At 40.5% G+C, this 576,716-nt stretch overlaps 3 protein-coding genes, 1 non-coding gene and 1 pseudogene across 8 annotated transcripts; 3 read left to right on the top strand and 2 right to left on the bottom strand.

The window, feature by feature from the left end:
* Window positions 1–59,998: 59,998 nt before the first annotated feature.
* On the top strand, window positions 59,999–90,303 carry APCDD1 (APC down-regulated 1). Its single transcript, XM_036417521.2, has 5 exons — window positions 59,999–60,437; window positions 71,272–71,455; window positions 73,998–74,529; window positions 86,528–86,849; window positions 88,229–90,303. The coding sequence occupies exons 1-5, from the start codon at window positions 60,380–60,382 to the stop codon at window positions 88,678–88,680; spliced, it is 1,548 nt and encodes a 515-aa protein (XP_036273414.1). The 5' UTR covers window positions 59,999–60,379; the 3' UTR covers window positions 88,681–90,303.
* Window positions 90,304–91,681: 1,378 nt separating this feature from the next.
* LOC118707893 lies at window positions 91,682–92,473 on the bottom strand (annotated as a pseudogene).
* A 16,994-nt stretch (window positions 92,474–109,467) lies between these two features.
* On the top strand, window positions 109,468–128,275 carry NAPG (NSF attachment protein gamma). Its single transcript, XM_036417522.2, has 12 exons — window positions 109,468–109,644; window positions 112,930–112,997; window positions 115,833–115,917; window positions 116,681–116,698; window positions 117,555–117,585; window positions 118,812–118,921; window positions 119,019–119,085; window positions 119,380–119,450; window positions 121,296–121,374; window positions 123,238–123,317; window positions 123,876–124,005; window positions 125,969–128,275. Exons 1-12 carry the CDS (start codon window positions 109,589–109,591, stop codon window positions 126,110–126,112), a joined length of 939 nt encoding a protein of 312 aa, XP_036273415.1. The 5' UTR covers window positions 109,468–109,588; the 3' UTR covers window positions 126,113–128,275.
* Window positions 128,276–145,717: 17,442 nt separating this feature from the next.
* Window positions 145,718–454,841, bottom strand: PIEZO2 (piezo type mechanosensitive ion channel component 2). Of its 5 annotated transcripts, XM_036418635.2 has the most exons (54): window positions 453,949–454,840; window positions 390,960–391,055; window positions 342,438–342,563; window positions 299,907–299,949; window positions 277,783–277,945; window positions 265,869–266,079; window positions 264,376–264,589; window positions 247,912–248,074; window positions 245,479–245,595; window positions 242,264–242,302; window positions 240,969–241,107; window positions 238,013–238,161; window positions 234,624–234,854; window positions 233,713–233,836; window positions 232,777–233,066; window positions 231,406–231,554; window positions 228,908–229,081; window positions 217,885–218,096; window positions 216,958–217,118; window positions 212,409–212,585; window positions 212,008–212,133; window positions 210,388–210,588; window positions 209,478–209,682; window positions 209,260–209,361; window positions 207,925–208,090; window positions 207,333–207,576; window positions 204,805–204,901; window positions 203,492–203,651; window positions 201,893–201,982; window positions 198,879–199,000; window positions 197,816–197,887; window positions 193,285–193,391; window positions 191,918–192,016; window positions 188,397–188,511; window positions 185,919–185,978; window positions 181,792–181,958; window positions 179,870–180,036; window positions 173,683–173,850; window positions 170,681–171,220; window positions 170,057–170,315; window positions 167,612–167,794; window positions 165,917–166,169; window positions 164,611–164,743; window positions 163,308–163,455; window positions 163,006–163,220; window positions 161,675–161,833; window positions 159,838–159,985; window positions 155,185–155,373; window positions 154,753–154,845; window positions 152,735–152,907; window positions 150,596–150,724; window positions 149,288–149,367; window positions 148,353–148,536; window positions 145,718–147,268 (listed from the first exon to the last, which is right to left on the bottom strand). In XM_036418635.2, exons 1-54 carry the CDS (start codon window positions 454,010–454,012, stop codon window positions 147,016–147,018), a joined length of 8,649 nt encoding a protein of 2,882 aa, XP_036274528.1. In that variant the 5' UTR covers window positions 454,013–454,840; the 3' UTR covers window positions 145,718–147,015. The 5 variants fall into 5 exon arrangements, with proteins under 5 accessions (XP_036274528.1, XP_036274523.1, XP_045430283.1 ...); XM_036418630.2 differs by lacking the exon at window positions 191,918–192,016 and having other exon boundaries at window positions 453,949–454,838; XM_045574327.1 differs by lacking the exons at window positions 191,918–192,016; window positions 242,264–242,302 and having other exon boundaries at window positions 453,949–454,839.
* Window positions 256,336–256,439, top strand: LOC118708517. The gene has a single exon (XR_004984597.1). It is a non-coding gene; the product is annotated as a U6 spliceosomal RNA (small nuclear RNA).
* Window positions 454,842–576,716: the final 121,875 nt, after the last annotated feature.

Raw genomic sequence — 576,716 nt, 5'->3', positions numbered from 1 at the left:
GAGTTACTATTATTCCTATATTTCTTTTTCTTTAAGTTATCAGGAAGATAAAGGCAAGCCTTAATAAGTAAGAATCATTTTATTTGAAATTAGAACGTTAGATCTATATCATTCAAGAATAAACCTCTGCCTGCACTACTCCCCTGGTGTATTTGAGGGCTGATATAATTTAACTAGTGAAGAAAGACAGAGATAAAAAGGATGTATTTCTCTCTTAACAAACGAAAATTGACTGTGGATAAAATAAGCCAGATGATCAGTTAAACTTTAGCGTCTGCTGGCTCAGGCTTGTGGAGAGGGAAGTCAGCTGAGTGTGGGTGTGCTCTGGGAACTAAGCTCTTTTTTTGGGGGGGGGGGTGGCTCTTAAATTTTAAGGACAAAAGTTAAGTTATACAACTAATTTTTGAAGGCAACTTTTCCAGAGCCATTAAAGGAGAGTTTATCCTCTAACATCTATGACTTAAAATCCCCTAAGATGCCATGCATAGATTTACAATAATTGCAACCTGTGAGGGTGTCTGTGAGTGTGAGGTAAAAAATACAGGCAAGTGTCCTCAGTTCATGTCAGAAGAAAATAAATGCACTTACACAGGTTTTTGTTTGTTTGTTTGTTTGTTGTTGTTGTGTGTGTGTGTGTGTGTGTGCGCGCGCGCACAACACTATAAAGTGAAGTTATTTGAGAAAAATTTAGGCATCAGGAAAGATCCTAGGGGCCAGTGTGGAATTTACAATAGAAACATCACCATTACACATTAGTTATTCTGGGTCATGAAGCTCCAGGCTCTACAGTGCTTGAAATGCTCATCAGTGGGCTTTCATCCCTGGCTGTGCATGTGTAGTTCGGCACGTTACTTAATTCCATTTGGGCTGTGCTTTAGAGAAGGAACATTATATAATAGATTTCAATTTTGGCCTCTTAAAACTTCTAGGCATGCTATGTAAACATTTCGAGGCCTCTCTTCTCCTCACACATTACACTGACCCATCGCATGGGAGCCGCTTCACCTGCCACAGCTGGGTCCCAACCTCTTAACACAAGATCCCGAGGAAGGGCACAGTACATTTTCTGTAACTTGAAGAAAGAAATGAAACCACTGAATAGTTTCTGCCTCCCATCACCAAATAGCAGGCCATGGGGACATTTAGTCCAGCAATGGGAAACTGTTGCATGGCTTGAGGGGACAGGCACTGAACCACACAGTTGAAGAGGCAATTAAATTCACTGCTATTGCTCTGCGTGGAAAATCAGAGCTGACATCAAGATGTCAACAAACATTAGCAGGCACTTAGAGCCGAGTCTAGTTTCTAGACCCATGTACTCTAGTTTTCAGGTGTGCCACACCTATTTTAGCTACCCTTCAATCTGGCAGAATGTAATAAATAAATAAACAAGCTCTCAATGATATTGAACTGGAATATAACTTGGCTAGAAAAGGTAGATGATTATTAGGAATTTTAAATATAAATACATATTTATACAAAACAGAAATATGTAGAACTCTGAATCTTGAACTTCTTTCACAGACTCATAGGATCTTAGTATGAACAAGAACTTAGAGGCAATTTATTCTCAATTGAGACTATGTCACCACTTTTCCCCACCTTCTGGATGGCAAATTCCAACAGATAGTTTTTGGTCCCGACATTTTATCAAATTCTACAATATTTGACACTCCTGGACATCTATTATTTAACATTCTGGCATCTCTTGACTCCAGGATCCTTCCTTGCTCACAGCTCCTTAGCCCACATGAAGGTCTTCTTTTCCTATGTCCTTATCACAGATGGAATTTATTATGGCTTCATCTGTAACCTTATTTTCCCACACCATCCAGTTTTCCTGGGTGATTTCATGGCCATTGAAACACCAGGGTTTCTGCTACCACTGGAAAGTTGGTTTCTTTCTTCTGGCTCTGAGATGTGTTATCTGATGCTTGCTGGGTATCTCTTCTTGGATGTACCCAAAAGACTGCAAACCAAACAAGTCAAAACCGAACACATCCACTTCCTTAACAATCCAGCTCCTCATTTATTCTTTTACAGATAACTCACTATGCTCCCAGCTTCCGCAACCCACCCAAAAAAACTAAAAGTTTTCTTTCTTCTTTGCTCTCTTCATCTAACTGATCTGCAAGTCCCATTGCTGTTTTTCCCCATGTAGCCATCAAATTACTCCCCCTTCTCTGGCCCCACTTTATTGATTTAAAGTTTTAAACAATCATCTGTCCTCTGCTGGATTATTTGAGTAGCTTTCTAATTGATCTTCCCGGCTTTATCATCCCCCTCAAACCATTATCTATTCCACTGCCTGAGAAATCTTTATAAGATGCAAACAAGTCCACAGTAAGCCTTTTAATTGCCCTCCATAATTTGTAAGGTAATTTCCAAGGATGAGATCTTTCATTATCTGGCCCCATCTTACCTATCCAAAATTGGCACCTTGACCAGCGTGTTGAGAATATCCCATCAGGCCCACTCAGTAGACGGAAGCTGTTTCATGGCTAGCAGTGCTTTGAGTACAGCATGTAGCATAAGTAAACAACATAGGTAAACAGTGTGGCTGCCAGACCTGAAGAAAAGGAAGACCCAAAAGAAAAGGTAAATATACATTCCATTATTACTTCATTTGTTGAGATAAAACCATATCTGTTTTATGACTAATCAAACATTCTTGCATAGCAAAGAGCAAGAATGCATGACCTCTTAAATCTGATATGTTGACTGCATATTATACTTTATAACTCCTTCCGCTTTTTGTTTCCAACACGTAGGCAGAATCATAATGCTGCCAAATCAGTTTGTAAAGAGGAGGTGGTTGCCATTTTGAAAAAAAATTAATGCATCAGCATTGAAAGCATTTGGAGAAGGGAAGCAAATGGAAGGGGCAGAGCACCTGCAGCAGGGACCACAGGATATGCAGCTGTGGGGTGCTGACAGGCTGGTGCATGGCCACACCCTGGACCCAAGGGCCTGCCCAGTGCGTTTCATGAGTTCATTCCAATCACATTCAGTGCGGTAACAGCCTCTTGACTGCTGAGTGCTGTCGCAATCTGAGCTATGGACCCTTTATGGATTTATAATGATAGCATTTTCGCTTACATACACATGGGCTTTTAGTTTTTTAAATGCTTTCACAAATATGACTTCAGCCACTCATTCTACAAGGAAGGAAACCAAGTCTCAGAAATCGAAATATCTTGTCAATATTCACAAGATTGCACATAGAAATAGAAACTAGGGTTTCTGTATCCTACTTTATAACTCATGCCAAATTCGATTTAACTGTGTCACACGTGGGAGAGAAGGACCTACATTATAGACAATTTGATGTGTTTCATGCTTTATTAATGGGAGAAAAAGGGCCAAGTGGAGGATCATCATACCCAAACCTGCTGGTTCTGGCCCTGGTAGCACAGGAATGGCCAGGGTGGCAATGACCTGGAGGACACGTGTACTTTTACCAGGTGGGGAACCCTTTGGACAAGCCAGAGAGGAGAAGTCAGTGCTTTTGTTCTGAGAAGGCTGTGGACATGTCATTCATGGTCAGAAAGGGTACCTGGCTTGTCTCGTTGGTGAAACCCTGCTGTGGGGCATGCAGCATGTGAACAATGGTGCCGGACCAGCTTCCCTTACAGGAATCAGATATTCACTGGATGGCATTTGACCCCACCAAGCACCAGAACTTCATAAACACAGCACAGAGGCCCAGGAGGAGAACTGTCTTCCAATAGTTTGCTTTTCACTCATGATTTTAAACAGCCCACTCTGGCCCCTTTTATCTTGTCTTGACTGTTTATTTTTCTGTTTTGTTCTGGTGGCAGAGTGTGATTCAGAGGGAGCTGGTGGCAGGCAAGGGCTTCTCGGAACAGCCAAGGCCAAAGGGGACTGCCTTTTCCCAGGAGAGTGAAGAGCACAGGGGAGGGTTAGAGTGCTGTTTCTGGAGCCAGACAGAGCAGCGTTTGAGTTGTGGCTCCCCTTGCAGATTAAACTTTTACAAGTTGCTTATCCTCTCTAAGCCCCAGTTTCCTTAGCTGCAACGATAATAGTACCTAGTGTTAACTACCTCATATTTATATTGTCTTCCATAATATACCATTACTTCATTGACGTCTATCTTCAACACATATTCATGCACACATGCACACACACACACTCATGTGCATACACAAATGCACATGCAAATACACACATCAACGCACACTCAATGCACACATGCACACACATGCACACACACTCTCAGTCGATCTAGTTGATTCCAGGAGAACTGAGTAAAGTGTCAGTAGTTTCTCAGGAGTGAGTTGGACATTTTCTTAATGTTTATCTCTTTTTGTATAAGAGACTATTAAGAAGCAGCCATGAAGGTTACAGGACCAAAGAAACATTCAGATTCTAGATTTTTTTTTTTTGCCTCCCAGTTAGTTGCAAATTTTTATAGGCTTGGATCAGGCCCTGCCATTGACAGCAGGGGTTGGCAAGTTCTGGCCTGCTGCCTAGTTTTGTACAGACTATGAGCTAAGAATGGCTTTTACCTTTTTAAATGGTTGGGGAAATGTTATTCAGTGAAGTAAACATTACATAAAATTCAATTTTATGCTCATAAATACATGTTTATTGGTGCCCAGTCATTCATTTGGGCATTATCTGCAGCTATTTTGACATCACCACTGCAGAGGGGAGGAGTGGTGACAGAGACATCCACAAGCCTGGAAAGCCTAATATATTTACCACCTGCTGCTTAAAAGAAAAGGCTTGCCAGTCCCTGATGTACATGGTTAAGCCTCTTAATTTTCTCTTCTGTAAAATGGGGGAAAGGAACATATTAAGGATTATGTAACCTATAATACAGTCATTGCTGCATAATGGTCATGAAATAAATCTTGGTCCTTCCTTCTTTGCTCTGACCCACCCCTCCAACCAAGACACTGATGCCATGTATTCATATTTATGGGAGGATACACCAGTGTCCCCTGGCTGTGAAGAGGAGGCTCACTGTGGCATTACTATCATCCTATCTAATAAAAGAGTAATATGCAAATTGACCATCACTCCAAGACACAAGATGGCCATCCCCATGTGGTTAAAGATGGCTGACCCCATGTGGACACAAGATGGCCGCCACAAGATGGCCTGCAGAGGAGGGCAGTTGTGGGCAGTTGGGGGTGACCTGGCCAGCAGAGGAGGGCAGTTGGGGGAAACCAGGCCTGCAGGAGTGGACAGTTGGGGGGACCCAGGCCTGCAGGGGAGGGCAGTTGGGGAGACCAGGTCAACAGGGTAGGGCAGTTGGGGGGACTGCAGGGGAAGATAATTGAGGGGGGCAGGCCTGCAGGGGAGAGCAGTTGTGGGGGAGCAGGGCTGCAGTGGAGGGAAGTTATGGGGGCCAGGTCTGCAGAGGAGGGCAATTGGGGGGGAACCAGGCCTGTAGGGGAGGGCAGTTGGGGAGAGAAGGCCTGCTGGGAAGGGCCATCAGGGGTGACCAGGCAAGCAGGGGAGAGCAGTTGGGTGTGACCAGACCTGCAGGGGAGGACAGTTAGGGGTGACCAGGCTGGCTGGGGAGGGCAGTTAGGGGCAATTGGGCCAGCTGGGGAGCAGTTAGGCATTGATCAGGCTGGCAGGGGAGTGGTTAGGGGTTGATCAGGCTGGCAGGCAGAAGCAGTTAGAGGCAATCAGGCAGAGGCAGGCAAGAAGTTGGGAGCCAGTAGTCCTGAATTGTGAGAGGAATGTCCAATTGCCTGGTGGTCAGACATCCCTCAAGGGGTCCCAAATTGGATAGGGTGCAAGCTGAGCTGAGTGACCCCTCCTCTGGGCATGAATTTCATGTACTGGGCCTCTAGTCCTATATAATAAAAGGCTAATATGCAAATCGACTGACCAGTGGAATGATTGGTCCCTATGATGCACACTGACCATCAGGGGGCAGATGTTCAATGCAGGAGCTGCCCGGGTGGTCAGTGTGTTCCCACATGGGGTGTGCTGCTCAGCCAGAAGCCGGGCTTATGGCTGGTGAGCACAGCGGTGGTGGCGGGAGCCTCTGCTGCCTCTGCAGCAGTCGCACATCCTCTGAGGGCTTCAGACTGCCAGAGGGAACAGGCCAGGCTGAGGGAACCCTCTGCCCCAGGAGTGTGCACATTTCATGCACCAGGCTTCTAGTGTTTATATATTCTGCTATTTTCTGGGAGCCCAAATGTGGAGGCAAGTTCATCTCCATCTTGGGCCCTTGTTTTCTCTAGAGTATTAGCTATTTATTCTCACAATAGCACCACACAACAAGCAACTCCAAAGCATCAGTGATTTATGTAATATACATTTACTTAACTCCTGAGTCTGAGCCATTTCATGGATCTGAGTGATCCCTTGCATTTCTGGGGCTTGGCTAGCTTTTGGCTGTCCTAGGGTGGCCTCAGCTAGACTAGCTGGTGCCACATGTCTTTGATCCATGTGTCTTTCTGCTTCGGTCAGGCTCACGCCTGCATGTTCTCATAACAATTGCAAAGGAGCAAGAGACATCAAGCCCAATCCCAATAACACAAGTGCCTTTCAAGCGTGTCATCTGTTCCATTGGTCCAGAGAAGTCACACGGCCAAGCTCAGAATCCAGGGGCTGGTGAATAGTCTCCACCTCTTAGTGGAAGAAGCTGCAAAGTCACATGGGAAAGGATGTGAATAGATTGAACACTAATACAATGGGCCCACCGCTCCTGGGGGCTCCTGGACCAGAGCTTTTTGGCTCTCTTCCCCTTCTCCCAATCAATACCTATTTTCAAAACAGGTTCTAAAACCCATTCGTAGATGAAAATAGGTTTGGAAAAGAGTAACACAATTTAAGCTTCTATTCTTACTGGTAGTATTTACAGTTTAACTGGGAATAAATTTTAAGTTTAAGACACTGCTCGCTTATGGTGGAGTTTCAGGCAGACAGTGAGAGGCAGAATTGTGGGAGAAGAGAACCTGCCTCCCCATTTCCTTTGGGGGTATACAACTTAGGTGGTCCCCTCCTTGGCCAGCTGGCAGCAAGAGTGGAAATGGAAGCTATTTACTCGGGGAACTCTGACCACATGACTATTAAAATCTCTTGGAATCCCTGACAGCGCTCTACTCGATACCATTAAAAAGGCAGGAGCTCCCTTGCCAGCTGGTGGGCCCGGGAGTGACCCTCTCCCCCCACCTATTCCCACTTCAGAATTCTGCCAAAGAAAACATTTGTCCTCCAATTGTCATAGAATTCATAGAAACCTCTCCAGGTTGATTGCTTTTTGCTTTAAAAACTATCTTTTCATAAGGCTGTAATTCTGATTTGGGAAACATTGTTCAAGCTGATTCATTTGTTTATCTGTAACATTTCCTTTTCTATTAATGTCCCGCATCTATTTGAGTAATAGTGCCAGTTTCTGCATATTCGTGTCCAATAGTGGAAACAGAAACAATTGGTTCTAGGAATTCCATGCCTATGACTGGGAAATCATGTGCACATTCTTAAATAATTTTTTTTCACTCCTATGGCTGTGAGGTCCCTGGGAACTATCCTTGTGAGTTTTTCATTTAGTCTCTTACCTTTTTGTTCATTGAGATCCAGTGCACTTTCATTGAGCAACTGGCATGGTTGGCATGTTCTGCACTACTGATTCAGAAATTAACAAGGTGTGCATTTGTTCTCTCGAAACACAGTCCACTGAGCACTGCCAACAAAAGAGACATTTTTAGACAGTTCTTTCCTCTGTGGCCAAGAGTTCTCCACTCTCTGGTGTTCAGAGACATTTATCCAACTGAAACCCTAGCCTTGCCTCCATCAGGGTAGAGGAACCTGAAAGAGTGATCTGTTCCTTCTCCTCGCTTCCTGGGGAAGATGGAGACTTTTGATCCTCACAGGCCGCACTGTAACACCCCCTGCCCCCTGTCAAATGTCCTTCTCTCTCCTTAGCTGTGTAGTTCCCTTCACTGCTTCTTCGGAGAGGATGAAAATGTCCAAATCATCCAGAGTCCAGCCTCAGTCCAGCAAGCGAACACTCACTGAGCTAGGTGCTGGGTCCAGATGCATGTAACATGCTCTTGTCTCAAAGGTTCAGAGTCCGTGGGGAGACCCAGTGTCTCTACAGAAGTGGCAGTGCTGTGCTTATACCTAAAATCCTATAAGGATCTAGACGAGGGAGGAACTGATGCTGACAGGGAATTTAGGACTTAACAAAATTCCACAAAAGCCTTTAGAAGCAGCTTTGATTATTTCCTTTCGTTAGAGTCACTCAAACATGCAAGCATTTATATAAACATCACTATTCCTCTCAGTGATTCTGTGGGAATTCTAAAATGTGCACATATTTAGTCTAAGATGAAATACTGGTTATAGGATCAAAAAAGAAAAAATTAAACATGCATTCCTCAGCACTCGGAACTCAACCGCAAACTGAACTAACAAAAAGAGTCATTAAATTACTGTGTCCTTAAAATAACAAATTTAAAAGAAAAATGTTCTAAGACATTAAAGGTCCAAATAATCTCTGATTGTAATCCCTTCGGCTCTTGTTGTCATTTGGGCCTCCCTAAAACATCCAGGCAGAGATCAGCAGGGGGCCCTGGGAGGAAACACACAGGCCGTACACTCGTGGGCTTGGTGTCCCCATAGGATGCGACATTCTTTACAAATAGTGTGTGTGGACATCAGAGTCCAGAACCAGCGTCAAACCCACAGAACACTTTTCTTCCTGAATGTCCTGAGAGAGTGGAGCCGTAGATATTAATGGGAGCACTTGAGAATTAGCAGGAATTCTCTGAGGAACCTGGGGGGGACACCAGGTGTCTTTTTTCAAAGAGCAGGACAGACCGTGGGGCAGGGTTGCTCAGTCCTGAAAAGGGACAGATGAGTCTCAAAGTCACAGGAAGCCTTTTGGGAACTTCTTCTCTCCTCCACTGCTTGGCCTGCGTCCTCCCCTCACTAAGAGCCTCTGTCCAAGGCATGGCCAGCTGGGGCCTCTACACTATCTGTGCAGGAGGAGACGCAACAGAGACTACATCTTACGTTCACAATACACGTCTCTACCCCAACTACTGATTGATCATAACCAGAAAATTTGATACATATTCATAATATAATAATAATACTATGTTAAAAAAACAACAACTACTTTCTGACTTTAAATGGTGGCTGGGTACTTAAAATCTATCAGAAGAAATCCAACACAGTGGGAGGATGAAGGAGATTGCAAGGTGTGTGTGTGGGGATGTTCTTGGCTCTGGACCAGCCTAAGTCCAAGGGCAGGGTGGGCGCCTGGGATGGTGAAAAAACTAGAAACTGGGTCTTAAGAGGAATGCTTAAAGCACTAGATTTTCACTGCAAGCAAAACAGCGAAGGGTAGATGACAGCGTTTCCTTCAAATGTTTGAAGCACTATTGTTTGGAGGAGGAAAAAGCTTTGTTTGGTTTGGCTCCAGAAGACAGAGTAAGAGCAGATAGGAAGAGGTTACAAGGACCCAGCTTTGTATCGGTATAAAAAGAACATTCTAACAGAGCTGTTTAGAAAAGCAATGACCATTCCCTGAGGAGGAAGAGATCATGTCTTTGAAGTTGTTCAGGAAGAGCTGGAGAAGCACCTGTCGGGATGCTGGAGGAGACCCTCCATCCACTCAGGCCCCCAGGGTTCCTCCACAGCAGCGAGCCCGTGGCTGAGAAGTCAGCCGTGAACAGCCAAGGCTGCACTCCCTGCTGATCCCCGGGGACTGAGGAGGGGAGGTTGATTCATCTGTTTGTCTGCAGGGTGAGTCCTTTCTGAGTTGGCAAACAGGGCTGCTGTAAACATTTTCCTATTCTGTCCCATATTTGTACAAACAAACGTGTTTTTACTGAAACTAATGTAAATATGTGCTTGCTAATGAGTGCAATAGCCCCGAGCACTGACTAACCAAACAGACTCCTTTTTTTCCAACCCAACTATCTTAGTCCCATTGTTTTAAACATTAACCAACAATAAAAAATAAAAAAAATCCACATTTGTCCTCATTCTTAACTACAGAAATGACTGATAGCAAATCTGAAGCTATAGCACTTCCAGGTAAGCAGGGAGGTGAATGCAGTCAGAAGCCTAGCAGTCCCATGAGCACACAGTATACATGAGCACACAGCATGGAATGTACAACTCCCATGGCACAGTCCCCGAGCATAAGCATGGAGGACTCACTCGCTGCTCATCCCTCTAAGAAGCACAAGAATGCTCAGAGGGCTGGGTCATTGTTAATCCAACAGGCACACCAGTCTAACTGCACCGGGATCCAAGGGTTGTTATGAGGGTCATTTTTACCGAATGATTGATTCCTGTTTCCAAAAGAAAATAGAGTAAATGACTGTTTGCCCAATAGATGGAACACTAGAAGCATCCATAGTAGGATCTTTCTACAGGGATTTAAAAATGAGCAATCATTTTAAAATTTGCGCCCCCTAATAATGGAAGAATAATGTGCCATGATTCATGGCTCATGGTGATGGCATGATATGCAGGTTGCAAACGATGAGTCCATATGCCCTGGTATCTCCGTCTAAGTACAGCAATAGAGACCTGGTGAGCTGCATCCTAACTGACCAGAAGTGGCTCCATCACAGACTGTTTCATGTGGTGAGAATCTTATGCATTTCATCCCAACAGACCTTTTTTTTTTTTTTTTTTTTTTTTTTTCCCCCCCAATCCAAATATCTACTGAGCTGGTAAGCTCCAGATTCACACATAAACACAGAAATTTGAAATGGGAAATTGTAGCAAGAGCAAATGGATGATGTTCGCAGATATATTCTAAAAAAAAAAATTCACTCATATTCCACAATCATTTTACAACAGATCCTGATGATAGTGACCTTGTCATATTCCTCCCTGTTCATCACAAAGACTACCCAAGGAAATAATATTCCCATACATTTTCTGTTGGTGCTTTTCTCTTTCTTTCAAGGTAGTATTTAAAAGTTAGTATTCTATCCAATAACCCTATTCAATATTTTTTTGTTTGAATTTTAGGATGTCTTTTTCCTTAGGGCTTATCATAACTGACAAGCAATAGGTTGGTTTTAGCAGAATGCTCTGGATTATAAGCAAACCAAGATGTGAAAGATTGCTTCTACTTGTTGATTTGTTTAGACAATTAATGGATTATCAGCTCAGAGTGTCATATCCACTGCTAACCCTTGCCAATGCTAGAATGTAAAAGTGATTGATGGAGGAATAATGCATCCCAGTAATAGGATGCATATGAATGGAAAGTCAGACATCTGTATCATAATGTCTCCATCCTCTATCTGAGGGGTGAGCTTCAAGAGTATTTGCAATCTCCTAGGCCAGTGATTATATATTGTGTTTCTTTCCATCTAAATTTAGAAGGAAGGAACCAGAAGTCTCATTTGATATGGTGGTCACAACACATTATTAGTCCAGCTGCAAGGGCCCTCTTTGACTTTTGGGTCTATTTTACAATTGGTTCAGACCTGATGTTTATCAAGAGCCTATTGGTTCTCAGGGATGTGTCTAAAATATAATAGTCTCTCAATAAATGGCAGCTGTTATTATTGCTATAGTTAATATTGTTATTAAAGATGACCAGCATGTGGAAAAAAATTTGTGACCATGTAACTAGACCACCTAAATGGGTAAAATGAGATAGGGTGGGAGAAACTTGCTTAAACTTATACATGAATTAGGGTCTCAGGGCTGCTCCAAAATGAAATAAAATATGAAAAGTAATGCACTTTTAACGAACTTACAGCTTCAAATGAATGTAATGAATAAAAGTTAGAACATGTCTCAAAAAAGCACAATAAGTGGAAAACATATATATAATTGAAATAAATATAAATATATCTAGTAATCACATTAATTATAACTTAATTTAACACATATTTTAAAAGAGAGATTGAATTTTAAAATCCAGCTATGTGTTGATTATATGATTGAAAATAGATAGATTTTGAAAATATGGTGCTGAGTTTAAAAAATTAAGTTTACTATGATATCATCCTATACAATAAAGAGATAATATACAAATGGACCCTCATGCTGATGTGTCACAAGATGGCTGCCCTCATGTTATCACAAGATGGTCACCCCCAAGTTGTCATAAGATGGCTGTCTGGAGAGGGCAGTTGAAGGCAATTGGGCAAGCAGGGGAACAGTTAGATGTCAATCAGGTGAGCAGGGGAGTGGTTAGGGGGCTATCAGGCTGGCATGCAGAGTGGTTAGGGGTGATCAGACAGCCAGGCAGGTGAGCAATTAGAAGCCAGCAGTTCCTGATTGCAAGAGGGATGTTCAACGGCAATCCCAGGGGTCCAGGATTGGAAACGGTGCAGGCTGAGCTGAGGGATACTCTCCCAGTGCACGAATTTTGTGCACAAGGTCTCTAGTTTATATATAATCTAAAAACACAAAACAATATGTTATTTATGAATATATATGCAATTAAAATGTAAAGAACATTTAAGTTGAGGAACTCTCAAAATATGTATGATGGTGGTTTTCTGAAGAGGAAGTGAGTGAATTTGCACATGAGCATCAAAGCTGGATGCATACTTATCTTCTACATGTGTAATTTTAATAATATTTAGAACAAACAATGATTAAATTTTAACTTTTTGGTCTTTTATTTTATTTAAAAATATATATTCTTTATTGTTTTCAGAGAGGAAGAGAGAGAAACATCAATGTTGAGAATCATTGATCCACTGCCTCCTTGCACACCCCCACTGGGTATAGAAGTTGCAACCTGAGCATGTACCCTGACTGGGAATCAAACCCAGGATGCTTCAGTCCCCAGGACAATGCTCTATCCACTGAGCCAAACTGGCTAGGACTTTTTTGGTCTTTTATATTGAGTATTTGGGTGTTTGCCTATGTTTCTACTTAAAAGATAAGCAAGCAAAGAAGAAGACCTTTAGAATTAAAGCAAGCAGGCCTTGTGCACTGCTCGGGGGAAGGGGGTGTTGCCAGGTTCAAGGGGAAGGTGATTCCAGTAATGCCAAGAGTTTGGAAGGTAGCCTTTCAGATTCTCACCTAAAGATGGGCATAAATTTTCCCTTTTATTACTTTGGACATCCATAAAATTGTGTTGTACAAAAGAGTACTGTGCTCACTAGAAATAAAATGTATGCAAGAAAAATGAAGAGTCACAGTCTTATCTAGTTTAGAATTTCATTCTAAGGTATACCACATATTACAGTCAAACTGCGATTCAGACAAAAACCCTGCTCTCTGAGGAAAGTTGGGAAATTCAATAACCATTCTGACATTGTTTTGTCATCTGAAAAACAATATTACTGAGAGTTTGTAGAGTTATAGGAAAACCAAGTGCCATAGTTGCATTCTCTAAACTAATATATATATAGGTTACTACTTAGCAGTTGCCAGGGGTTAAGAAGTACACAGTGATGGAATAGCCACATCTCTGATTTCATTTTCATCTGCTAATTTGAGATTACAGCCTTGAAGAAAGTTATAAAGTACAGGAACTGGTATTTGTTTGGTTAGTACAGATAACCTAAAATTAACAAGGGAATCTTTTTAATAAGCCACTGGTATTTCTGTGTTCCTAAGAAAATGCATTTGGAAAGCCATATGTAAATGAGAACTCACTGAAAACTGCTTCTTGCAACTAGCCAACTTTTCCTGGTTGAATGATTTTTTAGAATCACATTAAAGCCTATTCATTATTTTGATATTGAAGGCCAACTTCTCACAGACTCATCCACCCAGGGAGTCTATACCGTCAGCTCTGAAAGCCGAGGGGACTTGGAGCTCTGGGATTTGCTGAGAATTGAAGTAATTATCTCTGGCAAAACATGAGTGTGAAGACCATCTGTCTGCTCAGGGAGAGAGAGGATAATGAACAATGCTGAGTGAAGATGCAACCCTGGGATGGGAGAGCAACTGAGCAGCCTGCTTCTGCTATGTGGTTCTTCAGACACATAGACACACACTCTCTCTTTTAAAAAATATATTTTCATTTATTTCAGAGAGTAATGTAGAGGGAGAGAGAGATACATCAATGATGTGAGAGAATCATTGATTGGCTGCCTCCTGCATGTTCCACACTGGGGAACTAGCCCGCAACCTGGGCATGTGCCCTGACCGGGAATCAAACAGTGACCTCCTGGTTCAAGCACTGAGCCAAGCTGGCTGGGCCAGACACACACTCTCACACATGCAAACAGACACACACACACACACACACACACACACACGTTCACACTTCAGAGTGTTCAACACAAAATTATCAAAATTGTCCTGTGTGTTTCTGTTTGTGCATTTGTTCTCATAATTTGGTTCGATAAAGCCAACTACTGTGATTCTAGACTCAATAAATGAAACCTGTTCATTTTCATGAATACATTTCAATGTCACAATGTTACATGTAAATGTATTTTACACGAGAAAATCAAGCCCCTAAAATATTTTTACTTGTATGCTCTGAAACAGTGACCAGAGGTTTCTTCTCCCTCTGCCAGACACATAAAACATAAATTTGTGGGCTTCAGAAAAGATCAAAGGACCGCCTCCCCTCCCCCACATCCTGTTCATAGTAAGACATCAATGTATATTTCTCATTGGGACTGCACATGCTAATACAAAAATCTCTCAAAGCAATAAATAGCCAATTCAAAAGCAATTTGCAATTAGGTTTGAAATATATTAAATAACACTCAATTCATTTCTTAGTGACATGCTATGAATATGTATGGCGGTAGGAAGATACCAATGAATTCTGGACCTCATAGGACCTGTGGTCTCGTCATGCAGACACAATCCATTCCCAAACAAGCCAAGGACCAGCAAAGCTCCACACCTTTGCCCGGCTGCCCCTTCAGCTGAGAATGCCATTCCCCTTAGCAGTACGTTATCAATCATCCATTAATGAGTTAAAAAGTGGAGATGGCAGTCTGTTTCTTTTACTGTCTCTGGAGATGTGGGGAAGATAAGAGATCAACCGAAGGACTTGTATGCATGCATATAAGCATAACCAATGGATGAAAAACTCTGGGGAGGGAGGGAATGTATGGGAATGGGGGTGGGGTGGGGATTGGTAATGTATGTACACATATAATACCTTAATTAAAAAGAGAGAGAGAGAAAGAGAAAAGTGGAGATCTACCTGTTTGGCTTAGTGGATGTCAGCCTGTGGGTTGAAAAGTCCCAGGTTTGATTTTGGTCAGGGGCACATACCTTGGTTTTGGGCACATCCCCAGTGGGGGTGTGTGTGTGTGTGTGTGTGTGCAGGAGGCAGCTGATGATGTTTTTGTCTCATCGATGTTTCTAATTCTCTATCTCTCTCTCTTCCTCTCTGTAAAAAATCAATAATATATATATTATGGAGATGATGCAAACAAGGAAAGAAAAAAATATACCTTGAACATAAGGAGAAATGTTTAAATCCACTCATAGGAAAAGAAATTCTAGATAAAACTGCACTAAGATACAATTTCTAATTTACTAATTTGACAGAAAAATTTTAAAGTTTGGTAAGATAACTACTTTTAGATGGCATGGGGGAAAAAAGGGACATTTTCCTATAGAATTTGCAGGTGTGTGAAAATGTAAAACAATTGGAGATGGCCATTTTGAAATATCTAGTAAATTATAAATACCTTCATCCTTTGACTCAGAAATGCCACTTCCAAAAAATGTATCCTACATATACATATATTGGTACATGGCAGGGAGGAGGGGGATGGGAGGAATAATATATGTACAAAGTTATTTAATACATTGTATCTGAAAAAGATTATAAACCCAGTTGTCCATTAGCAGGGGATTGGTGTATTCACCAATGATCCGAAGTATATTATGATGCATACATGCAATGCAATATGATGCAACTGCAAAAAGCCTAAGAAAACTATGTATGTCCTGAGGTAAATATCCACATGATATATTGCTATGTTAGGTACAGAAAGCATAGATTACATCTGCAAAAGGAGGGAATATATATATTTGCACTTGCTGATGCAAACATGAAGAAAACCTCTGAGAAGATATACAAGAAGCAAACAATTATGGTTATTTGTTGCTTCCTTCTAATTTGGTAAAGGAGAAAACTGGGCAGATGTGGAACGTGTTGGGAGGAAGATTTTTATATTTTATGATTTATAAAACATGTTAATGTACTATCTAATAAAAATTAAGCAAATACATTTGCAAATACTGCAGTTGATTTGCCATTTTGGGGGCTAACACCAAACACTGGAAATTGCTGCCTGGTGTGATGTTCTGGGCCTTCCTCTGAGCTCACTGGAAAAAGCTGTCCTGGCCAATTGAAGGTACCCACACTGGTGGGGAGCAGAGGGGAGGGAGGTGGAGTAGAAGGGGTGGGGAGAGGAAATAGCATTTGCTTTCATGATATGGACTTTTAGGCTAAAACAGCTCTTAAAATAATACATATATTTATTAGCATTTTTTTTAGGTGAGCAAAAAATGACAAGACAAAATGGTTTTATTAAATTATAGTGTTCTGTGATCCAAGGAAAAAGTATCCAATAGTTCATTCAATTCACAGTTGTAATGACAAAACCAATAGAATTGATGAACCCTGGATTCCCATTTTAGCACAGCCAAGGAGACCTGCTGTCCTATTGAAAATAACTTAAACTATATGAGTTTTTAGTCTTTTTCATGAAAAGTGGAAGCAGCCATATTTGTCTTGCTCGCCCTTACAGGCTGTTGTCACATTCCAAGTGACAGTGGGCTTGGAGAACACCATCACCCAGGTGTCATCTCCTAAAGCAGTGGTGCCGGAGGAGTACTGGCATGGAACTGCCTGTTCAGTGCCTTCCTGGTCTCCTTAGGACCCTTCAGGTGTGGCGATCGAAGACTCCTGTTGGTCTTCCAGAGGATGATGACAAAATGATGGGCTGATGCCTCTCAGAAGCACATCTACAATGACTCCCACGATGAAGAGCTCAGAGCCCAGATGAAAGAATAATTTGCTCCCTATAAGGCATTATTATAGACTTTGCACACCTGGACTCATCTGCTACATGTCTCTGGGTCTCAGAGGGTGGCACTTAAATCAGCCTTGGTCTTCTCAGCACACACTGGTATTTATAAAGCAGGAGCAGCCACTCCACAACCTTTAAAACAAACTTCTAAACACCCATGATCAGCATGTGAGAGTCTTTCCACCTTGTTGGTAGGATTCTCAAACATCACAGGATAGTCTTGGAGACTTCAACATTGACAAAATAAATAGAGAGGTGTACCCCTGTCTCCTGATACATAGATTAAAACAGGATTAGTTCAAGAGGTTCAAGGCCATTTGTAAGATTTAACATCTTCCTGACATACAAAACTACCCATAAACGCAAAAGGGAGTAGGAATGACTAGATCCTAGCCAAGAAGAGTCAGCAAAAATTTACTCTTGGCTTTGGAATCCATTTCACAAATACATTATCCTATATAATAAAGAGGGAATATGCTAATTGACTACCCTGACCTCAAATATGACAGTGCCCATAGCCACAAGATGGTGGCACCTAGTCCCCTCAGCCCTTCCTGGCAAGGCCTGGCCCATCCCCAGGTGGGCCCAGCCTTGCCATGTGTCTGCCTCCAGAGTCTCTCAGTCCCTTCAGCCCCCCAGCCACCCCGGGCTGCCCAAGGCTCAGGTAACCAGGGCTGGCCAAGGCAGTGGCAGCAGCGGAGGTGTGATGGGGCATTGCCTACCCCTGATCACTGGGTCATCTCCTGCCCCTGAGGACTCCCGGACTATAAGAGGGGACAGGCCAGGCTGAGGGACCTGCATCCATTGCATGAATTTTCATACACCAGTCCCCACCTGAAGACCCTGGCATCCTTCCTACCTCTAAGATGAATTCTACACTCCCCCTGACATCACAGGCCTTGGGCATAGAGAAGGGCAGTGCCCACTGCTCCTCTCAATGGAATCTCACCCTTGAAGGATGAGAAGGAATTACATAGCCTGTGTTCTGAAAAGGCTGGTGAAGGTCAGAAGCTTACCGGTGATATTTCTATACTGAAAAAAAAAAAAAAAAAAAAAGTTTCTTCATTTTAGCATTATGTCCTCCTCCGGTGATGGGGTCACTGGGTGCACCATTTTGATTTTCAGATTAAAAGGTCCTGATGCTTTTGAGATTGGCTGAGTAATCCTCTGCCACACAGACCCATTCTCCCACTTGAGTTCACCATAAATGAAGAATAAGCTCCTTCCATGAGCTCCTTAATTTCCGCAAAGGCTGGAAAACTCCCTGGCAACCCAGTCCCGCTTTGCATCCACGCAGAGGGATTTGCACAGCCAGTCCCCACCCCCACCCCATCCCAGGCACACAAAAAGGCTTCTATTTTTTCAGGGATTACATGGAGGGCAGAGAAAAGAGCAGCCGAAACACGTGACTCGGGGAGTAGTGTGAATAGCTGGGCTCAGGCTGGGTGCTTCAATGAGGCTGTGACTAATTTATTGCATGGGTTTCCTTTCCTGAGGCTTTGAAGGAGTTGCTTGCACTCCACCCATCAAAATCACACTAACACTACATATCCTTGAAATGCTCGGAGTGCTGTGCACCCAAGGAACTCAAAAGCACTTTGACTCATTAGAAATAAAATAAAATAATAAAATAAAATAATAAAATAAAGTAAAATAAGATAAAATAAAATAATAAAATAAAATAAAATAAAACAGAATAAAAATATACTGGAGAAATCCTTATCCCTAAAGCCCATTGCAAGTCAAAGTTTAGGGTAGGGTATTTTTAAGAACATCATTTCATACTAAGGCTTTGGCTCTGTACTCAGCCATCCCTGCCAGCCTGGTTCATCCATGTGGGGAGTGAGAAGGCACAGCCCAAATCTCTCTGCCCCCAGCTTGGTGTCTTAAAGTCCACCACTATCTCTCCAGGCCTTCTCGCTGAGCACAGAAGTCCTGAGCAGAATACGAAGCCCAGTCTGGTTTCTTGCCAATTCGATTTGATCAGAGCCAATTCCTGCCTCTGTTCCCGGAGGTGCAGCTGGAGAGATAGAAACCCTAAGAGGATTAGATGTGCAGTGAGGAGAGATGCTGAAAACAAAGGGCAGGAGCTGAAGAGAGGAAAAGGGCACGGGGAGCCACACAGTCAGAAGGCTGCACGTTTTGTACTTTATCTCACCTCCAATTCCAGTGGCAAATTAGGAAATGAAAATGCTGAGTTGTAGATCCAGTTCTAAAATTGTACACAATTACCAGCCAACTCCTTTTGCTTACATATGTGATAACTAGAAAAAACAGTTTGAAAACATGCCAGGCTTCAAAAGTACCTTCAAGAACAATTTTATTTATAGGGACCATCAATTTTCAAATTTGCATTGTTATGGCTTGCAATAAAATCAAACCTTAAAGTATTGCGTCAATGTTGCAATTAGAAATAAGAATTGGTTCCACAAAGACTTCTTGCAGCTGGGATTAGGGGTCATTGTGTGCCATCTTCTAGCTCAAAAACAAATTTTAATTATAAAATGATTTATCACTTATGAGAGAAAAATAAATGTGGAAGCTAAAGATGGTCGAATTTGTATTGGGATATTCATAACATGTGCTTATCAAGTGTACTATTTATTCCCTTCCATGCTTCAAGTCTGTAAACTCTCATCTGTCAATTTTGTGACTATACTTTTGATCAAAATGCAACTCTCAACAGTGCGATAGAAACAGTGCATGGTATTATTTGTTAAGTAGGAGACTGGAATAAAACTTGACAACGTGGTGGTGGAACTTCACAAACAAACCCGATCATTTGACTCATTTTAACCCCATTCCGTGGTTTGAATGTGGATTCTGGAAACGAGAGCGTGGACCTAGGGTCCTGGTCACGTGAGAAGCTGGGCTGGAGGGCCCCTGGGGCTCTCAGTTGGCTCCATTCTCCTGACAGCCGCCTGCATCTGGAAAACATTAAATAGCCTCATCCTTTCTGTGGATCCATTATGTTCTCTCGAATTCATTATCAATTATCAACTGATGGTGAAGAATGTTTTAAATCACAACGAAGAGGAAATAATTAAGGATGAAAAAAGGGATCTAAAATGAAAGCTGAGTTCTGGTGATGGTGACAAGGAGACAAGTGTTATGTGTTTTCTTAAATGCAATGGCTTTTAGAGGACTTTTTACATCAGCGGAAGATAAGAAATTTGGCTCAGTAGTATGCGAGAAGAAGGAAGGCCAAGGTCTGAGCTGACGCATGTTTGAAATGGCACTGGAAAAGTCTGTCGCAGGGCCACAGAGCCTGGTTTCTGGCATATTGTTATCTACAAAGGGAAAACCTAAACAAGCACCCCCTTTCTGAGAGAGACCCTCCCTCAAAGCAGTCTGGGCTCTCAAAGAAAATATTTCCCATGGATGCTGCCTGCGGCACCCAACTTCCTTACAGACCTTTGATCCAAGGGTCTAGGCCCTGTTGTTCCTAGAGGGCCTGATCTTGGATCCGCCCACCAACCTGGGATGGCAATGGACCTTCCAAAAAGAGCTATCCCTCCTGCGAATCCACTCTGGTTTCTGAAAACCTTATAGTTTGGTGCTCAGAATGTGTAGTCCTGCATTGGGCAGTAAGTCCTATGCTGGGAAGATGGCCCCTGCCCAAACACCAGCCTGCAGGAGCAGAAGGTGCATCCATTGGAAGGTGCAAGCCCTGCAATTTCCTACCCTCTACCTGCATTAACAGACAGGTGTGGCAAAATCACAAATGGACGCTGGGGGTGGGGAGAGGAAGTCGGCTGGTCAGAAGGGCAAGACAAAAGTGCTTCCATCTCTCATGCCAAGAAATAAATTGCAAGAGAGAGCGCATGCTTTGGAGAGCCCTGAGCTCATTACCAAGCTGTCTTTCTTCCCCAGCCAGCTTCAGAGAACCATCTGTTGATGTGTCCAGGAAATGCTGGCTGGGAGCTGACAAAGGAGCCCGGAGGTACCGGCCGTCTGGCACCTGTGTAAATGTCCGTCGCAGCTAGAGTGACCGACCCCATAATCACCTAGACCTTGTTCAAGCACAAGTTCCCCATCAACCTGAGCCTGATTTTAGCTGTATGTCCGTGCCTCCCCTTTCCCGGGAGGAAGCCAGTCGAATCTCCCAGCTCAGGGCAGCCCCATAGCCCCATCGTGGGAGCTTCCCCTCCTCCCCTGAGGTGGGGGGAACACCCCGCTCAGTCCTGACATCAAGACCTTCCCTTGGAGAGACCCCAGCTGGGTGCTTTCTTCTGACGCGTCAGCACTTTCAGCCAGCTTGCTCAGGAGCCTGGAATCCATTGTTTGTAAAGTAAATTCAGAGTCCGGGTTTACACACTCAGAGGAAAGGTTGTTTTTCAAGCACATTAGAACTCCGGTGGTTCTCAAATACTCCCTTTTCAACATTTCCCACCTGCCCTCCATCACTTTCCTGCCTGCTCAGTCATGGGTGATGTGACGTGTCATTTTCAACACATGTGAGGAGAAATTGATATGTGCTGAACTGATGCATGAAAGCACAGTCAATAAGTCAATCAAGTAGCAGGCATATATAAGTGCCTTCCAAAACACACAACAGTGTGACCTTTCCAGTTTTAGCTTTCCTGAAATCCAAAGTCAAAACTCCATTTTGTGGATAACAACTTATATTAAGAGAAAGTGTATTCTACCATGCAGATTGCTCTTCAGAGTTCAAAGTTTCTTAATGCCATTTAAGTAAGTACACAAAGAAATAAATTTGAAAGGTAAAAAGATCATCCCTCAAGTGCACACTAACAATATCACTAACAATAAAGGAAACGTGAATTTAACCAACTCCAAGGTATTATTATAATCATTATAAACCTAACTGAAAATCTAAGAATGATAAAACCTAGCATAATCAGTAGGATTTGAGTAAACCATTCAATTTTTTTGTGGCAATGTTAATTGTTTCAATATTTCTGATGCTATATATATTAAGAGTAAACTCACCATTCAGATTAGCCTTATCATTCCAAATAACCATCCCCAGAAATAACATAAAAAACAAACCTTACGTGACTTGTAGAGAATGAAAGGAAAATTAAAATCAACTCAAACACCATCCAAACCATTGGGATGAATATAATGTACTAGGGCTTTCAAAAGAATGAGAGTGAAGGTTCAAGCATGAGGAGATGGTTATATGATGGCGTATCCAAGTGAGAGAATGAACTGAAGCAGGAGAAATGTCTCTTTTCCAAAGAAGCTGTGCTGACCCCACCAGCCCCTGAAAGCTGTAATAACAGTGCCTATACCTCTGGTACCCAAGGTGGGAAGGAACCATCTCCCAGGAGGAGAGTATAGACCAGCGGTCGCCAACCTTTTGGACCTCACGGACCACCAGTGGTCCACAGACCACCAGTTGGCATCCGCTGTAGGCAGTGCCAGGCAGAGTTTAAGAGCACAGATTTGAGAGTCAGCACCTAGGCTGCATTTGCCAGCTGTGTGGTCATGGGCAACAATCTTTGTGCCTCAATTTTTCTCATCTGTAAAATAGCAAGCATAATAGTGCCAACCCCCTACTGTCTTGTTAGGATTTAATATCTGTGAAGCTCCTAAAATTTTCCAAGCATCTATTATGTCCTTGCTAAATAATGTTCATGTAGCCCTAACTGGTTTGGCTCAGTGGATAGATCGTTGGCCTGCGGACTGAAGGGTCTCAGGTTCAATTTTGGTCAAGGGCATGTACCTTGGTTAGGGGCACACCTCCAATGAAGGGTATGCAGGAGGCAGCTGATTGATGTTTCTCTCTCATTGATGTTTCTAATTCTCTCTCCCTCTCCCTTCCTCTCTATAAAAATCAATAAAATATATTAAAAATAATGTTCATGTAATAAATAAGCAATATTAAGGTAAACAAAATGGACTTTGCCAAGTCTCCCCTCGCTGGCCAGGATCTGCAAGCAGCCTGTATGAGCTGAAAGTGGTCACCAGTAAACAAACCCTTGAGCAGAGACCTCAGTTCTACAACTGCAAGGAACTGGCTTCCGCCATCAGATGAATGAACTTGGAAACTCCAAATGAGACGATGGCGCAGCTGGTACCCTGACCGCAGACTTGAGAGACCCTGAGCAGCGGGACCCATCAAGCCATGCTCCAACTGCTAGTCTACAGAAGTAAGCTAAGTGGGTTTCCTATTAAGTCGTTACCTTGTTCTGATTTCTTGCACTGAAATAGGTAACTCATACAAAGGGCAAAGGGTCTCAGCCTCATAAACAGATATGGCCTCTGAGTTCCCAAGAGGGTGAAAGTAGACTGTTCATCCTTTTCATGCCTCATCTGTCAGCGCAGCAAGTGGGGAAATGAATGGCACTGGCCTCCTAGGGTCATTGTGAATGTTAATAAGGGCAAAAATATAAAGTGCTTTCGGGTCTGGAGCACAGGAAGTGTGTAATGAATATCACCATTCATTAGTAGCAGAAGTGCTGTGAACTAGGTGGTTTGACCCGCTGGTGTGTCACTGAAATGTGGTCACAATGGCCGTTCTAAGAGCATCTGCAAAGTGGAGCAGAACCTCTTCCCTAGTGGAACATGTTAGTCTCCCCTCATCCTAGAGCCTTTGGGCAATAGCTTGTCTCAGCCACTCATCTTCCCTGGGTCTATGTGAGCCTCTGAGAACTGTACAATGTCTGAGCTGAGTAAGGGCTTCAAGGCCAAGGGCAGTCCTTCGGCCTCAGGGTGGAGATGACGAAGCCTGGAACAAGGGACAGGAGTGCTGCTTGTCTCCATTCTCCAGCTGTTACTGAAACGTAGATTAAACAAGCAACTGGTGGAGACCAGGAAGGATCTGGGTGACTACTAAGGGCAAAGAGAATCCAGCTTTCCAGTCAGCAAACTCCTTCTTCTACCACTGTCCACCCATCTGAACAGCAAGTCCCCTCCCGTGATGGTCTTCATGGGAGGACCCGCACAGCATTCCCAGCGGGTCTGCACTCTCACCATCTCTGCTCTCAGAGGGCCTGAAAGGCCTACTCTCCGTCATTCACAAAACCAGCCCTTTGCCAATGGAAGGCGTCACTGTGGCCCAGCATTCTCTTTGGGGTGTCAGGATAATATTTTGGAGAGAGGGAGTCCTCTACTCAAGGGGAAGCAGTTAAGGACTAGCTGTCATCTATTGTACATAGCACCCACTACATGCCAGGCACTGCTCTAAGCTGGTGCACACATTTGGCTCACTTATTCCTCCGTGTTACTTTTTAAAGAGGAGAGTAACTTGCCATGGTCGTGGGATCAAAGGGCCAGAAGGTCACAAGCTCTTTTTACAGCCTCTCCATTGCTGAGCAGGGCAGGAAAGGAAATAGGATTTACTGTTTACTATGTGTTGAGGACTTTAATGGATATACCTCTTTTTTGTTTTGTTTTTGTTAATCTTAAAACTCTAGGAGGTAGAGACAGGCAGAAAGACACACACACACTCTCTCTCTCTCCCTCTCTCTCCCTCTCTCTCTCTCTCTCTCTCTCTCTCTCTCTCTCTCTCTCTCACACACAAACACACACACACACAGTTCTTTTGTCCTTTTGTGCTTTATTATTCTCATTATATTTATCACTAATATAGTGTATATTTTGTTTGGTTCTTTACTCATTCTTCCCCATTAGGATTTTTTCCCCTCCACTTGTGAGTTTCTCATATCTAGAACTAGTATGTAATGCATTTATAATGTAATGTATTTATTATTATAATGTTATATGAATGTATTGGTGCTGAATAAAAACCTTAAAACAAATACCTATTTTACAGATGAGAAAACAAACTCAGAGTAATGGTCTACCTTACCCAAAGTCACAGAGCTGGTTAATTACAGATCAGGGATTTGAACTCTGGGCATCTTGGCCTGGAACCCCATACTCTCCCATTCTCCTGTCCTAATCCTCAGAAAACATGTATGTATATTGAGTTGAACCTTTTTGATGGCATTTCTACCTATTTAGTGATAAAAATGAATCTCATTCCCTCTCGTCTTAACAGCCTTCAACATTTGCCATTAGTTATTGTCCCCTCTTTTGTGTAGCCAGGATATTATAGAAACAGCTGCCCCTTCTCTCCCTTGGACACTTTAGTGTGTCCTTCTAAAATCATGATACAGATCCCATCCCAGGATGCACAGAAGTAGAGCAGCAAGTCCAAAGGGAGACCCAGGTGCTTGCACAAAGGGTCTCTTTGCTAGCGCCCCATTGCTGCGCCCCTCCGCCAATCCCGATTGTGGCTCAGCCCAACCCTTCTCTATCTTGCCCATTAACATGATGGATTCAAAATCACAAGCCATGTAATATGTCCTCTGCAAAGACAGAGTTACATGGGCAGAAGGCAGAAAAGCCACTGGCAGCCCGGCAATCCTATCTGTGAGGCAGAGTTTGCCAACCTCCTGCAGCTCCTCTGAAATCAAGACTGAGCAGGTCTGTGCCAATGTCCCGTCCTCTGTTCAGACTTGGTGATATCACATTCCTTGCATAATTCCTCATCCTTGTGCCTGCAAGGCACCGCTGTGTGGGAAGGGCACCCTTGCCTAATGATCTTGGCTAAATCCAGTATCTTATTCATGTGGGTGCCCCTTTTGCCTCTGGGCTCATATTAAAGGTGGCCGTTGAAAGTGGCTGTTGAAACTGAGCAAACAAGTCTGAGATGGAAATCTTCTCAGTCAAGTCTCAACCCTGGTAAATCCCACATCACATTTGTCTCTCTAATTTATAAAAAAAAAAAAAAAAAAAAAAAAAGGCTGAGAAATATTTCCTTTGCCTTTATTGCAGGATGACATTGACCTGAACTTAAATTATCCACCAAACCTGAAAGGGTGAGTTGGCTCGCACACAGCTGGTGAAAGCACATGGTATTCCTGAGTTCCGAACCTCCTATCGACCACCACACTGGGGAGAATCACGCCCATCTGATCATAGTGCTCTTCCCTCCTTCACCAAATCAAGAATGTCTTTGCTTCTCTTCAGTCACCAAAAACAGCTCTGGTTGGAGCAAGACTGAATGGTAGGGGGTATCTTATGCCAAAGGACTTTTCTTTATGTGGCATTTACCTTTGAGCCTTGCCTTTTTCAGTGGTGGTCTACATGAGTGCAGTAAGTTCTGGGTCTTCGAGAGCTTCCATCAGAAATCTTCAGAACATTCTGTACACTATCATGCCTAATGGAACTATGGCTTGGCAGACATTAAAATGCCCTTTCCCCCCCCCCCCCCCCCCAAATAGGGGAAGTAGGCTCTTTGAAGTTAATGGCATTCAAAAGCATTCAGAAGTAACTTGGAAATGGCACCAAAGCAATGATTTTAAGTACGAATGGCTGTTTTGATCTTGGGAGTTACCTGTGCAGGCCTCGTCAGCAGCTGTGCACACATGAATCATGACTGCCGGCCTTCCGTGGCTTCTCCCCGGTGGCGGCTTAGTGCGTGTTATCCTAAGGCAGTGGGCTTTGGCTTTCCCTTTCAAAATGGAACACTAAGGAAGCTGCAGAGATGAATCCAGATGTTGTCCGCAGGAGACAAGCAAAACTTCACCAATTAGCCAGGAAAGAAAGCTTGGCCTTCTGACTGCCTAGAGTTGAGAGCAACTGCCTTTCCCATGGCTTTCCCCTCACAAGGAATAGTTTATTTTTAGAGAGAGAGGAAGAGAGAGAGAAAAACATTGATGTGAGAGCACGACATTGATTCTACTGCTGCCTCCTGCATGCCCCTCATGCCCCTCATGATTGAGCCAGCAACCTTTTGGTGCATATGCAACACCCAACCACCTGAGCCACACTAGCCAGAATGCTTCAAGTGCTCTTCCACTGCTCCTTGAGCAACAACATGGGATCCAGCTGGTCTCCCTGCTTCAGCTAGGCTTCTCCAAAACCATTTCTCTACCCAGCAGCCAGAGTCATTTTCATTTTCTTAACACTTATTTTCTAACACACCCCTCCTTTGCTTCACTTCCTTTTCAGAATACAGGTCACACTCTTCTTCACCCTGATTTACAAAATCCTACATGATGTGACCTGTCACATCTCCCAGCACCCAGGCTTCTTTCTTTCTTTCTTTTTTTTTTCTTGAAGTTAACAAGCATATTCTCACCTCAGAGCTTTAACTCGCTATTCCCTTGGCCTAAGAATGTTCTTCCCCTGATTTTATTTAAACAATGCTAATATAGCAAGGGATTTGTGGCAACAGCTTTTAACTTATCTTTCCTGATCTTCACGAAGTTACTCTTCTTGCTTTTTACATCTCAGCTTATAGGTTAACCCATCAGGAAGGGCTTTCTTGATCATCCACATGGAACGATCTAGTCACAACTCCCCTTTTTCATTCTTTGCCTTGCTCTTGCCACTACATGGTGTTTTCTTTCTTTGTATATTATCATCTCTCTCCCACTCCATGAAAACAGGACAATTGTATCCTTGGAGTTTAAGACAGTCAGGGGGGAGGGGGGGGGGGCCCATAAACTCAGTTACTCTTTTTTGAGGAACAAATGAATATAAAGAACACGATGCATCCGCCACCACCACCACCACCCATTTTCAGTGCACATGTCACTCTCAAGACAGGCACAATTATTTATTCACAACCTTGTAAGAATGTGATGTTCTCCATGTGAATGAACTTTTCAAATTCAATTGCACTGCATAAATGACCATTTGAACCCCCAAGTGGATAAGGATACCATCCTAATGACCATGTGTTTGTCTTTAGGTCTTAACACAAGCATTCTATTCCTTAATCTCTCCTACCGGAAACCCCATTCTTTGGCATTTAAAAAAAACAAAACATGCTTCCATGACAAAAATATATCCCATTTCATATGTTACTCATCTTTAGGGACCTGAAGGTATTGTATTTTGGCTTGAAATATATTGATAACTAAGGAACAGGCAATTTTCAGGTCTTAATTTATTATTGAAGAAATAATCAGAACTGAAAGTACACTTGGGATTTCCTATTGAGCTCAGATATTTTTAAACTCTTTTTTTCTCAATCAAGACTCACAGTAAGAATTGAATTTAAATCATTACCTGGAATCCACACATATCTCTCTATATAAAAGCCTAAGCGACTGGTCCAGTGGAATGACCCAAACGACCAGTTGCTATAATGCACACTGGCCACTAAGGGGCAGATGCTTAACACAAGAGCTTCCCCCTGGTGTCTGTGAACTCCCACAGCAGGGCTTCCCCCTGGTGTCAGTGAGCTTCCACAGCAGGGAGAAAAAAGATGCCAGGCTCACGGCTGAAGAGTGCAGCTGCCAGGGAGTCAGGAGCCCCTTCTGACTCCACAGCAGCACTACCAAGCGGCAGCAGTAGGCACAGTGGACCAGAAGAGCATGAGCAGTGTAACACTCGGCCCTGATTTAGGCTCCTCCCTGGCTGCCTGCCACTTGGCCCGCTGCTACATCCCTTGAGGGATGTCTGACTGCCGGTTTAGGCCCTATTGATCCTGATGCCATTCTCTGGAGAGGGCAGTCAGTCTGAAAACTCAGTGACTCAGGGAAGCACAGGAACTCAGGGTAAGCCTGCCTCCATGCTTGACTCACCCTCTCAATGGTGTTCACAGGACCGACCGTGGTGGCGCAGCCCTTGCACATGCAGCAGCTGCTGAAGCTCAAGCAGCAGGCCGTGCAGCAGCAGAAGGCCATCCAGCCACAAGCCAGCAGTCAGACATCCCCCAGGGGGTCCTGGGCTGCGGGAGAATGCAGGCGGAGCTGAGGGGATCCTCACTCCAGTGTGTGAATTTCTTTCACTGGGCCTCTAGTATATTATTGAAATTAATGGTTCACAGACCATTTGTACCCTTACTATATATAATATTCTATATTTTTGTTCTGTTCTATTACATTTTTCAAAAGGCTGGCCCTAACTCACAAGTTGACTTTACAACCCACTAATGGTTTATAACCTACAGTTTGAAAAGACTGATTTGAGTCTTTTTCTTGCAAATAAGAAAGCACAGCCCAGAACTTGTGAATTGCCTAGGGTTCAATAGCTAGTGAAGAACTTGGATAGAGCCCAGCATGGGGCTTACAGTTCCTATCGGAACACCTGCTTCACCTCTCCAGTAAGAAATTCCATTCATTAAAACAGTGATTCTCAAACTTTTCATCTCATGACACACATAAATTAGTTGCTAAAATTCTGTATCACACCAAATATATATATATATATTTGTCAGAACGGCAATATGTGTATGTATGTATATATATATATATATATATATATATATATATATATATATATATTGCCGTTCTGACAAAACGATAGGTATAATTTTGATTCATCCACATTGGACAGCTATTGTTATATTGGTTGTTGTCTATTCTTTTTTATTTGACAATCTGAGGGAAAAGAAGTCAGTACTCCTGACTAAATAGTCAGGTATTACCTGTTTTAAAAATTCTTGCAGCACACCGGTTGAAATCGCTGCATTACAGTGTTGTCTTTTGGAGCCAAGACATGTAGGCAGTGCTCAACAATTAGCAGTTTGTAGACAAGGTCCAGTTGCTGATGCCATATAGATGATGTCATTTCTCAGTCAGAACATTGGCTGATCCAGAAGGACCCCCCCAGAGTTAATGGCACTCCTAAAAGGCAGACCCTGAACTTGGCAGAGTGTGCACACAGGTACAGAGCATTGTGCCCAGATGGGTAATTACAGTGAAATCAGTGTGTGTGTTTTTTCACATTTTCTCAAAGATAATGACCCACAGATCTAAGATCTTATACACAGAGGAAAGGGATTTTATGAGATGATAATCCCAGCAGAGAATTCCAAGGTCAAAGTTAAATGGCTAGATACACACTAGAATTAATGGACTCATTAGTTCTCAATACAAAGTAAGCCCTAGAATTCAAAAGGGAATGTTTAAGACATTCAGAGAAGGAATCTGAACCAATAACGTATGATATTTATTCTAGGTTTAAGGAAAGAACAAGAAATACCAGACTTTATGTGTACACTCTTAGTGGGTGGTTTGAGAAAGAGCACTTAGGTCCACAGGAGGACAGATGTTGCCCCTGATTTGTTCAGTCAGTCAGTCCTGAGCTATGTGAGAGCTACACCTACATCTGGGGCAACTTTGTGCAGAGTATATGAATAGTAAATGAAAAGTACAAGCAGCTGGGAGTTGAAACATTCATAAAGGAAAAGTCAACCAGGACAGACTGGCAGCATGAAAAGCCCAAATCAACAAATAGAATGAATTTGACTCAAACAACAATGGCCATCGTTCATCTGGGTCATTCAGAGGTGTCTTTGTCCCTTTATCCTTGGCTACTGTGCTCTCCTAGGGCCCAGATTCAGGGCTGCAGAGTATACCTGCCTTAATTCAGGAAACATGGACCGGACTTCCAGCTCTCAGCCTATGAGCTATGTCCCCCACTGTCTGAGCCTTCCTCCCACACAGAAGCACCTGAGGCACTGCACCTGAGCTGGGGCGGGTGGGGTCTGAATGCCAAGTCCAGGTGTGGGATTTTGGGTAGGACTTGCTTCTGAGCTCTGACGCTAGAGACAAGGGAACCAGGCAACAGAAAAAACACCTTATGTAAAGAACAACATCGAGAGAGTTCTTCCCAGGAGGGATAGGACAGACTGAAGAAGCCGATATGAGGGGAATCCAATATGAGTGGTAACGCCTGCAATAATTCATTGAGGCATGAGAATACATCCAAGGCTAGCCTTCTGAAGGATAGGACAGGAAGAAGAGGATGGATAGAGTAGAATAGGAGAAATAGAAAGAGTAGGGTAGGGTAAGGTAGGGTAGTATGGATAAGATAGGATTATATTATATGTGCTAAGGGCATGGATCATCCTGTGAAACATTCATTTCAGTAAGTGTATGAGTCCTGGGTTATGATGTAAAATGCATCTCCTACTAGAAACTTCTTTATGGAAAAAGGCTTTGGTCATCCACTGCAGTGTGCTGGAAAGGTTGCTGGGTATACAGTTCCATGGAATGGGTTCACAGGACAGACCATACAAAGTGGCCATGTTTCCCCAGCAGAGCACTCCCAGTTGCCTCAGAGGTCAAGGGCCTTTGTTTGGTGACAGCAGCATCACCTCCTACACCTCGAAGGGCACTTTTCTGAGTTGGCCTGGCCTGAAGAGAAGGTGACCAGCCTGCTGGCCTATGCCCACATCCCCGCCCCACTTCCCATGTGGCTACTTTTTCTCACACAGGAGCTATGCGTTAGCCAGGGCCAAGGACTTGGCAATGACACCCAGGAAGAGATGATGCCTGGACTCTGAAGCACAGTCACTGACAGAACGATAAGTAAGTAAGCACCTTTTCTCTCTCCATTGTTCTTACTCTTTCTCAGTCAATTGCTGTACTTCTCACGGGCCCATGAATTTTGTAGTACATGTTTAAAACAAGTTGTATAGACAGGGGCCCAACAAAAACAAAAACAAAAAAATGCTTTCCCTAGCCCTGCAAACCTTGAAGCCAGCCCTAATGGGAAGGGTGATTGCCTGATCTTGGCCTTTAAGCCTTCTCTTTGCTGGCCTCCTTCAAACTGTGTCCATTGTGCTAAGCACAGTGTCCCACATAGAGCCAATCCCCAGCAAATATGTTCTGGAAGAGAGAAAGAGAAATGAGGACTTTAGCAATGCCTCTAATGTTTTGTTTTTATTTATCTCAAAAGCAGTGCCTGATATACGGTGAAATAAAAGCACTCCCTGGAGATGAATCTGAAGGTCAGATTTTAGGCAAACTTCAATTGAAGTTCAATACATTTTTATTGATTCCAGAGAGGAAGGGAGATGGAGAGAGAGATAGATACATCAATGATGAGACAGAATCACTGATCAGCTGACTCCCACATGCCCCCACTGGGGGGTCGAGTCCACAATCCGGGCTTGTGCCCTTGACTGGAATCAAACCCTGGACCCTTTAGTCTGCAGGCCAACACTCTATCCACTGAACCAAACCAGCCAGGGCAAAGTTTAGTTTTAGATAAAAGTAAAGTTCTCAGCCTAAAGCTGCTCAGGGATGACACGGTGAGGCAGAGTGTGGGGCCCGAGTGGTGGACAGTGGGGCCCGGGAGCCTTTGAACTCCACTGAATGGCCAATTTCACTACAGATTAGGAAGCACGCAGGAGCCACAGGGATAAAGGGTATGTTCTCAAATGAGAAACACACAAAAGAACGTACAAGTTCAGAAATCATAAAAGTTCCAGAACAGGCAGCGCACTCTGAAAGCAATATGCATTTCGTCACTAGTGAATTTACTGACTTGCTTCAGTTTTATGCCGCTGGAAGGACCTATCTTGGCAGGATTTTCTCATTCAGATCACTCTGTGCTGCTGCTTTTGATTTCTCCTTCCTCAGTGGTGACCTCTAGCAGAACTCCTGACTCTGAGCCACGATGCTCTGGAACACGCTGCAGTGCCAAGCCCAGGCAGTCAACCGAATGATTGCATTCGAAACTTCTCTGATCGCTTTTCATTTTGCAATTTGGGTTGAATATAGAGTTTGAGAGCAAAGTACTCTTTATCAGCGGAGACCTAACCGGCACTAGCTTAAATTGCTAAAATTTAGTCCAACATTCAGGCAGCCCGGCGATTTTCTCTAAAATATCCTCACAGGATGTGCTAAAACCTTTGCAAGGATGAGCATTTCCCAGCTGCAGAGGAACAGGTGAAGCATGGCCATGGGTGATGTGTAGGGCAGTGAAACTACCCTGTCTGATAACAAGATACACGACGGAGCCACTGTCACATCCCTCCTTGCGGCTGGATAGCATTTCTGATGACCTGCCTTCCCTTGTCTAAAACCCTGGTCAATACTTAGCTCCTCAGTATTAAAGAATCTGGATCCAGGCTGCCCAGTTCTCGCCTCTCATTTCCACAAAAGGCAGTGAGATGCAGTCAGGCTGCCAGAGAATTATTGTCCCCTCTAAGAAATTCACCTGACTTTCACCTTTCATTTCACATAATTTCTTCCCAACTTTGAAAAATACTGATGCAGACTATTGGATTTTTCCAGATTGGGAAATGGCGACAGAAGACTTTTCCAGCACCTGCCAGCCCCTGCTCATAGAGGCCATAAAGGCCCACTGCGCCTGACCGTCCTGCACACACCATTCAGGGTATCTTTGCTTGCGAGGACAGTTATCATCTACAGCTGTGCATTTCCTGAGGGTTTTCCTTTGCAGTGACCAAGAAGGTGAGCTGGTTTATGGGTGTACATTTTTGTTGGGTGGATTAATGCGTGAATTCAGGCTGCAATGGGCACCCCTCTGCCCTCCAGAGGATGGACTCTATGAGCACCTGCCATTGCATGACATCCAAGGCACACACGTGGAAAGAACAGAGCTAGGAGAACGTGAGGACGATGGGTGTGCCCAGCCTTTAATGGGAACCGCTTTCAGAGATTCCTGGGAGAAAGAGCGTGTCCCTCTGCCCCTGTCCTTCCTCCTCCATGTGATGCCATTGGGATCCAGGCTGCCCAGTTCTCTCCTCCTGTGTCCACAAGAGGAAGAAAGGTGTGCTCTGAAGTCAGGGCTGCCAGAGAATTATTTTCCCCCAAAGAAATATACACAACGATGTAGAAGATTGTGATGACAACTAGGCAAGAGGCATCCACAGAAACACAAGTATCCCAAATGAGTGAAAAGAGTCATTCTGCAGTCCAAACATGCCAGCGGTGCCTGGAAATAATAGTTTTGTAAAAGCTAAAGAATTGTGAAATTTTAGAGTTGGAAGAGATTTTTAGGTCATCTCGTGAACCCTAAGGCAAACCATGGGCTTAGATGATAATTGTGTATCAGCGTTGGCTCATCATAATAAGAAATGTACCACACCAATGCAAGATGTTATTAATAGGGGAAACTGGGGCATGGGGGTACAGGAAAACTCTCTGTACTTTTCCCTCAAAATTTCCTGTAAGTTTAAAACTGCTACAATAAAAAAAGAGTATTTCAATGAAGAAAAAATCCTCCTCCACTGCCCTCCTTTTAAACAGTTCTGGGAGAGGAAAAGAAAAGGAGAGGAGGAGGGGAGAGAGAGAAACATTACATGACAAAAAACAATTAGGAAGAACACATAATTTAATAAATAGAAGAATTTCAAATATAACTTAAGGAAAATAATAAATTCCCCAAGTGCTTTACACCCCAGAATTTTCAAAACACATGCTAATGCAGGAATCTAGAACGTGACTGTGATCTAGCCAAGAAAAATGTAAAATAACACTGATTCCAACAAGGCAGTAGAGGTTAATTAAATCTCATGTCACAAAATAAATTGGCAGTAACATGAGCGCAGTGCAGAATTCCATCTATCCAAGGCCGGATTAGCACCTGAGAAGAGCAGAACTGAAAACACGCACAGTGAACACTAGATGGGCTTGTGGTAAAGCTAAATCCGGCCTGAAAGTGAGGGTTTGGGGTTCTGACCTAATGGTGTCCACGAGAAAGGTTGAGCATATTCTCCCGTGGCTTGGGGCCACCACTAACCCTTGACCATGTAAAGCAGTGGTTCTCAACCTTTCTAATGCCTGGACTCTTTAATACAGTTCCTCGTGTTGTGGTGACCCCCAACCATAAAATTATTTTCGGTGCTACTTCATAACTGTAATTTTGCTACTGTTATGAATCGTAATGTAAATATCTGTGTTTTCCGATGGTCTTAGGCGACCCTGCTAGCGGTTCTCAAGCTGTGGGTCGCGGCCATAGGAAAACACAGGGTCGCCTAAGGCCATCGGAAAACACAGATATTTACATTACGATTCATAACAGTAGCAAAATTACAGTTATGAAGTAGCACCGAAAATAATTTTATGGTCAGGGGTCACCACAACATGAGGAACTGTATTAAAGGGTCGAGGCATTAGGAAGGTTGAGAACCACTGATGTAAAGTGTCTTTGTACAAATTTTAAAAAGTCACCAGTTTAGGAGAATAAATTGATGAATAAGACTGTACCAGTTAGAAAAGGCAGCCCCTCTGAGCAGAGAAAGTCATACAAGCACCCTTCCTCCAGGCTGATGCACACTCTTGCTGGGGCCATGGCTTGGCAGAGTACAGATTGGGTTTCAGCTCCCATGATGCCCCCTTGCATATACCCTAGTTCAGGGCACACAACCTGCACAATGGTACCTGAATTCTTTAGGTGGCTAGATTCATCCTGCAAGAGTGTAACCCACCCCACCCTCAGTCTCAGACACCTGGTTGACAAGCAACTGCAATGTTGCCTAGAATTTTTGACCCAGGAAACCCCAGGCCACTTGAGGAGGCACAGTTACCGCTCTTTGTTGAACATAGTAATGTATCAATACATGGGCCTTTAAAAAATATAGAGATGAAGTAGTTCAAACTTATAAGATTAATTATTTGTGTTAAATTTATATTTATAAATAGAACAGTAAGATTGCAATTTTAATCAAATATTCATTTGCAGACAAAGAACTCATAAAGAATCCTTTCTATACATGAAGTCACTGCTCTAACATTAAAAAGAACCCCATAAAACAATAGGCAAAATAGGGTTTGAAAAAAAATAAAGCATAGGTTGAAGATTATAGAATTGTAGAGCTGAAGAAATTAATGGAGCATAGAAATAATACCATTAAGGAATCAATAAATATATTAGTAACAGCAAGAAATAAAATAGTTAAGGTCAGAAATCAATTGCTAACATAAAGGAATGGCTTTAAATAATCAGAGTAAATCAAAAGGAAAAAGACTATTTATTACACTTTTTGTTGTGTCTGAAATCAGATACAACAAAAGTGTAATAAATAAAATGTGTCCTTATAGAAAAAAAGTTAGCAAATGAAAAACTGAAAGTCTTCGGAATACATTAAGTAAAAGATGCAGGGAGAAGGGAACCTCAGGATCATGGGACACAATTTCCAGAAAACTGGTACACAATGATGATTACAGAGACTTACTCTGGTTGTAATTAGCCTTTCAGATTTAAAAAAAAAAAAAAGAAAGAAAGAAAGAAGAAGAAAAAGAATAATAATTCTTCAGTCACTCAAACAGAGAAGCTTCCATGAATATCTAGCTGGCTTCAGACTTGTCCACAACAATATTCATAGTCAAAACACATTGAAGCAATGTTATAGGGAAAGGAAGGATAATCCAAGAGTGTTACACTCAACCAAGATGTCATTCAAGTACTAAAAGTCTTGAAAATTAAAGAACTTAAGAAATAGGTCACCCGTGAAGCCTTCTTGAAAAGTTATGTATCGATGTAGCCAAGGGATAAGTGAAGAAACTGAGGACTGATATTTACTGCCAGAGATAGTGAAGCAATGTTTACAAGATTCTAAGGAAAGTGATGCAGGAATATGATATCCAGCCAAGTTTTCCTTTCAAGCATTTACGACTGAAATCCAGCCAACAAAGTGATAAAATAAAGAAACAAGGAGTAGAATAGCTCTAGAAAAAGAGCTAATGGTGAGTAAGGAATCATTCACAAAGAAAACTGAGGCTAAACAATCTACAGTTACAAAGTAAAATATAAATATTATAAAACTTAAAATCATAATAGAACATATAAGAAGAGTAAAAAACTCAAATGTCCCATTTTTTACAATGAGAGTGAATCTACTTTGTGTAAACATGAAATGTACTTTAAAACAACTAATAGCTCCTACCACTTACTGTTTTACTGATCTTTTTCATTAATTATGAATGAACCTCATAAGGAAATAATCTTTCAGGGAGAAAACAAAGCAAAATATTAATCTGAATTCCTGAAATCCCTTTATGTTTACATATGCTTCTGCTAAATTTAAGAACAATTAAATTAATTAATTAACAGCATGGTCTCATGTTTATAAGATGATGTTGTATGTCTGTTTTTATTTGTATATGTTCATTGAAATCTGAAAGTTTTCCCTAGCCGATTTGGCTCAGTAAATAGAGCCTCGGTCCTCAGACTAAAGGGTCCCAGGTTTCATTCCTGTCAAGGGTATATACCTCTTACTTTGGTTGCAGGCTCGATTCCCAGCCCTGATAGAGCATGTGCCATGTGCAGGAGGCAACCAATTAATGTGAGACACATTGATCTTTCTCTGTATCTCCCCTTCTCTTCCACTCTTTCTAAAAATCAATGAAAAGCCGAAACCGGTTTGGCTCAGTGGTAGAGCGTCGGTCTGCGGACTGAAAGGTCCCAAGTTCAATTCTGGTCAAGGGCATGTATGTACATTGGTTGCGGGCACATGCCCAGTAGGGGGTGTGCAAGAGGCAGCTGGTCGATGTTTCTCTCTCATTGATGTTTCTAGCTCTCTATGTCTCTCCCTTCCTCTCTGTAAAAAATCAATAAAATATATTTTAAAATAAAAAAATAAAAATCAATGAAAAAATATCCTCCCGTGAAGATTATAAAAAACACACACGATAATAATAAAATAAGGAAATTTGTTTACTTAATGCTAATGCTACTTAATCTTTTGTGATGAGTGATGGGGTGATCTTTTTCTTTCTTTGTATTTTGCTGAATTGTTTGAATCACTTTTACAAAAAGTACAAAGTTATTCCTAAAGAAAAGTTAATCGGCATCAAGGGTAAAGGGATGGGAAGGGAGAGGGCTAGTAAATTTAAAAGGAGTTCCTAGAGGCACAGAACTATCCTTAAAGTCAAGCAGAGAAGACACTTGCCTACACTGATTTGAAGAACACCAAAAAGACACCAGTCCATAGAAAATTATCATCCCTTTGAATTATCAACTGTGGTTATATTAACTTGAATTCACAAATTCTCTTTCAACCTGCTGGTGGCTGAAAGACAAAGATCCAAAGGGATGGCAGATGTGCACTGGCAGCCTATTGAGCTAAGAAAGGCAACACCCAAGGTCAGCAGGTGCCTGGGGGGCTGGAACCCTGGGATAATGAGGTGGAAGAAAGCAGAGATGGTGGAAAGAAGCTAAATTGGCCATGAAACAGGTATTTGCATTCTAGAGATCCCCAAAGACTGAGTATAGTCCCCCAAAAAGAAGTCAGCTTGAGAACCAAAGTCACTTAAGAACTAAGGGGCAAATAGAAGGAAATAATAACTTTGAGGCAGACACTAAGTATAATTTCCTTTGGGCAGGAGTCATTTGCCAGACTCTTCTTTAGGAGGCCCCAGACTCCCATTAAAGGCTCAGCTTGCCAATGTAGGCCCCTGAGACAAGTAGTGATAAAGCTAATATGTTAGGCCTGGTCTGAGATGGGCAAGTTTGGATAGGGTCCCATAAATAGCCTGGGAGCAGAAAAAGACATTTGAGTCTCCCCTGGGAATGGAGCACAGTGTGGTCTTGAAAAGAGGGGTGCATGTGGAGAGAGAGCCAATGTGTAATGAAGCCCCAAAGATCCATTCCACAGCCTTCATACCTTCCTCTATTTCTAAATAGTCTTACACACAGACCGCTCCCTCCTCCCCTGCCTTATAAGAAGCCAAGGTGAAGATGCCTAAGAACCACTAGAAAAAGGTGTGTTCAGGCAGCAAGCAGCAGGCTTCATTGTGACCAGAAGAAGGGGACAGATCCATGCTGGTCACTCTGTGCACACAGCCACGTGCAGGACTCTCACCTGTTCCTGAATTTGAGACTGGTTGACCCCAGCCAAAGGCTGAAAACCTGCTCGGCCCCTGTTTGCACAGCCGTCATAGAGGCACAATGGCACGGAGCTTCTGCTAAGCTAGCTGACTCACCCTGAAGCCCGGGATTTAGTTCCAATTAGCAGTGATGTGAAGAAGAAGGTGCTCCGCGAGCAGCCTCAGCACACTCCCACTGTGTCAACACGGTTCCTGGAGACTGTGCTTGGGAGCTCTCTTACGCAATGGGCCAAGAATGGAGGCGGGATTAGTTTCCAGCAAGAGAAATTCATTTAAAAACCATCATTAGTCACGTCAGTGCACACCCAGGGATTGGCAAAGGCCATGTATGCACACTGCCTCGCCGATGAGAAACTTGGAACAAAGACTAGAGAAAACAGGCGTGCACATGGCCAGATTAGGAATAAGCCGCGAATGGAGTATAATCAACAGTGTTTGCCCTCTGAGAAGGGGCAAGATGTCTCCCTTTAAAAGAAGTCCAGGACCAAAGGGATGTTCTAAGCTCAGCTGCTGAAAACAGCTCCTCATTATCACTCCTGTCCTGTGGCCCCTGCGAAGACCACTGTGCAAACACTATTCCTACCTACCAGCTATGAGGATGCAAAAATACTCGGTAAATAGTATTTGTAGCTGAAGGAGGTAGAATCATGTGGTAGAAAATGAGTGCTGTCAGGAAATGTTTCATTACAGTCCTTCACTAGCGTACAGTCTAGCCTCAGCCAATTATTTGAACTCCTGAAGCCCCACTTTGCTCATGTGTGAAACGATGCACTGTTTGTCATCGCCATCCACTCAGCCCCAAACCACGGACCTGGGCGTCGTCCTACCGTCTTCAATGCCTGGATTCTTCAGCGGGTCAGGGAGTCCAGTAGACTCTGTCTCCTAGTATATTTTGCATCATTTCCTCCTCCCCATCCCACCGCAAGCACTTTGCCTCAGGTCCTACCTCCTCTCGCTGACTTCACCACAGCAGCTTCCTCTCTGCCCCAGTTTCACCCTCTTCTACCATCCCCATGACTTCTAAAATGATTTTCCTAAAACATAATCCCTAATATGATTCTCTTCTGTGGAAGCCCTTTTCTGGTTGCCCGTGGCTTCCTGCTTAAAGTTAGAGCCCCTTGACTTGATTCAGGGGCGATGGGCGTGTGAGTGATGCCCACCTGTCTGGCCTCATCCCTGCCTGTTACCAGGCGGCCAACCATTGGGTTTGCCCTGGACTGCCCTGGTGCTTGTCCTGGTTTTAGTCCTGTGTTCTAGAAATGCCCCCAGGCCCCGACAAACTAGGATAATGGTTCTCCCCACGGGCCCTTTTTTACAGCCCTAAAGTCTATTAATAATGCCCAAGGGCCTCCATGTTGGGCCTTCACCTTGGTATTCCATAAGCCTAGAAGGGTCCTTTTTATTTCTTCTCAAAAAAATAAAAAAAAAATAAAAAACAGCTGAGCATCTCATCCTCTGGACAGTGGTTCTCAAAGGGTTGCCTCCCCACCAGCAGGTCCAGCATTCCCTGTAAACCAGTTGAAAATGCAAATCCATGGGCCACACCCAGGCGAAACAGGCTCTGCAGGGTGTTCTGATGCTCCCCGAAGGGAAGGGTGAGAACTGCTCCAGAAAATCTCCCTGAGCAATGGCCCCTCCCCTGAGCAGCCTGGCCAGTTCCCTACTGTGCAGTACCAGGAGGCTCATCACACTCAGTTGCCACAATTTACTGACTTATCTAGCTGCCCCATCTGACTACAAGTTCTTTGAAGCAGCGTTGCACTTTCTGTTTGCTTTCCAGGAAGCATCACCCTGTGTTTACAAATCCACGACAGTTGTATTAACTCTTGTATTAAAGGAACAGACTTATTAAATTATATTTAGTGTCCTCAGTCAAACCATTTTTGCAGAGACGTGTGCAGTCCTAAGAGAAAGTGTCAGAGAATAACCAAGGAGCAGGTGTTTACATGCTGCTTAAAGTGTCTGTATTTGTGAATTTTTGTCCTAATTTTCATTAAAAACAACCCGTCTTAGCTCCTCTCATTGAATCATGATGCCAAACATTCTTTATATTTATTTATTTATTTATTTATTTATTTATTTATTTGCTCAAAGGATTATCATTACTTTTCAAAATATTTTATCTCTTCAGCTCTAAGGCTGAACACTGAATTTTTAGACATAAGAAAACTCTGGGGGACTGAAAATTGACATTGAATATTTCACAGCCTCTGAGTTTGCACTGTCTTTGTACTTGGAAGAACTACACTTTTGGTCTCAATTTAAAACATTGCCACATGTCTGCTATTAATAATGACAGCAATTTACTTCTGTTGAAATTGAAAGCCTTCAATTCTCTTTGAAAAACCTAAATGCATTTCACATGGTTTTACAGAAATGTTTCAAAGCTTTATTCTTCCTTTATAGTTTTTTTTCTTTTGTATTTTTTTAATAGACGTCATTTTCAAAGTTTATAATTGCCTTTTGGTGTCTGAAAGATATAGCTCTACACTGATATTGATATTTACTTGTTGTGGTCAAACAAATAGTTCTGCCTTCTGAGACAGCTTGTTATTGTTCTTGTGAATATAATTTAACTTTTTTCCCTAGCATTTTTATTTGACATTTTAAGAGTCAATGAAACTATAAAAAATAAAGAAAAAAACTTTTCAATGAAGAAACATAATTGTTTTCAGCAAACCACATGTGACATTTTAGATGTATGTTTTATTTGGTATTATCTTGAAAGAGTATACACTTGGGAAGATTTCTTAAAGTAAATCATTAGGAGGAAACCTAAAACAACTAATTAACATTCATTAGACACATAAGAAAAAGAGATGTGAGTTGGACCACATCAAATGTTCAGGTTCTGAATAGTCCAGTTTCATACACTGAAGATTTAAAAAGCAGATTCTGATTCTAAAAGATTATGTCCTTCCCCAAACAAGTGCATTTGTTCTGGAGTTGCTGGTGTGGGTCAGGAAGACATCTGGAAGCAATTGGGACAAGAGTTCTCTGATACCCAATAGGAAGCAAATCCTATGCCAGGGCCCTGGATTTCTCCAGTACTCAAAAACTAAGGGTCAAAACTTGGATTAAGTAGAAAGATTGGAAAGCAGTAAATTGGAAAATTTATTTTAGTTATCTTAAAGACATTAATAACAAAGTTTGGGATTGACCATGTACAGTTTAACCGTGTTTGTTGATCATATTTGTTGAAGTAGCTTAGTCATTCCAATTTGCTGAGTAGACACAAAATAAACCCATATGCAATCATGTAATTATCTACAATATAATTTAGTAAAAAAAAAAAAAAAAAAGTTCTCTATTTAGGATGAACCAATTGAGCAATTTCACATTCATTTATTTGTTTAGTACCAAAGTATTCATTTATTTATTTGGTAGCGAAATAGTGTTTTGTACATTGTAAATGCTCAATAGATTGGATATTTTAAATTGTTTAGTAACTACTGCAAATTCCTTACAGATACGACGTCCTTTGCCACTTACTGGTAACTTTATGTATAGGAGTTGAACAGACTAAATAGTTTAGATTTATCCAGTTTGGCTATATTCAGGGACATGATGTGAAAAGAGCATATATATAGACTGGGCGGTATTAATGAGAAACTGGTTGGTAGTGACAATAGATTGATGAATCAAAAATAAGTGGGTAAATACATTGAAAACCCAAATGCTGCTTGTTCTATAACTAACTCCATGAGATTCTGTGATTAAAATGAAGTAAAATATCAATCATAAAGAGCTATCTTAAAATAACTAGATTTCACTGACTATGTAGACCACATGTGTCAAACACAAGGCCCGCGGGCCAAATCCATCCCGCCAGGCCTTGCAATGTGGCCTGCACCACGCTGTCATCACTGCACTCCGCTGCGTTTCCATCACAATGACAGTTTATGACTGTTCAGTAAACCATTCGGCCCGCGATTTAGGCTGGATTTTAGATTTTGGCCCCTTCTCTGATTGAGTTCGACACCCCTAATGTAGACTATATAAATCTTTGTATAAAGTTGATGTGCCATAAATATTCTCTAAACTTCCACTTTAGAGTGTATTATTGACAAGAGCTCTGATGTTATTTAACAACCCTTTATTTAAATGTATCAAAATTAGAAATTAAACCAGACCTTTTAAGAAAATAGAAATTAGCCTGGCCAGCATGGCCCACTGCTTGAGCATTGACCTATGAACCAGGAGGTCATGGCTCAATTCCCAGTCAGGGCACATGCCCGTGTTGCTGGCTCAGTCCCCAGTGGGAGGTGTGCAGGAGGCGACGGCCAATAAATGATTTTCTCCCATCATTGATCTTTCTGTCTCTCTCTCCCTCTCCCTTCCTCTCTGAAATTAATTAAAAAATAAAAAATAAATTAAATTCAATGGACTAGAGTTCTTTTTACTATATTAAATTGGCTAACAACTTCTGTATTATAATCTATTAGAGGCCTGGTGCATGAAATTCATGCATGGGGGTGAAGAGGGGTCCCCTTACCCCAGCCTGCACCCTCTTCAATTTAGGACCCCTTAGGGGATGTCCGACTACCAGTTTAGGCCCCATCAAATATCCCTCTCATAATCCTGAACTAGCTGGCTTCTAATAGTTCACATGCCTGCCAGCCTAGTCACCCCTAACTGCTGGCCTGGTCACCCCCAACTGTCCCCACCCCATGCTGGCCCGATCATCCCATGCAGCCTACTGTTCAGTTGTTTAGTCGTCCTTTACTAACCCCCCTGCTGGCTGGTCTTCCTATGCATCCTGCTGTTCAGTTGTTTGGTCATCCCTCACTAAACCTTCCTGCTGGCCTGGTGGTAGGCAGCCATCTTGTGTGAGGGTCAATTTGCATATTACATCTTTATTATATAGGATTGCTATCATTTCTTTTTGGTCCTTACTTATTTAGGTAATGTTTAAAAATATGTAACAATGAATATATTTACAAATAATTGAACATGCAGAATTATACACACTTTAGAAAGTTAATACTCTAAACTTTGTGGTTAACTTTTTATTTGAGACACAAAATTAGTCAAGTTCTTAATTTTGCTTAATATGGGGCATGAAAAAAGCCTCTAACCAAAAGAGAAAAGATCATCTTCCATTTGCTTAATCTGTAGGAAGTGACTGAATTTCTTCCAGTTTTATAAAACATCTGGAGCTGAGGTCTCTAAAATACTTTTTATTATATACCATCACTTAAAAAAAAACAAAAAAAAACATCACTCCTCTATGTCCTTAATAAGACATGAATAGAGATTATAACTTTAAAAGGATGAAATAAAAGATAAACTAAACAAGATCTATTATTAATTGTACAAAAACCTTTTTGTTTTATCATTGACTATCCTTTTTTAAGAATCTTTGGAATCTTGCTTTAGTACTTTGTTATAAAGAAATTTTAACTGCTTATCTTGATTCTTGCCTGTGATAATTATGCTGGCTGACTACTCAAAATGATTAACTTCAAATGAAAGAAACTTTATATTAGTTGTCCTAAGTCATGATATTCGTTTTCCAATCCTAGCCATCATTTTTATTAAGGTTTTTACTGAAATTGGCTAAACAATGTCCATTTTCTTATATCAATCAAGATTTTGTATTGTCCTGCTTCTTTGCTAATCAGAAAGTTATGTAATTTACTGTTTGGGGATTAATTAGGACAAGTTAGAAAATTTTCTTTCCAAGTGTTTTATGACTAGAGATTTGAGGCCTTTTATATTAATTTTGCAACAAACCATATAATAATTGAAACAATAGCAAACATCTATTTTCACTATGTTGGCAGCAAGAGTCTCTTCTGAAAAAGAGTTTCTTCCTCCTTTATTTTGCTAATGTCACCTGTGCTTTGAAAGTAAACTAATAAATATTACTTATTGTTTTTATTTTTTGCTGAGGCCGGTTTGGCTCAGTGGTAGAGCGTCGGTCTGCGGACTGAAAGGTCCCAGGTTCGATTCTGGTCAAGGGCATGTACATTGGTTGCGGCCACATCCCCGGTGGGGGGGGGGGGGGGGGTGTAAGAGGCAGCTGGTCGATGTTTCTCTCTCATCGATGTTTCTAGCTCTCTATCTCTCTCCCTTCCTCTCTGTAAAAAATTAATAAAATATTAAAAAAAAATATATATATATATATATATATATTACTTATTTTTGAGCCTTGCTTATCTAAGAGAGTGCTTTCCTCTTCCCCACCAAACAACAACACCCGACTAAGTGACTTCCCACTGACTTGAGTGGTTATCACAGGAGAAGATAAAATTTCTGAAACCTGTTGCCTTTCATTAAGAAGAAAAAACACACTACTTATTCTTATATTAGGCAACTCTCTAAGAACTTTACCGTAACAGTAAATCTTAAAGTGATACCCAAAATGTTCATGTGAACCCACAACCTCATTGAAAAGCTTTGTAAATATTTCCCATGTGCAGTTCTTAGTCTGTGGAAATGCAAAGGAAGTGGGAGAGAGGCTGCCACCCACCGCCTGTGAAGGTCCCACTGGGGCTGTGCCTTTGACAGGTGACCTGAGACCTGAGACCGCCTCATACATAGACCAAATGAGGGTATACAAAATTAGAACAACTTCATTTTTTCTTACTTTTATATAAGAATAGTAGTCAGTAGAAGTGCTGCTGTTTTCTTCTGTCTGCTCCCCCATCCCCCCACAAGGCCAGAAGTGCACAAGGACTGCTCTAGAAATTGCAATATCATGTTCAGGTGGGTCTGTCCTCCCGCCCCCAGTCTAAGGTCTGGGACTAGGCAAAAAGTATAATCAGGTTGTATGATGTCAAGTCTAAACATACCAGTGATACCCAGAAAAGTTGATGTTGGTTAACTATTTTCTCTCCATATGAAGAACCTGGGGTCAAGGAGGTGTCGGTGATCTTTCCTGTCCCGGCTTAGCTAGGAGTTAACATTCCATGAGCATCCAGTAGTGGCACAAGGAGCTTCTTCAACCCTCCTCAGTACACAGGGTTGGAACTCAGACAGTCCATGCCAGAGCCAGCTGATAAGAAAGTCAGTGTTCTGAGCTGCCCTCCCAGCAACCCAGGTGCTCACCCTGCTCAGGAATGCACACCTGTGTGCTGGAGGTATTGAGGCAGATCTCTTGGCTGACCATTCTTCTCAACAGACAGTGATCTCTTCTCCCATATTCACATCCCCACACATAGCTTTTTTTCTTTATTGATTAAGGTATTACATATGTGTCCTTACCTCCCCATTGTCTTCCCACCCTCCCACTCATGCCCTCACCCCCCGACCCCTGGTGTCTGTGTCCATTGGTTAGGCTTATATGCATGCATACAAGTCCTTTGGTTGATCTCTCCTTTACCCCCAACCTCCCCTGTTTTCCCTCTGAGGTTTGGTGGTCTGATCGATGCTTCTCTGTCTCTGGATCTGTTTTTGTTAACAGTTTATGTTGTTCGTTATATTCCATAGATGAGTGAGATCATATGACATTTATCTTTCTCTGACTGGCTTATTTTGCTTAACATAATGCTTACCATCAATGCTGTTGCAAATGGTAAGAATTCCTTCTTTGTTATCGCAGTGTAGTATTCCATTGTGTAGATGTACCACAGTTTTTTAATCCACCCATCTGCTGGTGGGAATGCAGACTGGTGCAGCCACTGTGGAGAAGAGTATGGAGTTTCCTCAAAAAACTAAAAATGGAACTGCCATTTGACCCACTGATCCCATATCTAGAAATATATGCCAAGAAACTAGAAACACCAATCAGAAAGGATATGTGCACCCCTATGCTCATAGCAGCACCATTTACCATAGCTAAGATTTGGAAATGCACACAGCTTTTTATTCCCAGTTTATTTTCCCTCATTCAGGCCCCGAGATGCCCTCTCCAAGGAGGTCACCAGTGTCTGCCTTTTGAACTTCCGGGAAGACTTGAGGCTGTTAAAGGTAGGTGGGGTATCCCGATCCTGGCCACCGTCCAGTCCCCAAATATTCCTTAAGACAAAGCTCCCTAGTGCTGCAATGGACTCTGACCCGGGTGGCAAAATCAGGGCAGCAGCGCAAACAGCCTGAGTAACAAGAGCCTGTCCTTCCCCAAGGAGTAAACTCAAGGGGTCCCAAGGATGCAAAGCCAGCTCACCTCCCCGCCCAGATTTGTAGCTGAAGCTGTGCTGACAGGAGGGGTCCTGTCCTCCAGGAATCCATTCTGGTTTGAGTGGGCAGAAGGGGCGACCATCAGCACTTCACAGGGGATGAGGGCAGCAGTTGTAGTGGCCATTTTCAGGGTCCAGTACCAATGGTATCCAGAAGGCAGTCTGCGCTGTCTTGACTAGACCAGCTCTAGGCTTTCTGTTAAAATTAAAGTTGGTCTCTGTTCCTTTTCAGCCCACAACCCTAGCTTGCACAATTTTATTTCAACAAGGTGATTTCAAGACAAAGGTGAAGAGTTGCGATAAGCTCTCAGAGCTGGGTGCTCGCATGGGCTAGCACCATCAGGGGCATGTCTGGATCGTTTATCAAAAAGGCTGCTCAACTCTTACCACCAAGCACTCATTTGCTGGCACTCACGAGGCACCAGGCACGGTGTGCAGAGCGTTCTGTGTCATCGCCGCTCATCCTCACAACAATCCTGTGAGATCCCTACAAGATTCACACTGCTGTGGTTAGCATGTCACAAATGAGAAAACAGGGCTTTTAAAAGATTGGCTAATTTGCCAAGGTTGCATAACTAAAGTTTTGAATCCAGGCCCATGGGACCACAAAGTCCATGCTCTTACCAGCTGTAATATTCCAGCCCGTGCATTTATTACCATGCCTATCAGCAACATTTCTCTGAGCCTGACTGGACCTCACAATTTGATCCGGTATGAACTAATTTTAAAGTGGGGAGCAGTTTCGACCAGGACATTTGGATCTCTGCTGCCAAAATGCTGGTTTGAAAAACAGCTGTCAAAACAGCCAGTGCAGATCACTGTAGATGTGGTTGTGACCTGCATGTAACTGAGAAAAAAAAAAAAGCCTAAGCCATTATTGACTCCATACCCTTAAGTAACAGAAGAGAAACCTATTTTTTCACCATTCAGCGGTCTGTGGGTATGCTCTCCTGGGAGCCTTTGAGTACACTGCGTTGGAGGCCAAATACTCAAAACCCCAGCAACGAATAAGGTAGCCTAGTGGTCTTATCTTACCCAAAAGTCACCAGGAGACACTATCTGAACTATTCCTAAGCCTCTGACCATCTGTCTTCCTTCCTGTCTTGTCCCAGCGAGTCCTAACCACATTGGTGCTACATAATCAAGCATCTCTTCTGTCATCGGTCTGGAGGCTGGACGTAGCCGTCACTAGGAGTTGGGACAATAGAAAATCAGTGCTCTGGATGCTCATTGAATGCAGACACAAGCCCCAATCACACCTCCCTGTGCGCTGCCTTCCAGCAGATGGTTTGGTTTAAGTTTTACAAAGCCATGTTGGCTAATCTAGTGATACCATCTACGCTGCATATACTTCTTAAAAGGAGTTGGTTCTGGACTATATGGTTTTAATATTTTCTCTCTTTGTACAAAAGTTAGTGTTAAAATGCTCAAAGGAGGTTGTGAACTGGCTGACAATATTAACTTTGAGTTGTTTTGTTTTTCTAGTTTGTTCATATTACCATGTGTAGTCTGTGAATATATATAGCAGACAACATACACACATGCACACACACATACACACATACAGCTTGATTGGTTAGCAGTTGCCTGAAAATGGGGTTCACTGCATAGTATGATACAATGCCAATTAATACTATTATTATTTTTCTTTGTGTATGTAACTGACTGGTTTTTAGGCATTTCATATGTTTTATAGACTGTAAGTAAAAAAGCAAATGAGTTAAAGCTGAACTCTTCCATTTCTCCTTTGTAACCATGTCTGTCTCCACTTGAGATTAAATTGACTTAATAAATTGAAGATGCACATCTTCCTAGTACTAGAAGTTGTTCTACTTTTAATGAAGAAAATAAACCAAGGGGCTATTTTAAACAAACGGGAAAAGCCCACCTCTCAGCAGGACTAGAAGGAACTCTGCATTTCCTCTGTGGAAGAGCCACAAGACTTACTGCGATTCGGCCAACGATTCTAGTTTTACTGTTTGTTTTCTAACTTTTTTATTTATTTTAACTTGAAAGGGTTTTGTATCCAAAAGAAGTAAAAATTGTGAAAAATTACTTTGGAACTCTGGCTAAGAAAATATTTCTGCTTTCACCTGCAATAACAAACCTCTTTCCACAGAAAGAGAAGCAATAGGAAGGCATCTGTAGGACTCTGTCTGGTTGGTTTACTTAAGCCAGGTACACCAATTCTCATGATGAGCTATAAATAAGTTTGTTATAGCTGACATCTACATACTAAAGTCCTGGATGTGAAAATAGATTTATCTTTTCCTAAGGTAACACTGGTATGTCAGAGTAAATTACTTGGGTCTTGGTTCAGCCATACCCCAGCCCCAGGCCACTATCACCATCACCAAAGTTCTGGATCTTTGACCCATCGGGAGCTGTCTAGGGCCTGCAAAGTCCATCATGACACAAAGTGCTACTTCCAGATGCCTACAGCATTTTCCCATTTCATAAAGTATTCTTGGCCAACACGAAGGACTGGCAGAATATTCAATTATGGGATTGTGGTGGGCAGTTAGACAGACATGAGCAGAGCAAGGACATTGGGCCAGGTACAGGAGGTCACCAGGGAAGAAAGCCCTGGTTGTCTAGCAAAGGACAATTTTAGGCTGGAAGCTTGTCCCCAGGGAGACCTTTCTTCCCCTAGCATATCTTTGGTCATTCGGTTTGGACCCCCTGACCTTTCCTCCCTAGAGAGAACATCTAGGCTTCAGTTGTATTTCAAGGCTAGACAAGCAACACCGTGCCAGAGCTGACCTCAGGACTAGCTGCATTGAATGATGACCTCCTGCCCTGGCAATGACCAATCAATTAGTAGAGACCCCAACTCCGAAAGGATACACCTAGAAAGCTGATGAATATTCTATTGAAATCTTTTCCTGGGACCTCCCCTAAAGTCTTACTTTTAAAACCCTTATTACAGAGGACCCAGTGGGCTCTCCCCCTGGGAGTACTCTCATACCTTTCTTTCCCTTCTCCTTCTCCCCCTGTTCCCAGGCAGGCTATCTTTACCCTCCTCACTTCTAAGCACCAAAGGCCCTTCCTTTACCTCTATAACTTGTTTCCTAAGACCATTTCTCCCACCAATTACTTCTTCCAGCTCTGTGTTTTTCCAAATAAATATTCTCTTATAGTTTGAGTCTTGGCTCTGAATTCTTTCCCAGCTAGATTCAGTATGAAGGTTTCTGAACCCAAGTCCAGTCTGACTCCACTGTTCTAACACTTGGTGCTGTTCTCACTGCCCCCAACAGGACCATTATCTAGCTCTTGAAATACATCAACATCCCACCACTGGCCAGCAGAGAACAGGGACCAGGAATCTTGAATGTCCAACTTACTGATGATAGAGAAATCACCAGAAAATGGAAAATAGAGTTATCAGGACAAAGCATGGAATGAAAGTATATAGAATTTTTTGTTACTGCCCTGAATGTTGTCTTCTCCCAAGTAAAATCTTATAGAATATATTAGGACTGAATAAGTGGGAGAAAAGGAGAGAGGAGAGAAGAAGGAGGGGTGGGGGAAGAAAAGGAAAATAGAAAGGGAGAGGGAGAGGGAGAAGGAGATGAAGAGAGAAGAACAAAATATGAGAAGTAAATAATCCTATCTAAATAAATATTTATGATGATTATCTGTAGCCAAGTCCCACTCTTTCTCTTTGCTTTCACAAGAGAAAGGGAAGGGTTTTGTAACCTGATTAATGCTTCAGATAATATAAATCCTGAATTTATATTACATAGGTGGAAAACAGAATAGAACTAGATAATAGTAACAAGTTAGGACAAAACCAAAAGGCAACACTTCAGTGGCATTACCAAATTCTCCACCACCAGCTAAAAATAATAAATAAAACCATCAGAGCCATAATGTAAATGGAAGAGAAATCTGGCTTCCCTGAGTTCAAAATAAACACAGCAAAGCCAAGTCTCCTTCTCTCCCTCACTCATACCCCCATTGGGGAGTGCAGAGGCTCAAGGCAATGCAAGTCTTAGCAAAGGTGAGATGCCCCAGGGTTGGGTGGTTATTCCAGATGGTGCCTTTGTATCAGTGTTGCCCTCTCCTTCCAGCTGATCCCTGAAATTCCACCTTTCCAGTTTCATTCTAGCTCAGGGTTTCCTCGTATAGTTTAAAAGCTAACACTTTGGGTTTAGCGATTGTTTACACTTTAGCATTAATGGATTGCTGAGATCAATTCTTGTTTTGTTAAAGAGGAAGGGCAGAGTACATGAGGGCACTCAGGTATCTATGGACAAAGAAGGAAGCCCCATCGCATGAGTTCTAGGCCTGGCAGAGTGGAGCATGGCCCAGGGCTGCATCTGGGAAGATATGGGAAATGCATCCTTTTGAAAGTCTTTCCTTTAATCCTAATGCTGGTCTGTGCTTTTCTAGGGGGAAATAGTGGTACACTTATGTAGGCAGTGTCTGAACCACAGTCGATGCTCAATAAATGCTTATTGAATGAATAAATGACTTAAAGTAGACACTAAAGCTCTTCCTTAACCTATTGCTTCAGTTTCAAGCAATAGTCATAATGGGAGACACACAATGTGGGAAAACATGAGTGGTAATCCAAGCTACAGCCCAGAGGGCCTAACCCTCCAAGTTCCTGGTGTCTTAACATCTGTGAGGCTACTGAAGACAAGCACTGTGCTGAGTGATTTACATGATCCACGTCCTTATCCCACCCACCAGCTTGAAGAGGTAACCATTTCACTATCATGACGGTTTCACAGATGATAAGCCTAAGGCTTGGGTTGCACAAGGGCTCATAGACAGTAGGTGATAGAGACATAATTTTAATCTGGTTCTGATAGAACCCAAGGCCTGCCCTGCTAACCACAGGGCTATACTGCCTCGTTGTTGCAGAAGTAAAAATATGCTGCCATGTGTATTACTATGCTTCCTTCTACTATTATCACACTTGTTTGGAAAGGTCCTAGACATAATTTTGTTGATCCTTATGGGAAATTATTGGAAACCAATGATTTTCAAATCAGGAGTATATTTGCCAGCAGTAATTTCCACACACATTTGAATATACTTGTATCTGCAAATTTTAATTTTCAAAAATATTCTCCGAGCTACATATATTCTCAAAGGTGCATGCATGTGTGTATGGTGCACATGTGTATTTCTGTATGCATGTGAAAGAGGGATGCAAGAACAGAGAGAGCAAGTGTTGTGCCTTTGGGTACTGTGCGTGTCTCATCTTTGACATCACCTTCTTTACAATGAGCTTTCACAGGCTCTTCAGAGAATGTGGAGCACTCGGATGAGCTGATGGACAATGTGTGTGGATGTTATCCTGGTTGATCTTTGGCTCCTCTCTGTCCTGTCCTGCAGCAGCCACCCGTTGCTCCCATGTGTGCAGCTAGTCCTCCTGTCCTGCAGACAGGCACACGTTTGCTCCATCTCCCAGGGAAGCACACATGCTTCTTCACATGCTTCTTGTCTTCCAAGGCCCATCTCTATGCCAAGTTGAGTCAAGTACAGCGGGGTAGTTAGGAGCCCAGGATCTGGAATTAGACATCTGAATACAAATCTTGGTTCAGCCTCTTTTTAGCCTTGGGACCATGGGCAATTAGCACCAGTAGTAATGGATTTCTCTGTGGGTAAGATGGGGATGATAATGGCTCATTACTCATCAGTTATAAGAATTAGATGTTAATTCGTGGGCAGCCACAGTTCAGCATCCACAGGAATGTGAAAGATAAGGGACAAATAGGGTCCCTACACCTTAACCTGACGCATATTTAAATCTCATTTCCATGTCTCTGTTTCAGGGTCACTGGGAAACACAATACTTTAGCAGGTCAAATTCCCACCCCAAATAAAGGATGCTGATACTAAACCAAAGGGCTAGGTAGGTATTAGGATCCAGTGTGCTCTCCTTCCTGGAGAGCCACTGTCACATTGAGTTGTAAGTTTTTTATATCGCATATACCCTAGTCATGCATATCCTTGGTTCTAAATTTAAGGAGGTTGAATAAAAATGTCATTCTCTCAAAAGTAACATCCTTTAAAGAACATCAGTTATGCCTCCAATGGCTTTGGAACACTGAATACCAGAATGCTGGGAAATCAAGACGGCTTTAGAATTGCTAGTGGCTGCATTCTCTCCACCCAGCAAAGTCCAAATAAAAATTCTTCTGCTTTTCCTTTGGGGCAAGACTCAGAATAGGGATGGGACTAAGGAAGCCCTAATCTTGCAAATGAGGAAACTGAGACCATGAACTGTTAGGAGCAGAATTAAAAATAAAACCCCCCTACCTATCTCCTCACTGTCTTCCAGCTTTCCCTGTGGTCTCGTGTCACCCCATCTTAGGTTATCAACTGAATGTGTTTAGAAGTTAATGATTCTCAACACACTCCTTACACTGGCTGTGAGCTACCAGGAACAGGGATTTGATTGGATCCACATTTTTATTTCTAGCACCTAACCAGATGCCTGGAGCATAGTATTCATTCTTTCAATCAGTGAGCAAACATTTATTTAATGCATGATTGTGCCATGCCCTGTCCTGAAAGCTGGCTTGAGGCCCTGGCTTCCCACACCCTTCCAATCATGTGAACAGCCTTTCTTATTCAACAAATATCTACTGAGAAGCAAGTCTTATTACTCCTCTTACACTCCCCTCATGTCTTAGTTTAGGTATCACTTCTTCCTGGAAGCCTTCCTGGGTCTCAAGCCACACGTGCCTCCATTTCTCCATGGCAGCCATATTTGTTGAAAAAAGAAGAAAGGTTTTAAATATTTATCTTTCTATGCTGTTTGGCTCTCACTTTATGTTCGTTTAATTCTCAGATTGCTCTGTAATGTGATTTTTCCTTATTCTTTTTTGTTTCTGTTCTTTAGCTTATTGGAAACAGCGATATTTGTTTTCAAACTGCTTTGCTACAATCTAATTTTAGTGATTGTTTCTGCAAAAGTCTCTGATCATAGACATGTTCTACCACCAACTTACTCTTTGAGTTAACCTGGCCAGCAAGGGAGCACTTACATCAGCATCATTTATCATCCAAGGTGAAGACTTAAAAAGTGATGGAGCTGGATAAATGACCCTGGCGGTCACTGTAATAAGTACTTACGTCTGCACAGTGCTTCAGGGATCTTCAGCTCCAGCACCCACCTTCTACACCAGGCTCCACCTTGCACAAACACTTGGGCTCTGTGGCAAGGACATTTCTCTATGGCAGGGCAGCAGGTGAGTGTAAGGAGAGGAGAGGGTTGTCCATGCAAAATTGTGTGCAAGGTCTATTTTAAACCTGTTACTGAATTCAATACAATGTGTGGCATTAACCATCTTCAAATGGCCTTCTTCTAGCAAGAAGTCCCTCCTCTAAAAGTGTCATGTCTCATGAGGTCTGTTTGCAGCAGTAGCTTCTATGGAATTCGTGACAAGGGAGCACATGTTAACTTCAGCGGTACTGGCAATGCCTTAGTCTCATTCCATGAGGCACAGAACCAACCTCTGCCCTCTGTATAGGCCATGTCTTTAGGGCTGCTAAGCCTTGCATCCTCAGCATCTCCAGCTGTGCAGCATCAGAGAAAATGTCTCCCAGGCTTCCTTGTCCACTAACCTACTGAAAAGATGGGTTAGATTTTCTGACAAGTATGGCAGAATGTGTACCAGCATGTAGCCTCTAATGACTGTCCTTTATCCATCTCTGCAACAAGAATGAACGCTTCAGGAGTCTTCTCCCCACGGCTTGCCCTCACAAAGTCACAGTGGCTATGCTGTAAGGAGGGGCACCAAGAAACAGGTACTAGGACAGAGGCCAAAAAAAAAATCATGATAACTACAAATAGGGTTCAATTGACAAGTTTCACAATGTTAGAAACTTATGATTATAAGCAAGAGCGCACTGTGGAGCAGAAAACACTTGAATAGTAGGATAGAAGAACCTAGATTTCTGGGAGCAGCAAAACCAGAATTGATGCAGTAAAGGAAAGAATGGTAAAGCAGATATACATTTAAGAGAAAATTTGAATTGCAATTAATTGAACGAACATAATGCCTCATGTGGTTCTGCCTTCCAAGTTTTTAATCAGTACAGAAGAGAAAATATAGATCTGTGAAAGTGGAAGATGCTGTAAAATGAGATGGGGAATCTGGTGTCTGGCCCCAGCTCCAGACCTGACCCACAGTTTGTGTGACTTTGGGAAAGTCTGACTTCAAGGGGCTTCAGTCTCCTCATAGCTCTGAGCCCTCTGGCTGTGACCCAAGATCTTCAACGCCCATCACAGATAGTCTCCACCTCCCCAAGTTCAAGAGTATCTGCTTGGCATTTCTCCCATCTATTTTACGGTCAACTGTTTCACTTCTGACTGTTCTGGAGTTGCTCAACTCTTCTCAAATTCCAAGATGAAAGAAGTGAGGTCTGGTGTAAATGCAGACAGCCCGACAGTGCAGCTTGACCACCTGCTCCATCTCTGGAGCATCTGTGGACACCATGTGTGGTGGTGACTGTGAGCCAACCTCGCTCGCAGTCATGCTATTCTGCCCACAGCTGTATGGCCATCCCCACTGACATGGGGGTCAGCCAACTAGTCAGCGTTAGGCTCTGACACAGAGATTTTTTCCTAAACAAGCTGGCTCTCTTGTTCGGGATGAGTTTACCATCTTGTTGACCCTTGCTCTACGAGCTTGGTTGGTGTGTTTGATCCAATTTCTTACCTCCTTGTTTATTTTCCAGTATAATTTTTCCAGTAATATTTGTTGCTTTTCATTTGACTCAGTGGGTCCATTGCAGGAAACTTTTGAGAGTTTAGGAATATCTACTAATTTTGTTACCAGGCTAAAGCATACAAAAAGTTCCAGAGACAAAATGTGAGAAACTAACCTTTTTATGCATGTGATGTTTTCCTAGATTGATATGGTTAATTTATTTTCAACTGAACTCTGTGGCTTTTTGAGTGCCTGTGTCTATTTATAAAAGCTTCCCTAAGGTTAGAGGCAGCAAAAACACAAAGTTTCTGTACAAGGAAAAACAAAACCAAAACAGATTCTAAGTGAAGGTCTGAGATGCTCCCACATAAATGAAGTATTGTAGTGTTTAGAAATTCAGATTGTGGTGTGTTGTATGTCTTGAGAAGATCTGTAGAGACATTGTAAACCTCTCCCAACTTCAAGCTTGCATCTCTAAATCAGAACAGCCCTGGCTGTCATCTGGTCTTCACAAAATTGCATGAAGATCAAAAGAGACCAGGTATTTGGAAGTCTTTTGAGAATAACAAAGTGTTAAAAATACAGAGATGAAGCATCGCTATGGATTTTGTGACCTTGAATTTAGTGGCTTAGGACAGCAGTTGCCAACCGGTGGTCCATGAAGTCTGAAAGGTTGGAGACCGCTGGCCTAGAAGACTGTTTTGTTTAATCTCAGCTCTGAGTTAGAGCCTAGCGCTCAGGTAGATGGAATGTGTTTGCAATGGCTGTATGGCACAGCTCATCGCTCTGAATATGCACAACCCAAAACACAGTAACACAGACATGTACATCCTTAAAGGACTGGTCAAGTCCTATACTGAAAAGTTCAGAGACTCACAACAGCTAATACAATAGGATGCATTTTAGTAGCTATCTGGTCTACCCACATATTTTATAGATTTGTAATATCTGTTCTGAAAACTAAACTGTTTGAATATTTTACACATAAGATCATGAAATGCCACACCAAGCATTCAGAACCTAACTATAATAAATGTCCAAATAGCTTATACAGCATTTTCCTTTTAGCTTGAATGTCTCAAAACACAACAAAATTAACTTTCTACTCCTGAGAGGTAAAAAAAAAAAAAAAAAAAAAAAAAATTTGGGGGGTACAACCTTAGAGCTGAAAATAGCATCTTACTGGGAGTTATAAAACCTATTGATTCTACCTCATAAGTTGTATTATTTTCAGACAAATCACTCAATCTCTTTGTCCTTAGCTTTTTCCCATTTGTAAAGAGAGGCTAATAGTCAAGGTATTTACGTCAAAAATAAACAATATTGAATGTGATGTTATGTTAGAGGAGGAGGAGGAGAAATATGAACAATTAAAATGGCAGATGGTTAGTTGAATTAAAACAAAATTTTTTAATATATATTATTGATTTTTACAGAGAGGAAGGAAGAGGGATAGAGAGCTAGAAACGTCGATGAGAGAGAAACATCAACCAGCTGCCTCTTGCACACCCCCTACTGGGGATGTGCCCGCAACCAAGGTACATGCCCCTGACCGGAATCGAACCCGGGAACCTTCAGTCCGCAGACCGACACTCTACCACTGAGCCAAACCGGTTTCGGCACAAATTTTGTTTTGTATAATGAAAACATATCCAGTGAATTAAAGAAATACTTATTATAAATGTTTGATATGCAATTATTTATAACAGGACTAATCTTATAGTAAGTGTTTCTCAAAAATTCTGTGCTCGTTTCAGGTGGACAGATTCCGAGTAGGAGCTCATAATACCTTCCTGGACATGCCTCCCTCCCAATCCTATTACTCTAAGCATATATCCACATATAATCACTCTAAGATAGGGGTGTCGAACTCAATCAGAGAAGGGGCCAAAATCTAAAATCCAGCCTAAATCGCGGGCCGAATGATTTACTGAACAGTCATAAACTGTCATTGTGATGGAAACGCAGCGGAGTGCAGTGATGACAGCGCGGTGCGGGCCACATTGCAAGGCCTGGCGGGATGGATTTGGCCCGAGGGCCTTGTGTTTGACACATGTGCTCTAAGACAAATGTAGACTGCATTTCCCCCCCCATCATTCTCCTCCAGAAGCGAGTACCCTACAGTGAACGTGAAAAGAATATAGAAAGGGAACCCTAGAGCTATAGTCTGTACCTTGTAGACAAGCAGAAGTAATGGGAGCAGCAATTGCAGCAAGATGCTATGTTGAAGGTCGAGAATGTAAATCTATGACGCCGCTACATGAAGAAAATAAACTAGCAAAAAAATTTCAAACTGGTGACTTCAGCCTGGCTATGTTTATATAACACCAGTGAAACCAGTTGGAAAAACAAAAATTGAATCATCTTGACTGTCAAGATGACACAAATTATGCTGACCTGCTGGTTTCCCTCTTCTTCTTTTTTTACAGAATCAAATAATTAATTAAGTAAATGTATTATTTAATTGTTGCTAGCATGTGATAAATGACCTTAACATTTTTAATTACTGTCAACCCAGTTGCTTATACATAAACACATCATCCCTAATACTCTCTTCTGTTGTTTGCTTCTTTCAAATATTCCCTGATAGGCTAAAAGGCATCAAGTGACTAAAAGACCTAGAAAAGTTAGACCCTGCCTAGCTGTGTGCTTGATGATAAGGCTGATGTTCTGCTTAAGCAGCTGAAGATTCTGTTTACATCATTTTCAACTGCCCAGCACTCTTGAGGAAATCAAGTTGCTGTTTGAAACTTGACTGACCCTTGGGCAACATTCAAACCCACAAGTCATCACCAAACCCAGGAACAGAGACAAATGAGAGCGACCACAAAGCGATGAGGAACAAAGCTGACCCAGAAAGATGCTTGCAGAGCAAGGCCAACTCAAAACAGTGCTCCTGCTCACAGGCACTATGGTGACAATCTTCCCTTTTTTCACAGGCAGGGAGTCTTTCATCTTCAAGATTTGCAAACACCGGCACTTTAATCCTCACAACATCCTTGTGAGCTAGGCAGGTGGTATGAATTATGATCCTTCATATTAAAGATGGAAAGGTGATAAAAATTAAAGCACATCAAACAGTATCAGCTCTGTCACATCAAAAGACCCATAGGTTTCTGGGGGGGGGGAAGAAAGAAAGAAACAAAGAATGAAAGGAAGAAAGAAACACAAGTAAAGTAAAAGTGGAAACTTACATATCTATTTTACTAAGTTGCACACTGATGTTAAGGTCTGACTAGTTTTGAAACTCTAAAGCGTAAGGAGTTAATGATGACATTGTTGTAAGGGGCAGAGCAGTCTCTTAGAAAAGCAGGCATTCTTTTTAAAATGCTTTATTTATGAAAAACACCAGCACAATTGAGCCAAAACATGTTCTCTTGATTCCATCTGGTCCCATGGTCTCCCCTTAGCATGAGGAGGAGGTAACATTTGCCCGGGAGACTGAATAAACCTGCTCCTGGGGAACTGAGAGATGGAAGTCATTTCTGCCTTTGGGACTTAAGAGCAAGGGTTGTCCTGGAAGAGAGGACTGCTCACAGAAGGGGCATGGGTGCACTTTGTGGGGGACTGACAGGGAGCAGTCTGCTCTGAGATTTCCCCCTGTTTCAACAAGTCCTTTGCCTCTGGAAGGGGGAGGAAAGCAGAAAGGGCTCCTGCTGCCTACACCATTCCCTCACAGGTTGGGACCTGCGTCAGGGCTCCCTGCTCTGCACCAGAGCCCAGGCACTAAGCTGTGATGGGGATTTTCAGTTACAACAAGCGCTGCCCTACTGAGGGAGCAAGGCACTGCGGCATCCCCACCCTGAGCAATTGTCCAGGACTCAACACTTCTCTTTCATAATCTTCTTCTTCTTCTTCTTCTTCTTCTTCTTCTTCTTCTTCTTCTTCTTCTTCTTCTTCTCTTCTCTTCTCTTCTCTTCTCTTCTCTTCTCTTCTCTTCTCTTCTCTTCTCTTCTCTCTTCCCTTCTCTTCCCTCTTCCCTCTTCCCTCTTCCCTCTTCCCTCTTCCCTCTTCCCTCTTCCCTCTTCCCTCTTCTCTCTTTCTTCTCTCTTCTCTCTTCTCTTCTTTCTCTTCTCTCTCACCCCAATCTTTGCAACCCAGCTTTTCTCAGACCCCACTTGAGACTCGCAGCGGGGGGCGCCCCACCCTCCCTCTGGAGCACCTTCCACAGGTGGCGCGCCCATTCCCAGTTGAGGGAACAGAAAGGGTCCCAAGCTGCCTGGAGTGGAGGCCAGGAGATGAGGGCACATTGTCCCCCTCCAGGCGGTGCCAAGGCTGTCAGCCCTTAGCAGAAGGAAGCTCCCAAGGAGTGGGCAGCTGGGGAGGAGGAGGGAAAAGGTTGCGCGGAGCCGGGGGGCAGGAGAGGGGCACTTTGAGGAGCAGAGGGGTCCGGAATGAGGTGGGCGGAGGGATAGGGGGCGGAGGGAAGGAGGCCTTGGATGGGGAGGAGGAGCGCGGGAGAAGAGGCAGGAGAGAGAGAAGGAGGGGAGGGGAAGATGAGAGGGGGGAGTAGGGGGTGGAGGGAGGAGGCTGGCCAGGGAGGGAGAGGCGGTGCCCGACGCGCCTTTTCAAGTCTCCGCGCCCCCATCCCCCCGCGGCGGGCGGCCCAGGGGGCGGTGGCGCGGCGTCGCCTCCCCCGTCGCCTCCCTCCCGACCCCTCCCCCGGCCCCTCCTCCGCCCCGCGGCCCGGCCGCCCCGCCGGCGGCGCCGGGGAAATATGAAGCAGCGGCGCTGCGGCCGCGGCGGCAGTGGCGGCCCCGGCAGCTCGGAGAGGCGCGCGCGGCGGCGGCGGCCGGGGCGGGACGCGGCGGGGCCGGGCGCGGAGGGACCCGGAGCGCGGACACGGTCGGGCCGGGCGCGCGGGGCCCGCCGGCGCCGAGGGAGCGCGTCCCCCGCGCCGCGACCCCCGGGGATGGGGCCCCGCGCCGCGGCCGCCTGATCGCCGGCCTGGCCCGGCCGCCCGCAGGCTGGGGCGGAGGAGCCGGTCCGCCCCGGTGTCCCCGCGCCCCCCAGCACTCGCCCCGCTCGCTGCCGTCTTCCCGGGTTGGAGGCAGGGGCCCCGGACGCCTAGCGGCTCGAGCGGTTCGGGGTGCGCCGGGGGTCCCGGAGGAGGACTGGAGATGTCCTGTCTGTGCCGCCTCCTGCTCACCTGCCTGTTCCCGGCCCTCCTACTCCACGGTGAGTTCCGGGGAGGAGGCGGGTGGCCACGGATGGCCCGCCGGAGCCCGGGGGTGGGAGCCCCGCGAGCCGCAGACATCCCCCCGCGGAGCCTGAATCCAGCGCGGCGGCTCCGGTCCCCGCGCAGCCCCGCTGCCTCCTCGCCCGGTTCCCAGGCTGCGCGCCCCTCTCCCCCGGCAGCGCCCGGAGCCCGGGCGTCTGTTCTTTCTGGAAGCGCGCAGAGCCTCCCACACCAGACGGACTTTTTATCTCCTCCATCGGCTGCCTCCAGCCCCCGGGAAAACTTTTATCCACTGCTGGATTTCCAAGCTGTAGGCTGTCATGAAATCGCAGGCTCCGCGATCTTGTTTCCAAAGTGTCAGTGCAGGACGGGCTCTTGATGGGGTCCACGCTTTTTCCCGAAGAGAAACTGGGATCATTGAAGCAGAAAAACAGCTCGCGCGCGGGGTTTCTGGGTCCCTTCCTAGGACTAGTGTTTTTCTGAAAGGCTGGTGATGGGGTTCTCTCCCCAGTAGACCGGACGCAGCCTCCAGGCGCAGGGAGCCTGCTGATGGCCAAGGGGTACTAATGAAAACCAGTCTCCTAAGTTCACCGGGACCTGACTCCTTTCCCCCCCGTCATGCCGCGGCTTGATCGTTTTGTGGCTGTTGCTCCATCCATGTGCCACATTTTTCTCAGGAGCTCTAGTAAACTCTTACCCAGAGAACATCAGCGCCTTAAAAGCGTTCCAGGGATGGCTCCGAGAAAAAGAACACACTTGCCTGGGAGCCGCCAAGGCAGGTTGTGGGCTAGCCTGGTGTTTGACCCTCAGAACACAGGGTGCTGATGCAGAGGTCCTGAGCCAGCTTCCCTCCGCGGGGACACCTGACTGTGCGGCGGAGTGTCTCCACCACGAGCGTGGCTCTCAGTCCTCAGTGCCCCCCACAGCCGCCCCCAACCTCTGCAGATCCCTTCAGCACCCTCCAGGACAAGGACATTTCTGAGTAGGACCCACAGCGGATGGATGGATGGATGGAGCTCATTGTAGGGAGCACTGCCCAGCAGGCTGTGACCACACTAGAAGGCCTAGGAAGGTTAACCTGCACGCTTTCCCTGGCTGTTTTTTGTTTCTTTTTTTTCTTTCTTTCTTTTTCTTTTTTTTTTTTTTTTTTTTTTTTTTTTTTTTTTTTTTTTTTTTTCTGGAGTCCTGCTTGGGGCAGGGGGCTTGGGCGGTGCAGTCCACAGGCCTTGCAAACATGTGGGGCTGGGCCAGACCTGCTTGACCGCCAAGGTGTATTCTGCACTCTGGTGATTCCCAGACTTTAAAAGTCAGGGTGGAAGGCTTGCAAATCGAGGGCCAGAGAGAGAAGGTATAATTACAGGGTTGCACTCCTAGGCCCATCTGCTTGGAATTACAGAGTAGTTTTCATCTTTGGCTGAAACATGAAACAAATCAGAGCCAATGAACAGATCAAACAGCAGCTGCCACACACACCAGGAAAAAAAAAGAGGGTGAGGGAGATGAAACAGAGAAAATTGTTCTCTTTTTAAAAATCTGTTGTAATATCTGTGCAGAAAAGAGATAGTATGGTGAAATGGCTTTAAAATGAAAAATTACTTAACATTTGTCAAAAGCAGATTTTTTTATTTTATTTATTTATTTATTTTTTGCATGAAACATTGACTTTTGAAGTACAAAAGCCATCCTCAGAGAGGCAACCTGGGCCAGTTCATTCTGATCTTGTTCTCCCGCCTCTGAGAGACGGGGGTTGTAATTATACTTCCTTCCCTGTTCTACCCAGCTGGGATTTTAATAGCTGGCAGGTCATAAGAGCCCAAGTATGTCCATGGTGAGGTCCGGGGAGAGCCCCACACCTCCAAATTTGAGTCTGAGTTGGCTTGAATCCTTGGGATCGGGGATTACCCAGACCCAGCTGTGCCCTATGCTGGGAGAACAGTCTGAACTCCAGATTCTGGAGGACTGTGGGGCCAGACCTTGTGTGTATATGCACACGTGTGCGCACACTATGTGCATGTGTGCGTATGACAGAGAGGATAAAAGATTAAAAAACAAAGGTCTGCCAAGTTTAATTTGGATGACATGGATAACCTACAAAAAGTTATCCCCATTTTAAAGTGAATCTACTATGACAAAGTTATTAATATTGAAGTTCCCCAAAGGATCTAGTTAGATCCTGCAGAGAATGTCCGACTCTAAGGAAGAAAATAAACAGGGGGTTGTAGTTCAATGTATAAATCCTCAGGATGTAAGAAAGGCTTGTCATAACTCATTAGGAAAAGGAAAACACCAGGAAAGAATTGGGTATTCTCCCCCCTCCCCTTTTTTGTGCCTGATTTGAAGTAGTTTTGACAAAAAGTGGGTATTAGCCTAACCTAAGAGAATGGCTGTGTCGTACTGTAGTTGGGGGTTTTGCAAGCATTTAAAATTCTGTAGTAACAGATGGTGCTGGATCACATATTTTAGTAGACATTATGAGTCTGAAGAAATTACCTCAAATCTCCTTAAAATGGCTTAATGATTTCTGATGAAAAAGCATTTTATTTTGCTAACCATGGGACACCTTTTATCTATTAATGGCATGATAAGTAGGCAAAAACATACTTCTGTGATTATAAATAATCTGTGACAAACATTCATAAATTTAGTTTTAGACATCATTAGACATTGTTACATTGATAAGTCACATTAGTGTAGTTAAAAAGTACACAGGCCTTCATGAAGATTCTGTGTGAGGATGCTATTAGATTTGGCATTCAATCTTCTTTTTCTTTTTTGGTTACCTTTATTTCAACTAATTGCAAGTTATAAATCACCTTTAGGTCCTGTTGGTGAGAAAATTAAGCTCTGGTAAGACTAAAGTCCATTGCTTATTTTTGCTGCTTTTTTTTTTTTTTTTTTTTAAACTGGAAATGTCGTGCAAACTCAAGTTCCAAATTTGATGGCATAAAAGTATACATGTCAGTGTTATGTTCCTCTCCCTCCACTTCTAAAAACAATTGCATTTCTTAATCCAAATAAAACTATTGGCTGTCGTGAAGGTATGCAGCTGGAAGATGTCCATTATCACTGTTTTCTTTGCTTAGATGAAAAGCCATGAAAATCATTCACTTCCAAAAACACCGATTAGCATGAGGTATTCCAGAATAAATGGCGCTTTAATGTAGAGCAAAGTGATAATCCTCTTTGATTTTAAGTTTTGGAGCTGATGTTGACAGAGATGTTCTTATTCCCCACTGCTGTTTACTTTTGAAAAATTCATTGGCTTTTCTGAAAGGTGAAGACATTTTTTAGCTAGGCCCTTTTATTTAAGCATATATTCTCTCAATTTAAAAAAAAAAACAAAAAAAAAACTATATATTAACAACTGATAGCTTACCCAACAAAATGTGAGGAAATATTTTAAATATATATTTTATTGACTTTTTACAGAGAGGAAGGAAGAGGGATAGAAAGCTTGAAACATTGATGAGAGAGAAACATTGATCAGCTGCCTCCTGCACACCCCCTACTGGGGATGTGCCCACAACTAATGTACATGCCCTTGACTGGAATCAAACCTGGGACCCTTCAGTCTGCAGGCTGACGCTCTATCCACTGAGCCAAACCGGTTTTGGCAGTGAGGAAATATTTTAAGTAGGGTAAAAAAAAAAATCTTAGAAATGCCATTTTACTGTAGATAGCTCTTATAAATATGAAAACATTGTCTTTTCTGCTCCTTTCACCGCTTAGTCATAAATGAAATGTTAAAAGGGAATATAACTCATCTTTTCATAGCAGGGCAATGTTCTTAGCAAATGTTAAATATTATTTTGTGAAATAAATTGACTTGCTTCAAACATATGGTTAAACAGATCTATAATCGCCATGTTCATTCTTTTTTTTAAAAAAATGTTTTTATTGATTTTATAGAGAGAGGAAGGGAGGTGGAGAGAGAGATAGAAATATCAATGAGAGAAACTGTGAATGGTTGCCTCCTGCACTGCCCCCTCCCCTGCCCCCCTGGGGATAGAGACCAAACCTGGTATTGTCCCCTGACCGGAATTGAAACCGCGACCCCCTGGCACATGGGATAGCATTCAACCAACTGAGCCACACTGGCCTGCTGCCATGTTCATTCTTTTTCTACCTAAATGATAAAAGAACTAAACATGAGTGGGTAATAGAGCTGTGTAATTGCATATTGTTTAGGAACAGGTTACAAACTTTATGTAATCAATTAAAGTAAAGCATAAAATGTTTAAGACTAGAAACATAAAAATGATAGATTAGTGATTGTGTACCTCTACTGAAAGCTTACATAGCAGGGCAGGTCGATAGACTCTGCCTATAGAGTCGAAGTGATGACAGAGGAAATTTCAGTGAAAATTCTGCCAGCATTGTCCAATTGTGACTTCTCACTCTGTCAAGGTCGTTCAGTTCTTTTCAATCTGGGAATAAAACTATTCTGGAAAGTCACATGATAGGTATCTAGGTGGAAAAGGGATATGATGTCACTCCAAAATAATTAACGGTATTCTGTTCTCGAAGGTTTTCCAGATCATTCAGCTGCCCTACTATGTGCCACGTGTCACTGCTTGCCAGGGACAGGGGTTGTGAGGAGGAGCAGTCCCCCTTTCCTGAAGAATCCTGCAGAATATCTAGGGGTGAGGAAGAAGACCTATTGCAGAGCCCCAGAGCTGGGAGGATGGCGCTACCATTGGCTGCAGCCTTTTCTCCTCTGGGAGTCCCAGCACACCACACACACACACACACACACACGCCATATGCACACAACTGTGCTGAAGATCATGGGTGTGGCAGCAGTAGTGAGCTACAGACCCCAAAATGGTAAATTCAGCAAATGATGGTCCAACCCTGATGTCTAACCTGGGGACATGCATTAGAAGAAAAAGACATAGAAAATTACATGGTGCTCAACTAAAGTCAAATGGAGCCAGGAATTTGAAATCTTGATTTCATTATACTTCTCCTTTAGATATGAAGTTTTAAAGATTGCAAAACCAGCTCTCTTTGCTTCTATCTACTACTACTACTACTACTACTACTACTAATAATAATAATAATTGACATAAAAATAAGAGCTTGTTAAGCACAGGTACCCATATGGTAGTAAAATCCAGTAAGTCTGTGATACATACATGCTTTTATTCCCCAACATGAAAAGCTGTGCTGGAGTTTATCTAGCAGTATCCACTTCAAAGCACACATTTACTGTAATGACTGCTTATTTAATTGGGCAGGGCAATTTCATGGCTAAGCAATTACCTGCATTTAATCTAATCAGTCTCATTTTATCTGCTTCAAGTTTTGAGGTATCACACCAGTTCTAACTTGAGAATATTTTCTCACTCTGATTATCAAAGGACTGCATGTCACATTATATAAAATACAGAAACATGCAAAGTGAGCAAGAAAATGATCATTTAAAACCCTCTACCCAGAGACAACTGTTGTTATTATTTTGATATTATTCTTAGCCTTTTTAGTTGGTGTGTGTGTTTTTTTTTAAGCATTAAAGTACTTATAAAGACACTAATCCAATCAAAGGTTAGTTTTCAAAGTGTGCTTGAAAATTGTTTCCTTCCCAACTAATTTTACATTTCATTATATGTAACCATTTGATTTGGAACTTTTGGTTCTAATCTAGATAGGCAGGTGAAAAACTAAAGAATATATCTAGAAAAATCGGGAATGTGGGTATGGAATATATTCTGTCTGTACTTTTTCCTCTCCCATGTTAAAAAACAATGGTCCATGCCTAAAAGATAACCTCACACATAGTAGTCTCTCAACTCTTTATTGAATGAATGAATATTGACTTTCAAAAGGCAAGCAGTCACTGTACCCCTTCACCCTTCTGAGTGGCCCCATCATTGGCCTGGGTTGCTCTGTGAAGGAAGGCACCATGGGTTTAGAAATAAGCTTCACTACTGAGGCCTGCAGGAGAAGCCCTATCTTTGCCCCTGTGTAAACTGCTAAGGACTGCTTTCTGAATGCATAATCTGACCAATTCAGTTAGCTGGTCACAGAAGCTTTGTATTTAGGATGTAAATCTCTGCAGAAATGGTCAACCCCATGCTTCCTTTCTTTCAGGAAATCTGTTTTCTTATTTGATAGCATTGGGATTTTTTGCTCTCAGAAGAGTAGACTATTGCATTGATGACAATAATTAAGATCATTCTACAGTCATTTACAATTATTGTTGTGGAGTAATTTATTCCTTGGAGTAAATCACTCATGCATACACACACACACATGCATGAATACACACACATAGGCGCACGCACACACATACACACACATACTCAAACAGGTGCACACATGTGTGCACGTGAATAAACACTCCAGAACCCCAGGATCTCATTCAGTTCTCTGGAAGTGGTAATCAATGAAATTGTACCCTGAAGTCTTCAGGAGTTAATTTGTTTGCAACAGGTGGACAATTTCCTTCCAGAGTCTACTCTTTTTCTCCTACACTTGTCATAGTATTTGTGGTACGTAATAGCTTCTTCTGGGCCCAGGTCATGGACCCTGATGCTGGAGACCATTTTATAGTGAAGCGTTTTGATAACCTCCAGATTCACAATTCCACTGGATGAGGAACAGTGCTAAGGAGAGCTTCCAGTGTAGCTGGCATCATGGACTAGCTCTTTGTGAAACACGTGACAATAAAATGTGGTTCTCCACTTACTCCTTTCTTTACCTGTATAGTAAACATCATTTGGCAAATGAGACAACATATGCATAAAGTGGATTATAGGTGTTTACAAACTTTAGTTATCACCATTATTATAATTATTACTTTATATAGGAAAAAGGGTACATATCAGATGATGTAATCCAAAGCTACCTTGAAGACTGAAAACTCATAGCTACTTTTTTACTTTATGGTTGTATTGTAGTTTAATTCTTAGAGAAACTTTTTTCCCTTGGATTAATTTACAGCAAAATCTTAATGAATGGGAACCCAATTAATTAGTCTTCTCAATTAGCCAAAACATTTAGAATCCTCAATTAACCAAATAACACACACGCTTTCTCACTCTTGTCTTATAGGAAAAACAAGGGGAGGGGGAAACCCCTTCATGGTTTACACAGAGCTGTTACCATGTTCACTCCAGTACCTCTGTGTCTAAAGTTCTGTCCTTTGGGCAGGGATGTTCCTAAGAACCTGGAGCCACTTAAGAACCCCAGTCAACTGAGAAAGATCATCTTGTCAGCTGCATTCAACATACAATGACAGAATTTTCAAGAACCAAATACTGTGATTAGGCAGAGCCTCCTTCATCATCTCTACCTCTATTCTCTGACATCTAGGCCAGTGAGACCTTAAGAGCTTCAAAGAATAAGAAAAATGTATTCTCCTTTATGGCTATGGCCTCTAAACCATGTTGAGTAACAGTGAGTAGGTATTCGTTAAACTGAGTGGAACTTGTCAACAACCACAGAAATCAGCACTTTGAGTCCTACCCTCTTCTGCATCGGTTAGCTGTGCCTGAGTGCCCCGAGTCTTTACTCTGAGCACTCTGTCCTTCCCAGAGTCAGAGTGAGTCTGGCTCTGGATGACTTTCACCATCATTTTACCTGTAATATTAGCAAGGGAGGACTTTCTGAGAGCGGTCTAAGAGCTTATTATTATTTAAAATTAAAGTAGCTAGCATTTAATGAGAACTCTGTGCCAGGCCCTGTGTTAAAGAAAAGAAACCAACTCTAAGAGATGGGTAGTGTCATCTCCTCTTTGCAGATGAGCAGATTGAAGCTTGGAAAGGTTAATTTAATGGCACAGTACTAACAGTGTATTTCATCAGTAGTAAGATCATCAAATATATATTTGAAGATCTTTGCAGTGGTCAGTGTGGTTTCAGTCTCCGTTAGCCTGCAGACAGCAGTTATGAGAGGATAACACTGTCTTTGCCTGGACACAGCTGCTCATCACATCCACAGATGTCATTATAACACTAACTTCCTGTGCATCCTTGGTACCTGTATCTTGAGTTTAGTGGCAAATAGGCTGGTTTTGAAAATAGAGTAAACATTTGAGCCAAGCATGCTAGTTCCCCCCTCCCCCCTATAATCCTTATAAATTACACTCTCAGCACAGAAGAAAAATTACTGTGAATATCAGACAGGCCTCTTTTGTTAATCCTTACCTGAGGATATGTTGCCTCCTGTACACTCCTGGACTGGGGATCAAACCCACAACCTGGCAATGTGCCCTGACTGGGAATTGAACCGGTGACCCTTCGGTTCATGGGGTGATGCTCCAACCAACTGAGCCACACCAGCCAGGGAAGACAGGCCTCTTGACAGAGCAGTAGAGTGTTGTTTGACATTAGTGAAGCAAATATTGATCACTGGAGGAAGAACTTCAATATTTTCTCACAGAGCAACAATATTTTGCTTAGAAAGAGATATCTACAGAAAGACGAGGATGTGTTTGTGTTGTGTTATTGAGATAGGTGCAAAGCAAAGGGATTACCTGTTACACATGAAGCCATGCAACTAAAGGCGGGAGATTGCCACATCTTTTTGAACAGGTAAAAGAAATATGCTATGCTAACTCATGGATATCTCAAGACTGTTAAGGCATTGTGTCATCATTTAAACACAAGTGCTCTTGCCTTGTAATAAAATAACGGTGTATCTTAACTATCATGAAAGCCTTGTGTTGGATGAAATTCGTTAAAAACTGGCACATCCAGTTTTTAACTCAATCAGCCTAGCTCTGGAGATTTCACCCATATCCACTATCCTCCAGGCTTTTTATCTTCATAGGAAAACGTTTGCAGGGTGTAAAGCGTTTTACAAATCAATTTTTAGCACATAGCTTGGTTGATAGTGAGTTGATGGCATCTTTTACTGAATGTTTAGTGTCATATTTTAAGGAGAACCTTCCTCAACTCCCAGTGCCTCATGACTTGAATTAAAATCTTCTTTGTTAGCTGTATCATAATTGATTACCAGACAGCATGTTGTATTATGTTTTATTTCTTGATTGCCTAACAAGGAATTCAGGAAGTGGTTCCTATCATCAAGATAATTATTTGGGGTTGGTGGAGGTCCAGTGAGTTGTGTCTTTCTCTCTAGTTCAGAGTTAACTGAGAGATCCACACAGGTGTCAGGCAAATAGGGATCACATTGGAAACCATGATAAATACTTGTTCAGAAGATACGGTATGGACAGCTGATACGGTAGGATGGCGAGTAGTTCATCCCTGGATTTCCACCTGGTGCAGTGCCATAGGTCTGACGGGGCAGCGTCCTTACCATCGTGTGGTTTTCCAATCTCCTTTTACAATTTTCATTTAGTTGAATCATACCCATAATATCATTGCCTCATTGCCTTTCACTTCATTTAAGCTCTTTGAGAACAGTCAAGGTTGCTGTTCCACCCTAGGGGAGCATTTTACTCAGAGGAAGAACCCAAGATTGCCCCTGTATAAACTTATCTTCTCAGTGCTTTTGATGAGACTTTTCAAAAGACCTTTGATAGAAGTCAACATTCGGATCAACCCTCTGAATCTTGGCAAATCTCTGCATATTTTATAAATGTTTGCATATTATCAACCGGCAGGTCTGAGTTTCTCCAGTAGATTTTCATGTTGGTATAAATCGCTGTATTCTGGGTCTAACTTTTCATTTTCAGAATATCTGTGATAAACCATGGTTACTTTTTGAAATTATTCAGGTGAATATAATTGCCTCCTCATAGGTAGCATGGTAATGGATGCATTTCATCTATTTTGCTTACATTTAAGTTTTATTTTTGTACATATGTTTAACTAGTGTATTATTTGCTAACTCAGTGCTAAAAATGTAGATCCATAATAAAGACCTATCGAGTTGTTAACTCCTTCAGGAGTGAATCTCAAAGGAAACAGTGGGCTTTCAGATTATAACTCCATTTGTTTTTATTGCTTTATTCTCAACACTAGACTGGTGAGAGCTTACTACTGTTTGTAGTATAAACTACTTATGTTGCAGATGAACTTAGGCCTAGTATTCCTTTTCCTCTGGGAAATAAAAATGTGCAGCCTTCTTGTAATCACTCTTAATTTTTTAACTCTATTGTGTATCTAGTCACCAATTTTGTGGGGGTGAGACGGGGCCCGACTTGGAGGATATTGGGGGGAATGTCATGCCTCCATTGTAGGGCAGGTTTATGACTTGCTCCACTGACAGGGCATCCATTTGGAGATCGAGAAACCAGAAGACGCATGCCCTGATGGGAGCAGATGGGAGCCACATGAGGGAGCAGATCACAGTTAGGAGTTTGGGGAGCTGTTCCATGGGCCTTTTTCCATCAAAATCCCTTTTCACTGAGGCTGGTCTCCTCACTCTCCCCCTTCCTCACCTAAATGTGCCACTGACATGTCACCCTTCCTGAGGACCCCTCTCTCACCTCTCCCTTCAGCGCCATCTCCTCCTCTTTGGAGTCTCCAGAACATGCCCATTTCTCCCCTCTGCATGGCCAGTGGCATTTGTTTGTCAGCACTGCACAACTGCCCATGTAGAGGCATGACCTTTTGTTATTTCATAGATGCATGGATCGGAGCTCAGGCTGTGCTAGAAGCCATCCAAGTGACCTCATGCAAGTCCATGCTCATGATCACCATGGACCTCAGGTTTCTCCCCTAGGAAATTATCTCCAGGACACTTCCCACTTTGGACTGTGTATTTCTGAAAGCAGAGGCAGTGAGAAATCTTAGTGGGGTTAGGGTAGGTGTGTGTTTCCCACTGGCAGTGATTTTCCTGTCACAGAGGTGGGTCTTCGGCCTTGATGCACATCTGCTGTTACCCACCTTTCCGCTAACTCCCGCTATTCTTTTTCAGGGCTGGGAGAGGGTTCTGCCCTCCTTCATCCAGATAGCAGATCGCATCCGAGGTCCTTAGAGAAAAGTGCCTGGAGGGCGTTTAAGGAATCCCAGTGTCATCACATGCTCAAACACCTCCACAATGGTGCAAGGATCACCGTGCAGATGCCACCGGCGATCGAAGGCCACTGGGTGTCCACTGGGTAAGCGGGCCGGGGCAGGAGGGATCCGGGAGCACCCTTCTATGGGAAGCCCTTCTTAAGGTTCCTCAGACTCGGATGCATATAGACTTTAAATCATGTACAGTGATTCAGGTGTTGTCTACATTCTAAGAGCCAAACAATGATTTGAAACTCTGGTTGGTAAAGAAACAGAGCTGAGTGCTGCAGAAATAGCAGCTCAAGCCAAGAGATGGTATTGCACCACAGGGTGTGAGTGAATAGGTCCTTGTTTACAGAATCGGTGGGACCACTCCTGTATAAAAAGAAACCATTAGCAAGTGAAATTAGGAGTCTGTGTTTCCCCAACCCTGAAACATGACTTGCACGTTTCTGATGGTCTAAATATTCCAGCCATATTCTGGTAATTTAATAGACGGCTTTAGGGTTCTAAGAGTACGTTAAAAGGCTCTCAAGCTACCTCGACGAGGCCGGCTGGAGTTCTTGGATTCTTTTCCGGGCTGCGGAGCTGAGATTTATCCCAGTTTGAGCTCCGGCTTATCTGCCATTAGAGCTTTTAAAAATAGCCTAGTGGCAGACCTGCAGTTTTTCTCCTACCCTTTAAATTGTTGAGAATTAACAAGGCTAACTCTGGGATCTGATCACTTCTCCCCTGCAGCCTCTGCATACCTTGGGGAGGGATCAAATAAATATGCAGAAGAAAAAGGAAATTTATAAGATGATGAAGACCCAGAGGTTATTTTTCCCATTAAATAAATGGGGTTTCTCAAAATAAATACATGATAAATATCTGCACAAACAATGTTAATGTGATATTCTTTTTCAAAAATTTATTATTTTCTTTATCAAATATTTACTGAGTATACAAATAATTACTGTGTGCCAAGTATTATTCTAGACTTTGTGTTTATAACAGTGAAACCAGTAAACATGGCCCCTGTCTTCAAGAATTTTACAAATAAACACACAAAGAAGTACTTTGATGCGGGGGGGGAAAAAACAACAGGTGCCACAGGAGAATACCAGGGGCCCTATTTTAGGACGGGTGGGGTCAGGAAAGGTTAGCAAAGAAGAGGACACTTGAGCTGAGATGTGGTTGGCCACGCAAAGACTAGGGGAGGGGCTCACCATCTGGAAGAACTAGCAGAGCCTGGGTGGAGAAAGCAATGGTGCAGAGCCCTGTGGCTGGGGCGTGTACACAAAGGAGAACAGCTCCAAAGAAGGCTGTCCAGGAGGGCGGGTTTGGCTCCCAAGGTACCTGGAAGCCAGGACTCCTCTGTGAATTTAGCTTTGAATCTAAGAGAATGAAAAGTCACTGATACGTTTTCAACAAGGGCCATGCTTCAGACATGACCCAGCTCTGGCACTCAGGCTGCCATGTGGCACATGGATGGTAGAAAGCGTGATTTGGGGATGACCAATGAAAAGACTTGCAGCAGTGCCCGCTAGAGATGAAGGAGGCGTAGGTTAAGGATGGCGGTGGGGTGGACAGAGAGGTGGACAGATTTGACATGTGCTGAAATCCAGTGGCCAAATCAGCAGATTATCAGTGCTTAAATAAAATACTAAAAATAAGTGATCTTCTTAGCTAAACCTCAAGGGACATTAATCGCTGCTCATATTAAACTCCTCTTTCTCTGGAGGAGAAATGTACCTAAGTTAAAACCTGCTGGACACAAACAACAGGGGGGTAATGGGGGAATAAGGACACAAATGTAACACCTTAATCAAGAAAGAAATTAAAAAACAAACCCAAAAAAACCTGCTGAGCCATTTGTGCTCTTGTTGACCCAGTCCAAGTATTTCTGGCCAAGGAATCTAGCATTTATCTCATGCCACAGCAAAATACATTTTCTGTCAACACCTGCAAAACAAAAGGAACTTTTATTACTTCTGTTATGTTAGCTTTATTTTACTAATTGCCTCTTTATCTTTCTAGGGGGACATTGATTTTGACTGGCTGGGAGGGTGGATTTCTGATTGCCTTTAAGTGACTCCTCCCCAAGACTAGACTCTGTTGCAGGACAGTGGACATGTAGCCCCTGCCTGCTGTAGACAAACTCCATGAATCAGAATTCAGGCATTTTGAACTCGCATAGGGAACTTCTATCAGCCAGAAATACACTGTTTTCCCTTCTTCCTACCAGCAAGGGAGACGTTTCTATCAGTTGGGCCTATGGGTGGAACTGCTGATGGCAGGTTTCTACTCTCCTGGCTTGTTCGTAAAGTGAAACAGAGGCTTTGTGCTGTAGAGTAGACGCATAGCGCGGGGCTGGGTTGCCCTGGCTCACCCTCTGGCTCTGGTGCTGGCTGCTTAATGACCCTGGCCATGCTTCTTCATTGCTTGTGCCTCTGCTTCCCCATCTGTAAAATATGGGCAATAATAATGCCTGCCGAACTCGTAAGCTATTGTGAGGACTTTGTGAACTGGTACCTATACAGGACTTAGGAGCGTGTAAGCATGTTGTTATTACTGTACCTCTACAATGAACCTTAACACTGTAAGGAATCTCTACCTCGTGCCTTTGGGCTCAAATAAAGTCTTCCTTTCTCTTTTCGTCCCCAGCTGTGAAGTGAGGTCAGGCCCAGAGTTCATCACACGGTCTTACAGGTTCTACCACAACAACACCTTCAAGGCCTACCAGTTCTACTATGGCGGCAACCGCTGCACCAGCCCCACCTACACGCTCATCATCCGGGGCAAGATCCGCCTGCGCCAGGCCTCCTGGATCATCCGCGGGGGCACAGAGGCCGACTACCAGCTGCACAGCGTACAGGTCATCTCCCACACGGAGGCCGTGGCCGAGAGGCTCAGCCAGCTGGTCAACCACACATGCCCCGGTTTCGTCCCCGCCGGGGGCGCCTGGGTGCAGGACGTGGCCTACGACCTGCTGCAGGAGGAGGACGGCTGCGAGTGCACCAGGGCCGTGAACTTCGCCATGCACGAGCTGCAGCTCCTCCGCGTGGAGAAGCAGTACCTGCAGCACCACCTGGACCGCCTGGTGGAGGAGCTCTTCCTCGGCGACATCCACACCGACGCCGCCCAGAGGACCTTCTACCGGCCGTCCAGCTACCAGCCCCCGCTGCAGAATGCTAAGGTACCCCGAAGTGGACTGTCTCAGGGCCTGCAGGGAAGCAAAATGAGGTGTGTTGTGTCCATGGGGTCGGAGGGACCCCATGGCAGAGAGACAGAGAGAGTGAGAGAGAGCTGAGCCATGATGGAGGTAGTGGTGGGAATTGAGAGGGATCTCAGAGGACTTCTGGGACAGGGACACATAGACAGCGTCCGGAGACCTGGGTCAGCCACCAATGTGTTCTGTGATGTGAGGCCTCGAGTTTCATATTTGATGTGGGTAGTGGTTCTTAGGATTGGTGGTGTAGTAGGGTCTTGAGTGGTTGTGTGGTAGGGTCCAGAGGTTCCTCTCAACTTGAATTCTCTGGAAACATTCTCTGGAGTTGGGTGATTAAAAAAGGAAAGCATGAAGGCAACATGGAGACCTTCTAACCACACGTGGGAAGACAGAAGAGGGGATCCCAGCCCTGGGGGAGGCAGGAGGCCCCTCGGAGCGGGACTGTATTGTGTGCTCTGGTCTGTAGACCCTGTGAAGATCTCCCAACCCCATGGCAGCTTTCAGACTTCCCAGCAGCCCTCTGGGGCAGGTCTTAGCACCCTCATAGCAGAAGAGGCAGCTAAGGTTCCAGGGTTTAGCCTCCTGCCCCAGGTCACCCAGTAAGTTTCAGGGGAACTTGAACCCATACCTCCTTCTCCAGACCCCACACTTGACTAAATTAAATTAAAGTTACTGTGATCAAAAGGGAGGATGGGGGTTGGGTAGGGGTAGGAAACAATGACAACCTTACACTGTTCTTTTCTTGAGTGATCGTCCAATAACTCTATGTGGAATTCACAAAGCATTTTCTTCCTGGGGGCTCAGAATTCGTGGAACTCGAGTGTTTCCATTCGGAAGTTAGGGAAGCTCCAGGCCGGGAGGGGGGAGGGGGCGTGTGGGGCTCCGATCAGAGAGGGTCAGGGTGGCAGGCCGTTTTCCCTAGATCAGCAATTCTAACTGCAGGGTCTCCTTGGACTTAGGTTTGGCAGTGTATTCATTTTTTAAAAAACTCTCTTTTTCTTCGTAGTCCTTTGAACTCATTCATGACTAGTAGAGAGATCCTGCCAAAACCACTCAGTGTTGTCTTTTTAGCTGTGCTGTCGTGAGCTCCTGTGCTGAAAGTCCCCCCGTATCAGAATGGTGGGACATCCGCTGAGGAAGCCCAGCTGGCAGAGGCTGCTTCCTCTGGACGCTGGTCAAGGCAGGTCTCCTGTGTGAGGTGAGGGCGATGGAGGGCAGTGGGCATCAGACCCAGCGCTCCCCGGGTTCTGTGCTCTCAGGTAGCTCACCAGCACGGCTCACGATGCCTCGATGCCTCGGGGTAGTTCTGGTGGAGAGCAGGAGTCAGGTCCATGAAGGGCCAGAGGCACTGAGGCAGAGAAGGTGAGCTAGGGCAGCGAGCAAGAGGGCACCGTCATGCCCACTTCAGACGTCCTTTTGGGATGGGTGAGGTGGGGAAGGGTTCCGCCCATGGGTGCAAAGGCATAGGAGGAGAATCTTCCTCAGAGTGGCACCTGGGCGAGGGCCTAGTTGGGGGGGGGGGGAATGGAGGAGTAATGAGCTCCCAGTTCCATCACGGGACCTTTCTGGTTGGTAGCATTATCCAGAGTCGGTGTTGACTGCTGCAGCTAAATAGCACTTTCGTTGAAATCTTTGGGAAAGGAGATTTTCATGCATAAATTTGGCTTCTTCAGTCTAGCCAACTTATAGATTATCTCTGGTGATGGGAGGTAAGAATGTCATGAATAAAAATGGTCCACAGATAATTCAGAAAACTCCTGCTAGCCAAGGACGCCAGCCTGTCTCACTCTGAACCTTTAGGGAGATCAGCTAAGCCAGCAGAGTCCTTTTCATTCCCGTCACCCTGCAGGGGAGGCACTAATGAGCAGCAAAACAGCCACAACTCCACAACTCAACTCGGGGGCAGTGAGGCGAGGGGCTGAGAAAGGAGGAAGGAGGCTGAGTTGCTCAAGGAGGTAAGGTACAGCCCAGAGCTGCCTGGGTGGATTCAGGACCCCTGTACCTAACCTTGGGCTGGTCATATGCACACACTCAGGTTGCAATTCCATTTTCTCACCTGCAGATGCCTACATACGCTCTTTGATCTCTTAAGTTCTTTTTAGGACTCTAAGAACAGAAGTATTACTATAACTATTTTGTATTCTTACCCCTTTCTCATCTCCCTCAAACTTACCACAGTCCTTCTGTTGGCATGGCCCTTTCCAAAACCTAGAAGGTGAAGCCAGTATTCCTAAGACTTGTAGCTGCAGGCGACTCTCTCTCACCCCCTGCCTTGGCTCCAGAGGCAGGGCCTCTCCGGTTGGCATCTCACTAAATGGAGCCTGGTTGTGGGGAGAGCAAAGGCATACGGTTGTGGCTCTGGGAGGAAAAGTGTCCTGGAAGTGAGTTATTGACATTGGCATGAAGAATTAAGGTGAGAGTTGTAAGGCTGACCACCTCAGAATTTTTATAAACAAAAAAGTTGAAGCATTTTATTGTTTTGTTTTGTCCCCTCATTCAAGAAATATTAAGGGTCTTCGATATTATCCAAGATGTACTGCTAAGTAAAAAAGAAGAAAAAAAGTACAGAATAGCATGAAAAGTATTATACCATTGCTCAGATGGTGTGGCTCAATGGTTGAGAATCGACCTATGGCCCAGGAGGTCACAGTTCCATTCCCAGTCAGGGCACATGCCCAAATGGCAGGCTGGATCCGCATTACGGGCTGTGCAGGAGGCGCCTATCAATGATTTTCTCTCATCACTGATGTTTCTATCACTTTCTCCCTCTCCCTTCCTCTCTGAAATCAATAAAAAAAAATATTTAAAATAAATATATGCTACCACTGGGTAAAACTAACCACAAAAGAAGAAGATAAGCTTCCAATGGAATTCGTGTTCTGGAAGGGTTCTTAGGAAGGGTAAGAATTGCTTCCGAGGAGGAAGAGTGAGTAGCTGGGACAATCAGCTACTTCAGGGAACCCTTTTGTACCTTTTAAAATTTGTGCCTTGATCTTAAATGACCCAAATACAATTACCACACAAAATTAAAATACATTTACAAAAGCTCTCGGACTCCAAGGCTCAGAGTGCTGTGGCCACAGATGAGGATGGCAGAGGGGCTGGGAGGAGGATGCAGGCAGGCATCCAGGGCCCAGCATGCGCTCTCCACCACCAGGCCTGCCCGCTGGGGGAGGGGTCCCTGGAAGACCAGGCCCAGAGGCCCTCGTGGCTCTGCGAGCTGAAAGAGCTCCTTCTTCTCTTGTTGTCCCTGGCATTGTACGTGTTGGCCTGCAGCGTGCAGCAGAGTCTTCAGGAAGTTTTCAGATCCTTCCCCAGGACAGCTATGAGAAGGAATAAATGGACTTGGCCCTTGGTGCCTTTCCAAACACCAAATGCAACACCCCAGGTGCTCCCTGCCCCCTGGGTCTGTGGGGAAGGAGCATCCGGAAAGACCACACGCACCCCCTTCCCCTCCCCCACCTTTGAACTCCTTGCCTTCCCTAATTGCTGGTCCCTGGAGACCTGGCTGAAATTAGTTTAAATGCTAAATTGAGTTTCAAACCACTAGTCTCAGCCCCTCTGGAAACGGGACACCACGTAAAAATAGAAACTTTAAATCATCTTGTTTTTCTAAGCTTTACACAGCTTCTCTGTGAGACTCAGAGTCCTTCGGCAAATAAATTGTTTGAAGAACATCAGGTGTGGGAGGAGAGGATTCTTTCAGGATGAAATTGCTACTCTTCATTTTAGAAAGTCAAGGCCACCTAAAATAACCCTGAGAGAAGGTGCTTTGCCTGAAATGAGTTTAACACCCAAGCCGCCTCTACCGAGAGAGTCTTGTGCCTCGGAAGGGTTAGGGAGGTGCGTTTTGCCCCGTGGTGGAATCAAAGGGTAATGAAAAACAAACGATTGCTGCGGTTGTTGGCAATGCCAAGCCTCGTATCAGACTTGTTAGCAAACGGAGTTGGTCTTTCTCCAAAATCCTGCATGACTTAGGCTCAGGGTCGTAAATCAAAGGGTTTGTCAGAAAACCGGACAGCTTTCCCCAAGCTGTGTACCTTAAACATTCTGCCCCAGCACGCGTACAGCAGGGGGACTGCACATTGGAGGGAGAAAGCACCAATGTTTTCAAGAGGAGCTGGGCCCTGTGAATGAAGAAGGCATTACTTGTGCACTTTCTTGAAATTCTAGAGAAACCTGTGTAAAACTAGCTGCGAACGAACAAGCGTCTGTTTCTGAGGAATCTTGCCTTTCAGAGTATGTGAAAAATGCAGATGAACTGTGAGACTTTCTAATACCTGTGACAGCAGAGGGACTTTGGATGAGGTAGCCAGGGGCAGCAGACTTCTCCACCCCGCTCCAAGAGACAGGTCTGCAGCAGAAAGGGGCCTCTCCGTAGCCATGTGCCTGGTGTGGCTCCCGGTGGGAGGGTGAGCAAGAACAGAAGGTGTCAGGTGCTCATAGGAGAATGTGTGTCCCTTCTCTTTCTGCCAGTGTGGGGGAAAGGAGAGGGATTCAGAGGGGGTGAGGGATGGGGGATGGGAGATGGAAGAGGTGGTAGATGACAAGACCAGGAGGTTTAGGGCGTCATGACCTTAAAGGGTTTGAGTTATCCTTACTGTCAGAGGGGCTGGGTGTTTTAACTGTAAGGCAGCAAATGTTGCATGTTATGTGAAATTGAGGTTGAATGATGGGGTTTTGACTCTGAAGGGCTTGCTCGTCTGAGCATTTTATGTGGACCAGGTATGAAGAGGCACATCATTGTTGCACAGTACAGATGCTCACATACACAATTATTGCAGAAACAGTTTCTTTGTTTCTTGATTCTACAGTATTTCAGCAGCTAAACAGGCATGCAAAGTTTTTATTTTTTGTTTTTTTTTTTAAGGAATTAGCAGATCAGGAAATATTTGTTGTCAGGGGCAATGCAAGTGGTAAACATTTCATCCCTTAAAAGGCAAGAAAGCTGAAAGGCAGAATGGAAGCCTGAGCAAGCAGGAAGTCAGCTGTTCAGAAAAATTGGTATTAAGTGCCTACTGTGTGGGAGAACTAGCTGCACGCTGCCGGGAGGGAGGGTGAGGAGAAATGGGCCAGACTGTGAGGCCACTGCATTTATAGCAAATGTAATTATTAAAATGAGTCTGTTTTAATATTTAAATCAATTTAAATTAATAGAAAAGAACAAGTAAAAATAATTTTTTTTCCCTCTGAAACAATTTTAAAGCTATTTCTATGAAAGAACCTGTGTATTATGGTTCTTCTTATGTAGCTGTTGAGACTATACATAGTATATATATATGCATAGGCATGGTGGAGGCAAAATTATCTTTTGTGATTTTCTGATTTCTTTTAAAATAAGAACCCGACTTCTTAGGTTCTAAACTTCTTAGAAAACCCGTATCTGGGAATGTGGTATTGCTTCCCAGGACAGACAGACTGCCTGGTCCTAGCGGTGACCCTTCAAGCGACAGTTAAAGAGACCCAACGTGTATGGCCATGGTTATTCATCTTGCTCCTTTCATAGAGTAGAGTCATCATTATCACCTCAGGGCTCAAAATGAGCCTGTGATCATAAACTCTCAGGATCCTACATCTGAAAAGCATCCCAAGAGATGCCCCACCAGGCCAGTCCTCTATCATGATCTGTGATAATGCTGCCTTATTCTATTCCTATTTTTAAATACCCACCGAGATGTTTCTGTCAATCACTCAGTCCAGAACCTTTGTCATATGCACTGCCCTCTCCTCGATGTCATGGGAAATGTGAAAAAAAGAGAGCACGTTGATCTTGGCCTTAGAAAACGGATAATGAAATGGAGAGAATCTGGGAAGGATGTATGTGTAGGAATTAAATAAAATCAATGTAATCAAAGAAGTGCAAATTGCAGTGGTAAAAAAAAGTTTTCAACATCAACCACTGGCCAAGGTAGGCTTCTTCCTGAGAAACATTCATGTATTCATGTATTATCCCAGGGAACAAAACTCTGTGAAAGGGACTTTTCATCATCTATTCCCATTTCTCCTTCTCCTTGACCTAAACGTTTAGTCCAAGAAGTGTTTTATTCAGCCTGCTTCTCTAGTTGATCTAGTCACAACAAAATCATATCAACTAATTTCTTCCATTCTGGGAAGACGCTGGAAACAAGTGGATACTGTCAGCAAATGTTGACAAACCAACTCTCCAGAAATAAATATTGGCGGGGAATGGGAGCAAGCCTGGAGAATCCCTGTCAGCCATTGGCCAGAGAAGACCTTTTCCAGGGACTGAGACATGTGTTCAGCCTCAGAGGCGGCCGGGGGCTGGGTAGTAGCTTTCAACAAGCCCCAAGACCAAATTATGTTCCATTTTCTACTTTTGCCTTATAAAGTCATCTGAGCCACGTTATTCTCCCTCTCTGCCTTGGTGGACTCATCTTTAAAGTGTTCCTATGGCCTCTTTGGGAGGTTGTAAAGCTTAAGGAGGCGATGTACTTGAACTTCCTCAGAATCAAATGCCCTGTCCGTGCAGGCTGCAGTTATTACATACGTGACCACGGCACTGGGCAGGAGTCCGAAAGGAGAATGAGGGGAAACCCCACTCTTTCCCTAGAACATTGCTCACTTATAAAGTTTAAGGTTGACTTTTCACTTTCAGATTGAGCTTGGTTCCCCCTCTCCCCACAAGAAATTCTTTGTATAAGGATCTTTTTCTCCCCTTCCCTTTTGGAATTAAAGCTTTTTAATCATTGATGTAAAGAATAGCTACAAGGAAACACGTTCTGGTCACTGCGTTAATCTTCAGAGCTTCTGGGTACATAAATGCTGGCTTTAAAATAGTCCTTTCTGAGCTTCAGGGGAGGGGAGTGATGTGGACGCCTCATCGCGAAGCCTGGGAGAGTAAGCTCTCACAGGAAAGTCATTTGTTAGAACGTGGTCCAATAAAAGAGAGTCACTTCATAAAGCAGACAATATTTCATAGCACAAATTACTCCTCATGCTGAAAAAGTCTTCCCTTTTATTAATCTTGGAAGACTACTATTTAAAAAAAAAAAAAAGCATCGTGGTAAAGAGAAACACTAGAGCTCAATGCAATATGTAGACTTTAACTTCTGCTTCCCTTTGCTGTTCCTGTGGGTATTTTGGGTTTTATTCAATCCTAGAAATGAAGAGAATACATTTTAAAAACAATCTGTCTACAAAACAGAAGGGTATTCCCTTTATCCAACTGTGGCTAACCTGTCCCTTTGTTGACAGTAACCACAGTGGGGCCAGAATTCACTCTTGTTTATGACATCTTTGATTCCTTAATATTAGCTAAAGAGTTATTTTAAAATGCAACTAGTCAACTAAAAGAAAAAATCCTATTGAAAATGGCAAGAAATTTCTCCAAAGAAGATACACAAATAGACCCTAAGCACAAGAAAAGATGCTCAACATAGCTAATTATTAGGGAAATGTAAATCAAAGCTACAATGTGATATCTCCTTATACCCACTAGAATGACTATTAGAGAAAAATGACAATTGTTTGTGAGAATGCAGAGAAATTAGACCCCTGGTTCATGGCTGGGGGAAATGGTGCAGCTACTATGGAAAAACAGTATGGGAGTCCTCAAAAGGTTCAACATAGAAGTACCACACATGATCCAGCAATTCCACTTCTGGGTATATATTTAAAAGAATGAAAAGCAGGGTTCGGAATAGATTGTTTATCCATGTTCACAGTATTAGTATTTATACCAGCCCCAAATTAAAAGCAACCCATGTATTCACCAATAGATGAATGAATAAACAAAATGTGGCTTATACATGCAATGGGATACTGTTCAGCCTTAACAAGGAAGGGCATTCTGATATAGGCTGCAACATGGATGAACCTCGAGGACATTATGCTTAGTGAAAGAAGCCAATCACAAAAGGACAAATATTGTGTGATCTCACTTACATGAGGTACCTAGAGTAGTCAAAGTCATAGAGACAGGAAGTAGAATGGTGCTCACCAAGGCCTGGTCGGGGGCAAGAATGCAGGGTTGCTGTTTATGGATACTGAGTTTCTGTTTGGAAAGGTGGAGAAGTTCTAGAGATGGATGCTGTTGGTATTGCACCTTGTACCACTGAACCATACACATAAAATGTGAAGTTGGTAGGTTTTACATGATGTTTATTTTACCACAATAAAAAAAGACTAACTGGTGTAGGAATTTGGCAAGACCAGTAATACCCAAAGGTCCCTCACTCCCTCCCTAAATCTTCACACACCCAACTGATGCATGGATGGATGGCAGGTTTCCCCGAAACTACCTGATCTGCTCTTCTCTGCTGAGAAACGCTTCAGCTCAAGACCTGTGCCCTGTTGTTTTCTTTTCTTTCTTTTCTTTTCTTTTTTCTTTTCTTTCCTTTTTTTCTTGTTTAATATATTTTATTGATTTTGTACAGAGAGGAAGGGAGAGAGATAGAGAGTTAGAAACATCGATGAGAGAGAGTCATCGATCAGCTGCCTCTTTCACAACCCCCTATTGGGGATATGCCCGCAACCAAGGTACATGCCCTTGACCGGAATCGAACCCGGGACCCTTCAGTCCCCAAGCTGACGCTCTATCCATTGAGCCAAACCGGTTTCGGCTGTGCCCTGTTGTTTTCAAAAGTACCACGTGAACACCAGATGCTTCCATGCTGGCGTGGCACCTTCCTCGAATAGCCTGGGCCTGACAGCTGAGCCCAGCTCCCCTGACTAGACCCATTCCTTTCCTGATCTGCGAAGTTCCTGAGTTGATAATTGGTGCTGGAGGAAACAAATCTTTTCAGAGATTAAGGCTCATGCCTTCTTAGAATGACCAGAAATAAAGTGGTCTCCACTGATGTTTTTAAATTTCCAAATTGCAAGTGGCAAAGCAAGTGTGGGCCAGAGGAGGGAGGGGAGGTGGAGGCGGGGCTGGCCTAGAAGTAAGCAGGGCATTTAGGTCTGCCCGCGAGCAGGTGGGGGAGCGGGTAGGGAGCTGCCAGCTGCTGAGCTGCCAGTGGAGTGGTGTGGAGCTCCTCACGGGGAGCCGTGCTCCTCGGGTCCTTCCTGTCTCCAGGGCTGCCTCCTGCAGAGCTCAGTGTCCTTGTGAACAGGCATCGGCACCGGGACACGCTCTCCTGCCCGTGAAGTCTCAGAGATCTGAAGCTGAGCGCGGGCAGGGTTTATTCAGGCCACGTGGGGCCGAGGCCGGGGAGCAGGGACAGTAGATGGGGTTTGTTAGCGGTGAAGGGGCTATTTCCTGGTGTGGCAGCTAAGATGATGTTACACTGCACTCATACTAGCTTCCCACCCAGATTTGTGTCAGAACATCTTTGTTTTTGTTTTTGTTTTTCCTTTTATGAACTTTCACCTCCTGGCAGTTTACTAAGAAAGTACATAATGAATGGCAAAGTTACTGAATTTGGCGATGCTTTCTTTTAACTAAGTGCTAGTAACATGCGTTTGAAAGGTAGTGGCACATGCAGTGTGGCACATGCGGTTTGGTTTCCCTGGGGAGGCCCTGCATTCATGTGGTCCCGCCCCCTGGCCTGCCACTCTGAGGAACTCTGCTCACAGTGGCCTGGAGCACTGGGGAGGAACCCCCTTAATCTGCTGCTCATGTCCTGCAGCAGTGGTTCGAGCACGTATAACGATCCCCGTTTTATAGGTGACCCCCTATTATAGGTGACGGCTTTGAAACCTAAAGAGGTAAAAAACTTGCCCCAGGTCACCAGCTGCAAAACGACAGTCGCTGCTAAAAGCTGGGGCCTGGCAAATGGCCCTCAGGAGCTGGCTGGAACTGTCTCTTTCTGTGCAGTTAGCAGCCCCAAGGGCTGTGTGCAGGTTTCAGACAGCATCGCGCTGCTGACCACGGCTGCCAAGCAGCTTCTCCCGAGTGCCCTGGCGCCCTTTGTAGGAAACCATAGGCCCACCAAGGTACAGGGACCCAGGACAGCAGGTCCTCTGCCTTCATCTCACTCTGTGGCTGTCCCTTTGATCTCATTGTCCACTAGTTGCAAACAGTGTTAGCAAAGGAACCCTTCTAGCCCCTGAATCACAGCTTAGCTCATCTAATGAGCACAGCTCCCAGTGAGTGAAGCTGAGCTCTCGTGCGGGGAGGTAGAAGCCGGCAGCCGGAAGGCCCTCTCCTCACTGCTCTCCGCTCTCTGAGATGGCTGAGCGTTTTCTGAGCAGCAGCCACAGCTACATCACATTAGTCAGCTCTTGGGATGAAAGGGCTTTGAGCTTTGTTTTCTGACTTTAGAAAACAATTGCATGCCTGGCAGAGTGCCCGCCTGCCAACAAGCTGCTGTACCTCATGGACCCTTGGGCAGGGGAGCACAGGGCTGGGTCTGTGGGATGTCCCCCAGAACGCTGAGCCTCAGCTGGCACTGCCACCAGAGCATGGTCAGATTGGAGTCCTGCTTCTACCACGGCCAGTGCCTGTTGGCCCAGCTGGCTTTTTAGCCGCCCCCCCCCCCCCATGTGGGAGGGAGAAGAGCAGAGGGATAGATGGTCCCCACACCCAGGGGAGGCAGGCTCGCAGGTAGCTGTGATGTAAGGCAAACACCTGGACTCTGCCAGTAATAGTCAGGAACCAGCCTTCTATGTACTCTCTGAGCCCTCTGACCCACCAGCATGTACGTGGCTGACGGCGTCTGGCCAGCCTACTACGAGGTTTTCTAGCCACAAACCTGTTCCAGGCCTGGGTTAGTGTGAGAAGGCAGACTCTGCAAGAGGGGAGCCCCAGCTATCTCACACTCACTAGATGGCTTAAAGCTCTAAAGCAGGAAGCAGAATAAGAGCCCATAAATCTCCCGGACCCGAAGCTGGCAGACACAAATGAGCGAAGAAGGGGTGCCTGCTGCCTTCTGAGGCTCTGCCCTGCCCTCCTCCGGCCCCTCCTTCATCCCTGCTCTCCTGGACAGCTCCCTTTCTCAGCCACCTCAGCTGAATGCTGTCCTTTAAAAGCCAAAACAAAAACGCTTGTGTGTCTTGTCTCCTAATTGTTTTTAATGAAAAATATCTAATCGTGGTAAAATGCACATATCATAAGATTGACCATCTTAGCCATGTTTAAGCATACAGTTTAATGGCATTAAGTATATTCATATTATTTTGCAACCGTCACCATCATCCATCCACAGAACTTTTTCCTCTTTCCAACTGAAACTCTGTTCATGAAACACTAACTCCCTGTTTCCCCTCCCCCTGCCCCTGAACCACTATTCTCCTCCCTCTCCAGGTCCCTCGTGTAAGTGGAATCACATGGAATTTGTCCTTTTGAATCTGGCTTATTTTACTTAGCAGGTCATCCATGTTGTAGCAGGTGTCAGAATTTCCTTCACTTTGTAAAATTGTATGTATTTCATTGTATGGGTAGACCACATTTTGTTAATCGACTTATCTCTCAATGTACATTGGGTCATTTCCATGTTTTAGCTATTGCGAATAATAGCTATGAACAGGGTGAAAAATGTCTCTCTGAGACCCTGGGTTCAACTCTGTTGGGTATAAATCAGAAGTGTAATTACTGGATCATATAGTAATTCTTTTCCACAGTGGCTGCAACATCTTACCTTCCCACCAGCAGTGCGTGCACAGGAGTTCCAATTTCTCCGTATCCTTATTGACAGTTATTTTCTGGCTGTTTTTTTTCATACTTCTTTTTGAAAGAGTATCTAGCATATATACATTCTGAAAATGTAATGTGATTCTAAAGAGAGACTGTATCTCTTTATGGAATATTTAAGTGAGTTTCTTATGTCAGCCAAATACGGGTGCACTTGTGAGTATGCACACGCACACACATGCACACACATACACACCGTGTGCCTGTGCCTTGCAGCATGGCTCCAGGTGCTTCTTGGGGACCCAGGTCACACAAGTCATGGGGCTCAGGGGCTTCACCCACCCCAACTGTAGTGCTCGCCATTGCAGAAAGCAAGCGTGCACTGCACTCTCGTAAGTCAGGTCTCGCCTTGTGTTTGTCTCTTGGCCGCAGAACCACGACCACGCCTGCATCGCCTGTCGGATCATCCACCGGTCGGATGAGCACCACCCTCCCCTCCTGCCCCCCAAGGCCGACCTGACCGTTGGCCTGCACGGCGAGTGGGTGAGCCAGCGCTGCGAGGTGCGGCCCGAGGTCCTCTTCCTCACGCGCCACTTCATCTTCCACGACAACAACAACACCTGGGAAGGGCATTACTACCACTACTCTGACCCCGTCTGCAAGCACCCCACCTTCACCATCTACGCCAAGGGCCGCTACAGCCGGGGCGTGCACTCCTCCAGGGTCATGGGGGGCACGGAGTTTGTGTTCAAAGGTAGGTCTTCTGCCTGAAATCCCAACGAAACAGCCCGATGCGTGAGGCAGAGGGAACAGGGTTGTGACTTTTGTTGAGGCAGTTAATCCCAGGCGAAAGGTCCTCTTTTGTGCTAGAGATGTTGGAGAAGAGATTAGGGAACGCTTCCTGCCCCAAGGTCAGCTCTTACAACAGCCTCTGAGCTCCTCCCTGCCAGCCAGGGTGGGGCCGGGGAGCCCTCACCCTGTGCAGGGTGCCAGGTGTGGCCCAGGAGTATGCCACTCGGAGTGAAGTCTCAGGTTTGCACATTTCCTTTCTTATGTGCAGATCCTGGCATATCCTGAGCTGCCCCTGTGATAACATCACCCTGACTGCATGCACTGTGCTTCTTTTAGTGGGCGGTACAAAACGGGTGTGAGTGACACTTCAGGGGCTTGGAGCTGTCCTTTCCAAGCTGGGCTTGCCCTGCGCAAGGAGATGGTCACGTTCTCGAAGATGGGAGGCTTAGAATACATAATGAGCGAGGAAAGGGAGGGATGGGCTATTGTCAAATCAGAAAGAGAGTCTTTTGGGCTCTACATCTAGATCTTTTTAAAGCTTGAACTCCTTTGTAAGATGGTGTTAGCCCTGAAGGGGGATGGCCTGGACCCTGGGGATGACCACTCTCAGGATAGTGGTCAGTCTATTTACTCTGAAGCATTTCTGATGACCCAGATGAGCCCTAGCGCATCTTAATCCTCATCTTAAGAAGAGGAGATCTGCTCCAAGAAGAATGGACCTTTGATCACTGTGGCCAAGGGAATGGACACATTTGTCTGATGTGTCCAAAGCTCTCGTGGTACCCACAGAATGCAGTCCCCTGGAAGGGCCTTCCAGAAAGGTCCTCTCATTAGTTCTGGGATTTGTATTTAATATATGTATTCATTTTTCTTGCTTGCAGCCTAATTTATTTTAGCTGCCCAATTTACGGGGCCAGAATTAACTTGCAAGACTTCTAACTAGTATAGGTTATTTGATACCAAATCTATTTAAAAACCTTAAAATCTTCTCATTAAAAAAAAAAAAAATCCAGTTTTGTTGAATATTTTGTCAATCCCAAAGAGTCAGCGTCACCGAAAACAATTGCGACCCATTGCAACCTGGGCTCATCCCGTGTACGCCAGATGTAGCATTTTGACCGACAGACATCTGATGTGATTGTCATCCAAAGCAACATGCTCATCTTCCCACCTGAGGGTGCTTTTCCGAGGGCGGAGGTCGGGTAGGTGGGCATCAGGGCTGGTTTAGGTCCGAAGGCCTCATTGGGGGACACAGTGCTGTGAGCAGGTGCCCGTGGGCTTTCTGCACCCACCGCGAGCTCACTCTCCGAGAGTCACCGAACTGTCCCCTCTCCTTTGCAGTGAACCACATGAAGGTCACCCCCATGGACGCGGCCACCGCCTCACTCCTCAACGTTTTCAACGGGAACGAATGCGGGGCCGAGGGCTCCTGGCAGGTGGGCGTCCAGCAGGACGTGACGCACACCAACGGCTGTGTGGCCCTGGGCATCAAGCTACCTCACACGGAATACGAGATCTTCAAAATGGAACAGGACGCCCGCGGCCGCTACCTGCTCTTCAATGGCCAGAGGCCCAGCGACGGGTCCAGCCCGGACAGGCCCGAGAAGAGAGCCACGTCCTACCAGATGCCCTTGGTCCAGTGCGCATCCTCTGTGTCCCGCCCCGAGGACTTCTCCGAGGACCACAGGGCTCACCAATTCAGGAGCCGGGCGCCTGGGGGGAGCACCTGTCCCCTATGGCTGGCTGCCCTTGCCTGCCTTTTGACGCTACTGCACTGGAATATCCTCAGATAGAAATGTTTTAAAAGTTCTATTGGATCCAAAGCAGGTTTCCTTACAATTGGCAGTTGTGTTTTTTTTTCCCCCTTAGGAAAAGCGAGGACATTGCTTCGATGCACTTGAGTGCCCAGGAACTGTCCTGCCTTTTCTCCTCGCCTCGCCCCCTCCCCCCAGCCTGAGTCATGAGCCTGTTTGAAGTTTCTGCTTTGAACTCTGTCCTGTCTGGGCCCTGGCCCGGGTGCCTTCACAGTAGTAATTGCACTTTAAGACCGCAGAGCGTGGGGTGGAGGGAGCAGAGGGCCTCGCTGGCCCTCTTCTTTTTCTTCCTCTTAATGATGATTCGGTTTCTGAGGTGAACTTAGGAGAAGCGAATAACAGGCTACAGCTTTTTATTGTGGTTGCTTCCTGTCTCCCTTTGAAGATGTCTCCTCTCGGTGTTTTACAGCCTGGGATCCGGCAGAGAGTTGTTGGTTCGGGACTGCAAACCAGACACTTCTTTATGAATCAAGAAGAGACTTGGGTGTAGATATGTACATAGCGAACGGCCCACGATTTACCTTAGCCACCTTGACAGCCTTGATGCAAAAGAGAGGAGAATCCAACCTTTCAGATGTTGAGTGGAAAAGTCCTTGTGATTAAAGTATCCAAGTAATTTAAACTGTTGTTGTTTTAGCTTGTTGGGAGCCCAGGTGGTGGTCAGACGCTGCTTTCTGGGCGGTTGGGGAATGCTTGCTGCTTTCCTACCTGCTAAAGAGCCAAGGGCAGCCGGGCAAACGTGGAAAGCGGTCCTGTTACCAGCCGGTCTATGGGATGGCGCCTGTGTTCAATGCCACATAAACAACAGAGTGCCCCTGGTTCCACAGTTTCCTCTCCGTGGGGCCCTCGCCTTGGCTCAGGCTGTATCTATCCGGGGTGATCAGACGGTGTTTCACTCTGGCGTGTCTGCTGCCTCCGAAGATGAGCAACAGAGACCACACGGGTGTACAAGGGCCGGGCTGCCCAAGGAGATGCCGGGGTAGCTTCTGAAGTGGGTTGACTCGTGTGAAACCCGGACTTTGTGTATAGTCTCCTTACCAGGGGACATGCCAGCTTGACTCAGTTCCTGTCCTGCCATTACTTTGGCTCTGTCACTGTCGAGTCTCGGGTCACCTGGTACAGACTGCGAGCTGCCTTCTCACAGACCAGGAAAGGGAGCAGGAATCACGTCTGCCCATTACCTTGCCTCATTGCAAATGGTGCTATCTGAACACCACGTGGGATTGCCAGGAGAGGCTGGTAGGGGGAAATGATGAGTAACTGGAATCCTGGATGTGGCTCAAGGCGAACATGGAAACCATGATCAAGTTCAAGCATCACACTTGTATTTAAGAAATAAATTTATGAGATGCTGTAGCATTCGCTGTGGTGTTAGGTTACAAGGATGGCACAGAGTGCCTAAGTGCTTTATCTCTAGGTTGTATTTTAAGTTGTGGTGCATACGATGGGGATTTATTCCAGTGAAAGTACTAACTTAATATCTGCCAACTTTAATAAACAAAGATGTCAAAAATCCTCCCAGAAGATACAGTTTACCTGTGGATCTATTTAATTAATACTAATGCTATCTTTAAAGGATATAATAAAATTATATGAAATCTATGTTCACTGCCGAAGAATACCTCAGTGATTTACTATAAAAGTGGTAGACTTATAGTCACTTAATTCACAGCTTAGACTTATCTGTTCAAACTTTAAAAAAGTACATTTCATATATATGTACACACAAATATATACACACATATATGCATATACCCAAATATATAAGTAGTAACATCTATACAATGTAGTATATAATTTAGAAATAACATGAAATTCATGCAATCATATCATTTCCTAATGCAGAAAATGACCAATTTGTTTTGTGACACAATTAGCTTATACCTGTTGCTTGCTTTATCACCCACATATATCACATCTTATCTTGTTTTATATCAGTCATGTTAATATAAATATGTGTCTTTAAAAGTAAGCCCCTGCCCTAACCAGTTTGGCTCAGTGCATAGAGCGTTGGCCTGCGGACTAAAGGGTCCCAGATTCGATTCCAGTCAAGGGCATGTACTTGGAAGCAGCTGATTGATGTTTCTCTCTCATCGATGTTTCTAACTATCCCTCTCCCTTCCTCTCTGTAAAAAAAAAAATCAATGAAATATACTTTTTTTAAAAAAAGTAATCCCTTATGTATCTCCTAAATATCTTTCCAAGTTTTCCTATCATCTTGAAGAAATATAGTGATCTATCTTCAAAAGTCAGGGGTAAGAGCCAGAAATTTTAACTTAAGGCCAAGATGCTGTTTCTGAGAAAAGTATGACTGAGTCCAGAATATTCTACAGCAAGCTTAAAATACTCCGTAATAAGTACCCCAGAGCTGGCAAGTCTACCCCTAAGTTAGTAGCAGGTAGTTCTACTTGCAAATACTAGGTTTGGGGAATATAGTGAATAGTGAAAGGATGGCTGTTTTAGACTTCACTGGCTTGCTGGGACTGGAGGACACAAGTACCAATTGACTATAACAGGATATTTATTATATCTAATCTAGATCATTCATAAATGCAATTTATGAAAAAGTTTCCATCTTTTTTGTATACAATTTGCAAAACTAAAGCAGAATTAATGTGCACAAAGTCTGCTAAGAGTGAAAATTTAGGCCAGGGTAATGATGTATAAGTTACTTTCAAAAAACTGTTGGCCACAACTGGGCCTTCACATGGCCTTTCTTTTTTTTTTTTTTTTAATAAAAATATTTGATGCCAGCCTTCTTTCCACTGCCTGAAACTATAAACTTTTTTAATGAGTTGAAATTAAGGAAGCGCTACATATACTAGAAGAGAAGAAAGTTCTGTTAGTTTGAGATATCAGCATTCCCCCAAGCCAGGACAGGTATCTTGGTGAGAGCTGGAATAGAATGTGTGTGTGTGCAGATGGTATCCCTGAGGACTCAGAGCTTCAGAGAACCGTGAGTGGTCAAGCTCATAACTCTCTAACTGTCTCGCCAGTCTCTACGCTGGCTAGATTAGGCATAACCAAAAAGGAAAGGCTCCTATTCATCCTATTCTCCTGGAGCGCTGTGACAGCATTTACTGACACCCTGGCATGTCTTCCACATATGGCATTTATGATATTTCTTCAAGTAATTGCTAAAAGATACAGGGCCATTCTATAATACTCACACCCATTTTGTCTAGATGTTCAGTGGATCTATACATCTCCCTCTGGAATTGAGTGTAGCAATTATGAGAGGACCTTTGACTTTTCCCAGGCTTTCACTGCATAAGGCAAATGCATTTCAACACTGTGTTCACCTTCATCGGTCTGCAGAGACTTGTGTTCGGACATTCCTGCCTTCCATAGTTCTCCACACATTGTTTGGTGGATACAAGGTCACACAGAAGGGTTCTCTATATACTCACACGGGGAAGGGCACCTCCAGAGAGGGGCACGTGATGAGAAGGCCCGAGGATGAAAGTTCTTTGAGTAATTGATGGATTCACTGGTTTGTAAGCATGAGCAGCACAAAAGGCCCACAGTGTGTATATCCTGCGTGGGGTGCAACAATGGCCCTAACAGGTCTTTTTATAGACCGTTTTGTGAAAACCCTGCTGTCATGAAGGCTGCGTTCTAGCTGCTGGCTTCCCAGTGGCAGATCACTCAATTGGACATCTTGGTGCCTATGCCACCCAAGATGCAAGAGGATGAATGAGGAGGCAATGTGGCAGGTGCAACTACTGGAGAAGACCAGACACCTGGGGCCCAGCACAAGAGGAGGGATCATCCCAGCCCAGGGCCATGAAGGATGGGTGCAGCTACAGCACCCGTCACCACCAACTCCAGTGACCTCCAGAAGATGGGGACCATTGGGGCTTCAGTGAAGCCCTGGGAGCCGTGGCCCTGCCCCAGGAGTTGTGGCTGCTCCCAGCCTGGGCTGGTTCCAGGAAGCTGCTCCCATGACCTCTTCCCCTCCCAGTGGCTTCTCGGAGCCACCATCAGTGACCCCAGCCCCTTGACCCTGTCCATCCCATCCCCCCACCCCTGCAGGACTTCTGCCCATTTTAAAATCAGAGGGCTATTTTTTGTTTTGTTTTGTTATTGTGTTGTAGAAGTTTCTGATATATTTTGAATAGTAACCCCTTGTCAGATATAGATTATATGCAAACATTTTTTCTAATTTCATAGGTTGCCTTTTCACACTAGAAATAAACTAAGGAGGTGAAAAACTTGCACCCTGAAAACTGCAAAACACGATGAAAGAAATTATTAAAGAGACAAAAAATGGAAAGAGATCCCATGTTCATGGACTAGAACAATTAATATTTTAAAATGTCCATATTACTCAGAGAGATGTACAGGCTCAATGCAATTTTTATTAAAATTTCAAAGGCATGTTTTGCAGAAAGAGAAAACAATTCTAAAATGTATGTGGGACCACAAAGGACCCTAAATAACTAAAGCTATCTTGAGAAATAAAAACAAAGCTGGAGGTACCATACTTTCTGATTTCAAAATATATTGCAAAGCCATAGTGACTAAAATAGTATGCTATAAACCAGTATGATACAACATCTGGCATAGACCAATGAGACAGAATAGAGTCCAGACTTAAACCTACATTAATATGGTCAACTGTTCTCTGACAAGGTTGTCAAAATACATAAGGATAGTCTCTTCTATTAACTAAAGGTGTTGGGAAAACTGGATATCCAGATAAAAAAGAATAAAATTTGACCCTTGCACTATTCACAAAAGTCAATTCAAAATTGATTAAAGGCTTATATATGAAGACCCAAAATTGTAAAGCTCCTATCAAAAAACATAGGAAAAAGGCTTCATGCCATTAGTCTTGGCAATGATTTCTTGGCTAAAAAGCACAGGCAACAAAAGCAAAAGTAAACAAGTGGGATTATATTAAAACAAAAAGGCCTTTTGCACAGCAAAGGAAGCAATAGCATGAAGGAGCAACCTAGGGGTGGGAGAACATATTGCAAACCATATCTAATAAGGGGTTAATATTCAAAGTACGTATAAGAAACAAAACCTCAAACGAACACAAGGGATTTGAATAGGCCCTTTTCCAAAAAATTACATTTTATATTGTGTCTTGATTTTTTTTTTTTTTTTTTTTTTTTGCCATGGAAACAACGGAATGATGTCACAGATGGATTGCATAAATATGGAAGTTGAGGCTTCACAAAACAGTTGGTCAAAGATGAGAAATAGCTCTGATTTCCAAATATAAATAATTTCAATAGCCAAGAAAACAAAGTCTCTGGTACAATAAAATGTATTCTCTAAAGAATCCTCTTTGAATGTGTTCCAGCACAAATGTCTATCTACAATATTCATAGCAAACTCTAGCCAACCTCTGCATTTCCTTATTAGCTTGAAACTAAATGGCAGGAAACACCCAGGGCACCAATAATACTTCAGAATCTTGTGCCAATTTCAAACTGAGTAGACTGTACTATGGAGCTAGTTTCTAAATACTTTGAAAAATTCCATTGAAATCAGAGATAACAAACTTGAAAGGCAAGACCTTTTCTGAATCAATAAATAAAACATCAAAGTGATTATTGAGCCAAAGATCCAAAGAAGTCATGTGCAACTTTCAGCATAATAAAGCAGTGAATATGAATTCAAATGAGCAGCCTGACTTAATAAAAACAAACAAACAATACTATCTATTTCTGGAAGCAACCATTCTCCTAAAAAATGATGTAGGCATTAATATCACTGTACTCTGCCCAATTGTCCACTTGTGCCTGGTTTCTGAACATTTTTCAGACCATAGAGGGCCAATAAATTCATGTTTCACTTTTAATTCAGCTGAAGAGCAGCAAGATGTTGGAGAGAAGGGTGGTGCTAAAAATAATTAAAAAGTAATTGGAACTCTGGAAGCCCACAGTTCTGTAACAATATATAAATTTTGTGAAGAGAATATAAAATCTCTCACCTTAGCTGACCCATCTAATGATTTGTAAGAAATCCAGAAAGACACAGATCTTGTTGTGGGAACTGCTCTCTCATTTTGCTGCTTCATCTGATCAAGTTGGGCAGAGCTGTTATTTCCTGCAGCCTTTCTAGGGGTGCCTTGTGCTCTGTGCTTTAGTTTTTTTTAGACGTGTGGTGGAAAGAGCATGAGCTTTGGAGCAAACAGTCATGTGTTTGAATTCCTGCTTGCCCACTCCCCTCTGGCCCCCTTTGGGTAAGTCCTTCAGCTTCTCTTTGCTCAACATCCCCACTTATGTAATGAGAATCATGACCTAGTAGAATAGAAGCTTTCATAACAGACCTGCATTTATCAGTGTCCTGGATTCATGGACTCGCCCATTTCCGCATGGAAATATGCTGGCTGATGCCCATGACCTTGGTGCTTTAGCACCTTGCTTCCTGGAGTGTGAACCAATAGCATTGCATCTCATGTGAGGTTGTTAGAGATGCACAATCCCAAGCACCATTCCAGACCTGCAGAATCAGAATCTGTGTTTCAATTAAATCTCTCTCTCTCTCTCTCCCTCTCTTGCGCGCGCTCGCTCTCTCTCTCTCTCTCTCTCTCTCTCTCTCTCTCTCTCTCTCTCTCTCTCATTCTTGTACACATTAAAGTTTGAAAGATGCCACCAGCTAAGTTGTATGCCCATTAAGTTGTTTGAATTCTCAACCTTATTTATGTTGGCTGTGCTTTTTTGTTGTAATTATAGAATTAATTTCAAAGCTGATGTTTAAAAAGAGAAAATTAATAAACAAAACAATTATTAAACATGTTTCTAAAGAGTGTTTTCTCCATGAAATCCAAATTGAATGTGTTGGGAAAACAATATAAAAGGTGATGAAAATATTGCTGTTGAGTAAGGTATAAGTAAGAGAACTTAAATTACTGGTTAGGACAGGGGACAAAAATGTAGAAGGGATCGGAGCTCTAATGATTTCACAGCATCTCTACATTCTTCTTTCTCCTTGAGAGAAACCAAAATTGGAAATTGTGGGCCATGCTTTATAAGTGAGATGTTTGCAAGAAGTTGGTGAGCCAATCAGTAGGGAAAGTTCCTTATAAAAAGATTGATGAGTAAATATGTTTATATGTTTTTCATTAAAATATTCAAATTCACAAAATCTTCTCTGAGACCAAGATTCATAATTTTAGTACTTATGTTTTCTTCTATATGAATTTATTGTTTCAGATCTTATATTTAGGTCTTTGATCCATTTTTAATACATTTTTGTACTATGGGCCCTAGCTGGTTTGGCTTAGTGGGTAGAGCGTCTGCCTGAGGACTGAAGGGTCCTGGGTTCAATTCTGGTCAAGGTCATGTTCCTTGGCTGCACGCTTGATCCTTGGCCCTCGTCTGGACACATGTGAGAGGCAACCAATCAAAGTGTCTCTCTCACATCAATGTTTCCCTCTCTCTTTCTCTCCCTCTTCCTTCCACTCTCTCTATAGATCAATGAAAAAATATCCTCAGGTGAGAATTAACAACAACAAAAAATTTGTACATGGGTAGTTAAGGGTAAAAGGAGCCAAATATATGGTGACAGAAGATAAGTTAACTTTAGATAATAGGTACACAATCTACAGGTCACAAGTCATAGAAATATATACTTGAAATCTATGAAATCTTATTAACTAATGTTAATTATATAACTATATAATTATATATAGTTATATATATTACTATAATTTAAAAATAAATAAAATATTCAAGGTATGTTTGGATCATCATCTATGATATTCTGACTTTAACTCACTCTAGGTATTAATTGAACAGTTAATCATTCCTAGTGGTGCATGGTCCCCTGTGCTATCCACATTGCAGAATTGTTGTAAAGATTAGAAATGATGAATGTGGATGATTCAGAGTGGCTGCTCAAAAAATAAAAGTTATTAGAAGGTGGTCATGCTGCTTGTCATAGTTTGCCTTGGGACTTTAATGCATCTTTGGGGCCCCTCTCCTTTGTGAGGCATATGACTTTAGGGGCTATTATATGTAAGACGATGAAAGTGGCACTGTGCAAAATGCAGAGATTAACACACTGACTCCAACTTCCAGGAGTTTATTGATAAAGTAACAGAAATAATAATCATTTAAGTCAAGGTGTTTTGTGTGCATTTTGATAGTTATTCAGTTTTAGAAAAATTTGACACACAATAAGGTGTAGACAGACAATGTCTACAAACAACCATTTGAATAATACTGATTCTATTGTGTTTAAAGTCACATAACCTAACACTCATCGTTTTAACCGCTTTAAAGTGTATAGTTCAGTGGCATTTGGTACATTCATAATGCTGTGCAAACATAACCACGATATGGTTCCAGAACACTTTCATCATCCCCAAAGGAGATGAATACTCTTTAAGCAGCCACTCTCTAAACCCCTTCCCCCAGCCCCAGGAACCCACGAATCTGTATTCTGGTCTCTATAGATTGGTCTATTCTGGATATTTTATTTAAATGGAATCATGCAATATATTGCATTTTTCTGTCTGGGTAATTCACTTATTATGTTGTAGTATTTAACAGTACTTCATTATTTTATATGGATGAATAATATTCCACTGTATACTTTATTTTGTTTATTTATTCATCAGCTCATGGGCATTTAGGTTGTTTTCATTCTGGGGGTATTGCAAACAGTGCTGTTATAAACATTCATGTGAAAGTTTCTGTTTGGACTGTTTTCATTTCTTTGGGGTATATATCTAAGAGGAAAGTTGTTAGGTCATAGAATAAATCTATGGTTCACTTATTAAGAAACAAGTGCATAACTTCACACTCCCACCAGCAGTGGATGAGGGTTTTTATTTCTCTCCATCCTTGCTAACATTTGTAATTTTCTATTTCTTAAAATTATAGCCATACTAGGGGCTGTGAATTGGTTTTGCACTGTAGTTTAGTTTGTATTTCTTAATGACTATTGATGTTGCACATCTTCTCATGTGCTCGGCAGCCATATGTGTATCTTATTGGGACAGCTTTTTCCAGTCCATTTTGTATAGGGTTGTTCTGTGTTTTGGTTGTTGAATTATGTGATTTCCTTATATATTCTGGGTCCTAGACCTTTATCAGTCTTAGGTATACCTTGGAGATGTTGCTGGTTCAATTTCAACCATCACAATAAAGTATCACAATAAAGTGAGTCACATGATTTTTCTGTTTCTCAGTGCATATAAAAGTTATGTTTATACTATACTGTGGTCTATTATGTGTGCAATAGCATTATGTCTAAAAAAAGCCTCCACACATACCTTAATTTAAAAGTACTTTATTGCTAAAAAATTGCTAACCATCATCTGAGCCTTCAGCAAGTCATAATCTTTTTGCTGGTTGAGAGTCTTGCCTCAATATTAAAGAAAATGCAGTATTTGAGAATCTCAATAAAGCAAAGCACAATAAAACAAGGTATACCTGCTTATTATTTACAAATATTTCCTATGATTTTAAGGGTTTTCTTTTCCTTTCTTGATTGTGTCCTTCGATGCACAAAGTTTTTAATCTCAATGCAGTCCAATTTATTTTTTACTTTCTTGCTTGTATTTTTGATATGGTATGTAAGAAACCATTGCCAACTCAAAAGTCATGAAGATCTCCTATCTTTTTTCAAAGAGACTTATAGTTTTAGGCCTTACATTTAGGTGTTCAAACCTTTTTGAGTTAATTTTTGTATCTGGTATGAGATAAAGGTCTAACTTTCTTTTTTTACATTGTGGATATTCAATTGTCCCAGCACGATTTGTTGAAGAAACTATTTTATTCCTCACTGAATGGTCTTGACACACTTTTTGAAATCAAGTGACAATTGATGTATAACTATTTATAAAGTCTCAATTCTATTCCAATATCAATAAATATATAATTTTATATATACCTTTATTTATTATATATCCTTATGTCAATACCACATTATTTTGATTATTGTAGCTTTCTAGTAAGTTTTGCAATGTAAAAATATAGGCACTGCAAGTTGGTTCTTCTTTTTCAATATTGTTTTAGCTATCTATAGTCACTGGCAATTTATGTGAACTTTAGGACTGGTTTTTCCATCTCCGCAAAATAAAAGCTATTGGAATGTCATAGAAATTCCATTAAATCTTTAAATTGCTTTGGGGAATATTGCAATCTTAACAATATTATCTCATTCATAGACAAATTAAAAAAAACACAACACTACAATATCGCACTCAATGATGAAACACTGAAAAACTATCCTCTTCATATCAGGAGCAAGACAGAATGCCTACATTAGCCTTCCTGGTCTTGGGATTTTTAGAAAACACAGTTCTCTTGTGTGTATCTTTGATGTATGTGGCTCCAGCATTCAGTTATTGTTTTCAACACAGTGGTCTTCCATTCCAGAGTTCTTTGTAGCAAAAGTTGACTTTCATCCTTCAGTTAAATCTAATTAAGAAAATCAACTGAAGGAATGTCCCATAAAAGTGAGATGTTATTATGTGCTAATGAAAGGCAGGTTGCCTCCCAGTTCCTTAAGTCATAAACACGGGCTGTGTTCCTATGAAAGGGTCTTAATTACCTGTCCCTGGAGTGTTCTCATAATGATGGCTATTATCATGTGCTGTAAGTGCCCAAACATGCAGTCTGCATGCAGAAAATAGTCTACCAAGCATTTGAAACGATGGTTTTTGTTAAGCCAATCCACGTTTAGACCCTAAATTGCTCTACTTTATAGCAAAACCATTTACTTTATAACCTCCATGTAGAAGGTTGCTTGCTTTTCTGATGTATCCAAGGATGTTTTTAGACAAACTATATTGTTGAGGAAAGAGTGGGAGTAAAGTGCCAATCAGGGCGTTCATCTTATTGACTTAACCACAGGTGGGTCTTGATGTGGCCAGCCTCCTGGTCTCCTCTCTCCACCAAATCCATTTGCCTCAGTGTCATGCTCCTTCACTCCAATCATCTCACACAATGGTTGGCATAGGAAATGTATTTTCTTTTCATATTCCCCTGCCTAGGCAATCTAGCCATAATCAATTACGTTAGACCTTAATGGTATTTTTTTTTTTTATGAAGAGTCAGCTGGATCTCAGAGCCATAGTGTAATATCAGAAATACTACAGAGAGAATTTTTATTTCACGAGGTCACAAGTTATTCCCTTGTACTGTTTATTACCCCGTAAGTAGTGGGCCTTAGAGCTGAGTTCCTCAAATGCATGCTCTCTCCTAACTTCTCTTTCTTTTCTAATTTTCTGTAGAGGTATTTTTTTTTAAGTCCTCAATACAAACCAGTTTCTTCTCTGAGAATTCCCTGCTCTCCCTAACAGAGGTAGGTGTGTGTGTGTGTGTGTGTGTGTGTGTGTGTGTGTGTGTTTATTTGTATCACAAAGCTTTCTTTTGTCTTACAAATTAGTGTCCTAGGCTTTAATGGATGATTCCTTCTTGGCTGGATCTCAGCTAGCTCTCAAACGGGAGGAAAAGGCAGTGGCCCCTAATGAGTTCTAAATTAGTTTTAAAAAGAGTCCTACACATCCTTATCTCCCTTGGGCCAGCATGAGCTGGGGTGGATGTCATCTCTAGCAGCAAGCGCCACATTGAGCGATGAGCACTGTTTATGTTTTGTTTTATTCTTACTGTTGGATTTTAAGAAGCACCTCCCTGAAATTCTTTACAATTCAAGAGTCAACCCAAATAAGGCTCTATTTCCAGTCAGCTTCTTCCCTCCATTTTCTTCTCCCAATCACAGTTTGTCCTCAGTTCATCTTTGTATAATTACAATAACCACATAGGAATCACAGATTATTCCAAAACCATTCATCCCAAGACCAACCTTCAAGTGTGAAAAATACCAGTTATCTGATGTTTCTTTCCCCCAATTCTTATGTTCTTATTCCTCAATCTTCTCTGCCAGTTTTTCAGGATTTGAGATGTAATCTGTAGCACGCTAATCAAGCATCCTTTATTCAGTTGATAAGTGTCCAAGTGCCTGGTTGCCTATCACTGGTCCTCCTTTACAGCTAAAGTATAGGTGGAGATCCTGGGTACCAAGTCCCCAGTCTCAGCACCTTACTTATCAATCCATATATCCTCTTCCTTAGACTCTCACCTCGCTAACACTTTCCTGAGCTGTTTGAGATTATACTCATGCCCATCCCTCCCTAACTCACCCCTAGGCAGGCTCCATTTTCTTGGTGGCAATCTCCATATTTGTCACCTTCTAACATGTTATTTACTACCTGACATTTCTGCTACAGAGGGAGCTCTTCCAGGGAAGGAAGTGTATCTAACTTGCCCATGCTTTGTCCACATCCTAGACCTCAGTTCGTTGCAAACGTGTTCTGGATCAATAACTACACATCGAGTGTGCTCTCTCTTTTCTCCCACCCACCATAAAGCCTGAATTCTTTACAAATTGCCCCAGACAGAATTCAAAGTTACAGAATATGACAGAATTTGAAACAGAGCCGACAGATTTTACCATAGCTTTAGCAATAAAGTCAGCAGAACTCTAGCTTCAAAAAACTTTCTTTTGATTCAATTCAGCATGTTTGATGATGGGTTACTCTAACTCTCTTATCCAGAACTATTGACAAGAGCAAAGTTAATTGTAAGAGCTTCCCTATGCAAAGACACCCATGGCTTGTCTAAGAAACAGAGAGAGAATTCTTTACTCCGGAGGCAGAAAAAAGAACCTTGTCTGGGGAAATTACACACAGATAGCCCAGAAACAAATGAGAAGATAGATGCCTTTTCAGTTCAATGTCTAAAGAGCAAGGCAGCCAAAGCCAGTCGCCAGGAGCCCAGAGCACTAATTCGGCCGAAATATACGGAGCCGGTGAAAGGAGGGAAGCCATGCCTGCAGTAAGGCTTCTAAAGACAACCAAGCTTTTCAATCAATTGATACAAGAAAAGTTAATGTCGCTTAGTTTTTCCATTTCTATAAATTTGTATTTTTAACAAGTTAAATATAGGTTATAATCAAGTAAGATAACTTACTGAAGAGACTATTTTCAATACCAAAGACTTAATCCTATATTCTAAAGTCACCTGCTAGTTCATGCTTACCTAGCTTATAGGTACAGTCTTGTATTTATACATCAAAGCTATAACATCAAAGTTCTACAACGGCAAAGGCGGCAGCTGTCAGAAGCCCTTCCAGGACATCTACTTCCTCAGGTGGATTGCTGCTGTCTCATCACACTGACCTAGGAGTGGGATCTCTCTGTGTTTGTAGGATAAGCAAAATCCCCAGAAATGAAGAGAGAAAAAATTGTTGCTAAGGTAGAAACTTTCCCTGGAACTATCTGCAGGCACACTACACCCTCATGACCATCTGCCTATGCAGCTGTCAGTGTTATATGTGCTGCCTATGAGATGAAAATGTACAGCTCAGTTTTTCTGTCCCCAGGTAATCCTTGGTGGGTGGTAGAAAGCCACACAAGGAGTGTCCATCCAGGGATAATGAGGCCAGTGAAGAGAGCAGCAATGAGCTGGAGCCAATATGCCAGGTCAACAAAAGAAGCTGGGGTCGGGCCTGTGGAAATATTGAAGATGTTTGCCATGACTCCGAGGAGGAGCTGAAAACATGAGCTGGAGTGGCAGGAGAAACCCAAAACATGGCACACAAGAACATGATGTGGGGCAGAGCAGGGAACTAGAAGTTTGATTTCTGGGTGGGGATGGAGGGGGTCACTGGCTAGGTGGGAGCCCAAAGGAAGAGATCAGCCCTTGGGGAACAAGGACGAAAGTGCCAGTTGCCAGCTGTTGGAGACACCCGAGTGTTGGCTGTAGTCTTTCCCCTCCCAGATTTTACTTTTATCTATTCCTGCCTTTTTCCAAGCAGTTCCCAAAGAACCAATGGAAGAAGCACATTATTCAAAGTTATCTGTCCCAGTCCTGGTAATTTTAACTGATCTCAAGATTCCCGGGTTAGGAGCCAGAGGTGGATTGTGAGAAATATGATGACGTCAAGCAAAACATTATCACTTCAGCTTCAAGTTCATCTGCTTCCTTCACCTTTGGGCTGTGTCATCTTCACTTTCCTTTCCCTCACACTTTCCAACTTCCCCTTGACTCTGGGGATGGGCAAATCACTGGCCCCTCGCCTTCAGCCTTCAGTCCAGCAGGTGGGGGCACACCCAGTGTTTGGGTCTGGAATGCTGAGTCTGGTATCCCACCTTTGGGAGTTGTTGCATTTTCTCCTGACCCTGAGGAACTACTGAAGCTGTTGAAACAGGGAATGGTGAGATCATACGGTGACATTAAGAGTGGATGAAGGATTCTAAAGGTTAGAGTGGTGGCTGGATGACTAATCAGTTAGAGCAGGTTAACCGGTACTCCAGAAGGTGCCAATGGCAGCAAGGAGGGAGAGTAATGAGCCTACGCATGATAGATTAATAGATCAGCACACGCTTTCTGTTGGAATTTTCAGTTCTGTATGATTACTATACTAAGGATATGTTATGTCTTAGTATTACCAGTGCTTCAGTGGTCCCAAGAGGTCTAGTGTCATCATTGAAAGTGTTTCCTAAATACCTGTCACCAGAAGAGAAGGTTCTTTGGGGACTCTGGGGACCGTGAGAGCTGGAAAGGTTCTCAGCCTTGTTGGCGAGCTCTCAACTCCCCCGTGGAGTCTGGGTTTCAACAGCTGCACTTAAAGAAGATATCTTCTTTAAACTCAACTGTGTTTAGTTGCCTGCTGAGTTTAAGTAGTCAAGGAGATACACAGGAGAAAAAAAAAAGATAAGCATGGGACTGCTCTGTGCGTGCTGTGATGTCCCTGGGACACAGAGCCAGCACGTCTCGTTTACTGAAGATAGCACATGTTTAATGGAAGTGCCAGCCATGGTGGGGTTTAGTGGCTCTCCTGTCACCTGACTTGGTAAGCTAGGGATATTAGCAATCCCGAAGCCTGCGGACTCCCATGTGAGTCAGGTGTGAGGGATTTTAATGTCTTCGGTGGGCTCAGAGAAGATTCTCTGCCCACATTTCTCAAACACTGTCCTGTGAAAATGAAATGCGAAGGGCAGTAATGATGATGGTCACTATGGCTCACTAGGTTCCAGTTCTGGGCCTGGTGCTTTGGAGGGTTATCTGTAAAACTGACACAGCTCCCCAAGACAAGCACTTGTATTTACCTACCACTGCTTAACACACTGCCCCAAAGCTCAGTGGCTTGAAGCAAGAATTGGTTATTATTGTGTGAACGATAGTGTGGACAGAAGTTTGGAGACAGCACAGCCAGAGGAGCTCACTCTGCTGCATGGTGTCTGCGGCATCAGCTGGGAAGGCACTAGTGGCTGGGGCCAAAGGGGCTGGGCTGATGGGCATCCCCCACTCCACACACAGACCTGCTGGCAGCGAAGGCTACCTCACATCATGGCAGCCTCAGGGTGGTTGACTGTTCAGGGCTCCAAGAGTGACAGGAAGTGGGAGCTGCCTTGCTCTAGGGCCTGGGCCCTGGAACAACATCACTCCCTCTAAGTTCTATCAGCCAAAGTAGTCATAGAAACTTTCCCCTGGGGCATGTTCAAGGGAGGGGACATACCCTCCACCATTATTATTACCCCTATTTTATAGAAGAAGAAACTGAAGCCAATGTCATAGTTCTTGTTTCGGCATTAAGAAGGGTTCAGCAATCTGGAGAAAGGCTGCGAGTCCAGAGATGAAAGATAATTTTGAAAGGCATTGGGGGTCAGAGGAGCCTAGCTAAAAAAGCTTAAGTTTTTCTTATCTCGGGACCCTTGCTTTTTATTAACACAATTTGTCCTAAGGCAAGGTGGAGATATATACTTCAAAGGGTAAGGTTTCTGTACAGAAGCATTATCAGAATGGAGAATAGTCTATGGCTGTTCAGGTGGTTAGCCAGTAGAAGGCAATAACATGTAGACTAAGATGCCCTGAGCTGTCTGGCAGCAAATAATCAATTTAATGCATCATTTTCAGATTTGGGGAAATGCATTTAGCCATTCCAGCAGGCTATAACATATGTGACTCAACCTTTGTTGAATCCCCAAGTTCCATCAACCTTTTGTTGAAACTCTTGCAATTATGACATGCTGGAATTGGCTTCCAGCAGGCCAAGTAATGAAAGACACTGTGTTTCTTCCTATAAGAAACAGCTGAGCCCTAGGTGATTTGGCTCACAGACTGAAGGGTAGTGGGTTCGATTCTGGTCAAGGGCACGTACTAGCCAGGTTGGGGCCCTTGTGGGAGACACCCAATTGATGTGTCTTCTCACATGGATGTTAATCTCTTTCTCTCTGTCTCTCCTCCTTTCCACTCGCTCTAAAAGTCAATGGAAAAATATCCTCAGGTTATAAGAAAGGAAAAAGAGAAACACAACTGAGGTTGGAAAATATAAGTAACTATAGGTCTTTTCGCTTTTCAGCACACATGTGAGTGAACATTTGATATAAATAAGATAAAACTTAGTGAGGGGCAAAACTGGTTTTCTGACAGGACTTAGAATGAAACATAGCAAATCACTTTGCTACCACCTCTTCATACCGTATTTCACTAGCTGGCCAGGCCCAGTCCAAGGCACAGCTGCACAGCTTGAGAGGTTGTTCAAGGTAAAGGAAGAGGAAAAACACAAATGAATAAAATCACCAACTTAAAAGAGAAATACCTGGCTCAGTGTGGGTTTCTTTCCCCAGAGGATACTATTATGTTTATATTATGAAATAAGCCGAGTCCATTGGGAACCCCTTATTATTAGGTTTCCTCTTAAGATGGAGTTATAAATGAAAACATAACTTGCTATTTTAGTATTTTGTTTTTCAAGGAAGAAAAACCTATTGCAAAAACAAATTTAAACAAGAAAAACTTACCCATTTCAAGCACTTGTTTATTTTCTTATTTTCCAGGCTAAAACTGTCTCCTTTCATCTCTGATTTTGTTGGGGGCTGATGAGAAGAGGGTTGTGTTTTTCTTTTTTTTCTTTTTCCGGAATCTGGAAAGTCACTTCTCAAATGTGAGCAGTACTAAATCCTCCCTAATTGGCGACTAGTTCTGAATTCAAGCCCTCCCCTGCATAGCTGTGGGCCAAGAGCTCTGCACAGTGGCAGGAAGGGGAAAGGCAGTGCTGAGGAGCAGGGGCTAGGGTAGGGGTTGGGGTGGGGGCGCTGCAGGGTTTCATCGAGGATTTCAGAGGCTCCACTGGATTACCGGGATCACAGTTGCTCTCTGGATCTTTAATGTCTCTCTTCTAGCATGTACATGTGCTGCCAGAGTGCTGCTATTCTATCTCATCAGCTACATAAGAATCTTCACAAAAAGTCTCCTGCGGCTGCTTTGCAATCCTAGTGTATTTTGTGGGCTTGACACTTTCATGTTTGAATTTCATGTTTGAATATCGTTCATATCATAGACTGTGAGCACTTTCTTGGCTTCCTTATTAATATGTGCTAATTTCTAATCACACAGGTAGAAAGAAGTTGCACTTGAATAAGAGACTTGTTGCTGAAGAAGATTTTCAAACACAGCCCAAACTTTTCCTGCATCCAGTCTTGAAAAAGGATATGTGTTGGCCCCTTTGCTAAGGGGTCACTCCTCTGTGTCCTCACTGTCCTCACTGGCCCCCTGACAGTCCTCACTGTCCTCACTGGCCCCCTGACAGTCCTCACTGTCCTCACTGGCCCCCTGACAGTCCTCACTGTCCTCACTGGCTCTCTGGAATAGGCCAGGCACACTCTGCCTCACCTACATATGCTATCCCTTACTAGCAATGCTCCTTGTTCAGATGGACCCTTGGCCTAGGCCATTACGTCTGCAGCTCTTCATCTAACTGTCACCTACCCAGTGAGGTAACTGCCACCCTCACACATGCACTGTCCCAGCACCTCTTTCTGCTCTTTACTTTTCCTAAAGCCTGGACACCACCTAGCATTCCATCTACGCTGCCTTATTTCCTCTTGTCTCTCCCGCCCCACCCGCACCCTCCCTGCCCTTGCATGTGAGCTGTGTGAGCACCAGGCAGGATTTCTGTCTGTTCTGTTCATGGCTCTAACCTGAGCCTGGAATAGTGTCTGCTTTGCAGAAGCCACTCCATGAGTATTTGTTGAATGAATGTCTAAAGAGTAAATAGGATAAGCCTAGCTCACAAGTCTTAACTCCTGACAGTTTCAAATTGTGCATTTCTTGAGGAATTTTTAATGTGGAAAAATGCATGTCATTAAAAAAATTTCATTGATGAAGTCAGGCATTATTAATATTTTAAGTTTATTATTTCAAATTTGCATAATTTATATTTACACAAAATGCAAACACACATGAATATATTCCCCTGGCAATAAAATTAAATTATTACAATTTAAGACTGAAGTCCTTTTTACGGGTATATCTGTAGGATACAGTTTTAAAAAGAACATTTATCTGAAGTTGTCTAATAAAATAAACACTAGGACACTACTAAGCCAGTTCAGTACATTGGTTTCAACTTTCACTTGAAGATAACTGGCAGAGTAAGTTCTATATCTACTCTCTTTCTTCTTAAAAGTAATATGCATCAAAACAATCGTGTTGGCTAAAATGGATGTAAAAGAAACATGTTATTAAATATTTTGATGAGCAGATCTTCCTAGCTTTACTATTCGCTGAACTCCTGGGCAACGATGCTTACCTTTGTGTACAAAATAACGAGAGGTATCACTTTTATGTGGAAAATTCAGTTATGAAGGCAAAGGCTTCCAAACTTGGACTCTATAATCCAAAGTAGCAATCGCTTCTGTGTGGGGCTTGTGTCTGTAATATAATAGCATGTGCATCTATTGCCACCGTGTGTTTAGTAGAGAGAACTACAAGAACCACAGGCAAAGACTAATGAACGCCATCAGGGCAATATGCTTATTACATCTGTTAGGGATGTTGCTTTCTCAACTAATTGTTAACTTATTTCAGTCATATCTATTAAACTCCCAAGTCTAATTTTTCAATTACTAGCGAAATTTCAAAACAATAATAGTGCATTGTGCATAGTAAAGTGCCTTGTGATATTTTTTCCCTATAAAAACATCTGGAAAATCTATCATTCATCCATGCAGCTAAGCAGAGACGTTAGGCTTGTTATTAAACTGCTACAAAAAAAGAGGTAATTTCTCTGTCCATTTGAGTGGCTTGAGGGTAGATTTGGAATCTCATGGTTCTGGATTCAAGCCCTGATTTCCCATGTATGGTTGTTGTTGTTTTTTGTTTGTTTGTTTTGTTTTTGGCAAGCTACTAGTACTTAGCTTTTCTGAGCCTCAGTGTCCTTACATGTGAAATGGGATAATAATAATGCTTTGTGGGTGGCCCACATAATCCACTTAGCAGAGTCTCTGACAAATGCTATTTGCTCAAGAGTTGTTTGTCTCACAATTGCCAGGGAGCCCAGGATCAGGGTCTTAGCCACTGGCCTCCATTAGGAGCCTGGAGGGTCAGGCGAGCTGAACAGTGCTGGGTCCACTCCCAGCACCACCTTCCTCCACTCCTCCCTGCCAGGGCAGAGACTACCATGGCACCGAGGCTACCTTGGACTCTGTGCTTCGGTTTAGGTGATGCTATAGTCTTTGCTGTCCTGTGCTGAGAGGGAAGAGGCCTGGCAAGTGTGGTGCAGCCCTGCTGGTCTTACTTCATTTTCACACCCTCTCTTTCTTGCTCCGTGTTTGAAATTCTATTGAAAATATGAAGAATGTTTACATGACCTGTCCGTGAAAGCTTAAAGGAGGAGAGGCTCAGGGAACAGTGGAGAAAGCCTAGCGAATAGGAGCAGTTGACAAGCTAAAGAAATCACTTTGAAGAAGCATCCCATCAAGGCTCCCGAGGAAACAGCCTCTGAACACTCTAAGTCACCCTTCTGTCCTCCCACGACAGGGCGGGTTATTGCGGGGCAGAGACATCAGACAAGGTCCGAAGTAGGTGCCATCAGCGTATTGTAAACAGGCTCTGCAGTTGCAGGTATGGGAACAATTCATCACCGAAAACGACGTGTTTGTATTATGTGCCTGTTCCGTGTGAGACACAGTTCTAAACACCAGCAAACAAAACATCCCCAAACACTTGACCTCGTGGAGCTTAAATCCACGGGGAGAGACAGACAATAAACAAAAACGTAATAAGTAAATGATATCATGTGGAAGAGGAAGAGGAACGGTTCTGTTGAAGGTGAAGATCTATTCGCACCAGGAAAGGTGAGCTGGAATGACAGAAGAAGGCTGCTTGAAATTGATACTGTGGAGGGCACAGTGATGGGTAATAAGTAAGGTCAAGGTTATAATCCTGGGATAGGCGGCTGATCCTGCTGGGTTAGAGACTGAGACGCTGCATAGACATTGCAGGACTCATCTATGTGGCTATTGAAATCACCATGGATTATGAATTGAGCCAACTGTATTACTAGGTAAGTTTGTAAAGGTCAAGTGATTGACAGTAATGAGCAGTAACAGTTCGTGTTTGCTAACTGACTGGCATAGGTGGCGCTCCAAAGGCAAAATGAAGATAATGAATACTTCTAGCTGTGGAACAAATGTAACATGTGATCACACCAACGCATTTTCACTTGAAAGAGAAGGCCAGGCTCCGGGAGGGCGGCGGTTTCTCCTCTGGTGTGCACCCTGCTGCTTTTCCGGTGCTTAGAGCAGTGCCTGGCACATCTGAATTGTTCCATACGTATTTGTTGAATGAATGCATGAAGGAAGGAATGAGCCAATCTCCGTGTAGTCGGCCCACAACTCCAGGGCCAAGGTCCAAGGAGCTCACGGGTCTGCCACGCCCACTGCGCTCCGCGCCTGCGCAGTGTCCGCAGCCCTGCGCTTCTGCTGGCGTCCCCGCCCCGCCCCACTAGGTTTGAGCCCTGCTGGCCCCCGTAGCCGCAGGGGTGTCCTGCTGTCCCGGCTTCCTACTCGGCGCTCCCACGCCTACAGACCTGGGCTTTTTCGTCCTACGTCAGCCGCTGGACCCCGGAGATGGCGGCTCAGAAGATAAATGAGGGGCTGGAGCACATCGCCAAAGCTGAGAAATAGTGAGTGAGGGACCCTGGATCTCACTGTGGCCCTGGGGTCGTGCCCCCTCTCTGGCCCGGGCTTAGCACTCCGGGTTGGAAGGAGGAGCGAGACAGTGAGAGTGGGGGTGTGTTGGCGAGATCGGCGAGGGGCCGGAAGCATAGTTGCCCCCACCCCCCGCCGGAAGTGATCCCCGTGCTTCTTCGGGGTCTTTGGGATGCTGACTCCGCTGCTTTTGCTAACTGGGTGGCCGACCCTCGGCACTTGGGGCTGGGGGGTACCCCGTGGAGGGGCCGCCCTGCGCCCTGGAGCGTGATGAGCAGCATCCCTGGCCTGCGCCTTCTCGATGGCAGCACCACGCCTCCCCTCCCTCTCGGGGTGACAACCAGACTGTCCCGGGAGAGAAAGCCTGCCCTGTGTCGGGGAGTGGGCTGCAGATTTACCCTGAAACTCGGGGACCCCTGGTCATGGTCTAGTATACCCCCTGGGAGCAAGGACTGCGCTTCCTTAGCCTGTTTCTGTGTGTTGGGCCCGGTATTTGGTAGATCTAAATTATGCTGTCTCCTCCTTTTGACACTCCCATCCTTCTCGGTTGTATTACCCAACGGATTTGTACCTGGCTGTTCGAGATAATGAAAGGTCTGCATTGCGCTCTGTGTTGTTAGATGCTTCGCATACCTAATCTGACACCTCCACAACTTTCCCGATGCAGACGCTCATTTTACAGAAGAGGAAGCGAGACTCCGAGAAGCCTTCTAATACCTTACCCAGGGCTGCTAATACCTTACCCAGGGCCGCGCCACGGGAAGGTGGCAGAGACGGTTCTCCGCTGGTGGAAGCGCCAGCTCTTGATGTTGTGCTCTTAGTGCACGTGCCCACAACCACCTGCCTTTTTATTGAGAGCAAACACAGAAGTCATAGAACAGTGTGTGTAATAAGGGTCATCCTAAAGCTGTTAGCTGTGCTTTGGTAACACAGGGGGAGAAGTGTATTCTGTCCTGGGGAAATGTAGGAACCTATTAACAAAGGTGATTGCTGAGCAGGGCCTGACCAAGAAGAAATTTTCAGAGGAGGAAATTCTCGGTGAGAGAATCTAGGCCCAGGATGTAGGTTGGGCGCAGGCCTGCAAACATGCTAGGGGAGCCTGGAACGTAGAGGAGGGCCAGGGCATGAGCTAGAGTGGAGAAGAGTTGGGGCCAGATGGTGAAGGGGCAGCATCTCTTTTCTAATGGACTGAACCTTAGCTTTTGTAGGGATCCATCAGAAGCCAAAGGGAGCCGGTTAGATTTAATTTAGAAAAAGAAATGTGGTAATGTGGAGAAAGGCCTGGGAGGAGAGGAGAGTGAGAACTTTGGCATATTTAGTAAGCAGACATTTACAGAGTTGTCACCATGTACCTATACACTGGCTGCTGGGGTTATTGAGGTTAAAAAAAAAAAAGTCTTTCCTTAAGAGCTTAGAATTCACAGAAGAGCAGACATGTAAACAAGTGAGTTTAGAAGTATATAGTAGTTTCATTTGAGATGCCAAGTAAGGAAAGGGTGCTTTCCTCAGGGTGGAGAAATGGATGAGGAGGGAGACATTCCTAGGATAGAATTGAAAAGCTTCAGTGACTTGACCTGATGTGGCAGGAAAGGCTTGGCCCCTGTGTTTCTCACTTGGGAGATGGAGTGCTGGAGAGACCTTCAGCCCAAGCAGGGTGCAGAGGTGAGTGGGGCAGGGAGGCACAGGATTGAGGTCTGAATGTGTTCTGTTTGAGGCTCAGTAGGTGGCAGGAAACATGGGCCTGGAATTGAGGAGAGACCATTTGATATTTCTGTCTTCTAATGATAATATGGTTCAATGTTGCCAAGTAGTTTTGTAATTATCATTTTGGGGGGTTTGGTCCTATGAACATTGATTAAACTGTTGGCCTCAACAGAATTTCTGTATCTAGTTTTTTGACAGAAGTAGTAAAAACTTAGTTATAGCCATTAAATGAAATTAACCAGAGTACCTTCTCCCTTCCAAATCAGAGATGCTTAGTGGACTGGGGATGATTTACTATACTATATTTTAAGTCTCTAGCTCTTTCATATATAGCCAATTAGACAATTGAATGATTATACCTTGCTTTTGATGGAGTTTTTAAAATTTGGTGATACACAGAATATAATGAATGCTTTGGAGTGGGATGGAGGAATACATTTTTGTTTTATTGCATACTTCCTTAATTTTATGGATTAGCATGGTGGGCTACAATGTAAGGATTTTTCTGAGCAAAGATATTCTTGATAAGCTTTAAAAATTGCATTACAGATTTGCATCTTATACCAGTTTATATGCAAATACAAATATTAAATACATTTAATTGGGGGTCTCTGGGCAGCTCACACAGCTGTCACAGAATGAAGGTGTACTTCTGAGGGAGGGTCCTAGGGGATGCCCCATCTCTCAGGTAAGGTTTGAAGCTAACACTGTGAAATATAAGTTAATTGAATTGGAATGTAGAAGCTAAGATGGCTTAGCGTTTAACACCCAAGCTTGATAGTCACTAAGTTAATTTAAACTGGAAATATGAAATTATTCTAAATTAAAGCAAGAAAATAAAATATTGCAGAAACGGCAAACAAGGTAAATTGATAGTCCTTTGGTTTGGCATCTGAGAAGCCAGTGGCGATCCTTGAAAGCAGCATCTCTGTTTTCATAACATCCCTGTCTTTCTGGTTCTTCTTCCTGTTCACTGGTGGCTAATTTGCAGCCGTTTTTGGTGACTCCCTCTGCTGTTCATCTGAATGTTTGTATCTGACCTCCAAGGCCTCCTAGGGTGTCCAAACTGTAGTATGTGCCTCCTCATTTAATCTCTCTGTCCTCTCCTGAGCTTCAGTCACACAACTCCGAGCAAGCGTTTACTTGATGCTGTGCTTTAGTGGGTTCAAGCTTTAGTGTGCTTCAGGGCTTGTTACACGCTGGGTTTTTGCTGCACTTCCAGAGTTTTTGGTTCCATGGGTGTGGTATGGGGCTCAACAATTTACTTTACTAGAACATTTCCAGCTGGTGTGGGGACCATGCACCCAGAGTCTGCTAGAGTTGGAGTTATGCAGGTATTTCAAAAGGAGGGAAACCATGTCTATGGTAGTGAGAAGGAGAAAGGTGAGGTTGACTTAAATTGTAAGTCAGGTTGGATGGAGGTTGTCAAGATGGGGACTTGTTACCTGCTGGCTCCTCCCCCTATTTTTTAATGACCCATGAAGTCATTACAAGCAGAGTTCTCACTTATAAATGTGTTGGTAACTTCTAAGATACATGCCTTTCTTTCATTTTAGCCTGAAAACTGGTTTATTAAAGTGGAAGCCAGATTATGACAGTGCTGCTTCTGAATATGGAAAAGCAGGTACGTGTGACTGGCCCATTAACTCCAAAGTGTAATAATCTAGTAGGCTGATAGCTTCCTCTCAGCATAATACTTAACCCCAATGCTTCCTATAAGATTCTGATAGTTAAACTACAACAACCTGCCCAGGCTCTTGCATTTTTTACATCATTATTTTCAAATTATCTCCATAATTCTGCGTCTTGTGAGAGCAGAGATGAATAAGATTGGCAGAACCTAGCTGCAGGTTTTTAGCATTGTTTATGTATTCCTAAACTCCAGTCTGTTTCATAGTGTTTCTAGGAGTTGTGCCATATCCCTTTATTACACTTCCTTTATTGAATAAAGACTTTCGTTAAATTTTTAAAATTTGTCTTTATAAGAAGATCTAAAATCATGTATTTGACACCAGTGGTGTTTTTTATGAACTTCACTTTGAGAGACAGCGATAACCATCATGAGTGTTAAACTACATAAATATTAGAATACCTTTATCTTCTGTAAGATAAAAATGACTTGAAATATGGGATAGACAGGGCCTTTACTAAAATATTTATGGAATGATAGCTTTCAGCATATTTGTGATTATTTTGGACATAAAGCCTGTACAGTTTGAAGTACCCAGAATACATTTACAGTTGTGTTTCAGTGATAGACCTGATCCCTTTTGTTATCCTAGCATATCACCAAAGAAAAACAGAATTGGAGAAATTGAAACTAATTAGTACAATACGTGTTACTTTCTAGATATTAAAAGAAATGACAACAAATGAGTCTTTAGCACTTTTATTTAAGAATTTACCCTGAGTAAATTCTCTCTCTTATTTATATATCATTTTTAAGGGGGAAATTATTAACAGTTCATACTTTAAATGGGTTTTATGAACACCTCGTACAAGAAGCTTTTGTAACTGGAGGGCACATATTTTGCAAATTTCCATGAGGGAAATTTGACACAGATTTGTTGTATATACATCTGAGACTATGAGCTGCTTTCAAAAAATAAATATTTCAGGTCAGATTTTCCGACTAAAGCTGTCTTTTGTTTATTTTCTTTAAGGGCTTATGCATAATACATTTATAGGAATAAATGTGGAAATTCACCGAGGGAATTAGTTTTAGTAGTTTATTTTCAATATTTTATTGAAGAGAATTTTAAGAGTGCATTTTTAACAAATAACTTTTTTCTTAAAGTTGTATCCTTTTTATGTTTTTGTAAATAACCTTTGGTATTGGTAAGTTTATCAAATCTGCAGCATCATATTTTAGGGCTAGTCCTCATAGCTTTGCTCTGATGATGACATTTTACAACAATGAGCAATGTATTTTAACATTTTGGATATTGAGATTTTTTTCCCCCCACAGAAACTTAAACCGTGCAAAAGCTTTATTTTTGAAAAATGCAGTCTTAATTTTTTAGAAATTTATTTAAAGATTGTTCCAAAGAGGAAGGCTTATTATAAAAACATTTAATGTGCTTATTGGTCTTTATTTCTAAACTAGAGGCCTGATGCATGAAATTCCTGCAAGGGGCTTGGCCCTTGCAGCTGTGGCTTCCTTCGGAAGGTCGTTTGGCTGTCCAGTCTCATTAGCCTGTTACATTTTTATTATTTCTAGCATGTTATGCTTTTATTATTTCTAAACTAGTGGTCTGGTGCATGAGATTTGTGCATTTGAGGGGGGTGGTTCCCTCAGTCCAGCCTGCACCCTCTCCAATCGGACATCTGGGACTGCTGGTTCTTAACCACTCAACTGCCTACCTGCCTGATTGCCCCTAACTGCCTCCGCCTGCCTGCGTGGTTGCCCCAATTGCCCTCCCTTGCCAGCCTGATTTTGCCTCCAAATGGCCCTCCCCTGCTGGCCTGATCTCGCCCCCAACTACCCTCCCCTGCTAGCCTTATTGCCCCAACTGCCTGTCCCTGCAGGCCTAATCTTGCCCCCAACTGCCCTCCTCTGCCAGCCAATTTGGTTCTGATTGGTTGGTTTCTATGCCAATTAGTGCCAAAAGCTCCACCTCCTAGGCAGCCATTGGCTCCTCACACTTCACCCAGATTTGGTTCTGATTGGTCAGTTTCTATGCCAGTCAGCATCTCTGGACCTATCAACAGTGCCTGATCAGAAAGGTTGGGCTGATCAGCAGCCCCGGTGGAGGCCTGGAGAGAAATGGAGGTGCAGCTGCTGGCCCCGCTGGGAGAGAAAGAGCAGGCAACTGCTGATCAGCAGCTGCCACACAGGCTACGATCAGACCCTGCTTCTCTCTTGAGGTTTCTCTCTGGGCCTGGTTCGTAGCCCCCTCAGCAGTCAGTGCTGGGTCACTGTGCCATGGCAACCCAGTGCTGACTGCAGGACTGATTACCAGTTGGTTAAGCCTCTGGTTGTGACAGACCCAGGTTATTTATATATTAAGATAATTTAAAAGATGGAATAAGTTATAACTAAAGCACTAGTTTTTTTAATTACTATTATTAAATGTAAGACTGGTGAAGTAAGGTACTGCTTTTTGTAATAGTACCTCTTATTTGGGAGCATTGATTTGGCTGATATGATCTTAAGTTCTCAAAGCTTAGATATTGGTATTAGAAAGACTTCTTAGTTTTGGTGGAAGTAGCACTGATTTTTAGTGAACAGTCTACAATTAAAACAACTTTTGAAAATACTTCTAAGTTATTGATTATCAAAAAAGTGGTAAGAAAATTGCTTTAGTAATACTTTATAGTTTTATGAAACTTTTAAAGTATTTGATTAAAATAAGTATACATGTTTTCCAATTCTTTACACATGATGCAGATTTTGGTAATGATTCATTTGAAATTGTAAGTGATGAAAATAGAAAGTCTTTCTGTTGTTTTATTTCAGCTCTTGCTTTTAAAAATGCCAAACAGTTTGACCAAGCAAAAGATGCCTGCCTGAGAGAAGCTGTGGCCCATGAGAATAACAGGGCGTATCTTTTTCAGCCTTTAAAAAGGATTTAACGATCCAATAATTTTGACAAAGGCACATTTTTTCTTATTATAAACTTGCTACATGTGGAGTATAATGCTATTTAATTAGAAAATGGTTATAAAATTCTGCATATTTAAACTCTGAAGGAGCATTTATAGAAACTTCTGATCATAAGGTTCATTCAGCTTTCCAGAGCTACATTTGAGAATTTATTTCCTTTTCATTTTTTGGATTTGCTTGATGATGGTTTTATTTGGGATGAGGTGAGGAAAATCTGTAGACAGGCACTGAAGAATGAAGAGATAGCACAGGTATTGGAGATAGATAAATACTATATAAATATTTTAAAAATATTTAATTAATATTTTTAAGGCATAGTCTTTCTCAGGCATTTGAAATATGGTTTATAAGCAGTTCAAAACAATACATTTTCCTGAAGTTATGTAAAATTTATGCTGAAAATGTTTCTTTTGTCTCACTTGCTAATATTATGCTTATAATAACGTTGATTTTTAGTACAGCTCTTCAGATTAATGCATAATGGAACTAGTTTAAAATCTGTGTGGTGTTCTTGTGGATTACGTAGTTTTAACAAACATTAGTAGGCACTAAATTATTTCTTCTTTACCTGTTTTTAGGATTTGCCTTTTGGATCACAACTAAGGCAGTGATTTAGTTACCTTTGTCTTTTAAATAGTAAATACTTAGAAATGATTGGTTTGTTTTTTTTCCTTAATTTTGACTTTGTTACATCCATTCAGTCTTTTTCATGCTGCCAAGTAAGTAAATATTTTCTCACGTTTTCATGTGTTTGCAGATTATTATGTTTTAAATGTTTTTCCATAAGTCAGTAAATTTTTCCTAAATTATAAATTTGTAAATAGTGGATTATTTTGTATTGATTTAAATAAAAATTATTTTCATTTGTTTTAGTCTTCACCTGAACCTTAAAAAATAAGCTTTCCTAAGATATGCAGTGTTTCAGTTAAATTCACCTCAGCACTTTTAGGACCATTTTTTTCAGTAACTTAGGAAAAACCAAGTAAGTTAGAATTTATTTCCCTCTTTCTTGATAGTTAATAGTGTTTATGGAGAAAACTAGGAAGATTTCTTCTCCTTTTGTGGAGAGTACTTGTTTCAGATTTAGACTTGTCAAATAGAAGCTCACTTACCCATTCTGTATCATACTTAATTTTGCATTTGCAAAATAAAAACCCTTTAATTTAGGTGCCTGATGTTTCTAAGGCAGAATTGTCTGTGAAAAGAAAAAGAAAAAAACGTGTGCTAATACAAGACTAAAGTAATGTGTAGTGCTTAAGCCAGTTAAAAGTGATGAGATAACTGCCCTAGCTGGTTTGGCTCAGTGAATAGAGCATCAGCCTGCAGACTGAAGAGTCCCAGGTTCGATTCCAGTCAAAGGCACATGCCCAGGTTTCAGGCTCGATCCCCAGTGGGGGATGTGCAGGAGGCAATTGATCAGTGATTCTCTCATCATTGAGGTTCCTATCTCTTTCTTCCTTCCTCTCTGAAATCAATAAAAAAATATTTTTAAAAAATAAAATAGCTTCCTTTTTCTGTAGTATCCTCCTCCTATTTCATTAAGATCTCATCCGGGAAATTATATTCTCTTTGCAGAGCTTATGAGCAAGCTGGCATGATGTTGAAGGTCAGTAATGTTCTGTCACAACTGTTCTGTAAGTAAAATGAATTAACTGCATGGTGTTGAAGTTGAAAAGTCTCCTTGTAGGGTGACAGATTTTGTCCAAAGCAATGCTAATTGGGCCTACAAGGTAAAATGTGTGTCATAATATAGGAATTTATAAATGTGAAATTTAAGAGAGAACATGTTGGAGGAAACGGAATCTCAAGGTTCTAGGCTTTGTAACCAGGAGAGATGTATCACTAAGCTAAACAGAGCTATGTGGGAAGTTCGCCTACTTTTGAGAAATTTATGACAGCTTACAAGTATATATTTTTTTACTGCCCATGTGTTATAGAGAGGAGAGATTTTTGCTTGTTTCACATACATCAGTTGGCATTGAAGAGAACCAGACTTAAGCTGTTGCTGTTTAACTGATTCTACCTGAATGAAATATTTTGGCTAGTGTGGCTATGCCCCTTATTTATTTCTCTTCGTAAAAACAGGTTGGAAATTAATATTCTGTTGTGCAAAGGAACACATTACTTTATGATACTGACTCTCAAAGTATGCCATTGATGACATTCAGCAGGGAAGATGGTTGCAAACCCAGATGAACTCAGGGCATAATGGAGTGACTGAAATGAAGGAGGTGGCCTGGGTTGTAGGACAGTAGGAAATGGGGGGAATTGAGGCTACAGGAGATAATATACCTCAATCAGGACAGCTGTTACTCAGCCCCAGCGTATTATTGCCATGTGGGAATGTAAGCTGGCTGATGCCAAAGCCTTTGATATTTTTTTAACGTAGAAAGTTATAAAACAACTTTTATGAAATTATTGAATGGTTCACATAAGATGCACTTGGAGATAAGATGCAGCCCTTGGGATGCAGTTTGCCAACTTTGGCATAGGCCTTGTGTACAGTAGGGACTCAGCAAATATTTAGAGGTTTGAGTGCTTACAAAACAGTAAAGCACAAATATTTTGATTTTTATTTGTATAGTTTTCCTGAAATTCTGCCATGTGATGATGAATTCTGTGTAGAAGTTAACTGATACATATTTGGTTTGGCTAAATAAAGCCTGATAGGAAGAGTAACCATGTTGAAGGCATTTCATTTTAAGTATATTTTTTGTATAAAGTTTGAGTCATTTACTTTTATGAATCAGGGATAAAATAATTGAATTTCAGGTTAACTTCGCATTTTTAAGTTGATGCATTTACTGATCACACTCTGTCCTTTGCCTGAAGGAGATGCAGCAGCTCCCACAGGCTGTGCAGCTGATTGAGAAGGCTAGCATGATGTACCTGGAAAACGGCACCCCCGACACAGCAGCCATGGCCTTGGAGCGAGCCGGAAAGTGAGTGTGCGCAGCAGGCTCTGCACAGAGTCATCATCTTTTTGTTTTAACAAGTTTTCTGTTTCTCACATAAATCAATTTTTCTTGTCTAATTTAGGCTTATAGAAAATGTAAATCCAGAAAAAGCTGTACAGTTATACCAACAGACAGCTAATGTGTTTGAAGTAAGTTTGAATTTTATTTCTTTTTCTTAAATACACTTAGAATATTCAGGTTCATAATATGTGGGGAAATAGAGAAATGCAGTGGCTACTTTTTAAACCTTTTCTGTGCTCACAGCTGAGCTCCGTCTCTGTGAGAGAGTGCGGAAATGGGTCAGCAGCTTTGGGTTGTCCTCTCAGCACCATGGCCTCGCCCCATATTGAGTGCCGTTACTTTTTTTTATGAGATACTTATTGGAGGGAACAAAGATTCCTGCATTGAAGCTACCAACACTCTCTTTTGTTTGATTCCTTTAGAATGAGGAACGTTTACGACAGGCAGTTGAATTACTAGGAAAAGCCTCCAGACTGCTAGTACGAGGACGCAGGTGAGTTTTCTAAGACTGTGTTCATGTGTGTCCGTGTACACCTGTGGTTCATGTTGGAACTATTCAGTAATTTTGGGAACAGCTTGTTAAACTTCTTAGTGTGAGCCATGGATGCACCAGGGGACCCAATAAATATTTGATGTCTGTAAGATGGCACATTGGGTTAAATATTAAAAGATCTGCTGTTTTTCTAAGGTGTAATCTCAAAAATTGTCATGCGCTGTATTCTTATTGGCTCGGCAGTATGAGAGAGAGAGAGAGAGAGAGAGAGAGAGAGAGAGCGCGCGCGCGCAGTTTTCTTGATCTGATATTTGGTTAGATTATAATGTCTGTCTTTAAGGAAAAATATCCATATAAGGCATAAGTAACAAAAGATGCCCTGAATGCTCCCCCATGAAAATGGACAGCTTTTTGATAGCCAAGTAGTGTCATAAAAAAAGGGTTTTACTTTTTTATTTTTTAATTATATGATCTAGAATTCTTCCACCATGCCCAACTTATAAGCCAGCTTTGGTCCCACAATTTAGCAAGTTGATCTTTAGAAATTCAGAATACATTTCTCTAATGAGTCTTACTTTATGAGGCAGTAAATTGACAGGGCACCGCCCACAAAGATTCAAATTCATAATGTGAGTTAAACCAAGCCACTGTTATTTTTGTATGCAAATATTTTTTAAAAGTAATGATTGGCACAGAAAAATATAGTATAACGTTTTTGTACTTTTAACCTGAGTCATAGCAACACCTTTTTCCCTCTGTATCCTCACGTGCAGACTGCTTCCTCTTTTTGGCTGTTGGGATGAGAGAAATAGGTGAAGATTTAAATTCACCCAGTTACAAGTTCAATGTTAGTAAGGGAGTCCTAGAATTAAGAGAACAGGGTGGGCAAAAGTAGGTTAAATTACCAATCATCATTACCTGAAAGATAAATCATAAGTAAGGATATGAAATAATAATAATAAGATGACAAATAACACAAATAAATAATATAATAATAAATAAATAAATAAATAATAAATAAATGATGATGATGATGATGATGCAAGAATTAACTCTGTTTCAGGTACTCACAACTGTACACCTACTTTTGCCAACCCCTGTCTACTTCAGCTTTGCCGGGAGAAGCTCTGATTAGGGTTTGATGGATTAGGGTTGGGGAGGAAAGAAAGGGATGGGGCCTCAGAATCACAGGAAGGTTTTCGGTGATGCCTTCCTCTACATTCTGCCATCTGAATGGGATGGGAGAAAAGGGAAACGTGTGAAAGTAGCCAGGAAAAGATGAATGTTGAGAATCAAAGGTAGCAGAAGGATTTTTCTAGTGTTGACTTATCTGCTCTCCACTGCTGCCCTTTTCAGCACCGGCTGCTGGGGTCATGGAGGCAGCGGTGAGCATGGACGGTGAGGGCAGAGGGAGAGGGGATTCCTCAGAGGGAGGCGGTGCTCTCGGGGCACCTGGATGGCCTCATGTTGGAAGGAAAGAAATCTGGGGGGATTAAATTGAGGGCTGTCTTTCTCTAAGACATTTCACAAACATTCATAAAGTAGTTTGTTGAATTTGATAGATACTGATTAATGAGTGATCCTTACCAGACTTAAAACTCTCCATTTGAAGTAACCTATCCATACCTTCTCTTGCTTTGACTGTCTGCTTGATGCCCAAAAGGGCAGGGTGAGCATTTAAAAGAAGCCATATGAGTAGAGCTCATGGAAATGGAGCTGTTGCTGAAATGCCTGTATCTTCTTTATGTCTCTAAAAACTGTACTATCAAATACATTATAAGGATGGCCTGTGCTATAGATCATTTAGATCTGCCTTCTTTGACATTTCTTTGTTTTCATTTTTAGGTTTGATGAGGCGGCACTCTCTATTCAGAAAGAAAAAAATATCTATAAGGAAATTGAGAATTATCCAACTTGTTATAAGGTATATTTTGAAAGTGCTTATTTTTGGCTTTACATTAGATAATTTTTCATATTGGTGTCCATATAACCAGATTGCATGGATATTTGTCCATTTTTTTAAATAATACTTTCTGGCCTCTGTATTTGACCAAGATGGAATGAGCCTACTGCAGCCTCCTATTGATTACAACTAAAACTTCCAGACAAAATAAAAAAAGCAATTACTTTGAAAAGTAAATAGAACAGATTGATGGAGAGAAGTAAACACTTGCAGAAGCAACCAATAGAGGAATGAATGCGTTTCCAGAATTTTTCCTGTTTCCTCTTGCGGCATTGGCTTAGAAACCCCAGTCATGGAGCTGGGCCACCGAGGCTCCAGCAGCTGAAACGCCTAAAGAACCCAAATACCGCATCTTTCTAACCAGAGGAACTGGATTTGTCTGGTTAGAAAAAGGCCCCTGTTTTCCTTTTTTCCCCTCCCTTGGCTTTGCTCCATGGGGAAGTCCTAGTCATGGAGCTACGGCTGTGGTGGTGGCACAGGCCAGTTAAAACGCTGATGAAAACCTAATCTCTGGCCAGAGGAACTGGGAAGATGAGCTAAGAGAGCAAGGAGAAAACCCCAGAAAAAGGAACTGGAACAGGGAATCCCCTGAGTATGTGTGTGTTGGGGGGGAGGGTGGGGAGAGAAATGGGCACACAGGTGTTGGGTTTACTCTCCAGCTGGGCCTGTGCAGGACAGACCCAGGGGGACAGCATGGGCTTTGAGGACTGCAGTACGATTAAACCACTGTTCAGGGCTCATAGCGCCCTTGCCAGGCTCATGTGTGGGGCAGAGCCTGCCAGCAGAGCTGAGGGACTAAACGAAGATTAGAGCCACTGCCCACCAAAAGCAGACAAAAATGCAGTCTGAGCCTGACTAGGTGATTGCCTGCTGGAAGCACCCAACTCTCCTGAGAATGGTAGGCGAGTCTGTGCAGCATAGCAGTCACAGTGTCCAGCGTGCAGTCTCAAAGGACTGAGTACAGAAGAACCAGGACAGTGGGACCAGTTTTCAGGGGAAGGACAACTGATGCATACCCAGGCATGGCGTGGGTGTGCGATTATCAATCAGGGCTTTGTAGCAGTTATCATAAATGCGAGTGAGCCAAAGGTAAACACATGTGAATGAATGGGAGATAGCTCTTCTTAAATAGAAACTATAAAAATGAAGCAAATGAGAAACCAAAATAGCTGTGTCCAAAATAAAATTAGTATGACAACTGAGATGAAAAAATTCAAGGAACTTGAAGGTAGATCAATAAAAGTTATCTGAAAAATGAGAGAAAATATTGAAGAGCTATTCTGCCAAGAAGATAAGTCACACCTTTAATCTTAATACTTTTCTTGGCTTATAAATGGTATCATTGTTTCTGTTATCTAAAGTTTTTCCTAGAATCTCTTTAAGAATTTCAAAGTATAATAGTAGAGTTATGCTCCCCCCCTCATTTTAATTCCCTTTTCAAGATTAAATCTATATAGGTTTTTAAAAGAAATTTGCTTTAAAATGTGTGGTGGTGTCTAAGGCTTTATTACTCTGTGGTCCTTAGACTAGCAGTACCAGGGCCACCTGGGAGCTTGTTAGTAGTCACTGCAGGATCTCAGGCTCGCTGCGGGCCCACGGACTCAAAGTCTTCATTTTAACAAGACCCTGGGGTCATTTGTGTGCATAGTAGAGTTTGAGATGTCTACTTCAGTATATTTTCCTCAGATGTCCTGTGGAAATCACTGCAGAAGTTATAAATCTTTCTGTATAAAACCAAAACTCTGAACATTAAATTCTAAGTGTCAGGAAATTAACTTTATTAAGTAGATATAAATTTGACTATAATCACATATTTTGTTTTAGAAAACAATTGCTCAAGTCTTAGTTCACCTTCACAGAAATGACTACGTGGCTGCAGAAAGATGCGTCAGGGAGAGCTACAGGTAAGGCACTGACTGTGCTGTCCTGACTTGGAATGTTAACATTTCTGTCCATTTGAGGCGACTGCTTATACAATAATCCTGTCCGTGAAACCGGATTGTTTTTTCAAAAAAGAAATAAATTTCATAAGTAACAGCAGCACTTGACTTCAGCTTTTACAGCAGGAGTTTTACAAGTTTTGTTCTTTCTTATGTTTTTCCCCTGGGGACTTCCATGGAGGTGATTGACATGGATGATTTTTATTATATTTGCATTCTAAGAAAAAAAAGAACAATACAAAAAGGAAAGTTTTCAGAACGTATGTAACAGGAAGATCTGAATAAGGGCTTTTCCTGTCAGAGATGTTTAAAATGAGCAGTCTTAATCTTGGCATGGTTGACTTGGAACTGTATAGTTGCCAGGCCTGTTCTGTGCATTGTAGGCTATCTAACATTGTCCCTGATCTCTGCCCACTTGTAACCGTTAAAAGCGTCTCCAGATGTTGCCAAACTTCTGCTGGGGGGCAGATGTACCTGGTTGAGAGGGAGCAGGTAGAGCTGTGTGACTTGTGCTTGCTGTAGCATTCCAGGGTTCAATGGGAGTGAAGACTGTGCTGCACTGGAACAGCTGCTTGAGGGATATGACCAGCAAGACCAAGATCAAGTGTCAGAGGTCTGCAACTCGCCCCTCTTCAAGTACATGGACAATGATGTAAGTGGCCTTTGCCTTAGCTTTCTTCTTTCCTCTTGAATGGAAGAGGCTTCCAACAAGATTACTTCTTTTACTAGTGGCCTGGTGCACGAAATTCATGCCTAGGTCGGGGATGAGGTGGTTTCCTCAGCCTGGCCTGCACCCTCTTACAATCTGAGATTGCTGGCTCCTAACTGCTGGCCTGCCTGCCTGATCGCCCCTAACCACTCTCCCTAGTGGCCTGCTCACCCCCAATTGCCACCCCCTGCTGATCTGATCATCTCCCAACTGCCCTCCTCTCTTGGCATGATTGCCCCTAACTGCCTCTGCCTCAACCCTGCCACCATGGCTTTGTCCAGAAGGATGTCCAGAGGTCTCCAAGTCTAATTAGCCATATTATCCTTTTATTAGTATAAATGGACTTTGAGATTTTTCTCCTGTTTTTCCCCCTCAAGATACTTCTCATTTTGCATTTGCACTTTTACATTATAGGTTTGGGTTGTTTGAATGTCAACCATATAAGTTTATAGCCAGTTACTTATCTATCTGTGTTGACTATATATATATATATATATATATATATATATATATTTTTTTTTTTTTTTTTTTTTTTAATTCAGCCCCATTTTTTCAGGTTCTTTCATTTGTTGGCCTCTATAGGTTACTTAGTTTTTTTCCCCATTCTTCTAGACTCACTGTCTGAAAGAGACCTATCATGTAGTGGCCTGAAATTCAGTAGACTACTTGGAATTTCACTTCAGTGATGACTAACTGTGTGATGCAGGTTATTAATTAACTATCTGTAAGCCTCAGTTAACTCATGAAGAGAAATGGAGAGACTGATCTCTGTCTTGCCAGCCTGTAGTGATGCGTAGATTAGGCTGTGTTCCCAAAACAGCCTCCTGTGCTGCTATATACAGAACGTGAGCCATGACAGTGGGTATCTCTTCTTTCAGATTTCCCTTTTTAGTAGATTTGTGAGCACCAATTTTTTAAAATATATTTTTATTGATTTCAGTGAGGAAGGCAGAGAGAGAAAGAAACTTTAGTGATGAGAGAGAATCATTGATCAGCTGCCTCCTGCACACTCCACGCTGGGGATCCAGCATGCAATGCAGACATGTGTCCTGACCCGGAATCGAACCATGACCTCCTGCTCCAAAGCAGTAACTTTAAACTACTTGGGCTTCTTAAGATATTAGTTATTCAGTTACTATATATGACTGCACTAATTGTTACTTGGTGAGATGGACAACTTCAGTACATCTGGTTCATAGGTCAATGCTCAACCACTGAGCTCCACCACCTGGACACCACCAATTCGTTTGATTTCATTTTGCAACTTTAGTTTTATGGTATCAGATCAGCTAAAGATCTTCTATTTTTTACCACAATGTACATAGAGAAACCTTTTTCTCCTCTCGATAAATTCTTAATAGGTTTTATGAATTTGCAAATTTTAAAAAAATTGTTCATAGCTTATACTCTTCATTTACTCAAAGATCTGTATCTCATATGAACTGTAAGTGTCACTGTGTCCCGATTATCTCATTTCTAAGTGTATAATTGACATTTTTGCTAGTTGTGCACCTGTCACATTATGGTCATGAGCCATCCGAGGGCAGAGCAATGTTGAGTTTTCTTGTGGTTGTTTTTCCGTCTAAATCACATGAGTCAAACACAAGGCCCGCGGGCCAAATCCGTCCTGCCAGGCCTTGCAATGTGGCCCGCACCGCGCTGTCATCACTGCACTCCGCTGCGTTTCCATCACAATGACAGTTTATGCTGTTCAGTAAACCATTCAGCCCGCAATTTAGGCTGGATTTTAGATTTTGGCCCCTTCTCTGATTGAGTTCGACACCCCTAGTCTAAATGGTAGTGTTGGTTTTCATGAGGTAGAAAGCTGGGATCTGCCTTTTGTTGAGAGATCACATGTGGAGGTTCTAGTAACCCAGCTTTTGAGACATTGCTTTGTCGTTGACAGTACGCTAAGCTGGGCCTGAGTTTGGTGGTCCCGGGAGGAGGAATCAAGAAGAAAGCTGCAGCAGCGCCAGAGGCCACGCCTGAAGGCACCACTGCTCCCACTGCCACCGAGGAGGAGGATGAATATGCGGGAGGGCTGTGCTAGGCTTTGCCAAAGGGAAACATGGTCATACTCCATCCATGGACTTGGCACTTGTCTAAGGGTACCCACATTTCATTGCAGTCATGGCTTTGAATGCTAATAAAGGTATATTTTGTTTACCATTTCCTCAGCTCACCCATTGTACCTGCTACCTGTGAAGCACTTCTTTCTTTCTAAGTACACCGGAAGGAATTAACAGGAAAAAGCAGTGTCACATTTTAATGGTTGATTTTAAAGTTTGCAAGCCAAATTCTAAGACAAATTATGTTCTAAGCAAAACAAAAGAGCCAATAGGCATAGATATTCTTTTTCTTGTGATTTATTGTTAGAGAATTTTCTTTGCATTTTTTTTAAACAATTGCTGCTAAAATTGAAGTTTACTAGTTAAACAAATATTTTAAACATTTGTTTTGTTATATTTTGAAAAGGAAATTTATTTCCCGTAATATTAGCTACATTTAAATTAAATCTTTTTAGATGAGAGATTGTAACAGGAAGCTATTTTGATCTTTACGATGTTAATTAGCCCAATAAAGGATGCATTTAAAGTCTTCTATGTAAGTTTGAACATTCTTAAAGTAGCATATGAAAATAATTCTGTCAATGTCTTCAGTTCTCTGGGAAATATGGGTATTTGTCCCATCAAAAAACCCACATAGTGACTGTCTCCAAAATTACTTGATTCTTGACTAAATGAGAACTAACCTGGACCTTTTTATGCATCCTAACAAAGAAACAATGTTTCTATCAATTTGTATATACTTATTTTTCCCTCCAAAATAATTTGATTCTCTTAGGGTTATAATAGGACGGTAACATGACATGGGAAATACTGTGTACCACATTTATCTGAAATGGGAGAGTCGTTTTTGGGAATAGACGATGCACAGCACATTAAAAGTACTGTGCTGCCAATATTTTGATGTTTCCTGAAAGGTATTTTGAAGCATTCCTCTTTCAGCCTGTGTGGCTTAAATCCATCTCCCAACCTATTCATTTGAAAGGGGCTCCAAACACCAGCCGTGTGCATTCTGCAGGCAGATGCTACCCAGAGTGGTTTCCTCTTCATTCATGCCCTGTCTCTCTGCATCTAATCCTAGCTGATGCAGGTTCAGTCTGCTTAGCTTTTCTGGACTTCCGAAAACACTAAGGTAGATTCTAACACGAGTGGTTTCAGTCACGGTTGGTTCTGTGGGAGAGCTTACACAGTATAACCTCCTTATTTGTGTGGTGGATGTTTGGATAGAAATCTTTTTTGAAGGTTTCATTCAAAACACTAATAAATTTGATGTTTTGTTTCCTTAAGTTGCTTTCATAATTTAGCAGGTAGCAACTAATTTTCAGCAATTGTTTGGATGTTAACTTTGAGTTACCTCAGTAAAACTATTGTTAGGCAGTTGAATTGAATGATAATATTTCAAGTATCCTATCATTGCTACCCTATAGATCCAGTGAGAAGCTTCCAAAATCTTACATTAATGCTCATTTGAGCTAATTAGCAATCTGTTTAAACAGACCTGGCAGTGCTTCGAAGATATTTCATACAATTTGTTTGTAGACCATATTATCCATTACAGCCTTGGAAAATTTTGTTTACTTTTTTCTTACATATGAAGCAAAGTGAGAATGATTCAATGCATTCTGTAGCAGAAATGCAAGTGAGTCTTAATGTAAAAGGTTTACACAAGCACAACCTCTCACCACCCTCCCTGCCCACATTTAAGAACTCAGAACCATAAGGACTTGTGGATTTCAGGGTTATTCTCTATGGTGTCCAGTAAAAAGCATTGCTTCCACATTTATGCATTCAGTTTTTCTACCTATACAAGTCTTTATTTTCAAAGGATAGAGTGGATAACTTGTGTTTACAAAAGGAAAAATTGTTTTCTAGAACTCATGTAATTACTTTTATCGAAGTGGAAGTCTGCATGAACATGCTCAGAATCTAATATTCAATGTTCTGTTACAGTGTAAGTGCAGCCAGCCTGCAAAATATATTTAATATATTGAATTTATTTGTATATATGCAGAGTATTTGTGCTTTATTCCTATTTTTTTCCAGCTCTTTGATGAGTAGGATATTAAATGTGTTGTTAAGGAAATGCAGATTACTGCTTTAATGGTAAGATAATTATGAAAATAAAATCTGAAACTATATAAATATGATTATTCTTTTTATTGTTCTTCATTTTGCTTTGCTTGTTTCCTTTTTTAAAAGACACATTGTTATTTATATGATTCCAGTTATATTTTCAAGAACAGTATTTGTCTGAGTTGTATATTCTGCTCCATAGGAGTAACTTTGAACCACACAGACTTCTTAAGATGCTGGTTATCCGGTTACTGTACATACGACTGCACTATCTGTTACTTGGTGAGATGGACAACTTTAATACCTCTTCCAAAAGAAATAATTTTTTCATTAAGTGAGGAAAAAAAAACATGATTAGGATGTTAAAAAAAAACCTAAGTGAAATTACTTTTTTTTTTTTTTTTACATTTAAGCAAAGTTAGCACATTAAAAACCAGAGGATTTACTTATAATTAATCAGACATTTTTCCAGTGCCTGTGGTGTAATATTGTTCATGTTTTTCATAGACTGGGAATCAATATGATTTAATAACTGGACTTAATAGAAGTTGGAGTAAGAGGTAGAGGAAATGCAGGGAAAGCAATAGCTCTTGGCCATAATGCGATTTTGCATTTCTTTGAGGACACCTTGTATTGTTCTGAATTCACTCTGTGGTCACACTGGTAGTCTCATCTTAATGCTACAGTCTCCCTCTTCCCTACCCCCCATTGTTTTTATTAGGCTACTATCAATAAAACGCTTAATGCTGACTTTAATTTGATGCTAAATTTAAGGACATTAAAATATCTTAAAATAAAAAGAATTGAAGCAAATATAGTATCAATTTTGAAAAAGAGAGCAAACCTCTTCCATCTGAGTTTTTTTGTTTTATTTAATACTTATAGGGCTTTTAGGTACATTAAAAGGCCTTGAATAAAATTTCCCTAAATAATTAGCTCCAGCTAATAAACTAGGTTAATTAAATCCCCATATAGTTTAAAGCTTAAACATTTTAAATTACATTTACAACTTTTTTTTTTTTTTTAACTGATTCTTCCAAAGCTTTCAAAGGGACATAATTAGGATAGTCTTAAAGCTTTCAAAATCTTTGCAGACACTTAACTACTTGTAAAGTTAATAAATTCAACTTATATGTATAGTAAAAAAAGTCTCCAAATTTTCAAGTACTGTTTGTGAACTTAAATTTTCAAATTAATTACAATTAAATATTCCAAATGAAAATCAGAAGGTTAATATGTCAAGTTCTGTTAAATGTTTCAGGAACCTTAAATATAAACATACACCGATTATCACATTAGTTATAAAACGTCTAGCCTAATAAAGTATGATCACCATGGGGTTGACTTACTTTGTCAATTTGCAATACTTTTTTCTTCGTCTACCCAGGGTAAATCATCTAACTTACCAATTTGTTCCAATTCAGGGGAACAGATTTGCCATCTTGGATAGGCCAAAATGTCTGGGGCCTATCGGAGAGTAAGATGCGGCCCTGGTTTGCTAAATACTTGTATGATGGTTGGCACATAGCACAGAGGAGCAAACTTGGCCTTTCCTTTGGTTCTTGTACTGCGTCAACAGAGGGCAGCACGCCTGTACTTTGGCTCAGGTTTAGTCACACAGCACTGTGGACCACACACCCTTTCGGCATTTTTAGAACTATCCTGCGCAATTTTTAGGGTTTTTTTTAATTTTTTTTTAATTTTTTTTATTTATAACCTCTTTCAATATTTTGTAGTCTTCATTTGGGTGAATATAGTTCAGCAACTATAACTAGTTTGAAGATCATTTCTTTTCCTTCTTTTCCTTCTTGATTTGAAGTGTTACCTTTGGTTTCTGCATCTTTTCCTATTTGATGGATTAGGCCATGATTCAGTAGTCTCTATATTGATAAACTCACAATTCATTAGGCATCATTTTAATAAATGTAATGAAACAATTGCTACTACAGATGATAATGCAATCTGGATTATAGGAAAGGCATGACTTCCTGAAAAGTGAACCAGTCAGGAAGGGCCCGATCATGCTGTAGTAACAACCAACCTGAGGATCGTCTGTGTTTAAACCCACAAAGGTTCATTTTACTCATGCTCCACATGCATCGCAGGTCAGCGAGGGCTCTGCTCCCTGTTTTCCGCTCTGAGGGCCAGGCCATGACGGATCACAGTGGCAGGGGCAAGGGAGCTCGAGTATCCTGCCAGCTCTAAGCAGTCCCTCCCCAAAGTGACCCACGGACTTCCTTCCACTCACCCACCATGGGGATGCCAAGTCTACTCAAGCCTTAAAGCAGTTGTGGTCAATTATGGGGTTGTTTTGGTGATTTTTCCTAATACTCATTATAGGATTTTAATAGGAAATAAGTTCAAATAAACATACAGAGTGGTTTCACGTGTATCACGTGTAGGCCTGACAAGCATTCTCTCACCATTTGCAGGTGAGTAAGCAAACCTAGAGGAATTAACTTGCTCTGAATGTTTTCACGGTAAAGTTTCTTAATGGGAGCTGTTGCTTGAACTGGCTTCTTGAATTTCTACCATTTATTTGAAAAGGAAAACAACTTCAGCAGGCCAACTTGGAATTTAAGTTTTGTGTGTATTTTTGTGTGTGTGTGTGTGTGTTTTTAAATCCTCATGTGAGGATATGTTTTCCATATAAGGATTGAGCCTGTAACCACAGCAGGTGCCCTTGACTGGAATCGAACCCGTGACCCTTCAGTCTGCGAGCCAACGCTCTAACCACAGAGCAAAACTGGTGAGGATATGGAGTTTGAGCTTTTAATTAATTTTTAAGTAGGATTGTGAGCAGTGTGTTGTTAAAAACATTAGAGACCTGGCTCAGACTTTGTGAATAAAATGTGAGCTCCATTAAGTTAAAATGCGACCTCCATAAAAGGAGGACCTTGATGCTCCTCCTCACCAGTGAATCTTCCAGAACAGTGCTTGGCACACAGTGGGCATTGAATACGTATTAACACTTAACTTGAATAGAAGCACTCAATGAATGTTGTTCTGTGTTTTTTAAAATGGACTGGTCTCCTAGTCATATTCTCGTCACTCTTAATTTCTATTAATCAGCATTTATCCACACTTTTCAAACCAAATAGATGTAACGTTACTACGGTCATGAAAATGTTCTTTAACTTACAGAATTCTTTGTTTCTCCCACTTCCCATTGCCTGACTTAGAGGGACTACACATGCCCTACTGGACATCAGACAAGTCACACAGGATTGGGATGTGCTCAGAGGAACGAGTGAGCACATGGAAATACCTGCCTCCCAGAGCCCAGCAAGGGTCTCTCGGGTGATTCTTGGGTCCCAAGTTTTCCAAATATCAGAGCCAAACAATGAAGTTGTTTTATTGCTTGAAGCTAACATGTGATTTCACAAGGGAGATACTTTGGAGGAATGGTGATTAGGAAAGAAAAAAGAAATCTGAAGCAAAGTTGATTTGAACTGTCCTGTCCAACAGTAGAATGTGTGTGCACAGTGGGTGGTTTGTAACAGAGTTGGGTTTCCCCGGAATGTTTCCTCTTCATAGCCTTAACTTTCCCACCCCTACCTCCACCCAAAATGCTTAGGCCGAGATCCATACCCATGGCGTAGCTGTGCATATGAACAGGTAAACACCCACTGGCAGCCAGATGATCTTGCCATTTTGCATGGATGTTTAAGAGGGATATCCAGCTTTATTTTCAGAGCTGAACATGGGCTTAAGTAATTTAATGCCATAATCCAGAGTCTCTTGGCGAAACAGCGATCTTACATATCTGTTATCAGAGAAGAGTATATTTAGAATGCACAATGAGTGGGATGGAAGTGTTACAACTTACCAAGGCCTGACTGCCATGGAGGCCCAGGAGACTCCTTACACCATCAATCCTGAATCATTCCGTAAACACTGAGACAGAACCATGTGACTACAAAGAATAGTGAGCTGTGGTCTGTGCTCACTGTCTAGCTGACTCTGCCTGCTCCCCATTTTCTGAACCCCTTGCATCAGCTGGGTGCCTGTGAGTAGCTGCAGCCAAGACAGAAAACTTATGGGCACAGATTGTCCTGTTGATCGCCACAAAATCAAAGTCGGGGGCAGGATGACCTAGTGGCAGGCAGACTGGCCCGAGCATCTGGAGGAAGTTGTGTATCATCTCTGCTGCAGAGCATCCAGGCCCAGGATATGCCTAGATGCCATCCCTCGAATGACCTAGAACTTCAGGGCTCCCAGCAGTTTCCCCACAGCTGTCCAAGATCCCAGCCCAGCCCTCGAGACTCCTACCCAGCTCCAGCCAATCCTGAATCTGGACTTGGTAGGTGCTCTCCAGCCAAGACCAGTTACATGATTGGAGAGGCCGCTACAAAATAAAAACGCAGGGCCTTTTGTGAAAATACCAGACAAAGCCTCGCTCCTCTGTGTCTCTCTGCCAATCATAGTATTTTGCATTTGCTATTCAATTTAGGTCCTTTGGGAGCAGACCCTGCCATGGAACGAGGCACAAGGTTGCGTGCCTGTTGCTGGCCCTCCTCATGCCCAGGTCACTGGAGCAGAGGGCAGCAGTGAGTTGGAGGGCAGGACAGGGAGTGGACTACCGAGAACCCAACCTGGAGAGATGTGGGTCCCTGGCACACCCTCCACTGTCCCCACAGACCGCTTACAAAACGGTAGATAGAAAGATAAAATGATGGAGAAATGCAAGATGACCCAGGTGTGGGCCCCTCTGAATGTGCCCTGTGCAGCTGTAGCGGTTCCCTGCCCAAAGCCAAAGCAGCAGGCAGGGCCTTCAGGGCAGCTATACGTTTCCCCTTCGGGCCTGCAGTTTCTATCGATACATTAGGATGTGCACCAGGGAGCCCCCCATCCTCAATATTCTTTTTTCTAGAGGGGTTCCCCGTGGACCCTGGGCCGATCGGGGGAGGGGGAAGGTGGATCCTTACAGCCCGGATGATCATGGTCCTACGCAGGGGTGGGCAAAGGCCTTCCAGGACCTGCTGCCGAGTAAATAAACACAAATAGCATTCCTCATGCTAATATCCATCCCTTCTCATAATCCCGCTTTGGGAATTATTAAACTAAGAGATGCCATGGGGGTAAAGGGAAAAAATATAGCTATGGGGAGAGAAGAGAGGTTTAAGGCAAAGAAACGGAGACATTATCAGTCTACAGTAGCAAAGCCCTAGACTCAGCATAAACAAGCAAAATACAATTGGCAAAAACACACACCACAAAACACCTCCTTCATACAGAGGTAAATTAAGCTCAAAATATATCACTCCTCTAATTAATCTACAGCAGGGAAAGCAATCGTTAGTGCTGCAGGGTTCGCCTGGTCTGGAGTGACAGCAGCAATGGAGGCACATCAAGCAGGGACTGACCCTCCAGCTGTGAGGGGGCGGGCATTGGACCCCTGGGTCTCACTTTTCTGTGAGAAGAGGGGCTGTGGCCAGGTGCACTTCAAGGTCCCTAAATGTTGAAAATGGAGGATTTATGAAAAAATGACCTCATGCCCTCTTCAATCCAGCATTAAGTTATTTTCCCTCTGCTTTCACAGGCATAAAAATTCCATTCCTCACGTCTCACATACATTTACGGCACCTGTAAGCCCTGTTCAAGAACTAAAGGTGGCATTAGGCATCATGCCAGACTTCTCCATGCAGGTGGCTGCAGGAAGCCTGCGATAAGGCCCTTTGCAGAGTGGCAGGTCTGCAGAGCCGGGACTCGGCCAGCTAGGGTATTGGAAACACGCTGGGTCAGGCTGGAGGAAGGGTCTCAGCACCTCCCGTTAAAACCTGTCCATTTATTAAGGTTTTGTGTCTAGCTTCTACCTCCCACACCTGCCCCTTCTTCCCACGAGCATTCGCTATGGTGAACAGACATCCTGCTTTTAACGGGACAGTCCCGATTTTTCCCCCCCAAATCGGGACTTTTTTAAAACGCTGCGGGACAAATTGTTAAAAATAGGGACATCTGGTCACCTTAGCATTCGCACAGGTACCCTCTGTGTTGTTTATCTAATTCTGATAATTAGATACAATTAGATAAAATCTATGATACAGTCAGACTGTCTGGACTTAGGACAGGGACTAGGTTGTACTGTCAACTTGCCTTTTCATTCACCCGCTCCCTCCGAGAGTCTGTGCACTACCTTTGAGGCCTAGCCCCAAGAGCCCTGACAGCTGCAGTGCTGATCTGCGATCCAAACCTCACACAGATACTCTCTAGAGAGCTGCGCTTGGTTCCCAGGCAGAGTGTCCCAGGCTTGTTTCTCAAAGCAGCTTATGTCTGGGGTCTTCTAAGACTGGGGTACGGTCCTCAACAACGTGTACATATAAGTTTTTGCAAAATGTCCAAATGTAAAGCATTTTAAATACAATTGGGTAAGACAAGACTGTCTCTTTCCATTCCGAAGTCCCTTCCCCATAACAAACACCCTTGTGGGAAATGAGTAGCCTGGACAATAATGGGGCCCAAACAATGGGGGCGGGGTGTGTGTGTGTGTGTGTGTGTGTGTGTGTGTGTGTCCCAGTTCCTAGGGCTGCAATAACAAAGAACCGTAAACTGGATGGCTCAAAACAATGGGAATGTACTCTCTTGCAGCTCTGGAGACTAGAATCCCACTGTCAAGGTGTCAGCAGGGCCCTGGGAAGAAGCCTTCCATGCTGTTTCCTGCCTTTTGGCAGCTCCCTGAGCATAACGCATGGGAGGGCCTGAAACAGAGCAGCAGGATGTGTTGCTGAGACCTTTGCAAGGGCAGCAGATGTGGAGAGAGCAGGGCAGGACTGGGCACAGATGGGAACCCTGGGTGACAGTTCTCTCTCAGCACCACAAGATGGCTCTGTGGGGTCCATCCTAAACCATCCGTGGCTTCAGTTTTATGCTGAGTATCCTCACTAGGGAAGCAAATGATGAGAAGAGATTGACTAGAACGCCCCACTGTCACCCATGGTGTCAGCTACATAAAACACTGAAAACGAATGCAGTTGACTCTCTGTAAATGCTGGAAATTAGCAAATCCTCACCTCTGGCCATCGCTTTGGGGCTTAACTGAACATTTCAGGGAAATGACCAGCATGTACACTTCCTTTCCAGTGTACCACAGAGAATTTGGTTACTTAGTGAAAATACAAATCCATTTATTTTTTCAGACTCAAGGCAAAATAACTCCAATTATGCTGTCCATCAAATTCAGTTTGGACAAATAGCAAAGCAAGTTAATGGATTTTTTTTTTTGGGGGGGGGGGGTTTAAAAACGTTGTTTTGATTGTAAATCCTGAATTTGGCTTGAAAAAATATGATTAAGAGCTAGAAAAGGGTTGTGAATTATGTATAAGCCCAGAGACTCACTTATGGGGAAGGTGACAAAGAGAGGACAAGGCTTTTAACAAATTACAAATTATTATCCAGAGCGTTTATCTCCCCAGTGGGGATAAAACTCAGGGCAGGCTACTGATGTCTTTGCCGCATGGTGGAGATGCGAATGGCAACCCATGACCCAATAGAAAATTAGAGGTCTGGGTCTATCAAAATCAAGCTTTCTTTCTTTTCTCCTTTCTCTCTCTCCTTCCTTTACCCTCCCCCTTCTGTCCTTCCTCCCTTTCTTCCTTTTCATGCTTCTTTCTTCCTTGCATTTCTTTCCCTTCTCTTCCCTTTCCCTCCCTCTTCTTTCCCATCCCCTTTTCCTCCTTTTTTCCTATCTTGTCTCCTTTCCTTTTCTCAATTTCCTTCTCTCTTCCCATCTTCTCACTCTTGTCCTCTTTGCCTTGACAGCTAATACTCTGGTTACTGGGAGGAAAAATGTCAAGCTAACAAAAACAACCCAACCAACTGAGACAGAAATACATTCATCAGTGTAGCCTCAAACTCAAGGGCAAAGCATTAATTATATTTGTTTTTTTATCACAGAGGGGCACGCGGACCCCAGATGCTAGGAATGCACCTTTACCTCCTAGAGTAAAGAATATTTACCAACTTCAAGCCAACACGCCAGCCCATTTTCATTCCTTAAGGAAGTGGGGAGATAGTCAGTTGCATGGTTTGGCAGCCAAGAGGCTGTGGACAAAAGTGTCCATTGGCTCAGTTCCTTGGAGGAGGGTGAGCCGGGCTCTGGGGGAACTCAGAAGTGCAGGGTTTTTGTTTGTCTGCCAAGGAGGATGTGTGGCGTAATGACTGAGAGAGGTTGGGTCACCATTTTCTCCCTTTCCTTCATGTGCTAGTTGCCATCACAACCTTCGAAGTGACCAGCACAGCCTACAGAGTTACCAGCAGCGCCTACAGAGTTAGGTAGAAGGCTTATAAAGAGGTAAAACACACACAGTTACAGGGATAGAGCGTTTAATGCAATTTACTAGATGGTCCTATTTTTAGTTTAAAGCTTGCACTATGAGAGCCGGTAGGTTTCCATTCACCTATCCCTTATCTATTTTATAACTATTTTAAGCTTAGAATTCTAAAGAAAACAAAACAGCATGGCTAAAGAAGACCTCATGCCTTAAGAATTTGGACTAAGCCTCAAGAATTAAGAGGATGTGAACAGAGAGGGCTCTGGGGCAGTGAGGCAGCAGGAGGAGGGGGATTTGGGTGAAAATGGCTTGAGTTGCTGAACCCCTCTGTCCTTGGTCAGAAGCCTTCGGTCCATATTTCTAACACACACAGATCACCACACCTGATAATGCAGAGATTTATTTGACTGCTACCTGTCGCCAGTTTTGCTAGGCCTTATTTTTCAAGGAATTTGCTCATTTTATTTAAGTTGTCAATGTTTTTCCATACGCATTTTCTCTCTTCAGAAGATTGGATAATTTCTGCTAATATTTCTTCAAGTTCACTGACTGTTTTCACTTTCATTCCAATTAAGCTGATAAATATGTCCATTTTTTATTTTATTTTAGGTATAATATCTTTTAGTTTCAGAATTACCACTTGGACTTTTTAATGTTTTCTATCCCTCTGCTGAGAGTTCCTCTTTGCATTACTAGATGCCTGCTATTTATTGGCCCTAGTTGTCATCACTGATTTAAACTGGTCTGCTAATTTTAACATCTGACTCACATCAGGGTAGTCTCTATTGTCTTTTTTTTTTTTTTAATATGCAGATGAGTTTGTGTTCTGATCATGGTCAATGGCCTGCTGTGGAGACTTTGGATTCTGACATATTCCTCCAATGTGTGTGTTGTTTTGTTTTATCAAAATTAATTTGGTTGGTTTTAGACCACAAACTCTGTCTCTTGAACAGCAGCTCCAATCTCAGTTTGGTTGTTTCCTCTTTAACTGGCTGCCTCTCTGCCGTGCTTAGATCCCAGTGGCCAGGGAATCTCACACTCACCTCTCTGGCTCTCTCCTTCCCAGGATCCCCGTCCTCTCCAGGAACCCTGAACCCGGACCTCTTTGTCTTCAGGTCAGAAAGACAGAGAGTTGCTCTGTGCTTGGGCCTCAGGCTTACCCTTTGCCTTTCCATTCTTCAAATGCCAGTCTATTTCGTTCCTGCGCTAGTCAGTGCCTTTGAGCTGAATTCCTTCCTTCCTTCCTTCCTTCCTTCCTTCCTTCCTTCCTTCCTTCCTTCCTTCCTTCCTTCCTTCCTTCCTTCCTTCCTTCCTTTTTTCCCTCCCTCCCTTCCCCTCCTCCTCCTCCTCCTGCTCTGTAGCTTCTGTGTGTCATCAAGGGTTTAAGGTAGCACGTCAGTGGTCCATACAGACACAGTGACTAGGAAGACTGCCTGGGAAAGGGGGCGTCTCTGTATCTCCCCCAGGAGCCAGGCCTGTGGGCATCAAGGACTCCAGGGCTGCAGGGCCACCCTGCCGCCTCATAGACTGTCTTCAAGGGGGAGAGGACACAGGCCAATGTCAAGGAGACACATAAAGAGCTGATTCACAAGCACATGAAGCCCCCTTTGTGGGATCTCAGAACTGCCTGGGCCTGACTTTGTGGCGGATCAAGAGTTCAGGCTGGGACTAGCAAGAGAGAACCTTCATTGCTGTCAAGGTGACATTTTCTTTCTTTTTTTCAATATAGGGGTAAAGAAATTAAAATTATGTGTCATGATGTGAACAAAGTCCCCAGGATAGCATGAGAGATGGAATCTCCCTCTTCCTAGGCTCCCAGCCAAGGCAGCTCTGGAAAAGCCTGGCCCATGTCCGCACACCCCGTCAGCCTCTGTCACGGTGATTAAAATGTCAGCGCGTCGGTGGCAGCTGGGGAACTAGCCCACAGGAGCTGCATGGCTCATTTAGTTTTTTACAGGCGAGAGGGCACATCGTCTGAAAGGCAACTAGAAGGGGTAGGGATGAAGGAAAGAAACTAACATTGGAAGTTCACGTGAATATCTATTCCACCGTGGACTGCGGTGCCCCTGTGAATCATGAGGCAATTAGGATAACATTTCTCTTTTTCTGAGTTTAGCTAGTCTCAGAGAATTAATGTTTGTCTTTAGGAGGATGGGTATTTAAATAACCTTGGCTTACAGCCTCATTAAGTGGACATACCCAAAGGCCATTGCAGGAGTTGGGTTCCATGTTTAAGGCTCTCCCCAAACACCCCCTTGCACCTCACCCCCTCCCAGAGGCTGCTGCAGAGAGAACCCTGAGGAGCTGCAGTTCCCTGTGGCACAGTCTCAGTCAGGACTGGTGTTGGTGTTGATACAGCACTGCCTGGGGAGGGACTCATGGTCTGGAGATGTTCCCCCATAAGTCAGGCTGAGTGATCCATCATGGGGTTGGGGTGGATGGGAGAAACTGGCTCGGGTTACCTTGGAAAGACCTAAGAACTCTGGAGAGATGTATCTGCTTTATCAATAGAAACCTGACCGCTGACTGAAAAACAAAAGTTTAACTTCACATTGGAGGGGAGCCACTGGAACCAGCTGCAGGCATGGGGTCTGCAGAAATCCTCATTAAGTCACCTTGACCTTTCCTCAGTTCTTGCCCCGAGTCCTGACTCATCCTCTTTGGAGTGTCTGGCCTACACTTTATCTCATGGTTAATAGAACTTTCAAATTGTGTGAGGAGAAGAGACTCTTTTAAAATCTGAAAACAAGCAGCAGCTGGCCTCAGTGTTTCCCTTGCCTTTCACTAAGGGGCCTCAGGTGCAGCACTCACAGCAGCCTGCCTTGGTTCACAGCTTGGCTATCCTGGGCACCTCCAAGCCTAAAACAAGTAGCAGACATCTGCAGATTGCTCTGGAGCTCATGCTGGGCAGTGCCCACATCCACAAGCAACACACTCAAGGGGCAGATTTGGTGGGCATCAAAGCCCCACTGAAGCAAGTCCTATAACCTGTTAGTGCCTTAGTATGTAGTGGAGATTAGCAACACCAGAATGAAAAGAGAGAAAGGAATATGGGCTATTTAATGGAGAGGTTTTCTGAGTTTGTAATCTTTTTCATTCTAGTTTGTTCCTGGGAATATGTAATCCCTCCTGTAGCTCATTTCCTAGGTCATTCTCATGAGGGATCCCGTATAGCTGTCCTGAGCCTGATGATCCACAGGCAGACCTCATACCTCTCTCTTGTTGAATCTTGTGGCTCATTTCCCCTTTGGTGTTCCTGTGGAGACTGGTTGACTCCATTGTATTCTCTCTGGCCAAACCCTAGCTTGGGGAGGCAGCCTGATGGCATGGTTAGGTTCCCAAGATGATTGTTATCTGCAAGGGTCCTCAGAAAGATTTTGTTTTCAGAATATAAACTGATATCAGAAGTTTTATTTTTAATATTTTCTGGGTTTCTCCCTTGTTTTTCTTTTCTCTTTCTTTTTTTTTTTTTTTAAAAAAAACATTTTCTGGATTTCTTGTTCCAAGTTTCTTTGTCCCAGGAGAGAGGTGCTTGCTATTAACTGCTGCAGGCTCAGGGCAGTACTGAACAATGTGAGACACAGCCATCTGCAAGGTTCATTAATAATTCACTGCCTTGCATCAGTCTGGGTGCCACGAAGCAGCCTAATTCATAATTTAATGCTGCTGGTATGCAGTTCCCTAATGCATCATTAGTGTTTTATGATGGTCTGGTCCATGGACCACTGTGCATATGTGCTGGCAGCTTCAGAGGTCAAGTTCTGGGCAGCTCCTCTGGGCCGCAGAGGGGAGAGTGTGCTGTGTGGAGCAGTCCAGCGGAACCGTCAGTGAGCCAAAGGCACAGGGAGTCAAAGGAAGTTATTCCAGAACTTTCCACAACTCAATGTGCTTCTGTTTTTCAAAAAGCATTCCTACCTGGAGATGAAACAATATTCATGCATGTAAAACTTGTCCAGAAAAATATAGCTGTGATTGAGATTGTATCCCAAATAGGAAAACATTAATAAATTACAAAAAATAGCTAGTAGATGGCAAAACAACTTTACTTAGTAAGATTTTAAGTGTCTATATTTGTACACTTGTAAGTATATGTACTTATGATTTGGCTTTGTTGTAGACTTAGTAAAAAGCTGACATGATCTCTAACTTTTGCACATTCAGTTGAATATCACATCTTGTAGACAAGTGAGGTTAGGCCCAAGGAACAGAGGCATTCAACATTCGTCCAGGCTCTCCAGGCAGCATGCCCAGGTGAGCTGCTTCCTTGGGAGCCTCCTATGCCCTCACCTCTCAGCCTTTCATATTTCCTGCTCATCTTCCTTTCGTATATTGAACCACACACTTGAAGCTAATACACTCCTGGCAAAATTTCTGGGCAGTGTGTCATCTCTCCCAGTGGTGCTTGCATGTGAGCATTCTCCCTATCTAAGTTTGCAAATTAATTTTCCCCCCTCAAAAAATCATATCATTCAATGGGGGGAGGGGGATGACTTCATGTGAGGTGTGAGAGCCTTCATAGCGTCACTGAACCCATACCAAGTGGGTGACTCGCTGACTTCTTTAGTTAACTGAGAGGACAGGCATGAGGCCACCAGGGATACCTCATTTATCCTCACTTATTAATGAGGCTAGCCAGGCATTTCCAAATATTGGCTACTTGGTTTTGAGCCTGGAGACTCAAAACCAAAATCAGCCATATTTCTAAAGAGCTACAGAAATTCATTTTTCTCCATAAAAGTCACCTAGTTTTCCCACTAGGAATTTGACCATGTGAAAAAGTGTAAGTGAGCAGGAAGTGAATGCAGAGGAAGTGGATACTGGGATGATGCCCAACCAACTGAGCCACAGTGGCCAGGGCTATCTTCCTTCTGAGACCTGGAAGCTCCCAGGCTGTCTGAGCTGCCAGGTTTGCCTCTCAAGTTAGGTTAAGTGACTGGATAATGCCTTTTTACCCAAGGTGATAGTTCCATTTATAAGCCTAGAGCCTACTACCTCCTGAGTAATCAAATAAACAAACTAACAAACGTCTTTTAAAACTGTAATTTACCTGTGAAGGAGAGAAAAATTCATTTAGTATAAAAATGACATGAGATGTGCCAATAAGATGTGAATCCCCACAGTGGAAAAAATCCTATTACCTTTTAGGGGTTTTGCCTGGAGGTCAGATCCTACTGGGGGCCTCTTTTCCCACTCCTTTCCCATTCTGAAAAACGGAAGCCTTTCCCCTCCCCCACCTCCCCTTCCCAAATAGTAACTAACATTGGACCCAGCAGAGGAGGATAACGCCACACACACCAAAGGCTGGAAGAACATGAGAGAGGATGCTGGGGAGAAGTCAAGAAACTGAAAGGGCTGCGAGGCTGTGGGAGGGGATGGAGTGTGGGAAGGGGATGGAGTATGTGGAGGAGATGATCCTGGGGTGCTGACTGTAGTGTGCTGGCCACAGGTTCACCTGTCTGTGACTGCACCTAGGTACCAAGCCCTCAGATACATGGAATCCAATAGAATACACAGCCACTTCAAATATTAGACCCACCGGGCCCCTCCATGAATTACATGGCTTGACGTAATAAAGTCACTAAATGCTCTTCCAGCACTCAACTGTTTGCTTGTGCCATGCCAGCGTGGCCAAGGGTAAACCTGAAGGGGGGTGGGGAGGGCGGTGAAGGATTTAGAAAAGACAGACAAGGGAATAAAGCTGAGGCTCAGTGGGACGCTGCTTTTCTAATGGAGAGACAGAAACCCTGCCTCTAAGCCAAGTCTTTATTTTATAGCCAGATTCCAGGAAGCTAAGTAAGGGCGTGGTCAAGATGTTAATAATGTTCTAATCTACTCAATTACATGCACCTGAACTCTATCAAGCCCACATTACCCAACCACGTGGGACCACAGGTTTGGACCATTAGGTCAAGTTTACAACTATAGCCTTTGGCTATAATTGTGCTGGGAGGGCTCTGCCCTCCAAGCTGGGACTTGCATGTGGCTTTGCCACGAGAGGACTGTGCCCTCTCATTAATCTGAGGCTTGAACCTATCCAAACACTGTAGCCGCTCTCCACATTTGCTGACATGAGGCTGGGTCTCAGCCACCAAGCCTGCTAAGCTCACTGAAATGCAACTGCCAAGCTGTGCTTGAGCACTTTCCATAACCAGCCCTGTGGTTCTTAACAGAACTCGGCACCAGTAGCACAGCGCTGCTCACCTTGCCTGGGACTCAAACTACCTTCTCAGGTGCTTCTTCACCACCCTCCCTCTTCCTGCTTTCTACTGGTCCTGGCCAACCTGCACTCTAGTGGGCAGTTGATGTTAGAAGCATTGGGTATCTTACAGTTTCCTGAGGGAAGGTGGCCTTCAGAGGCTGTTTCTCAGACTTGATGGTGGACAGACAGCAGAGAAATAGGGGCCCAGAACCATTTAAATATCATTTGCAATTCCCATTTCTCCATTTGGGACATTTAGCTTCAGTTCTTTCCCTTTGCTATGAATTTTAAACTAATTCCAAGAAGGTGGAAACTTGTCATGAGTTCTAGAACCTTATATATGTGGGCATTGCAATTAGGACAGGAGGTAGGCTCTTCCTGTGCTCACAGCAAACACCTGGGCAGGTGCTGCTGGGCTAATAGCAGAGGCTGGGGAGTTCAGTCTTTCACCACACAATCCGTTTTTCCTCAACCTCCTGGCTGGTATTCCTTACCTATGTTGCCTGAAAGAATGAGAATTAGAAATGTGGACATGTGGAAATAAACATTCAAAAAAATAAACATTCAATGGCCAGTGTGGCTCATTGGTTGAGCATCAACCTATGAACCAGGAGATCATGGTTGGTTCTATTCTTGGTAAGAGCATTTGCCTGGGCTAGGGGCTTTATCCCCAGTGGGGGGCATGCAGGAGGTAACCAATCAATGATCCTCTCTCATCACTGATGTTTCTATCTTGCCCAGGCAGGTGACCAGGAATCAAGCTGTAATCTTCTGGTTCATGGGATGACACTCAACCCACTGAGCCACATTGGCTGGACTGAAAAGCAGTTTTTAATTTTAATGAGGTCCATGTCATCAATTGTTTCTTCCAGGGAGTATACCTTCCGTGTTGTATCTAAAAAGTCATTGCCACACACCCTCTAGGTTTTCTCCTATGTTATCTCCTAATGTTGTAGTTTGGTGTTTTCCATTTAGATCTGTGATACACTTTAAGTTAATTTTTGTAAAGGTGACATTTTAGCCTCTCAGCTCTCCCTCCCTTTCCTCTTGCTTTAGAGGAGGTGTCATAGCCCAAGAAGGCAAAACAGGCAGGGCTCTTTATTGCGCCTCCTTAAATCCTCAACAGGTGTTACTTGTTTTTGCTATAGTTTTTTTTTTTTGTTTATTTTTGTTTGTTTTTGTTTTTTTTTCTCCTAAGAATGCCAGGGTTCTCCAGAGCCAGTAATTTAAAACTTACTGGTATTTAAAAATTAGAATCACCCTTTGAACTTTAATACTCGAAGTGTGGTGTTCATGCCCTATATCCTTAGATTTGTGTTGTCCAGCCCGGAGGTGAATGTAAGTCTGGGCTTACATTTGAAACTTTTGTAAGCTCCACTTGATTATCTAATGTGCTGCTAAGGTTGAGAACAGCATGTCGCATTATGGACTAAGTCCAGGAATTTCTGAGGCATGATGTGACAGATAAAAACCTGATCAGAGTCTGAGATATCTGCTTTCTTAGGAAAACAATGCCTGTTCTATTTATTTAATTACCACATCAGTTATGAATCTCAAACTTGCTGTTTTTGGAAAATGTACAAAGGAACGAAAAGCTTTATCATGTGAAAGTTACTAAAAATATTGACTTACAAATTCTAGTGGTTTTACCCTTTGACACGATCAACTCCAGACAGAGCATACAACCGTTAAAATCTCCTGGGGTTCTAGTTACCAGACTAGAGACAAGTAATCTAGTAATAGACTATAACTAAAGGCTATAAGGAGGAAAGCCTAGATATAAAAGCCTAGATAGAAGTGGCAGAAGTTTGCTGGGCTGGAAAGGAGCATGTCTAAGTCTGTCATGACAGCAGACTAATTCCATTCTCCAGTCAATGGTTCAGCACCTCCTGGACGGGGGTAGGAGGTTCAGACATGCCACACTTACTTTTTCTCACACCTGGATAGAAGGGCTGTGGTGCAGACGAGCAACATTTGTTCTTTCACCCAGTGGCTTTTACTCAATAGTTGATACCTGGAGGTTGGGATGGGTGCGGGATGAAGATGGTAAATGGAGAAAACAAAGAAGACATCTATAATAATTTCAGCAATAAAGATAAACTTTTAAAAATAGTAGAAACCTGTAGAAATCATGAAACCTATTGCTCAGACACCCATATTTTTCAAGTAAGTTAATATTTCCACCTTGACCAACTAACTTCTTTGTTGAAAACGTAAAGTCCACATGCCAAAACAAATACCTTGCTTTTTCCCTGCCTCCTTGTAATCTTCATCCCATCCCCTTCTTAATTTCTAAGGCATAAAAGGAACTGCAAAACTGTCATTCTCTGGAGCATCTGAGATCTTGCTCCTGGCAGATGTTTGGCTCAAATAAACTCTTCCAAAAATTCTCTACAAGTTTGGACATTTCTTATGTCAACACCTTTGATATTTTCCCCCTTACACTTGGGAAGCTTTTCCCCCCCTTGAAATCTGGAAATTGTTTTCTTGAGGAATATTACAATCTGATATATTTTGACTTTACAGTTTTTTGTGTGTTTTTTTCAGGAGCATTTTTCTACTTTCCTCTTTCCTAAATGTGTTAGAACATGCTCTCTGGAAATTCCCTGTTGACATTTTAAAAAGAAAGAATTCAGATCCAGAAATATGCATAATGATTCTTCCTGTTGTCGGGAAATCAGGACATGAGCCGGAGTTCCCTGAGCGGTTTGAGTTTATCGTTTCAATGATTGGAGTCGTTTATTTTGGCAGGCTGGAAGCAGGCTAGCTTTCATAGTTCAACAAATATTCTCTAATTCTCTAGAATACACTGAACATTATTTGAACTCTTTTTTTTAAAGCTCTATATTCACTGTAATAATTTCCTCTGGAAATTAATTTGTTATAGTTATTTCCTGCTTATATTATTCACATAGAGATCCTACATGAGAGAAAAAAACCCCAATCAAACTAACAAGTGAATCCTTATCTCAGTTAATTTAAAAAAACTCCTTGTACACAACACGTAAATCAAATGCAAAAAGACAGAATGAAGAATATTCTTAAAATGACTTTGCAAGATGTGCTTTATTTTGAGTCAGTCCTGAACCCAAACTACATAGGATCATTTTTTCTCGACATAATCTAGTCCATTCAACGATTCTCAGAAACTGTATTTTAATATGGAATGAAAACTACATTTCAGTCATAAATTTCCATGCTACAATGTTATTTAATGAAGAGGTTGTATTACCAGTAACAATAATTTAAGAAAAGACCATTGTTTATTTCCCCAAGCTCAATATACATATTTCTTTCATAATTATGAACTTAAAAAACCCGTCTCAGATGTAAAAATGTGAATTGGAATATGTAAACTCTTTGATATACCTGTAAAACAGGAAGGAAAAATGTCACATACAGAAAACCATTGTTTAATCATGGAAATGGGGAAAAGCGTGTTGGGGGTTGGAGAAGGTGGAAGAGTGCTCATGACCTCAGTTGATAAAGAGTTACAAAGTCAAGGTTCTCCACCTCTGCTGGGCGGCATTTCCCGTCTTTCTACTTCTTGTCTGTGTTTCACCAGGAGCAGTGATGGGCTCTCTGAAGTAGAACAGCCACCACCATGGATGTGAATCACTAGCTGGGTCTCAACAAAGCCCGTGTCCATCTATTTGTTTTGCTGCTTTTTTTTTTTTCCTGAGAAGTCACTGGTGTTTATTGGGGGAAAAAATTTTTTTTTTAATTAATCGTCAGTTAAGATAAGGCAGTAAGAGTGTCACTAAGTTATCTTTTTGCTTAGAGTGAGGCTTATCCATCCACTGGCATCTTCAAGGGTAATCAACTCCCTCTCTCTTTTTCTCCTAGAAATAGGTTTAGGAGTTTTCAGCCTCCTATTGCTGTTGCATATTTGGGTTGTGCTGAGGTCCATCTATTCTCCCCTCAGCAGCTTCCCCACTGGCGACAAAGCGCCGTGGCCTGTGCGATAGCATCTCCTTCAGAAGGACAAGGTCCCACACAGGAAAACATGGCGTCCTTCCTTCTTCCTTCTCTTCTGTTTCTCTGAGGGAGGAGCCCCATCCACGATTCCTTTACATAGTCTATCAAAATGCAAGACACTGTTGATGAAAACATAAACCAAGTAGCCCTGATCCAGAGAAATGGAAGTACAAATCACTTTTCCAACAGCGCCTGGACTTGCAAGGTAGCCTTGACTATAAAAGGAAGCCAACTCCCTTTGGCCGCCTGTCAGAAGAGAAACCATTTCCATCAAATGAGAAATGCATAGCTCTTATGAGAATATTGTGCTTTTTTTGTTTTTGAAAACTCAAATGTTATCTTGATTTGCAGTCTGTGTCCTAAGGTGTCAATTTGTTTTTTCTCTAGTCCATTTGATCATGGTTTCTGGTGAGCGGTACAGGAATATTAATTTGGCATAGAGATCTTCCTCTAGTTCCAGTTCCCCTGTCTCTCGAACTAAAAATATGTCCGTGCACAGCTTCAAAATTCGGTCCACATTTGGAAGCTCTTCAAACATGATGGAGTGGGAAATCCCACTGAAGAACTCTCGGACAAACTTCCCAATCACAAGGACAACTGAAGCATACAGTCCCATGATACTGAAAAAAAAAAAAAAAAGTAGAAATTGCAGCTACCAGTTAAATATGGTCAATAGAACACATCTAAAAGAAAACTGTAACATTTTCTTTCCAAATCCATAGAAGATATGATAAACTTAGCAAAGCTTACAGTTTTTCTCTGGTTGAAAACATTTACTTTTTTGATGATAAAAAAGGTAATTCATGCTCTTTCTAAAAAAAAAAAACTTACACATTACAGAACTCTAAGATTTGAAAAAGAAAAGTCCTGTGAAATCTCACATTTTGGAATTTACTAATTTTAACAGTTTCATGTATAAACTTCAGGTGATTTTACTGCATATAATAACATGCATCAACCATATCATATATTTGGTGGAAATCCAAATGTACTCTGTATAGTTTTTTGTACCTAACACCTTTCACTTTAATAATACTGCATTAACAGAGATTCATTTTTATAATGAAACTTTTGCAATTTCTTAAGAGGTTTTTCCCGGAAAATGGAAAACTTTCTACTTCTACTTGTAGGGGATGTGACAGTGTCCTAGGATTTTAAGCATCAGAATGTAGTGAAAGGGTAACATTGGACTTGTCCAAAACTATGGTTTCCGATGATCCTATATCTAAGGGCATAAGGAAGCCTAAGCAAATAAAGATAAATTTATGCTAATTTCTAAATTTAAACACTGAAGTGCTTCAATCAAACTGTGCTTAACAGGAAGATATAGTTAACAAGCTGGAAAGACAGCTTCCAGTCCCATCATTAGCATTGTGGGCCACACGAGGATTGGGGCTTCTTTGGGACTCTGGTTCCTTATTTTTTAAGATGAAAGGTCAATGATCTGTGAATTTTAATATTTAAGCTACAAAATTAGAAAAATTTAAGAAGATAAATGGCTTCCCATCTTCAACTTTATATGATACAGAAGTAGACTCCTTTTTTTTAAGAAAATAAATGTTTTCTTTTGGGGGGGCATATTTTTCAATTTTATTTTTCAATTACAGTTTACATCTAATATCATTTTGTATTAGTTTGTGAGGTCCGCATAGTGGTTAGCAGACATAGACTCTTGTAACTGTTCATTGTTAAAAGGGTCCTTACCCATAGCCAGCCAGGAAGCCCAGACTGGGGGGGCTGACTTTGTCATTGAAGACCACCAGCTCTAAGGCCTGGGCATGCTGATTGTAGAGTCTAGTTCCAGTCAGATTGAGAACCCACCACTCACTGTTAGATTTGGTTGTATTATCTCTGTACAAAATGATGGTGATATTCATGAAATTATTTTCTGGAAGAGAAAAAATATAAAATCAAGTTAGCATGAGAATTTTGGGATTTAATGCACATCCACAACAGTCTTCAAATGGCAGAACCTGGCTCCCATCCACAGCATATCATTCCAGGATGCCCGCCTGGCCATGCTCACAATGCAGTGAAGAGAAAGAGCGGGCCTAGGCGGGTGTGGGGTTTCTCTTTTTTACTAAAAAGGTCAGACACTGCAGCTACATGTGCAGAGCAGCAGAGTCACAGCCAGAGAGGGAAAGACCCATCACCTGGGCATCTTTCCAACAACTAGTTAGACATAAATTCATTCTCATCACCGTTGTATGGAAAAAACACCGTTCCTGGAGCACTACCATTGATGTGGAATCACCTGTGGGCTGAATCAAGTACATTTCCTACTACCTTTTCATTGCTCTTATTGTGGGGTCTTCATATTTAACACTGTAAGAGGCAGTTTTCTGCCATAGATATGGTTGCTAATAGAAACAAGTAAGCAGACTGACTTAAGCAGTAATGTAAGTCATTAAATATGAATTTGAGTCAATCAGGTTCTATACCAATAAACAGAAAAAGAAAATGAAGAACAGGTGAGCGAATGACTCCTCTGGCTGGTGAGCACAGCCAGGAGCCGTAGCCTCTTGCAAGGGAAAGAAAACTGGAAAGAAGTTGGACAGAGGTTGAAAAATGCAAACCCTCGTGTGTTGAATAAAAGAAAGATTAAAAAGAATGACTGAGTGATTCTCTCTCATTCTTACCAGATAAAAGTTGCTTTATAGGTTTGGAGTTAGAATCACTAGGTGCTTTCACGTAATATGGGTAGATCCTTTCTATAGTCCTATGCATAAAGAGAGAAAAAAAAAAAAGGTAATTGAGTTTTAGTTGTTTTACCCACATAAAATTGATTTTTATTGCTATTTTGACCTTATATCAAACAAATAATGGCAAGAGTCTTTATATATCTATACAATGTGTAGTCACCACCATTTATGGATACTGGTTATAATTGGAATTCTCTGAAGCCAAACAAATTCATCAGGTTCTATCCCAATGCTAATCTAAACACTACACACAAAATAATCAATGCCTTAAAACTGCTGCAGGGATTTTCCCATATCTGCTACTGTTTCTGAAGCAAAGGGCTGTCTTTCTTGCTAGGAGCCTATAATTTGTATCAATAACATTGATCACTCTTGATTTTTAGGATTTCAAAGATATTGATAATCAAGTGGACTGCATTTGATCTAGTGATATGAGTAAGGTGTGAGGAGAGAACTGGTGACCTGAACCTTATCCAACCTCTGCAGGGATGAGCAGGGTTGCCTGCGGAGATTGTCCCATCGTCCTAGACCTATTTGTGCATCTGGGAAGTGATGGAGGTGGATCTGACAATCTTCGAGGGACCTTCAACTTGATTGGTTAACAAAGGATGTTTTAGTCAGGAATCTGCCTGAGGATTGCATCATGGTGGTTCCCACATTCAAAGCATAAACACAGGGCCAGGGCAGACTGGCCACAGAACTGGCAAGTGGCTGGTGGACATCATTTAGCAGTTTTAGACCAACAGCACTTTTTTTTTCTCCTGCTGCTAGTTCTTACATTGGAATCTAAACATCACAGCTTGGATGTGTTTGAAATGGAGCACTCATGTGGCATGATAATATGTTAAGATATAATTTCCTCCTCAAATTTCTGTTTACCTTTTGCCAAATGTGTTCCCCCCCCGCAACACACACACATTAGCTAGGCATTCAGTGACCCTGCAGCAGGAGCAACAGGAAAGGGGTCTTGCAGAGTCTTCCCTTGGCTTTTGGCGATTACAGAAGATGACAGCACAGCTTGCCGCTCAGGGGTGAGAGCAATACTCCCTGGCTAGGCGGACAGAGAGTGAGAGGGAATGCAATAGAGTTGCTTCAATCTAGTACAACGAGGCCCCCAAACAGAAATCCACTAGAGGTACCAAAGAATGATGAGTGCATTTCTGGCACATGATGAATTCGTAGGTGGGGATTCTTTACCAGGTACATACACCTATTCAACCTATAGGAACAGAGCAATCCACTTACACTGGCGTTGTGGAACTTTGCGTGTCGTTGCCAGCTATCATTTTAGCTATATTCTCTCGAGTAATATTTTTAAGAGGAAAAGAAAGTTTATCTGTTGCTATTTCTGCTTTTGCACCCAGACTCATGTTTCTGTGAAGAAAAAACATACAACACGTCAATGTCGCTGATTATTCAGAAGTCTGGAAGAGAAATTATCAACTCACTTAATTCTTAATGTTATTAATCTCACCAAGGTGTTATTGGGTCCAGTACTGTCAACCCCAGCCCTTCCTGTCCACCTCAGCTGTATGTCCTATTTCTTAGACAACCAAGTTAGTAAACCCCAGGGAGGCCACACACACTTTCACACAAATGGCGGAGGAGGAGGAGGAGGCACAGTCTGCTGAGCAAAAGAGAGAGCGTCCTGCTGCTCGGACACGCATTTCCCAAACCCTCTCTATGTCAATCTGGTGAAACTGGTGTTCCCGGTGACTAATGGAATCCACATTTTTAAAAGAATGTTCAATCATAAGGTGATGTTTCCTGTTGTTGTTACTTTTTTGGTAGGTCTTCAAAGAAAGGCTAAGGAGTAAATTTTCTTGGCAGTACAGAATTTCATGTGAGGAATCTGGGGCATTTAAACAAGAAAATAAAATTAAAGAAACTCTTTTGCATGATCAACTATCCCCTTTTGGAATATTTCTTTACTATTTCCTTGTGAATTCGCTTTAGATTCTAGAAGGCTTTCTTCTGTACCTATCATGATTTTTTCTTAATTCCATCGGAGAAGCTGGAATGGTGGACCCACATGAACCTAAAGCTTGGTTGACAAATAAACTTGTAGAGAGTCCTCAGTCACAACTGTGGTGGAAGAAACTAATCAGTGGGTATATTGTGTTGAGGCCCCCGAACTGCTTCCCTAACACATCTGGCGTTGGGATGCCAGAACTTTTCCTAAGACATGCTCAGTCTAAACAGGTGAAGGAGCAGCCACGTGCTGGCCATTGGCTCAGGTTCGGTGAATAGCCATTTCCCTCAGCTCCACTCTCCTGGGTCTGCCAAGCTGCTCTCACATCTCATGCTTGGAGGAAAGATCTGCTAGGGCTCCCTGGATATTGGAGAGATGCAAGTGAGAAGCTGGGTTCCTAAGGCTGCACATTCTTTATTATTAAGACCAAATTTTCAGTGGCAGAAAGTGAAGAAATTAAGCAAAAAACATGTACATAACACATAGACACAGACAACAGTGTGATGATGGCCAGAGGAAAGGGGGGTGGGAGGTTGGTGGAGGTCAGAGGAGGGTGGGGACTGAAAAATACTTTGCTTGGGGGCAATGATGGCATGGTGCAGTGTGCAGGTGATGCTTTATTGGGTTGTACATTTGAAACCTGTATGGTTTTATGAATAAATTTAGTAAAACAAAAAAAAAAAGAAAAGAATAAAATCATAGAAGGCCAAACTTCAACCTTTTAGGAAAATCTTACAATACATCCAGGTTCTGTTTCATTTTATGAGTCATCGCCCTTTTTTCTTTCTACCTTTCTCTCTTGCTCACAGAACTCACTGCCAGCCTCTCTTTGAGACTGACGCGCTACCTACTGCGCTAACGAGGCACCTTGCCAGCCTCTCTTTGAAATGGAACTTAGCCCTGGCCCAGTGGCCTAGTTGGTTGAGCATTGTCCTGTACACCAAAAGGCTGTAGATTCAATTTCCAGTCTGGGTGACATATCTAGGTTGTGAGTTCAGTCCCCTATTGGGGCATGTATGGGAGGCAACTGATTGATGTCTCTCTCCTCTCCTCTCCTCTCCTCTCCTCTCCTCTCCTCTCCTCTCCTCTCCTCTCCTCTCCTCTCCTCTCCTTTCCCTCTATTCTCTTTCTACAAATAAATTAAAAAATGTCCTTGGGTGATAATTAGAAGAAGAAAAAAAAAAACTTAGTAGAAAAAAGGAAATGTAATAAATTTTAGTTTTGTCAATGATTCCCAGGCAAACCATTATTTAATAAACAAAAATGTTAGTAGCATTGAATGATTGTTCCCATGATGTAATGCAAACTGAGATCCACATTAATATATTTCTTCTATATTATTAAGCTCCCCACCCCATCCCGAGTTTAGATTGGGGGAAAAGGGAAATTATGCATGGAAATGCAGTAACTACCTCTGAATACTCCATGAAAAAACAACAGAGAAGCTACTATTGGGATCCAGGAGCTCGTGTACCATTTTCTGCTTACTGGGAGGGCTGATGGTCCATAAAGAATTTGAGTTTCCTTCCAGTTCTGCTACTGTTATGTCTTCTTTTTCATAATTTTCCAGAAATTGCATAGCACCCTATATGCACACAAATACACATGCATAAATAGATCACATACACAATGATGATAAAGTTATCACTCTTCCTCTTAACTGACTGTTTAGAGATCATTTCCTCTTTAAAAGGAACATTTCTATACAGATTATCTTGGTGTCCCATTGCACTGACTTTATTCCCCTGCCAGTGACATCATCAAAGCCCAGTGGCGGTACTGCCACACCAATACAGCTATGGAATCACTCAAATTAAATAGTAAAGGCAAATCAGATGACTTAGTATATCTTTTCCTTCTCACTAAGAAGAAAATTTTTCAACTTTTGGAAAAACGTCTCTCTGGTAAGAGAGTCACATTTCGTTGACCCAGAAATCCTGGCCCTGTCCTCACAGATGTTCATCTCTCAAGGTTGGTTTTGATAGTGTGCATCAGAGACCAATAATTTTACAAAAGAGAAATGCCTCTGTTTACCCAATCACTTAAAAAAATATTTTGTCCATTGATTTTTTTTTTTAGAGAGAACAGAAGAGAGGGGGCAGGTAGAGGGGAGAGAAGCATCAATATGAGAGAGACACCTTGATTGGCTGCCTCCCATAGGTATCCCAAACAGGGATTGGAATCGAACCTGCAACCCAGGTATTGGCTGCTGAGGAGGAATTGAACTCAAGATCCTCTGGTGTACAGGCCAATGCTCTAACTACTTAGATACACCAGTTAGGACTGCTTAATTCCTTTTTTAAAATTAAATAATAAATATTAATTGTAGCCAAGCTGGTGTTGCTCAGTAGTTGAGCGTAAACTCAAGGACCAAGAGGTCACTGGATCCAAGCCGTCAGGATATAAGCCTGGGTTGCAGGATCCTCAGTAGGGGGCAAGTGGAGGCAACCGATCCATGGCTCTCTTTCATCAGTGTTTTTCTGCCTCTCTTCCTCTTCCTTCTTCTAAAATAAAAAAAGCCATATTAAAAAAAATGTATAAAAATTATTTGTAAAAATTTTTTTAATTATAAAAGGTAATTATTATTTTTTATTACAGAAGTAGCTTGAAAAATATTTAGACAACATCATATGTAAAGAAAATGCAAAGTATGTAAAGAAAATATAAAGTCCCTTTCTTCTACTATGACCACCCTTGGGTAGTCAGAGCTAATCAAATTCGCTACATACACATGCCATGATTTATTCAACCAGTCCCTACTAATCCTCAAGCTGCTTCCAGTTTTTTTTTTAGTTTTTTTTAAAAATATTTTATTGATTTTGTGCAGAGAGGAAGGGAGAGAGATAGAGAGCTAGAAACATCGATGAGAGAGAGTCATCGATCAGTTGCCTCTTGCACACCCCCTACTGAGGATGTGCCCGCAACCAAGTACATGCCCTTGACCGGAATCGAACCCGGGACCCTTCAGTCCCCAAGCCGATGCTCTATTCATTTAGCCAAACCGGTCTCAACTGCTTCCAGTTTTTACTAATACAGGGAATGTTGTCAAAAGCAGGTACTAACATAGCACTTTTTCTATATTTTTAATTATTCCTTTAGGGTAGATTCTCAGAATAGACCAACCAGTCAAAAGAATAAATATCTACCCAAACTTTAAAAATTAAAAAAATATTTTAAAAGGATCAACCCCTGTTGAGCTTACATTGAAATATTCTGAAATAAAATTATGAATATTAACACATCCAATAATATAGAAATGATGTCTTTTATGATCAAAATGGCCAGTGGCTCGGAATCTGTTGTGTTCAGCTGAAAATCTCTGAAAATCTACCCCCCTTCCAGGCCATGGCAAATAGTGACTAATATGACAACCCCTCAGCTCACCTAGATGAAAGCTCTTCATAGAAGTCCATTATATACATTTACTTACAGTGTCACTAGAGAATGCTTTCTTAAAGTTCTCATACTTGGCACTGTCCATAACTTTCAGTTGGCTTTGCTGGGCACTCATTGTGAAAATAGGCTGGAAAACAAGACACACAGTGTTGTGAATATTCTGAAGCTCTTCTCTGCCTCCTGGGTCAAAGGGGAAAGGTTCGCATAGGATGCCACCCCCTGAGCACCCAGGAACAGCTCACCTCAGAGAGCTCTTTTCTGAAGGGATTATTCCTGCACCCCAATCCAGAGCAGGCCTCTCCTTCCCCTTATTTCCAACATCACAGATTTGCTGAGAAGTCAAACTTTAGATAGGGAATGTGGACTGGCAAACTCTAACTACTCGTCCCGTAGGGGTGAATCAGGAAAGAGTACTGTGTGTGGTAAGGTACTTGAGCGAAACCAGGAGGAAGTGCACAGCCATTACCTGGTAACCACCCAGGGTGATTGTGACCGAGACATCCAGGGGCTGGTTGATCACGCCAGCAACAGATTTGATCAAAGACATGAAGAGAAGAGGGAACCAGACAATGCAGATGAGCAGAACGATGATCATGCCTCCCATGCCATACTTCACCACTTTCTTCTTCTTCTGCCCCCGGGGCTGAGGGTATCTCTGCAACAGAGGAGTTCACACAAGGCTCAGGCCGCTGTCCCCTGAGAAGCAGGGGGTTGCACGAGTGCTCATCTCATGGGGTTGGGACTCGATTCAGTCCCGATTCTGCTGTTTGTTCTGACGTGGGGGAGCAACCTTGTCCCAACCTGGGAACCAAGGTAGGTGGTGACATGAAGACGTGGTGAGCTCCCTACATGTCCCCACCACGGTGCCACGTGGGACCAACAGGACCCCGGTGACTGTCTCCCTAAAATTGTTCTGTGGGTTGTGTTGGTGATAAACCTCAGGACAAACGGATCAAATGTGGTGCTGAATAAAGCCTCTGGTTTTATGGGATCATGCGGGAGAAAGACATTTTACTTTAAATTCCCGAGCATTCAAAAGCTTTGCCTTTTAACTGAGCCCTTCTCCCTCTTGCTGGGTGGAAAAACATTTTTCACTTCATTCATCACATGTTGTCAAAACAATGTTGTTCAAGGCATGCCACACGATCTGCAGGATCAGCACAGTCCTCTGCTCGGGTGCTATGCTGAGAGGGGTGGGGTTGGGGGTGGTGACAGGTGTGTGTGTAGCACTTGGTAGGGCTGGAATCACTTCCATTCACTTTGCTAAGAGACCCACTAAGCTCTGTCTTAGAAGATATGGGCAAGGTGGAAGGAGCCTGCTTTGCTGTCTGATATTAAAACTGCTCCAACTCTATATGCATATTCCTTGCTTAAATGTTGCTTCTCAGTGACCTAGTTTCCTTCCAGGGTGACCCCTGAACTTAGGCTACATGTATCATCTGGCAGCTGTCGCCCCTTCCCAACCTGGGGCTCACACTCCATTAAGATGAGTTCATTTCAGTACGTTTAGGGCAAGAAAAATAATGTACATTCTACCTGTAGGCACTGAGCTCAGGGTTACACACTAAGAGAAAGGTCTGGAAGCCTGCAGAGACCTCTCTGGGGACTTTAAAGGACACTCATTGCCAAAGGGCTCGCTGAGCTTTGACACTGAGTAGCTCCTGAATATGGGCTCGGAACCATGAGGACACGAGCTGGTCAGAGCCAGTATGGAAAGCATTATTGACTCAGTGCGAGAAAGGTGATGCTTCTAAATGACTGCTGTGAAGTTGGGTGAGGTTCATATTAAGGACAGTATTAATATTTTAATACTGTTGCATTGGAATTTGATATTATGGTTTAAAATTTTCTATTTTAAAAGAAAAACTAAAATATTTAACATTTGGAAATACATATTCATACACCACAGATTTGTTTTTTCATTATTTTCTCAGCGAGGCCAGTCTAGACAATGGGCCACTTAACCCACTCCAACAGCACCCTAGTATTACATAGCGGAGAACTTGGTGAGTTAAAGGAGATTTATCTATTCTCTGTCAAGAGCAGTTTGAGTCTCTTCTGCCTGTTGTGGGACCATGTTGGTTCCCCTTTGAGGTTCCCCTCGAAAAGCTCCCAGTAATCCCCATACCTCCTCCCCGTTTTCTACTCACCCCTCCATGCATTTTCCAGGAAAGAACAGGACCAAGACCTTTGGCCTCTCTCTAATTATGAGGCTCTCTTTCCCTTTAACTTTCAAAGCAACTGTCACCTTCCTGTTCTATGCTGCTCCATCACCCCTTTCCTAGGTGAGTCAACTCTTGACCAAGAGTTCCAGTTTGTAGTTCCAGTCTCACTGCATTTCCAAACAGCTTCTTAAATTGTTTTGGCACAGCCTGTGTTCCTCAATGGTTGAACCTCCACCCATGAACCAGGAGGTCACAGTTTGATTACCAGTCAGGACACATGGCCAGGTTGCTGGCTGATCCCCAGTAGGGGGCGTGCCGGAGGCAGCCAACCTGTGATTCTCATCATTGATGTTTCTATCTCTCTTTCCCTCTCCCTTCCTCTTTCTAAAGTTAATAGAAGCATGTTAAAAAAAAAAAAGTGTTTGGGGAAGTGGCTACATGGAAGTCATAGTAAAACATGACTAGGAGTGAGTGGCTTGCATTGTGTGTGCTCCTGCCAACACGGACCTCTCAGGAAATTGTCGTTTCTTTCTTTTCTTTTTAAATATATTTTATTGATTTTTTACAGAGAAGGAAGGAGAGGGACAGAGAGCTAGAAACATCGATGGGAGAGAAACGTCAACCAGCTGCCTCTTGCACACCCCCCACCGGGGATGTGCCCACAACCAATGTACATGCCCTTGACCAGAATCGAACCCGGGACCTTTCAGTCCACAGACCGACGACGCTCTATCCACTGAGCCAAACCGGTTCCGGTTACTTATTGTCGTTTCTTCATCTAAAGTGCATTCATGAAACCCCAGGAACACATTACATTCAATACGGAATAAGCCCCAAGAAAAGTTACTTTTAAAAGACGCGTACTCTTCTGCTTCATATTAGAAAAGTGATGGTTACTGGTAATGCTTCAGTCTCTTATGGGACGAAGTAGAAACTAGTGTCAGATTCATTTAGACATTTAATACTTACCTCTCACCTACCCAGGTTTCTCCAGATGTTTTACCGTGAGTGATTTAAATAGCCAGAGACTTAGCATAAGGTAGAGCATATATTTAAATTAAGGAGATACATTAAAATGTGGCTTTTATTTATTTATTTTTGTTTTTTAAAATATATTTTATTGATTTTTTTACAGAAAGGAAGAGAGAGGGATAAAGAGTTATAAACATCGATGAGAGAGAATCATTGATCAGCTGCCTCTTGCACACCACCTACTGGGGATGTGCCCACAACCACAGTACATGCCCTTGGCCAGAATTGAACCTGGGACCTTTCAGTCCGCAGGCCGACGCTCTATCCACTGAGCCAAACCGGTTTTGGCTTATTTACTTATTTATTTATTTATTTATTTTTTTAATTTAATTTATTGGGGTGATGTTAGTAAAATTATATAGGTTTCAGGTATACACTTCTATAATACATCATCTGTATATTGTATTGTGTTTCCCACCCCAAGTCAAATCTTTTCATCATCATTTATCCCCCCCTTTACTCTCTTCTACCTCCTCCTCCCCCCTTTCCCTCTGGTAATCACCATGCTGTTGTCTGTGTCTATGAGGCTTTTCTCTTTTTTTTCTGCTTAATCCCTTCACCTTTTTCACCCAGCCCCCAGTCCTCCTCCCCTCTGACAGCTCTCAGTCTGTTCTCTGTATCTATGAGTCTGTTTCTATTTTGTTTGTTTATTTTGTTCTTTCCACATATGAGTGAAGTCATATGGTACTTGTCCTTCTCTGATTGGCTTATTTCTCTTAGAATAATACTCTCCAAGTCCATGGATGCTGTTGCAAAGGGTAAGGGTAAGATTCCCCCCCCCCTTTTTTTTTTAAATGGTTTTAATAAACGGGGATTCCCTTTTTAAATGTTTAAAGATGTCTTCGGTTTCTTTTCTGTGATTCTTAGGAAGATCTTTATGTTCCATTGAAACTTACTGGAGCTTTTGTCTACCTTTCTTGGATCTTACAAATTGATTCAAAATTGCAATATATTTTCTAATATTTCAAATAGTTTGTTTCTCCCTCCTCACATTTTTAAACTTCAGACTAAATAATTCTTGGTTCTTCCTCCTTGTTTTCATATGACATGATTTCCAGATCTTTTTGTCGTCCTGATTTCTACTGTCTCTTTGGTAGACTGGCTCTCATATTTTGTCATTATATCAGTTTTCTTGTACCTTAAAAATCAGGAAAAGCTAACACAATTTTAATTATATTACCAGCCCCTTCTCCTTCACTCCCACAGATGCCCAAACACAGAGACTATTGAGTTAATGGCCCCATGACTACAATTCCCAGAAGAAACTGTAGAATACAGAGATTACACGGACTAGAGGGGACTTTTTCAAAGAGATGAGAAAAAAAAAAGAAGACATTTCACACCACCTCAGCTAATGTTGCTTGAGTATTTTTATTGTTATTATGCAAGAGATTCCTGCTTCATGCGTTAAACTTGAGAATCCTATAAATATCAATAATTGTAATTCTATTTTTAATCTTAATATGCAACCTGGAAGAATAATGAGGTATTTGCATTTCAATTTCCTTTGCACAAAGCAGTAACATTGTCTGTCCCTCATCAAAAAGCACATCAGGTGGTCAGCCTGAGACCAAGCCACCTCACCCAACTTTTTTCCACCATAGCAAATTTCCTCCTGTTCCCCAATGAGTTGGTTAAGAATTATTGAGCCACACAGCAGTATATAATTTCTTCTTTTAAAAATAACTACAATACACAGTGGCCAAAAGAAGAACACATCTGGATGCTATTGCTAAGACAGCAGTATGTCCAAAATTCCCAACTCTAGTGGGGTGAAAATCAATAGGATATTTATAAGTCCTAGTAGTTTTGCCCCTGTCTCCATTTATTTGGCCACAAAACTTGCAAAGGTTCACATTAATCTTATAATCAGTCTGTATCTAAGAGAGACAAATGAGGATAAGGCATTTTTATTGGCTTACTTTTTCCGACTCCCGCCAACACTTCAGGATGAATATGTGAGCATAGATGTCCTCCACACAGATCCAGCTGGAGAGGCTCAAGGTCGTGTCTGTCCACACCCAGTCCATCACAGCCCTTAGCTCAGTCAAAAATGGAACAAGGCGGAACCTGGCAGAAACCACATGTTGTTAAAGAGACAGTTCTGGGATGGCCCCCAATATTCAGCTAACAATGGGAATGCATGCAGTTCTTAATGCTTTAGCTCTTAGCTCTTAGAAAAAAATTTCTCAAGGTGACCCTTATGATAAAATTCAACTTGGAATGCAACTGCTTTTCATTAGAAGTCTAATAAATGAGTTGGTATTTTCCGTTCCTTTTTTCTTTCTTTCTTTTTTGGCTGATGGTCTTAACAAACTGGGATTCCCTTTTTGAGTGTTTAAAAGTGTCTTCTTCAATTTATTTTATAAGAAATTGTACAAATCTTTCACTTCTTTGGTTGAGTTTATTTCTAAGTATTTTATTATTTTTGATGTTATTGCAAATGAAAGTTTTTCTTTATTTTTTTTCAGATATTTCATTGTTAGTGGTAGAATCACAACTGATTTCTGAATGTTGGATTTTGTATCCTGCAACTTTACTGAATTCATTGATTAGTTCTCAAGTTTTGGGGGGCAAGTCTTTAGGATATTTATATATAAAATTATGTAATCTGCAAATATATTTTGTAAGCATTTATTTATTCATGTTACAATAATCTGCTGGACACAGGCTTATTGATTTGATTGTTAGGGCTTTGTTGTTGAGTGAGCTGGGAAAGTTAATACACTTTGTAAGTGAAAACCAGGGAAATGAGAGCCATCGGAGGAAACAGGACATGTCTTTGGGGCACACAGTAGACTTACTAGATGACTAAGGCCAACAGGACGCTGGCTCAGTCTCTTATATTTCAATTGGGAATGGGTTGGCCTGGGCTCCTCTCAAGTCTGCAGACTGTTCCCTGTTTCTTGACTGACAGCTTCTCCCAGGCTGGAGGGTCTGGGTTAATTTCAAAGCCCTCACATCATCTTGGGTTACTGCTTGGTATTCTCCTGTGGGCTACACAGCTTTTCCCAGAGAGCACTAATTCAACATGGGGAAGAAATATCAGCCCCCATACAGGATGCCACTAAGTGAAGCACTGTTCCACACTGGAGGTTCCTGACATCTGAGCATGCTCAATACCACTTTTATGACCAAGTCCCTAGCCCCCAAGTTTGGTCTTAAGTAGGAGCCAGCCATGCCAAGAGCAGACTGACTTTTATGTAATCAGCCTGATTTTTATGACTGATTTCTGAGCAAACAGAGAGCAGATGCTACCAATGAAATGCTCACATGGACGAGCAATATGCTTCCTTCAGCAGCTAACTTACTACCAGGAATAAGCAAGTCACGTGGCATTCCCACTGATGTTAGGGGGGAATAAATGGCCTATTCAATGCATGGACTTGCTGTGCGTGCAAAATTCCAAAGGTATTTTGGAATAGTCTAGGTTCCAAATATTTTGTCTCATTGTGCCCAGAAATTTATTTATACTTAAGGATCATGAATCCCAAAATATTATCACAGTAATTATGCAGGATATAGAAATAGAAAATTAACCCACGTGGATGACCCCAGAACATCCTGGTCAGGTGTGTGGCAGCTGCACATAGAAAGGTATTTCAAAAAGCGTATCTGCTCTATTCCTAAATACTGTAAGAGTTTCCTTCCTGTACATCAGCAATCTTCCTCTTCCTATTCTTTCCCAGGTAGGAAGCAGAATGCCTTCCACTTGGTGGCCCTCTGTGAGTGACTTTGGCATACAGCATGTGTCCTTACCCTTGAAACAGGAAGAGGTTGACGTAATTGTAGCTCTTTGTGAGGAAGTTTCCAAGCACTCGTGTAGGGTAGCCACAACGGATTTGGTAGGCAGACAACCCAAAGTAAACACATTTTACAAAGTACCAAAGCTGAGCAACCAGGTTCTGGCTGAATTTCCTAAAACAGAAACATTCAGAAAAGTGAGGGAATGGACTCCTCTTCTGGTAAAAGGAAACCAGTTTAGGATTTTAACAGAAGCCTAATTGCCCCTCTAGCATTAAAGTCAATTCAGTCAATTCAAAGGAATTCACTATGTATAGTTGATCACTTCACAGGCAAAAGGTAGGGTAATAAAAAGATCCTATGAATGGTGCCTCTAAGGTAGGGGTGTCGAACTCGATCAGAGAAGGGGCCAAAATCTAAAATCCAGCCTAAATCGCGGGCCGACTGGTTTACTGAACAGTCATAAACTGTCATTGTGATGGAAACGCAGCGGAGTGCAGTGATGACAGCGCGGTGCGGGCCACATTGCAAGGCCTGGCAGGACGGATTTGGCCCGTGGGCCTTGTGTTTGACACATGTGCTCTAAGGTATTAGTGTATCAGTTAGTTGTTTAAGCCATAAATAAAATAAATTACTGTTAAGTAAATTTACTATTAACATTTTTCTCACAATGTGGATATTGCTGCTACTCTGTCCAAAAATTAAAGCTCGAAAAGAAAAATGTACAACCATAATTTTGTAAAGTTCAATTCATTTTCATTCACACTTCTAATTAGCCACGCTTATTGACATGCTATTCTTAAGGCTTAACTCTGAATGACTCTAGTGCATAAGATCAAGTTCATGTTAAAAATGAAGACGTTTAATGATATTATTAAAAATATTTTTACTGCACCATATGGACCAGTCCATGTTCCCCTTCTGTGGACCCTTTATTATCATATCCTAACAGTTCCTATTTATAGCTATCTCCCTTATTTTTCTATTATCGATTGACACATTCATTCATTCGTGCATTAAGCACCAAATTTGAGGTGTGGGGTGAGAAGACCTGGGAAAAGTAACACATGGACTACAGAGACCTACAGAGTGACAAAGAAGAGGCACTGTGGGTTGGAGGCAGAAGAGAAGGGGAGGGAATGGAAGGGCTTGCTTTGGAGTGGTATCTTTGGAGAACTGAAAGTTAACACAGAAGATGCTTAGGATTCAAGATGATAGAGGGAAAGCTGGTATTAGCAGCCTCCAGGATCTTACCAGGCCTTTCCCTATCAAATTTTTGGCTACTCTTTGTAAATCTCAGTGTCTAACCCATCCTAACCAGCACCAACAGTTTCCAAAGTCCTTACCGCTCAGTCACTCCAGGCAAGATGAAGAACATCCAGAAGTGAATTCCAAACACAAGAATGACCTGAAAAATGACCTTTCCCAATACAGTCTTCCTGAGGTACAGTGCTCGGTCCACCACCATGGTTCCAAACTGAATGAGGACCATCACCAGAAACGGCCCGGGCACCTGGTCCTCGGACAGAGAAGACGTGATGTCTGCCGCTGCTGAGTGTTTCTGGGAAAGACAACAGGTTCTGGCCTGAGTGACATTTCACAGGACACATCACTATTAGTCATTGGGTGCATGGTGGCCTTTACCTACCCCGAAGGCCCAAAAGCCAAAGACGATGATGATGAAGTCCACAGTGTCAGCCAGGAACATAAGCACATATACGTCGGTCACGGCGCTGTAGTCTGGGTTGATGAGGTTGTAGAAGAACTGTCTGATGGGCACATAGATTTGCAGAGTCCTGCAAAACACAGACCCCCACCCCTTTGCTTCAGGAGAGGCGCGAGTGGAGAAATGACCAGATTCTACAGTCATTCTATTCCTCTTTCCAAACGGGTTACACCTCTCTCTCTCAGCCTTGGGACAGTCCTGCAGGGGGGGTGGGGGGGAAAGGGCCGCCTGCTGGAACGGAGTGCATACAAGTTCCCTGCCAAGGTAGGAGCACATGCCTTTTTTCTTGTGATACAGTGATATAAAGCCCTGAAATTTAGGTACCTGCTTTGTCACCTGATTCATTTAGTCTGCACCTATGAGACCTTGAGCATGCTACTTAATGCTCCTTGTTTTTATTTCCTCTTCTGTAAAAGAAGGTAGTAATAAGACCTGAGGCATAGGGCTGGACTGAGAAATACATGGGAATACACCAGGATGCTCATACCTGAAGTGCTGACCAGGCGCTAGGCCATGGTTAGCCAGCCCTGCCCTTCCCCCATGTGGGTCCTGGGCCTCTCTTCTCATGGTTCCCAGGGAGTACCCTGCGCTTTAGTTCACTTAGCTCTGTCCTTAGTTACCATGTCCTTTTGGCTCTGCTTTCTCTTTACTGTGCTCTGGGTTTTACCTCCAGTTCAAGGCCATGTTCAGGTATGGATGGGCCTCCAGGCCTGAGAGCCCATATTCAGGACCAGCCCTGCTGCCTCCTCATCTGCTGTTGGTCTGCAGCCCTGACACTTGGGAAGAACCTGTGCACTTTGTTGGAGACTGGCTATCATTGACAAACCATTTCCCCATCATGTGCCTCTGTTTCTCCTCTCTAGAATGAGAATGTATGACTAAGGTCTTTCAGGCTTTGACAACGAATTCTTCTCTATCCAGTAGTCCTTTCCATGAGAATGCCTGGAATTACATACTGTGAGCTTCTGAGATTATCTATTTATCCTGTTCAAATAGAAAATGTGTGTTTCTAAATGCAATGAATGTAAAAATAAATCACACTTATTGAAAAGTGATTTTTAAAAATATTATCATTTTTTTCTTCCTTAAGAGGATATTTGTGATATGAGAAACCACTTCTCTGTTCTTCACCTCTGCTATATATGAACCATTTGTTATCAATTATTTCCCTAAGTCCCCCGGCCCTAAAATAAAACCCACACCCCAAGTGTTTGTATGCACTTACTTTTTTATGGTAAGTGCTTTTGCTCTGATTAAATGTTCTTGAAGCTTTTCCAGGTAAAGTTCCCTTTTGCTTCTTTGTTTGATGCTCAAAACACTGCTTCCTTTTTGACTGCTATTTCGGGTGCTTGTGCTACCTAGGAATAAAAGGAAGCCAAGATGCACTGTGAGGCACAGACTAGTTGACATAGGCACCAAAGGAGTCCCTGGGGCCCACATGGCAAAGGGATGGCTTGAAACTGACTCAGAGGGAAGAACACACATGTCTGTAGGAGCAGTGACTGGGCATTTGCAATCTGCCGCCTCAGCCCTGCTTTGGTGGTAAAAGGCATCTGTGGGTTTGTACACCCAATGCTGAGTCATCCCTGGATTGCTATGAGATCTCTGTCCCAGGACGAAACACATGGGGAGAGCGGCTTTTTCAGTACTACCTGAGGGGCTAGGTTGCAGGTTTCTCAGGTTGGGTCCATGGCCCAGCCCTTTTCTGATGTTCTAATTTCTCTAATTGTAAAATGAATATGAGGACCTTCCAGCATCTGCCTGAAAAGTATATTCTGAAGATGAATACAGTCATGCACCAATTAATGATACATTATTTGGGTATACTAGATTCTGAGAAATGTGTCAGTATGCAATTTTGTAGTTGTGTGAACAACACAGAGTGTACACAGATCTAGATGGCACAGCCTCCTACCCACCTAGGCTATATGGTAGACCACCATCATATATGCAGTCCATCGGTGATCTAAAAGTCATACAATGCATGACTGTACACAAGTGTTTGGTAAGTTTCAGACAGGATATAAATACAAATGCTCAATTACTCCTAGAGTGACAACTGTAAGGCATATTTACTTTCTGATTGCACTCCCTACTTAGTAAGAAGTTAATGAATACATGAGCAAATTATTAGATAGTATAGCTGAAAGTTCCCATCAATGAAATATAAGTATCTTTTTGAAATAAATTGTGATTTACCGCACTCTGAACACACCCAGCAGAATTTATGGATCTGATTTTAAAACTGTGGTATGCCCAACAGATTCTAGGTCCTAGCACTATGCTGGCCACTTTCCACAATTATCTGAAGTCCTTGTCCCGGAAGGAATTAGACATTTAGAGCAATGATGTGACAGCGCCAGGCCACACACACAGCTGAGTCAGCACTTGAATTCTTGTCTGATTTCAAAGCACTTTCGATTCACATCACAGTATCTGCCTGCTTGGTAGCACCCAACGAACTCTCTGCCCCAGACACACTGGCACCAGTAAAACGAGAGCCCCAGTGGGTATTTCCAGCCCAGGGATACCTCTTTGAGACCTATTTGAAGAAAAGCTGGATCTGTGGGATATCTGGGAGCCGCTGTTCGAACGGTTCCTCCGGACAGCCGTCAGCTGCTCAGGGAAGGACACGTGCACTGACTCCGTGGATGCAGCCAGGTTGATGGATTTCAGAGAATCAGAGGAGTCCCTTCTGCCGTGACTGAGGGACTGCTCTTCATCTGACTCTTCCTTGTCGGTGCCACTGTCCGCAATGTCATCTTCATCCCATAAGCCGTGGCACTGAGAAAGCACGGGAAGGGGCAATTCAGATTGCTGTTTCAGGTGAGGGAGCTGGTGTTCTGCCCTATAATATTTTATCGAACAGACTATTCCCTTAGATTAGAAAACCAAAGGCAAAATGGAGTGATTGTATTTGGTAACCCTGTGTTATTGTCTGTTGTTATGTAACTGAAATTTGCAGAGAGAATGGAACTTGAATGTTCTCATAAAAAAAAAAAAAAAAAAAAAAAAAAAAAAAAGGCCAAAACCGATTTGGCTCAGTGGATAGAGCATCAGCCTGCGAACTGAAAGGTCCCAGGTTCAATTCTGGTCAAGGTCATGTACCTTGGTTGTGGGCACATCCCCAGGAGGCAGCTGATAGGTGTTTCTCTCTCATCCCTCTCCCTTCCTCTCTGTACAAAAATCAATAAAATATATTTAAAAAAATACATATGTGAGGTAATGAATGTGTAATTACCTAGATGGAAAAATCCTTTCACAAGGTATGCATGTATCTAATCACCACATGTCCAGTTTAAATGTTTTATAATTTTGTCCAATATACCTCAATAAAGCTGTACTTAAAAAAAGATTAGAAAACCAAGGCAGGGAAGAGATTCTAAGAAAGCTTATTACCTATAATTTTATGATGGTCCCAAGAGAGTGGATATGGGTGGGTAAGAGGAGAAAAGTTTGGCTAATTAAGTAAGATGGAGACAGCTGATGTTTGGTAGATGGAGAAAAGGTGAAATTACAATCCCTTGACTTGTTCCATGAGCTTACGACTAGCACTCCAAGTATCAACTTGAAGTGTAAGTGGGTGATTTTAGCCCCATTGCCTCATGTTTACTAAATATCTGTACTTGAACAATAATGCTGCCCCTCTCCAAGCTCCGTAACATGATGTGAATCCTTGAATCATCCATGGCTGACTCAGAAACAGAGCTGCAAATACTTAACTCAAAAATGTTGGCCCACATGTGAAACAGATTATGATGCATTCTGCAGAGCCTGAGTTTTGCTTCAGGGAACTGGGATGAAAGGGCTGATAAAGAGAGGAGAAATGACAGCGGAAAAGGAGGCGAGAGAACAGAGGCCTTCCTGGAGCATGATGCTACCTGGACCACAAGTTACCCTGACAATGAACTTGCTGCTCAAAGTTCCTCAATGAGCTCACAGCCTCCTGAGCGCTCAGACAGTCAGACTCTGCATTTATTCTGCTCCCAGATTTATTATAAGTTACATTATTCAGCACAGAGTACTGAAGAAAATGTCCACTAAATGAATATGATGGTGTGTGTGTGTGTGTGTGTGTGTGTGTGTGTGTGTGTGTTTTAAAGCATACAAGTGGACACCATCCACTGACCCTTCAGCACTATCACCAATCCTAATGTTCACAGTCTCTAGGAATATTACAGGGACAACACTTATCAACATGGGCTGGTTAACTGTTAAAACTGTACCTTCAAAATTGATCGGTGGAAGAAAAGAGCCAGAAGCTGAATGAGATCATACAGAACATAACCATCTTTCTTTTCCACACCTATAATATTAGTTGGGTAGAAAGGTTTGTCCTTGTTCAATTCCACAAGCTTATTCCAGGGAAAGAACCCAAATTGGAAGAAATACTTGATCACAATTGTCACCTATACATGGATGATAAAAATTAAAAAAAAATAAATCCTTGTAAGTATAGTTATATAGGAGAAACAGCAATATAAAACAACTAAGAAAAATTCATTTTACAGTTTTGATGGTATAAATGCACACAATTACGTGAAACGATTATGTCATCGTTCTTACAGACCAATGGCCAGAACAGGCGCTAAATCTTATCCTTGTGAGTGCCTTTGATTGTAGATATATCAGGGTCAGTCAGGTCACTCATGACACTACTTAAATAACTTGCCCTATTTTTGAGAAGTAGGCTAATTTATACTGATTTATTTGATACATAGCTAATAATTAGCTATTAAAATATGGTATTAGGACACAAGAGTAGGGTAATGTTTATGCCTTTATATTTTATGTATTGCTTTAACTTGCAATCTCTATGAACAATATTACGAGGGTTTGATGTACACAGTTTTCACTTTACTCCAATCTCTTTCTTCTCCCTACTTTATTGCTCACTGGAAGTTCTTCTCAAGAAGATATAAAGGTAAACGAAACTGATTGGCCACTTGTGCTGTTCTAAGTGGATAAACGTAGAAAAGTGGCATGCTGAGAGAGGACAAATGAGAACATTGATGGGTTTCATTTAAGCATCCCTCTAATGTCTATATCATCAGGAATTCATTGCCATATACACAATTCATTAATAAAAGCACTTTAAAAAGTCCTCTCTGGACCTAGAGTCTTCTCAGTCAGGCTTCTGTGAAGAACAGCCCTGTGTTTCCTACCTTAGCGAACATCCCCACGTACCAAATTCCAAAGCAGAAACCTAGAGGTCATTCTTGCCTCTCCCCTCCTTCACACCGCAATAAGCTTTAGTCAATTACTGAAACCACATTTACCCACTCATCTTCAACCTCTTTGGCACTGCATTCAAACTCTATTACTTTTCACCCATAATTTAAAACAGTGTCCTAGCTGGCCTCGATGTGTCCACTTTCATTCTGTATAAAAACTTGCAAACACAAATCTGATCAAGTCATGCCCCTGTTTATTTTTTATCTTTATTGTTGAAAGTATTACATAGTCTTCTTTTATCCCTCTCATTAACCTTTTCTAGCCTACTCTCCACCCCAGGCCTTCACCATCCAACTGTTTATGTTCATAGGTTATGTATGTATGTATACATGTTCTTTGGTTGATCTCTTTCCTCTCACCCACTCACCTCCGCCTTCCTCCTGAAATCTGACAGTTTGTTCCATGCTTCTATGTTTCTGGATCTATTTTGTTCATCAGTTTATTTTGTTCATTAGATTCCACATAATTGTCTTTCTCTGACTGGCCTATTTTACTTATGATAATACTCTCCATGTTCCTCCATGCTGTCTCAAAGGGTAAGAGATCCTGAGCATAAACCCTTTTGCATTCCCACGCTCCTTCTGCTGCACTCTCTACGCACAGCCTGCCTTCCAGCCATCGTAAGCCACCTGTCATTCTTGGCATGTGCCAGGTTGTCTTACACCTTCATTTGTCTGCATGGGTTATTTCTGATGACTGGTGCTCCCTTTGCTTTTCTTCTTTTGGTGACTTTATACTCATCCCTTAAGATTCAGTTCTAAGTTCTCTTTCTCTGAGAAGTTGCAATGATACCTAACTTCTCTCTGCCCCATCAGGCCACGAGAGGCACAGCATCTGTCTAACTCTGTAGTCTCTTGTCCCCTCACCTGTGATGGAAATGAGCTGGCAATTCTCCCTTTCTGTTATTCAGATTTCTAAGTGGGTTATTATATAACTTGGTGTTTTGATTTAGGGAAACTGGCCTAAGTTTAGAAATGGAATATGTTCTTGCTGCATTAAACTGTATTAAAAGGGCGAACTATATTACTTAATTCAGTATCCATTCATGGAACAGTCTTAGCCTCAGGCAATATGCTTGGGTCTGCATAGCACTGTTGTTACCTCCGTGGTTAATATCACAGGACAGACAACCAGGCTCCAGGAGTCTGCCCCGCTACTCACTAGCTGGGTAACTTTGGGCCAATTGTTTAACCTTATTAAGGTTGGTCTCTTATCTATTAAATAGGAATGATATTAGCACCTATTTTTGTGTGATGTGAAAAATGTAAAAAGATATAGATAATTACCCGCACGAGGTAACTGTTAGGTATGTTCATTTATCAGCCTAAGAATATACATTTACTGATTGTTCTGTGTTCAACTATCTGGGAGTCGGGGCAGGCCCACCTATCGCAAATGCCCCATGCAGCTTGCAGGAGGTGGTGCCCCAGGCCTACCTCTGTGTAGACAATGGCCATCATCCAGAACCGTCTGCTGGGCCTTGGCACAGACAGCATGGCCCAGAGGAAGATCAGAATGGGGAGCACGAGGGTGATCACGGAGGCAGAGACCATGTGGTTCAGGATGATCACAAAGTAGCACACCATCTCTGAGCGGGCCACCAGCGTGTTGTACATGGCGTAGAACAGCAGCAAGAACCGCGGCTGGTCCACGTAGAACTTCTCCGACTCCTCCAGCTCGTCATCGTGAAACATCCTGTGAGCATAAGCATGACAATCCTTTTGCCTTCATTTCTCCAAATGTCTGACTGTCATGTTGCAAGAGCCTTCCTGTCCTTTCCCTTTCCTCTGCCTCCGGATTTCCTTTGGGAACCCCTCCCAATGTTATATTACAGGACACCTGAGCAGCGTCTACTGTCAGCTCTTGCTAGTTCTACCGTAAGGGATAGACGTGCCGAGCCTGTGTTGTATGTGCAGCCTGAGGAGGAATGAGAACTGTATCTGTCTGCTGTAAACATGCAGGTGGGTGTTTGTACATAGAATTGCCTCTATGTGCAGCCCCAGCACCTGGCTCCCAGCTCCTGGCTCCCAGATGCCTCCCCATGGCCTGCGGGCTCTTACTTGTTCAGCAGCAGCTCGCTGGCCGTCAGCTCGTGCGTCAGGGACGGGAGGATGCTGGACCCCAGCCTGTCCTCCGAGCGGCTGTCGTCGGGGCTGACGGCCATGCGGCTGGGCCCGGCGGAGTCCTCCTGTGAGCCGAAGGACAGGCACTCGAAGCTGACCGCCTTGCTGTAGGACGGCGGGACCTCCATGTCTCCGTCCTCCGTGAAGGTCCGTGGTAGCTCAGTGTCCGGGGTGAGGCCGGCCTCCTCGGACTCCTCGGAGTCCTGGGCCTCCTCTGCCTCTTCTTCCACCTCCTCTTCCTCCTCCTCCTCCTCCTCTTCTTCATCCTCCTCATCAGACCCCTCATGCCCATCTGGCCCCAAGTCCACCTCCGCCTCACTGCCATCATCATCGTCACTGTCCTGGACCCCCACGTCCTCCTCCTGCTGGGCCTCCACGTCCTGGCTGGCCTCCATCTCGTCCTGCTCAGCCTCCACCTCCTCGATGGTCTCGGTGGTCCCCTGGCGCGAATACAGCATGGTGCACTGTGTGGGCTCGCTGTCAGGAGAGAGGGACGGGCACAGACCCTGGGCTTAGCACCCAGCTCTTCAGCATCCTCTCCAACTCTCCAGATACCTCCTCAGGGCTCCCAAATAAGACCATCCAGGCAGATGGGCAGTTAGATGCCACGTTTCCCTTCCCTACGTCCCATCTGCTTTGTTCCTTTGGGACAGTCACACCTGGTCTGCAGACTGCAAACCGCACCCTCTGAAATGCAGGAGCTGGCAGTGCACACACCCAGTGGAAAACCAGAGCAAGTCACGTGGCTTCCACGATGCTAACCCCACCTGGGCATGGAGGTTTTAAAAATGATCTCAGGATTCACAGCCGTGCGTTCCAGTATTTACCTCCAAATTGAGACCCAGCACAGCATACCTCCCCTTCTCTACCCTGTAAGCAGGCTACATATGCAGGTGAGAAGCGTGGCGGGTTTGGGTCTGTTGGTGCTGACCAAGGTAAACTCTACTGTCAGTCCTTGCCACTGGCCCATCCACATCCAGAAGGATGATAGGAATAAAATAGTGGCTAAACAACTGCATGCTTTATTTCTAAAAAATGGCCCACTTTCATAATTGTTCCTTCTTCCTATTTCTCACTCTTTGCCTTTTTCTTGTTAGTGATTATCACATTTGACTGAATTTTCACCATTTCCAGGTCCTAACCACCTCCCGATCACTTCTTTGCCTGCACATGGCAACACCCATCTCCTCTCAGGGTGATCTCTCCCTGGGGCTGTCTGCTCCACTCTCGAGGGTCAGTCCCGCTCTCTCTCCTCCCAACAATTCCCGCTGATGTTCTCTGCCAGCCCCCCTTCTAGTGTTCACTTCCAATCAGCTCTCCGCCCTTGTCTCACTCTCTCTTTTTGGCATCCTGTCTATTTCTTTTGCACCATCCTCTCCTCCTTTTTGTGTTCTATCCTCTAACTTTCCCTGGCAGGCCCATGCAGAAAAAGTTGGAAATGAAAACAGAGCTGGCCCACCAGTGAAATTCATGGCATGCGTTTTAATATTATTTACCTCAGACACATCCATGGAATCTGTGGATATAAAACTATAACTTGTTAGATTCTGAAGCATGCACTATTATCTATCTGAATGGCATATGTGGGCAACTAGGGTCCAATAAACACTGAAATTCTCAAATGTGTAGATTATGCCCATTTTTCTTGTCATCAACACCAGTGTAGACATGTTAATGAATAAGTGAATGAATGGAGAAACTTGGCTGAGTCCTGAGGCTGAAGAACCAGATTCACGCGAGTTCTTGGGACCCTCTCAGGTGTTCAGTATTCCCAGGGCTTTGGCCCTAAGCTGCATGCACATCACGTAGAAGGCTCTTGGAATGTCATGCCAAACTGGAGTTTTGCTAAGACTTACCTCCATTAGCCTCCTAGGAAGGCCATGAAATTGACTGATCACCTCAGGGAATTTTCAGACCACTGGAGTCAGCTCCATACCTGTTCTAACTTCCACTTACACTAGATCCAATGACAGGAATGCTCTCTATGGTTTTTTATTTGGTCTGTCCCCAAAGGAATTCAACAGATCCTGGTACCTCCAGGAAGCAGCAAAGTGGAACAGCATGGCATGTGTCTGCCAGGGGACCTCTCATGACAAAGCATTCCACCAGTGCCAGGCCTGGCATGCTGCAGCACTCTATTAAGATACACAGCTGCCAGCAAAAAGAGGCTAACGGCCCTCTGATTTGCCAAAAGTGAAATTCGTTTTGGTTTGGGTTGTTTTGGTGTCAGGATAAGCGCAACACAGCTGATGCTCCTGTGTCCTGCTGACCATTCAAAGGCAATTCAAATAAGTTTTTGGATTTCACTTAATTTCTAAAAGATTTTTATTTGATGATAGGGTTTAATGAGGAACTTAAGCCCAAACTCATCTTTTATAAACAAAACAAGTCACAGTCTGCAAATGTGAACTATTATATCTATTGCATCATGCTATTCTTTCTTAAAAAATCAATGGTAAATCTATTCTGACTTTTTATGTCAGTTATGCATATAAAATGTGGGCAGATTTATTCTGTATAGAAAGGATTATATGTGGCAAATTTTCATAATTTTCCCTACTGCATGTATCTTTTGATGAAATCATGAGAAAAATCTCATTTCCCCCTGTGAGGTCTGCCTACATGAGCTCTCAACCAATGGGGAAGCATGCTTATTCCTTCGAAAGTGAAAAATGTACAATACTTACAAAGTGGAGGACAATGTTTATAATAAGCGTTTTTAAGAAACTCCTAACAGACAAAAACTAAAGAGCAGTCAGTTTCCTAGAATGCTGTCCTGGGAATAACCAGGTATGTCCCAGGAAGGTGGTGGTTATGCTTTGGCTATTCATGCAAATTCTTAAAAAGAAAAAGAAAACATCCACCACACAAACTTATATTTGCAATGAGATGGGAGGGGGGTATAAAATCAGAGAACAAAGCATGCACAAGTTAAGCACCTTGATACTAAACTGCCACTGTCAGCTGATGAGGAGGACATATCCAAGCTGAGCATTTTACGGAGCCTAGGTCGAGCACGCTCACTTGTTTTAGGAACAGTTTCTGGTCCATCTAAATCATCAAGGGTAGACTGCCTTGAGAACAGCATGGTTGCTTCAGTGTAGCAGCTAGCAGCGCAAACAGTTACAGAGACACAGTGTTAAAACCCCAGTGGAAAATCAGTTCACACATTGGATCAATTGACCAACACACTGCCATGCAGCAGACCACACACGACACCAACACCATGGCAATGACGACCACCACAGCAGGGCTCAAGGGCAGGGAAGGACCTGTTTGGCAGGACAATAAAACACAATAGTACTGGATTTAACAAAATACGTTGGTTAAAATATATCGGTGAGTATGAAATGTCACTCTCTGGCTGGGACATGGAAACAGAATAATTATAAGTCCCGACACTCCCCTCACAGAGAAATCATAGCATTATAACTTTGCAACTGAGGTGTTTTTTGTTTGTTGTGTTTTTTTGTTTTGTTTTGTTTTTTAAATTGAGACATATGCTTTATTTGGAGCTACTTGAGTTCCTTGACAGTATTTTGTAACCAAATCGCTTAAGCAGAAATATCTGCTCACGTAAAATTTACATAAAATATTTCATTTTTTTTTTAAAACAGTTTCCAAATGAGAGAGGGAAGCTCAGGGATGATGCAACAAGCTGAATATTCCACCCCATTTTCTGAGTGATATTCAGTGAAGCCGAACTAGATGCCTTGCATGGAGAAGAGATGCTGGTTTGATATGCAACTGGATATAAACCAACATTAAAAAAAAGAAGAAGAAATAAAACGGTACAAAGAAAACAACAGAGGAAGTCTAGCAACGGCAGGGTCATTTTGTCTGTTAACTTTTCATTTTGCCTCATGAATGTTTCCTTCTGCATGACTGTGAGGTCTTGATGGATATCATTAGGGTGAGAACCCACTGGCCTCAATCCTCACCTCCTGTTCCCCAGTGAAGCAACAACTGGGGAGGGAATGATGGCAGACTCAGGACTGAGATGCTACTGAGTGTTGCTACTGAAGAAGAAGCAAATAGAGTTATGACATAGACACGATTTCAGTTCAGACATATAGCTTAATCCCAAAGAGCCTACGGGGTGGTTACTGGAATATGGGTCTTCCAATTTGAATGCTAACCCACTTGGCTGAGCCTGGAGGGCAGGCCTTTGTGGTACAGGATGGCTGATTCCCCAGCTGACACTGTTAAGCTGAACATCTATCTTTACCAGGTGACTGCCTACTATATACCCAACCTGCACAGCCGATGCCCTCAGGCAGTGGCTGTGAGGCAGAAATGGACACCGTTCAGGATGTAACAACCTCTGGGGGCTGCGGAGGAATCTGAGTCACTCACTCATGGAACCAGTTAAAGGGCTTGTCAGGTTCCAGGTGCTCTAGCATAACCCCATGAGGGCTCCAGTGGAGCATCCTGCTATGCATGTCACAGCTACATGGCCAGGAGAGGACGAGGACAGTGAGAGAGGCGAGCCTGTTAGCAATCCAATGGTCTCTAATAAAAACACAGAGACAGGCTTTTTTTTTACTTAAAAAAAAGCCATCATTCCTTTAGATGTCACCATGTCCTTCACAAAAAGAGGAGATGACAGCAAGGAATCTTAATTTATGGAAAATTAGAAACATGAGGACAAACACAGGGAGGATTGGACTTGAGTCTCCACAGGGACATTAACTGGCTGTTCAGTGTTAGACGAGTCAGTTCCCCTCTCTGGGGTCCCCATTTCATCATTTTTGAGAAGAGGGACCTGATCTTTGCATCTCTGTATTTCCCTTCATATTTGTAGAGGTGCAGCCCCATGGCCTTTTTGGAGTCTGCAGGCAGAGGAACATGGTGCTGCTCCCTCTCCTGCAGCACTGCTCAGACTTTCTGCATGGGAACCGCTGCTCTAATCCCTTCTTACCTTGCTAATTCCTGCACTGAGTTCTGTTGCACCCGCCCACCTTCAGACCCCATGCAATCGGGTTATTCGGAGTGAGACTGATTTGTGGCCCAATCCAGGACTTTTTTAAATGAAAAAGGGAAAGGGAGGAGCTTTATAAAAACAGGCCCAGAAAACAAGCCTACATGGATGGTTGTCACCTTGCAGGGTCACACAGCAACCTCTAGGGGACATTCCTCAAATGATCATCAGTCCCTTCACATCCAGGAATGATCCTTGGGATGTCACTAATGTTTCACACAAGAATTTAAGCCAATGCATTTTCTGGGAAGGCAGATGATATCTGATTTTATACAACAGCTATGGTTAAAATAATTGCTATTTTACATCTGGATTTGATGGAAATCATAACTATTTTAATAAAGTCAAAGGGAATACAAAATTGTTCAGTAGGTTCCCATCCCAACCTCCTTTACTGTAAGCCCAGAACGACAGATGGGTGACATGGATGCTGGAGTGAAAGCTGTGGCAGGTGGGAGCGTCCACCCAGGCGGGGGCTTCTGCAAAGGGGCCAGGGCCACACTGAGCATGTGAGTTCCTAGACCCTGCCCATCACACAGGTATTGAGAGCAAGCTTCTACCCTCAGAAAGCCTTCCAGGGAAGAGTACTGCCCTTCCAACAATCAGCATGGCCTACTATAGACTCTGGCATAGACAAATGCCTAAAGATTTGAAGGTTTCTTAAAGCAAAGAAACTAGGAATGCAGCTCAGCCATTCACAAGAGGGCAAATAGGTGAATTCCGTTTCCTCACAACAGACATAATGGCATCATAGATACTATTGTATCTCCCCTTTCTTTAGGTTGGGGAAGAAAAAGTAAAAATTAGTTTTAGAGGTACTGGTTTTTAATAGTAAATTTGTTGATGGGTTGGCCATTTTAAAATTTGGGGGATATTTTGTCTTTGTTAAAAAGCGACTCAAGGCTTTAAGTATCTTCTACCTCAAAATTTTTGATTATGGACATAGTTTCATATTTGTAATTTTGACAAATATGGGTTAGATGTAAGGGGAGTTGTTTGATGGTATTTGAAATCATTCTTTTTTCTTCTAAAATTAGTTAATTTTTAATTGCATATATTGTGCAATTAGAAGTTACTAATGTAGAAATTATGTATGTTTATTTTATGGATAATTTATTTTCAGTTCACTTTCCAATGTTCTCTTTGCTCTTTTTGATTAGTATGATTCAGAATTTGGTTCTGGAGCAATTATTCTCCAGTCATGTTCATGTGTAATATTCAGGAGGCTTCTAAAACCCTTGAAACTTTCTGAAAAAAAAATTTGTATTTCTGTGCAAAAATAAAATTGTTACAAGAACACATTTAACAAGGTTGGTAGCTTCCAAATAGGACAGTCTTTATGGGCTGCAAAAAGAAATATAAACCACAATGACTTTTTGTCTCAGTGGTGTCTGTCAAAGGAGAATGAAAGCTTCCTTTCACCAATGCTGATTGTGGCACGCTCTCAGGAAGACACACAGGAGGCGCTGTCAGCACTCGCCATGCAAGAACACTATTTTCACTTTGCAACTGACGTCACCCATGGTTTCAAAAATTAATTACTGAGAAAGGTGTGTATGAGTGGGTAGAAATAAAACGAAAAATTAAGTTTTATTACCATGCACAATGTTATAACAATGAATTATTTTATTCTAGGAACTAAAAGCATTTTAAACAGCATCTCAATTAGCAAATAAATGCTTTGACCTTGAAATGCTTAAGAGTTTCTGTCCCTAAGTGTTTTTATCTGTTCACAAAAATTTATAATGGCTGAAATATATCTATTATTTTAGAACTTATAATAGATATTCCTCAAAGGATTGTAAAAGAATCAATACCTATTTTCGGAGGACTGGAGAGGTTATATCCATAAGGATTTTTTTGGTACAAAAAATCAAATTTAAACCAATATATGTATGAGTAATATGTTTTTTAAATAAAAATGAGATTTGAACATGTATACTATTTTTTCTCTGTACCCAAGGATACATTTTTATTGATTTTAGAGAGAGAAAGATGGAGAAAGAGAATGAGAGAAAGACACACATACACAGAGAAACATTGATCTGAGAGAAACAACTATCGGTTGCCTCCTGGGCGTGCCCTGACCAGGGATTAAATCCGCAACCTTTTGGTGTACCACCGAGCCTTCTGGCCAGAGCAACACATGTACTATTTAAAACCTTGAGGGTTTTGTTGGTGTTTTATTTTTTTTTAATTTTTTTTATATCTTTCCATGCCAAATTGCTTTGGATCCACATCAAATGATTAGAATAAAGAAAGGCACAAGTGGAGAAGTTAAAGTACAGCAATTCAGCCACAGCTAAAAATAGCATTTCAAAATAAATATATTTTTACTGACTTATCCCCACTGAGGTTGCAATTTCAACTTCTAGTTACCTATTTCAGGTTCGGTATTGATAAAACAGCCTTCGTTCCTTCCCCTCTTTCGTTTTGTAACAAATGTAGAATTTGTGAAGGACAAAGAGTCCAGTAGAGCTTGGTGCCTTGCTCAGCATCGCATCTGACATGTGACTGGGAGTGACCCAGAGGCTTCTAAACCAGCTGTGGGAATACAGCCCATCTCTGATGTCCTTATACAGCAAGAATTTTAACCCAGAATTCCACAAATGATTCTGTAGGTGAATCTTTCTTTCCAGGCTCCAATCAGTTAGAGACAACTCAATCTTTATGTGTCTATCTCAGAATCAAACAAAGGGCCTGGCATGGTATAGGTGCTTTTTAACCTATTTAATAAAAACAGTGAAGATGCGAATGTTCTCAGTGATACATTTGAAGATGGACACAAGGTGTAATTCATTCAGTCTAGCTCAGTGGTCAGCAAACTCATGAGTCAACAGAGCCAAATATCAACAGTACAACGGTTGAAATTTCTTTGGAGAGCCAAATTTTTTAAACTTAAACTTCTTCTAATGCCCCTTCTTCAAAATAGATTATCCCAGGCCCTGTTATTTTGTGGAAGAGCCACACTCAAGGGGCCAAAGAGCCGCATGTGGCTCGCAAGTTGCAGTTTGCTGACCACTGGCTCTAGCTAATTACCTCAGGCATGTCATTTTCCTCCTAGGACAGGATTTGCGCTTTAGCGCGAGAGCTGGATCTGTACAATTGACAGCAGCTATCTAGAACACTGTGGTGCAAATCATTCATAGGCTTTTCTGGGATAGGCAGTAAGAAAGACAGGTCAGTTTTCAAAGTCAGCCTGGAGTGTGGAGGAGGCAGTGAGAGGCAGCATACTGTATGGTGGTTGTGAGGATGGGCTCTGAGCTGAACTAGATGGTTTTGGGTCCTGAGTCTGCTTATACATACTTTTGAGCTGTGTGACTTTGGTAAGTTACTTAACCTCTCTTGTCTTCTGTAATATGGGGATGATAATATTATGCATCTCATAACATTATGAGGTAACCTATACACAGACTTGGTGCTGGCCCATGGCCAATGCATGTTATGTGACAATGCATGTGATCACAGAACTCAGGGAAGATGGGAGCTGACAGAATCACTTCTTGGACTTTTATTATGAGTCACGGAGAGGTAATTCTGAAAGAAAAATATCAAAGATAACAACAGATGGTAGAAGATTCTAGTATAGAAGATACTTTGTGGAGTGGCATTTTAAAATAGACATAAAGCCCTATTGGCTCAGTGAATAGAGTGTTGGCCTACAGACTGAAAGGTCCCAGGTTCGATTCCGGTCAAGGGCATGTACCTTGGTTGTAGGCATATTCCCAGTGGGAGGTGTGCAGGAGGCAGCTGATGGATATTTCTAACTCTCTTTCTCTTTCCCTTCCTCTCTGTAAAAAAAAAAAATCAATAAAAAACATTAAAAAATTAAAATAAAGTTAAAGATGCAGCCCTTGACACAGATAAGTCATTTTGTCATTGGGAAGGTTCATTCTTACTTGCCTCCAGCTTGGAAACCACTATCCTGTGCCTAGAAATCATACAGGTATCTCTCCTAGTTTTTTGTTGGTACCTGATTTTACCTGGCTCAATCTAGGGGAGGATAATGGAGATAACCTGAGGAGGGTGGGGATCCATGTTAAGTTCTGATGAACTTTCATCTCATACATTCATTTCTCACACTGATTAAGCCCACCTCTTATACCTTTGCCAAAACCAAACCCACTGTTTAGAACATGAAATACCTGGAGATACTGTCATGTGAATCTGTGCTATCCATTCTGCGGGCTGTCTGTGCACCTGACGCGGCACCAGGGCGTTCGTCAATGGTGTCCAGTCCAGACTCTCTGGAGAGGTTCATGATGTGGTTCTGATAGTACATGTGGATGCTTTCCCGAGTAGGAACGTTGCCCTGCAGCGAAGGAGACATTGCCACAGTTCTTACTTGCCTCTGCAGCCACCGGGCATTTATCAACACTGACAATTCTCAGCTATCAAGCACACCTGGAGTGATGAACACAAAGCTGGTGAAGCTGGGGACTGATGTCAACTCATGAATGGTACCCAATGTTATTGGACAATGCTACACAAGAAACCCCTCTTGTTTATGGATGAAGATGGTCAACAGGTATAAACTTCCAGTTGAAAAATTAGTAAGTCATGGGGGTGTAATGCACAGCGGGGTCTCTGTAGTTAACAATATTGTATTGTGTGCGGGAGTCCCTCCTCATGCACAAGGGATGCATTTTAAGACCCTCAGAGCGCAACTGAAACCTTGGGTAGTACTGAGCCCTACCTGTACTATGTTTTTTTTCCTGTACACACACACCTGTGATAAAGTTTAATTTATAAAGTAGGCACACCAAAGAAACGAATAACTAACAATAACTAACAATAAACTAAAACAGTGATAATGTAATAAGAGGGGAAGATGACCTCTATCACTGTCTTTCAGCAAACTAGGACAGAGTTTTTCTCTTCACAATTTCACCAATAGAAGATTCTTTCTCACCATGGGTCTTAGCAACTTTAATATATTGTTTTTCACTTTCCATATTAAATCAGTAACTTTCACCTTTTCACTGACAGTAAGCTTTATGGCTTGTCTTTGGCATACCTTCATGTCCAGCACCACTATTCTCGCACGTTGGGCCATTTTTTTAAGTAAAATAAGGGTAACTTGGATGTAAGCACTGTGATAGCACCACAGTGGATCTCATAAGCCAGCTGGCTACTGAATGACTAACTGGTGGGAGTGCACTCAGCGGGGAGATGCTGGACAAAGGGACGGTTCGCATCCTGGGCAGGATGGAGAAGGATGGGATGAGATTTCATCACAATACTCAGCACAGTGTGCAATTTAAAACTTATGAGGGTTAATTTCTGGAATTCTCATTTGATAACGTTTGGACTGTGGTTGACCAAGGATAACCCACAGAAAGTGAAACCATGGATAAGGGGGAACTACTTTATTTGAAATTTGCTTAAAAAAAGTAGATGTTAAAAATTTACAGGGAAAAAATTGTAACTATGTGTAATAAAAGTTACATAGACTCATTGTGGTGATCATTTCATAATATATGCAAATATTGAATCATTATGCTGTACACATGAAACTAATATGATATTGTATGTCAGTTATTTTTTTTAATTGTTTTAAAAAGGAATCCCTTCTTATATGTAAGTCTGTAGCTATGTATAAATACGTATGGAATAGTAACGTATCCAGAAATAAGCTATTATTTTAAAATATGAAGTATATAAATCTTATATGACTATATTTTTGTCATTCTGCATATATCCTAATTTTTCCTCTGAGAAGTTTCAGATCAAAATTCTCAGACTAAACAACATAATCCTTTAGGAGACACAGTAGAGTCTGTGCACCTGCAAACTAGATGAGACGAGGAGATAGGATGAATTAATTGGCCACTATCCCAGGACTGGTGTGTGTGTGTGTGTGTGTGTGTGTGTGTGTGTGTGTGTGTGTGTGTGATTTTAATTCTGAGCATGGCACAGCTCTAAATAGACAGGAAAATAAAGGGGTTCTGTAGAGACTGTCTGGAAAGAAAGGATTTTGTCTTTTGCTACTTAGAGTTCTGGATATTGACTTTCACAAACTGTATAATGTGGAAAGAAGCAAAGAGAATTATTCCAAGAGTGTTACCTTTTTAATTTCTCTGGTCAGCATGCATCTTTCAATTCTCAACACTGTGGATATGTCAATATGCTCCCTGGAAATGGAGTTGAGCCAAGTGGTAAAACTGTCCACGGTGGCCAGAAAGAGCACCCAGGTAAATTTCAGAATATTAAATATCCTTTTGATGATGTTATCTAGGAGGAAGAAAAAGAAACACAATTTCAAAGGAATAAATGCGGTCAGCCATTTTGCCGTGGGAACACAGCGGTGTTTTACCAAATGCAGACCTGCCGGAGCCTCCCTGCCTCATGCAGAATGGGCCTGGACTGGGCACGGACTGGGCATGACGGGGTGTGGGGACCACTGCAGCTTAGGAAGCCACCATCATGCAAACCAAGCGAGGCTGGAATCGTTAACCTTTGGTCAAGACAGCTGCCAGGACAGATTCCTACACTTTTGGTTAAAAGTAGAGATTGCCTTCCAAGATAGTTATGTTACTGACACAGGGAATTACAAGACCCATTTACCTGGGAAAACACTGTGTTTTGCCAGGTAACTGGGTCTTGTAATTCTTTTTCTATAAGTTTCTTCTTTTCTTTTTTTTTTTTTAAAAAAAATATATATATTGATTTTTTTTTACAGAGAGGAAGAGAGAGGGATAGAGAGTTAGAAACATCGATGAGAGAGAATCATCAACCAGCTGCCTCTTGCCCACCCCCTACTGGGATGTGCCCGCAACCAAGGTACATGCCCTTGATTGGAATCGAACTCGGGACCCTTTAGTCCGCAGGCTGAGGCTCTGTCCGCTGAGCCAAACCAGTTTTGGCAGTTTCTTCTTTTCTTAATAGTTGTTGGAAACAATTCTGTTGATTCAGTAAGAATTTGATGCTTTCTATTGCAGTTGCATTCAGTTAAATTATTTAAAACAATTCTGTAGAACTCAGTATGCGTACTAAGAGTATATGTGTACACCACTGAAATACCGTTATTCTTAATTCTACTGAGCTGTGCTAACCACAAAACAACGCACATGGGATCCACCCTCCGGAAACCAGCAGAAGCTGTGAAATTCCTGATGGAATTGGGTTCTCTTCCTTATCTGTGCTGTGCCCGGGGGCGCCTGGGAGAGCTGCCCAGTGGGATAAGCTCTGCTCCAGGTGCACTTGTGCCCCAAGCATGTCTCCATGCAGCACGTCCCTCGCCAGCCCTCAGAGAAGCCAACATGAACTTCTTGGTCATGATCAGGTTTGAAGAGACTCCATAGCTGTGACCTAATTTTATTTTAGGCCTGAATCAAAATAAAAAAGGAACAATCCCGTATAAACCATCTTGTTAGTTTGTTCCTGTAAGCCAATAAGTTGTCAACTAGCATACATAAAATCCTTGAAGACATGCTACCAAATTTTGATCAATGTGTGCCTTTCTTTTAACTTGGCATTTAAAATTTTAGTTGTTGTTTGTTTGTTTTTAACGATTTCAAATAAAGCAGACACTTAGTGAACGTAAGAATGAGTTAAGAATTGTCTTACTGTTTATTGAAAACAAACACCACCAGTAAAAATCCAACTTGTATCTCACTCTTTGCCCACAAAATAAATAACTAAAACCAGATTTAAGTGTCATAGTAAAACCTTAACGAACTTACAATTAATGATTGTAGCCTAGCTGTTACGATCTTGTGCAGGGGCCAACCAACTTTTTCCTGAACAGGGCCTGAGAGTAAATATTTTTTGCTTTCCAGGCCATACTGTCTGTATTTCAATGAATCACTCTGCTGCTGTCCTGTGTAAGCAGCTATCGACAATGAGTGAATTGTCTATGAATGGGAATGAATGACTGGGTTTCCAATGAAACTGTATTGCAGATACTGAAATCTTAGTTTTATAATGTTCATATATCATGAAATACAGTTCTTTTTAATATTTTTTCAACCATTAAAAATATAAAGATCATCCTTAGCTAACAAGCCTTATAAACACAGGTGGCAGGTATAGTTTCCTGACCTGGAATCTAGTATGATCAGATATGACCACTGTGTGACTCAAATCTTCTCCCTGTATTTTAATTCCTAGACCACAATGTGAATCAGAGTTTAACTTGGTAATGGTAAAAAATAAAAATTATTTGTGAACTGAGTGGCCTAGGAGGAAGGCAGGTTTTCTCCTGGGTAAACATTTGCTCTTCTCAAAAGGAAAACACCACAAGCAGCTTAGCTCTATGTGGGATGGCCCCCTGACAGAGCGGAGATGGGCAAGGGAGACAAAGGAGAGTTTAACAGTTCTACCTGCTGGAATAACAAGAACCTTGGAGCAGCCAGCTGGTCACTAAGAAGGAAACTGGAAAAGGATATGGGGGATGATTAAATGAGAAGGGCCTGGAGGGAAGGGGCCTGAGCCACAGGTGGCTGGGAAGCCAGGCCCCAGAGACACCAGCCTGTGAGAGATCTGCCCGGATGGGAACAGTGATCACTAACTTCCCCTTGGAAATAGTGTCCTGCTATGCATGCTGCCACTGCCTCCCACTCTCCCCCCAAACCTCGGCAAAATCGTGTCACACCTAACATCTTTACATGGGGTACACTTTAGGAAGTAGGGAATAGTTTCAATTAAAGAAAGAAGGCCAGGAGGCAGCAGGCGCTGAATGAAGCTGAATGGAGTGGAGTTGGTACAGATTCCACAGAAGAGTGATTCTGAGCCAGAGAGGCCTGAACACCCTGGGGACACTGACACCTTTCTTTTCACCCCACACTCCTGTTTCTGTTTTGATCTTAATCAAGACATGCAATTCCCGCAGTAGTGTGGATAGGACCTCTAGCCATTTGACCCGTGGAGGCGGGAAGACTTGAAGTTAGTTACAACTATTAAGAAACGTTAGCAACATCTTATATTTTTGACATCTTATTTTTTCCCCTCATATTCACAGTTATTTCCTGAGAGGTGGTAAAGATAAATATAATTATTTCACAGTTTTGCTAATGGTGGTCTTGATGTTAAAACTAAAATCACTGTGTTGGAGACCTGTATAACATGCACTTTATAAACTTGGGTAATCACTAAATGAAATTGGGATTTTTATTGAATACTTTTTTTTTTAATGGTAGAGGCAATAGGACATAGACATTAAGAGCACAAACTCTGGGTTCAGAATCCTTGGGTTCAAATCTTCGTGGCTATGTAGCCTTTGAAAAGTAGTTACTCTTTCTCTGCCTCAGTTAAGAAACTGAGTTAAATGGGGAAGAGGATCTTTGCCAGGCTTAAACAAATCAATTTGTCTAAATCTCTCAGAAAAGTGCCTGGCAAAGATGTGAAATCTAAGGGGTTCACTATTATTATTGTATAAGGCTTTGTAGCAATAACAGAAGATCTGGGTTCACGTGCGTGTGAATAAAATGATCTGGAAATGGAGGCCAGGTTTAAGAATTGTGCCACAGAGGGTAAGTAATTAGAGTGCCTTTGAGAAGTCTCATTTTGAGCCGGCAGATGGCATCCTTGGATGTATTTATCCAGAGTACTTGCCTGCTGATAATGCACATAGGAAACAGCATTTTTATTGAACTAAAGAGGCATTTGAGTTTGTTTCATTTGGAGAATTTTGTTTTGTTTTTCCTGCATGGAGAAATCTCCCTTCCAGTCCCACACTATGCAAAACCCGAATGATACCATAATGGGGCTGGGAGTAAGAAGACAGGGATTCTGTCCTTGACTGTAACTCTGAAATCCTGGGCAACCTCATTAGGACTTGGTTTTCCCCCAAAAAATGAGGAGTTGGCCCAAGTTTCCAGAGTACCTCTCCTCTCCCCAATTCTCCTTACCTCTTAACTCCTTTGTATAGTCTTTAAAACTAATTGCCAATATTTTTTGTTCCTCTAGTCTGATGGTTTCTGTGGGGCATTTGTCATTTGCTCCCCAACACCACCTTTCATGGGTACTTGGATAAAAGAATTTACAAACTGACTGTGATTAATCCAACAGCTCAAGGAGCAGATCTACTTTTAGGACTCACTTTGCAATTTCACAAGAGATGAGATTCCAAAGGACACCGATTATTTAGTCATAGTCCACAGACAGTATTTGATTAATTATTTGTAGGCAATTTCATTGGGCAAGTAACAGTTTCACATTTCTCCCTGGTCGTAGGTGTCTCTATTGTATTACCTGGTCCATCAGATTTCTTTTTGACTGGCTCATCCTCTTGGTCTTCCCACTCCACAGGCCCTGTCGAGCATGTTCAATTAACAAGAGTTAGGTTCAGTTAGGGTCTATTAAACGCCAACCCACTCTTCTGGGATAAAATAAAACTTAAACATTAAATTTCAGATTTCCTGTCTATTTTAAGAGTTTCTGGGGAAAAGTTGTAAGAATTCATATCATCCAGAAAAAAATATCATGGATATTAAGAAAATAAAGTGTAGTCAGTCTTATTAGCTAGGAAAATTCAAATAAAAACGAAAGCCTTTCATCATCCCAGAGAAAGACAAAAAAATAGAAAGAGTAATACATCGTGGGGATAAAGCAAGGGGGAAGTGCACGCTTCCACTCACGGGAGTAAATTACTGAACCGGTTTCGGAAAATACCTATTAAAGCAAAAAAAAAAAAAAAAAAAAAAAAAAAAAAAAAAGGACACATCATCTAACCCAGTAATCCCACTTTGGCTAATGTGTTCTGTGGAAAGTGCATGTTCTTCCTGACCTCCTGCTATCCATTTAAATACAGACACGTCCGACTGTATACGGAGCTTTGCTCAGGGATGTCTATGATAGCACTGTTTATGGCTGCAGAAATCTGGAAGCAAACCTTTGTCCATTAGTGATGTAATAGTGGAATAAATTATGTATATCCATATCACAGAATATGCTACAGCTATTATAAAAGGAGGATATAGATTTGTGAATACTTAATTGGAGAGATGGTCACAATTACGAATGAACATGGAAGAGCAGTTTGTATGGCATGAACTCACTTTGGAAAAACAAAGGAAACCGCACCTGCAGGCCCATGAGGAAGGAGGGGGAGGGAACACAGTATGTTGTGAAGGTTTGGTAGCTCAGTAGATGGGCATCCAGGGCAGACTGTGCATTTATCTCTTGACTGATGTCTTGTTACATCAGCTCTGTCTTAAGTTTGTCTTATTAAACTAAGAAAGTAAAATAAAATTAAAGCTATACCATGAGGTAGCAGGAGGCAGAATAGTAAAAAAGGAGAGAGGTGTTTCTATGTAGAGTTCCATTAAAAATTATGGTTGTTTTTCTTTATTTTAAAATATGTTTTTAATTTCACAAAGAATTTATGTATGTATTTTCTCTGTAAAGCCACAAAAATTTAAGAATTTAGATAAGCCTAAAGTTTCCTTTAATCACACCACTTAACCTCAGTCTCTCCACCCCTCCCCCAGAAGCAAGCAGTTATTAATTTTCTGAGTATTTTTTCCTGATATTCCTCTTGCATTTACACACTATTATATGCACTGATTAAAATGCAAAATACTACGTTGAGGTTTCCTTTGTTTTGTAATTGGTTGCATGATCTGTATGCCATTTTGCAACATAACGCTTTTCATTTGACATATTTGTCAGGAACTGCTCTCTACATCAGTTCAAAGTAACCCAACTCATTTCTTAAACTACTGAAGAGTATCCCATTATAAAATGATAACATAATTTACTTGGGTCTCCTTTATGTGGGCATTTAAGATGTTTCTAAATGTTTGTTATTAACCAATAATGACTGAGGAATACTCTTAGACAGGTGTCCTTGTGCACATGTGCAAACCCTGCGTCAGGTTACGCCACACACCTAGAAGTGGGACTGATGTCTAGTAGGACTGTCTTCAAAGTGGATGGACAACTTTACAAAAGCATTTAACTTCCCACTAGTCCCAGTGTTATCAGATGTTTAGGTTCTTGCCAATCCCGTAGGTAACAACCCAAAATATCAAAACACTGAGTTTATGTTTCTCATGTTACTAGTGAAGCCGAGCTCCTTTTAAAGCGCCATTTCCCCTTTATGATTTGTGAATTGTTTTCATATTTGTTGATCCACTGGGTTGAACTTTTACTGCTATTTTGGAATTCTTATTATATTAAAATGCTTATATTCAGCCTGATTTATATAATGAAAGTGTTTTTCCTGAGTGCCTCCACTGCATTTTACCTTTGCTACTGGTATGTTTTGTTGTGGTTTGAAATCCTCTCTCCCCGCTTAGAAACGTGTTTCTTTCATATGCCTTCAAATGCAGCAGTTTAATGTTGAATATGGCACTGGTAGTTATGTTCCATTTTTGGTTCACCTTTATTATTACTTTTTCCCAAGAACAGCTTTTAACTTATTGGCGAGGTCTTGTTTTATAGTTATTTTCTATAACTTAATCTCTCAAAATGATTCCTTTTTCTTTCTACAGACTTCCTTTGGGTTTATTTTGCCTCCCTCCCCCATTTTATAAATGCATCTTAACTTCATGTTTTCATTTCTTCCAAGTGTCAGACACAAGCAATTAAGAACAAGTGAAAATCTTTGCAGTCTTTGGAATTTAAGAATTCGATTCCTCCAAAGATTCTGTCCTTTGCAGTTCCTCCGTTGTAGACAAGACCACAGAAGTGGAGAGTGTGGCTGAAGCTGCACTCCAGGACACTCACCCTCCCCGGATCCTTTCCTCTTTCTTTTCTGTTCTTCTCTTGCAGACATTTTTTTCTCTCTGCGCCTCTGTCGGAGGGCTGTTTTAGGGTCAGTAATCCAGGCTTGATAAACAAACTGAAGGGAGAAAGTTCAATTATTTTCTAGCTTTTTAATAATTCAATTAAAAGAAAAGAGACCAACATCAAACTTCCTGACTTTTGGAAACATTTTTTTTTTTATCCCAACACAAACTAAATACCATCTCCAATATCCTTTCTGCTCCCACCCCCGTATTCTTTCATATGCTGAGCTGACCTGTGCTACTTTCATTATCATGAAATAATAGATGGAGACAGATTTGTAGGAATATATTTCATTTGGCATCACAGACAATCATGAGAAACTTTGGGTACATACAAACCAGCATTTTTCCCAGCTCACCATTATTATCACATTTGTGATTCTTAACTATTGATCTTTCCCATTACCCAATGGAATAAACTAGAGGTCTCACTAAGTATCAATAGTACAATGCTCTCCCATCATAAATAAACTCTGAGTAAAAAAGCAAAATAGCATCTTCTACTGGCCTATGTTGGGAAACAGTTTTGCACATTTGATACCTTCCCTTGTGAATAACAGCTATTACCAGCAACTTGAGAAAGGGCTTTGCAAATTGATTAGTATTTGGAGAGGAAAAATACTGTGATATTAAGATTAAGAAGTTATTGCAGATGATATGGAAGGAAAACTTGAGCTTTTGGTTGCCTTTAGTCTTTTTCATTCAAGAGCTGAAAATAGTTGCAATAGTATATTATTATAACCCATGATGAACAGCCCGCCCGCCGAGAGTCATGCAGGAGAAGGAACAAAAAGGAAACCTTGATATACAGAGTCAGCCACCTAGAACCACGAAGCCAGGCAGGCATGCGCCTCATGCACCCGCAGACACCCCTGGGTCTCAGGGAAGCTGGGTTTTCTGTTCTCATCAGAGAGTTAAAGGAATATTTTGCAGGGTCGCTTGTAGACCCAGGCACTTTCAGTTCAGATTTCTGGGATATTTGAAAAGCACTGTTTAATGAAACCATGGGTGCTGCATTGCCAGTAAAATTTAAGATATATCTGTAGTACTATAAAATTATATATATATATATATATATATATATATATATATATATATATATATGAGGGATTCAATGTTTCCACATATGGAAATGTAAAGGTCATAGGTTATTAAGAACATTACTTCTCACTGGTAGAAATCTGAATCTTAAGGGCAATTAATGTAAATATATTATTATTTTTTATTTCTGAATAAAAAACCCAGGAGGCAAAGAAAAAGAAATTATTTTATGCCCCAAATCTTTTTTTAAAAAGAATAAACTGAAATTTGAAGAATAAGGATCAAATAAAAGAATTTATGGTGGATGTTTATTGAGCATGTTAATTGGGGAGAATAGCAAGAATATCTCCTTAATGAACAAACTTGCTTCCACAAAACACTGATTCTTTTTAAAAACCTGTTCTGCTAAATGTAAATTAAATTTCAAGCTTAAGAGCAAAATATATTTTATTTTAAAAAGTTATTAGAATCCTGTTTCTAGAGAATGCAAGAATCTCAAAAATAAAAAAATAAAAAAAATTCAGGATTTGCGAATGTATTAAGTGCACAGTTGGAAACATTTTTCTCCTCTGAAGAAAACGAAACCTTTGGGCTGGAGGGTGAGAAGAAGAGGAGGTGCTTTGATTAGATTGAAGAGGTCTTAGGGAAATGGTGAGGACCACTGAAATTTGGCTATTTAAAGGGAACTCCTGGTTCTACATATGACATCTAAATGATTAAGTCTATCGGTTCTTTCTTGTAGTAATAAGAATTTAGATAATGCAAATATGAGCGAAGAAGGGAGGGGGAAAGAACCATTGACGCTCCTTATTTGTAGGTAAATTCTCTTAATGCTGATAGAAATACAAACATATTAGAGTCCCAGGCACATCTGACAGAGGGTCAGTTTCACTTAGGTTGAACTGTGTCAGGAAAAAGTTGATAATGAAGGTGGAGGAGGAAACACCCCATTTCTTACAGAGATAAGAAATGGAACTTTCTTACTGAAACTTCTCAATTCTTACTTGGTGGCTGTAGCTACCATCCATGTGATGGGGCTCCTTAGGGAACCAGACCCGAGTACCACTCACCATAAGAAGAAAGTGCATGGACATGTATTTATTGACCTCTGGCTTCTCCAGACTGCACTGCCACTGTATTCCCAACTTTATCTTACTTTAAAAAAAAAAACTTTTAAAATCATATATTATTAAGGAAAATGGAATTCATTTTATAGAACACTTAATTATATAAAAATAATTTAATCTTTAAAACAAGAGAGGACTTCACTGACATAAAAGATCCTTAACTGAAACTGGTTAAATTTCATAAACTGCCCTTTAATTCAGGTGTGGTCCAGGACTTTATGTTGTCTGTAAGAAGGTATTTTTTAAATAATAATATTTTTTAAAAATAGTAAGATAGTTACATTGTAATCATTCACAGAAATTGTTTTACATGGATGGAGAGACTCATAGAAGACAGAAGAAAGAATCCTGGGGAAGTGACAACGGTGAATATTAAACTAATAGGCAGGGACCTAGAGTAGATACGGCTACTCAAGGTGGTCCAGCTGCTTGCGCTTCACCCAGGAGTTTGAGAGAAATACAGAGTTTCAATCCTCCCCTCAGGACCTGCTGAATTAAATAACCTGCATTTAAATAAGTAAACTGTGAGAAACACCTGTGTTGGCCATTATCCAAACCATTTGTTCAACACTGAGGAGCATAAAGAGCTAAGGGTTTTAGTGCTTGCCTCAGATTAAGTCATGAGAAACAGCTTTCTTTCAAGTACAATAAGAGTAACTCCCTGCCTATGATTTTCAGTGATGAAGTAAAAACTGCTCGTATTCAGCACCGGTAACTGGACATGAACAGTTATTCAGCTCAGTACCTGGGAGGGAGCAGCTGCACAGATTGCACATGGCAGCTCCGTGTAGGGAGGAGGTGTGCTGAATTCCCAATGAGAAATGGAAACTGATGTCCAATTTAAGAAGGTGGAGAACTGACAGGAAGCCAGGAAGGAGGTGGAACAAGCTGAATCTTTTATTCGCTTCCTCGTAATTTAACCAGCTTTCTGAGAAAAATTATACTTCTCACACATCGTAACTGATGCATGCAACCAGATAGGACCCCTTTCAAGTTAGATGTGACTTAGACAAAACTACAAAAAGGACAGAAATAGATGTATATCTGCATTTTCTCTTCCTATTTTTCGATAGGCTCTGGTGTCAATGGAAAAACAAGAATCAAATAATATGAAATTTGGCTTCTCAGAACTCTTAGTGGAAAGCTTTGTCTAACATTTTAAATTCTTAGAATTCCTTCATTGCTCGATTTATAGGACAGGGAAAATGCAGATGTAGCAACAAGGGTCTGCTTGTCTAAAGATCTACAGAGCAGAGGGTCACACACCACACACCAGTAAAACATCAAATACCTTTGCAGCTCTGATTAAATACTGAAGAATAGTTTTGGGAAGTTTAATGACAGACTTTGGCAAGGCTAAAATGGCTGATGCAAACTTCCCAATAGCTCTCTACAAAGAAGGACAAAGCAAGAGTAATTAGTAGAAAAAAAGCAAAAACTAATAATTTAATAGATGATGTCAGCATGAGTTTGTCTCTACAAATACATCAACTATGTTCAAATGTGCCAGTCATTGAAGCTAGAATAAAATGTGCTTATGTTAGAAGGAAAGAAGACAGTCAAACGTTGCGCATAATCTGTGAAAATAGTGAAGATGACCCCGGTCTCTCCTTTGCTGCATGATAAGTTAGAACAAGAGTCATTAGATCAAAAATAAGCAAGTCAAATTGTTAGTATTTGACAAGCTAGCTGCATACATGCACACAAACACAGTCATCTGGAAACACACGAGGTTAGCAATGGGGCCAGTGCAAAAGCATCAGAGCAAGGTGTCTCCGTGAATAACTTAGCTCTTCAGTGTCATTGGGAAAATGGGTGGATGTGACCTGCCAGCTTGAGAAGACCTGGCCAGCAAACTAACATTAGCCTTTTTAAGGACACAACATGTAATTCTAGGTGCCTGTAGTATAACCAATGAATATTAACTTCTAACATGTGGCTCTTGCCTAAAATCTATATACAACCTATGTACATATAAATATATATCAAGCTTTTGTTCCATATGTAACTCTTCCGACAAATCATCATGTTTAGGTAGCACTGATGATACATTCGCTGAGTACGTTATATTTAGGCTAATGAGTTATACAACTGAGAATGGTACAGTAAGTTCTGGGGAGAAAAAGGCAGTTAAATGGGAAAAATCAGAGCTGTGCTAGATACTTTCATTGCTTTAATAACTTCTCAAATCTTTAGCAATACAAATAAAACTGACTTTCAAAAGAAAGCAATTTTTAAGTGACCATTTATTTTAAAACAAAACATGATCAACTATTCTACATATCAAAATATAAGTCCACTCAAGTAATCCAAAGCAAGTACAGAGAGGTCTTCTTCACCTCCCACTTGTGACAAAAAAATAAAGTTCACCTAAGGAAGTTGAATGTTTTTGTTGGTAGCATCAGAAACATGTTGGATATCAGTGAATGAAGACCTGACTGGAACAGTGTTCTTGTGTAGTAGAAACTATGGTAATGCTGAGAGCAAGCAGCATTAGTTTAATGAGGAATAAACAATTTCAGATGTAGGTCAGAAGCTTCTGGGGCTCTAACACTTCCTATGAATATGGCAGAAGTCTAGGCTTTTAAGCACCATCTGTCAAACAAACAACAATAACTCAATTAGCAAACACCATGATTTCCCAAATCCCATAATTACCTGGAAAGCTGACTTTCTTGGAGGTTCTTCATCTTCCTTTTTTAATTCTTCCTCTTCCTCCTCTTCACTATCCGTTTCAAACAAATAATAGTCTCCACTCCTGACCACTAAGCAAAACAAAATATTTACTTACTTCTTGAAAGAGATACGAGATAGTCAGGGGATTATTAATGAAATGCCCCCCAAACATACACATAAATTGCCCATAAAAGGACCACAGTGAGAGACATTGATAGAGAGGGAAAAGAAAACAAGAGATGAAGAGGATTCATTCTGGGCTATGCTATGTGTTGTTGGCATGACTGGGTCTGCAGAGCATGAAGGCCTTGTCTGTGCCATGTAAGAGAATTGGCCACTACTGGGCTGATCTGGTATTTTCTTTCTTCCTCATTGTAAATATTATACAGATGTATCAGATCAACTCTGTAGCAACCAGTTTTGTTACCAAGATGACCAAAATAACTGAAAACTATTTCGCAATTCAGCAATTCTGGTCCTTTAGACAAGGCTGAAGTAAAGTGGAAGGCTTGGTGTTGTCTGTATGGATCCAAACTGTTGTAGAAAAGCAATCAGAAAGATTCAGGACCACTAATCCGTGTCACCAATCTTCTACTTCACTTTATACTGTGCAGACCTGGCTTTCCCACATGTCACGAAAGGGACACCAATATGGCAAGACATTTGAAAGAGTTGATTTTTAAAAAGATAACACATTGCTATGAGGAAGAAATGGATGGGCAACATTAAAAAAAAAAAAAAAGGAACAGAACCACAATAATGCTATCACAAACACTGTGGCTTTTTCTACACGAAGAATGGGACAGACTGGGGCACGGCAGACATGGTCCATACCGTTTAGTGCTGTTAGACTTCTGGTCAACCAGGAACTCCCCAGTCACTTACTGAAATCTGAGGAGACCTGTACTGAGCATAAGACACCAAGCACAAACAGTATAGATCATTCTTGCCTTGCTTAATACTTTCCCTGAAAGAATGTATTGCTGTGCTAAGAGTTAGGATTAGAGAGAGCTAAAATGTCCAGAGATTTATAGAAATTTGAGGATCACATTTTTATCAGTTTGATCATTATTTTAAATTTATCAGAGAAAAGAGACCCAGCATATATATTTCTGATGCTACAAGAACTGTACCATCATTGCAGGAAAACATTAATACTTTCAAGTTATGTTCGTGTTTTCAAATGCTGAGTTTTCTTTTGGATAACATAACATAATGTGTCCAGTTACATTTTGGACTTAAACATTGCAAGGTAATGGAAAACCTTGGCTTGTTTAAAATTAGTTGCTTGAATATCACTAACATGGTTAAAAGGTAAATAATTTTGCCCATGATTTCAGACATATCTGAGGCCTCCATCCATGAAGACGCAGAGGGAATGAATTGGGCCTTATATCCTTGAACAGAAGCACTGTGATTTGTTATTTTTATTGTGAAGAAATAACCAGGCCCAGAATACTGGGTCCAGGCCTGAGGAAATAAATGCAATATAACATAAGGTAAGAGTAAGCAGGAACAAATCAAAGTTACAGCATTACGTTTGACAGTGAGAAGACCATTAAAGTAATGCCTTCATGTAAGCTCAGAGATTTGCAAGAAAAGTTACATGGACTGTACATCAAATGGTCATTTGGTAAAAAACAGAGTATCAGATTGAGCATTTTACCCTCATTATAGTCTCTAAAATCAACAGTAGCTTAAATTGTATTCAATCATACCTTCTACAACTTTTAGCCATGAGGACACTGTGAGCCCAAGCTGTTTTCACCTCAAGTAGTCATAGCATTGATTTTGTAATTTGAAAAACTACCAATTTGTACGTGAGAGGTAGAATAAACATATTACAAAAAGAAAAGTGTTAAATATTTTCTATTCTTTACAAAATGTTATTGACATAAAACCAGGAAAATAACAGAGAATATTTTCTTCAGTGCTATCTGTTAATTATGAGTTGAGTTCTTCTATGTGCCTTTATTAGTTCAGATAGAGATCCTGCCTCCAGCCTGTGTCCATATATGTATTATGAATGCCGTTGTTATTACTGAACAACTAAGCATGAAAATAAATTTTAAAATCTCAGCCTCCAAAAATGGGCCCTTTATTTCAGATATTTAAATATAAAATGAGGCTTGGCATTGACTTAGTTTTAAAGTGACAAGAAGACACACTACACTGAAATGGAAGGTATCATTGAATAGCAATGATGCAATTGCATGTGTGCACATAGGTAAGAAACTGGGAGATCTGTCACCTGAAATATATGCTAAGATCTTGAATGCTTACCAATAATATGAACAACACAGCAACATTATTATTACACTGCCAATGGATTTACACAAGGGTATTTCAACTACATTTATTTTTATGCTTGACACCACTAAGAATATCTTCTTGGAAGCCCAGTGACTTTTAGAGAAATAAAAGAGCTTTTAATAAAGTGCTTCCAGATCTGAAGATACATTTTGGAGCATGTCTTAATCTATAAAATAAATCACATGTTCATTCCTTTCCTTTCCTCAAAAGCTTGTAAAGAAAATACATTTTCCAACCTATGAATAGCACACATTCATGCATTATTGCATCATAAGGTATTGTAACGAGGCACATTTACTTTAATACCAGTCTTTAAGAACTTGATATAATGAGGGTGAAATGAATCAGAAAAGTCTAAAGACCATACCCTTCATAGGAAGTTCTTTAAAATATTCCCAGCTTGTAAGATCATTATGAAAGACCATATCCAAATCCTTCCAAAATGCAATATTTAGAAGAGAAAGGAAACATAACCACAATGATTGTAATGGGAATTTACCCCATCTGAAAAAACAAAACATTTAGTATGACACAATTTTGAAATGGATAGGTCTCTTTAAACTAGCAAAGAATCCTTTACAAACAGAAAGATAGGCATAGTTTACTTGTGACTTGATAGAAATGGACATAAAGTGCAATGCATTGTTAGATTATCAGCATGACTAACATGTCAATGGGCAGTAAATTAGAGACACAGAGAATTTCACCTTGAATTTTGCCTTTTGACTTTACAACAGATGTGTTTTTTGTTTGTTTGTTTGTTTGTTTTTACTGCCATGATGCTAAAATTCAATATTTGGGATTAAATTTAATTACATCCACATATACTGAGCAAATTTTGAATACTGCTTTATTAAATTGGTTTACTCATTTAAAAAATATTTCTAGAATAAGAGAAGCTAATACCAGTGTCTTAGATGACACTACGAATTAAGTATGGGAAAAGATTCTGATCAATTTGATTTTCTAGTGATTCTACATATCCCACTCATAGAGTCCCTCCAATCATCATGTGATGTTATGGGCCTTGGTGCTATTCCTTGTCTGATTATATTAGTTACAGTTATTAAAACACAGAACAAGACATAAAGGACTGAAGATATTATAATTTTCAAAATAATTAATAATTACTTAATATTCCAATACATTTAAGGAGGGCTGGATTCAAAAGGATCATTCTATTAAAATACCATTGGCCAATAATAGATGATAGATAGTTCTTTTGCCAAGCAGAACAAATATAGCCACAGAGTAGCATAATTCCTCATTATTTTTTTATGCTCGGGAGGGAAAAGCACTAATTCCATGTGACTATCAAGTACTGCTTTTCAAAACTGTTTTCTGACTGCTCTTAACTGGTTTTGGCTGAGCTGTAGGTGATCTGAGGCCACACACTGTGAGCCTTTTTAAAACTAGGGAGGAGGCAGAACTAAAAAGTAAATTCATTTTAAGTTGTTCTCATTTTTCTATTTAACCGAGTGTAAAAACTCCTCACATGCAAATAAAGTCTAAGCTCTGGGAATGAGGGTATGGGAGGCTCATTGGCATCTGCCTAGTGTCTTACAAGAGGGTCGCAGACACTGTGAACATAATATTGTCCTTAAATTAGGGTCCCAGGAGGCACAGAAACTTAATTTTTTTTTAATTTTATTGATTTTTTACTGAGAGGAAGGGAGAGGGATAGAATTAGAAACATCAATGAGAGAGAAACATTGATCAGTTGCCTCCTGCCCACCTGCTACTGGGGATGTGCCCACACCAAGGTACATTGCCCCTGACTGGACTTGAACCTGGGGCCCTTTAGTCTGCAGGCTGACGCTCTAGCTACTGAGCCAAACCAGTCAGGGCAGAAACTTATTTTTATTAAGGGTTTTAAGCCACAAAACAAATACACATCAGCAGGACTCTAGACCTCAGAAGTGGATAACACAGCAGTCAAGATTCTGTCCTTTCTGAGCCCATAAATGGTGATCGGGCTTGGCTTTCTTCGGCCAGCGTGTAATCACTAATTTCTCTGAAGATTTTTGTATTCAGGCTCAGAGAGCCATTCCTATCACAATTTTCCTATACTCCGACCCCTTATCAAGTCACAAGGATCAAACCATGCAATAAAACACACAGGCCATGGGGACACCTGAATTCTGGTCAAGGATATAAGGGTTAGAATTGACGAAATTGTAAGAGGATCGAGAAAACCTACTGGAAGCATGATCAACCCAAGGCCGCCACCACTGCTTTTTTTTGCCCTTGGCTTTCTGTTTGTCTGCTTCTCCTAAAATAAAATATGTCCAAATATTAATTCCTATAAAGTGAGAAAACAAATTTTGAAAACCACACTTTAACAACTCAATTTTCAAAATCTAGATAAGTTGCAAAAGTACACGAGAGGTCAGGAAAAGGAACTATATGCAATCTGAATAATTTACATGTATTAGCAATTGATGTGTTCTATTAACATTATGCCACAGTTCCATTTTTCTTTTTAGTAACAGAAAAAAATATTTAAAAAGGTACTATCTGTCAAAAATGCATTTCACACTAAATTTTCTTTCGAATCAACAGAAAAAGCATCACCCAAAATGTATAACACAATTCAGTGGCAAATAATTTGTTAAAGCCATATGTTCCTATAGCCAGACATTTTTCTTGTGATTACTTGAATATATGGTTGAAAAAAAATGTTTACTGGTGACTAATGGATACTATCATGCATTATTTCTCAATTCCCTCTAAATAAAAAAGCATAAAAACGTTTATAAGAAAACCTTTTCAACTTTACTGGGTATTTATCATAAGGTATCATGAATACATTTAAATATAAATATCATTAAATGATATTTTAACTACCATTATTTAGACACCACATTAAATATGCATATATGCTTAGTTTTCATATAATATTCATAAAAATCAAAGATTATAGCAGATTGCATGTCTGACATATCTTCCCTAAAGGAATAAATTAAGCAAATTTATGCCCACTTCCTTTAGAAACACATCTATGAAACAGAAGGCAGGTTACATACTGATTTAAGTTGTCTTGGTGAAAAGAAGACTTGTAAAGTCATGGATTCATTAAATGTGTACTTCATAAGACAATTAAAGGTATCCCATTCACAACGGGAATGTAAAAATTGCTAAGTTAAAAAAATACGTTGATAATATTGGCAAGATGAAAATTAACGTTATTTTGCAGCCCTACCCAATACATGCTATTATTCAATGTCAAGGTACTTGGGCAAGAAGGAAATGTCTCGACATACTTTCGTCATCCTCTTCAGAGAGTTTTTGGATGTCTTGGCCTTCCCCTGACTCCTGGGTCAAGCTCAGCATCCTCTCCTTACCCTTTTTGTATTTCTGTTGCCTGGCCTTAATGCGATCCATCCTGAAAGATGCAAGAGCAGCAGCAGTGCCAAGAACACGTCCGCAGTTATCCTATGGTCACACTTTGGGCTTACACTTTTATGTATGTAGCTAAACTCATGAACAAAGTAGTCGATATTTTGGACTTGTGAATAGTTTCTTATTAGAAACAAGTATCTCCATTTAAAAAAAATGCTTATGTTAATTTTTACTACACACATGCAAGCCTTAATAATATGACTGATAATAATTATGCTAAAGTTTGATATGCAATACTTTATGTCTACTTATACACTGTAACATAGCTGTCTGCATGCAGCATATTATCCTATCCTAATATATAAAAAGCCAGGGGCTGTCACAACTGAAATAACCAGATGGATGACCGAACAGCAGGCTGTGTAGGGCGACCAGGCTGGCAAGGGGATTAGTGAGGGACAACCAAATGACTGGACAGCAGGCTGCGTGGGGCATCCAGGATGGCAGGGAACAGTTGGGGGTGACCAGGCCAGCAGGGGGGGGCAGTTGGAGGTGATCTGGCTGGCAGGTGGGTCAATTAGGGGTGGTCAGGCTGGCAAGGGGGCAGTTAGGGGCAGTCAGGTAGGCAGGCAGGTGAGCAGTTAGGAGCCAGTGGTGCCAGATTGTGAGAGGGATGTCCTGAATTGGAGAGGGTGCAGGCTGGGCTGAGGGGACTCCCCACTCACCCCTGTGCATGAATTTCATGCACTGGGCCTCTAGTACTATATAATAAAAGCCTAATATGCTAAGTGTCTGACTATTTGTTCAACCATTTGACCAGTCACTATGACACTCACTGATTACCAGGGGCAGATGCTCTGGCTGGTTGGTTAGTTTGCTGCTGGGGTATGGCCAATCTGGACTGGATGAGACAGGCCAGATACCCCCTGGAGCCCTCCCATAGTATCTCTCTAACCCTGGTCATGCACCAGTGGGGTCCCTCATCCTGACCTAGGCAATTGGGCCGACACCAGCTCTCTGATATCCCCTGAGGGGTCCCAGATTGCGAGAGGGTGCGGCCAGGCTGAGGGACCACACTGGTGCACAAATCTATGCACCAGGCCTCTAGTGAAATATAAAGTCCTTTATTCTTCCAGGTTTTGCATTTTTAAATAATATCTATCTACTTTACATGGTTGTTGTGAACATCAAATGACAAAAATATATGAGTGTGAGAACTGCTGTAAATAGCAAGTCGCTCATAAGATGTTAGTAAGTATTTTGTTAGATCATATGCCTCTTCTCTATTTCAAATCTAATCTCTTATTGGTTCTGGACAAATGTTTTATTGCATCTTTAAATATTGACTTAGTACCTTTATTTTGTCTGCTTATTTAGGAAGTTTATTTAGAAACAGCAATGTTGAACTCTGTTTCCTAGATCTGTTCTCCTAAAATGTTTCATTGTTTAATTCAGTTTCTTAAAATTCTGGATATATTGCTCAAGAACGGATTTAAGCACCATTTCTGCTTTGTGCAGCTAAAACATGTTCAGTTTGTCTTTTGCAATGAGCACAGCCTTCATTCTGTTTTATTCTGACCTTCTATCACTTAAGCCAATGAAAAAATTCAGTGAAGTAAATTACAGTAACAGACCTTATTATGGGAACACATTCCAAATTTGTTATTTATCTAGACCTGATTTAGGTATTTAGAAACAACAATAGTGACAGTTACACTATATCACACTATATAGTTCATATATGTGAGTGCAAAAAAACAACCATGCCATGGAATAAGTGTAATTTGTACTAGCAAATATTTTTGCATGAGTAAAAATGAAGTCAGAATGAAATGAACTAGATTAAGCAAACTCAGAGAATTTTTATTATGAGTTGAATTCTAAGCCATCAGCTCTTAAACCTGCCCCCACCCCCAACCCATGAAGTTCCATTTATTGCTGGAAATCCCACTCTAAGAAAATTCTTTACAATGTGCTAAAAATAAAGAAACAACCCCCTCCCCCCCGAATCCAAAATTCCCAAATCTCTTGGGTGAAGTCAATCCATGAACTCAACTCAACTTCTCCAGGATGCTCTGTTGGAAAAGGTTTTGAACTGAATATAGGGAAGTGTGAGTTGCATTTCTAGTGCTGCCTCTAGTTAGTTGCGAATTTTAAATGATCTAATACTGTGGGTCATCAGTTTCTTCCCAAAGAGACTGGATTATATTATCTCTTAAGATCCTTCCAGAGCCAGAACTCTGCATTTATTCCCTTAACCCACAGATGTAATGACCATTTACTCCAAGTGCCCGGCACTGTGGAGGATGCTCTCTCATTGATTACTTTGTTTAATCTTTCTAAAAACCTCAAGGGGAACTGTCAGCCCTAATTTAAAGCAGAACATTAAAATCCAGAGAATGTGAATGACTCCCTCAAGTTATCAAAAGAAGCAACCAGCCGAAACTGGTTTGGCTCAGTGCATAGAGCATCGGCCTGTGGACTGAAAGGTCCCAGGTTTGATTCCGGTCAAGGGCATGTACCTTGGTTGCGGGCATATCCCCAGTGGGGGGTGTGCAAGAGACAGCTGATTGATGTTTCTCTCTCATCTATGTTTCTAACTCTCTATCCCTATCCCTCTCTCTTCCTCTCTGTAAAAAAAGAAAAAAGGTCAATAAAATATATTAAAAAAAAAAAAAAAAAAAAAAGAAGCAACCAAACTAAGCCTTGACATTGGCCTTACCCAAGCCGGCTCCCTTTCTACCACATTGTAGCCACCTTTCTTTTTAATGACCTCCATGGTCAGCCTACCAGGCATACCAGTAAATACCTGGGAAGTTGTGAACCGATTTTTCAGGGGGTTGAGGCTTCCAGAGAGAGAGCTGAGAGTGTCTGAATGGGATCATACCAACCCAAACTAACAGACACAGAGGAGAGGAAAATAAAGCATCCTTACTGCCTCTTCAACTGATCCATTGACTTTTTCTCTTCCTCAATTCTTGCTTTCACAGCCTTTACAATTGTGGCCTGGAAAAGTTCAGCCCCTCTAAAGGAAAATTGGAAACAGAACAAATTAGTATTTCTACTGTTGTTACTCACCTCCCCCCTAAAATAACAATAAGGGTTCGAAAACATTTCTTGTTGGACTGTAGACTGAAGTTTGTTGGCCCTTTCCAAGCAGACAGACATGGCACAACCTCCCCCAGGAAAGAGTGGCTGCTCACACCCTTGAGAGATCAGTGAAACTAAAATGGTTTGTGTAGCTTAAGACCTGAAAAGCCATGAGCCACTTCAAACCTGTCCCACGTAACGTTATACTTCAGGTTACTCCCCTGACCTTCTTCTAGTTGTCCCACTAGAGGACATGTGTAAGAGTGAGTTCAGATTGGTTTTCTACTCAATACATAAGGGAAAGTGCAAATGTGAATTGCAAACCCCATCAATGGGGTTTTTAGTCTTTTGCCTCTTTGATTCTATTCTTTCTGTCCTTCTCCTCCCTTCGGCTTTTTCTCACATCCCAAGCCAACTTAAGGGTCCCCATAGATATCGTCCATCTCTCTCAACATCCTCAACTCTGTCCCATCATCACAGGTCACAATCGCTTGGCAAATGGCAGGTCTGCAGAATCTCAGTGATGTGCCAGCCCTGGATGTGGAGGGGCTATCATCAGAGGTGCGGAAACCCATGGCTGGCCGACGAACCACTGCACCACACTCTGGAAGCTTGTCTGCTCCTTTCCAGTGGGCATTTCACACTTCTTACTCTTTTCTCAAGTCCTGAATTCTGTCAGCGGCTCTTCACTCCTAAGTAAACACCTAGCTTCCTACTTCCCAGAGAGAACATAAGTTCCAAGCAAGTATTTGCTTAGCTTCCCACCACCTATCCTGTGGATACCCATTCTCAGTGACAGAGGAAGAGGTGACATTCTCTTGCCTGAGACCTGCCTTGTGCTCAGGTCCCTTCCCCACCTGCAGACTGAGGGACTCCATCCTTCCTTTTTCTTCTTCTCTTCCTTCACTTTCAACCTTCACACTGTTACTGAAACCTGCTTATAGGCATGCAAATATTCTCAAATCTTAGCAAAAGAACCCACGGACCCCACATTTTCCTACGTACAGCCTTATATCACTGCCCTGGGATCATCAAAGATCTTACATCACTATCTCCAAGTCTTTGCTTTTTAAAGAATGTGTTTACTGAGGTGATGCTGATGAGTAAAATTATACAGGTTTCAGACACACAATTCTACAACACATCATCTGTACATTGAATTGTGTGTTTACCTCCCCAAGTCAAGTCCCCTGCCTCCAAGCCTTTACTTCCAACCTTGGCTCACCAGTGTCTGGTTCTGATTCTCACTTGTCAAGGTCACTGATTACACTGTTTAATTGGCTAGTGTCTCTGATATGGGTACAGCAGACTAGGGGGTCACACACCTAGCCATCTTGATGGCACTTCTTTTAATACTTAGTCCTTTTCCTAGTCTCTCCCCCTACACCTACAAGACCAGGGGCAAAAACTGGAAGAAGAGTGGAAACTAAGAAGTCTGCCCTACCTTGATGCCAGGATCTGTGAAGCTTTTATATCCGCCACAACGTGTAGGAAATAGTAACTCATAAAAACTCTTCTCTGCAGCAGGAGGAAGGCAAAACATATACTGTCCCAAATAATTCCTGCTTCACCGCTGGGTAGTTTACATGAGGCATCAGAATTAGCTGAGGCAAAAAAATTTAAAATTAACATCCACTTTTGTTGTTGTTATTTTATAAAACCTGAGGTGCGATCAGGCCTGGGAAATCACAGGCATGAAAGCAACATTCTGATCCATCCACTGACTTAAGAGCTGATTTATTGAAGAGCAAGGCCATGCCCTTAAAATCCAATAGGAACATTGATCCCTAAGGCTGACCGCAAAGCAAACTCTTGACAATGTAAAGCACAGGAGGGGCTCTTTGTTAAGGAAGACTCCTGAGTGTTCCCCACTTTTAGGGAGAGAGGAATTCCTCTTTCCCCAACCCCCAACAAAGGCCATAAAGAAATAATGACTGCACAACTCAATGCCAGAGGCAATGCTCTGGTACAAAATAAAAGACCCTTCCTGGAAATGGGCTCTAGTCAGATGTAGGCAGCGCAATGGGGCTTATTAGAAGAAGAAGTCTCAACAGCACATCTGATCCTAAGTCAAAGCAAATCCCCCATGGCCCTTCATCCTCCACACAGTGGGGGAGCGTCTTGTTCAAGTCGCCCCCGTTCTAGGCACCAGGGAGGATTGTGTGTGGTGCTGCCCTGGGTTCTGATGCAAGAGGCAGAGAGACGAAAATGGGATTTCTGGCTCTGTCTTGGCGGATGTGTAACTCCAGAATTTCTCCAGCTCTTTCTACTTATTTCCTGGGTTTGAGGTTCTCTGAGCTTCCAGAGGAGAGAAGAACATGGAAGTCAGAACTACATTGATGACTGAAGATTCTAACTGCACACAACCACAGGTTTGAGTGGGCATCTGTAACTCTTCCTGATCATAATTCAAAAAAGTTCTGGGAGCTACTACAGGAAACACCTAGCCTCCAGACCTACCAGGATTTGGGGTGTTTGTAGATGACAATCTACGATGACCAGAATAAGATCATTTCTTATTACAGACAATAGATTCATAATGTAGTGCAATCCTATAATCTCCATGTAGAGATTAAATTGAACTCCATTTCTCTCTCTCTCTCTCTCTCTCTCTCTCTCTCTCTCTCTCTCTCTCTCTCTCTCTCTCTCTCTCTCTCTTTCTCTCTCTCTTACATGTTTTGACCCAATGTTAAATTATAACAATACAGCTGTCCTTCTCTTTGTTCTTCCATTCCCAAATATGCTTCTCATACTTACGCATTTTATAGCCTTTGACTGTGCAGGCCAGGCTGAAAGCTTGGATCAACCAGCAATTATTTTTAACCAAATTTTCAATGTATCCACATGCTCCTATCTGCAAAAAAAAAAAATAAAAAAAAAATGGAAAAGGCAAATTCTGAAACTCTGCACCCAGGAAAAGAAAAGCTTGATGTCTTGTGGTCCTAACGTGTGCAAGAATTCACCAAGTCTCAGTGCCAATGACTGTGGGAGGCCCTGACATGTAAAATTATAGTCACCACTGGGTAGTGCTATCAGTGCTTCCAGAACACCATCATTTCCCAGGGAAAATTAGACCTATTGAGTAAAGTAAGCAGCTTTAATGTGATGTTGTTGCACTTGGAAGCACCTTTCCTTTAAAGAGAAAAATCTTGGATTATCAAAGAAACAAGCTGAACTCTGTGATAGTGAATGGGTAAGCACTGAACTCCAGGACTTTGAATTTAGTCATTATTTCCTGTCAGATATAGGAAACCTATGCTATTTGCCAAGACATTATCATAAACATGAGCTGCATGATATATAGTTCTTATAATAGGAGCAGAGGTTCCTTCTTCTTCTCCTTCTCCTTCTCCTTCTCCTTCTCCTTCTCCTTCTCCTTCTCCTTCTCCTTCTCCTTCTCCTTCTCATCATCCTCCTTCTCCTTGCCAATTCTCTGGGTAAAGGAATCTTTTTTGTTTTTGTTTATTTGAATGTGGCTGTCTTATAACAATGCTTTCTTATCATGTATTAAATATGAATTATTATAATCCAACACATAAAAGTGATGGCTGAATTATGCAGATTTCTTGGGGATGGGAGAATATAATTAGAATTTGCTCCCAAACCAGCAGTTACCCAGCATCAGTACATGGTTGGGGTAATTTATATTTCAGTCCTACACAGCCACGCTTCCCAAGTTGGGAATATTCTAGCTGCTTTGTCTACCTGGGCACCTTCAATCTATCTCTCAGGTCTCCTCTGGTGGGTTCAAATGGCATCACCTCTAAGAAGTCTGCTCCCAACTTATCTAGGCAATATATTACATACCCATTTTTTGTTTTATTTTCCTGAACCCTTGTGATAATTAGCATCAAAAGATCATATAATTATAAGAAGGTAGATCTTTCCTTTCAAAAAGTGAGTTCCTTGAGGATAAAATTTGAGTGCTGTATATCTTTAGCTCTTCAAGATATAAAACAGTGCTTAGCAAAAAGAAGTACAATTTAGGTTTACAGAATGAATGGATGAACTTTGTAGACAGATTTTTCAGGAAAGGTTGTAGGTATCAGCTTCAAGTAATGGATCCTTCACCATCAGATTGGTTTTAGAATGAAATGGTGTTCTGTTGCCCTACCTCATACCCTCTCCTATAACTTCCAAAACTACTCCAAATGTACATAAATACTGGTGCAGTAAAATTAATAAAAGTCACTTTTAGTATCAATTAGAAAATTAACATTTCAATGGACTGTAGACAAAATAAATTATTCAAATACATATTCATGGTTACACAGACTTGACTCTCCAGGACCTCTAAACAAAGCAATGGATGAGCCGTTGCCCCCTCTCTCCCTCCCCAAATCAAATGCTTTCAGAGTTAAATTGCCTGCCTGGTGAGCTCATCTTTAAGTAGCTAAGAGGGGGAGAAGTAGGAAGTCATTACATCACCATTCTTTTAATGCATTATCAGGTATAGCCTGGAAGTAGCATGTACTAGGATTAACTTTAAGTTAGGGCCAACTAGAGATGTATTAACTCCTTCAGTTCATGAAAGATTATTGTTTAATATGCTGAAATAACAAATAATTGTGTCCTGAAAGATTTTATGTGACTCTGGGATTACAAGGGGGTAGTTTGAGTTATCGATCAGGTCAGGGAGAAACCTGTGCTCTGGAACATGAAGCTTTGAGAGCAGAGCAGCCAAACTTTGAGGAAGAAAGAGGTGGTTTCTGCCTCAATCCTTTGTTGCCTTAGCTGGGCCCTGGTCAAAATGCCTGTGCTCAGAATGCCTGTGCTTAGAGGCAGCTAAGACACTGTGATGCTTCTGTGTCCACCCACATCTTATGTGTACATAAAACCTTCATGCTTTCAATAGTCTATTCCATTTCATTCCCCTCCCACACAGTATCATAGAAAACTATGCTTTTGTATTTAATAACACTTTCTAGATAAGAGAGAGTTGCTTTTAGCCAGCTTTAAAGGGCCATTTTGCACTATAGTAAGAATGATGATAAATTAGTCCTCAGAAGAGATGGGATTTTAATTAATAAAATATGTTTTAGAGTTTATTCCGACGAATACATATTCTCTCATCATGTGACCTTCAGATAGTGGAAAAAAGAAAAAAAAGATTCTGCTTAATGTGGTAAAACAAATAGAAATAAATGGTCATTTGAATTCTGAATTTGCAGCAGCTCATTTAGGGCTTTTAAGAGAGCAGTGTGATGGATGATGGGTTTTTAATAACCACTGAATTTACTCTTACACAGAAACCACAAATGTGTTACACAGTGAGAGGCACTTACTGACAGTATGTTTTTCATTGTAATCACAAAGACGTTGTAAGCAATCAGCCAGTCCCAATAACGCAGGATGCTCTTGATAGGTTTCAATAGCAAATCACCCCCAAAGAGCAGGAAATAGAAGCAGGCCACCAAGTAGCCCATGCAAAAGATGCTGATCCGTGTTGTCCCGGTGATGAAGATGATGGTGAGGACGAACCAGAAGAGGTAGCTAAAGATGATCACTTTGGACATGTCTAAGTATGATCTGGAAAATAAAACCAAACCATCAAAGGACAACAACAAAAACAAATAAACACATTAGGTTGGGAGATTCTACTTTAATGAGGGTAAAAAACCATATTATATATCTGACTCAGAGGTTCACTTTTAGCTACTGAACCCCTCTGACACATGCTTATTGGTTTTATGTGTACAAGCAACCTCTCAGTGTCCCAAGAATGACAGAGATAGAGATAGAGATAGAGATAGAGATAGATAGAGAGAGAGAGAGAGAGAGAGAGAGAGAGAGAGAGAGAGAGAGAGAGAGAGAAATAGAGGTATATACTTGAAGGGCATGCACCAAAGTGGCTTTGAACCATGCAGCTGTCATTACCTGCAGTGAATGAAATCTGGGACTGGGTTATATTGGCTGAAGGAGGCCGCCTCAAGGCTCATGCAAATCTCCACATTATCCCCTGCAATGATCCGTACTGCAGCCTTATTTTCATCCTCAAAAATCTGCCATTGTAAGGAGGCACACAGAAGCAGCATGAAGTCATCTGGCAAGGCAGAGGTAAGATCATTAAACCTGGGTTTGCAGATGCAGGTAACAGTCCCCATACAGCACGAGCTGCTCTTTAACTCTCAAGGGAGTTGTGTTCCTAAACCTGATTCCAATGTTGGGCCTAAGTCCCACCTTCCTTACCATGGGCGTTGCAAGAGGAACCACAGACATTCCAGAGGCATGAAGTGAGAGAGTCCTAGGATTGTGTCTGCATGTTGCTGAGTAAAAACATCAGGTGCCAATCACTGGCCTTTAAGACTCTCTTTATTTGCACTTATCTCCCACCAATGTGTTGAGGAGGCCATTTGAGCATTTTCCTCATCTGAATCTTTTTGCATATGGTGGAAGCAGACATTTCTGATTTTCTCTGTCATTTCCATTCCCTTTTACATTTGTGATCAAAGACTCTATCCAGAGCACATAGTGTAGCTAAGGCTGGGTGACAGCAGTTGACAACAATGGGTCGATTTGTGAGAATGGAGACATGTGATGGAGTGGTCCTCATGGCCAACAGCCCGGAAGAGGCCCTCACTCCAGCCAGGCAGCCAGCCTCCAGTCTAAGTTGTCTTGTTCTTTAAACTAAATTTGCATGTGTCTAGGTAGCTAAGTTGCTCTTTGGTTTTCCACTGGATCCAGCACTCCCTGGATAGGAGTGGATAACCTTGACCTTTGGATTATCAGTCTGCCCTTGACAGGACTTGGGGCTGGGGCCCAGCTCAGGAGCCTTGGCAATTTGAGTAGCACGTTCCTGGCTAGCACAGTCTTATCTTCAGATTTGGTCTGTGGTGGCAGCTAGAAAAAACGGATTCGCAAAGTATAAGGCCTCCATCCTCACTCTACTTTCTAGAAGATGGGTGTGCAGGGGCATGTGTTGGGGGCACAGTGTGTGTGTGTGTGTGTATGTGTGTGTGTGTGTGTGTTGGAAGGTAAGTTATGAAAGTGAATATGGTATTTCAACGTTTATTTATTAATTTTGCAAATGTTTATAGGGCAAGTATTGTAGAATCCATTAATGACCTGTGATATTAATGCATCAAGACAAGCCCTTTACATGATTATAAAGAGTAGTGGAAGAAGCAAAGGCACTAATGCTAATGCATGCAGATGGATTAGCAAATATAAAACCAAATACCAGTGCTCTGGCCCCACGGCTGCAACACTTACAGACAAGAAACACGGGGTTGGGCCGCACAATGAAGTCTGGGAAGTACAGCCACTTTATGATGTTGTCATTGAAGTTGGAACCCTTCAATCTCCATGGGTAATCTGCAGGGAGGGAGGTGGTGAGGAGCAAAATCAATAAGCCTCTTTGCTGCCCTTTGCCCACCGAGCCAAACGTAAGGGTGGATGGTAAGAGCAGCTGCTCCTGGGAGGCCACGCACCTCTGCAGGGCGCAGGGGGGATGCCGATGCAGATGAAGTACTGGAACGTGATGATGCAGGCCAGGAAGCAGCAGTACTTGGGCCAGATCTCCGCGATGGCTTTTCTTCTGCGTCGATACAAGACGGCGATCAGCCAGCAGGCGTGAATCATGGCATAGAAATCCATTCGCTGACCGATCACATTAACTGACAGTAGGAAACAGGTCTGTGTAAGGAAACAAGAGGCAAAACAATCGGGTTTAGAGGAAAGGGGAGTGGTGTCAGCTATCAGCCCTTTGTAGGGGCAGACACCTGCCTTCCTGAGGTAGGTTTCTCTGCACATGTTCACCAGGTCTTGTCTTGGGACATGTCTTTAAAGGTGAAGACGGAGACACTGTACAGATTAGACACAAATACTGTATAGTTTACTTCCAAGGGAAACACTGGCTAATTCACTATTTACAAGAACCACTTCAACCATGAAGAGAACTACAGCTATGGTCTCTTCATGAAAGTCACTGTTTCACATTCATTCTACTGAGGAACAGGCACTACCACCACCATTTCAGGTCAAAGGGTTCATTTTGGCTAAAGTTACATTTCCAAATACAGGAAACAGAAAAAAAAATTATAACATCTTCAGTTTATATGGAACCAGTTAAAATGATGAGTGACAGGCATCCATGTGTCTGTAGGACCACAGAAATCCAGAGAGGTAGAGGTCACTGTTGCAAGGGTGCCATTGACACTTGGTGTGGGAAAACTTTCCATCAGGCCAGGTAAGCCCTTCAGTAGCATCTCCTCCCACTAATCCCCAGGATCCATAATCATGGCCTGGAGGTGCAGGATGAAACTTCAGTAGCCTACCTACCCAAAAGCAGCTATTGGGATTGTCACAGAAAACAGAAAACACACCCGCAAGGAAACTTACCTCCAGACCAAACTTATAGAAGAAGTAATTTATGAAATATTTGGCACAATTAATAATTCCATCATCCAGATGGTGTCTTGTAATGTCGTGAAAGATGGTTTTAGATACAGGGGCCATGAGGTTGTTTCGTCCCCGGTAGTACTCCTGATGGCGGTAAACAGTAACCTCAAAGGCCAGAATGGCCAGCATCAGCAGATTATTCTACAAAGCAAAAAAACACAGCTGTGGGAAGCCAAAGGCTTTGTTACTTGGTAATTTTAAACAATCCTCACAATAAATAATTTGATTCCATTTTTGATGTTATATAATGCTTTATAAAATCCCATCTCTATAATAACTAGTCTTGAATTCAAAGTTCATTTTCCCTGCTTTCTGGTAACAAGGTAGAGTTAGTGTCATTATGCAAATCAGGTTAATTAACATCATAATACAATCTAGACTCTCTAGACAACAGCCTGTTCCTGAAAAAGTACAAACTTCTCCCAGGAAGCAGTGTCTAATTATCTTAGGAGGTTGGGTCCGCTTTATTGGCACCTAGAAGTGCTAAACACTTCTACAGTGTCCTATAAGGACATCCTGGGAAACACACTAAGCTGGAGGAGTGCGATAAGCAGGAGAGGGGAAATTTTTTAATACTTCTGAAATCTGGCTAGAGAGAGCAGTATTGAGAAACATGAGGATAAAATAGTAACAATAATAATAGTGATGATAATAATAATAATAAAATAGTTCACACTGATGGAACTATATGTGCCAGATACTATTCTAATCACTTCTTTCAAATATCAATTTGTTTTATCCATAAAACAGCTCTTTATGTTAGATATCATCTGCATATTACATGACAGATGTGGCCAATACTATTTATAAACATTACAAATGTTATCTGCCATATGATATCTGCCAGAATCAAAGAGAAATGGGATCCTTGGTATATTTTAAAATTTCAGGTGTTGTGTATATAAATGTTTCATTTTTAAATACCTTCTCAGCATAATATTATTAAGATCACTCAGATTATCCATCAAAGGAAAAGGTAAAAGATATGAAGTATATTACTTTTATTACATTTCTTATAACAGCTTGCAAAGTTTCTTTTTTAAATATATGCTCTTTATTTGATTACCTCTATGTGTAATATATACCCTTTATTAAAAACTATAGAGAAACAGAATTTATACAGCAAAAAATTCTTGTAATGCTATACCTACTTCTCAGAAACAATCATTGCTGACCATTTGCTATATTTTACTCAACATTTTCTTTATATCTAAAAGAGATTATACTATGTAAGATACTCTAACATTTTTAAAAACTTAATTAATAGATTTTGAACATCTTTTAATGTCTGACATTATTAATCTCCCTCAGTCCTTTAGTACTTCTATAATGTTCCAGTGACTATATCTGTCACACTTTATTCAATTAACCACAAACTACTTAATAAATTTCTTTTCAGCACAAAACGGTGCTGATTTTAATATTGAGTCATTTGTCTAAAAGGTGATCCTAAAGGCCACAGAAGATGAGGTCCTATCCTTGTGATATTAGGGATTTCAAGGGAAAGGATTCTAGAACATAAGTACACAGAGGCACCAACTCAGCACAACAAGCCTTTACCCTCAGGTAGACGAGCAATGGTGAAGACTTCCTCAGGCCCACCCACTCTGTTGGATCCACAGGAGTGTTGTAGAGTAGAGACTTGTTCAACTGGTTGAGGGGTATGTCTGTTTCATTTGCATTTGGCTAAAAAGAAGAGAAAAGGAATTAGTTCCACAGATAAGGAGAATTCAGGTTATTCTCCTTCAGTTTTGAGCAAAAGAACATGAGGGACAAAGACCCATTTGAAATGGGAAATCTCAGCAGGAACAGAGACTTGGGCCCAGCATTCTAGGCCAGAATGGATTCAGCCTGCTGAGGTGATTTAACAGCCAGAAAGATTGTGCTTGGAGGTGTAGGTTCCCCAATCTCCACCTCATTTCCCTAAAGGCCAAAAAGATTCCCCCAACTTTGAGGCTCACCAAGGAACAGTTAACAGAAAAATTCTCAGGCTTAATGGTTTGCAGCTGGTACAACATTTTGCAGACGATGATCACACATGTCCAGACAGTGCAGACACTTGAAGCCAGACGGCGTAGCTTGGTGTATGGCAGAGCAAAAGCCCAAGAAATCAAAAATACATAGTTGAACACAGACACCTGAAAACATAAAATCAGAAATGGGGACAAAAATACATAACATGGCATAACACCCACAAAACATGGCAATTTGATTTATTCAGCTCAGCTCAGTTCAGCAGAAGTTGACTGAGTTCTTAGCATTGCCCTAGATACTAAGATATATGTCTTGTATGGCAGACAGATATATAACCAGATGATGTCAACATAACATAGCAGTAATAAACTGTAGATCCAAACAGGCTCTGTGAGAATACCCAGAAGGAGTCCCTGCCCCCATCTGGAGCCTCAGGAAACATTTCCTGGAAAGAATGATGCTGAGCTGATCCTTGAGGGGTGCGTAACGTTAGCCAAGACAAGAAAGGTGAGAAGTGCATTCGAGGTAAAGGGTGTGTGAGCAAAGGCAGGAAAGCATAAAGGAGTGTGGTGACAATAGGTGACCATAAACAACTGGGAGTTCCGGAGTTGAAAGCAGTGAACTGCAGTATGAGACTGGAGGGAGATATGGCTGAGAGCTACGTTCTGACAGACCCTTTTAAAACTATGCTGTGGCCCATGAACCCCTTAGGTAGAAAATAGTGAGTCTGCAGGGCTCTACGCAGGGAAACCTTAAGGAAAGGTTAGCATTTTATCTAGATACATGTAACCGAAGGACAGAGGTGTATCAATGGGGTTAGCCCAGAGCAGTGGTCAGCAAACTCATTAGTCAACAGAGCCACAGTTTGCTGATCACTGCACCAGAGGAAAGGAGACCAGTCATATGCACTATAATAGGCCAGGAGAACAATGACAAGGATCCAAACTCGGATAGTGGAGCAGAGATGGGAAGTGAAATTGTTAGATTTAATGATTGATTGGCTTGGAGGCGGGGTGCTGGTAGGTCAGGGAGAAAGTGTAAGGAATGCCTCCCAGCTTTCTGGCTTTGATAAGAGTAACAGTGCCACTACTGAGATAGAATCTGAAGTGAGGCCCAGGTGTACAGAGAAAAGGCAAGGCCCTGGCAGGGTATCATCCCTGATATGCCAATGTCTCAGATTTGATCCTAGATCAGGGAACATACAAGAGTCAACCAATAAATACAAAAATGGGTGAAACAACAAATCAATATTTCTCTCTCTCTCTCTCTCTCTCTCTCTCTCTCTCTCTCTCTCTCTCCTTCTTCACTTTCTCTAAAAATCAATAAATATATTTTTAGAAAGAGGGAAGGCAATAACTTCAACTTGGTCTAAGACTGTGAGTATTGATTAGGTGAGATATGCACTCATGACTAAGAGTTCTCCATAGCTAATCATTCACTGAATGGTATGGAAGCACCACCATCTTATTCAGCTATGGAAAATATGTATTTATTCTGGGTATTATTAGAATAATATCTGAATATTATTAAAATAATTCTCTAGGAATACTTAATATTATCGGGTAAAAATTACCGCAGCAGCCAATTGGCAAACTTGAACATGTACTACAAGTGCTAAGTGCCATGGGCTAGGGGGGTATGGTTCCTATTTGGCTCACAAATCTAGACAGCAAGAAACACGGAGACTCCAGGGCAGTATTTAAGTCTGCAATTTATAATCTACTATTCTACTTAACTACTAGACACTGTCCAGAGCAAGGAACTGCTTAGAATTAAGTGCTGACATCTTAGGGTAGTAAGAGCTGCCTTACAGAGTTAATTGAGGATGAAAGAAATACTGTATGTAGAAGTGCCCTGTAAATGTAAGGCATTCACCAACATAATAAATGTTAACATTTAACAAAATATTTTGACTAGCTAGGTCACTCCTCCTCCTCAGTTACCAACAAGTGGTACATTAAAAAGTAAATCCTAGTAAGGATACTATAAAATTAAGTCTCTTTGTTATTTTTTATTAGGTATTTAAGGCATTAAGTATAAATATAGTACAATAAAATTTTAGAGAGAAAGAGAAGAAAAATGTTATCTTTTATTAAGTCCTAACTAGGTTCAAGGTAACATATCCTGTGTGGGTCCCTATCTTCAAGAAACACATGGGGTCATGCCAACGAGAACTGGGTAAGCAGCCTATGGCAACATGACAGAGGAAGAGCCCTGCTGGAGTGAGTCGAGATGTGTGGCACACACAGCTGATCATCTAGCCCAGCACTGGGGAAAATTGTCCAAAGGACCTGCAGTCAAACTGGAGTTAGCCTGGCAGAGGAATCACTGGTCCAAGGCTTTATAGGCAAGAGAAAGCATGGGGTGGACATCTTGCTTTGGAGGAGCACATGGTTTACCGTGAGAGCAGTGTGATCTGAGTCCATTGTAGAGGACTTTGAAATTCACCAGGCAGATTGGGTGTCTGGGAAAGGAAATGGTGAAGTGGTGTAGGACCAGTTCAATGTTATATCGTGTTATTGGGAGAATGACAGAGAGCTGTTAGAAGTTTCCAAGTAGAAGATGAACATGATCATGCTAAAAAAAAAATGATTCTGACTGCATGACAGAATGCGTATTAGGAGGAAGGATTAGAGCAGAGTTAGGAATCTGTTAGAGCAATTGAAAACAAGGACTGATACAGATAGAGGCAATGAGCTCAGTGTTAGAGATATCCAGTGAAGGTGTTCTGGAGACAGGCAAGAGTGAGGTCATGTTCAGTGGTCAGAATTCCTAGGGAAATGACTGATAATCCTATAGAACAAATGTCCAGATGCTTTTCATTATCAAAGAATTTTGGACGGTAATTTTATTCCATAATGCCTTCCCAACAAAACACTTTTACACAAATTGTCATTTTATCTGAACATAAACTTATGAAGCTTTAAGCCACTGCCTTGAGAGAGGAGCCTCCAAGAACTGTGGTTCCTGGCCCTGTGTTTACCCATCCCTCTCTCAGAGTACCCACAACTTCAATGCAACCTTTTGTGTACCGTCTCCCTCCCTGTGTGTCCAGAGCTTCTAGAGGATATCTGTAACCCAATAGTTAATGTGATTTTGGTTTTATTTACCAGCAATTACCATTAGATTGCAAGCTGAGACCAGAAGTGTTTTTAATGCCTTTATACCAGCATCTAGCACAGGGTAAGCATTCAATTTATTGTAATTTATTATAAGCATTTAAGAAAGGCTAAATGCATTCTTAGTGAGAGTGAAAGTAATAATAAAAAATAATAATAATGAAACATCATCTGACATTTCGGAAGAATCTCAAGCTTGCAAAGTTCTTTGCTTCCTTCCTTCAGTCAGTAAACATTCATTGTGCTTCTACAATTGGCCAGACCCATTGGGAATTACTAAGGATACTAGAAGAAATATATAGTCCCTTTCCTCAAAGAATAACTTGATCTCATATATAGCACTCTAGGATTCTTAGAAATGAAAACATAGTTATGTATAAAAGGGGAAGAGAATGGTACATATATTTTTAAATTAGGTCATTCCGAAGTGGAATTGTTCCTCAGTAAGGAATGTTGATATGAGACAGGTTTCTGTAACAAATTCTTTCTCAGAGTCCTCTCTCTCTTGGATGCCCATAATGATAACATTGGAAAGGTTTAATGTTAGTGGTAGAATGACCATGAACATTTGTGAAAACAAGCTCTCTGGCTGATAGCCCTGGCTGAGGATAGTTTGAATTCAAAGAATGTGGTCACACCTCTTAAAGATTTAACTGGGGATGCTGACTTGGTTCTCATTTTGCCATTTACTGATCAGCAATTTTTGAGAAAGGCTATATTTTGTATTAATCAAAAGTAATGAGCTACGAATAGTAAGTGTTATTACTGTCTTGTCTTAAAAGATCTATATATATATATATATATATATATATAAAAGGCTAATATGCAAAATTGTCCCCTTGGGAGTTTGACCACACACTATGATGTGCACTGACTATCAGGGGGCTGTGTAGAATGAAGAAAGGCCCCAGACAGAAGCCAGCAACCAGGAGAGGTAAGCCCCAATCGGCCCTAATCACTGCCAGGCCTAGGACCCTACCTGTGCATGAATTTGGTACACTGGGCCTCTAGTCCAATAATAAAATAAGATGAACTCTATTCATAATTTTATCAAATTTTGGAATCCAAGTTTACTCTTTGGTAACATAAACTATTGTTTATTTCTCAAAGAGAATTTGGGGAGATAGATTTTCTCACTTATAGTAAAGAAAGGTAGCTTGTTCTCACACACTTTAATTAATGAAAACAAGCCACCTTTATAATATGTCCAAGCCATTTAGTAACTAAGCCAGGACACTTTTCCCCTATTTTGTTCCCCCTTCCTTTGGGACAATTGTCCTTTCATTTTCTGTAAAATAAAGTGTATGTGCCTATCTCAGGTCTTGATGTTCTAATGTTTTGGGAATTACATTTCAAAAAAATAATAGAGTTGGAACAGAAACTGTTTGACTTGACGCTGCTACAAATGTTCACTTGCCTCTTTCACAGAGACCCAGATAATGTATGATGAAACAATTTTGATGATATGCAACTCCAAAATCCACCACATGAACACCTGCAGCTTGTGGAAGTACTCCAGGAACTTGAGGAAGAGCACTGTGAGGCGGTCAATCACCAGGTGCCATTTGTTCCTTAAATCTGCAAAACAGGAATTCACCCAAGAATATAAAAAAAGTGAACGTGTTTGTTGTGTGTGTGTGTGTTTTGAGGGGGGTGGGCATTGTTGTTTAAAGCATATCTTGGAACTTTCAGTTTGGAATAAGAAGATGCAAAATAATAGTAGCAGTTGAACTCTAAAATTTCCAAAATCTGGTGACAGGTAGTCTAAGACTCACACGTGGTGATGATGACTTAGACAGCATGTCCAAGGACAAGGTTACTTTGATCTCCCTTTTAATTTAATTAATATGAAGAAGAATCTTGACCTGATTATCTCTTAAAGCTGTACTATGATTCCCCAATTTTCTGGGAATATTAAGTCACATGAACTTCATCTAAATGACATTCTTATTGCCAAACTCATGCTTCTAGAGGTGCCATGCTCCTTCCAGGGGCTAGACTAGAGAGTGGGTAAAGCTCTCGGTGGCAGGTGGGAGCAGCCAGGCAGCCGGCTGCTGGAAGCAGGAAGAGCCTGCTCCCCTGGCAATTGCAGGTGAACGCTAAGCATCAGCGTGACCCAGCCTAGCTCACACAATGCGGTCAGGCTCATGTTAAGCATAGCTTTTCATCAAATTCATCATTTTTTTTCTTTCTGCCTTGTGCAAATGCAACAGGAACATTTCACTAGGGCAATTTTTGTTTTGCTGAACCAATCCAATATGGATCTGTTTGGTGAAGTCTGTGCTGCATTCACTGATCTGTCTGCCACCATTTCCTGAGCAGCTCCTGGTAGTGAGTAAGTTACCTGATGTCTCTTCCTCCTCTTCATCTTCTTCCTCCTCCTCCTCCTCCTCCTCGCTGCTGTCTTTCCCAAGCTCACCCTTCTCCACTTTTTCAGAGCATCCCTCTGGTTTCTCCTCACCAAACTCAACCACCTGCTTCTCCTCTGGCTTCTCCGGGCTGGCGGTCAGGTTCAGCATGGTGAGGTCTGGCAGGCTTCCTTCAGGGTGGGCCAGCCTGTTGGCAGAGAGCAGCAGAGTCAGGAGGGGCAAGGATGCTGGGAGACAGTCGAGTGAGTGAGGGGCGTGTTTCAGGAGGAGGAACAAAAATGAACGTCAGTGCGTGTGCACAGGCCTTGCCAGGTGGGGTGGTTAGCCTCTTGTCACTTTTTTATTTTATTTTTAAAAGCTTTTTCTAAAACCAAACTGTAAGCTCACTTAGGTTTTATTATCGCTTCCAATTAAGGTTATAATGATTAGTCAAGTCACGAGAGCTCTCGACACCTAAACTTGACATTTTTCCCGGAGGACAAAATGGTCAGAGTTTAGGATGTAGAAGCATGAAATGGTGTCATGTAGAGCAAGCATTTCATGGCTTCACAGGGGGACTTACGCATTTTGGTGGATTGGTAATTTTTTCTTGATGCTGCTCAAAGTAATTGAAATAGAAAGGAAAAAAAAAAAGGAGATGAGAACAGAAGAGTTATAAGGACTGTCAGAGATCACACATCATGCTACATATCATCCACTATGTGCGGCTGCGGGAAGTGCGAACGCAAATGCATGCCAGGGTGGTGGCAGCAGTGTGCATGTGCTGGGGGCCCTGGGCTTGGCGACTGGTTTGAGAGTGGGCAGGCCTGCGGGTGGTCAGGGAGAGGCTATATAAGCTATTGAGGCCAATCACGTCATGCTTCTTTAGTAACGCAGCAAACCATCCTGCGAGAATCAAGTCATTCACATTTTATACGGGTTTTTAAAAAATTCTTAACTAATGTGTGCTTTCCATCAACCTTGGCATAGACTCATCCCATTTTGCCATCATTGCAAGCATATGCCATGGGCGCTAAATGCTTCCAGAAGGGTGTCTGCGTGATATCCCCGTTCATGGGCACGAATGTGAGCTGCTGTGCTAGCCTTGAGCTGAGGGCAGGGGAGGGCCAGAGTGAGCATGAGGGTGGCGCAGCCTCACAGAGCGGGGATGGCAGCCAGGGCATCGCAGCTGGTTTCACAGTGGATAAGAACAAGTATGCTCTGTCTCTTGATTTTTTTATTCATATTCAAATGAATGATTGAAGGAACATTTGTGGGTAATAAAGAAGGCATTAGGAACAGGTCTCCTGGAGATCCTGGTGGTCTTGTCCATTTGTCATAATTAATCTATACATATCAGCTTCGTTGTAACTGGATGAACGATTAATAACATTATTCTACCTGTATAGTTGTGGGCTCTGAGTAAATTATTCAACCCTCCTGGAATTTAATGTATTTCCTCTAAAATACAATCGAAGCTTACTTAAAAATTGTTGGTTTTACATTTGAAACACACCAATGATGTTGGATAACTATTGTAATGAATCTACACTGTCCTTCAACTTTCAGAGAGGTTATCAATCAAAAGCAATTACTTAGAAAACATTTTTATTGATATTTAGAGAATGAAGAAGGGAGAGGGAGAGAAACATCGACGTGAGAATGAAACATCAACCAGCTGCCCTGACTGGGAATCCAAATTGGCAACCCAACCAACTGAGCCATGCTAGCCAGGGCAAAAGTAATTACTTTTAACAGAGTGTCAAGCAGGTAAATTAACTGATGCCACAAATTGTTAATTGCATGAAGAAATAACATTCTAAGGATGTTTCAGCCCTGGTGGAAGGAGTCAAGTGGACATTCTAAAGCTAGTCAATGGACCCTGCCATGTTTGGGAAAAGTCCCCCAGCCTTGACACTGCAGTAGCAATGTTGCACAACAACACTGTGCATTGCGCTCCAGAGAGCACACTGCTGTTCCCTCTTTGTCAGCACTGTACAGAGCAAAGGGTGCTACAGGCAAAAGCAGTCAGGTGCTGCAGTTGTCAGTATGTATCTGTTCTCTTCAGCACTGCCAAGGGTGTGCCTTTGTAAGTGAGAAGATAAACATTTTCTTCAAGGCAGGGATTTGCTAGCTTTTACTGTGGAAGTATGGCCATCTCAGTGTGTTTCGAATGTCTCCATCGACACTGCCATGGATTGATACTGACAAAGAGCTTTCTAATAATTAGTGTTATTTATGGAGTAAAGCACAGAGATGAGGATGTTTCTGCACCTGCTATGGTGGCTCCGTAACAAAACTCCTCAGGCAACCAGGCCCCAAAGTGCCCTTCCACACAGGGTATGTTGAGTGGAGTTATTGACTAAAAGACTAAAAATAAACAAACAGCTGAAACTGGATTGGCTCAGTGGATAGAGCGTTGGCCTGCGGACTGAAAGGTCCCGGGTTCGATTCCGGTCAAGGGCATGTACCTTGGTTGCAGGCACATCCCCGGTGGGGCGTGTGCAAGACACAGCTGATCAATGATTCTCTCTTATCAATGTTTCTAACTCTCTATCCCTCTCTCTTCCTCTCTGTAAAAACTCAATAAAATATATATAAAAAAATAAATAAAAATAAAAATAAACAAAGAAGCAAACAAACAAAAAGCAGTTTTCTTTCCTGATGCTCCAGGAAGGAATATATACCTTAATTTAGACCTTTCCTCCAAGCAAATTAAAAAGAAAGGATCCTGACTTTTCAAGCTACATTAAAAATCACACTCTAGCCCTGACTGGTTTAACTCAGTGGATAGAGCGTTGGCCTGTGGACTCAAGGATCCCAGGTTCGATTTTGGTCAAGGGCATATACCTTAGTTGCAGGCACATCCCCAGTGCAGGAGGCAGCTGGTCGATGTTTCTCTCTCATCGATGTTTCTAACTCTCTATTCCTCTCACTTCCTCTCTGAAAAATTAATAAAATATATTTTTTAAAAATCACACTCTAGGACCAGCATTCTCTGAAATGTTCGGCTAAGGAGCTTAAAGTACTAGTAATTTTTTTTTACTGATTATCAAGTGTGAATCACTGAATCATCATATGAATAGTTTCTACTTCAGGCCTCCAAACAGACATGTGAAGCCCCCTCCCTCCTACCTCCATCAATCCCATTTTTTCTCATGCCTTTTCTCACAGGAGCTCATTTTCCTCTCTGCATTTTCTTTAACTGTGCCTATAGTTTTGTTGCCTTGTTTTTATTATGATTCAGACTCTGAGCATTAATCCTCTTGCTATTTCTTAAATAAAATACAAGTTCTCTCCCTGACTATTCTTTTGCATTCTAACAAAACAGGTGATATTTATCTGTTTATTCACCCTCTCTTTCCTTCATGATTCAAAAGCCCTTTATGTGTTTCTCTATTTATATCAACATCATTTTATTCTAATTATGATTCTGAGAACTCTCCCCTGGAGGTGAGAAATTCAGTCTTACTCTACTCATATCCCTTGCAAAATGCAGCACTGTGCTTGGCATACACTATGATGCATTGACTGTTTGGTGACCAAATTCTATGCACTGGAGGGGCATTTTTTGTTGTAGTTAATCCTCACTGGAGGATATTTTCCCCTTGATTTTTAGGGAGGGTAAAAGGGAGAGAAAGAGACAGAAAGAAACATCAATGTGAGAGAGACAAATCGACTGGTTGCCTCCTGCACACACCCTGACCAGGGCAGGGGAACCTACAACAAAAGTACATGCCCTTGACCGGAATCAAACCCAGAACCCTTCAGTCTAGAGGCTTAGCTTTATCCACTGATCAAACCAGCTAGAGCATCTTCGGGCCAAGCTCTATCCACTAAGTGAAACCAGCTACGGTGAGGCAGTCTTATTTGAAATAGCAGAAACAGGTTGTGTTATATGGAGAATTAAAAAGGCCTAATTCTGTATGAGAAACTGACTTTGAAAAGCCACATATTAAGCTAGTTCTCATTTACCTTTGTAAAATACCCATCTATATTCCATTTATTTATAACTATTTTGATTTGGAATATTTGGTAATGCAAACTGCACTCACCCCATTCATTAGACTACTAGAAAAAAGATTTCTTGCAAACCTATAGTGTTTATAAATAACATTTAAAGTAGAATTTTAAGTGTTTAAGATTATTTTCTAGAAACTATAAATACTTTTTGAAGACTGCATTCATAGAGGAGCAAATGACTTGTAAATTTAATACCACATCTTAAACATGTGTGGCACTAATTCCTCCAAACTAATCCACTAGGCAGGATGGGGAGTAAATGGCTTCCTTTTCTGTATATGTAGGAGAAATACCCTAGTTTATAAAATAAGAATAGTTTTAGTAAATGCTCCCACTAAAGCATTCTAGTACATAGTGATTACTAATTCAGTTGGATTTTCCACACAATTCTTTATATTATTGAAATGTTATTAGTCATCTATTCTCCTCAACACTTTGCCTTGCCTCCTACCTTATAAGGCAGTGTCTACATTTTAATCAACCCAGAAGTTGATTGAATGCAACTAAACCACTTTCATCGGGAACTTATAAGCACAACAGTGAGCATAAATAAATAAATTATGGGGGAAATAAAGCTTCTTTACTTAATAAAAGCATTCACCTTATCGTTCTAATCAAAGTAGACTTTCTTCAAAATTGAGCACACATACAGCCTTTCAGAAGCACTTGTTCCTAATATATGGAGACGGGAGATGATCTGGCTTTGGGTGTGGGCACACAGTGCTGTATATAGATCTTATAACATAGAAATCTACACCTGTAACCTATCTGATCCTATTAACCAATGTCACCCCAATAAACTTAATTTAAAAAAAAAAAACACACCTCTAGAAGCACATGTTATCAAGGGAGAGACGAGTTTGTTTGGTAATGTTTTCCTCTGGGCATAGCTCTGGCCTTTAGTAACATGCTAACATTCAGACAACAGTAAGCGATTCCACTAGGAAGAGGATAGTGCCAATGTTGGAATACTTTGAGTTTTTAATCATTTTGTATTATTTTTTAATCTTGATCATTCTGGGACTCCTGAGTGAATTCAGGGGTCTTGGGGTAACAGGCATTACGTTTCTCTCAAGAGGTAAGTCTGGGACAGTCAGGACCACAACTTGCATCAGGCTCTGCCTAACCAACCCATAAACCAACTCCTGTCTTCTTTGGTGTCCCCACCATCTCCTCATAATGCAAGTGGTGAACACTTTATGAGAAACACGAAGAGAAAATGCAATAATAATCCCTCATGTTTTGAGTGTTGAAATTTAAATAGTTGCTCAAGATTTCTAGCTAGAGTCTGTATTTTACTTCTGTACCTATCAGCTAAAATTCGGAGGTTCACTTTGCTCCCTCACATTGTCAACTAACAGACTTCTGAAAGCAACCAGCCAGTCCTCATTCCTCCTTCTTTCGCAATCTGCACAAGGATGCACTAATTTTTCACATTTCCTTTTAGAAGTTCTACCTCCTAAGGTTTGCTATTTGGTTGTCAGCCTCAGGATTTTACATAAGAGAAAAGTGAATAGAATAAAAAACCAACTCTTTCAAAGAAGCATGTTAATTGGGTTTATTGCAAGTGTTTCTATTACTTAAATTATTGGCTTTATTACTAATGACGAAGTTACGGGAGTGGATATTTTAATTGACCTAGTTTATAAAATAAGAATAGTTTTAGTAAATGAGATGCCAAATAATTTTTACTCTGAACTGTTGGGGCACTTGAGAACAAATAGATACACACTATTACCAATGCTATTCTTTTTTATGTGTGGTCACTTGCATATTTTTATCTCCTCAGCTAGGTGACATGCATCTAAGATAGGGTCCTGGATCAGTGTCTGTCTCTGTGCCTTTTGTGTTATGTAAATATATTGTGAAATCTGGTGATGTAAAATATCATTCTTCAGTATGTAGAGCTTCTCACCATGCACTGTTGCAACTATTTTCACTTCATTTAGTAAATACCTACTGAGGGTCAATTAATGGGTAAGTCCCCAAGGTAGGTGATATGTGGATACCTTAGTGATTTATACAGGGCCTCCAGGCCTGAGGAGCTGACACCTCTGGCCAGGGAGATAAGACAAGCAGGCAGCTAGAGGGCTGGGAGGCAAGTGTTGGGAGGTAGCATAAGAAAGGGCAATGGGAATTCAGAGGAAGGCCAGTTACTTTTAGCAGGAAAGCTGGCACTTATGGGCGAGTCTGTGGAGGAGGTGGTTCTTAAGCTGAGCTCTCAATTATGTGTTGAAGAGAAAGATGAGCTCCCAGGCCAGCCTTGAGCTAATTCTACCAAGAAATTTGAACCAAGACCAAAGGCTGAGCACCAGCTGAAGACCCTCTTCAACCTCCTCCGAATCCACTTGGCGGCACCATTTGGTATAAATACCAAATGGTTTGATTTGCAAAATACATCCATGAGCATACCTGAAAACCACTGTCCACTATCTGATGACATAATTTTTCAATTACAAACAGTTAGGTGTTTAACATACCAAGAGACCCTTCTTAACAAAAACAAGAGAGAAAACATGAAGTACCCACCTATTTATTATTAGATATACACGCCCATTGACTTTGGCATGGCTACGAGGTGAGAGGTGGAAGCACAAGGTTGCATGCGGTGGCAATAGAGACACAGGGTGGAGAGAGAAAGGAGATTGTTAGACAGAGACGAATAAAGCAGATTGTGTCCTGTACACTTTCCATCATCAGGTATGTCATCAACACACATTTCATGCACCAAAAAACAGATAGCAACATCCAATAGCAACATGAAATTAGACATATTCAGGAAAAATATAACAAGTCTCTCCATTTTTCTCATCCCTGCCCATCTTATACACCTTATTAAAAATTTGTAATGTTTACATTTTTAGAGTATGCCCATCAATAAAATACAATCTCAAGGATTAATTCTTACTCCTTTCCCAGAATAAAAAAAAAATAATAAAATCTTACTAGATAACCACATTCATCATATTGTTCTCTAGGGTTTTCTAAAAGAGGAGCTTAAGAAAAGTCATTTTATTTATACATGCATCACAATACCTTCAAATTTAAGACAAATTGCAGTGATGGATATTTTAATAAGTAATGAATATTTAGTACATTATTATTAAGTATATATTATATCAGAATTATAATTGTGGTATGGTATATATTTTTATCAACATACGAGTGAAATGATAGTCCTAAGAATACTAAGTTAGACATAATAATATTATCTTATATATTTCATAAAACCTTTTCATAAGGCTAACTTTACTAATTTGGTACAGCTAACCACAATAAATTTTGCTCCAGACATGTGACATATCCCTACACTACCTATGTGTATAATGCACATAGCACACACACGCAATGGAAAAAATAGGACAAGGGCAGTTGGATATTTACAGAAGCAATAGTGCTTGCACCAATTTAAGGAACACAATAATTTGATTATTCCCAGTTTGCAGGCCCTCTTTCTTAAAGTATCTATGAAGGAGATGGGAGAGAGAAAGCAAAGTATGATGGTTAATACAAGTTCTGAAAATATTTCTTTTTCTTTTTTAAAAAATATATTTTTATTGATTTCAGAGAGAAAGGGAGAAGGAATTAGAGATAGACACATCAATGATGAGAGAGAATCATAGATTGGCTGCCTACTGCATGCCCCACACTGGGGATCAAGCCCAAAATCCAGGCATGTGCATTTGATCAGAATTGAACCAGGGACCCTTCAGTCTGCAAGTCCGATACTCTATCCACTGAGCCAAACCAGCTAGGATGTGAAAATGTTTCTTCTTCAGCATTTCAAATTTAATGTAGTCAATGATTAGGACTCCAGAGACAATAATAACAATAATAGTAATAATAAAAATACTGTGAGGTGAACATTGTAAGTAAGAAAAATATTACAACAGGAAAGAGTTGCTAAAAAGATGGGCTATAGAGCATATGTTTGAAGTTAAGATTTGGGAACTGTTATATTAAACTCTTGTATGAAGTCCAAAAATACTAACCTGGAGTAAGTCCTTCAAATTCCTTAAGGTTCCAGAAGGCTTCCCTCCACCACCACCCCCAACCCTGAACTAAAAATAAAATCCCATGTACCTAAGCTCTTCAGATAGCTGCCATTATATACTCTCTCCTTACCCTGCAAATTTCATAGAAAATTAACTGTTAAGGGAGTGCTTAGTGATAAACCAAAGCTGTGAGGAGGGCAAGTAATGACTTCACACTGCTCCAGATCATTGCAATCTTTCTTCTCTTACGATGGTGTAGAGAGTAAGGGCTGTAAATGTAGCAGCTGGGGAAACATGGAAAATGCATTGACATGAGGCTGTAGTTCTTCCCCAGAACTTACAAGATTAAATCATATTCTATATACTCAAAGGCAATTCAGTTTTCACATACCCGCTATTTCAAAAATTGTGATTCCTTAGGCTGGTAAAATCTTTTCTGAGATGTACTATCTTCTATAAAACTACTAGAGGCCCAGTAGCTTTAGGTGTGGGGGTCCTTCAGCCCAGCCTGCTCCCTCTCACAGGCCAGGAGCCCTCAGGGGATGTCCTACTGATGACATCCCCTGAGACCTGTTCCCTGTGGAAGAGACAATCACCCCACTGCTGCTGCCACTGCCAGCTGCAATGGTTGTTGGTCGTAGCTTCTTAGTGTTGGCCCCGCCCCTCTGCTCACTGGTGGGTGGGGCCAATCTGAAGCCAGGCCAGCTGGGAGACAGGCTGCGGGAGGTTGAGGCACAGCAGGTTGCACCCCATCCAGCCTCTGCAGAGGCATGGCTACAGCAGCTGCCTCTGCAGAAGGGGTCATGGTGCTGGACGGGTTCGAGCCATGCCTCTCCCATGCCACCTCTGTGAAAGGGGCCATGGTGCTTGCGCCACTGGCAGTGCCTCTCTTGCATTGCCGCCTCTCCTGCGCCTCGCAGCCGCTGTGGCTTTGTCTGGAAGGCCATCTGGAAGGATGTCTGGAAGACGTCAGGTCTATCCGGTCTAATTAGCATATTACCCTTTTATTAATAGAGATGGTCCTAAAATTCTCTGTTGTTTTGTTTTTTAATTGTGACTTATATCTCTATTTGATTGTGTGAAAGAGGACTTAGACATAATAATAATAAATAATGGTGGCCTGGGCTCTCTCTAACTGTAGTAGGAGGGACATATACAGCCAAATTAAAAAATGTATATAATAATAATGGCAAGAAAAGGCTCCTAGATACTAGAGAAACTTTAACAAAGAGAAAAGAAATATGCAAGGGAAAAAGGCATCTAGAAGAAAAATTAAAAAGGTATCATTAGCAATTAGTAATGATTATATTTGTTTCATAAACATTTCAAATCTCTGCTGGTTAAAATATTTTTCTTGATTACTGAATGTGATTTTTTTGAAAAAATGATGATGGTTTATAATTGAATAAAGTATATCACATTGTCAGAGTTAAATATCAAATGCTAGTTTGACTCATTTGTATCACAAGCAATGTCAAAAGAATAATGAAATAATATTTTTTCTAATTATTAAAAATTCAGTTATCTATGCAGGCATTGTTTTTATAAATTTTTAATCTCAGTGTTATTTTTCCTGCAAACAAGTTTGTCTATAAATAATCTCTCTTACGGATCCCCAAACTTCTGTTTTTCTTATATTTTAATTTTTAAAAATTTATATTTCAATTAATGTTGATATATAATATTATATTTGTTTCAGGTGTACAACAGTGATTAAACATTTATGTACCTTCCAAAGTGATCACCCTGATAAGCCTAAAAACTGCTTTATGTTTCTGAATGTTTGATTCTCATTGAAGGCAGCAAATTACCCCATTCACACCCTTCTCCTTCTGGGGCACTGGGAAGACATGGGTTTTCATTGAGCTTGATTCTTTATGGTGGAAAGAGGATAAGAAATAATAACTGGCTGACACACTGACAGTCACCTGGAGTATGCTCAGGATGAACACTAAATGTAAGCTCAGGTTCAACAAAACACAAGGAAAATGAATTTGCTGGTCATAAGAGAAAACAATTATAAAATGTTTTTCATCATCAAATAATAGTGTTTTTGAGTTATCCATAATTCCAGCTCCTCCTAGAGCAGAACATTGAAAACTTGGTACTTCATAAATGGTGCATGATGAAATACTACTTCATCTTCTTTTGAGGTACTCATTCTTTCCCTTGAAAAGAGTTAAGGGGGATTTTCAACTGTGGCATCTATATCCTTAATACAGCCCTTGGCTTCTTTAGCTACTTAACAAGCATTTTTCCAAAAACTGAATCATAGGCTAACTATGAGGCAGAGAAGAAAATCAGTACTGACATTCATAGAAGAATGGTGGCAATTTTCCTGTGATACAACAGGTTGGGGAAGTTGTGATAATCCATTAGGGTTTCAAAGCACATGGGCAGGGAGAGCAATATCCCCTCTGTTACTTGTAATCCCTTTATATTTATTGTTGCAAAGATTACAACAGAATGCTGTTAAAAGATGTTGTCTTCACGTTTTTTTCTTAAATGTTATTCTGGTTACAAACAGGGAATAATCAAATTACTGTATTCCTTAAGCTGGTGCAAGCGTTATTGTAGCTTGTAGATACTATCCTGCTAGCGAAGGTTCATTTCCAGAACAGAAGGAAAATTCTGCCCAATCATCTTTTGGAAAACTCTCACTCACAATGACTTCCTTACTGGTTTGCAGCACAATAGAAACCTCCTTTGAATTAGACAGGCACACAATATACATCACCAACTCTAAACTATTTTAGTTTACACAGGTACTCTGAATCTACTCAATAACTACCAAGGTCACTTTTTATTAATGTCATAAATCATTACCAATTGTTTCAAAAAGTGTCATCAAATATCCCTTTTTTTTTTCTTTTTTCACTTACAGGTTGATACTCATGGGAAGTTCAAGGTTGGAACTCTAAATTAGATTATTGGCTTGTAAGGTGGCCCAGTGAAGGAGGGGAAGGAGGGCTGCCTTCCTAAGAGGTGTGTACTCACTCACCTGTAGATGGGGCTGTCTTCCTTGCTGGGAATGGAATTCAGGTCTGTGAGTTCCAGGAACCGGTCATGGAAATAGTGAAGGTGTAAAATGCACACCAGCAGAAAGGAGGTTGGGATGAATATGCGAGTGAATAGTTCAGCCAGGCTGAACTGTTCTAAGCCGAGATCCTCAAGCCTGATTGGGCGGGGGGGAGAAATAAGACCCTTTCTTAGGCAATGAAGACATAATCCCTTCACTGTAAAGGACACCTTCGACAGGTGTCCAGCAGTCCAATTTACCTGCTTTCACAGTGGACAATAACAACCCCGGTATTGCCAAATTCAGTGGCTGCTTCCCTGTCTTTGTTTAATTTTGCCCCTATTCCTTCTGGAAATAGTCCAGGTCTTCATGCACCCACACTGTCACACTCTTATGTCACCACCTCCTGTATTCCACTGAACCTCCAGATGCTGAAATGCCCCAGGACTCAGTGTCAAGTCCTTCTGGAGCTTTGTTTCCCTAGAAAATCTCATCTCCTCCTGGGGATTTAAATACCATCTTTACATCCACGACTTAAATATGCATTTAAAACGCAGGCTTTTCCTGTGGACTCTCACTCTTCTACTGAAATGTCTACTGGAAGTTGGTTGTTTCATAATTATTTCATAATTTGTGTTCTGAAAACAGTATTCTTGATTTCCCTATTTTCCTCAGCCAAGCTGTTCTCCACCTCCTTCTCACCACTAGAGTCTCCTCTGGTATAACAGTCTAACCCGTGCCAACTTCCAAGTCAGGAAGTCTTCCTTTATTCTTTTTTTTTTTTTTTTTTTTTTTTTTTTTTTTTTTTTTTTTTTTTTTTTTTTTTTTTGTCTTCAACTCTCATTTGTTCACTATGCCTTCACTGCTGCCTGGGCATCTCCTGAACCAGCACTTCTGCTGTCCATCTCTCCTGCCACCTATTCTGGGTGAAGCCACCTTTGTGTTCACTGCTATTGCTCACGGAGCAGTCTTATTTCTACTTGTGCCTCCTGATGCATCACTCTTTCTCAGCTAATCCAAGGTGCTTCAAAGGCTTTTTAATATTGCACCAAGAATGAAATGCCAACCAGTATGACCAATAAGCCATGCAGGACCTGGGTGCCTGGTGGAACCCTCCCAGCTCTTCTCCTTCCACTCTTCACCCCCTTGCTCCTGGCAGGAGGGCCTTCTTTCAGTTCCTCATGTGTGCCAACTTCTGGCCAGCCTTTTGCTTTGCTCTTCTCTTTGCCAGGGATGCTCTTGAGCATTTCAGATCTCAACTCACACATTTTTCCCCCCTAAGGACAAGCTCCTTCTTATCTTTCAGGTGGGACTTAAGTGACACCTCCTCAGTGAAGCCTGCCCTGACCACTTCATTTACATTTGGAATCCCTCATTATTCACTACCTCAGCCTGTTTTTGTTTCCTTCACAGACTTGTCACAATTTACAATTAATTTATACATTAAGTCTCTCTTTAGTTTGTCTCCTCTACTAGAATATAAACTGCAAAAAGCTTAGATTCTGCCTGTCTTGCTTCCTGTTGTATTCCCAGGCACAGAACAGTGTCTGACACATGGAGGGCATTCAATAAATATTTGTTGAATAACTATTAAATATGTGCCAAAACCAGTTTGACTCAGTGGATAGAGCATCGGCCTGTGGACTGAAAGGTCCCAGGTTCGATTCCAGTCAAGGGTATGTACTTGGTTGCGGGCACATCCCTGGTAGGGAGTGTGCGAGAGGCAGCTGATTGATGATTCTCTCTCATTGATGTTTCTAGCTCTTTATCCCTCTCCCTTTCTCTCAGTAAAAAAAAATCAATAAAATATATTAAAAATATTAAATATATGTTAGTCTAGCTGCTTGGTGATCCTTTTCATCTCTTCTCTTTGCCTCCGAAGTATATTTACTCTATGCCCAATTCTGGTTGGATTTCTAAACTAATTTCAGTTATTTAAAGAAGCAAACTAGAAAAAGATAGAGTACCATCTATTAACGCACAAGGAAAATCATTTCATAATCACTAGACTATAAGCACTTAAATAATTTTTCCCCTGTGCCATCACCTGCTCTTTATAATCATGGTACAAACTGCAGGAGTGAGGAGAAGCTGCTGCTTTATATGGTGAGTCCATGATCTACTGAAGAGCTGAGCTCCCATTTGGAAACCAGAAAACATGACTGGTTAAGTACTAAACAGGTGTGTTTCACATAAAGCTGATTTTAGAAAATGTAATTTCATTAAAATAGAGCTGAAAATTCACTTCCGGTCAATTCCCTTTGCAGTCCATATTCACAGAGTCCTTATTATGTGCCAACATCAGGATTAGATGGAGAGAACACAAATGAATAAGACGTAAATCCTGTTCTGAATGAACTTATAGACATTAACTACACCAGGTTTTACTAAACCTTCCATAAAATGTTTTGAACAATAGGCACTCAAGTCATCATCCCGCTTGTCACTATTACATTCCTTCATACACCAAAATTTCTTACTTTTCTCTCTTCAATCCAGTCATATTTTGCCACAGACTTGGGAAGTTTTCAAACTGATATGTGTATATAAAGATAAGCACCAGCATAGTGTAAATAACCACAGACATCCAAAAATATTTTAGAATTCTTCTCCACCATTCATAGTGCACCTGTGAATCAGTCATTGAAAAACAAACAAACAAAAACTGGTTATAGAAAAACTCTCAAAAAAATGTCTGATTTATTCAACTAAGGCAGATGATGATATTTACAAATACTTGGAAATAAAGCCTATTTGACTTTATTGAATTTTTGAAGCTCTGTTCCTCATAGAATCCAATGGATCTGGATTGGAATCTCGGTACTACCGGAAGTTATTAACTATGTCTTTGGGCAAGTTGCTGGGACATACTAAGCTTCTCATTCCTCCTCGGTAAGTAACCACTCAGAGTTGTTAAGAGAGTAAAATAATGTTTGTAAGGCTCTTAGCATAAGCTCTGGTCTATAGGACATTCAAGGAACAGTATAGTAGATGCTTCCATCACTTTGTTTATTGCTCGGAGAAAACTGCCTCAATTTTGACATCAAGGTGGCAGGCAGTATATGATTAAAAATGTGAAACCACCATGGAGAGAAGACATTGTTCTTTACTACAAATCTATGGATGTTCATTGGAGAACACCTTCCTGAATTTTTCCTAGTATTTCAAAACTTGACTTATTTCAGTTGATACATTTTTATCTCCACATGTAATATACTCTTGTTTATTATAGTTGCTTCATGTGTTTTAATGGCTGTATGCAAGAATATTTTACTGCTGCACTTGTTTCTATCATTGAATTAAAATTTTTATCATCAGTTAAAACTGAATTTGTAGAGACTAATTAAGTATAATATTCTATAACTTCTAATTAATGAAATGCGTAAGCAGTTGACACATTACAATAGAGGTGTATACACACACAGTTTTCTGATTCCAAACTCTAGAAGACAAGTGCATTGAGTATCATACAGTATTTTAGATTACTCAGTCACTGTTCTTAAATGACTACTAAAATTAACCTAATTTTATAGGCTCCTTTTTTTTTTAATCAAACATTTTTTTGAAAAGCTCATGAACTATTTTTAATTGCTTTTTTAAGACCTTAAAATTTTAAAATAATGAACAAAATGAAGTCACTTCCCATTGTAGAGTTCTTAATATGCCATGTTTGAATTGCATATCATTTAAATGATATTTGTTCCCGGGATTATTATTATTATGTTGTTGTTGTTGTTGTTGTTGTTCCTGGGATTATTATTATAGTAACTCAGAATGCAATCATAGGAAGCACACATATAGTCCTGGGGTGGGTGTGAGAATTAAAAATTAGACGACAACCGATGACCCACCTGGTACAAGGCCACACAGAACAGAAACAGCACCATGTAGATGATTTTGTACATCACGATTTTACCCTCGAAGCTGACGAAGAAGAACATCCCTCCGCAGACGTAGATCCAGTACTTAATGAACATGGCCACCACCAAATTGCCAAGGACTTTCATGATGTCCTGGTCATCATCTTCTTCCACCTCCTCCTCCTCCTCTTCTTTCTTACTCTCTTGCTTCTCTTCCATTTCTTCCTCTTCTTCCTCCCTCTCTTCAGCATCTCCTTCCACTTGTGTTTCTTCTTCATCATCTTCAAAATAAAAGACTGTGTCGTTATACCTAGTTGGTTCCCTGACCAAATCCTTTGAACAGGTGCCAGATGTGGGACATGGAAGCATGTATTTTGTGTGTTACTATGTGATTTGAATGGTTTTAGACTGTTTTAGTGAACCAGGCAGCATTTGTAACTAATCAGAGTCAAATTTTATAACCCTTCTGTGATACATTTTAAAAGAAATAAGTTTGGTAACATTTTATACTTATCTTTTAGAATACTTATTTCATCTGCAATATCCATGATCGCTTTAAGTACAGCAGATTTTAGAAAAATAAATAGGTAACAAGAACACAAATTAAAACTACTATTTCAATTTTGAATTCTGATTGTTTGGTGGCTCCTACAATATTACCTTAGAGAAATCAGTCCCTTCTTCCTTCTCCCTTTAAGTGGGAATCACTTTTGTGGGGATCAAATGATACAATATTTTCAAAAGCTCCTGTGAATCTCACGTGTCATTTAAATCTCACATCGTTCAATACTGCTATTTATCACTCCAAGTGCATGTTCACCTTCCACCTAGTCTGAAGCATAGGGGCTCTTTCTCTGTAATTCTGCTGAGCACAAAAATCTCCAGTCACACACTGACTTAAAAATCTCCAAAAAAACACTAACTTACCTTTTTCTTCAATTTCCTGAGTTTCAATTTTGACCTCAGATAAAAGAGCTTCCTTTTCTCGAAGAGCTTTTTGCTCCGTGAGGTGTTGCCTCAGTAGTAGCCAAAAAGTAATGGTGAAAAGTATCTGAAAATAGATGAAGGAATATTATATATAATCACCAAAAAAAGAAAAGCATGCCATATTTAATTTTTGATGCTAAAAATCTCTTTAAGGTCATAATTAGAGAAAAATATTTTAACTAATAATCAATAATTATCTGTAACAGCAATAGGTTCAGCCTGTTTTGCAAATCAATTATCAAAGTCCTCTAATCCTTATATTTATATTACATTTTATTTCCCTATTTTCCTCATCTCATTTCTACTATACCAGAAATTTTCAATCTTTTTAATCTTATAGTACACATAAAGTAATTACTAAAGTTCTGAGGCACACAAAAAATATATATGTTTTTGCCAACCTAACAAAAAAATAGGTGTATTTTTTATTCATTCATACCAGGTGGTTTACTGTTGTTTTGATTGCTGTTATTTTTTTATTTGACAGTCTAAAAGAAAAGAGGTCAGTGCCCCTGCAATAATCAGGTGTTGCATCTTTTAAAAAATTTTGCAGTACACAAGTGTCCCAGTTGCAGCACACCCATTGAAAATCGTACTAAATTATAATTTATACTAAAAATAACTTTGAGTATATGTATTCTTTGAGTGGAAAGCATTGTCACTTTTAAATAAGTTCTAAAAGCATGGTGTAATAATTTTGTTCATGTTTGAATTATTATAGTTTCATATCTATTCATTTTTGGTAAAGCAATGAATATTTGCAACCGATTTTCGTAAGTTTTTGCTTAGATATGATTATTATTCTTATTGTGGTTATAATGTTTTATGTTCTTGGTTTCTTAGTCACTTACCTTGGAGGCGAGTTCTCCTGGATCTTTCTTTTCTAAAAATCCTGGGACCTTTTTAATTTCTGGAAGTTCAAAACTCCATATATATTGTAATATCAGCAATAGATTTGCATAGACAACCATGAAAGGAGAGCTGATCATGGCATATTTTCTTCTGTTGCGAATCATCCAAAGAGTGCATGACCAAATCAACAGCACGAAAGTCAGCCAGCTGTGATAGGTGATGCTCCAAGCCTTGACGGGGGAACAGGGAGGAAAAGCAATGGTCAATACAGCATAGAGTCATCTACTCTGGTAAGCTAAAAGTCATCTATGAAGAGAAAGTAAGTAACATTCAAACCGGGGAGAGGAGAGAGTTGTGCTGAAATCATGGAGAGAGACCCCAGCCTGCAGCACAGAGGGAAGAGAAGAGAAAGACTGATTCTCCTGAGAAGAACATTGCTCTTGACACTCCTATAGGGAACAGATTTAAAGGCAAGGGGGTCTTCATTCCAGGTTCTTTTCCCTCCAGCCCCAAAGGTCTTCATCTTTACCCTCCTTTGCAGTATTAAAAGCAACTGTAAATACTTTCTCCCCGCTTGGCCCAGAGCTGGGTTCCGAAATGGAAGCTGTTGGAACCACCAGGGTAAGCATACTTGTTGCGCTTCACAGATCACTCTCAGATACCCAAGAAAATGCAATGAGAGAAATTAGAAAATGCCCATGAGGAAGCTGTATGTCAGGTTTCTGCACAAATAAAGCCAAGTTAATTTAAAGACCAGCCTCAGCTTCTGTCCTATAAGGAGTAGGACTAAGAGCCCTCACACTGCTTGGACAAAGGATACACCTTCCATGCACACTAAACTTTCAAAGAATCAGAAATGTATCTCAAAGGGCAGCTACCAGAACAATGAGTAAATCAGGGTCACAAATAGTATTAATTGATAGAATTCCTTTCCTAGACACCCAATCTGCCTGGTGAATTTCAAAGTCCTCTACAATGGACTCAGATCATACTGCTCTCATGGTAAATCATAATCTCTGATCCAAAAATTTTATAGACCTTTTAAAACAATTTCTAGATATGTCTGGTACTAATTGCAATCTATCATCTTCCTGAATAGCACTAATTATCAAGAGTTAGTTATAAAGTCTGAAGTGTTTTATAAGTCTGTTTTGCTTCCGGAAAGTAGGTATTAAGATAAAAGAAGTCTGCCTGGACCAAATAAATATTTCCTCTCAGTGATTTGCAAATTTGTCCTAAAGCACAGGTAGCAGCTTTTTAAGTGGTAAATTATCTTAAATTGTTGGTTAAAATATATAGGTATAAACTGAAAATTAAAATTCCTTTTTTAAAGATTAAGTTAGTGACTGACAACTATGATCAAGTCTGACTTATTTTCATAAACATTTATTTCTTGGAAATAGTGTCTTATCAAAATTCAGGTAACATTTGATATATCTGCATTAAATACTGTATTTAATGCATTTATCCCAGTATGAGAGGCAGATGTGACTAGCATTTTTGTGTGAGTGACCCAGGAAAATAAGCTTCACAGAGATTATAATCCCAGCAGATTTTCCCCCTGCACACTATTCTTGTTTGGAAGGTGAGAATGAAAAAGGAGAAAAACAAGTGATGTGGATTTTTAAAAATATATATTTTATTGATTTTTTTATAGAGAGGAAGACAGAAGGATAGAGAGTTAGAAACATCGATGAGAGAGAAACATCGATCAGCTGCCTCTTGCACACCCCCTACTGAAGATGTGTCCGCAATCAAGGTACATGCCCTTGACCGGAATCGAACCCGGGACCTTTCAGTCCACAGGCCGACGCTCTATCCACTGAGCCAAACTGGTTTCGGCAGTGATGTGGATTTTTTTAAAAAAAAAACTTCTTCTCTTTTAAAATCAAAGTCACCTATGCCTCTCAGTTGTGATAGCTGGGAAGCAGACTCTGCAGTATGTTGCTTCCTACGTTCAGTGTTTGGGTTTCCGGAGAGGTTAGTATATCTGCACTTAGTATTCTTGAATAAATCATATATTGTTCTAACAGAGTCAGCTCCTCTGGACTTCCCTTTCTGTCTGTGATTAAAAGCCTGTGCAGCAGGGAGCTTCCATGGAAGGCAGGCATTTTAAAAACATTCATACTGTGGTTCCACTAACGCAACAGAAATGGCAACAGAAAAGGGCACGTCCCTAATGAAGGATCTGCTCTCTTTTGTTGTTTTTAGAATAGATTTTTCCCCCTACAAAATGTGTATTCAAAAATGTTAAAGCTCTATTTCTTTACAGAAAGGTACCAATGTTAACTGGCTTATCTTTAGAAAGGAGAGGGCCGGGGTGGGTGGGGGTGGGGGATGGGGGAGTGTATGCTCTTTTGAGTTAAGCATCAGATTTGTAAGTTGCACTTATATGTTTGATATTTTAAAATCGTTATTTTGCTGTAGAGATTGAAAATTAGAAAAATATCAAAAAGGACCCAAAAGAGGACAGAATTCATGTTATGTAGAGAATAGAATTTGCACGTTCCAGAAGCGCCATCTTTAATTTTGTGGAGCGTTCTGTTTCCCATCCCTCTTTCAGGTATCCCAGTGGCTCTTACTAGAAGCTGGAGTGGGGAACATCTGGACTGAGGAAACAGTGTTGAGGTGTCCCTTCTCCCCAGCTTTATAGATTATTTTCATTTCTTATCATCAACGATGCCCATGAGATCTCTCACCGTCCACCACATACTTTGGAAGAGTTTTGTGTTAAATAAGTGTTAGGTTTCTCAAAAACAAATTAGATTTCCCACGCAAGTTTGTTTTCAGAGAGTATAGGAATGAGGCTTTCTGTTATCATCTACGTATAGGCCAGAAGACTGTGTCCGATGCTGTGAAACAAGAGATGAAGGGTGCCCCGAGAGGTGAGTAGAAACATGCCTACACTGAGTGCTCCTAGCAGGAAAAGCCCTGGGGAACTCTGGGAACTCTGGTTGCTTGACATTCATGTTGGTAAAAGTTTATTGCAGATAAGATACAGAAAAAGCCTCACTCCAATCGAAGACGAGATGTGAAGGCAGTTCTTACTATCTGAAAGAAATAAAAGCTATCTATGGTCATTTTGAACATCTTCACTATCACTGAGGAAAACTACACACAATGTCCTTTGAAACTAGGGACGGTCTGACTTGCTAGGATAATTTGGGAGAAATGTATTAATATTTAAAAGGAGGCTGAGTGGAAGAGGATATAATTTTGAAATCCATAATATAAAAATCCCATGAAACATTAATAGAACCAAACGTTCTCTGCCAACACAGTGGGGAGATTAAGACCTTCCTGCTGTTCCTGAGAGGTCAGCGAGGCTCCCGGCCAGCAGGCCAGGCGCACATTTCTCAGCACCCGTTCTGTGGCCTCTTGTACATACCATCATGGAAATGAGCGCACAGATGTAACTTTGTTTCATAATAAACTGGAACACAGAGACCATGGCGTGGACTTTCACGCTTGTTTTTTCCTCATGGCTCCTCTCCTCTTCAAATTCTTCTTTCTCATCCTCTTCTTCCTCTTTCTTTTCTAGATAGAGAAATATTTTACACAACTAGTTATGCAAATACAGTACAAGAATTTTGTATGAGTGTCTCAAGCAATGCAGCTCATGTATGTTTTTAGCATGGTTTTTCATTTAAGACTCCAAAGATTATTTCCAATTAATGAAGTCCATAGAATTCAAACAGAATCATTGAATTTTTCTTGGTGAGTGGAATGGGACCCTGCACTCAGAAATTATCAAAATTAATTTTTTATTTAAGTGAGTATGGAGGGAAGCTTCTAAGTCACTCACCAATGACCCCCTACCTCCTAGTATTCCTGTCTTGTGTAACCCTCTCTTTTGACTGTGTGTGGGACCTTTGATGGGCTTCTAAGGAACGTAATACTGAGAGAAATCAGCTGCCTTGTTGTACACTGCCCAAGGAGGAGCCCAGGTGGCAAGGGCTTGATGCCTCTGGCCAGCAGTCAGCAAAGGCATATGGCCAGCCAGTAGCCAGGTGAGTGATCATGGAAGCAGACTGTCTCCAGGCGAGCCCTCAAATGAGACCACAGGCTTGGCCAGCAGCTGGATTTCAGCATCATGAAGTCCCTGAGCCAAAGAATATCGGCCTAATCACAGACAGTTCCTTACCCACAGAAACAGTGTGATATAAATGCTGCTTTAAACCACTAAGTGTGTTACTCAGTAATAGATAACTCATACAAAGAGTATGTGGAGTATGGTTGCAGGAAAAGTTCAGAAAACCAACCACTTTGCCAGAGTGGATGTGGTAATCCAGAGTTTCCTTTTGGGTCCTGCTGAGGTGGAGAAGTCATACTGAGGATGAAAAGAGCAGGCCAAAGCAAGAGAGAGAAAGTGTAAAGGGCTGAGTTGAAGAGACCAGCAATAGGAAAGTACTGCCATGGGTGTGAAGGATTCTCAAGATCCTCCTACAAATGTCAGGACAGCTATTTTGATTTCACAGATGAAACAATGAGTGACACACTTAAGTAAAATGTCCTTCTTGTATTTCTTAAATTAAATAGGCTACATCCCATTTAGGAAGTTAATGAGCACCACAAAAAAGGAGCATAAATCTCCAAAAAACCAGTGGCCACGAAGGCTCAGCAGAGAGCCTCTAAGAGCAGCTGTGATACTTCTTTTAGCAGAAGCCCACTGCCTCCCAACCCTCCAACTCGGGGGTGAGGTTAGCCTGGGGTTTACTGGGGGGAGTCCACAGAGTGGAGACAGTCACAAAAAATCTAAATTGGATGGATTTCACAATTATTGGCATGCTACTTCTCTGGTGATAACACTTTTTGCATATATAGATTAAAATAAAAAAATTTTGTTTTACTTTCAAAAGTTCAGTTTATGAGTTAGTATGTTAGGTTTGCCTTGTCAGCAGTCAGAATTCTGTTCATTTCTTTTCATGTTAAGTAGTGTGTCAATAGAAGGATATTTGGCTCTGACCTCTACGTCTCGAACTTCAGACATCATAAATGCTGGTTCTTGGGCCTCCCCTTTGTGATTCTAAAGGTTTGAAGGCCACAATTTGGGAAGCAGTGTATTTCCTGACACATTCTCTCAGCGAAAACCTTCACTTAAGCCAGAGTTGCAAACTGAAACACATGCACATCGGAAGGAGAAATGGGGAATTAACCAGTAGAGTCTGGTGCTCTGTAGGGATTGCAGATGCCAGCTGAGTCTGTGTGTGTGTGTGGCGGGGGCGGGGGGGGGGGGTTCAGGATGGGGTAGAGAACTGAACTTGATCTGATCTTACGAGAGAATGTTGGATAATGTACTAACCATTTGTACTGCTAAGTAGATGCATTGTCAGAGGCAACTGCAGGAAACACTGATAAAGAACTAGGAAGAACAGTGTATTAGAATAACCCTGATAAAGAATTATGAAAGAAAAGGACATGAGAGTCAGATTAATGTACTGATAACCCAGATTGGATAGTGGCTGGCTGTTCACTAAATTTAGGATAATATATAACAACCCCAGCTTTAATTCCATAAAAATAGAAAAGTCCGCTATAATGTTGTATCCACTTTGCTGCTACCTGCATGCCTTCTGCTTTTCCCCCCTTTGATAGTAAACTCAGCTAATTGTGTCTTTATGAGTTGGTGACTGGCGTGGTCTCCAACAAACCAAAGATAATAGCTGCTTCCTTGCAGAAACGAGGGAATAGTTTGCCAGATACTTGCATTTTTCAAGAGATTCTGGAAATTTGCATTTCTAGATTAGAGCTGCAGCTTTTTAAATGTTGGTTGCTATTTAATTTTTTTTTTTAAGAAAATGCTGTGTGGGCCTAAAAAACTGAGTCTGAGGTCAAGAACTCCTCCACCCAGGCTGCTTTGCCTTAACATAACAGACAGAGGAAAAGGAGGGTGGGGGAGGGCCGTGTTCAAGTTTTGACCCTCTCCTCTTCTTAATAGACAAAAAGAACTCTTTCTGAAAAGATTCATCCATTAACCTGCAGAACTATTGACCAGGATTACATTATCAAATGATGGAAAGACTAAAACATACATATACACAAGTTGACATCCTTAAAATCACTTTTTACCTTTCATTTGTCAACATTTGCCCTGATTATGCCTCTTAGTGTGTAGATAAGAGTAGAACACACATAACCATGCGTTGGGGCGGAATATAGGGAGAACTTAAGGAACTGAGCTTAATTATACTAACCATGGAAGACAATACTTGTTAGGAAAAGAAAGGAGAAAGAAGAACCAAATCCAAGGAACAATGAACACAAGACAGAGAGGCCAGGCTGAATTTACACCTGTGAGAAACTCAAACCCGGGCAGACCGCGGCCTGCAGAGCTGCCTCCTCACCTGCAGAGTCGTCCGAGGACTCCCACCGGTACTGCGGCGTGGAGTACAGCTCGGCTTTGGCGGGGCCGTTCTCGATGGGAAGACTGGGGTGGATGGTGTGGTAGTCCACAGGGTTGCCATTCACGGTGACCAGCAGGCCCTGCAGGGGCGTGAGGGAAGAGCACACCTGTGATGCCGCTGCTGTTTTCAGTGTGAACATACAGCCTCCTGCCCGTACGCTAAGGTGTGACTCAGCAGTGAAGAGCAAACAGCTTAGTCAGCTAGCCACGTTAGCAAGATGAAATTGTGTCTATTTCCTCTCCAAACCTATCCTCCACGGACAGATTGCAATAAAATGGAACTCTGACCTTGTCCCATTTCTGCTGAACACCATGCAATGCACCTCTGATCTCGGACTAGAGTGCAAAATCTGGAAAAGGCTGCCTGAGGCCTCATGACCTGGTCTAATTGCCAGTCTCTGCTCTCATGGCTGTCCTCCTCCCAGCCAGCCTCCAGCTCTAAGGACTCTAGACCATTCCTGGGCCCTGCCCAGGAGCCTCACTGTCCTGGCCCATCCCTGTCCCGCCCCACAGACCATGGGCTCTGCACAGGACTGACGCAACAGGTCTCAGCTCAGACGGCACCCCCGCTGGGCATCTCTGCCTGATGCTGCCAGCTTGTAATTCCCTTACTGTAAAACGTCATATACGATGTGCAATTTCTTGTTTATTTTTCCCCTCTGTTCCTTTGACTTTACAATTTTAAAGATACCGTATTTTCCGGCCTATAAGATGACTTTTGAAATGAAAAAAACCTGCTCAGATTGGCCAGAGTCAGAGAGGCGGTCTATTAAAATAAGAACTGGTGTTGCCTCGGAAGTGGGGGGTAGTCTTATACAGCGAATATAGGCCTAAACCTATGTTTTAACTAAAATTAAGGGGGTCATCTTATACGCCGGAAAATATGGTAAGCATATAAAAATGCACACACACATATACATATGTGTGTGTGTCCGTGGACATGTAAGAGTTCCTATTCAAACTATGTAGCAGACATAGCCACAGAGCAAAATGCTTTTTTAAAAAACTCCCAATATTTTTTTTTTTTAAAGTTTAAATACATTCTATATGACTATGCTGGAGTCCACAAGTTGGTATTTTAATAGCAATAAACCAGATCTAATTTCTACAAAATAATTATTCAAAAAGTTAGAGAAATTGTATACAACATTAAAATAGACTAAAGGAGCTAATTCCATTTATGTCACTTTTACATAACTTATGCACAAATAATGATAATTCTAAGGATATACTAACGTCAGATGGTTTGTAGTCATCTTGGGTCATGGATAAAAGCTGCAAAAAGCAATGCAGGACAGCATGTTAATATATAAGCCAAAAGCATTGTAATGTATACCAAGTTTCATCACATACATATCCATTCTCTTAAACTAGCTCGATGCTAGTATGTTAAAATTGCCATGCAAAATAGAAAGGGGCAAATAATTGATTGGGATGTTGCTGTTTATTATAACACTAGAGGTCCGGTGCACAAAATTTGTGCAAGGGGCTCGGACCCCACTGCCAAAGCAGTGTCTCTGCCTGCGTCCCTGCCACCGTGGCTTCATCTGGAAGGTCGTCTGGAAGGACTGCCAGTCTAATTAGCATACTATGCTTTTATTATTATAGATTGTCCAGCTTCTGATGCTAACTTTTAATTATAATAGCAAGTAAGCAGGCATAAACAACATCACTATAAATGTTAGTTAAATTTTCAAGTGTTTTGTTCTAATAGATTAAACCGCTAGATTTTATATTCCTAGAACCCTCTGAGGCACTGCAGAATTCTGAGTGTTCGCTTTTCAAGAAATAGACGTTTCATAATAAAGAAAACTTTATTTGTTGTGTGGTTTGAGATTATTTTAAGATTTGCATGCTGTCTACAACAAAAGAATTATTATAGGACTGTATTTTTTAGTTATGTTAGTGCCAGATGGTTTGAGCTCCCCCTAAATAATAAACATTTGCTTTGCCAGTGCAAAGGGGTCCCCAGATATTTTAAGTCAGGACTCATTTACATTCTTACAAATCACTGGGGCGGGGGTGCAAAGTGTTCTTTATATGAGTAATATTTGTCAGTATCTACCATTGAGAAATGAAAACTAAGACATTTAAAGATATTACATATTCATTAAAAATTAAATAGCCATTATATGTTAACATAGATATTCAAACAGCTGCATTTTAAAAACAGTGAGAAGAGTGGCATTGTTTTATGCTTTTGCATGTCCTTTTAACATCTGACTGATTTAAAAGAAGGCAGCTGGATTCTCGTATCTGTTTTTGCATTCAATTTGTTGTGATGTGTTGTGACGGTTGAAGTATGTAAAGAAAATCTGGTTCACTGAGACTTATAGTTGGCAAAGGAAGAAGTATTTCAGTAGTCTATCCCGATAATGGTAGATAGTTTTATTTTCTACTGCATCAGACTCAGTAAATGGTAGGAACTTGAAGTTAGTTGTAATGTGAAATCTGAACTCAAATCAAACTTTATACAGTGTTTCATCAAAACCCATTGATACACTGGCACACTCAGAGATGTTGCGGGTTTGGTTCCATTCCACTGCAATAAAATGAGTATTGACAGAAAGCAAGTCATCACCTTTTTGCCAGTGGAGGGTTTGACTTCAATTTGAAAAAAAGACACATCTGTGAAGCACGATAAAGCAAAGTACAATAAAGCAAGGTATGCCTGTACCTTGCACCTTGCATGAATCTTTCACCCACACATTGCAATATCATGTGTTGGTGATTTGCTTCAGTGTGTCATACAGCCCTACCAGTATTGGCATATTTCATCACACGATATTTAAAATAGCACGTTTGTTAATATCAGCACTAATTTTACCAGAACAGTCCTTATGTATTGGGAAGTTTTCAAGCCCTCAGCAATAGATACAAATTTTTCAATCATTGAATTTTCACTCAAAAGTTCAAAGTTTATCATTGGCGACAAGTGCTGTGAGCTGATGCCTTGAAAAGATGGGCTCACTCTATTTATTTTCCAGTAACTGTCTACCAAATACCCACACCTGAGTAACCACCAACTGTCAGCTATTTCAAGTAAACCTGGTGTTCAGCAGAAAATGGCTAGTTCAATCCACACTTCCAATGACCAATCAAATGCTTTTCATCGACACAGTTGTCATATTTCAGTATGTGGCACTTTGTGCTGACTCCTTATTTTGTCACACACAATATTGAAAAGACGTGTGCTCTAAGGTTGAGACTTAAGAAAATTAATGAAAAGTTCTGGTTCATCAAGGATATACTTAAATGGAACTGGACTTTTTGCTTTGCTTTTTGCAAGTGTGTGGCCATGAAGGCTCGACCACGACGGTAGGGGTTCATGCCACTGCCTTGGTTTGTGCTTTTGTACCATCAGAAAAAAAAAAAAAAATTCGTTACCACAACGAAAGGTAAATATTTAACCAATTATTACAAAAAGAGTTTTGAGCTTGTGGATTGCTGTAAGGGCCTCAGGAATCCTCAGAGATGCACCGACCTCACTTTGGTAACTGCTGTGCTGTCCTTTGTGGATATCATCACTTAGTGAAATGAGCAGGATCATCTGAAACATGGTGCAATGAGAGTGGAAAGGGACCCTGGAAACCCTCACCAATCCGAGGGTGCCCCATCTTCTCCACATTGCTGCCAGCTCCCTACGACAGCGTTTCATTGTTCCACCCTCTCTCGGCACAGGATGGTCATACATAGAATAAGACCACGTGTCTTAGAGAAACTCAATTACCACCAAATAAATCAGAGTACCTGCTCCTCAATACTCTGACATGCCACAAAGCAAAAACTGCTGACCCCATCCAAGTAAAATAAAATTATTTGTCTTTGGAACATTGCAAATGGGACATTTTAGCAAGTCAGTATAGCAATGATTGAGTTGAGTTCAAAATGGTTAATATGTGCTCAAAACATTATGTGTATTACCCAATTGTGACTCACTTTTCCTTGTCAATCCATACTGTTGCTTCACAGTAGTAAGAGACACCTAATTGTATTCATATAGATTGTTTTGATATTCTCTAAGTGGTTTCTTGAGTTATTATTGTGGCTGGCTACCTAATAGAGTGAAAGTATTATCTGCAATGTATTTGAACACCGAGACTTTCACAACCCAGTGCTCACAGATGGCTTCCTTAGGTCTTGATTGTTTTAATACAGCTTTATTTTTTTTTTAAGTGAAGAAGATTCTTTTTCTTTCGGATTAAAAGACTTCAGTGGAAAGCATGGAAATACAGAATGGTGTCTCACAGAGTACAGCTGAGCCATGGTATACCCTTTGGAAGCACTATGCTCCTTCTTGAATAGAGCTCTCCACTACTAAGACTTCAAAGTCAACCCATTTCTATAAACTGAGCAACTTGAGATTGATACTATATGACCTACATTGGGCAATATAATATGAAAATAGCGAAATAAAGTAGGAAATGGAAATTCCTTTCTTAGTGTCTTACTTTTCTCTCATCAGTTGGGTAATGGGTTGCATACCACAGGCTCCGCCTCCTCTCAGCTGTTATCTGGATGGGACTACAGGGCAGGGCTCTCTCCTCCTTGGTCTTCTCATCCTGCACCTGAGACACAGAACAATGGCTCACAGGAAAGCCCTGCTTCCCAGAGCAGTTCCCTCAACCACCGGAGTGACCAGGAAAACTTTCCAACTTTGCTTCGATATGATTATTTTTCAAATTAATGTATACAATATAAGGGTTTTATTAAGACACTTTCAAAAATAACAAAAATGCTGTCATTTAAATGCTCAGCTCATCATTATTAATGCTCCTGATTATTATTAAGCCCCATAATTACAAGAATATGTTCTAATGTTAAACATCCACAGCTTATTCATGTGTGTTCTAAACACTAGAAGACAACTATGGTTCTTAGAGGAAGAGCTTTACATTAAAAATATACACTTAACTATGTAACCTTGCATGAAGAAGAGATTTACTAAGCCAAAATCACCTAGAGTTTACACACTATGAAGCTAGCATATATCTTATTCACAAAACTGTGGCCTTGCCTAAGAAGACATTGGTCTAAATTAGACAATTGGTCTGGGAGAGATGATAAAGAGAGGGTATGAGGAACAGAATGCTGCCTCAACAAAGATGGCCCAATACAAAGGGAATTAACCACTGATTTTGGAGCAGAGGGAGGGGACATGGTCCTACTGCCCAGGTCTCCAGTTCCAGTGCCAGCAGCAGCACCCACGGAGACACTCGGGCACACTGGGTGGAAATTCACACTTGCCAGGTGGGAGTCCATATGTTACATCCAAGTTTTGACACCTGTTTCTCTCCCCCCCCCTCCCCCCCTCTCTCAAACATGTACGGTAGACTTTTACCACAGAACAAACCTTAATTCGCTGACTGGCATTTTTCATACCATGTGCCAGGTGATCTGGAATTACGATATAATCAGTCACCTGGCTTCCATCACTGCCTCAATGAGCCACACCCCTGCAGCCCCTGTGATTGGTAATACTGCTATTAACTGTGCAGGCTGGAACCTGGGTGGTCTTCCTAGCTGCCTTCCTTTGTCGCCACATGCTCTATGGCTAAAGAAACCCAATGTCTCATTTGAACGTCATCTCATTGTTGGAGTAGGGATAACACCTGCACCTCTGTGACAGTGGGACAGCCAGGGCACACAGTGCCTGCCATTCTGCGGGTCTGCCTGAGAAACCTGAGAAAGCTAAGGGTGCTTGCAAACTCCTACCAATTCAAATTCCTTGAAGTAACTTTTGTCAGTTATAAAACACTGTTCAGAAGTAGTTCCCATAATACATTTTAGTTTCTTTTGTGCACGCATTTACTAGTGCCTCCTTCACATACCAATAAGCTGTCTCAATAACTGAACGTTTTTTTAAGTAACATTTTAGCTACCATAAAATTTTATAATTTCTAAAAAAAAATCCACAAAGGATAAAAAGACAGTCCGGTAAATCCAAGATTTATAAAAACCATGCACAAAACTCATGGTATTTAGATAAATAGAAAATGTTTACATAAGTAGCATTTTGTTTATATAAGTAGAAAAATGCAACTTTTTTCTATTTTCTATTACACATTCACATACACACAATAATTGAAAATATGTTAACACCAATGTCTGAAAAAGCAGTTCAGCATTTCCTAAATGGATCTCTCTCACATTTACTGGACAATGCAGCTTTTAGTACTGTACAAGTACAGTGAAGCAATTTTTAATTACTTTCAAACAAAGATAAATGGGTCTTTATCCCTCAAAACATGTTTTAATCCATGCCATCAGTGCTCAGAGGATAGAGGTCTGAGAAATTTGGAAAACTCCGGTCACTGCAAGAACAGGGTAAACAGCCACTGAGAACCTCGTTTTGTTGTTAAACATTAGTTTGAATCTGGTTTCTGCTCTCCAGTAGGTGTGTGATTTCAGACCGCTTTACCACGCTAAACTCATTTTACTCATCTCTAAGCTGGGTCCAATACTACTCGTCAGAATAGGTGGATTTCAATAGTGGATTGAAAAAGACAACACATGTCAACAGCCTTGCATATGGCCTGGCACTTTGTAAGTGCTCAATAATGAGTCTTCCATTCTCCACATCACCTATCATTCTTAGCAGCCCATGTTGGTAGCATCAAAAGGAAGCTGGTCTTTGTTCTGATAGTATTTGTACTTAGAACTCTTTGTAGACTCAAAAAATACTATAAGCAGAGCACTACAGTTCGGAGCATCTAGTATTGCTACCAATACTATAGTATTGTTAATCCATTAACTACAATACTATAGTTAATCCATCTTATTGCTACCAACACTATATTGGGCACTTGGTAGGGAAGAACCATTTCACCTGGGGTTTTCCAGGTTACTTTGCAGACAAGATCACAAAAACCTTTGATCCTTACAAGCGGCTCCTGCAGCCAGATGCGGATCAGAGTTGCCAGCGTGTAGTACATCACCAGCAGCAGGATGGGGTTGGCATGGTGGTACCATTTCAGGCTTGGGTTTGCTACGATCTTCCACGTGCTGGAACAGTCTGTTTGAATAACTGATTTGATACCAAACAACCTGTCAAAAAATAAATAAAACATATTATATTTTAAAAATATAACAAACTCTGTGTCCCTAAATACAGAAAAGGAAAATCTTGTTTTTAGTCCATACATGAGCTCTTCTTAGGCTAATCCATCTTTTTCTAGATATTTCATTACTCTTCTGTATATATAACTACATCTTTAAATAATGTATGTATTTATATATGTCCTTAAATCATATATGTGTGTTCGTGTGTGTGTGAATATATATGTGTTGCCAACATTATCCAGATGACCTTTACATTGATTCAAAGATCTAGCTAATACTAAATCCTTGCACACCTATTAGAAATTTACATTTTAATTGTCAATCAGCCCTATTTAAACATGCTTTATTGAAATGTCAGGTCAGTAGTAACATGTTACTAAATCAGGACAATGAGCACATATTTAGTATTTGGTAGGATTTAACATTAGCTATTCAGTTAGTGTTGATATTATTGGGCAAATGTTAACATTGGAAACTATTCTACAGTTCAGTCATAAAAGCCAGACATTATATATTATAGTTTCTGTTAGATATATTTCCACCGAACTTTATTTATGGGCAATTAGATTTTTTCTTTGAAATATAATTATTTACTTTGAAACATACTTTTTACGAGGTGTTTTAAATTCTGGATTTTTTTATGTTCCTTCTACTAATAATCAGAATGTACCTAATTATATAATGGGAAAATATTTAAAATACAATTCATTTAGAAATTTACTTCATATGAATTTTTCTAAGAAAGGAATCTATTAAATGAAGTTGTCTCATATCTTTCTATCATTCCTGTTTCTTACATGTGAAATTCTTTTGATTTTTATGTTACATTCTTCATTCAGTTATGAGACCTTCCAAGACTAAATGTCCCTCACTCATAAATCTTTACATTTATTATTGTTTCCTATCACAAAACAAGTAGAGTACTGGTGAACTTCTGAACCCACATTTTAAGATAAACTACATAGAAATTAAACTTGTCCACTTTGTAGCCCTGTGGAGGTTGAGGGAGAGGGAGGCATTTTCTGTAGAACTGGCTTGCTGGCAGCTAGTGGCAGACTTGTCTCCGGGAAATATTTCAGCCCAGAATGGGCAAAAGTGGCTCTGATTGTCTGGGATGTGGCGACACTCAAAGAGTGGCATGGCCTGACACTGGCACTTGGTGAATGGCTGAGGTCTCAAGGAACACTAGCCCAGGGAGACAAGCCCCCTTCAGTGCTTAAGGAGCTGTACAAGGATGGTCCTGGGGCTCTGAGATCCCCTTCGTGTGCTTCTTCTCCTTTGGAACTTCAAACCACTGTGATATCTGCAGCATGTCCCCTTTCCAGCTGGAATTCCCTTGGGGTCCTTTCAAGCACCACTACCTGGCCCTACCTCGGACTCGCTGAGATCTCTCTGGGTAAAGCGGAAGGTGGTAGAACATTTACAAAACTTCCCTGTGGGTTTTTTGCAATGAGAGCTGCGAATAACCTCTCTGAGACGGTTCACTACAAAGATAAGTAGCTCTATAGTACACTCAAAGTTCCCCTGGTAAACACATCCTTAGGCCAGGTTAACATTCCCCTCTAATGTTTGTTTTCACTGCTTTCTGTGAGGCAGGTGAGCTTGATATGTGCTGATTCACAGTATGGGCTTGAGAGTGAAATTTGAGTTCAAACTCTGGCTCTGCCTTGGGGTAAATAAATTATCTACACCTCAGTTTTCTTATCTTTAAAATGGGGATTATAGAACCTACCTTATAAAGTTGTTGGAAGCATTCAATGAATTAGAACTTGTCATTGGTAAGTATCCAATAAGCCTTAACTGTGAAAATGATGAACCCAGTCCTACAATATAAAGTAGGTGCCTCATTTTCTTTCCACACTTCCTCACAGGAGAACACAGCAAACAGTGACTGAGTCCTACCAGTGCCAGACACTGTACATCCACAGCCTGCTTCAGCACCTCACTGACACCATGAGGTAAATATTATTCAACCACCCACAAGCTGAGGAGGCCAGAACTCCAGTCTCACAATGAGGGAGCCAGGCAATTGGGACCCGTGTCTGTTTGAATTCCAGAGTCCTTCCTCCCTCAGGAAGCGAAGCTGCCAATTTAAGGCAAAGTGCCTGGAACAGGCTCAGGAGAAGGACTTTCCTTCTTGCTTGAGCAAGAAGCACCCAGTCCTCATACCCTCCTTGGTCTCTCACGTTTACAAGCACATTATTATAGACTCTCCTCGAATGAAGGTCACACAAATGACCTCAGTCTCTTTGGTAGGGAGGTGGAAGACACAGGATGTGAAATAGATGTTCCAAATTTAGAATATTGAGCAAGAAGCCACTGAAGAGTGTTTACTGTCAAATATAAAACAGAACTTTCTATAAAGACAGAGAAACTTTACAGAAATCTGTTCTAAATTTTTCCAACATTCTTTACATCACCAACTCGTTTAAAAATGTGCATAATGTTAGACTGGAAATATGCCTATGAACACACTACACAATAAAACTCCTAACCAAGTTCATACATTTCTAGTAATTCTCACTAAATCCCAATTCTGACAAGCAGTATCTTAGCAAAGGTTTGATTACAAAGATACAACAGAAATTTTCATATTAATTTCCATTATGGAAAAACATTTATTTACTCTGATAGTATAATATATACCATGGTCAGAAACAGATATAAACAAGTCAAAATAAGCCAATGTTTCAATTTCCTTTCTATTTGAACATTAAAAACAACAACAAAAACCTTCTGTTTTTATAGACACTTTGTAAGATTCCCTCAGTTATTGGATTACAATAACAAATTCGCATAAAATGGAATAAAAACTCTCTGAAATCACTTCCCTCATTATACTAACTCCCCCCGACTGATTATTACTGAAATTTATAATGCTAAATCTCAATAACAAGTGATAAAGCTGCTACCATATCAGCAGCTAATCTGAAGCTGATTGATTCATTTTTTTAGGGCTTGAAGATTTTTGAGCAGAAATATATTTTAACAATCACTGACCTCTAACCTGGGATCTCAAGGTGCACCCCCTGCCCTGGTGCTGGGCTGGGGTTTCTCAGGCTGCTCCCCTCCCCCAGGCTGGGGGACCTCAGTCCACACCCTCTACCCAGTGGGGCTGGACAGGGCACCTCAGGCCATGCTCCTGGCCCAGTGGGGCTTGATGAGAGACCACACCGTATGCCCCCTGCCCTGGTGCCAAGTGGAGAGACCTCAGGCCTGAGAGACCTCAGGCCGTGCCCCTACCCTAGCACCAGGCCTGGGGATCTGAGGGTGCGCTGGGGGACCTGAGGCTGAACCCCCAACCTGGCAGAGCTTGACAAGGGTGGGGCCAACTGGGTCTGGATCTTGCCCAAGAGGGGTGGGGCCAGCTAAGTCTGGGTCTCACATTAATTTTAGGCTCTTCAGGTGAGTGGGGACTTGACTCTGGATCCCATGGCATGCCCCAAATTCTAACAGGAGGAAGATTTTCATATATTTTACTAATTTTCTTTAATCTCTGACACTTTTATTATAGAAAAGGGGCAAATAGCAATATTAAAATATTTCCTCAAATTAATCCCCTTTTAATGTGCATGAATTTCATGCACCGGGCAACTTAATAATCTATATAAAGCAATATCACAGAATGTGGCATGTACTAACTGCTCAAGAAATTATGGTTACTACTATTATTATTGTTATTACTATTAACATAATATGAACTTGGTTTATGCTCTATTTATAATATCATATTGGTATTGCTGGAAAATAAAAATAGATAAATGTCCTCTTTAAGATGGAACAGAACCACAGTCATCCTCAAGAAAAAAGCTGGGTGGTAATATCTGAAAGAGTTTGGGTGAGATGGTAGGGAGGCTGTGCCAAATTTATAACATTTATTTATTGATATTATTATTAATTATTAGGTTATTTATCAAGAAAAATCTATCTCATTTTGGTAATGCGATCAAAGAAAGAAGAAGAGGACCAGTGAAGACACCCAGTTGTAAATTGGTTTTTGCAAAACAGACATTCTTCTGTTGCTATGCACATGTGCACTCTTAAACACATATATGTATGTTAGTTTCTTGTATTAAACAAAAAAATACACTTTGCCCAGAAATGGCCCACAGCTACTTTTCAATCCAAGAAGAATGTGCCTGAGGCGAGGGTGATGTGTAGTCTTGTTTTGACAGGACATAGGAAGCATTGCTCCTGGTGGGCTGGATTTCAACAGTCTTCCCTAACTTCGTTGTTATGATTTTCCAAGTGTAGGATAGGGAAAGTCTGTAGATTCAATGATCCTCAAAAAGAAAAAGAAATCCTCTCTACGGGGGAACACAGAATCTCCCCGGGTCACTTTTTCACCCTTCTTGACCACCCTCACCCTCCACCCCCATCTTTCTGATAGATTTGCCTGCAGAATGCTCCAGCAAACAGCTCTTAGGAATGGGTTGGTGGAGTGGATACTAAGGAAGGACTATCCTTGAGAATGTTGGGGCCAGCAGGGGAGCTGAGAACTACCAGTACATGGTGTCTGAATCTCTTCCCATTCCAAAATTCTAACGTGCAATCAGGATGAGTAAAGTGCTCAGAACTGTTGGCAGGGGGGAAACAGAATTCGTTTTCATGTATGAGTGAAAGCAAGGATGCATTGTCAAACAAGCAAGGGGAATCAGATGTCCACAGAAAGCCGGGTTTATGTTTCCAACCCTCTTAAAACATTTTCTCTGTGTTAGACAAATGTCTTGGCTGGAGCAAGATTGGATCTATCTTTAAGGGATATTTCTAGCACAATTCTTCTCTTTCTTATGGCACCCCATTCCTATGAGCATAATACTGCTTTTTACACATGAGTTTTTGCTACTTTGGCTCCCAATTCCATTTTTTTTTTCTCCGTGTATTGCATCATATGAAAAACAGCCAATGTTTAACCATCCTTTTTCATTAGTCTCTTACTTATGCTTTAAACACGTTTCCATGCCAAACCTTTAGACACTTTTTGTGTGTGGGAAAATTGAAATCTGACAGGTTTCACACTACATTGTTTTTTTAAGCTTAGAAAAACTTTGCATTGAGACCCCTGGGCTCTGCATCGTGGCTTTGAAGTCTTTTTTTTGGCACATCCATGTCTTAACTATTTGCCAATTTTCTGTAATTGGGTTTTATGCTACATGTGCAGAACACTGCCTTATAATAAAAACGTTCTGTGCAGAGGACAATTTTGTACCAGGTAGAAGGTGTGCTCTCTTCAGAGCTACGATTGTTGATGGACAAGTTGCAGCCATTTGGAAGTTCCTTTCCATTTAACTATTAAAGGCGCTCTACCTTCTCTGAAGTCACATCCAGGGTTCATAAGAGAACATTTATACTCTATGAGCATTTTAAATATATGGTTCATTTCCTTGCCTAAACACATTTTCACCTCTGAGAGAAATGTGAAAAATGAGTCAGGATCAGTCCTCCCAGGACCAGTTAGTTTCTCATCCAGGCTCCTTCCTGCACTGCTTCTTACGACAACAAGACCAAGCTCAACACACAGGCCATGCAACCTTCCATACTGAGGGGCACAAAGCAAGAAGTAGTAAATGTAGGCACTTCTATTACATGTAACTATAACTTTCCCCAAGTAGCTATAATGTAAACATGGATTTAAATACCTCATTTTAGAGTCCAATATAGTTAATAACTGATGAAGTTACAAAGTGGGAGAGAAGGAGACCAACACCAGAAAGGTGATTCCCATGATGAAACAGGTACTGTGTTGATGAATCGAGGCACTATTTGCTATTGTTTTCATTCTACATGGAAATTTTAGGCACAAATGACTGACAAGGTAATAAGTGGTAGGACTTATGACAACAGGTATGTTGGCTTTCAATCACACCAACCTATTTCTCAGATGCAATAAGTGGCAATATAAGAAAAGCATAAGAATGTTAGGAAAGGGGAGTTCCATTACAGGATTTATTTATTAAGTCATCCTTTTGTTTGCTGAGTCCTAACTACAGTTACTGCTAGGGATACAACACTATTCCTAGGTAAATACAACACTATTCCTTTTTATCAAAGAGCACTACTTTCTAAAGACAACATTACTCAGATATGGTGGAATGCTTTTGGGAAATTGGCGCTGACTTGTTTTCCCCATAGGAAGATGATTGCCAAGATTTTCCTCCCATGGAGTTGCTTTGCCTTGATGGTTTGGGAGTTTCACTTCCTAAGAGAGTAGCTGCTTTATGCTCTTGCATTTTAATTTATAGGAAGGACACTAAAGGGAAAGTTGAAAATTAAAAACTAAGGAGTTTAATTTAATGCCAGAAAGGTCAGAGAAATGTAAGGGGAAAGGACTGGATAACTGCTCTCACAGGAGAAAGCACTGCCATAACATTCCATGAAATATTCTTGTAATAGGATCCAACAAAAAGTATAAACTAAACGGATCATTCTTGAGAATTTCCTTTTTTAAGGGATTCACAAACATTTTAATGCATAACAGGTATCATGCAAATTTAGCTCAAAGTAATTTTAAAGAAAGACAAAGGTTATGTTTATAAAAAAATCCACTTCCATCAGTAAATGTCGAATAAGTTAATTATTGATTTTTCCCTAAATTAAATTTTTATTTGTTTGACTTAGTAGCCACATAAACCAGTTCCAAACCCAACAAGTCATGGTAATGAATATTAGAGCTTTTTCTTTTTTACTCAGGGTAACAGTGGTCAGGAAGGTGACTATAACAATTTTTCATCAGTATGAACTTCAGGTATGATTTCTTCCACAATTTTATGTGAAACCAGTCCTTTTGAGAACAGGTGGGAAAATCTAACTCCAAAAATAAAGTATGTATAGTGTGCAAATAAACCCCCACATCTTTGATTTTGATAATAAAAGGCCCATTCCTCATAAAAGGTGTGGTGTTAAAACTCTGGAATTGAATCCATTAAGCTACTCTGAAAGATATTCTACATAAACATATCAAATCTGCTATCTGAACAGGCTTATAATTGTCATGGTTTCCAGATTCTTCCTGATAACCACATTAGGGACTAGAGACCAGCTACTCCAGAATGGTCAGAAAAATACATATATTTCCCTTGCCGAATAAATTTTCAGATTATTAAACAATTTAAGTGATGCTTATGTATCTACACCACTTAAATGTTTGGTGTGAGCAGAGCCTGCATGTGACTGATAAGGAAAAGGCCCCTTCATATGTTTGCCAGCCTCAAGGTTTGAGATGATTGTAGAGGAAGGAATAAATAACTTTCTGAACTTCTGTCATCAGCACCCATAATGACACACACAAAAAATGTTTCTTGTTAAGATAAGTAACAGAGATTGAAATAACCTTCTGACTGGATCAACTAAAATATATATGCAACAATAATTTGGTGGACACTGCATATCAGGCAATGAAGAATAGTAATCTTTGAGGAATGAGAAAAAATAAGATAATCTCTAAAGTTGCCCAAGATTTACTGAATTGAGAGAGTTTCCAGTATTGAAATGGCCTCTCCCAGTACTGGGAGGAGAAACCCAGGAAGAGTCTGCCAAGTTCCCTGAGTTGAAGAGATGTAGCTTGCAATTAAAAAGAGTTTAGGGATGCTGCAGTACCTAAATTTCAAAGGACAGTGTACCTGAGAGGAAATAACTTTATACAGACAGAACTCCAGAGACCGAAAGAGGGTCATCTTTAAACTCGCCAGAGTACAGTCCAGTGCATATACGTGAGGAAACTACTCTAGACTGACAAAAAAGAAAAAGAAAAACTACCAGAAAGGATTGGATGCAACAGTGTCTGCTGTTCATACAGGCCAGGGAGTGCCTATCCACTAGCCAGAGTAAAATTTTTATGATCATGGAGCATTGGGTAGAGTACACAGAAGAACCTTAACTCGGTAGTGAGAAATAATCCATCCAAATGAGCACTGCATTTGTTCTTCCTAAAAAATCTTAAAAATAAGTCTTGAAAGGCTCAAACGTGTCCATGCAACTTAACTGCCTCCTAGAACACACCTTATAATTTTAAGAATACAAAATATTTTGCACCTAACAAGGTAAAAATAGCAATGTCTAGCATCCAAGCAAACATTACCAAGTATACAAATTATAAACAATTTAAAGGGGTCAAAAATCAATAATGAAACTGACTCAAATTTGATAGAAATGCTAAATCAGTAATTAAAGTTACATAGATATATTCATGTATACAAAAAGCTATATAAAGACATAGAAGATAAAAAGATACAAGACTCGGTGCTTGATTCGATAGCACATGTATTGTACTTGAATTGGAACAATAGAGAGAAGATTAAAATGGCCCCTGAACAAAGATGACATGCAAATTTATAAAGTGTTCATATTTTTATTGGACAGATACATGTGCAAAAATGAAACTAAGCCATATTCTTACATCATATACAAGATAAATTCAAAATAAAGACTTAAATGTAAGACTCAAAACCATAAAACTCTTAGAGAAAATGTGGGCAGTAAACTCTATGACATTTTTCTTAGCATATACAAAGATACAGGAAAATATGACCTATTCAAAAGCACAAAGTAAATTGACACAAATCATACCAGGATACACACAGACATTGGCCTTACTAGACCAATACTTTTATAAAACTGTCTTAAAGATGCTTAAAGAAACTAAACAAAACCATGGACAAAGGCAAGAAAATTATGTATCAACAAAATGAGATATCAATTAAGAGATAGAAATTGTAAAAAGACACAAAAAAAGTGTATGGTGTTGAAAAGTAGTGCAATAAAAAAAAAAAAAAAAAAAAAAAAAACTCCTGCCCTGGATGGTGTGGCTCAGTTGGTTGGAGCAGTGTCCTGTGCATTGAAATTTTGCCTGTTTGATTCCTAGTCAAGACACATGCCTAGGTGGTGGGTTAGATCCCTGGTGGGGATGTGTATGAGAGGCAACCGATCAATGTTTCTTACCCTTCCCCTCTCTCCAAAAATCAGTAAAACATATCTTCAGGTGAGGATTTTTTTTTTCAAGGTGCAAAAACAAAATAACTGCAGTGAAAACATACACTATAAAGTTTCAAAAGCAGATTTTAAAAGGTAGAAGATAAAATAAGGGAATTTAAAGTTAGGACAATTGAAATTATCAAGTCTGAGGAACAATTAAAAAAGTGAAATAAAATGAACATACCACAAGGGGGACCTGTGGGACACTATTAAATGGACCAATAAATGCATTATTGGAGTCCCAAAAGGAGAAGAGAAAAAGAAAAAGTAAGAGAAAATATTTGAAGTAATAGTGGCTTCAAACTTTCCAAATATGAAGAAAATCGTGGATCTTCATTATGTTTAGGGATATTATAAGCAAACTGTAAAAAGAAAAAAAAAAAAAAGAATCTTGAAAGCAGCAGGAAAAAAATGATTCACCACATGCATGCAATCCTTAGTAAAAATACCAGCAAATTTTTTATCAGAAACCCAGCAGTCCAGAAGTCAGTAAGTTGACATACACAAAGCACCATAAAAATAGTAAGTGCCAACCAAGAATTCTATATTTGACAAAACTCTCCTTCAAAAAATAAAGGAGAGCCAAAACCGGTTTGGCTCAGCGGTAGAGCGTCGGTCTGCTGACGGACTGAAAAGTCCCAGGTTTGATTCCGGTCAAGGGCATGTACATTGGTTGCGGGCACAGCCCCGGTAGGGGGTGTGCAAGAGGCAGCTGGTCGATGTTTCTCTCTCATCGACATTTCTAGCTCTCTATCTCTCTCCTCCCTTTCTCTCTGTAAAAAATCAATAAAATATATATAAATATATATATATATATATATATATATATATATATATATATATATTAAGAGCCAATAAAAATCAATTTAAAAAAATAAGGGAGAAATTAAGATATTCCCAAATAAATAATTGAGTTCATTTCCAATAGATCTGCCCTGAAATAATTGCTAAAAGGGATCTTTTAGGGTAAAATGAAAAGATTTCAGTAAAAATGGGGGGGGGGAAATTCAAATCCACATAGAGAAGTTACCAAACTATACCATATTTGGACTACAAAACAAATTACATTATCTTACAACATATATAGAGAGTCGAAGAGGAAACTCAAATGAATATTAAAAAGTATTTTGAATGGAATGAAAAAGAAAACATACCATATCAAAATTTGCAGGATGTTTCTAAAGTAATGTTTAGATAGAGATTTAGATTTTTAAAACCTTTTGTTTTATTTTTATTTAACTTATTGGGGTGACACTGGTTAATAAATCTATATAAGTTTCAGGTATACAATTCTACAATGTGTCCTCTGAATATTGTCAAGTCTATTTCATTATTTATTTATTTTTAATCTTTATTGTTGAAAGAATTATACATGTTCTCCTTTTCCCTCCATTGATCCCTTCTAGTCCACCACCACCCCTTGCTCCAGGCCTTTGTTACACTACTATCTGTTCCCACGGGTTATGCATATATATCTAGTTACATGTTGCACATCGATAACTATCTGGGGGTGGGATGAGAAAACGAGAGAAGGCAGGAAATCATGAAGGGTGTAAGGAAATGTTTGGGCTTAATAGATATGTTCATTACCTTGATTGCCATGACAGTTTCATGGGTGTGTTTATATAAATATTCATTGAACTGTAGACTTTAAAGATACTCTGTTTATTGCGTAGCAATTATACCTCAAGAAAACTGTTAAGAAAAGTAATTATACTACTTACACCAATAATGCATAACTAGCATGTTTATGAAAACCTTTGCCAAATTTTCTCAGCAAACAACTTCTTTAAAGAAACTCTGAAAGAAAAATCAAAGAATCTTGGTTCTTACTTTCAGAACTAATCTCTCATCCTTGAGTCAGAGTTGCTTAGGACTAAAAAGGAGATAAAATAGCTAAAGTTACTTCATAAGCAACATTCTGAATCATAATAAGCCAAGCAGTTATGAGGCAATATCATTCACTATATTTATTTTCAAAATACTTTACAAGGCAGCCAACTCGGCTTATTTACAACCAAACTAAATAATTAATGAGGTGTTGCTGCAATCAATTAAAATCCAGACCAGCGATGAGAATCTTAACTCTAATAAACAAGATGGTCACAATTTCCAATAAAATGTTTGATAGCTAAATAATTGTTTTGCTCCAAAATGCCCTTTCTCAAAAGATCACTTTAGATTTATTTTTACATAAGCTGTTATCTTAGCCTGAAGGAACAGTCTATCTTTATACCACAAGAAATTCTATCATCATTAATTTGCTATTAATGTTTAAAATTGAAAGAAAATTGTACCATCCAGGCATAGTCTGTAATACGTTCATTAATACCAATCATTTAGAACAAATTTTGAAAGACAGAACTTTAAACTGTGTGGTCTTTATTCCTCTTAATATTGTGGAAGTTTAAACGTAAAACAAGTTATTTGTTTGACTGAGCAAGTGTTCACTAGAGCACGGGGCAGGCTAGGCAGAGCTCCAGGTCTGAGGGAACACAAAGATAAATTAGACGTGGCTCCTGCCTTTCATTGCTAGGCAAATCCTCTAACGCGGCTCCTTGCCCAGATCCAAATGCTATGCGTCCGAAAGGACTAGCTCAGTCCACTGACATTAGGTGCATACGAATGGACTGCCTCATGTCACTATGGCTATAGATGTCCCTCACCTGGGCTCAAATTAGAGTCCCTGGACTTTTAAGAGTGAAAGTGCAAAGACTGAATGAACAAAAATAATCATATTGGAATCTGGATGTATGTCCATAAATATTTGAGAAAAATAGTAAAAACATTATTACAGGTTTACTAGTTTCTGAGGGTGATTATGCTCATATAGCTAATGGGGCACAAGCTTTGGAGTCAGGCAGGGTTAGGCTCAAATCCTGATTCTGTCATTTAATAAACATGTAGCCTCGATGTGCTATTTAACTTTTGTAATCTCAGTATTTAAAAACTAGAGGTCTGATGCATGAAGATTCATGCAAGAATGGGCATTCCTTCCCCTGGCTACCAGTACTGCCTTTGCTCTGGCTAGAGCCACCTTTTTGCTCTGGCCCAGAGGCGCCTTTCTGCCTTCCTATGCTGCCCAGAGGTCCAGAATGGTTGGGACTGTGTGGAACGCTTGTCTCATTGCCATGGTGATGACACAAGCCTCTTGCTGGTCCCCAGCCACTCAGAGCCTGTATGCAAATTTACCGGCCATCTTTGTTGGATTAATTTGCATACCCACTCCTGATTGGCTGGTGGGTGTCACAAAGGTACTGTAAATTTGCATCTTTCTCTTTTATTAGTGTAGATAGATGAGCATAGCCTTGGCCTATGTGGGCTTAGTAGAGCATTCACCCACACACCAAAGGACTCTTGGTCAAAGGCACATACCTGGGTCGCAGGTTTAATCCCTCGCCCCTGGTCAGGGCTCCTGTGTGAGAGGTCAATAGATGTGTCTCTCTCACATATATGTTCCTCTCTCACTCTATCTCTCACTTCCTCCCTCCCTTTGTTTCTTTTTTTCTTTTTCTTTTTTAATTTTATTGATTTTGTACAGAGAGAAAGGGAGAGAGACCGAGAGTTAGAAACATCAATGAGAGAGAGTCATCGATCAGCTGCCTCTTGCACACCCCCTACTGGGGATATGCCCGCAACCAAGGAACATGCCCTTGACGGGAATCGAACCCGGGACCCTTCAGTCCCCAAGCCGACACTCTATCCGTTGAGGCAAACCAGTTTTGGCCCTCCCTTTGTTTTACTCTCTAAAAAAAAAATCAATGAAAAAAATCCTTGCTTGAGGATTTATAAAATAATAAATAATAAATAATAAATAGTAAGCATAACAATAACAGTACCTACTAACTCCTAGGGTTATTATGAAAATTTAATAAGAAATACAAAGCACTAAGCAAAGTATCTCCTACACAGTAAGTTACCAGAAATGATAGCAATTTTAAATAATGTAACAAGCAACTACAAATATACTGCCTAAAATAAAAAGTCTTGTTTGAACTCAAAATTTGCAGATAAAATATATGAAAGACTAGGCTTACATATTATTATCAAAGTTTTAATAAAAGGCTTGAATACCTAATTAGCTATTAAGACAACTTATTTAACAAATATATTTAATAAATACCTCTTTACTGTTCTTTATATGTTCTAGGATTTTTTTGTATAAATATTAACTAATTTAATATTCATGACAAAACTACGGGGAAGGTAATATTAAAATTACTCACATTATCCTATATAATAAAATCCTAATATGCAAATCAACCAAATGGCAGAATGACCAGTCACTATGACGTGCACTGACTACTAGGGGGCAGACACTCGATGCAGTTGCTGCCCTCTGGTGGTCAGTGTGCTCCCAAAGGAGAGTACTGCTCAGCCAGAAGCCAGGCTCATGGCTGATGAGCACAATGGGATGGTGGGAGCCTCTCCTGCCTCTGCTGCAGGCGAGTGGTAAGGAGCAGGAGGTCCCAGACTGTGAGAGGGATGGCCATGGACCTAAGCTGGCAGGTGGACATCCCCTGAGAGGTCCCGGACTACAAGAGGGTGCAAGCTGGGCTGAGGGATCATGTGTGTGTGTGTGTGTGTGTGTGTGTGTGTGTGTGTGTGTTTAAATTTCAACTTATTTCATATGTATATGATATTTCAATTTAGGTTTGTTTAAGGAATATGTTTTATTGTATGGGAAGAATACCAAGAAACAGAATTAAATAGTATTAAATTTTCCCAGTCTGGTTTTCCTGATCAGGAAAACAATGGTAGTTGTTAGACTTTTAATGAAGGAGGAGAGAAGAGTTATTTTGAAATGAATTTTACTAAACTACTGAATGCCATGTAAACTTGAAATCAGAATGAAAAATATTACTTATCAACCCTCTCATATAACAGTTTGTTTAATTAAAAAGTTACACTGTGTATGCTTCCTATACATACACACATACTACCACCAAAGGAAAGCAGAACTAACATTTCTTAATCGCCTTCTGATTACTAGGCATGGGCAGACCCTGTGTGCATCAATATATACCACAGCACTCTGGAGCAGGGATAGTAGCCCCATTTTTAATACAAGACCCTCCCCTCCCCCTAAAATTAAGAATCGTTATCCAAAGTCTCTCAATAGTGAGAGATAAACCTGGTCTCAAAGAAACATATTGAATATGAACAAAAATCTCTAATTCCTTGGAAAGTGAAAGCTATTTAATAGTTTAGCCATGTTTATTTTAACCACCAGGGATGAAAACTATTATTGAGTTTTCTAAATAAATAAATTAAAAACCAATACTTGTCTCCAGCAAAACTAAATATTTGCTAACATCACACTTAATGAACCACATATACCATAGCCTCTTTCATTTCTCACTGGAGTGGATATTTAATACCTGAAGGACATGTACCACAGAGGGTGGCAGTGAAAATGCAATAAAGTTGGCCGTGACCTTTCTGGGAAATAATTTTCACATACATCTCACAGCCTCTGGCTGTAATCAAGTAAATTAACATCAATCACCAGCTTGCATAGCTCTTTTGTGGGTGAGATTGATTAAGATATACTCTTTTAGCAAATTTCAGGTATACAATATAGTGTTATTAACTATAGTAAACCTCCTAAACATTAGATTTTCAGAGCTTGCTCATGTCATAATTGAGTTTATATTCTTTCACCAGCCTTTCCTATTCCCCACACCCCACTGCTCTGGCAATCACCAATCCACAGACTGCTTACATGAGTTTTGTTTTTTTTTTGTTTTGTTTTTTCATTTAGATTGCACATATGTGATACCAAGCAGTATTTGTCTTTCTCTACCTGACTTATTTTACTTCAGTGCCTATAAGACTTCCCAGAGACATATCAGAGAGAAAATTTCTGGCATAGTCTTCACTTCATCCTGACATTCTCGCCATTTCTCTTTTCTTTTCTTTTTTCCATAAATTTTAATTGTGATTTTTTTCCACACAAAAAGAAAATTAAAATATGGCAATGAATGATCCAATGACAATGACCTAAATTGAAATAATCTGTACCCCCCCGCACCTCCTTCCTTCCCATGTTTGTCTATAAGCTAGTAGAAAGTTGCAGAAATTATGACATTTAATCCCTAAATAATTCACCATGTATCTCCAAAACAATGACATTTTCCTGTAAAGTCACAATACAATCATACACCTAAAATTTAACAAAAATTCTATACTATCATCTAATAATCAATGAATATTGAAATATTCCCATTTAACCTCAAAACTTTTCTTTGGGGCTTGTCATTGAAGGAGGATCTAATCTAGAGTCATATCTGTGCTAAGTTTAAAGAAGACAAGATCATTTGCCTTGTAGAATCCACATTCTGGATTTTTCTGTTTTCCTGTAGACTTATTTAAATTAATTTTCTATCTTTTATATTTTCTGCAAATTGGAGGTTAGGTCTAGAGGTTTAAGAATATAATGCTATCAATATATACCTCATATTACATCACATTTAGAAATGTAAAATGTTGAACTACCCCATTTTTGTTTGTCATTTTTTATCAATTAGTTAAGGGGTTAACCACCATTGTAAGGGTTTGATCTTTTTCCTTTGAACTTAGTAAATAATTAGTGAAAATATACTTTGTCATTATTGCAAACATCCTTCATTGCATTAAGTAATGGTTTTGGTTTGCAACTAGACACAAGTATGCCATTAAGCATTGCTGAGTAGTAATTTTCTAATTCAATTATTCCTTTCCCTTTCATTAACTATTGTTTTTCTGTAAAGAGGACTTTTATTTCATTAACTTAGAATGGCTTAGAGTTCCTCCAAAAACTCCAAGTAAATGCTGTATTCTTTATCTTTAACTCCCATTTTTACCGTAAGGAGTATGTGTATTTGTCACCTTTATTTGAAGCAAATTAGATTTCTCTCTCTCAGCATGGAGTCATGTGTTTTTATTTTTTAAATTTTAGAATCAATTATTGACTTTTGATTGATTGATTCTCAATATGTCCTCTACTTGGCCTTTGAGAGCTCCTTCCAGGTGGGTGCTTTAAGAAGTCATCATTATTCTTTGATATGAAATGTTTTTCCTGGATCTCTTTCCACAGCTGAGACCATGTATCTGCCTCACTTGCTACAAACAGCAGCTTCCCTTTTTCCTTTCCCAGCAGCACCTCCATCTGAATGGATCATCTACTACTTCCTAGACTGTGCCATTCAATACATTTACTGCTTCCCCATCCCTAGAAGAACCCCACCCATCAAGAAGAGCCCCTGCAAATTCAAACCACGTCATGTTAGAGGGCCACCTCCCCTTTAGAGTCTTAATGAGTTTTCTTCTCTTACCTTGCATAGTAGTCATTGGGTGGGACTGCTTCTTGAAAGAATTGGAACTGGTATAAATAAAGTCCAATCAAGTGTCCCGCGGTGAAGATAGCCAGGAGAACACAGAGACAGCTGAACAGCAATGGGTCGAACGTCCGGCACCAGGACCACCAGGTGCACAGACCCAAAAATACAAAAAAGTAGACGGAGGAGGTCAGAGAGGGCAGCATCATACCTAAGGAAGAAGAAATAAAATCGTGAAACATTGCATGGAACTAAAAATCATTTACCACTCTGTAACTACAAGTACTATAGATTATATAAATTTCCTCCACTGGTTTTTAGGTATTGATCAGGTTTTAAATAATCAACATTTTATTTATAAAATCAAAATCAATGCTATTTTTATTATGAACACACACACATCAAGTGATATTTGTAAATATGGGGAAATACCAGATGAGGAAGAAATTCTATGTACGGTATTTGAGCAGAGTAAACCTCACATGTTCACATCAGCAGAATACAGCATATTTAATTGCTTGTTTCCATCTTTTGTTTCTCCCTAAAAATGTTCAGGAATACTGTATGTCCCTTCCAACTTTCCCAATACCACTTTAAAAATAATAATTTACCTGTTTTTTAGTTAACTAGGAGTCATAATAATAATACATTCTGTGGCAGTTAAGTTTCACTAACATGTTGTCCTACCAGACGAATTCAACTTGCACTATCACTAAAAAGGGAAATGTAAAACAAGGCAATTCCTTTACAGGCATTAAAAACCTTTTAGAGGAAATGGTGGTGGCAGGGATTTTGAAATGACTCCTCATTAAAATATTGAGACATTCTGTTATTTTTTTCCACTTTTTAATTTTCCCATTAAAAAAGTTATGTTGTTTCATCTTGTGAAATTTCAATGAGGCAGTATTGGATGAACTTCCTAGTAGCTATTAATTATGGAATGGGGGAGTGGTGGAGGGATAGGGAGGGAGAACGTAGACTGAGATAACATAATTATGGTATCAGCAGTCCATAACCAAAATGTAAAGGAAGTGGGTATCTGTGTTGGAAGATGGCAATGTAATTTAGGAAGAAAAAGAGTAAATTCTGGAGAGTTAAATTACGATTACTGATGAATCAATGTATACAGACATGCTCTCAGAGACACCTGCACACTAAAATTATTCATTGTCCCAGGTCACCATTCACAGGCTCTGTGGAAGAATGGTTGTTTTTCTGATCTACACGCAGAAAATGATGCCTCGTGACAGGTATCGAAAACGATTGCCTTACAGAAATTAACAGGAACTTTCTAAAATATAAAAACTAGAACTGCACGGGGAAAAATGATTTGCATGTGTGTGGTCTGTACATGTGGCCTCTTACAGAAGCTCCGGCTATTATACAGGTGTCATGGAATAGAATTATTTCCTTCTTTATTTTCTCTTCCACCAATTCTTTCATGATGCGCCAGAGTCATTTGTGCTCCACCCAGGACTGGAAACTCTCACCTGATGAACCCAGTAAAATTGTCACAACTACTTTTCCAGCGGTGGTTATCATGTTGCCAATAAATTCCTTCAGTTTGGAAGCCACAAAGGCAAACCTGCGGAAGATTTTCAGTTTTGTGCTTTCTTCCATCTCGCCTTCAACACCATCTCCTTCATCTAAATCCACTTCATAGATCAGTGCCTCTTCCGAATCTAGTTTTTCTCCTCCAGCCTAAATAAAAAAACAAACAAAAGCAAAACAGAAAACGCTGTAGTCCAGAATTTTGTCTACCCACCCAGCAGATTACATGGTTTGTGATCTATGGGTCAGTGAATGTGGTGATTTCACAAATCTGGGAAAGGATGCAGACAACCACTGAAGTCCCTGCCACATCTCCGATAATTCCTGAGGAGAAGTAACCAGGAAACATCAGTCATCATAGGCCCCTAATAGTATGCCATCTTACCTACATGAGCTCATTTTTTATGGGTGGAACAAGAAACTGTCTGAAACATCTTTTAATAATCTTAGCTTTCATCAATCCGCATTTGGTTCCAAAAATTTAGACTTTGCCAGCAAGGTGATGGGAGGTTGAAGTATCCGTGGCCTTAACTGAAAGGGTGAGTTACATTGATGGCTTAGAAAAATTTTTTTTCTTCCTGAAGTTTATCTTTGTTCACTATTTTAGTATTTCCTGACCCTGGGAGGATGAGTGGTCTTGGGCTACTTGGCTAAATATACAGTCACTTCCTACCTTATTCTTAGAGAATGATACACTGGTTCAATTCTGGACAACTCAGCACTGCAGTACAATCATTAGAGATTTAGGGAAGAAACACATGTACAGAATATAAATATATTTCCATGCATTATTTTAAACTAGGTATATGAGGATCTTTTTGTTAGTTTTATTTGTAAAGACTGCATAAGAATTTTTTTGTGTGGCAAATTAGATCTTCGTAGAGGAATTATAATATAAACCATCACTTTAAGACAAAAGGAGGCTGTTTCAGACTTTTGAAACTTTGTTTGCATATGCCCCTGGGCTGACAGACTTCCTGTTCTTAGCCAGATTGGCATTAGACGCTGGCTGCAGAGCCAGCAGGGTTTTAGGCCCAGTTCACACATCTATTTAAGGCTTAAAGAGGAAAACCTGGCCTCTCCATTTTCCCATTTTAAAGGTCTTTCTTTGATACACTCAGTTTAGATATTTACATATTGTTCACTAATGGTATCTGGACCTCTATGTCCGAATTCACTGGCACTAGGCACAGGAAGGCTGCTACAAAGTTCAAGTGCTGAGTGGACTTGAGGATGAAAGATCCTCTGTTTGCCTAGGAGAGTACAGACCACTTGCATCTTAAGTTGGCTGCTAATGTACCCCATCACGCACGCATACACACACACACACACACACACACACACACACACACATTTAATTCCAGGCCTATTCAAAATTATACACCCAAATCTGGTTCTATCATATTCCATCATGACACATTTGTATTTTTTTTTCCTATTGTGGGCTAGTATCTCTAGTGAAAGATGGAGCAAAAAACATGTAAAGAAGTAAAAAATAAACAAGCTAAATATCTCACAGTGATAAATGCTAATCAGAGAATTAAATAGGGTGATGTGATTGTGAGTGACAGGGTAGCTATTATATTTCAGATTCTGAGGTTGGGGAAGTCTCTCTGAGGAGGTGACATTTAAGCTAAGATCTGAACGTCACAAAGTCACAAGCCATGTGAAAAACCCTAGCCAAGAGTATTCCAGGTAGAGGAAAGAGCTGTGTTCAAGAGCTTTCTTTCTGAACACACCTAGCCATGGTGTGTTCAGAAAGAAAGCATATGTCCCCCTACTTCTTCCCACCTCCTTATCCTTCCAATTGTCAGCTAATGACCCTACTTCCTACTTCACTGAGAGGAGAAGGGTGAGCTCAGGCCAGTTCATCAGCCCACATATCTAAAGCCCACCAGCAATTCCACTTCTGTATATTTATCCGAAGAAAATAAGAACACTAATTCAAAAAGACATATGCACTTCTATGTTCACTGAACCATTATTTATAACTAGAGGCCCAATGAGGAATTCGTGCACAGATGGGGTCTGGCTCTTCTGGCCCCAACTGGTGTATTAGGGCCACTGGACCTATCAGGAGGAGGAAATTGTGGGAGGTTGGCTGGCTGGCCCACACCAATTGAGGCCAAATCAGGGCCTGGCCAGCTTGTGGGAGGGGCCATGGATGATTTGTCAGCAGGCCCTGCCCCCAATGGGGCGGTGGGTGGGGAGGGGGGGGATTGGGAGTAGGGCCAGCAAGGGGAAGGGGCTGTGTGCAGTGGGGCTATGGGCAGTGGGCTGACCAGCCCTGCCCCCAAATGGGATAGGATGGGCCAATCGGGAGCAAAGCTGGCTGAAGGAGGGGCCATGGGCTGATTGGGGTGGTGGGGAGTGATTGGTGTGGTGGGGACATGCTGCCCACAGCTCCTCCGCAAATGGGGTGGGGATGGCAATCAGGGCCTAGCGGCCTGTGGGAGGGGCTGCAGGTGGCTGGCCAGCAGGCCAGTCCTGCCCCGATTGGGAGGGAGGGCAATCAGGGGTGGGGCAAGCTAGGGGGAGGGGCTGCAGGAGGTTGACTGGCTGGTTCGCTGGCTACAGTGGGAGTCATAGTGATCGGTTGTTCTGGCTTTCCAGTCACTGGCTTTTTATGTAGTATATAGATAAATGATAGATAAAGAAACCAATAAGTGATAGATAGATAATATTCCATATACACCCAATGGAATACTACACAGCAACAAAAAAAGAATGAAAACTTGCCATTTGTAACAACATGGATGGATCTAGAGGGTATTATGTTAGGTGAAATAAGTCAGGCAAAGAAAGACAAATATCATATGATTTCACTTATATGTGGAATCTAAAAAGACACACATAAAACCAACAAACAAACAAAGCAAACATAGACTGATAGAGAGACCAAAGAAAAGGTTACCAGAAGGCAATTGGTCGGGGAGGGGTGAAGAGGTGAATGGGACTGGAGTCAATGACATTGTGATAAGCTTGCTTAGTGAAAGGTCATTACTAGAATTAGCGGGGTGATAACATTGTAAGGTATAAAAATGTCGAATCACTATATTGTACACTGAAACTACTGTAACCAATATAGTATTATTTACCAACTATACTTCAAAATAAAAATAAAGCCCACTGTGGAGCAGACACTCAGATCCCTCCTTCCCATGGCTGTGGATGAGCTGTGCATGCTGGGACACCAAAGAGGACAACCCCAGCCAGCCTCCCCTCTCCCCTGCATCACCGTGTGCTCCCTTTCTCCTGGCTCACACCATCAGCAAGTCAATATGCCTCAGCAGCTCACGTTAGAAAAACTCATTCCTGCCAATCCACACCTGCCTTACGGAGACACACTCTCTAAGACTTAGCTCCTTCCTCCACACTTAATTTCTCTTGAACCCACTTTAGCAGGATTTTGGTTACCAACCACTTCACCTAGCGAGGGGTTTGATGGTCTGTTTCACAGGGCAATTCCAAGGGAGACCACAGCCAGGAGGTTACTGCTGTGGTGGAGGAGAGGGGAGTTACGGAGCTGAGGAGAGTTTTTGCAGTGTCTTTGCAATGTGTCTTGGAGTTCCAGTGAACAGGACTAGCTGGAAAGCTAATGTAGAGGGAGGAGGGACAGAGGGAACCAAAGACAGTTCCAATGGTTTTGTCTTTATTGAGGAGATGAGGACAATAAGGAAGTGGAGTGGGCTGGGGAAATTCAACTCTGAGGCGCCTTTCAGCCTCCTAGGAGGTGTCACGGGGCAGCTAGTACAGCAATCTGGAGCGCTGGAGAGGGCAAAGCAGGAGATGTTTATTGGTGGTTCACTGGCAGGTGGAAGGTTTTAATGTCAGGAGTCTGATGAGATTACAGAGGTGCTGCCCCGCCCTGGTACCAGTCTGTCCATCCAACCTTATCCTCATCTCTTTGTCCAGAGGAAAATTGGGTTTGTGGGGGAACACCTGCAGGAAATCAGGTGTGTGGGGGAACTCAGAATCCACAGCTCGTTGCCTCGGGCCATCCTGTTCCCCTCTCAGCTCTAAGGCCCCAGCCCACACGCCAGTTCTTCCTCCCACCTGCCTGTCTTTCCCAAGCAGAGTTAAGGGGGAAAAGGGGTCAATCCAGTGACACCGTTGCTATGGCAGCCACACCACCATCCACACATAAAGGATCTGCTCATGGGGCTCCTGCTGCTTAATATTCCCTCATAGCAGGTGAGCAATGCATTAAAAATCCTCCGTGATGAAGGAAATGTGGCCAAAACCTTCAGTCACTGCACTTGAAAAAGGAGACAGAGAGAGAGAGAGAGAACATAGCCAGAGCTGCCTGGGTCACAGCTAGAAACACACTCATAACTTTCAGAATAAATGACTTATTATTCAATTATAGAAGTGCTACGGATGTAGATTAAATCGAGTAAAAATCTCTGGTCAAGAACTTTGTGAGGTTAAACAAATGCATTTCCCCTACCTCTCTTAGGCATGACTAGGGCCCCTGCGATTTTTATAAACATACCACTGTATTTGAGGCTTTTTGGCATTTTTGTACCAAAGTCCCTGAGGCCCTTCGTTGGAAATGCTTTCTAAAGCTTTCAGGCTGAGCGAGAGCCGAAAGTGAGCTGTGTTTGACGCTGTGAGCCCCTACCGTCCAAACTGGGGCCAGAACTGCCATTAGTCACATCATCCGGCTTATTCTCAGGCCGACTTTCTTCCCCTAAATGATTCCTTGGGTGCAGTATAAACACTGCCGCTCAGGCAGAGCGCTGGCTCGCTCCCACGTATTTACTAACAAGATGCCATGCCAGTCACGGTTGTGATCTGTCCCTGCTTTTGAGTACAACTTGATTCTGGCCTTGAAGCTGAGAAGGAGTAGCTATAAAGACTGATTTAGTGCCCCTGGTTCCTACGCTGTCTTGGACATTAAAGACCAGCAGAACCCTTTATAGTTTAAAAAGCCACATAAAATATTACATGTCATTATTGTCCATGTTTAAATCTAAAACTTTGCTGAAGAAATGTAAATCCTTTAAGAAGCCTTTTTTAAAAGTAACTGACTTCAAAATGCACCCACATCTCTTCCACATCTTTTTAATGTTTGATTTTGTTTGTTTGTATTGATTAATTTTTATTTGAGGATTTTTTTTCCCATTAGTTTTTAGAGAGGATAGAAGGGGGCAGGGGAAGAGAGAGAGATCCATGTGAGACACATTGATTGGTTGCTTTCCGAGAATTAAACCTGAAACCTGGGTATATGCCCTTGACCAGGTATTGAACCCATGAACCTCCAATGCACAGGCCAACACTCTAACCACTGAGCCCCTATAGCCAATGCACACCCACATTTCTTATGATTGTGCCTCTTATATCATGAGAGGAAGCTCTAAGAGGTCTGAATTCAGTTGCCTGCAGCTCAGATTCCTCTCTGAACTGGATCAGCCTAAACACATAGTAGTCCCTGCATCTCATCTCACTGTTGCCTCCCCTGACGCCCCATCCCCAACAGTCATTAGTGATCACTTCCACTCACATTTGGAAGACACAATAAATTACTTTTGCCAAAACCGGTTTGGCCCAGTGGATAGAGCGTCAATCTTCAGACTGAAAGGTCCCAGGTTTGATTCCGGTTAAGGGCATGTACATTGGTTGCGGGCACATCCCCGGTGGGGGATGTGCAGGAGGCAGCTGGTCGATGTTTCTCTCTCATCAATGATTCTAGCTTTCTATCCCTCTCCCTTCCTCTCTGTAAAAAAATCAATTAAAAATATATTTAAACAAACAAACAAACAAACAAACAAACAAACAAATAACTTTTGGTAGAACCCAAACGTCCATATTTCTTTACCACCAAGCACTCAAAGGTTCAACCCAGGTTGTAACAAATACTAAGGATCACCTAGGAATGTTTATGAGGGTACATTCCCAAGCTTTCCTAAATCAGAAATACTGGGAGTGAACCCAGGGCCTGCAGGAATACACAGCTGCCATGCGGGTCTTTGAAGCAATCGGCCCAGTTCACACACTGGCTGACATCTGCCACCACAGAGCCAAGGCTCCACATTCAGCTGACGAGGCACAATCTGACTCCTTTGTTTGACTCATATCCAAGGCAGACTCCCTTAATTGGGAAATAGACTGAAGTGATTTGTCTGTGGAGCCTCCTTTAGGTTTCAGGTGTTAGACGAGAGCTTTTCCTGCAGCTGAGTCCATTTTCCTCTTCTGCGTGTTTAAAACCAGGTGATTGAGGACATTTCAATTAAAGTTTATCAGAGTCACAAATAATGAGTCAAAAGAACTGGGAGAAAAAGGGAGTATTCTTCTAAAGTACATTTTTCATGAGTTGTTTATTCATTGTTTATAATTAAAAGTTAACAGTTTATCTTACCAGAATGGGTTCATCTCAACAGAAGAGCCCAAGGCAGAAAAAGGCAAGTGCTGTGACTGACTGCGGGAGATAAATGCCATCCCCAGTGTCCCCCGGGGGAGCAAGCAATCGGGGAGACAAAGGCAAGCAATCAGGGAGACAAAGGCACTTGTTTCAGTGGTGTCATGCATGTTATGTAAGTCTTATGTGATTTACATAAGATCTCTCTTTCTCTCTTCCCCTGCCCCCTTCTATCCTCTCTAAAAACCAATGGGGAAAAAATCCTCAGGTGAAAATCAATCAATACAGATAAAGCAAATATTTTATTCTGTTGCTACACTTGTTTTAGGAAAATTCTTTATCCAAACTTTAAAGAGCTGTCTAAATCGTCCCCTGCTTCATTTGGAAAAGTGAGTATGCAGATGTATGCTTTCCACCACCTTCTATGGAGTAATGGAAGTTTAAGGAAGGACAGGTAAAGGCAAGCTGAGTTAGCAGACAGTAACTAGTTAGGTTTGCCAGGAGGACAGGATCTAGGGTGCTTTCAAAGAAATTGTCCTACTACCACCTCACATCTTCTCCTACCTCCCAGAGATGCTGATTTATTAGGTTTAGGATGGGCCCCACCTCAGAACCTTTACAAATTTCCAGGTCAGTTTATTTTATTATTATTTTTAAATATATTTTATTGATTTTTTTTACAGAGAGAAAGGGAGAGAGATAGCTAGAAACATCGATGAGAGAGAAACATCGACCAGCTGCCTCTGGCACACCCCCTACGCCCGCAACCAACGTACATGCCCTTGACCGGAATCGAACCTGGGACCTTTCAGTCCGCAGACTGACGCTCTACCACTGAGCCAAACCGGTTTCGGCCCAGGTCAGTTTATTAATGATAGCCATTCTGACAGGTATGGGGTGATATCTCATTGCGGTATTAGTTTGCATTTCCCTGATATGAGTGACCTTGAGCATTTTTTCATATGTCTACTGGCCATCTGTATGTCCTCTTTGGAGAAGTGTCTATTCAGGTTCTTTGCCCATTTTTTAATTGGGTTGTTTGGGTGTGTTTTTTGTTGCTGTTCTTGTTTTTGGTGTTGGATTATATGAGTTCTTTATAAATATTGGATATTAACCTTTTATCAGATGTACCATTGGCAAATCTGCTCTCTCACTCAGTGGATTGTCTTTTCATTTTGTTGATGGTTTCTTTTGCTGTGCAAAAAAGTTTTTAGTTTGGTGTAGTGACATTTGTTTATTTTTTTTTCTTTTGTTTCCCTTGCCTGAGGTGATATATAAGAAAAAATATTGCTACGAGAAATGTCTGAGATTTTATTGCCTATGTTTTCTTCTAGGATAAATCAACAAACAACAAGTGCTGGTGAGGATGTGGAGAAAAGGGAACCCTCGTGCACTGTTAGTGGGAATGCAGATTGGTGCAGCCACTATTGAAAACATTATGGAGATTCCTCAAACAATAAAAAAAATGGAACTGCATTATACTCCACAATTTCACTACTGTGTATATATCCAAAGGAACCCAAAACACTAATTTGAAAGAATATATGCACCCATGTGTTCATTGCAGCGTTATTTACAACTAGAGGCCCAGTGCATGAAATTCATGCAAGAGTAGGCCTTCCTTTACCCAGCTGCCTGCACCAACTTGCCTCTGGCACCTGGGACCTGGGCTTCCCTGGAAGCCCTGGCTTCATCTGGAAGGTCATCCCAAAGAACACCTGAGAGGATGTCGGGTCTAATTAGCATATTACGCTTTTCTTATCATAGATAGCCAAGATATGGAAATAGCCCAAGTGTCCGTCAATAGACAAGTGGATAAAAAAGTGGTGGTACATATATGCAAGGAAACATTACTTGGCCATAAAAGAATGAAAGCATACCATTTTGACATAATGGATAAATCTAGAGGGTCCTAGGCTATGTGAAATAAGTCAGACAAAGAAAAACAAATACTATGTGACTTCACTCTAAAAAATAAAATAAATGAATAAGCAAAATAGAAAAGGACTCATAGATACAGAGAACTGATTAATGGTTGCTAGAGGGATGAGGGGTTAGGAATCAGGTGAAAAAGGTGAAGGGGTTAAGAAGTACTAACTGAGAGTCACAAAATATTCATGAGAATGTCACGAACAGCATAGAGAAGATAGTTGGTAATATTGTATTGACTATGTATGCGCCAGGTGGGAGATCGCTCTGCAGGGTATGTGGTTGTCTCACCACTGTGCTGTGCACTTGAAACTAATAAAAACTAGTGTTGAATGTAAACTGTAATTTAAAAATAAAATTTAAAATAATAATAATATCCCTGCCCTTCTGTGTGACAATGCTACCTTTGACTGGCTGTCAGGTTGATAAGCTCCCAGGTGAGTGGAAATCCATGCCCTCACCTGGTGTCCAGGGCACTGTAGATATTGTGGGCTATAAAGCTGGTCATGGACCCAAGCCTAACTAGTCTCTCCAATTAACACTCCTAGTGACACTCACACTGTAATAATGAAGCTTTCTTGAAGATGGTGGGCCAATGACTTCCTGCAACTAAAAATGTTCCTTTATTTAAATGAATGACATCTAAAATCACTAGAATTAAAAGCTATACCCCGATTATGAATGGGTTTAACCCAGAGAAGACAGACCAAGCGTGCTGCCTTTTGGGGGACATGTGACAGTGATTCTTGCCCAGCTTCTGAGGATGATCCTGAGAAGCAACAAAAGTAATGGAGTGCAAGGTTGACAGGGCAACGGGCAGCCATCCAGCTTCTCATTCTGAATAGTGCCATGTTTCAGATGATTATGTCTGTGTTGAAAAAAAAAAAATGAAAACAGAAAACAGGATCTAGAAAATTTAAAGCCCTTGACTTTAGACTAAATCTCAGGGGAGAGCTGAGCAAATGCCAAATGCCTAATTAGGAGACAATGAAAAAGGTCAATTTCTTCCATTCTTTGTTTCTTTAAAACAAAATAGTAACTTGAATCTTAAAGCTAAAACTTCAGAGCACTGCTCCGCTGGTCATCAGATGTGGCAGAATGCAGGTGCCACAGTTGCCTAATGAACGTTGGGTATTAAAAAGGCTGGTGCAGTTTTTGAGATTCAGAATGAATTTCTAAATGATATTAACAGGACCTAAATGTTGCATTCCTGAAATATTAACAGGTGGTGGATGGCCTATACTGGAATATTCTTTTTGTCCTTCATCTTTGACTTGTTAGACTATTTAAAAGATTCTTCTTTAAGCAGACCAAGTCATGACTAAAAATCCCTATTTAAATAGATATTTATACATTTAATTTAACATTATATTAAAATACCATTTGATTCATAAAGAAGGCTGAAATATCATTAAAAAGCTAGATAAAGTTAGAAGTTTAGAAATAAACAAGATTAATATATGTTTGGTGAAATTACATAATGTTTTCATTGGATAATGTTTTCTTCTACACAATTTACTTTTCATAACCTAACTCTTTTTTTTTTTTTTAAAGATTTAGGAATAGGAATCTTTATCCCAGTTCTGACTTTTAGATGTGCTTATGCATTAAAATGGAAAAAACAAACAAACAAACAAACAAACACAACAAGACTGCAGAGGTGTCCGATGAAACAGAACCTCCTATGGCAATGAGGAACCGGTTCCCTCACTGAGGTCTGCTCTCTGTCCACTGCAAGAGCAAGTCAGGCTCCCACCTGCTGCCAGTCTCCACCTCCCCCGGGGCTTTCCAGGGGGTCCTTGGATTTGTGGTGCCCTTTGAAACAGCAAATTTCAGATCATCATCAAGTCCTTGAAGATTAGGGGAGATTTAAGAGTCCTCTCTGGGGATTAATTGCTACTTTAAAACAATGCTGGATTTGAAAAGGAATTCTCCCAGGCACCAGTGGATTAATCTTGCCATTGCTCTACTGAGATAAATGAAAGAAGAAGCAATGCCAGCAAACACTTTTCTGTCAAAGGATCCTCCAAAAACCAAACAGTCCAGAGTACAAACGCCAAGATTTATAAGCAGCAGGAAGTATGTTGGGCCCTTCAGAATAAAATAAATTCCCCTGCATATTTTGGCCGTGTTCTTCTATTCTTTTCAGACTCAAGACAGATTGTTCACATGTAAGAAAAAAAAAAATCCTTGTGGGTTTATCTCAGAAGATTCACACTCTAGCCTGCTCCTCCCAGGCTACCTGGTGGGCTGAAATATGTTAAGAAAATACAGGTTGTTATTTAAATTAGGCCAAAATTATGATGTTGAGAGGATATCAACCTCATAATAATGACAGTGTTTTCAAAGCCCCAAATAAGTAATGTTTAGACTAGCCACCCCTCTTATTATCATTAAATAATATGATTAATAATAAATGGCGCACAGATACTTAAACAAATTTCAAGTGGGAGAGAGGTACCATAAGTCTGTCTTTGAGAATTGGGTGTAACTAGGACAGAAACTTGATTTTAGAATTGGTCTTTGTAAGGGCTTTGAGAACCTTCTTCACCAAATGCATGAACTTAACTGTAACCTAAAATCCATCCTCTGTGGGTCAATGTAGGTTTTCCCTGTCCTCTGGCAAAAGAGCATCTGACCCTGGAGACAAAAGTTCTTTCTAGAAGAAGCTTTTGTAAGTTATTCATTTTTGTACAAATGGCACAAAAGGATTATTTTTGAGTGGGTTGGCCTCAACTCATACCATACAACTTCACTTTCTATTATCCTAAGAGGACCCTGGGTTTGACATTTTAAAATCTACTCTACTGCCTCTCAAATTGGAGAAGAGCAAAATGAGGAGCAGACACTGGTTGGGGGTGGGAGTGGGGGCAGTGTAAGAAGTTATCTGACAAGCATCATTCGCCAAGAAGTGAAATTTGACATGTTCCCTGATTCAGTAGCTACTCCTGAAACCCTTCTCCGTAAAAACCATAGCTCAAAGATACCATACATGGTACTCAGTTTGTTGTTTGTTTTTTACCTTTAAAAAATTCTTATACTTTTCCAAATGCATATATTTTTTCTCTGGAGTACTTTAAAATAACTTGACCAAAGCATTCTTAGTTTACATAACATTTCCCTGAAGAGCACAGATCGAAAAGCTTCCCTTATAGGTGAAATTAATTGTCTTTCTCCTAAAACTACCAGGTGTTCCTACTTCTCTAAATATTTTGCAATAACTAAGGTTCCTAGACGAATGGACCATAATACTATGAATGTAAAAGCTTACCCATCTGAGCTAATATTAGGTGAGAGTTTGGGGGAGTGAAAAGGACACTGGGTCAAGCCCTGGCCATAGGGGATGAATGCCTCAAGAAGGGTGACACTTCCATTCCATACGCTTGTCTCCTCATAGACAAGGTGTTGATGATAATGCATACCCATCAGGACTACACAGACTTAAGCCAAGCACAGTAAAGCATACAGCACTATGCACATGTAGCTGTGACTATTAGTCTTCCACACGTATTAAGGGTCAAGGCCCTCAGAAATCAAAGAAAGATGTATGAAGTCAGATTTACCAATTCTTCATTTTCAAACTCCAGGTTATACTGTGCTGCTTCTTCTGTCACTGGTTTCTGAACGATGTTTCTGCAGATGAGCCAGATGGTCAGACTAGCGATGAACATCCCAATATCAGGTACAAACACTCTGATCCCATTGCCAGCGTCAGCTCCCTTTAAGCTGTGGAAGGAAAGAAAAGGGCGAGGAAATGTAGTTGCTTTTATATTTCCATGGTTAAATTAGCATAAAGTACGTTTGAATCTTCTTAATGATTTAAAACTAAGGATACCTTGTTTTCTGCTCCAAAGGTACCAAAAAGCTTTTCATTGACCTCAGAGTCTTATGTAATTTAATATTTAGGAAGGTTCCACGGTTTCTCTGGAGTTTTGGAACTATTATAAAGACCCCTAAATCAATGCTCACTCTCAGAACAAGCTAATAAACTATATCACTAAATAAACAACATGTCCGGTCCAGATAAAGGTGCTTGCACTCTAGCTGAAGCAGTTAAAAACTAGGCATTTACTAGTGGCTAAGAGAGCTTTTACTTTAGACATAAATCAAAGCCCAGAAGGGAAAAAGTAGAGAAAATGCTAATATAATCCTTGAGTTCAGGAATCTCTTCATTATTTGTAATACTTAGTTGATTTTTTCCCATATTATTCCAAGAAATGTAAAACTAGTATGTTTTTTTCTTTTAGTCTTGAGAATTAACAATGAACTTCAAATTAGAAATTTGGGTTCAAGTGTCAGTAAGTCATCGACTAGCTGCATTCCACTGGAGGATTTCTCAGAGTCATATGTTCTTCCTCTGTGCCAAAGAGATAACACTATTTGCCTTCTTTATCTCATTTGAGTCCAATGAAAGTGAATCAATGTTATCAGAAATAAAACTTGTTTAGAGACAGGAAGCAAAAGATAGGAATATATATCATGTAAATATATATGTTTTTTCATATACTCTTTATATAATTAAATACATACTGTGTTATGTTCGTTTACATTGCATATGTTATACTAGAGGCCAGGTGCAGGGATTTGTGTGCTGGCAGGGTCCCTCAGCTTGGCCTGCACCCTCTTGCAATCCGGGACCTTTGGGGGATGTTGGACTGCCAGTTTCTGCCCGATCCCTGCAGGCTAGGCTGAGGGACCCCTAGTATGCATATAAAATCTTTGGTTAATCTCTTCCCATCCTCTTCTCCCCACCATCCCTCTGAGACTCATCAATCTGTTCCATGTTTCTATCCCTGTGCATTGAGCATCTGCTACCTGGTGGTCAGTGCCCATCATAGCTACTGGTCAAACAGTTGAACGGTCAAAATGCAGAACGGTTACTTAGGCTTTTATATAGAGAGATATTATGATTAAAACATAAAATAATAACAAATAGAAAGACTGCCTCACCCCCCTAGAAATAACCATTAGTGACATGTTAGTAAATTTAAAAAGTAGTAACAATGGCTACCACTATAGAGCAATTGCTTTATGCTAAGAGCTTGACACATATTATTTAATCCAACTAACCACTATGTAGAATTAGGCATTATTATTTAATCTCCTTTAGATACAAAAAAAATTAGGCTTCAAATGGCAAACTAATTCCCCTAATGTCATAGAAACAGATAGTATTCTAATGTAGGATATTCCAGGGGAAAATCCTCAAACCAATCTAATTTCCTTTAAAAAAAAAAAAAAAAAAAGAGGTCTGAAAAGGGCATACACTGCATAAGCTTTATCTTGACAAATGGCTCTTCCCTTTTCTGAACAATGAAATAGAAAATATACCTCCATAAATAACACAAATATGGTTGTGTCAGAGGTTTTTGTTTGTTTGTTTGTTTTGTTTTTTGTTTTTTTGTTTTAAATGGCAAATTTCTTTCCTTTGGGACAAGAGTAAGAGAATTTGATTAAGAACACTTCATCTAAACTAAATGTATAATGACATTGATGATTGATTTTACCATAGGAAACAAATGTAGATTCTTTGTATACTTTTAATGTACAGCAGAAATGAGAACTAATTTCATTAGAATGAGAAGAAAGGGGGTCAAGATGGATTTGGTGGGATAGGTTATTATAGCTCTTTCATGGGAAACAAACTGACCATGGCATTCTATGGAAAGTACCATTTAAGTGAGTTGAGGGGGAAAGAGTTCTTAAAGGAAAGCTAACAATCTCAGCTGATTCCTGCACCACAACAGAGACATAGGAAGCCAGTGCTGAGCCTTGAGCCTGTCCTATCTGTGGACAGCATTAAGCTCCCAATTTGCAAACAGTCCCTGTGAGATAATAGACTTAGTCTTAGCTCTGCGTGCTGTACTAAAAGAGACATTTCATAGCACACATACGAGGGAGTAAATAGAGGCAGTTTGTGAAAGCAATCACCCCACCTACTGTGAGAAAATTCAGCTATTGGATCCAGGATGGGGCTGAGATCCCAATTTAGAATGGAATCTTTCAGCGACAGAGGTGCTAACCCATTAACTACTACTCTTGGCTTGCTGAGTTAACAAAGCAGTGCACTCAAAATACTACCATTGTAGAAACAATAAAACTGAGGAATCTACTGAAGAGCATGTATAATGAATGGGTCATAGTTTAATTGATACATGATTTGGGAAGCATTTTATCAACAAAATTCCCTTCTTCATTGTTTAGACCGGTGCCTACTAAAGTGCATTAATCTGATTGTACTTTATATATTCTTCAGAAATGCTATTAATTAAAACAAAACAAAAGTTAAAAAACAGTCTTCAGTTCAAAAAATGTTAGAAAATCACAATGCATATTACTACAGTAAAGTACTTGAGAAGTTCTGTAGTAAAAACAATATATTTGTGTTTGTTTAAGCCTCTGTTTCCCAAATTTATTTGACTAAAACCATTTCTTCAAAGTTGTATGTAATATTTATTATATTCTGCTGAGCTAATGTTCATGGCACAGATTTTTCAAAAATGTTTGGTTAGATCTGCTCATGGGTCTAGATATTTGGTCAAAATGAATAGATAATAAGGAAACTATACTAACGTGTAGCTAATTCCTATATATTTGTTTAATGGGCCTCTATTAATTTTAGAAGTCAATGACTTCTCATTCAGTTCCTTCACCCAATCATCCAAATACCTATCCATTCACTCAGTTCATGCTGGGAGCCACATGGGGTCTGTGCTTGGGAGAGACATTATGGCTGAAAGGGTAGATTTGAGTTTTCTTCTCACATATGTTGGCTCATTCAAAAGAGTAAATTAGTATTCAGAGACAGTGTATGGCATAGGTAATATATGTGGGATGCCCTCTAAAGTAATCATAAGTATACATTACAGGCATTGAACAATAAATTAAAATTTACTTGTAGTAAATTCTACATTTGGGACTAAGCTAACCAGGTATTGCATAGAAGTCCTGTATTAAAATAAATTAATAATATCTATGTATACATTTTCCCTAAAATATTATCCTAGATAGCGCTGTTTTCCAGGCATATTAAATTACATTTTTTTCATATATAAAAGTATGTACTAAACTGCTTAAAACATCATGTTCTCTTAAGTAGGCAAACATTTCCTTTCCAATTTGTTATCGTCAATGATCTTATTTATCCAGTGTATTTATACTTGAAAGGGAATTGAGGAAGCTGGAAATTGGGAATAACCTACATATCCATCAAGAAGAAAATAAATAGATTAAATTAGAATAGATCCATAAGATAAAATAAATACTATAAATCAACAAACTTGTATAAATTGTGTGACCTATGTATCTTACAAACAAAATATTGAGAAAAATAAAAAAGGATAAAAGTAGTAAACATTCAGAATGTTAATCACTTAAGGATTCAGGCATAAAGAACTAAATGCACACAACAACTACAATATTTCTGGGTGAGGGCGAAGGATACAGTCAACTATATTAGTAATGCTGAAGTTCTTATACTGGTTGAAGGTTAATTGGTAGATACAAAAGTATATCTTTCATACTTCATATTTTTCATAGAACAGTCATACTACTTTCTTCTGTAGAGCATATTTAAAGAATTTTAAGTCAATTACCTAGCCTGAGAAAAATTATAAACAACTGATACCATAATAGTCATGCTTATATTTGGCCTGATTGACTCATTAATTAAGTTAAATTACAATTTTTCTGTCCAAGTCCAGTGAAGAAGTAAGTCAGGTATGTGTATTCATGACAAAATTATTTTCCTAAGTTTGTTCCTCATGGACAAAATGATTTCTAAGGGTCTTCCCAAGTCTAAAATTTTATGATGACTAGGAAAATCCACAACAAGAAGGCAGTGAGACTGAGGATAAGGAACAAGAAAAATGACACAGTTTCAGGGAATGCTGACAGTGAGCATCCAGGTACAAACATGACCAAGATCATTTAAAAAGTTCAAAAAGAAAACTCCCATTTGTGCCACTCTTTGGAGGGAACAAGTCCTTTGTTTCAGAATTGATAAAAAGGTCAACTTCAATTGAATCTCAACACAATGATTAAAATATCAAATGAGCATTATTGAACGAATACAAACTATTAGAATTGTTGTACCTAGTTCTCTGGTGGCCTCTGAAGCTCATCACTGAGAGAGGGTCTATGTTTGCTTCTGTTTTTCTTAAGCAAAAGCCCAGCTCGCTGATTCAGCTTCACCAGTCACTCAGATTTAATAAATCACTTTAAGGGCAGACAAATCAAGTGAATGTATATCTAACCGTAAAAACACTGAAAGAGATAGGACTCTGATTTCAACTGCTTCCCACATATGTTTTAACAATAGCCACAGAGGCTACTTTTTATTTAATATTTGACTTCATTCAGCAAGTCATGATAGCAGGCCTAATATATTTCATGTGAATGGAGAAAGATTTAGATTAGAAACTCTGGAGAGTAATGTAACATTTATGGAGAACCACATTCAATATTGGGATCAAGGGAATCCACAGTTGAAGCAAGCATCAGAGAATCCAAACAATTAGCTCGTTTCCATGAATTTCTACCACTAAAATGGCAATTAAATGCCAATTTCTAATTACCTAAAGGTGTGAGTTGGTGCTGAATTTTCAGGATATTTTTTATATTAGTGGTTGGATGTGTGTGAATACTTTAAAATCAAAACACTGCTTGACTATTTTAATCATTTATCTCATTGTGAGAAGCTGTTGTAACAAACACTTTATTTTCATAGCAGTGTGTTGCTGCTGGCTTTTCACTTTGTTATTTATAAGGTAGAGAGCCCGTTAAGAGACCAAAAGTCATTGCTTTGATGGAGGGCATTCACAGGGGTGAAGAGAAGAGAAAAGGAATTAAAGGCTAAGGGGACTGTCACATATTCATCCTGTACACTTGGCTGTTCAGGGAAGCTACAGCTGGCTGGGTCTGGCTCTGTGTTCAGTGACAGTATATGACTAGCTTGAAACAGACCACAGTGGGAGTATTTATGTCATGGGAGCAGGCCAATGCTGAAAATTGGGTACTTGCCCCCTAGACAGCTGGTTGTTCAACATTCACCAGTACATCAGTACTGCTATCAAAACACTAAAACAAACAAACAAACAAACAAACAAAAAATAAATAAAACTAAAGTCCAAAACAGTAAAAATAAAACTCACTCCTTTGGCCATATGACTTTGCGGCAACACTCTTAAAATCACCCTAAAACACTAACATCAAATCCAAAGTCCTCTACCTGGTGTTCAACTTTCAGGTGTTTAATTTTACTTCTTGTTCCTTCAAACGTGTACCTTTCTTCTAGACCCCTCGCCGTTCTGGGGCAGTAACATATTCATTCCACTTTCTGGGTCTTTGCCGATGCAGTTTCTATCACTGTAACTTTTCACCCTCCTTTTCTGCACGTGGCCCATTCAAAAATAACATGGGTGCTCTTTCAAATTTGTCAATTGTAACATTTGTGTAAAAGGTTATAGAGTTTATTCGATCATCTCACCTCTTGTCAGATTCTTCATGCATCTGATGCCTGGCTTCAGTGGCTCAGTTGGTTGAGTGTTTTCTCATGCACCAGTGGGTTCTCAGTTCGATTGCTGGTCAGGGCACATACCTGAATTGTGGGTTTGATCCCCAGTGAGCATGTACAGAAGGCAACCAATTGATGTTTCTCTCCCACATCAATATTTCTTGCTCTCTCTTTCCCTTCATCTCTCTAAGTATGTCTTCAGGTGAGGATTTAAAAAAAAAAAAAAAAAGTTAAATCCTTAAAAAAAGCTCTCCAGTCATCTGAGAACTCGTCATGTGCTTCATTTTTGTTGATTTTGTGACAATACGGATATCACCAAAGAAAGCCCTAGCAAAAGCCCCTCAGAAATACTTTCTTATTGTTGTCAGAAATAATGATAAACCTACAGTGACTCAATGACTCTCTCCATGTTCCTCTGCTCCAAACATGCCTTGCCTCTTGCATTCGTCTTCTTCTTACTTATTTTCTCTGAGTTTGCAAAGGCTATTCCATTCTTCCTCACAACACAAATTTCAATAGCTCATTGTTTGGAGTCTCCTAATCATTTAGTCATAACAAAAGAGAAAACTCCACCATAACATTCATAAAAACAGAGCTGCACAATCCAGAGCACATCCTAAGTGCTCTGTCTTCCAAGTTCAAGACAAAACATGGGTCTAACTGTCCAGCTGGTTAACTACCAGGCTCTGTTGGAGATGAGGTTACAAGGACCACATGAAAACAAACAGAAATCTCCATTCTTAAATCACACTGGCAATAAATACAACATGTCATAACAGGTCCCTCCTGTTTGGATTACTGCACCAAAATACTTGGAGAAATAGATTAAATTAATTTTATTCAGAAAACGATAAGATATGCAACAGATGCAACAGAGTAGTACGTTTATCTCCTTCATAAACATGGGATCAGAAATAAACAAGAAGCTTTGTGTGTCACTACTGGACAACAGCACAGAATAAAGAAAACAGCATGAACTTTGGACTTGAAGACCTCAAATTAAACCCCATTTCTACTAATTTAATTCAACAAATATGGATGGGTATCTATTAGGTCTGTGGTCGGCAAACTGTGGCTCCCAAGCCACATGTGGGTATCTATTAGGGCCTTGGGTGAGACTATTTTGAAGAAGTGGCGTTAGAAGAAGTTTAAGTTTCAAAAATTTGGCTCTCAAAAGAAATTTCAATCGTCGTACTGTTGATATTTGGCTCGGTGGACTGAATTAGGTCATAGGCATAGTCCCAGGTACTAGGCAGGCAGTGCTAAGTAAGACTGTGCCTGTCCCTATCGTGGTGTTTGTATAAAGGGACAGGCTGATATGAGGCAAATAAATTCCTGCAGACAGGAGAAGGCAACATTATATTGGTTGTGGGAATCTCTGTTAAAAAAAAAAAAGGGGGGGTGGGGGAAGGCGGGGAGACTACTGCCTGGCCTGCATGGCTCAGTGGTGGAACATTGACCCATGAAACCAGGAGGTCATGGTTTGATTTCTGGTCAGGGCACATGCCCAAGTTGTGGGCTCCATTGCCAATGTGGGGTGTGCAGGAGGCAGCCAATTGATGATTCTTTCTCATCATTGATGTTTCTACCTCTCTTTCCCTCTCTCTTCCTCTCTGAAATCAATAAAAATATATACTTTTTAAAAGGGCAACTATTAACTCTATTTAATGGTGCCTCAAAAAGGTAACAGGGCAGTTCCCTCAGTTGGCCAAGTCAGAGATGTGTTTTGAAGGGTGTGGCAAGTACAAGAAGTTAAAGAAATGCAGAGTAATAACCAGCAGTTAGAGGAAGGTCAGAGGTCCTGGCGTGTGCTGTATCAACAGAGTTAACATGGGGGCTCTTTCCAGATCCCTGACTTTCAAGAGCTCTGAGTCAGAAATGTCCACAGAGATACCTGTGCATGACTTGGAGGATGCAAGTACAGCAGAACCATTGCTCCCGAAGGTCTTTTCACAGGTGGATGCAGTGATGGCTGAGGAAGAGGTAGGGGTTCTACCTACCTTGGTTCTCCTCCACTCCATGCCACAGCCCACCAGGCTCAACACCCGGTGCTTGACCGCAGGCCCGCAGACATGGTGCCCCACAGAAAGAGGCCAGAGCTTCCCCAGGGCCTTTCCACCAATCACCAGTCAAGGTCTCACTTCAACTCCTGGGCACACCTGACTTCTTACGGGGGCTAGTTCATCTCCATCTCTCCTCTCAGATCTCCACTTTCTCAGCACCACCTTCACCTGTGGCCAGTCTAGTTCCAGAGATCTACTGTGCCTGAAATATAGCCCATACTCTGAGGGGTGGCAATTTACTCCAGGTTATTGGAAGACACAATTTTGGGGTCTCCATTTGCTTGATCAGAAGTGTGAGGATTATGAATCTAACCCACACACATTTTTGAAGCACAACAGCTCTCATTTGTCAGTGAGACAGTCATAAGAAACAGCACCCATCATCTTGCAGGGAATGACACACAGAGAGCAGCTCACACCGGGATAAACTTCTAATCTGCTTTGAGGCCTATTGTCCATCATGCTGAGCATTACCCTGCAACTCATGATTTCCCAACTGCAGGTCATGACTAATTAGTTTATTGTAAAATAAATTTAATAGCCACCCACCAGCATTTTGTTTTTCACGAAATATAGCAGAATAAAATGGAACAAAAATATAGCAGTCCATTACATGCAGTAAGAATAGATATTGTTTTTGAAACTGTATATATTTGCATTGTACTGAATAATGACATAAAGTAGATTAGTGTGGTCACAGTAAAAAAGAAAAAGAAAAAAAATAAAGCTTGAAAATCATTCTGTAGCATAATCCTGTTCTACTTAAAAGGTAGGGCACAGATACGGATAAGGTTGTGTTGTGCACAGATAAGGATAATAAAAATCCTTTCTGCAAATCTCTCAGAGCCAAATGTATTTCGAAATTCATACTTTTCCAGATTTCAGAAAGGCTCTTCTTAGTATAGGATGTAATATTGGCCACAGGTACTAGGACACTGGCCCCATCCTAGCACATACACCGGGAACAATTCACACTAACTGCAATGGCCTCCCTTCTGCTGCCAGCTGAGTTCAGGTCAGGTAAACCCAAGAAATAAAAAATTTAACTTGTATATCACAAATTATAGTGTGATGGCCTACACTACAAATAGAATTGCCAAAGGATCCCTCTAAATATCCTTTCCATGTAGTTAAAATGTGATTTAGTTTTCAAAAGTTTGTTCAGTAAGCATTTCAAGTAATGCGATTATTAACTTGCAGGCATGAAAATGGTGGAGAAGGCCTGGGGCTGGGTGGAGGTGGGGGTGAAAGAGGGAGAAATGGGGGACAGCTGTAATATGTCATCAATAAATAAAAATAATAAATAAATAAGGTCCCAAAGAAAAAAAGAGAGACTCCTGGAGTAAGAGAAACAAAATTATATTTAAAAAAACCTGTGTAAATGCTCATACCAGCTTTATTCGTAATCACTAAAACCTGAAAACATCCCAAACATCTACAACTGGTCAATGGATAATTGTGGTGATCTATGCAATGGAATACCATTGAGAATAAGTAAAGATACTTTCCACTCCATGGATGAATCTAGAAAATGTCATACTAAGTGAAAGCAACCAGATGCAGAAGGCCATATACTTAATGAGTCCATTCACATGACACCCTGGAAAAGATAAACTATAAAAGCAAAAATCAGATCAGTGGTTGCCTGAGGGGCAGAGACTTTCTGGTACAATGAAGATATATATGTGGTGGTGGTTACATGATTATACATGTTTGTCAAACTCACAGAACTATACACCTAAAAAGGGGAGAATTTCACTGCATGTAAATTATACCTGAATAAAGCTGATGAAAGAGTGATTGGGAGTTTGAGATTGAGAGAGTGCTGAAATAACCCAATCAGAAATGACAAAGCCAATCTTGACCCTTAACTGATGGAGTAGAACTAGAGGAAAACCAAAATCTGAGACAATGCAAATGACGAAACAATAGAAGCATTTGATACAAATCAAGCTGCATCTGTAAATATGCAACTGTTGGAAATTACACCAAAACATAGTATTTTTTCTATGACATATCAAATTATTCTATGACATATCAACATTCAGAAAGAAAGATGGTCCTAGAGGTCCTTGAGCATTTCACTGTGAGATTTTCATAGAAGCTGCCTCCTTGGCTTCTCCCACGGGATTTCCCTTGTAGAAAAATTTATGGCAAGGATAAAATTAACAAGGCTGGATGCAGAGGACATGATTTCTTTTGGGAATCCCTTTGCTTGAAAGTTCTGGGAATTTATGTTTTAACAGTTCAAGACCTATTACAAAATCACTGATTTATGGGATTATGGCTATGTTATTGAGGGACTTGCTTCTAAACAAAGGTTCATTATTTTTTTATAAATAAACAAGTAAAGCACATACTCCTAGAGAGAGCTGTGGCCTTTGAGATTTGCATGTCTACAGATTTGAACAGTGTGTCTTTCTCTCCTATTCTCAGGATAGGAGCCTTCTGCTCTACCCAGGCCCAAGTTCTCAGGGATGCTCATGGAGGTCATGCCCACCCCTGTTCTTGCTCCTGTCACTCACTGTCCCTCACAAACCTTCCCCTTTCTCTGTGCAAAATTAAACCCCTTCAATTCACCAAGATGAAACCAGATTTCTACATTAGATCTCTCCCTTCCTGTCCAAACCTATGGTCTTGGGTTCCTTGAGAATTAACACAAATGCAGTTTATATTGACATTGAGCTTTTGGGTATCTATTTGACAATAGGTGAGCAATTCAGGATGAGGACATTTCTTATGCCTCTTTCCTATCCTCTTTATACCTACCTCAATGCTGTGTGTGAAGCATCTATACTAATAAAAGAGTAAGATGCAAATTGAGCATACCTTCATGATGCCATCAGCCAATTAGGAGTATGCAAATTAACCCAACAAAGATGGAAGGTTAATTGCATAGGCAGGCACTGAGCTGTACTGCCCCAGCTGCTCTGAGCCTCTGAGCAGCGTGAGAAGGCAGGAAGGTGGCTCGTGGCTCTGGCCAGAGTGAAGGCAATGAAGGCAGCCAGGGGAAGAAGGCCCATTCTTGCATGAATCTTTGTACATTGGGCCTCTAGTTTACTTAATAAGTATCTCTGTATTGAATAGTAAAACAAATTATCATTTTTTTATAGTTGAAAATTTGGTGGGACTGAATGTTTAATAAAAGCTGTGTATTCTGTAATGATTTTTTTCAAGCAATTTAAGCTCTTCAGTTAAATATTTTTTGAGTGCCTACTAAGTGCCAGGCACTGTGCTGGCCCTCATGCTTCCTTGGGACACGGATATTGTAATGTCATATGTCTGTAGATTCCATAATCCTTCCCATTTCTTACTGAGAGGAAATTCTCTGCTAGAAAAGAGTCTGGCCCATGTTTCTACCTAGTTTCTTCTTCCCTTAAAGCCTCAGTTAGGTTTTATTTTCCCAGAGACAACGTGTGTCCTCCAGGCTCTCACAAGCCACCAGTTCTGGGTTATTCCTGGATTGTTTGGTACAGAAAGTCAAGCACCATATGAGGCTGCTCAGCTCCCACACTAGAGCCACCAACAGGGCAGGGTGCCCGGAAGATAGTGCTGAAGGGAAAATACATGTGCAGAGTCAGGGCCTGAGTGGGACTGGTGACTGTGTGATGCCAAACAACTCAGAAGGTTTTAGTTAGAAATAGACCTTAGCATTGCCACCGGAATGAGTATGCTCCCTTTGACCTGTCGGTTTTATCTGAACCTGATACTTCTGGCCAAAGGATGGTGTGTTTGGTTTGGTTTGGTTTATCGTATTTTCCAGCATATAAGATGACACTGTGTTCTAGTAAAAAGTCTAGTCAGATTGGCCAGAGTCAGAGAGGCGGTCTATTAAAAAAAGAACTAGTGTTGCCTTGGAAGTGGGGGGTAGTCTTATACAGCGAATATAGGCCTAACCCTATGTTTTAACTGTAAAATTAGGGGTTCGTCTTATACACCGGAAAATACGGTATTTATCAGGGTGGAGTTCCTTTTCTAAAAGTAATTCTGGGCAATGTGTGGATGGATGACTTGTAAAACACACCAGCATTCCTGGAGGAAGGGGAGGTAGTGGTGGACATAAACAATAACCACTCAGGTGATCTATCCTAGTAATGAATGAGTCAACGGAACAGCATTTATAGCTTACTACCATTTTTTCTTCAAGAAATTGAACACCTAGAAGAGTAGAGCTTCATCTTGTATTTCCTTTGAATTGTGCGTGTCAGTTATTGTTTGCCACCTGTGGCTACTGTGCAGGAAAGAGTAAAAAAGATACGGCTCAGAGAATTGAAGGACTCACCCAGCCTTGTCCCTGCCTCTCCATCTTTGCTTTTATTGCTGTGACAGCTCCCACTAGCCTTTGCATTCAATAGGTAAGCAGTACAGATCTTGGTTTTAACATCTTTTTTGTTTGATTTTTTCATTTTTTTAAATTAAGATATTATAAAGTTCTACTCTTCTAGGCACTTCCAATATTGCTGAGGAGACAAATCAGCCACATGAAAAGGTGAAAACAAATGCAAAGTTGCATAGGTAATTCTGTTGGTCCTTGATAAGGACAGTATTTGCATGTAATCATTAAAACAGAATTTAGAAAGAAAAAAAATTAAACACCTATTTTCCAGAAAGTGCTGGTGAACACACAATTAGGGGCAAAACCTGAGCATTTGGTTTCAAATTTCTAAGGACCAGATGATGCTTATCCTCCCCAAAAGACCATCTACATCCACTATTGTTCTGATGCAAAAGACTAGCAAACTCACTGAAATTGCATTCATTCCGGCATGGAATTTGATTATCTGCATGGCTCTGTAAGTAAATATATTTCACTGGTCAGAGCAGAGTGCAGAGAGGACTTGAAACCCACACATTTCTCATGATGACCAAGTAAAAACAATTTCCTCTCTGTTTATGGCAAGTGGGCCTATGAACAGCATTAAGCCATTTGAAGCTCCTCCTGAGGCCTCTCTGACAGCTCTCGTTTACTCTATATAATGACTTAAATGATCAGCATTTACCAATTGCTCAGCAAATAACACCCTGCTCAAGAGATGAGAGTAGAGATATGCAATGCTAGTTCAGTTCTCTTATGTGTTTGTTACCACCTCGCCTCATGTTTGAAGAGACCATTAATGTTGTTTGCTTCTGTTCACCCTCTACTGCACCACAAGAGTAAGGGGGGGAACAGGGCCAAAATTATATGGTTCTCTGGTCTGTTCTTCTGCAGAAAAAATAAACAAAAAATCAACCTCTCAGGTTAAGATGAGCCACTCTCCTAATTCCTTGCCAATAGAATGATGTAGTATTGATTCCCAAGTGCTAAGGCTCTCATGTGAAAAACTAAAACTACCAAACATCACTGCTTACTCCAATAGACATGAGCACTAATGTGTGCGCTGCTAGAATTATATTTAGCTTTTTTCCACTTCTAATGGCATTAAGTACATGTTCCAACGTACTTGGGTGACTTCTAAAATGGTGCTTTTATGGTCAAAGTAAAATACAATCTGTTACCAACAAAGTATAATTATTTGATATGGTCCTTCAGAAGTGAGAGCAATAACTCTTTTATGAAATAAAATGATTTAGTATTTAAAGTATCCTCCCTCTTCCATAGGAAGAAAATAATGTCAGTCTTCATAAAATATTTTCTCTTTAAATATTTTCCTGCTATAGAATTGTATTCCTTAGGCTGATGCGAGCTCTGCATGTCCTTAGTTATACTAGTAGAGATGAAATATCTTGTAGGTAGAGTTCTAGCTTATAAACTGTCCATAAAATTCAGTGCAACAAGTGTTTTGTGTCTACTTTGCATAAGGCATCCTGCTAAGCCCCCATTCATAAATATAATACTCTGTTTTGCCATGAATACCATCCGGAAGGTAAAAGTTTTATCTAAGAGAAATTGTATGTGTAATCAGGATAGAGAGGTGTCAGAATTGGGTGAATTGATGCAAGGGAAACACCTATGAATGCCAAGATTTTGACAATAATGCATGACCCAATGGGTGCTCAAGATAGAGAGGGATGCTAGAAAGTGTGGCTGAATTCAGACTTCCATGTTAGACAAACTTAAAATGTGTGCAGAAGGAAGGAGTGACTGAAAGACAACTTGACTAAATATGTGGGTGGAGACTGAGTTTGCTTTCCAGGACCCAGAGGTCAGCTGAGACCTGCCCTTCCATGCCAGATGCTCACGCTTCCATTGCTAACCAGGCCTAGGAACCACACCCATGCACAAATTTCATGCACTGAGCATTTAGTATGTAAAGAAGTTACTTAATTTCTCTAAATCCTCTTTATACATTGCCTCTGTGACTCAAACTACTGGGGCATAGAAATGGTGCAATATGCTAATTGCTAAAGCAAACATTCTCTGTAAATTTAGACAGGATTGAGTGCCTGTGTAAAGATAGTTAAAGAAGAAAGGAGTAAGAAGGAAATGTTTTCACTTTGTTCAGTTAGGATGATGCGTTTTAAGGGATCCTGATGGGAAAAAATCAAACAGTGCCTATAAAATATGCCTAATAGAAAATGTGGCTTTGTTTAAGCAATAATGTCTTGGTCCTTAGCTAAGTTGTTTAAGCTGTGGCAAAGACATTCTATAATAGCTAGAGCTTTGAAAGAGCTTATTTCACACTTGTAAGTAAGGTGCATAACAAATAAGAAATATGAACCTTATATTTATGAGTATCTGATCATTAGTATAATACAATTCTCCAAAGCTTACCATTTTATGGACTCAACATCCAAATTTTACCTCCACATCAAACAGCATGAATTTCCTGTCTATTATTCATCATGCTGTCTAGACATTAAGCGATATATTCTACAATTCATTTGGTCATGTCACTAATGAAACCTGAAACATTCCTGCTGTTACCTCTAATTTTGTATAGAGCTAAGTGCCAAGTTAACCATTGAGTTAACCTGATCTTTATCATTCAGGAACTCAAACAGTTTGTATTAGTTATAATAAAACAACTTAGCAAAAGATCAAGGTTACAAATCAGAACTTTTTTCCTCCAGTCATATTTTGAAAGAAAGAGAAGTGTAATGAAAGATTGCATCATTTTTTCTAGAAGAAAAATAGATCTCTTCATCAAGCACTTATTAAATGATATCAAATGTGCTTGAATAAAAAAGGTCAAACTAATTACTTTTAGAAGCCAAAGTCCAGTGTATAGCTCTCAACAGCCAAAGCAATGTAAATCACTTACTTTTGTCACACACACATAGATATATTAATCTCCAGCTTTATAAGTATAAACAGATATTTTGGAAAATCAAACAAAACAGCTAATTTGATCTATTGTATGAGAAAAGTTTAGTGAGTAGTGATTACATGATATCACATAGAGGTAAAAGCCTTAGCTATAAAAAATTCTCACTTTTCTCCTGGTGGTGTGGAAGTATGGACAGTTGTTATGGACTGATGGTTTTGTCCCCTCAAAACTATATTGAAATCCTAATCCCTAATGTAATGGCATTAGAGGGTGAAGCCTTTGGGAAATGAGTAGGTCATAAGGGTGGAACCCTCATAATGGAATTAGTGCCCTTGTGAAAGGGATCCCCAAGAGCTCTCATAGTGGAAATGGTCATCTATCAACCAAGAAGCAATTACTGACTAGACAATGAAATGCTAGTGCTTTGATGTTGGACTTCCTGGCTTCTAGAACTGTGAGTAATACATTTGTGTTGTTTAAGCCATCCAGTCCATGTATTTTGTAATAGCAGACCTCATCTCAACACCTCCCCACCCCACCACACACGTGCATGTGCCCCTCTCCTTTAACTCCTCCAGGTCTGTATTATGTATGTCATTATAATGGCACCTTGTGCAGAGTAGCTGCTCAAGAAATATTTTAAAATAATTGAAGAAAATGGTAGCATGGAACTCACTATGTTATATTTCAAGATACTGGTATCTTCTATAAGACCAAGACCACATCTCCCCATTATCCTTCCTCCAGCCTCCATCATATCCTCTATAATAAAAGCATAGTATGCAAATTGTCCCCTCAATTGGGAGTACATCCAGGAGTTTGATCAGGGGGTGGGGCTGGCTGGGGGAAGGGAGGGAGGCCCCAACCAGCAGTGGTGGTGGCAGCAGGAGATCCAGCCAGCAGCAGTTGCAGGTGGCCAAGGGAAGGGAGGAAGTACCCAACCAGCAGCCACTAGGGACCCTTACAGTACACAGATTTTGTGCACTGGTCCTCTAGTTTATAATAATTCTGTTCAACAAATGCCTATTGACATAAAGCATCATAAATGTTGACATGGTGAACTGTGAATAAATGGAAGGTACAGTCACATAAAACGGAGTTCACATCTTGCCTTTGACATTCACTAGCTGTATGATTTTGAATAAAATACTTAGAACTCTGATTTTGCTTTGGTCGTTTGTAAAATGGGGGTGGTATACTGTGATGTATGACGTCCCTTCTTCCAGCTAGATGCTCTACTTTCCTGTAACAATAGTATACATCTCTGGCCATTCCCGTGTGAATCACAATGCACCCCATGAGGGAAACTTGCTTTTCTATCCATAGACCTTGAAGTTGGCCATGTGACCTGCTTAGGCAACTGAAAGTAAGCAGAAGTGGCATGTGTCCCATCTGAGCAAATGCATTGAGAACCTGAGAACCATTGCCTGCCTTGGCCATAGCAAAATTTCCCAACCACAAGTAAGGCTCATTCCAAGGAAAGGCTCCTTTTCAGCCTGGACCCACAATGGAGAAAGCACTTAGAGAACAGCCCCCTCAATCCACAGCCTTTGCAGCTGCTATTTAAAATGAGCAAGAAATGAATCTTTGGTCTTGTAAGTCACTGAAGTATGAGGTTGTTAGCTAGCCCACCATGAGTCAGCAGATCCAGGTTCTGAAATATTGGCAGAATTAAATTAACTAGATAATCAAAATATTCAGCAAAGAGGCCAGCTGTGATAAGTTTTTCACAAATCCATGTTTCTTTCCCCTGTCATGTTCTTTGAAGACCCAAATCTAGCCCAGGAGTGGGCACCAGGTAGAGGTTTGAAAATGTTCAAATGAATGAATAAACAAATAAATTAGGCTTAATTTTAAACACCAAAATACAGAAACATCCATTTCCTCTAGTCATTTCCTGAATATAAATGACTGTGACAAAAATGTTATATCATAATTTCAAAGTAGTTTGCTAACGTTTCCAGGAATATTCATATGCAGCCTGAAAGAATTAAAGCATTTAGAAGCTCAGCTTTCAGGAAGCCAACACAACAACTGGGGAAATCATTAAATGAAAAACCTGCACTGTGAACCTCCACATGCAAAAATACTGTAGATGTATAAGCTACAGGTCTGACAACACATGACTAAATCCCAACTAAGATTTTCTTTATTTAACTTCATAAACCACAAGGTTATAATAATGGTGAGATTGTGGTAATGTTTTATTTTTTCCTTTCTGTATACTTCTCAGAAAGGCAATATAAAAAAATACTTGTCTTGATCCAAATGAATATATATTCAAATTATCCTTTTTTATGCTACAGACACATAACTTTAACTTAAAAACTTCAGAAAAACATAGCAGTAACTATAGAAATGAATATCTTTGTTTCTATCGCGATTGGTTTCTATTAACCATCTTATTTATCAGACATAAGATTTCATACAGGAAGGTATATCATGAAAGCAATATAGGAGTCTAGCTTTTTCATTATTTCTCTACACTTTATGTAACATTACCTAAAAAGACAGCCTGCATTTCAATTACACAGCTTGTGAATTATTCATAAAGCTGGAGGATATACAATTTAATAATTGGCCTTAAATTTCCCAAGGAATCTATTCATCCTCCAAGTGAAAAGGCCAATAGAAACTAAAATTTATCCAAAATAAAAAAGCATATTCGATGAAAGTAGGGGCTGGGCCAACAGAGAAATGACAGCAATATTTACTTTAAATGCCATTTATTTATCAAACATTTATTTAATGCCTATGATTTGCCAATCCCTGGGTTGGCACTAGAGGTCAAAAGTTGGTAAGACATATACCCTGCCCTCAGAAGCATTGGTCCAACATACAAGGTGGAGCAAAAGTAGGTTTACAGTTGTCCACATGGAAAAGAATACAATCATTAATAAACAATAATACAAGAATAAACCCTGTCTTTTGTGTACTCACAACCGCACATCTACTGTTGCCCCATTCTATAAGACGCTAGCAAGTACATTCAAGATTATGGCCCTAGCCAGTTTGGCTGAGTGGATAGAGCGTCAGCCTGTGGGCCAAAGGGTCTCAGGTTTGATTCTGGTCTAGAACTCCTCATCAGGTTCTTGATCCCACAGGGATCCTGTCATAGAGAGTAGCTGGTGTCAAACTCGGAACATTAGACTCCGTAGTTTGAGAAGAGAGATTCAGGAAGACTCTATGGTTGATATGAGGGTTATTGAATTAAACAATTGTTCACACTGACACAGAGTAGAGCCATGTCTTCCTTCCTACTCTGTCAGGGATGAGCCAGCTCTGGCTACAACGGCCCATCTTCCTACCAGTGCTTGCAACGTGATGATGAAGAGATGGCGGTCCCTGGGCTCTTGCCTTCCTCAGCGGCCCACTCTTTCACAAGCACGCTCCAACCATATGTGCATACATGTCCCATCAAGAACTCAATCAAGCACCCTCCAAATGTCTGATTAGCTAGCACATGCCAGGTAATGTCAGGGGATCAACACAGCCCCAAAGGAATAGAAACACAGGAGGAAAGTTTCAATACCATATGTCCAGTACCGCAACAGAAAAATGTGGGAGGAAAAATCTGACAAGAAGAAGTGGGATCCTAGATGTAAGTCAACCTGAAAGTTTCCACAAAGGCAATTATGTCTAAAGCTTGAAGCATGGGGGGTGGGGGGCAGCTCCCCACAATATAGAGGCAGGGAGACAAGTCCAACAACAGGCTGTGGAAAGCTTTTCCACTCCCTAAAGACAAGGCCACAGCTTTTGAATTATCTCTACACAAGAGGGCTGGGGACAGGAGATGGGGGTCCTAGGAGTAAATATTTGTGTTTTCCCAGAGCAGGCTGTTTTCAGGGTGATTTATATTTTAACATATTCTTCAAAGAGGCAAAATATTTCATTCCACAATCCAAGTAGAGTATCAAATAGAATCAGATACAATATTGTTAACAGTGATATGATCTGAGGTACTGTGCTGCTTACATAGATTCATTAGGAATAACTTCATTGCTTTTTTCACTACAAATGGATGAGAGATCAGTAGAAGATGGTTATTTTTAAGTAGGCAGCAATAAGATTTCCCAGAAAGCAGAAACCTGTATTTCTGGTGGCAGGCAACTATGCATAAGCCTATCTATGTACTTGCTCACACAGTTTGTCTCAAATGCAAAGTGCAGCTTTGGTAAGAGAAAACCACGTGCAGGCCTTCCTCAAAGCTTAGGTGATAGATTCTACTACAGCTTCCTGACCTTCTACTTCTTGCCCCTTCCTGCATACGTGGCAGAATGATATCTCTCCCTCCCTGCAAATTGGCAAGGTGACTTGCTGTGGGCCCGGAACTGTGAGCTGCCACTGCAAGGTAGAAACAAGCATCAGGGTGTAATTCTCCCACCTCTCCTCTCCTCCTCAGGCAAACTCAGAAACCTCATGTTGAGAGAGAAGTGTGACAGATTAAAGCCAAACAGTGACACACCAGGTAGAGGCTGCTCTGCAGAGCTGTCCAGTCTCCTCATCAGATTTCACACGAGTGAGAAAAAACAAACAAACAAACAAAAACCACTGGAGATTGGGCCATTCCCTAGCAGACACACTTGTTCAGAACATACTGAGAGCTGATGAATTTACAAAGCAATGCCCACCTGCATTGCCTTAACCACAATTAATTAATATGATTTGGAAATATTTATACTTGTAAGCTTGGAAAATCTGCACAGAGAGTGAAGCTTTCTAATTGAAATAAAAATATGTTAGGCACATATTTTACAATAAAAATAAAATAACACAATACAACTGAGTCTGTGTGTGTGTGTGTGTGTGTGTGTGTAGATATCAATATTGGAGCGCCAGGAGTGGGTGGGAATGTTAGAAGTGGCAACAACAAAGATATAGGAATTTATATCCTTCCTCTGTAAATTCCTGATATACTTCACCGGGGACTAGGATGATTTTTTTCAAGGTGAACATAACCTACTGTCATGAATTCAGCCACATAAATTGTGACAATGTGTATTAATTCTGAAGCAATGCTCACTAAGTTTCCAGAAAGTGAATGGCTAAACACCAGCTCATGGCAAGCATTACTGACTGCAAGAAGTGGGGAGTGGGGCAGATCCCTTGGTCTTCCTTTCAGTGACAACATGTACAACAGAAGACACCTTTGCTTTCCATCCTTGCAGAAAGTGGGGAGGCTTTAGCTGACTCAGTCACTGCATTTCCTTTAAATGTGGCCACTTTAAAATAATCTGCTAGCAAACTTCAAAGGACATAGCAATGAAAGGATCAATATCCCTTACAACTGCTCCGAAGAACCGGAGAGCTTCATTTAAGATATAATTGAAATTCCCTTTAAGGCAAAGAAGAGGTTAAACTTGAGAAGAAAAAAGCAGAGCCATATTTGACAGCACTGCTCAATACAGTCTCTGCAATAATAATTGCACCATAACCCCACAGATCAATATCTGCTCTGTATTTTAAGAGAGTTGATGTAATGCAGAGAATTCTCTCTACCCTTAAATGAAAAATCATAGGGCAACATGGAAAGTCACAGGATGACATTTTAGCATGATATCTAAAAATCATGATGATCACCAAACTGAGATGACAGTTTAAAAACAAAGCGTATCACTTAATAGATTCCTTAAGAATAGTTTGACTTGTACATCTATTTGGAAAAATACAAATGTTAGGGAGAAACTATAATATGGAGTTTATACTGTCTGGATTTATTTAAAATATTCATAATATGAGAACAGCCAATAAAACTTGAGATTTGGGACTGTCCTCAGAGATATCAGAATAGAAACAATGAAACAACGCAAAACAGAAGAGACCTATATTAAAGAATTCAGCGTGGTTTGGTGTAAAAATCTTAGTCATTAAAACTAGGCAGGGGGGAAATAAGAACTTGAGCAATATCACAAGATGGCGGTACTTAAACGTACAGGCCTGTCAGTCTAACCTGGAAAAAAATCATTGGCTGAGGGGCAGGAGGGAGGGCGCAGAGCCAATTAAGCCTCCTCCATCTTCCCTCCTCCCTCAACACACACAGTTTGGGAAGCTGATTGGTTAATTTGAAAAAGCTTCTGGTTCCTCCCAAGCCTGAGAGTACATAATTCCAAGTGAACAAAGAAGCTTATTCTCCCTCGCTCAGTGATCTGCACTCTCAGCCTTTGGACCGCATGCTCTCCAACCCAGGAGCACTGACCAACCACGCAGCTCTTGTGCAGGCTCTGAAGGACTATGAGGCAGAAACTGTGGGCACTGGCCTTGGCCTTGTCGAAGACATGGTTGTCCTTTTTCCATGGCAGTACAGACAGCCATGGGATCTTAGGCAGCCAGGAAGAAGACTCTTTTGATATTACTTCAGAAATAAACAAGGCCACCACACCACAGTCTCCATGTGTGGGTGTTTGGAATTCTTTCTTTGCAATCAGCTCAATTTCCACTGACAAGAGAAATGCTTAGGAGTGATGTGATCTCAGCCTTTCACTTAGAGCTAATATTTAACCATTTTCATAATTGGAAAGGCATCAATATAAATATAAATTTCTCAACTATAGAACTAACAGTTGAGGTGAAAAAGCTATAAGAAAGTAGACTCCAATTCATAATTGTCTAACTGTACAACTTACCTTTTATAATGTTTTGCAGTTTAAGAAGTGTTTTCCAAAAAGTTGCTCCATTTAATCTTCAAGTTCACTCTGTATTCAGGCAAGGATTTTATAATGCAAAGCTCTACTTTATAAAGAAACCAAGTCTCAAGGAGCAAAACAATGACTTACTCAATGGCACAAACTCACTCACTTACTGAAGTAGTGGTAGCAATACCACTGATTTATAATCCATAAAGTACTTGGAGTAAAATAGAACATTAGTATGCTAAAAGTGGAGACAGGCTAAATGCTGCTTACCTTTCAAAGCCAATCTGCCGAAATGTCTTTTCCCACGTTGAGCCTGCAAGAGAAGAAAGGAACATAATTAGTGCACATCAAGTATTCTGATAGCTTTGTCTTATTTGTTTAGGATTTTTTGTTTGTTTTTGTTGTTTTTGTTTGTGTGTGTGTTTGTGTGTGTGTGTATGTGTGTGTTTTCACACTGTGCTAGGCATTTGTTTTAAAATTTGAAATTTGTTTTAAATTTAAGTGGAGACTTTGTTTCCCCTAGGATGCATCACTGCTTTCTCCTAGTCTCCAAATGGCCTTTTAGAGAGCATTCTACCTCCGGAGTTAATGGGACAAATCTGTACCTCACTTACCTGTGGTAAGGCAGTACCCACTAACTCATTCGCTAAATATCTGTGTTTGGTTCAGAATATTATGAGCAAATCTCTCCTGTTAAAAATAATTAAACAGTTTATTGTAACCTGTACTCTCTAAAATTCAACTTTTACTTCTGTGTAGCATATTGAAAGCTAGAGGACACTGTAGGGAAGCAAAATTTGCCACCCCAATTGTGTCTCTTTATCATGAGGATAATTTTAGGCTAATTATTTGTAAGAAACGGAGGATATAGGAAGTTTTTCTTTTTACCTCCCCCTTCACTGCCTAAAATAGTTTAGATACAGGTACCTACCAGAAAAAGAGCTAGACCAAAGAGAACTTTTTACATCGAAAGATTTCTCTGACATTTTCTTTTCCCTGCTCCCCATGAATGGCTTTCCCACCCTGTGAACTCTCAGGCCTATACCAATTGCCTATCTGGGAGCCTCATATCTTTGGAATGCCCATATTTATTAAATTGAATTGTTTTTTCTCCTGTTAGTTTATATTATGCTCATTAGACCAGCCAGGGAACCTGAAGGGTGGAGTAAAACTCTTTCTTCCCCAAACAACATTCTGAATTTTCAACTCATTATACCCCATGCCTCTATCTCATTAATGAAACAAAGGATTAACATTTAATATTTTAAGCTAAATATTTTAACCAGCAACATCCTGAATGAAGAAATGCTATTTCAAGTGGCATGATTTGAAGAGTAGTATATCCAACTCCACAAAACACAACTGAATATAAAAAATATTTTTATATAAAAATTAAGGATTTATGCTTAACCCATAGTTTTACATTTTCATGATGTCCAATCAGTTGCAAAAGTATTTTAATTTCAGTTACTATTTCAAGTAAGTACTCATGTATCCCTAAATTTATATGTTGTGCTTTGTACTAGTTGCTTGATAATCACAGCAGATAATTACTGCCTTTCTGTACAACTTAGTTCTGCAAACAGGAAGTGGTAGATTTAGCACTGGTCTCCAGGGTCAGCTGAAAAGGTACTCTGCTTCTTTTCCTAAAGTCACAATGAACTAGAATGGTGCTCATGTGTCTTTCTTGAGAACTCTGCCTCACAGGCTTTATTATCAGGTGGCCACTCAATGTCTCCGAAACATAAGACAGACTTTCTGGAAAGAAGGGAGATTATGCAGTAGTAGTTTCCTTTTTGAGGACTCAACCATTCCCAAGAGAGCACAAACATGCTGCTTCCCCATACTCCTTGGTTATGATAGAGCATTTTAGGTAATTATTCATAAATAATAAAAGACTAAATATCAGATATGAATTAGACAAACACACACACATTTAAAGCAGATGCAGGTTTATCTTCTTGGATCAAGTCACTCTTATCTAACTAAATTCCAATACACTTTGCTGAACAGGAGTAAATGATATGGAATTTTAGTTAATCAACTCAAGATTTTCTCATGGCTCTGAGCCCAGGTGAGTGTACCCCATATGAATGTTATCTATGATGTGAGTCACATGCAAAACAATTAAGAATCTCTATTTCAGGATTTCTTGGAAGATCATTATTCTAGTCCCTAAGAGCCTAGCAATTAAGAGACTGGCGAAGAATACATACCTGACTCAGAAATCACATTGTATTCCAGGGCAGCTGGCAACTGCCTGGCCCAAATTAAGAGGCAGGAGAGATTGAGTCTCCTGCCAAGTGAGAACCAGACATTCTGAGCACAGACCAAGTGGGAAGGCTCCAGGAGAAGGTGGGTGCGGAGTGGGTTTAGATGCTACTTTTCTTGACGTTTCTTACTTTCAGTAAGAAACAAAGCACCTTTTAAATTTTTCTACATTTGCATATTCCTAGGTTTTCTTCAGTATGTCCCTAAATTAATTTTTAAGCAAAACTTTTAAGAAAACCTCTTTTGAACTGACTAGATTTATTACCAAAGTAAAACAAAAATAAATGATTTTGCTATACTGCACTTTCAGGCTTTTAGAACATGATGCTTTCATTAAGAAATAGGTTCTATCTTATTGCGGAGAAACGTAAACTTATTCATGCAGGCCGAATAAGTTATAAGTGTTTGGTGCAAGATTTCCAGAAGTCCTTAGAATAAACATTTAAGCCACCCAACCGAGCATAACACAGACAATGGAACAACTTCATTCTAGTCATTAGAAATCAATTTAATTGATAATTTGAGCATCCTACGTCCCACAGGCATCCATCAGTGCTTGCTATTGATAATCTGACAATCATCGCAATATGTTAAGTGCCAAACTGAATATATTAAAATATGGTTTCTGCCCTCAAAGGGCACATACCCTAGAGGGTTAAGTCTTTATGTCTTTTGTGAGCACTTAGTCATGATGAAAGGAGAAACGCACAATAAATGGAACAGACATATCCAGATCCTTTGGCACCAAGAATATTTTTGGCAGCCCATTATTCAGTTGCAGGGGAATTCTTTTAAAGCCATTAGCCATGTTTTACATGGTAAGGTAATATTACTCTCCTTTGCCAGAGCAGTCCGACATGGAGAGAAAACAAAGGGAGGGAGCTGGCAGACTTTCTTGATTTAACACTTTTTAAATGAGATTTAGAATATAGTCTGAAGCACATTACATTCCTCAGGAAAAATCAAACAACAGCAACGATGACAAAAAGGAAAATATATAGCATAGAGAGATGGATACCGTCCATAAGAGGGATTTTTCCCTTTGCAGTCTTAGATGCAGTTAGAAGTGACTGTGATTCTTCGTTTTTAAAAATTGCCCTTCATAGCACAGACATCCCCAATACAGAACGAAAATCTTTGTGGTGGATCACAAAGACCAGAGGCTGGAAGCACACGGTGGACTGAATGGCATGCAATCCAGGGAACAGGTTCCAGTACCTGTCCCCTGTGAACAGGGGACAAACTACCCTTAGCACTGACATTCCCAGGACTCCACAGGGAGCTTCCACGCCAAAGTGTAGGGCGTTCCTTCCTCAAGGCATCAACATTTGCTCCTTCACAAAATGAGCAAAGCTCCGTCTGTCCAATCTCACTCTTTCCCTACCCGCTCCCTCCCTTCTGCATCCCATCTACCTATCGGCTTCTGTCAGCTCCATGCTCCCTTCTTCCCATCGCAAAAAGAAGTTAGGGATGGAAACTTCCTTTCTTTGGGAACTCTTTTCCCCAGGCCCATGAGCTTCTGCAGGGGCCTCCTCATATTACCTCTCCATTACTGGCCATAGAGGCAGGACGGGCTGGCCATTCCTCATAGCACCCAATCTCCCAGGCCACAAGGACCAGGAAGGGCACATGATAGGCTGGTTCAGGCCAGAATAGACCCTTTCCCAGCCGGATGACCTAACTCCCAGGACACTCTCTATGCCCGCCAGCCAGAGAGCCAGGATCGTGAGCGCCCAGCCCTGAGGATATTCACAAAGTTGGCCATTTCCGCCACATGGAGAAAGCTATGTCAGAGGAAAGAGGGGACCCCTGAGAAGAGGCAGCCCGGAGAGAGAGGAGGGGCTCCTGATGGCCTCCCTGTCTGTTCCAGGTGCTCCTGAGGCCCTCACCTTTCCTGTCACTCTGGTTATGAGACAGCATTGATTTTAACCATTTTTTTTTTAATTAAAAGAGTGAACATTATCCCCCAAATTGACATGGCAATAAAAACAGCTTACAGTTCATGCTAACTTCCTGTCTATTAGTGAATATAATCCTTCCAAACGTGCTCCATGAAGTCGGGACTATTATCGTGTGCCCTTTGTAGGTGGGAAAACTCCTGGTAGAGAGTCAGGACGCCAGAGCCAATGCTCTTAGTTTCTTTACTCCTTGTTCTGTCATATGTTGGGGCCGGTATTATTGACCTTTCTTCCTTCTTCATTTTCCTTTCCTATTCTCTTCCTAACATTTGCCTCTTGCCCCAATCTGGCTACAATATGAAATTTTAATTTATTTTTTATTTCAAAGGATTTTTATGTCTGATTATTAATTTTGAAATATGGTGTTGCCTATTGGAGAAGTTATGTCATCAAACTTCTTCCACCTCCTTCCTTTTATCTAGGATCCATGAGTTTCCTGTGTTAATGTTGTTAAATACTCAGCACACTCAGCAGGAGCTCAACTATCCAAATGCCCGTAGGCAGAGGGAGGCCATGCACCAATATGTAACCTGCAGATGACAGAACAGGGCTGATGATGTTTTCCTTGTTCTAATTTTTCTGAAGTAGTGGTTTAAAATTACAGGTCTTTGGCCCTGGCTCTGTGGCTCCATTGGTTGGGGTATCGCAGGTCGGGACACGTGCAGGAGGCAGCCCATCCTTATATCTCTTTCACATTGCTCTCTATTTCTCCTTTTCTCTGTCTCTAAAAATCAATAAACATATCCCTGGGTGAAAAAAATAAAATAAAATTACAAGGCTTTGCCTGTTATTTGACACCAGGCATCTGTGTGCTAACAGCTCTGTGTCTGGTCATCTGTATTTCCTTAGACAGGTCACTCTTGTGCCTTTCTCTTGCTTTAATGTAACTGTAAGTGGTTTTCAACAAGTCCCTTTCCATTTATAATTTTATTTTTTCCATAAATGTTATTGAAAATGCAAAACTTTCTATCTTTATGTGTAAACTGGTTGGTTGCTTTATTCTCATGTTTCCTCGATTACTTTTATCAATAATTCTTTCAATCAACTTGATGCTCAAATTCTAACACACAAAAAAGATAACAATTTTTACTCTACGTTTGCAGTGGTAAACCTGGTCAGACGAGGCATAGATTTTCTTTTAATTGAACACCTTTACACCAAGTCTGTCTTAGACATTGAGGGCCACTGGAACTTGGATTTGCACATCTGGGTTTTTGGTGTGTTTTTTTTCTTCAAAATAATTAGAAGAAAAGGACTAATAATTCATGGAATTAGTAGGTTTTTGCCAGCAAATTCCTAAGAAAAATGAAAGAATTTTCATATATTGTAGGGGCTGCCAAGCAGTTGAACACACAACCGGGCACAGAATTGGTGATAAAACACTCAAATATCAGGAATTATGCCACTTACAAGTTTTCTGGTGGAAGCTTTATCTACGTTATTTTTAACTCTTAGAAGGAAAACATTTTCATATTCAATCAGAGGCAAAATTTTACCAGGCATTGAATGTTGAACATAATGTGAAATTTTTAAGAGAAAAATCAACCAATAGTGACATCTTACTTTGCAAATATTAAGATGCACTTCTGTTGAATTGTAGCTGAAAATCTTTTAAACTCCAGAAATGGCTGCTCTAATGGATGATATGTTTCCAAGTAATGCAAATTTCCCAGTTAATGAACAGTTTCACCATTTCGGGTTAAATTGTGAGACCTGTAAAATTTTCTGAGTCTTAATTCCCAGATGAGATTTGTCATCAACAATGAGAGAGAATCATCGATCGGCTGCCTCCTACATGTACCCCATTGGGAATCAAGCCCGCAACCTGGGCATGTGCCCCCTGACCAGAATCAAATCCAGGACCCTTTGGTCTGCAAACCAACAATCTATCCTCTGAGCCAAGCCAGCCAAGGCTATACTTACATTTTTTAAAAATTTCTGCATAAATACCCTCTCAAACACACTAAGACTCTCACATCATACTTGCACATATAAAACAGCAGTCATCCTATTTTGAAAGCTACATTGATTACTTAATGATATATAATGTAATTCTTCTCATGTCAATAAATATAGGCATGTAATTATTATTTATTAAATATATTTTATTGATTTCTTCCAGAGAGGAAGGGAGAGGAGAGAGATAGAGAGCTAGAAATATCGATGAGAGAGAGACATCCATCAGTTGCCTCCTGCACACCCCACACCAGGGATGTGTCCGCAACCAATGTGCATGCCCTTGAACGGAATCGAACCTGGGACCTTTCAGTCCACAGACTGACACTCTATCCACTGAGCCAAACCAGTTTCGGTGGCATGTAATTATTGTAATGCCCATACAGTGCTCCATAATTTAACAAATGCAAGCCCATAGAAATTTATATATAAATTATATCTACATTTTTGCTATTACATATACAATGTGTAGAACATTTTATAATTTTAGCTTTTTGGTGTGTATGATTTACATGTTCGTTGCCACAAATATTATATTTGTTCCTTTAATTCTCAGGAATTCTTTAATAACCAAAAATCTCAACTCTAGGAGTACTTGAATGAGCATAATGCATGTTTTATGATATCATCTCAGTTGATGAGGGTCAGTCTGAAAAACTACTTACCACAATTCACTTTTTGTAGTGACTAGGACAAGCCTATTCACAAATTTTAAACAGGTCTACTTACAAACATACAATAGCCTATGAATGAAGGATGCTACAACATTTAAAATATTTTGCTTTGAAAAACTACTTTTAAATTACTCTAAGATTAAATGTAAATTCTAAATAATTAATTTCCACACCAAATAATATATTTGAAAAGATAATTGGTCATAAAACTTCTGGTTTAAGATTGGGTCTGATTGGCAGTCTGGTGCTTTTTTCCTACCAACTTATCACTAAAATAGCTACAGTCACACTGGAAGAGAGAAACCCAAACACACACACACACCCAATCAATCTATTTTCACAAATCTCAGAGGAACTTTCACAAGCAAGTCAATTGAATTGTTCTATGCACATGTCTCCCATGGAAACCAAACAAACAAGCCAGCCTTAAAGAAATAAAAGTTCATTTCCTACTGCATTCCTCCGAGTCTAGAAACACAAGGCCCATACCAAACAGAGAGTGGACATTGTGCCTTTTCTGCATAGGATGTCTCTTTCTGAACAAACTTCAATAAGAGGAGATTCATAGATTTTACACCTTTTGGCGAAGAATGGTAAGATGTGTCAGAAAGGTTTCAGTGGGAGTATAGTGTAAAGGATGACTGAGTTTAGAACTAAATAGAAGAGCAGGAATTGCTGGGGGGGTGGGAGGAGAGGGGTAGAAGGCAGGCTTCTCTTTTTAAAAGCCAGGCCACATAGAGACGGGGAGAGATGAGGAGAAAGGTGGGAGATGAGAGTGAGAGCTAGTAGAAGGACCAGGCCAAAGGATGGTGTGGTTTCTTCAGGTTAAGACTATGGCAGTCTTAATAAACTAAAGAGAAGGGAGCTGGTGGTGAGCAGAGGTTGAAGGCACAGAGAGGAAGGACATTAAAAGATTCCTTAGTGGCTAAGTGAGGAAAAGACTCTGAGCGGGCAGAGGTTCCTGCGAGTAGAGGAAACAGACAAGGAAGAATGCTGGTGGCCCATCTTTGCAGCAGAGGATGGGCAGGCTATGCTCTGACCTTAAAGACTGCTGGGCAGTGAGGAACGTAAGCAATGTGTACATGAAGAAGTAACCTGGGCGCTTGCCTATTTGGGTAAACGCAGTCACTGTGCAATCCATCTATGTTACTCTTTGGAACATCAAAACCGTACAAATAAAGCTATCTGTTTCAAACAGTTTGGAAGATACGTAAGGTTACAGTCATGTTCTTCATTATGAAGAATAACTATTTATTGTAAAAGTGTGGAATTCTCAGCTGCCTGTCAACTGGCTCCATGATATGCTCTGAAATCTCCTTTAAATAGTAAACCTCTAATATCCATTTGCTAATTTGTTTCTTGTCTCTCAAAAATGTGGACTATAGAAGACATTTCTGGTAACTATAATTTCAATTGTGTCAAAGCCAGATGAATGGAGTTTCCTGTGTAGTCACATAAGGATTTATTACACGTGCCCCCCAAATGCTTAAACTTGACTTCAGACTTTTAAAATACCATGCTTCTTGAATGCACCAGTTCTCTAGTTTACTGGAAGTTCTTGTGCCTTAATCCTGCTCATTGTAATGTGAACTCCATGCTATAGTTTGAGATACAAATTGAATGAGATGAAGATCTACAGGAAAAATCACTGGAAAGTGCTAATGGTCAATCACAGACTGCAACCATCTGGGTGGTGTTCAGCATTGGGGAATGGGGTTGGGACACAGTGTTCTGACAGTTCATGCACACAGCCCACAGAAGAAAGGCATGAGACGAGGAGGCCAGTTACAGAATCCCCCAATGTGGGCATCTTGATTCATATATTATGCCATCTTCATAAATTAATATTTAATTCATGTTTATTTGTTTTCTCTAATAAGTTTTTCACATTTTATTTTATAAGCATAAAATATGTATATAGCATTTTATATAAAACTTTATATTTCCATGTCAAGTGTCAATGTTACATAAACTAGTTTGCTTTCTTAAACTAGTTTGCCATTTTGAGCTGATGACACCAATGGTGTTGATTTCCCTCTACTTCAAGGTGTTCATTTTCTATCAAAATGAAAAATGAAGTGCCTGAAAATTCAGCAGGGCAGACCGCGATAACTCCGCTCTCACAGCAAAATAACTTTGGCCTTGAAACACTACCCTGCTATTTGTCCTGGTCTACTATAACATCGGGCACTCACTTGAGGTCTAAGAGTTAGTCAAGGCATCTTTAAAATAAGGATGGAGATGTATTCAGAGCATCTGTGCGTGTCTGGCACGAAGTAGCCAGTAGATACCTGGTAGCCACTTCTAATACAAGACCCTCAACTGCCATTTTATTTATTTATTTTTAAATATATTTTATTGATTTTTTTACAGAGAGGAAGAGAGGGGGAGAGTTAGAAACATCGATGAGAGAGGATCATCAATCAGCTGCCTCTTGCACACCCCCTACTGGGGATGTGCCCGCAACCAAGGTACATGCCCTTGACTGGAATCGAACCTGGGACTTTTCAGTCTGCAGGACGACGCTCTATTCACTGAGCCAAACCAGTTTCGGCTCAAGTGCCATTTTAAATGAACAATGTTTCATGCAGGTGATACTGGGTATTATGAGAACCTTAAATGTGAAGAACCACAACCCAATTTCTCCTTTCCATGCACTGTCACACACAAGCACACACACACACACACACACACAACTTTGACAAAGGTGTATATGAGAGTGTAGAGATATAAGCTTTTGAATAGTTTCTCTTTTAAATTTGCACATTGGTATACTTAGTGGTAGGTTTCAGTTAATCCATGTTGTAATATATACTTTTCCTTTTAGTATGTGTTTGCCAAAACTCTCCTAAAATTATTTTACAGCGAAGGTATATAATGTGTATTTAGGTGAAACCCATAAATAACTATTCATTTAAACTTAAGCCCTTCATAAAGAGCTTACTAAGCTTATAAAAGTATTCAGAATGGTGTTTATGAGGTTGTCCCTTAAAAATGCATATGAGAACATGAATTGCATGTAAGGGATCCTGTCATTTTTGCAGAAGCCCAAATAACAGAATTCCTAAGCTGCCAGATCCAGCTGTACAACACACAGAGGAGGAGTGCTGAGTGCAAAGCTGACCAGCAAGGTGTCTGAAAAACAACGGTACCGTTGACCTTGAACAACAAAGGAGTCGGGGTGCAGATCCCTGAGCAGTTGAAAATCCGCATCCACATATACCTTTTGACTCTCCCAAAACTTAAGATGCCCTTTGGTATCAATGGGGAATTGGTTGCAAGACCCTCCGGGATGCTCAAGTGCCCTATATATCATGGTGTAGAATGCATGCATTTGGCCCTTTGCCCTCACAGACTTCCAGCTGCAGATTGAAAAATCCACAGGGACTCATTGAAAAACCCTGCATATAAGTGGACCTTTGAATTTCAAACCTGTGTTTTTCAGCAGGCAAATGATTTTCTCCAGTAAAAATGCACTTATACTTTTTTTGGGGGGAAAGGAAGAAATTAGGGCTATTTCGGTTTTCTTATTTGCCAGTATTTTCAGAGCACCGGAAGGGACCCCAGGAAGGATGCTGCGTTTCGCAGGGTGAGAGTGGTTTTCACTTTTACGTCCCTGGGGGAATCTTATGCAGCTGTACAGCCCTTCCTATGGTTTGTGGCTTTCTTTACACTCACTGCAAACTTCCCACTGCCAGAACTATGTGCCAAATAGTGATGTTCACTTGTAAAAATTAAATAAAATTAAAAAAAAAAAAAAACGCTGGCAGACATTTTGATAGCTGGAAACTTTAAGAAAAACTCATGAAGCATATTTAGTTTAAACTTGCAAAAGCAGCTAAGTTCTTGTTTTCCCTGAACATGAATCAAATATAAAGTTTAGACAAAAGACTGAAATATTTATTACATGGAGGGCCAGGTGACTTGTTGTCTTTCACTTTTAATGCAATTAATAAAAATATAAACTGTGATATATTATAAAATATTAATGTATGTAGAAAAATATCATCTCACCACATGTGACACATTTAAAATTTTGGCATTTGGTTCATATATTTCTTTTTTAAGTATGCTGACATACAATATTATATAAGTATTAGGTGTACAACATAGTTACTCAACATTTATATATATTACGAGTGATCACTATGCTAAATCTAGTAACCATCTGTCATATCGATAGTACAAAGCTATAATGCTATTGATTATATTACCTGTGCTGTACATTATAATAAACCTATTTATTTTATAACTGGAAGTTTATACATTCTAATTTCCTTTATAATTTTTGTCCTCCCCAACCCCTCTCTTCTGGTAACCATTAATTTGTTATCTATATCCATGAGTCTATTTCATCTTGTTTTATTTGTTTATTTTTTAGATTCCACATATAAATGAAAATACATTATTTGTCCCTCTCTTCCTGAGGTCTTTTATTTAGCATAATACTCTTTAGGTCTATCCATGTTGTTGCAAATGGAAACATTTTATTCTTTTCATGACTAATATTCCATTCTATAAATATACCATATCTTTATCCACTCATCTATCAATAGACACTTAGTTGGCTTTCATATCTTGGCTATTGGAAGTAATGCTTCAATAAACAGAGAGTTGTATATGTCTTTTGGAATTAGTGTTTTTGTTTTCTTCAGGTAGATACTGACAAGTGCAATACCAAGTCATATGACAGTTCTATTTTCAGTCTTTTGAGAAAACTCCATACTGTTTTTAATAGTGGCTTCACCAATTTGTATTTCTACCAACAATGCACAAAGATTCCTTTTTCTCCAAACCCTCCTCAACACTTGTTATGTCTTGTCTTTTTTATAATAGCCAATGTGACAGGTGTGAGGTAATATCTCATTGTGGTTTTGACTTGCACGCCCTGATGATTAGTGAGGTTGAGCATCTTTTCATGTGTCTGTTGGCTATCTGAGTGTTTTCTTTGGAAAAATGTCCACTCAGGTTCTCTGCCCATTTTAAAAATAGGACTGTTTTTGATATTGAGTTTTATTAATTCTATATATCTTCTGCCAGGTTTTATTGATGGTTTTCTTCACTGTGCAAAAACTTTTTAGTTCAATGTAATCCAATTGGTTTCTTTTTGCTTTTGTTGTCCTTGTCCGAGGAAAAATATCCCCCAAAATATGTCTTAAATATGAAAAAGTTCTCTTTTAAGAGTTTTATGGTTTCTGGTTTTACATATAAGTATTTAATCTACTGGAGTTTATTTTGGTATGTGGTATAAGAAAGTGGTCCAGCATATAGCTGTTCACTTTCCTATCACCACTTATTGAAAAGAATTATATTTCCCCCATTGTATATTTTTCCTTCCTTTATTATAGATTAATAGACCATATAAAGGTTTATTACTGGGCTCTCTATTCCATTTCATTGATCTATTTGTCTGGTTTTTGTGTGCTGGTACTGTACTGTTTTCATTACTATAGATTTGTGGTATAATTTGAAATCAGGAAGTGTGATCCCTGCAACTTTTTCTTCTTTCTCAAGATGCTTTGGCTATTGAAGGTCTTTTGTGATTACATACAAATTTTTACATTATTTGTTCTAGTTCTGGCAATACAATTGACACATAACTTAATAGCCTACATGAAAACAGTTAAAAGTAAGTTATTTATTTAATAAATACTTATTAAGCCCTCATATATTTTAGGCGGTGGAAATATTAGCAGTGAACATGGCTCTAACAGTTTACTGGGAAAGAAGTAATAAAAATAATCAAGATACAAACACACCAATTTTCACATTATGAAGAAAAGAGAAGATTTAGTTATGGCAAAAAAAAAAAGTTAAAGTGTATCTACAAAAAGTGAAAATTTTATATGTGTTTGGCATTTTTTGAGCAATATTCAAGGAGGAGGATGACTGCAATCTGAGATTTGATTCTTATGTTATCCTTCACACATTATAATTGGCACACCCACTTCAACTTAGGAAACCAATTTTAAAAGGTGCAGAAAACAAGTGACTTCCAATGTCAGCCTGAGTGAGATGCAGAAGGTCAGTGTTTGACCCTCAGGGGCATTTTCAGCTGACCACAGCCTGGAGACTAGGGGTTGCTAGAGGCAGCTGGCACCTGCTCAGGACCTCTTGCCAACTCCTTGACCAGTAGCACCATGTCCATAGCTTGCAATAACCTGTGGTAATTATACAATGGAAACTGGTAATGCCACAAACCAGGTGGTTTTCCTTGAATACCTGATGGTTGCACATTTCCCAGTGTACTACTAGTTGAGAGATACTTATGGTGATTATTTTAGCAACTGGAAAGGCTCGATTCAATCAGGCAGATGAAACAGGCTAAAATAGGAGGCTTTGAAAATCTGGGTTCAATAAATCAAGTAGAGAGAAAAATCCAGTTACAATGAACATAACCAGGTAGAGGTCTCAGTAATCACAATTCCATTGGCCACTGTCACTCTGCCTTTAAGGGGAAAAAAAGAATAATTGAAAATGAAACAAATAGAAAGCAAGATTTCATGAAAAAGATTGAGTCCAGACTATCTTCTGCACATTTAGCAAACACCCCAATTCCCTATCCAGGACTTGCCTCCCTCCAAACATGAATAGCCATCAAGATGCTGAGCTGTTCTTAAGATGTGGGCATCATTCAAACGTCTGCAACAGCAGGTATCTATCAAGCTATTTCTCTGTTGACTAGAAAATAGAAAGGAAGCACTCTGTCGAACTAGCCCTTATTTCCTCTGAGGTTTCATTGAAAATGACTAAGGAACCATGCAGACAGACAAGTAAGCGTACACCCCACCCCACACAGCCCACATCCAACCTGCTTCAGTGAAAGAAACAATACAGATGTTTTGCTTGTGTTTCACTTAAGCAGCCACAAGGATGAGGGGCAGCCCTGTGTGTGCTGTCTGGGTCACACGCACAATAGAGGAGGCAAGCGACACGCTTCCTGAGTGTCTTTCCTTCGCATCCTCTGCTCTCTCTCTGGAGACAGGCAGCCACTTTTCCAAGTGTTGTTATCTGATTGTCTTTCAACTCCCTCAGATGTCGGGATTTTCTTTTCTTAACCTTCTTTGATGGAGATCTCCTTTGAAACTTGAGTTCTTGGCCCTAAAAGGATCCACGGGAGAATCTACTTTCCACACAGAAACTTGATGTTGGCTGGACGGGGAGGTGACTTGGGGGCGTTTCTGGGCCACAGATTGGGGAGAGCTCCTCGGTCTCCCCGGGGCCACGGGGAGAGGCTGATGTAACGCAGTCCGGGGCAGCCAAGCCTTTCCTTCAGAATCCTGCTTTTTTACTGATAAATATCGTGAACATTACATTCACATATAAGAATGTCTGACTAGTCTTTTGGCACAGAGCAGACCCCGAGTTTTAAATTTGACCGAGTTAAAAAGCAATCGATACACATTTAAAGAATGCAGCAAAATATTAGACTTTTAGAAAGTGTGTGTGTGTGTGTGTGTGTGTGTGTGTGTGTGTAGTATTTCAAAATCTTAGGTACTTAGTTGTCCCTAAAATGAAGGGTAAAGCTTTCTTGGACAGACTACAGAATTTTCTTCTCTCTTTGTGGTTTTCCAGCTCAAATCCAGCCAGACAAACCCTGTTGCACACAGTTATTTTTTTCCTGGGGGCTGATAACGCAAGCAGGCTTCCTTTATTTTACTGTCGACTTTCTATGCTTTAGGTCACATTAGAAATATAAAAGCAGAATTTTTAGGGGAATGAAATGTTTACGACGAAGGCAGTAGACCAGAACATGAAGAATGCAGACGTGGGATAATGAATTTAGTCTAGGGAGGACTCACAGTGCCATAAGCACACGCTTCCTTAATAACAATACCAGGACTGCGCAGGGCGACACCGGGTTCCTTTCCGATGTGAGTCCACGTGGAGGCAGTGAGTGCGGGCGTCTGTGCAGCCCGCGAGGAAAGAGGGCTTTGAAACCCGCATCCTTGTTTCTGTGTTTCAGAAAGGGGAAGGAGAGCCACGGAGTAAGCCCAAGTTTCTTCAGGGGAAAGGAGGACCCGTGGGTGCTGATGAGGGAGTTCAGTAAAGTTTAAGAGAGCGGGATAAAAGGGAGAGATCAACCAAAGGACTTATGTGCATACATATGAGCCTAACCAGTGGTAGAGGGAGGACAATGGGGGGGGGGGGGGAAGGACATGAGTGGAGGGGGTGGGGGGTCAAAATGTGAGGTTGAGGACAAATATGTGATACCTTAATCAATAAAGAAATTTTAAAAATAATAAAAATAAAAAAATAAAAAGAGAGCATGGCCCAGGGGAAGCCTTCTGCACACAGGGAAACAAAGGCAGGTGGTCCCAGCTGGAGTGGGGCCCTGGAGATAGTCACCACATGCACCTGCCAATCCAGCCCCTGTGCAGTGACGGGACAGACACACAGGCTTGATTTGCTATCACGGGATCTCTCTGCTTTACCAAGTGCTTCTCACTTCCCTTTGGAAGGGGAAAAGCCAGAGTTTTATTGTAGTTATTTTTAAATCCCTGATTCTGAAATGGTGCCTGACACATAAATTCTATAAATAAATAAAAAATGAAAAAGGGGTCTTGTAAATGAATCCATGTGATAACCATGGAACAAATGATTAAGTCCGTGGCCTTAATGCCATCACCTCCCGCTCCCCGGATACATATTAAAACCGGGAGTTTTTTTCTGGATGGAGCGTTACAACAGTCAAACATTCCCCTAGTGTTAGGGACTTAAAGAGATTTGTGACCACCTTCCTTACAGCATCCATTTGTCTCCCACTGTCCTGGCCAGCGTGTCTCTTCCCAGGCTGTAACTCAAAGCGGAGGAACGTTTGGGAACAGCACATGGAGCATCTGGGATGAAAGGTGCGGGGTAACACGAGTCTGGTCACAACATGTCAAAGCTAAACATCACCCTCTCCTACGTGAGCGAAACGTTTACAGCACTTCACCTTCCTCCCCACCTAATGGTTTAATTCGGATGCATTAACAGGAAGAGAGAGCATTCTGGGTCTGTGTCGGTGCTAACTCAGAGAGATTTACAGCGCTTCGCTGAGGTTTTGGCTGGCGGCAGCCCCCCAGCTGCTATTGAGAAGGTGGCCACGCATCAGTCCTTCTGTAAACACTCCCGGCCTTAACCACAGCTGCACTGTGAGCTGGAGCCACAGAAAATATCCTTGTTTATGTGATGAGCTGGAGCATCTCCACCCACTGCCCTGCTGAAGTGCGGGGCTCACTGGGAGAAACTGGGAAAAGCTGTGCTAAGAACTGTACGGGGCTGCAAATGATAAGAATTTTCAGTAACCTGGATAAAATTGGAGAGCATCATGCTGAGTGAAATAGGCCAGTCATTGAAAGAGAAACACCACATGACCTCACTCATTTATGGATAATAAAGAACATTATAAACCGATGAACCTAAAGATAGATATAGAGACAGTAAAGCAACAAGCAGACTGTCAAATTACAGCGGGAGGGGAGGGAGATCTGGGGGAGATAAGAGATCAACCGAAGGGCTTGTATACATGCATATAAGTACAACCAATGGACACAAAACTCTGGAGAGAGAGGGCATGTATGGGAGTGGGTGGGTGGGGGGGAATGGTATGATATGTACACAGATCATAATTTAATTATAAAAAGAAAAAAAGAGCTGCACGGGCTGAGATCGCAGCAGGAGAGCCTGACGCTGTGTGAGGAGGGACATTCCACATCCTGCCGTCCTTACTGAAGGTGACTCCGAAAGGTGCCCCATCCCCACAAGTGCAAGACATTCTGAAGTGTTTTGACCAAATTCTTACACCTCTTCCTGTTTCTTCAAGTAAGATTAGAGCCGAGACCGGTTTGGCTCAATGGATAGAGCATCGGCTTGGGGACTGAGGGGTCCCGGGTTCGATTCTGGTCAAGGGCATGTACCTTGGTTGCGGGCATATCCCCAGTAGTGGGTGTGCAAGAGGCAGCTGATCGATTACTCTCTCTCACTGATGTTTCTAACTCTCTATCTCTCTCCCTTCCTCTCTGTACAAAATCAATAAAATATATTTAATTAAAAAAAAGTAAGATTAGAATGTGCGGACAAAAGAAGAACAAGGTCCTGTTGCTTAGTGTGAACAATAATGTTGCATGGCGGAAGTTTCACAATTTGGGGCCATTTCAAATAAGGTGCAGGTGGGGAACCGGAACCACACACTCGCGTCTCATGCTTGAAGGGCTGGGAGCACCATCGTGGGCAAGGTTGTGAGAGCATGTCCCCGCCTCTCTCTCAGGCCCCACTCACTGCCCGCCCTTAGAACAGAGGCTGCTATGCTTGCCCATCATTTAAAAATGTTTTCTATAGTGTTTCAAGGAGTTTGACACATTTGGTAAGTGGAGTTTTATAATTCTGTTATAAAGATCAAATGTGCCTTAAGTTCAGAGGAAGAGGGATTGGATATTCTTATAGGTAATCTGCACTGGCCTAAAAGCACCATAGTGTGATATCAGAAATGTTTTATTTAATTATTCTCAGCCCTTTTAGGTTAAAATAAATAATGAATAGCTACTTTAAATTGTAGCACTTCACATTTACTACCTTAGGCTTGACTTATAAATTAGGAACCCTATTATGTAACCGTATTACATACAACTTGCTTGTAATTTACTAGAGTCTGAAGTGTAGATCTCAATTGAATTATATTCTATTCTCTCTCTTCCCTATTTATCTGTCATTTACATAAACATATATCTATCATAATTTTAATAGGCTCTCAAATTTAATATTTTCAAAGAAATTTTTATTATTCCAGGGATATATATTAATTTAAATCATGAATAATCCCACCACCCAGAAATTAACCACTGATAATATGATGGTATGTACATATTTCTCCGGACTTCTTTTTATTCTGTGTGTGTGTGTGTGTGTGTGTGTGAGAGAGAGAGAGAGAGAGAGAGAGAGAGAGAGAGAGAGAGAGAGAGACAGAGAGAGAGAGAGAGAGAGAGAGGGAGGGAGGAAATGATGGAACACTGCTATGTAAAAGACTTCTCTTAATTTCATGTGGTAAAATGTAGCTTGCCAACATACACTCTTAAACAGCACAATTTTTAATGGCCATAAAGCATTCCAGTGCATGGATGCACACTTTCATTAGCTATTTTTCTGTATTGGACATTTAGGTTGTTTCTGCTTTTTAAAAATTATTACTAAATTATGAATAAAACTGTGAGTGTGGCTACCCCTTTAAATATCCTTAGTGTGTGTGTGTGTGTGTGTGTGTGTGTGTGTTTGTGTAAGAGTATAGACATGTTTTTAATACTGATACAGAAGTAGCAAGAAGTTGCAAGAGTATAGACATGTCTTTTAACACTTATAATTTTAAAATGTCCTCTGAAAATCACAATTATAAATTGAACTTTATGAAATTGGTGATAGTTGACTATTTGTCTCTAAAAGCAATGTCATATGATGCAAGCATAACATTTTTTTAAAGGATCTTAATAACTCTACGTCAGTAATTCATCCACCCGTTTGGAAAACATACATGGGGCAGTTATTAAGTGCTGAGCATCACATTAGGCTCTGTATATGCATCAGTGTGCACGCCATCCATGTCTCTGCCCGTTTGCAGGTTACAGTCTAGAGCAGAAGAGAAGCAATAAAGACGGTGATAGAATTTAAAATGACAGCCACTTTTAAGAATTAAAAGAAAGGGAGATAATATTTAAATTTGGGAGAAGAGGCATTTAAAAAAGTGGGGGAAAGGCCTTCCAGGCAAAGGAAACAGCAGGGAGAAGACCAGGAGGCAAAATTGTCTGTGAGCACATTTAGAACTTGCTGAATGAAGACTGGAAGTATAGGAAGTTGTAACCAGGGGACAAGATTGCAGGTTACAAGGTTGAAAAGTGAAGAGGGAATTCGCTTTTTACATCTTTGCCAATTTTATATGTGAAATATTAACATCAAAATTTTAAACCTACATTTCTTTAATCTTCATGGGATACTGCACTATTTTTAACATTACATTGGCCATTTAAATTCTTTTCAATTGCCTATGTTTGTGTTTTCTCTATTTTTCTATCAGAGTAACCATTTTCTTGTACATGTCTAAGATTACACATTCAGAATATTAATAATTTTTCATTTACTCTGCAATTTTTTCCTCTCATTATTTGATTTCCCATGTGTAGTTAATATTATTATTATTATTATTATACAAGATACTGTATACATGCTGCCAGGATCTACCATCATGGTAACAAGCCATACAGACATGACACTGGTCCTTAATTTGAGATGATGGAATTGTACCTTCTCTATACCATCTAACACACTTCTGGAGGAAGGTGAGAACCCTGCACATGGAGATATGTCCTGTAAAGGATCTTTCCCTGAGTTTTAATTAAGGTGAACTGATGGCATGATGTAACTAGTTTAAAAAAAAAAAAGTCTGCCTATTAAGGTCACTCGTGACTTCATTAGTTGTTACATGCCACCATCAAGGTTCCATTAAAGTACTTTTATAAGGAAAATTATTGAGTGCTCACTGAAAACTTGTCATGCCCTAAATCCCCCAGCAGGATTAACTACTGTAACTTCCCAGTCCCTGAGTGATGGACAGGCGGCACTCTGATGGCTCCATGTCAGGGGAGAGACTCCGCCCTCTCTGAGGTGTCCTTGGGGAGTGGACTCAGAGATGAGGTCAGCGTAGAGGCTCTCGTGTGTACTCAAATGCCGTGTGTCTCTCGTGCTGAGTGTATTGCAGTGGGAAGGTATATATGAAAACAGGCTATTGTGATCCCACTCCCACCACAAATCAGGCAGAAAATCCATTTTAATGCCCACTTTGAAATTACAGAAAGCATTTGCTGATAGGCTAAGGAACCCTGACTGATTTCAATGGGTAACTTGAGTCTTATGAAAAGAATTAGAAATGAGGCACGTTAGGAATTGTCAATACTATATAAAAAAATATTATATACATTTACAGGCCATATATTACTTTTGGCAAACATACAATGCCTTCACTGATACATGTTTTTAAGTATGTGTTAGGTCCACTGGGCATGGCAAAAAAAGTGCCTAAACCTAAACTCTGGAACAGTGGCTTAATTTAAGGTTCAACTCTTTGCTCCTGAGACCTCGTCCAACAGGACAATTTCACCCTGTGTCTGTCCTGCGAGCCCACTCTTTAACTGTTCCCTATCAACTTCTAAAGAAATCATCTTTCTTTTTAAATGATTCCTTTCCTTTTTATTTTCACTGAATACGTGTTTGCGTAGCATTTACCATACACAAGGCATTATTGTAAACCTTTACAAATATTAAATCATTTTATTTAATTCTATCTACTCTGTTAGAGACTATCGTATTATTCATTTTACAGATGTGAAAACTGAGGCCACAGAGAGATTGACTAACTTGTCCTGGATTATACAACCATTAGTGGAAGCACCAGGATTCCAATGCAGAATGTATGGCTCTAATGTTTGTGCTCTAACCACGATGCTACATACTTCTTTCCTTATCAAATAGTTTGTGTTTTGGTCCTTAACTAATTCCAATAAGCTATGCATTGCTCTTACCCTGAGAAAGTGAAGAATGTCATTTTTTTTAAATATATATAACCGAGGACACTATCATGGTAGAATTCCTGGTTTTCTTCTTGGGGATAATATGCACTCAGAAAATGTCTCCTGTGGTGCCACTCGGGTTTATAAATATTTGATTGACTGGAGGAAGCCTGGATTGTTTAGCCTGTAGTAAACCAAAAGGAGGGAAAACTTAATAACTGCTTTCAAATATTCTAATGTGGTTATTCAGAAGATAGGTCAGTGTGTTTAGCACTATTCGAAGTGCAGAAACAGAGTCCTGGATGAAAATGAAAACAGAGGTTGATTGAACTCCCTGATAGGACAAGTCTCCATTATCTGAGAAAATACTATGTTAATGGTGACGTAGATAAAATTCATTGCAAAGGTGGAAAGGATGATACTTAGTACTCTTTCAAGTCTTCATAACCTAAAATTTCATGAAAAGGAGATCTAATGCATTTGAAGAAAACTTGGTGAATTCAAAGCATGAAGAAATCTTGGCTTTAATTAAGGCAAACTTTGTTCAAAAGAGCAATTGGAGTGGCTTTTGCAAGAGGCAGGACTCTGAATCTCCTGCCAGTTAAGCACATTCCATTGTCTACTGGGCCTTCTCTCATCTCCACCATGGTGGTAACCACTGCTGATGGCCTTGACAGCTGCTACACCCCACTGACAGCAGTCACTGGGAGTAACAGGCATCTGATGAATCTGAAGCCGTTTCAATCCACACTTAATTGGAAGGAGAGTCTGTCTCTCAGAACTCTTTTTCTCTAGCCCTTCTGAGGAGAGATTTGGCAGTGTGTCCTAATGGGAAGTGATTTATTTTAAATGGTCCCCTTAAAAACGTTTTCTTCTACTCCTCATCCCTAGTTGATACATTGGGAGACAGCCTGGGCAGTCTTTGTATGGAAACCACAATTCCAATTAGTTTTCAAAGCAACAGAAGGAGGCTCTGTGGAGGTGCCTCGGTACATAAGCTGGCATTTCCTTCCCAGCAGTGTTCCAGAGCTTTCTTTCTTGAAGTATAAATGCCTTTCTTTAGGGCCTTGCCTTACGCTCTGTCAGAAGAGTTTTAGAATGAGGGTTCTGAAATTGCAATGTCTCAATAATCCCTTTTCCTTTTTTGAAATGCAAATCTTACAGCTCATAAATCTTCCTGGGACTTATAAAGGGGGCTTCAGAAGCAACCATGCTGCCCCAAGCCCTCAGTGCAGCGCCACTAATATAAAACTCTTGCCCACCACTATCGCTTCATCCCTACTTATTTTCCGGACCAGGGCAAGTTCAAGGCCTGGCAGCTGACGTGTAAAAGTTTTGCCAAGACTAAAATACCTGGGGCTAGAATTTCAGTCTCTGAATACAGGAAGGAAATGGATCTCATTACTACAGGACAGACAATCAAAAACTTAACCCAATGGGATAGATCTTGGCCAGAGATAAGAAAAACAACACACTGCGAGCTAGATTCTAGTGGGTTCTGCTTTGAAGGTTGTGTAGTCACAAGCCAGCAGCACTCCAGTCAGCAGCACAGGTGCTCTGCACAAATCCTGTCTTGTACGAGGTCTCCTCTCCAGCCTTTGTGACAGCGCTGAGCCATCAGTCACAAGCTCCGTCCTGGCGCCCAGGCCTCCCCCTCTATACCCTGGAGACCCGGCTGGTTCATAAACTTGTTTAGCTTGTTCATGTTAGGCTACTCTGATTGCTTCACAATGACAACTCCTAAAAAAGACAAGCCAGCTCTCTGTCATCAAGAGGAATAAAATTTATAGTTTATGAAGAGTAAATTATTCGTTAGAAAATTACATGGATTGACCAAGAGTTAGGACAAAATTAAACACTTCTTGAAATAGCTAAAGGGAGCCAATAATGCCAGGAGCTACTATAGATTCTGGTGTTCTTTGTTCTTAACAAGCACAAGAAGGTTGCACTCTTTTCTGACATTGAGTTTGACATCGTAACGAAGGCATCCTGGACCTTTTAGAGATATGCTCTTTGGGCCAGTTTGGACGCATGAAAATATAGGGAGGAAAGAGTCAAGGCCTATCCACCCAGGGGCGGGGTTGGGACCGATTATTGAGAATTCTGGCAGATTTGTCTCAATTTCTATATGTTAACTCCCCTATATACAAAGATTTCTCATTATGATATTGTCCTTATTTCCATGAGAACATGGAAGCAATTTAAAAATAGCCCTGTAGTAGAGTTAAAACTGGATTTCTACAAAATTAGATTTTTTTCTTTATTCCTCTAATTTTTCTAATGGTCTATCTAACTAATTTTGGTATCTTTTCAAGTCTTAACCCTGCAGGGCCACTTCCTGTCCCTTCTAAGCAATTTACAATGTTCTACACATCTTCCTCCTCATCTTCCTCCCTGATACTTCCTCAGTGATGCTCCATATTCTCCAAGGTTATCTCAGAAAATGGTAAATAAAGCCACATTATAGTATTCCTTTAAAAAAAAAAAAAAACTGTCTTAATTAAATGGATTGGGACACAGTGAATTTCAGAGAGCAGAGCAGAGACCAGAAAAATGACCTCCAAAAATAAATTGTGTAGGGAAAATTCAAATAAGTCTCAGACATCTAAGACACATTTTGCTTTTAATATGCAAATACCTTAACTATCTGAAATGACATGCAAAGTTTTCATTTTGTATTCAGTTCTACTTTATCACTCGCCAAAATGGGACATAAAGCATCAGGGAAATAACAGAAAGAACAAACCTGGAATCAGAAGACCTATGTTTAAATCTTAATTCAAATCACAGACTCTGTAACCATGGCTATTGGCCTCAGCTTTATTATCTGTAAGATGGGTTGATAACACTTGCTTCATGTGGTTCTTAGCATTAAACTGAAATAACATTGTGAAGAATATTGTGTACAGAGCGCAGTGCTACACAAATATAAAATACTAAATAAAAATTAAAATGTTGTGCATCTAATTGGTATTAATAGTAGAAAGGTCTGACTGCAGGCAAACACCTATTTTAAGCTATGACTTGTGCCAAAGAAATCTGGGGCCAGACAGCGGAAGGAAAGGCCCGTAATTCAAACAGTCTCCTTAAGAGGCCTCCTTAGGAAGTCAGCAAAGACTTAAACATTTTTAGCTTTCAATTTAACTAGCAATGAACAACTCCAAAAAACACTAAGAATTAATTATTTAGGCTTCACATGTCATGAATAAAATATATTGCTCTAACATACAAAATTAAAAATGTTGAAAGATTCTTCACGACCAAGAAAAAGGGGATATTTGATGTATTTTATAAAGAAATTAATTTTATTAATAAAGATAATTTTCCAAATAAAAGCAAATTTAAAACACAGAAAAGATAGATGATGATTATTCACAATTCTAAAAGTTGGTGTACAGTCTCAATATAGTTTCAAAAGGATACTCTTTAAAAAGTAAGAGCTTTAGTGATTATTATATTTTTAAAGCTTTTAACCTTTTAAATTTATTTTTAGAGCACGAGAAAGTGGAAAAGAAAGATTTGTTGTTCTACTTACTTATGCATTCATTGATTTATTCTTGTATGTGCCCTGACTGGGGATTGAACCAGCAACCTTGGTGTACCAGGATGCCGCTCTAACCAAGTGAGCTACCCAATCAGGGCCTGGATATTATATTAATAATTCTGAGCCACTTTTCAGCTCATGGATGCATGTGCATTTCAGTAGAAGAGCTGAGACAGACAATGAGAGTCCAAAAAGAATATATATCACATACCATGAGAGTGATAACTATGAAACAGAAAATATGTCCCATGTAAACGCTCTATAGTTTAAGCCAAAACTGCTTCTGCACAGGCCATGTGATATGCATGTGAGTTAGCTGCTTTTAATCTATATCTCAGGACAGTCCGTCGCACCCTTCAGAGTCACTAACTCCAGGTGTGGTTAGCCAGCATTTCCTACAAAAATAAAAACATGCTCCAGAAGAGGCGTTGGTCATCTTTGTCTCAGATTACAAAGGGTTTTATAATTTAGTAAAATAAATGTTCCAGGGAATAGTCATTGGTGAAATCAGTGGTGTTTAAGCTTTATAAGGAGCCCTTGCACAAACAGCAGTGAGCTCTTTCCCCCGTTGTCCCTAGGGGGTGGCACATTTTCAGTTGGAAAACTGATTCTGCATTAGTGCTGGGTCTAGCTACTGATTTCATAGGATGAGTGCTACATCAGTATCAACAATAAGTACAACTGAATTCTACTTATAGAATACCGTGGTGTTTCATGGAAGATGTGCTCAAAGTTCCTGTAAGGATTAGGAACTGGGACTTTGTGAAGAATATAAGACAGGATGTATTACTGCTCTTGTGCCTGCTGAAAAATAAACGTTTACATCTCTAAAAGTATTCAGTTTGAGATGCTAAGAGACATAACTGTTGCCCCAGTGGGTGCCTCAGTTGGTTGGAGCATGGTCCCATACACCAAAAAAAAAGTTTTGGGGTTCAATCCCTGGTCGGGGTACATGTGGAGGGTAGCCAGTCAGTGTTTATCTCTCGCGTCAATGTTTCTCTTTCTCTCCCTCCCCCTTCCTCTTCCTTCTAGATCAATGACCATATCCTTGGGTGAGGATTATTAAAAATAAATAAATAAATAAATAAATAAATAAGTAAATAAATAAACAAACAAACAAAAATAAAAGACAGCCCTAACTGGTTTGGCTCAGTGATGGAGCGTCGACCTGCAGATGGAGGGATCCAGTCAGGGGCATGTATGTATCTTGGTTGCGGGCACATCCCCAGTGGGGGGTGTGCAGGAGGCAGCTGATCGAGGTTTCTCTCTCATCGACGTTTCTAGCTCTGTATCTCTCTCTCCCTTCCTCTCTGTAAAGAATCAATAACATATATTTTTTAAAAAGAGTAAAGGAGAAATAAAGGCCTTCTCAGATAAAGGAGTAATAAGAGAATTTGTTCCTGGAAAATCTATTTTTTAAGAATGACTGAAGCTCATTCTTTGAACAGAAGCAAAATGATAGAGAAAGGCTTAAAATGCCAGGAAGAAAAGAATCTGGAATAGAAAAAAGGGGGGTGTTAAATATACTAGACCATCCTTCTAATGACTTTTGTAAATCGTATTTGATAACTGAAGCAAAATTAATGACATCATTTGTTATGCTATTCAGATATGTAAAGGAAATAATTAAGACAATTATATTTTTAAAGGGGGAAGGAAAGTAAAGGCACCTAAATGGAAGTAATCTATCCATACTTCATTTTAAATGTTAAAATATCAATACTAGTAGGTGATGATAAGTTATATATGTATATTGTAATACCAAGAGCAACCACTAAAAAAACTATAATTCAAGATACATTCAAGATACTGTAAATAAATCAATATGCTCAAGTTACAGGAAAGTAAAGGGGGAAAAGGAAGAAGGAAGGAAAGAGGGAAGAGAAAAGGGAAGAAACGGCCTACAAAAAATATGACTGACAAGACCTAGCACATTGATAATTACATTCAATATAAATACACCAATTAAAAGACACTGGCAGAGTGAATTAAAAAAAAAAAGAAAAAGCATGATACAACATCATGCTTTCTATGGCATCTTACTTCAAATACAATATAGGGAGGATGAAAATAAAAGGATTTACAAAGATATACCATGTAAACACAATAAAAAATGAAAATGAAATAAACTTCTTCAGACACACAAATGCTAAAAAGTTCACCAGCATACCTCCACAAGAAATCTGAAAGGAAGTCCTTCAAGTGGAAGGTAATAATACCAGGTGAAAATGTGAACATGTAAGAAGAATAAAGAGTGCTAGCTACATGATAACTACATGGATAAATATAGAGTACATTTTATGTATTCTCTCTGTCAACTTTAAAATTCTGTGTTACAGAATTACAAGGTATGCAAATAAATTAAACAATGTGCTATGCAGAGATGCATGTTGATTATATGCGTTAAGGGTCTTACAGCTACTTTATAAACACCAGCTTCTTGTAACCATGTTGATTGTATGCAGGCACCTACTATTCACTTCAGAAAATAGCTGGAATGTGTCCAACTCAATGCAAGACCAAAAGTTCTTAGAAGACTGAATAATACAATAGAACTCTGAGTATCAGCACAGAGATAATCATTTATTGGTTAGTAGAAATGGTAGTTATATCTATTTTGAGATAAAATTTCCCAGGAAGCAATAACATAAGTTTTGAGTCTTTAATTGGCTCAGGACTGAGAAATAGGAAACTTTTTTTTCTCATTTCCTACCACTTTGTAGCAACCTAAATCAATACTAATACAGGATATGAGCGAAAAGTCTGTGCACATTTGCCCTTCACATAAGCAATGCAACAAGCCCTACAAGAATGAGAAATATCAAACAAATTACATCAGCAGTATCCTGAATATGCTCAAGCAATAAACAAAGGATATTAAACAAGAACTTTATGGGATAAAAGATGTCCTGCTTCTCAAACATTCTTCTTAGAGATCATTTCCAAGGGTGGGGAACCTCTGTTCTGCCAAAGGCTATTTGGGTATTTATAACATTACTAGAGGCCTGATGCACAAATTCATGCAGGAGTAGGCCATCCTTAGCCCAGCTGCCTGCACCGGCTTCCCTCCAACACCCCAGACGCAGGCTTCCCTTGCAGCTCCAGCTGCATCAGGAAGGTCATCTGGAAGGACGTCCAGAAGGGCCACCGGTCTAATTAGCATATTACTATGCTTTTATTATTATAGATTTGTGGGCCATACAAAATTATCAACTTAAAAATAAGCCTGCTATATTTGGTCAAACATTTGATTAACTCACCCCGAATGCTTTGGCAGGACCAGACCAAATGACTCCGTAGGCCTTCTGCAGCCCAGGGTCTGGACATTCCCAGCCCTGATTATTCTATGGGCTATGTTCTACAGCCGACGGCTGAGGGGAGAGCTCCAAGAACCCTGATTTCCACCCTCCTTCTTCCCAGAGCACCAGGGGCTGCAGAAAGAGTATGAGCCCTTCCAGCTGGGGGCACCCTACACACAGTCTTTCTATTTCACTTGGATGAGAGATTCCAGAAATTCGCTCAGTCTGGCCGTGACACCAGCCACAGATGGTAAGAAAATGAGTGCACGTACACTGCTTGCAAGAGCAGTGTACACAGAATGTCTCAGGAGAGGGGGCTTCTCTTCCTAGGGACTCAGACATTGTCACATCTTCAAAACAGGAAGTGAAAGTCATTCAGGTGATTGAGAGACTGATGTCAAGCTCCTCTCCTGTTCCTCTACTTACATCTTCCAAAATGAAGGGCATTGGTAATAGAACCACGAAGCAGAAAGAGGCAACTTCCGCTAGACCCAAATGCTTTACAACAGTCCCCTTGAAAGACAACTGTGACTTTTCATAGGTATCACACAAAAAAGTAGTAGATGACTATGATTGAAATATTTTTTATTGAAGAAATATTTTTTGTTGAAGAACTGTGGTTTTAACTCAATTTAGAATTTTCAGGGTTCTAAATATATTGCCTTCACTCCAAATACTTTAATATTGAAAATAAATGATAAGCTAGATTGTAACTCCAGCCAGGGGTTAGCACAGATAAACCTACCTTGTTGTCGTCGTTGTTGTAAATGTGTGCACTCTGTATAATGCGACAGGAGGAAGGTTAATAGAGAGTGTGCCAGTCATGTTGTCACTTAAAAAAACTTGTCTACTGTGTGCTACACACCTTGCATATAGCTGAAGGTGAGGAAAAGTAAGCTTCTATGGAGGAGCTGACAACCTCATGGAAGAAGTATACATAACAATACATATGCTTCAACAGCAGAACAACACAGAAGGAGTGAGCAACTTATATCCTGTGGAAACTAATCCGTGATACTGTCTCATTGCACCTTTGACTTCTGATTGCCAACTGTATATTGCTTATGACTTCAGCTATTTTTTCAACGGGACAGCAAGCAATATGTCACTGTAAATGCAGCTTTATTGATTACCAATACCCTGATAACTTCTCATTTGTGTCTCCAAGATGTCTTTTCTGAAACATAGATCCATTTGCACAATGACCTATTGGACATTTCCACAGAAACGTCGATCTCAGGATTTCCCACACTCAACTGACACATCTTCCCATCTCCCTCTCTCTTCTTCCCTTCCCTCCGTCTGAGCTTCCTAAGCCTCATGAGGGCTTATACTGCTTACTTGGCACCTCTATCCACTGAATGAGCCTCTCTTTCCTCCACATTTTATTCGGCAATAAATCATATTCCTTGAAGTATCTCTTCTAAAATTCCTCTGAAACCTCCTTAGTTCAGATTCTCATCACTTTTCACGCAACAGTCCCCTGACTGCCATTGCCTCAATCAGTCATCACATACGAACACATACCCACAGAAAAATTTACACTGGGGCCTGGCCAGTGTGGCTCAGTGGTTGAGGGTCGACCTATAAACCAGGAGGTCAAGGATTTGATTCCCAGTCAGGGCACATACCTGGGCTGTGGGCTCGATCCCCAGGAGGGGGCGTGCAGATGGCAGCTGACTGATGATGTTTCTCTCTCATCAGTGTTTTTCTCTCTCTATCCCTCTCCCTTACTCTTTCTCTAAAAATCAATAAAAACATTTAAAATAAATAAATAAATAAAATTATAGTCTCAAATTTATATATATATAATTACATATATATATATATATATATATATATATATATATATATATATATATATAATTAGTAGTTGAATTAGATGAGCACTGGGCTAGGTGTCCTAGTGCAATATTTGCAATGGTTCTCTCAGCGACCTTGAAAAAGTCACATAACTATTGTGTCTCTTGCTTATCCCTGGATTGACGAGGTTGGACTGGATAACCTATAATGCTCCATTTTGCAGAAGGGCCCATTATTCTGTAGATGCGGACATTTCAAAAGGAGTTGGCATGTAAATACTCTAATTCCCAGGAGATTCCCTTTCAGAACACTGCTTCCAGGTAGCCTCTGACATTAAAAATGAACATAGGCAGAGGTATACTCTTTACATACACTGCTAGGGATCTAACTCCACAAAGGGAATTTGGAGGAGGAGGATTTTTTTTTCTCATGAGTAAAATAAGGCCACACTCATTCAACCTTAAATGTAAAAGTCAGTGTGGCTAGATGGCTGTTATGCCTGAGAGGAAATAAATTTAAACAAATAACAAAGAAAGAGACACAAAGACTTTCCCTAGAGATCCATTAATGAAAACATCTCACAAGCAAACATCAGCATCAGGAGTGTCGGCTTTCCCTGGAGGATGTATATAAATGTAAGTGAACAGCTGCTCAGTGTAGTATATGTGAAAAGCCATCCAGAATCACACCCTAATTCTCTTAACACCCACACGTTTTTGTCCAAGAACCTAGACCAAAGACTATAATCACTACATTAGCAAGACAATAAACTCTTTCTGTTATGGGCTTACCCTGCTCCCCCAAATGTCAACTGAATTAGAAGTCTTTCCAGATGCTCTGTTCAATGAAAGGGTCTCAAAAGGACTGTGAGAGAAGGGCATCCCAACCTCTTTGCTGTAGGTAAAATATGCAACAATTGCCCTTCTGCCCATCTACCCAGCATCCCCCTCTGCTTGCCCACAACTTTTCCTTGGGACTCAGTGCTCTCCTCTGCTCTCCATAACCTCCTACTGACAATTGGCACTTTCTTTCCACACATTCTCAATTTCCCTCAGAGTGCTTGTGAGTAGAAAAATGTCCAAGACTGGGAGTCCAGTAACTACACACAGGATTCACTTCTTGCTCCTCTGTTTGGAATTTAAGATTACTATTCATCCAGTTTATGCAGTTATTATGATGGTTTCTCTGCAATCCTTTCATCAGTTCAGGTGACCTTTTTTATGTTGTTCTAGAACCAGATTCTGCAGTTTCATTCGGTTTAGCTACATTCACCTCCTTCTCCTAACTTTTCTTTCTCTATTAGACCCAGTTTCAGTAGTCACCCTGTGGTGCCATATCATCTCAATTTTGCACTTGTAATCCCATCTCCAATATATGTCCGTCATTGAACCTTTTTAAATGGTTGGTCCCTTCCTAGTGATCCCATTCCATGTAAGAGAAGGATCATTTTGTTCACTAAGCTATAAATTGATAGCTATTGGTTGTAACAATCAGGAGAGCTCCCTTCTATTGTGAAGGGCATACACCTGTATCATTTTAGGAACTCAAAACTATTAGAATTAGCTCTGTGCCCATAAACATACTCAAGAACATTCTTTCAATCAAGTTTAAATAAAAACATCCTTAGGAGGAACCAGTTCACTGTGAGATAACTGGACAATAGCATTAAGATGGTTGCATTTACTCTGTAGACTAGAAGCATATCTAGTATCTATTCATAGAGTCTAACTGAAGAATTTCACCAAATACATATCAAATTTGAAGTCAAGATCTTGATCAGATGCATAATATCTAGAAAAAAAGTCAAAGGTGGTTTTCCATGTTCATTGGTAATACTATATAGTAATAAGAATGAAAATAATTTACTTTCTATATTTATCTTCTGTTTACCCCCAACAACAGTACTAATTTATATTGATGTAATTTGTGGAAGAATGACAGATAAAACACTTAGAAATTAAGAGGGAGCCGAGTCTGAAAATATATGGTATAACATTATCTTTACCAGAAGACACTTTTCCATTTTATGATTTTATATGGATACATAAGCACAGTGATGTCTTACTCTAAAATGAAGATGACTGAGCATATCAATAGATAACAATCCAGGCCATTATCATCTGCATTTCAAAGTAATAGAAGATCTATATTTTCTACTTGCATTTTACTTTTTTAGACTTATCCAGAATTTTCTCCAAAAGAAACCCCAACTTTCATAATAAAAAGAAACAGAAAGGGGACTAGAATGTAGGAAAAAAGCAGGGGAAATAGATAAATAGATGTGCTAAAGAAAGTAACTTTCTGCCAGAGGTCTGGCAGAAAGTTGGAGGCACCTAAGAAACCAGCTTTCTGCCAGACTCTGAGAAGAGAGCCTTATACTTGAGCAAGCTCACCTCATGGTATAAAACCCAGGATTATTAACCAACGGTGATGGGAAAACTTAGTTGTCATTTGGGGAAAAGTCTCTGTGCAAAATAAACTCCACATGAATTAAAGAGTTGCCTATATATTAAATTATAAATAAAGCAAAAAGTATAATATATATATATATATATATATATATATATATATATGTACTTTGTAAATTTATAGCATTGAAGCAATAAGAGAAAAAGAGAAATGATGAATATAATAATAAAAATGTAAAAACTCAATGTAATTAAAATTAACAAAACTCAGTTTTAAAAATCAACCTTGTAAAATATATTTACAAAAAAATAATATGAGCAAATCTTCCATAAAAATAAATGTAATTAGTAAACATAATTTAAGTTTGCTTTCAAAAACAATTATTTTTAAAAAGCATTGGGTTACTTAAAATCTATTAAAGTTACAAAAGTGCTTTATTCAAACGCTGATGGAATTTCAGTGACTATGGTCAGTTTTTTTAATTACTTTTTCCTTTGTCGAGATTAAATTCATGTATCATATTATCAATTATTTGAAAATGAACAATTCAATGGATTTAGCATATTCACAGTGTTATACAACCACCGCCTCTATCTACTTCCAAACATGTTCAGCATCCCAGAGGAACCCCACGCTCATCAAATAGTCACTCCCCATTGCTCCCTCCTCACAACCTCTGGAAACCACAAATATGCTTTCCGCCTCTATTTATTTGCTTATTCTGGATAAGTCATATAAATGGAATCATACAGTATTTGAACTTTTATGTCTGGCTTCTTCACTTAGCATACTGTTTTTGAGGCTAACCCACGTTATAATTTAAATCAACTTCATTTGTTTTTATAGGCAAATAATATTCATATATATCACATTTATATATCATATTTTTATTTATATCACATTTATACATATATCACATATATCAGATTTTGTTTATTCATTTGCTTATCTTTTGATGGATATTTGGGTTGTTTCCACCTTGTGACTATTGTGAATAATTTTTGGCTATTGGCTGCTGTGAACATTTGTAAGTATCTCTTTGAACACCTGTTTTCAATTCTTTTGAGCATATATCTAGGAGTAGACTAGCCAGATCATGTAATAGCTCTGTGTTTGATATTTTGAAGAACCACAAAATGGTGTTCCATTAAGGCTTCACCATTTACATCCCCTCCAGCAATGTGTGAGGATTCCAAGTTCTCAGTACCCTCACCAACACTTGTTACTGTTGTGTCTTTTTAATTATAGCCACTCCGATGGGTGTGAGGTGGTATCTCATTTGTTTAAATGGCATGTGCAATGTAATTTGTATGGCCCTAATTACTAATGATGTTAAGTATTTTTTATATCCTCATTTTATATTAGCGTGAGGCTGTGAGTGAAGATTTTTCTGAGGCTTCATGGGGCCCCAAGGCTTTGAAACCTGATACATTTTTAAAAATCCATCTACCTAGCTGAAGCTGGTTTGGCTCAGTGGATAGAGCATCAGCCTGTGGACTGAAGGGTCCTGGGTTCGATTCTGGTCAGGGGCATGTACCTTGGTTGCGAGCACATCCCCAGTAGGGGGTATGCAAGAGGCAGCTGATCAATGTTTCTCTCTCATCAATGTTTCTAATTCTCTATCCCTCTCTCTTCCTCTCTGTAAAAAATCAATAAAATATATACTTTTTTTAAAATCCATTTACCTATTTATCTACCTACCTACCTATCTATTCATCCATCCATCACCCATTCATCATCTATCCATCATTTATTTCTTTTCACACAGGTGGCATTCCAGGAAATATAAGTACATTAATAAACAATATGGTCAATATAGGAAGAGGAGAAATAATATTTGAATTCTTTAACCTAGTAAATTGACTCCTAGAAATTTATGCTACAGAAATAAACATCAGATTTCAATGTATAAATGCTCACAATATTAAAGAGCAAAAATTAAAACCACCCAAGTAAAACTTTGAAACATTCTTGTGTATCAACATGCGAGAAGATTATGCAAGAAATGAAATATTTATAAAGGCTATATAGAAATGTGGAAACGTAACACAGAGTAATAAAGAGTTCTGGTTTTCATCCAGCTGATGCAGGTTTGATGTCAGTTATAGGGACTCGGATTTAAGGACATATAAGGTTCATGAGGACAACATGGAGAAGATAACACGTAAGGCTAAATTCACTTACTAGTTCATTTGGTCACTAGAGTATTCCAAATTTAAAACAGTGTCTGGTGCATAACATATGTCCATAAATGTACTATAACATTTTATAATAATATATTTAATTTTCTATATATACCCATTTCTTGCCATGGGGATCTTAGAAACATGTTTACATGCCTCTAAAAATGAATGTAAGAGATAAATTATATTAGCAAGTTTTTTGTCAATCTTCTACATTCCTGCATATACACTGAGTGGCCAGATTATTATGACCCCTTAGTACTTCATTGGGCCACCTTTTGTCTTCAATACTGCGCTGATTCTTCTTGGCATTGACTCCATGAGATGTTGAAAGGTGATGCGAGGAATCTGACACCAGGCCTGATGAATAGCACTGTCCAGTTCTGAGATTTGATTGTTGTGGAACCAGCTGCCTGATGGCTCTTTTAACTTTATCCCACAAATGCTCAATTGGATTGGGATCTGGTGATTGTGAGGGCCACCTAAGCAAGGTGAAGTCTCCCTCATGTCCTTAAAACCACTCCTGCACACACAAGCACGGTGGCCATTGTCTTGTTGGAAGAAGCCATCTCCATTGGGATACACCATCAACATGACAGGATAAACGATACTTAGGTATGCTGTGCCATTCAGACATTGTTCCACACGAATTAAAGGGCCCAAATCATGCCAGGAAAACATGCCCCAAACCATAACATTGTCTCCACCTGCTTGAAGGGTTGTACTCATGCACGTGGGGGGCATGCTTTCATGCTGTTTCCGAAAATTCTCACTCTGCCATCTGTATGATGCAACTAGAAATGTGATTCCTTGGACCACATGAGTTATTTCCAATGCTCGACTGTCTAATCTTAGTTTCTTGTGCAAATTGGAAACGTTTTATCTTGGTAACTGCAGACAGCAAAGGTGTTCAAACAGGCCTTCAGCTTCCATACCCCATAATATGCAGTGTACGGCTAATTTGCCTACAAATGTCAGGTGGTCATAATAATCTGGCCACTCAGCACATATTTACTGCATAAAATCAAGAGGAATTTTCTAAACCCAAATTTCTGTTTTAAGGAAGAAATGGTTTTCATTGATGAATCCACACACCTCAGCCCTAAAATATTAATCAATTTTATAATTCTAAAGGATAACTATATGAGTGTCATACAAGTAATATTTTCTGGAATGTGATGACTATATATGGCCCAATCTCATTGCTTCCATTATGCCCTTGAAATATCCTTCCATTACACTAGGAGTACGAAAACATACAGTTAAAGCTTTATGCTATCTGTCTATAATTTTGAGGTTAAGTTTATTCCCATACCACACAGACTCACCTTAGTGCTTTTATGGTAAATAATTTACACTAGAAATGCTGCCTCATGAAACTGAGGTTAGAGAAATTGTTATTTAAGCAAACACAATCGATTCCAAATCATTTTAAATTTCCTGCACTGTGATTTATCTTACAGCAAGGATTGGTGAAGAGCAGAGGAGCTCGAGAAGTCAACGGCATGACTATTATTCACTTGTAGGCTCTTCTTCCCCTCCCTAATTATTAATGAGGTCGCCTTGCCAAAGCATACCCACCCCTCACAACTCTCTTTCTCCTTTTCCATCCTTGCTACTTCCAACTTTGCCTTTTGTGTTTTCATTCCTAATTTCCCCAAACCCAAAAGGAAATCCAAGTTTCTCTTCAACAAAAGAAAATACCAATTTATTTTGATTTATGATTTTTAAAGAGAAATACAAGCCTTCACGTGAGAGTCTCATTCTCATGTTCCCATGTGATCTGAAAAGAGGGGAAATGGCAACACTACCAGGAAGATTTTAAGTAGGCACTGGGAGGGCAGAGAGAGGGAGCAAGTTCCTGGCAGAGAGACACAATGATGAGTAACCTGCCACAATCTTAAATTTGCTCATATATTGGATAGTATAAATAATTCTCGCAATAATATGATATATCCTATTTGAAAACTGCTATATAAACTAAGCATCACTATATGACTTTCCAAAAGAAGCCAAGATATCAACAAGGCACTGGCCCAAGAGATCTTCACCCTGATGGCGTTTTCTCCTCCACATGGTCCCACCCCCTCAACCTCTCTCTTGCGTGTAAAAACTGAATGTATATGTTCTTCCACGAAGTAGACTGCATCAAATATCATGCTTCCAGAGTTGTCATTCAGCAATGCTTTCCATTCCATCCCGAGTCTATGGATCGCAAACCAGTCTTAGGCTGGCTGGAACACCCTTGCCCGCAGTGCTGAGCAGAGTTGGCATGTACCAAAGTGTATTGGTGGAGGGGGAAAAGCTTTGCTTCCATTACCAGGGGCTGGAGAAGATAACGCTTAAGGCTAAATTCACCTCTAAGTGTGATTGGAAGGTGTGCATGTGACCCAGGTGCTTTTACATTAGTGTAGTTCTGAGAAAATCAGAGTGGTCCTCTTCATCCTGGACAGACGGCAGGACAACTTAGCTGAGGTTCTCCTGTTTCTTTTGTTTTTAAATTGCTATATTGGGGGGTAGTACTTGCTTTCGGGAGCTAACAAGGGAAAGAAGGAAAGAGGGATGGGAAGAATCTAGACTCTCTCAGAGACCGCCTCACAGAGCCTCCAGGCCAGCTTTCACAAGAAAGCAGGCGGCAGAAAGTGATTAAAAAAAACAAAAACTCTTAAAGCAAGTGTGGGTCTAGTTTCCTTTTACATATTTTATCTCCCACTTCATAAATATTAACTCTATCCTCCAGAGCACTGTGACAAATGTGAAAAATAAAAATAAAGAATGTCCTTAGGCTATGCAATTATTTTTTGTGAGGATGGACCCATCCAGTGACTGAAAATGAAGGGCTCCACCTCCATTTAACACATCAATGAGGAGCACAGTGTGGGGTGAATTCCTGTCTGTGTGCCACAGACAAGCCACAGGCACTGGAAAGCAGTGTCTGCCAGAGTGGCTCACTCCCTGAGTCCACCCCGCCGTCATTGGGGTGGGATGCTGAACCACCAGGCCACGTCAATCCTTTAGTCTTCTGATCACATGCTGTTGAGTCATATCTGGGGGCTCAGCACTGAGAACTTCACGTGTTTTGACAATAGCAGGGCATCAGGAGTAAGCACTATTTTTTGTTTTTATTCATTTTTATTGTTGAAAGTATTACAAATATCCGCTTTGTTTCAACCCCCATCCCTCTGCCCCACCTTTGCCCCTCCCAAGCCTTTGCCATATTATTGTCTGTGTGCTTGGGCTATGGATATATGTATGTAATTCCCCAGTTAATCTCTTCCCCCTCCCTCCACCCTCATGGATTAAGCGCTATTAAGGCCTATAATAACCTCTTGGTCAATGGGCTTCTGGACAAGTTCTCCCTTCTATTAGGATGAGAAAAGTTGAGACTCTAAATTCCCCTCCCCCACAGGGGAAGAAAGCTGTGGTGGCTGAACCCCAGGGGAAAACTAATCTAGCCATAAACGCTGCAATTGAATGAAGCAAAGAAATCATAACTTAAGTAAAAGGACACAATATCCGAACAAGAGAAAATCATGGATTAAATACTGGGAACTCTTACTGAAATCCTATGACACTATACTTAATCCAAAGTCCTATGAAGTGCAATGGAGGAACCAATCCCAAATAGATGATCAATAAGGAGTTCCATAAAGAGGAGAAAAGAAAGTGACAAGTCCGGCACATTAGTGCTCACATTCCAGCTCAGACATTTGGTGGCTGTGGGCTACTGATAGAGCCTGTTTCTGTCACTAAATACCCTCGATGCTACCTTCATCCCTGCCTCCTTCATCCATGCCTCACCCATCATTACCCTCATCCCTTCCTCAACTGGCCATGCAGACTAGGCAATGCTAGGTACCCTTGGAGAAGAGAGATCATAAAAGGCACAGCCCTACAGGTGCAAGTCTTGGATGGCAGACCGTCATTCTCTTTGTAGGAATATAATGATCCCCCTGTCCCAGCTCAATCCAACCTGGAAGAGGCTGTCCAGTCAGAGATCAGTGCCTAGGACAGCCTGTATCTCTCACTCACTTCCTCAGGCATGCAGGCTGTGCACAACTGTCTATCTGCACAGCCGTGCCCACCCTAAAGTCTTCTTTTAAAAATGAATGGGATCCTGTGTGTGTGTGTGTGTGTGTGTGTGTGTGTGTGTGTGTGTGGAGTTCCCTACTTAAAGGAATATCGAAGCTAATTTGTAACTAGAAAAGCATAGCCATTAACTGCAAAAGGAATGTAATGGTCCCGGGGGCCCTGCAGTTGGTAGGAGCTCCACAAATAGTAGCTATTATCACCATGAATTTTTCCTTTATAGTTTTGAACTCAGAAGTTCCTTTCAATCAGTAACACGCGTTGGCACAAGAATCCAGACCGGCCTTAAAATTTCACTAACATTGCCACACACTCACCACTCAGTCAGACAAACTACCTCTACAGAATCTGTAATGACATCATTGAGACCGGGTTTACATTTATTTAAATAGCATAGTTTTGATGGAATGAAAATATTTTAGCAAGCGACACAACATATGTTGGAGGAAATTTTACAGTGGTCTCCCCTGCCCCATCGATTTCCTCACTTACCTGTGAGAGCACCGTTTGGGAATGAAAAAGAGAGAGAGAAAGAGGGGGAGGTGTGTTAGGTTTCAGCTCTGCACAATGGCACCTTTAACAAACCTGCCAGCCAGTCAAAAACTAAACAGGCGGGTTTGAGAAAGTCTTTACTATTGCCAGTTAATATTCACAGGGCTCTGGAGGGAACAAGAACTTTCAATGACTCAATATTTATAAATGCTACTGTTGTCCCCCAAACATGGGTCTTTGATTCCTGAGGGATACTGGGAGCTTTGGCCATAATAAAGCAGAGGGTATGCGAGTTTTAAGTGGGGAGAGGAGGAGTTGGGAAAACAAAATTAAATGCATATAAATGAGCACTCAGTGGTCCTGAATTTGAATACCACTTGAATAGGACTGGGAAACCCAATCTGTCTGGGTTATTTCACTTTATTTTACCAATGTCTTCAACATAGAGAAAGCATTCAAAATACCCAACACCGCTGGCCAAGATGCCTTTTGTCTTTTCATTTGAAATGTTGCTACTTGACATCTACCCACACCAAGAAACCAAGCTTCCAATGTGGGATGGCCGAGTTTGTGTTTACAACTCTGATGGTGTAATCGAGACTCCAAATGCTTAAGAAACAATAACATTAGTGAGGTGAAGTCAACTCTAAATTAAAAGTCAGTGTTTCCATTACCCACTCTTAACAGTATTTTCAGGATTTTATATAACTTGATCATTAAAAAAAAAATGCTCTAGGCTGAAAACCTGGTCTGTGTCAGTTTTGGACCAAACTAGTTTGCAAAGCTCTGAGGTTTGTTTGCCCTTCTCTTTTATCCATTTTCAAGAATGTTTCACTTTTAAATGCTGCACATGAAACCAACCCCCAAAAAAATCTCTAACACCCAATGAGCCAATGCTGTTGTGTGCATCACTCGTTTTTTCAAAAGCAATTTATGACTTCTGTAAACCCACTTTCAAGGTGCTTATGGCTGGAAGTAAAGAGCTCAAATCCCTTTTCGAACTCAATCTTTAGCACATCCCTGCTCTCTCAGTTACTTCACTAGGAATACCAAAATTTCAAATTGGAACATTACGTTTTGTAGAAAGAACTTCAAAATGGAATCTAACCTGGTAGAAATAAAGTTTCTCTCATGACTTTATTAGATTGGCTCTTCACAGAACAATGAAGCAATCAAGCAAGAAAGGTAGGACAATACATTCATTTTGGACATGTTCAAGTGATGCTGCATGAAGAATAACAATAGAGGGCCATGGTGCATGAACCAAAATATCTCTGAGACAGGCAGGAAATGCATTGATATGTAGAAGCCCAGATATTTAGGTTGTGAGGTTAGAAGAGGCAAGTCTAACTGCCCAAGATTAAGTTGCAAGGAATGCCTAGGAAGAGGCAAGTCAGGAGGTTAGCACTGACTGCACCTGAGATGCCTACACCTTCGCCACTGAGAAATACAGACTTCTTCATGATATTAATGTAGGACCCATCCAGAGTAGCTAAGTAATTTGAATCCTTGCCTGGGATGACGAAGATAAAGCAAGAACTGTGTGTGTGTGTGTGTGTGTGTGTGTGTGTGTGTGTGTGTGTGTGTTAAAGTCTATATGTCTTTCTGTCTGTCTAGACCCTATAGGGGAGAACTTACGCAGGGTAAATACATTTATAAAGGTAAGAAAGGGAACATTGTTTTAATATTACTTAATAGAGGCCTGGTGTATGAAGTTCATGCAAGAGTAGGCCTTCCTTCCCTCAGCTGCTGGCACCAACTTCCCTCTGGCAATGGGGACCCGGGCTTCCCTCCGGCCACCAGCAGGGACCAGGGACCCAGGCTTCCCTTGCAACCTGGCTTTGCCTGGAAGGTCGTCCAAAAGGACGCCCGGAAGGACATCTGGTCTAATTAGCATATTACACTTTTGTTATTATAGATTACATTTTTTATTTTGACTCATGTAGAATTGTGGAAAATCATCATTTTTGAATAAGAATATAAATTCGTAGTCGCTCTGAATCAGAAGAAATTATGAATTTCACTTTCTAATATAGAAACTGCCATTAAATCCTTTCTACAATATCACTCAGCACCTAAAATTATTCGTAAAAGCAGGCAAAATATATATATTTATAAACTCAAATGTTAAAAATATGATTATTTGAAATATACCTGTGATTCAATACTTCACAGTATTTAATGAGATGAGGAACTCATTATTTGTGAATTAGCCTTTCATTCAAAATTCTTCCTTATAGTTTTGGGAATGACTTAAGAGACTAGAGGCCAGTGCACAAATGCATGCACGAATTGGGTCCCTTGGCATGGCCTGAGGGGATTGGGCCAAAACCAAAAGTCCAATGCCGCCTACCGCTCCAGCCTGCCACTCCAGCTCATCCTGGCCCCACTGTGCCTGCTGGGGGCTGGTACCCAGTCAGTCCTGACCGGGAGAGGCTCTCACCACCACAGCAGTGCTCAGCCGCTATGAGCCCTGCGTCTGGCGCCCATTCTGAGGGGTTGGTGTAGGGCCAGGATGCAATTGGCCCTCCGGGCCAGCAGTGGGATGCCTTTGCTGGCCCAGAATCTGGACCATCCCACTGAAGTTCACACTGGTTGTCAGGAGCAACTTGGCAGCTGCTTTTATATAATTTCTTCCTTGCACAGAGTCTAGGGAGGGAAAGCAGCCAAGGTACCTTTGAGCCAGTGGCACTGTTGGAATCGTGCTGGTGGCACTGATCCATGGGTTCCTAGTCCATTCTCCAGAGACTGGATGTGTAGGACTACTGAGGGAGGGAGAGGCTGCCACTAAGCTGTTGGGCCACCAGGATGGGTCAGTTACCTGAGTGGCTCTCCTTCTATGGAAGCTCACTGACCACCAAGGCTCCTGCCTTGATTCTCTGCCCCCTGGTGGTCAGTGCACATCATAGCAACTGGTTGACCAGTCATTTGGTTGATTGGTTGTTCAGTCGTTCGGTCGCTTGGGCTTTTATATATATAGATATACAAATGATTTTTAAATGAGAAACAGTACAAAATACCACTGATATCATTTCTATAAGTCCACAATGATTTGAAACTGGCCAAATGTAATAAATACTCTTTATCACTGCAAGTTCTATTTATGTTTAAACATTGTATTTTATAAAGTTTTAATAATGAAGTGACTTCTACTAAACATTAAAAAGCCACATCTTAATAATGGACTATTATTTAATACTGAAAAGGAATGAAGAACTAAAAGATGTTACAACATAGACAAACCTTGAAAACATTATGCTTAGAGATAGAAGCCAGACACAAAATATCACATGGTGTGTAATTCTATTTACATAAAATGTCCAGAAGAGGGAAATCTAATAGAAGAAGAAAGAAAATTGGTGGCTGCTTAGGAATGGGTCAAGAGGGAATGGGGAGTAACTGTTCATGGGCACATGGTATCTTTTTGGAGTGATGAAAGTGTTCTAGAATTAGATAGTGGTGATTATTGCACAACCTATATACCACTGAATTACATTATTCAAGTGGATGAATTTTATGGCATATCAATTATATTTCAATTTTTTAAATAATAACCAGATCTAAAATAAAATAAAATAAAAACTCTGAACTAAATAAAATGACCAAAATGAATACAAACTTTAGCTCTCTCAAGTTGTCCAGTGAGAGTTACTCAATAGTTTATAAGTATGGTTTTACTAAAGAATCTCTCACTATGAATATGTTAAAACTCCTTAATTTGTAAAGAATTTTGACCTTATTTTACAGGGACGCATAGATTTACTTCAAATTACTTATACCTGTATTTATGAAGATCAGGAAATTTCAAACTCACAAATGATTTCTTCAAAGAAAAAATGACAATTGAAAACTTATTATAGTCTATTTCAATTATCTCAGGCTTTCTTGAGGCTTAACTTAAAACACTCCAACTATTTGAAATGCTTCTTTTTTTTTCAAATCACAACCATACATTCTTCAAAAACTGAAGTAGAATTGAACTGATGGCCAGTTAATTTTGGAAAGATGATAGTATTTAGATAAAGCATATACGTGTTGAATTTTTATGATCACCACTTCAAAATATAATGCATGTAAGACTATTTTCCTATAAATAGAAACAAAGAACTCCCAATTTGAAAGAGAAACTGTATGTCATTACATTTTTCCCAAAAAGACATATAAAATATTTTTTATACTATACTTCAGAATAGGATTTAGGCCACTAAATGGTAAAATGGTATTCTACTTTTATATATTCTTATTTATCATGTTAGAAACTACACATGTCTTGTCTCATTAGCTGTACTGTAAGCTCCAGGAACTATATGTAAATGCTGACTTTTTGGGATTATGCCCAATGATAATATCTTACATACAGATAGGGATCTAATATCTAATATACATTGAAGATTCATTTAATTAAGTTGCTAGTATTACCCAATTCTCCATGACAAAGTGTCTCTATATGTATATATAATATTTGGGATTGCTAAATGACCAAAAAAGTCATGAATTTGGTAATATAATTATTACATAGATTTCTATGAGAGTTAGGACACATAGCTTTATTATGCACTTACATAATCCAAAACACATTAGTACTCACAGTTGTAACCAGGTGCAATATGGTGTCGAGCTTCAAGGCTAGCCAACGTGATGTGAAAAATGATGTGCAATATCAGGAAGGAAAGACTGGTGAAGCACAGAGACTTTAACAACCGTCCCGTGTGTCCTAGGGGACAAAAGCAGAGAGATTTTGAGAGAACTTTAGATGAAAGACACTCATGCTCACCTTTGTACAGTTCCACATAAAACGTGTTTCTATATAGTCTATTGTGTAATCTGACTCAAAGTATAGAAAGTGTAACAATTACCCCTTAACTATTAGTCTGAAGATAAAAGCTATCTTATTTCCTTTGGAAAAAATTACAATTAACATTGATTAAAACTTCCATGTAAAAGAAACATGCTTTTCTATTATCATGATATTTTACCTCAAAATGAAACCACAAAAACCTCCTAGCCCAGGGAATTATATTAGAGAGTTCTGCAATCTTTGAAGAAACATATAATCCCTATCTAATAACGATAGTTTCAGAGAGTAGAAAAAAGGCAAGTTTCCTAAAATATTTACAAAGATAGATTATTTAGGTTTAAAATTAATGTTAATTTTAAACCTAAATAAGTGTAGAAAAGAAAGAAAAATATAAGGCCATTTTACTTATAAATATAGCCACAAATTATTTTTTAAAAAGGTATTTTCTAATAAACTGAAACAGCATTGATAGTGATCAAAGACACTTGATATGCTCCACATAACATACCACTGGGTATATTGGTCAATGTTATAAGGTAAGAAAAACATAAAGAGTTGAAATAACTAGAATTATTTGCCCATAAAATGATCAAATGGAATTACTTTAGATAATATTATCTATATAGAAATGTCAACTAAAGCTACTGCCAATACAAGAAAATGATTCAGGCACAAGATTATCTTACAGAAATCAATACAGCCCCTCTACATTAACAATAATCAAATAAAAGACAAATACACAACTTAAATCAGCAACAAAAACTGTATTGTAATGATTTTAACCAATGTGTCAGTTGGTTAGGCTACAATCCCCAGCTATCTAATCAAATACTAATTCAGATGTTGGTGTAAGTTTACATATGTGCTAAAAGTCCATAATCAACTGACTGTTTTCACAAATTTTTTTTTTATTCCTACAGAAACCTGCCCTATAAATTTTAGACTTTCTTAGCCAGATACATAGTCAATAGTGTAAGCCAATTCTTATAGGTTGAACCCTAACTAATACAAGTATCTCAAAATCAATCTTAATAAAGAAGACACAAGACCTTTATTATAAAACTATAAAAATCAATAGTAAAAAAATAAGAATACCTGAATAAATAAAGAGATTTGTCATATTCATGAATCAGATGACTTAATATGATAAAAAATGTCAATTCTTTCCAAATTTAAATTTGTAAATTCAATGTAATTTCAATTAAATAGGTGTAGAAATTTTCAGGCCTTTAACAAACATATTGAAAAATAGATGTGAAAATATTTTTTTGAAAAGTCAACAACCTTATTTAAAATATATCTCATGAAGAATAAAAGTTTATTGATTGCTAGGTCAATTATAAAATTTTAAGAAATAAGACCAAAAGTGGGTGAGGTTTCTGTATCTTAAGAAACATTAAGGTGTGTTATAAACTCATAAGTTAAAACTAAAACAGACAAACAAATAGGAACTTTGATTCTTTATGGAGAAGAAAGAAAAGTCAAATGGAATATCATATTGAGCTCAGAAAAAAACTATATGAATTTGATAAATATCAACGTTATTCCTTAAATCAAGAGGAAAGAGGAGGCTATCCAGCAAATGAAAAATTGGCTAAATAACCACAGTCCCTGCCACAGAGATATGAATAAAGATCTAAATATGAAAGGTAAGATTCTAAGTTAACAGATGAAAATATGGGATAACTTTGTGCCGTTTCTGTGAAGATTGCCTTATAAAACAAGACCTAACAATATAAACTGTAAAGCAAAGAGAGAGAAAAGAGAGAGAGAGAGAGAGAGAGAGAGAGAGAGAGAGAGAGAGAAGAAAGAGAGAGAGTTCTAACTGCATTAAAATTAAGATTCAACAAATGCCACCATAAATAAAATTTACACACAAATGATTAGTTGGTTCATCAAAGATATACAAGAAATCAATATATAGAATGGATGAAGACTGTCTGCATGTTAACAAGAAGAAGGATATAATACCAAATTACTTGATATACAAAAACCAGGAAAATATGACTCACTCTCAAGAGAAAAGACAATACAGTTAACCTTAAAATTCCCCAGATGTTGGAATATTTTAAAATAATTTAAAAAACCCATTACAACCACACTCTCTGAAGTAAAGGTAAATGAGCTTAAAAAGGAATAGAAAAAAGCAAAGCTGTCAATGGAGAAATGGAAAGTACTTTAGATCTGAAAAATTACAATACTGAAATTTTAAAATTTACTTGACTGACTCAATAGTAGACTAGAGATAACTAGTGAATGAATCAGTACACTTGAAGAGATTAATAGAAGTTATCTAGTATGAATAACAGAGAGCAAAATATTGAAATAAAAATGAATAAGCTCTCAGGAATCTGAGGATCAAAAGGCCACTAGAGTTATCAAAGGAAAAGAGAAAGACTAGTGCAAAAAAATATGGAATTATAGCTAAAATGTCCCCAAATTTGGTGAAGACATTATTTACCATTAAATAAGCTTAGCAAACACCAAATAAGATGAACTCAAGAAAACCATTCCAAGACACACAATAACTAAAGGAAAGCAAAAGTAAAGCAAAACTCCTGAAAGCAGCAAGAGAAAACTGTCACATAGATACAGAGGGACAACTATTTGAATAGTCACGTATTTTTTAACTACAAACTATGAAAACCAGGTTGCAGTAGAACATCTTCTTTAAAGTTGTGAAGGAAAAGAACCAAACTCAGAATTTTATAACCTGCGGAAACAATCTTCAGGAAGGAAGGCAGGAAAGACATTCTCAGTTGAAGGAAAACAAAAAGTATTTGTAACTAGGATATCTGCTCTAAGCAAAATGCTAAAGTAGAGTAGTTCCTTCAGGCTGCAGGGGAATGGTACTAAAGGAAAACTTTGAACTTTAATCATGAAAAACAACAGGACAGAAATGGATAAAAGATACTACACACACACACACACACACACACACACACACACATGACCCTAATTACAGTCATGCTCTAATTAATTCATGGCATCTCCAGAAAAGATCTCTATTTCTCTGGTTTCAGAAATATGTTGTGTGTACAGAAATAATTGAGGATATTATATTGCCCATTTGTTGTGAGTACTCACTCTTTTTTATACAAGAAATACAAATTACTCAAAGATATGTCACCTAATAATCACTCATAATTAGAAACATAGGAAAATGTGGCATATATTTAAAAGAATAAAAAAAAATATGTGGTAACATCGAGATGATTTGCAAAAATTACCCAGATAGATTCATAAAACAGGCAATTTGGCCAGAAATGACATGGTACCAAACTGTATATTTATACATTCTTTTTTATTATTATTATTAAAATGTCAAAGCAGAAGAAATTTAATATTAATGGAAATAATAAATACGGAAAGGAAGTACAGTTTAATTTTTTCAATAAATTTTAACTTGGGTTTTATTCATATACTTTATTTGTAATATATGTCCTCACATAGAGCTTGCAAAAATAAACTATAGTTGCTTCATAAACTGCATCTTTTCAATTCACAATGAGGTTAAATATAAACACTTTTTAACTGGAAACAGTGTGCTGGGACTTCAAAATAAACTAAGCAGTAGAGTTTTCAAGTGGACTATATGTAGTTGCTAATACTAACTATTTGACTGAAAAGAGGGGCATTTCATTGATATCAAACTCACACAAATGGAGAAAAAACATACACATCTACTGAGTCTATTTGAAATATTAAAATATCATTAAGGTGACCATTCCAGCACTCCTAAACACCCATTTTTGCTAAAAAGTGAATCACAGAGAAGCTTCTGGGAACACTACAAAAACTAATGGAAGAATGGATGACAAGTTCATTTCCCCTAGAGTTCTTCCCTCCTTCACAAATTGGACTAAAAACTTCCAGTGAATGTCTCCAAGTGAACCTTGGAATTCCCCACTGCAGCCCACCCTTAATCCTCCCTTGCAAAAGCTCAATTTTCTATCCCCAATAATTTTATTGGAACATTATTGGAGCCAACGAAGTTTTTTTTGTTTTGTTTTTTTTTCCTTCTTCCCATTTGGACCTATCATTTGTTACCTGGGCTTTAAGTGTTATTATTTAATAACTTTTAAAGTGTTGTAATTTCTTCTAAAAGGTCCCCCCATAATGAAACTGACACTACCATCAGAGAGAAAAATGGTGCAAGAGAGAAAAACAGTGCCAGAGAGAAAAACAATGCTTTGGGGGTAGGTACAAGGGACAGGGTAAGAGGACACGAAGCTGCCCACCTCACAAGTGTCCACTCCAACACCCCTTCTAAATGTATCATTCATGACCAGATCTCATGTCTTCCTCAAAGGGACCTCGAATATTACATATTGTCTATGGCTGACACTAGGGAATATTTATCTTATAATGTTAATTGCTGTCCTGGGTTGGGTTACCAGGAAACAGACTCTGCGATCAAGATTGGGGTGCAGGAAGTTACTGAGGAAAGCCCTCTGCCACAGCACCAGTATGTCCAGGTGGGAAGTGAGGGAGGCAGCACTGAATCAAGGGAGAAGCTGGACACAAATGCACTTGTAGGGATCCATTAATTGGTCCTTGGGGAGCTGTGGAGTCAGATGTTGTTTTTTTTAGAGTCTTCCAGAATAGAGGCAAGGGGCCTGAGCCTGTATCCCCTTCCCCTCATCATTGACCAGAAATTAGATGTTAGCTGCCTCTAGATATGGGCGCTATTTAGTCAATGCAACTTTCTAGAGTTAAAAACAATTTGGGCTGTGAGAAGCCTTAATTCAACAGCAAGATGTGTCTCATAAGTGCCACAGTAATGGAGGGAGCTTGGAATGGCACCCCACAATACTACTGGCTCATTATGCTCTAGACTTTTATTGTCCTCAGTTAGAGCATAAACATCCTGCAGGCAGCTTAGCAGGTACCTCGTGGCTAAATATTTTTGGGACAAGAAGCAGGCTGAGGGCATGGAACAGCCAGGACTTATAACTCCAAAAATACTGGGTCCTGGGAATTCCAGGTGTAATTCTTATTTCTATATGTTTAGAGCAAAAGTGGTACCTCTTTTGCTCTAAACATATAGAAATAATTGATAAAATATGAAGCAGATCACCAGGAAGACATACCAGACATCAGCATAAGATAAATATCTCGAGGGTCAGAAATGGAAGAGAAATGCAAAGCTGTCTGCAGGCTGGCCTGGAAGCAGGCAATGTAATCAAAGTTCGTTTTCTGGTGAGCATTTAATTACATGTTCAGTATAAATAAGGAGAAAATTGTTAGGAAGACAGATTAAAACAAGGGTTTGGGTTACAAACCAAGCTTCACAGATTTTACAAGGATTCTGGAAAAGACTCTGCTCTTGACCACTTTATGATCTATGGTTTACAAAGAGCTGTATGCTTAGGGAGGAGGGAAAACTTAGATATGACCTACTGAACAAGCTTAAATCGGCAACATGACCAAAGGATAAAATCTCTGAACCACTAGGATATAACTTAATTCTCTACTGGGATCCCATGTGTCCAGGTGGGAAAAGCTGCAGAAGAATTATACAGAGAGATTAGCTCAGGGTGTAGAGAAAGAGAACGATGGAATGAGAGCAAGAAAGAGGAGAGACTGAGAGAGAGAAAAAAATTATTGTTCCAAACAAATCATAATTTAAAACACACACACACACACACACACACACACACACACACACACAGCTAGGAAAGATGATTGGCAAATGAACTCACGTAAAGTAAAAATGAAAGTTATGAAATATACTAAAAATGACTTAAAACTAAGTTGCTTAAGGTCCTCATAATGATAAATAAATGAAATCCTGAAAAGTAAACAAAAAAGATTATTTTTAAATAGAAATAATACAGATGGCACTAAAAAAACAACTATAAGCCTTAGAAATTAAAATATAGCCATTTAATTATTAAAATAGATCAATAGATAACTTAAACCTTGGATTGGTTAGAAACAAAGATAAGTTTAGTGAATTGGTTGACAGGAGGGAGGTCATGGAGAACTCAGCACAAACTAACAACAAAATCAGGAGCAGCAGGGGAAGACACATGGACAGTCGATTGAGAGACTTTGACAACTGCCATTAGAATTCCAGTGTAGCAGCATAGAAAGTTGAAGATAGATTTGATGTACTGGGTGTAAGTGGGAGGCAGCTTATTAAAGACTTCATAGTCTCTAGCATAGAACAAGAACATATTGTACCCTTGATATCATACATGCTATTGAGAAGCAGAGAAAATGCCAGATGCATCATAAAGATTGTAAAAAACAGAAATTGGAAGTAACATTTTTATTTAGACTAATTAGGAACAATATATTCAAAAATATATTTGCACATGTGTGTGTATAGGTTGGCAGAAGTCAAAGGCTTCAGCAAAATCGAACATTCTAGGGCCTCTAATTCCCAGGCCAGAGAGTAATCATCTCAGGCAAGAATACAATTCTGCCATTGTAGTGCAGAAGCAGTCCCGATGATGTGTAAACAAACCAGTAATGGCCCTGTCCCAGTAAAGCCTTATTTATGGACAGTGAAATTTGAATTTCAGGTAATTTTCATATGTCATGAAGTAATTTTGATATTTCTAAGCCATTTAAATGAGCTCACCGTCCATACAAAAACAGTGGTGGGTACTGGCAGATTTGGCCTGTGGACTGCAGTTTGCTGCCCCCAGCACTGGCTGAAGAAAGCACACTTGAAAGCAAAACGTTTGTAAGTACAGAGAAGCAGAAAGGACTGTGCTTTTATATTCAAGAAACTTCCTAGTAGGCATTCCACTGATCCCATGATGTCTGAGGGCCATTCCCCATTTATGGAGCATAAACAAAGCCGGGTGCTGACTTCTTCACACCAGCTCATAAACACTGGCTCTACTCTCTGTGCTCACATGGCTCTGTTCCCTGAAAAAGACCTCTCAAACACTTACTTTCTCTATTTCACCATTTGCAGAAATGAATCAGGCCAACAATCAGAACTCAAGCAGCAAAGCTATGCCTACCTCTTAATATTATGAACTAGTTGTTTTGTGGTGATGTTTTATTAGAGGAAAAAATACCCAGGTAGAATTTAATACACATCAAACCATGCATACGTGACACTGTTATAATAGTCCGGTTATTAAGTAACAGGAGAGGAACAAAGGAAAGACTAGACAATATAGACATGCCATTTATATAGCTTTGCAAGAAAGCTGCAGTTAACATTCTTTAAGTCTGTTCCATGCAGATCGCTGAGGGGAAAGACTGGACCATAGACGCATACTTAGTAAGGTCTGGGTGGTGTGGAAAGTGCTTAACTGCCAGTCACACCTGGGAGTAGCCAGAATAGGCGTGGCCACTGCAAGGGAGAGAAACCTGAAGATTTAAACTCCTGGACAAAGGAGCATTCTCTCTTGGTTCTCTCTCTTGCTGCTAGCTCCAGACTCCTATATACTGCAGGAGGCGAGCTCCCCTGCACTCGCCCATGTGGCTCATGGCCAGTGGATTCCACACAATGGACTCATGGACTGGTCAGCCTCAGTTCCAGGACTCAGTTCCACTGGACACTAACCCTACTTATGGCTCTACTGGAACCCCAGCTGTACCTTTTTCGGACTGGATTAAGGGATATGGGACTTTGCAACCCAAGAAATGTAATTCCATGCCAATAGAAATCATCCATTCTCCCGCGAGGGCCCCCCTGAAGTTCTCATTCCAGCGGTACCCAAGAGCCCCACTCCCACTATTGTCGGGGAAATTGGACCCACTGATTTCTCCAGCAACATAAATAAGTACACTTAAAATTTCCTGCTAAAGTTTTAAAAGACAAACTGTGGAAAAGAAGCTAGAGTGAATACTTAATTTGAAGGCCCCAAATAAAATGTCTTTCCTTGCACATTCTCATAGTCTTCGATGGGTGGGTTTAGCAGAAAACAGGACAATACAGATACCCAATGTGACATTAAGAATTGTCTTTAGTCGTTTCAATGAACTAACCAGTCCCACACAGACAGAGGAAGGCATTTCCAAGTGCAGTGGGCACCGGGGCTTCCTCACTGAATGGCCAGTCCCTTTGCATGAGGTCAAGGGCAGCCTCCAGCAAGCAGAGATTCAAACCCAGGAGACAAAAGGTTGTGTGGCTCACTGCAGAGCCAGCCGTCCCAGTGATGAGTCTGGTGTCTGTTCTACCATTTCTTCCTTCTGCGGGCAGGGCGGCACTGGGTACCTCTGGAATGAGAACTTCTGGGGGCCCTCGCGGGAGAATGGATGATTTCTATTGGCATGGTATTTACCAGAGCACCAAGAAAAGTTTCCATGTAAAAGTGAAACCTCTGAATTGGGGCTTTTTGCCAATTCAGTAGACAAACTATAAAACTAAGGAAAGAGATAGTCCCTATTTTGTGTTGCTTTCACTATTTTTTTAAAACCATGTTATGATTTCTGCAATTTGATCCTAAACAACTGATGGTTCCCATGGTTTCCCGCCAAAGCCTGAGAGGAGTGGGTGTGAGGGTGGCTTGTGCCCTGCAGAATGTCTGACTGCAGACCTTCCTGCAGGGGTGTTTTGCCCGTGCCCCTGCGAGTTAGTTCTCAGGGATCTGAATCGGACACACGGGAGGAGCTGTTGGTAGTGTCACTCCAGCACTGGGCGTGAGGGCTTAGCCACAGCTCTCTGCTTCCCTTTGTAAGGAAATCCTGCAAACGTCAGAAGAAAACAAAAAGAGAGAAGAACTTAGCTACCGGATTTGGCTTGGAAATGCCCCACTCCACCACGGGGCCTGAGATTTCACAAACTTCTCTGACTGTGTTGGCCCTCCCCCATATTTATCTTCAAACAGACCACAGAGCAATTCCTCTAGATCAGGGAGTAGCCATTTGGTAATAATAAGCCTTATTTTTTAGACAATTCAAAATATCAGAGGTATTTTTTTTCAGCCTAGTTGCCTTAGGGAGTTGAGTTAGAGAAGCTATAGAAAGGAGAAAATACAAAATGAACAAATCATACTCAAGAGAAAATTTGCTCTCCTGACCAAGCTGTCAGAATCAGAAGGTAAATTTTTTAAAAGACATGTTGAGGTGAATGAATCTCATTTATGTGAACTTTGGCTATCTTAATAATGGATTGTTCAAGAAAGGAAAACACACCCTTCTGAAATTCCTTTCCCCGAACATGCGGTTTTGTCAGAGGAGAATCCTGGCCAACACATTGCTCCGAACAACTGACGTGTGCACTTCCTAACGTTGACCAGACTTTAAGTTTCTTGAAGGTAGGGGCCAAGTATCACACCCCTCTAGACACTCCCAAGTGCGTCGCACAGCCCTCTGCACATAAGAGACCCCATTAAGTGGTTACTGAACGGACATAATAAGAAATAAAAATCACATAAATGAGAAAAGGTGGTTCTTGTGCACGGATCTCAATACATGTTGGCAGGAACATTTCGCATCAAGCCAACAAGAAGTCCTCATACTTCTTGTTATTTTACTAGGTCAGTTCGCCAAATTCTGCACCAAGGGACCTACAAATGGTAATGAATGGGGGAAAACAATTAGGTTATTGAGGCCATTCCCTCCAAGGAAGGCATATTCCCCATGGAGCATTCTTCCAGCAATTAGCTTTAGATGCCTCCTGCACAGTTACCCTGCAATTCCTTTAAAACACAATGAATTTGACTCTGAAAAATGTCTACCCTACTATTCTTCATGTGGCTGAACCCCACATAACTTTGCCTTTGTCTTTCTTTCCTTTCACTTCTGTTTTCAAGAAGTCTCGAGCTGTCCATTTTTGGAGTGTCAGGCAGGAACAGCTGTATAAAGAAGGAGTTTCTTCCCTCAGCTTTACATTGATGAAGCCGCAGAACCGTGGGTGCTGGGGTGTGTCACCACACACCTGAGAGAGGGGCTCATCAGAGGCAGGTGTGGAATAAGGACTGTCACGGCAAGCAGAGCCATCCATCCCAATGATGAGTCTGGACCCTGTCCTTCCACTGCTCACTACCTTCATCGAGCTTTTTTTTCATCTGCTTTTTCTCTGGCAGGGATTGCCCAGCTTAGCTGGCCAGGACTGTCTTTCCGTCCTTGCTAATGCATTAGGAGAGACTCTGTGTGCTATCTTGTTTTTTCCCCACAGGGAACATGCACCAGGTTGCTATGACTAACTGCCTTGTGACCTGCTGTGTTCATTCTAACCTGAGAGAATGGGGGCCAAGTGGGGCAGGTGTCAGCCAGCACTGCCTTCTGTCTGTTGTTTGTGCTCACAAGCAACAGAGTGACTCATCGGCAAAGGGGGTCTCGGTAAAAGGCATCTGTTATCCTCAACTTCTCTCCCCAGAAAGAGCCTGGCAGAGTTTTGGAACCCAGTCTTCTCATTAACTTTTCATCATGGCTACAATGGTAATTTTTGTTTATCCATGAAACGGTCAAGAAGACATGCGATTTCTCTTTGTAGATTGTACATGCCTATCTCCTACCTTTTGCTCAGTTCTTAGATTAGATGCTCAGAACCTCCCTGGCCATCCAAGCTGACACAGACACCATGCTCCAGGTGCTCCTTATCACATTATCCCAATCTGTACATCTCACTATATGCAATGACCTTATTTATTGATTTCTTTCTTATTGCCTGACTCTTTCAAATGGAAGCTTCATGAGGGCAAGAGGTCATTTTGTCCTGTGTGGTTATCACTCTATTCCCAATGCATAGGAAAGTGCTTCTTAGATAGTTAGCAACAAGAAATATTAGCTAAGTGAATAAAATATAACAGTGAACCTAAAAGCCATATGATAATGCTCAGCTGTTAGCACAGCCAGGTGGAGAACACAATGTAAAATCCTTCATCTTTATCAGGACACTAGTATATGGCAGGGAAAGAAATAGAATAAACTTGTATCCTCAGAGTTAAATTCACCTGGAATCAGCCTTGCATTCACACACATACAGCAGCCAAGTTCACATCATCTTTAAATCCATTCATCCTCTTCCTTCTTTTATCACTTTCCCCCTTCTCTCTCTCTCTCTCTCTCTCTCTCTCTCTCTCTCTCTCTCTCTCTCTCTCTCTCTCTCTCTCTCTCTCTCTCTCTCAGAAGAAATCGACCCTACCAACATGTTGATCTCCAACTTCCAGCCTCTAGAATTGTGAGAAATAATTTCTGCTGTTTAAGCCACATACTTTTTGGAACTTTGTTATGCAACCCTATGAATACATGTAGGCATTTCATGAAAAGAAAAGATTATGAAGGAACTTCTAAACCATCACAGTTTTTTGTAATCAATAGATCCCTAACCAAAAGTATATTTCAAAGTGCCCTGTAGCTTTAATTCAATACTATGTAGCAGATACCTACTAAATGCCAGCTTGTGCTAGAGCTACGAACAGCAGCTGAGTTTGAGTAGCACACAAATCAGAGGGAAATAAAGGCCCTCAAAGAGATCATTACTCTACACTTTGGTTTTGAAAGTTATAAAATTGAGCCATTCAAAATGCTGACTGAGTACTCCCCAAAGTCCTTGCAAGATAGTGATTTCATGCTCATAAAATGTTTTGAGAAGGATACCATGCCAAAAACTCAGGTGTGTCAGATATCTAATCACAAAATTCCCGGGAAGCCAAACTCTGACTCTGCACTCTTCACGTAAGTCCAGAGTACCTCTGGGGACAGAAATGCACCAAGGAAACAAATCTTCACTCAAAGTGCAAATGAATTAAGTCTCTGACTCAAGGCATCTTTCCTCTAACGGAATTTATATATATTTTAATATATTTTTATTGATTTTTTACAGAGAGGAAAAGAGAGGGATAGAGAGTTAGAAACATCAATGAGAGAGAATCATTGATCAGCTGCCTCTTGCACACCCCCTATTGGAGATGTGCCCTCAACCGAGGTACATGCCCTTGACCGGAATCAAACCTGGGACCTTTTAGTCCGCAGGCCTATGCTCTATCCACTGAGCCAAACCGGTTTTGGCCAGTATTTATTTTCTATCTGTTTTCTCTGAACAATTCATCAACTTGGACTGGGTAACTTTGAAAACAATGGGCAATCTATCATAACCCTATCTAATAAAAGAGTAATATGCAAATTAACCATCACCCCACTACACCCACAAGCCATGCTCACCAGCCACTCCCACCAGCCAATCAGAGTGAGTATGCAAATTAACCCCAAACAATGGGGTTGGATGGCTGTAGCCACAGAGAGCAGTTGAGAGGCTTGGGTTTCCCAGGCAATAGAGTAGGGGTGTCGAACTCAATCAGAGAAGGGGCCAAAATCTAAAATCCAGCCTAAATCGCGGGCCGAATGGTTTACTGAACAGTCATAAACTGTCATTGTGATGGAAACGCAGCGGAGTGTAGTGATGACAGCGCGGTGCGGGCCACATTGCAAGGCCTGGTGGGACGGATTTGGCCCGCGGGCCTTGTGTTTGACACATGTGCAATAGAGGAAGCCAAGCTTTCCACCTGCCCTGGCTGGCCTAGGCCTCCACTCAAGGATACAAAGTTTTAATTATAGAAGGTAAACAAATCTAAACAGAAATGGTGGCAGGCACGAAGTGAGCAGGAGACTTGGCTCCACTCCAGGCTACAAAGTTTCAATTGTAGAAGGCAAATAAATTCCAGATACCAGGGCCTCCACTTGGGTTGCCTGGGGGTGTGTGGCCGGCCTGGAAACCACCACAGGCCCCTCACTCAGGCAGCCTGGAACCCCCACCTGATCCAGGACACCCTTCAGGGCAAACCAGCCGGCCCCCACCCGTGCACCAGGCCTCCTCTATCCTATCTAATAAAAGAGCAATATGCAGATTGACCATCATTTCAATACACAAGATGTCTGCCCCCATGTGGTCAAAGATCCTGCCCCTATGTGGACACAAGATGGCCACCACACGATGGCCAGCAGGGGAGGGCAGTTGGGAGACACCAGGCCTACAAGAGAGGGCAGTTGAGAGGGACCAGATCTGCAAGGGAGGGCAGTTGGAGGCGATCAACACTGTAGGGGAGGGCAGTTAGGATGTATCTAGGATTGTCAAAAAACTTAAAATATAAACATGTATATAACTGAAAACAGGAACATTACCAATGTATTCCATTGTTCCTATCCCTTTACAAAAGGAAAATAAAGAAAGTGTAGGGGAGAAGTTAGCAGATTGTGTTCTATTCTTAAAGGTAAAATATTTTCAAGGATATATAAACCTGAATGATTATTTCTTAAAATTTCAGAAAATCGTTTTCAGCATCCTTTTTAACTTCCTTAAGTGCTCCATTATGGCATCTAAATGTCTACCAAAGCATCTACCCTCAAGGTTAATGAGCACACTTTTTATCAAGTTTGGCACGTCCGTAAGCTAATGGTACAGGAATCATCTATATTCCTAGCACTTACGACACTTACAGCAGTCCAGTCCTTGTTTACCTCATATCTAATATCCACAGACACTGTGAAAAGCCTATTATACTACTCAAAATTCTAACTTTTAATTAAGCTTAATTTCTATTATACTTAATAGTTAAATACTTTTGTGGGCAATTTAAATGTAAATTTCTGATTTTCACTGTACACTTAAGGGATGCCAGCTCAGGTAGTGATTTAAGTCATGAAACCAAAAAAATCTTAGGAGAAACCATAGGCAGTAAAATCTCAGACATCTTTCGTGGCAATATGTTTACCAATACATCTCCTAAGGCAAGGGTAACTAAGGAGAAAATAAACAAATGGGACTGCATCAAAATAAAAAGCTTCTGCACAGCAAAAGAAACCACCAACAAAATGAAAAGGGAGCCCACTGCATAGGAGAACAGATTTGGTAATGGTACATATGATAAGGGGCTAATTTCCAAAATATATAAGGAACTCATATAACTTTAAAAAAAAAAAAAAAAAGACAAACAATACAATTTAAAAATGGGCAAAGGACCTAAATAGACACTTTCCAAAGTGGATTTAGGTTGATTTTTTACATTCTCATTGATCTATAAACCAATGTAATATTTTGTTTTGCCTTTCATTGGCACTAGTTATCAATGCATTCTTTTAAAATATTAGTTTGTTCAGATATTATAAATTTTCAAATTAAATCTTTTACTTCATTATCCATTTAAAATGTTATTTGGCAGAATAAGAACCCCAAAAATGTACAAGCCCTAATCACCAGAACCTAACAAATGTTTCCTTACATTGGAAAAAATGACTCTGAGGTGATTAAGTTAAAAATCTGGAGATGAAAGGTGATCTTGAATTATACAGATGGGCTAATGTCATCATAAGTGTCCTTACAAGAGAAAGATGGAGGCACAAGAGAGATGGCATCCATGACAAAGCCTCAACCATTGCTGGCTTTCAAGATGGAAGGGGCCATAGGCCAAGGACTGCCCTGGAAGCTTCTAGAAGCTGGAAATGAGAAGAAAATGAATTCTTTCCAAGTCTCCAGGAAGGACTATTGTCCTTAATTTTAGCTCATTTTAGATTTTTTACCTCCCTAAGATACTAAATTTGTTACAGCAGCAATAAGAAAATAATAAGGATTCATCAACATTTGATTTTGATTTTGTCATTCTTTTATACTTTAATCACGAATTCAAGATAATCTACATACCAGGAAAATCTGAATTTTTAAGCAGTTTGAGAGGTTGTGAATAACACAGGTGGACCAGCTGCTGCCCCTACACAGATTTTCCAGAGCTAACCACCTAATGGGGAATAATGGGATGCAGCATTCTAATTCACAAAGAACATTATAGTCCACGTGGGTGGTCTGATATGAGCCCTAATCAGAAATGAAACATCCTTTAAAAGTGGTGATCCAGGAAGCCCAACGCATAGGAGAAACGTGTCAAACAGGCTCTTCACAGCTGAATTGTGCCAAAGACTGTGCCATTTCAACCCTCAAATACTCCTCCTTGCCGGGACCGGTTTGGCTCAGTGGATAGAGCGTCGGCCTGCGGACTGAAAGGTCCCGGGTTCGATTCCGGTCAAGGGCATGTACCTTGGTTGTGGGCACATCCCCGGTAGGGGGTGTGCAAGAGGCAGCTGATCGATGATTCTCTCTCATCGATGTTTCTAACTCTCTATCCCTCTCTCTTCCTCTCTGTGAAAAATCAATAAAATATATATTTTTTTAAAAAAATATTCCTCCTAAAATAGAGGTCATTCAAAAACACAAAATTCCAAAATTCTCCAAGTTCTATAAAAGTGATTCAAGAAAGCTAATGTACCTTTTTAAATGTTGCAAGTTGTGCAAGAAACCCAGAGAAACCAAAAGGTAAGAGACATTTCTCACCAGAAAGTGGCCACGACATTCACCCATCAGAATGGCTTTCCAGGTGATGAGAGATGAAATTCAACTTGGAAATTTTTTCCCAAAAACATAATTGAGGAAAGTTGCTAAAGTTATCAAGAGAGCCATTTTTGCTCTTTTAGGCCAAAATTTCTAAATGGCAAATGGATGGGCTGTCCAGGAAATCAGTGAGTTCCTTATCTTACTGGAAGTGTTCAAGTAGAAATTGAATGATCTGTTCATGATAATGGAAGAACCAAACATTAAGAAGGGTGTTGCTCTAGAGATAACTTCTACTGTCTCCTATACTTCTGAAAATTGATGGTATTTTTTAATACTCAAAATAAGTGCAAATATCCTCACCATAATGCATTTCATTAGAAGTGAACACAATCATTAAAGCATGAATGCTTTTTATTTGCATTCTCTGGGTGTGTGTAGCATGTATAATCATGTAATATCTATTTCAGTCATTACAAGGAATGGAAAACGTATTATCAAAGTTTATACCTATTTAGTTTCTCAGTGATTATGGTAGCTGCCTTGCAGAATATATCCTTTTGAAAAAAGTTATATTTTATTGCCTGGCCACCGTGGCTCAGTGATTAAGCATCAACCTATGAACTAGGAGGTCATGGTTCAATTTCCAGTCAGGGAACATGCCTGGATTGCAGGCTCAATCCCCAGTGTGGGGCATGTAGGAGGCAGCTGATCTATGATACTCTTGCACCACTGATGTTTCTCTCTCTCTCTCTCTCTCTCTCCTTCTCCCTACCTCTCTGAAATAAATAAAAATATATTTAAAGATATACATTTTATTAATGAGAGAGAGAGAGAGAGGGAGAGAGAGAGAGATCAATTGGCTGCCTCCTACACACCCCCTACTGGGAATTGAGCCTACAATGTGCACTAACAGGAAATGGAGCTAGTGACCTTGTGGTTCATTGGATGATGCTCAAAATCTAGCCATAGGGGTCAGGGCCCCGATTTCCAAATAAGGTTAACACACTGAGTACTGGGGGTGAGGCCTGGAAAATATTTTTTGAGGGACGTAATTCAAAACATAACAGGAATCTTAAACATATTTAAAATGAGTCTATTAGCTATCCCAAAACACATCGTAAGCTATTTGATTTTAATTCGGTAAATGTCACTACAATCTATCCAGTTGATCAATATAAAACCTCAGAAGAAATCCTTGACTTTCCTGCCTCCATCATAGTCTCCTTTGATTCCATCAGAGATAAACTGATTTTATCTCTGAAGTGAACATTAATCCACCTCTCCCCCACTTCCACCGACATCTTCACTGAAAGTTAACCCAAGCCTCTGTCCCCTCTGCCCTGGACTATGGAAGGCAACAGCCTTCTTAGGAATCTCCCAGTTACTCCTTTTTGCCCCATGCATTTTCCATAGAGAGCTTTTAAAAACACAAATCTTCTCACATAATCTCCTACTCCAAGCGATAGCCCTAAGAATGAAATTAAAACTCCTTACCAATACCTACAAACCCCCCGTGCCTTCCTTCCCACTTGATCTCATATTGGCCACCATCATCCTCTGGGCTTCTTTTCACACCATTAGAACAGGTAAGCTTTTCTGTTTCCTGAGAACTTTTTTTTTTAAGTTTTTAAAATATATTTTATTGATTTTTTTACAGAGAGGAAGAGAGAGGGATAGAGAGTTGGAAACATTGATGAGAGAGAATCATCGATCAGCTGCCTCTTGCACACCACCTACTGGGGATGTGCCCGCAATCAAGGTACATGCCCTTGACCTGAACCGAACCTGGGACCTTTCAGTCTTCAGGTCCGAACCTGGGACCTTTCTATCCACTGAGCCAAACTGGTTTCGGCCCTGAGAGCTTCTGCAATTCCTGTGCGATGACTCATCCTTTGATTTTCAGCATGAATGGCTGATTTTCTTCTCTCCAGTTTCAGTTTAAATATCTCCTTCTCAGAAAGGTCGCCAAAATCATACCACATGAAACATTTTTCTAGTTTCTCCTATGACCTTGAACAGACCCATTTGTGGCTCTCTTGTAGCAGAATTTCATATAGTACCCTTACCATGCTTCATGCTGGGCAGAATTCTATAGTTCTCTGCCCCAAGACACACGAGTGAGCAAGAAATGCTGATTTTTGTATGACACTGAGATATAGTGATTGTTTGTTATGCAGCAGAAGATTATTGATACACGTTTGACCCTGCCATCCTATTTATTTTCTTCATAGCACTAATTATGATCTGTAAAGGAATTACTTACTTCACTATGTCCTTGGTTATGAGTTCTCACTAGAGATTCATGCCAGAAAGACAGGAGGCATCTCAGCACTGAAGATCCAGACCCTAACACTGTGCCTGACATATACACAAACCCCTTGTATAATGGACACATGAATTCCCTTCAGGGCTGATTTTATCTATTCTTCATCCAACCCAATATTGCACTCTCTTTTTTAAAAATGCTTTTTATGAAACAAATTGGAAACTTCAATTTCCTAGTTTTCAAAATTTGGTACTTGAGGATTGGTTTAAAAAAAAATCTTTTTCTCAGCAAGAAAAATCAACACAGAAGAGAACGCTTTTTAAAAGATTAGATGTGACTTTTAATTATACTTTATGCAATTACATGGTTTGTAATACTTGACCTCAGTCCTTCTCTGTCTGATGGGATCCATTAACATCTCAGAATCACCATCAGAGCTCTAAAGCTCAATTCTCAATGATTCAACAGCTTCACCAAACGATTTCCTGCAATAACATTTCTGCCTGACTTAAACTGAATTGGCACTTGGGGTATAATTATTTCCCATCACTAGTTCAAGTCAAAATGCAAAACTATGTCTTTCTGACTTGCACTTTTGCAGACCAGTTGTTTCCCTGTCTATGCCTGGCACTGATGAATTCCTGTATTTTTCTAGAAAAATAAATTCTCAAAGCTCATGGGGTTGTGGACAAGATTGTGGAAGACAACCAATGTCCAAACTGCCCAATAATTGCAGAGTAGTATTTAGAAAATAGCAAAATCACAGGTTTCTAGCAGTTTGCTGACCACTAAATAGAAGTTAGCAAGAAGGGACAGGCAAAATGATCCTTTATATCTCATAAAGCAAGCCCTTTCTTTTCAAACAATTACCGGGTCTCACCAATACCATTCTTCCTAGAAACCTGAGGCTTTGCAGGCAGCTTTAAGAACACTTAAAATTGATAGTTACTACCCTGCTACTCTATTCTTCTGTTTTACACTTCAAGTTACTTCCTATTATCTTCCAAAACACACACACAAACAAATGTAAACCCTAAAGAAACTCCAGAAGTGAAAAGAAAATAGATGGGGATTAAAAACGATTTCATTATTACAAGTGGACATTTTAACTTAGTAGAGAAGCATGACATGTGTGGCTCTACCACAGGTAACAGATTTTCTGGGCAAGACAGAGAAACCCAAACTCCGCTGAGGGCGCTGTAATGATCTTCTGTTCCTAATGAAAAAGTTCCAGTCACCTCCATCTGTCTCCAAACCACACCATCTCATCCAGTTCAAATGTCACAACCCCACTCAAAGCTGCTGGTCACAGGTATCAAAAAACTCAAGTGGGTTTTTCATGAAGCCAAATGAAGGTGTGATGTTCTCACTTTCTAGTCTCCTCAACTCTGGAGAAAACAATTTCTTTTCCCTTCAACAAAAGCAGGGTGCAACTTGTAGTCCATGCAATCTGGATGCTTTGCAAGAATTTCTCCTTTTCTCCTCTTCCCCATATCATGGGGCTCAATGTGCTTGCTTTGCTGATGGAGGCGTTATGACTTTAAGCTGAGCTTCTGGACATATCCCAGCATTCCCCCCTCAGATTACTTTTCCTCTCCGCCATGCCTTCTCTCAACAGCCAGACACACTCAGTCATAAAATCCCCTCCTGGGGTTTCTTCCCACAGATCTCATGACCCAGCACACAGATCATGCTGAAATTGTCCAAATGGAATCAATGACAAATGCAAGTCTTTTTAACTCATGCCTTCAGTCATTCATTCTATTCAACATGTGAATACCTAGGATATGTTAGGCATGATTCTAGACTCCAGGGGTTATAGACATAAGTCTATGAATTCCTGGCCCTAACACAGCCCCTTTCTTCTCAATCTTAATGGGATTGTCCATCTTTTCTTGATGACATCCATTTGCCTTTTCACCTTTTTCTAGCTGTTCCTCAACCACTCCAGCAGGGCCTCCAAATGTGAAGTGGATTTGCAGGAGGACAACTCCAACAAACCCCATGCAGTCACCCTGTGTTGCCATCTCCTGCAACTGCTAAATACATATAGTCTAAGTGTACCAGGATGGAACAGAAGGTTTTGACTCAACTATTTGTCTCTAGCCCTCTCTGATCTCATCCACAAAAGGAAAGTGGGCCATTCCACTCTCTTGCTTTGAACTGATCTGGCTTCCTAATGCCTCAGGTAGCTCCATGCTTCTGGGCACAGCCTATGCCCTGATCTCATTGACACTTCCATCTCTAGGACTCCCTGTCTTGCATCAATAAAAACGAGCTAAAAGCGAGGCACTGCTGCACATGCATTTTGTTCTCAGTGCTGCACTCCATGTGGGCTACAGTCTACATACAAAACCACTGCTTGTCCTTACAGGACTTCCCTTCTGCCCAGAATGCCCATCACCTGCCCCTTCCATGCTCTGCCTGCTCATCATTCTCCTGAATCTCCAAAGGCTGAATGCTCAACTTCTGTATCCCCAATACCCTCTTCCACATGCCATGGCTCTACTTAATGCATTATATGTTACAAATTACCTGTTAATGCATCTGTCTCCCCAACTAACTCTTAAGTGGTTAGAACATAGACCACATCACATTCAGCTCTGTATTTTCAAATCCCAAACAGAATGAAAAGAGGCATTTACGAAATATATATGGAACTGAACCATACACCAGGGCAGAAGAGAAAAACAAAAGGCCCATGCCCTGGAAAGAATCAACCATAAGTATCCATGGCAGCCTCTGAACCAGTGTGAGCCCCTCCAAGTTCTGAGTAGGGTTTATGGTTAATAGCCTTGGCTCTGCTAGAGGGTATTTCACAAACTACTTGGTGACAGAAGATGAACATGCATGAAACTGCACAGAGCAGTCAATGATTCAAAACCATGTGAGACGGGGTGTGAACTCAATTGCACTTTAATGACAAATTCAAGCAGGTACCAGAACTCATTGGCGTGAGATGGAACTTGAACAGACCTGAGTGTGAGTAAAATTTGGAGCATTGAAAGTGAACAGCATTTGAGATGAAGGAACAGAAGATGAAAACTGTGAAACCTGACATCTGAATTCCTGTCTAGGTATGACTGGACTCTGCTGGATGGATGTCTGAATAAAGGAAAGACTGCACCAATCAAACTACCAGTTAATACTGCAGGGACCACCAGGCCAGACAAATGGCCATGATGGCGAGCTCTGGTAATAGGCACAAGAGCTTAAATAAAAAGGAAGGTCAAATTGACAGTAAAACAGGAAATGTCATTTAAAATTTAATTTTCAAGATAATCTAGACTTTGCATGAAAGCCATACCTGAAAGTCATATGGAATAATCCTCAACTTCACATTTTATTTGTCTGATTTTCTTCAGAAACCAGTTGGTATCTTTTTTTATATTTTTTTACTGGAGAAAATTTAATTTAAACATCTTTCTTAGGAAATCGGTCGATGGACAAATGGGAGTGCAGTGGGGTTTCAGTCCCCTTTGGGGTATTCTTTCACAATTAGGCAGTACAAACAAATGTAAAAATCATTCACATTAACTGAAAGTAGCCATTCACTGTGCCTCCAGGACTAGCAGTGATCTTGATATATCATTTAGAGTTTTAGTTCAATACTGAAGATTATGGCTTGGTAAGTGGTTTTTGCATTTGAGAGGTTCTTGTTTTGTTCCCTTTCTTAAGAGTAGAACAGATCTAACAATAATGTTAAATAAACTAAATTAAGGCCTTTTTTGATAAATTCTTCAAAAATCATATCTAGGAAAGATGCTACAGAACAGGAAGATTTGACATCCATGATCAGTTCAGGGTGACTGCTGGGGTCCCCAAAGTTACAGGGGCGCTAACACAGCATGACAGGCGGTAGTGGCTAATGTCTATAGATCCAATGCTCACATTCATATTGTTTGTGGTGGCACCACAAGATATAAGTTCTGGAAACACTAGTGGATGTTCTGCTTTCATAACCTAATGCCGTAAAGAAGTTAGGCTGTGCAGCACATGGGCATCTCACGGAGAAAAGGGGCATCATGCAAGGGTGTAGTGCGGTCATGGGCACTGCCTTTGAGGTGTACCTCAGTGTTTCCTGTGACAACGTGTGACCAGTGGAGTGGCAATTACTAAAACTCTGCAGTTTTAGGGGTAGAGATTTGCTGGGATGAATCCTCACTTATTCTGGAAAGAGAAAGAACTGAGAGTCTAATCAGCTATGAATGAGACAAGGCCACCCCCCAGTGACCACATGGCTGAGATAAGCAGTTTTGATCTCTCTTAGGCTCGGTGCTCTGTCAGAATACCTACTGGTTCATTTCTGCAGCAAGTATTCATCAATGCCTCTTTGTCAAAGACCAAATTCGATGTCATGGAGAATAGAGTTGAAAGAAAGGTTAGCTGTGATGGCACAAGACATTTTATCTTGCATCTAAATTATTATCAATTGCAAGCTGCACCATCAGCTACTTAGATAACTCAGAGAAGATAATGTTAACTGTAAAATTTTTATTAATTTAAAATCACATAAGATTACCAGAATATTACATTAAAATTTCACAATCACTGTTAAAATTTAACCTAGGCCTTTTTCATGTTCAACTTGAAAATACATCTGAATTTGGCTCACATGACAGCACCTTTTGGAGGCTCCCTTGCCAATTCAAACACATCACGTCCAAAAGGGAACTATGGTTTTTCCTCCACCAAAGCCACTCTACCCTAAATTGCAGAAAATATGCACCACCACCCAGGCCGTTGCTAAAACTTAAAACCAACGACTTTTCCTTTAATTCCTCCCCAACTCTTTCTACCTGATTCCATATCAAATCTATCTGCAGGACTTGTTGATTTTCCTCCAAAACAGATTTGAAATGCGTGCTTTTTATTGCTGCTGCCACTACACTGGCCCCAGCCCCTACCTCACTTCTCATTTCAGCAGCTCCCCAACTCATCTCCTCTCACTCTGGCCTCAAATGGAGCTGTTTTTCTTTGTTGAGATATAACTGACATAGCATTATATTCGTTTTAGGTGCACAACACGATGATTTGCTAATATGTATATATGGCAAAATGATAAGCAGAATAAGCTTAGTTTCATCCATCACCACACAGAGTTACAGTCTTTTAAATGCCAAATGAGCCCACACCATTCACCTGCTTAAAACTTGGTCATGGCTCTTGCACTTAGAATAAAATGTAAACTCTTGGTACTGTAGACAGCACTGCTGATCTCTCAGAGGATCCCATCACTCTCCCACATCTGCCCCACTCTTCAGTTGGCTGACTTTCTTTCCCTCTTCAGAGAGGCCCTACCTGACCCCCTATGAAGGTGGATCCTTCTTTCACCTGTGTCCTCTGTCACACACCGTCTTCATTCTCTTCACAACACTAATCCAATTTGTAATGCCATTGGCACTTTCCTTGTTTATGCCTGACCCTTCCTAGGCTGCAAGCTCTATAAATTGATCTGAACAATCTTAACTAGCTTGAAGAGATTTTTATCTCTTCTATAAATTTTGTGATTTTTACTTCCTTTAAGTACTATAAAAATGCAATGCTTTGCATACATATCTTTTCATTCCTCATAATATAATATTTCTGAAGAATTTTAAATAACAAATTACCACCCAACTTTCAGCCAAGAAATGAAGCCTGTTTAGTGCTAGTGATGTAAATAAATTCCACTATGGTGTCAAGTGTCTGAAAGATACTGACTATAATGGCCACATACATAGATTTGATGAACATGAAAATTGTGAAGCAATTAACTCCTTGATTATAAGATGTTTTATAATTTCTAAAATTCCAAAATGAGAAAAAAAATATATCCAGGAATCAAGAAAATGCAGTATTGGCTTTTATTATTCTCTATAAAACTTCCTTTAGTTTGGGGACCACACTTCAGATATTATCTGGAAGCATCTCTTAGCACTCCCTCAGTCCAATTCCCTCACTTCATGGTGAGAAAATAAGTGACTTGCCCTAGATCAGACAACTTTTTACTGGTTTTTGGAAAAACTAATAAATAATTAGAAACTTCTAGCAGTTATTTGCTGGATATCTCTGTGAAGCTTGACTTCTGTCCTGGTTTCTGGAAAGCAAACACAATGTCAACCTGGCTCTTGGCCATTGAAGAGCTAGAAACCCTGGTCTCCTCTGGTTCCATGACAAGGAGGGGGTGTCTAGGCAAGAATGGTGCTGCCCACTTGTGGATTCCTGGCAAAACCTAGTCCAAGATTTCTCACTTATTGGGATGGTAAAGTATGCCTATAGAAACAAGTGTCTAAAAAAATAATTGATTTCACAACATAATCACATTTTTTATTAACTTTAGCTGGAGTCCCTCTGCAAAATATATTTGTATTTTCAACAGGATTTAAGAAGCAATTCAAATATATCCTTTTACTACAATGAAGCTTCACTTTTGTAATTTAAAAAAATGGCCAGTCAGGATATTGAGCTTATTTTTGTCTCCAAGAAAACAGATTTCATACATCATGACTTTTCAAATTGGACACCACTCTTTACTTTTTGTTTTTATCCTCACCCAAGGATATGTTTATTTCTTTTAGAGAGATGGAGAGAGAAAGAGAGAGAGAGAGACAGAGAGAGAGAGAGAGAGAGAGAGAGAGAGAGACAGAGAGAGAGAGAGAGAGAGAGAGAGAGACAGAGAGAGAGAGAGACAGAGAGAGAGAGAGAGAGAGAGAAACATCTATGTGAGAGAGAAACATAGAAACATTGATCATCAATTGGTTGCTTCCTGCATGCACTCAACCAGGGATGAAACCCACAACCATTTTGATGCAGGGATGATGCTCCAACCAACTGAGCCACCAGGCCAAGGCTACACTCCACTCTTCATTATTAAGATTTTACATCAGAAGCAATTGGTGACTACTACTAGAACTTTTTTAATTGGCCCAGTCATTTCTTTAAAAATAGCTGAAGTTTACAACTCTGGAACTTAGATTATTTTGATAACTTAATAACCTTCACAGAGGTGACATTCAAATTTTACTATTTTTATATTTTTACAATTTTTACAGGAATAATATTCAAAATATTTAACCACCAGCCTGATCTAGACACCAACTACTCAGAACTAAGGCTGGTCGTATCACTGGGCAGGGCTCTGGAGGTCCTCAGATGAGCCAGATGTAACCCTCCAGCTGCTGCCTCTTAAGATCTCATGGTTCTTGGGAAGGCATTAAAGTCACATGGTAAGGGGGGTTTACAAGCTCTGGAAAGGGGTTATTTATTAATCAATTGGGTGTGTTTCAGTATTCTATAATCCATTTGGCTGCACAGGTACATTTCAGATGAATATCAGTGCAACCCTTTATTTTCACCACCACATATCCAAGACATAAGACAGAACTAATTCTCTCTCAAATACACACATATAGATATTCTCAGCTAATTCTGATGATTATTATGGTGATAAAAGTAATAAGAACTATTTTTGAAGACCTGCCATGTGTCAAACATACCTGATATCAATTTTCTTATTTAATTTAAACAACAAATCTATGCACTAAAAAGCTTTTGTGAATGGCAAGGATTTAAAACTCAAGTGAGCCAAGACCAGTTTGGCTCAGTGGATAGAGCGCCGGCTTGGGGACTGAAGGGTCCCAGGTTCGATTCCGGTCAAGGGCATGTACCTTGGTTGCGGGCATATCCCCAGTAGGGGGTGTGCAAGAGGCAGCTGATCGATGACTCTCTCTCATCGATGTTTCTAACTCTCTCTCTCCCTTCCTCTCTGTACAAAATCAATACAAATATATTTTTTAAATAAATAAAATAAATAAAATAAAAAATAAAACTCAAGTGAATACAACAGCAGAGAGCTTTCTGTCCTACCGTGGATGCTCAGGTCTAACAATCAGAGGACTGCACTGAAACAGATGGAGTTCAGGGGTCTCTTAACTAGGCCACTGAGATTTCTGCGAAAGAATAAATGACATTTGCACTGCTCCTGAGCATTCATTTCCGTGTCTGCAGACAGAAGGTAATAGCGTCTGTCCATTATATCCTTACCTCACCTGGGAATAAACTCGCTGAATTTCAGCCCATGCTCTCTCAGTCTAGGGAGCTATTCTTGGACTGCCCTAGAGCGAGCATAAATACTTTAGCCACTCTGGCTGGCATATGGACAAGGGGTGGGAATTCCATTTACCCTGGTCTTAAGAGCACCTGGGGGCAAACACAAATGCCACTGGAATGATTTTGAAACATAACGGTGGGTTTATGTTTGTTCACAAAAGTAGCATGATCTGAGCCATAGGCAAGTGTCTTTTAGTCTTAAAACATTCCGTACACAGAAGCAGAATATATCTCTGTGGGCTTGCATGTGTGTGTGTACCTGCATGTAAGATCTAGAGTAACATAAAGTGTGTTCTTCCAAAGTGCTCACCTTAAACACTTTGAAGTGAGGCATACAGTTGACTCTTGGGCAATGTGGGAGTTGGGATGCTGACCCACCTCCCCCACTGCATGTATAGATTAAGTCGCCTTCAGCATCTGCGATTCCCAACTGCAGACAGAATGTACTGTTTTTGCTCTGCAGTTGGTTGAATCCATGGATGCAAATCCTGGGGATACCAAGGGCCAACTTTATATATATATATTTTTTTAATCTGTGTATGAGTTGGCCTGCCCAGTTCAAATCCCTGTTTTATTCAAGGATCGACTGTATAAGAACTTTTCTGGACATTATCTCTTTTTTTTAAATTTATTTTTGTTTAATCTTCATCCAAGGATACCTCCCCATTGATCTCAGAGAGAGAGGAAGGGAGATGGAGAGAAACATTGATTGGTTGCCTCACATATGCACCCAGATAGGGGATCCATTGTGAAATCTAGCTATGTGCCCTGACCAGGAATCAAGCCCAAAGCCTTTCAATGTATGGGATGGCACTCCAACTGTGCCACCTGGCCAGGGCTGGACCTTGCCTCTTTATGGAACCCACCTTAAGCACATAAGATGCCTAAGAAGGATTGTTTGGGTGATTCAAAAGAGAAAGAGGAGAATAATGTCTAAGACCCTTCCAGCCCACAGTAGTGCTCCATTTGCAGTCAAAGAAGATAAAGAATGAGAAGGGTGACTTCACCTCCCTCTCTTACAAGAGTACACCTGACCAGTGACATTCTGCCATTCTTCTTCAACTGGTCAGATATAAACATCAGAAAATAATAACTAAAACTCTTTGAGCATCCACTCTGAGCCTAACACTTGTCATTGAATGCTCTAAAGCCTAAGGTGAGTGCTGTCCTCAACTTCATTTTATAAATGAGGAAATTAAGGTTTAGGCATAGTGTAACTTAACAAAAGCCCTAAGATGAGTCCATGGGAGAAGCAGGATTTCATTCTAAGTTCATGCAATTCCTGAATCTAGACACTTGACACCACAACTTTAGGGCCAACTCTCCTGCTCCTTCCGGCCAATCTCATGCAAAGATGGCACTGGGTTTGTGCAAGAGTTTATCTGTCATGCATTTGTATTTAGAGTGTGATTAATGTCAAACTTAGCATAACGTTGACTGACTTAGAGAAGGGCTTATTTGCCATGGTTTTTGACAGCACTGCCTACAAGATGCTGGAGGAGCACATTCCACGACAAACGTTGGACTCCTGGAAACTGTCTCTGAAGTTCAATGTCAAAAGAATTGGATTTCACTAAAAAGTCAGTCTCAAAACATAAACACTATAACCAGAATCAGATGCACATGGTGCATGCCAGCAATGAAGCACTTGCTGTCACCAGAACCAGCCACACCACAAGTATAAGCACTGCTCTCCCTGCTCGCAGAGGAAGCTGAAATCTGCTTTAGCATTGGCACACAACAGAGCAGGCTAGGGGTACTCAACACAAGTAGGTGCACCATCACTGATGCTAAGGACGTGCAGTTAACAAAGTAATGTTTTTCCCATCATCCTACTAAAAATAGTTTCTGCAGGTTATATTGAGTTGGGTTATAACTCAGCCCTTGAAAAACTTAAACAACCTAACATGGTGCAGAGTTAAAACTGAGGGAAGAAGAAAACTCACATTTGTTTTATTTTGAAACTTTTTAAAAGTCCTCAAACGTTGGGCTTCCCAGCGACCTCTGCGACCTTCATGCTGTGCATGCCAAGGAGACCTTGGGCTGACATTTGACCTTTAGTAGTTATGCAAAGGTCCTCTTGCTTCTCTCTCCTGATATATTTGACTCTGAGTTTCTCTATTAGAAAAGGAGCTGTGAAGACTAAAGTCTATTTATTTAACTAAATGTGCCTTGTTTTCAGAGCATCTCCACTCACTCCTACTGGTCCTTGTGCCACTACTGTTGGTGGAGCTAAAGCAAACACATAGGCTTCTGTGTGCTTAAAATATGTTCTAGTATCAAGTATCCGGCGCTCATAATCATCTAAAATTGTGTATAGTGTGTTCACCAAACTGCAGCTTCCTGTCTGCCAGGCAGATTTCCTTTCCACCAACACTAGAAATGAGTCACGAGGGAATCTGAGACCTTCTTTACCTCGTGAAGCAAAAGAGAAGCAACCCCAGTTCTCAAGTGCACGGGGAGCCAATTATTCTGAGGATAAATCACTGATTACTGAGCGTGTAGACAGGGCAGGGCGGAGCTGAGGATTTCTATGGCTTCTGCTAGAAGTGATTACACTAAGCATACTCAGTGGGTATCACTGTGAGGGGAGTCTACAGGCTAATTCTCAGGATGTTGAAAAAAGTATCAAAGACCTACAATATGAGTAGGAAGTCACTTTTCTATATGAATAATGTCCACAGAGGACTAGGGAGTAAGGAAATGATGAGGAAATCAGCACCCCACAAAATAGTCTATTAAACAGGTACACAATCTTAATAATAAAAGCCTAGTTGGACCTTGTGCATTATGTCATCAAAAGATGGATGCTACAAGATGTCCCCGTGCACAGAGGAGGTAGGTCCCAGAGGAGGCGATGGGTTGCAGCAAAGAAGGGCGGCCAGGCAGGCAGGGGAGGGCAGTTGGGGGCGATCAGGCCAACAGGGTAGGGCAAGGGGTTCCAGGTTGGAGAGGGTGCAAGCCAGGCTGAGGGACACACACACCCCTCCCCCCAGTGTACGAATTTCATGCACCAGGCCACTAGTGTGTTTATAATAAGCTATTGTAACTCCCAAAAAACATCCCACCTTGAATGAAAAACCATGGAGTTCTCTTCTAAGGAGCAGCAATAATATGGGCACTGCAAGTATCTGTCAGAGGGTAGAAACACACAATCCCTGCCACTTCCTGCATGTGCCTGGAAGCAAGAAATCAGCACGTGGAGGAGGCCTGGCTGAGCTCTGGGACACTCCAGGACTGTCAGAACCAGCGAGGCCAGGCCCTCATCCAGACAGCTGGGCATAAGTGGAGGCCCAGGTACAAGTGCACCAGGTGATTCTAATGAGACTCCAGCATTGAGATTCTAGGCCTGAAGCAAATGCAGTTCTTCATTCCCTCAGAGCAGTGTTTCCCAGACTTCTCTCATGATGAGAATCACCTGGTGGAGTTGTCAAACTACAGATTCCTGAATCCCAACTAAGAAGTGCTAAACTAGAATTTTGGGGAACATATAGGTAAAATTGTATACTTAACTAGTGTTCTAAGCTTAGAATCTCTAGCTCTGCCTTGGAGATTCTAAATTTTATGCTTATGATAAGCAAGGAAATAGCCCTGGTTATTTTATTCACCAAAAAGATTTTTAGGAATGGGGTTCAAAGCATCTCACAGGGGCCCTTCCTGAGGATAAAGAAGAAGAATTGACTCTGCCTTTACATGAAACTTGCTATCCTTCTGAGAATGATTTTCATCACAGGGACTCCGCATTCTTTACATAACCATTTCCCTCTTTAACTTGGCTGCTAACGTACTTGGAGTTTCCTATGAACTCACCTCTGCTAAAGTCTGCAGAACTTTGGGTATGAATTTTATCCCTGGATTTAACTTTCTTCTTATGTTGAGTATTATGCTATGTGTTATGCGATAAATATTGTATAAGTCATTTTACATCCTATTTGAGATGAAGTGAGATATTTAAAATTAAATGTATGTACATTTAAAAATTAAAAACAAAAATCAAATATAAAAATCATCATATATTTGATGTACATATATTTGATTTAAAATATCTCACTTTATTCCAAATAGGATGTAAAATGGCTTATACAATATTTATATCATAACAACATAATTTAAAAAATAAAATATATATACATCAAATATACATATAATTTTAAATATATATATATGTACATATATTTGATTAAAAAATAAGTATCAAGAATCCTATATAAAATTTTTGATAGCCTTAAAGGCATGGATTTATTAAAGGCTAGGTTCGCCAATGTAACCAGTATTGTCTATTGTTTTGTCCTACGTGATAAATTGGAAAAAAGTATCATTAAATCATAAAACAACTTACATTGATATCTTCTTGATGTCAAATTACTATAATAATGGGTAATTGTCTGTGTACTAGACCCAGTTACTCCAGTGATCACTGGAATGTCCTCTCACTGAGCATAATGCGTCCGTATACTGCAGCCGTACTGAAATCCATACAAACTTTACTCAGGTCCAGGCACTTCATGTTTGCAGTTGGAACTTTTAAAAGCATCCTTGGCCTCTGTCTAATTTATACAACAGGAAAGTCTAATAATACAGAATTCTTTTGTAGCACATATCGCAGATGAGTTACATATTTACAAAAATTAATCTTTTTTACTTTTTTTGGAATTTTTAAAAATATATATTTATTGATTTTTTACAGAGAGGAAGGGAGAGTGATAGAAAGTTAGAAACATCGATGAGAGAGAATCATCGATCAGCTGCCTCCTGCACACCTCACACCGGCGATGTGCCCGCAACCAATGTATGTGCCCTTGACCGGAATCGAACCTGGGATGCTCTATCCACTGAGCCAAACCGGTTTCGGCAATCTTTTTTTTTTTTTTTTTTTTTTTTTTTCTAATTCAAAGACAGTACCCTAGAAAACATATGCCAGATAAGGGAGGGTAGGAGACAAGAAATGAAAACTTGTATTGATAACATCAGTTTGCAAACAAGCTAAACGTTAAAAAAAAAAAAAAAAAAAAAAAAAGAACTACTGAGTGCTCATTCTGTACTATAAAGGAGGTTAGAATAAAAGGAAAATACAGGGTAGTTGGAGATATAGAATTCACACTTATCAAAAACTTCCCAACAATCAGAGTCATATTAGGTGTCCCAATAGTAACATGCAGGCGTCACATCCTGAAAGGGTTGAGAAGAGAGAGCTTATTTGGGGATGGCAGTGAGAGAGAATCTCACAGAGAGAAACGCCAGCCTTTGTGCCTCTTTAGAAAGGCCACTCCATGTTGCTTACACCCCCCCCCCCCCCCCCCGAAGAACTCCTCCCTCATAAGCTCAGGGGAAACAGCACACAGGTAGCAGGCCGCCTGTTAGATGCAGTGTCCAATCTGAAGACAAAGAAGTGCCACCGGGCCATGTTTTCTGCTCTTCTCTCAAGAGCATCCATCCATGTTGCAGCCCCAGAGGCTTTGGGAATAGCACTGTTTAATCAGCTACTTCTTAAATGTGACATAACACACAGCATTTTCCGATTTTTCCATCCCAACCGGCACAGTAAACATTTAAGTAACTTTTGCAAACTAGTTTTCTTTCTGGGTTTGACTTTCTCCAAACATTTCCAGTGCAAATAAGATTCGGAATAAGAATCTGAATGCCCTTTTATCACAGGTAGATGCCCATCACACACCCTTAGACTTCCACATTAAATAAAAGGAGATGAGAAGTACGGTAAGATGGACACGGTCACCGTCTTTCGTGGATTCAAGCACCGTGAAAGCAGCTCAGCACGCCTTAGAAGGCCTCCAGCAATATTCCACTATAACTTTTCCTCTCTGGATCCCAGACCAGAATCACTATAAAATAACATAGCCATAAAAGTCGTACGACCTACTCACATAGAATTAATCATAGTCTATTTGGATAATGTAAATGACTTGCAAGGAAAAGCCACAAGCCTCCAAACTACTTAGCTGAGCAATATTATGTCTAAGTTATATTTTCTTTTCCTAATTTTTAACCCAAACTTACTCAATGACAGGAAATTAAAAGGTAACCATTCCTATGCCAAGTGTAAGTCGTGGAGCTTATTTAAGAATTGCCATTCATTCCAAAAGTTTCAGGTCCAATCCAATTTTTATCCTCAGCCCTGGAGATCTGGGCTGGAGCGATCCAACAGCAGACTGTGTGTATGAAGCCTGGATGCACCTGTGGGACAGGGCACTCTGAGTTATGAAGCAGAAGCAGCGTGGGGTTAGGCAAGGGTACTGAATTAGAAAGGAAAATGTGGGTTCCTATATTGGTTCTACCACTTGCTTACTTTGCGGCTTTAGATAAATTCCGTAACTTCCTACTTTTCAATCTCTTTATTGGTAATATGCAAAAAAAGCAGAAACAAAAATCAGCTCTCTGCAATCCTTAAGGGTTGCTGTGAGGTACAAATTTGATAACATATGAAACTTTAAAAAAATTATAAAGGGCTATGCCTAATTTTCCCATTATGTTTCCATGTTTCCATGTATTCAAGATAAGGGACAGAGAAGAAGAAAGAATGATGACTTTGAATCCACTATAGCCTTGGCTGGGAATAGGTAAATAGATGTTGGATGTATCCTTAAATTAAAAAAAAAAATGATCAAATGACATTGTTTATAGCATGTCTAATTTACAAAGTTAGTCTTAACAAAACTCATACTGTCTGTAGGATTCAATGCTGGAAAAGAAAATAAAATAGGAGGGAAGGAAAGGGAAGGGACAAGAAGAAAGTGAGTATACTTCTATGCTTAAAGCATTAAATAGAAATTCATTAGCATGGGCTGCATGCACACAGCTATATTCTACCAATGATTAGGTGACAGTAGTACACTCTGCAGAAGGTAACACCCAAGCTCTGACTTTACTTTTCTCAGACAAGTGGAATATTCTATAGGCAGAAAGGAAAAACTCTGTGCCAAGTTCCAGAATATGGTAGAGACATCATTTTTAACAGATTTCTCCTAAAACCAGACTGTTTGGGGGAAGGTTTTTGTTATGCCCCCACCTTCTGGCCCTGTCACAGAACAGCACTTCTCTCCTTTCACATATTCAGGCAAATGTTCTATCTCCTTTCTCATTTCCCCCTTTCCTCTCATCATCTGGACCTAACTATCCCACTTCTTAGGTTGGATCTGTTTTACTTTAACTTTTTTTATTTTCAATAAAACTTAGATCTATTTTACATACACACACACATACTTTCTTTCCCACTCCATCATCAGCCTCAGAATTAAAAACTAGCTAAAACACTTAATATGTTAAGAATCTCCCAAGTTCTCTCCCTGACACTTTATTATGAAAAGGGAACAACTGTATTATTCTTCCTGCCTACTACAGACACACAATAGACTCGTACTTTTTAACCGAAAGCTGAACAAGTGGGAACAGGCCTTAGGTAAACTGTAGCCAAGAAACTCACATATGCCCCTCTGCAGAGATGATGCAGGCCTGCTTTTACTTTTCAGGAGAAGCCTCAAAAAACACAGTCATTTTTGGTCAAACACTCTCTGACAGAGAGGGTAAATCTTATGTCAAACTGAAATCAGAACTTCCAGCAGATGCTCCTCACCATCCAGAGCAAGTCCACCCTCCTAGTTACAGAACAGTAAGGTTTAGTTACTTCTGATATTATTCCTACGATTGACACGAGGTTACTCTTATTCGTTACTTCCAAATATAATCTCAGGATTAGATTGTAAACTCCTAGAATTTAGAAACATTGGTTTATTTATATTTCTTTGTATCCTAGGTCCTAACTTAGAAAATCTCCAATGAAGATTTCAGAGGTAATGGGTATATTGATGAGAACATAACGGTCATCCTCACTACTGGTGAAATAATTATATCACATGTCTATGATATGATTAATTCGTTACATACACAGATGTTTTGCTCTATTCTTGAATGAAAGTGAAAAAATGTCTGGCTTAGAATGTTCTGTAATGCTCAGGATTATGTCACTCATAGAGAAAATACATAATTTAACATTATTTAGGTACCTACATATGAAGGCTACTTTCTCACTTCATACTTGTAGTAGTGCACACTTTTTGGAATCTGAGGGTCAATTAATAGGGTAAGTAGAAATTGTGTGACAGGCCTTGAGATGCCAGTTGGTGACACTTTTGGACAAAGTGGCTCCCTCTGGTGGAAAGATCCCTCACTCTGCACAGACACAACCCAGACTGTAGGGTGTCTTTAGAGGATGTCGGAGCAAATATGAAGAGTCTGCTCTTGGTATTTTGATAGTCTGTGGCAGGGTGGGAAACTAAACTTAAATTATTAAATGGTTTCCCTTCAATTAAACTGCTGTAATAACTGCCCCAAACCCTCTGGAGGAACTAGCCGGGCCCCCCACCACACAACCCCACCCACCCCTGAACAGTGATGCACGTGAAGAAAATGCACACTTGGCAGGTCAGAGGAGCTGCTCCCCAGCCACTAAGTAGATAGTAGGACTTGACTCACAAATTTTCCAAATTTGATCACAGGGCTCCAGGAATGAAGAGAAAGAGTTATTACATACCAAACTCAGGGGCTCTGAAAGGTCTATGCAGGATGGAGGAGGAATGGGCAGGCAGCTTGGCCCTGAGTTCACGAATGGACAAAAAAGACATGGTTTCAAAGCAAAGACAGCACTTACAGAGTCCGTCCTGGGTTCCAAGCAGCCATTCTCATTGCTGCTCAGCGTTAATGGGATTTTAAACTACATAGTTGAAATTGGAAGAAATGGTAATATTAGTCATTGTTTATTTTACCATCTTATCTCTCTACATCTGTGGTCTTTTTGTGTTTAGACTAAATTTGTTTATTTTTTTCTCTGTTGATTGATTGGGTCTTCCTGATGTGAGAAAACATTACAAATTGTGGTTGCTTTAATACTACTTTTAAAAATGTCAATGTTATAAAATTTGAAAAATAGAGTAAAAAATCCTGTAGGGAACAAATCCACTTGTTCCTTCTTCATCTAATTCTCCCAACTGAGTAACATCTGTTCACTCAATATTTGTATTGCTACTTAGTGCAAAATCCAGTGACACTAAGAATTATACCTAGAGCTGAGCAGGAAGATTTTCTTTTCCTCCATTACAACCATGTTCCAGCTGTCTTTGTCTACATGGCATTTATCGGAGCTCCTGTTGGCTAGCACTTTCTATTTCACACTACTCCTTGAAGGCCAAACGTTCTCTCCAGGAAAGATGCTGTCCTTCGACAGTGTTTTGGGGAGGGGTAAGCTATGTGGAGCACCCTGTGTCCATCTCCCCCAAGAGTTATAACATGTGCTTTCATTCAGGTTAACCAACGGAAAACCTGCCCTGCCAAAGCGAGATGCTAAGAAATGTACACTACAGAGACAACTTCCTAGAAGACAGACCCTGAGTTTCATCCCCAGCCATTGTCCCCTCCAGTCTCAGGAGGATTTTCAGCCTTCAGAGCCCGGTGGTACAGGCTCAGCATCCCACACCCTCAGGCTTCCTGGCAGGGGGACTGACTATGTGCACTGTATACACGCAGCCCCTGCTGACCAGTGAGGGAAGAGGAAGTTTGGCTGCATCCCAAGGCTTGCCAGAAAGTGAATCAACATCACCAATGACTACTCAGAGTTGTGTAAGCAGAACAATGATGTCCTAGAGGGAATACTGCCTGAGATGGATTGTGGGGTGGGGGGGATTCTGGAGGGCAGAGGCAGGAATGACCTGCGCCCAGCTGATGTGGACCTTCTGTGAGCCTGAGAGGAAATTATCTGTCAGAAAGCCAAGTGTCAAGCAGGATGGATATGTCTGGGGGGGATTCACTCGGATGTTGTCATACACCTGCGGGAGGCAGCAAAAGAAATGCCAGAAATAAAACCCACAGCAGTTTCTGTACATTGTAAAATGCCAGTAGGCATCTCAAGCTAATAAACTAACTTAGGAACCCTAGCCAACCTTCTAAGTTGAATCAAATTTATAGTTAAATGAGATACAGAAAATACTTGTAAATAAAAATACTTGTAAAAAAAAAACAAAAAACAAAACAAAAACAAAAAACTAGTTTTATCAGTGATCTGGCTCTAACCCAAAAAATATTTTATCAAGAAGTGTTTGGCATATAAAGAAGGCATGTTCTAGAGACAAGTTTAATTAGCTAACTATAATCTCAGCCTGATTAAATGCCCCCATATGTTTTGTTGTGAATATATCAGTATAAGTGAGAAATTGGTAAAGTAGATTAGCATTTTGTATTAAATTGAAAATCAGAGTTCAGCACTATGCTGGAGAGGGGGCATTTTGAAGAGCAAAATCACCAATAAAAGGAACAAAAACGTTGAAAACGTGAGGCCAAACAGACTATGGAAATCACCCTTGCTCACATTCTGATTGCTGAAACAAGAAGGCAGAGCACGTCTTTGGTCTCATTAACTGGGAACATGAACGTGGATGGCGCACAATTCCAATGTTCAGCCCCTCTGCCCATGTCTATGAATAATCACGAATGTACTGCAAGTGCTATTTTGGGAATACAAATAAGTCTTAGCAAGTAAGTGAACTGCCAAATGCAGAATCTGGGAATAATGATAATCAACTGCATTGTAGACTTGACTTTAGAATGTATTCTAAAAAACTAAAGTTATAATTTAGTATCATCAACTAGGTAGTACATTTCTGGATCACAGGGCTATGTTTATTTTTACTTGCTGTTGTATTACCAGTTCTTAACATATTATTTGCAAAAAGTAAATGCCTCGTAAATATTTGTCAGATGAATGAATGAATCAATCCATCAATTAATCAATCAGGCAATGCTCCATCCAGTCCCACCACTCAATGTAGTTTGCTGATTGGTTGACCCATGAATAAATGTAGAGGACGTATTCTTTCAGATTCTGTTATGGCATTGCACACAAGGCAAAATATCAGGAAAGCTCTGGACCACAAATATTTTTGAATTTTTCCAGGTAACCATTTCCCAGCCCCCTTCTTCCTTCCAACTAGCTGCTGCCCCATTTCCAAACAATAAGACCAAGCCAAGAGCAGCTTTGAGAAAGCCAGGTCTCCCTATTCCCTGCCGCCTTTGTAAAAAGCTCTAGCTGCTGAATATTTGATGAGCCACATATGGTTGAATGATGAAACTAATTATTGCTATTCCAAGACAAAATGCAGCCCAATCAGCACCTTGTCACAGCTTTCAGCTCACTCGGATGGACAAGTGTTTGCTAAACACTTATTTTTTATTAAAAAAAATTTTTTTAAAGTAGTCAACACAGCTGGTGTCCAAGATCATGCCTCTCTAATCACCTGGCCATTGAATGAGCCTGGCCGTAAAGAGGTAATTAATCCCCATCCATGGCACAATCCATGTGGAAGTACTTGTGGAACAAAGAAAAAGGGCTGGGTGGGAACGCGTCACATGACAGGGAAGACCCTGGCCCTGCAGTTTTATTGCCCATTATTCAGCTGGTCTAGGACCTTGCCTTACCATTAGCCATTTCCTCTGTTCCCTCTGTCTCTTGTGCTTTTAACAACCCCACCACTTTCTTATTCTCGTGATGTGATAAAGCAGTGATAGATCATTTCAACCATTTAGTTCTGCTTGGCAAGGCTTCTCCCAGGAGGCTGAGGCAGAAATCTTAAGGACTGACTGCTGCACAAAGCCCCAAAGATTTGGACAGAAGAAAGTTAAGGAGAATTAAGGCACCCTCCCAGCGACAACCGGAGCACTGCCTTGCCAGGTGTCCTTGCATTTTAAAAAAGCAATTCTCATTTTGTAGATGCCATTAAATCTAAAGGAATATGATATAATGGTGGAGAGGTTGATACTTTAAGGTGACTTTCTTTTGCACCCAATTGCAAAGGAATCCTGTATTGCTGGCCATGGTTAGCCAATTAGCAGGAGAAGAAGAAGAATGCATTGCCATCACTACAGAACACACACATTCAACCCTCAGCGCACACATGCCACGAAATCCCGGCCTTCCTCTTGCCTGGTGAGGGGCTCTGGACTGGGGATCCCAGCAGCCCATCCTGTGCCTCTTGCAGAATTCAGATCACATCATCATGTGCCACTTCTCTCAGCTTGACAACACTGGCTCCAGGCTGCCTGTAGAGGCTGTTAGTGGCATTCCCCAAATATCCCTTAAGAGTATATAGAATTGGCAAGATGAAATGCAGAAAATATATTTAGGCAAAATTAAACATTTTTAATGGAGAGAGAAAGATTTTAGGAAGAAGGAAGGGAGGGAGAGAGGGAGGGCTAAATAGTGAGCTATGAGATCAAGAGGACCAATTTCACCCTTGCTTGTGGCTCTCATGTCCACTTCAGACACTCAGTGATGCTTATTCTGTGAACAAGAGAAAATGAAACGCATATTTTGTATCAATATCCTCAGATTCCTACTTAATGCTGAATATACTAAAAAGTGGTTTAAAGTATAATAATTGCCCACTTATACTGCAATATGTGAACATCACACATAATCTCTATACTCATTTTCACTCTATACTAATTTTGTAATAAAATGCAGTCAAGTGAGGAAAATGCCTATGAAGATAACTGAATTATTTATATCAGAAGCTCTCACTCATTGAATCAATTTTAAAAATTGTTTGTTTCAGGAATTATTCATTATGTTCCCTATCTGTAAAATCTAAGCACAGTTCCCTATCTGTAAAATCTAAGCACAAATACCTATCTTGCAGGGGTGTGGTTGCCTGGCATAGAACAAGCACTGTATGAGTTACCTTTTTTTTTTTTTTTTTTTAATATATTTTATTGATTTTTTACAGAGAGGAAGAAAGAGGGATAGAGAGTTAGAAACATCAATGAGAGAGAATCATCGATCAGCTTCCTCTTGCACACCACCTACTGGGGATGTGCCCGCATCCAGGGTACATGAGCTTAACCGCAATCGAACCTAGGACCTTTCAGTCCACAGGCCGAAGCTCTATCCACTGAGCCAAATCGGTTTCGCTACCTTCTTATTCTTCTTAAACTTAATAATTAGCACTATTTGAAAGTTAAATTAAGTTTTCATCTCAAAAGGCTAATTTGGATGAATCTGCAAATGCACGTGAATCTGTTTGAGAGAAGCACTTACACGTGAAGTAAAGCCCTCTCTAACAAAGAAACCGACCCAGCCTTGAAGGAAGCCAACTTCACCAGTGAAATAAACAGACTCAAAATGCAAACATCATTAAATCAATTAAGCTGAACACTTTCAAATGGAAAACAAATTTAAAAAGTAAGTTAGGAGCTATGATTTCTTCCTCTAGAGCTCTTGATCCATCTGTCCAGCACATATCACACGAGAAGATGCCTGGGAACATGACTCATGCAAGCAGATTTCTTAATGTTCTGTCCAGGACCAGTGCCAAGAGCTCAACATATGAGGAAACCAGGTCTCCGAGAATTTAAAAAATTTCCCCAAGATGGTGCTGTTAATGAATAGCAGAGCTGGAGTTGTATCCTGAGGACAGAGAGTCTGTCCTAGTCATCTTTTTTTTGGAATGTTTTTTAATTGATTTGAAAGGGGGGGGAGGGGAAGAGAGAGAGAAGGAAACATCTATGGACTGCCTCCTGCATGCTCCCTACTGGAGATCAAGCCCAAAAATCAGCCATGTACCCTGACAAGGAATCAAACCAGTGACCTCTCAGTGCACAGGAGGAAGCTCAACCAACACTGGCCAGGACAGTTCTATTTATGTCTGTATGCCCAAATGCCTAGACCCTAGTGCAAGGCTTATCAGGACAGGCACCAGTAAATGGTTGTAAATTGCATAAACAAAACAATAGTAATTTAAAGAGTGAATCAACAAACTGATATCAATTCAAGTGAAGTACCTCACTGTAATGACAGGGGAGCTTGGAAATCACAGGTGAGGTCATATTGTATATTTGATTTATTGTAGCCAAATAAAGCAAACTGGTAGGGACTTCGGAAGTCCTCTCTTAGTCATATAATAATACGATCCACTGTTTCCTGAGCTGAGAATTATACGTGTTGCCTGAAACTCCGTCTGTCTGACTGAATGGTGTTTGCCAAATGTAAAATAACAATGGAATATGATATCTGTACCAATCCCTGAGAAGACAGATAAAATAACCTAAAAGACCTAAGATTAATTTATTCAAAATTTTAAGAAACAGGCATCTAATTATTTTCGTTAGAACTCCTTTTGGTGGTGAGCTGATATTAATAATAAAACACTCACTTAATAATTTACTCAATTACATATTTTCTGTTTTTGGCTTTATTATGACATAATAAAACATAGTAATAATAAACCTGATGGTCTAAAGACTCACAGTGTTTTAACAAAAAACAGATGCAAGCAGTTTTAAATATCTGCTACTATTTCCTCTCTGACGTCAAAACATGTCTTTACAAGTTGCAGACCCCTTTGCCTCTCATGTTGGCAAATTGAACATCATTTTTCTTTTCCCAGGCTGCCTTCAGTGTATCCTGGGTCAGAACCTTGGGAAAAGTCATTTTTGGTGATTATTTTACACACAGCACACACACGCGCACACACACACGGTTAATACAATATTCTCTTAAACTAAGACCCTTATTGAGAGCTGAAGAGAATAAGACATCTCTTTTTCTCTCATCTTAGAATAACTTTCTCAACAGTTTACAAAGTTAACTTGGTCCAAAATATCACTTGCTGACATTTGTCACCAAAGCATAATTAAGCCTCTCCTGTATTCTTCATTTCTAATGCCATCCCCTTCCCAATTGTTGAAAGAGATCCCAATAACCAGGAAAAAAAGCATATTCTTATTAACTTTTGAATGTAAACACAGACGCATGCATCAGGGGAATTGCTACTTTGCTCAAAATAACAACACAAAGTTTATGAGGAAAAACAAAGACAAAAAGGTAATTCAGAGACTTTCTTCTTTCATAACAAGGAAGGAGAAAATCTCCACAAAATCAAATATTGAAAAACATTGTGAGGGCAGAGCCATTGTGAAGGGTGGGCGTGTGCGGCTCTGTTGCTATTCCTTTGGCACTCGGCCTGCCCTCAGCAAAGAACTGGGCCCCTACCTGTGTTTCAGCTGCTCCAGAGGTGCTGCCCCTTGTACCTGCACCGAGAAGACAGGACAGACCTGCACAGGCATTCACAGTCCTTCCCATTCCCATTCCAGTGGGAGCTTTGTTCTCATCTATCACAGTGTCGTCCAGTCTTAGGAAACATTCAGAATGATGCCTCTCAGAATGAGGGTGGGTCTTTAGACAAGAAGACAACTTTGTCATTAGAAATAATTGCAGCCCTAGCCAATTTGGCTCAGTGGAAAGAGCGTCAGCCTGCAGACTGAAGGGTCCAAGGTTCGATTCCGGTCAAGGGCACATGCCTGGGTTGCAGGCTCAATCCCCAGTGTGGGAAAATGCGGGAGGCAGCTGATCTCTGATTCTCATCATTGATGTTTCTATCTTTATCTCCTTCTCCCTTCCTCTCTGAAATAAATAAAAATATATTTTTTTAAAAAAGAAAAGAAATAATTGCACACCTCAGACAAGAATCATCCTTGTGTTCCTTAGCCTATGTGTGTGCATGTGTTTATCACAAATGAACTCATTAGATGATGATGCTTCTAAGATGTTCTTGCTGTAAGGTCAATGACTAATGTTGCCCAGGAAGTGTAGTCTTGTAATTTGGAGAATTTCTTTTCTATAAACCCTCAATAAGTGAATGACTCTTTGCCACAAAAAAAAAAAAAAAAAAAAAAAAAAAAAAAAAAAAAGGCCCATGAAGATAACAAAGATCTTGCTGGCAGAACCAAGCAAGCAGGCAGAAGCAATCTCCAGAGAATAGTGGATTTCACACTGCCTGGCAGCTTTGCATGGAGGGAGCTCTGACACACAGAAATACTTGGTCATGTGGAATGAAAAAGGAAAACAGTAGACTTACCAAAGTGACTCTCACTGACAGATTTCTCACCATTTCCTTAATAGGAGGAGAGAGCTTTCATATAAGTACCTTCCTATGTAATATTCCTAGTGTGTTAAATGGACTTAAAACTTCATAATAATTTTTTTTATTCCAGATAGACATTCCCTTTTAATAAATAATGTTTTTATCCTCTAATTAAAGGAGTTAATATAGGGAGTGTTTACAATAGTGCCTGGAACATAGGGAATGTGACATAAAAGTTTGTTGCTTTTAATATTACTAAAATCCTCAGTTTAAACACCTCTCCAGATATTTGAGTCTCCGAACTGGATTAAGTAGTTACTGGTTGGTTATTCTAGTCAAAATTCCAGGGTAAATCTGCTTAATCAATACTTCCTTCAGGATGCTACTTTCTTGTCCTAGTATCCCATTTCATAACAACATTGTAAATCATGTATATCATGCATCCATCATGGAAAGAGGTTCCATGTATTTGGTATATCATGTGTGTCAACCATGACATTCTCGTACAAATAAAGCTTAAAGCTCCTCATTTGTAATGAACGACCTTCAGACACTTGCTTTATACTAAGTACTCTGGGTTTTCTCTTTTTTATATATAAAACTAGAAGCCCAATGCACGAAGATTCGTGCTAGGATGGGCTTTCCTTTCCCTGGCTGCGGGCACCACCTTTCCACTCCTGCCCAGCCCCTTTCTGCTCCAGCCCCAGAAGCCCTGGGAGACCAGGGGTGGGGCAGAACATCCCGCCCCTGTCACTTGGCACCTGTGTATGCAAATGAACCACCATCTTTGTTGGGTTAATTTGCAATATCACTCCTGATTGGCTGGTGGTATAGCGGAGGTATGGTCAATTTACATGTGTGTCTATTACCCTGTTTCCCCAAAATAAGACAGTGTCTTATATTAATTTTTGCTCCCAAAGATGTGCTAGGTCTTATTTTCAGGGGATGTCTTATTTTTCCATGAAGAAGAATACGGTACACATTTATTGTTAAATGAAAATAAAGGAAATTTATTACCTGTATACGGTAGTACGATAGTTGTCAGCACAAACCAGACAAACTGAATCCTACAGTATCAAGAATTTACTCATTTATTCAATGACAATCATGTCATCATCTTCTGGAACATCATCATAACAATCCAATTCCTGAATTTCCTGGTGAATTTTTTGTGACTCCATTTCCTTCAGAATCAGTGGACCAAATCTCTCATGTTTAGCCTAGGGGAGGCCTTATTTTCAGGGGATGCCTTATATTTCACTCAGAAGGAAACCTGTAAGTAGGTCTTATTTTCAGAGGATGTCTTTTTTTCGGGGAAACACAGTATTAGGTAAGGTTAATACAACTAATTTCATCACCAGTTCTCCGCCCATCAAGCTTTACTCCAAATGCTATATAAATCAGACCCACCTTAAGGACAATGGTTTGCCACCACTGAATCTATTCAGGCAAATTCTTTTTTTTTCCCCCTAAGGCAAATTCTTAAGACAACTGCAAAAGGATAACTAGAGATCAGATCAGTTCAGAGAAATGACTGAACTAGGTATCTGGTTTTCCAAGATAACCTCTTTGAAAGAGCTACCATTTAATGAGATATATAAAACACTGCCCCTTTGGGAGGCTACACCAGGGAAGAGCCAGGTTTTGGCCTCCTTTTTTATCATCCTCAGCTCCAAACTTAGTGTTTTCTGAAAAGTAGTCTTTCAATTACTATTTGTTGACAGACACAACCAGACACATTTAGGATGATGTATTTTCTGTAACATACACGTACCTCATCAATCTGCACCAATTTATATTAAAACATCCTCTTTAAAAATACTCATATTATCTCTCCAGACCGTGTGCCCAGGCCTGGTAATCTGTCAGCCAACAAGTATTTATTAAGTGACAAGGTTTGCCTCTCCTCCAGCAAATCCCCAGAGGACTGTTCTATCCGGGAGTGAGTCAGAACAACACAAGGCTAAGAGCACGGCCACCCACACGGCACCTGTGTGTCCCCAGCTTGTTCTTAACCCGCCTGGAACTCAGTCTGCATCAGTAATATGAGGACTTTTGACCATAATTTCTAATAATAGTAGCAGCTCCCTCCAAAGGTTATTGTGAGAAATCAATTGATGCAAGTAAATAACAATTTGTATTTTGTAGGCAGTGCTATTGGCTTCCTATTACGAGGTTACTTAACCTAAATACTATTTCACAAGAGACCTTGGAGATCACACAATTATTAGCTGATATTTACAGAGCACCGGGAAAAGTCCTGAGATAAATATTTTCTATGGTCATGCACATGAGATTGAGCTTTCTAAATCTAATTCACTCTGACATTCAAAGTAATGATGTTGTAAAATAATAATAATACTATGATTAGCCAAAATATAATATATTGAGCAGTTACTGCTGCCTTCTTCCATATTTTTCATGTTTTATTATTTACATTCCTTTCCACACAAACGAAATACAAACTCTCTCACCCTATTGACCAATGTACTGTACTCAATATATCATCAAGTATAAGGAATCTATAATGTGTATGGTTAAATAATTTAATGCCTGATCAACTTGGAGTTCTTGGGCCACCTGCAGTGAATTATGGATTAGTTAATAAACGTAATGGAGTGCAGTCTCAACTGAATGTACTGTTACGTGAACAGCAAGAGATTCTCGTTCTACAATAATACAGGTAGACCCTGCTTTCAAAAGTTCGCTTTTACACCACTTCACTTTTACGGAGACCTACATTGGTTCCTGTTTTCGCTAACTAAAAGAAATCTGAAAAGGATTTTGCTTTTATGATAAAAGGTGAGAAGCGAAAATAGCTTAGAGTGTTTGTGTTGCAGGGTGTGCCCTGAGCAGGGAAAGGGGCCCCGCCCAGCTCCTTCCCCAGGAACTGCGCTCAGCATCTCAGCTTTAAGCCTTCGCAGCTGTGCACTGTCTGGGAGCATCTGTGCTTTGTCTTCATTTATTTTGTGCATCGTTCCCACGATGTGTCCTAAGGCAATTGCCTCTTTGCTTTACACAATTTCAGTTTATGAAAGGTTTCATGGGCACCCTCTATGTTGGATAGCAGGGGAAGCCCGTGCATGCTTAAATAAGATGCTTATCGTTGTAAGTAAAAGCATAAACATTCTATTTCTTCAGTCACTCATGATCCTCTGGTCCCAATCAAATTTAAAAAGGAAAAATCCTATGTTCTATGGTGCCCTGAGCTTCTGAACACAGGATTAGAGCTGTGTTCATAAATGCTTCTACCACACTTGACTCTGGAGAGAAATCCATTCCTTAATTACAGAATGCCTTAAATACACCAGGCACTGTTCTAGGTTCTAGAAAAACTGCAGTAAACAAAACAGCAAAATCCTTGCCATCTTAAATTGTACCTAGTGGAAGGGAAAGCAACACAGCAAATAAATGTGTTAACATGGGACTCTGGCTCAGTTGCAGGTGAGGGACCAAGGCTGAGGGTTGGAAAACACTCCCTCATACTTCAATGAAAAGGGCATTTGATTCAACCCATGGTTCCTTGTCCCACGGAGGATATGAAAGAGAATATTAGAGAAGCTGAAGGAGGTGGATATTGTCAAGAGAATTCCAAGCCTAGTGAGAAAGGCTTCAGTGAGACCACCCTGGGAGCTCAGGGGACATACTACACTGAAAGCCACTCTGATTTGAGAAATCCAAAGGTGAGACTCTTGCTGAGGGAAATAGCTGCACACTGACCGATGGCTGATTGAAGGTGCCTGTTCCCCGTGCTGTGAGTGTGCGCCCGAGTGTGTGTGTGTGTGTGTGTGTGTGTGTGTGTGTGTGTGTAAGAGAGAGAGAGAGAAAGAGAGAGAGAGAGAGAGAAGAGATAAAAAGAGAGAATAACACTCTAGAGCCAACTTAAAGTCACCTTGCCTAAGAAAGACTATGGGAAAGGTCAGCATTAGAGCAAGGAGATCAAAGGGAGCCATAGCCAGTGGGTGGAGAATCCTTGGATGCTGGGAAGCGCTGCCACCACTGGGCGCTGGAATATGCTTAGTAATTCCTAAAAGCTCCTCCAACTCTCAGATTCAGCAATTCAGAAGAACCCCCAAGTAAGTTACGTGTATTGAACCCCCAAGCAATTGTCTTCACTCAAACTCCTTTTTGCAACTTAATAACATGTCTATATGTAACTAACATCTCCTGATCTCCCTCCGTCTCCCACACAGTTGTTTCCAGCCTGACAGCAAATCTGTGTCTAGTCACAGGCCTGCGGAAAGCCTCAGGCACACTCAGATGATCAGTGTCCTGCTGGGAGCCCTGTGGACACCCCAGTGCAGAGATGGCTTTCACATGTAGGCCACTTCAAGAACTACTACAATAAAGACCCACCTTCTCAGCCAGGATTCTGAATTCCCCACCTGCTAGGGCCCCCTGTGGATATACTTTTGGGGGGAAATACTTGTAGGGGGAAATTCCAACAGATCAAATGGAGACCAGAGGATCAGAGAGTAACTTTCAGGTATATGCATCACGCATTGGGTTCAGGTGAGTCTGTGTTATGGACATAGTCCTGTGGACATGCACAGAGGCCTAAGCAGCTTTTGGGGGCGGTGGGGGGATCTGAATTTGCTTGCTGTTTCTAGGCAGAGACTGTCTGTGAGCAGGTGGTGCAGGGATTACTAACAGTTCTTTTCAGTTTGCCAATGCACTTCTCATTGATTTGTGTGAAATGTGTGCGAACATGAGTTGGATAGTTCTAATTCCTGAGGAGTCTCATTGCAGCTTCTCCCCAGGTCTGACGTGGTATGATCCACTCCACATAGGCATTACTGGTGTTCTTGTCCACTCGCTGCCAGAATCGCCCAACATGGGATATTTCAAAACACAGACATAAAAACACAGGGCTTGTGCTTTCCAGGTGATCAGAAATAAATAGGTGGGACATTCTTTCCTGGAGTCCCTCTGCATTTCCATAGACAAATCAATAAGGCTATGAATATTGGTCATGCTTCTTATTAAAATGCAGGGGGGAAAAGAAAATAATCATTACACTGCATCCAGATAGTAACTGAAAAAGATGCCTGTGGGTTTGTTTCCCTTTTGAGCTCAGTTCTTCCTTCGTCTCCTGTCAGGAGCAGCACCCACAGAAATCTGTGTACTCACTGTGCTTTGCTTGTGCACTGACCTCATGACATTCTGTTAATTCAGAATATGGCTATACACAGAGAGGAGTTGCTTTTTTGCATTTGCTTTCACATTTCAAGTATGAGCTCCCTGACAGGGCCAGTCGCTGCTGCACTTGGGCATAAAGGGTGGGACCATTGTCATGCAGTTGTGACACAGTTGCAATCCCACCCCTACTGAGGCTGAGGTAAGAGCTGGGCTGGTTGTTCAGGAAGAAGGCAAAGCGGTCATTGTCACATAACGATGAAGGGAGGAAATATCAGTTACCTGATTTCCAGATGAAAGGATAAGGGGACACCTTGATATATCAATAAAAGCAATAGATACTTTACTGGACTATACACAGGTCCTCTTTTCTAAAGTGGTTTATTCTGAATGCGTCTTTCTTTCAAACATAAGCTCCAAGCCATGAAGTAGGAGTTGCCTGTATATTTCATCTTGGTTCTGAGGCCAGAAGCTACTCTGTTTACTAGTAAAGGCCTTTGTTTATACTGAACTCTAGGAAAGAGGCTAAGTTGGGTGGGGTCACATAAACAACGAATTTTTGGTTTGAATGTGGATTTGTATAAACTCCCATTTCTGGACCCCTTCTTAACTTTGTGTATTAAGGATTTAAGTGACTTAGAAAACTATTACTTAAACTCTTCCTGTGGCAAGAAAATCAGCATAGCATCTGCAGTCATAACTGTTCAGATGAATGGTCATAACATGCACTGTAAATGTAATAGTTAAGGGGAGGAATGGAAAAGATCGTCATTATTGGCTGTTACAGCCTTTACTTTTTTCCTGAAGAGGCACCACTCTGAACTGGCAGCCTTAACCCACGGCCTTTTCCAACCATACCACAGGTTGGGCCAAACAGCTTCCTTTTCCTCTCGTGTATCCATACAGCCATCATACTCACCTAAGGCCTTTGGCCCTTATTTCTTATAATGTTATTGTTTTGAAAAGCAATTTATAAATTAACTCAGTGCAGTTTAATTTTAATATTTGTGGGTGAACTTCAAATACATAAATTGATAAACCAGATCATGCTTCCTAATCAGAGCCTCAGGAGAAATTGCTCTTTTCTATAACTTCAGGTTTTTTTAAAGCAATGGGAAAGAAATCTAACGTTTTGTAGTAAAATGCTTGAGAAACTATTCCTCAAACTCACATCACTCAATCACAGTACTAGATAGAGGCATATGTAAGAGATCTCAGCTGATGTGTAAACAACTCATGACTAGGACTCGGTTTCTTATCCAATCCTCCTGTTGGCAGCTTAGAAATGTAAGATACCTCACTGCCTCTTTCCTACTTGCAATCCAATATGCAAAGCATGTGCCAATTTTGTCACACCATCTGCCTTATTTCATTGACAATGCAGTGAGTTTGTCTTAACTAGCCAAAACATTCCAGATGTACTGCAAGCCTACTAAGAGAGAGTTAATGTGGAACTTGCATGGGGATATTATTGGTGTAAGTGACATGTATTCAACATGTTCCGCACTGCTCTTCTTGGTGCAGCTGTTCACAAGTGTGACACCCAGTCTCCACTGGCCCAGCTTGCTGCAGAGACAGCGTCTATCCCATCAGATAAAGACAGCCCAGCAGAGACAGAAAATGCATTCAGAATGTGGCACAGAACAGTAACTGTCTCTTACCTTGCATCGTCGCTCTTGTTGGTTCTGAAAACAGAGGGATGAGCAAGAGGTAGATGAGGTAGACAAAGGAGAGTCCATTGTACCGGAATGCACATGCTGTGGGGAGAGAGAGAGAAGAGAAAAAATGAGTTAATAAGGTAGGCTAACAGGATATAAGCAACTGTGTGGTGATAGCATCAAGTATCGCTGGATCAAGCTAAGTAGATATGTCAATTAAGAAGTAAAAATTGAGCATTTATTCTGTGTTCATTTCTATGTGGAGGAGGATGAAAAATGGAGAATTAAATGCATGGCCCCTGCTCTTAAAATCTAACCAGGAAGGCAACACCAATGTATCTGAATGAAGGCAGGTCATAAATAAGTCAAAAAATAAGTAAGCAAATTAAAATTGCTACAAAAATATAGAGGGAAATGGAATTAGTGAGAGTTTGAGGTGTCAAGGTTATCAATGGAAGCGATAACACTGAAGAAAAGAGAAGAACAATATTGGGTAAATGTTCTATGGCAGGGCTTGGTACTCAGTTAATCCTCATTTTATAAGTACTCGCAGGCTCAGAGAGACTCGGTCACTAACCTGATTCTCCCAGTTAGGATGTGACTGAGGCAGAACTTAGTTCAGACTGCAAGCCTGTGCCTGTACCTTTTATCACTCACCTTAAAAGTAGCACAGAACTCCAGTGGAGGCCTTGTCCCTCCAAGTTCCCATTTCCTCACCTGTGAAATGGGTATAATAACTGTCTCTAACTTGATGAGCTTATGCTCTAGAAGCTGGCAGTGGAAGAGGCAAAAGAAGGGAAAATAAGGATAGTGTGATAGGGGAGAAAGAAATCAACAAAAAGAGCTCTTTATCTCAAGGTGGTCATGCATGTATTTGTAGCTTTGATAACATAACTGACATTCCCAACCTCCTTTGTGAAAGATATAAAGCGGGAACAAGTGTTCACACTATTGATTGTACTGACAGGAAAATACATAAATGAGATAATATAGAAGAATAAGAACATGTGTCTGACTCATACAACTTAATAAAAGGAAGATAAACAATCCAATAAAAAAAAATGGACAATGGACCTAAATAGATACTTTTCAAAAGAGGACATACAGAAGGCCAAGAGACATATGAAAACATGCTCAAAGTCACTAATCATCTGAGAGATGCAAATCAAAATGACAATGCAGTATCATCTCACACTTGTCATAATGGCTATCATCAACAAATCAACAAACAACAAGTGCTGGTGAGGATGTGGAGAAAAAGGAACCCTCATGCACTGCTGGTAGGAATGCAGACTGGTGCAGCCACTGTGGAGAACAGTATGGAGTTTCCTCAAAACACTAAATAATGGAAATCCCATTTGACCCAGTGATCCCACTTCTAGGAATATATCCCAAGAAACTAGAAACACCAATCAGAAAGGATATATGCACTCCTATGTTCATAGCAGCACAATTTACCATAGCTAAGATTTGGAAACAGTCTAAGTACCCATCAGCAGATAAGTGGATTAAAAAAATGTGGTACATTTACACAATGAAATACTACACTATGGTAAAAAAAATAAGGAGCTCTTACCATTTGCAACAGCATGGATGGAACTAGAGAGCATTATGCTAAGTGAAATAAGCCAGTCAGAGAAAGATAAATATCACATGATCTCACTCATTTGTGAAATATAATGAACAACATAAACTGATGAAGGAAAACAGATCCAGAGACAGAGAAACATCGACTAGTCTGTCAAACCTCAGAGGGAAGGTAGGGGAAGATGCGGGGGGAAGGGGGAGAGATCAACCAAAGAACTTATATGCATGCATATAAGTATAACCAATGGACAGAGACACCCGGGGGAGAGGGTGTGAGTCAGGGTGGTGGGGGATGGGGGAATGGGAGGGGAATAAGGGCACATATGTAATACCTTAATCAATAAATAAAAAAAGATCATACGTCTGAATTGCCTTTATAGCTTCCCTCCCCACCCCCCTTCTGCTTCTTATTTCTCATCCAGAGTTGAAGTTCCCTAAAAGCAATCCAAAGGTATTTGGTTATTCATTCAGTCAATATTTATTGAGCATCTCCCATGTGCCAGGACCATCAAAGATCCCTTCCTGCCTCCGGAAGCTTAGGTTTTGGTGGGGAGATGTATGATGAACAATAAAAGGTCAATTACATGTGTTGGAAGATAAGGGTTACATAAACAAGAAGTCAGCAGGAAAAGAGGGACCCCCGGTACACTGGGTGAGGCGGCCAGTGGCAGCATCCATTAGGAACACGGAAGATAGACCTCGATGAGAAAGTGCGATTTGAGCCAAGAGGTGAGCTAAGTGAGTGAGTTGGCCAAGCCACCTCGTGTCAGGCAGAGTCAGTGGCTCAAGCCAAGGCCCTAGAGCAGAAGCCGACCTGGCCTGTCTGATCTGCCCATGACAGGGAGGCCAGTCCGCAGCCGAGTCCTGGATTGGGCCCGATCATGCAGGCCTGTTAAGGGGTCAGAGGACGGTGGTTTTTCTCTGAGATGTTAATTCAGTGACAGGTCTTCCTCTTGGCTCAAGGTTGCAGACCTGCCTCCTGCCTGTGCCTGCAGCTTCCTTTCCACCCAGGCACATTCGATGCTCTGTGCTGCCACGCAACTCAACAGCCAGCTCTTTCCATCTGCTCTGCTGCTTCCTGCCTTTAGACCTTCCAGGCACCATTCCCTCCCTCCTCCTAGAACATCTTCCTGTCCTTCCGGTCAGGCACAGTCCCACACAGCTCACCTGTTTCCTCCTATGGGAAGTTGACCACATCCATGACCTCCCCCAAACAGAAGTGCACTTCCCTCGTTGGTGCCTCTTCCAGAGCACCTCTCCTTCAATGCCACAAGCCTCTGTGTATGTCTGTGGCCATGCCTGTTCTGTCCAGTGCCCTGTGCCCAGGAGATGCTCATGCTCACAGAAGGAATGAATAAATGAATAAGATGAAATAAAAAAGATGCGAGGGCATCTAAAAAGGAAATTAGGGTATTCAGGTGTACAACATTCTTGGTAGCATAGAAACATCACAATTGACATTGCCCAAAATAAACATTTAGTCAACTACAGTATTTCTTTTATTTTTATACTTAAGGTGTTTTGTTTTGTTTTGTTTTAATGATGTGATTTCTATTATGAAGCAGATTACCTAACTCTGTGCATTCCTGGGTAAAGAGAAAATTTACTTGTATAATTGCATTGCTTTGAAGTAGCATTCATAGTGCACTCGTCAGCTGTGGACTTGTATCTGTAAATGACTTACACCAATGAGCCTGCTGTGTGTCAAGCCCTGATCTGGGCACTACACATACATCAACTCATACCATTACTGTCTTCCCTTTACAGATACTGTTTTATTCTCTTGCTACACATGAAAAAGCAGGCACGAGGAGAAAGCACGCTGAGTGCAAGCACAGCTAAGTAACAAGCTGAAGACTGAGCCTGGGAGTCTAGTTCCTGAGTCTGCGTCATCATCAGAAATCCTCTGGGCCTTATCATCACTGCTGCACATCCCTGTCTACCTCCTCCCTGGTTAACTGCCAAGGGCTCAAGGAGCAATGCCTTCCTCCCACAGGTTGACAAACACTCTGTATGTATTTTGCTGTTTTATATTTATAACCCTTTTCTGTAAGGTTTTATATTATGCATGGTAGACATGTATATACAGAGGATATTTCTGACGGTTAACTTTGAAGGAGGGAGAAAGGAGTCTACTCATGGTTTCTCACAACACAACCTTTATTTATAGGAAAATCTAAAGAGGAGTGGCCCATAGTGGTAGGCAGCCTGTAAGTAGTCCCCAATAAAAGTCCCCTGGTTGCAACACTAGTGAGTAAGCCCTGCTCTTGAGTGTGGGCTGGAGCTGGTGACTCACTGCCAGGGAACAGAGAGTGTCCGGATCCCATCTGGTGGCTTCTGCCCTGGCCACCCTCTCTGCCTTTATTCTTGCTCACTCTGAGGGAAGACTGCTGTCAGTGAAAAGGCTCATGTGGCAAAAAACATATCTCTAGCCAGTAGCTAGCCCGCACCAACCAACAGCCACAAGTTACTAGTAGCTTAGAAGCCGGTCCTCAGAGGACTGTGCCCTAACCAACCCCTTGACTGCAGCCTGTCAGAGCGCCTGAGCCATTCCTGACTCCCAGAAACTCTGAGATAGTGTTTGTTGCTTTAAGAGACAAAATGTTTGGGTAATTTGTATGTAGCAATAGGTGATTAATACAAACTTAAAAAAAACTTAATCCACCTCTAAAAATCCAACTTCAATTATGTTTTAGTCTGAAATTGTGCCATTTGATGACAATGGCCAAATTGCTAAATTCCCCACTTTAATATGCTTAAAGTTGCTACCCAGGAATTACCCAAGCATATGGGGACTTTGAGTGCCATATCTAAGTGAGTTATCCCATCTAGGGATATGCTTTTAAATTTGTCAATAAGGCACATCCTATATAATAAAACCCTAATATGCAAATCAACTGAATGGCTGAAAGGCTGGTCACTATGATATGCATTGACCACCAGGGGGCAGATGCTCAATGCAGGAGCTACCCCGTGGTGGTCTTTGCACTCCCACAGGGGGAGGACAGCTAATTCAGAAGCTGGGCTCACAACTGGGAACTGCAGAGCGGGTGGCAGGAGCCTCCCCAGACTCTAAGGCAGTTCTAAGGGGATGTCCGACTGCCAGCATAGGCCCACTCCCCCAAGGGGTCCCTGACTGTGAGAGGGTGCAGGCTGGGCTGAGGGCCCGCCTCCCCAATGCACAAATGTCATGCACTGGGCTGCTAGTTTGAGCATAAAAAGCCTTAGAATGCAAATAGCAGCTGTTCCTTTATCAAGCGAGATATTGCCTTTGTTCAGGACCTGGTGACACTTCTTGCATATTCATTACTCTTCCTAAGGAACTTCATATTATGGCTGCACTATGTTCCCAATTCCCCACACCTCTCTCATGGACAGTCAAGTCACTGGGACCTCTGTCCTCTGCCTCAAGAATTTTACTGTTGAGCCGAAACCTGTTTGGCTCAGTGGTAGAGCGTCGGTCTGCAGACTGAAAGGTCCCTGGTTCGATTCCGGTCAGGGGCATGTACATTGGTTGCGGGCACATCCCCAGTAGGGGGTGTGCAAGAGGCAGCTGGTCAATGTTTCTCTCTCATTGACATTTCTAGCTTTCTATCCCTCTCTCCTCCTCTCTGTAAAAAATCAATAAAATATATATATTTTTTAAAAATTTTACTGTTGACAGTAGAGTGTTTTTATTAATGCAGATCAAGGTGTTCAAAGGGAAAGAAGATTGGTTTCTTTATCTACACATGAACTATAATTTCTACTATCCCCACTATAGTTTCTACCTGGTTTAATCATCCAAAATTATATGGAAATTTCCCTTAATTTTCTAAATAAAAGACTTTGCCAGCTAGCAAGCTCACAATTACAACCTGAGATAACAAGTCCTCACTGAAGTGCTTCATAAACATCAATGCTGCCATTTGAATTGTAAACAGCTGGGCTCATCTGATAACTGAGTTTCATTTTCTAAAGGAGAAAAGAAGGCATGTGGTTTTGGAAAAACTCTCCAAGTAGGAAAATGGTAGGTTTGATTTTGACAACTTATAATTTATCAATATAGAAAAAGGGAAAAAATCTCTTGCAAATATAAAATTGTTAAAATGGCCACATAACAATTATTTTAAAAAATGCTTGTGTTGCAATACAAGTATATTAATTTCCCTATTACAATGTGATCATGGAGAGTTTAATGCACTTTAATTACCCTTCCATAATAGTTGAAGGTAATAATTTTAGATTATGTTATCAAAGGTAAGTGCTCTCAGAACAGAATTTTTAGCAAGGAATGACTTCCTACTTCCTTCATACACTTCAGCCAAAGCCAAACATCTCACTATTAATGGCCTGGGAGACAGTGTCTTTAATGTTTAGAACCTTCATTTCAACTAAGTACATCCTAAATGATCTTTATTACCTCAGGGAGCTCTGTTTAACAGTTACCAGAGCAGTAGATACACATTATTCAGAACAAGCAATTTCAAAACCAGGTGACAAAATAGTTCTGTCATTTCAGTGATTCTAGAAATTGTGTGTTTATACTTTTAATATTTTTCCTTCTTCATGTCCTTTCAAAATTATGGTTTATTTTATTGTTTAAAAACCACCAACAATACAAACAGCTGCAAAGGATTTATAGTGAAACAGGAAGAAAATTAAACAATCATAGATTTTTTTTTTTTCCTTAAGGAAGCAGCTATAAAAGAAATAAGAGGCAGGAAAAAGGCTGTTTTGTCACCTGAGTCATTGTCTATTTGTGTAGCACTCTTTTCTCCATTATATACTCCTGTGTTTTACATCCGGTTAAATTTATAAATGTCCCAGATAGTGTTGCTTTGGAGCAGCTGACAGTCAAGACAGGAGCATTCTTTTCCCTTTTCCTTTATCTCTGACCTCCATATCCACCGGAGGTCTTGTTCCCAGTGCTTCCTTCAGATAGTTACAAAAATTATTTATTCAAGAAATATCTGCCAGAAAGTCTCTCCCACTGCTGCTTAGAAGCACAAGACATATGCTTACCCACTTAATCTCAGATAGCACCTGCATGATGTTCTTCATGCATGGCAATATGTAACAGTGTTCATATATTTGTGATTCGAAAGGCTAATAGAAATATTGTTTAAAATAAGAGAATGCCATGCTTTCATATTTAGAGCTAGTTCCTATATTTTAACATTACCTTTTTACACAAAGATGTCTGAATTTGCTCTAGGGAGTTTGTGGATAACAATACTAAATCCATCAGCCACGTGTTTCTCACACTTCAATAAACAGAAATACTAGATTGAACATTCATTTCATTATAGAGGTTGGTTAAAAGAATGTAATTTTAGAGGAAAGTCTCAAGGAAAGAATAAAAGGGGCATAAATTACAGGGACACAAATTCAAGGACTTAGAATTAAATTGTATTAGCAAAAAAATCATAACTATTCCTCACTTTACTAAAAAATGTTAAGCCAATCTAAGGAAAACTCAGGTGAAAGTCTCTTATTTGTAAAATATAAAAGCCTTTGGTCTGATTGTTCTACTTTTTTCTAAATAATCTTGGATACCATCTATTTGAGATTGGCCAAGTGGATTTAAAAATTTGTTGTATTTTTAATTTATAAAAAGATAGGTATCTATTTTATATTTTTAATTAATTATATATATAGATATATATATCAAACTGAATATTATGATACTAACACTGTTAACTGTTTAACTGAGATTTCAAAACTCATCCTGATTGTACAGTTTGCATAAAATACATTTTTTAAAGTATGCACTAACTTTTCTCTCCATTAAAAATATCTTTTAATATACTATTCACCATTTAGCAAGTGTGTAAAAATTGTATTTAAAACACAAATCCTTATGCTCAAGCTTGTTCATGCTCAAGCCATGAAACTGTCTGAGAGGATAACAACATGGATATTTTCTGGTGGTTGCAAATGAGGAAATAAAGCTTTTATGCTCATAGATGATTTCTGAAGCTATCTAAATATATATATCAGAAATCAGGTCTATTTCATTGTGAGTATGAAGAACCTGCATTTAAATCCACAGTTCCTAAGCTTACCCAAAATAAAACCTGCACTCTTACCATTGTGATGAACAAAGACTACGGTGCTTGAGTGAATGCTGAGAAAAGTCAAACATTATTCATCTGCCCACCCATCTTAGTAGCTCTTCTATTTACTGAAGAGAAGAGTTAGTATTTGTAGACTGAAAGTGAAGGCCTCACCAGCTTGCTTTGGTCTGTGGTGTTTACTGATTCAGAGTGGCTCACTATCCTTCATGTATTATACACATTTATTCTCATGTGCGGAAGGAGCTTTTAGCTTAGTCTTAACTCACCTTTTTGTAATTCAGCAACTTACAAAACTATGGATTACTACTATATCTCTCTAAAGGTCTATTATTAGCAGAATGTAGATTGTTTTTTGTATTAATTAACTGCAATCAGTTAATTAATGCATAAAAAGCTATTGATCTTTAAGAATTTAAAATTTATTTTTCTCAGTAAAAACATTATTTTTAAAGAGAGCTGATTATAACTCACCTTTAATTTTAAGTTAACTTTTTAATTTCACTTTTTGATTTTTAATAAACTGTCTTTATTAACTCTATTTTTTTAACATCACTTTTCTGTAGTTTTCCCAAAGGTAAAACTTTATCTTCCTTATATACAGGGAGGGGCAAATGTAGGTTTACTGTTGTGAATACATGAAAAAGTTTATTCTTGTATTATTACTTATTAATTATTGTATTATTTTCCATACTTTTGCTCCACTCTGTCTATAAATTCCATTCCACTGCCAGGTCACTGTAGTTTGATTTTCTCACCATTGAGAAATGTTTAGGACTCTAATGATAAAGTGAACTTTCTTCCAGACTTCTAGTTACTTAGACTGGTTAGTGCCACAATCTGTTTCACGTGTTTACTTCGATAAGACACATCAAGATTTCAAATTTGGAAAGTTATCCTTCCATCTATGTTCATATCAGTATCTCTAAACTATTAGATTGAACCAACAAACTTGATGGCTTCATTTGCCGAAATGACTAAATATTAACAAGTTCAGATGATTCAACCTGCTTATTATATGTGGAGAATAAATGTCATTTTCATTTTCAGAAACAAGAGAAATCAGCTGCAATGTTATTTTATCCCCTGACATTCAGATGCTTCCCACGTGCTCAGCCCTAAGTAAGTTCTGGCAGCTGTGTGTACAGGTGGGACAGCAAAGACGGGATCATAAAAGTGCAAATGCATGTATGGATACATGTAGGCTTTATGCAAACAAGGTGGCTTTTTAATAACCGGATTAATTTACTGCTATCAGAGTCTCCTTCTTCAAGAACTTCTTAGTAAAACAAGACTTTCTGTAGGCTTTTCCTGTAGGCTTTAGAATATTCTATATTATTCTTGGCAGCATCCTCCCTGGACTGATGTGTGCATTAGCCTGAGAAGAAATCAATGCAGCTATCTTTAATGAAGTCCTATTTCTCCCATCGTCAGCACATGCTGCCCAACACTGTATCTTGTTTAACAACTAATACAGCTTAAAATTGATTTAAAGTGACTGTTTTTATCGAGATAAGCTTCCGGTGACATCCTGCCTGCTTCCTCCTGAGGACACCCTCTTCCCTGACATATATGGAGCTATTGCTATTGCCTTCAAATATTTCTGTTGCTAGAGAAATAGACACGCCTTTTATGGCATGCATTCAGCCTTCCGCTATGTCAAGGGTTTGTACTTATGATACCGCACTAATGAAGAACAGCCTCCGACCACAGTGTGAAATCCTTGCTCCCAGAACAACATCCAAAATAGCAATGCGTTGGACTGATGCCCCCAAATTAGCATCTTCCGCCAGATCTCTCTGCTCAGTCTCTGACTGCCCAGAGTCTTTGACCTTGCAACGGGCTTTCTCCTCATCGCTTTGAATGTTGACCAGTTGTGTTAGAAGAATGGAGTGGGGTACAAGTGAATCCTCGCAATAAACACGGGAAAGAGACATCTAAGCTTACCCGCCCACCCTCATCCCACTCCCTGAGCTGCTCAGCTTTCTGCTCTTGATCTTACTACCCTTCTTTTCAATAGACACTTCATACTCCTGTCCTGAAAAGCGAAGGTCCTTTAAAAATTGCTGGTGAGAATTAAAGTGAGCATCCCAGCCGAAACTGGTTTGGCTCAGTAGATAGAGCATTGGTGTGTGGACTGAAAGGTCCCAGGTTTGATTCTGGTCAAGAGCATGTACATTGGTTGTGGACACATCCCCAGTAGGATTGCCCAGTGCAGGAGGCAGCTGGTCGATGTTTCTCTCTCATCAATGTTTCTAGCTCTCTATCCCTCTCCTTTCATCTCTGTAAAAAATCAACAAAATATATATTTTTAAAAATAAAATAAATAAAGTGAGCATTCCAGTACCATGTTTAAGCTTGCTACAGTGTTTTCATCAGATCATGGCTTCAGCCTGAGGGAGCATTTGCTTTTGGGTCAATAAAGGAAGAGTCTTAGATCTCCTAGGCATAGATGACATTTCTGTTCTCCTGATTCCTTGTTATACTCTCTCTTTACAATCAGACCCATAAAATGTAAACATTTCTCCCAAATCCCCAAAGGTGAAAATCTTTTGTTATCCTAGTCTATCTCCAAAACGCAGGTCTGACTCATGAGCCACTCAGACTAAGCTGGATGATTCGCATCAAAAATCTCACGGGCTGGTTACCTAAACAGATGTCTTTGCTGGGTCCCTTGACAAATTGTCATCGGGGAACAGGAATGTTGCAGATCCCTGCCACTCTTGGCCTATCCTCTGAAAACACTCAAGCAATAATGCACTTCCTTTTACATAGCTCCCTTCTAGCCAAACCCTCCTATAGGCCACTCCCCAAACATGCAGGTCACCAGGCCCTAGCCCTCTTTGGAGCAGGGCTCTCTCCTGCTCACTATTCTAGTTCCTGTTTCTATTTCTACACATGGGAAGCACTTAACAAATATTTACTGAAAGAGCAAATAACTCCCTGCCTCTTTCTTTACCATCTGCAATACCTTCTGCCCAGAAATGTATTCCAAGTTCCTAAGCAGCCTTCAACCTCTCCCAAATAGTTGTCTCCTCCTAAACAATGTCCTCATCACCCTAATAAAAAGTAATCTTTTCTGAATTAAAAAAAAAATTAGGTCTCGCCATAAGGGAATAATAATTCGATAAGAATTTCCATACCATGGAACTGACAAAGAGTAGCTGGTGTACATGTGAATGAATACTGGAAGGTGTTCACAATACAATCAGTAAAGAAAGCAGGTCATAAAACTGTAGAGACTATGACAGGTCAATGGGGTAGATATTAATATTCCCCATTTTCAGGAAACTAAGACTCAGAAAAATAAGGAATTTGTCCAGGTCAAGGTGGAACTGGAATTCAGTCGCAGTCTGGCTGACTACAGAAGCTGTACTCTTCACCCATCCACTCTGCAGCTCCTCTTCAGCACTCAGAAAACATCTAGGACCCGCTATTAACAGTAGTCACCTCGGGGAAGAGGGACTGAAGGAGGGAGAACAGTGTTTTTTTATATTCTTCTGTTAAAGTTTCTCAGAATGTGTATGTGTATATTTTGTGTTTTAAAATAGTCAGCTCTGGTCAGTTTGCTCAGAGGTTAGAGCATCTGACTGCAGACCAAGAGATCACAGATTTGATTCCTTGTCGAGGCACATGCCTTGGTTGCGGGTTCTCCAGCCCTGGTAGGGGCAAAGAGGCAAGCAATCAATCAATGTGTCTCTCTCAGGTTGATGTTTTTCTCTTTCTCTCTCACCCTTTTCCTCCTCCCTCCCTTCCACCATCTGTAGAAATCAATGGAAAAAATACCCTCAGGTGAGGATTAAAAAATAAATTAATTTAATTAAACTAAATCTAAGAACAAGTAATCTCTTCCATTTCTGAATGTACATAATATTTTGTTTTTACCACTGTTATGACATGACTACATATGGCCTTGTAGTATTTCAAAGTGTAAGCAGGTTACTTCCTTGACTAGACTGTAAAGCCCTTAAGAATAGAGATTTGTCATCGTTGTTTCTTTGGGAAACTAGCATAAAGGAATGAACTATTGCCCTTGAAAACAGAAGGTTGGAGAAAAGCTATCATATCTGACTAGCGGTGTGCACTGAGTGGCCAGATTATTATGATCTCTGAACGCATAATAATCTGGCCACTCAGTGTAGACTGACCAGAGTTGGGATTTTAAAATAAGGTTTTTCTATGTATCAGAACTGCATTGTGGGTAGTTAGAAAAAAGCAGAGGACTTACTAGCCAGAGGCTGGAGGTCACTATCTCCTAGTACCTTGACATATCAAGATTTGCAACCTTTCCCTTATACTTAAGTACACTGAGTGGACAGATTATTATCTGTTTAGAGAACATAATATTCTGTCCACCCAGTGTATATGTTCAATAGCTTTCACGATACTCAATCTTGCTAGCACAATGACATGGCTACTACAATATTAACAAGGAATGACATGAAATTGTTTATTGGGAAAATATTTGGGTAATAATTTCCACTTCAGCATCCTGGAACAAGCAAGAAATAAGAGAACCTCTTGAATTATTAACCTTCCCTGTCACAAGGAAGTTAAACTCCAGGGAGCTTCTCTTGGAAGAAAAAGTGTGTGAAGTTCAATCTAAGCCTTAAACTACAAATGAAGTCAATGCAAATTCTACTTCACATACTAGTAAGAGGCTCTCTGAGACTTTGGTCAGCTTTCAGGGGGAAGAAAGACATTTATTAATCTTATAGTATATTATACACACACAAAAATGGAAAAATGATGCTTTCCAATGTCTTTCTTTAGCAAACATCAGGACCCCTAATTGGCGGCAGTCAGAAGAGGAAATCAAAATGTTAATCCCAGTAGAGCTGCTATAAGAAAGTCCATGAGTACCCAGAACCTCAAATTTCCTTCACAAAAAAGGGATTAGTCAGGTGTCACTTTTATCAGGTGACTAGAGGCTAGATCAATCCCAAGTGCTACAGGGGCACCTGGGATGAGTTACAAGGACTCCAGAGACCTCCCAGAGCCATCCTGGGGCCCCGTCTTTGCTGGGGGAACGGAGTTCCCAACCTGGACATTGCTCACCAAGGCATGAGCTGGGAGTGGGGTTTAAAAGTCTACACTGGGGGAGATGATTGCTGAAGATAATCTCTCCAAGCAGAGGAAGGACTAGAGTGGGAGCGCTGAGAGCTTGGGCAACTGTAAAGCAAACACACCCTTCAGGACCTCAGGTATTATTTTTTTTAATTTCTTTATTGATTAAGGTATCACGTATTTGTCCTCAAGCCCATTCCAACCCTCCAGCCCCATCACTCATGCCCCCACCACCCTATTGTCCTTGACCACTGGTTAGGCTTATATGTGTGCACATAAGTCCTTTGGTTGATCTCTCCCTTTTATCCCCACCCTCCCTTTGAGGTCCAACAATCTGACCCATGGCTCCTTATCTCTGGGTCTGTTCTTGTTCATCAATCTATGTTGCCCACCATTTCCCCTAGGTGAGTGAGATCATGTCCTACTGGAAATATAAGAATCAAAAATGAGACAAGCAATAATCGTTATGCTGAAAGGCATATGCATCAGTCTGTAGTAAGCTTCTTTCTGGGCCACCAGTTCTTTTGAGACCCAATTTCAATGTCAAACAGTTTCTTATGTGCACATGCCAGCAATGATATTTCAGTTCTGGATAGTGGGCAAATGATGGTAATATAGGCATTGTTTTTTGGGGGGGTTTTTTGTTTGTTTTTTTTGTCCTCTTCTCCTTCCGCTAAAAATGGGAAGGAACCTCTCAAAGCCAACCTTAAACCTTCTGGAGTAATCACACAGTGGCCGACAATCAAGTAACATCCTACCACTTCATCAGGAAGAACTAACCTAGCAAATCCAATTAAAACTTCATATTAACTGCATCATTAAGAGGTCAAGGGAGGGAAAATATAGATCACAACAATTATCTTCTTGATGAAGGTACACTACTTTGGAGTTGTTTTGTGTTTTTAAGTGGATTGGGCCTTTCCTTGGCACAAATAAATCCTGAAGAGCAAAAGATTCCTTTTTTTTTTTTTCCTCAGAAAAAAAACAAATATTGATGTTTTTCTCAGTATCACCTGGAACCTATTAAGTTTTGCAGCAGACTACCTAGAAATTCAGCCTGGAAACGAAAGGAAAGCACACTCCAGTCTTCTTTGTTTTCCTTCCATATACTCCCTGGGAGCCCCAGATCTCCTCTCCCCAAGGCTTCTTCCAGACTGCAATATGGGGGATTTCAAAGGAAAAGAGCAGGATTTGATCCTAGCACCTGTATATAAACACACATGCACTAGCAGGTGAGAATGTCAAAACACACTCAGATTGTACTGAATCAATCTGCAGCTTCCTGTGAATCAGAGGTGACACTGTCACAGAAATTAGCTTAGTGACCATGAACTCCTTCACCCTGTAGAACCCACTCAGGTTTAACCCAGCAACTTGAGGGCCCAAACCCACGTCACTATATTTCCCATCAGCTGGTACACAGTCAGTCTTCTCACTTAGGCAAGAGTGATTCTGTTCATTTTTACAGATGAAAACTACATAGAAGAATGACCTCCATGTTTTAACTTTGTTTCATGTCCAGCCACTCTAAAAACTGACTTACTATGTTTTATGACAAAACAGAAATATTTTTACTTACTTTAGTAGATAGGGCCAGGATTTCTCTTGGAAAGAGAACTATATTGGGGTGTTTCCTGTAGTAAATTTTAGGGGTATAATGAGAGATCTTGTGGCATCCAGGTAAAGGCATCAAAGTGTGTGAAGGTGAAGCCATTCAGATGTGTGAGTCCTGCAGGACATGACGTGGCCTCTTCCTGAGACAGGGAGAGCTCATGGAAGGCCTGGTGCAAATGCCTGAAGGAGCTGCACTTTATATCCAACTTGGCAAGAGGCAGAACTGAAGCGGGACACAGATGTAGGAAGACCCAAGTCAGGAAGAGTTGGAGGATTTGCAGAAGTCATCCTCAGAGGGCTCTGAGCTTTCACAGGCTGTGCAGCTGGGGGTCAGGGGACAGAAAAGCTCTATATGACAGCTACTGTATATGTGTTTGATACAAAAGCAACTAATCTAGGCAGTTAGTGTTGATTAAAAAGTCAATTAATTCAATTAGGAGAAAGGAGAGGTAGGAAGGGAATATTAGATGTAATGCATTTTTCTCTTTATAATCCTTTGTTGAATCAGTCGTATTTTATAGAGCATATGCCAGGAGCTGGGGAAAATAACTTGCTAACACTGTTCAAGTTACAAAGCCTGTGTCTCATTTGATACAGGCCACAGTCCTGGGAAGTACAACTGGCCATCACTCCATTTTCAGAGGGGACACAATGGCACAAGGATTAAGACGTAAAGCCAGAACTCAAACCTTGTATTCTGGAAGTTTTCTTCCTTCCCACTGGCTGCCCATCACCATGGAGACCCAACCACAGCTTCCTCTCTCCTCCTCCCTCCAGCTCCAAAACACATAGTTGGCTTGGACTTGGGTGACTTAATTTCTTACCCTGAGCACTTTTACCCTACTTTTGTTAACTCTTTTCTCTGACAAGAATTCCATTCTAATGATCAGAGATGGTGGAAACTTCACTATATATCATGCCACCCACAAATTTTAGCTTCTCAATTCTGATTTTCAAGAAATCAGGTTTGAGTTGGCATGGAATAAAACTCTGCTCCCAGCATCATCTATCTAGAATACAAATGTGATCAGCCCCTCCTTTGCCTTCAACTAACCGTGGGAAAATAAAAGTAATAACGATTATTAGTCATATGCAGATTGCATCACCTATTAGTTGACCTTATTTAGAGATGCTACAGTATACAGCTCTTTGGTTTGTCAGCTGCATCTTTCTCCCTTAGAATGAGGCTGCCACATAGCAGTTGCTAAGTGAATAAATGGATCGTAGCATGGACACATGAATATATTTTTTCATCTTCACAAAACCCCCCAAGGAACTGTCATGTTTACTTTAAAGATGAACATGAAAGTCTAAAAGGATAAATATTTTGCCCTAAGTAATGTCAGTAGCTGGGAGATAATAGGACAAGAATCAAAGCTGAATCCGTCTTTGAATTTCAGACTCCTTCCGCTTCCTGACGCTGACTCTCATCCACAACATTCCAGGCCCCTTAAAATCTAGACAACCCATCTCACCAGCCTCAGGCCTCATCATGCCACAGACTCCAAACAGTCACCCACTTGATCAAAATACTCCAAAATGTTTCATTCCTCCTTTCCTTTTGATGTGCTATCCAAGTTCTTGAAATGCCTCTTCTCGTCCTTTCCCTTTGAGTGTGTCAGGAAAAACCCAGCTTCAAGCCCATTTGCTGAGTAAGTGTCTTCACCCCAGCCTCCCCAACTTAAGGGGGTTCTTACTTCACACTGGTTTTGTTTTTAAAACTGTGTATTGGTCATAAACTATGAGCCAGTACTCCTATCTTGATAAATTATGAAATAACTCTCCTCCCCTTCTTTCTTCCTGAGTCCCCTCCTTCCATCTCTATTAAGGCTGCAATTTCCTAGACATTAATGGAAGGCTAAATATGGAACAGCAGATAACACTGTAAAAATATGGAGAAAATTTTTATAAGCTCACTTGAATTGTAATGCTTGCTGGCGTGCGCGCACGCACGCGCACATACACACACACACACACACTGCTTTGGGAAGAAATGAAGGAAGAAAAGAAGAAGAGAAGGGAAGGAAGGCATACCGCTCATAATCAAAAGCCTGATGATTGTACAGTGACCTGAAGCCTTGTGACCTTAACCAGGACAAAGACTGTAAATTATCCACCTTGCATTCCAGCTTCTAGTACAGTGTCCTGGTATGGCATGAGTGACCAATAAATATATGCTGTATTGAATTGGATTGACATTGCATACAAGAAAAGTATATTTATTATGACATATAGACTATGAAGATTGGTAATAAGTAAAAAATATTATTAGTTGCCATAAAAATTAAGTTAATGTGAGGCTGACATTTAAGGACATCATTTTGTTTACTCTAATGATATGAAAAATTCAACATGGATGTCTTAACAGGTTAATGAGACTAACACATAAGTGGAAAGAATAAACAAGTGGGAAACTTGGTGGTGTAAAATACCTAAACAATAAGAACCAACTTATAAATTCGTAACTTTTGAGAAGAAAGTGACAGATATGAAAAACACTATTATTATGTAGTGATAATGGATCGTTGCTCCTTCAGCCAAACTTTCTTACAATAAAAAAAATGAGGCAAATAAATAATTCAAGTATTTTTTAATGGGGAGAGGTGATAAAACTGAAAATGTCATATGTAAGAGAAATAGGATTTTAATTCAAAACTATACTTTAAACTCCAAGATTTTTTTCGGGGAATGAAGTAAACTTTTGCATGTTGTGGGTACTTGAGTCTGCCTGTGGCATGTCAGGAAATTGGCCAAATCCACCTTCAGGATCGTTTTCATCCCTGAGCACACTGTCAGAGTTTGGATTACATTAACACAGGGCCCATCTGCCCTTTCAGCAGGCAGATCCTGGTCCACAATCACCCCTCTCTCCCAAGCAATACACTTGGTCTGTATTCATTTTCATCTAAATATATTTATCTGACTCTAGATAATGAAAGTGTTTTTTCTTTACAAATAAATAAGAGCACAGTGCTGATGCTGAAGGAGTTTATAACCTGGGTATACAGTGAGAAGAAACCAGCTCTATGTTTTGGTGCTTCCTATGAACACAGAGAATATTATCTCCTTGCGTTGTTTATGGATTACTTCACATCCCCTAGTCACACTATGCTCACTTTCTCTTCCTCTCTTTTTCCACAACTTTTCATCAAGAGTGCATAAAACTGCCCAGTCAGCATGGGTCAGTGATTCAGTGCAGCCTATGAACCAGAAGGTCATGGTTCAATTACTAATTGGGGCACAACTAGCCTCATGTCAGAATCTCTGGACAGTCCCATCCACACCCACGGGATCCAAATTCCCAAGTGTAGCACCTCGACAACAATATTTCCCCAAAGCATTTCACCAGGTCATTTGGATGGACATAATGGTTGATAATCACTCCTGCAAGCTCTCAGACTTTAACTCATCTTCGTTCATTTTGACAATAGAATGCTTAACAGAATACATTGAGGACCTACCTAGTAAGACTTAAAGACTATTGTTGAATTTAGCTGAAACACAATGTGTCACTGAGCATTTTCAGCAGAAAAGATGACTGAGTTCAATAACAGCAGAAAAGATGACTGAGTTCAATAATTCATTCATTTCTCCAAGAAATCATCCAAAGCAGTGATAACTGGTGCCTCTGTCCTGAGTTACTGACAGCCTTTATAACATCCCAAGGTGCCTTCCATTCCCATGTTTCTTAGAATAATGAGAAAAGGGTGTATGTATAGTAATTTGATTGCCCAAACTCTTGAAATTTGTTCCCAAGAGACAAGCTTGTGTCACTGAATTTCCATTAAAAGATGGGAGCTGGGTGTAAGGGGCAGGGGCAGCCATTCCTCTTTTGAAGGAAAATAACCCCAACTCATGTTTTGGAACATTAGCTGTGTGCCACATCTTCTCAAGTCCCTATAAACTTCATCTTCGATTTTCTAATTGACACATGCTTATTGACCTGATAGCACAGGAATGGGGACAGGTGGAGGGTACATCTCCTCAATCTATCTGATCAACTAATGCTTTCCAGAGGTCCTCACAGGAGGGAGAAAAAATGTTTCTTTCTGGTCTATAGGGCTGAGAAGGTGAGTCATGCTCCAAATACACAACTCCCCCAGCTCTGTCCTAGCTCCACTGCAACCACTATTTAGGCTCTGGTAAAAATCCAGACCATTTTAAGTCCCATGAAGAAAACCTATTGACCTCATGAACTATGCACAGTCTTAACTGGACCATAAAATCATGACAAAATGCTGGAATTAGTTGTGCTAGGCAGGAAACTATTCCTGGAGCATTAACTAATTTTTTTACTGATGGTTTATCTCATAATAAAGCTGTTTATAATACAATGAATTCAGACCAGTCATACTTCTGTGCAAGAATTAAATTAAAGGCTATCAAGGCTACATTGCAAGATTTCCAAAAGCCTCTTGATATTATTTAAAACAAAAAAAGGGGGGATAGTGGAATAATCTCCTGTAAAGTAAATCACATCAAGCTTTAATTACTTAAATATTTTCACTTAGAAATTTTTTCACTTGTTATGCTGCTGGCAAGATGCCAAAGGAAAATGGTCTGGTTAAATGGAAAGATACCATGTCTGGTTTGTAGAAGGGTCCCTTTATTAACCTTTGGTCGAGAATATGCCCCTGTGGATTCCTGCAACAATGGATCTGAGAGAGGAAATAACCAGTCTACTCCAGCCACAGAAAGCAATGGCCCCAAGCAACACTCTGACAAAAGAGGAGAAACAGTCCAGAGATAGAGGATGGTGAAGACACCTTGCCATCCTAGCAGTCAGCAGCTGTGCAGCTACAGGTTTTCCAGGACCAAGCCAAAGGAGGCAGGACCTGCATTGCTGTTACTCACCATCTGTCCACCATCCAGAACTGGAATATCATTGCTGTCATGCCACAAGGGATCATGATTAGAAAGGGGACTCAAAGAACTGTTGGCCCAGAAAGAAGCTTATTGCAGACTGATTCCTTTGACGCTTGGCAGCAATATAGAAGGACATGATGGAATTTGATCCTTTCCATTGAATTTAAAAATCTTAAAAGGACCCAAGCTCTGCAAATGACATACATTTTTGTTAAAATTATTAAATCAGAGAAGGGGATATACTGGAGGCTAATTCCAGTAGGTCATAAATGCAAGAAGTTCATCAAAAGGTTGATGAACCTTGGGGTTTCAGCAGGGCTGAAGATCTGCATGTTTATTGCCTGCTGCCAGGCAGCTGTGGGCAGTTCCTCCAACCTGATAATACTTTACTGATTATCAAACCTTACTTTTTGATATGTGTATCTGCTTTGCTGAAGGGCAAAATGTGGGAATAAAAAGCCTTGGGCACAGAGATTCGGGAAACTTAGTGACTAGAATTAAGCCTCCTCTGGCTCTCCCAAAATGCCTCATTTCAAAATGCCTCTCCCAAAATGCCTCATTGCAGCCCCTCCTTCAGATAAGGAACCGTAGCAGATGCTGAGAAAGACCTTAGCAACAAAATATGTCAAAAATTTCCCATGCCTCTTCTCATTATAGGGTAGGGATAAGAGTTTAATTTTAAATTCTAAAATGTGCCTTGAGGTATTAAGCAGCCAGGCAGAGCACCCCTGTGAGTAGAGAAGATGGGAAGGCAAAGCAAAAACCTACCGGTCCTGATGCTGAGATGCTGTTGGCCTGTGTCTCTTGTTCAACTCAGCTTGCCAAGATTTTTCTTTCTATTGATTCTCCATTACAGAGCATCTGCAATGGTGCCCTTTTCCTGGAACAGACTTCAGAAGTCCCCTCTGACCTTTGGTAAGCTGGCCACCAATTTGGTCTACCAGATTAAATGGCAAGGAAGTAAGGAGAGAGAGGGAGGGATGGAGAAACACAAACTGCTGTGTAAAAACAAAAGTGAAAAATAAGTATTTATATTTGGCTTTAAGCTTGGAAATGAAAGTGAATGTGCGACTACTCAATGTGAGATGCACCAAATCTGACAATCTAATGGCTTTACAATACCCACTGCCTGGACTGACCAAAGAGAACGGAAACCTATTTTGGACCTAAAGGGGTGGGGGCGTTGGGGGACAGGGAGAGGGCAAGGAAGTCAATTACTTCTAGGCAAACTGCCAAACAAGCTTAAAGTATAAATACAAGGCAAAAAATAGATGCACAGCCATTTTATCTTTCCAATCAGAGTTTCACAACCACATCCCCTACTTCCTTTAAAAAAAATAATATTAATAAAGTCTGTGCAGGGCACAGTCCTCTTTAAAAGACAGACCACCCATTTGCATAAGGAAGGTAAATTTGTTAAGAGAGCCACCAATCTAGGCTTCACAGATCACTGTGTTAGTATACATGAAATGCCATCTCTCTAGCCTCTGTTTGAATTAACTAAGAAATAGTCCCTAATAAATTGATAGGTATGGAGGACAACCATGACAAGAATGACAGGTTTTGAGCTCTGGCACAGCTAAGGGATGTTTCTATTGAAGAGTTCTTTCATGACCAAAATGATTTCACTAACAAGTCATTTAGCAACAACTCACTCGGCAGAATTTTTCTGGCTCTGTTATTTCAGCTATAACATTGGGAATAAGAAGGCTACCTGTTTCATGAGTGACAAGAGAGGGGTTAAAAAGATAAGAGCTTACCTAAACACAGCTGGCCTGCCATAAGCATCTCAAAAGTGTTTGTTTTTGTTCGCATTGCCGTTATTGGGAATCTTCTCCAAGATCTGGGGTAAAAATGTGTTAATGCCCAATCCTTGACTTGGCTCTCAGCACCAGGAAGTACCCAAAGACAGCGGCGCCAGCTCAAGAGCACAAAGCCACCACCCTGACACAACGCAGGAGCCCTTTTCCACATCAACAACCTCCTGAAGCTGACCACGTCCTGCTACCCAGTTCAGGAATGGGCTTTCCCAGGCTCTCAGTGAAGTACAGCCAGAATTTCAATAAAGGACCCTTGGGTGGCTGATGTGGTCCTTATTACAGGCTTATCACTCAGACATGTGACTACAGAGGCAGCGTTCAGATTGTCTGGAACCTTCTGACTCTACAAAGATATTTGAGGATTGGTAGAGCATATTCTGGTCCAAGATAAAAACACATCATATCAAGCTCTATTTACTGCAGCAAAGAACTGGAAATAACAATAGGGAAATGGTTTAAAATATTAAGAGAAATCTATATTATGGAATACTGTTCAACCATTTGAAATTGGGTTGATGATATTTACTAATGGATTATAAAATAATTATAGCATATGATTTAATTTTATTAATGTGTCATGGGAACTAATATCTAAATGTTCACTTGATAAAAAAAACAATTTGGAGAAGGGGAAATAAAAATAACAATAGTCATCACTCAGTAGTAAAATTACAATTGATTTGTATTCTGTATTTACCAATTTTAGTGTGTTTTTATGTCTTCTGGAATTAACATAAACTACTTTTCTAACCAGGAAAAGTAATTATTAATATTACAGTTGTTTTTAATACTCATGAAGAAGCCTGGACACGTTTTTTTCACAACCAACAATAAACTTAACTGGGCAGAGCAACTTGGATTCAACTTTGGAGTTTGAAGAAATTGGATCACAATGGATTATATAAAAGCAGGAAAGAGTCTCACAAATGAGGTTCAGTCTTTGCCCTTCAGTCACTGAGCCTACACAATTAGGGTTAAAACTGAGAAAACTGTGGTGCCCGGAGCTCCTACCTCCACCTTTCCAACCTGCCCACGTATCTATCCTTCAAGAAAGTGGCAGCTGTCACATTTCCTCTTGCCTTTCGCTGTTAAAACCTGTTCTCAGAAACACAGACCTACCCTGTGTCGAAGGTGTACGTTAAAACCACACCGTTCTCATTGACCCTGAGGCCTGAGAGCTCAAGAGCTTACAATATGGAATGTGTTTGTGGTCAGGGCCATTTGGTTTCCAGAAGATTTTCAGACTCAAGAAGGATTTCTTTAAACAGTCTCATTTCAGTAGCTTTATTTACTGGTGATTCAGAGGAGAAATAATAAAGGTAACCTAGAGGAAAACGGCATCCTTTCCCTCTGGTCTATACGTGACTTGCTACTTCCAGAAACGCTGTGTGCCCTGATCAAAGCAGGGCCACCATTTGGGCAATGGTCCCACCCCCTCTCACGAAAGCTGGTTCCCACCATCAACCCCCACGTCAAAAACTGCTGATCCAATATGAAGATCTTGGCACAGTCCTAAAAGCACTTCATTTTAATGTATACAGCTTAATGAACAAACAACAACGAAATGTGTTTTCATTTGAAGACTTCAGAGAAATTCACCAAGAAGAAAACAGATTTGTTCTGATGATGTAATCAGAAGATGATGGCCAACTTCAGTTTGGGGGGCACCAGATATTCTCTTGCATAAAATTCTCTCTTTAGTGATTCTGGATAGATGAAAAAAAAAAAAAATGGATTTCTCACAGGACCGTATCTATTCAGTCAATATATTAAACTACCTTAAAGATAACTTAAATTTTTTTATCTTTAACATTATAGGGCTCAATAAAATGTTTCTCTCTGACTATCAGTACCAGGAAGGTAAATTATATATCATTATGTTTACCCCCATACACTCAATACCTGGCACAAAGCCTACTGCATGGTAAACACTCAATAAATGGGTATTAAGTGACGGAATGTTAAATGAACAGCAATATGAGTATAGTTGATTTGATGGCTAATCGAATACAACTTTTCCAATTTCATAATTTGTTAAGTTCCTTGGTGTTCAACCTTTCATGCGCATGTAATAGTTAACCCTCCCAAACCACTGGGGTACCCATTTATTAAATTTTTACAATTGAAAAAGTCTGTGGTGAAGTGACTTTCATAAAGTCACAGAGAATAGTGTTAACAGGATTCAAACCCAGGCCTTTGATTTCAAATGGATGACTTTCCTACTGTTTTACTGCTGCCTCCCTGGGTAAAGAAACTTCACTCTCTGAAAGACCTAGAGCCAGAATTCAGGAGCCCTGGACAGCTGTCAGTGCCCGGAGGTAACAGCAACATTCCAGCAGCACTCCAAGATCAATCCATTTCCGCGATGCTCAGAAGCCCTGCCACTCATTCATTCACCTTCTGAGAACAGACACCCCAATCCTTCCTGCCCAGCTCCAGCTGTTCCTCTGCTTCTCCTCAGAAAGTGAAGGCATGCGTTCCCACTTTTTCTCTACAGAATCTAAACAGGAAAGGAAAACAGGAGCTGGATGAAGAGACCATTATTCTACATAAATTATAAAATATCTTTAAACATTGCTTGGGATCATCTTCCAGTTCTCATAAAAACGTCTCTTCTTTGTAAACATTAGTGGGCGAATTTAGAAGCACTTAATAAGACGTCACGTGAAGCACCACAGGGATGACTTGACTGAAAACTGTCTCAGGGGCTCCGTCAGCTCCTCCGAGGCCTCTGACAACCACCCCTCGAAAGGGAGTCCCAGGCCCAACCAGCGTAAACGGCTGTGCGGCCTCACACTTGGCGGGGCTGGGGGACCTGCTCTGGTCCCCACCCACGGCCCATGCTCACCCCTCCACAGAGGGACCTCTGTCTGTGTCAGAGACACTGGCTGTGCACTTCTGAGAGGGAGGGAGACTCTAAAGCAATGGTTCTCAACCTTTCTAATGCCGCCACCCTTTAATACAGTTCATGTGGTGGTGACCCGATGGTCTCATGCTCTACAGCAGCGGTTCTCAACCTGTGGGTTGCAACATTAGGTAAAGCCTAAGACCATTGGAAAACACAGATATTTACATTACAATTCATTAACAGTAGCAAAATTATACAGTTATGAAGTAGCAAGGAAAATAATTTTATGGTTGAGGGTCACCACAACATGAGGAACTGTATGAAAGGGTCGCGGCATTAGAAAGGTTGAGAACCACTGCTCTAAAGTCTAAGTTCAAAAGGCTGATAACTGTGGAGACTCATGGAAGGGTAGCCATGCCTATTCCCTCTGTAGATCACAGACAACGTATAAACCTAAATCAGCCCTGGGAGTTGAAGTCTAGACACTGGCCTCCTTCCCTTTACACCTGGGTCCAATGAGAAAAAATAAAATTATCCTTCCTTGCCATGAAAGAAGAGGCTAGCTACTTGCTAAGAAAAATGCCCTAACTCCACGTGTTGAAATCACAGAGTGTTTGAACTAGGTGACTTTCATGTTACAAGTGAGGAAATTAATAGTCAGCAAAGTGACCAGCCCCAAGTCAGAACTAAATTAGAACCCAGGTCAGTATCAACACCGCAGGTTGCTTACAGCACCCTCCCCACCCCTTTGTTCCTCTTCCATTTCAAAACTAATTCAACATGTGGTCAAAGATGCTTCTGAACAAAGCTGGAAACACTCAGATAACACGGGTGAAAATTATCTTATTCATACCGAGTGAGAATCAACTAGAAGCGGGAAAGAAACAAGCACATCTCTCTGTGTGGTTAACAAAAGTCAATAACCTCCACATGAACCCCCCTTCATGTGACCCCTGAATCCTAAATCAGGATATCAACCAATTTGGGAGATTTGGTCTAAACAGTCCAAAACCCCCCGATGCAGATGAAGGGAGAGATAGAGATGAATCGGTCTCCTTTTCCCTTTACTGGTCTCCATGACTTCCAAAAATAATACGCGGGCCCATCTGTTCAGTAAGGCCTTTCGTTTATTTGTAGTTAGTTGAAGGAGAAGACTATAAATTAAACTCAGATGCTGTGAGGGAGAAACGTCAATCCTTCCAAATTCAACATTGAAAAGCCTTTCTTGTTCTCATGCGGAATCAAAGACCACGGGGGCCTTAGAGCTTTGACCCAGCAACCCCCCGCCCCTCAACTCCAAGGATGGAAGGCCAAGAAAAGGGGGACTTGCCTGAAAAGGGTTCACATTCTCTAAGCCAGCAAGCCCACATGGGCCCCTTGTTTTGATGCCACGGTACCTGGGCAGCGGCAGATCTCCTGAGAAGTGGTTGAGTGTCTGAGGCACCGCCTGGGCCTGTGTGTGGCCGAGGTGAAGCAGCCACAAGAGAGGGACCACGGCGCCCTTTGTCCACCCAAACCTGAACGCCAACAGACCCCATGGGCTCCGGGCGCTACGTTTTAGTTCTGCCATCAAATACTGTCTCATTGGCTTCTGTGCTGTTTGCTTGGTTTTGAATGTTGAGCCCCGTCCAAGGGAAGGCATCCGGAGCAGGAATACAGGAGCCCAAGTTCTGAAGCCCACACCTGCTCTGCCCCCAGAGGGATGGGCAACCGGAGACACACACCCACACACACCTCACTGTTTCTGCATTTCCATCTCCTCATCAGTGACATGAAGAAACTTTACTGAGCCATCAGAGTGGCCATTTCCAGTTATTTTCAGCTTGGGTCTCCTGGGAAAACGGGAAGTGGACTACCTTTCCAATGTCACTTTTCAAATGCATGCCTGCTTCCCTGTTCTTCACCCTCCTCTCCCCACCCCTTGTCCTCCAAATGAAGTGCATTTGAAAACTTGGGAAGAGAAGACATGAAGAGAGAGACAGGGACAGTGTGTCACCTACCCTGAGTGGCCAGATTATTATGATCTCTGAACGCATAATAATCTGGCTACTCAATGTGTGTGTGTGTGTGTGTGTGTGTGTGTGTGTGTGTGTGTGTGTGTGGAGAGAGAGAGAGAGAGAGAGGAGAGAGGCCCAGTGCATGAATTTGTGCATGGATGGGATTTGGCCAGCCTGGCCTGGGGGAGGGGACATGGGCTATAGGCTGGCCTGCCTGCTGGTCGAACTCCCGATTGAGGGGACAATATGCATATTAGCCTTTTATTATATAGGATATACACTGAGTGGCCAGATTATTTTGCATTCAGAGATTGTAATAATCTGGCCACTCAGTGTACATTAACTCAGGAAGAGCAAGCTGGCCTAAGAAGTGTCTACTGCCAACGAAACTGGGAGCTAGCTTCTGCCCGCCCTCCCATCCCCACGCAGGAGATGAGAGCTGGGGGCAGATTTTCACTCGCTTTGTCTAAGGAAGATTTAAATATCTAAAGTCAACAAGATATTTCCGCTAGGACACTGTCAGACAAAAATAGCTAATGAGTTAAGTCTGTCTCCAGCGCAGGCCATATCTTTGTATGTGAGGCAATTCCATGCTTTCTTGGAAATAGTTCTCTCTCCATTTTCTGTGAACAAGTGTCAGCAAACTACATCCTGTGGGCCAGATCCTTCCTCCAAGCTTAGAGTGGCTTTTACATTTTTAAATCATTGGGGAAGAGCCAAAGAAGACTATTTCACAAAACGTGAGAATTATATGAAAGTCACATTTCAGTGTCGACATACAAACGTTGCTGGCAGGACAGCCGCTGCATTCTTGACAGCATTGTCTGCAGCTGCTTTTTGCTCCGGCAGCAGAAGAGAGTGGTCACAATGGAGCCTGTGTGGTGCACAAAGCCTGAGCAGTGTCCAATGTCCAGCCTTCACAGGGTATGAGTGCCGATCCCAGACACACAGGGATGGAGTCCAGGATTTAGTACCGAGCCAGCCTGCGCTGGGAGCCCTCTGACAAGAAAATACAGCGCTTGGCCGGACAGGGTTTGCAGTGTGAAGCAAGCAGAAGCCATTTAGAGGAAAACAGAGCACCCATCACCACACAAGTCATCTTCGCCTTGCCTCTCCGCTCTGCCTATTAGTTTTATTCCAAGTTCACTTCACTTCATTTTAACATAAACTGTGTCTGTTCTCACAGTATGAACACCTTTGTTTACCCATTTGAAAGGTTATTTTGTTATTAAATAATTGATTTTGTTTGGAAATACCGCTTTATGGTAGATGAATATTCCTAGGTCAGAAATAGTCTGCCCACTTAGCTGTTTTCCGAAGACATCTGTGGACTTCTGTGTTTTAGCCTTATTTAAAATGCTATATGTTGCCCTAGTCGGTGTTGCTCAGTGGTTGGAGCATCAGCCCGAGCACCAAAGGGTCCTGTGTTGCATTCCCAGTCAGGGCACATGCCTGGATTGTGGGTTGGGTCCCTATTCCTATTGATGTTTCTTTCACACATCAATGTTTCTCTCTTTTTCTTTCTTCCCATTGCTCCTTCCCTTCTACTCTCTAAATTCAATAGAAAAAGTATCCTTAGATGGGGAGTAACCAAAAAAAAAAAAAAGCTTACCTGTTGCCAACAAAGGGAAAACCTGAGCCTTTTATTACTTTTTATTGTTGTTGTTTTAAGAAAGAGAGAGAGACATTGATGTGAGAGAGTAACATTTATCAATTGCCTTCCATACACACCCAGACCGGGAATTGAACACCTAACCCAGGAGTGTGCCCTGACCAGAAAGTGAACTGGCAACTCTTCAATGTACAGGATGACACTCAACCCACTGAGCCACTCATGCTCGGCCATTTTGCATTTTTTGTAGGTTATTTATCTCTTATTCCAGTTGAACTTTTCATACCATCTTACATAATATAGAAGACAGCAAACTTTTGTTAAATGCATTACAAATGTAATTGAAATACATTGCATGGTACAAATGTCTGTCTTTATACTTTGTTTATGGTTTCTCTCTTCATAAAAAGTCTTTTAATTATATTTATATTAAGAAAAGTAAGGGTATTTTTTAAGAATCAATATAAAGCTTGTAACAGATAGAGATAAAATGGAAAGCTGAAGCATGCATACTTTCACCAATTTTTCCTCCCTGACCCATACATTAAGTTGCATCTTGCTCTGCAGGGAAGATTTAAAAGTCTAAACTTGAAAGACAGTCCCATTATTATTCAAAAAGAATGAGGTTTTTAATTGAATACAGCCATTGCCCTAAATCCACAATAATTTTATTGGCTTGCTAAATAGATGTTTCAAATGATGCTTCTTTTTATGTTTCCTTCCATTTGAATGCTTTAAAAAAATAAAAACAATGGAATTAATTATCACAGAAATATTCATGTAATAGAGTCAAATGTCATTGGAACTAAAGCGGGCCAAATCCGTCCCGCCAGGCCTTGCAATGTGGCCCGCACCACGCTGTCATCACTGCACTCCGCTGCGTTTCCATCACAATGACAGTTTATGACTGTTCAGTAAACCATTCGGCCCGCGATTTAGGCTGGATTTTAGATTTTGGCCCCTTCTCTGATTGAGTTCGACACCCCTAATTTAGATGATCCAGCTGGCTGGAACCTAGCCAAGTTCCATCATCAATGCCAAGGACAACAGCCTTTTAAAAATCTGCCCTGCCCAGTGAGCATTTCAACTTATATCAGGATGCCCCCTTTGATTCTTTCCAGGATCATTGCTCACCTCATTTTCACTTGTGTAATGCTCCAACAAGCGCCTTTGGAAGCCTGGGGTCATACAAAGGTGAGTAGAGAAGACCAATGTAATCTCAGGGGGCCTCATGAATTCAAGAGTTCACTGGGGATGGGATAGCCCTGCATCTGGAGATGCAATTTTTAAAAATATGTATGATCACGGCATTCCCAGGATCTAGGAGTTCCATAGGTTTGGGTTTGGTTCAGACTCTTCACACACCTCCCTGAGCTTAAGTTCATCCTATGCAGGTCCAATTTGGGCTTCTCGTGACGGAGCCAAACCAAACCCTCTACTGACTTCCCCAATCTGCAAAAAATTCCTACTGACTTCTAGATCTCTCTAAAGCCTGGGGACTTGCTGGATCAACCCTGAGGCTCTGGGAGCAGCTGCACATACTGCCCCATGAACCCTTGTGACTCCAGGACCCCTCTGAGAAGCCCTAGTAACAGAAATGGAAGGGGTTCTGTTAAAGTTGCAGAAAAGCATTAAAATGTCTGTTTTCTGCAAATCCCCGTTTCTCATACCATTTTATACAAGAGACCATGACTTGTAAAGCACATCGCTTTTATGTGTCAGTAAGAAAAAAAGCTGCCAACTATTAACATCAGTTTTAAAAATACATTATAACTAGAGTGGTTAAAAGTTTTTGGATTAAAAAATATATCCCCACACCCCCACAAAGTTTCCAAAAAAAGTGATGAAGAAGATGTTTAGTGTTTATACCCTCACAAAATGTCCTAAAATATTTAAGATACATTGGGTTGTTCGTTTTCCTCTGAGCTCACGTGTAAAGACGTTGCATCATTATAACCCTGAGGAAACCTCCATGGAGAAGCCTCTGGGATCCCCGGGTGAATTTTCTAGGACACACAAACCCTCATACTCAGCATCCAAAATATAAGCTATCAAATGCAAAACCGTGCATCCACATGTTTTGAAAGTAAATAAAAAATTGGCAAGCATCAGTCTTTTTCAACGAAAGCCACCTCCTTCTTTTTAAATTCCTTTGCTTTCTTTATTCTGATCAGTATTTTTTCTAGACACATGGCACAAAAGAGACGGAGGGATTATGGTTGTTCTATAGCCTGTCCTAATCACTGTCACACTAGAAGTTCTCAGTAAAAACAGGAAGATGGCAATGGTTATAAAGGGATAATCACAAAAGAGTTAAAGTTTTCATTTTACAGTCTGGGGTCTTCATTTGGTTTAGGCCTAGCTCACATGGGCCAGTGTTCTTTATAAAATGAGGATTTTTTTAAAATTTCAAATTCTAAATGACACCAGTAGCCGCACATTGGCCTGTTGGATGGGTCTGAGTAAATGAAACTTTCAAGTCATGTCTACATCCCTACTGACAGATGAAAATCTCTTCAATATTTAAAATAAAACTCTTTTCTGAGGCATAAATCATACTTCAAAGCCTTCAAAAGTTACTAAATATTATGAGTTGTATATTTAATTAACTTAAACATCAATGTCTAAATATGGAGTTTAGAGAATATATACTCTCTTTATTCAAAGAGAGCAATTCCATGACATCCATCATGTAGTAGAAATCTATAGTTTGCTTCCACATCTCTCCTCTGAGCTTCTGAAATCAGGACCTTTTACTTGGGAAAATATTCCCTCAGATCCTGCTCACTATTTCTTCCTAGTAATTGCCCTCATCCTAGTACACCTTAGCCCTGGCTCAGGGTGACTGGTTCAAGGCAGACCTCTGACCCACAGAGGACCAGTGAGAGTTTTTGTTTTTGGTTTTGGTTTTTGGGGTTTTTTAAAATATATTTTATTGATTTTTTTTTTAAAAGAGAGGAAGGGAGAGGAATAGTGAATTAGAAACATCGATGAGAGAGAAACATCGCCCAGCTGCCTCCTACTGGGGATGTGCCCGCAACCAAGGAACATGCCCAGGTTCTGGAATCGAACCTGGGACCCTTCAGTCTGTAGGCTGATGCTCTATCCATTGAGCCAAACCAGTTAGGGCAGTTTTGGGGGGTTTTTTAATTACCACTGGAAAACATGTTCAATTCCTCGACAGTGGCAAAACTATCAATAGAAGTGCAGTGAACTAGGGCTGGATCAGCCAAGTTTCCAGATTTACAAATAAAGGGCACTGATCTGAGATAAGAAACTTTACCCAAAGGAGATATACAAAATAAAAGGAGAATCTGGGGGTACTGAAATTCCGGCTTCCAATTTCCCTGATGCTAACAGTATTCCTGATTTCCTGCAATCACACAAATATTCCAGAACTTTCTCTCTCTTTATCTAAAGTAGTCTCAGTTAGACTATTGTGACTTAGAACCAAGAAGGTCCTTGTGGACTTATATGTTACAAAATTGAACGCTATGTTCTCCTTGTTCTAAAAAGTAAGGGGGTATTGGGTTCAAAGTATATGTATCATTACCTCTCCACTCTATAGACAACTAGAACATTCCCACTGAACTATAAATGTAATTAAGATTCATGGAAGAGAGTAGTGAAAAGAGGACAAAGTTGATGTGATCATTCCCAAACTGGGCCCAGATCTAACATCCCTGAGTGGCCACTGACAGATGATGAGGGTTAGAACAGCAATGGCCGTGTCAGGTGGCTGAGGATCCACTTTGACTCTGGATCCAGCCAGCTGGGTGAAACTCTGTAGGCCTCTTCATTTCCTCATCTATAATATGGAAACCTGGAGATTTCCAAAGTAATTCCAGTGCCTCTTGCCTCCTACAATACCTATTTTAGAGAATTTTCTTTCCTCAAACAACCATTTTCTGAGAGCAACAACTGAAAATATTTCTGGATATCAAGAAGAAAAATCTAAGTAAACCAAACATCCATACTGGGCTGTGACTTGGAGAGAGTCTGAATCCCGTTAACCTGACACACAGAAAACGCCAGGCCCACCATTCGCTCACCTTCCCTTCTGCAACAGGGGGCTCAGGACCCCATCAGAGCTACCCAGGCTTCATAGTACCTGGCATACACTGTAAAATTTATTTTTCTTTTTTTCAGCTTTCCAGCTCTTGATCAAGTACTCAAAGTTTAATGATTAACCTATCATCATGGACCAGAGACCGACTTCTCAGGATGGAAGGAAACCTAAAAGTCATGCAGCTTAACTTCCTGGCCTGTTTCTGAATCCCTTCTACCCACCAAACTGCTCTAAGAAGAGGGAATTTCAGATCTTCCAAGATAGTGTCGCCTCTCAGGATAGCTTTAAATGCTAATAAGTTCCTCCTTTTATTGAACTTTTATTGAACCCAAATCTCTTTAGGTTTATTGAACCCAACAGGCCCTCTTTCCAATCACCTGACTCTAATTCTACGCCATGGATCCCAGAAGGCAGACCTGCTCCAATTGGGGTGTGAAAACCCTTCAGATGTCTAGTGGCTCTGCTCACCATCTTTTCCATGGCCAGCTGTCCCCCTCCCTAAGCTTCTCATTCCCTGAAATATTCCTGGTGCTTTCACTCACCAAGGTCACTGACACCTCACGTGGTCTACATGCTGTTCAAGGCGGGGCTCCAGAACTGACTGTAGCTGGAGTGTCCATTGCAAGAGTCTGCTGAACTTCTGGCTGCCATTCAGTCCAAAGCCCGATGGCTATGGGGGAGCTTCTCTCAGACATCAGCACTTCAAGCTGCCATTCTGACTGCCTTTCTAGCAGGTTGCATTATTGTCCACAATCTTGGCTGCAGCCCCATAGGACCCTACTGCAGGAGGATCACATGACCCATTGCACTGACCCCAGGTTTGACCTTGTGACTTCCTTGCCCAGATGAATAAAAGAGGAGTGCCACTTTGGGGCAGAAACTTTAAGAGCCACTGTGTCACCCACCTTCTTTCTCCCTCTACCATGAGGAGGATAGTGCCCCATTACAGGTTGACCTATCAGCCTGGCTCACAAAGAAAAGACATAAAGGACCAGCAAGATACTAACCTTGGTTTTCGCAAACCACTGAGGTCTTAGGGTGCGGTGTCACCGTAGTCTAAATGCACCTACTCTTTCTGAAGAGCACGCTCCTACAACACAATTTATATAGTAGACCATACCCTCCAGTCTTAGATAGGACCTAGAAAGTTTGGCCAATGAGGTCCCTCCCCAACTTCCTCCCACCCCAACTTCCACCCGGACATAATGATCTGTACTGGGATCCCAGCAAGCATTGTTTCTGAGACTTTCATCGGAGCTAGTGGAAAAAGAGGTAGTCTTCTCCTGGGGATCACCAGTTCTAAGTCTATTAGCATAGAACCACCACTCACCATCATTTGGCAAGAAACAGCATGACTAAGAATGACAACAATACAGAAGAAAGCAGGGCCAGGAAATGGAGAAAAACAAGTGAGATTTAGACCCCAGGCTTTGCCATGATTCAGAAAATGCAAATAAATTTCCCACTTTCTTTAATCAACATTTTGTTTTATTTCTGAAACTTGCAACCAAAAAGTATAGTTCTGACCCAAAACAATGCATACCAAAATAGACTCGCATCTCATCTGACAGTCTGAATGGAAGACTCTTAAAATCAGACTTCTTCTAGTCTGTGGACCACACAGTACCTAAGCTATTCTAAACTAATAAGAGTATGCCCCATTTTTAAAATGTTCCAGGGATATGCAATAAATAGCTTCACTCACAAACTCATCCCAGGTCTTAACATCTTCATCATGTCAACACACTCCCACTCTTGGAACTACCACTAGCAAGTGTGGTGTCTCTAGCACAGTTTGATCTCATTCTCCCTGATTTCTTATTACCGTATTTTTCGGACCATAAGACGCTCCGGACCATAAGACACACCAGTTTTTAGAGAAGGGAAATGAAGAAAAAAAGATTCTGAAACAAATAGTGTCCTAAAATATTTTATGTGCATTAAAACCCAACATCACAGTCATAAACACATGTAATCAACCCTGTAAAGTAAATAGCAGCATTTAGAACCATTTTAGAGCCGGGCAAGCACACAGAGACCACACAGAGCCGGGCAAGTAAAAAAACTTTTTTTTTAAAGTATATGTGTAGGCTATATTTGGACCATAAGACGCAGGGACTTTTCCCCCCCACTTCTGGGGGGAAAAAAGTGCGTCTTATGGTTCGAAAAATATGGTAGCTTAGGAAATTAAGTGTGGGGTTTTAACAAAAAGTACATAACCACCCACACAGTGCTTGAGTCTGACCCAAATGACCCCAAAAAAGTCTGAACGCAGCTACGAAGCAGTATTACAGCATGATCTGAGAAAACCTGAACTGAAGAGTATTTCATTGAATTCTAGTGCTTCTTGTGGTTTTACTGTAAAGCTGCAGAACTGGCATAAAAATTATATATATGCAAAGTTATGCTGGATGACAATCAGCAATGCATTTTTTTATTTTTTTATTAATTTTAACATTTAAAAATTTTATTTTGTTGTTTAAATTATTACAAATAGTAGTATATATGTCTCCCTTTTTTCTCCACTGACCTTCCCCCGGCCTCCCCTACCCCCCGACATATGCCCTTACCCCCTCCCAGTGTCTTGTGTCCATTGGTCATGCTTATATGCATGCATACAAGTCCTTCGGTTGATCTCTTCCTCCTCCCTCCCTCCCAACACTCCCCAGCCTTCTTGCTATAATTTGACAGTCTGTTTGATGTTTCTCTGCCTCTGTATCTATCTATTTGTTCATCAGGCTATAATGTTCTTTATTTTCCATAAATGAGTGACATCATGTGGTAACCAGCAATGCATTTAGATTGATCCTCTGCCCAGGCAAGATTCTGCTGGAAGTACCAGTGACTTAATATGTATTCCCAAACATCTAGTCTCTCTGAGAAAAAGTAACTCAGGAACAAAGTCTTAGAATGCCTTTAGGTCATCATGCTTAAACACATCTGAAGAAATGCTGCTATGAGCCAAGACTCACATGGCAGCCACTTATTTTATCCAAAGGTCATCACTTTGTGACCATTCAACCTCAGGGCCCTCCTCAAGCTTCCTCTCTTTTTTATTTGAAGTATGAGGAGGGTGAGTTCAGGGAATGCCTTCACAACCAATTTAGCGGTAACACCAGGGCAGCTTTCCCTGAAATGTCGGGGGGGAGAAATGGTGTAGGAATGGCTTTGATGGTGAGCCACTTCTAAGAACTGTCCAGGACAGGCTGTGGGTCCCAAGGACTGGACAAAAACAATGCAAAGCTGCTCAGAAACCATCTCACAAAGTGTTCTCAGCCCCGAGAAGATGGGCCCCAGGTAGAGTTCTGGGAATCGGGCAAACTTTCAGTTTAATAAAAACCATTTTTGGTTGACTTCCCAGTGGCTTTGTCCTCTGAGCTAAATTGTTTCTTTTCCATCCCTTCATATGCCCTTTTTGGGAGGGAGGAAACAAATCAAAATACTATCTGAATTATTTTAAAGATAGATCACATTTCCAAGGAGAGAGAAGAGGAGCACATCAAAGGTATGCATCCGGGGCCAGCTGGTGTTGCTCAGTGGTTGAGCATCGGCCTTTGAACCAGGAGGTCACAGTTTGATTCCCAGGCAGGGCACGTGCCTGGGTTTCAGGCTTGATTCCCCAGTAGGAAGCATGCAGGAGGCTGCCAATCAATGATAGTCTCTCATCATTGATGTTTCTGTCTTTCCCTCTCCTTTCCTCTCTGAAATCAATAAAAATACATATTTTTAAAAATAGTATGGATCCTACATATATAGTATATGTGGCTTAAATGAAGGTCTCAGAGCAGTGCATAACACATAATACAAATAAGCGAAGGTGTCTGCTATTTGTTATAATACCACAAAATATTGTCATACCCTTCCTTTGATCTCAAAGTGTGAGAAAATATGCCATTACATATCATATTACATTATCAACCTTCAGGAATTCTGGAGATAAGCAATAAACTGAAAATAAACAGGTAATATTTGAATTAAATTATATTTAAGAACCTAGTGGGTGAAAGAAATACTTTTCTGCTTCTCCAAAATAAAACATTCAAAAACCTAGTTGAGTTGGGTTTTTCTTAAGAAGTCTCTAATATTTTATGTATAATATTATGTGGTTTACTGGGCAGTAGTAAGTAGATACTTCTCATAGACATCCTTTTGAACAATGGCATTAGAGAACATCCAAAATTACGGAGACTCGAGTTTCATATTAGTGAGTTTAAAACCTTGGCCCTGCCTAAATTGTGGGGAAATCACTAAAAATCCCTTTGATTTCACCTTATATTTAGATAAATCATAAGGTGATTTTTTGTTTGGATGAAAGGGACTAGAAGTTCCATCTTAATATGAAAGTGAATATTGAAGTCAGAGTAAAGCAAAATAAATCTGCTCTCTGAGATTCTGCAAAATGGTCTAACTCTAGAACACACATTTGTAGTTTCACAGTGTCTTCCAATACACTATATACATTACTAAACATATGCCCTGTATATCACCTGGCTCCAATTTAACCCACAAGTAGAGGAGATTTTGGAGAAAATCAAGGTCAACCGGGTTCCATCAAAACAAGCCATAAATGTTCACATTCACTAGTATTTATTATTAACTTAATAGAAAACGTGGGGCTGCTCCTTTGCCACTGAAATCACCTGTATTACATGTCATCGAAACGCCCTGTCCCATGCATCAGTGTGCTCTGCATTTGCTCAAGGAAAAATAGAGAACAGAATGCTCCGAATTCACCACACACATTCAGAACTATAGCCTCAAACAAAAGCCACACTATTCTTATAGCCAGATTCTACTTGCAGGATTTTGGAAAGGAAAAACACCTCAATACAATCAAAGCACTGAGCAGGAAACGTTTGTTAAACACCAGTGCGAGAGGAACAGCAGACATTTAGGTAGAAATGTGTTCTCACATGCGTTCTCTAACTTTCTTTTCACAACTGCCCTGGGAGGCTGGGCTTGTTCGTTTTCGATGCAGATTAAGGTGCAGAGGGTGAACGCCACATCACAGCTGCTAAGGGACGAGGAGCGCGGGGCTGGCAAGTTGAAGAGACAGCTCCTTCCACTGCGCCCACTGCCCTCTGGCACATCAGCAAAGAGGTAACTGTCAGCAGCAGGAGTGCTACAGCATCCCGTGGATTTCATCCTGCACGGGAACCTGTCCAAGAGATTTTTCAAAGAACAAGGTCTCCTCTCCTTGGGCCAAGCACAGCCCAACACAGGTGGTCTGTACTGCCAGAGGTGTCCTGCCTCCAGGGACCTGGGGAAAGGTGACATCATGCCAGGGAAACTATAATGACACTCAATAAACAGTGTGCATGGCTCACAACCCACGTCTCCGCCACTCCACCGACCCGGAGCAGCTGGAGGTTTCATTAGCGCCTGAAGGAGGGTCAAAAGCTTCTTTGGGCAGAGGTATTGCCGAATTAAACAGCAAGAGTGAGTCTCTGAGAGATGAAAATCCCTGGACTTGGCATGGATTTCAGTGGCTCTGAGCTGTAGCAGGTGTGAGGCCGGGGAGTCGAGCTCTGCTTCGTAACTGAAAACAGCAAATGTAATACCAAGAAGTAAAGACTTGTGCCTATTTGTCAGTTCTTGATACAGGAGAGAAGCGAAAATCTGAGTTACCAATGCTTCCCGTCTTGTATTTCTGTTGCTAAAATTTCTAGTTGGATTTGATTTAAGCTTCTAAAGCGGATCAAGACAATTTTTTAAGAAATCAAAAGTTTAAAAAAAAAAAAAAACAACTGTTGATGGCTAGAATTAAGTTTCATTTTTTACAACTTAAGTCCTGAAAGGAGGCTCCCCTCTAATCCATATACACAGTGGGTGGAAGGTGAGGAGGTCAGGGGCCGGAAGTGCTTCGTTTTCCTGAGAGCCCAGCCTTCCATCTACTTTCCTAATAACAATACGCTGAAATGTCTTTAAAGGTAAATCTCAATTCTGTTTCTTCAATCCTGTTTGTTCTACAAAAGCATCCTTTCATTTAAAAAATCGGTGCTGACACCTGACCTCCCCCTCATTCTAGCTGACAGGCCTTTCTACATTCTGGTGTCTGAGCCTTTCTTCAAATGCACAGGAATCACAGATGGGAAAATGAGATACTGGGAGTTAGGAGAGGGGAGCAAAATAGATTCAAGAAGCCGACCTTTGGCCAAATCCTTAACCCAATCAAGTTGACTGAGCGCCTATATCTCAGGGGCTATATCTCCGAACCGGCCCTGCCTCCTGACTCCTTTTCACCCAGCCCTGGTGCTGTGCCTCCTGCCTCCTCCTGGCCAGCTAACCACAGGTACCTCTGCCCACACGTGTTTTCTTTGGCGCATCCAGTGCTCACCAGTGCAGCGTTTTACATTCGAATGAATTAGTTGCCAAAACACCAAGTCCAAGAGAGGGCTGGATTGTCTGTGGTCCACTTGGCATCATTGCCGGCCCCATCTAAGGCCCTCTCTGCCCACTGAGCGAAGGCCAGGACTGCTCTGCCCAGAACCATCTACTCCATGTGCTTCTGTGTTAGACTCTGTGTCTAGTTCATGTGATAGACAATTTATATAATTTATCTTCTAAATAGTATATACAGGATCAGATATAATATTTGGATATTTATAAATATAAAGGTAACTTTTTGTAAACTATACTGTTCTGGACAGATTTTGCTAGTAGCATTTACAAATGCATTGACTATACCTTACGTCATAGGTAACATACAATCATTACTTATTTTTTATTTTTTTTAAATTAATGTTGACATTATTGCAGACTCCCTCCATCCCTCCCCACCTTGCCCAGCCCTCTATCTGCTCCTCCCCCTCCCTTGGCTTTCACCACATTATTGTCTGTGTCCATAGGGCACACATATATGTTCTCTAGCTAATCCCTTCACCTCCTTTATTCAGTCACCCCATTCCCCTCCCCTCTGGCACCTGCCAGTCTGTCCCATGTATCCATGCTTCTGATTTCATTTTGTTTGTCAATTTCTTTTGTTCATTCAATTCCACATACATATTAGTGAGATCATAGGATATTTGTCTTTCTCTGTTTTATTTTGCTTAGCATAACACTCTCCAGGTCCCTCCATGTTGTCTCAAAGGAATCCTTTTTTTTTTTACAGATTAACCCCTTATCTTATGTATCACTGGCAAATACGTTCTTCCATACAATGGGTTCTCTTTTTATTTTGTTGATGGCTTCTATGGCTGTACAGAATGTCATAACACAATTTGTGTCAAATGTTTTCCCTATACTTTACTCATTACTTACATAAGTAAGTCTTCAGATTTCCAAAGCCTAAGAATTTAAATATTTCTAATTGAGACAGACAGAATATTTGCCTTGGGATGTTTGTCAATGGGATCAAAATGTGGCATCTACTTTAAAGGCCCAACTAACCATGAAAAAAGTGGGAAGAGGCTATAGAATCAATGGGGCTATTTATTTATTTTTTATATATTTTATTTATTTTTTTACAGAGAGGAAGGGAGAGAGATAGAGAGCTAGAAACGTCGATGAGAGAGAAACATCGACCAGCTGCCTCTTGCACACCCCCTACCAGGGATCTGCCCACAACCTATGTACATGCCCTTGACCAGCATTGAACCTGGGACCTTTCAGTCCTCAGACCAATGCTCTAACGCTGAGCTAAACCGATTTCGGCGTCAATGGGGCTATTTACATGTCAGTTTTCACTAGGAGTGTCACCAGGCCCAAGAGAAGCATATGAAGTCAGTATCCTTTTCTTGTGACACGCTGAATCCTGCCAGGATATTCAAGCTCAAATACAGCTACTCCAAAGCCAATAGGTGCAGAGGCTGAACTTAAAGACATTTCTAAAACCCTAAAGCCTAGCCAGTTTTGCTCAGTAGATAAAGTGTAGGCCTGCAGATTGAAGGGTCTCGAGTTCGATTCCAGTCAAGGACATGTACCTTGGTTGCAGGCTCAATCCCCGGCTCCGGTCAGGGTGCATGTGAGAAGCAACCAATCATTATGTCTCTCACGTCAATGTTTCTCTCTCTTTCTCTCCCCCTCTCTCTCTCCCTCTCCTTCCACTCTCTTTAAAAATCAATGGGAAAATGTCCTCAGGTAAGGATTAATGAAAAAAAAGAAAAAAGACATTCCTAAGAGCAACATCCCCTCTTGGCTTCTCTTCCATTGACTCAGAATACTAAGCTTTCCATTTATTACTAGTAGTATAGCTAAGAGTTTATGTCCTCAGCACACATGTGACAATTTTTATGTTTCCTTCAATCCCCATAAACTTGTAGACACATTCCATAGACTAGACAATTATGTTCCCCTCTGTTAAGTCCATCCTCAATGCATTCAACTTTTTAAATTCTTTCTTGGATACTGCTATCACTGCAATGGGCATCTCTAGGCAGAGGTTATGCAAATTGCTCACCAGATGTGACCCCAAGTGCTCCTTTCTCCCTGTATGATCCAACCCCTAGGCAAGCTGCCTCTCTAATGCTGTGCCCGTGAGGGGCCCTGAGTCACAGGCTTGTTCTCTTCCACACCTGTTTCCTTTTATAACCTCATTGCACAACTGATTGAGATGCCTGGAGTGAGAACTCCAATATGTCTTAGCATCATTCATTTCTAATTGGCCTAAGAGGAGGACAAGCTATTCCACACAGCATCAGAACATTACACAAAATAGTAAGGCACGATCGATTGCAACTAACCTTTGGATCTCATTCAAATACCAAACAGTGCCGGAGAGTTTTATAATAGAAATAATGTAAAAAGAAAAGACCCATCAAGAGGTGTAATGAGAAGTATAAGAAACACCTCATATGACCTCGTGTTATTGTAAAAAGGTTTCTCTAAGGATAAATGACTGATATCAATTCTGCTTGGGTTCATTATCTCACAATGAGTTTTAAACTTAAAGAATTAGACAAATAAAAGTCACTCATCCATCAGATCAGGTTAGTTACACCAAAAAGAGACTTACACACCTGACTCTGTTGGAAGAATTTACAGTTCAAGTAAATATCTTAGATTTGATGGTAGTCAGAGTAAAACCCAGGGCAAGAAACACTAATTTATAGGAGATTTGTTAATTCTTTACTGTGAGAACAATTGAAACAGAGACAGTCTATCCCTAGAGAAACTTGTCTTTTAGTTGCATAACTGTAGTTTGCCTTGCAGAACCTCTAAACCACATGTGTCAAACACAAGGCCCGCGGGCCAAATCCGTCCCGCCAGGCCTTGCAATGTGGCCTGCACCGCGCTGTCATCACTGCACTCCGCTGCGTTTCCATCACAATGACAGTTTATGACTGTTCAGTAAACCATTCGGCCCGCGATTTAGGCTGGATTTTAGATTTTGGCCCCTTCTCTGATTGAGTTCGACACCCCTACTCTAAACACACATGATGAGGAAGCTAGGGCAGTTAAATCTACATTCTCAATGACACAACAATAATAAAAGACAAAAAGAATATTTCTTTGGATGGATGGGGAAAGTATTGATAATAGAGCAAACATTAACATTTGATTACAGATAAAAACGGAGTTATTATGGCTCAATAAAAAATTATCAACATATTACTGTCTTTGCCTAATTATGTTTTAAAAGATTGTGTTTGTGACTTTCTCTGCTAAAAGCTAATGTGGCCTATATGGTTTATACCAGTGGTCAGCAAACTCATTAGTCAACAGAGCCAAATGTCAACAGTACAACGATTGAAATTTCTTTTGAGAGCCAAATTTTTTAAACTTAAACTATTTAGGTAGGTACATTGTTATTAACTTAATTAGGGTACGTGGTATTTTGTGGAAGAGCCGCACTCAAGAGGCCAAAGAGCCGCATGTGGCTCGCAAGCCGCGGGTTTGCCGACCACTGGTTTATACTAACAATGAAATAGGAAGGTAGCAGGTATGCAGAGTAGACAGAAGACACCTGAACTTAGTTCTTGAATATAAATGTAGCTTTTGGACCACCTGCAGGAAGTTAAACCTAATCTCAGTTACAAACACATCTGAACTCTACCTCCAGTCATGGCCAGTGCCAGATCACACCAGGGGAATAAACGTAGGAGGCGATTTTTTCAAAACAATTCTCCTTTCTGTGGCTTCAAGTACTCCGGACAATTAGTTTCAGAGTTTCTTACACTAAATAAACAATTGTATGAATGTGAATATAGCGAAAAACCAACTGCAACCTGGAATTACTAACTAGTTGACACATCTTAAAAGTGCAGTGGTTTTGCTAACCAAAATTTAAGTTTAGAGGTTGGTTCTGCTCCATATTCTCATTTGGAATTATTACCGGATTATCTGTGACAAAGCACCAGCAATAGCGTACCACTATGACCCAAGCGCAGATTAAGTGGCATCTTTTCCATGAAAATTACCTCAAAGTAGGTTCTCCCCAGAAGGACATGGTTTGCTGCTTTGCATTGTAACATTCTCAACAATAAAGATTAAAAATATGTATATATAAAATTCAGTAAAACATTTCAACTCAGTTTTTTCACTAATCAATAAAGTTGATGGAATATTATTTTACTTTTACCTACCTAAGGAATTCAGCTTACTAAATACCTTGTGCTCCCAACATTCCAAAATATCTTTTGGCAAGTCTTTCCTTTGAATTCCAAAGAATTTATAGTCTGAAATTTCAAAGTCTTCTCTGATACCAAATGAGTTACACAATGAAATATTGCCTCTTACAATAGTAGATCCAGCAATGAGAGGATATGTGTGTATATATTCCTATGACCAAAATGCAGGTATGATGACCTCACTGACCTGTAGATAGTTCTCTTTGTTCAATGCCAGTTTCAATTATATCATTAATTGAATGTATAAACTTTATAGAAAAGCATGTGCATCAAATGAGAAAACTTCATTCAATCTCATTTTAAGACTTTTCAAATTCTCTAATACCAGATAGATATTATCAAGATTTACCTTCCAAAAGTTTTGACTTAAACAGATAGCCATGAGTTGTCTGATAGCCTCCTACAGCAGCTGCAATGGCAATGAATACCATTACAATAATTTATTTCACAAATTTTATCTGGAAAGCTAAAATTAGAATTTTCTTTCCCCTAAATTTTGGCCCAAGAACAGACAGTCACGCACAACTTCCATCTCTATGATGAGACTCCTTATTTTAGAACTGATGTCATGGGAATTTGTGGCACTATCGCATAGGAAACAAACCAAAGATCTGAAATAAATTTTTCAAAATAATTATTTACAAATAAATTTTAAATGGGGTGAAATTCATTAGTTACATTCCTGAGGAGGGAAATTCTTAGAAATCTCATCCATGAACTCAGCAAGATGTGTCTACAAGATACTTGGATCAAATTGCATTCATTCAAAAGCTGCCAGAATGGTAAGAATTATGATAATATAATTTTTATAAAATCCTTAAATATGAATTTTTAAATCGAATGTCTTAATCATCTAGAGAATTAAAGCTGGTCAATATTCTAGACAAGTAAAACTTCATCAGATTAGGCTAATTAGTAGAGACCACTCTGTATTAGTGTAAAGGCTGAAATACTTAGGACTGAATTCTTTCATTCTAAGGACAAAAACAAATTTAAATTAATCTCTACACAATGCAGAGACCCACACAGTCTAATTTACTATAAAGGTAAACTAATCAGAGCATAGAAAAGTATAGGGCAGTACTGTGCCTGGCAGTAGGTAATATTAACAACTATTTATTGAGTAAATGAATGAACGACAGCCCAATAAGGAGTATTTCAAGCTAACAGCAGTTTAATACATGAAAGTTACTAAACATGTGCCTGGCAAACTAAGCCACATGAGATAAGATAATTCAATGACTTTCTATTCATCTAGGATCACAACAGCTACTATATAAATGCCCAACATGATTAAAGAAGACAATGAATTAATAAATTTAATTCCTACTTCCTCCCAACATTTTCTGTGTGCTCAAGTTATCATTTATTGTGCCAGGCCATAGAAATATAACAGCACTGTGCAATAGGAAAAAAACCCACCCCAAAACACTAGTTGAAAATATCTACAGAACACATGTGAGTCGCAGGTGTTCCTGAAGAAAGGTGAGGAATGCTGAACACCTCAGGCCCTCGCAATTCCGAATGCGGGTAGTTGTTCAAAGGGACGTGCTGTGACCTCACTCCATCTGCCCCTGTAGACAGTGGCCAGGACAAGCATCAGTGTGCCAGCTGAAGCCTGACTCCAGGAGGGTTCAAGCCCTGGTTTGAGACCCTCAAAGAGAAGATAGTGCTGTTTTTCCTGTTGGTGGAGTAAGAAAAAAGTCCATCAGGAAATCCTGGCTCCTTCATAGGCCCCTCAGAATAAATGATGCGTCCTAATCTAAAAGTTAATGCTATATTTTGTTGTTTTTTTAAAATATATTTTATTGAGTTTTTACAGAGAGGAAGAGAGAGGGATAGAGAGTTAGAAACATCAATGAGAGAGAATCATCGACCAGCTGCTTCTTGCACAGCTCCTACTGGGGATGTGCCGCAACCAAGGTACATGCCTTTGACTGGAATCAAACCCAGGACCTTTAAGTCCACAGGCTGACACTCTATCCACTGAGCCAAACCAGTTTCAACCAATGCTATATTTTAAGCATTGGACTGTACATGTACTTTAAAGATTAAAATATGTATATATAAAATTAAGAACATTGATGTAAAGATTGGAGCATTTATGAGAGCAAATACTTGTACAGAATCATTAGCTAAATGCACAGGAAACGAAAATTTCAAAAAGAATAGCTGAGGCACAGGTTCAGGCCCACCACTTTCTTGGTATTGGACCACACAAAGGAAGTTAATTTTTTTGAGCTTCTATTTTCTCATGTAAAAACCTATTTTTCTCCTTCCATTTCATGTGTGTAAATTCAAGATAGTAATACCTATTTCACAGAGCATTTGCAAGTATTAAATGAAAGAACACCTGTATATACATATGTATACATATATGCATGTGCATACATAAATATAGACAGCCAGTCCTCCAGAGTAGGAGATGAGGTGAACACTAAAATTAACAAGAAAACCACAGTTCCTCCTTTTTAAGCTTCTAATGTGAAAAGTCTATGAACATGCTTCATAAACTGCAATGTGTCTGATCGATTAAAGACTTTTATTAAATCAGCAGCATTGTTATAAAATTTGCAATGATGAATGTGGCATTTCAGCAATTTTAAAATCCAACATCTGACATCTTCTCAAGATACTCAAGGAAGGAAATAAGTTATTCCTATCACATATACAACTACATCTCTATTGAGCTGACAGAAGTGGTGTTTAGTGCTAAAAGACCAGAACATTTCATTAAGTTGTTGCATTGTTTCCTCAACACGTCTGAGGAAACCAAGACACATTCCATTCCAAATACAGGATTACCCTTTAGGGAAGAGCCTTCTGTTTAAATGAAGTCCTATTGTAACCATAAGAAAAGAAAAAGGGGGTTGGGGGGGGGAGAAAGGAACTTAAAAGCCAGATTAAGCAACCTCAGCTCCATGCCAAAGAAATAGACTCTAGCTTAAGACAGAACAACCATCTAGCCCTGCTGACAGCACCTTTGGATCCTCTTTTTGAGCAGTGCCAATTTTTCTGAAGTGTTTAGATGCCTTTGCCAGCACTGGCTTTTCATCAACTTAATTGTATGAAGTGGCTCGGCATGTCGGAGATAAGCTCCGAGAAATACAAATAGAGTACTTCACATCTACTAATGCATGGACTTCTATCCATGGAGCGCTATCCTCACCCCAAACCAAAGTATGTGGAACTCGAGTTACTTCCCAGTCTGTACAAGTAGAACAGCTGGGCAGCCAAGCCCTTACTAGATCAGGAGCAGCTGGGAGATCTGTCGCTTCCTCTCCCTGTTCACAAAAGGCCTTGTATCAAGGTAACCCATACATAGAACTCTTCACAGTTGGGATTTGTTTCCCTGGTTTAAGATCTTAGTCCCTGCTTTAAAGTAAATATTTCCAGACATGTCAACACCACTTTTTTTTTTCAGTCAGTTTTGTTTCTTATATCATTATCGGATACTGGGTCTTAGAGATAAGGGGCGGTCTATTATTAACCAGATATTACTTGCCCTCCATTCTCTGCTCTCCTTGCCTTTAAGTTATTCTAGGACTTGCTGCATTGCACTAGACTATGAGCTCCCAGCTGGCAAAAACTACAACTTTTTCATCATAGTGTCCCCTGCGCCTATTAAAGAGCCACTGTTCACACACTTTTTCCTACATTTTTGTTCAGTTTCCACCATCATTTAAAATACTCAATGGACAAAATTTTCTGTCCTCTAGTAGGTGTGATGGTGACCATCAATCAGAGTTGGCTTCATACCCACGCTTAAAAGAGATTTAGGGGTCTTCTGAAAGGCACTCATCCCCAAGTAAATGCTTTCATTGATTCACCAGTTCATCCAGAGTGCCTACAGAATTTTCCAATGGGCTCTCCCCAGAACACCAGTGTCAAAGGAAACAAGTCGGTGTACTGTGGTCACATAGGTTTGGGAAACACTGTATATTACACCAAATTCTTAGAAATTCACAATTTGCACTGTATACTAAGCTCTGAACAGTCTTCTCATAAAGAAAAAAAGAACATTTATATTTAGTCCAGCATTTCTCAAAAATGTGTAATCATGAAATTCTTTCTTCTATCTCACTGTCATAAAATGCTACATTAAGATATTGAAAGTCAGTGTAAAATGAAAATATTTCCCGATAGGAATTACATCATAAAATTCAAAGAGCCCCTTGGGGAAGAAAGAGCAGAGGATGATTTGATGAGTAGCTTTCTCTCTGAGCCCCGAGGTCACCCCTGAAATGGCTGGGGTGGCATTTCCCACTGGCCCTGTGAGCAATTGAATCACATGCCATTAGAGCTGAGATAGACAGTGGAACTCTACTAGCTGGGAGTTCAAGACCAGACTAACCCAGGATTGCAAAGTTAGCATGTGAAGGGACAAGGACAACGTCTAGAACCCAGCTGGTCTGCTGTGGCTTGTGCCTGTTAGAAGCCCTGTGCCTATTAGAAACAGTTGGGTGGGGAACCTAAAGCTATTAGTGTCTAAAACACGGTCCTTGAATCTACAAAATGAAATCTAACACCTACTTAGGGGAGTTTTAGGACGAAGAAGTAAGGCATGCAAAGAGCCTGGGACTGAGGACCGGGTGGTTTCTCGTTCAGCTCATTTGTTCCTTTTGCATTCCCCATGGTCACTAGCAGTCACAGGCACAAGGCAGAAACATTAAATTTTATTAAAAGATTAACTAAATTAATCAACATTCCAAATAATTTCTCATATTTCAAGTACTTCAGGTTTTCCACAGGGAAGGTATAGAATGCCCTGGCCAGTTTGGCAAAGTGAATAGTGTGTAGGCCTTCGGACTAGAGGGTCCCGGGTTTGAATCCAGTGAAGGGCACCTACCTCAGTTGCAGGCTCAACTCCAAGCCCAGTGGGGCACAGTGGGGCAGAGTGGGGCACGTGCAGGAGGCAACCAGTCAGTCTGAGAGACATCAATGTTTCTCTCCCTCTCCCCCTCCCTTCCACTCTCTCTAAAAATCAATGGAAAATATCTCAGGTGATGATTTAAAAAATAAGGTATATAATAAACTCCAGATATTTTATGTATTTAAGTTTAAAATACTTCAAGCACTTCTAAGTTTATTCCTTTTAACAATCCTACTAGGTAGGTCCTGTAATCACCTCCATTTTGTGTATGGGCAAGCCGAGGTGCAGAGAGCTCAATGCTTGCCCTGTGATGCACAGATTCTGTGTTGTGGAGCTGGGAGCAGACCAAGGTAGGCTGCTCAGATGTCAATAAAATGGTGACTATTTAACTTTATGTAGTGACTTTTCAGGTTATAGTATTAAACTGACAGTGAAGAGAAAAAAAAATTCAAAAAAAAAAAAGTTTTGAGAGTGTGAGAAGCACCCATAAATCACTTTATATTTTAAACACAATTAAGGTCTGCCTTGATTTGACCCACTCTAGAACCACCCAGATTAATGGCTGTAACCACATGAAAATATGTATAATTTTTGCAAGAGTGTTTGCATTTCCTGATTATGTCGGATACTCTAATTAAGGCATCAGGTCTGAATTGACAAATTATTGCTTTCCACATTGATAAAGTATCCAAAGCTCAACTTCATTTATTTGCTCATTACTTTCTCACATAGAGAAACTGGCTTAACATCTGTTAGGTAACTATCACATATGCAAATGTTAATAAACAAATTCAGAACAAACTCTGCACTCAATGAGTTTTTTTCATTCATTTTAATACATCACAGGAGATCTGTGGTGAGATTTTTGACCCTCAACATCTGTTCCTGGAAATTAACAGGATCCTACATTTGCAATAAGCCTTCTGGAACTGTCACGAGATTGCACATTCATATTTAAACACCGGGAAAGAATATTAAGACTTCATATAACTTATCCTGATTCTGTTAGGAGTTGAGGTGAAATTGCATAGGCCACTGTCCACAGGTACTGGAAATCTCTGTGATACATTACTAAAAATATTCTTCTCAGTAGGAATTTTGACATTTTGTGAAATGTCAAGGTATTTAAACAAGGTATTTAAAATACCCTCATAACACAATATTAAATTAATTTAATAATAATTCTAATATCTTTTCACTTATTAGAAAATTAATTTTATTATAGATAATATAGTCATATTGTATCATGTATTTGAAGTTTTTCTTTTTTCAATTGCGTAAAGTATGATATTCTTTTATACCATTTCAGAATTCTCAGTATTTGAATCATCTACCAATTCACAAAATCATCCATTGTTAATTCTTTCAAAATGTTTGAATCAGAAAACTGCAATTATTAAGTCTATCCAACTAAATAAGCCATCTTTAAAGGAATCCTAAAAAAAAAAAAATACTCATTGGTACTTGAGTCTGACACCTAACATACTCAATTAGAACCAAGTAATAAAGACAAAGGAACAGTCAGGGTACAGGGTCCAGGGGACAGGTGGGGTGGGACAGGCCGACACTCGGAAGGAGTAAGGAAGAGAAGCAATAGAGCACTGGGTTAGCCCTTAATTTGTCAGCACTGTGCTAGGTGCCTGATTTATATCATTTCGTTTAATCCTTACAGTTATTTTCAGATGGATGTTATGTTTGCCATTTTTTCAGGTTGGAAAAATGAAGCTCAGAGAAGTTATGAAGCTTCAACTTGTCTTTGTCTTATCATCAACTAGGAGTTAAGCAAAAGTTTGAAACCTGGTCTGATTAACTGGAAAGCCCATGTTCTTTCTTCCAGTCCCCCTTCAACCTGCTGGGGAAGTCCTGGAAGCCAGTGGAGGAGGGGGCAGGAAGGAGAAGGTGGGGAAGCGGTTACTACTGAAGCCAAAACGGGAGCGTGGGAAGGTGCTAAACTGTTTGGACAGGTTGGTTACCTTGCAGCTCTAGGTGGAAACTCTGTCACTCTAATAGTCTATCAGCTTTGAACCTGTACTTGATGAGAGACAACTTTGTATTTCTGTAACTGCATGTCAAATATATATATATTTCAAAGAGAGGACGGGAAAGGAGAGAGAGATAGAAACATTGATGTGAGAGAGTAACATTGATTGTCTGCCTCCTACGTGTCCAGTGCGGGAATCCAACCTGCAATCTCCTGGTACAGGGGAGGACAACCCACCAACTGAGCCACACCAGCCAGGGCGAAGATAAGATTTTTGGAAGTTGTCAAACTCCTTTTGGGCAGGAGCCAAAAAAGAAACCTAGAAAGCACTAATGTCAAAATGATATGAATCAACAGAAGAAAACAAGATGTGAGTTTCCTTTGACACTGGAGTAAACAAACCAGTGCTATTTTAAGGTAGGAAAGGCTGGGCACATTATGAACCAGTTTTGGATTACTGCATTATTTCAGTAAATTCTGAGAAATCTATAATGAGAGAGGTCAAGAAAAATTGGTCAAAATCAGAGGATCACTAAAAATAAATGTGATGGAAAGAAACAAAGTAGAATTATTAAAATTCTACTTCAAGTATGTTCTCTTTAAGAAAATGCATTACCTGAATATTCAAGTTTATGATACATTATCATGTTGTGCAAAGATACTCTAAACAGCGTGTTTTTGACTAGCAAATTGTGCTCTCTTTGGAAGATCAGCACTACATTTAAATATCCCTTTGGGACTAAATCTAATTTGCAAATCCATGTAGGATGTATTGAATAGAAAACCAATATCTGAGATTTGTTTCCTTCTATGTAGTAACTTTGGAAAGATATGCCCTTATTCTAAAGATAAATGCTCAAAATATCTGTATATCCACTTTATGAAATGCCTTCAGGGCTTGTGCCACATCTTTTTAAATAACCTCGATGGTGGGAAGTTATTGCATGTTGAAGGTGATCTTAATGTTTGGAAAATACCCAAAGTAATTACACACAGAGCCCAGTGAATGAGGTGGGGACTGTTAGGCAATACCACTGGGGGTCAAAAATGCAGGGTGCCTCTCAGGCAATGCAACAGCAAAAGTGATGATGCTTTAAAAAAGTATTGCTAAAGAGGTTTGTGGTTGTTAATAAAAAATGCTAGGGAGCTGGAGGTTTCTGGAACACTGGCTCACCAGAAACAAGTCCCCTTTCATGACCATCCCTCCTCCCACAGCCCTGTCACCTGACCTTGAGGATGACCAGCCAGAGGCTGTGTGCTGCAGCCACTCTGCCTGGTGCTAGGTGGTGAGCCTGGCTCTGACTTCAGGCCCCAGCGCCAATAAGGGTCAGGATTAGCCTAGGATGAGCAAGCTCCACACTGTAGTCTTAAAAAGATGGAGGAGAGTAGATCAAAGGGGATGTAGAGGGGGAGGGAGAATGACAGAAAGAGGAGGCAGAGAAGGAGGAGGAAGAGGGGGAGGAGACAAGGGAAATGAGAAAAAAGAGAAGGAGGGGGAAGAAGAGGAGTTGAAGAAGGGAGGGAAAGGACAAAGGGAAGGACGGGAGGAGGAAGTGGAAGAGAGGTAGAGGGGAGAGGAGATGACAGAAGAAGGAGGAGGAGGAAGATGGGGAGGGAAGTGGAGAAGAGAGAAGGAGGAGGAGGAAGAAGGGAGGAAGAAGAGGGGTTGAGGAGGGGAGGAAACAGGGGAAGGAGAGGAGGAGAATGAGGAAGAGAGGAGAAGGGGATGCCTTGAAATGCTGGAAGCTCACAGGCCCATAGCTCATAGCTTGAACTAAAGCCAGGTGAGAGCAGCACCAGCGAGTGCTACTCTTCCTTAGCCTACACACACATGTGGTCTTTGTGCACCTCCCATTCCCTCTGCTGCAGGCAGACTTGTCCAACTGAGATCTCCCGAGGTCTGCAAGGCCACTGAAATGCTACACTTTGGCTCAAAATATCTTTTTCTGACTCAGATCTTATTTGTGAAGTTCTGTGCCCCTGCAGTTTCACTTGGCCTCAGTTAATAACTCTGTGTGGCTTGGTTTTCTTTATAGGCATGTCTGATCATAAACTCTGGGTGGGAAAATTCTCTCATTTCTGCAAAGCTTCACACGGCTAATTCTAAACCCAATTTTCACTTTGTTGTTCTGTTGTTCTGGTTAATCTCATTTTGTTGTTCTGGTTACTACCATCACCGATGATATGCCTGCGATTCTGAGTTGGGATCGAATGAGGGAGAATCACTGAAATATTGGAATTGCCAAAACCTAAGCTAGACTGCCTCTCCTTCAAACCAACTACTCTGAACACACTTAATGGAGTGTCTAACACAATAGAAAATTATTTTCCTTAGCGTTTTCTAACATTTCTTTGGGTAAAGTGTGAAATAATGTAAGTCTGATGGCCATTAAGGGATGAGAAAATTTTAGATGTAAAAATGCCAGTGCGTTGGCTAAAAAGCAGTGCTTTATCATCATACCTTCTAATATTTAAAAAATTATGTGCAGAAATATTACTGTGAAAATCATGAAAACATTTCTTAGCCATGAACACCTCATTTTTCAAATGATGTAATTGGAGGAATCAAGTTTCCATGACTTGGCAAAGTCACATAGCTCACTATTTACAGGATTGAGGCTTGATCATTAGACCTTCAGGACAGGGTCCTAATATTCGCTGCCCATCTTCTCTAACATAGGCACACCTTCCCGCGGCCCACAGAGGTGGCCTCTCACCCTCTCAAAGGATGGAAGCGGAAAGGGCAGCAGGCAGGTTTAGCCTGGGAGATGCAGAAGAAGGGGGAATGGCAGGAGCGGAGGCGAATTCTGCAGAGGTCTACAACTCATTCCCATGGAGCTCTGGTTCACAGTATCAGCTCCTTAAGGTTCCACCCTCTTCCTCCTGTTCTGCACCTGTGGCCAAAACTGCTGGCCTAGCACATCTGACCACAACAGAAACATCGATTTGTGTGGTTCCCGGAGAGCAGAGAACATTTTAAAAAATAATATGCACTTCAAGGGTGATACTGTAGTCAAGCTTTACCACTGTCCAATGCGTTTTTCTCTATCACTGCAAAGCAAGGAAAGGGTATTAATCACCATGCTACAAAATCCACATTGATGAAAGTTGAGAGAATGTAAACTAAATCGGTATGAACTTTATATTCAAAGACATCAAAACAAATAGCTGTAAGATGCTAGACCTAACCCTATTTTCAAACTTCTGAGATATTTAAGAGAAAACATATTTAGTCCATGAATTTCTTTTTTTTAAAAAAATATATTTTATTGATTTTACACAGAGAGGAATTGAGAGGGACAGAGAGTTAGAAATGTCAGTAAGAGAGATACATCGACCAGCTGCCTCTTGCACACCCCCCACTGAGGATGTGCCCGCAACCAAGGTACGTGCCCTTGACAGGAATCGAACCCGGGTCATTTCAGTCCACAGGCCGACGCTCTATCCACTGAGCCAAACCGGTTTCAGCTAGTCCATGAATTCTTGATTCATCAACTGGCAAATATTTCTTCAATATTCACTGTGTGTTATAGCCTTTGCTGGATAGCTAAAATATAATGATTGGACACAATTTTATAGTCGGAAAACCCTACAATTACATATATATATATCAACTGTTTCTTGATATCCAGGGGGGGATTGGTTCCAGGACACACACGCCAAAATCTGAGGATACTAAAGTCCCTTATCCAACATGGCATAGTATTTGTATATGACCTACACACATCCTCCTGCATACTGTTAATCATCTCTAAATTATTTACAATACCTACTACAATTTAAATTCTATGCCCTATTATTTATGAAATAATGACAAGAAAAAAATTCTGTACGTGGTCAGTACAGATGCAACCATCATGGACCTAACTACATTAACAATGTGACTTTTTCAGAGGACAGACTGTACTAGAATGTGCTAGGGATATCAAGAATCTCACAGCATCCCTGAATTTGCAGATGCAGGGAAGGGAAAATAGCAATTATATAACTTAAGTACAAAACTCTGTGATAATATGAACCCAGGGCCAGATGGACACATAGGAAACAATTCATTCAGCCAGGAAAGGGGAATTAAAGAAGGAGAGAAGAAGTCACATTGTTTTAAAAGTAACAATGAACAATGGCACTGAGGCCTCCAGCAAATCTGACTGGGAAAGTTGTGGGGAACCAGACAGTCCTTGACTTATAACATCATGTTCCAGAGCTCACTTGGAAGTTGATTGGAACTCCGAGTGATCTGCCCATGGAAACTATGTCACACTTAAGGAGCAAGTCCTCCGACTAGCCTTTGACTAATTATAATGCCTGATTTGATTCTGAGTCTAGAACTAATAATTACAACTAAGATGTATTGAGTAGTTACCACAGGTCAGGCCCTACACCAAGCACTGTCATCTAAGCCTTGCACCAGTCTTCTGAAAGAAAGAGGTGCTACCATTATCAACTCATTTAACCGGTGAAATGACTGAAGAACAGAGAGATGAAACACACAACTGGTATGACAGGGCAAGACCTGTGCCTAAACATCCAGGCTGTAGACCCAGGGCTCTTAATCAAAACAGTGCATTTCCCTTGGATGTCAGAAACCATGTTGATACAAACACAGGAAGGAGGATGAGAAAGAATTTTTATGTCCTGTTTCCTGTGTATAGAGCTTGCCCGAAAAAAAAAAAAAAGATGTGCTACTTTTGGTATCAGAACTCTTCTTGGTAAACCCCTAAATGCCCAATGAGGTTATGACTCTCTAAAAATACCCAAGAGATCTAGACCATACCTACCACCATTTAACAACTCTTTCTCCATTCAGTTAAAATGTCCATTTTACCCCACTAGTTGTGTAATAGGAGGAAAATAAGCTATTGGAATTAACTTATGCTTACATATGCATAACAAATTGTCATTTTTCCACAAGTATTTAACTTTATTTTTTAAATATATTTTTATTGATTTCAGAAAGAAATGGAGAGGGAGGGAGAGATAGAAACATCAATGATGACAGAATCATTGATCAGCTGCCTCCTGCACACCCCATATGTGCCCTGACCAGGAATTGAACTATGACCTTCTGGTTCATAGGTCGATGCTCACCCACTGAGCCATGCTGCCAGGCAATATTTACATTTTATTTATTTTTTTAATATATTTTATTGATTTTTTACAGAGAGAAAGATTGAGGGATAGAGAGTTAGAAACATCGATGAGAATCATCCATCAGCTGCCTCTTGCACACCCCCTACTGGGGATGTGCCCTCAACCACAACCAAGGTACATGCCCTTGATCAGAATCGAACCTGGGACCTTTCAGTCCACAGACCCTATCCACTGAGCCAAACCGGTTTCAGCAATATTTACATTTTAAATAAAGAGACTTGTTACTCAAAGAAATGGGATGGGGAAAGTGGAATAAAAGTGTAATTGGCAGCTTAATAGGGTCCTTCCTGAGAGGACCTTATCTGCTCTTCTGTAGTAAAGAGTACTTGGGTCTTTTCTTGGGTCTTTTCTCTGTTAATTTCATTCTAGTCTTAGCTCAGTCAAATCAGGCAAACCATTGTCACCATTCTCACCTTCAATACCATGCCTGGCAATGAGCCCATCATATCTGTATTCTGTACTAGTAGCAAGCAGATGCTTTCCTCTAGTTTAGGGATGGTCCTTGTAGACAGTTCTAAGCAAAGTTCTTCCAAAGTCTTTCTTTCAAAGTTTCTGGATCTGTAAACTGGCTCATGTCTTGTGACTAATTGAAAGGCAATGACCCTTTGTGTTGGTGAGTCAAATCAGACTTTTATTCACTTGGCCTAGAACTCTTTACTTATATAGATCAAGTCAGAATTTAGTGGCTTGTCTATCTATTTCACTTCCAAGAAACATGACCAATAAGCAAAATATCATATGTCTTTTGAAGTAAGACTATGCTGATTACTGCTTTGATTCCATTGTCCATTATGGTAACCATGAGGAACTTGCCTTTGGCAATTAGGTGGGCCACTTGGTGGCCCCTGACACCAGAGATCCAAATATCCTTATTGCACTTAAGGGCTCCAGTTCAGTGGCAGCAGTTTCCACTGTAATTTCTGACCTACAGAGAAGAGCAAGCACAGAGCCATGATGCCAAGGCTCCTCTTACAAATGTTTTTCTCACAGTCATGGTGAAGGTGGTGTTCTCTGGACCTTCCCCAGGTGGGTGAGCAGGATTTTACATGATACATCCACTCTACCATTCCACTCTTCCTAAGCCTTTCGAGCCTTTCCTCGACGGGTATACCAAGGAAGGTCTGGCTAAATTTTAACTTCATTTAGCATTGTTTCAGCCAAACAACCAAGCTGTGAGAGCCCTTTCTAACCTCTCAAGTTATAATAGTGAATCCAGAATCTCTGCTTAGTGGTCCTACATCAATAAATTTGTTCTGATCCAATTTTCTGTTTCTTCCACCATTATTCCACACCCTTAACACTCATTTCCACTCGTATTCCCAGACTTCTGGACTGTATAAATGGGGAAATCCATGTAGTTCTTTTGGAGTACAGTATACCTCCTCATTAACCACAGCCTGTATGTCACTTTTAGGAACCTTTGGTGGCCGAGTCTAGTTACAGGTGTAGAAGTAAAGTGTGGATGGTGGGGTAGAAAAATCTGCAGTGTCCACAAGGCACATTAAGTTACCATCATCTACAGGAGGCGCAAACCCATATTGCTATGCTAATATCTATCCTTTCTTTACCACAACACTTTGGTTTGTTTTTTTTTTGTGTGTTTTTTTTTTTTTGCTGAGCACGATTACCAGCCAAAATATAGATGACATTTCTCAGCTTCCTTTGCAATTAGGTAGGTGAATAATATTAAATGCAGGCTAATGGGATATGAGCAGAAGTGATTCATGCAATTCCAGATTGTGTCCTTAGAAGGTGAGGAAAGACTGTCCTGTCTGGGTTTGCTGCCTCGTCCTTGATGCAGCCATGGGAATAGGCAATCTCGAACCACAGGGATGAATGCAACAGCTGTAAGATAGCTGAACCGTGATGGTCTTCCTGGGAAACCTCCTAGAGCACAGTTAGCATCCAGCTTCGATTCACCTACAGCTTAACTATCATGTAGAGATATACAATTTATTTTATCTAAGCCCCATTACCCTAAGAAATTTATATTGAAAAGAGAAGTTGTGAAAAAACAGGATTATCTTTGCTTAGAACCGGCTGAACGGGCCATCCATCAACTGGGGAAAAGAATTTACTTACTACCAGGACAAGAATACAAACTAGCTGGGCGGGTGGCAATAACTCCTGCATTGACTCAGCAAAGGCTGGAATGGAACTGACACCAAGAAAAGCCTCAAGTCCTCTTCACTGAGGGACAGATCCTGGAGGCCTTAAGCTGTGGAAGGCACTTCTGGCTCAGCACACAGGGAGGATGTGAAGAAGTCAAGCAGTAAGCTCGAGGTTTTCTAACACTATAGGACACACAGGATGTGAACCCAAGGACACACTGCTGTGGACCAAGATGAAGAGCAAAGACAAACCTAGAGATTGTCTATGAATGAGGTACTTGATTTGGACAGCGCCTGCACCCAAGGGCAATGGCACCAACAATATTGTTGTAAATGGGCAGGTGAAGAACAGAGGGGAAGCTTGCAAGGTGCACACCACAGAAGGCTGCAGGTGGATGATAAGATGCTTGGTGTTTACAGAGTCCAATCTAAAAAGAGGGAGAGGAGTAAAGAGTTCAGAGTTGAAAAAAACACTGAGGGGAGAATTATCTGAGTTTGAATTATAGAATTAAAAAAAAAAAAGTTCCTAAGAGAGCAGTTAAAGAGTTAGAAAATGTTAACACCCCCTCTCTTCCCGATGTCTGGAGAAATTACAACAGAAAGCCAGAACTAATCACAGATACAACAAATCCATTCTTTTTTTTTTGGAAAATATATTTAAAACTTACAATTTGTATACAAAAAAAATTTAAATATGCTTATCGATAATAATCTAGTTTAATGCATATTTGTACCTACCAATACAGGAAGGAAAAAAAGAAAAAGAATTCAAAAATATCAAGTTATTCATCAGAAAACATCACCATCCTATATGATAAAATAAAGGCAAAAAAATAGTAAATTCTGCAGGAGCCTGGAAAAAAAATTTTAAATTGCTATTATATACACTTTAAAAGTACAGCCAAATTTTTAAATAATGCAAAATTGCATGTTATTTCTCTTAAATTTAAAAAAAAATAATAACTTAACTACATATTCTATGCCCATTGGCTAATGATTGGACAGTTCAAAATCATGAAATAGTTAAAAAGCTGTATGTATGATGCACTCTTTCTATAGCTGTTTAGTATGTCACTTCAAGTCTCCTCATCCTTCTTGATCATGCCATGTCCTGATGGGTCTGAAAGGCCAAGTGGAGGGTGACTATGATAAGCCTCATTTAGGCTTCTCTCTCTCAGCCAAATATTTCCCAGCACAGCTTTACATTCAGCCTCAATTCAATGAGAGATAATGCTTTATTTTGTTTACTTGATTCCTAGTCCACAAAGCAACTGTTTAAATCTATAAAATTTAATGTTTTACATTATACAGACTGTGTCATCATATTGTTTTTATTCAGCTGCTCTTAAATATATAGGTACACTTACACAATTCTAAGCTCTGAAAATTTATGGAAAAAAGGATTCCTCAGCCCCGCCTGGGCCCTTCTGCAGTCCAGGAGCCCTCGGGGGATGTCTGACTTCCGGCTTCCCACCACCACTGCTGTACTTGCCAGCCATGAGCCTGGCTTCTGACTGAGTGGCACTCCTCCTGTGGGAGCACACTGACCACTAGGGAGCAGCTCCTGCATTGAGCATCTCCCCCCTGTGGGTCAGTGCTCATGATAGTGACTGGTCATTCCACCATTAAGTCTATTTGTATATTAACCTTTTATTATATAGGATATATATATAATAATACAACAGCAGATACATAAGATAATGAGTAAAACTACTAAACAATAATAATAATCCTGCCACACATACCCCAATTTTTAATAGCATAATTTGGCTTTAGAAAGGTATTAAATTGTTTTCAGATAAGTCTCAGGTACTTAAGTATCCATCTCCTTATGATTCATGTTACTGCCTGTTGGTATGTTAACATCTACTAAGACATTCCTCAAGCATCCCTGCTCTTCTACTCATCTTCATAAATGCAATAATAATACCTGCCGTTTGAGCACTTGCAGAGTGTCAGGCATTATATAAGGTGTGTAATGCACACTACTTCACAACCATCTAAAGAAGATGTTAATATCTCCATTTTTCAGAAAGAAAAGAGAAACAACAAAACAATTCTATGCTCACATAGTAAAGGGCAGGGCCTGGATGTGAATAGAGGTCTCTTAAATTGCCAAGTCATAAGGTAAAATTCGTATACAAAATGGTTTAAATATGCCTATCTATTAAATATACCCCAGTATAATGCATACCTACCAATATAGCACAAAAAAATTAGAATTCAAAAATAGCAGTTTTAATCAGAAAACATTATCATCTTATATGATAAAATAAGGTAAACAAAAGTTATATATTCTGCAAAAGTTATATATTACCCTCCCCCAAAGGTAAAATGTAAAGCATCCTATCTACCTCTGACTATGAGCAAGATTTTTTTTTTTTGTAAAGCAACATACCCCATGACAGGGTGGACACACACAGGGTGGACACACAGCTCCAACATCCATTGCCCAGCTGACAAAGTGACCATGCCCATCTCTGTTTATAAAGTATTTTATTTTAAAATTAGACTACATATTTCTAATTCTTTTCAATTGTTACTTTTCTGAAAGTGATAAATACGATCTATTTATATAAGGCCAAGGAAGCGTGGCAGGAAAGAAAGTGGCTTTAAATTTGCATCCTTCGGTGACTGAAAGCTCCTGTCCCTGAGAGCCTCACCAGAGGTTGAGGAGACTCTAAACTCTGAGCAGGCTCCGTGTGGATTCTTTGGGTGAGTGTACATGTGACTTCAAAATGACAACTGTTACATAGAGGACAATATATTAAACAATAGAAAGAAAATGACGTTTACATAGCCATACCCATACATATTTTTTAAATGACTATATTTTTGCTCAAATTCTAATTTAACTACCTCTAAATGGAATTTTTTTAAAAAATATATTTTATTGATTTTTTACAGAGAGGAAGGGAGAGAGTTAGAGAGCTAGAAACGTCGATGAGAGAGAAACATCGACAGATGCCTCTTGCACACCCCCTACTGGGGATGTACCCGCAACCAATGTACATGCCCTTGACTGGAATTGAACCTGGGACCTTTCAGTCCGCAGACTGACGTTCTACCACTGAGCAAAACGGGTTTTGGCTCTAAAGGGAATTTTAGAGATTCTTCCTGGATGTACACTATTATCCAACTGGGATTTATTTTTTCAGAATACTAGTTAGTTGGCTGGTTCTCTGTGTTTGCTACACAGTCTCCTGATGAGCTTTGTCTTCTCCTAACTCTGGTCCCTTCATTTGGGGGAAGGCATAAGCTATTGATGCTTAAGTTACCATGGCCTGGCCCCTCCTGGACCAATCTATTCTGCCCAACCAGGCATCCCTAAAAAATGGTTGTCATCTCTTCCAGGCAAGACATTAAGGGAACTCCAAGCATCACTAGGCAAGATGGAATGACTGGGTCAGGAACATGTGGATAAAAATACACCAATCCATTTCTAGGAAAAGACTGAGATCATATACTTAAAAATGGGACAGTGGGGTCACGCTAAAAGAAAATAAATGTAAACATATTTCTAAAGTGCTCAACAATGATCAGATGTCACAACAATTATCAAGACCACATGATATTATGAAAAATTTTGTCTAGGTATTTATTTAAATGTTATTTGAAGAAAAAAAGTCAGAATGGCTACCCAAGTAGTCAGGGATAATTGGGGAGATTGTTAACATTTCTAGTTTCTATTGACATGGGAAAATCTATCACTAGATGCTGATTCTAAGTGGCAAATAACATGTTACAGTACATTATTGCTTTCTCAAGCTTTTAACACTCAAGAGCCACAAAACACCTGCATAATAGAGGCCCTCGGCCAACTTATCCCATTTCGGTAAATTTATTTTACCGGGAGAAAAAGAAAGGAAATATTAAGCTCAGATTAAACACAATAGCAGTTAATTTTTAACATCCATCATTAGGTGAAAAGGCCGGAGAATCTGCAGAATTTTCTCAACAATGATGTTAGACAAATGGGTCTAAAGTGAAATACATAAGCTTCTTCAAAGTGTTGGCTTTGAAGGCTGCCTTGCCCAGATATAAAAATAGATGGTTAAAATGTAAAAATCGATTCTAATGGCAAACAGATCACTGCACTCTCCATGTCCAGGATATTAGGAAAACCTGAATATTTGATTTAGGAGCACCTGGGGAGTAGGCAGGCCTGAAAACCCTCCAGTAACCTTGAAAACATCCACTTCCTCTATAAACGAATGCTCAAATCAGGCCACAGCTGCCCAGCCCCCTTTCGTCCCTTCAAGTGCACGGATTAGAAGGCATCAGGCACCACTGATCTTTGTAAGTGGGATGTCTTTCCCAAGCAGCAGCCAACAAGTGAGGGGATGGACCATGGGACGCATTAAGTCCTCTGTTCTTCCCAGGAGCTCTCCTCCCTTACCATGGGGAGTGAAGTTCCAGTTGCCTTTCAGCTTTACACAAAGTGGGTGGGGCGGAGCAGCACAGGAAAGCAACAGGCTCTGTCTAGACCCTTGGAGACTGCAGAGAATGCCATAATCACCAGGCACACGGACACACACACACATACAGTCAGGTTAGCAAAGAAAACCTGACACGCGCAGTCAGGTTAGACTCTCAGGGTTAGCAAAGAAAACGCAGAGAATCCAGAGAAATGAGCTGGAAAGAGAAGACGGCCAAGGCTGGTCCTGGCCGCCCATTCCCAGCTGTCCCTGAAGCCCCAGCAGGATGACAGGCGGGCGGGGTCTGTCTTCTTTGAATCCCTTGAAGCCAGGGAGCGCACAAGCAAGCGCGCTCAGAGCAAGCCTACTCTTGGACCCCAGCCTAAAGGTGTGACTATGGCACCGGGCCCACGGGGTCCCAGGAAGAAGCCAAGAGGGGCGGAGGAAAGGGGCCAGACTGAGTCAGAACCCCGTTTGCGAGACAGTGGTGCCTGATCCTCCCCTAGGAGCTTCCCTCTGGGCCGCTCTGCAGCCGCCTGCCCAAGCTTTGCACCTGGGGCGCCTCATCTGGGGTGCGGCACCCCCAGGTGCCTCTGGAGGGCAGAGCTCCACAGTACCACCGAAGGGCTTTGTGATGTTGACCACCAACCATTAGTCAAGATGACAAGGCCCCCAAACCAGGAGCTTCGGAGCATCTAGAACAGGCGAACTGCAAGGTCTCTGGGATCAGTGGGCAAATCCTTTTGTTCTTTCACTCAACTGCTTGTGCAAGTCACAGAGAGGACCCAGGTGGCTGCAGACAACCACCAGCCTAGTGGGGAAGGGGAAGGGGAAGAGGGGGGAGGTGGAAGAGAAGAGAGTGAGGAGAAGCCCTTGTTAACTGGGCACTAGCTTCCATGGGGCTTATAGTAAATGTGCCAGGCGCTTCAGATATACAGATGGCCCCAGACCACGACGCTCACCACCTGTGTGTAATGAGCCTGAGGTAGCCCAGCTCTGTTTTCCCCAATGGCTCTCCAAAGCCCTGTTTCTTCTAACTTAAACCAGCTGGCCTCCGGGTCCACTTCAGCTTCCTGGACGCTGCCCTCCGCATCAACGTGCGAGGCTATTATTAAGGGCCAAGATCCCGGCAAAACGGTCCTGCCCGGAAACTCAGAGGGCACACTGGAGGCCACAGCCTGCCTGTGGGGGAGCACCCAGCCACTCCGCAGAAGGCTCCCCATCTGAGTGCCCTCTGCACTTCCCGCGGGCGCCCTGCCCCTGCCTCCTCAGAACGCTTAGCTCCTCGCCCAGAGTGTTCATGCTGATCACAAAATCCTCCTGGCAGCAGGGACTGACCCTCACAACACAACACAGAAACCCTCTTTAGGTGGATTGCTGGGGCCAACAAAACAACACCGGTGTGCTGTTGAGTCCTCAATCTCTGGCCAATGTAAAAAAGTGGCCTTTTTTGCGAAGACTGTGTTTCTCTGTAAATAGTTCTAAGTCTACAGGGGAAAGGGAAAGCAAGGAGCTGCCAGCCATCCCTATGGGCGCTAACCTAACAGGCACCACCATCTATTAGAGGGGAAACAGAATTTCTCTCGCTCCACGCACTCCCAGCTGCTTGCAACGCCCTCCCAGCCCTATAGAAAGAGTGAAATCCCTAACTGGGCTCCCTTAGCCCTTGCCAGTCCCAGGGAGAGGCAGCCCCAGGGAGAGGCTTTTGATCCCTTTAAAAACCTGAAAGGGCCGGCGCCTGTGGGACGGGGTGGGGTCTCAGTTGTCTGTAGCATCAGCATTCAACACTTTTGTTGTAGGGGCTTTTGAGGGGGTAAAAGAAAATAAGCAACTTCAGGGCACTGTTTTCCTGCACTCTGGCATCACCGTTCTGGGATGTGCGGGGAGAGATGGCCTCGGTGCCTGCCGGCTGCACCGTGTGTCTGTCTCTGCGAGCATCTGGGAACCAGGAGCAGGGGATCCAGAGAGACCCCGCGCTGCGCCGGGAAGGGGTCTACCCCCACCCAGCCGCTTCCCAGCCAGGTCTGCATTCCTGGTGTACCCGTGAGCACACCACGACAGAAATCCCACGTGTGACTAACTCCGACAGCCTCCGGCACACGCCTATGGGTCTCCCGGACTCCGCCGCTGGCCCGTTAGGAGAGCCCCGACAGCGCGCCCGGCGCGGGACGCGAGAGGAGCCGGCCCCTCGGACGGTGCGTGTCTGACACCGGGACCCCGGCGCGGGCTCCCCGAAGACAGTCCCGCAACACTGGAACCCTTCTCTAAGGCTGGCCCGGAAGCCCGCCCCCGCCCCTAGGCGCCCCCTTCACCTCCCCCAAGTGACCGGGGCGAGCGGAGCGGACCGCACTCACCTACTGCCAGGCAGATGGGGAGCAGCAGCCTGAAGATGAGCCCGCACACCACCTCCGAGGCCATCGCGGCAGCCGGGCGATCCGTCCGAGCAGAGAGGGGCGAGTCTCCAGGGTCTCTAGGACCGGGGTGCCAGGCCCATGCCCGCCTACGGCCTCCTGCTGCCGGCGGCTCGAGGCCGCTCGGTCATCGCCCTGGAGGGGCCGCCGCCGCGCCGTCCGCCGCGCTGTCCGCACCGAGGGCGCGCTCCGGGCTCCTGGCCGGTCCTCAACGGGCTCAAGGCAGCCCCCGCCCCGGGTGCCCGGCCCTCCGCGGCCGGCCCATGAAGTGTGGTCTCCCCGGTCCAGCGGCAGCGGCTCCTCCCGCGGGCGGGCCGGTGCGGAGGAGGCACTTGGGGAGGGTCCCGGGAGGCGGCGCGGCGAGGAAGGGGGCGAGGAGGACGCGCTGCGCTTCTGCCTGGCTCCCGGGGCGGTGCTGGGGGCGGCGGGGGAGTTTGCTAGGAGGAATCCCCTCGGAAGCCCGCGTACCTCTGCAGCCGGGCCCGCTGCGCGACCCTCGGCCCGGCTCTCGGAGCTGCGGGCGGGCCCCCCGAGTGGCGCCGCGGCGGGTTCCGGGCGGCGGGGAGGCTCAGCCTCTGCGTCTCCCTGGTTCGGGCAGGAGAGACCCGGGCGGGAGCTACCTGGCGCACAGAACCATCCCTCTGTCACCAGAAAAGAACTGTGCGAGCGTGGGCAGAAGTCGAGACGAACTCACAAGGAGTGGATCAGGCACCAGCTGCCTCCTCCACGGCCTCAGTTTTTTAAAAAATAAATAAAATAGAAACCCAGCGCCGCCGCCCAGATGCCAGCGCGCCCCCCGCCCGCCCGGCCTGGTGCAGCCTCGCCCGGGTGGCGCAGCGCAGGCTCCCCCGCGGGCGCGCACTTCTCCACCTTCAATGAAACTTTCGAGGCCTCTCCGGGGGACAGGCGGGGCCCGGGACCAATGGGACGGGGCCGGCGCGTGGGGATCCCGCCCCCTGCGCGGCACCGAGGTGGGCGCAGTGCCAGGGCGCCGTGGGCGAGTCTCCAACCCTGGCGGCGCGGACACAGAGGGAGAGGCCAGGCCTCTCCAGTCCGGTGGACTTTATGGTTCTCTCGGGTGCTCTGAGCTCTCCGCCATGGCTCACTCCTGCAGACCTGGAGCTCTGCTGGGTCCTCCATTCTGCAGGCACCTCAGGCACACATCCTGGGATCAGGTCTCGCCCCTGAGCTTACCCAAACCCAAGGAACCTTATAATAATTATGCACAGGCGCAGCAGGAGAGCAGTCAGGGTTTGCACAACTTTGTAGGATTGTCACTCATGCTAGGACCACACTTACCCACTTATATTGATTAAGAAAAATACAACCAGACCAGTGATCCCATCCATCTTTAACCTTGTGAGAAGCGTCAGCTCTCAACAGGCTCTGGGAAATCCCAAGTCTCCAAGCATGGGCATCATGGTTCAGAGGTGCATCCGCTTTGCACATTTGGGGTAATCTTGCTTTTGCCTCAGGTCGTTTTGTGGTTTGTCATGGCTTTGGGGAAAGAGCATGTAGTTCCCCATTTCTCCTAATAATCTCTTTTTTTTTTTCCTTGTTCTCTAGGTAAGAGCTAGAGAAATCGGCTTCCAGTTGGGAAAGGTCAGTGTGCCTGGGTCCCTTATTTCACGATTACCCAAGAGTGGGGGAGATGGGCTGAAGCACCTGCAGGATCCTCAGGACCAGAACCTGAAGACCTTCCAGTCTGTGAGAGGACCATTCAGAATTGGCATTTGCATCAGGAGAACAGAAGAGAAGAAAGAATTTGATTTCCATTGTGCACCAGCATTCTGGGCTTGTATTGGTCTGAAACTATGGAAAAGTCTGATGATGAACAGTATGCAAACCTTGATTCTGTCAACCCATGGTGGGTGGTGCGGACTCAAAGCCAACAGGAATCCCCAATTTAGAGTACCGTGAAGAAGGAAGCTATTTAGTGCAAAACAGTTCAATTGTGCTATAGCATGAATAAGAGGTAGCTCCGGGGTCAGGCCCCTCTTGACTAGACAGCTCTGCTCCGGTGAGACATCTTCAGCTCAGCCAAGGAGAGGCAGTCTTAAGTGGAAAGGGAGAGTATGGTGGGTGGGGAAGCTGGCTTACATGGACAGAAGGCCCTGCCCCTGGTCCCTGATTGGTATCATGCAAATGTGGAGTCCAAATCCTCACAATCTTATTGGACCAAAACACACTGTTCTGATTAGTCAGAATGGAATTGCTATCATTGGTAGGAGCTGCACAGCTCTGATTGGATGGGGAAAACTCAGTCCTATTGGTTGAAATACGATTCCAGGAACTCCTTTATATGGACTGGATCAGATGGCAGAAGCAGTGCAAATAGGCAGCAGGCAGTTCAGCACAGGCTTCTCTGTGAATTGCAGGATGCATGAAAGGCCCCTGTACAAAAATTGCCACTACACCTGTTTGTTTGTTTGTTTGTTTTTCTGTTGTCTTTTTTCCTGAGGGTTCACAGTCTATATGTTTACCTCCCTTTTTTTGAGATACAGTAAGCTTGTGTTTTGAGCTCATGCCTTCAGAAATTCTCTGAGAATGACAAACTGTGAACCATTGTTTGTTTTTTAAGAAGACTAGAGGAGGTGAAATCTTATAGTGACAACTCAAAACTTAGATCATCTATGTGTTCTGGAGTCCTCCAGAAGCTTAGAGATCTAAATCCCAAACATAATCATAAACCCAACAGAACAGCTAGAGATGACAGGAACTTAATTATTAGAAAATTATTGTCTAGTAGCAGGAAATGTTTTGTGTTTTGTAGAAGCCTGACATAAACATACACCCATTCTCCCATGCTAGCATTTTGGTGTTCATAATTGGTGGTCTGTCCCTGGTACACTTTGTTTTGGGAATCTAATTAAGAGCTCCCAACGCCCTCTTGATTTTTTTAAATAACATTGCATCAATACATGAATCCTTACTTTTTTGTCTGGATATGTTGTCATGTTCTCAGGAGGTTTCCCATTTGGACAACTGCCTAGATTTCTTCAGTGCTTAAGCAGAGGCACAGCAGATAGGTGACCTTATCACGTGCACTTTTTGCTTGCTCTGCCACGGTAAATGTCAGTTTAGCTGTTTAGTGTTTCAGAGGAGTTTTGGTTGTCTAGGCTATCCCTATGTATGGTTCTTCATCCAGGCTGCATGGGGAGCTTTTTGTTGGAATAGAGTACTGTCCTCATTCACATACCACAATTCCACCAACATGCAATTGTTTTTCAAAACAAGCATCCCCAAAACAGATCCATCTTATGGAACTGTATTTTCACACTGGGTTTGACACAAGCATGCATATCAGTAGCCAGTGGCATTACATTGTCTTTACAAGGGCTGTTTTACCCTAAACTTTCTCTAATCTGGGGAGCAGCATTTGCTGTCTAGATAGATTTATTTTGTTTATTTTAAATTTATGTCATATGTGTATATATTTTTTTTAATTTTATTTATTGCTGAGAGAGAGAGAGAGAAAGAGAGAGAGAGAGAGAGATCAATTTGTTGTTCCAGTTATTTGTACATTCATTGGTTGATTCTGGTATGTCCACCAACTGAGGATCAAATCCATGACATTGGTGTATTGAGATGATGCTTTAATCAAGTAAGCTATCTGGCTAGAGCTAGACAGGTTTGTTTCTGAGGACTGTCCAGCCCACTAGGATTTTGGTTCCATTGTTCAGGAGTCCTGATGCCTAGTGACCTTCATCCTCAATCAGAGCATGATATTGCCCAAAATCTGGTATGAGGTAGAAAATTCTCCAGGAAGAAAATCAACAACATAGAATACTCATAAATATATTATTTGGATAGTTGATGAGTACTAAAAGCATATGACCTCAAGTTTAGTACTGATAATGAATTAAGCTGCAGTCACCTGTGTCTGCATCTACGAGGACAATGAATGGCTTCTCTTGATCACTGTTGACATTATAGTGCCTTGGATTCCTCATCTGTAACTTGAGAAAAGTAATCGAACCTAATATGGAGTGCTATTAATTTACAGAGTGCTTAGAGAAATGCCACTGGTGCATAGTAATAGTTCAATAAACATTAGCTGCTATTGTTTTTGGTGTTGTTACCTTTGGCAAACACAGGCTGGTCCTACATTTCTGAAATGGTTATGCTGAAACACAGCAGCCTGCCCTTATATTCAGAAAGACACACTGGCTCTTTGTAATATGTTTAAAAACTGTGGCACAGTTGAGTGATAAATATTTTCCTAAGTGTCTGAGTTTTAGCCATTAAAAAAAAAAATGTCACTTTGTGCCTTGATGGATTTCTTCTCACCTGTTTAGCTTTTCTTTTCTGACCTTGGTTTAATGCTATGCTGTTTGACAAAATCCTTCAGAAACACAGGCTTTGTCCCAAGTGATAATTTTCTCTAGTATGCTTAATATGCAAACACAAAGTTAATAAACTTGTCCAGTCTCATGTCAGTTATGATTCTCTCAAATACTTTGTCAGCTTCCTTTTGGAGAATTCAGGGGTATCTAAATGGTAACTTTACAAAACGGGATGTCCCAAAGGAAGAAAAAATCTGCCAACCTGGCAATTTCTTCTCCCACTGAAATCTGCCAAAATCCCTGGGCACCAACTAGCTTGTAGAAACTAACATTTTTAGATATATACATTTCTATGTTTTCATTTGTGAGTAACAATATTTGTTTAGAGGTTATCTGAGTTAGGAGCCACATCATTTTTGGTTCTTATACTTGAAAAAACTTGGAAGCAGAATGAAAGCCTTTCTTCCTTTGCTAATATATTCTGTGGTTGCACTTTTTTTTATTAAAAAATAAAGCTGTTAAGTAATGTTTACAGCGGATGTACTTTCATGGTCTCTAAATTCCAAAAATTATACAACTTCTAATAATTTGCAGGAGACATCATCTTATTACACTGCTGCTAAAGAGTTTACCTACCATACAACCTTGCCCACAGTCATCCACAGAGAAAATGCACCAAACCTTTCATGTACTTCTCCCTTCACTGGCTCTGACACCTGGCCCTTACACATAACTTCCTGCTGGGTAACATCAAGTTCATACCTATAATTACTGAGCTGTAATATGGATCCAGGGTCTGAAGCAGATTGCTCATTTGTATCTGTTGCTCAAGACCCTTGAAAAATCAGTTAACTGGTGTGTATGTGCCTTATTTTTCCAATTAGATTGTAGGTTTTCAGGGCATGGACAAAATTATTCTATAAAATAAGCTAATCAAAAATCAGGGTATAATGCAAAATATTGTTTCCAAATGAATGGTATTTTATTTGCTTCCAACACACACACACACACATACACACACACACACACAATTTTAATTGGGTAACAAAGATCACATATGAAAATAAAAGAGCATAAATTATTTTATTTTTTTGTAAAGTTGACACATAAAACAAGAGATTGTGAATTTGGGGGGAGGGTGCTTTGCTGAAGTTGGTGACTTGCCTTGGGCACACAGGCACCCAGATGGCTGACACTAAAATATGGAAACCACCATTCATTATTCACAGCAAACACCATGAGCAGATTTTTATCTCGAGGATTGTCTAGCTGCTTTCTGTGTATTTGGTCCAGAGGTTTTTGAAGAAGCTGGTGGTTTTAATAACATTTCATCCAGAAAGGTTTTTCAAAATGTAGGAGGAGTTTTAAGAAGGGAACTGAAATTTCAGGAACAAGTTAGCAGTGAAATGAAATTCAAAGGAAGTTAGTAAGCAAAAATGGTATACAAGTTTTTCCTTTGCCTATAACCACTGAAATAGGGAAATCCTCCTTGTAAGTATCCTAATAGATATTCATTTAAATAAATACACACTTCAGACTGATTTGGATGTCAGTTGTATTTGTTGGATTTCCATTGAGAGCTCTTCAATGGTCATAGAAATGTTAATTTGCTTACTAAGCCTAAGTAATTTTCATTCATCAATCTTCTTAAGAGATTTCAAAAGTATGTATACATGTGAGTGTTTACAAGTTTTGGAATTGGTTATTTCTAGTTGTTAACATTAACCTATAATTAGGACTCAACAGACCCCATTAAATGACTTGAATCAACAAGTTGAAGCTTCATTCACTTATTCTCCTGCAGTGCCACCTTTTGGCTAAAAGTATATTGAAAAAAAAATGTAGAGTCAAAAGCAAACACAATCAATAAATTATTGCAGTCAATGATCTGCTGATGGCTTCAGAAATGATGCGGCAGAGAGCAGACCAACCTAGCCACTACCTTCATGACACAGCCATCTAAAGATGAACAATCCATGAATGGTATTAAACATTTTTTCCATCTCAAGCCAGTAACAACTTTTTGAGATGCCCTAAGATAATTGTTCTCCCAACTTGGATGAATCCATAGCTAGCTATACAATTTGTGAGCTCCAGTGGAAAATGAAAATGGGGATTCCTTGTTCAAAAAGCAGGAAAAAGTTTTGCTAAGGATGTTAAAGTATAAACATTTCCCCTTTTTATCCATGGTCTTCTCAAATTGCCACAGCATTTTTTATTTTTCACTTAATGCTGTTCTACGTGAAGAAAAATGAAAATTATTTAAATTATTAGCATGAATTTAACCCAAATCTTTATATTCTGCAATGACAAGTTTAAATGCAAATATAAGAGCAATGAATTCATATGAAGAATTGCTAGATCTTTGGAATCATATTTTGTAGCTCACACATTCATATTTTGTTCTAAGCAAAACTATTGACATGCTGCACAAAACCAATTCAACTGTTTTTAATTCACTCTCCACTTTCTACCAACACTCTCCACTTTCAGCTTACTGAGAGTAAGCAAGGACTCAAAGGAAAAGAAACTATAGGTTGTCCATTTTTTTCTCTTTCCCTCTTTGCCATCATTTTCCCATAAGCAGTGACTACTAGGAAAGTACAACAGATCACCGAGTAATGGCATTTCATCCAATGTTGTTTCATCACATTGGTGAGAGGCTGTAAGAACTTAACTCTTGTTTATATCAATTAGCCTTCAGCAGCATTGGTTTCATTATATGTCATTTTTTTAAATATATTTTATTGATTTTCCACAGAGAGGAAGCGAGAGGGATAGATAGCTAGAAATGTCGATGAGAGAGAGACATCGATCAGCTGCCTCTTGCATACCCCCTACTGGGGATGTGCCCGCAACCAATGTACATGCCCTTGACCGGAATCGAACCCGGGACCTTTCAGTAGGCAGGCCGATGCTCTATCCACTGAGCCAAACCAGTCCCGGCCATTATATGTCATTTTGCTGAAAGCTTCAGAACCTATCAATGACATTAAGTAAGGACTTACTCTAACATGAATAAGAAAGAATATGATAGGTAGAATTCCTTGGTCATGAATGCTTTTTGACAATACCATTTCCTTCTTTCTTTACTTCAAAGCAGATTCCTGTTCAAACAGAAAGTGTAGCTTCTGGGGGTTGTCAGTGCTCCCCCATTTCCTTGGCCATGGGGAACACTTGCCATGCACTCCTTCACATAGTGGGGTTCCTGGGATTCTGTGTTCACGGGCATGGAGCGGCAAGGAACAGCAGACACGTATTTTGCATGTCTGTCCTTTGCTCATGTCATGCTCCACTGTCCTGTGGACTTCACTTGAAAACCACGTATTCAAATATAAAATTACTTAAGATTATGAGACAGAAATAGCAGAGCATTAAACCAAGTGCAGGGTCTTTCTGGGGCCACAGGTGGTGGTGGGTGGGCTTTGTGACTTGTCAGGGTCACACCCATGAAGCCACCTCAGATGAGAAAGTGTCATTTCCTGGGTCCCTCACTCAGCAACTCTTCTCCATCTGTGTGGTTCTTGGTGTTGGTTCACCTGGACATCTAGCTCCATTCCAAGGAAAACCCCAACCACGCATATGATTACAAATTAGCTTAGCTCACCTGCTTAGGATGCAGCTATGGTGTTCCGGATTCTGCTCTAAATAGCTTGACAAGATAGAAACTATATTTCAAGGTTTCCCTGATAGCATAGTTGGGTCCAATAATTTACCTCTTGGTACCCTCACCCCAAGCTCACCTCAATCTCCCCGTTATCACTCACCACATCCACCTTTAAGAAACTAGACTTACACAAAACTACTCAGAAAGTTTTAAAATATTAGACTTTTTAAAGTCAGTAACAAAATAAGCATCATGAAAATATAAACTAAAAGAAAACAACAGACTGAGGAGAATATTCACAAAATATGTGACAGTGAGTTGCAGTTGCTGTCCATATTGTTTTAAATCATGAAATCTACCCAGGAGAAAAGAAACTAAGACACAGGAAAATACTTCACCTTACTAAAAACCAAGATCAGAAAGATTTTAAATGAAGCACAATTTTTCACCCATGGAAGAAATTATTAACTATAAAATGTGGTAACAGTTGTTATTTTAAAAATTATGGTTAAACAGAGCAGTTGTTTCCTATGGAGGCCTATGTAAATTCAGGACTCCTTTTAATGTACCTGCCAAAGATAGAATTACTACACAATATCATTTAATCTCCTTACCTTTCTTGCTGTTTCCCCTCACCATGAAATCAGGGAGGTTAAGGGAAGTTAGGTCTAATTCTCTACAGTAAAAACATAAGAGTGCGAAGGGTGGGTAGAGGGGATTTGAAACTAAACAGATCTATATTCAAATCCCAGCTTGTGCCCACGAAGCTGTACAACCTAAGACAAGTTACTTAAAAGTGTGCATTTTGTTTCTGTTAAAATAATGAAAGTGCAGTGTGGCCAGAGAGAACAGTCAACTCACAATATGTATAGGAATCAAGGCCCTGGCCACGTTGGGGAAGGACTACTGGGAAGGAAAATGCAGCCTAATCATTTTCCCAGAATGTGAAAGTTAAGCTGAACACAGTGCCTATAATGATGATACCTTGCATTTATCTTGTTCCTTTCTCTTAAGAGCTCAGAGTGCTTCTCAGACATTATCTCATTAGTTTGCAAATCATCCCTGGGAGGTAGATAGGAATGAAGCCAGACAAAAGTTGCTAGTTTACCACTTCACTGAGAGCCAGAGATTGGAGTACCCTTTTCACACAAGTAGACACGCTTTCTGTGCATAGATATATGACTGCACAAGTGATACGTAAGAAAATCAATTTGCAGATGATTGTGATCTTTAAAATAACACACACCTTTTATAGAGAAGTTATTATAACAAAATTCTACTTCCTTTATTTTCTTTTTATTATTATTATTGATTATGGTATCACATAATTGTCCTCATCCCCCCTTCCCATCCCAAACCCCTCTCCACATATACTCTCCCCTTCCCCCTTCCCCCCCACTCCTACCATGACCACTGGTTAGGCTTATATGCATGCATACAAGTCCTTTGGTTGATCTCTCCCCCTTTCCTCCTTAATTTCTTATTTAATGAAAGTGTTTACAGAGTTTTGCTCCCACAAATGAAATGGGATACCAAAGAAATTCAAACCTATGTATTTAATAGATGTGAAAGTAAGCTTTCTCCCCAGCAAATCACAATGATTGGAGCATGATTATCCTTCAGAGCCTAACTATAAGATCAACAGAAAGTTGATGGGGTCAGAAATATGCAACGTCACTCTTAGTACACAAAATAAGGCATAAGCCAACAAGATCTACCCTGCTTGAAGATATTAATATATTAAAGAAAGGAGATGCCAATTTAAAAGAATAGGAAAGTGTAGAGAGCAGCTGGAAGCAATATTTCACATTGACCAGTAAACATTGTGCATTAGAAAAGGACACTTGATTGGCCTGCAGACTGCAGGGTTCCAAGTTTGATTCCAGTCAAGGGGACATGCCTGCATTGCGGGCTCAATCCCCAGTACAGGGTGTACAGGAAACAGCTGATAAATGAGTCTCTCTCATCATTGATGTTTCTATCTCTCCCCTCTCCCTTCCTCTCTGAAATCAATTTAAAAGAAGAAGAAGGAGGAGGAGGAGAAAGAGGAAAAGGAGGAGGAAGAGAAGGAGGAGAAAGAGGAGGAGGAGGAGGAGGAAGAGGAGGAGGAGGAGGAGGAGGAGGAACCCTGGCTGCCTTAGGTCAGGTGACCTACAAGCAGAGCCTGAGGGGGTTCTGGTGCAAGAGCTTGGTTGAGGCTGAGCAAGCCCTCAGGAGAACATGGGGCGGGGAAGCAAGTGGGCAGGGGAGAAAAGCTGAGGAAGGATGGGGACTCCAATAGAGGGATAGAGACTAGTCAGCCTGGTCACAGGGAACACTCAGAAATGCAAATGGCATCACAGAGATGGTCCCACTTTAAGAGAGTGTCCATTAGTCACCAGCTGTGAGCCATCCAGGGAGCACAACCTTCCTGGAGAGGTGGCCTCCATTCAAGCAAAGACCATGTTTGGAGAAAGGGGCAGCTGGGCCCACTCGCAGCCAGTCTTAGACATCCCTGGTGAGGGATAAAGTCCAGTGCTGAGAACATCGCCTGGCTGTCTTTTCCTCTACTCAGTGACCAGAAAACTGAGAGCAGCGGGGTCTCTCTCAGAAGACACATTTTGAAGGAATCATTCTTTCTTCACCTAAACATCTTCCCTCTTTTCCTAATAAACCCGTATACAGGCTACCAATAAACAAATTAATAAAACAAAATAATAAACCAGCCAGTCATGTGAACAAGATGCTCAATAAAAGCTATGACATTCCTTCCGTTCTCAAAGGACATGCTGGAACTCCTCCTCCCTTTCTCTCCACCACTCTAAATTCTATCCATCAACTCATGCAGCAATCATTTGTTTGAACATTTGCTGTATTTTAGGCACTGTCCTTGGCTCTGGACACACACTGGTGAACCATGGAGTCTCTGTGCCCATGTCCAGTCCAGTGTAGGACTTTTAAGAAGTTGTCCCTCCTAGCATGCACTCTAGGCCCCCCAAAAAGGTGTTGGGTCACAGAGCCAGCACTCTGTCCTCCTTAACTTAGTGCATTTCCTGATAATACTTATGCAAGGCCTTTCCTTTCCCAAGTAGACAGTCACTGACCAGGTCAGCTTAACTCCCCTGCAAGATTCAGACAGATGCTTTGAGTTAGACCATCCTGGTGGAATGTGTTGCAGCCAATCTTAGCCTATATGGTGGCCCAAATGAGGCTTGACAACTCCCCCTTACAGAGTAGTCATGAATCTAGGCCAATGGCAAGTATGATTTCTTAATATGCATTCTATATTAAAGAGGATTAGAAAAGGACATTGATATTGGCTGAATGCCTTGGACTTTCACCGAGGCAAATGGTTTTCATTTCACTCCACATGAAAACAGCAAGTTCTTTTTTTTTTTTTTTAAGGCTTCATATATATGGTGTCTCTTCCCCAAAAAGCTCATTGTCCCTGTCTTCTTGTGAATGCCTTTCTTCTCGTTTTTTAACCTCAGCTTCAGATCACCTCCTGAGAGAATCCTCCCCCACTGCCCAATCCAGAGCTTCCATTCTCAATCCCCATCCTCTCATTATTCAGTTTTTTAGTGGCATGTTCTTTTTCTTCATAAGACTTTTCACTATTTAAAAGTGTCTGTCACCCACGACTGAAAGCCCTGTGAGGGCTACAAACATGTGTTTTTGTTCATCATTCCAATCCAGTTCCCAGCAGAGTGACTGGCACAGAAAACATTCTGACTCAGTGTTTGAGGAGACAGTGTGGTGCAGTGATTAAGAACAAGGGCTCTGGAGTTACAGGCCTGGGAATGAACCCTGGCCTACCACTTATTAGCTAGGGCAGTAGTCCTCAAACTCATTAGTCAACAGAGCCAAATATCAACAGTACAATGATTGAAATTTCTTTTGAGAGGCAAATTTTTTAAACAAACTATATAAGTAGTACATTGTTATTAACTTAATTAGGGTGCTCCTAAGCTGGCCTTTGCTAAAAATGTGGTATTTTGTGGGAGAGCCACACTCAAGGGGCCAAAGAGCCGCGTATGGCTCGTGAGCCCCAGTTTGCCAACCACTGAGCTAGGGGACCTTCAGTCCCACTAAATCTCAGTTTCCTCATCAAAATAGCAGCTATGTTTTTGTGTCATACTGATATTTAAATGAGATACTTCATGTAAGGGGCTTAGGTAAGTACATGGTAAACACTTAATGTTTCCAGGGTGGGTTACAGTTTTGTTTGTAGCTTGTGTCAAGAGGTGAACTGTGTAGAACACTTTGAAATCATGTGGTATGAATAGCTATATTTGCACAAAGCAACTGAGTCAGAAAAAAATGAACACTTTCAGACTCACTATTGAGTATTTTTCCTGAAGTTTTCCACGACTGTTTTGCTTGCTTTGTAATTATTCATTATCCTCTGTGTGAGAGATGAGAACATCAAGTCCTGATTTTCCGAGGTGCTCCCCCTGCTGGCCTCACTGCATGCAGCAAAAGGCAAAGAGGAAACCCACAAAGCCCTTGCTAAGCAGGTGCATGTGGCAGCACGCCCTGCACCACATCGGCTGATAATCACTAAAGCAGGTGAGAGACAACCTCTGCACACCTGAGCCTCCATGGAAGGAGGCGTCTGTTCTGCTCACCATAAACACCTGCCTTATGACAGGATCTCATAGGCACAGACACCAGGAAAACAAGTCTTTGCAAATGGGTGGGGAAAAAGATTAGGGGGCATTAATATATTTTATTATCCACAAAAAAGAAATGACATCTATGGAGATACAAAAATAAAATATTCCTGTCCATAAGATATTTGTACTCTAGGAACTTAAACTGGGCTCAAAGTCGGTCCATGTCTGCCATCGGGAGGAGAAGAAAAAAAAGAAAGAAAGAAAGAAGAAAGAAAGAAAGAAAGAAAGAAAGAAAGAAAGAAAGAAAGAAAGAAAGAAAGAAAGAAAGAAAGAAGAAAGAAAGAAAGAAAGAAAGAAAGTGAGAATTTGCCCACACTACAATTGTGGGAAGCTTTCACTCAGCTGGACCAGAAAGTGTTACCAGCACACAGGTCAAGGAGAGAACTTTGGGAAATTACATAAGGTTGGCCTTGTTTCCATCCCATCTCTCTAATTCTGACCTCCATGATCTTTACCCTCTAAACCCTCTCTGTCTCTTCTCCCTGTCTCATATACATGCTTAGTTGTGAAGAACACTCCACTTCATATTTTCTTGTATGTTCCTTCTGAAATATTTTCATTCAAAAAAAAAAAGAAAAGAAAAGAAAAGGCCCTGTCTCTAGATCATAATCACAAGAGGAGTTAATTTCCAAAATATATGAGGAACTCAAAGAACTCAATCGCAAGAAAAAAATAGCAGAGGTTCTCAATAGACATCCCACTCCCATAAAAAGACATACAAATGGCCAAGAGATGTGAAAAAAATGCTTTCTAAGAACCATTTCCAACTAGAAGGAATCCTGATTTAGAGAAGAAATAGCTGACTCCATGTCTGAGGCAACAAACTACGAAGTGAGTTGTGATATCTTGTGCTAGAAAGCAAATGCTCAGAAAAGGACCCAGGAAAAAGTTTGAAGGACGCTCCGCCCCCATCAGCTTCAGGAATTCTGAACATTAGTAAAATAATCACCAGAATGGATTTAAAAAAACAAATAAATAAATAACAGCTTGATACTATAACTCAAAAAAAATAAAAATAGGAGGATAGAAAGAAAAAATATACAAACAATAGTAAATGTAAAAGAAGTGTTGGGATTTGGAAATCATCATTTTATGCAAACACAAAAGTGCACATACACACACACACACACACACACACACACACACACGTATTTGCCCAGGAATCATTAATGGAATCTAAAGCAACTAGGTGAAATGAGGAAAGGAAGTTGTTTGAGAACAGGACATTTGCAAAATATCACCTGGAAGACTATTGGCCAATTGCTAAATGAGAATGGAAATATCTGTCATCACTTGAACCAAGACATCAGATTTAATTCCACTAGTGAAATAATCTGATATCACCTGCCTCCTAATGCAATGACATATGAAGGACCCAACATCACCTTGAACTACTTAAACTGAATATAAGGAAGCCTTGAGACTTCAGCTTAAATAAAGTTGAAGGAATAGCATGGACTGTTAAATTATACCACAAGGAGCCAACTAGACAAATATAGAATATCTAAAATGAGAAAGGAACATTTTTGTTATGTTTTATTAAATTTATTGGGGTGACATTGGTTAATATCGATAAGATCATACAGATTTCAAGTGTTACTTTCTATGATACATGATCTGTATACTGCATGGAGTGCCTAAAACTCACAGTCAAATTGCATTCCATCACCATATATCTGGCCCCCTTTATGCTTTATTCCCCTCCCACCCCTTTCCATCTGGTAACCACCATACTGTTGTCTGTATCTATGCATTTCAGTTTTATAGCGCACATCTGAGTGAAATCACATGGTTGTTAGCTTTCTCTGACTTATTTCCCTTAGCATAATGTTCTCAAGGTCTATCCATGCTGTTGCAAATGGCAGTGAAGCATTTTATAAGACAAAACATGACCAAATGCAATGCATGACTTTGACAGAATGCTGGTTCAAGAGAAAAGCTATAAAAGACATGTCTGGGCTTTTGGGGATATTTAAATATGAATTAGATATCAGATGATATTTTAAGTTATAGGTATTTTTTAGACACAATAATTATATTATAGAAGCCAACCAGACTCCTAGGAGATGCCTCTGAACTATTTAGCTATTCAGGGTGAAGTCTCATCATGTCTGCAATTTATTTTCAAATGATTAACAGCAACAACTCTACCTATATCTATATCTATATCTATCTATATTATATATTACATCTATTATATCTGTATTGGTATGTAGGAAAAGTAGATGTAAATCATATAGGCATATATATATATATATAAATATAGATTGAAGGACAAATAGGGTATGAAAAATTATTCGATCTATGTCATGGATACGTAAATATTTATTGTATTATCTTTTCACCTTCTTCTGTGTGTATGAAATTTTTGAAAAGTTGGTGAAAAATATAAAGGTCTCCTTTAAGTATTAATTCTAGAACAATATAGAAACAATGTTTTTGTCATTCATTTTAGGATATTTGCTTTTAATTTAGTTGTGTGCAAGTGATAAACTGCTTACAGGGTTAAATTTTCTGAGAAAAATATGTCCCATAAATATATAGACTTTAGAAAGCTGTGAAACTGAAATGTCTGAATTTTCAGTTTATGTAATTTTTGCTTAAGCATATTGTAAAGTGACTAACATTTTTCATATGTCTCATTTATAGCCAAAGTAAAGCTTCTTCTGACTTCTAAAACTTTAAAAAGTTTAACAGATTAGAATTATTCTAGAGGTTTCTGAAGTTGGTGAGAACTATGTAGTGATTTGTGACTGCAAAGCCTGGCGTGCACCTAACATTTTGGTTTGGTAATTACAGAGCTACGGTATGTGCCATCATATTTTTACAGTCTTGTAATTGTATTATGGTATTCTGCGGCCAAGAAAAAGAGTAGAAAACTATTTTTCATCCCATTTTTCCCGAAGAAAAGGAGAAACAATACCAAGGCAGTGAAACCATTGTATTAAATTAACATGAATTTGGAAATTCAACAAATGTAAAAAGTAGCTCTTCCTAGCTTTAAAGTGCCCTTGCTATAACATGTCCACATAATTCCCCATTACCCTTTTTGTTTTCTTCTTCCCACTTCCTTTCTCCCTTCTGGTCCCAGTTCACAGCTCTCTGCCATGTTCAAATTCAGCCTCTGAATTGAGTGGGGTGGAGCTGACAAAAGTGCCTGAAATTATTCTGATAAAAAAAAATTTTTAAAAAAAGATTGAAGAAGGAAATATTTCTTCAAATATTTCAAAGACAAATAAAGCTCAGGAGACACAGAAATCAGCAAGCAAAAGCTAAGTTGCCTTTACATCTGGGCTTCATGGGCTCTGACTGCTATTCACTGAGAAAGCCATCCTTACTCCATTCATGTCCCTCTCTGTTCTCTAGTCCCACCTCTCCTCTGCTTCCCCTCCTTCTCGGTCCCACTGCAGCTTTCCAGTCAATATGCAGTATCACTGAACCCAGGGACAGCCACAGGATATGACATCATCCGTGCTAGCAGCTCAGGCTCACCCTTCTCTGGCCCTGCCTTTGCCCTGAAGGCCCTAGATATGCTAGGAAGTCACAGCGAGTAACCAGCCTAGGAGGAGAGGCATTAAGTAATCTTAGAAACCAACCGAAATGCCTTGAAAAATTGCCTGAGGGTGTCCTGTATGCTATTGAGCTACACTCAATCTATTCAATATGTAAGAGTCGGTCTATGATACACTAACCTTATCATCAAATGACATTTTACAAGAGAAGTCTTATATAGAAAGTTGATTCAACTAGTTTACGGAGAGGTCTAAAGTTATCTGCATGGTTGCAACAAAGAGAGATAGAAAGTTTCAAAACAATTCCTCAGTTCCGATAGTTAGAACCTTGAAATATAACTTGGAATACAGACCCGCTTTCCATATCTTACACCTGTAATAGCAACTTATGATTTGTAACCGAGGCCCCGGACACATGCTGGCAAGTGCCCCCTAATCCAGAATAGTCAATATTAAGTGTCTCTTGGAATGTGTGTTTCTCAGGCTATGCCACTTGGTAAATTCCATGCTGTTTGGCAGAGTCTCTCCCCTCCTCCCTCGCGCGCCTCTGGATTGCCAACTGAAGCGATTCCACATGACTCAGATCATCCCAGGCCCCACTTCTCCTGCGAAAACTATCAGGAGTCAGTGCAAAGCTGAACAAAGCTCAAGAGAACCATCAGGTGATAATGCGTTTTCCTTGGAACATCGGTCCTGAAATAACCTCCTCCATGTCCAGGTCAGGAAATTCCCCCTGGAAGCATCAAACAGGCATTACAGCTTGAAAAATAGAAAAACTGGACTGCCCCCAAGAAGGAACTAAAAAGGCACCAAATTAGCAATACCACAAAGCCACAAACAAGCCTGACTCCTTCATCCTGTGTCCTTTTAATTAAAAACACCAGGAACAGGCACCGTGTTGGGGAAACATTTACTGAGTACCTACTGCAGCTGGGCAGCCTTCTTCTTCCCCTCTCGTAACTGGCGGTTAAATACACCTGCCCCCCTCCCGTGAGCTGCATTATATAATCGCTCTCACACAATTGTAGCTCCCTCCTTACTTGTTGTCCCTCCCACTCCTCAATCCTAAACTCCTTTTGTTAAGGGCTGTGTCTTAGTCAACACTATACCCAGAACATAGCAGAGTGCTTAGCACCTAGTAGACACTCAATGAATAGTGGATGAATGAATAGATGTTCGATAGAGGACTTGACATGCACTCTTTTGGAATATGAATATGAAAAAAATATATATCATTTTTGAGCTCTTGCAGTGTTATAGGCAGTGAGTTCAAAAATGTGTTCTCTTGTTTCATTGAGTCCTAACAAAAGCTCTGCACAGCAGGTAGGCGACATCAGCCCCGGATCACAGCGGCTCATTCAGAGGGAAGAGATCAGACATCATGCAGAGCCAAGAGCAGAATCGGGATTTGAAAACCAGCGTCTCTGGTACCACAGACATCCCCTAGCCTCAAGGAGAAGATTATTACCAGAGAAGAGGCGTATGTGACCCAATGGCAAAATGCTGTGATAAATGTGCAAATCACTCTTCCCTCGGATTTTGCTGAGGCTGCAGCGGAGCTCTTTGCTGTTAGGAATGGGAGGGAGGAGAAGACTAAGAAAGGTTTACAGAGAGAGGAATCTAGCAAAAGTTCATTATCAGCGAAGACGTAAAAAAAAGCCTGCTTGGGCCAAGACCGGTTTGGCTCAATGGATAGAGCGTCGGCTTGGGGACTGAAAGGTCCCAGGTTCGATTCCGGTCAAGGGCATGTACCTTGGTTGCGGGCAAATCCCCAGTAGGGGATGTACAAGAGGCAGCTGATCGATGATTCTCTCTCATCGATGTTTCTAACTATCTATTTCTCTCCTTTCCTCTCTGTGAAAAATCAATAAAATATATTTTAAAAAAATAAAATAATAATAAAAGAGCCTGCTTGGGTAACAAGGGTGGCTCTGTCGCTGCAGACCACCTGCCATGAGGGACGGCCAGCAGGAGCGAAGCCCTCCGGAGTCACGTGAGAGAACCAGACTGGCTGACGGAGGAGCCAAGCGGAGGTCACAGAGAGGTTTGAGTTCACCTGTTGGAGGGTCAGAAAAGTTGTCCTAGCAACAATATGGAGTGGGGTTCGTCTCGGAGACAGATGATGGAAAAGATTCCAGCTAAAACCGGGAAGAAAGATGAGTGAATAAGGGAGATGCAGGGCAGAGAGGAGTTAAAGAGGACCACCACACTTCTGCGTGTTGAGCGACAAGGGGGAAACGGTGGTAGAAGTCTCAAAACGCTTAATGGGTAAATGAAGTAGCACCTGGAGGCAGACATGTTTTTTGAAGAATTACCGGATGGGTTGTGTTTCACCCTGCTGCTATTCTCACTGAGGTTTTGCTCAAAGGCCCGGGGACCCAGGAAGCATTGTGACAGCCCATCTCCATCATCACCGCAGGAAATCCCTGATGGAATAAAGGGTCCCATAGTTCTTGCTTCCTGATCCTCTAGTTGTGTTTACCTGGCCATTAGTACACAGCTCCCTGGGCTTGAATTAACCAGAAGAAGGCATCAGAGAACCTGAGCGACATGGCAACTCCCCCTGGCATACCAGCCTTCGCACCTAGGTTCAGGAAGGACCACTGCACAGTGGGAGGGACTCTTGTCAGCCTAGGCAAGGGAACGCGTCTCGCTGATGATGTTTTAAATGGAATGGTCACAATAGAATGTTTATCTAGGATTTTGGCATGTGAAAAACAGGCAAGCTGGCTCCACTGTCAGCAAAGGGAAGAAAACACACTCTTGGTGGAAGGCGGCCTTTTCTGTGCCCGCGAGGCCTGAGCCCATTCAGAACAGGCTTGCTGCCCCGGGACCTGGGCCTCTCAGGTCAGCAAGGGGGTCTCAGGAAAGCCCACACCCGTCCCCAGGACACCCTCTGGGATCAGCAACAGCACAACGACCTCAGTCAGGTAGCAGCTTAGTTAGACATGGCTCTAGAAGGGAGCCAGCTGACCCAGGGATGGGAAGGTCTCCAGCATGGCCTGCCCTGCTGGGTCTGGGCGGGGGAAGGCACTGCTCTAACCCTGGGCTGGCATCTAGACCGATCCTGCCGAGAGAGCATAGAATGCAAGGAAATCGGAGGTGTTGGCCAGGGAATGGGCCAGACAAACATTTGTGGGGCCTTATGCTGGCAGGGCCTAACAGATAACTGGAAGGGTTTACCAAATTTAAAAAAAAAAAAAAGACAAAGACACTCCCCCTTTTTAAAAATTTCTTTATTGATTATGGTGTCACATAATTGTCCTCATCCCCCCATTCCCATCCCAAACCCCTCCCCACATACGCCCCCACCCCCCTGTAGTCCATGACCACTGGTTAAGCTTATATGCATACACACAAGTCCTTTGGTTGATCTCTCCCCCCTTACCCTCACCTTCCCCTACCTTCCCTCTGAGGTTTGACAGTCTGATCGCTGCTTCTCTGTCTCCGGGTCTGTTTTTGTTCATCAGTTCATGTTGTTCATTATTTTCCCAAGATGCATGAAATCATATGATCCAAGAAATACCCTTATAAGAACCGAAACTGAGACAAGCCATAATGGTTATGCTGAGAGGCAAATGAATCAGTCTGTAATGAGTTCCTTTCTGGGCCAACAGTTCTTTTGAGTCCCAATTTTAGTGTCAAACCGTTCCTTATGTGTACATGTCAGCCATGGTATTTCAGATCTGGTTGGTGAACAAATGGTGGTGATGCAGGTCTGGTTTGGTCCCGGGCATCCTTCAGCAATGCACACTACTCCCCTTTTGTAGGACTGGGCCATTCTCTATTTTTTCCCGTTGAAAACTTCACTTCTCCCCTTGTAGCCACTAGTTTTAAGGAGAGAAGGGTTGCATTAGCTGTAGAATAAAATCTTTGTCACAACACCTGTGACCTAAAGAACAGCCAAGAGACAGCATGCTACTAGAAGCCATGGAGGCCTGAAATGGTCCCCTTTGTGAGTGAGAAAGTTCCAGCTAAACACAGGAGGACTTTCTGTCTGAGCCTGATAAAACAGTCAATAGGACCGAGTGCTTCAACCCCGGCAGGACTCAACAGGGTGCAAAAGCAAGTGGGCATGATGATTTATGGGCCTGTCAGGCTCTCAGCGGCTGAGTTTGTTTGGGGTGCAGCGTGGCAGAGGGCGTAGACCTTGTTACCAAAGGCTGGAGGGTGGGGTGGGGGCTCTCCGAGCCTTTCACAGACTTTCTTTGTTGGGCCCAGCCTAGCTCATGGCAGTGGACCCCTAAGCTCTCATTCCTCTTTGAATCTACTTTCAATTAGATGCAGAAAAGAAAGGAAATCAAATGTTTAAAAAAAATTTTTTTTGGCCCATTTTTCATCCAGATTTATTCCGTTTTAGGAAAACAGACTCATTTTCAAGGAACACGGTCTTTGTCAATTTCAATGAAGAATCCATATCAGAACACAGGAATCATTTAACAGGGATAGTACCCCATGTATACACATTCATCACATAAGCTTCGCTTTAAAAGAGAAATAAGATGGCAAAGGTCTTAAATGATTCTTAATGTGTCATCACAACAAAAAGTCCATTCATTTGATTAACGCATAATAAATTCCATCAGTAGTCATATTTTTTTAGAAGACTCTATCTCAAGACTCTAGAAGAATACAAATTAGCAAAACGTTGTGTGTTCCAAAGTTTAATTATATTTCAGTTGCTTGTGCTTTATATCCAAGATAGGAAGAGGTGGGTTACAACTCTCTCAATAATTAAGTCCATTCTTTCAGGATAATTTAATCCATTGTACAACTAAATTATAGTACTTCGAAATCTAACTGCCATTTTACAGCAAGGTTTGTGAGGTAAATGGCTTTATGTTCCAATGTAGGACAGTAGGAAAGAAAATGAATCCCCATGCTGCCTCGGCTCCCAGCTCAGTGACTGGGAGCCAGGTGTGAAATCTGGGCCAAGTGCTGCTGAGTTCCCTCTCATGATGACTTCTCTTACTCTCAGGCAGGTTGTATCTACTCTGTATCAGACTCCAGCCAGGAAGACCCAGTGGCCAGTTTGGGAGTTTCATGGGGTTCGGGTCTTTTTTGGGGGGAGGGCTGGTGGGAGTTAGGGTCTTTGAGCTGGGGAAGTGATAAGAAGCAGAGGCATCTCTCTCTTCATTCTTTCTTCCAATTCATTCTTTTCCTGGCAGAAACCTGGCAACTATTTGGTTGAAAGTTAGATTCATAAAGGACAAGTGAATATGTTTCCCCCTCATTAGACAAAGTCATTAAGTAATTAATTAATTAATTGTAAGTATTGAATTCCCTTGTTTCAACTCTAGGATGTCAGGAACCCTGTCTTCTTCTTTGCTGGCCATCCACACAGGTCCTTTCTTGCCCACCCTAATATATTTGTATTAATAAAACAAGTAAGGGGGAAATGAATTGATGGATGTCATTGATGATCATGGAGGCTTAGGGAAAATTCATGGATGTTAGATATTCTACTCCAGCATTAGAAAAATCATCCACAGGAGCTGTTGTCATATTTATACATGAAAAATAAGAGAATTTAAAAAGGCTTGAAGGGTTTCACAAAATTCCCATATATATCTCAAGGACCCCCAAAGCAATTCTCCGCACAACACGGGGTGACACTGGCAGGGAGAGGGGCCTTGAGATGCCAAGACTGTATCTGCTCTGTATCAGACTACATCGATTTGCATGCGTGCCTTCCCCACCCGTCTCAGAGATGGCCTTCCTTGAAAGTGATCAGAGCAAAAACCATCACAGTTCTGGGAAGTCCGAACTTCGCATTTACTGTTTATCAAATCTTGACTTTTTATTGATGTAGCAACTTTCTTCTTAGAACAGGTTGGGCTTTGATCCAACTTGTTACACGAAACACATTCTTACAGTCAGACAAAGCTGTTTCCAAAAGCGGGGTGCACTTCAAAGGAACCTGGGATACAACCAAAGGGAGCATCCATGGGTGGATCCCCCTCTGACCCGGCCACAGGCATATGCACTTTTGGAAAGGAAGGTGGTCCAGTTCTGACACGGTTTGGAAGCTGACTCCAGAGTAATCACCTTCAAGCCCTGTTAACCACAACCCACTGTGAGAAATACATTTCACTTCCAGACCACACACGCATACACAAGAAACCAAAAACAAGATTTTGCTGAACAACATTTCTCCTCACTATATACCCTATTTGCTGTTCTTTTCTGTTGCATCAACATTTTTTCCCATTGAGACCCACTAATGACTTAAGACCTCTAGCTCAATAAACACTTAAGAGTAATGAGCAGATTTTTCTCCTGATTTCACCATCATACATCATGATCATTATTGCCACTGTGTCCTGTAAACACCCTGAACAATATTGGAAATTATTCAGTCCATTTTTCTGTTCAACTACATTCAATACCTTTCAAGCCAATATTGTGGTAGGCTAGGGTTTAGCTTTCCATTATTTTATTAATTTTTTATAAAATATATTTTACTGATTTTTTTACAGAGAGGAAGGGAGAGGGATAGAGAGTTACAAACATTGATGAGAGAGAAACATCAATCAGCCACCTCCTACACACCTCTCACTGGGGATGTGCTTGCAACCAAGGTACATGCCCTTGAACAGAATCGAACCTGGCACCCTTCAGTCCGCAGGCTGATGCTCTATCCACTGAGCCAAACTGGTTAGGGCTTCAATATTTTCTGATGGAGCCTTATAGAAGTGGGTTAATTTGTGAGTTGTATTTCACAGCACATGTCATGGTACAGATAACATGTATAACACGGAAGAGAATTGAGTAAGAATATTTAGAAAAATATCAGTTACATGTATTTTACTTATATTCCTAAGACCTCAGAGTCTTTAGAATATTTAAAAGAACAATATAATGGTACTGTGTAAGAGTGATAGGAAAATATAATAAAACAAGAAACTATTCCTCATTGTGCACTATAGAAGAATTAAATGTTAAAGTTTAAAAGAAATCTTAAAAATCATCTACTCCAATGTAGTCCTACACTCATGCTCCCATTTCTTTTTATTATCCTTTATGAAACTATATGTTTTGAACACCTAAGAATGGTTGTGACATATGTGCAAGAGCAAGATGTTTAAAAACACATTATGCCATGTCCCTGGCCAGGTGGCTCAACTGGTTGGAGCATCATTCCTTCACCAAAAGGTGGTGAGTTGGATTCCCAGTCAAGGAACACACCTAGGCTGTGGGTTCAATCCCCAATCAGGGAGTGTGCAGGAGGCAACAGATTGATGTTTCTCTCTTTCTCCCTTCCTCTCTCTAAAATCATGTTAAGATTTAAAAATACATTATGCCATTTATGGTGGACCTTTTTAGGGTCAGACAATGTAAAACCAGAACTAAAGTAGACTTATGGAAACACTTTGTACTAGTCTCATCTTCAACTCAAATGCTCGGCTTAGCTTCTTGCTGTGTTTAAACTCAGCCAAATATATATATATATATATATATATATATATATATATATATATATATATATATATATGACATATGTGCAGATTTCTACTTATTAACATATTAGACTCACTTTAACCATTCTAATTCAGAGCAATAACATTAATAATAACCTTCTTGTGACTTTCCGTTTTTAAAAGTTGAGCAACAACATAGCCAGCTATAAAGATTCTGAATACATATGGTGAAGACAAATACCATATGATTTCACTTATATGTGGAATCTAAAGAACAAAATAAAAAAACAAATAAAATTGAAACAGATTCATAGATACAGAGAACAGACTAATGGTCTGTTCCCCCTCAGAGAGAAGGGGGATCAGGAGACTGGGTGAAAAAGATGAAGGGATTAAAAAACACAAATTGGTAGTCACAAAATAGTCACTCACAGGGATGTAAAGTACAGCATAGGGAATATAGTCAATAATATTGGTGCCAGGTGGGCACTGGAAATATTGGGAGGAACACTTTATAAAATATATGATTATCTCACCACTATGCTGTACACCTGAAACTAATACAAAATATTGAAAGTAAACTGTAATTGAAAAATAAAATTATAAATAAATAAATATGGCATCCTGTGCACGGTCTTTGGTGCCAACTACAAAACTGATCACATGGCAGATATTTAAAAACTAAGAATTAATTAATAACTCCTGAAGATTTCATTGCAAAGATTTTGGTTCTAAAATGACCCCAAAAAATATGGACAATAGCAGAAGAGGATACTGTTAATGTGGTTTTTACTAATAATTACCCAAAGCTAAAACAGTTCACCAGCACAAGTTATTCATTTACTATGCTAAAATTTCTCCAAAATATTCTCAATGGAGAGAAGAAAGAACATGTTTCTATTTAAGTTACCAGCCTTGAAGGTCTTTTGACAGTATACAGGCAAAAAAGTACCATTGTTTTCTTTTGTTGTTGTTGATCCTCACCTGAGGATATTTTCCCATTGATAGTGAAAAGTGGAAGAGAGAAACATCCATGTGATAGAAATACATTGATTGGTTGCCTTCTGCATGAGCCCTGACCAGGGCCTGGGCCAGGGAGGAGCCTCTGGAAGTGTCATATAATCAGAAAATTAATCAATAAATAAAATATAATACATTTGATTAATTTTGGCCAAAATTGTTACAGTATAAAAAAAAAACAGCTTAAGAAATAATAAATAATATATCTCAGCAGGAAAATTCCCACAATGTCCAAACATATCTCAAATAGGTTAGAGTGAACTAAAGAAATATAAAGAAAATAATAGAACTAAAAGCATACAATCAGTACTTGTTATTCCCAAAACAATTCATGATTTAGTATAGAGGAAATATTGACTCAGAACACAATTCCAATAATGCTTAGTAGTCCATTGAATGTGTAAAATTTTTATGTATTGCAAAAAAAAATGTGTAAAATTTTTATGTATTGTAAAATTTTTATGTATTGCAAAAAATCTTTATATTTCTTTAGTTCACTCTAACCTATTTGAGATATGTTTAGTTCATTATTTTACACAAAGAAAACTAAAACTCTAATATACTGAATAAGTCATACAGGCTTTTCAAATAAAAAACACCCACTTATTATGGAAATTATGACTTTAGTAAGATGACAGATTGAAAGTTAAACATTTATTGCCTTCCCATGGAAATAATTAAAATGTAATTTTTCTTTTATCTAGCTTAATTATTACAATTACAAATGAATCGGGTCTGCTTTCCCAAAAGTCTCTCCAAGTTTTAGATTACGACGCTCAGCATTTGGAAAATCGTTCGTTTCCATCACTCGGCTAAAAGGTTTCAAGAGCTCAGAGAAGCAGGGTCATCAGTCTGAAGACATGCAGTCCAAAAAAAGTTAACCACAAAATGCAAACTTGCTTTTAAGTTCACAGGGCAGTTTATAAGCTTACTCTCCTACTTACTGCAAATTGAATCACATAAAAGTCAATACATAAAAACATGTTCCCTTTGCTCGATAAGGATGTTTTTTCAACCCATGCCAATGTTTTACATAGATCTGCAAAGTCAGCACATCAGCAAGGAATTCAGATCTATGGAGCCTTATCTCACTTTGGAGGGTAAGGGTGAAGGGAATTATAAAATAACGTGGCAGCCTAAATGTTGGATGATCGAAGAAAATTTGAGTTTATTTAGCGGTGAGCGTAATAAGGAGGACATTGTAAGGAATTGTTTAGGTATCTACTTTTTGGGTTTTTTTGCTTGATTGTTTTCTCTTCTAATAAAAATAACCTTATTTATATCATATGTAGAACACATTACTCAAATATTGTCATTCTTTACGCCAGAAAAATAAATGCTAATACATACTATTTATATAATCCCATAATTAGTTAATATGAGATATTTGTTTAAAAAAAATCCCGCGTTGGATAGCATAAATATTGTGAGCTTTATCTAGGTGCAAAAAATCATAATTATAAAGGTAAAAATGAGCACAGTCAAATTGTTCTTTCTTCTTATTCACTTTCTTTTCATGCTTATTCATCATTTTGTAAAGCACCTAAAATCTCAGTTGTTTGCCTTTGGGTCAAAGGTGCTGGGTTATATGAAAGCAGCTACTAGCCTTTAGCTGAAAGACACAGACAGTGTGGAATGTCCCGGCCTTAGAGTGGATATGCAATGGCATTCTAACATGGTTTCCTCTCCCAAATAACGAAGAGGATGCAGCCCCATGGCAGGGACAGGTGAACAGAAGGCCAGAACTAGGTTGGCTGTCCTTTAAATTTATTTAGAATTGTTGTGTCAAAAGCAAAAACTGATGAGACGTGCCATCCTTTTCTCTCTCTCTCTCTCTCTCTCTCTCTCTCTCTCTCTCTCTCTCTCTCTCTCTCTCTCTCTCTCTCTCTCTCTCTCTCTCTTGCACTGGTTTGATTTAGAACTTTGGTCTCACTAGTAATCTACCTGAATGGGCTATTGTTATCTGTAGGCTACAATTGTACATAATTGTTTCCAAATAAATTGTTCCATGTCTATTAAGCAAATCTTTCCTTTGAAAATAATACTACAGTTGAAAAATTGTTAGATTTAGATTCAGAATACTTGGGTCCTATGTCCTGATTACTAGGCAGAAGAATGGTCCCCAGTATGTCCACACCTTAACCCCCAGAGGCTGTGAATATATTAGCTTACATGGCAAAGAAAGTAGGGTTGCTGATCAGCTGACCTTAAAATAGGGAGATTATTTTGGATTTGGGGGGTAGACTCAATGGAATCACAATATTTCTTAAAAATGGAAGAGGGAAGTCAAGTAAGAGGTTCAGAGGAAGAACTGTGCTTGGGATAAGAGAAGCAAAGTAAGAGAGATACTATGTTGCTGACTTGGAAGGTGGAGAGGTCACAAGTTCATGGTAATATATTACAGCAGCAATAAAAATCCACTACAAGCAGCCAGCCTGCTTTCTAGAGATGAAAGTCACAAAATCTCTTTGAGATCCAGTTCTATTATCTGTCAAATAAATAGGCTGCATTAGGTCCTTTGAGCTCTGAAAATAGGAAAAACTACCTGCTGCTGCCAGTTCCCATAAGCCCAGGGAGAAAGCAGGGTTTCAAATTCGATGAAGAGCATAGAGGATGAAAGGACAACAGCACAGTCAGGAAAATGTCCAGCATTGAATGTGATACTCGTGACATTAATCTTTACTAATTGCTTACTATGCCTCAGACACTGTCTGGTGTCCTTTCCTTATGTTTGACCAATTCCCCAACAAACTCATGAGGTAAATATAATAATAATGCCCGTTTTTCTGTATGAAACTTAAGCTTATTGGTTGTCTTTTGTCCCAGGCCATACACCTGTTAAGTGGCTGAGCTGTGATTTGAATGTTGACACCTGAACATCCAGCCTACCTTCTCACCCCTCCATGATTCCTATTGGCCAATGGCTCCTACATTCATCAACTGACAGATATTTACAGAATACCCACTATGTGGCAGGCACTGTTTCAGTAACAGGGTTATAGCAACAATAAAAAAAATTTAAAGAAAAGATAATGCCAAGTTTGCTAGGAGCTTACTATCAGTAGCAATTGATATATTCAACAAATATTTATCTCGTGCTTATTATATCAGGCATTATGCAAGGGAGTTTACTGAATATTGAAATCTATGAAATCTAGTATGTGCATCACAAACACAGGACAGAATTGTCATCTTAGAATCACCTCATCTAAAATCCTGTCTTATGCATCAAGCCCAATGACACATGGACTGAATTGTTCACTGCATACCATATGGAGGGGCTCTGTTTTTACTAAACAACAAACAGCAAACCTGATAACCATTGAATTTTGTCAATGCTTTAAGAGTTGACCTTATTGGTACCTGGAAATAAAAAGGGAAATGGTTATTTTGACTAAGAAAAAAAAAAAGACTATATATATATATATGTTAGGTACATCAAGTTTACCTACTGTTATAATGTTCAAATTATAGTAGAGTTACTATAGTTAGGATTTCTTCCAGTTTCTAATTGGAAAGACATCATTTAGTGGAAGTAGCTTAAGCCATGTATATCATACCAAATGTTAAACTGGAAAAATCACTAAACTTGTTCTTGTACAGTTTAGCAATAATGACAGAGAATTTTGGCTTGTCGAATTCCTGCCTTTCATTATAATTCACTTGTGAAAAAGATTTTAAGCTTAAACTGTCACAATACAGTAATATTTATTTATATCAACCTTTGATCCAAAAATAATTTGTGGTCGCTAAATGTCATAATATTACAGTTTTAGTGAGCAAGTCCACTAACTGCACATTTCAGCAGAGTCTCTGAAAGGGTTTAATCTGTTTTCCTAAATCACCACAATCTTCACAAGAGACTATCTTTTAAGACTGTATTTAGAATTCTTTCTCATTCTACACAGCCATCTACATCAAATCAAAATATCATAATGGAACCTTGTTTTCACTAAGCTTTCCATTTATTTTAAAACTGTGTTTTGATTATTGGTATTAAAATAGTGAGTTGTAACTGTGGCAAGAACAGCACATTCCTACTTAATAAATTACTAATGAAGTGGGAATATGTACCAAGAGTTAAGAACAAGGGACCATCATGGATATGATCCCTGACCCCCCATCCCCCCGCCCCAACGTTAATATCCTAACCAAAGTTTAGAAGTGAATATAAACTTAAGTATTTTAAATGAGAAAAAAAAATATCTTCGTTACATAAGGTGGGTGGGGTTCTACCAGCAAAGTTTGAGCTTCCCTCAAAAATGAATATGAGAGATTATTCTCTAAGTTCGTAGGACTTGCTTCTGGGAATATGTACTTTCTCTGCTAAGGCAGCCAAGTAGCATTTTCGGAGGAATCATTCCTCCTATGAAAAGAAAACTGCCACAGAATAAAGAAAGAAAAACTTGCAAGAACATTGTAAACATCTTGAACACTCCTTTGTTTTGCTTTGTGTGATCTGACTATAAAATAAAGATTCAGCTTACAGGCTCTGTCACTGTTCTCATCCAGGTGCAGTCATCCACCTGGCCCCAACTATCTGCTCTTGTCTTTTTTTTTTTCTTTTTTTTTTTTCACTGCCCCTCCTCATGTTCACCACTGGCCATGCTGGACATGGTTCAAGAAACATATTTTTTTAAAGAATTTGAAAAACTGAATTCCACTATATTGACTAACGTAGTTGGAAAAAACCCTCCAGGCCCTGACGTCTATTGGCAAATTCTACCAAGTGTTTAAGAAATGGATATAGCAATTATAGATGAATTCTTTCAAATTTATTTTTAATTTAGAAGACATTACCCTAGTCTTTTTATGAGACCAGCATTACTTTAATACTAAAAATAAACATATTGAGCCTGGTCTGGCATTGACCTATGAACTGGGAGGTCAGATTCCCAGTCAGTACACATGCCTGGGTTACAGGCTCAATCCCCAGTGTGGGGTGTGCAGGAGGCAGCTAATTAGTGATTCTCTCTAATCACTGATGTTTCTATATATATCTCTCTCTCCCTCTCCCTTCCTCTCTGAAATCAATAAAGAAATTTTAAAAAATAAAAAAATAACTGATATTGAAACAAATGAAATCTACAGATAAATGTCCCTTAAAACATAAATGCAAAAATAAAATCTACCAATCACCATAAAGCATAGAATTCAAACATATATAAAAATATAGTGAGTGGCATAAAAAAAAATGAGATGCACAGGGATAATTCTAACAAAAAAATGTGAAAGACTTATACACTAAAAACTATAAACCACTTCTGAGAAAAACTAAAGACATAGACTAAGGACATAAATACATGGAAAGATCTACGAATTTATAGGTCAAAATTCAATATGGCTATTAAGATATCTGTTCTCCCCATACTGATTTATATAGTCACTGCAACCTGGTTAGAATCCCAGCATACTTTTTTTGTAGAAATCAAAAAGCTGATTCAAAAATTCATATGGAGAGGCAAAAGGCCTGATATAGCCAAACAACTTTGTAAAAGAACAGAATTCAAGGACTTATATTACTCAACTTGAAATCTTATTATATAGCTATAGTAAACAGTTCAGTGTGATATAAATATAGATACATTAATAAATAGAATACAGACTGGAAACATAACGATACATACATGGTTAAATAATTATTATCAAAGGTACAAAGGCAATTTAGTAGAAAAAGAAAAACTTTCAATAAATGGTGCTGGGATGACTGCATATTTCTATGCAAAAATGTAATCTAAACTTCATTTCTTATACAATTATTAATTCAAAATGTAAAACCTGAAACCTTAAAGCTTCTAAAGGTACCGTATTTTTCGGACCATAAGACGCTCCGGACCATAAGACGCACCAGTTTTTAGAGAAGGGAAATGAAGAAAAACAGATTCTGAAACAAATAGTGTCCTAAAATATTTTATGTGCATTAAAACCCAACATCACAGTCATAAACACATGTAATCAACCCTGTAAAGTAAACAGCAGCATTTAGAACCATTTTAGAGCCGGGCAAGCACACAGAGACCACACAGAGCCGGGCAAGTAAAAAAACTTTTTTTTAAAAAGTATATGTGTAGGCTATATTTGGACCATAAGACGCAGGGACTTTTTCCCCCCACTTCTGGGGGGAAAAAAGTGCGTCTTATGGTCCGAAAAATACGGTAAATATAAGTCTAATTATGTGATACACTAGGTTAGACAAAGATTTTTGTGGGTATATGTTGTTATTTCTCTGGGGTAAATAAGAGCAGAATTTCTGAGTTATATGGTCTGTGTGTGTTTAACTTTCAGCAACTACTGGAATATAGTATAAATAGAGAAATTATAAATTACTGGAATTGGTTTATACTATTCTATTGATTTTCCAGGAAGACATAAACAAGGGACACTGGTACAAAAAATAACAATGTAAATGTTAGCTTTCAAATAAAAATGTGGCATATCAAATTAAGTAAGATATAACTAAAATGCTGAGAGAAAAAGTTGGCACTAAATGCTACATAAAAAGAATGATAGATCTCAAATCAATCATTTAAATTTCTATCTTAACTAGAAATAGAATAGCAAAATAAACTCAAAGGAAGTAAAAGGAAGAAAATAATGATAAGAAAATAAATGAAACTAAGAACAAGAAAATAATAGATAAATTCATGGAACAGAAAGCATTTTAATTATAAGTTAATTTATTTTTTAATATATTTTTATTGATTTCAGAGAGAAAGAGAAAGGAAGAGCAAGAGAAAAACATCAATGATGAGAGGGAATAATTGATTGGCTGCCTCCTTCATGCCCCCTACTGGGGACCAAGCCCACAACTTGGGCATGTGCCTTTGACCGGAATCAAACCCGGGACCCTTGAGTCCACAGGTCAATACTCTATCCACTGAGCCAAACCAGCCAGGGCAATTATAATTTAATTTAAATGACAAATCAATAATTGATCGTCTATTTCATGTTGGTTGAATTGTGGTAGTATTGTTTATTTTTGAGGAATCTATTTCTTTAGGTTGTTAAATTTATAAGCTTGGAATTGTTTATAGACATACTATTCTTTAATGATTGTAGAATCCCATGTTTTATTTCTGATATTAATGATTGGTTATCAGTATTTCTAAATTTTCATCAATTTTGTTGATTTCTTTCTTAAAAAACCAGCTTTCTGCTTCATTGGTTTTTGAGAGTGGCCTTTAGTGGCATGCCCCAACTCTGCTGGAGTTCCGGAGTCTTCCCCATCAAAGCTTTGGGGTTATGAATGCTTAGCACCGGTAATCCATGCATGAAAGGAAACTTCCCTTGGCTGAGCTAGGACAATCCAAAAATCTTAAAGTACATAATAGATACTCAGAACTCAGAGAGGGTCAGAAATAGTCCTTGTTCTGCCCTAACTGGTTTGGCTCAGTGAATAGAGCATCGGCCTGTGGACTCAGGGGTTCCAGGTTCAGTTCTGGACAAGGCTACAAGCCTGGTTTGCAGGCTCAATCCCCAGTAGCGATCATGCAAGAGGGAGCTGATCAATGATTCTCTCTCATCATTGATATTTCTACCTCTCTCTTTCCCTCTGAAATCAATAAAATATATATTTAAAAAAGAAATAGTCCTTGTTTCTAACCTGCCAGAATGGAAAATTTGAGGAAGAACATGGTGGCAGATTCACTAGGTTTTCTTTATCTTTCAGATATCCCAGATTAGGTGTTAGAGGGTCCTCCATCCCTGAATTACCAACAGGAATAGGTATATTTTTTTAAGCACAAATAAAGTATGGTCTGTCTGGCTAACGGTCTAAAAAGGGGAATCCAGCAAGGTCACTACCGGTCCTCCACTCAGCAGCAGAAGGATTCCCAGGCCTGGCATCTCCTGTGATAACAATGGCATAGAGTCACCAAGTTCTGGCTTTTCCCAACACACCATCCCTACCCCTTCATCCTTTTTCCTTATCTGTCTGAATACAAGCTTTTCAATTTTACTTCATTAAATTAAAAACACTTCCCTCCCCACCCTTTTCCATGGGTTATGTGGTATGCTACTTAATTTCCAAATATTCGAGGACTTGTTTTCAGATATGTTTCTGTTGCTGACATTTAGATGGCTTTCATTATGGGCAGAGAACACCGTTTGTATGACTTGGATCCTTTTGAATTGGGGGGAGTTGTTTCACGGCCCGGAATATGGTTCATCTTGGTAAATGTTCCAGGTGGACTTGTGAGCCCTCTACTTGATGCCCCATGAATTATGAGGTGTTCCCCTCTGGCTGCTGGGAACAGGAAATATTCCCACCTAATGTAAGCTCCAGCTTCATTTCCTCTTTTCCTTCACAGCGAGTCTTTCCCCGGGTATTTTCCTTACATTCACACAGTGAATCGTACTCAGCTGAAGACTCAAGGGCAAAGCTCTCTGGAGCTCTTTCTCTGTTCAGCTCTTTCTTCCCCATGATTCCCGCTCCGGGGAGTGGAGCTGCTTTCCCTGCCCGGACTCGGAGCTTCCCTTCCTCCCTCAGCAAGGCCACCCTGGTTGCGGCTTCTTTATGTGCCACCTGGGTTAACAGGGTGTCACTGAATTCTCATATCTGCTTCCACGTTCAAAATGTTGTTGAGGATGAAGAAAAGCCAGCCTCAAAGAGATGTCTGAGGTATTCAAAAAGCACAAGATTAGTTGGTCCGAAGGTTGTGGGTTATTGTTAAGCTCAAAAAGCACAAGATTATTTTAATAGTTTTTCCTGATTGTTATCAGTAAATATTTTTGTTACATCAAAATCCATCGGTCTATCTTTGACTTAGAATGGGTCATTTATCTATATATGATTTTGTTAATCATGCATTCGTCATTTGGAAAATACCGACTCACAGAGTTCTGCTGACTTGATAAATGTTGATGCATTTCATTACACAATACATTTAAAAAATCCACAATTGTACACATCTCATCATACATTCTTTAAAATTGGGGAGAGGTCAGGCTCACAGTGGCTATTCCAAGTTTTCAAGAATTCTAATTTTCACTGGAAACTTTTAATTTTATCATTGGCAACAAACACTGTTCTTTGTTTTCTTTAAAGGGACAGAATCACTTCGTTTTTCAGAAAATTTTTGGCCAAAACCCAAGTCTGAGAAACTGCATTTTGTCCGTTGCTGTTTCAATAGCAATTGCATTGATTGCAGCTGAAGTCGTCGCATGAGTGCTTTTGCTCAGAGCATCCATTCTCTAACATTTCCCTACACAAAATATTGCAAAGACATACTCAGGGCCAAGTTTCATTCAATTTAATAATGCAAACGTTTTCTCCAGTGACAATCTAAGTGAAACCGACATTCCCTTTTAACTACGTGCAACTGTGGATGGCAAAGCAAGAACTTACTGTTTTTTTTTTTGTCACTGCCTTGATTTGTGCTAAGATGCTGACATTTTTTCTCATCTTTGACATACGAAAGTCAAGATGGTTATAAAGGCAACTAACAAGTTAGTTCTATTTTTGACCTCATGAAGTTTTTTGAAAAAGCCATAGAAACTCCAAGAGTCCAAACTTTGAAATCCCATGTTGAGAATCACTGGCTTGGGAAAACAACATACAATTAAACTTTACAACAATGAAATGAATCAATTCTATTTTGAATAGAACTGACTCCCAGCTCTTTCCCCCACTTCATCCCAAATGTCATCTTAATCTTACATCTGCTGTTTGGTGTAGCTATAAAGTGAGCTGAATTTTTCTTTGCAGCCAACTCTTACCTCTACCACCTTTTTCTTATTAGCTTTCCTGTCATTCTGCATTCAGTTAGGTCAGAGTTATAAGAGCTAAAAGCATTATTCTTTCCAGAGTTAGAAACTTTATTGCCAGAGCCAGCTATGCTCAAGCAGAGTTCTTTCTTTCAATATTGAAGTAAAAGAAACAAATTAAAAAAAAAAAAAAAGTCTAAACAAAAGACATCCAGACCAGGAGACTTGATGTCGCTGCTGATTTCAATGTTCAGACACACCATCTTGCCAGAAATCTGACTTCCAGCCACTGCCTAGTGCCAGGCTCTCAGTTCTTTCGTATTATTAATAGTATGTCTCTCATAAGTCTGCTTGAGTGGAGAGGAAGGGATACCTTGTAATTGAGAAAGTATGTATTTTTCATGAAATTACTTTTATAACTTATAGTTATGGATTACTGAGTTTAATTAAGAAAACATATTTGCATAAATACATACTTTCTTTAATTATTTCAAATGAGACATAAAAGATAAAGTACTGGAAGGCTAACATTTGTGTTGCTTTTTACCAGCCCTCTTTGTTTATGGCCCGCCAGAAAATCCTGGCCAACCATCCCAGAACTCGGTGTGCTAGGCCACTGAGCCTCGCAGTCCCATCCCTTTCCAAATGGTCTGTACTTGATTGAGGAAAGGAATCATGGGCCAACCAGCAGAACTGGCTCAATGCATAGGTATTTTGAGGGTTCCATCATTGTCTCTGGAATTTTTTTAATGATTATTAGGTTAAGACACTGATGTCCAATGAAACATCATGTTTCATGTTACCTGAGAGAGGTAATATACTAGAATATTATTACCTTCACAACCAAAATGAGATAGACCAAGAATTTTAGCCAGTCACCTAGGAAGATCATGGGAGACAAGGCAAGATTAATGAGGATGAAGGAGTAGAGGATACTGCATGGGAAATCTATGGCATCTTGTTCTTAGAGATGATCTCATTCAGATCTCATTCAGAGAGCACCTAGCATATTGCCGACAGCAATGCTTTATGTGAGTCACCAACAAACAGGTTTTTATTAACACCTGATTTGAGTCAACATGTAAATAATTTAGAGATATCACCATTTAGAATATGTCTCTATTTTCCTAAAAATAAAACAACTTTCCTTAAAAGTTATATACACATTTATTCAGAGCTAGAAGCTTGTAGAATATAAATAATGATAAGAGCCATGAATTGTAGCTTAAATATTGAACACTCATTTCCTAGAAATGGGTAGGGGGTGAAAGCCTGCTACAGGATATTTTCCTGATGGGAAGAAAAATACCATGATGTTGAGCATACCTATCTTAACCAGCCTTTCCTTGTTCTCCTGACACCAGGAAAAAGAGAGGCAAAAATCCTTGGATTTTGAAGCAACATATGCCACCTTTGAATACCTGTTTCAGCCCTTTTTCTGGGTAGCCTGTGGTTGAGGGCAGGGTCTGGAGTAGGAAAGAAACCCTCTCCCCCACATGAAGCCAGGGTCCTGGAATAAATGCCTTCTTTTGACAACACGATTATGCACTTGAAAACAAGCTGCTGGGTCCTGGGCAAGCATGTCCACCTGGCTTTGGGATAGCAAGTATTCCAAATAACCCAAAATGCCCATCCAGAGCTGGGTGTTATCTGAACCAATGAATCCCAAAGTAGTATGTGCAAAGCACTCTTCCATCTTAAAGCAGAAAGAGTAAGAGCAAGCAGGTCTGGAAGGCACCGCAGAGGAGGAGGCTGGGACTCCTGTCCCCACGCTGCCCTGACCTCCTTTGTGCAACTCGGTTAGCTGCCCCATGACTGGTGACAGGGACGAAGGTGGTATATAATGTGGCCATGGTGACAGGGAAGAGGCGGTGTGTAAGGTGACCATGGTAACAGGGACAGAGGTAGTGTATAATGTGGCCATGGTGACAGGGAAGAGGCGGTGTGTAAGGTGACCATGGTAACAGGGACAGAGGTAGTATATAATGTGGCCATGGTGACAGGAATGTGGGCTATATTTAAGATAGCCATAGTGACAGGAATGGAAACCGTGCACTGGCTTGACAGCACAGACTTGGCTGCTCCAGTGCTGATGTGGCTACTGACCCTGCTCAGTATCAACCCTTCAACAGCAAGGGCCAGTGCCATGTCCCCATCCTAGCACCACTCCCTGGGGGGTCAGCTGGCCATTTTCTGGCAGGTTGGCTACTCTGACCTCCCTGTGCCACATTCCCTGATGGGCTCTTCTGCTCTCAAGGGTCATGTGATTTCACTGGTCCCACCTGGATAGTCCATTATGGCTTTCTGCATTAAAGTCAGCTACTTAACAATCCTAATTAGATTTGAAAAGTGTCTTCAAAGTACTTAGCATGGTGGTTTGGCAAATGGTAAGAGAATCAATAAGTCAAATATAGTAGCAGTAGCAGTAGCAGGAACAGTGTTTGTAAAGTACCATGTCTTGAACAGAGTATTTGGTGCTTATTTGGAAACAACCTAGGTGCCCATCAGCAGATGACTGGATCAGAAAACTATGGTATATCTATATAATGGAATACTATGCTGCCATTTGCAGCAATCTGGATGGAACTGGAGAACGTTATGCTAAGTGAAATAAGCCAGTCAATGAAAGAAAAATTCCACATGATATCAATCATTTGTGGATAATAAAGAACATTATAAACTGATGAACAAAAAGGTAAATACAGAGGCAGTAAAGCATCAAAACAGACTGTCAAATTACAGCGTGAATGTTAGGGACAGGTGGGGGAAATAAGATATCAACAGAAGGACTTGTATGCATGCCTATAAGCATAACCAATGAACTCAAGACACTGGGGAGTGAGGGCATGTATGGGAGTGGGCTGGGGGATGCAATGGAAATATGTGCACATATAATACCTTAATTTTTAAAATGGAGAAAAAAATAAAGAGTAGAAAAAAAAAACAGAGTAGATGCTTAATAAATGCTGATTTTTCTTCTTTTCCTGCATACACTGGATATAAGCATTAAGCTTTCATATCTTAGGAGACCTTCCAGTAGAGAGCATACTTTGAGAGTCCTGAGTGCTCTTTATAGATTCTTCTCCTGCTTTCATTCAGCAAACTTCATTGCCAGCACACTGACAATTATAAAAGAGTAGCCATACATTCAAGTAGTCAATATACATTTATTAAGTGCACAAGAATAGCAGAACAGTTACAAAGATAAATAATATTTTGAGTAATAAAGCAAGTCTCAATAAATTACAAATCATACAATGTATGTTTCTGCGACTATAATGAAATTGAATTAAAAAGTCATAACAGAAAGATATCTGGAAAATCTCCAAATATTGTATTTGAAACAAAGTAAGCCATGAGTCAAAGAAGAAATCAAAAGTGATTAGAAAGTATTTTTAGATAAATGAAAACAAAAAGCAAGGTATCAAGATTTGGGGGATGCTGCTAAAGCACCACATGGGGAAATTTATAGTGTTGTTTTGGAAAAAGCAAAGTTCTCATATTAATGAGCTTAGATTCACATTAAAAAATACTAAAAAACAGAATCCAATCAAAGTTAGAAGAAAAGAAAGAAATAATAATGTGATACGCAGAATTTAAGACAGCCTCCAAAGTTCTCTCTTTTTGGTATACACCTATGTAGTGCTGTCCTTTTGAGTACAGGCAGGATCTCTGAATAAACTAGGATATCACTTCCATAATTCTGCTATTTTATATGGCAAAGGAATTTTTCATGTTTATCAGTTGACAGTGAGAAAGAAAGTTCATCCTGGTGGTCCTGCCCTAATAAGGTGAGTTTCTAAAAGAAGGTTAAGCATCAGAAAGATGCTCTTGCTATCCTCAGAGAATAAAGCAAACAGTCATGCCACAGTTGAACTACCTATGGAGACAAATGGCATCCAGTTGTAGAGCAATACTAGGCCAACAATTAGAAAGATAATGCGCCGAAACCGGTTTGGCTCAATGGATAGAGTGTCGGCTTGGGGACTGAAAGGTCCCGGGTTCGATTCCGGTCAAGGGCATGTACCTTGGTTGCGGGCATATCCCCAGTAGGGGGTGTGCAAGAGGCAGCTGATTGATGACTCTCTCTCATTGATGTTTCTAACTCTATCTCTCTCCCTTCCTCTCTGTACAAAGTCAATAAAATATATTTTAAAAAAAAAAGATAATGCAATGCAAACTACAACTACAAAGAATTCAATTCTGTCAACTACATGAATGAGCTTAGCCTGGGATCTGAAACTGAGATAAGATCACAGCCTGGCTTACCCTTTGATGCAGCCTCATGAAATACTGAGCAGAGGATCCAGCTAATCCATGCAGACTCCTGACCCATGAAAAACCTCAGATGATAAATTGGTGTTATTCTTAAGCTGTTAAGTTGTACTAATTTGTTATGCAGAAATAGAAAACTAAGATAAAATCCAAAGCAGAAATCAAATAGAAAACCAAAAATAGAGAAAATTAATAACATCAAAAGTTGATGTTGTGAGATTTTTTAAAAATTATAAACTTCCTGCCACCTAATCAGAAATAAAAGGAGGAAACACATATTCCCAGTACCTGGCATTAGAGAAGTGACATCACTATGTATTCTATAGATATTAGAAGAATAGTAAGGGAATATTGTAACCAAATTTATGCCAACAAATTTGAAGATTTATATGAAATTACAAAAATTCCTTGCAAGACAGAGTTTTCCCAAAGCTTATTCAGGAAGAAATAGTCTAAAGAAATTGAACTGAAAACATGCTCATAAGAAAATCTAGAACCCTGACCTATTTGGCTCAGTGGATAGGGTGGCAGCCTGTGAACTCAAGGTCCCAGATTCAATTCAGGTCAAGGGATGGTTGCTAGCACATCCCCAGTAGGGAGTGTGCAGGAGGCAGCTGACTGATTTTTCTCTCTCTTTGATGTTTCTAACTCTTTCTTCCTCTTTCTTCATCTCTGAAACACACACACACACACACACACACACACACACACACACACACAATAAAACATATTTTTTAAAAAGAAAATCTAGAAGTAAATGGATTCGCCTATAGAATTCTACAAACTATTTAAAAATCTATAATCCAGTTCTACAGAAAAACTTCAGAAGGGTAAAAATAGAATTATCATGTGACCCATACTTCCATTGCTAGGTTTTTATACAAAGGAAATGAAAATGCTAACTCAAACGGATATACGTTCATTGAAGCATTATTTACAATAGCCATGACTTGGATGCAACCCAAATGTCCATTGATGTTGATGTTTCTCTTTCATCAATGTTTCTATCTCTCTCTCCTTTTCCCTTCCTTTCTCTAAAATCAATAAAAACATATTTTTTAAAAAAATAAAGCATAAACCGGTGGTAATGACATTACTACAAATATTCAAACTGTATTGATTATAAAAATATGTATTTGAATTGTTTGGTTTCATTGGTACCCATCTCAGCAATGGAGACTTATTATTTGTTCAATTTGTAAGTTTTCTACATTCCTCCCTAGACAGTTTGTAAGAACAGATAATGCAGGCAAAATGGGGCAGTCAGCATGAACAGATTCTTAAGAGTGAGGTATTAGGTATTTCTCCGGAATGCAATCTCAGATTCTACCTTCCATAGCATACAGATCCATGAATCAATAAATCAAATATAGTAGTAGTAGCCCCAAACTTACTTGTAAAGAAATATATTTACTCTTTTTTCAGACAGGATATTTTCAGCAGGTGACAGAAATCCAGTTTAAACCCCCTTAAATGTAACTAGCAAATCCAGAGGACAGCTGGACTTTAGGGCAATGTTAACTTTCTTGGGTATAATATGGGATTCAGGCTATATAAGAGAATACCCTTTTTTAAAGGGATTCAAACTGACATCTTTTGGGTTAAGTGCTATGATACCTGTAACCACTTTCAAAACACTCAGCAAAAATGGAGGAACACATGCCAGTTTATAAAAGAAAGGAAATAAGATGTGACAGGACTCCAAGGCCACTTTTGGTGAATGGAGAGAGGGCTGCCATTTAAGGTGGTGATCAAAAGGAACGTGAACCTGATCTGTATTGCTGAATTTTGCATCAAAATCATTGGTAAATAAATCACTAATAATTCAAAAATACAAGGTTGGTTATAGGATTTATCTGGTGCATGCACACATCTGAAAACAATAAGATGATTCTCATACGTTGAGTAGTTCTTTGTAGAGCCTTCTAACTTCTCCTTTCATGTCTTTTTTCTTTTCTTATACTTTTTAAGTAACCAGGTACTTTCAAATTTGCCATCTCATTTATTGCTCCTAATCTGGAAGTAGGGCAAGGAAAGAGCTCTGGGCAATTACGAAACTTTACTAATATCCCTGGCGGATAATTGGCAGAGTCTAAAATAGAACTGAGGTCTTCCGAGATCAGGTCCATGAGTCACTTTTGCTTCTCAGATCTACCACTGAGAAATTTAACATAGTTCCCTTCAAATCTTTTGTGCTTGATTAGTCCTATATGGGCACATGCTAAAGACCAACTCATCTGGGCCACACGCACTTCGTTAACCCCAGAGTTGTACAACGCACAGTATGCTCATTAGCATACAAACAAGCATGAACTAACTTTTCATCCATCACTCACCCTTGCTCGGCTAGCAGCCAAATCCAAATACATTCCTGCGTTCTGGGCTGTGGAACTGGAGCAAGGGTCACGCACCCAGACATCTTGGCAGTCGGACGATAGGCCCTTTGCCCAGCTCATCCTGTAATCACCGAACTGAATCATTCAGTCCAAGGGGAATCTGTTCCACAGTAACATCTGGTGATGAATAAGAATTATTTTTCCAGATCCATGCAAAAAGTGGAAGATTTTCCCAACTTCCCATCATGTTCACCATATTATATAAACAAATACATGTGGAGGTGAATACTTTCACCCAAATCCTTCACTCTTCTACATTCCCTTTGACTTTATAAACTGTGTGTCCCACCCTTTCCTGAATTATATACCTTTACATCATTGAGCAAAACAGCAGAGTTTTTCCCCCAGGAAGAAGTGATAAGAGTCAAGGAATAGTGGGCAGCCTGCATGTTATTTAAGTACAAAAAAGGAAGCCAAAAAAACCCTTTGGCATCCGACTGCTGTTTTATAGCCCTCAAAGGAGCAGAGGACAGACATCTTGGAAGGAATGGGCCCCTGGAGAGTTTGGTAGGGTGACCTCTTCTCTCAACTTACTCTGCTGTTGGCAGAGGCTGAAAGACACAGTGGAAGACAGTGAGCCATGAAAACGAAGGCTAACTACACAACTGATTATATGTTGAAAAAATGTATCATGAGAACTCTTATAAAAGTTGGTGCAAATAGTGTATGAAAGAAACCAGAACATCCTTGGAAATTTTTTAAAGATGCATGTTACTGTGAAGGTGGGAGGTAGCATGGAGAAAGCCTACTGTTTCTGCTGGACAAAGAAACAGGACCAGTAATATTGTTCCCTAGCAACCCAGTTACCATGGGAAGCAAGTCTCCCTGTTTATCCATCCGGGTTTATAATTATTGTATCATTGTTCGTATGGAAAATTCTAAGAGCCTAATATGCTAAGTGTCGGATCATTTAACCAGTCACTATGATGCAAACTGACCACCAGGGGGCAGACACTCTGACTGGTAGGATAGCTTGCTGCTGGGATCTGGCCAATAGGAACTGGGCTAGACTGCTGGATATGCCCTGGAGCCATCCCACGGTCCCTCCCTGGCTCTGATAGGCCCCAAATGGGACTGGGCAAGATGGGCCAGACACACCCTGGAACCAACCTCCCCAACCTCTAAAATATTTCCTCTAATTAATTTCCTTTCAATGTGCACAAATCTGTGCACCAGGCCTCTAGTCATATAATAATTAATAAAAAATACAAAAATAAACTTTGCGTTTTGTTTGCTCACAACTATAAACCTGCTTTTGCTCTCCCTATATAATAATAAGGGAGTAATTTTTCCAAGAAGACATAACAATTCTATGCACACAGCACCTGACAACAGAGCATCAAAACTACAGAACTGAAAGAAGAAACAGGAAAATCCATTACTTAGTTGCAGACATCAATGACCCTTGTTTATTAATTGCTAGATCCATTGAGCAGAAACTGAGTAAGGCTATAGTTGAGCTGACCAAGATGGAGCAAATCCTGGGCCATAAAATGCATCTTAAAAATATAAAAGAATAAAAATCATCCAAAGTATGTCCATAAACTACAATGAACTTAAACTAGCAATTAGAAAGAGAAAGATAGCTGGCAAAGCCCAAAATATTGTGTGTTCCAAAAGAGGAACACACAATAAACACATTTCTAAATAGTACGTGGTCAAAGAAGAAGTCTAAAAAGAAATTTCTAAATATTTTGAATAGCTAAAATGAAAATACATCTCATAAAAACTTGGGGGGTGCAGCAACAGCAATTTTCAGGGATAAATCTACAGTATTAAGGACATATGTTAGCATAGAAATATCTAAATTCAATAACCTAAGTTTCTACCTTTGGAAACTAGATAGATAGATAGAGCAACTTAAGCCTAAAGTCATTAGAAGTGAAATAATAAAAAGTAGAGCAAAATTTTTAAAAACAGGAAAATAATAGAAAAAAACAAAAGCTATTTGAAATAATCAATAAAATTGGTAAGCTTCTAGCCAGGCTGGTAATGGGAAAATAAATAGAGAAGATATAATTCATTAATATTATAAGTGAAAGAGATCATTACTCTTAATCCCAAGAGTACTTTTAAAAATAAAATAATAACTCTATGCTCACGAATTTGATAACTTAGATTAAATGACAAATTCCTTAAAACAACACACTACCAAAGTCACACAAACAAAAATAGGTAATCTGAATAGACCTATATTTTTTTAAAAATTGAACCAATGAATTAACTATTCACAAAATAAAACACTAGGTACAGATGGTTTCACTGCTGAATTCTACCAAATACAGGATAGGGCAAAAGTAGGTTTTCAGTTGTGAGTATGTGAAATACAGTTTATTATTGTATTATTATTTAGTAAGTATTGTATCACTGTCCATATGAACTACTGTAACCTACTTTTGTTCCACCCTGTATTTAAGAAAAACATGATAGCAATTCTCCATAATCTCTCTGAGAAAATAGAACCAGAAGGAATACTTCCTAATTCATTCTAGGAGACCAGCAACACCCCAATCAATACTAAAACCACATAAAGACATTACAAGAAAGGAAAACTAGGGAACAATATCTCCCATAACCACAGATATAAAAAAAAAATTTTTCAACTTAATATTTTCAGATTTACTTACAATTTCCCAAAACTTGAAGAAACTAAGATGTCCTTTAATAGGTGAATGGATAAGTAAACTGATGTATCCATATAGTGATATATTATTCAGTGATAAAAATAAATGAACTATCAAAACACAGAAAAGACAGGAGGAACCTTAAATGTACATTACTAAGTGAAAGAGCCAATTTTAAAAGGCTCCATACTGTTTGATTCCACTTTATGACATTCTGGAAAAAGAAAAAAGATTTTTTTTTAAAGGGCGAAGACTCTAAAGAGACATTTCTCCAAAGAAGACACAAATAGCCAATAAGTACATAAATAGATACATGACATCACTTGCCATTAATGAAAAGCAAATCAAAGCCATGAAATAGCACGTGACACACACTCTGGAATGGCTGTAATAAAAAAAGACAGTCAATAACAATATTGATGAAGAGAAATTTGAACCCTCTCACCTTATTGTTGGAAATGTAAAATGGTACAGTCTCTCTGGAAAACAGTTTGGCCATTCCTCAAAACAGGGTTTTTATATGGCCCAGCAATCCTACTCTTAGGTACACCCTACAAAAATGAAAACATACCTTCACATAGAGACTTGTACACAAATGTTCATGGCAGCGTGATTCATATTATTCTAGAAAATGTAATCAACCAAATATCCATTAGCTGATGAGTGCATAAATAAAATGCCTATTATCCACATGATGTCATATTATTGGGCAATAAAAAAGAATGAAGTACTAATACATGCAGCAACATGGATGAACCTGGAAAACATTATGCTAAGTGAAAGAAGCCAGACACAAAGGAACATATATTGTATGTTTTCACTTACGTTAAACATCCAAAATGAGCACATCTACAGAGACAGAAAGTAGACTTGGGATTAAAGAGGGTGGAGGAATGGGAAGTTTCTGTTAATGGGTTTGGAGGTTTGTTTTGAAGTGATGGAAATGTTCTAAAATTAGCCTGTGATAGTTGCACAACTCTGTTAAAATACTAAAAACTTTTGAATTGTGCATTTAATTGGGTGAATTGTATGTTATGTGAATTATATTTCAATAAATCTGTGAAAAAATTTAGCATAAATACTTTCAAAATATTTTGGCTAGAGAAGGGTTTTTCCTGTGTGACAGGAAAGCCAGAGCTAGAAAAATTATGAGTGGTAGATTTGACTATATAAATACTTCTAAATTCTTTTAGGCAAAATATACCACAAAGTTAAAGGAAAATGATGAAAAGCATTTAAAACATACAAAACCAATAAAGGTTTACTATCAGAAACAATTGAAAATTTTTCTATAAATACAGTAATAAAAAACACACACACAGTTCAATGTAAAATGTGTGATGAAAAGCAATTGACAAAAAATAAATAAATAAAGGGGACCAAGATGGTGGCACAGGTAAATGTCTGTACTCAATGTCTTCCATAACCGCATCAAAATCACAACTAAAATACAGAACCACCAGAAAACTGGCTGAATGGAAGTCCTACTACTATAGAAGTAAAGAAGAAAGCACACTGAGGCTGGTAGGAGGTGCAGAGGAGCAGAATGGGCTGGTCCAGCACCCACATGGGCTGCTTTTTTAATCAAGAGGGAGATAGTCTCTGAAGAGGCCACCCCTGAGGAACAATGGGTCCCAGCCCACACCAGAAGCCCAGCCCAAGCTCCCAGACCAGGAAAAAGAAGTCCTTACGGGCAGTAAGAACTACGGGATGTAAAAACCAGTGGGGTTTGGGGCTCAGTGACACAGAGGCTGCTGGAGACCCAGCTGTTCCTCTTAAAAGGCCGTCACCATGAAATGAACTTACAAGGCCCTGCTTCCTCTGAGCTCCAGCACCAGGGAACAGCTGGGAGACATGTTTGTCTGGCATCAGGGCAGCAACTTGGGGAAGCTTTCTCCCAGATGGAGGTGCTCATTGTTCCTATGCTGGGGCATGTCACAAATAAAAGAAATGGAAGAAAACAAACTACTGGTTTTAGAGTTCAAAACCACAGTTATAAGGTTAGTCAAGAATCTTCTAGAAACCTCCAAGGGACTTAGTGAGACTTTCAAGGATCTTAGTGAGAAAGCCCAGACAAATGACATTTAAGTGAAGCTGAAAATCAAAATTAGAAAGATATGGCCATGCACAACTAGAGAAAATATTGCTTCCCAAATGTCATCCTCAGACAGAGAAAGATGAGGTTCCAGATCTTAATGCAGATTGTTACTTTATATGCTTGCCCTTAGGGTTCTTTGGTCCAGCATGGACCCTCACAGCATGGTTTGAACTTGATGGCCACATAGGCTGCAGAGGGCAAGTTTTCAGCTGTGCTGCAGCGGTGCTAGGAACTCAAATATTTAGAATCAAATACTCCCTGAGTCCATGAAGTGTGAAAAGAGTAACTATCATGTGGAAGAAGAGTATAATATAATCTGAAATGTGAGCTGCCTCAGTGTTTGCACATCATTTGTGAAGTGTTTCTAGGGAAGCAGGAGCTGTAGAACAAGAATAAGAAGTTATCTGACTTCTCTTTTCACTCAGCATAATGCTCTCCAGGTTCATCCATGCTGTTGCAAATGGTAAGAGTTCTTTCTTTTTTACAGCAGCGTAACATTCCATTGTGTAGATATACCACCGTTTTTTAATTCACTCATCTATTGATGGACACTTAGTATGTAAAAAGATAAATATCACATGATCACACTTTTGTAGAATATAATGAATAATATAAACTGATGAATAAAAATAGATCCAGAGACATAGAAGTATCAACAGATTGTCGAGCCTCAGAGGAAAGGCAGGGGAGGATAAAAGGGAGAGAGTAAGAGATCAACCAAAGGACATGTACTCATGCATATGAGAGTAACCGATGGACACAGATACTAGGGGTGGGACAGGATCATGGGCTGGGGGGGGGGGGAGGGAGGGTGGGAGCAGCCAGGGAGAGGTCATTGGGGGGAAAGGAGACATATGTAATACTTTCAACAATAAAAAATTTAAATTTAAAAAATGATCTGAAATCTTCATCTATAGCACAAACAATGGAATCAAAGGGTGAAAATGTTTCAGGTTCAATATGAAACTACAGCTTGTTTCATACAAATCATGTGAGACAGGATTACTTCTTCTTTTGTCAGGAATTGATTCTTTCTACAATAAGTCATAATCAAGTTTGTGATAAAATTATAAGTGGGTTGTAAGAACTCAAAAAATCAATTAATATTTTATGTCTAGTTGAATATATCGCAGGGCATAGCAGGCATAAGTGAAGTAAAATGGACCGTGGCGATGATAAATCCTGCGTCTGGAGCCAGCCCTAGAACACCTCCAGCTGCCAAAGCAGAATGCATGTGAAGCTGGGGTCTCCAGGCCATGGAAGCCAGAGGCTCAACCCAATATAAATGGGTGAAAGGGAACCAATCAGGACAGCTCTTCCCACCGATGAGGAAAGGTAAAACAGGAAACCTCGAGGTAGGGAAAGCTCATGAATCTGGGCAGCTGGTGAGTAAAGAGTTTGACAGGAGGTAGTAAGGCTTAGATGTCTGTGTGATGGGGCTGGGGATGCTCAGAAGATTGCCGAACAGAGGACCAGGGCTAACAGGACAAAAGACCAGTTCTACCGCTGCAAAGGAAGAGCCTCATTCAAGAACTGTGTTCCAAGACTGTGGAAGAACTAGTATCCCAAGTGACTTCATCCTGCATCCAGTGGCTCCGGGCTTTCTATCCAAACCCCCAACTGGTCCTGGCTATTGTGTGAGAGCCAGGAAAAGAGAAGCATTGAGACTGCAAATGAAAGCCAAGGAGCCACGCTTTATGAGGGAAGCAGGTGACATTGAAGTGTTCTTTGAATTTTTCTAATGAAAAAAAAAAAAGTAATCTATGATTTATGTACAGTAAAAGTAGGAATGCAGAGAATTGGCTGATAAAAAGTTAAAATCTTAAAAATAAAATAATCAAAGCCCTCAGGTTAAACAGGGTCCTTAGAGCCAAACCCTTGGTAGCAAGATTGTTGAGGATCTTTCGATCCATCTCCTTCAGCTCTGCAGGCAGCACCGGGCCATGCATGTGGCAGTGGAACTGGAGCATTCCGTGTTTCTGGATTTCTCCCAATGGCACTGAGCTGAAATCTATGCCGGATGGAGGGCTGGCCAAATCTCACTGCTGGAGCCACAGAGGAATGGTTCTACTGCAAAGCGTGAAGATTGCCCTTGAGTGCCAACATTCCCATCTGGGGGCCATTTGTAAAAGTGCGTGCATATCATTTTTTTTTTAAACTTTCTAAAAAATTGTCCAATTTAGTGCATAAGGACATAGGCAGAACTGGGCATATGTGTTATAAAAACAAGGCTATCTGCTCTGAAATAATTTATATTGTTGCTTACTCCACTCTGCCCAACCCTGAAATCACACAAAAGCATTTTTTAAAAGGCTGCTTCTCTGAATGAGCGGAGGAGTGGGCTGGTGGCCTCCTAGAGTCGTGGTTGGCAAACTGTGGCTTGCGAGCCACATGAGGCTCTTTGGCCCCTTGAGTGTGGCTCTTCCACAAAATACCACTGCCTGGGCGAGTCTATGTTGAAGAAGTGGTGTTAGAAGAAGTTTAAGTTTAAAAAATTCTCCGCATCCATCCCCATGTTAAACACTTCTTGCAGGAAATCACAATAGATTACTTACACACACACACACACATGCCTCGCTGCACTCTGTACCATGTTCAAATTATCCCTCCTTTTCTGAAATATCTTTTTCCTTAGTTCACTGCCATTAATCACATGTGTTAATGGCTGAAAGAGTTAAGAGATCACTTACACCAATAGCAGCTAGTATCGTAGGTAGCTGTGGCAATCAGGTGAATGGGACTGGCTTCTTGGTTATCCACAAACATAACAACAGATTGAAAAGTAATGTACACTGCTTGCAGATGACAAAATGGTCTAGGTAGAAAATTCCAAAGAATAAACAAAAATTCTCCTAAAGTAATAAGTGGTTTTAGCAAGTTTGCAGATCACAAGGCTTGAATAGACCTATAACAGTAAGGAGATTGACTCAGTAATACAAAATCTTCTAACAAAGAAAAGCCTGGTGAATTCTGCCACATATTTAGAGAAAAACTAATGCCAATTCTGTTTAAGTTTTCCCAAAAAAATGAAGAGAAGGAACACTTCCTAACTCATTCTACAAGCCCAGCAGATAACCCTGATACTAAAGCTGCACAAAGACACTACCAAAAATATTACAGACCAATATCCCTTAGGAACATTGATGCAAAAATCCTCAAAAAAAAATACTAGTACACAGAATGAAGCAGCATATTTAATGGATTATACACCATGACCAAGTGATATACAAAAACCAACTGCTTTTCTATCAGCAATGAACAACTAGAACTTGAAATGTAAAACATTTAAAATATCTTTTACATTAGCAATAAAAAATGAAATACTTAGGTATAGATCTATTAAAATATGTATAAGTTCTGATTACGACCATATGACATTCTGGAAAAGGCAGTACTATTGAATATAAGGACAGTAAAAATATCAGTAATTGCCAGCAGTTTGTGGGAGGAAGGGAAGGATAAATAGATATTTAGGGCTGTGAAACTGTCCTATGTGGTACTGTAATGATAGGTACATGACTATATACTTTTGTCAAAACCCATAGAACTATATAGCATAGAGCATACCCTAGTGTAATCATGGGCTTTGTTTTATAATAATGTATTGATACTGGCTCATTGACTGGAACAAAGGACCAACCTAATGCAATATGTAAATAATAGGGGAAACTATGACGTGGGGACAGAAAAAGTTTACAAGAGTTTTCTGAATGGATATGTAAACCTAAAACTTCTCTAATAAATAAACAATATTTTTAATTAATTTAAACAACAGCTTGCAAAATGGACTGGCTTATATCTTATCCTGCGACCCCAGGATACAATAAAATTTTCAAGCAATTTTGACTTGAAACAGGAAAAGCAATAACACCCTTTTTGGAATGTAGGCCTGTTTTACCTCAGTTTTTCATGGGCTAAAATGATAATGGAATCTGTTCCTTGTGAAAGAGGTTTGGAACATGGGGTCCAAGGGGAGCTTTCCAGGCACTCCACGCAGCTCTGGGGCTTGCAATGCCAGCCTGAGGATTCCCACTGCTCTCTCCTCCCCAGACAAGGGCACAGTAGAACCTTGGAAAATGAAAAAGCCAAGTTAATGGGCAATTAAGTTTAAATGGAGATTAGAAGACAAAAACTAAATTTATGTGGACTGTGTCTCTTTCAGAAATAGGTGGTACGTATGTGTTTACGTGTGTGCACTTACATACGTGCAAGGGGACATTCACTTTTCATGGCTCTATGATCATCTATAATCTGAAAGTTATCATTTGAATTCTTCTGTTGCAGGTATGATTTTTTGAGACCTAAAATTATGACTGTGATCACTATCTCCATTAATATCTCATAACCAAAGTAAAAGCTACAGTACTGCTGTGGCAAAAAGGGGGCAGGTCTTTTCAAACCTTCAGCCTATTGTATTTGGGGAACCAACAACAGAGAGAAATATTTTACACAGAGCAGAGTCTATGGTAAGAAAGAGAATGAAATAAATTAGAAGTGGTGGGTATAGAATGATTTGGAAAAAAAATTGTAAGGGAAAAAATTGGTATTATTCAGAGGCTATATTAAAAATATCAAGGAATCTACAAAAAATCTTCTTAAACTAATAGTGAGTTTTTATTGTATTTCTATATTATAGTAAAGAAAATTGGGAGCCAACATTTAAAAAACAGTATCATGTACAGTAGGCCTCAAAAAAAAAAATCTTTAGTATACATCCTGCAAAGCATGTTAAGGTTCTGTATACTAAAGGATATTTGAGAAGGTATGGACACATAGGTCAATGAAATAAAATAGTGACCTGTAAAGTAATTACATTTTTCTCAGAAGGCTAGAGAAAGACCAAGGTTAGTTGAGTTTAGAAATAATGTCCAAAAAGAATGAATGGTTCTAAGTAACTGAATACCTGACATTAACAAAATATGTAACACATCTACTAAAATTGTGAACAAAGATGAGTACACTTTTCCCACAGTATCTTGAGAAATTGAAAATAAAACAAAAAAATAGAGAAAACTGATAAAACTAAAACCTGATTCTTGAAGAGATGATTAAAATTGGTATACCTCTCACCGGACTGACAAGTAAAGAAGATAGCTGATGCAAATATCAAGAATGAATGCAGGCATACTTGTATAAACTTACAGACAGTATTAAAAAAAAAAAAAGGAGATTACTAACAACTCTATATACACGAATTAAACAACTTAGGAAAAATGAGCCTTTTTTGAAAGTAGGAAAAACTACAATAATAAAGTCAAACTCATCCAAGATGAAATAGATAACCTTTCTTTTATGAAAAAGAAAGTTCTGTGTAGATATTATTCCAAGAATACTACCAAACATTTAAAGAATAATACCAATTCTACATTATCTATTTTAGGGGAAAAAAAGGGAATGTTTTATTTATTTTAAATGTTTTTAATTTCCCTTGAGATTTCCTCAAATTTTTAAACAAATTTTTTAGAAAGTACTGTTTAATTTCCAAGTATTTGGATATTTTCCAGTTATCATTTATGTTAAAGTTCATATAATTTTAACATAACAACTAAAATGCTAAGCAAAGATGTTGTGAGAAGGGTGTTTAGACACATTACTACTGGGTATTTATAAAGTTTTAAAGAATCAAAACTATTTATACATAATATATTTTATAAGTCTGAAATTACCCTGATACCAAAACCAGACAAGGGCATTTCAAATTAAAACTACAAACTGATATCCTTATGAACATAAGGAAATTTCTCAAAAAATATTAGCCTATAAAAATCCAATAATATATAACAAGAATAATGCACCGTGATCAAGTAGGATTTTCCCCAGGAATGCAAGCCTAGTTCAATACTCAAAATCAATCATGGGTAACTCATCAAATTAATAGTTTAAAGAAGAGAAAACCATAATATAATAGCAAATGAAGTAGAAAAGACATTTGAAAACTTCAACATTCGTTTATGATAAAAAATTTTCAGCAAAAACATAATGGAAAAGAATTTCCTTGCCTGATAAAAGGTATTTACAAAAATTTAAAACATATTTATAGGTGAAATACTGAATGTTCCTCTCCAAGACTGGGAAGAAAAAGGGCTATGTTTAATCTGACCACTCCTATTAAATATAATACTTAAAGTCTTAATCAGTACAGTAAAGCAAGAAAAGAAAGTTTAAAGATTGATAAGGGGGAAAAATTGGTATTTTTCACAGCCTACATTGAAAATATCAAAGAATCTGCACCAAAAAAAAATTCTTAAACTAATAGGTGAGTTTAGTTATATTTCAATAGTATAGTAAAGAAAAATTGGAAACCAACATTTAAAAAAGAGTATCATGTACAATAATCCTAAAAAAATAAAAGTCTTCAGTATACATCTAACAAAATATGTTTAGGATCTGTATGCTGGAAGGTGTTTGAGAAGGTAGGAACACATAGGTCAATAAAATAAAATAGGGAGCTCAGAAACAGACCACCCAAATATCCCCAATTGATTTATGACCAAGATGCAAAGGCAACTCAATTGAGTAAAAATAGTGTTTCTAACAAAGTGTTCAAACAATTGGACAACCAAGTGAAAAAACATCAACTTCTAGCTAAACCTCTCATCCTATACATAAATGGACTCAAAATCATTTGTAGGTCTAAAAGTAAAAGGTAAAACTATACAACTTTGAAAAGAAACAAAGCGGGGGGGAAATTAGTTTTTAATTTTTCTAACCACTGTGACATGCCTTGGGTTGAGCTAGTTGAATATAAAGCTTACATTAAACAACACCACAGACCCAAAGAAAAAATTGGGAGCATTCTTTTAACTCAGCCATGAAATTTATTCTTTTAAAAAGCTTGTCTAATATTTTATAAACTTTAAACATTTTATTTATTTATTTATTTATTTATTTATTTATTTATTTGCTTTCAAACCTGTTCAAGGTGTTGTCTGAAATTGATTTAGAGGCTGCTGAGAACAGGCAGTGCAATGTATTAGAGCCCAGAGATAACATTTCTCTGGTGAAGAAACAGCCACTAAATTCATCATTATGTACATATTAAGTTTTTCCTGATATATTAGAAAACATATTGTCACTCCTAATGGATCTCAATAAAAATCAAACACTATTTATTATCACTAAAGAAAACGCTTTCAACAAGATTGGGAGCTGAACTGGAAAGAAACAATAAATTTTAAAAGAAAGGAAATCACCATGTAGAAGCAAGAGTTCAGAATAAATTAGGAAGGAAAATAGTAATATTTCTATACCGGGAAGAACAGGAAGTTAGTTTCCTTTTTCTGGCAAGAAGCAGAAACTCCTGAGAAATAAGGAGCACCATAAATCCCCTCTCTGGGAGAAGTATGGCCATGAAGAAGATGGAAAATTGGCACCAGGATGGACCTGTACAAACAAGCTATCCCTTATTTTCCATTAGCTTCCTTTACATATTTTCTTTCCCATAGTTTGCACCATTAGAAGCCCCAAAACCCTTTTCCTTTATCAGGTCACAACTCCAAAGTTTATCTCAATTTGTTGAAATTATATACAAGCTCTCAGGCCTATTCTCTTGTTTGGGTCTTCATTCTTCCCTATAAAGATTCCCTATTTACATAAAAATTAACATGAACCCAGCTGGTGTGGCTCTGTAGCAAGCATTGATCCATGAACCAGGAGATCTTGGTTCAATTCCCAATCAGGGCACATTCCCAGGTTATAGACTTGATATCTAGTAGGAGGTGTGTAGGAGGCAGCCAATCAATAGATCTCTCTCATCATTAATGTTTCTATCTTTCCCTTTCCCTTCTTCTCTGAAATTAATTTTTAAAAAATTAATCAACATGATATAAAACTTGTATGCTTTTCTCTTGTTAATCTAACTTTTGTCTGACTACTTTGCAGAGACTCTGGCTATGAACATCAGAAGCTAGAGGAAAAGTTGTTTTCCTCCCCTATAGATGAAAATTGATTCCATTGAATTCATAAATCTAGATAACTCATCAAGGTAAGACTAGGGAGGGTACAGACACAAAAGTTGGGGAGTAGAGTTTACAACAATGGTGCCATTAATAAGGGTAAGTCAGTGTGTCAGGGCAAAGTGGGACAAACGGTACACAGAGAAAACCAGTCCTGTAAGAGAGACACAGCCAATGCGGGCTACTAAACACAGTGCTGAGCTTGTAAGAGTCTTGGTAAGAGTAGTAATCCATCTCCACTCCTGGAAAATCAATCCAACTGATGTCAGTTGGTCAACACACTATGTGTGGGACAGGTCAGCCATTCAGACATAAAGTACTCTAAGAAGAGGAATATCCTGGTTTAACAGCAATATTATTCAGGATGTTTTTCTGTATTTTAGCTATAATTCCAGTTTGGTCCTGAGAGCATGTCCGTGCAACATTACTTACTTCACCACCATTTTAACCTCAAGAAGCAACATTTGTAAAGTTGGCCAATAAATCAAAAAACCTTAAACTCTTTGATTATAGCCTTGAATTAAGGAAACTCTTTTTGAGCAAAAAGTAATCAGCACTCAAAAGGAAGGACTTTTGGAAGCCAATTCAAGGATGTGATAAACATCCCAGCACGGTGGTTGCTATTCCTTACTTTAATATCTCTCTGCCACCAAAGGGATGCCAAGTCAAGTTATGATCTGACCAATGCCAGTTTCTTCTTTGTCAAAGCTGAAAAAATGAAGCAAAATTTTTGTATGGAAGTCACTAAAATGTGCTTGAGTAAAGAATATTGAAAATAATTGTTTTGTATTCTTGACACACAATTGAAATAAGAAGACTTTTCTGCAATTAGGAAAAACTTATTTTTTATGGGAGGGACACACTAGACAATAGACCAACAACAAAAAAATCCAAGTATTTATTAAGGATACAGAATGTCAACCTTGATTAACAAACCAATCACATCTTCTCCTCCCAATCTTCCTCAAGAAAAAGACACAGAAGCACACACACACACAAAATCGTATATCCCCATGATTTTGTTATAATTCTATCAAAAGTGTTAAGTATTTAGCAAAACAGAGCTGTGTAGCAAGAAATTAATATCTATACTTAAGGTCTACTTAATGTTTGTCCCAAATGTTTATAGAAACACAGCCTGAAAATTACAAGCCTCCTCTATTCCTACACAAACTGATGGGGAGGAAACAGTAACCTGAAATAATACCCCTGCCATGAAATTAATGGCAGAAGAGACCAATAAGAGAGTATTTCTAAAAATAAAAAAGAGAGTATTTCTAACAATCTTTCTGAAGAATAAACTTTTACTCGCTTGGCTCAACACTCCTGTTGTCATTTGCCTAAGTATATTTAATAGACATCTCCTACATATGGAACTAAAAATAAAATTTACTGCGGGAAAGATGGAGTAAAGATCTGAATATGCTCAAAAAGAGTTCCTCCCACTGATTGAAAGTGAAAACATTTTTCTACTTGTTAAAAATTCTATTTAAAATCTTAATATTTAGCTTAATTGAGCTTGGGTGGGAGGTCACAACCTCTACTGGTTTTACTGTGGCAATTATAACTGGAGATCCCAGGTCCCTTGAGATAATCAATATTACTTTCCAGGGAGGTTCTGGCCTTCACAAGTAAGTACTGCTCTGATCCCGTTCTTGAAGTTGGTTCTGGCAAGCCCAGACTGTATTCCACAGCTAATAAATCTTGCAAAGTTCATGGAAATACCATCTACAGAGTGTCTCATCTCTCTAAAGCTGGGCTGCAGAAAGTTTTTTATTTGCCATTAATTATCTCCAGCTGTTGGAGAACAAAGGGAAAAAAATACTTCAACTTAAAGCGTCAAATAAATATTCTTCATGCCCGTGGGGTGCAAAGTTCATTTTGCTCATGTGAATGCCACAGAGTTGGAAGGGACATTAAACAACATTGAATCCAACACTTGGCTTCATGGGAGAAAAATGAGGCTCAGATAATGAGACTTATATGTTCAAAGTTAAACTTTTAATTAGGGATTGAAGATACTCTGTGTCTAGAGGTTTTGTATGGCATATTTTCTTAAACATTTTTCTAGTTCCTTAAAGAGAAGTTCTAGATAACTTTGGCCTACTCTCAGTTGTACAATGTAGAGGAGTGTGTGTGTGTGTTGGGTGCATGTGTGATGGGGGGGATGGGCATGGGGAAGAGTAGGTGATGGAAAGAAGGAAGAACAAAGAAGGAGCAACATGAATCATGGTGAACACTAAAGTGCATTTTAGCCAACTGGTATTGTACCTGTTCTATCAGACCATTTCCCAGAGCTACTAAAAATGAAAACAAAATGGCCATTCTGAGTCTTGCTTCTTCCTCCTGCTCTCACACAACCTCTCATGGAAATGATGTAATATAATGAATTGGACAAAGATTAAGAAAATCTTTGTCCAATTCATTATATTGGAGGGGGAAATAAGAGAAAGAGAGTGGAATCCATAAAGTGCAGCCCCTCAGCTATTGAGAATTGGCTGCAAAATTACATTTGTAGAGTACTGGCAAGCCCAGCCTGTATGCCATCAAACTGTTAGTTAATAGAGTCAAGAATTAATAATGTAGGCATTTTGCTCAATCACGATCATAAGTTACTAGGTCAAAATTAACCTTGTCTCAAAAACCCCTCTTAGGGAACTGAGACACACCTCTCATTAGGAATTACAAAATACCTGGATACACACTCCAAAAACATCAGCTCATTGTGGTTCACTGAGTATTCAATCAGAAGCATTGTGCCTTCCACTGATAGTCCCATCTCTTTCTTCTAGCAACTTGGCAGCAACACAATTGAGACTTGAAATTACTTGAAGGGATCCAAAGCAAGTGCACATTCCACTCTCCAGCACAGAACCACCGTGAAATTATGGTAAATTATGTCAGCACCTCTCCATGTTTTTCCAAATTCTCATCTGTAAAATGTTAACAGTAATCTGTGAAATGCAAACCCTGCATGTTCTTGTGTGCTTAGAACATAGTGAGAAGGATTTGTGAGATCATGGCTACCAAATGCCCACAGTGACTGTGGTGCCTGCCAAATGGGTAGTGATAAGACCCATGGCTCTTTGGTAGATCCCCACCCCCACCCCTCTGCTATTGTTGCTGATAGAGGTTGTGTTAAGCCCCAGAGAAGACCTGGATCACACACACACACACACACACACACACACACACATACACACACACACACACAGGCTTGTGTGCACACTTGCATTCCATTTCTTGAACCTCTGTGGTTTTAGCAGTCTTTGCTTTTGGACACACATCCACATTCTACAAAACAGCTACTGCTATGAAGTATGGAACACACATAGACTTGAACAGCAGAATGACCTGGCATTTGTCTCCTCACACTCCCTGGTAGCCACTGCTTCCAAGCTGAAATCTGTGGCACTCTGTCATTTTTCACCTTGTTGGTACTTTGCTTTATTCCCACATCTCTTACCCTCTTTCCTTTCTAAAACTTTACATTTTGTTTTGAGGGCTTCTCTTATGAGGTCTTAATTGAGAATTTTTAAATCCTCCTTTCTTGACAAATTTGCTCATTTTATAGATAAAAATTTTTCTTATCAAGTCCAAAAAAACCTTTAGGCACAAATCATACATTTTCAGTATTTTGTAGGCTCTTTTTGTTGAGATATCAGAGTATTCATTTCTGTCATATATTTAACTCTTTTCATCTCTCACCATTCTCCCTACAGGAGGCCATCACCTGCTCCTGGCAATTTCAAATTATGAATTTTCTTGCATGTGGGAACATTTAGGAATCCCTTAATTTTTTAGTGTAATCATTTAGTATAAATGGCAGGCTGAGAAGAAAAAAATATACGAGTGCTACAATCACAGGTTGATATGTTGAATCCCCCACCTCCCCATGAATATACTCACCCACTCATGGCCGACCTGGACCCACCCAGGCAAAAAAAAAATAGCTGTGAGATCAAGACTATATTCTTTCCTTTGTTAAAGCATATCCAGCAGTGAGAGCTCTGAATTTCCAAAATAAACTCTCCTCAAGCTCTATAAAGCAAGTCAGCATTCTTATGATGAAAACACGGGGGTGTTAGTGACCAAAGGCAAGAACATGGTTAAGTTGCAGCCTCAACTGGGACCAGAATCAGCTGACATCAGGATTTTCTCTTCTTCCCTCTGCTCTCTTTGTTTTGGTGTATCTGCTGGATTATTCATTCTCTCCATAGTCAGCCTCCTCTGCTTCTTCGGTTGGCTTGGACTCCAACTGTTCCTGACCTTCATATAATAGGATAAAAGTATTCAGAAGAAACTGAATCATTCTCAATTTTTTTCTTTCAATGCTCTCGAAGTCAAGATTTTTATAAACCTGCATTGGATCTCAAGCCCACTTCTGGAGAAATAAATGGTGGCCTGGAGGTGGGGTTAACTTACTGATATGATAACTCCCACAATAGTCATATGAACAGAGATCAGGAAGGGCAGCTTTTAGAAAGAAATGTTGGTCTTCATTATGGTAATTCTTGATGTGCCCAATAACAAAAAGTGTCCCAGATATAAATAAGGTATGTTGTTAGTTATATTTCATCTTCCTCCCTAGACCTAGCTTATACCAACTTCCTTTTTCCCTAATATACACAACACAAACAACACACACACACACACACACACACACACACACACACACAGGAGAGAAAAAAAGAAACAGAGAGAGAGAGAGAGAGAGAGACAGAGAGAGAGAGAGAGACAGAGAGACAGAGAGAGACAGATCCATTCCCATATGCAGGCTAGAGAACATGAATTGAAAAATTACTGGCCTATATAACTAAAGAATTATTAAATGTTGCCAAATAAATTTAAAACAAATAATAAGCAAAGTTTATTGAGAAATACTAACCCTTGGTCTCTAGACCAGTTGAGTATTTTGTCTAAGACTTCATTAAATCCTTATCCTACCCAAAAAGCTGACTTCTTGATTTCTTTTGCAAAATATGTCTAAAAAAATTCAATAGAGACAACAGTGTTTGTGATTTCTGGAATGGTTGTTTTTTTCTCTTTCATGTTTCTCAGTTGCAAAAACAAATTCTATCAAATGCACAGTCCGCTCATCCAAAGTTAGAGGCAAGTAAAACTAAATTTCTATCACCAGAGTTGAATTGTGCCGTGACATATTTCATTATTCTCTAATGGATCACTTGTCAATGCAGGAACACATTTTTATTATAAGGGTATTCTAATAAGATAATAGCTCATGCAGTAAAGCACGGAGGATATACAGGAGTTGAAGGGAATTGTGTTGGAAGCAGGGACAAAAATGCATTTCAGCCAGAAGGCGGTGATCCAGTGGAACACAAAGTGGTTTTTTTCTGCTGTCCCAATTTTAGCTAAGGCCCCAAAGTCTAAGATCATATATTAGTTGCCAAGGCTGATCACAAGATAAGAGAGGCCACTAAGTCTCAAGATAGGAGATTATACAGTGAGTTCTTATTGAACCTCCAAACCATTCTCCAAGAAGCCTGAAGGTGACAGCAATTAGAATTGCTTTGCATATTTAACTGGCCCAGGTGTCTCCCTGCCTCCCCAGGGGCACAGAGGTATGCTGCAAGTGAAGATGGCTTCCTGAGAACCACAGCTTGATACCTGCTTCCTGGAATTTGAAGGAAGAACACATACCAGCTCATACAATGGAACTGTAAAGGTGGGCCATTGGCTGGCTGGCAGAGGGAGGAGAAATGAAACTCTGGCAACAGAGTTCATCAAGAAAGGTTGTGCAGTTCTGTGGGTCAGATACCAACTCCAAGGTGGAGATCCAGGCTAGTCATCTTGAGAGACACTCTACCCAAAGGACCCTTGGAAGGTAAGTTATACCCAAGGAGGGATGAATCACAAGATACAAGAGTCTTACAAGAAAATCAAGCTGCAAACTGAAGGGGGGAAAAATGGCACACCCAAGACAAGAGAATCTCATGAATAAAGTTGGTCTTTAAAAAGAATCTAGAAGATTCTCTAGGAAAGAATCAACATTTGGAATCTATGAGACACAAATTGCAATTTTACCAGATAAGTAACACAGTGCCTGTTTCCAACCTTCAGCTGGAATTTGGTATGATTACCAAAAAGGCAGTTGAGTGGGTGAGGAAGAGGGCCGGAATGAGAACACAAATCACCCACAAGCCCTTCCTGCTGCAGGCTTCCCTGCCTGAGTCAGGCTCCATGTGCGTGAAAGCCAGTTCTGAGGGTTGGCATGGCATTTAACTGGCAGTTAGTCCTGGGAAAACAGAATCTGTTTTTTACCTAATAGTTATTGGAATGTAATAAACATTGCCTGAAGTTGCGACCCCAAAATAGGTGTGAAGAGACAGTGATGGGAAATAACAATTTCTGCTTGCCTGTCCCAAGTTCTGTCTGTCCAGTTAACCGGTTACACTGGAGATAATTCTGTTTATCACCACCTGCGTTCTAACCACTCTCCTGCAGCTCTTTCAGGTGTGGTGCTGCACTCTGGGGCCTTTTCCCATAGGTGAAGGAAGAAAAGAAGGTGTCTCCCTGACACTGTTTGAGGATAAGAAGAAGAATAGTGTCTATAAGCATTTTCGGAATACCTCCATCAGGAAATTGTCAAGATGTCACCTATCTCTTTATCTGGCCTTCCAGCGCCACAATCTATTCCACTTTAAGAGCTCATTTTGATGAGAAAAATATGCCACCAAAAAAGTCTCATTCTGGAGTTCACAGATGCTCTGTTTCGACGAGCTCAAAATTAAAGAAGGAATACACATCCCATTCATGACTCTATTGTTTACTTAATGTCATCTGAATTTTCATTGTCTTTGTGGGCAGTAACATCACATTGCAGCCAAGTAATTAAAATCTCTACTCTTTTTTTACACGTGATTCTATTGGATGAGTATGCTCAATCACTCAGTACTTAATCTTGATTATTTTGAAGGCACAAATGCTTACTTTTGTATTTGGTTCTGCTAAATGTCATTTTCTTTCAACACAGAAACGATTTTTACTTTTTTATATGATTTAATTGCTCTTTAGTTTCACCAAATGCCATGGAAGAGAAGCATTTAACCACTCTGAGTCACTCAGTCTCTCTTTAAGTTGCCTCCAACATAAAAAGGGTATTAAGGGGACTGTCAGGTTAGTGAATGGATGAGCACATCCACTTAAAAAAACTGACCTCATGGCTCCAAAATCCTGACTCCATAACTCCCTGTCCATGTGACCGTCGGGAGGTACTTAATCTCTCTGGCTTTGCTTCCTCATTTGAAAAATAATACTAACAGTGCCTACTCGAGGTGTTCTGGGAAGGCTGAGAGAGGCGATGTATGTACAGCATGCAGCATATCATCTGGCCTATGTTAGGTTCTCAGTAAATTTTAGCTGTTGGTAACGTGGATTCTTACCACAGAACCCGTTCTCAATCTGTGGGGCTAGGTGCCAATCTTAGAATTCAGTCAAATTTGGGGAAATCTGCTGATTTAAATTTGGGGCTCAGAAATTAAGGTATTCTTGAAGTTTGTGATGATTACCCACTCCTGATAGGCAGCAGAGTGACTTAGAGGTGAAGGTTGTGAGGTGGGCTCCAACGTTCACCCATCTCTGACCAGTCCATCCATTTTATGGCTCCTGATGGTCAGCTCCCTGAGGTCTGGATGTGATGTGAAAAGGCAGGAGATTTTTAAATTGCCATTCCTGTCTTCCTACCTGATGCCCCATTGAGAGACAGTGAGTGTCAGGTGTTGAGTACCTTTAGATGTTTGGTCCTTTTACTGCCCCTGAATTGTGGTAATCCACAGAGCTCTACTTATTTTGTTTTTCTTAAATAAAAGAGAAAACAAAATTCCAAGTTTTCAGTCTGCTCCAGGGGGTCTTCAGATGACAGATAATATAAAAAACTAATTTCACACATTATATTAAGTCTTTATGCATTTTAGTCAGTGGCATTAACTATATTGTATATGATGCACATTAAGTATCATTTATATGCATATATACATGTATACACATATATATACACATATACATATAATACTAAATATAAGTATATATTACCTTTAACCAGATTTAATCGTCTCAAAACTATCAATCATCTAAAATCCCCAAAATTTCTGAAAATGCTAAAACAATTACCCAAATACCTATACATTTACTTGATACTAATGAATCATTTTTCCTCTTTATCCGCTTAATTTATTTAAATTAATGCAAACTCAAGACCTATAACAAGTGTTTAGCTCTTTTTCCATAGTAACATATCTCTGATGGTGATCATCTAAGAATATACAAATACATTTTACCAAATATAAGACATTTCATGGTTTCCATGATAATAAAATTTAAAAAAGAAAAAGTCTTAAAATCAATGATACCTTATCCTTGTATGAGAAAGAAAATCAAATATTTTTTTCATGAAAAGAATCTGTATCTTGACATTATTATTTCTAATGGGAAAAATACTGAGAAAAGTCTGTTCTTTTATTTAAAATAATACTATAGCCAAGACCGGTTTGGCTCAATGGATAGAGCGTCGGCTTGGGGACTGAAGGGTCCCGGGTTCGATTCCGGTCAAGGGCATGTACCTTGGTTGCGGGCGTATCCCCAGTAGGGGGTGTGCAAGAGGCAGCTGATCGATGTGTCTCTCTCATCGATGTTTCTAGCTCTCTATCTCTCTCCCTTCCTCTCTGTACAAAATCAATAAAATATATTAAAATAATACTATAGTACAGAACTTGGAAAGTAACTTTAAATGAACAATGTAATTGTAGTAGTTAAAGGGGAAAGAAATAAAATGTACTGAAATAATGCAAGTGAGTAAAAGGAAATAGAATTTGATAACTAGTAGTTCAATTGCAGTGTGATGGGAATTTGATTTCTACAAAGTACAAAGAAAACAAGAAACAGAGCAGGACATTATTAGAGATAAGATCTCACAAAGAGGATGTCTGGAACATGGCTCATTTCTATCTGGGATTAACTTCCAGCACTCATGAGAAGCAGAGCGTGCACTGGAAGATTCTGAACTGTGCTCTTTCAGTGAGAGACATCAAAAATCCCGCTTCCAAACGGTTGCTTCTGACCCTATTTTTTAACTGCTCTGAGTTCCTTCCACGTTTCTAACTTCTACCTCTCCAAACTTTCTATTCATCTTCTTTTCACATTCATTTTAATATTTCATTGTTCTCTTGAAAGAGGGAGAAGCAGTATCTGTGCATATTCCTTTTAATCGATTTGTTATGGCAATTATTTTTATTTTGTTTTTACTCCAGAGGATGCTAAAGAGACGGCTGCTTCCCTGAAAGGGAGTGTTTTAAAAGTATGTGTAATATGGCTGTCATTCCCACTGTGCCACTTGTGGAGTAGTCCCAAGAGATTTTCCTGAGTTTGTGAAATTCTAGGGTTCTACCAGTGTTGGGGTTGATTTCTAAGACCTGTCCACCCTCACATCTAGTCAGGCCCATTCACTAGTGATTGAGTAATAATTGGGGGGGGGGGGTAGGAAAAAAAAAAAAAAAGAGGAATCTGGCCACAGGTTTCCTTCAAGAGAAAGTCTTAAGAAAAGCCTGGTTTCCATGAACATGGCCTAGTCGCTTCCTACCATTCTCAACCCAGATTCATACAGAGCACTGAACCTTCATCACTATCTTATGGGTCGCTAATGAACCATTCATCACAGTACATTTAATATTTTCTTGGAGCTCCTGCTTTCATATTTGGAGATCATTGTCACAGGTAACATTAATTAATGTTATAATGTTATATCTGGAAATTTCATAAATCCAATATGAAAATAATATACAAAATAAAAGCTATTGATTAACTGAAAAATATCAGATAGAATTATGCTAAACTGAACAGCCTAGCAAATATTTCACCCTTCCTCTTTTATTTTTAATATATTTGTATTGATTTCAGAGAGAAGGACAAGAGGGAGACACAGAAACATCAATGATAGGAATCATTGATTGGTTGGCTCCAACACATCCCCTGCAGGAGCTCGAGCCCACAACCCAGACCTGTGCCCTGACCAAGAATGGAACCATGACCTCCTGGTTCATAGGTTGACACTCAACCACTGAGCCACACCAGCGCGGCCATCCTACCTCCATCTTATCTCTCCCTTCCTCTCTTCCTTCTTTCCTTTCTTTCTTTTTCTCCCTTTCTTTTGTATCCCACCCACCCAAATCATTCATTCTCTCATAAATATTTAGTATATATACCGTGATGGGCACTGTTCGGGTACTAGAAATAAAACAGGAAGAAAAATGTTTGGAAAACTATGGGGTAAGCTGTGCACATAACTGGAAAAGAGAACTCCGGGCAGAAGAAACAGCCACTGCCAACACTCCAGGAGGTGAAGGTGTGCCTGGCAGACATGAGGAGGTGAAGAAGCACACAGCCAGCAGAGCAGAGAAGGTACAGTCAGAGAAGCCTGTAAGGACCTTGGTTTTCATCCCAAGTAAGATGGGAAGCCATTGGCAGACTTTAAGCAGAAGAGTGACGTGATCGGACTTGAGTTTTAATCAGGTCACTATTGCTGCTGTGAGAAAACCAAACCTTAGAGACTGTTTTGATGACACTTTATAATCATCTTTATTTTTTAAACTTTTATTACATTATCCATGTGCAATCACAGTTACATCTGTGGCCAATATCAAAATTATATAATGTATAGTTACGCTGGAGAAACTGGTGACTAAAGAAATACTATGACTTCCTTGTAAAAGCAAAACGGCCACTTTTTATTTTTTTTTCAAAGTACAGCAAAGATTTGATTCTGGGCCACATCAAAATGAGGAGAGACACTCTCAACAAAAGTATACAGATTCAAAATCCTCAGCCAGTGTCATGTAGAAAGGAGGAAGGAAGACACAGCTCCTTGCTGTTCTCAAAGGCGCATCCTTTTCTAAATGGGCTCACGTGTTAGCATGTACCATTTTACCTCCATTGACTCATACCACTTACCTCTGTTATCATCCCTGTCTCCTGGAGACACTCCTAAAGTAAGCTTGTCTCAGGGAAAAAGGTTTTAGACTATTGGCCAAATCATCCTGAAAACACAAGTTGATCTTTCCCGGAACTTCTGTTATATTAATAATTGAATTCTCATCAGAGGACACTGTCTGGCACTGGCAGTGTTTGAAATGGTTGTGGTTTCCCACCAAGTGATTGAGTTGTTTCTTTGCTCTCTGCAATCGCCCACCAGGGAAGGCAGCTGAGCCCTGGGATTTAGACACTGGAATAACATTCCTAACCTTGGGAGCAGCTACAGCAGTCTGTAAGCAGCTCAGACAATTTATCCCCTCAGCCTTTTAGAAGCAATGGATGCATTTGCATGAAGTGAGATTTGTGCATTTGATTAGACGGAAGTGAATATAAATATCTTGGCAAGAGCTATAAATGCATTTACACATTGCTCTACAATAAACTACCTCTGAATGTCAATTTAAGAGATATGGGCATCTGAGCTGGGCATATAAGCATTAAAACCCACGTGAGGCACAAATAGCAAACGTATTATTCATAGCACACTGAGTCCAGACACTGCTGATATATGCCATCCGCTGGGCACAACACACAGACTGTAATTTCCCAGCCTCTGGTCCCCTCCAATCCCAATCTTGATCAGAAACTGAAAGCAAATGCTTATTCAAGATTATCTTTTGTAATTTTTCTTACTTTAGGGTTTGAAATTTTTAGCGAGAAATAAAGAAACATCTTTCCTTTCCCAGAGACGTCCAGAGATGCTTTGTTGATGGACTGCATCCCTGACCAATGGAAGGAGCAATTCACAATCAACAGACTTGTCTGGGCCTATTTCAACTACTCCATCAATGCCTTCCATTCTTTTTCTCTTGAATTTCCCTCATACAACTTCTCAGCCATGTAAAATAGCTATTATTTTGGGGTTGGGTAGTAGGTGAGTGGCATTACTGATAAGAATGGACTATATAAAGTGAATTACTATTGACTTTCTTCTGCCTTTCAAACAGCACAGAGAGGCATTTCTTGACCCGTGGTCAGCAGACTGCGGCTCACAAGCCACATGCAGCTTTCTGGCCCCTTGAGTGTGGCTCTTCCACAAGATACCATGGCCTGGGCGAGTCTATTTTGAAGAAGTGGCATTAGAAGAAGTTTAAAAAAAATTTGGCTCTCAAAAGAAATTTCAATCGTCCTGTTGATATTTAGCTCTGTTGACTAATGAGTTTGCCGACCACTGGCTTAGACCATATTCCATTTGCTGAGACCAGTGACTTTCCCCTCCGGACTTACCCAGGATCTGGACCCGCCTAGTGAATTCCTTGCCGAAAAAGCCCGCCTAAAGCTCTTTAAAATCTCTGGCTCCCTGTCCCTGGGTGTTGTCGCCATTTGAGGGCTCAGCCCATCTGGTTTCCAGATGACCTAATAAATTCATAATTCTTTACCCCTTTTGGCCTTGTGTGTACCTTCTTTGGTGACCCTAACAGTAAGTGAAACAGGTCCAGGGAAAAGCTGAAGTTAACAATGCTTCCTGTTGCATTAACTGAAAGGAAGACAGCCAGTCAAAGAGACCTCCAGAAGTGTGCTTTGATTGCAAACAAATGCCGCTGAATGTCATACTGTTTAACTAAAACAAGTAATTGTATATTAAAGTGATAAATCAAAATGAACTGATCAAATCATTCTACCGGTACGTATCTCTGTTCTCCTTAAAAGTAGATTAATTCATGGTAGGTATCATTTACACATTAACTCAATAACAATGTATTTTTCCACCAATCCCCTGTACCCACTGTTAAACCACCAAAAGAATCATCCTTTGAACTGGATTTTTTTTTTTTTCTTAATCTTTGGGAACTGGTTGTTTAACCCATTGAATTTTGAAGGAATTGAAAGAGTAAAACAGTCGGCAATTTATCTGAAATAAGGATGTGCTTTAAAAAAAGAAGAAGGATGAGGAGAAGGGGGAGGAGGATGTGGAGGAGGAGGATGTGGAGGAGAATGTGGAGGAGGAGGAAGAGGAGAAGGAGGAGGAGGAGGAGGGGGAGGAGGGAGAGGAGGAGGAGGAGGAGGAGAAGGGAGGAGGAGGAGGAGAAGGGGAGGGAGGAGGAGGAGGGGGAGGAGGGAGAGGAGGAGGAGGAGGAGGAGGAGAAGGGGAGGGAGGAGGAGGAGGGGAGGAGGGAGAGGAGGAGGAGGAGGAGGAGGAGAAGGGGAGGGAGGAGGAGGAGGGGGAGGAGGGAGAGGAGGAGGAGGAGGAGGAGAAGGGGAGGGGGAGGGGAAGAGGGGGGAGGGGGAGGGGGAGGAGGGGGGGAGGGGGAGGGGGAGGGGGAGGAGAGGAGGAGGAGGAGGGAGAGGAGGAGGGGGGAGGGAGAGGAGGAGGGGGGAGGGAGAGGAGGAGGGGGGGAGGGAGGGGGAGGGGGGGAGGAGAAAGGCTCCCAAGGAAACATTTTAATGCTATTGAGCATTTAGTAAGAAAACCTTTCTAAAATAACCAACATCAGTGGAATTGTGGAGCCTGCAAATCTATCACTAAGTTTCAAAGGAGAACTAGGCTAAATCCACAAGCCAGTACATGGCTTAATCTTTCCTGCCTTCCTAATCAGCGTCCCTGTTTCAAGACGCGGACACATCGTTACGGATGGGCTCACAGCGGAGGGTTTGTTCTGCAGCGTTTGCCTGCTGCCCAGGCGTGCTCGGCTGCAGCCTGCTTGTTCAATGACGTGCTCCAGTTTGGAGCTGGGTGCGCGGCCTGCAGGCTTCCGTCCAGCTAAGATCATGTTTGGGGAGAAGCCAGCTGTCGTTGCAGCTTTCTACCTTCTCCAAAGTTCACGGAAGTTCAGGAAGTTCGGGAAGACAAATTGCAGGGAAGGATAGACGTGCCTGTTCCGTGGTGGCTCGGGACCTTCGCGGGCCGCCTTCGCCCCAGCTGGCTCAGGTCAGCAGGCAGCACGGCAATGAGGCACGATCTTCTCCTCTCCCCAGCTGCGCTCCATTTCCTTTCTCATGGAAGACCCTCAATAAATATGTATGAACTCGGTTTTGTCTTCTGAAGATATTCCATGTTTTGGTTCCAGAAATTCTTATTTAGTTAAAATCGCACTGACTTTCCATACAAAAAAAAAAACAAAACAAAAAACTCCCCCACGTTTTTATCTCTCTCACAGCAATGTCGAAACAACTGCAGGGGGCGTATCATTTCCAATCTGCCCCCAGGCACCTGAAGAGCAGAGCGTCTTCACATTTTGGGTGGCCTCACATCGCCATCAGGGGATGCGCATGGGTGCTGGAAGACACCAGCACCCGCTCTGTCCTACCACATACATACGCTTTGAGAACGCAAGTCTGCACAACTTCAAGTTCAGGTTGCAAAACAAATAGAACCTTGGGAAGCAAACTACATACAGTATGTATAAGCTTAGAAACAATGATGGAAAAAAATAATCTTACATGTAAACTCTAAATCCAAAAAGCAAAGAAATTAACTTTAACAATTAAGTTAAACTCTATCAGTAGAGAGTTTCCTCAAAAAATTAAAAATGGAACTCCCATTTGACCCAGCGATCCCATTTCTAGAAATATATCCTAAGAAGCCAGACACATCAACCATAAAGAATATGTTCATAGCAGCACAGTTTATAATAGGTAAGATCTGGAAACAGCCCAAGTGCCCATCAGAAGGTGAGTGGATAGCAAAACCTGTGGTACATTTACAGAGGAATACTACATGGTCGTAAAAAGGAAGGCCCTCTTACCATTTGCTACCGCATGGATGGATCTGGAAAGTATTATGCTAACAAAATAAACCAGTCAGAGAAAGACAAGTGCCACATGATCTCACTCATATGTGGAATCTAATGAGCAAAATAAACTGATGAACAAATAGATCCAGAAACATAGACGCATGAGCAAACTGACGGATTTTAGAGGGAAGGCAGGGATTGCCGGAGGGGGGGGGGGGGGGCAGAGTGGGAGGATTAACTGGGGAATTTATGTGCATACAATAGTCTGGCAAAGGCCTGTGAGGGGTAGGTGCAGGGTGGAGGGAATCAAGGGGGGGAGGGGAACAAAAACAAAGGGGACAGCTGTAATACTTTCAACAATAAAGATAGATTAAAAAAAAAAAAAGTTATCAATGGTCCTAACCAGTTTGGCTCAGTGGATAAAGCATCAGCCTGCGGACTCAAGGGCTCCAGGTTTAATTCCGGTCAAGGGATGTACCTTGGTTGTGGGCACAATGTTTCTAGCTCTCTCTCCCTTACTTTCTGTAAAAAGTTAAAATGTTGTTGTTTTTTTAAGTTATCAGTGGTGAGGGAATGTTTTCTTACATAGAAAGCAGAGCCCAGGGTGGATGGGTGCGAGTGGAGGAAGTAAATCTGCCAGCACTGTTCTATACTATAGTTCAAGTCCTAATGATCTAGTCTGGGAGTGGGCCTATTTTGTCTGTAAAAATGAGCATTTTAAGCTTGTGGGCCATATGATGGCAACTATTCCATCTTGCCATTGCCACATGAGAGCAACCTCGGAAGCTGTCAACAGATGAGCCTGACTAATCAATGACATTGTCCTTACAAAATACAGCAGATCTTTGGCCTCGTGTGTGTGTAAGTAAATCATTTATTCATGCCTTTCCCTCATTAATTATTAACATCTTCATTAGCAAGAACACCTTAAATAGAATTTTAGTGGAATTTTGAGCTGTTCAGCTTCATACGACCACAGCACAGAGCTATGTTTTTATTGGGAGGTTGGTGATTTTTTAAAATGGTCACTAAAATTTAAACTTTGTTCAAGATTTTTCTATAGGTTTTTGTTTCTTTCTTCCTCTTTTTCACCAAGAAGGAAATGCAATCCGAATTAGCTGGGATCAAGTAGTCACATGCACCCTGGCAGGTGTAATAGACTCAGATAACTAAAACCATTCTAAATAAGGGCCTGATCTTTTTTTCAAGTCCTTTTTAAAGGATGGAGCCTGCAGACTTGAAGGGTCCCAGGTTTGATTCAGGTCGGGGGCATGTGCCTTGGTTGTGGGTGCATTCTTGGTGGGGGGTGTGCAAGAGGCAGCTGTTCAATGTTTGTCTCTCATAAATGTTTCTGACTCTCTGTCCCTCTCTCTTCCTCTCTATAAAAAATCAATAAAATATATATATATTTAAAAAGAAATTCACATGCAACCTTACATGCATCTGCTTTCAGGCAATCTCCCCGCCCTGTAATTTCTACATCCAACTGCTCATTTTAGAAAAGCAACTAATTACCTCATGCACTGATTTCCAAAATATTCATTACTGCTTTTGCTAGGGTGTTATAAAGGTCTGCGTTTGTTTACTGTGAATTTCTGGGTTAGTGCAAACTTTTCTTGTAATTACAAGACAGAACTGATGAGCTCTGCTAAAGAGTCAGACTTGGGCTTCCAGTAGGACCTTTAAGTTTTGTAACTTTATTTTCCTCCCAGGGTTCAGCTGTGTTTCATATTGTTTCAGTAACATACTTCCATGTACCTTAAATCTCATGCTGATTTAAATATTTCCTACCAGCCTGAACCGGTTTGGCTCAGTGGATAGAGCGTCAGCCTGCGGACTGAAGGGTCCCAGGTTCTATTCCGGTCAGGGGCGTGTGCCTTGGTTGCGAGCACATCCCCAGTGGGGGGGGGGTGCAAGAGGCAGCTGATCGATGTTTCTCTCTCATCGATGTTTCTAACTCTCTATCCCTCTCTCTTACTCTCTGTAAAAAATCAATAAAATATATTTTTAAAAAATAAATAAATAAAAATAAATATTTCCTTCCAGAAAATGGGAATTCAAAATCAAGAAAATCTTAAAACTGAGAATTTTGACCGATTCTTAAGCAGCTACCTTATGTTGATTCATTTGGCTAAATGCAGTTATTCTTGGGAATGCATATAAACAAAAACAAAAGTTGAAAAGTATAAAATAAAATTATTGGCATTTTAAGAATCCCTAGGTTATCAACTCCTGCTGCTTTTTTTTTTAATGAGGAATTAAATTTATCATGACAAAACACAAACTTGCTTCCCCTTAACCCACATTTGAGAAGTTCTTCAGTCCTATGAATCTACTTGAACTGACTTCTGGTTAGTATCAACTGTTGCTTTGGAATGTTTTGCAAGGAAGTTATATGTTTTTTAAAAAACGCAGACTATGTTAAATACCATAATATCACTAAATCAGGCAATTTTTCTTCAACAAGTAACAGACTCAGATAACTAAAACCATTCTAAATAAGGGCCTGATCTTTTTTTCAAGTCCTTTTTAAAATTAGAAAGAAATTTGTGAGAATGTGTAATTTTTAAATAATTTCATTTCATGCCACATAATTTGATCTTTCTAATAGCTTAAGTTATAGATTTTTAAAGATTTGGAATATAAGAGTGTATTTTCAAAAGTTTGCTTTCTAAAACTTTGAGGAGATAATCTTAGAGTGTGTTTAATCCACCTGAAATACCTAATTACAGTTCATATGTCTTGATTGCCTGTGGGTGACAGAGGAACAAAAAATTACTTTGTTGGGTTGATCCCTTCCTCTATGATCTTCTTTTCAGGGATATTTTTCTTTGGGAAATAGTGACAGAACAATATGATATGCATGAAAAGGTTTTTTAATTTTTTTATTAAAGTATGGTTGGCATACAGTAGAACGTTACTTTCAGGTGCACAACATAGTGATTCAACACATATACATACCTTATGATCATCACACTAAGTCTAGTAACCATCTCTCGTCATGCTGAGTTATTACAATAATGTCGACTATATTCCCTGTATTGTACACTACATGTCATTTATTTTATAGCTGGAAGTTTTTATCGACACAAAAGGATCCCCACTGGTAGGGCTATTTGGAAGGGGGCGGGGCAAAGGCTCCCTCATCAGGCACACCTGAGTTTTTCGCCCAGCTCTACGGCCTCTTCGAGTGAGATAAGTACTACAGCCTTTGAACCTCGGCTTGTTTACGTGTAAAATAAGGATGAGAATACCTGCTTTGGAGACTTAGACTAACATTCGTTCAAAAAAGACTTTTTCTCATGGCTGCCCTGACTCTGCCATTTCCTTGCTTAACTGGGGAAATGGTGCCATCTTTAAGCAGATTGCTTAGCTTCTCTGTGATGTGGTTTCCTCATCTGTGAGATGAGTTTATCACCATATCTACCTCTCTCTGAGAGAGAGAGAGGACTAAGGAGAGAAAGGTGTACGCAGCATGTAAGAGACGCTGCTTGCAGTCAATAATGCCTAAAGTTTAGTGTAAGGTGACCAGACGTATTATAAAAAAAAATAAAAATAAAAATAAATAAAATAAAAAAAAGACTTTTTTAAAACACCGTGGGATGCAGGACAAATTGTTAAAAATCGGGACTGTCCCGCCAAAAGTGGGACATCTGGTCACCTTACTTTAGTGGCATTAACTTTGCAATGATGCTCCTCAGGCACCAGGCAGGATCCTGGGGCAGAGGCTCTCTGTATCCGGAATCTGAGACACAGAGGGTCCAGGGCTTAGGACACTGCCAAGGAAAAGAGGCTTCCGAATCTCAGCATGTGAAGCTGACTTCCTCATTCAGGCCTACCTCTCATGTCTTGTACTTTTCCATATTACTTAGGTGACAAATACACCATTTAGGGTAATTTGGGCCACAAACAACAGAATATCGAATTCTACTCACATTTCTAAAGGAGAAATGATTGTGCCCAGTCAATGTGGCTCAGTGGTTGAGCATCGGCCCATGAACCAAAGGTTTAATTATTGATCAGGGCACATGCCTGGGTTGCAGGTTCTATCCCCAATGTGTGGTGTGAAGGAGGCAGCCAGTCAATGATTCTCTCTCGCTAATGTTTCTATCTTTCTTTCCCTCTCTCTTTCTCTCTCTGAAATCAACAAATATATATATATATATATATATATATATATATATATATATAAAACAAAATTAAAACTTTCAATCTCTAGATAATAAAAGGAGAAATTAATATTTCCTTTTAAAACCATAGAGCTACTTTTTTTGTTGAATGGAGTATCCTTACAGACTCCCCAAGAGCCTGAGTTTCTTCTTTTCTTCCCATCCTGAGCTTTCCTCCTCAACCTAGTCCCTTGGTGGCTGCATAATGGCTTTCACTGCTCCAAAGAACCCGCCCTTACTTAGAGATTGAAAGCTTTCCAAAACCATGTCACCACTCCCCTTATGTCATCCCATGTCCATGCCCAACTCAGGGCTGGCAGGTGAGTAGAATATCAGGATTGCCTTAAACTGAGAGGGGTTTTGGCTCTGGGACAGGGTTGAGTCCAGGCTTCCCTGAAGTGCTTGGCCCCTGGAAGAAGTCCAAGTGCTATTATTAAGAAATGGGTAAACCAACAGAAGTGACTGCCACAGCCAGCTGAGGGTAGACAAAAAAGCCTATTTGATCGAGACATGAAAGAAGATTCTTTTATGATCTAGTCAGCAAACTGCAATGATAAACCTTAAGATTTTCTAGTCAAAAACTGCTTTCAGTTCTACCTAGGTGGTGCTTAACTTTTAGGGGGTTAATAACTACTATCAGATCTGTAGAGACCTTTTCCTCCAGGGAAAATTGTTCATGAATGTATACATATAAAAATTTACGTATGATTTCGGGGGGTTGTGAACTTCCTGAAGCACATTCACAGACTAACTTGGGGTTCACATCTGGTCAGACCCTTCAGCTCCTCCAAGCTCTTTTCAGTCACATAAATAGAAACGAAGATGCTGACTAAGAAAACAATGTGGGCTGATGCAGACATTCCTGTTACTCATATTCCTGTATGAGGTGTATCCATTGAGTCAGCTTTTCGAATGAGACCCCTAAATTGAACAAAACATGTTGAGTTTTCCATCCTTGTAGCTGTACTTAAAGCACTTTCATACACCCTCCCTCAAGATAATGAATGCCCTCTCCAAAAATCTGCTCAAGTGAAATGACCCCCACCCACCTCCTAGCTCTACTATGTTTCTCAATACATGAGTTTGGAATTTACATGTTGGCTATGAATGAAGCTCCTCAATGATTGGCCAACTGCTGACCATTGTGCATCGTCTGTAAAACTATTGTTCAATGTGTATCAATGTGTAGGGAGATGATTCTGTATTGGTTTCTAACATTTCTGCCTGTCTTACAATGCTTTCTCTCTCTCTCTCTCTCTCTCTCTCTCCCCCCTTTCTCCTATTTATTTGTTTGTTTGTTTGTTTGTCTGTTAATCCTCACACGAGGATATTTTGTCCATTGATTTTTATAGAAAGTGGAAAGGAAGGAAAAAGTTGGAAAGAGAAAAGGAAAGAAAAAAATAGCCATGTGAGACAGACACACTGATAAATTATACCCCCAAGGGGACCATCAAAGGAACCAAATACTTTGCAAATAATTCTTTACATTTTTAGTCATTACTTTTTTTTTCTTTAAGAACAAACATGAATCATATAATTACAGAATATGAAATTTAAATGGTGACGAGAGCTTCAAATGGAAAATGTTGGGAGCTCTGGTTGTATTTACTAAAGGTCTCTGACTCAAGTCTAGGAGCATGCAACCTTCTGTGAGGGATGGCCTCTTACAGAAAACTGAAATCAGAAGGATAACTGGAATTTTAAACGATGGGGCAGAGGGGTTCAGCAAAGGCCCTGAAGCAAACTGAACAAAAGGAAAGCAAGTTCATGGGGTGGTAGGAGAGGAGGAGAAGGACCACAATATAAGGCAGGAAATGTATGTAGGTCACAGCATTATAATTGTATCTTTACAACGGAAAAACGATAATGAGTTCTACACAACAAAAATACATAATCATAGTTGTATCCACACAGTGGCAGTTTGGAAACTAGAAAAGTAGGCTGAATGAGAAAATACAGATAAAATGGTTAGGGAGTGACTGTAAAATGTAGGGAAAATGATAGTATTTAGACTAATGTGGTGGCAATAGAGATTAAGTTTTTAAAAGAGGGGCTATGCTGAATGGGAGTGATCCTGCCTAAAAGAAATGACTCTTTCCTCATCTATGCAGATATTTCTATTTTAGTACCAGTCACTTTGTAAAACACTTATTATACAATAAGTTACTTAACAAGAGTAACATCCTTCCTGTCTGTGTCCCAGGGCTTGGCACGGGTATAGGTTGGCACAAAGCAGTCCCTCCATAAAGGTATGCAGAGTGGTGGAAGCCCCGGGAATCCAGATGACTGGAAACAAGGAAGAGCAAGAAGCAAAGAATTGACACAGGGGCTTATCGCTGGTCAAAGAGTGAACACGGTAAATGGGGACTGATTCCATAGTAAAGAAAACACAGAAGGCAGTAGTCACCCTAATTTTTTGCAGCGTTACACTGTGCTACACCCAATAAATTGGCTCATTCCCAGTCATAGTCCATTCAGTTTGTTGTATCTTACAGCTCCCCACCCACAGGGGTGTATGTTCCTTTTCTTGTACCTGGAATAGAAACTTCAAAATTAAGTGTCAGGCCTTTTATTAACTATAAAATAATCATTTTCAAGATGAGAGATTCCCTCTCTCCTGTGGATCCTCTTATGTGCTGGGCAATATTTATGCCCAGAATGCCCTGAATACTGCAGGGTCTGCACAGACTGAGGGACTCAAAGTTCAGTCACACTCTCTTCTTAGGACTTGTGACTCTGTGTGGTTCTCACCCACCCTGCACTGGGGCATGTTGGCAACATCTAGGGTGCAAGGGCCTCAGACCCAAATGCCAGCACAATCAGTGCAACACCACTGCTGGAGGCCTCCCTGTGCCCAAGGACTCAGACAGACTCGGCAAGTATCGATATCCCAGCCCATCTATGCCATGTCAGACATCCATGCCCCTCCCTAGGATTGTCATGGACACAATTACAACGTTCCAGGGTTTCCCTGATGGAGAGGAATGGTCAGGGGCCAATCAGCTGGGTCACCAAGCCCTCTCTGCTCTCATTCTCTGCCTCTGAGGATGCCTATTGAGCTCCCCCTCTTTGCCATCACTTGACAGTTCTTGGGGCAGTGCTGTTGTTCACACGTGGTTGATATTCCAATAGAAATCCTAATTAGGAATCCTAATGAAATGTCAGGCTGAAACCTCGAATTCCTAATATGCACAGTTGTCGCTGGCTCTCCAGGCTGAACGTCAGCCTGCCCCGCCCCCTCTTCTCTCCTGCCCCCTGGTGGAGTGGAGCTGGGCCCTGACCCCAGCTGTAGGGTCATGAGAGAAGGCTTTACAGGTGATAGATTGATTGCTTCATTCATTCACTCAGTCTGTTGGCAATCGTTTATTGAATTCTTCCCTAGGCAAGATGCTAATAATATCAAAGTGACTAAGATAAAGTCCCTACCTTTTCAAGGAACTGATGCCTCAGTAAAGAAGCAGTTACAATGGCAGGAGATAGTGCTCTGATGGAGGTGGCCGCAAGGTACTGGGGCCCTGAGAGAAGGGGCCAGACTCAGCTTTGGGAACCAAGGGCAATAGTCCCAAAGGTGGTGATTTTCTGTATGAACTCCCAATTGGACTTACCTTCTGCTACCCCTCAGCGCCCTCCTCTACCTCCTAAGCATCCTCTTCTGAAGTGAAACAGAACATCACTCCGGAAGCAGTGTTTTCCCTGGTCAGACCACGTCCCACTGTCCTCTTGTGCTTGGAAATTTAGAAGTGAGCTCTCCAGGGAGTGAGTGTACCCCCGGGTACAAGATGACATGCTGGCTATGTCTGAGCCTCTCCTGATATCCATGTTTCTTTCTATCTACTATAGAAAGGCTTGGGTTCTCTTCACATGGCCCTCCCCTGATGTGTTTGTCGATCACTGTCACAAGAGGTGGCGGGGCACAGCCTGGATAATGGGCTCACATCAGCTTCTTGTGATGCCTTGCTGGTTACCTGAGCCCTCAATTTACTGGTTATGTTACCTAGATTCCACTGATCTTAGCAAAAGAAAACACGGAGTATGGCGATTCTCATGCTGTGAGCTTAAATGAACAAGAAAGGGGAGGCGCTCGCCCTCCTAACAGGAGCCACGGTTGAGGTTAAAAAATATTCCATTCTCTGTTGACCTTTATAAATTTCTATTCCACTTAAAATGTATAGGATTCAACCTATGCCTGTACATCAGAATATTCTCAAATGTATCCATAAGTAAGTTCACAGTGTGTATGCTTTCAATGTCTCATTGATAGTGGGGAAAATGTGGAAGAGGGCATCTGTCATGCTTTCAAGAATAAAGATACATTTTTACCTGCCAGTGGACCCCTGGTTTAGTTTGCCAATCCCCACCTCCAAGTAGGCAGCTCACCTCCGTCAGGGAGCAGCTGCAGTCCTGGCCAGCTGGCTTCCACTCCCCTCTGGAAGTCCTGTTACTACCGAGGCCACACCAGCAATGGAACCAGGAAGCAAAAGCAGTGCCTGAGGTACATGCCAACAGAAATCCAAAGGAACTTGTTCTGCTTCCGTGCTGACAGCCCACCCAGGTAGGAAAGCAACGGGAAGCTCTGCACCTTCCCGGAGGTGTCAGGCCACCGTCCACTCAGGTGACGGGCCGCTGCTCACCTCTGCTGGGAGGCGGTTTTGTGAAATCCTCCCTGTGAGTTGGTGCCTCGTGGCCGGCAGTGTGAAGTCTTACCTTGTTCTTGGTGGAAACCATGTACAAGTATCACAATCTATGTTGTTTCCATTCTCGAGTCTGAATTCGCTGGCGCCCCTCCAAACCAAACCTCAGCCCTGATTTCCTCAATGTTTGGCTCTCATTTATAAACCTCAGAGAACCTTCCCCGCCAACCTGGCTCGAATATAAACTCTCTTTGCCCACATTTTACGCAGCTCTGCTTTTAAAACCAGCGAGTCTGGAATCAAATGTTCACGAATCCCATCACTCCCTCCCAGTTGTGTTCTATGTAACCTGTGCATTATTTGTTTAAAAAAAGGAAGAAAGAGTACTTGATGATTCAAAGTGAGTAAGCTTAATAGAACTATAATGACCTTGGCAATCGTTTTTTCAAAGTTGCAACAGTGAATCATTGTAGATTTAGCTATACATCCTGACACACAGATGGAGAATATTAACAAAAATCTCCCCACAAAGTTTCTTTTAGAGCTTAGTCCTGCAATTTGCTGAGTGTTTTCCCTCATTTTCTGTAGAAAGGACATGATCCCTTTTAAAATAAATACACTAATGTTTTCTACATATTTCATTTTTTTTAAAAAAAATTCATACATGTTTGCAAGGTCCCAATAGAGGCAGTATTTGCACACGGCCACATGTCACACAGTTTGCATCATGACATTGCAGAGTTCACACCACCTGTGAAAAATGTTGGCTCCATAATGAATGCTTACATTGTATGTACCGGAGAAATATGCCATGTGTAATATTATACACCCTATAAATGTAATACAGGAAATTAACATAAAGGCATTTGCGAAGTAAAAGTTTATATATCTCTCTCCCACGAAGAGTCTCAAGGCTTGACTTTATCCCTGACACCGGGCATCGATGCCTCCTAAGACCAAGTGTTCATTCTTCAGCAGTCCTACACACTCTATGAGTACACACTCCCAATAGATGGAAAAAAAGAGTCTCCGTCTGTTTTCCTTTCCTAATATTTATTATGGTACCTGAGACACATAAGCAAGAGATGGTGGCCAGACCTCTGGCCAAATTCAGAGACTGAGGCGAACGAAAGCACATGTGCTGGTACTCCCAAGTGAAGCCTGGTAGAAAAGAGGTGTGTTCCCCCGAGACTTCTTGAGCGCGTTCAGTCTCCCAGCCAAGGGCCTGATGTACAGTGGGCTTCCGCCTGTAGTTTATATATCTCCTATTTTCCTCGTTCCCCCCTCCCAGCCCCTACCCATCCCAATTTCAGGCAACTGATTATATTTGAATTATGTTCATCATAAAATTTTATAACACCTCAAAATATAACCAGATTTATTATGCTATTCACAATTCATGTACCTCTTTTTTTTCTAGATATGATACTATATAATTTTTTCTCCAAGGATGTGTGGAAAAGTCACTCAGGTGTTTAGGAAAAGCTTGATCTTGCTCCTATATTTAAATTGGAAATTCTTGAATTTCAGCACTTTGCAGCTGACATTATCATCCCAGTTGTAATATAGTAAATTTTAAAAACAATATATCATAAAGGAATTTTAAAAACAATATGTCATAATATAAGTAATTTTAAAGATCATTAATAGTTGCTTTTTAGAAGTCTTTATGCCTAGAGTGAAACTATTTAGCACAATCACAACTTTGTCTTAGTAAATAAGCAAAATTCTCAGTGGTTTAGATTACAGCAAACTTCATGAAATAAATCCTTTATCATAAGTGCTTCTCTCTATGTGAACTCCAGTATGCAGCCAAGAAAGTTGGCACCAGCATATGAAGGTGATGTTGGCTGCACCACTTACCAGCTATGTTACACCAGGAGAGTTACTGAGCTCTCCATTTTCTTAATAGGAATTATATAAATTTAATTAATAATTAATGCACCTCAGCTTTTGTAAGAATTAACTCAAATATTATCTATGGCGAACTTAAAATAATGTCTAGCACTTAACAAAACTCTGCATACATATAATTTGTATTGATTTTCAGACGTATATATCCAATCCTGTTCACTAAGATGGCATTTCATTCATCCCTACTTTTATTTAGTAAAACATAATTGCGACAAGTCATACTAGATATTCCGTTGTATTAATAATAACAATAATATAAAGCTCAAGCAACTTGTAACAAATAAGGAAGCATAGTTTCTCCTGTACCTAAGTGCTTTTCAAAATGTAACCTGCAGCGGGTTTGGCTCAGTGGATAGAGTGTCAGCCTGAGGACTGAAAGGTCCTGGGTTCAATTCTGGTCAAGGGCATGTACCTTGGCTGTGGGCATATCCCCAGTAGGGGGTGTGCAAGAGGCAGCTGATCAATGACTCTCTCATCGATGTTTCTAATTCTCTATCCCTCTTTCTTCCTCTCTGTAAAAAATCAATAAAAATATATTTTAAAAAATTTAACCTACATAGGAACCACCTGAAGCCATTACTGAAATGTAGATTCTGATCTTTTTACGTGTCTCACAAGTTCCCACGTGACACTGATAGCCCTCCCATCTTTAGTCCACAATTTGAGTGGCAACGCTTCGAAAAACTACCTAGAACTTGAAATTAAAGTATTACCATGAGGTGTAATATTTCAGAATGAAGACATAAAGGTATAAAGTAAAGAAAACAATGTGTACAAACTTTAGCCTAAATGGTATATGAAGCCAGGGATGTTTGCAAAATCTTCTAAATAAAAGACTTTATTTATAAATCATTCTTATTCATATTCTCAATTCATGCTTTATGTGAGCATGTAGTGACCAAGTTTCTTGAACTGTGAAGATATATGATGTGGATGAGATACATGATGTATCTTTAAATATTACTTTTGAAAATCATATTTGGTTTTTTTTTCTAGGATCCTAATGGATCACATATTTCCTTTCTTTTGCTTAAGAAAGAGCCTGTGCTATCAATATTAAAATGTAGACACACACACACACACACACACACACACTGAGTCTCCATTGCTTCAGACCAATAGTTTGAAGGGAGGGGATAGGGGAGGGAGGATGAAGGGCAGGTCTAGCAGAATGTCACCACCAGAGGTCAGCATCAAAACCCTGGCCTGTGTGGCACAGTTGGTTGGAGCGTTGTCCTGTGCAGTGAAACATTGTGGATTGAATTCCCAGTCAGGGCACAAAACTAGGTTTTGGTTCAATCACTGGTGGAAGCATGTGCGGAAGGTAACCCATCAATGATGTTCTTTCACCTCTTTCTTTCTTTCTTTCTTTCTTTCTTTCTTTCTTTCTTTCTTTCTTTCTTTCTCTCTCTCTCTCTCTCTCTCTCTCTCTCTCTCTCTCTCTCTCTCTCTCTCTCTCTCTCTCTTATCTTCAGGTGAGGATTAAAAATGGAAGAAGAAGCAATTTGAGTTCAGTATGACAGATGCTAAAGAGGTCATCCAGTCCCTAATTTCTGGATCAAAAAGCAGTGCTTTCAGGTTTTTAGAGCAAGTAAGCCCCTTTTCAAATAAAATCTAATGGGAATGCCTAATAGCCATCAAACTAATAAAGTAAAGACAGCTGTCCCCACGAGGCAGGTGGATGCCCACAGCCACACCCCTCCAGTGTTCTGTGGACTACTCATAGTGGCCCCCAGGCAACTCCACAGCAGCGCCAGAATCCATAACCCCACAGCCACTCTACCAACAAGCTGCAGAAAGCTGGTTCTTTTCAGGTTAGCAAAAAACAAACAGAAATCCTTAAAATTAAGAATAGTCTAGCATACACCTGTAATTGAAGAAAAAAAATCAATAAAGCTCGCATAGAATATTTAATGCAATGCAATAAAACTTCCTGATGAGCTCATCACAAAGTAGTTGCAAAGTATATGTCTGTGTCTATGTGTCTCTCTTATTTTTTATCTCAGACAAGCATGGAAATAAAAGCCTCGTACTGAGTCAAGCAGGTTTTTTAATTATTTTCAATGAATGGTATAGGAATTGTTTCATTTTGCCAGCCATAGTGATAATTAAAGGGGGTAGAAAGATCTCAACCGCTTTCTGCTCTCTGCTCTCTGATATAGAGACAAACTCTCCTACGTGCCAGCCCCTGCACAGTCCCAAAACATGACTTTTGAGTCTCTCAGAGCAAGAGGTCCTCAGAGCCATAGTGGTCAACAGGGTCCACTTAAAACTCTGTGGCCTCAGAGCCCTAGAATCACTCCCACTTTTCCAGATCTTTCCCAGTGGAACAATTCTGGAGGGAGGAAGAGAAATAGTATACAAAGCCAGGGGGTTTAAAACTTAGTCTTTCAATCCCTTTGCCCTGAGAATAAAGACACAGGCACATAATTGTAAAAAGTATAGTTGACGTCTGCCCTGTCAAATATCAGACATTACCAATATTTTATATTGATTCTATTATTTTTTCCAGAGAAGTGCAGGAGAGTTAGCCAGGTATATTATCATAATGGCCTAAATTAATCTTGTTGACTATTATATTAAATTCTTGGGAATTGCTGACTGTGCTTCAGAAAGCCAAGAATTTTTCTCATATGAAGGTTTTCTAAACTCAAGCCCAATTTTTTCATGGTTCATGTGTAGGGCAATTCTGTTGATGGGGCAAGGATCAAACAGCCTGGACACCTTCAGGTGGGTTGGCAACATTTATAACTTCAAAACAGCTATGGGGACAGCGAGATGTTGGCAAGGGAGGAAAGGGAAAGGTGCTGTGTTGTATAGTCTAGAAACTCACATTTCTTTTTTGTTAGTATCAGAATGATTGACTGGCTCATGCAAGAAGTCCAGGGGACTATAAGAACCACATGTGTTTCAAACATCTGGTTGATGCAGGGTAAAACAATGTTCTGTAATCTTCCTAGAAATGGGGGTTAACTTTGTGATACATGTGTGTTAAGGTGGGCAATGAAAGTAGTCCACATTTAACACTAAAAGTAGAATTTATGGGCCATAATGGAGGAGGGGTTCGGCAGGAAAGAGTCACAGGGCTGGGAAGGAAGTGAATGGCCCTTTCATTTCCTACCTGTGATGCTCCCTCCTCTCTCCAAAGAGCAGGTGACACTGGAGGGAAAGCCTTGGGTTTAACCAGGATGCTGTGTTTGGTGCTTTCAACCCAAGTCCTGCTGTAGCTACTGAACACCTTTTCTTAGTGGAAATATTATTCTTTTCTATACAGTGAAGCCAACAGGTTAACTTAAAACCATCATTTTTGTAGTTCTGAAACTCCTATGGTTCCTCATGAAGCTTGAGACCTAAGGAGTAAATGGTCTGTTGCAATGACAAAATGACTAATAGCAAGGAGAGATCTATTACTAACACAACAAGAAGTGGTCCAACCAGTGGAGGAAGTTTGCAGATTGAACTTAAATCCAACACATTTCAATCTGGTAAGTTTTTAAACTTACACTGAGAATGGTTTCAGTCATTTACCAGAAAAGTCAAAAACACAGGGAGAGGGGGGAAAAAAAAAAAAAAAAAAAGAAAAGAAAGAAAGAAAGAAAGAAAGAAAGAAAACAGCCTTTCACAAGATGGATTATAACTGGAGCTAAGACCTTCCATAATAGATCAGAACAACATATGGAGTATCGATTTCTCAGAGGAGTCTTTTCATGGCAAAATTGGTCAAGTGCTTTCAAGCTGTAGCCAAATACAGGATGGCTGTGCCAGCTATAATTAGTTGGAATTATACTGTTGGAAGCGAGGCTTCAGGAACTACTGCCGTGTTAATTAATAGATAAATGTGTTCCTATGGATAGTGATGAAGTAAAAAGAACCAAAACAAATGTAAAAGGAATCCTTCGGTATTATTACATTGCAAATACTTGTGCTGTTTTTTGCTAGCTGGTTTTTGAACACTTTCAGTTGAAATAATTTTGGATATCTTACAGGACTGAGAACTTGCAATGGCTTTAGGTTTTCAGAGCTGTTGGGATGGGGAATACGTTTTGCATGTGATGTGAAAATGGATCTTTGGGTGCCAGAAAGTGGGCTATAGTAGACAGAATAATGTCTTCATGAATATATCCATGTTCTCATCCCCATAACTCATAAATATGTTAACTAATGTGGCAAAAGGGACTCTGAGATAGGACTAATTTAAGGATTTTGAGATAGAAAGATTATTCTGGATTATCTGATTGGGCCCAATGGAATCACAGGGATCCTTATGAGAGAGGTAGAAGGGTCAAAATGAGAGAAGAGATGCAATGATGGAAGCAGAGGTCCGAAAAAGAAAGAGAGAGAGAGAAAGAGACTGAAGCTGAGAGTCTGATGAGCCAAGGAATATAGGTGGAAAGCTTTCTAGAAGCTGGAAATGGCAAAGCACACATATTTCCCTAGAATCTAAAGAAGGAACACCATCTTACTGACATCTTGATTGTAGGACTTCTGATCTCTCAAACTGGAAGACAATAAATGGGGCAATTTGTTACAGCAACAACAATAGGAAACTAATACAGAAGTGTCTTAAAAACAACAACGAAAGTTTTTGTTTTAGTCTTGCACTTCTTGGTCTTGAGGGAGCTTGGAAATGACATTGGGATCCAGATTACCCACTGTAGTAGATGTTGGGAAATAGATTCATCCATTGAAAAATAGAACCAAATAATTTGCAACTTAGCCTTCAAGCAGGTTCTAGTAACAGTAGTTGGTTTTCTAACAGCTGTGACAGCAATTATATTGGGCTGGATTCCGGAGGGAAATACTTACTCTGGTCATTTCCATTGTTGTACATTTGCAGAGTAGTAACCACCTTCATTGAATCTCTTTTACAGGCACTAATGGTGTTAGGATTATAACTGGTTCCAAGAAGAATGGAAAATCCTGATAATGTCACTGCACCCATGAGTGCTAACTTGGCAATTCTACAACTTTTTCTATATTATCTTGGATAAACACTCACCCTCCTGATATCCTGCAAACATACAGTGTGTTATACCTGACATCTTGTGTGACAAGCTTATACAAAGGGCAAAGTCAATGTATGAATGAACATGAACGATAGCATTCCAGGAAAGGAAAATGAAACTCCACTTAGATGAAATAATGACATTTGGAAGTTATTGTAGTTCTTTGTTGACATTAGACAACATCTATAAGACCAAAATTTCTCCTAGGTTAACTGTGGCCAACTACTTGGTTTTAAATTTAGAGCACTCAAAATAGTCTTACTTGGGGAATTATTTTTATAATTATACATAAAAATACTTATGCAATGTATTTATTTCCCTTGATGTTGTTTGGAGATTACCTAAGAAAAAATTTTATATAGGCCTATAATAACTCTTAATAAAAGAATTTCGTTGAGATGGTGAAATGGGAAACCTGCTAAAAGTAGATGAATAAGCTTCTGAGAAATATTAATTATTATTTCTCAAAGAATTAAAATCTATTAGGGACAATGGTAAATCATTTTAATTTTCTATCTTATAGCTAGTAAAAAATATATATATATATATATATATATATATATATATATATATATATATATATATATGTATATTCTTCAACCCTGATCTTTCCAGATTTCCAAACACTTAATATAATAAAATTTTAATTTTTTGCCAAATGTCTACCATATATACTATTTTGATTAAACCGAAGTATTATTGTGCAATTAACATGTTTATTTTCTTTTTACTACATAAAGATCTTCTATTTCAAAGAGTTTAGACAATTTTTGAAGTTAGACCCGGTCTCAAGCTTTGTAGAACCTATTTCAATGCAGTTCATTATCAATATGCTCTGCAATGCAAAATAGTTTAAAGAGCTGCAAATATGTGCAAATACTTTACGATTTAGTGAGTCACTTCTGTATATTGGCTTTTGATTCTGAATGAACCAGGTGATTCTTTAATTTATTACAAAGAGATCAAGAATGCACCCGTTAGCAATTCAGAGTCATATTTTAAAATAAACATTTTTCTACTTTTAGTTTGTGGTAATTCATTTCAAAGTGTTCCAAAACTCCTTTCAATAAATTTTATTCACTGGCTACTAACTGAGCAATACCAAAGTAATTTGTCAATATGTTCCAATCTGTCATGATTTCCTACCAAGTTTATTACTGTTTGTTCTTTTTAGAGGCTAGAGGCAGGTTAGATGTAAGATAAAACTTCCACTTATAGCATGAAAATAGCAATAAATTTTCCATAGCAGCTGCATCACATGTGGAAATAAATAAGATTTTTTTTTTTAGCATGGAATTATTAAGAGCATGTTGGTGCTCTAGAAATTCTTTGGCATTTCATCCTTCTAATTTTCTCAGCAGATCCATCACATTTGCAGTTGTTCTTCTTGCATTTGATCCTTGTTATTGGCCAAGTTGCCACGAGAAGGAGGGGCCAATCCTGAGGAGGGAACAAGCATTGTATCTGATGTAACCTGCCTCATATGGGGCCTCTGTATGACCCTCAAACAAGTGGGTGAGGTGGGTTTAATTTCTAACAAGGGGAAGTGGGCCACTTCTGCAGGCCTAATGAGTGCAAGGGAATCTGGGAATTTTAAATTCCTAATTGCAGTCACCAGATAATCCCATCTCAAATTTCACCATCCCTCTTCATCATTATGGAGCTCTGGTCACAATGGAAGAGATCTGCTTGGCTGAGAGTTCACCCTCTGAAGCCCTGCTATTCCTGTGATGAAGACATGGCCTTGGTGCTTCACTCTGAACTTCCTCTACAGGAGATGAAGCTTTCATTAAACACTACCAAGGGCACCCTCTGGCTTTCCCATGTTACTTTAATTTGTTTGTTGATCATCCTGCCCTATTATTATTTCTCTTCAATAAATCAGCGGTGCTTCCCACATTCATGCAAATTTATAATTTTTACAGTTGCCATTTCTTTCACATCCCTCAAGTGCAGGAGCCTGGCCAGAGTTTTTGTCACAGTACATTTGCCCCAAACATTTTTGCTGTAAATATTTTCGCCTCATAGCTCATTGATTGTAAGAAAGTTTTTCCATAGAAAAAGATAAAATAACTGGTTAACGGTTTTTGTTTATTTGGTTAGTTGACTTCGTTTCTCCATTGATGAATAAACCACTTCCAGCAGGAAATTAAGCTAGTTGCCTATTTGGTGTCATTTTTCCATTAATGAAGCTCTTCCAGTTACTCCCATTTTTATATTATATATCAATCTTAGCTAGCCCTCATCTAAACAGTGATAACTAGATGTGGTGGTGGCCTTAAAATAGCATTTCTTCTAGATGATGATTGCTCCCAAGAGTTGGTTTCTTATTCTGAAACACAGTGCAGTGGGAAGAGAGAGGTCGTGGGTCCTCTTTAATGGAGAAAAGTTCAACCAGTTTTCCATAGATTGAAGACAATCCACAAATAAAATGAGTTATTTGCTCAGTATTGCCATGAGTCTTCACACATTTTAAATGTATTCAAAAATTTTGTATTTTGCAATAATGACTTTAATTTTATGTTCTTTTTAATGGCCCTGTTTTATTTTTTGTAATTTTATCTTTTTTTAATCACAAAATTGCTACACAATGATTAGTTATATTGCAGTAAAAATGCTTGTGGCAAATATATCTATAGCAAATACTATAGTACCTAGAACCATGCAAAAGATAGAGTGCATCGGTCAGTGAGTCTTGTTTCACTGATATGCCATCCCTCTGCAGGGGAAGTCAAAAGGGTATTTTATTCACAAAACAAAACTGAGCCTTGAAAAGATCAAATTGTTTCTAAACTAAGCTCAATAATATTTCTAGGAATATAAAAACATTCAACACACAGCAAAGTAAATTTCACAATAGCTTCCATCCTAGTCAAATATAACCAGGCATGACAAGAAGCAGGAAAATACAATGCATAATGAGTAGATCAATCCACCAATACAAACAGACCAACAAATGATAGAATTAGTAGAAAAGGACATTAAAATGTTATATCTATAATCCATGTATTGAAGAAGTAAAGGAAATATTGAGCATGTTAAGTGGAGATACATAATATCCCAAAGGAAATTCTAGGTTAAAAAAACAAAGCAAAAAAACATATACACACACACATACACACACACACACACACACACACACACACACACACACACACAAAATGCCTAATATGAAAAACACACTGAATGGGATAAACCTTGGATTAGACCCTGCAGGAGAAAAGACAGCAATGTAAACTGTCCAAAATGATGAAACACGAGGGGAAAAAAATACTGAAAATAAATAAATAAAATAGAGCACCAGTGAGCTGTGGAAGAACTATGGAGGTGGATGCAGAAAAATTATGTAAAAAATGACAAAGTTTTTAAGATTTCATGAAAGCTCTAAACTTACAGATTCAAGCAGTTCAATGAAACTCAAGTATAAGAAACATGATGAAAATTAGGCCAACACACATTGTTATCAAATATTTAAAACCAGTGATTAAAAAAGTCTTCAAGTTTTAAAAAATCAAATTTATATTGAATATACTCTATTGGCATTAATATCTTTACCTAAAGACTTTATGTATTTTGTATATATATGACATAAAGTCTATAAATATCCCTTTATATAGTAAGTACTATGTTAAAAATTTAGGGGATGGAGAAATATAAACATGAACTAGAGTATGGTCAGTTTATCACCAACCCATTAATTTTTGTCATTTTTATGAAAGGATCTGTTATGGAGACTCTATACCTTCAAAAATATCTTTTACTTTAAGGTTAGAGAGCCTTTGACACCAGTTCTACAAAAATCTGCACTGACTCCCATCGGTGTTTGGTAGTGATTGTATTGTGGGTTGAGGTTTTGTTTTTGCTTATTAACTTGTTGATTTTAAGGGGGGAGGGGGGAAGAAGAGCAACATAGATTTTTATTTACAAAAGTAGAATCAAAATGAACAAAAATTGAGGGTGATTGGTGAATTTAGAAAAGAAAATCCAAGTTAGTAAAAAGGACAGGAATTCACAAGATGACTGAAAAGCTGCATTCTGCCCAGATACAAAGGATTGGTTTCAGATTGACTCGTAAATCTGCATAAATATTTCTGACATTACATGGTTCAATGGGAAAAGGAACAGAATACAGCAAATGAGAAAGCATAATAATTAGCATAATTTAATGCATTCTGTCTGGCAGATCCCTTTTGAACATTTTAATATTGAATCAATATAACCATGTCACATATGAGTTGTTAATTATTACTGTTACAAAAGCAAAAAACTGAGGTTTTAAGACATTGCCATATATGCTATAATTTAAGCCACACAGAATACAAAGTAACACCAAATGTAAGGCCCAAAACAAAGAAGGCCATGACCATCTTCCCAATGAGAAGATCTAACAATCATATGTCTGGTTCATTTGCATTGTTCAAGCCTCATTCTTGAGAGTCTCAAGTCCTCAGAGAGTCTCCCTGCCAAGCTTATTGGTTCCTCCCCAACACCCACAAGAATTTTTTTTTTATCAGAGTTCTCCATAATTTGAATCATTCCTGTATACATTTACTTGTTGAATGTCTCACTAGACTTAAGCCTTATGAAAAACACTATAATGCTTTTTTATTATTCATCACTGTATACCAGCACTGCTACCACTAATAATGATAGTAACAAGAATAACAATATGACAGAACTAGACTTAGTACTTCATAGTACTTCGGTATGTACATATTCCAGAAATATGGAGGATGAAGTAGAAGACTTTCTATTTTTATCATTTTAACAAAAACAAAAATAAGAAAATAAGAAAGTCAAAATATATTTACTTCAATGAGAAGAAAAAGACATTTTAAATGTAAAAAATTTGAATTACCATTCAAGCATGCCCTTTAGCAGCCTTTTCATGAGATGTAGACTATTTCAATAAATACTAGCCACTTGCATTAGAAGTATCCATTTTCAATATGTGAAGCTCTGTTTTTAAGTTCAAGGAAACCTTACTTGCTAAGCAGTGTTGCCTGAGAGAGACGTAACTAAATAAACCTCCATTTTATGTTTTCTAAGAAGTCTATGCAATGTTTTGAAAGCAATTAAAATTTTTGTGGCTTTTGGATATTTGATACCATCATGCCAATAATCTCCTCACCCTTATTTTTCTAATGCTCCCATTCCAATATTCATTCAGGTCACCACTGGCTATGGTTTCATTTAATGAAGTGCAGAGCTCCATAAGTATTTAACAGAAAACACACAGTAATGCACACACCCAGAAGCAATTACATCAGTGAGAAATTCAGAATACACCGCATTCCCCACACCTTGGAGTTCCAAAAATGTAAATCAGCCATACACATCAAAGACAACAGTGGACTGAGAGCCTGGAATGGGGACGTTTTCAGAAAAGCAGTCACAGAAGAGGTTCCTTAAAGTAGCAGGTTTGTGCAAAGAAAATGAACAGCAGTATAAATAGCTTTTGTCTTTCTAATGTACAATAAACTGGGAGTATTTATCCTAACTTAAAAAAAAAAATGGACTAAACTCAGTAAATTCTTCCTGCAATTCTACCAAAAGCCATTACTGCTTCTGAACTTTAAGTGATAGCCTCTCAGCCCAGTAGTCAGCAAACTACGGCTCGCGAGCCACATGAGGCTCTTTGGCCCCTTGAGTTTTTAGAAAAGGCCAGCTTAGGAGCACTCTAATTAAGTTAATAACAATGTACCTACCTATATAGTTTAAGTTTAAAAAATTTGGCTCTCCTAAGAAAGTTCAATCGTTGTACTGTTGATATTTGACTCTGTTGACTAATGAGTTTGCCGACCACTGTTGCCCACGTAAATTTTATTCCTTAACACCTACTTAGCTTTAGGTAAAATAGAACAGCGGGGAACACATTGTGATTTTTATTCCATATTTTGAATCTTTGCTCTCTTATAAATTTAAGTTAATTTTTATTTATGGGATTTTTGTGGGATTAAAGTGAAATAAAGGCTATCAGGTTTCACAGGCTCAACATTTGTGTGCTCGATGCTTCAACATAAAGGCCAATATTCAGCAGATCAGAATTTGGAGCGAGAAAGGGCTTCTTGATGAAGAAGGCCTAGCTGAAGAAGGCGGGAGCACTAATTCTCAGATCCCTGTTAAGAGAGCTTGGCATCTTTTATTATTAAGGAAAGGGAGGAGGTACAATGCAAGGAGCTGGCGCTGGCAGTTCACAGGTAGGCGACACAAGGAAGAGTGTAAAATTTCTCAGTTCCTTTGTTCCCTGTTGGGCCATCGACCCTCTGATCTAAGTTCAGTTATGGAGACTTCCGTGAATCTTTGAAAAAACGGTCATTTCCTTGTGCTTATTTTCCCACCTCTTTGCTGACAAGGGGCTGCTCTAGCTTCCAGCAGAATTCCTATAGTCAATTAGCATACCGATAGCAGGAGATATTAGACTGCAGGCCATCAGAGAGACAAGGGGGACCTCTGATTCCTTTATACGTAGACTATAAGCTACACATGCAGAACACACCCAAAGGAGCATAGCCACGCTTCTGGAAAATGAAATATAATGTAAGCTTCCCAATTCCCAAACTGGTCCACAAGTCCACCACCCAAGTTACAGACTAACTCCTGAATGGTACATGGAAAGAGCCAACTCAAGCAGCATAGCAAAATCTTTGAAAAATAAAGCTGACCTTGGAACCTCTTCCCATAGAAGGTGAAGCAGAACTGGCACAATCACGCATTGCTTAATAGTGGGCTATGCTCTGAGAAATGCATTGCTAAGCGATTTTGTCGCTGTGCAAACATCAGAGAATGTACTTAAGCAAACCTAGCGGATACAGGCTACTACACACCTAGATATAATATAGCCTAATGCTCCTAGACTATAAACCTGCACAGCATGTGACTGTATTCTGACCATAAGACATTTGTAACAAAATGGTATTTGTGTATCTATACATATCTAAACATAGGAAAGGAACAATAAAAATACAGTATAAAACATCGAAAACCGGTACACCTATATAGGGCACTTACCTGAATGAAACTTACTGTATTTTGTCATGTCTTCTTTTTTGTCCCTATGACTAATAATTTATACATCCTATCTTTTACTTTTGCTAAATTTGTCAAAAGTGCACCTGTATTTTCACTTCTTTAAATTCTGCTTTTATTGATGTTATTTCTGTTCCCTTAAAATATGTGTTTGGAATTCATCTTTAAAGAGAAAAATGGCTACAGATATCATATTCAAGCATTGTGAAAAGTAAAATATTTGAGAGGTAAAGTAAAACATTCTCTAGCTTTAGAGTATGTTATTTTTAGTGATTCAGGAGGCCAGAACTTTGCAGGAAGAAGAGAAATCCAACCAAGATTTATTTTTCCATTCTTGCATTTTAAGGCTATAAATTTCCTTTGTTGGCTAATTTAACTGTTGCCTTGGAATTTATATTCTCTTCTAAATAATTTCTATTTTGATTTCCCTCTCTCTCTCTCTCTCTCTCTCTCTCTCTCTCTCTCTCTCTCTCTTTCTCTCTCTCTCTCTCCATCCCTGCCACTCACTTTTCTCCTTCCTTCTCTCCCTTATTACTTTCTTTCTTTTTTATGTGTGTGATCTGTTTCCAAACATTTTAAGGGAAAATATAGATTTCCTTGATTATTCATTTAATTGCTGACTTCAAATTGTATTTCATATGGTCAAATCACCTAATCAGAAGATGTTCCCAGGTTTTTTTTTGGTTGATGTTTGTTGATATAGTCTACCTGGTGATGTTTTGTTCCACATCTATTTTATTTTTATTGTGGTAAACATGCATAACATAAAGCTTGCCATTTTAACCATTTTAAGTGTACAACTCAGTAGCATTAGTAAGGTTTCATATCCTCTAATTGCTGATGGCAGGCTTATAACATGTCTTCTAAAACAACATTATTAATTGTGTTGTCCAAATCTTCTATGTTCTTATTAAGTTTTTGCTGTTTTTATACCCATTATTGAGAGAGGTACACATTTTACCATTGTAATTTCATAAATTTCCTTGCAATTTTATAGTTTTTCCACCATATACTTTGGCAATATTGCAAGAGCCACAATTATTTTATCTTCCCAGCAAATTATTCATCTGATCAATATATAATTATCCTGGTTAGCACATTCATTTTTGCCTTAACATTTATTTTATTTTACATAACATTATTACCAGAATCAAGTGGAGTAACCTAAGAAAATGCATTTCTAGTAGATGGGTCAGGATCAGATTTATTTTCTTTTCGGTGGATGGCCATGTGAACATGGCCATAAACCTCATGGGCGAAGAGGGAATTCTGTGGGATGAAACACAAAGGCAGATTTTCATATGACTCAGACCTCTGTGGGATCACTGTTTTCCCTTCCCTGTGGTCAGTCAACTTTCCCTGAAGATACCCTGCTACTCCACGTGGCCCTGAGTCACCCTCTTTGAAGTAAGCTGGGGGTTTGGCAATTTACTCTACCTGATCCTTTTCTCCTCCCTTTCATATCTATGTTATTTTATACACAACATATTCTCTCAGTCATTACTCCCTCAAGACCTCAGCTCCTAGGTGTGTTTCTTGACTATGAGGGTTGGGAGTGGAAGTCGTGATCCCTGTGATGGCACATTCTATTTTTAGAGCGGTCAGCAGTCACTGGAATGCTCCCACTCAGTATCCCCAGGAGGCGTGGAAAGCCCTGCTATCCGTATTTATTTTGGTTAACTTAGAACGAAAAAATAAAAAAACTGAATGGTGAGCAAGATAACCTTGATCATGAAGGCAATGAGAAGGAAAGGAAGTTGCTATAATATACTGTACACCCACATCTTGATTTTCACTTTTAAATAATCAACTCAACGGATGAATGCATACCAACATTATCCCATTCCTATGTTGTCAACCAACTTTTGTCCATTTTGTATGTCAATGAAAAACAGTTGTTTATTTTAGTCAAATGTTAGATGCCCTTCCCACTATTCTTCTTGTGAAACGGAGCCTCTCCCACTTTGTCCAACAAAAAACAGGTCCATAGTTCCTCTATGGCAGTTCACAGATGACTTCTGCTTCCTTCACCCACCTCGCTCCTATTTCTGCTTTCATGGGACATTTCAATATATCACTTTTCTTACCATCACTGGCTATTGCCAATCTTTGGCAATGAAAGGAGTTTTAGGGATAAAATGGGTAGGTTTAGAATTTTAGGAATAAAGAGGGTCTTAGGTGAAGGCTTGGTGTTGCCAGAAGGCACACATTCACACAGAGAGGAAAAAGGTGCGACAGGCTAAGGGGAGAGGAAGACATCCATTGACAGAAGATAGGAAAAGCCACAGGGTATGAGAAAAAGAGGAAAACAGATTTTCACAAGAGAGAGAGAAATACTAAAAGATAAAGAGGAGGGCCTAAACCGGTTTGGCTCAATGGATAAAGCATCTGCCTGGTGACTGAAGGGTCCCTGGTTTGATTCCGGTCAAGGGCATGTACCTTGGTTGCAGGCATATCCGCAGTAGGGGGTGTGCAAGAGGCAGCTGATCGATTACTCTCTCTCATTAATGTTTCTGACTCTGTATCTCTCTCCCTTCCTCTCTGTACAAAATCAATAAAATATATTAAAAAAAAAAAAAGATAAAGAGGAGAGAAAGAAGAGGCACCTTGTGGGGGTTGGGCTTTGAAGCTGATATTCTGATAAAGAATGACCTATTAGAAGGGAATATCAAGAGACAAAGAACTACAGCCTTTATAAACCTTAGCAAAAAAAGAGCTTAATGGATTACATCCTTAGAATCCCCTCCCTACGTGAGAGTCTACATTTGCTTCCAATAAATTTCCTTTTCATCTACCACCTTTTGCCCGAGGCTTCATTCTTCAAAGCCATCTGGACAAGGACCTGGGAAAGAAATCCCCCTTACATCCTGCTCAGAAAACAACCTGAATCAGCATCTTCAGCTATGATCAGAGAAGCATCAACATCAGCCTCTTCATTTGTTTCCTGTGTGTTTATTCTTCTGTAAGAGGAATCTGTAGTCTCTCAGATTCACTTCACAAATTAATAAATCTTCCAGCTAAATTTAATAGTTTGGGAAAAAGCATTCTTTTGGATCAACCACTTTTTGGTTTCTTTGCTTTTATTGTAATGAAATACACATAACATAAATTTATTGTCTTAACCATTATTGTACAGTTCAGTGGTATTAAGCCATTCACATTGTTGTGCAACCCTCACCACTATCTGTCCCCAGAACTTTTTTTATTGTGCAAAATGGAAGGACTGAACTCATTAAGCACTAATTTCTTACTCCTCCCCCCATTCCCCCCAAGCTCCTGGCAACTGATCTCTCTATGAGTTTGACTCATATAAAGTGACTCATGTACTAGTAAGTGGAATTGTGCCATATTTTTCCTTTTGTGTCAGGTTTATTTCACTTAACATAATGTCTTCAAATTTTATATACAGTATGTTGTTGCATCTGTCAGAATAGTACCATATTTTCTGGCATGTCAGACGACCCCCTAATTTTACAGTTAAAACATAGGTTTATTCGCTGTATAAGACTACCCCCCACTTCAAAGAAAAGACTTACTTTGCTGTCAAGATCTGCAGGTAATTTTTGTGCAATTTTGGTCTTTTGCCCCCGATTTTCAGTTGACTTTTTTTCGTTTCAAAGGTCGTCTTATACGCCGGAAAATATGTTGTATGTATACTACACATGAATTTTTTTGTCAATGGGTTATAGTCCATTAATATCCTTATTACGTATTTTTGTACTGCCAGATTCTATTTCTTAATATTTGATTTAATTGTCATCAATAGCTCTAAGTGATTCTAATCTACATTTTCATATTGTGCTCTACCTTTTTGGTACTATTGGCTGCAGAACAGCACCAGAATGTTACCAGCAATTGGACCTCAGTTCAGCAATTTCAGTACTTGAGTTCTGGCTAAGAAAGAATTAAGAGCCAAGATTCAAATACAAGCAAAAGTTTATTTAGAAAGTCACAGAAGTGGAAGAAGTTCACCATAGAAGTAGTAAGCCACCTGGGCTGCATGGGTTTAGGAAACAAGTTACAGAGGCAAAAGAAGGGCCTTGGAGCTGAGGAGAAAGAATGCAAGGATATATGTGCCCGGAGGAAGAAGGGGAAGGCCCAGGGGTGCTTCAGAGAAAGTGGTCACCCTGGGGAAGGAGGAGTAGGGAAAGGCCGGGGTGGGGAAATGCACAGGCTTGCTTGAGAAAGAGTGAGCTGGGTCCTTCACACTGAGTATTTTTAATCCACTTTCTAATGGAGAATGTGGTAGGGAGGGGACCTTAGGGAAGGTCCCAGGGGAGAATCTCAATAAAGTATTCATCAGCTTGTCCTTTCAGGGCGATGGTCTCTACTGACCAGTCTCCACCAGGGCAAGGGGCCATTAGTCCTTGCAACTGGTCCTAATGCCAACCATGGTGTTGCCTGCCTGGCTGGGCTACATTTCTGGGCTGGAACTGAAACACAACTGAAGCCTAGATGTTATCCCCAGTTTGACCCAAATTATGTCTCTGTGGTCAACAGACCTGAGACTTGTTCCTAAGATTGATTCAGTCAGAACCTCATTGTCTTGAGGGCTTAATACTTAAGGGCGTGCTCATGCAAGGCTTTATACGGAAGCATATGAGGCTATGCTCCACCCCCTTGTTCCTTCTCTAAGGGGGCTACCACATGACCAGGGATATGAAAGACCAGAGGGTCTAAACCGCAGGACCAGAGATATGCCTGGGAGGAAAAGGGCTCCTGGGGGGCAGGTCTTTGTTTTCCCATTTTTGCCCATAGCTAGGTACCCAGGGCTTTCTGTCTGGTGACCTTCTGTGCCTGGCCTATCCTTCCTATCTAACGGCCTACTACAGTTAATATAAATTTATTTTTCTTATCCAGGCTAAGATTTATTAGTGATGCAAAATCAAAGGAGTCTGTGGCCCATCTCTGTCTGACCTGCTTTTATGGCTTTTACAAAGGTGCTGTAAGAGTAATCAGAAAGCTTTAGAACAATTGAATTAAAAATGAATTTGTTTCTTTTAAGTTTGGAAGAATTTCCTCATAAGGTTTTTGAGATTGAGTAGAATGTTTTTGGTAAATTCTCTCTCTCTCTCTCTCTCTCTCTCTCTCTCTCTCTCTCTCTCTCTCTCCTCTTCTCTATCAGGTAATTAGTTATATTTCATTTCATCCTATATTTTATCTTATTTAGGATAGATTTCTAAAAAGTACATTTAATAATTATTTTAAATTTCCCTATAACTAGTCACTTTCTTATTCTCCTTTCTAATTTGGCATTCTTACACCCTTCCCCTTACCTATTCCTTGATTTATCTATCTACTGAATTTTACCTGATTATTGCTTATTTCTTGTGAAAGTATAGCACTTGATATATACATCAAGTCTGTTATTTTCCCTTTTTATGACCCATTTTTATAACTTTATTAACTTTTCCCTTCTGTTTTTCTTAGATTGTTTTCTGGTATTTTTTAACAACCTAAGTTTTATTATAAATTTTATTTTCCTATGAGTATAAGTTTGGCAATAAGTTTTGGATTTTTATTTGCAGCTTTCCTATTATCATTATTTTCTAAATTTTCTTCAATTTCAGGCTCAACTTTCTCTTTGATCCTAAAGTTATTGTCCAGATGTTTTTATTATTTCAAAATGGTTAAGGTTTTATTATTTTTTATGGTTTGTACTTATCCATAATATTGTTGCATAGCCAGAAATACACAATTTTATTGTCTTATTTATAATTTTATTTCTTTGTAATCTAATATACTGCTAGATTTTATAAATGATATATGAACATTTGGCTTGAAATTCCATTGTCTGTTATAAGGTATACAATTCAAGGTATTGTATATTAGATCTACTTGGTAAACATTATTTCACTCAAATGTTCTATGTATGTACTTATGATACCATAGATGGCTAAATATTAATAAGAAGGAAGCAAAGGGAAGGGACATTGTTGAGCCTAATGAGATTATATAATTGCCCCTCCATGTATTAACCCCTCCCTTTCCCCCTCAGGCACCCGGTTGGGAAGGAGGAGGACAGAGGGAGGTAAGCACTTGCTAAATAGAAGTCAAAATAACTTCAGGGGGGGCAGGGAGATGCTTGGCCAGAGAAGCCTGTCAGTCTCACCTCAGAAAGGATCCTTGGTCAGGGTGTGGAACATTTAAAACCCCATGGAAGCTTGGGAAGTTGATTGGTTATTTTGAAAAAGCTCCTGGTCATAATCCCACTAGAACAAAGAATTCTCTCTCTCTCTCTCTCTCTCTCTCTCTCTCTCTCTCTCTCTCTCTCTCTCCCTCCCTCTCTCTCTCTCCCCTCTCTCCCTCTCTCTCTCCCCTCTCTCCTCACTCCTTAATCCCCTACCTGATATCAACCCCTTCATTTATGAGCTCTGGCTCTACCCTGGATTAGGGGGCCATGCAAATCTAGGCCACCTGGGGCCTGAGCCAGCTCCAAATTACTAAATTTTAATATGAAACAATGTGGCCAGCCCTATTCACAACTGCTCACAGCAATCCTGCCAAGTTGATATCAAGAAAGAGTAGGTCATAAAAAGTCTCACCACAGAAAAAGAAATTATAATTATGTGTGGTGATGAATATTAACTAGACTTATTGTGATGATTATTTAACAACTAGAGGCCCGGCACATTAAATTTGTGGAGGTACAGTCCCTAGGGTTGGCCTGCTATCAGGGAATCTTCCCCAGCTGCCTGCAGCCGGCCCGCCACCCACTCCTGGTTCCCCATTCACCATCAGGTGATCGGTGCCTGACAGCCAGGAAGGGATGGAGAGATCAGCTGTTCCCACCTGCTTAACGGCCCCACCCTCACCATGGCTCTCCCTCTGTGTCAGGGGCAACCAGCAGGGTGGGGGCCTTGGCCTGGTGCCACCCACTCCTGGTTTCCTATTCACCATCAGGCAATTGGAGCCCTCTGGCAGGGGAAAGGAACCGAGAGGTGGTCAGTTCACCTCATAGTGACTGGTCCAGTGGTCATTCTGGTAATTTCACCAGTAGGGTCAATTTGCATATTACCCTTTTATTATATAGGATAGAGGCCTGGTGCATGGGTGGGGGCCAGCTGGCCTGCCCTAATGAGGCCCCAGATCAGGGTGGGAATCTCCACTGGGGGGGCAGGGCCAGCCAGGGTGAGGGGCTATGGTTTCTCTGGTCTCTGGTCATTCTGATCATTCTGCTGTTTCGGTGGCTGGGCTTTTATTATATAGAATAGTATGTCATATATAGCATCATTATGTTGTAACCTATAAGTAATAATTTCATGTCAATTATATCTCAATTTATAAAAATATCACACCGATACTGAGGATTTGAAACCAGTCTGTATAACTTTCATATCACAATAGTACCTCAGTCTTTGGGGGCCAATTATCACCTAGGGTAGGGTTGTCGAACTCAATCAGAGAAGGGGCCAAAATCTAAAATCCAGCCTAAATCGCGGGCCGAATGGTTTACTGAACAGTCATAAACTGTCATCGTGATGGAAACGCAGCGGAGTGCAGTGATGACAGCGGGGTGCGGGCCACATTGCAAGGCCTGGCGGGACGGATTTGGCCCGCGGGCCTTGTGTTTGACACATGTGACCTAGGGTGTTCATTTATAATGCACATTCCAACACCCAATAGCCCCAAATTTTTATTCTCTTTTTTAAATGGTTTTTATTGATTTGAGAGAGAAAGAGGAAAGAAGAGGGAGAGAAGGAAATATTAATGTGATAAATATTGATTGGCTGCCTACCATTCCCACCCCAACCAAGGACAGAACCAGCAACCTGGGCATTGCTCTGACCAGGAATTGAACTAGTAATCTTTTGGTGCACAGGACAATGCTCAACCAACTGGGCCACACCAGTCAGAGTCCAGATTTTTTATTTTAGACCTGTGCTGGGACCCCAAAAATCTAAATTTTACCCAGTAGCTCATCTGAGTAGGGTATAGTGGTTAATCACCCACACTGAAAACCTGGGCTAACCATGTAGTTAATACTGGGTGCATAAATATCTCTCTGCTAGTTGCTCTCACTTGCTAACAAAAAATCTTATTAAAAAAGGAAATTTTGATCTCTGATACAAAAGTTCGATTTTTTAAAAATCTGCTGATTCGGTGTTCTGAGTCATTCCTGCTTTAAGTTATTATAATATCTAAGGGGTGTGATTTATTATTTATATTTACAGGGTTTTAAAAAATCATCACACCCTCAACTCAAAATTTTCTCCCTTTATACTTACAATGCCAAAAGTATACTATCAAAGAAAAGAAGAGAGAAGGAATACAGAAAAAAAAATTTTAAATAAAGAACAACTTTTTGTCTGCCAGAAGATAAATACTTTTGCATCCAGGCCACCCTCCCCCAATCCACCTTTTTCTTGAAGATATTTTTGTTGAACACAGAAAGCTCTTTATTCTCTCTTAGGTTATAACAGGAAGAATAACTTGGGTGACTGTTTGACCCTCACCAGTTGGGCAACTTTATTTGATAGAAAAATACAAGCCATATATTTAAAAATGAGTAGCAGCAAGTGACTGGTCAATAATACCCTTTCAAGGAAAGACCACAAAATCCAGCATGGTGGTTAATGCAGGCACAGCTCATTCATCAACCTGAAAGTCTCACTCAATTTCCCTCACAAGGCTCACTTTACATGACCACTACAGAAAACTCCAGAGCCCCGAGTTTAGATTGAGAAACTCTGGAAGGTTTCTGTCTCTTAACTGGTTGGTTGACTTTGCACTGGTTGCCAAATTCTCTGAGCCTCAATTTACCCATGTAATAAGGAGAACATGCTTTTAACACAGATGATTGCAGGTAAGATGAATATGACATGTTCCCTCCTCCAACTTTTCTGATGAAATTCTGGTCTGCAATGAAACAACAAAAAGAGCACAGCAGTCCAGGTGGTAGCCATTCTTAACACAAAGCTTTGTAGCTTTTGGATCTCAAGTAAATGCATATTGCCTCTCACTTTGGCCTTCCATTTCTAGGTTATCAGTGCAAGGACACAAACAGCAGTTGGGAAAGATTCAGTGAGGGGTTATTTTATAAGGCTGTGGGAAGAGAATAGGGAAAGTATAGGGGGTCTAAAGAACCCCAGGCCTTCTGTTAGGAGCCTGAGCTGGAAGCGGTGGAGGCAGTTGCCAGGGCTTGGGACCGAAAAGGCTGTGAAGGAAGCAGGGACCTACAGTGGAGAGGCCCAGCCAGCCCTGGACCAGGCAGGAAACACATACCAGGCCTCATTCTCCTTCTCCCTCCCATCTCCTACTGCCAGGCCTGCCAGTTGGCCAAACCCAAAGGGAGGTCAGAAGTCAAGTGGATTCCTGGCTGCAATGTCTCCAGGATCCTCCCCAAGCAGAGGAGAATGGGAAACACCAGCCGAGTCCAGAGAATGGAGGCAGTGGGACTCCCTGCAAATATGGCAGCTTATGAACCAGACATCAGAGCCTGAACTCCAACTCCACCACACCTGGCCGGTGGCTCAGGGCACATGATGTAGCTTTAGGGAGCCTGATTTCGTCATTCGGGGTACAGCCACCACTCCAGAAGACAGGAAGGATGAAACAAATTACCATTTCTGCTGCAGCCCACACAGAGCCTCGGCACATGAGAAACATGACATCTCAGCTGACTTCAAAATTCTCCGATGACCCAACTGAAGGAACTTCCCAGTGCCCCGCTGTCCTCAGGTCAGTGAGGTACATCTAAGGATGCCCATCACACAAAGAGCTTCCGTAGGAGGGTCCCGGTGATGCCATGAAGATCGAGCCATGCGGGCTGTTGTTTGCTGACACAGCTGTCAAGGATCAGGATCATAGGTTTCTCCGAAAGCCCTCCTAAAAGATGAGTCACAGGCAGGCCCAGGCCCTGCTCAGGGTGGGGGAATGGCTTCTGCCTAAATGCAGGAGGAGGAAAAGGCTGCCCTGCATCCTTGCAGGTCACTGGGTGAAAAAGCCTGCTTACAACAACATAACGTGCAAAATGATAGCTTCATCTATACACAGGGACAGACTGCCAGTTACTTCTGAGGAAAGCCGTCTAAAGTCCTTTTAATGGCCAGCAGGGTTCAGATACATAAACCAGTCACCAAGCACAGAAGACCTCTTTGTCCGCTTTTCCAAGCTGGAATGAACGAAGTAGCACTGCAGACTTAGGAGCTACCCCAAAAGATCACAAAATTACTTAGAAATGCTATAAATTCTACATCAGTCAGAAAAGTCACTGGATCATGTTTCAAAGCCCTTGGTTATCCTAGGAGGCTTTTTTCTTGATGCAGTTAAGTCCTCGGTCCATTTATAGGCTATCCACGCATCCGAGGGGGATGCAGGGCAGCCACCCCCCAGGCTAGTTCAAACAGTCAAGCTCTTGACTGAAAGAAAAATATTTTCTTCTCATTCAGAAAACTCCTACCGCTTTGGTAAATAGCTTATTTATTGACTTAGGAGCTATTTCTAGATATATCCTGTCCTCAGAGGTATATGCAAGGGAGCCCCATTTCTCCAACAATATGTGACTATGAGAAACAGAGGCTCCACACTTGGAACTCATAGTACCCGCCCAGAGAGCTCTGCAGAGCACTGCAACCTTTTATGTGGTCTTAGGCTGGGGGGGGGAGGGGGGGTGTCCTCTGAGACACACAAAGTTCTTGTTGTGCCAGGCATGGTGTTAGGCATTGAGAACAGAGACGAGAGAGAGAGAGAGAGAGAGAGAGAGAGAGAGAGAGAGAGAGAGAGAGAGAGAGAGAGAGAGAGACGTAGTCCCAGGCGAAGGGACTCGCTGTCTTTAGTTACAGCGGTTATCACCCTAAGATGTGAGAAAGAATATTTATAACAGAAGTCAGAGTTCTTGGGAGAAACTGACTGAAAATGCAATGAATGTGTCATCATGGATAGTAAGTTTCAGGACTGGTGTTCTGAATAAACGAGTGTCCTGGTTACTCAGGGAAACAAACAAAACTCCTTTTAAAATAGTAGTGTTTCAAGACCACTTGGATTAGAATACAAAGTAAAATAAAACGCATTTCTTTTAGGATAGTATAGCGCCCTGTGGAAAGGTTGCTATTCTTGATTTTTCTCCCATTTATCACCACTCTGGGCAGGCTCATTTCTAAACCATTAACTTGCTTCTTTCATATTGTACAATTAGTTGGAATAAAGAAATGTAGTGAGGCCATAAAGGAAATTCTCATAATAAGGAAATTACAATTTTTGTTTTATTGTTATTACTATCATTATGGTTAACTACAGTTTATTAGTGACATTGAAGAACTAATAAAAAAAACTAGGATACTATGAGCTAGGATACTTTATTCATTTCTATTTATAAGGTAAGGCAAACTAAAAATGTCAAGGCAAAGAAAAGAAGGGAGAGAGGAAGAGTGGGGGTTACAACCATAGAAGCAAGCGCCAGGCCCCTGTTTGCTGGTGGGTTACAGCTGGTGGATAACAGAGGAAAATCAGAACTCTGTGCTGTTCTGTGTCCCAGGAATAATGATGACCTTCCTAAGACCAGTAAGCAAATGCTAATAGGAGGACAGGAAGACTATCTATGGGGGTGCTGGGAGGGACTTACACCTCTAAGCATCCTGATGCCTTGGTTTTCCAAAGACAAATCAGTTTTTTCTTGAGGGTTCTGCAAGGGTGTGCAGATGTCCCCAGTGCACCAGCCAGGCCTGTGGTAAGAAGTTGGGGCACACTCCTCTTGGTGTGGAGAGGGCTTAATGAAGGTTTATTTACAAAGGGCCAGGAAGCCAAAAGGGAGTGCCTAAGCCAGGCATTAATAACACTGATGAATCTTTCTACTAAAAAGAGCAAAGAAAGGAGCAATCCTGGGAGGAGGAGGAAAAGAAGGAAGAGGGGTGAGGGTGGGGGGAGGCCTGTAGATAGAGGTGGCCAGAGCAAGATGACTGTAGGAAATGAATGATGGGCTAGAGGAGGGAGTCAGGCAAGCAAAACCTTGGCTTCAGATGCCCGTGGCATCCAGGACTCAGTAGTCCCCAGTGCACTCTGCTTGGTTCAATGTCCCAGGACAGTGGTCGGCAAACTCATTAGTCAATAGAGCCAAATATCAATAGTACAACGATTGAAATTTCTTTTGAGAGCCAAATTTTTTAAACTTCTTCTAACACCACTTCTTCAAAATAGACTCACCCAGGTCATGGTATTTTGTGGAAGAGACACACTCAAGGGGACAAAGAGCCGCATGTGGCTCTCGAGCTTCAGTTTGTCGACCACTGTCCCAGGAAATTGAGTGGATGTGGAGGTTGGAGGGTTTTGGACAGACAGATGGAAGAGTCTGGCACACCTATCCAGCAACTGTTACTGTCCCTTGAGCCCAAATTACTGAATTAGAAAGATGTGGGTTGAGAAGGGTTGGATTGGGGGCAGGTTCTCAGGGTATCTGAATCCCAAAAGAGATGAGAAACACGATTAAAGATAAGATTTGAATTAATTCTGAATGAGCCAATAGTTTCTTGACAATGTATTTAATCATGTTTTATTTCACCTGGTTTCAAACAACTATGGACAAATGGGAAAGGGTAGAGGAGCCTCCTTCAAAAGAAGGCCCCACTCTTTATTTAAGAGCATATTTATTGAGCAGCTCCTCTGCACCAGATGCCGTCCTAGGTGAAGAGGCTAAAACAAGAAACTAGACTAAAAGAGGCTGTCATGAAGCTTGCATGGAGAAGGGTCTAAAACTACTGGAAAAAAATACTTATTTTTATGCACAACTGGATTGTCAATAACTTTTTAATAATAGAGACTATATGTATTATGACCAACAGCTGCAAGAGGTGCAACATGTTTCACAATGGAGCAGACCACAAAAGAAAAAGGACATAAAAGAACATTTTTCTCTCTGTTGAGGGGAGGGATGAATATGATATCACTGTTTTTGCTGACCTGTGTGTTCGAAATTCTAAACCTGCCAAGTCTCTCCTCAAAACTAATACATGGCTAGAGGAAAAGGTTTCCAAAGGCTCTCATATTCCACAGGTCTTTTATTTTATATCCTCAATGCCCACATTGACTCCCAATAATTATTATTTTTTTAATTATCACATTTGAAATGTATCACTGACAACTGCCAACTTTTTAACACATTCATTTTTTCCACTCATCATTTTAATATTGGTCTTTAATCTTCCAACCTTGACCCCGTTGGTTCACTCGTCAACAAGAATTTTAACAGAGTTATTGGCTCCATGTGACGGAGTAGTCTTTCTGGGACCAGGTGCTTCCAGAGAAAAATGAGGAATGGCTCCTGAGGGTTGTTTTGAAAAATCTGCACGGCGTAAAAATTGACAACACTTGAGTCACCCGGTGCAAGAAAAGGGGAATTAGGAAAGCATTTCTTCTAAAGAGCAAGCCTCTGAACTTTTTGTACTTATTTTTCTCTCAGAAATATCAGCAGCTTTGTCCAGTTTTATGCAAAATGATCAGAAAGGCCCCATTTTTTAATAGGAAAAACTACTTTCCAAGAACCATGACTTGTGCGTCCCCAGGGAAGCCGGGGGCGAAAGCTGAAATGAAGGAAATCTTCAAATTCAGGGGAAAGTCTGGCCGTCAGCCCTACTCAGAATGAGATCCCTCTCTAGCTCTGTGCACGAAGAAATAAAATAGAAATTCAGGCATTGCCATGGCACTCTTCTGGAGAAATATTGCAGTTTCTTCAGCTCTCTATTGTTCCTGGTGTGAAAGCAAAAAAAGAAGTCTGAGCCAGGCAGCTGCTGGAAAAGATTGTCTGTAACGTTGTCAGAGGAAAACAGAAGCCAAACCAGTAATAAAACAAGAGTGGGAGAATGGCAGTCTTGCCGAAAGCCCATACCAAGTGTGAGCAAAGTCTAGAGATTTTTGGAGTTGATTTCAGCTTATTTTTGGAGAAGGAACAACATCATCATGAAAGTTGAACTAAATATTTCTAAAACAATTTCTTACATTTTTTATTGATTTCAGAAAAGAAGGAAAAAGAGAGAGATAGAAACATCAATGATGAGAGAGAATCATTGATTGGCTGCCTCCTGCATGCCCCATACTGGTGACTGAGCCCACAACCTGGGTATGTGCCCTTGATCAAAATCGAACCCAGGACCCTTCAGTCTGCTGGCCAATGCTCTACCCACTGAGCCAAACCAGTTAGGGCTGAACTAAATATTTCTTATGTCTTATGAAATGCTAAGGGGTCATAATAGAAAAAGTGAGCATTTTATCTTTAAAACAAGACAAAATAAATATTTGAATTTAGGAACTGTCTTGAAAAATAATAATAATCCAATATTATTCTTGATGATAGATAAATAGATCTTTCCTTTACCCATGTATAGATTTCTCTTTGGGCAAATAATGAGCATATTTATATTGTTCTACATGGGCATTGCTTTTCTCAAAGAATTTTCATGGGTCAACTGGGAAGTTGGGAAAGGTGAAATAAGCAATAATTTAGTATGGACAACATGAAAATTACCAACAAAATTATTGCACTTTATTTTCTGTCATAGAGTCACCTGGAAATGTTGAGGGTTGAAATGTTTCTGCTTAAAATAAAGATTTTTTTAACAGCTCTTCTGGTTGGATATCTACTACTTGCTTTGAAAATTTTTTATGTAATTCTTAACTATTATCCAATTACAAAGTGAGGAAATCCTCTAATACTTGAGAAAAACTAGAATTTTAAAAAATATATATTTGTTGACAGCTTTATCTGAAGAGTGCATATTCTGCAAACTTCAATGTCAAAGGAATGTTCTGAATTAATTTTGATTGAGTAGGAAAGGAGGGTAAATGCAATATTTAAGTAACTCTATCACTTAATTTGCTATTTTACATGGACCTTTGATAATATGTTTAAAATAGGAATCTTTATCTTACCTTAAGCAAAATCACAAGCCTTAGTTCCATAGTTTATTTTTCCTATATCAGGCCCACACCTTTTTTAAATAATCTCTTCACTATCTCTCAACAAATAACACAATTGCATGTGTTAACTTGCAGCTAGCATAAACATAATTGAAACATGGAAATAAGTCCTAAAATTACCTTTTTTTTTCTTTTTTTTTTTTCTTTTTTTTGAGCTACACTATTAATGATGGTCTTGGGTCTTCTTTGACCATGGGAATTCATTATAGGTAGAATTCAACATATGCTCACATAACATGATATATTGCAATGGAATTACTGGTAGAAAGGTTAAGGGTTGAACAAGCAGAATTGGGATAGAGCTGAATTATAAATTTTTCTGTCTTTCTTGGAATATAAAGCCATTATAAAGTTTTTAGGGTCCTGGCTACAGTGTTTGGTCAGGTTCAAGCCTTGGACTGATGAGAGGGCATAGTTTTCTCATTGCCATGTGCAGGTCCCAGCTTGGAAGGAGGGCCCTCCCAGCACAATTATAGCCAACAGTTATAGTTGTAAGTTTGAACCTATCGTCCGAACACGTGGCCCCACGTACCTAAGAGATATAAGCTATAAGTAAACAAAGCTTGATCAGGTGCATGTGATTGAGTAGGATCAAAACTCACGAGAATGTTGCAAACATCTTGACAACACCCTTACTTTGCCTCGGGGCACTCGTGGCACCTGCTATAAAATAAAGACACGACATGTGGGCGTGGTCCCTGCCTCTCAGAGAAGTAGCGTCCCACCGAGCCCCAACTTTCATTCTCTTGTCTGTTTTTCCTAAGCCTTTCAGCCTCCGCCACTCAGGTTCACCCTTGGCCGTGCTGGCGTGGCACACTGGCTTGTCTTTGTAACCATCCTGAAATGAATTTATTTTCTCTCCTAGTTCCCACCTTTAATCCACCTCACCCAGGGTCTTTCCTGGTATGCCAATGCCTTTCCCTGTCCATGTTGCCATATGTGCTGGTGTCACCAGACAGGGGCTGGCCCTGAGCAGGTCTGCCTCAGGCCAGCCTGTTCTGTGTGGGTCCTTGACGTCGTGTAGGAAAGATTTCGAAACACGAGTCTAGATGGGTTTGAGAGTATGTTTATTAACACTGGGAACGGCGAAACAAGGGAAGAAATTAGAGTGGAAGAAATAATAGGGAAGAGCCTAGATGGTGTTTGGCTCTCTAGAATGTTATAGGAAAGAAGTGGGCCGAAGTGGGGCTGCTTTAGCTCACTGAGAAGTCTGAACAAAAAGGGGCTTTAGAGGATAAGGTGAGCCAGGTCAAGCTGCTGCTGCCCACTGCTCCCCTGGTTGCAAGTCTCGTGGAGACCCTTAGAAATGAAAAGTTCTTGCTCAGGAAGGGGCATGGGTATGCTCTAGGCCAGCCTGCGTTCAAATTCCAGTTTTTATCCTAAGAGCTTTTTATCTTTCTTTTTTTTTTTTCCTTGCAGGCCAGAATGTTAGGGAAGTGCTTTAGTAGAATATTTGTCAGCTGTCAAAATGAGCATATAGGGGAGTTATGGATGATTCTTTGCTCTGTTTTACTGTTTTGCTTTTATCTGAGGTCTAACTTCCATGTGGTTTTTGTTATTTGTTCCTTCATTTCATCTGTCCTTGGGTTTAGCTGGCACAAATGGCATCAATTGGGTCTTTGTTCTCTACTTTCCCAGACCAGGGTGGTGTCAGCTATGTATTCTCTGGTTAGGGAGGAGGGTATAAACTAGGGGTGTCGAACTCAATCAGAGAAGGGGCCAAAATCTAAAATCCAGCCTAAATCGCGGGCCGAATGGTTTACTGAACAGTCATAAACTGTCATTGTGATGAAAACGCAGCGGAGTGCAGTGATGACAGCGTGGTGCGGGCCACATTGCAAGGCCTGGTGGGACGGATTTGGCCCTCGGGCCTTGTGTTTGACACATGTGGATAAACCATTGGCTCACAAGTGTCCTTCATTAGGGAAGATAAGATCTTGTGATTCACAAGCTGGCTGCAAGCTGCCCAAACTGCTTGGCCTTAATTTTCCTGACTCGGTTTCCCTATTCTACTTGCCCAGGGATTTTTCTAGCATCTGACTGTCCTGCTACACTGGTAGCATAGAAGAGATTCCATACCCAGGATAAGAATTGCTTGGCAGAGGCATGGTAAAAGAGGGTTCTAATATTTTAGAATAATTTTTTTTATAAAAAGCACTCCCACTTCTGACAATGATGAAGTAGCAGGGAGAGAATTAACCTCCTGCATGCAACAATATGTGCCCAAGGCCTGGGAAAGCAGCATTTCAAAAGGCAAATGAAATAATTCCTGGAGCTCACACACGTCCAGGAATACTGTTTGTCCTCACCATTCACGCTGGGATAGACCTCACAACATGCAGGGCAAAAAGATGTGTTCTTAGAAGGTCTCAGGAGTGAAACCAAATTAGACTATGATAGTACCTAGCAAAGCTTAAGAGCAAACTTTAGGAAAATCAAGCTGTTCCCAAGAAACTTAACTATATTCCAGAAAGTAACTCATATGTTTATAGGAACATTAAAAATTCCAGGAGTTAACAACAGAAAATCATGTTGAACATTAATTTAAACATTGCCTGGTATGGGCCCTGGCCAGATAGCTCAGTTGGTTAGAACAGTTGTCAGTAAACCGTGCTTGCGAGCCACATGTGGCTCTTTGACCCCTTGAGTGTTCTAATGCCACTTCTTCAAAATAGACTGGCCCAGGCTGAAAACCTACTTCTGTGCATGAGCCCTGAGGTTTCAATCGCACTGTACATGCGTACCCGCATGTGGTATTTTGTGGAAGAGCCACACTCAAGGGGCCGAAGAGCTGCATGTGGCTCGCGAGCGTCAGTTTGCCGACCATTGGGTTAGAGTGTCATCTCAATATGACAAGGTTGCAGGTTCAATTCCCAGTCAGGGCACATACAAGAATCAACCAAGGACTGCATAAGTAGAACACAAAATCTCTTTCTCCTTTCCTTCCTCCCTCCTTTCATCTCTCTCCCTAAAATCAATAAATAATTTTTTTTAATTACCAAGTATGTAAAGAAGCAGAAAAAGTAATCCACAATGAAAATAATAGAAATAGACTCAGTGTTGATAAAAGTAATATAATTAGTAAACAAGGACATCTAAACCGTCACTAGAACTATATATGTTCAAGAAGAAATAGGTGCACATGTGTATGTTAAGCAGAGAAATAAAAGATATTCTAAAACACCAACTTGGACATCTGTAGATGAAAACTACGATATCTTAAATGAAAAATATTTGATGAAATTATCAACAGATTAAACATGGTTGAATAAAAGAGCAGAAAATTAGAAAATGTAGCAAACTCAAAAATGAAACAAAGAAAGAAAAGGGGGACAATTTCAAAAGGAATAATATGTCTGTAATTGTAGTGTCAGAAAGAAGTGCATAAAGAAACACTTGAAAATTTTCCAAATTTAATGAAATTATAGTCCCAAAATCAAGAAGCTCAATTAACTCTAAGCAATATAACCATGAAGAAAACTACACTAAGGTATGAGTTATAAAAGAAAGCAACTGACAAATTAAATTTCATCAAAATTTTAAAACTTTATCTTCAAAATATACTCTTAGGAAAATAAAAAGTCAAGCCACAGGCTGAGAGATAATATACACAAAGCATGTATTTGACCAAGGACTTGTATCTAGAATATATAAAGAACATTTATAACTCAATAAGAAACCACCCATTAAAAGACTGGTAAAACATTTGATCAGACACTTTACCAAATAAGATATAAAGAAGGCATATAACACATACAAAGATGCTCAACATCATTAGTTGTCATAGAAATGCATAGTAAAACAATAATGAAGTACTACCATACTTTTATTAAAATGTCAAACTTTTAAAATAATGATAATGCTAAATTTGGCAAGATAAGGAGCAATTAAAATATTCATATAGTACTGATGAAAATGAAAAAAAAAACAGTTTTGTGATTTCTTACAAATTAACCATAAGCCGCTATATGATGCAGCAATTTCTCTCCCTGGTATTTACTCAAGAGAAATAAAAGCATACATCCACACAAACACTTATACACAAATTTCCATAGCTAATAGTAACTCTGAATGTGATTATATTTGGAGATAGGGACTTAAATGAAGTAATTATCAAATGAGGCTGTGAGGGTGGGCTGTAATGCAATCTTCCTGTCCTCACAAGAAGAGGAAATTTGAACAGAGAAATACCAGGAATGCACGTGCACAGAAAAAAACAGGGCAAGGAGAGAGTTCTCATGGGAAACCGAACCTGACCACACCTTGATCTCAGATTTATAGCATCCAGAACTGTGAGAAAAGAGATTTCTGTTGTGTGAGCCATCCAGTCGGTGGTATTTTGTTATGACATCACTAGCAGATTAATAAAATGCCTATCAACAGGTAGATGGGTAAACAAGTCATGGTACATCCATACAATGGAATACTCCATGGCCATAAAAAAGAACAGACTATTCATACATTTTACAGTGTGGATGTATCTCAGTATACTTATGCTGAGTGAAAGAAGCCAGAACAAAAATATGTAACTATTATATAATGGGCATGTGTTCTGTATAAATTTCTAAAAAATGCAAATATCTCTAGTGAAAGAAAGCAGTCCTGTAGATACCTGGGGATTCCCAGGAGGCAAAAGGAAATTGTTAGGGGTATGGAGTAAGTCATACTCTTATTTGATTGTAGGTTTCCTTAATGCACACAATTTAAAATTCACCAAGTTGTATACTTTAAATAAGTATAGCTTATTGGATGTCAATTATACTTCAATACAACCATAAGTTTTTTACAAAAAAAAAAAACAGTTGAAATGAGTCACCTGATACTTTTTAATCCACAGACCCTGCCCCTCGCTCTCAGTGTGACTACCACAACCAAAAGGCGGGAGGAAACTGCAGATGACTATAAGAATGGCATTTCTCCCTTCGGGCTGACTTTCCCACTTTTTTCACTTGTTCGTCGTGATCCCAAAAGATGCAAGTCCCAAAATGATCTGCCTAGAAATAGGAAAGTTGAGGAGCTGAACATGAAGGAGAAATGTAAATGCCGGCAGAAATGATGAAGTAAGATGCCTTAGCCGCTGCAGAGAGCTAGCTTAAGTCCCATGCCAACAAAGGTTTCCAGAGCCATAAAGCCGCCGATGGCTTCTCCCAAATACTGACAAGAATCTATCCAACTTTTTAAAAAATATATTTGTATTGATTTCACAGAGGAAGGGAGAGGGAGAGAGAGAAATATCAATGATGAGAGAGAATCATTGAACAGGTGCCTCCTGTACGCCCCACACTGGACATTGAGCCCGCAACTCAGGCACCAGGAATCAAACTGTCGCCTCCTGGTTCATAGGTTTACGCTCAACCATGCCGGCCAGGCAAATCTGTCCAACTTCATACTGAGAATCAAAATAAGGGGAAGCAAGCAAAACAAATCCTCTGAATGATTAGTCCAAGTGCAGGACAGCAAGTCCTGCATCACCATACCTCCCTGTTTTCCTCACCTCTCACATGTAAACACACATACCCATAAGCATGTCTCTGCAGAGGATGATGCAGTCATGGGAGTTGATAACAAATGTAAAGAGTGGAATCAAGACAGAAAGTCTAATGACTTACTCTTTCAGATGCTTTCACTTCCCACAGAAATTGCAAATGCATTAACTCCTTTGATTTCCCACAATTTGCCTGCAAAGCAAGTAGCACCTGCATAATCATCCCAGTGATGGATGAGGGTAGTGGAGAGCAGAGGCATTAAGTGCCTCCAACTCAGGTGAGAATGCTCGGGGTGGATCAGAATAAACCCTCTCACCTGTTCCCTGTTTGTCTGGACCCTGAGCCAGTGGGGCTCCAGCCCTTACCTTTGAGGTCTATTAGAGTCTGTGGAGGAAACCTTGCTACTGTCAGGGACTGTACTGGAATTTGGTGCTAAATATTTATTCAATGAGTAGATAAATATTTAAGGAAATGGTCCATGCAAAGATAAGAACTAAGACTCAGACGTGAAGATGTGAGCCAATCTGCCCGCGGTCTGTTTACTATGCATTAGCAGAAGCCAGAACTGGAGTCAGCATACTCCCAGCCGAAAAGACACCACATTAAACGACTTCCGTGAAGCACTTTGATGCACATGAGTAATGTTTTCAGTTAACAACACAGGACTTGAGTCTTCCATTATCCTGAGATTTTTCCTTCAGCATTAGTGGAAGCATCTCCAAGCTGGAGAGGACCAGAGACTTCGCTGGTACAATAAAAACATAAAAATTTAACGTGACTTAGGTTGCCTCTTCCTTTAATAATTCCCATCCAAAAAGCCATAAATTGCTTCAGTAAAAACACCTCGATTTTTGTTAACCCTGGACCTGTATTTAGGTTTATATGCTTCCATTGGATTTGTGCATCTGACACGGGAAAAATTAAGTTGGTTGCTTATTTTATAATGTCCTAGATATGTGACCACACCAGTACTTCCAGCAAGGGGAGGTCAGAAAACAGAGTTTTCACAGGAGACCACCCACCACTTCCTCTTTCTTCCTGAGATTTCAAGCCTGCCTCCATACTCTGAACCAGATTATTAACCATAATTAATTAACTCTAGTTAAGGATTCCTTTAAGATTAGACAGTGTGGGAGCAACAATGGTCATAACTATGACCTACTAAGTGCCTGGTACCTTAGATCTTTCATTCTATCAAGTACTAGAACATAATCATGCATGATTAACTCTATTTTCTCCATTTTACAGACTTAAAATGATGATGGATTTGCCTAAATCTCCATAAATAACTTAGAGAAACTTGATTTTGATCAAGTTCTCTCTGTTTAAATTTTTCATCAATAACATCGTTCTTTAACAAAAGTTAAAAGGTCCAATTAGCATGAGGGGGAAATCGGTCAGTTGCTTCAACCATTATCTCAAAGCAATATTACAACCATTTACATAGACAGCTGGGGAAGCATTTTATTAACTTCTCTAGAAAGTAACATAAAAATTTCTTAGGTTGTGTTGGTATCCAGTCTTATACATGTAAATTCAGTTCTGAAATATTACTCACCCTCTGAGCAGTCTCTTCCAGTTCTATTCAATTCCATTTAAATAGTACCCAGGGATGGTACCAAGTAACATACACCAAATATAAGAACATAGCATGGCTAACCCATTCCTTTCAGGCAGTTTCTCAGCCTCTAGCCATTGCAATAAGATGGGTTTTGACATAATAATTACTATAAATTACTGGAAACATGGCAAAGCAGAAAATAAATTAAGTCTTAGCTTCATCCCTTAACAACTGATTGACCTTAAGAAAATCTCTTAACTTCTCAGGGTATTTATTTTCTAATCCAGAAAATGGGTTAATACCCCTTTCTGGTACACCTTGACAGAAGTTTTAAATGAGATAATGCAAGTCAGATGTTTAGTGATAAATTAATGGTATGTTATCATTATTATAAACTACATATGTAAAATACCAATTAGTCGAAACTTAATTTTTCCTCTCTCCATGTATATACATGTACTATTACTAGTAAATTGCTCAACCTTTTTTCCCACACATTTTCCATTTCTGAGAAACCAGTGCAGTGTGTTCAGAATTAAGTTGAGGAAATATTGAACACTATGAATACCATAAATTTGAAAGATAACAAATAGGAACAAAACTGATTGACACTTTTTTTTAATATATTTTATTGATTTTTTCAAATAGAGGAAGGGAGAGGGACGGAAAGCTAGAAACATCGATGAGAGAGAAACATCCATTAGCTGCCTCCTGCACAACCCCCACTGGGGACGTGCCTGCAACCAAGATACATGCCCCTGACCGGAATTGAACCTGGGACCCCTCAGTCCACAGACCGACGCTCTATCCACTGAGCCAGACTGGTCAGGGCCAGATTGACACTTTTTTATTCTATAATAAAAGGATGGAACAAAAATCATGTGTTCTTAAATAGTTTGTTTGGGTTTCTTTATCCTTCTAACTTATCCTCCTTTGATACCATCATGCATATTTTTTTACATTTACAGAACATCCTCCTAATCTAAAGGGAAACGCTAGGAGCAAGAGATGAAATTTGGGAGAAACACTTTTAAAAATCTCCTTGGAGTCATTTTTTGGCAGTTGAGTTTCAATTTGATCAAATTAAGACAGAAAAATATGCATGTAAATAACCAACCAAATCTCCTGATCTGAAGCCAATCTTACTTAAAATGAGTTTAGTTTTCCCTTCAAAGTAGCTTCACATGTTACATGATGTTGCTACAAGAGTCAAAGCAGAAGTAGCTATGAAAACCCAGCTGTCTTCTATTAAACCAGACATTAAAAAATATTTTCAAAAATGGAAATAAAATAAAGTAACTTCGTATTTAAGCAGTTAATCCACAGTCAAAGTGGGGAGAAGAAATCAAATTTGAGAGGATTATTCCAATTATTTGGGGTTATACTCTAGTTAGAGAAGAAAATTATTTTGTCTCTGCCCTTTTGAATTTTTGGCTGAGACCCCTGCAATAAAAGACAAATTAACAAGAAAAAGACAAAAGTTTATTAACACATATACATGTACAGGTGAGACATACCCAGGAAAAAATGAGTACCTCAAAGACATAGCTTAGAGTTCTGGTTTACAAAGCATCTTTAACTAATAAATAATGAGCAAAGAGCTAGAAAGACAAGTTAGAATCAGTTTACAGTAGATCTTGAGTATCAAGATAAGTTTTGACTTAATGAAGCACATAGTAAAAGCCATTAGCAGCATTCTCTACTAGCTAGGTGAATTATGATTATTGAAAGTTTATATTTTAAAATCCTCCGTGTCAGAGGTCAAATGGGGTGAGATCACAAATTTCCTGTTATTACATCAGCCCTGAGCCAATAGTTATCTTTTCCTTCCAAGAAAAAGGAGAAGCTGGGGTCTCAGAGTGCTCTTATTACAGCATCACAGAAGAATTGCAATCACTAAAGAAAGCCAAGGAAAAATGTCTATATAATTAGAGCTGAAGAATTTTTTGAAACAACATCCTCTCCTCAAACAATTTATTTGACTAAATGATGTTGACATGCAAACTGCAAAAAAGCCAGGCAGGGTGTGTGAACATTCTGATTTCACTACTGTACTTTAGCTCTCAAGCGCCAGACCCTTGCCAGGACTAGACAGTGCAATAACACTGGAATACTTTTATTGAAGAATAATGTTTGAAATTATGAACAAGAACAAAACCTAGAGAGAAAGGAAATTGTAAAAAGGCTGTATTATTTATAAAGTTAAACTATTTCCTGGAATGTGTCCACCATGACTGTTACTGAGCAGGGAGACCTTGACTGCTAGGACCAAGCAACTCAGATCTGCCCCATGTGCATGACCTGGTACCTGGTTCTGGCCCATGATGATTATATGAATTTTAAAAATGTACAGAAGTGAGCATGTTGGAATTCATACTTCTTTCATCACTGTCCTTAAAATGAATATCAACTGTTACCTGCAGACTCTCAATGAAATGTCTCTAGTGGCACAGTTGCCTAATTATATTATGTAATTGCTCAGTTTCATCATTGTGTACTACTATGCTCAATAATTATGTAGGACACCCATGTTCATATCTCTATTCGTTTTTCTTTCAGCCTTGTCTTTCTCAGCTAAACTGCACTACATTGATGACATCATGAATATGGAATCTAATGGTAATGTCAAATGCCTTAGGCACCCTGGTACTCATCTATACATCCATAACAAAAGATAAAGAATAAATCCAATAAAAATTCAGAGGATCCAATGGCCTGCAACATGTCCAAATATCAGCTCCAGCGACACCAGTAACACTTATCATTATGCTTAATTTAAATTTTAAGAAAATATTTTTATATTTAAACATACAGCTCTCATTTATATATTAGTGAAATCAGAATGTTCACACACCCTGCCTGGCTTTTTGCAGTTTGCAGGTCAACATCATTTAGTCAAATAACTTGTTTGAGGAAACATATATAAATGAACTGTCGGGGAAGATGTTATTCCACTTAATTTTTATGACTCAGTAAATTGAGAAGATCTTCAAAGTGTCTGTAGTTTATTGAGATGTGGCAGATTCCATTAGGGGAAAATCAGAGAAAGCTCCTGAGTTTGGCCACAAAGTTCTATTTTTTTTCCTTTAAAAAAAAAACAAACAAAAAAACAAGTTACCAAGTAATCTGAGTTGCCATGAATGAAACTGTTGATTACACCAGAACCAGACTACAATATCTAAATCACACTTAGAGGAGAGAGATCTCCATTTATGGCCTTTACCTGGGGGACAAGGTTCAGCATGTGAGGCAGTGAGAAAAACTGCAATCTTTCTGACCTGGAGAACTAAATCCTGAGTTGGAGAAACTGTAACTATTATGGAAGAACCTTGGAACAGAAAGAGCTCAAAGGGGAATTCCAAAATATGCCTATCTACATATCTGAGTGGCTGATGAATCATACACTCAGAGAACAGACTCCAAGCTTAGCTAACAACAACCAGTCAGAATTAAGAACAGAGTCACCGTTCAATAAACAAAGTTTTCAGCTCAAGTTCAATCAAGATAATTACCCACAAAAACAAAATAAGCAATGGAAAAAATGTATGCTGTCTAAAACACTATTGAAAATTATCTAAAATACAAAGAACCAGGAAAATAAAACACATTCTCAAAAGAAAAGAAAAACAACCGTGAATCACCCCAAGATGATTCAGACGGTAAAGCTAATAATCAAGGATTTTAACATTGTTGAAATGGGAGACTTCAGTTATTGGCTAATAACTGTGTGTAATCCAGGTTGTTACAATCAAGCTCACCAGTGATGATGTAATGCAGTCCTCTAGGTTAATATTAACCTCACTAGTGATGGTCGCCGTGAAGTGCTCTACGTTAACCACACCAGTGATGGGCATAATGCAACCTCTAGGTTCTGTGAATTGAAGGTTCCCAGATTAAGAACTAAATGGCATCTTTAATTTGCCAGAGAAAATTGTGGCAGTTTAATGCATAAATATTACATTCTCCTTATCTCAAAATGAGGGGGAATTTGACATTTTTAACATGTATCCAGTGTCTATGTGAGATTTATACTAGTTACAGGTGCTGTACCTATAGGCTGGGCATAGCACATACTTGGGGAGATAGAAAAAAGGAAAGGGAACTAACAATAAAATATGGTAAATAACCAAATACAGATATAGACAAGGGCAAGAAAACCAGAGATTTTGGGGCACTAAACTCAGCCTAAATTGGGTGGAAAGGTGATGTCTTGAAGTATGTGTAAGAGCTCCACAAATACAGTGGAGAACAATTTTCAAATAGAGAACAATATAAACAATGGCACAGAGGCATAAGAGCTTATATAGGCATTACATTTTGAAATTTGAGGAGCAAAAATGTGATCTAAAAACTGGAAAGAAAATAAATTGGAAGATAGAGATCTGCTCCTCAGAGGCCTTGTATGCCATGCTAGAATATTGGGGTTCATCTCGTTCACATTAGAAAGATCCAGAAGTAATGTACTCAGCAGATTGCAATGTTCCAGGCAAGAGAAGATAAAGAATTGAATTAAGGTAGTCAAGAAGGAGAGACAAGAATAGATTTAACATTTTCTTTTTAGAGGAAGTTCTTTTTCTACATGCAAAAAGCTGTACATAATTAATGTAAGCAATGTGATGACTTTGGAAATATGTATGTGAAACCATCACCACAATCTATGCCATAAGCCTATCCATCACTTCCAGAAGTTATATGTTATTATTTTTTGTGATAAGAACACATAACATAAAATCTACCCTCTTACCAAATTTTAAAGTCTACAAGGTAGTATTGTTACTATAGGCACTAGGCAGTATAGTAGACCTCCAGGACTTTTCTTTAATTGGATTTATTGGGGTGGCATTGGTTAATTAAATTATACAGATTTCAGGTATACAATTATACAATATATCATCTGTATATTGATTTATGTGTTTACTACTCATTCATTTTTTTCATCTTGTATAACTAAAACTTTGGACTTTTTTTACTCTTCCCATTTCTTCCTATTACTAGCCCCTCGAACCACCAATCCATCTCTCTTTTGTGAGTTTGACTATTTTATTCATCATATAAGTGGTATTATTTGTCCTTCTGTGCCTGGCTTATTTCACTTAACATAATGTCTTCCAGGTTCATAAATGTTCTTAAAAATACCAGGATTTCTTTCTATTTTAGGACTGAATTATATTTCTTTATATGCATATGCCTTAATCCGTTTATTCTAAATTCATATATTCTTAATCCATTTATTCCTTGATAGACATTTATGTTGCTTTTGTGTCTTGGCTGTTGTTAAATTATGCAGCAGTGAACATGGAAATACAGATATCTCCTCCAGATCCTGATTTCAATTTCTTTGGATAATACCCAGAAGTGGGATTGCTGAATCTTATGGTAGTTATATTTTTAGTGTTTTGTTTCTATAGGGCTGTACAAATTTACATTTCCACCAATATTGTGCAAGGGTTCCCTTTTCTCCACATCCTGGCCAGCATTCATTATGATTTGTTTTATTTTAAAGAGCTATTTTAACAGGTATGAAGAGCTATCTCATGGTTTTGATTTACGTTTCCCTGATTAGTGATGTTGAGCATTTTTAATATGTCTTTTAGCTATTTGCATGTTTTTGAGATAAGTTTATTCGGTTCCTTTGCCCGTTTAAAATCAGGTTGTTTTCTGCTATTGAGTTGAATATTATATATCTTAAATATTAACTATCAGATACATGATTTGAATTTTTTTTCCAATTCCATAGTGCTAAAAAAAAATTTATATGTGTGGAGTTTTTAAGTTTTTCATGTCCTCTGCAAACAGGGTTGATTTTACTCTCTTCTTCTCTGATGTGAGTGCTTTTAATTTCTTTTTCCTACCTAATTGCTCTGTCTAGGACTTCCACACTGTGCTGTACAGAGTGAAGAAAGTGGGCATGGACTTCCTTGCCTTGTTCCAGAGGAAAATCTTTCAACTTTTCATCATTGAGTATGGTATTAGCTGTGGAATTTTCATATATGACTTTTATTAGGTCATGATAAATTCCTGCTGTATTTCATTTTTAAAATGTATTGTCAGCCTCCTTTAGATAGACTTGCCTTATACAATACCTGGAAGGTAATACATGTTCATGAACGTTTATGACTCATCCAGTAAACTATTCTCATGAATAACTTTTTATATTTCTCTGATTGCTACAAATAGTAAAAGTGTAGGACAAATGATCAGATTAAGGTAGATACTAGTATATCTATGGAGAGAAAATGTGATTTTTCATTTCTGAGCTGAAAGACATTTTTCCAAAGGGATGGATTTTCCAGAGCACTGTATGACTCATGATGAAATTACTGATAACTACTAAAATATCTAAACCCTCCCCAATAGGGCTTGCTTAAGTCTGAGCAGTTTCCTCAAGACATATCCATATCTCAGATCTGCCTCTATGGGAGTGCTGACCTAGAACCACTGGCTCTTCTCATCAACAAATCACGGATGTCCACACATGTGGAAGGCTTTCTCCCCTCCCTTCTTTCTATCATCATACTTGAGATGCTTTACTTGAATTCAGCATATTATCAAGGCGTGAATGTTTCAGATACTGAATGAATTTTAAATATATGTGATTCTTTAAACACATGTAGGTCAAATATGGGAGAAAGGAAGTAATTCAACAAATGATTAGACTCCCTAGGACATAGTTGAATCCCTTGTGAGCAGTATGTTATTTTTTTTATGCAATCTCTTGGCCTTACTGGCATAACTTCTCAGGCATTTACTCTGAGAAACATTTATTTGTTCAAAGTTTCTCATTATAAACAGGAAGGCAGAGATTTACAGAGCTTTTCTTTATGCCTTTTTCTTTGTGAGTAATTAATTAGAAGCTTTCAAGATTACTAGAGAGATTTTTGGAAGATGACACAGATGGTATTCATTAGTATTTATGCTTTAAGTTTTGACCATCTAAAGCAAAAAAAAAAAAAACCTAGGAAACTGGGCAATTAGCCCAGTCATCCATACCATTCACAAGAAAAGGCTGACGGACAAAGCGACAAGGCAAACACTTTTTTCCCGGCAAATAAAAACAAGCATAAAACCTAAAAAACAACAACAACAACAACCTATGCATTAGATGCAGATCTCAAAAAGGAAAGAAATCCAGAAGAGAAGATGGAGGTTGAGGTAGCAAGAGAGTTTCTGCATGTGCTATCTATTATTGGGTTGATCCTCAGCTGAACTCCCAAAGGGAAGGAAAATTATACTTTCAATCAATTAATTCTGACCTGGTTTTTAAGAATGTCAGTCTTTTTAAATAAAAGGGTTCTCAGAGCACCCGTTTCTCTTGACCCCTTGAGGACAGCATGCTGCTCCAGCCACCAAATGGCTTTCCTCTAAGTCTCGCTTTAGAACAATTAATAGAGAAAGGATCATGATGAGGCTGTTGCTCCACATTTTCTCTACTTGTTTGGAGGCAAAAAAAAAAAAAAAAAAAAAAAAGTGTTCATGCTGCAGAATATCATCCATGCATTCTTTATTATTAAAAAAAATGAGTAAGATATTAATAAAGAAAATCTATATATCCCTTTCAAAGAATTAAGGTACGATTTAGCAGTGGTGTTTCTGAAAGTAGTCATTGTATTTCTGCCCAGTGCACCCAACATAGTCAGTGACTATAGTTTAGAAATACCAAAAGGCTGAAGTGCCAAGTAGAACACAGTATTGCACTTCCTGCCTTCTGGGCCTGGGAGGAAACTTGTTCTTGTCAGGAATGACCCAGAGGTTAGAAGACCTTCTTTCAGACCCTCTCCCATTCCATAGGACAGAGAGCCAGGCATAAGCCAATGTTACACTCCCTCAACCTCTACTTCACTGCTGCTGCTTAGCCATGGGACAACAAGAAGCCCCAGACTTAAGGTGAGGCCTTGTGTGTCTAGTTAATAAATAACTCATTAAAGAAAAGTGAGCCCAGCCAGCTTAACTAAGTAGTTAGACATTGACCTATGAATAGGAGGACACGGTTTGATTTCCAGTCAGGGCACATGCCCAGGTTGTGGGCTCAATCCCCAATGTGAGGTGTGCAGGAGGCAGTCAATCAATGATTCTCTCTCATCATTGATGTTTCTATCTCTCTCTCCCTCTCCCTTCCGAGAGAGAGAGAGAGAGAGAGAGAGAGAGAGAGAGAGAGAGAGAGAGAGAGAGAGAGAGAGAGGTCTGTGGTGGTTTTTGTGATGAGGGCTCTAGTCCCATTGTGAGGGCTCCACCCTCATGACCTCATCTAATCCTAATTATCCTCCCCCAAAGACCCCACCTCCAAATACCATCTCCCTGGGCTTCCACATATGGATTTGGGAGGGACACAAACATTCAGTCCATAACACCTAACCCTGTGCTCAAACTTGGGCTAAAATATCTAGCTCTAAGAAGGAAAATAATCCAGGAAGCCTGTGTTAACCCAGAGTCTCTGAGTGCTGCTCCATCAAAGATGGAACTAGCTGAGTGAAGAGAAGAAATGCTATTCTCTTTACAGAGTAAAGGTGCTATATCAGGTTTTCTGGCACTTGGGTATTATTAGGATAAATAATTTTCAGGGCAAAAGCTTATATCATTAAGTATTTTTACCCCCAATCCTGCTAGAATCTCACTGTCTTTCCATTAATGGCACATCTGTAATAACACATACAAATATATTTTAATTTGCTTTTTTTTTTATAACATCTAGATCACAATAGTTCTTGAGACCAAGAGGTTTCATAACTTTCGTGAGGATTGCAGACCATATGGTACACATTTCTCCCTGCAATTTTACATTCTGGATATACATCTGGGCCTAATCTGAAAACATCATGTAATCATTCTGCAGTTCAATAAATTTTACGGCAAACTGAAGAATGCAAAACCATAATCTAACATTAAAGCATATATTTTTCACTTCTAAATAGTTTTGCCACTAATCCTCAGAGATCAATAATGCAGCCACTCAGCAAAATCTCAGACATATGCCAAAGCAATTTCTTCACTATACAGCACTAACGGCAATAGAAACTAAAGAGAAAATACACAAATGGGACTACATCAAAATAAAAAGCTTTTGTACAGCAAAAGAAGCCATCAACAAAACAACAAGAAAGCCCACTGCATGGGAGAACATATATGTTAATGTTATCACTGATAAGGTTTTAATCTCCAACATTTATAGGGAATTCATGCAATTTAACAAAAGAAAGATAAACAACCCAATCAATAAATGGGCAATGGACCTAAATAGATACTTTTCAAAAGAGGACATAAGGATGCAAAGAGACATATGAAAACATGCTCAAAATCACTAATCATCTGAGAGATGAAAATCAAAATGACAATGAGGGACCATCTCACACCTGTCAGAATGGCTAGCATCAACAAATCAACAAACAACAAGTGCTGGCAAGGATGTGGAAAAAAAGGAACCCTTGTGCACTGCTGATGGGAATGCAGACTGGTGCAGCCACTGTGAAGAACAATACAGTTTCCTCAAAAAACTAAAAATGGAACTCCCATTTGACCCAGTGATCCCACTTCTAGAAATATATCCCAAGAAACTAGAAACACCAATTAGAAAGGATATATGTACCCCTATGTTCATAGCAGCACAATTTACTTTAGCTAAGATTTGGAAACAACCTACATGCCCATCATCAGATGGGTGGATTAGAAAACTGTGGTACATCTACACAATGGAATACTATGCTGTGGTAAAAAAAGAAGGAATTCTTACCATTAGTAAC

The sequence above is a fragment of the Pipistrellus kuhlii genome, unplaced genomic scaffold (assembly GCF_014108245.1).
Source record: "Pipistrellus kuhlii isolate mPipKuh1 unplaced genomic scaffold, mPipKuh1.p scaffold_m20_p_6, whole genome shotgun sequence".
Taxonomy (NCBI): domain Eukaryota; kingdom Metazoa; phylum Chordata; class Mammalia; order Chiroptera; family Vespertilionidae; genus Pipistrellus; species Pipistrellus kuhlii.
The sequence above is the reverse complement of the archived record's forward strand: the minus strand, read 5'-3'. Positions and strand labels throughout refer to the sequence as shown.

What these genes read in the sequence shown, in the direction of transcription:
- APCDD1 (XM_036417521.2), top strand. Translation starts at nt 60,380, where the DNA reads ATGTCCTGTCTGTGCCGCCTCCTGCTCACCTGCCTGTTCCCGGCCCTC. An exon ending in CCCCGCTGCAGAATGCTAAG is followed by an intron (nt 74,530 to 86,527) that starts GTACCCCGAAGT and finishes TCTTGGCCGCAG; the next exon opens with AACCACGACCACGCCTGCAT. An exon ending in CACGGAGTTTGTGTTCAAAG is followed by an intron (nt 86,850 to 88,228) that starts GTAGGTCTTCTG and finishes TCTCCTTTGCAG; the next exon opens with TGAACCACATGAAGGTCACC.
- NAPG (XM_036417522.2), top strand. Translation starts at nt 109,589, where the DNA reads ATGGCGGCTCAGAAGATAAATGAGGGGCTGGAGCACATCGCCAAAGCT. An exon ending in GCCTTGGAGCGAGCCGGAAA is followed by an intron (nt 118,922 to 119,018) that starts GTGAGTGTGCGC and finishes TGTCTAATTTAG; the next exon opens with GCTTATAGAAAATGTAAATC. An exon ending in CTGCTAGTACGAGGACGCAG is followed by an intron (nt 119,451 to 121,295) that starts GTGAGTTTTCTA and finishes TTTCATTTTTAG; the next exon opens with GTTTGATGAGGCGGCACTCT.
- PIEZO2 (XM_036418635.2), bottom strand. Translation starts at nt 454,012, where the DNA reads ATGGCCTCGGAGGTGGTGTGCGGGCTCATCTTCAGGCTGCTGCTCCCC. An exon ending in GAGGAAAGGATCCGGGGAGG is followed by an intron (nt 185,979 to 188,396) that starts GTGAGTGTCCTG and finishes CATGCTCGACAG; the next exon opens with GGCCTGTGGAGTGGGAAGAC. An exon ending in TCACCCTGGGTGGTTACCAG is followed by an intron (nt 154,846 to 155,184) that starts GTAATGGCTGTG and finishes CTTGTTTTCCAG; the next exon opens with CCTATTTTCACAATGAGTGC.